Below are 576,716 nucleotides of genomic sequence, written 5' to 3'. Positions count from 1 at the left end.
TTTGGGGTGAGGGAGGTGGTTTGGCCATGAAACTGTTCCACCTCAGATCATCAGATCATCAAGCATTAGTTAGATTCCAATGAGGAGCGTGCAACCTAGATCCCTTGTGTGCACAGTTCACAATAGCTTGCGCTCCTATGAGAATCTAATGATGCTGCTGATGTGACAGGAGGCGGAGCTCAGGTGGTAATGATCCCTCCACCACTGGACACCGCTCACCTCCCGCTGTGCAGCCTGGTTCCTAACTGGCCACGGACCAACACTAGTCTGCAGCTCACTGGTTGAGGACCCCTGCTTTCAATGATGACTGAGGTCAACTTTCCTGGGTACATGAAAAGCAGAGAATGCTGTACTCACTCACCACTAGCTTCTGGAAAAAAGGCTGTGAGAGAAAACTACAAACTTCTTGCAAATAGATCCAAATATTTGCAAGACCACACTGGAACAATAAATCTAGTTTCAAACATCATGCACAAAAATGCAGCATTTATCTTTCATAAATGCATGGTACGTAGTTGACGTTAGCAAATGTTTATTAGACGAGTTTAAAAATATACGTATTTGTAGTATGTATACCATATTTTCAATTTGACAACCCCAGTGAGTACAGCTTAGTGTTTTAAGCTCAGTTTGACAAGTCAAACAAGGAGAGGTTCAAGTCCTATTCCTATTTCCTTCTATTCAACCCTGGACAAATTAGCTAAGTTCTCTTTATTTGAAGTTATTTCTAATACATGCTTTGTAAAGTTTTGTGAGTACTGTGTTTAACCATGTAAAAACCTTTGCAGTCACCAATGTTTTGTAAATGCTTAATAGTCACCAATGACAGTTCAGAGCTGCCCCGATATCAACCATTCACTCTCTTCTAAAATTAACAAATAATATTTTATTTGAAATTATTATTCTCTTTATTTGTTCCTGGAACATGATACTAAATTTCACAATATTAAAACAAAATAATTTCATAACATTTAGAATAGTATCTAATTTGATCTCTATAATTAAAAAATTCGGTAAAGCTCTTATTCTATTCTGTCACAAAATAAAATATCCATGGGGAAGCAAATTATTGTTCCTATATGCAGTCTCTATTTGCTAGTGCCATTTATAATATGCTAATGAAATGATTTTTGAAAGTACTTACTTAAAAGAAGACAATTTTGTATGGTTCATTTTTTCAATTGTAAGTAAGCATTTAATAAAATACCTTCATGAATTCAATGGGAATATGTATAATTATGAGCAATTAGAGTTAAAATTAAGCCCACAAATCAGGAAATTCAAAAGCTAATATCCAAAAACAATGTTAGTTTTGAAAGTGCCACAAAATAATACACATAATTTAAAAGGTTAATATACTTTTAAATATTTTAAGCGAATTAAATGATAGCAAATTATAAGAGTAAAAAATATTTCTGAGCTATTTCAGAGACTGCCTAATTATTAGATAACAGTTTAAATAAATATAGAATAGAAGCTATGATTTTTTTGATTCCTAAAAATCAGAAATATGGATTTTTTTTAACATCAGGACATCCAAAATGACTAATTGATTTTGTTTCTAATCAAAGGAAATAACTGCTATGGGGGCAGAAAAAACTTAAAATCATATAGCTCAAATGGAGAGTATCACAGAAACCCAGAATGGTTTCATACATTTAAATATAAATAAAATACTTTTATTTAGTCGTGCATAGATGGGTAGTTGGTGACGGGATTCATATTTCTAGTCTACTGGTTTTGAGACTGTGAAGTATACTTATTTATTATTCTTCATCATATATCCATCATTTAATAGAAGCATTTTAGAAAAATTTCTATCCATCACCTTGTTATTTTTATAGACAAATATTTTTCTGTCTCCATCAAGCATCTAAAACTGCAAATGCAAGTTTCTCATATGAATCTAAAGTAAGCCAGAAAAAGCCATTTCTAGAACAATATCTAATTGTAAAGTCATGGTACCCTGGCTTATGATTCTTGGCAAATAATATTTTGTCCTGAGATTTTACCGTTTTTATAGAAAGTAAGGGATTAATTTGTCTATATACAATTGATTTTTAATTAAAATAAAAATAGTCATTTCATATTTACTAGGCATCATATAAATCATTTTGCATATAGCACCATCTATATTAATGAAAATGGATAAATTGGGAATGAAAGTTTACATTCTCATTTACATAGCATGTATCTGCACAAAAAATTTATATCACAAGTGTTTGTATTTTTTTTTAATTTATAGAGGGGATTATGAATGTAGCAAACGTTTGCCATCATTTAAAAAAATCACCTGCAGACACGTAGAAAGTATTAATGCCATTCCTTTTGCAGACTTTGCTGAGTTTTCTTCCACTAGTTATTTTTACTGATACAGACATTTTGCATTAGTATATACATTTTAGACTCTGTTTGTCATTTTTTACTCTCTGTCTACAAAATCAAACAAACAAAAACCCAAAACAACAACAAACAAAACCCTACTAGCATTTTGAATGGAATTGCCTTGAGTCAGTTGACCTATTTGGATAAAACTAAGATTTTACCAACATTGAGAGTTTCAATCCAAGGCTGTGATATATCTTCCCATTTATTTAGGCACTCTTACTTATCTCAACAATATTGTATAGTTTTTAATGTACAGCTTTTACACATGCAATTTTAATTTAAATCTAACCAGGTCATGTTATTTTTAAGCTATTATAAATGGTGTTTTAAAGATCATTCATTTTCCAACTCTTCATTTCTGATATATAGGAATATAGTTGACTTGTGTACTTTGTATTTAGATGGAATTTTCCAACAATAACTGCACTGATATATATTCCATCCTACATGCATTTACACTGACAGTCCTTCAAGAGGTAGGGGTCTCTATTTTCTCCCTTTGAACCTGAGTGCATCTTTCAAAGTGTTTTAGCAATATTGACAGCAGAATTCCACAAAAAAAAAAGGCTTTATGACTTCTAAGAATTATTTTTAAAAGACAATTTGGCTTCCAACAGACTATCTGTATCTCAGGGTTCCTGTATTTGTACCCCGCACATCAGGTTATGAAGAAACAAAGTTACCTGTAGATGTTCTGGCCAACAGCTTTGGATAGGTCTCCACCCAATAGGCAGCATCCTGTAAGAAAGAGTCAAAGGTCACTATATAATGACAAAAGAGTCAATTCAGCAAGAGGATATAAAAACTGTACATATATATACTCCCATCACTGGAGCATGCAATTATATAAAGGAAATATTAATATATCTAAGGGGAGAAATACACTGGAATACAGTAATAGTAGAAAATGTCACCACCCACTTCCCATAATGGACAGATCATCCAGACAAAAGTCAACAAAGAATCATTGGAAATGAACTACAATCTATACCAAATTGACCTAACTGACATTTACAGACAATTTATCCAACTGCTACAGAATACACATTTTTTTCCACCAATACATGGAACATTTTCCAGGATAGACCATAGGTTAGGTCACAAAATAAGTTTCAACAAATTCAAAAAGGTCAAAATCATATCAAGTATCTTTTATGACTGCAGTGGTATAAAACTAGATATTAAAAACAAGAAGAACTTGAAACCATACAGACACATGGAAATTAAAAAACAAGTTCCTGAACAATTAATGAGTCAATGAAGAAATCAAGATGGAAATGTAAAAATATATTAATAAGTGTTACAACTCTTTTAGAATCTGTCTAGCAAATTTCCTAGCGGGAAACCTTCCAATATAAAAATAAATGAATAAATAATTTTGAAAATAAAAATACTTTAAATCAAATGAAAATGAAAATACAAAGTACCAAAATACATGGCATATGGTAAAATCAGTAGTAAGAGGAAGGTTTACAGCTATAAACAGCTACATCAAAAAATTAGAAATATTTTGAATAAAAAATCTCGTGATGCACCTGACAGAACCAGCAAAGCAAAAAGTCCACCCCAGAATTAGTAAAAAATAAAATAAAATAAAAGGAAAGAAATAATAAATTTCAGATAAGAAATAAAGTGAGGAATAAGAAAAATACAAAAGATCAATGAAACAAAAGATTTTTTTTTTCTGAAAAGATAAATAATATTGGCAAATTTACCTACAATAACTAAGAAAAAAGAGAAGGTCCAGATAAATTTAATAAAAAACAAAACAAAAAAAAACAGATATGACAACTGATACCACAGAAATGCAAAAAAATCATTAGAAACTATTATGAACAAATATACACCCCCAAATGGAAAAACCTAGCATGGGATAAATTACTGGACACAAAGAACCTACCAAGATTGAATTATGAAGAACTAGAAAACCCAAACAGACTGATAATGAGATCAAAGCAGTAATACCCATCAAAGTAAAACCAGATGGCTTCACTGCTATATTCTGTGAAGAATTGAAAGAATAACTAATACAATTCTACCTAAACTGTTCCAAAATTTGAAAAGGAAGAAATTCTTCCAATCTCATTCAACAAGGCCAGAATTACACTGATGCCAAAAACACACAAGGACACAACAAAAAGAGAAAACTACAGGCTAATATCCCTGATGAACATAGATGTATATCTTCATCAATATAGTAGCAAACTGAATACAAAAACATGATAAAAAGATCATTTATCATGATCAAGTGGGATTCATCCCAGGGATGCAAGGATATTTCAACATAGGCAAATCAATAAATGTGGTATATCACATTAACAGAATGAAGGACAAGTACCATATAATCATCTCAATAGGTGCTGAAAAAAAAATTTGACAAAATTCAACATTCCTTTGTGATAAAAATTCTCAAGAAAATGAGGAAAAAAACATACCTCAAACAATAAACACCATATATGACAAGCACACTGCCAACATTATGCTGAATGGTGAAAAATTAAAGCCTTTCCTCTAAGATCCAAAACAAGAAAATCATTTTCATTTTTATCACTTTTATTCAGTACAGTACTAGAAGTTCTAGCCAGAGCACTTAGGCAACAGAAGTAAATAAAGAGCATCCAAATTGGAAAATAAATCATTATCTTTGTTCACATATGATGTAGTATTATATTTAGAAAAATCTAAAGACTCCACTAAAATACTATTATAACTTATAGAGAACTTCGGCAAAGTTACAGGATGCAAAATGAGCTTATAAAATTCAGTAGCACTTATATATGCCAACAGTGAACAATCTAGAAAAGAAATTAGGAAAGCAATCACAATACAATAGCTACAGAAATGATGCCTAAGAGTAAATTTAACCAAAGAAGTAAAAAATCTTTACAAGGAAAACTATAAAACAGTGAAGAAAGAAATTGAAGAGAACATAAACAAATGAAAATATATCCCAGCTCATGACTGGAAGAATTAATATTGTTGAAATGTTTAAACTACCCAAAGTTATCTACAGATTCAATATAATCTCTATCAAAATACCAGTGACATTCTTCACAGAAATAGAACAAAAAATCCTAGACTTCATAAAGAACCACAAAATACCCCAAATACCCAAAGCAATCTTGAGCAAAAAGAAGAAAGCTGGAGGCATCACACTACTTGACTTCAAAATATGCTGAAAAGCCATGGTAACCCAAATAGCATATTACTGGCATAAAAACAGACACATGAATTCGTGGAGCAGAATAGAGAACCTAAATAGAAACTCACACATTTACAACCAATTCATTTTTGAAAATAGTCCCTAGAATATATACTGGGGAAAAGACAGTTTTTTTAATAAAAGGTGCTGAGAATATTGGATAATCATATACAAAAATCAAATTTTGATGAATTAAAGACTAATGTGTGATGTGAAACAATGAAACTACTAAAATAAAATATTGAGAAAACACTTCAAGTCATTGGACTGGCAAAGATTATTTGGGTTAGACTCAAAAACATGGGCAACCAAAGCAAAAGCAGACACATGGGATTAAATCAAGCTCAAAAGCTTCTACACAGCTAGGAAAATTATTAGCAAAGTGAAGTGACAACCAATGGAATGGGGAAAAACATTTTCAAACTATCCATCCCAAAAGGGTTTAATAATCAGAATATATAAAGTACTCAAACAACTCAATAGCAAAAAAAACACCCACAATAATTGAATTTAAAGATGAACAAAATGCCTGAGTGATGAAATAATCTGTACAACAAACCACCATGACACACGTTTACCTATGTAACAAACATACACATCCTGCACTTGTACCCTTGAACTTAAAATGAAAGTTAAAAATAAAAAAGGACACAATATCTGAATAGACATTTCTCAAAAGAAGGCATATAAATGGTCTTTTTAATGAAAAAATAAACTTCAGCATTGCTAATCACCAGGAAAATGTAAATCAAAACTACAATGAGATATCCTTTCACCCCAGTTAAAATGGCTTTTACCTAAAAGATGGGAATTAACAGATGCTGGCAAGGCTGTAGAGAAAGGGGAGTGCTCGTACACTGTTCGTGGGAATGTAAATTAGTACAGCCACCAAGGAACAGTATGGATGATACTCAAAACACTAAAAATAAAACTATTTCATGATTCAGCAATTTCACTACCATATATATATATAGAGAGAGAGAGAGAGAGAGAGGATATATATATATGGATATATATATATTGGATCCTATATATATGATTCAGCAATTTCGCTGCCATATAAACCCATATATATATACCCATGTGTATATATCCATATATATATATACCCATGTGTATATATCCATATATATATACCCATGTGTATATACCCATATATATACCCATGTGTATATACCCATATATATATACCCATGTGTATATACCCATATATATATACCCATGTGTATATACCCATATATATATACACCCATGTGTATATACCCATATATATATACACCCATGTGTATATACCCATATATATATACACCCATGTGTATATACCCATATATATATACACCCATGTGTATATACCCATATATATATACACCCATGTGTATATACCCATATATATATACACCCATGTGTATATACCCATATATATATGCCCATGTGTATATACCCATATATATATATACCCATGTGTATATACCCATATATATATATACCCATGTGTATATACCCATATATATATACCCATGTGTATATACCCATATATATATATACCCATGTGTATATACCCACATATATATACCCATGTGTATATACCCATATATATATATACCCATGTGTATATACCCACATATATATACCCATGTGTATATACCCACATATATATACCCATGTGTATATACCCACATATATATACCCATGTGTATATACCCACATATATATACCCATGTGTATATACCCACATATATATACCCATGTGTATATACCCACATATATATACCCATGTGTATATACCCACATATATATACCCATGTGTATATACCCACATATATATATCCATGTGTATATACCCATATATATATATCCATGTGTATATACCCATATATATATCCATGTGTATATACCCATATATATATATCCATGTGTATATACCCATATATATATCCATATATATATACCCATATATATACCCATATACAGATATCCTCTCTATATATCCTATATATATATATCCCCTATATATATCCTATATATATCCCTATATATATACCATATATATATCCCCTATATATATCCTATACATATCCCTATATATATACCATATATATCCCCTATATATATCCTATATATATCCCATATATATCCTATATATATCCCATATATATCCTATATATATATCCTATATATATCCTATATATGTATCCTATATATATCTCCTATATATATCCTATATATATATCTCCTATATATATCCTATATATATATCTCCTATATATATCCTATATATATATCTCCTATATATATCCTATATACATATCCTATATACATATCCTATATATATCCTATATACATATCTCCTATATATATCCTATATACATATCTCCTATATATATCCTATATATATATCTCCTATATATATCTCCTATATATATCTTATATATATATCTCCTATATATATATCCTATATATATCCTATATATATATCTCCTATATATATATCTCCTATATATCTCCTATATATGTCCTATATATATCCTATATATGTCCTGTATATATCCTATATATCTATTCTCTATATATATATCCTATATATCTATCCTTTATATATATATCTTATACATCTATTCTCTCTATATATCCTATATATCTATCCTCTATATATATCCTATATATATCTATCCTCTATATATATCCTATATATATGTATCCTCTATATATATCCTATATATATGTATCCTCTATATATATCTCTATCCTCTATATATCTATCCTCTCTATATATCCTCTATATATCTATCCTCTTTATATATCCTCTATATATCTATCCTCTCTATATATCCTCTATATATCTATCCTCTCTATATATCCTATATATATCTATCCTCTATATATATCCTATATATATCTATCCTATATATATCTATCCTATATATATCTATCCTATATATATATCTATCCTGTATGTCTATCCTATATATCTATCCTATATATATATATCCTACATACATATATTTGGCAGCAAAATTGCTGAATCATATATATATAGGATATATATACAGATATATATACATATGGATATATATACGGATATATATACATATGGATATATGGATATATACAGATATAAGTATATAGACGGACTTATATACATATGGATATACGTGTATAGATGGACATATATACATATGGATATACGTGTATAGACGGACATATATACATATGGATATACGTGTATAGACGGACATATATACATATGGATATACGTGTATAGACGGACATATATACATATGGATATACGTGTATAGACGGACATATATACATATGGATATACGTGTATAGACGGACATATATACATATGGATATACGTGTATATATAGGAGAGAGATATATATATCCAAAAGAAAGGATATCAGTATGTTGCAGAGATATCTGTATTTCTATGTTTATTGCAGCTATATTCACAATAGCCAAGACACAGTATCTACCTAAGTATCCATCAATGGGTGAACAGATAAAGAAAATGTGGTAGATATCCGCAGCCATTAAAAAACATGAAATCCTGCCATATGCAGCAATATGGTTGGGATTGGAAGATACTATGTTAAGTGAGATAAGCCAGGTGCAGAAAGAGAAACACCGCATGTTCTCAATCATAAATGAGAACTAAAAAGGTGGATCCCGTGGAGTTAGAGGGTAGTTCCAGAGGCTGAGAAGGTAATGGCCAGGGACAGAAGAAAGGCTAGTTAGTGCATACAAAAATACAGTTAGATGGAAGAAATAAAGCCTCAGGTTGATAGTACAGTAGGGCAACTTTAATTAACAATAATTTGTTGTGTAGTGCAAAATTTCTGGAAGAGACGAATCAGAATGTTCCCTACACATAAAAGGTGAATCTCCCAATTGCCCTGGTTTAATCATTATATTATATGCATGTATCAATATCACATGTACCCCCAAAATATGTAAAACTATTAAAAAAAAATTAAAAAAAATCCACAATGAGATTATCTTACACCTGTTAAAGTAGCTTCTATCAAAAAAGACGAAAGATAAATGTTGGCAAGCATGGAGATAAAAGTGAACCCTCACACAGCTGTTGTTAATGTAAATTAGCAAAGCTGTTATGGAAGTAGTATGGAGGTTCCATCAAAAATTAAAAATTAAAATTAAAATTAAAAAACTACCATATGATCTAGCAATCCCACTATAGGGTATATATCTAAAGGAAATGAAATCAGTATCTTAAAGAGATATCTGCACATTCATGTTCATTGCAGCATTATTCACAATAACCAATAAGTGAAAGCAATCTAAATGTCCACTGAGGGATAAAGAAAACATGACAGATACATACAATAAAATGTTATGTAATCATGAAAAGGAAATCTTTCTTTTACAACATGAAGAAACCTGGAAGACATGTTAAGTTAGATAAGCCAGGTACAGAAGGATAAAGTTGAAAGGTAGTTCCAGAAGATATCTGTTTTCAAAATTAAAAAAAAAAATTGTGAAAAGTCAAAATTGGAGGTCACAGAAATTAAGTGTGTGTGGGTAATTGTATTAAGACTGAATATGACCAAATTTTCCAAATTTCCACAGATACACTCACATTTCCTTTTAGGAACTTTGAAAAGTAACAAAATAAATGGAAGCAAAAAATATTGAGAACTTAAAGACAATACTCAAAGGAAAAAAATGTCATTTATTAACAGTACTGCACAATTATTTTGAATTTTTTAATAAAAAAATATAAGATTTATAAAATATGATATATAAAGGCTATGTACTATTCAGGAATATAGGCAAGAAGAGAAATAGAAAAGGTGTCACTGATTTAGTAGGTACAAATAAAATATAACAACGTTGTTAATAATAGAAAGGTAAAATGTCTGAATGTTAATCTTTATAGACTATAAGATTTAATTCTTCTCTTTATATCTCTATATTATAAGAAATGCTTAATCATATGTTTTTTTCCACAGAAAGTTAAGAGACATGCAACTCATATATTGGAGAATTCAGATATTTCTACAAATCTGTCCATGGAATTTTCTGTACTACTGTTTTATTTAATGTATAGTCATTCCTTTTAAAAAAATTCCCAAGTACATGAAAAGCAAAATATATTTGTAATGATAATATTTAAATACATAGAATGAATGTTGTATAAGATTCCACTTAAAATAAAAATTTTAATGAATAAATATAAAAAAGCAACTTTTGTGTGTCCTGAAACTTGGCAAGTGGAGTTGATTTTGGAGCATGTTTTCTGCAGCACCCAAGTACATTATTAGCAACAGCTGCTATATTTGTTCTACCAGCAAGATAATAATCAAAGGCAAAGTTCTTAAACTGTGTTTCCTACAGCTGCAGATTCTTCTCAGTTTTTCCAATCTCTTCTATGTCACAGCAGCTCACTAATATTTCTTAAAAAAAAAAAGAGTTTCCAATTGCTGAACAATATGGGGAAAAATTGTATGAAAGATGTTTGTAATTATCACCCATCATCACCTCAAAAAAGCATAATTTATAAAATGCTCACTTCAAAAGCACACACAATATGCTTTTGTTTTTTTATTTTACCTCCCAGCAGTTTAACCTATTATATAAGATATACAAACAAACAAAAGTCAGTTAAAAATGGAAAACAGAATCTAAGATAGGAAATTTCAGTAAGGAACACTGGCGAAGAGCAACACAGAGACATATTAGTAACACCACTGAGTAGAGTTTTAAATGTTGAAAGAGAAGAAAAGAGGGCAGAGAAAATACAAGCCTGGTAACAAATAAGGAGGAACATAAAAATCAATGAGCCATTGATAATGGGTTAGATACAGCTCTCATTTTTTAAAGAGAAAAATGAAGAAAGGAAATTTGGGAAATTGAGCAATGATGACAGCCTAGTTAAAGTAGCTATTGACGAAACGTAGGTGAGAGAAGGCTGGTCACAGGGACTGGATAAATAGCTCACTCTACAGTTGGGGAGGAGTGTCTAATGAGGTGCTCTTAGGATGGATAATCATCCTATTCCCATTTAACATCATCCTTAATTACATGAAAGGAGTGAATAAATGCATGATTGAAGACTGGAGAGGCATTGAGTTCACAGTTGCTGTGAGATATATTGCAAATAGAAAACAACAATAAAGCAAATGGATTTCATACAAACAAGTAGAAATAGAAATCAAAATAAAATTATATTTGCAAAACTAATAAGGCATTCAAGAATACGAATGGAAGGAGAAGAAAAGGAAATAATCCTAAGTTGTTATTGGCATATGATTCGTTAACTAGCTATGTACACATTTCTTACCTTTAGAATCTTACATAAAGTAGGCCCCTTACAAACACTACACACAGATCAACTGGCGTCAGAGTAATGACACCTCTGCAGGCTGGCTATCTAGACCAGAGAAACACAAGTCCAGTCATCAGTTCTATAGAATAGGAATCTTATACTTAGCTATTACTAACTAATGTAATGTATTAATCAAAGAGAACCATAGAGCTATATGTTCTCTATCATTGTTTACATAGGGTGAGGAGAAAGAGAAATTACCTAAGGAAGATTTTAACATGTGCATCCAGAAATGGGGAAAATTAGGAGACAGTGATAGCAAAAAGTGAATGAATGGCTGAGTTTCAGGAAGGAAGTGGTAACCTGTGCCAGACAATACAGACGGGTCAAATAAGACGATCGAGAAAAGCTGCTATTGAATTTGGCAATTAGGATGTCACCTCTGAAGATTGACAAATAGTGTTTGTGTAGTGGCTGGAGCAGAATCTGTATAGCTATGATTGATGACTGTCTAGTTTTTAAGAAAATAGAGAAAATCTAAATGACTTTTCCAAAAAGGTGAGCCCTAATGAAAAAAAGTGAAATAGGGTGGTAACAGGAGAAAAACATAAAGGAGAAAAAAAGATATTGTAACATTGGAGATATTTGTTGAAAGTAAAGAGTTAGTAGACAGGTGAAAGGACTTCACTATTGAACTCCTGCTAATTTTTCATGACTTAGATCAGAAGCCACCTCCTTTGCACAGTTTTCTGACTGCTCTCTTGACTCCACTCCTAGATAAATTTAGTTTTTCCCTTTGTACTGTGCCTTCTCTGCATTCTCAAGACACCCCACACTTCAATCATATCACTTCCCATACTGTATTCTAATGTTTTTTCTACTCTCTTGAGTTTCTTTATAGCAAGCATTGTGACTGTACCTTTAGTTTCTACCACAGTAGTTATCACGTCATGTTCAATTAATGAAGTTGTCATAATAAATGAATGAACTAATGCAGAGATAATAGGGTTTTCTTGATCACACCAAACTCTCAGCTAAAACTTTTTCTCAAAGATATGGAATCTGGCAAAAACCAATAACAAGAATCAAGTTAGCAAAGCAATAGGCATAAGGTCAGAAAAAAGAAAACAGACAATAAGAATCTGAGACTATGAAGGGCCACAGTGATGAGTAAAGCAAACAGCCAAAAAAGTTAGTCTATAAAACAGCAGCAGTCCAGGATATGGATGATAGAATCTAGCTCACAAGACAAACTTGAAATTTTGAGTTTTCATACCCTTCTTACATCAAGACTCCCTAAATAATAATGTGTTGCTTCATAGGCAGTAACTAATATATTAAAATTTTCAGTCTAAAGAGCTAAAAAGAAATTTGTTTCTTTAAATATTGGTATCAGTTGAAAAAGAAGTATGGATTCATTGAGAACTTTTTTCCAGGAGTTTAAAAGAAGAGAGAGGAGAAGTCAGAGAGAGAACATAAATGGGAGAAGCTTTTATTTGAAAAGACAAAGTTGGTGACTCTAGGAACCAAAAAATCTCTAAAGTGGTGAAGATCAGGGTGTATTAATAATGAACTTAAAGTTAGAGGCTGTGATCCTTTTTATTCTATCTCATGTTAAATCATCAGCCATAAGAATATTAAGATCTTTGCTAGCATCAGGATGCTTGGCAGACTGTATAGCCATTAACATGGCATGCCAATGGCTCCAAAGGCATGTGCAGTATGGCTCCGAGTTCTTTAGGCTTTTATCATCCTCATGGTGCAGTACACAGAATTTGAAAATTAATAGTGCCAAAGTGCATATCAGCCATACCACCAAATGAGTGAAGGATCAAAATTACCCACAGTGAAGCACGAAGTGCATGCAATCCACTTAAAAAAGAGTTACTCTAACATATTACTTGAACTATAACAACAACAACAACAAAATGAGGTCATAGTGTCAGAGGCTTTCAATGCAGAGTGACTCCATCTTGAATAGAGGTTAGGTAAAAAGAAGCTGAGGCTGCATTCCCAGGAGGTTAGGCATTCTTAGTCACAGGATGAGACTCGGGATCAACACAAAACACAGGACTCATAAAGAAGCCAGCCAAAGGCCACCAAAATCAAGAAGGTGATGAAAGTGACCCCTGGTCATCCTTACTGTTCATCATATGCTAATTATAATACATTAGCATGCTAAAAGACACTCTCACCAGGCCAAGGACAGTTTGCAAATGCCATGGCAACATCAGGAAGTTACCCTACATATTTTAAAAACAGGAAGAACCCTTAGTTGGGGAAATCTCCGCCCCTTTCCTGGAAAACTCATGAATAATCTACCCCTTGTTTAGCATATAATCAAGAGATAACTGTAAGCATACTCAGACAAGCAGCCCATACTGCTGCTCTGTCTATGTAGTAGCCATTTTTTTATTACTTTACTTTTCGAATAAACTTGCTTTCACTTTACTTTGTGGACTCACCCTGAATTTTTTCTTGTATGAGATCCAAGAACCCATTATTGGTGTCTGATTCAGGACTCCTTTATGGTAACAATAGTGTTTGTTGTTATACAAAGAAGTTGAGGTTATAAATCATTGATATTGATAACTATGAATAACATTAAAATAATCTAACAAAACTTTGGAAATATATAGTCGAATATGAACAAAAACCTTGAAATTTTGACTTTTAACTCCATTCAGTTAGTATTTGCTACAAGTTAGTTATCCTCTACGTTAACGGAAACTCAAATAAAAATCTGTTCAGCTAGTTCAGAAATAAAGAATTCAGAAAAAAAAATTATTTATTAAAATTATTACATCTTTGCAGTTCTACCAATGAATAAAATCCTTTTTCTTTCCCTGTAATGTAACCATAATAAAATTAATTCTTGCATTTTCATTAGCAATTAACTTTTAACCATAGCATGCTATTTGTTATATTTGCCCAAATTTCAGAATATCATCCTGAAATTATTGCAACTTGCATGATGAAACAATGTAATGGGGTTCTAGGTACCATGGAATGTTTTAGAATGTGTTAGGATTCTACACAGGCCTTACTTCTAACAGAATACTTTTTCATCGAGTTCACACACCATAGCACTTGAACGGGGTGGTACTTCATAAACCACCCGAAGGGAGCAGACTAGACCACAAGACCCCTTAAAGAACTTTCCAATTATGACTTTTGTTTTTATGATTTAAAAAATTGGAAATTTCCAGGTAACTGAAAAGCAATGGAGAAAAATAAAGAAAAAAAATTCTACACAAATGCAAGGCCCTCAATATGACTTAAGACAGAGAATATCCAGAGTTTAAATAACAGTAAGTAAAAAGGAAAAATCACTTAATCCCAGCACTTGTCTTTGCTGCCCACACCCCAGTCCCACCTTGCTGCCTGGCAATGTCCTGAACAAAGGCCAACAAAAGAGAGAAGAGGAAAGGCAATGCAGGCCCAGCAGCAGGTCTAAAACCACTGCCAGAATGGGATACTAAATCCACCCCTAGTTTGCAAATGCAAAATCAAAACCAAATGTCCAGGTGAGACGGGAAGAGACATTTAAAAGTTTGCATAATTTGAAGGGGCAGTCTTCAAAATACTTGGTTCTTGCGGAAGCACAAAGCAGGCAGGCAGGAAGAAGAATTGAGTTTACAACAAATGACTGCAACTCTGCAGCCTTCCTCACCACTGGCTCTCTGTCCATCTGACAGTTGTTTTTAAACTCCAGAAGGGAGAAAGGTGGCATTATGATCCTAGCTTGCCCTGTAAGACATGAATTTCCATCCTGAAGTAAATAAGAAACCATGGGAACAGCGGCAATGGAGTCTGCTGAATTCTTAGCTTGATGTGTGTACACAGAAGCCTTGACCATGCACTTTGTCCCCATGGCTAGCATCGGTGTGTTAAAGGATGTGAATTTGTTTATTCTCCCTTGATCCACTTTTTATATAAATTCTTCACAGGGGGTTACTATGAGAAACTGTGACAGAGGAAGTTGTTATCGCTAATGGCTCTGAAGGTTGTTAACGTTAATGGATTAGAACTGGAGGCGTGTTAAACTCAGTGCTTTCAGGTAGCAGGGGAATTAAATAAAAGATTTTCTAGGCTCTGGCTGGAATTTCAGAGTTCAAATCACATTAATACCACTTGATCAAATCTACTGAAAGAACAATCCAAGCACAAATCCTGTCGTTGCCCTTGGCCCCCAGGATTCACTGGCAGGTTGACTCATCTTATAGGTTTAGATTTGGGTAACGCTGATTAAAATTCAGATTGATGTTTTCAAATATCTTGAATACTGTATATTTTATTACACTTTCTTTGAAAAAATTAATGTAATTGTAAATTACAGGTCATTGCTTTATGACTTAAATATCTTCCCAGAACATGAAGATACTTATCAGGAAATAACTTATTGACTTAATCAAAAACTACAAAATTACAATACTCTTCTTTGGAAAATAAATGTTAAAATCACATAATTATATGTAATCTATAGTGAAATGTTCAGGTCAAAAATCACACTAATCATTTTTAAAGTGAAAACGTTAAAAATATTAAATAAAATAATTAAAAGCCTCTTCTTTAACCTTTGCCGTTATCATGATCATTATCAACATTATCACCATATTAATCACTATCTCCAACATCTTCAGAGGGGGAAGGAGAGGAGAAAATGATTTATATCAGCAATATTAGAAGTGCTGTAGGAGAGAAAAGTGACACCAAGGGTCGTGGAAACAAAAGTAGCAACTGCAGTAAAAATAAATATGCTGTTAGAAAAGAACATGAGATAAAACAGCAATACAACCCAGTGGTCATTTTAAGTATTACTCAATGCAATAAACTTCAAAAACAGTGTGTGCATTTCATATAGGCAGTGTGCATATATAGAAAACTAATTTATTCAGATGAGTGTACATGAACTGGCTCTCCTGTTGACAGACAATCAGGTGAATTGGGGACTTTGGAGTTCTCAGCTTCATCTATTTCCAAAGGAAAATGAAATCATTCTACCAAAAAGATGCATGCACCATATGTTCACCACAAAACTATTCACAATAGAAAAGACATGGAATCGACCCAGGTGCCCATCAACAGTGGGCTGGATAAAGAAAACGTAGTACACATACATAGTGGAATATTACATAGGCATAAAAAGAAGGAAGTCATGTTTTCTCTTTTTTAATGCATTTAACATTACAAAGTAATGTCTTTTCACACTTTTACTATACTATTACTCTAAGGGAGATTATTAAGGAGTATACTCCTTAATAAACTATCCTATTAGTTCTGTCCCTCTAGAGAACCCTGACTAAAACAGATTTTGGTACCAGAAGTGCTTTGAGAGGAACAGAATTTTAAGGATGGATTTCTTTAGTTGCTTTGGGGGTTTCAGGAGTTGACTGCTTAATATTATTAGGCCCCAAAATGATAAGGACCCTACTTTCTAATAGTATGGAGAACATTGATAGCCCTTTGCATAAATTGTTGAGAGAGTTATGCAAAATAAATACATTTGATACTCCTGATTCACTGCTCATGAGAGGCAAGGAGTTTAGTGACTCTACACATGATATCTTTGACCATATGTGGAAAACCATGGAACATAATGAAGTTGGTTTGTTGCTTCTATGTTTGCTGGACAAAGTGATGAAAGAAAATGATGTGCTCGGGGATTCTAATTCCCAGCTCCAGAGCACATACTGAGCCTCAAATCTTCTAAAAGATTCCCCTGGGTGAGAATCTTATCTCCTGTAGACAAAAGGTTGAAATTGTGGAAAATCAGACACAAGCTCTTATCATGCTAGTGTCTGACCTGCAACAAAAGGTACATGCTCAGCCTCACCAGATGTCTACTGTTAAAGTGAGGGCATTAATTGGAAAAAATACGGGACCCTGAAACTTGGAATGGGGGATGTGTGGGTGGACCCTGATGAGGCTGAGGGCACTGAGTGCCAGAATACATAATTGGCATAGACATACATAGCAGCAGGCAGATTCCCCACATTGGCTCCCTGATTGGTAAGGTGAGGACTATTACGGTGGAAAAGGCCAAATGGAAGCCATTAGAGCTGCCGCTACCTAAGAAAATAGTAAATCAAGAAAAATATTGCATTCCCAGAGAGACTGTAGAGATTAGTGCCACCATCAAGGACTTGGAAGATGCAGGGGTGGTGATTCCCATCACAACCCTGTTCAACTTTCCTATTTGGCCTGTGCAGAAGAAAGATGGATCTTTAATAATGACAGTGGATTATGGTAAGCTTAACCAAGTAGTTACTCCAATTGCAGCTGCTGTACTAGATGTGGTTTTATTGCTTAAACAAACTAACGTGTCTCCTGGTACCTGGTATGCAGCCATTGATTTGTCAAATGCTGTTTTCTCCATTCCTTTTTCTCCATTCCATAAGGCCCACCAAAAGCAATTTGCCTTCATCTGGCAAGGCTAGCAATGTACATTCACTGCCCTACCTCGGGGGTATATCAACTCTCCAGCTTTGTGTCATAATCCTGTTCACAGAGATCTTGATCTCTTTTCCCTTCCACAAAATATTACATTGGTCCACTACATTGACAACATTATGCTGATTGGATCCATGAGAAAGAAGCAGCAAACACATCGGACTTAACTTATTGGTGAGACATTTGTGTGCCAGGTGATGGGAAATAAATTTAACTAAAATTCAGGGACCTTCTATGTCAGTAAAATATCTAGGGGTCCAGTGGCATGGGGCCTGCCAAGATATTCCTTTTAAGGTGAAGGATAAGTTGCTGCATTGGTCCCCTATTAAAATCAAGAAAGAAGCACAACTCCTACTGGGCCTATCTGGATTCTGGAGGCAACATATTCCTCATTTGGGTGTGTTACTCCAGCCCATTTAATAAGCGACCCAAAAGTCTACCAGTTTTGAGTGGGGTCCAGAACAGGAGAAGGCTCTGCAACAGGTTCAGGCTGCTGTGCAAGCTGTTCTGCCACTTGGGCCATATGATCCAGCAGATCCAATGGTGCTGGCAGTGTCAGAGGCAGGTATGGATGCTATTTAGAGCCTTTGGCAGGCCCCCATAGGTGAATCACAGCAGAGGCCTCTAGGATTTTGGAGCAAGGCCCTGCCATCTTCCACAGAGAGATACTCTCCTTTTGAGAGACAGCTCTTGGCCTGTTACTGGGTATATTAGCCTGTTCTCATGCTGCTATAAGAAATATCCAATACTGGGTAATTTACAAAGAAAAGGAGGTTTAATGAACTCACAGTTCCACATGGCTAAGAAGGCCTCAAAGTCATGGCAGAAGGCAAAGGAAGAGCAAACGTACATCTTACATGGCAGCAGGCAAGAAAGCATGTGCAGGGGAACTGCTCTTTATAGAACTATCAGATCTCTTGAGACTTATTCTCCATCATAAGAACAGCATGCAAAAAAACCTTCCCCCATGAGACAATTACCTCCCACCAGGTCCTTCCCACAACACATGGGGATTATGGGAGCTACAATTCAAGGTGAGATTTGGGTGGGGACACAGAGCCAAACCATATCATTCTGCCCCTGACCTCTCCCAAATTTCACATCTTTATATTTCAAAACCAATCATGCCTTTCCAACAGTTCCCCAAATTGTTAACTCATTGCATTATTAACTCAAAAGTCCAAGTCCAAAGTCTCATCTGAGACAAGGAAATTCCCTTCTGCCTGTGAGCCTGTAATATCAAAAGCAAGTTAGTTACTTCCTAGATACAATGTGGGTACAGACATTGGGTAAATACACCCATTCCCAATGGGAAAAATTGGCCAAAACAAAGGGGATACGGGCCCCATTTAGTTCAAAATCTTATTGGGCAGTCAAATCTTAAAGCTCCAAAATAATTTCCTTTGACTCCAGGTCACATTGATACAAGAGGTTAGTTCCCATGGTCATGGGCAGCTCTGCTCCTGTGGCTTTTCAGGGCATAGTCCCCCTCCTGGCTGCTTTCATGGATTGGCATTAAATGTCCATGGCTTTTCCAGGTGCATGGTACAAGCTGTCAGTGAATCTACCATTCTGGAGTCTAGAGGACAGTGGCCCTCTTCTCACAGCTCCACAAGGCAGTGCCCCTGTGGGGACTGTGTGTGGAGGCTCCCACCCCAAATTTCCCTTCCACACTGTCCTAGCAGAGGTTCTCCAGGAGGACTCCACCCCTGCAGCATACCTCTGCCTGGACATCCAGGAATTTCCACACATTTTTCTGAAATCTAGATGGTGGTTCCCAAACCTGAATTCTTGACTTCTGTACACCTGCAGGCCCGATACCAAGTGTAAGTCACCAAGGCATTGGGTTTACACTCTTTGAAGCTATGGCCTGAGCTGTACATTGGCCCCTTTTAGCCATGGCTAGGATTCAGGGCACCAAGACCTAAAACTGCACAATGCAGCAAGGCCCTGGGCCTGGACGATGAAAACAGTTTTCCCTTCTTGTCCTCCTTGTTTGTGAAGGGGTAGGCTGCTGTGAAGACCTGTGACATGCTCTGGAGTCATTTTCCCCATTGTCTTGGTGATTAACATTTGGTTCCTCGTTACATATGCAAATTTTTGTAGCCAGCTTGAATTATTCCTCAGAAAATGGGTTTTACTTTTCTAGTGCATCATCAGGCTGCACATTTTCTGAATTTTTATGCTCTACTTCTCTTTCAAACCTAAGCCATTCCAAATTGTATCCTTGTGAATGAATACAACTGAATGCTTTTAAGAGCACTCAAGTCCCATCTTGAATACTTTGCTACTTAGAAATTTCTTTCAACAGATGTCCTAAATCATCTCTCACAAGTTCAAAGTTCCACAGATCTCTAGGGCAGGGGCAAAATGCCACCAGTCTTTTTGCTAAAGCATAGCAAGAATCACCTTTGCTCCAGTTCCCAATAAGTTTCTCATCTCCATCTGAGACCACCTTAGCCTGGACTTTTTGGTCAAAACTGTTTAACAATTCTCAAGGAAGTTCCAAACTTTCCCACATCTTCTTATCTACTCCTTAGCCCTCCAAACTGTTCTAACCTCTACTTGTTACCCAGTTCCAAAGTTGCTTCCACATTTTTGGGTATCTTAATAGAAGTACCCCACTCTACTAGTACCAATTTACTGTATTAGTTCACTCTCACACTGCTATCACATGGCCAGGGCCTTCAAAATCATGGTGAAGGCAAAGGAGTAACAAAGGCACATCTTACACAGTGGCAGGCAAGAGAGCATGTGCAGGGAAACTGCCCTTTATAAAACTATTGGATCTCATGAGACTTATTCACTGTCACAAGAACAGCATGGGAAAAACCCATGCCCATGATTCAATTACCTCCCACCAGGTCCCTCCCATGGCACGTAGGGATTATGGGAGCTACAATTCAAGATGAGATTTCAGTGGGGACACAGCGAAACCATGTCACTGGGCTTTGGTAGAAACTGAATGTTTAACTGTGGATCATCAAGTCACCATGCAACCTGAACTGCCTATCATGAACTGGGTGCTTTCTGACTCATCTAGCCATTGAGTTGAACGTGCACAACAGCATTCCATCATCAAATGGAAATGGTATAGACGTGGTCCAGAAGGCACAAGTAAGTTATATGAGAAAGTGGCTCAAATGCCCATGACTTCCACTCCTGCTATCCTGCCTTCCCTCCCACAGCCTGCACCAATGACCTCATGGGGAGTTCTCTATAATTAATTGACACAGGAATAGAAGACTAGGGCCTGGTTTACTGATGGTTCTGCACAATACCAGAACCTGGTTTACAGGTATTTATGCATGATACCAGATATGATGGCACCACCTAAAAGTGGACAGCTGCAGCACCACAGCCCCTTTCTAGGACATCCCTGAAGGACAGTAGCAAAGGTAAATCTTCCCAGTGGGCAGAACTTTGAGCAGTGCACCAGGTTATGCACTTTGCTTGGAATGAGAAATGGCCAGATGTGCGATTATATACTGATTCATGGGCTGTAGCCAATGGTTTAGCTGGATGGTCAGGGACATGGAAAAAGCATGATCGGAAAATTGGTGGCAAAGAAATTTGGGGAAGAGGTATGTGGATAGAACTCTCTGAGTGGTAAAAAACTGTGAATATATTTGTATCCCATGTGAGTGCTCACCAAAGTGTGACCTCATCAGAGGAGGATTTTAATAATAAAGTGGATAGGATGACTCATTCTGTGGACACCACAAACCCTTTTTCCTCAGCCACCCCTATCATTGCCCAATGGGCCCATGAACAAAGTGGTCATGGTGTCAAGAATGGAGGTTATGCATGGGCTCAGAAACATGAACTCATCAAGGCTAACTCCACTCATCAAGGCTAACTTGGCTACAGCCATTGCCAGCAGCAGAGACTAACACTGAGCCTTTGATACGGGACCATTCCTCAGGGTGATCAGCCAGCTAATTGGTGGCAGGTTAATTATATTGGACCTCTTCCATCATGGAAAGGGCAGCAGTTTGTCTTCACTGGAATGGACACTTACTGTGGATATAGGTTTGCCTATTCTGTATGCAATGCTTCTGCCAAGACTACCACCCATGAACTCACAGAATGGTTTATCTGTCATGGTATTCCACACAGCATTTCCTCTGACCAAGGCACTTACTTCACAGCTAAAGAAGTGTGGCAGTGGGTTCATGCTTATGGAATTCACTGGTCTTACCATGTTTCCCATAATCATGATGCAGCTGGATTGATAGAACTGTGGAATGGCCTTTTGAAGTCACATTTCTAATGTTAACTAGGTGACAATACTTTGCAGAACTGGGGCAAAGTTCTCCAGAAATCTTTGTATGCTCTGAATCAGCATCCAAAATATGGTACTCTTTCTCCCATAACCAGGATTCACAGGTCCAGGAATCAAGTGATGGAAGTGGAAGTGGCACCATTCATCATCACCCCTAGTGACACACTAGCAAAATTCTTGCTTCACGTTCCCATGACATTACATTCTGCTGGCTTAGAGGTCTTAGTTCCGGAGACAGGATTGCTGCCACCAGGAGATACAACAATGATTCCATTAAACTGGAAGTTAAGGTTGCCATCTGGCCACTTTTGGCTTCTCCTACCTGTAAGTCAACAGGTTAGAAGACAGTTACAGTATTTGCTGGGGTGATTTAACCAGACTACCAAGATGAAATCTGTGTACTACTCCATAATGGAGGTAAGGAAGAGTACGCATGGAATACAAGACATCCATTAGTGTGTCTGTTAGTATTACCATGCTCTGTGATTAAGATCAATGGGAAACTACAACAACCCAATCCAGGCAGGACTACAAATGGACCAGATCCTTCGGAAATGAAGGTTTGGGTCACTCCACCAGGTAAAAAACTACAACCTGCTGAGGTGCTTGCTGAAGGCAAAGGAAACACAGAATTTACTTCTACAGAAAGCAGAAGAAGGTAGTCGTCAATACCAGCTACAACCACATGACCAGTTGCAGAAACAAGGACCAATTGTCATGAGTATTTCCTCCTTATTTTGTTAAGAACATGTTCGTGAATGTATACACTTGTACTCATAAAATATCTTCATTTTATTTCCTTTTTCCTTTATCATGTGATGTAAGTTATTGACTTCATGTCAGCATTTAGGTGTTGTTAACTTCATGAAGTAGTATTTAAGTTAAGGATTAGTATACTTCTGGTTGTGTGAAGGACAGCTGTATTATGTTAGGCATAATTATGACCTTATTATTGTCTTTATTTGAATATTATATATGATTCCAGGAGATGTGTATGGGTTCAAGTTCATAAGGGGTGGACTTGTCATGGTTAATACTGAGTGTCAACCAGATTGGATTGAAGGATGCAAAGTATTGATCCTGGGTGTGTCTGTGGGGGTGTTGCCAAAAGAGATTAACATTTGAATCAGTGGGCTGGGAAAGGCAGACCCACCCTCAATCTGGGTGGGCACCATCTAATCAGCCGCCAGTGTGGGTAGAATAAAGCAGGTGGAAGAATGTGGAAAGACTAAACTTGCTGAGTCTTCTGGCCTTCATCTTTCTCCCGTGCTGGTTACTTGCTGCCCTCAAATATTTGACTTCAAGTTCTTCATCTTTTGACCTCTTGGACTTATGCCAATGGTTTGCCAGGGGCTCTTGGGCCTTTAGCAATAGATTGAATACTGCACTATTGGCTTCCGTACTTTTGAGGTTTTGGGACTCAGACTTGCTTCCTTGCTCGTCAGCTTGCAGACAGTCTATTGTGGAAGTTCACCTTCTGATTGTGTAAGTGAATACTCCTTAATAAACTCCTCTTCATATATACATCTATCCTATTAGTTCTGGCCCTTTAGAGAACCCTGACTAATACACCATAATAAACTAGTCATCAAAAAATAAATAGCTGATGTTTTATTATAAATGAGCACCTGAATCAAGCTTCTGTCACTGACATAATCCCACCCTAACTTTAAGCAAGAATTTTATTTAACATAGACTTTATGTTATGGAAATAACAAACAAGTGTCAGTTTTCAGTGTTAGGGTCCTGGAATCTAACTGCAAGCTACCTAAGCAGGGGCTAAATTCGGAACTGTCTTCCAGGTTTTCTGCCAACAGAAAAGCAGAGGCCTGGTTGGCACTTTATATAGAATTGTCATATTCCCGAAAAGCATCCTCAAATCATGGCCCCAAATTTTCTCTACTTCGTAGGAAGTTGGACCTATAGTAAAAGACATTTGTTAAAGAATTGCGTTCCTCCAAAATTCCCATATTGAGGCCCTAACCTTCAGTACCTCATAACGTGGCTGTATTTGGAAACAGGATCTCAAAGGGGTATTTAAGGTAACATGAGGTCATGTGTGTGGGTCCTAATCCAATATGACTGATGTCCTTATAAGAAAAGGTGATGAGGACACAGGGAGATACTGAGGGAAGGCTGTGTGGTGACAAAGAGATGACACTCTATGAGCCAAGCTTCAGAAGAAACCCTGCTGACACCTTGATCTTAAGCTTAGCCTCCAGAGCTGTGAGGAAATCGATTTTGTCTGCCTGAGCCACGCAGTTTATGATACTTAGCTATGGCAGCCCTTACAAACTAATACAACAGCCTTCAATATAATAATAAATTCTAGCAATGTGAAAATTAAAATATTTTACACAAGTCCATATCTCCTAATCTGTTCCACAAGCAGGAGAGTTGAATTGATTCCTTCTTTTATTGCTCCAAGTGTTCTAAGAAGTCTCCTGGGGAGGAAAAGGGTGAAGAGCACATCCCAAGCAGCTCTGCAGCTGACTCTCAGGGATCGCTCCACCCAGCGCTGCCAGCACAAATGGCTTTGCTTCCTGGAGGGATCTGAGAGAGTGCAAAATTCCATCCAAGGCCACATGACCTCTTAGAAGCTCCTCCTGAGATTTCTGTTGCTTTCCTTTTCTAAATTGTTGCCTTGAGAATTGAGTGAGCATTTGCTTTGAAATTTTACTTTATATTTACTGCTTTTAAAAAGCTATTTGGCAGATTAGAAAAGTTGGCAAAAAAAAAATGTCTTCAGCCTAGTCGGTATCAAGAAAAGACTGATGTGTCATAAAATCACAGTTTGTACAATATTTTTTTATAAAGCTTCTTGGCAACTTTGTGATACAGCAATAAGTAAAAATGTAATCACTAGTCAAGAAATATGAAGCTTAAGTCATATTAGCTCACTTCATTGTGAAGGCCATAATGTAAATGTGCTTATAATGGAAAGAGCACTGGATGGTGAGATAGGAAACCAAGGCTGTCTTCTCAATTCTGCTGCAATTTACTACGAAACTTCTGCAAATAACTCAACCCTTCTTATTTTTAAGAGACTCTTCTGTATAAAGGATGAAGTGTAAGTAATCTTGAGGTTTTCTTACTGCTTTAAAAAGTGTATATTGCAATGTTGATTCTTGTAATTAGTATCATTATCGAATATTAGATATATTATTCATCAAAGGACTCTCTCTTCCTTTTCTTTATCACATAGAGAGGGCAGGATTTACTTTGGCAAGTCCATTCCTTAGCAACAACATACCCCTGGCTCAGAAAGAAAGCTGCATAGTGGGACAAATGGTATGAAACTAAGGACTGGCCTCTCTTTTGAGTGTAATTCCCTGGACAGCGGCAATCAGTACATGATTCCACAAGTCTTAACAATTCATTCACTGATTTCTGCATGTACTTCACTCATTCATTCACTCATTCACTCCAAAGACATTTATTGAACACTTAATGTCCACCCACTCCGATAATCAGTGCCTTGGGTAGAAACTGAAGGACTTAAATATAATATTTCATGCCATAAAAACTGACAGAATAGTCAATCATGAGATAATAGAGGAATGATCAACTAGGTAACCAGGTAGAGTAACTGGTAAAAAGGTTCATGGTGTTTTAGTAGAAAATAGAATATATCAGTGGCTAGTATAAATGGGTTTGATCTTTAAATCAATTATGCCTAAAGGCTGCTTTGTTCAGAACTAGTCCTGAGCACTGGGATTAGACTGTAATTCTGGTGGAGGTGAACCATCCTGCCTATGAGAGGAAGAGGGTTGCAGAGGTCAGAACCAAACAAGGAGGATGATGTTGGAGAAGTAACAGTAGCCAAGGCCTAACTTTCTTTCGAATAACAGCATCTCGTACAAAGGTTTGGGTGGTTTATATATAATTTAAGAAAGAAACAATCCTTGTATTCAAATAAAGGTTTAACCACATCTGCGGGAGCAAAAGTAGAGGCCAATTCTCCCTGGTTAATTAGAGCTTCATGTGAAGAGTAGCATTTTTCCAGAGACGAACTTGAGTAGGTTCTGACAAGTGGAAATAAAAGGAAGGGGATGTCTTTATGAAGAAAAGTATGTTGGGAGTGGGGCAGGGATAGTCACAGAAACTCAGAGTGAGCTTACAGAAGCAGTAAATAGACTTATTTACTGAATATAATTCAAGAAAGGACAGGAGTAATATTAGGTTGGGCTAGAAAAAAAGGCTTCAGGAAAGCTTTCAAGACATAAGTAGACTATATTTTTATCAGCAAATTAAAGTTACAATGGCGATAATACTTAATACTGGAAAATACTAAAAAGTAACCAATAGGTGAAGAACTGAGAAGAGGCCACACAATTTTATTTTAAGTACTATGTCTTTTAAAATATATGTGTATATATTTTATTTTTTGGACAATGGAAATAATTTAACCAGATTATGTAAAGTAATACAATTGGCCCTTCTTATATATGGGTTCCTCATCCATGGATTCAACCAATTGTGGATCAAAAATCTGTTTTTAAAAATTGCATCTATACTAAACATATATATATTGTCTTCTTGTTTGTATGTTCTAAACAATACACTATAACAATTATTTACATGGTATTTATATTATATTATGTGTTATAAGTAACCTAGAAATACTTGAAAGTACTTGGGAGAATGTGCAAATATTATGCCATTTTATATCAGTAGCTTGAGCATCTTCCAGTTTGGGTATCCAAGGGAGGCCCTGGAACCAACCCCCAAGCAATACTGAGGGATGACTGTATTTTCATTACAATTCCTATAATATTTGAAAAAACGTTATGATGAATTACAATATTTACTTTAGCTTTTGTGCATAATGATATTTGCATCTTCTCTCCTCCTTGACTGACTTCTGTTGTGACTTTACCTGATCAGTATTGCTTCAGGATCTAGTTTCTGCCTACCTCTCCAGCTTAATGTAGCATTGCCTCTATCTCTACTTCTACAATTTATGTTCCAATAATTCAAAATTAGTTGTTTTTTCCCTTTCTTTTTTACTCCTCCATACTCCCTCCACTTAGAACAGACTTTCCAAATTCTTAGTCTCATATCAAGCTGAGTTCTCAACTACCTTGTATACTTTCATAAGTGCATATGCCTTTGCCTTAAATAGCTAACAAATGAATATAGTACTTAAAAAGTGTTAATGTAAATCATTACAAGTATCTGTGACTAAGGGTTATTTTCTATTCTATGCTTTTGTTTGTTTGTTTGTTTGTTTCTTGAGATGCAGTCTTGCTCTGTCGCTGTTGCCCAGGCTGGAGTGCAATGGCGTGATCTCAGCTCACTGCAACATCCGCCTCCTGGATTCAAGGGATTCTCCTGCCTCAGCCTCCCGAGTAGCTGGGATTACAGGCACACACCACCACGCCCAGCTAATTTTTGTGTTTTTAGTAGAGACCGGGTTTCACCATGTTGTGCAGGCTGGTTCCAAACTCCTGACCTAGTGATCTGCCCACCTCGGCCTCCCGAAGTGCTGGGATTACAGGCATGAGCCACCGTGCCCGGCCTTCTATTGTGTTTTCTATATGTAATAGGTATCTAATAGGATTAGAGCTTAACTGAATCACTCAAAATGTCTGATTGACTCAGCAAATTTCATCACACTGTTTTTACGGTTTCTATGAAAAGAGTGCCTTTCTATGAAAAGAGTGCCTCCCTACCTAAAAAAAAAAACGAAAGAAGTGCTGAACTTAATTCATGTGACAATTGATTTCATAGAATTATTCACAGTCATTTGACATGTGCCCAAGAATTACCTTATTTGAAAGGTGAGGATGCAATTTTCTTTATCTTTTGAAATCTAACTAGAAACTATGATAAGAGTCTGCCCAGTGGGTTGTGGCACCTGTTCTACCTTCACCACAGACACTGGCCCCTGTTGTCAAAGTGTTAATAATACATGCAAATGCGTGCACAGCATCACTTAACACTGCCTCTAAAGTAGACATTTCTTTTTACAAGAGACAATAATCAGCACATCAGCATGCAAATCTGGACTTCTAGAATAACTTTGATTCAACGTAGGAAACTTAGCAAAAATATTTGCATCAACACTAGAAAAATAATACAATTCAATATGCACATGTAAAGATCATTTTTTATAATATATTTATTAGATATCTTTCTTGACTAGTATGTGAAAATGATAAAAGACAGCAATAAATTCCATCCAAATGTTAACCCGCCTTCTACCACCCCTCCTCTATAAGGTGTATATGCAAACACTGAGAGAGGGAGAGCTCATTTCATTAATGACGGATAGAGTTTCATGAGCGAAAGACATGCAACATTTTATTTTTTACCATTGCTTATCATTTGTTCTGAGACATACTGTTGAAAAGAGTTTCACTGCTACCTTAAGCAATCGATTCCTCATTTTCAGGGACAAAAAGAAGATATTAATACACTCTCCAATATTAGGTAACAGAGGTAATAATAATTAAAAAAAGCTAATCTATTTGTCAAAAGAATCTTAATTCTGTTCCTAATTCCACCACAAATACTTGTAATTCCGCCACAAAGTAGCTGTGGGACCACAGGCAAGTTATTTCTCTAACAGATTACTTATTTTAAAACTAAACAAGGGTATTTTAATATTTTCCTTTGGTTCCAAAATCTTGTCTAGTCTCAAATTCTTGAACATCATTAACAATCACAATATTTACCCCTTTCCATATCAAATAATTTTTTGAGAGTAAAATCATCTGAAACAAATATGTTTGAGAGATTCTACTTCAATAACCTCTCTGATATTATATTCCCATCCGTCCAGCTCTCCTATCACATCATTTCTACTCTTTAATTTAAAGAAATGCAAAGATTCTTGACTTTTTTTTTTATCTTCTTCTGATCTATCAACTCCTGCTGGCCTCTCTTCCTTCTCAGTCCCACATAGACCACATGACTCACTTCATTAGTCCATTCACACTGCTATAAAGATATACCTGAAACTGGGTAATTTATAAAGAAAAGAGGTTTAATTGGCTCATGATTCTGTAAACTGTGCAAGAAGAATGGCAGGGGAAGCCTCAGGAAACTTACAATCATGGCAGAAAGTGAAGGGGAAGCAGGCACATCTTCACATGGACAGAGAAGAGAGTGAAGGGGAAGGTGCTACACACATTTAAACCAGATCTCGTGAGAACTCACTCACCATCATGATAACAGCAAAAGGGAAATTCACCCCCATGATCCAATCAAATCCCACCAAGGTCCTGCCTCCAACATTGGGGTTTACAATTAGACATGAAATTTGGGCAGGGACACAAACCCAAACCATATCACTGATCATCTACTTCTTCCCCCTCAGGTATCTCAGTTACCTTGTGATTCTTATTTTACTGCACTTTTCTAGCCAAACTGCAACTCGGAATTAAAGGCCACCTTACCAATTACACATGGGGATGGCTGGTGATTATTATAGAATATTATACCACTGTAAAGCTTGGTGCCCCAAGAAATCTGTGGCTTGATTCTGATTATTTGCTCTAGTACATCCTTTTCTTTCATCCTCCTTTATGAGTATTCCAATAATACACGGATATCTTATGCTTAGTATTCAAAACACATGCCTACAATTATCAGCAGCAAACCTTACCTCCCTTAGTTTTTAAGAAATGGCCAGGGGCAGTGGTGTAATCCCAGCACTTTGGGAAGCTGAGGTGGGCAGATCACCTGAGGTCAGGAGTTTGAGACCAGCCTGGCCAATATGGCAAAACCCCATCTCTACTAAAAATAGAAAAAACAGCTGGGTGCGGTGGTGCTCACCTGCAATCCTAGCTACTTAGGAGGCTGAGGCAGGAGAATCACTTGAACCCAGGAGGCGGAGGTTGCAGTGAGACGAGATCACGCCACTGCACTCCAGCCTGGAAAACAAAATGAGACTGTTAATTTACATAAACTATCCAGAACCTTTCCTACAAGCTAATCTACATCCACATCTACACTCATGACTGTCCTGTTTTCCTGTCTTCTCTCTTACACCTTTTAATTCAGCTCTGTATCCCACTCCTCACTATTGCTTCCAGAACATTGCACCATCTGTTAATTACTCTTCCTACTGCAATTTCAGCATCCCCCTTTCTACTTCCTTTTATTTGCCTCTAAATGAACTCAAACCTCTCCTACCTACCTAATACCCATCCAACTACTGCTCCATTTCCCACTCCCACTTTTATCTGGAATCAACATGTTATTGTCATGTCCTTAACAGCTTTACCTCACATTCAATGTGCAGTGCCCTGCGTTCTGCTTCTCTCTGTGCTCCTGAAACTCTGTGATAGCCATTGGTGGTCTCCTAACAATAATCCAATAGTAATTCTCTTTTTAAATTGTCTTCTTCTTTATTGACCTTTGACATACAGAAAACTGTGTATGTTTATTTTATGCAACTTGATGTCATTTTTGGTAAGTATACACCCATGAAAGCATCATCACAATGTCATACACTTATCTCTCACCTCAAAAAACTTACTTCTGCCCCACTTGGGTTATTTTTGTTTGCCTGTTTTTGTTTATTTTTTTCCTTTTGTAGTAAAAGCACTTAATATAAGATCTACCCTCCTAGCAAAAAAAAAAACAAAAACAAAAAAACAAAAAACAAACAAAACAAAACAAAACAAAAAACAGAAAACAACAACACAGCTTTGTTAACCATACACCTTGTGTTATACAATAATCTCTGGAACTTATTTATTTTGTATGACTAAAGCTTTGTATCCTTTGATCAACACTTCCTGTTTTCCTCCTTTCCCCAGACCCTGGGGGCCACCATTCTGTTTCCTACTTCTATAGGTTTGACTCCTAAAAACTCTACATAGAAATGTGATCCTGCAGTCTTTGTCTTTCTGTTTCCAACTGAATTCATTTAGCGTGATCTCATCAAGGTGCATCCATGATGTTGCAAATGATAGGATTTCCTTTTTTAAGGGTAAATAATATTTCTTTCCATGTGTATACTAAATTTATTATTTTTCTATCTTGGATGTTGTGAATAATTCCTCAGTGAACATGGGAGTATAGATATGTTTTGAGATACTGATTTCATTTTTTGGTGATATATGTATATATCAGGATGTGGGATTTCTGGATCATATGGTAATTCTATGTTTTCTTTTTTAGGAAACTCCACACTATTTTTCCTAATGGTTGTAGCAATTAACATAACCACCAACAGTGTACAAATGTTCCCTCCCTCACAACACTTGTACATATATATATATATATACACATACACACACACGTATACACATATATACATACACACATATATACACATATATACACATATACATATATACACATATATACATATATACACATATACACACATATATACATATATACACATATACACACATATATACATATATACATATACACACATATATATACATATATACATATATATACATATATATATGTAAAGACATCCATCCTAACATCACTGTATATATAACATCCATCCTAACAGCTGTGAAGTGATAACTCATTGTGGTTGTGATTTGCATTTTCCTGATGACTAGAGATGTTGAGCACCTCTTCATACATCTGTTGGTCATGTGTGTTTTTTCTTTGGAGAAATGTTTATAAAGCTCCTTTGCCCGTTTTTAAATCAGCATTTTTGTTTTTCATTTGCTTTTGTTTTACTATTCAGTTGGAGTTTTTTATGTATTTTGGATTTCATTTCTTATTCTACTGAGCTTCTCTAGTGCTTGGGAATTTTGCTTCCTTTTTCATTCTTGACACTATCTAATCTCACGCTTTACTTCTAATATGTACCATGCTATACACTACGCTGTTAAATTCTTCCTCCTTCACCTCCCCCATCTCCTCCTGTTCTTCTTCCTTGCTTCCAACATTTTATTATCTCTCTTAAATGAGTATCTTTTCTGTAAATGTTCTAACTTCTTACTCTTAGAGTGTTTTTCTTTGTTTCATTATTGTTCTGTCTTTATGTTATCCTCGGCCATCTCATTTACTCCTGTGCATATTGAACACTCTCAAATTAGTTTCTCTATCCTAGACCTCTATATCAAGCTAATAATCCAATAGTAATTCTCTTTTTAAATTGTCTTCTTATTGACCTTTTATTGACATACAGAAAATTGTATATGTTTATGTTATGCAACTTGATGTCATTTTTGGAAAGTATACACCCGTGAGATCATCATCACAATGTCATATTCAGACTAATATTTCTGGAGATATTTTTCTAGGTGTCTTCTTGGTGTCACATCAAAATTAAATCAATAAAATGTTAATTTTTAATTTTCCCCTTGCAACTGACTGCTCTAATATCTCCTTATTAGATATACTTTCCTATTTTTTAAAGATAGAGGAAATAAAGTTAAAAATCATTTTTTCCTAATTTTACCACTTGAATATGTTCAATTTGTCTGTTCCTCTCCATCACTACTAATCAATCCAGTATAAGGTACCATCACCTCTCACCTTCATGACTGGGCACATTCCTAATTGCTTTACCTGTCTCTGATTTTGTTCCTCTCAAAAAACTATCTTCCACTTAGTTGCTAGAGAAAACTGAAATCTATGCATAAATCATCTTTACCTCTATAATTATTACTGTCTGTATACATTTGTGTTTGTATAGCTAGAAAGGGAATGTTCAAGCTATAAAATTTTGTTTTATTCATGTGAGTGTTATAAGCAGAGAACCATGCACATAACTGAAGAAACTGATAAAAATATGTTGAATGAAACAGAAAGCAATGTTATTTATTTTAAATGGATATTACATTATTTTTCTCTGATTTGAGAGGAAGATTATAGTTGCAATAAATTCAACTTATTGCATTCATTCAGTAAATATTTATTAAATATTGTCTTAGCTTGTTCATGCTGCTAAAGCAAAATACCTTAGGCTGGGTCATTTATAAACAACAGAAATATATTGCTCACAGTTCTAGAGGCTGCAAAGTCCAAGATCAAGCCACCAGCAGGTTCAACGTCTAATGAGGGCTTGCTCTATGCTTCAAATATGGTGCCTTATTGCTGTATCCTCAAATGATGGAAGAGGCAATATAGCTCCATTCAACCTCTCTTATAAGAGCATTAATTCCATTCATGAGAGCTTCTGCCCATGACCTACTCACTACCCAAAGTCCCCACCTCTTAATACTGTCACATTGGGTATTATGTTCCAATATATGACTTGGGAAATGTCACCAACATCCAGACTATAGCGAGTACCTAGTTCACAGCAGACCCTGGTTATACAACAGTGAAGAACATGATCCATGTATCTGAAGCTTAAATTCTTGATAGAAGATGCAGACGAAAACTATTGCCATTAGGAAAAAATGAGAAACCTGGAGTAGAAGAAATACAGTAAAAAGTGATGACAATTTTATATATTGTAGACAGGGTAGCTTTCTTTGAAATTTGATTTAAAAATTAAGTTGATAGAGCAGGTCAAACTAGGGCAAATGTTCAAAAGCATGTTATCAAGGGAGAGAATAGAAAGTCCTAAGGCCCTGAGAATTGTGTGTTCTGGTGAGTTTGAAGAAATTTGACGAGACCATTGGGGTTGGAGAAAATTCATTGAGTGATCGATGTGTGGACAAAGTGGTAATGACATTTTAATCAATGTTATAGACACTTAAGACCATGGAGAGATTACAGAATGAAATTGGCAGTGAGGAACAAAGAGGACACTTATGAAAGGGTGGGCCCGGTGTAAAACAAAACAGCTTCCAACTGAGTGCCTGCAGAGGCAGTAGAATCATTAAGGAAGATTAAGTTTCATTTAGAGTGAGTTGAGGGTAATTTTTAGAGAAAAGAGCATGAAGGTTTTATTTATGATGGACCATAAATTCCAGAGGGCTCACTAGAGAGGTTTTAGGAATTAAAGAGAATGGAAGAAAGGGACATAATAAAGGATATGCAATAATGTAGAGTGATTAACGTGTGTGCAGTGAGGGAAAGCCTAGAATCCTGGGACTCCTTGTGGTGATTGACGTAAACAGATAATGAGCTTAATGAGATTAGTTCTGGCTGGTCTCAAAGTTGACAGTGGAAGCTAGGCTGTGATTGTTTGAGAGTAGGTCCCATTTTGCCCTTGCTGAAATAGTTATGGAGACATCAAATAGAGGGTCTATCCTTCCTCAATGTGTTGGTCTTATCCCTTTGGACTCCTGATGATGATCTGTTTTTGTTTGATGATGACTTTCATATAGAAAATTATATTTATTCTAAGTATAAAGAGGGATAAAATATCCTTGTGTTCAGAATAAATTTTTTGAACAGAAAATTTTATATTTTAAAATGTGTAATTTTTTCAGAAATATGAAATACTCTTTTTAAATTTGTTATTCTTGTATTAAGTTTTGCATTATTTCAATGGTATTTAGCCTAAAATATATATTCTCAATTGTCAGCTAGAATTTCCAACTTTTTTTTTTTTTTTTTTTTTTTTTTTTAGTTTAAGTTATAGTCTCTAAAGAGAGAAGAACTCCATATTTACATACGTACAAGCAATATGACCAGGCCTCTCCAAGAAGAAGATGTCAAAATGATTAGATGTGCAGCATATTTTGGGGAGAAATGCCTGCAAGGGTAAATGAGGGAGCCGGAGAAGAATGGGTGTGTATCTGACTCCTGTGAAGGAGAAGGAAAGGAAGGAAGGTCTTAAACTGCAGTGTGATTCTAAGAGTTTGACAAGACTAATGGGGTGTCCCCACGCCAAAGTCTCCACCAGAGGAATCCTATTTCCTATAGGAAAGAGCCTGCCTTAGTCCCTGTGCTGCACTCAGTCACTGGCTGGGACGACTTAAGAGAATTTTCACTGTGGTGCAGATGCAGTGAAGGGTTTAGAGCACTGTGGCTGAAGCTGTTGGTCACTGATGCTCCCTGAAATAGGAGATCTCAGAGCCGTATTATCTCATCTGCCATAGTAAATTACCATGCTTTTTCACATAAGATCAGTTAAGTCTTATGTAATAGGGCCAAGGGCATGAGATAATACTGCAAAGAAAAGTGTTGAGATAGAAGAGGGTGGTAAGCTGTGGGAATCCGGAAAGCAGCAAGAAGCCTTTAGGCAAAGATGGGAGTTATGTACTAAACTGTGTAACCCAAAAGACAGATGTTGAAGTTCCAGAATGTGACTGCATTTGGAGATAGGTTTATGAACCCTTTTCCCATTTTCCCTGAGAATACTCACCAGCAATGCTTCAGCAGCAATGTTTACCTCAAGATAACTTTGCCACAAAATATCTTGATGTTGTTATTATTTTCACATCACTCTAGTATATCGACTTTGGAAACAGAAAACATTATTCTGTTTATAGCATTCTGTTTTTAGTAGTGGTATTCCCATTTACAAAATATAGTAATTCTGGATCACTGAAAATGTCAAATCCTAGAAAACATGGCATTCCTACGCATGATATTAACATCATTCTAGAATAGTTGTTGGCCGAAGATTCATTTGATGAATCTGATTTTTCGGAAATAGATGATTCTGATGATTTAGACAATTCTGATGTTAGCTCTGTTTAGCAACACCTCAGTTAACAGTTTTTATATTGTATTTTCACGTTGAAAATCAGTCAGATTTGCTTAAGCCTCAAAGAGAGTGTTTGTAAAATTAATAAGCGCTGGCAGTGAGCTGTACTTTTTTTTTTTTCCTAAATGGGAAAGGGTTGAAGAGGTAATTAGGCTAAAATAAATCCCTCAGGGTGGGCCCTAAACCAGTACGACATCCTCATAAGAAGAGGGGATTGGGTGGCCAGGCATGGTGGCTCATGCCTGTAATTCCAGCACTTTGGGAGGCCGAGGCGGGCAGATCACGAGGCCAAGAGATCGAGACCATCCTGGCCAACATGGTGAAACCCCGTCTCTACTAAAATACAAACAATATCTGGGTGTGGTGGTGCGTGTCTGTAGTCCCAGCTACTCGGGAGGCTGAGGCAGGAGAAATTCTTGAGCCCAGGAGGCAGAGGTTGCAGTGAGTCGATATAGTGCCATTGCACTCTGGCCTGGTGACAGAGCATGATTCTGTCTCAAAAAGAAGGAGGAGGAGGGGGAGGAGAAGGAGAAAGAGAAGAAGGAGAAGGAGAAGAGTTTGGGACACACAGAGTGACATCAGAATGGGCACACATACAGGAAAGACCTGTGAGAAAGCAGTGAGAAGGTGTCCATCTGCAAGCCAAGGAGAGAGGTCTTGGGAGAAACCAAAGCTGCTGACACCTTAATGTAGAACTTCAGCTTCCAAAACTATGAGAAAGTAAATTTTACTTTTTTTCAGCTTCATAGTCTGTAACATACTGTTATGGCAGTGCTAGCAAACATACAAATGGTCTTCTCTATAGTGGGTGTTTCAACAATTACAGCTGCCCAACAATGAGATGATGAACCCACAGGATAACATGCCATTGTCACTAGAGCTGCTTGAATTTTCTCTTACTCATTCACTTAATTTCTCTGAGAAAATGATATTTGAGTGAAAACCTAAAGACTGATAAGACTCTACCCATACAAAGATCTAAGGTCATGATTGTTCTAAGAAAAGGGAAACAAGAAGAGACGCTCTGGGTGGCCAAAAAAGGCTGAATGAGCACCTGTCAGGGAGGTTGCAGGTGGAATTCCTAAAGTACACAAGGTATTCACAAGACCTCTTAGTTCACAACCACAGGAGACACCATGAACGGCGTGATATTTGTGCCCCAGGAAACACAATTTGCTTAGACACTTCCACAATGGGTGCACCCGGGAGTTGTAAAACATGGCTGTTCATTATATGTGACTAGATGATCATCAGAGACCTTTCCTGATTGTATTTTGTAGAGTTCAGTTAAAATGCAATGTAGCAGGATTACAATGGATTTTCAATAAAGATCACCCTCTTATTTAAAAATAAAGATGTGAATGAATGTAATTTGTGACATACCTGGAAGCTATGGGATGTACTATAACATATTCTGGAAAAGAATCTGATTCTTTCTAAATTTGCTCAAGAAGTAATGTCATTAATCTTCTAAATTTATTAAAGCTGGTATACAAGATAATATACTTAAAAGGGTTTTTACACTCAATTTAATAAAAGCAAAAGATATTTAGTTTTTTTCTTTTTATAATATAAGCTCTGTATGAGTCTAATTAAGGACAAAGTTTTTTTTTTTATATAACAAGCTGAGAATTATCAAAATTAACATGGGTTTTGTTAAGTACAAAAGGTCAGAATAGCCAAAATAATAACTAGAAATTTAGAAGTTAATTAATTGAGTATATTTATGTAAAATGAGTTGTCTAATTTCCCATTACATAGACCCTGAGAATAACCTCAATCTTATGTATGAATTAATGTATAATAGCCATTCAGTCTAGATGTGTATAACAGAAAACAGACACACTTGTTCATCAGTGTCAGTCTATCACTTACATTGGTCAATTCTATTTTAAAGCCAAAACTATGTGGCAGCATAACTGATTTACTATCATGCACAGATATATCTCAATGAGTAACTGACTGATCACATGAGTTATCATGCGGTTTCAACTTGAGAAAAAAGCATATAGTCTTACTTCAAATTGGAAATTAAAGACATTTGGAAGTCAGTGATTCTGAAGATAGAGCAAAATAAACTGCTTAAAATGTTTAAAAGCACTATACTAAGATGTTCACACTTTTAAATTCTACTTTGATAATCCACTTCTTATCATGTTGGCATCAACACAATTTAAGAAAAAGTGTTCTTTAGAAACACTAAAAAATATATCTTTGAGTAGCTTAGCTACACTTTTAGATTAGATTGTTTATACTTACTTCCCTTGAGCTACTTACAGTAGATTCAATTTAGCTAAGCACACTTCCTTGCTTGGGTATCTATGCAGCTTCCCTGAAGGTGGCATAATGCAATGGTGATATATCCTCAAGCTATGGGATGCCCTGTAAAATATTCTTGATCTAAGATGAAGTCGCTTGCTTAACTACCTGAGCTTCAGTCTCAACTCTATCTTTATTATCTGTGTGACTGTGGACCACTTAACTATTCTATGTTTTGTTTATCATATCTGCAAATGTTGAGTAGTGGTAGAACTTTCTTTAAAGGGCTGTTATGAGGAATAAAGGAGTTGATGCATAGAAAGCATTTATAGCAGGGCTTGACTCTAATAAGGATTCGATACCTATTACCTATTCTTATTGCCTGAGCTACAGAAGACATCTCCAACAGATTTCAATGACAGGTGTGCTTGGAGGTTTGGAGTATACTATAGCCCAGTCCAGGGAACAGTCTCTGGTATCTGAAGCTAGCTCAGAGCATAATTTAGACCTAAGAATACCACAAATCTTGCAGAGACTCAGAGCTTCATTAGGAGTTTGGCCTCTTGGGGGTTGCAGGCAGATAGACAGGTAAGTTCTGTTGAGCCTTTTGAATCTTTTTACATCACCTTCAAACACCTGACACCTGGAGAACCCTGACTGATCCATTATCTTGCTACAATATTTTTTCATAAAATAACCCACACTTTTATGATTATATTTTGCCAAAAACCTTTGAAACTTGCAGTTAACCTTATAATAGAAAAAAAATTTTTATGGTTGTTGTTATTCCTGAAGAAAAATACGTGTGAGAAATTTGGAAGCATGAATAAGCATTTAACAGCTGAAAATGAAATGGAAGGGAACCTAAACAAATCAAATCCAGTTAACAATATGGCTGGGTGATTTATTCCAATGGTTTCAGACTATGTCAGAAGATCCCTAGGGTTTTCATGGAGCCTTCCTTGGGTCATTGAGGAGGAATGGGCAAAAGCAACGCAAGGTCAGATCTTCCCTCTATTCCCAACTTTATGTTCAACCCACCAGCTGACTTTCCACTTGCATTACATATCAGATCTCTATACACAATTTCATTTAAACATAGGCTCCCACTGCTAAAGTTAGAAAAACATTGCTTTGCCAAATAAGTTGCAGTCAGCTTAGGTAGAAGACATATGGATAATAGGCGAGAGGAAATGAATATTATATAAACACCTTTTCCTCTTTTAGAAGAAAATATCACAGGATTGGTAAAGCTGAATTTTTTCTGGAAAAAAAAGAAAAACCTCTATTTTAAATGAAAAAGTTTTGCAAAGTCAGAATATTTCTTTAAAGTTGTTTTGTAATATAAAGTATCTCAAGGAGAATTATCAAAATTAATTTTATAAAAAGAAAATATTATCCTTTTAGTAAGAAATCAACATGAATGAACATAAAATTATCCTTAATTAATCTTTTCTTCTCTTTGTTGTACTAATTACTTAAGAACTGTATAGACCTGGTATTCATCACAGCCTTTGCAGCATTTGGCTTTTGTGGTTAAGATTCTGTAAGGTTTTTCACTATAATAAAATCTCTGCTTGCAGATTTATAATTTCATTTCAAGTCTCCCCTACAGAATGACTGTTAGTAGACAAACTTTGCCTGAGAAATAGTTTCTTCATTCTAAATTCAAAGGAACATAGCAAGGTGACTTTTTCACCAATGCATGTATAGTTCGTCTCCTCATTTAATAGAATATTATGTTTAGTTTTCATAATTCTTCACCTGATTTCATATTAAGAACTCTTTAGAGAATTTTAACTCAATGATGTAGCAAATCTAATTTGAAATAATACTCAACCATTATCAAAACAATGCAGAAAAGCTGAGTTTTTTGATACACTCAAGCCTTAAGTTTCTAAGTAATTTACTGTAACCTTACATTCTTAGGGAATGAAGAAATTTCCTGAGACTAAGCCAGTTAAAGTTGCTTGGCATGTGTGCTATTTTTAGAGGTAATAAGTTGTTCCCTACTTGTCCAGTGTCACAGACCCCATGTTTACACTGTATTATCAAACCTGATGACAGACAGCATAGCGCCAGCTGGCAATGTGACCTGTCTTTCCTTTAGTGATTCCATATAAAACAGGCATTTTTTTTTCACTCCATATTCCTGCACATTCCTTTCTTTTAGTCCTCGTCTTTGCTCTTGCACAGTTAGTGAATTAAATGAGATTTTACAGATGAGACACTGTGAAGAGCAAATGAAAGGTATTTATATTACTAGATGTCTGCCTAAATAATTGCATTCCTCCCCTGATGCCTGAATTTTATTTGTTTAGTTTAACAGCAGCAAAGTATAGTGAGAAGAATATAGGCTATGACAACAGGCATACTGAGATTCGAATTTGTGCCAAAACACTATCAGCAATGATTTGACCTCTGAGCTTCAGTTCTCTCATCTGTAAAACTGGGGATTATAAAACTCACTTCTGATTGTGTTTTTATGAATTTATAAAGTGTTTGGCACCCAATAGGCACTCAATGAATTATAGTAGTAGCAATATTTATAAGGTTTAATTTTTAAGAAAAATAAAATTGGTAAAGGCTAATATTTTTAGCAACTCTATTGACACTTGATGAAGATTTTAATTTTGATAACTGCAATACTTGCTAAGAAAGTTAACGGTCTAAACTACATCATTAAACATATGCCACTGCTGTGGGATGGAGAGTAAGCAGTAACCAGAGATACCTGGAATACGGCCAAATGAAAGCTCTGGAGAGTTCACTCACTGGCAGGTACTCAGGGCTATGTGTTACCTATACACTTTTCTGTCTCTTTGTGGATAATAATTCTGACTCCTGCATTCACCAGATTCTAGTCAGAGGCAGAAAAAAATAAAATATATGTTTTTTAGCAATCCCAGGTTTTAAAAAATTCTAATAAAAATGAAAATTCCTGGAAGAAAAAAAGCTGTTTATATTTATAAATAAAGTTTTTAGTTTCTCTATTATAGTATCAAGCAGTAGAAGGATCCTATTTAGCAGCAAAGATACCTAAATTTAAATTTCAGCTCTGCAATTCTTACTTTCCTTCCTTTATTTGCACAATTTCGTTGCAAGGAACTAACCTGACAAATATAAAATGTGCCATGGTTTATGAAGATAATTGACAACAGGATAATATTTCCTCAAATGTTGAATCTTAAAATCTAATCCTAGTTGTATATACTTCTTGGATAAAGTATCTTCATATTTTACAACATCACTGTAGACATCACTTTTACCCACAGTGCCAATGTTCAACAACACTTGTGGAAGAGCAGGGCAAGCTATTTCAGGACAGGCTTAGAGTCCATTACAAACAATCTTAGCTGGAAAAAAAAACTGAAATAAAACTTTAAATGTTGATTGATTATTTCCCTTAGCTTATAAACTTCAGAGTAATGTAGCACAAATGTCTGTCTGCATCCTGCTTTTAAAACCCTTAGCGCTCAGCGGCTTGTCTGCTCTCTCATCTGCCTAGACTAAGGTAAGTAGGTCTTACCTTATAGACCTATATACCTACAGTGCCTAATAGACAATAAGCCACCTTAGCTTTACATCTCAGAATGAATCAATGTAGGGGCAGAAATCTTCTCAGGATATTTTGTTCTCTGACACAAATACACCAGTCATTCAAAAAATTGTGTTTATCACATACCAAACATTTTCAAGTTACTAAAAGATGGTGAACTGAACAGTAATTAACCTTACATCCATAAATATTTTGGCCTAAAAATATTTCTTTATTTTTTATTGGTTATTTGCATTAAGGACACCAGAAACTTACAGAAAACCAAAAAGATAAGCCAAAAGGTGATTAAAAATAGTTTCTTGCCCCTAGAACACATCAGTTTTTAGCAAAATGAAGAGAAATAAGTCAATAATTATAAATTGAGTTTTTTAAATAGAAAGCATTAGTCTATGTATGATTTTTTAAAAAGACATTATACTCTCTTAAGTCTTTACCAGCAAAAGATTTACAATCTAGCAATTACTTTTTTATTTGAAATGCCATTTTGAAAACTATTCCTTTATCTGGAATGAATGTAAACCATAATCTTAAAAGTGATACTAGTCACATTCCACACTGTTAAAATTATGTAATGACAACTTCATTATATGGTTGAAGAAATTGTTTTTTCTTACCATTAAGTCTTCCAAATGATAATTATAAATATTTAAAATATTTAAAAAATTCAAAACATGGAATAACATACAGAGTAACTTTTAAACCCAAATACCTAGAGATTTCATTATGTACTTTGTTCATATGCCCAACTTAATAAATTCTTCATACAGAAAAGTTTATTAAGAGCAAAAAAAGCCTATTTCGTTAGCCAGTCACAATCGTTCAGCATCTTTAGGAAATATCCAGAGACTGCATTGTTTTCTCCTATGCTGCACCAGAAAGGGTTTTGTGGGTTATCAGACATAACTCCATGCTCTCAAACCAATCACTCCTTCATTCATATTTAACATCAGTGTCAGCTGCAGTGTTGTGTCTGAGTAATAAACCGTTCTACCGTGACTGGTATGGAATTGTGGGAACGAGAAATTGCTGATAATGGAAGTGCATTGAGTTAGCTTTGTTTCCATTTGGTAGCAGTGATTGCTGTATATTTGTGAAAAGGAGGCAAGGGGAGAGAAATAAAGTAGTTGCTCTATTTGTAAATTGAAAAGTCAAAGCGCAGTAATACCCTTGATCAGAGCTGATGACTTAAAAAAATAAGAGGAAAGCAAAGAAAAAAATGGTTAGGAGAGGCTAAATAACTATTCTTGATTTTTAAAATACTATAAAGCTAAATGTATAGGAATAATTTTAACATGACGAAGAAAACTTATTTTAAAGTAACAGTTACTGTTAAACTCCCTGTAAAACATAAAGCAAGCTCATTAAAAAAAAAAGAACAATTAAAGAGATGCCTTCTTCTATTACTCAACAATATTATGTAAATATAGTTTAATGCAATAAGATAAAGATACAGAAATCAAAGTTGCATGCTAGAAATGAGTAGATAAAATTATTTGCATATTCTGTGAGTATACATGAAATATCCCACAGACTCAAGTAAAACACTATTCAGATTCATTAAAAGTTACAGGAAATGAACAATGTAAAATTAACATGAGTAAATAGATATAAGGAAATCCTAAACAGAACAAAGAGGGTTACTGGTTACTGATACCAGGTACTAGTCCTAGAGAAGGCACAGTATGTCAGTAATATATTTTTGTGTAATATCCAATATAGTATCAATGTATATATGCCTGAATTATTAGAAAAATGAAAAGAGACTGATGAATCTTAATCATAATGGGAAATTTAAATACCTATTCATTTCTGGATTTGGCTGCTTAAACAGATATCATAATTTAACATATAGGGGAGATGTTTTTAACAGTGGCCAATGGACATAGGAATAAAGGAATGCATTATTTTCTTTCAGAGGGGTTTCAGGGGAACTCCTTGAATTTATAAGCAATATTTTGTGTGAATATTTTATATTCTTCTACAGAAGATAATTTACCACCTAATGTAATATGAGATTCAAAAAGTGTCAATGGCATAAAACATCTAAATATTGTAATTAAAGTATTTAAGATACACATACATACTATATATATGTCTATACACACATGTATACACACACATATGTATGTGTATAATATATATGTACGTATATTATATATGTATATATGTATATATTATATATATGGGTATATATGTATATATATATATATATATACACACAACCTCTTTGACATGAAGAGAAGGTGAGGATGTGAAATGCTGTGTGTTATGTATAAAAATTAATGATACTTTACAATACACATACAAACACACATATTGAACTCGACCAAAATTAATTTTTAACATAAAAATTTTTAAGGCCAAACTCTCTGACCACAAGTCAACAATAGTAAAAATTACAAACAAAAGCATGACTTCTAAATCTAAACACATGAGAAATTTAGTATTTTGACAATTCCATTGTCAAAAATAAACCACAGACTAAGAAATTACGAAAGGAAGGTTAATAAAATGTATCTCAAAACTTATGCTACTGTCCTCAACTTAAAATTTAAGTATTTAAAGGCTTCTGTTGCTGAAGATAAATGAAAATAATGCATTTAAATCAAGAATTAAGAAATTTAAAATAATAAAAGATGTGGCTAAAGATAAGCTGAGACTACAAAACAAGATACAGAAATTACATTGATAAAATAAAGGAATAACTGTTGCTCAAATTGTTATTAACATAGTCAAAGCCCTAAAAATGTCTAAACAAGGATGTATACAAGAGAAATTACTAAATATAACAAAGTTAAGAAATGCAATATATTCAAGGATTTGGAGGAAACTTTTTAAAAAATAAAGGGAACCCTGTTGTAAAACATTATACTAGTAAATATCCACATGCTAAAAACCTTTTTAAAATATATGAAAATATAAATTACCATTATTTTCAAAGAAAGTAAGAAAACAAAAGAGAGCTATAACTGATCAATTATCAAACAACCGCTTTCAAAGAACTCTAACCAAGAATTTTACTTGATGGAAGTCCTGCCCTAAAGAAAAGTGATTCTGGTGCTGTTTATATTGTTACAGAACAAAGAAAAATGTTGCCATAGATGCAATATTTTTATATTAAATAAAATACTAGCATGTGCAATCCATATGACTAATACAGCATGGCACCAAAGAGTTTATTAAAATTGCAGAGATTGCTTGAAATCAGCAAACTGTTATCATCATTATGTTTTAAGATAACAAAGTTAAAGGTAGATGATTTATTTCAATAGATGCCAAAAAGTAACAATAAAATTAATCATCCTTTAATAAGATGTATTAATATACTAGAAAAATATATCTCTTTTCTTAACATGACAAAGAATATTTCTGTAAAAGAGAAAGAAAACATGCCTTCTTAAGAAAAGAATAAGACAAGGCTATCTGCAGTCACAGCAGTTAGTCAACATTCTTCTCTAAGCCTTCTCTAAGCCTATTTATTGAATAAATAAATATTAGAGAGTAAAAATGATGATTATTTGCCAGTGATATTTAATAAGGTAGTAGGTTATACACCAAAAATAAAATTAAAAATAAAAAGAAAGCCTTTTTCAAATGAAAGTGGTTACCATTTAAAAACACAATGAAAGTAAAATATACGCTTGTAAATGCATGTACGTATGCTACTTTAAGAAAATGTAAAGCAAAATATGAAAAATAGATGACTAGAGAATACAACATCTCCCTGTAGAACAGAAAAGACTATAGTTAACAATAACGTATAGTTTCAAATAGCTAGAACCAGAAAGAAATGATGTTTGTGAGGATGAATTTGCCAATTACCCTGATCTGAATACTATACATTTTATGTATCACAACATCACTATGTACTACAAAAATATGCACTATAATTATATGTTAATTTTAAAACTTTTAAAAACAAAAAAAGTTTCAGTAAGCAAAGACATATATCATGATTCTGGGAAGGAAGATTCAGTTTACCCCAAATTATAAAAATCAATGAAATCTTCTTTCAACATAGTGGGTTTTTAAAAATCAAAATAATAAAGCAACATTTTAAAAATCAAAATAATAAAACAAAGTAATAATTCCTAAGATAATCAAGAAGAGGGCCAGGCTCTCTTACGGTGGCTCCCACTTGTAATCTCAGAACTTTGGGAGACTGAGGCAAGTGGATCACTTGAGGTCAGGAGTTCGAGACCAGCCTGGCCAACATGGCAAAACCCAGTCTCTACTAAAAATACAAAAATTACCCGGGTGTGGTGGCATGCGCCTGTAGTTCCAGCTACTTGGGAGGCTGAGGCACAAGACTTGCTTGAATGTGGGAGGCCTCCAGTGGTTGCAGTGAGTCAAGATGGTGCCACTGTACTCCAGCCTGGGAGAAAAAGCGAGACTCCATCTCAAAACAAAAAAAAAAAAAGGAAGAAGAAGAAGAGAAAAGCAGTGGAGCCCATGCTTGCCCCACATATTAGGATATAAAACCTGCACAAAAATGGCAAATGTGTCTAAAGTAGCTTCAATCAGATATGTAAAGTATTTCTAATTGTTCTGAAGCAATAGCAATAATTTATTTGGTAACAAAATCGAATTATATGAACTCTCCTCACAAATAATCTCATGATCTAATTATGACCATTATGACCAAAGTAATACTCACACTACCAGTTGGCTACTCCAGTCATTAACGTGTGCTCCCAGTGGTAAAATGGTTAAAATAAATTAAAATTGAAAAAGGAAAAGATGCTGGTGAGGTGGTGGAGAAAAGGGAACCATTACACACTCTTGGTGGGATTATAACTTGGTTCAGCCATTATAAAAATAGCTTGGAGCTCTGTAAAACTGAAAATAGAACAATGATAAGTTTCAGGAATTCTACTTCCTGATATATATCCAAAAGAAATAAAATCAGGATCTTGAAAAAATATCTGCACTCTCACATTTATTGCAACACTATTCAAATAGCCAAGACTTGGAAGCAACATAAATGTGTGCCAAAGGATGAATGGATTTTTAATATGTGGTGCATACATATGACAGAATATTACTCAGCCTTAAAAAGTAGGGACTCCTGCCGTTTGAAACAATATGAATGTACCTGGAGCACATTTTGCTAAGTGAAATAAACCAGACACAGAAGGACAAATCCTACATAATACCAATTATATGGTAAATATAGTCAAACTCATAAAATTATGGAGGTGATGGATAGGCTTATGGCATAAATTGAAGTATGGATTTCACAAGAATATTTTTCTCCAAACTTATCAAATTACATACATATAACATATACAAGTTTTTGTATCTCAAAAAATTATATAAAAATTTTAAATTTGATAAATTATTTTAAGATTAGAAGCAATATCTGTTCAAAAAGATTATGTATTAAAATCTTCATGGTCATCATTTTGAGTGATTTTTGCCTGCAATGCTCTGCTTCTGAATTATAAAGACATCTATTTATTACAATTATATGAAGATTAAAGACCTCGTTTGTAAAAATTTTTAAAAAGTGCATAGTTAAATTATACTGAAACAAATGTATTAGAAGTAATAAAAAAGGAAAAATTTATAGACTTGAATTTGCACAAAATAAGAAATGATAAGGTAAATATAAAAATGGAAAAAATTTTAAGTACAGTGAAAATAGTTAATGTCTTTAAAATGCAGAAATGCAGAAACACAATATACATATGAAAAATTCTCCATTGCCACTAAAATGAAAGAAATGCAATTCAGACCATGTCATTTCTCTCCTTGAAACCTGTGTCATTCTTTTTTTTCAATAAAAATTGAAGTCCTTATGTATTAGTCCATTCTTGCACTGCTATGAAGAAATGCCTGAGACTGAGTACTTTCCAAAGAAAAGAGGTATAGTTGGCTCATGGTTCCACAAACTGTACAGAAAGCATAGCTGGGAGGCCTCAAGAGACTTACAATCATGTCAGAAGGCAAACGGGAGGCAGGCACATCTTACATGGCTGGAGCAGGGATGGGGGGCAGGGAGTGCACACACTTTTAAATACCCATATCTTATGAGAACTCTACCATGGAAACAACGCTTGAGGATGGTGCTAAACCATTAGAAAATGCCCCTATGATCCAATTACCTCCCATCAGACCCCTCTTCCAACATTAGGGATTACAATTCAACATGAGTTATGAGTGGAAACACAGATAGACAGATCCTATGAGCCTGTAAAATCAAAAACAAGTTAGTGACTTTCAAAATATGATGGAGGTATAGGCATTGAGTAAATACTCCTGTTCTAAAAGGGATTAATTGGCCAAAAGAAAGGGGCTATAGGCCCCATGCAATTCCAAAATGTAGTAGGGCAGTGGTTAAATCTTAAAGCTCCAAAATAATCTCCTTTGACTTCATGTCTCACACCCAGGGCACACTGATGGAAGGGATAAGCTCCCAAAGCCTTGGGAAGCTCCGCCCTGTGGCTTTGCAGGGGTCAGCCCCCATAGCTGCTCTCATGCACTGGCATTGAGTGCCTATGGCTCTTCCAGATGCAGTGTCCAGGTTGCTGGTGGAACTACCCTTCTTGAAATTGTAGCACAGTAGCCCTCTTCTCACAGCAACACTAGCAAGTGCCCCAGTGGGGACTCTGTTTGGGGACTGCAACCTCACATTTCCCCTCTGCACTGCCCTAGTACACGTTCTCCATGAGAGTTTCTGCCCTGCAGCAGGCTTCTGCCTGGATATCCAGGCTTTTCCATAAATCCTCTAAAATATAGGCAGACGTGCCGAAGCCTCAACTCTTACACTCTGCACACACACAGGCTTAAAAGCATGCCAAAATCACCAAGGTTTATGGCGTTAACCCTCTGAAGTAGCAACCCGTGCTATACCTGGGGCCCTTTTAGCCATGAGGGGAAGCTGGAATGGCTGGAACATGGAAAGCAGTGACCTGAGGCTGCACAAGGCAACAAGGCCCTGGTCCTTACCCACAAAACCATTCTTTCCTATTAGGCCTCTGGGCCTGTGATGGGAGGGTCTGCCATAGAGATCTCTGAAATGCCTTTGAGGCCTCCCCATTGTCTTGGTTATCAGCATTTGTCTTTTCTTTTAGTTATGCTAATTCCTGCAGACTTCTTTAATCTTTCCCCTAAAAGTGTGCTTTTTTTATCCTATCACATGGCCAGGCTGCAAATTTTTCAAACTTTTAGACTCTGCTTCCCTTCTAAATATAAGTTCCAATGTCAGGTAATTCTTTGCTCATGTGTATGAGAATAGCATTTTAGAAGCAGTCAGCCTACTTCTTTAATGTTTTGCTGCTTAGAAATTTTTTCTACCAGATACCCTAAAACATCACCCTCAAGTTCAAATTCCCATGGATCCCTAAAGCAGTGGCACAATGCATCCTACCACTTTGATAATGCATAACAAAAATGACCATTGCTACAGTTCCCAATAAGTTTCTCATTTCCATCTAAAACCTCTTCAGCCTAGACTTCATTGTCCATATAACAGTCAGTATTTTGTTCATAACCATTCAACAAGGCTCTAGTAAGTTCCAAATTTTCCCTCATTTTCCTGTATGCTTCTGAGCCTTCCACATTCTTCCAACTTCTGCCCATTACCCAGTTCCAAAGACACTTTCACATTTTCAGGTATCTTTGTAGCAATGTCCCACTTCTCAATACCAATTTTCTGTATTAGTCTATTCTTGCACTCATATAAAGAAAAGAGATTTAATTGGCTCATGGTTCTGCAGGCTATACAGGCTTCTGCTTCTGGGGACATCTAAGAAAACTTACAATTACAGTAGAAAGAGAAGGAAAAGCAGGCAGGTCTTACATGACCAGAGCAGGAGGAAGGGAGGAAGAGAGAAAGTGGAGAGGTGCCACACACTTTTAAACCACCAGATCTCCTGAGAACTATATCTCAAGAACAATTGTACAGAGATGGTGCTAAACAATTATAAACCACCCTCATGATCCAATCACGTCCCATCAGGCCCAACCTCCAACACTGACGATTACAATTTAACATGAAATTTGTGTGGGGACACAGATCCAAACCATATCACCTTGTCAGAGCATATAGAGCCTTAAGTAATTTTCAGGAACTCCCATCCAACCACACCACCTCCCTTGCCCAATGTGATGCCGTCCCTTTACTAATACTTCTCTAATTGCAAATGCCTCTCTTCCACTCAATTTTCAAGCATTTCACGTCTCTGACTATTTGCACTTGCTGTTTATTCTGCCTGAAGAGATCAAACCCCAAATACCTACATTCATACCTTCTTTACCTCATTCTCATTTTGGTCATTTTTCATGTGTTACCTTATCAAAGAGTCTTTCTCTGATCAATCTATATAAAATAATATGCCCCCTCTTCACTTTTCTCTTAACTTGGTGGATCGTATAATATTCTTAACTCATTGATTACATGTACTGTATTATTATACATATGTGTGTATACGTATGTATGTATACATATACTGTGTATATATAGCTATATAGAGAGATAGCTACATTTAGTATTTTTGTTGTTTGTTGTTTGTCATCACAACTAAACTGTGAGCTCATGAAAGCAAACGATTGTTTATTTCTATATCTTCAGTGACTAAAAGAGCATCCGGCAATTAGTAAACCTCAGTAAACATGAGTTGAAGATTAAATTAATGAGTCAACATTTTCTACCAACCAAATCTGCAAAGATATTTAACCTCTTATTATTAACGTTGACAAGATTGCACTGAATAGGTATTCTCACATAGTGCTGAATAACCATTCTGGAAGACTATTTATATTATTTCATCCAGATTCCTAACTATCACATAAACTTGACCCAGAAATTACATATCTAGAAATTCAAGGAAAGTGCAAGAGTATTTCTGAAAATTTTCATCATGAGTTGTTTAAAATAGAAACAGTTGAAAGCAAATTATATATCTAATAATATCACAGGATCTAAATATATTTTGTGATATCCATATCATAAAATTTGATTAAAATCACATTTCCATTTGCATTTAATGACATGGGAAATTAAAACCCATAAATTGTTAAATAAAAAAATAGATATAAATTTTTTGTTTATAATGTGTGATCTTAATTTTAACCATACATATATGTAAGAAATGTATGTAGATATACATAAAGGAGAAAAGAAGTTGAAAGGGTTGCACCAAATCATATCATTAGAGATATTTACCAAATATTTCTGATTTTTTTAACACCTTATGGACTTGCACATCCTTATTCCATTGAAATCAGGTATCCCACATGACTCAGTTTAGCAAATCAAAGGCAAGCAGCCAACCTTCAAAGACATTCAACCTGATGGGTAATAAACCTCATTGCATTAAGTCACTGATATTTGGGGATTGATTTATAAAACATTCTAGCCTATTTTGACAAAGATAGCCTAATTGTATTGTTTTCTACTCATTAAGATATATGCGTTAAGAAGGATAAGGAGTAAAAGAAAAGATGGCAACCTTACGCTAAGAAATTACTATGTGTGTGAAACCTCTCTTGAAGACAGTATTTTCAGCTCTCCATCCATTGTGGTTGGTTTTGTTGTTGTTGTTTACCTTGAGTTGGTAACTCATTTATTTTGAACTCAACTTTGTTTTCATCAATAATATTTTCAGTAATTCCCCTGATCAACAAAAAGAAATATCAGTGTTTGACAGTTGTTGAGAACATACTGCATATGAGGTGCTTTTTATCTATTACAAAATTTAATACTCCCAAAGAGGTATGAGTTAGGTACTGTGATTATGCACACTTTACTGATATGTAAACATAGCTGCAGGTAAGACAAGATGACTTGTCAAAATACAGTTACAATGAGGAAAATCTGGAATAACTACTGCATGGGACAAGTAAGAGGGGTCTTATTTCTGCTTAGTGTTGTCCTTTTGTCCTATTTGATATGAGAATCAGCTATCTGGCTATTGATATGTATATTATAACAGACAAAACGTAAGGAACCAATAAGTATGCCATAGATCTGGAAAGGCTTGATTTCCCAGGGGTATGAAATTATGTAACATATACAATCAAGGATCAGGCCACTATTAATTATTTCCTTATTACTTATAAAATCCAGCTGATAGGAATCAGATTCCTTCTCATCTTTTCATATGCCCATTAAAATAAAACCATGACTTTAGAAAAGACTTATTAAAGGAATTGACAGTAAATGTTTAAAAAAAAAAAGTAATATGATCTTAATTAATGTGATTGTTTCCATTCTGCTACTGTGTAAGGAATTTTTGAGAGATCAAGTTCCAAGACCCAGCTGGGGTTCAATAGAAATCTGTGAATCTCATTTCAGTGGCTTCAAGAATAGTTATAAAATCATTGGTTTTCTTTTTTAAAAAATAATATTAATTTTTAATAATCTCTACTAATACATTATTGAAGGGCACTATTTAAGCAAATAAAGTAGTTAGAGCCAGAAGTGACATGGATAATTGCATTCTCATACATAATATATACTCTTTCTAGATAATTATGTTTTCTTCAATAACCTTTTTTAGTTACAGTATTCACACACATTCATTTTTGAAAATATAGCCTCTACTAAAATACAGTTTTCCTTAAGTGTTTTGTAAATAATGCTAACAAATAATATTTTAGAATTGCCTTAGATTTAGAGAAAATTGTAAAAATTAGACTTCCTTATACTCCATGCTGTTTTCCCTATTACCAAAAGCTTATATTAATATTAAAACAGCACATTTGCCACAATTAATGAACCAGCATTGGTACCTTATTATTAACTGAAGTTCCTACTTTATTTTGACCTTAGTTTTCACCAGGGCTTATCTAAGATAGCACATTACATTTAGTGATGATGTCCAGGCTCCTCTTCTGGTGTCATAGTTTCTCAGAAATTTCTTGCTTTTGATAAACTTGACAATTTTAAGCTATACTATAGAATCTCTCTCAGTTAGGGTCAGATGGTGTTTTTCTTATGATCAACCTGGGGTCATGGGTTTTTAGGAGGAAACCACAGTTATGTCATTTTCATTGTATCATATCAAAGGAACATAATATCAACATACCACTGTTACTAATACTCTTGATCTGAGATCGAATTTGTCCAATTTCTTCACTTTAAAGCTATACTTTTTATTCACCTTTTTGTATTGTACTATTTGGAAGAAATTATTTCTTCCTTAATATGTTTCAGAAGTGAAACTACCTGAGATTGATGTTTTCTTTGAAGTTTATGATATAGTTTTAATTTCTTTAAGAGACATAAGACACTACAGATGATCCCTTTCTCTTTATGTGAGATATGGTACTGTATGTTTTTCAGAACTGATTCAGCTCACCTGTTATCAAATTTGTGGGCATAATGTACGTGGGATTAGTAGAAATGACCCTTCCTATTCTGTATTTTTAAATTATGATTAATCTCATTTTTTTCTGTGTTACTCAGACTATAGATTCACTAATTTAGTTGATTTTTCTCAAAGAAACAGCTCTTGCTTGCTCATGTGCTCTCTCTATTGTTTTCCTGATTTCAGTTTTACTGATTTCTTTACTCTCTTTGTATGGTTTACTTGCTTCTACTTGATTTATGGTTAAATTGTTCTTCTTTCTCTAGTTCCTGAAGATTGTTGCTTGCTTAGTTACTAATTTTATTATTTAATTTACTTTTCTAATATATACATTTAAGGCTATAGATTTTCCTCTAGACACTGCTTTCACTGCATTCCTCAAGTTTTTGTTTTATTTTTCACTTTTACTTAGCTCAAAATATTTTTCATTTCTCTTGATACTTCCTCATTTGGTCATTTGCCACTTAAAAGTGGATGGCTTAATTTCCCAATATCTGAAGACTTCCCAGCTATCTTTCTGTTATTAATTTTTTGGTATAGTTTCATTGTGCTTTCAGAACAATCATGATATAACTTTGACTCTTTTAAATTTATTAAGGTGTGTTTGATGGTTGAAAATTTGGTCTGTCTTGGTGAATGTTCCATGTAAGCTTCAAAAAAATGTGTATTTTATTTTTGTAGGATGAAAATGTTTTAAATATCAATTAAATCAATTGGATTCATAGTGCTATTCACATCATTTATACCTTACTGATTTTCTGCTCTTGTTCTTTATATATTCCTAAGAAAGATGTGCTGAATTTCAACTATAACAGTGTTTTTTCTATTTCTCCTTTCAGTTCTATGAGTTTTACCTCATATTTTATTTATTTATTTATTTATTTATTTATTTATTTTCATTTTTGAGATGGAGTTTTGCTCAGTTGCCCAGGCTAAAGCGCAATGGCACAATCTTGGCTCGCTTCAACTCCTGCCTCCCAGGTTCAAGTGATTCTCCCACCTCAGCCTCCTGAGTAGCTGGGATTACAGGCACCCGCCATCATGCCCAGCTAATTTTTGTATTTCTTGTAGAGATGGGGTTTCACCATGTTGGCCAGGCTGGTCTTGAACTCCTGACTCAGGTGATCCACCCACTTCAGCCTCCCAAAGTGTTGGGATTACAAGCGTGAGCCACTGCGCCCAGCCTACTTCATATTTTAACACTCTCTTGTTAGGTACATAGATGTTTAAGAATGTTACAACTTCTTTGAGAATTGATTCCTATATCATCATGCAATGACACTTTTATCTTTGATGATTTCCTTGTTCTGAAGTCTTCATTGTCTAAAATAATATAGCAACTCCAGATTTCTTTTGGTTACTGTGAGCATGATATAATTTTCTCTATTCCTGTATTTGTAACCTTTCTAATTCTCTATATTTAAAATAGGTTCTTATATACAACATGTAGTTGGATCTTATCTTTTTTATTTACTCTTACAATCTCTGCCTTTTTATTGGTGAATTCTTAAATTCATAAATTTATTATTAATAATGTCAGATTAATAATTGGCATATTTATACCGCTTTTCTAGTCATTGCCTTTTATTTTGCTTCTCCACTTCACCCCCCAGTTTTTCTGCATTCTCTGGTTTTAACTGAGCATTTTATTGATATCCATTTCATTGCCTATTAACATATCAATTATACTTCTATTTTTTAAAATGGTAGTTTCTCTAGAGTTTAAAATATGCAATTTTAACTAATCTAATTCCACTTTAATATTACTATACCGGTTCACATATAACCCACAAATCTTATAATAGATAATTCCAATTGCTCCCTGTAATTTCTCATGACATTGCTGACATTTATTTTACTTATCTGCATACTGTAATTGCCCAATACATTATTATTATTACTTTAACAAACAGCCACATTTCAGATCAATTTAGAATAAGAAAAATAAAATATTTTTGTTTTAATTTATTTCTTCTCTGAAGCTCATCTTTTCTTTATGTAGATTAGAGATTCTGACCTATATCATCTTGCTGATGAACTTATTTTATCATGTCTTGCAGGGCAGGTCTGCTGGTGTTGAATTCCCTCAGTTTTTGCTTGCCTGAGAAAGTATAATTTACCCTTGAAGAATGTGAGGGTTAGAGATGCCAGCCCCTGCACTGTGGAAAATCTATATATAAACTTTGAGTCCCCAAAAACTTAACTATTATTAGCTTACTGTTGACTGGAAGTGTTACTAATAACATAAACTGTCAATTAACATATATGTTATATGTATTATATACTGTATTCTTATGATGAAGTAAGTTAGAGAGAAAAAATACTATTAAGAAAATTATAAAAACGAGAAAATATATTTACAGTTCATTAAGTGGAAGTGGATCATCTTGAAGGTCTTTAACTTTGTCATCTTCACATTGAGTAGTCTGAGGAGGAAGAGAAAATGGAGGGGCTGGTCTTGCTGTCTCAGAACTGGCGGAAGTGGAAGAAAATCCACGTATAACTGGATCCATAGTTCAAACCTGTGTTACGAGTCAACTGCATGCCTCCTTCACTTTAAAGGGGAATTTCTCTGGCTATAGAATTCTAGGTTGGCAGTAATTTTTCTTTGAACCCCTTAATCTTTCATGCCACCCTTTTCTTACTTGTATGGTCTCTGATGAGATGTCCGCTATAGTTTAGATATATGTTTTGCTCTCAGTAATCCATACTTCTACTCAATCTCAGAGACAGTGGTAGAAAGTCAGAGAATAAAGAATCTCCTTATTTTATAAAACACCAACAGAACTACCCTATTTAATTAATCCTTCAACAGATATGTATTGCATGACTGCTCTCTACCTGTCTTTTTTGTTATACAGGGATGGATAATAAAAAGCAAATTTTTTATTGAAATTATTTCTGCTATCTCCAATTTAGTGCCTTGAAATCCACACATTTTCTAGCCCAGTGTTTGTTGTTGGCATGCTATTTTAATGACTCTATCCTAAATAAGATAAAGTCCTATAATTTGTAGCAATCAAATAATGTTTTATTGAAAGGCATCTAAATGTTTAAGAGCACAGAGCCAAACAACCAGGGATGAAACATTCGATGACCACTTACCTAGTGGACCTGGGAAAATTACTAACTTTCTGTGACTCTATTTTCTCATCTACAAGTGGGGACAACATAGATTCTGCCTCATAGGGTAATTATAAAGATTAGAAGAATTGACAAAGTAATAAACACCACTACAGTGTTGGGTTACAATAAGAACTATATAAGTAAGAGTTAATATTACTTAAAACTGATGTAATTTATTATCCCAAGTTCAATTTCTTTCATCTTTCTCATCTTCTTTGTAAGGGTTTAATTGGGGGAATGAAAGGTTTACAGTGAATGAAGAACAATATAGCCTTCAATATTTTCATTACACTTTGCATAAAAGATCAGAGAATCCAAATGAGATTTTTAAAATAAAATATTCAGTCTCGTTATTTCTACCACCCGAAGTCCTCTTTTTGTGAATTTAAACTCCTTAATGATAATGTGTTTAAGTAAAACAATAAATGTATTCCCAAAATATCACACAGAGGTACAAATTATGGTATCTCTTCTGTTCTTTTGCTCTATTTAAGAGATTGAAACACACTCTGCAAGTTCTTATGTTCACATATATTGAAGATGGCCCAGAGGAAGCAAGAAAAACAAAGTGTGAATATAAAAGACCCATTGTATAGACTATAAATACTCCTTTAGCTTTTGAAGGCTCTTTTTGGGGTTTAGTCTCTTTTTGGTTTCACATGATTGCTTCCATACCATTAGCAGTGAGTCTATTCGAATCAAAATAAAAAGTAACACTTAAAAATGCTCTTTGGCACTTCAAAAGGCCATATATTAGAGAGCTAATTGGTATAGCTTTTACAACCTTCACATTGATTTTTTCTATTGATTTTTTTCCCCCTCCTTTGAGCTGTCTTTTCATCCTGCTACTACTATGAATTCCGCTTCTCAGTTCTTGGGGAGTAGATTACATGAAAGAGAAGAGGGTCAGTGAAAGTGACAAGCGTCCCAAAAACTTTTGTTCTCCTGTTCTGCCATATTTTAATTTCAGACAAGTAGAACTAGTGGACAGTATACTGATACTAGACATTTTGAGTATGTCAGAAATCTTTTTTTCCCTTGCAGACTTGGATATCTCCGTGAAAATAAGATATTCTCACAATTCAGTGTGGGAGCACTAATTTCTGTATCGCAACAACAGTCTCCTATTTTTTCAAAAAAATTTTTTTGAGGAACGACATTTGCTTTTAAAAGTGAATTTTCATCTACATATAGAGTCGTGAGTTAAATAAGAAATATATTTTAATATTCAGAACTTGTTATTATATATTCTATTATCATTATAATCGGCAGAAAACAAAACAAATTGGATGTCTAATTATATGACTCATCTTATTGCAGTTACTTCCAGTAAGTTAGAAAAAATTTTAATAACAATGAATATTGCTTTGAGGACACACATTGAAGAAGGTACTGCAAACAACTTGAAGAATATTTGTAAGAATCTGTAAGAATCTGGAACACATAAAAATTTCAGCCTTAATATGAAATTTGGTGTATTCTCCTCAATGGTGATTTCTATTTTTTTTTTTTTCTGGAGATGGAGTTTTTTTTTTTCTGGAGATGGAGTTTTTTTTTTTCTGGAGATGGAGTTTTGCAGTGGCATGATCTCGGCTCACTACAACCTCCGCCTCCCGGGTTCCAGCAATTCTGCTGCCTCAGTCTCCTGAGTAGCTGGGACTACAGGCGCCTGCCACCACGCCTGGCTAATTTTTAAATATTTTTAGTAGAGACGGGGTTTCACAATGTTGCCCAGACTGATTTTGAACTCCTGAGCTCAGGCAATCTGCCCACTTCAGCCTCCCAAAGTGCTAGGATTACAGGCGTGAGCTAATGTGCCGGGCCTCATTGGTGATTTCAAGGCCTGCCCACTTTCTTTTAACTCCCAAATCACCTTCCTGCTCCACTGTTCTTATTCTAGTCAGTTTTGATTTCAAGTAAAACACTTAGCTTTTGTATTTATCTACACTTGAAATAAGGCAAGGCAAGTAGATATAGGGAAAAGATATCTATTTTTGATATCTATCTGATATGATTTGGCTGTGTCCCCACCCAAATCTCATCTTGAATTGTAGCTCGCATAATTCTCATGTGTTGTGGGAGGGACCCAGTAGGGGATAATTGAATTATGGGGACGGTATCCACCATACTGTTCTTGGGTAGTGAATAAGTCTCACAAGATATGATGGTTTTATAACGGGTTTCTGCTTTCACTTCTCTCTCATTCTCTCTTGCCACCACCGTGTAAGACGTGCCTTTCACATTACACCATAATTGTGAGGCCTCCCCAGCCACGTGGAACTGTGAGTCTACTAAACCTCTTTTTCTTTATAAATTACCCAGTCTTGGGTATGTCTTTATCAGCAGCATGAAATAGACTAATACATCCACTGAAGAGATATTTCAAATGGAAAATCAACAGTGACAGATTCATTACAGAAAGAAAGGGAAAATTATTTCTCAAAGAAAATTCCCACTTTTTTGCTCAAAGTACAATGTGGTCCCACTTTTTTGCTCGAAGTACAATGTGGCATTCACTAAGAACTGAAACCTCTGAAGAAAACTTAGTGGTGGGGTAAATGGCATGAGTTCAGTTTTGGACATGACAATAGTGAGGTACCTTAGATACATTCACATAAAGATGTCAAATAAACAGTTGCATACATAGGTGCTGAACCTAGAAGAGAGGTCTGAACTGGAGATATCACTGGTCAGTTCACAGCATAGCTATTCCTTCATATTCTAAGTGTCAATGTAATCAGTTCAAAAAAGGGCTTGGAATGAAAAGAGAAAAGTTTTTAGGACCCAGCAGTCTTATTACTGGGTATCTACCCCCAAAAATAAATTGTTCTACCAAAAAGCACCTTCCCTTGCATGATATGTTTATCACAGAACTGTTCACAATGGCCGAAACATGAAACCAACTTTTGTGCCCATCAGTAGTGGCTTAAAGAAAATGTGGTACATATACACCATAGAATATTACACAGCCATTAAAAAATGAAATCAAGTCCTTTGAAGCAACATGGATGCAGCTGGGGGCCGTTATCCTAAGCAAATTAATGCAGAAACAGAAAAACAAATGCAGAAACAGAAAAACAAATATGTAGGAAATAAATATTGGGTATGGACAGACATAAAGATGGGAACGATAGAAACTAAGGACTTCCAAAGGGGGACGGGAAATGGGGGATAAAGGGCTGAAAACTTTTTCTTGGGAACTATGTTCACTATCTGGGTGAGAGGAATCACAGAAGCTCAAATCTCGGCATCATGTAATATACCTTTGTAACAAACTTGCCCATGAATCCCCTGAATGTAAAATTTAAAAAAAAATAAAAATTTAAAAGTAAAAAAAGCATTTAGTACTAAAATGTGAGAGACTTTAGTATTAAAGTTTAGATGGAGAATAGAATAAAGAGCTGGAAAAGCACTTGAGAAAAGTGATACCATGAGAATGACATATCGTAGAAGTCAAAGCAGTGAGTGCTTCCATAATAAAACACTATAGAAGCTAAAATATAAATTGTGTACTGTCACTATCTTTTTCCAATGCTTTCAATAATGTCTCCTCTGCTACTATAGGGGTTTCCAGATACTAAGCACACCCTTCTGTTTAGCTTTTTTTTAGTGTATCTCCTGCAATTCTTGAATCATATAATTTATACTGAAAACATACATACATACATGAAAATAAAGTTTGCTTATTTTATTGAAAGTTAACTTTGTTAGCTCTGGAGGTATATGTTTTTAAAGCACTGAATGTATCATATAAAAAACAGTAGTTTTCTTTTCCATCCTCCTTAATCCCCAAGTCTGATACCCAGAGGCAGCAAATTCTTTTTTTTTTTCTAAATAATATGCATATGCTGACATTTCTTTTTTATGAAACTCAATATCACCTAAGTTTCTTGTAGTTGAGAATTTATCTGTGTTAAATATAACCCCATACACTTCCTTGATTCCTTTTTTCTAATATTTTTATATCATAAATCTTTACTAAACTAAGTATATTTTTATAATTTATGACTATGCAAATGGTGCCCATGCTGAATGAAGTTATTTAATTATTCATTAATGTCTTAAGAGAAAGGGTCTCACTCTGTCACCCAGGCTGGAGTGCAGTGGTGTAATCTGATTATAGCTCACTGCAGCTTTAAACTGGGCTTAAGGGATCCTCCTGCCTCAGCCTCCTGATGAGCTGGGACTTCAGGCCTGCATCACCATACCAGGCTAGTTTTTAGTGTTTGTTTGTTTTTCTGTAGAGACAAGTTCTCAGTGTGTTACCCAAGCTAGTCTCGAACTACTGGCCTCAAGCAATTCTCACCTGGGTGCTAGGATTACAGGCATGAGCCACTGTGCCCAGTCAAAATGAAGTAATTTTCCATGATCATATTCTTGCTATCCATATACAACTTGTTATTTTACCTGTAGTTAATAAAAATTTTATCTGCTTTGCTTACTGTCTATTCCTCTTCCAAAAAGTCCTACCCCCTTTCAGAAAACAAACCAAAATATTTTTTCATGTTCCTTCTCTCATATAACTTTTTGTTTTTCAAGAAGTTCATACAAATTATTTTATTATATTTTGTTATTTTTAAATTGACAGATAGAAATGTATGCACTTATTGTGTACAACATGATGTTTTGAAATATATATACGTGAACATACACACACATTGTGGAATGGCTAAATCTAGCTAATTAAGTTATGCATTCTCTCACAAGGTTATCATTTTGTGGTGCAAACACTTAAAATCTACTCTTATACCAATTATTTTTATTATGTTGTTTGTTTGTGTAGGTTGTTTCTTTTTTCTTAAAAGCACCAACAGATGTGTCAGTCTTCAACAATGATTTTTTTCTGAAGATTGTCATTCACAAAATACCCCATCTTCCTCTCTCACAGGAGACCACCCTGAGCTCCCTCCCTCAGCTTTCTGTCCACCTGGTTCCAACTAGCCCGTTTTCTACAAAAGCCTGTGGACAGCTTTCACTATGGGAATTTCTGCTCCCTCTCTTCCTTATTGAACTATGTTTTTGCATCCTCTATTTTTCCCCCTAACAGTAACACTCAATAATAGAAGATTGTGGGAAGAAGCATTTAAAATTCTGAGGGAAATTATCTACGACCTAGACATCTAAACCTAAAATTTCATCAATCAACTGTGAATATAAAAGAAGGACACTTTTTAACAAAAACAAGGATTTAACAATTACCTTTTATGTACCATTGAAGGATATGGTTTGCAGAAGAGGGGATTAAACCAAGGCAAAACTTGTTTATGGTTTTTTTTATTTATGATTCTTTCCCTTCTACTTCTGCTGTATCAGTTTTTTCTAATTCCCATTAAGTAAACCGTAGATTTAGAAGACTTAAATATTAAATAAGCCTTATATTTTTCATGCCTTCCCTCTGCTATTTTTCTTTTTTAAAAACATTATTTCTTTGTTTTAAAATACTGACTTCATTTTGTTTGTTAAACCTCTTGAGTCCTTGTCATTTAACATTTCTGATTTTTCCCATCTTGTTCTTTAATTGCTCTTTTTAATCTTTATTTTCAGGATATAATATCTTTGCCTATCTGAAGTTACCAATTATATTTTTAAATGTTCTTTCGTCTGCTACCTGAAATAAATTTTTCTCGCCACAAACCTTGTTTCTGTTTGTGTTTGTTTGTACTTTATTATTCTCTTCCATTATAGAAGTTTTTTCCAAAAGTCTGATGATAGTTTTGCTGTTTATACATGTATGAGAACAAGACCCCTAAAAACATGATTAGAAATTCTGTAGAAGGACCCACCGTGCAGACTTGTCATTCTCACCTTAAAGAAGTCTTTATATCAGAGACTCAAAGAATAATATTTTAATCTCTGTGGGGGACTTGGCTAGCTGGAAGTATCAAATTCAGTATGTGAAGTTTCTCTTAATCTTCCTATTTTCATTCTTGGAGTTCAGCCCTGTCTTCAACTGTGCCTGGAGTCCTCAACATGAAACTTTGCTGATTCTGATTAACGTGCCCCTCTGCAGTGCTGTCTTCTGTTCCGCAGTTACTTCTCCTCTGACTCCTATCTGTGAAACATGTTCAGACATTCTATCCACTATCGCCTTCAACCCCGTTTTCTGTGTCCATTTCATTGATGTTCTGGTAGACAGAAGAGATAAATGCACATAGTCGATGCACCTTGTGTGTTCCTCTTTATTTGATAGTGAACTAACTCTTGTGTGTTCCAAGCCAACATATTGTGTGGTTTATAAAAGTCAACCAATGAACATAACTTGAAATGGACAGAACTCACGGTGGTTTTGATAAAATAGGATCATTTTCTCTGACAAGAAAATATTATTCCCCATTGGAATGTATATTATGTCATCTTTGTATTTTAATTGTTCATGAATTTCCTGGCCTTTGAAATTATGGCACAAAAGAATACTTTTTTCATTAAGCAATATGACAACACATCAATCTTGTAGAAAAGATTTTGGCTCACTACAAGGTCTTTCCCAAACCCACATAGCACTAAGTGAGAAATAGTTTTATCCTGTGATAGTAAATTGAACTGAAGATCCATTTTGCCTCATGCTACATGTTACAATGAATCTTTAAGGAAGGACAATCTAAAATGTATCCAGTATACCATTTTCAACACACGGCAAATTTACTCCTGAGTTACATGTAGCAAAACAAAAGACAATGATTATTTTATGCAATTATATCATTACAAATGGAAAATAGTTCTAACCACTACTTCTTAGGCAAGAAAAAATTAGTTCCAAAGACAGCATTGCAGATATATATCATTAGTCCATCTCCCAATTTCTGATCCAGCATTTTTTTCCACAATATTTTATCTAAAATTCATCTGAAGCTCTTTTAGATATTTGTCCTACAGTTTTGCACAACTGTTTTCTCCACGACTCTGCCCTTCTCTCATCATTTTGATGAATAAATCTGACTCTGTGTAAAATTTTCCTTCTTATCACAATTTCACGTGGTCCAGAATCAAAATAGTGATTTGGAAAAAATTCAAATTTCAGTTACATATTTTTCTTCACTTGGCATTATTAGAATTACTTGAAATATTTATTGTCCTACCTTTCTTTTTAATCTCATTTAATTCCTTTGAGATATGAATCTATCCTCTCAATCCTCAATGTTTCTTTTTTCTTAAGCTAGGAGATTTGCTACTGGCTACTAGCCACTGCAAACATAATTTTCTATTTTCACTTGTGCATGTTTCAAATATATATTTAATAAATTATTGGAAGAGTATAACATTTCATAATTTAAATAAGCAAATTCTCTAGCCAACCCAAAGTCAAAAAAATCTCCTAACAATTATTGTTATGCCTAGTCTAGTATCATATTCTCAGAATAGACTTGCAAAGATAATAAAAACATGTACCTTAAGTCTTTGAAAAAGATTTCATCAAGCTTTCTGACAGAAGTATTATGTTGATATTGTAGTTTCACTAATCAGCTTAAAACATCTCCCAAAGGGAAGAAAAACAAGATATGCTTGCAAGCTAAACTCACCATCTAATCTTAGGAAGAAATCATTAATCTCTGTCCTTCCATTTGGACTGCTTAATAAATAGGTGAGCAGCATGGCTTACTTCAAAGAGTTTTCAAAGGTTATATTTATATTTCTCAAAATATTTGGAGACTTATATCTAATATTATATAATGCAATTATGTTACCTAATATTAACTGGAAACTTTTAAATTCAAAAGCAAAGCAGTAATATTGCAACTTTATTTGAAGGTTGATTAATTGAAACATGATCATTTGGATGAGAATTACAATATACAAAAACTAAGTTTCTTCTATACTTGATAAAATTATGCCAGTAAAATTATATTTGTGGCTGGGTGTGGTGGCTCACGCCTCTAATCCCAGCACTTTGGGAGACTGAGGCAGGCAGACCATGAGGTCAGGAGTTTGAGACCAGCCTCACCAACATGGTGAAACCCCATCTCTACTAAAAATACAAAAATTACCTGGGTGTGGTGGCATGTGCCTGTAATCCCAGCTACTCAGGAGGCTGAGACAGGAGAATCGCTTGAACCTGGGAGGTGGAGGTTGCAGTGAGCCAAGATCACGCCACTGCACTCCCCCTGGGTGACAGAGCGAGACTCCATCTCAAAAAAACAAATACACACATATATATAATTTTCTAATATATATAATATATACTGTATATATTATATATTATATATACGTATATTATATTTGTAAGTAATATTTCAGTCTGTACTTTGCCTGCACTAGATTATTTTAAGGCATTCTTTTATATGATTACAGTAGTAGTAGTAGCTACTAATTGTATGATGTTTATATACTACAAAAAAGCATGAAAACAAGATAGAAATTACCTATAATCCCACTATACCACAATAGGAACTTTTAACAGTTTGTTGTATTTTAAGTTGTCCCCCTTTATAAGTCTCTCTATATTCCCAATGACAGAAATAATTATATAAATATGTGTACTGATGTTACATATTTAAGACTCTATTTTATACATTAACTTGTACTCTCCTTCAATTAAGGGTAAAAATCTTTGCCCAAGATATTATATATTCTTTTACAACATTATTTTTTAGTATTCATTGCTTAAATATGCCACAATTTAATTTGTCAATGTTTGGGGATACTTTAAAAGCTTTGTTTTACTTACAGGCAAACTACATGTTTATTACAAATAATTTTAATCTATTCAAAAATGGTTCCCTAAAGGATTCCAAGATAGAACGTTGTTTTAGTGTCATTTTTATATTTGAAGATTATTCAGATAGTAGTAAATAATTAAAATGAATCAAGCTGTTTTAATATTTGCTTGAATTGGAGGCTAAGTCAACTTGGATATGGCTTTTTCTAAATTATTGATGTTTTATTGCTTTTACCATAGAAAATACCATGAGCGAAAATTTGATTTTATGAAAATTACATCAAGGAGGACATCTGGAAACTCGCATTTTTTATCCTAATGCCTGTGATCTTACATCCTCATCTGAATGTGGGGAAAGTAATTAGTCTTTTACTTCCATCAGAAAACAAATGGAGGAAAAGAGGAAATGGTTTTCTTGGATGTAAAGATAATGCTGTATCCATATCTCCGTTTTATATATATTTAATAGAAGATTTTGGAGTCTTCACCAAGCATATTATTTGAAAAAAATTCTGCACAAATTATTTATTTCTTCAAAAATAAATTTTACTTCAAATCACAAAAAGCCTGAAAGGAATCAGATCCTCTTTAGTTGAAAACACTACACGGGAGATATTCGGAAGGGCAGGGAGTCTTTGGTTATGCTCTATGGAGTAGAAATTGCTTTTCATTTAAAAAATAGATCTTTCTCAGGAAGCTCTGTTCTTTCTGCTAAATAAAACAGCTTGAATTTCTGATGAGCATCCTTTAGAGTACATTTCTCTTCTGTTGACACTGAGATTCATGGGAATGCTTGCCATTAACACAAATGGGAGCTAAACACATCAATCGCTTCATGTGAAGATTAAAATGCTCCTCTTCATTTGAACCCAATATATTATTGGTAATTACATTATGTGTCAATAATAATTACTCTTATTCTGTTTAACACTGCTGCTTAGAAACAAGCATCTTATTGCACCACAAGGGTCATAAAAAACAGCATGAAAAACATGGAGATATTTTCTTTCAGAGCTTAGTACAGCTTAACCTAATGACGGAAAGTTTTATTAACATCTTCTTCTGTTAATATTACTTGTGTCTATTGCCAACAGATATGAAACAGATTAAAATATTTAGTGCATCTTTATAAAATGACATATTTACAAGTTTTGTATTTCTCTCCAGATATAAATTTCTCCTAATATGCACTAAAATGATTTAAAGAAGATAAAAGGATATTTTTAAATAGAGTATATTCAAGTGCTGACTTTTGAAATAAGACCATTCAAATGTTTTTCTCTTGTTCTTATCTTTTCAATGAGTCATAAAACATACTTAATAATAAATGATGACTCTATAATTTTTCTAAAAATTATGAATTATTACTTATACATGTATATATGTACATTTATATAAATATTTTTATAATATCCCTCATTTTATCCATATCTCCACTTTATATTGCATTTTAGGGATGTGTGTTTTTTTATGCCATACTTCATTGAAGCCACAAATCAGTTTTAAGATACATCACTGTATTTTGTACCATTAAGAAAACGTCACTACCTGTTAAACTGTTACAAAATGCTTTCATTGCTTATTTTAATGAAACATAATTTTAGACTTACTTATACATTTTATTATGTAACATACCAGAATTTATGTAATATAAAAATGTATGTAAATAAATTTATTAAAGGTTTTCTAAAATACTTTTCATTCTAAATAAATGTATTCAGGATCTGTTTTTGACAGTCATTAAAGTTTGTTTTTGACCTTAAGAACACTGATGATGTAGCATTTCTTTAAAGAATGTTCCACTATTATCTCTGATATTTTCTTCCAAGCCATTGACACATGTTCTGAAGATTCTGATGCTGGCACTTTCTTGCTTTTATGTGAAGATCAATGGGAAGGGTGCAAAACAACTTCTAGCATACATATTACTTCCTCACTTGCTCTAAAGTCATTTGTTATTTAAAATATCAAGTGGTTGCAATTATCTATAGACACCACCAAGAAAAAATCTCTAGTTTCACCCATTTTAGACAATGTAAATTATGCCACTGAAAAAACACCGATTTTAAGATGCCACTTATTGTAAATCTCATTTTAATTGAAACCGTAAAACATGAACAAGCATGATTTTAGAATCAATTATATATGGTATCATAATCAATGACTTGAGATTTTAGTACTTCTTTCTTCCTATTTGTTTTGAAATCATTAACTTTTATATCAATAATGAATGTTCTCTGATGTTTCAAATTAGGTGATATTGGTAATATAGCATATCATCTAATATTTTTCTCCATGGCTAAAAGTTGAATTATAAGCATTAAAATCATGTCCTCAAATAGAAAAAGAAATAACTGAGTCAGCTATTTATTCTGGGTCATTTTTTTCAATTTTTAAAATTGTGGTAAAATATATATAAAACTTACCATCTTAACCATTTTTACATGTATCATTCAGTGATACTACATATACTCATATTGTTGTGCAACCGTCACCACCATCTTTCTCCAGATCTCTATTCATCCCACAAAACCATTAATCTCTTCAAATCATCTCTAAATTGAAATTGACTTATGCTACAATTTACCAGCCAAGCCATCCCAGGGGATTTGCAAGCTTTCAATGAACTCCAGAATTCCAAAATAGTTACACAGGAGAGAGTCTGTCAGTGAAATTGTTGTTTGGGTGAGGAGACTGATTTCTAGTGCTTCCGACTCTGCCATGTACCCAGAATCACCTGCCTAAAAGTCTGTGGAGTATTTTCCCCCTTATATTACCAGAGAAGACAAAAAGCTGAAAGTTTCATCTAAAATGTCCACATTAATAGATACACTGCGTAGTGACCATGTTTTCATTGTGTCTTTTTGAGTCTCTAACACCCCACACCATTTCTGATAAGTGGTGCACACTCAAAAAATGTAAATAAAAGATTCCAGTTTTTATTTAAGAATGCTTGTTGTTTTTTTAAGTACTTAGATTTAATTACAAGTGAATTATAAATTATAGTTCATATTCAATATTGATTTGTTCTCCTTATTTCAGAATAATAGTAAAAGCAACATTTTCAATTCATAATCATGCAATTTCATTAGGTGCTTCATTCAAATAAGAGTCTGTGATAATATGTATCATCTCACAGGATAGTAGTTCACCTTCCCTAGGCTCCCATTTTGCACAAATGGCCCTAAGCACATTGTTAGATGTAAATATAGTGATAAAAATAGAACATTTTAAAGTACTGATGTTTAACACAAAATTACATACAATTTCAAAACTAAAGACTCATTACAGACCTCAGTTATTATAAAAATCAGAGGACATTATTAACCACTCTGCTTATAAATTTGAATTGTAAATGAAATAAGCTAATTCCTATAAAAATACATATTTAAAAACACTTGAAAAAGAAAATATGTTAAACCAAAGATCTATTAAAAACATTTAATCTGTAATAAAATATTTCCAATGGAGAAATTATTAGCTCTGTATTGCTTCACCAGTAAATCCTTTTAAGTATTTAAAAAGGAATAATAATAATTGTACATAAATTCCTTGAGAAAAGAAACACAAAAACAATTTTCTTCTGTTATGAGAGTTAAGCACAAACTTGGAAGCAAAATTGCCATGATATTACAAGAAAGATAAATTATAGGACAATCTGTCTCATGAGTACTTGCAAACTAAATGAAATATTTGGAAATAAAAAAATTGATATAGAAAAATATACATTACTATAAATTTGGACTTAATATGAGGAAATTAAAGATGGCTTTATATTTCAATATTCTTAACTATATTTCACCACATTGTCAAAAATGGAGAGGAAAATCATATAATGAATTCTATAATGAAGAAAAGGCATTAAAAAAATTCAGCATAAGTAAATGATGAGAACTCCTATCAAATTAGAAATGGAAGAAAATGTCCTTATTTATTGAAAACATCTATAAAACAATTACATAAAACAAACTGATTATAAAATACTTAAATAATTTGTCTCTATGAGCAGTAAAAGCCTTTTTGTCACTTTTATTCAGCATTATTTTGGACATCTTAGTCTGTAAAATAAGGTAAAAACAAAAGTAGAATTTATAAGGATAGTGAAGCAAATAAAGCACTCCTTATCTACAGATTACATGTTTGTGTACCAAAAAATCCAAGACCACTTACTGATATATTATCTAACAAGTGAATTTAGCAAGGTGGTTAAATATAGGACAATATTTACAATCAAATGTATTCCCAATAAAATTAAAACAATCATATCGAAAGTAAAATTAAACATGGAATTATCATTTGCATTGCAGCAATAATCATGAAATATTTAGGAGAAAGTCTAGCAAGTGATCTGTAAGAAATCCATAATGAAACAAAGTTTTAAAATATTAAGAGAAATGAAAGAAGATATAAATAAAAGGAAAGACATTTTATGTGTATGAACGGGATGACTCAAAATTTTGAAGATGTCAATTCTCCCCAATTAATATGCAGATTCAATTCAGTGACACTCAAAATTGTAGCAGTTTTTTTTTTCTTATTGTAAATGTTGACAATTTAAATTGTAATGAAAGTTCTAATGACTAAGATTAGAAAAGCCAAGCATGAATAAAAAGAGGAGAACATACAATACCACATGTCCAAAATTATAATAAAACCACTGTAATTAAGACCATGTGATACTATTGAAAGTGTTGACAAATCGAATAATGGAAAAGAGTAGACAGGAAAAGAAAAACCTACATATATCTGAAGAGTTTTTCAATGACAAAGGTGACCTTTTCATGTGGCTAGGAAAGGATGGTCTTTTTAATAATTGATGCTAGGGCAACTGAATATCGTATTGTTACCTACCTCACACTAAACCGAAGATCACTGGAATTTTAAAAATATGAAAATGAAAAAGTAGAAAGATATTAGAAAAGAGTATTAAAAAGTGCCCGTGCTTAGAGAATGGTTTATTAAACTAGATACAAAAAGCACTAATCATTAATTTAAAGAGATATAAGGTATAATGTATTAATACTAACAGACTCTCTCCATCAATGACACCACTAAAAGAATTTTAAAAGCAAGCCCCGAGGTGGAGTAAGAGATTTACTGTAATTACAGACAACATAAAATGTATATTCAGTTTATATGAAAAACTCCAAATCAAAACCAAAAAATCAGACAACACAATTAATAGATTTCACTTCACAGAAACAGATATCCAAATGGTCAATAAATACATGAAAATGTGCTCAATTTCATTAGTAACCAGAAAAGTACAAATTAAAATCAAGTTTAATTGCTACTGTGTTCCCACCAGAATAACTTAAATGACAAAGACAACCAATAGTAAATTTTGGCAAGAAAGTGGAATTAGAACTATTATACACTATTACACTATGGGGATATGGAAATTGGTCAATGATTTTGGACCAGACTTTGGTATTCACTACTCAAGCTGAACCTACGCAATATACCTGATAACGCAGATTTTACTTCTGCATACATTTCCACACGCATTGTGTGTATCTATTAGCCATAAGATATAAAGAAGAATGTTTATAGATGCACTAATATAATATTGTGGTACATTTATACAGGGTCAATTGATGAAGATGAATGTATAAAATAACCTGGTTCCATAAACATTGTATTTTTTTCATAAATATAAATATGGTCTCACAAACACATTGTTGAGTGAAATAAAGCAGACAAGCATGAATATATACCCTGTGATTCTATTTCTGTAAGGTTCAAACACAGGAAAAACTATTTTATGATGTTACAAGTCAATGAAACTTTTTGCTTTAGGGAGGATGTAACAACTGGGAGAGAGCAGGTAGAAGCCTCTGTTTCTTGGTACAGGTGTTGGTTACAAGGATATGTTTGGTTTTGAAAAATCATTGATCTATACAATGATCATTTGTGTACTTTTCTATTAGTATATCACACTAATTGAATTTCTATTTATATATCCACGCTATTGAATTCTAAAAATGTAAAATACTCTTACCCTTTTTTTCCTATTATACTCTCTTGTTCCAAAACACATTAGTGATTATGACAAGAAAACATATACAATATGTGTTCAGTGGACTACAGAAAGATGCTGTGTAAGTCTAAGTCAAAAGCAAAGTCTAAATATGAAGGGTTTTTGTTTAGTTAGTTATTATTATTATTGTTATTATGATTTTGCTTCTCAGCAAATTACATTCAATCAATAGCAGAATTTGGAAGAAGGTTGTTTTATGAACCCACCTATAACAGACAGGAAGGGAGCAATGGGGAGGCCAACCGGTAAGGTACTAGAAAATGATTGATTTGGTGTTGTTATGTCAAAATGGGTCTTGCTTTATCATTGCCAGTAAGGATTCTCTAACTATCTGAAGACAACTTCTGTACTAATCAGATCTCTTAAATTTTTGAAGTTGAAAGAAGAAAGTAAAACATACTTGAGAAAGTAAAACATACTCATAATAACTGAGCCAAACAGACTTTCAATAAAATGAGAGAGAGAACCCAGTATTTGACACATTTAAATAATAGCTAACTCTTCTCTGGTGAACCAAATATTCACATGTAACAAATTAAAGGAGAAGCTATTGCAAGTAGCTATTACGCATATATAAGTACAATTTGTATCTTGGCCCTCTATTTATACTGAGTCTTCTCTTCTAGGGCAGTCTTTTTTAACATTTTACTTCGTTTTAAAATGACAAGTAAAATTGTATATATTTATAATTCCCAATGTAATGTTTTGAGATAGACAGATGCTATTAAATGATTAAATTGAGCTAATTAACATATGAGTTACCAAGTAGATATCATTTTTTCTGGTGAGATTACCTAAAATCTACTCTTATAGTATTTTTCAAAAGTAGAATATATTGTTATTAAAACAAGGATGCCTATTCCACCACTTCTATTCAATACAGTACAGAAAGTCCTAGCCAGAACAATCAGGCAAGAGAAAGAAATAAAGGCATCTAAATTAGAAAATAGCAAGTCAATTGTCTCCACCGATGATATTATCTTATACTAGAAAGCTCTAAAGACTCTTCCAAAAATGAATTCAGTAAAGTCTCAGATTACAAACTCAATGTATAGAATTTAGTAGCACTGCTATACACCAACAACAAACAAGTTGAGAATCAAATTAAGAACTCAGTCCTTTTTATTATAAGAGCTACAAAAAAAAAAAAAATCAAATACCTAGGAATCTACTTAACCAAGGAGGTGAAAGGTCTATAAAGAACTTCAAAACACTGCTGAAAGAGATCATAGATGACACAAACAAATGGAGATACATCCCATGCTCATGGATTGGAAGAATCAATATCAGGAAAATAACCATACTGTCCAAAGCAATCTACAGATTCAATGAAATTCCTATCAACATCCCATAATTTTTATAGAATTAGCAAAAGCAAACCTAAAATTCATATAGAATCAAAAAAGAGCCTGAATGCCCAACACAATCCTAAGCAAAAGGAACAAATCCAGAGACATCACATTACCTGATTTCAAATTGTGCTGCAAGGCTATAGTAACCAAACCATCATGGTACTGGTATAAAAATAGACACATAAGCCAATATTACAGAATAGAGAACCCAGAAATAAAGCCAAATACTTATAACCAACTGATCTTCAACAAAGCATGCCAAAACCTAAACTGAGGAAAGGGCACCCTACTCAATAATAGTGCTGGCAAAATTGGATAACCACATGTACTAGAAGGAAACTGGATCCCTATCTCTCACCATACACAAAAATTAACTCAAGATGAATTAAATACTTAAGTCCAAGACCTGAAACCACAAAAATTCTAGAAGGAAACATAGGAAAACCTCTTCTGGATATTTGCCTAGACAATGAATTTATTAATAAGACCCCAAGAGCAACTGCAACAAAAACAAAATGAAATAAATGGGACCTAATTAAACTAAAAGCTTCTGCACAACAAAATAAGTAATTATCACAGTAAACAGATAACCTACAGAATGGGTGACAATATTTGCAAACTATGCATCTGACAAAGTACTATTATCCAGAATTTAAAAGGAACTCAAATTAGCAAGGAAAAACAATCTCCTTAAAGAGTCGGCAAATGACATAAATAGACATTTCTCAAAAGAAGATATACAAATGGCCACCAAACACATGAAAAAATGCTCAACATCACTAATCATCACAGAATGCACATTAAAACCATAATGAGATGCTATCTTACCCCAACCAAAATGGCCATTTTTTAAAAGTCAAAAAACAATGCATGTTGTCATGGACGTGGTGAACAGGGATCACTTATACACTGCTAATGGGAATGTAAATTAGTACAGCCTCTATGAAAAACTGTATGGCGATTCCTCAAAGAAGTAAAATAGATCTACTTTTTGATCCAGCAACCTCACTACTGGGTATCCACCCAAAGGAAAAAAATCATTATAACAAAAAGACACCTGCACCCATATGTTTATCACAGGACAATTCACAGTTGCAAAGATATGGAGTCAACTTAAGTGCCCACCAACCGATAGCTGATGAATAGATAAAGAAAACACAACAGGCACACACACACACACACACACACACACACACACACACACATATCATGGAATACCACTCAGCCATAAAAAAGAATGAAATAATGTCTTTTGCAGCAACTTGGATGGAACTGAAGGCCAATTACTCTAAATGAAGTAACTCAGGAATCAAAAACCACACACTGCACGTTCTCACTTGTAAGTGGGAGCTAAGCTATGGGTATGCAAAGGCATACAGAGTAGTGTATGGACATTGGAGACTCAGAAAGGGGGACAGTGGAAGGGAATGAGGAATGAAAAAAAACTACCTATTTGGTACAATGTACACTGCTCGGGTGACAGGTGCACTGAAATCCCTGACTTTACTGCTATACAATTCATCTATATAACGAAAAAACACTTGTCCCACCACTAAAGCTATTGAAAAATAAAATAAAATAAATAAAGTATCTGTTACATATATCAAAGGATTTAAAGTTTTAGGGACAGAAGTAAGAATTAGCTGGGAGGAAGATGTTTTAGTGAGAGTAGCTGTCATGAATAATAAGATAGAGCAGAGACAAGTGATCTGGAGAATAAAACCAGAGTAAAAAAAGAAAGAGGGGATGCCCTTGAACACTTGGATTCCAGAAGGAGGGGGAGAGGTGAGATGCTTTAAAGAAGGAGGAAAAGAACAATGACATATTTTAAAAATGAATAAGGACTCTTATTGACTGCACAATTCTTTCCAGGATTATCTCTGACTAATTGACCAGAAAAATTACCAAATAAAATAAAAAATAAAACCCAATGACATCTAATTCCCTATTTGACGAAGTTTATCCCACCTTGGACTACTTTTCTGATGGAACTGACAAGTCGTCCTGGTGTTAAAATGTATCACGCCCTTTTCTGTAGGCTGACACTATTGCAGGCGAGGTCCCTGTAGTGCTCACATATTATTGTATAATAGTGGGAATGTTTTGGCCATTTTGTTTTTTATTCAAGTAACACATACACATATTTTGAAACTACTAAATTAAACACAGTACAGAAGAATTCCAAATGGAAAGTGTCGGCTTCTGCTCTAACCTTCCTCACTCACAGTCCCACTGCCTGGAGTCTTCCGTATGTAGCTAGCTGCTCCTCTAGTTCCTGCTTGCGTCTCTCCATGTCAGGTCATCAATTGGAAATGACTCCATCACAGAAGATAATTAGGTATACTTCTCCTATCCCCTTCTTTCCATTTTTTGTTATGTTTAATGTAGTAAACCTGACAGTGTCTGGTATTTTCAGACAATTAAGGAAACTACCTGTGCCTGTGATATTTTTCCCTTTTTATTTTTAAATTGAAGTAATTTCAAACTTACGGAAGTGTTGCAAGAATAGCAAAAAATATCTCCAAGTTATCCTTCAGTTCAATTCACCAATTAATAACATTTTTACACATTTGCCTTCTCACTCTTACACACTACCATATAAGTGTATGTGTATATATGTATATATGCATATATGTCTGTATATATGAAGGACTTTTTTTTTTTTTTTTTTTTGAGACGGAGTCTCGCTGCGTCGCCCAGGCTGCAGTGCAGTGGCCCAATCTTGGCTCACTTCAACCTCTGCCTCTCGGGTTCACGCTATTCTCTTGCCTCAGCCTCCCGAGTAGCTGGGACTACAGGCGCCCGCCACCACGCCTGGCTCAATTTTTTGTATTTTTAGTAGAGACGGAGTTTCACCGTGTTAGCCAGGATGGTCTCAATCTCCTGACCTCGTGATCCACCCGTTTCGGCCTCCCAAAGTGTTGGGATTCCAGGTGTGAGCCACTGCACCTGGCCAGTTGTTTCTTCTTTAAAAGTTCAATAGAATGCAGTGGTAAAGCCATCTGGTACTGGATTTTTTGGGGGGAAGACTGAGTCAATCTTATTACTTGTTATTGCTCTGTTTAAGCTTTCTATTTCTTCTTGGTTCAATCTTAATAGGGTGTATGTGTCTAGGAATTTATCAATTTCCTCCAGGTTTTTTATTTTATTGGCATATAAATTGTTCATAGTAATCTCTAATTATACTTTTATTTTCTGTGGTACTCATTGTGATAACTCCTTTTTCATTTGTGATTTTGTTTTTGGGAAATTTTAAACAAGTGGGATCAAGATCCTCAAGAATTTCTTTGAAGACTTGTAACAGGAGATGGAACATGGTTTTACCAGTATAATCCTGAAGACAGCACACAGTCAATCCAATAGCTACCAAGAGGAGGAAGTGGCCCAGTCAAAGCAAAATGGACCATCAAGAGCAAAGGTCATGGCAACACTTTCTTGAGAGTCAAAGAAAAATGACATTTGCTTATTATGGGAGTGTCTTGAGAAAGTTTGCTGAAGCTTTAGCAGAAAAACACCCAGGAAAGTTTCATCAGAGAGTTCAGCTCCTCCCACTGAGGCTGTTTCTATTTATTCTGAGTCATTGCCTGTACTCCCTTTTATGCTTTTACAGGTATCCATCCACTTTCTGTGTTCTAGGTACCTGTTGAAATCTTCTGCGGGCTGGTGTCTTTTACACCACAGCCCCATTATTTTTGTTCTTATGAAGGCTTAGGAAAGAATGAAGAAAATTTCACAAATTCACACTATTTTAAATTAGAAATTCAAAAAGCTATGGAAGATTGTATCTCTTATCAATATATACATACATATATACACATAGAACAAAGAGTGATTCAATAAAACGTTGCCCTTTGAAATGATAGATTTTGGTAAATTGGAAAGATATGAATTGTTTTTAAGCAGATTAGTGTTCTGTATTTTTCATTATTGTAAATTTGAGATCATGACATGTTCAAACGGTTCACAGTAGCATAACAAAGCTAAGTTTGGGATCTATAGTTGCAACGTGGAAATTAAAGCTGATATTATAAAAATGGAATCTGATTCTTTGATTCCAAAGTAGGTAACGAACAGATAGAAGAAAATGTGAATCAAAGGAGTCACATATTGACATTGATTGTCTTATTGAAAATTAATGAATAAAAGTTGAGCTAATTTTACATGAAACTACCATTTTGTAAGATGAAAATTCATTATGTAAAAATATTACATAATGACAACATTTATATTTGCCAGTGAGTTGATTCATTTATACATTTTTCCAAAACACTGATTGTGCATCTTTTTATTTTAGCTTAATTTTGCAACTCAGTTCATCTGTTATGTAAAGTAAATCATATCTTTGGATCTAGATTAATATATAATTGAGTTTGTCAGAGAAAATCAGAGACAATATGACCATTCCTAATTACCATTGTATTAAGATAAAGACTTTGTCTAATTACAGAAAATACTGAGATCTGGAATATTAAGATTCAATCTCCCAAATGAAATTACTGTCATTTTAAATCTATCGTAGTTAAGTTAGCAAAATTTCGACTTCAGTGAGGTAGTTTAAAGAGCAAAATCAGAAGAGAAAGATGTAATATTTGTATGCAGGAGATGTAGCAATTATTATAAATATAACTTAGAATAACGTAATTGATTATTTCCAGTTTGACTATCTGACACATATTGCTAAAGAAAATTACTGGAGGTTTCTTCTAGTCTGCAATTAGATACAATCATGTTTATTAGTGTTTGAAAATGAAAACTGTAATTTACCAGAAGCTCTTCTGAGAATTCCTTTGTACAAAAGGGTTTTTAACAGGCCCCTATGTATGAAACTTGTCATGTTATACTAGGGGAAATAGAGTTGCATCGTTTTTTTTTCTACCTTATAAAAACTTTCCAGTTCTGCAAAGTCTGCAACCTTTGTGATGTACCACTGAAAAATAAGGGCTAGCCAGGCGTGGTGGCTCACGCCTGCAATCCCAGCACTTTGGGAGGCTGAGGCAGGCGGAGGTCAGGAGTTCGAGACCAGCCTGGCCAACATAGTGAAACCCTGTCTCTACTAAGAATACAAGAAATTAGCCAAGCATGGTGGCAGGCGCCTGTAATCCCAGCTACTCGGAAGGCTGAGCCAGGAGAATCACTTGAACCAGGGAGGCAAAGGTTGCAGTGAGCCGAGATCGTGGCATTGCACTCCAGCCTGGGCAATAATGTGAGACTCCATCTCAAATAAATACATAAATAAGTAAATAAATAAAAGGGCTTAATCTTTTACACAAGGCATGAAAGTAACAGGAATTGTTGCTATTTTTCTACCTTTGTCTTTTCCCTATAGCACTCAGGACCCACCAACTACTCTCTTAATTCAGTCAAGAATTAATCACAACTCAATGGTCCTGCCATCTACTAGCAATAACCTATGCATGGATATGTGGTGCTTTTTACAGTCTTCACTTTTGTTTTATTCAGCAAGCTCATGGAAAGTATTTATTTTCTAAAAAGGAATTTAATGAATAAAGAAAAAAATAATTGTGTTGAATACCTGCTTTATGGAAACATTTCCGCCTGCAGCAAACAATCCTGTAGAGAATTAGCTTGGTAATAAGAAAGGGCTTCAGAGCCAATTGCCTGAGTTTGAATCTACTTCCACTACTTATGAGCTGGGTATACATTGATATTATTTGAACTTTGGGTTATTCATTTGTAAATTGGACATAATAGTCTAACACCTAACAGAATTGTTGTGAGGATTTAGTCAGTTAATATTCAGAAAGTCCTTGGAACAATACCTGGTACATAATACAGCAAATGCTAAAAATTGTGCCACCTCAATATAGAAAATAGTGGTTAAAAACATGGGCTCTGGAGCCTGGCTGTCTGAAATCAAATCCCCATCCATGAGTTTCCAGCTATGCCTTTGTGTCCTAATTTATACAGTGGAAATGCAGCTGCGCTTACCTAATAGGCTGACACAGCCACACTACTTCCTGATGAAATGAGACAGGGATGGCTTCCTTGACATGGGACCCGAGCAGTTGCTCAGGGCCGCATTCTCGAAGGACTGCAAATATGGTTCAATACTTCTCTCTTGCCCTATTAAAATTCTTATAAATTTTACTTTTGAACTTATTTTGTAAGCAAAGTGCAATGGGGTGATGATGGATACATGTGAGCAGAGGGACATACACATAACATGAATGGAGACTGTTCTGTGACACCTCATTCTCGTATAGCGTTTGCAATGCCCCATGAGCACACACTTCTGGTGGACCTGTGGTGCATGGGAGGCCAGGAAGACTCAAGGTGAGTACAGATTAAGCATGTTACATCCATGACTAGGTGGGGAAAATGACAATCCAAAAAGCCACACCTTCCATTAGAAACAGAACTTATTTAAAACACAGAGAGAAGTCAATGTGTTCCAAAAAGCCCCAATTGACCAAGGAACCTTATTATATCTCTCTGACTGGTGTTACTTAGGCTGAAAAAGAGAACATAAGGGGAAAGGTAAGAGCCACATACAGTTCTTATTACTTTCAGTACTTACTCACCAGTAACCAAAGATAGAGTATTGGCAGACTGTGCACTTACTTTACAAGGAGATGAAATAGAACAGGTGAGTTAGTTTTGTGTAGCATTTCTACTGTTATGATAAGAACAAAGGGTATATGCGTGCACAAGCTAAAAAAAAGTACATGTTGTGTAATTGCAGTAATTTTATAGATGAGTTAAATGGACATCACGCAATATGAATATGAAAAGCAAAATTCACTAATAAGTTAAAAGCTTAGTTTTTCTTTAGCTTACAATAACATTAAACAGCAAATTTTTGAAAACATCATGAAAAACCTAGACAGAGTCTAGAAGTTAGGAAAACCTTTTTTATTTTAGTATCTTTAATAGCGATCTTTCACTATTTTTTGACAAAGTGCTCCTCATTTTTATTTTGCATGGGGTCCCACAAATTATGCAGCTAGCTCTGAAATGAGATCAAAGATCTGTAAAATTTAGTATAGTAACTAAGTAGTATGCTCAAAATGATAAGCTATTGCAATTTTGATTTTCTATTGCAAATTTTACATTAATTTTGCAATTGAAGAAGACGCTATTCTCCTGCTAAACAGCCTTGAAATAGAGAAGAACACACAGACGCACAAATTTATCTTTCTTTTAAAACTGTGTGTATCCATCTTTACTGGTGTGCAACATGAAGGGCCTTAAACCCAGCACTATTTTTGTATTTGCTACCCATCTGAACACATTCAATCACATTATCTGTAACTCTCAGAAATATTGAATCTGTTGTACTACCTTATTTTTTTTTCTTGATCTGTATTCTAATTCCTTCTTCTTAAGGCCAACTACAACATCCTGTCTCAGAAATGTATCTTGCATAGCTTCCCCATTCAAGGCAACTGCTAGGTAGGTTTATATCCTGAAATCTTGAGCAAAGAAGCTGAAAATAGAAAATAAGATCCTCTTCTTCAATAGAGAATTCAAGATTCTCAGAGGAACCAGAACTCTGTGACTAACAATATATACTACTGGGATTTTATACATACATTTTTCCATCTTATGTTCATGGATATCCTATGATTTATTTGTTATGACTGGTGTTTTACAGATAAGAAAATCAAGACTCAAAAAGGGTGGTTAATTTTCTCTGGCTAAAGTACTAGAATCAGAGTTTGATTGCTAATTAACTCAACAACTGTCTAATAAACCATGGTGCCTCACACTCCATTAGGTGTTAATGATTGCTGATGGGTTGTACTCCTTCTACCTCAATAATATGTCTCCTTGGTACATATGTATATCAGCTGAGGTTTCTGGAGGAAAAGAATACTAATCTAAAAGAATAAAGCCTCATAATTAGTTTTTAATTGATTTTTCAACAAATTACTGTATTCAGTACTTCAGTATTTCAAGGTGAAAAGACATTATCTCTGCATTCAAGTTTTTTGCAATTTAGTGGAAAGACAGACACAGAAATTTGCAATTGAAATACACAAAAGTAGTATTTTTTTCAGATTCTATTTTGCATCAGAATCACCATAGGGTTTGTAAAAATATAGATTGCTGGACCCAAGACCCAGTGTCTGATTTAGCAGGCCTCAAAAGCAGCCCAATAATTCACATCAACCAGTTCCCACAAGATGCTGATGTTGCTGGTCTAAGGACTGCTCTCTGAAAACCACTGCCCTAAAGTAATTGTTATAATGGATATTTGCACATTGAAGTAGATAGAAAACAAGAGCTACCAAGTCTTTAGGATGAAATCAGGAAAAGATTCACAAAGCAGGGAATATTTGTATACAAATTAAAGGGTCTGGAGAAGTTGACCAAGTGAAGAAACAGGAGAAATCTGTGAGCTGAGATGAGGAAGTCATTCCAAGTAAAAGTTCCTTAAGAAGAGGAACGAGGTTTATTACATTTTTGTGCCCCCAAACCTCCAATGTATGGCTCACAGAACACAGTAATAAATGTATTATTTATTGAATAATTGAATAAATGAACAAATGAATGAATGAGCTAATCTAAAATGCAGAATCAACAACTTATAAAACTTACCTGAGGATGAGATGAACTATGAACTTTTCCCTGTGGGCACAGGAATTCTTGAGAGAAGATTCTCTTCTCTCTATCCTTAATAATTGTTAAGAAATAATGAAGATATAAATCAATTTAACAATTCAAAATGTACTTTGGCACTCTAACAGCCTCTCCACTGCTAATGCAATTTAAGATATGAAAATATTGGGTGGAATTAGTAAAAAGGAATACAAACAGCTTGAAACTGAATTCAAGACAGCATGCTGAGTAATTACCAATCTACATCAAAAATGATGGCCTTGATGGAAGCGCCCTCAGAGTCAGACTGCTGCAATCTGTCTCCAGCAAACACAGCCACGTGCTTTAGAGTACACACATGGCCCCACTGTCTGCACGGCATGAAAGCACTCATAGGCTTCAAGTGCTTGAATTTTTTTTTTTTAAGAACAATCTCGACTTTGGAATATTCAGATAGATTTATTCAAAACTGCATTGATGGTAGAGAGGATAATCTACTCAATAAGGATTCTAGAAATATATAATGATATTATTTTAGGACATGTGCTTTTTTACTTTGAAGCAATAGTCCTGTTTCTTACATAAAATTTTGTATCTTGCAGTGAGAATGACTAGGGGATTTTAAAATAACTTTAACTTGTCAAAATGAGGAAGTGAGGTGTTATGTATTGTTATTTGTTTCTTTCTTTTTTTTATTTTAAGTGTTTTCTACTTTGAAGATCAGAGCTCTGCTTTCAATTTAGAGGAAAAGCCAGGCTTTTCCCAGATAGTCAGCAAATAGCAGAGAGTAAGCAGAAAGTGTCAGTAACTCAGAGCAAAATAGAGTGACGGCAGATTGCCAAGAGCCTCCTCTTAAAAGATCAGTAGCTTCGTTTTCCAGACAAGTGTCTCCCAGCCTGTGTAATTCATAAAATAAGCCATTCTTGCAAATGTAGCCATTTTAATCCCTGTAATCTCAATATCTGTGTTTTAAAAGTTAGAAAACCTTGAAATATGTTCTCTTTCATTCTTACCCCATTGGTTGAAAATGATGAGACTATTCCTGGATGATGAATCAAGAGTGAAGAAGGAACGAGCATTAGGAAAGGAGCTAACAATTTGCTATCCATCTCTTCCACCAGACAGGTCGTATTACAGAAATGTATGTTACTATTCTAACTGTCCGCCTTAGATATTGGATATTTTGTCTTCCACCCTCCTCAGGACATAGCACCATTTCACTAAAAATTATAGTATCCACTCTAGCTGTTATTGAGTTAAATTAGGATTCCATAGCTCAAGTTGATGCAGCAAAGCCCATTTCCTGGAGAGCTTGCTAATATAAATAAGCAGAAATGACTCAAAATAGAACACTTCTAAGATCATCAAAAAGGAAAAGAAGAAGAAAAATAAACAAATATAAAGCCCCAGTCAATTCTCATGGGAGGAATATTAATCTAATAAATAATAACAATGCTAGTGTTGCATTTTGGTTAACATCCAAGCACTCTGCTAATCACTAAACATGCTTTAATTAGTTTAATACTTATACAAATATCCTAAAGTAGGTACTCATACACTCATTTAACAACTTTTAATAACTGAGGCTTGGAGTTTTAAGCTTCAGTTAAAAACCTATTACAAAGCTAGCGAATACTTCATTCTCTATCCCTTATTTATCTGACCCTTACTTACATGCACATAACCATAATTTTATGCATATTTTTAAATATGTAGATAACATCAATATCAAAAAAAGTAAGCACCATAGACTAAAACATCATAGTGATTTCAGGTGTCTGCTTTGGTCTGAAACTGAGTACTAGAATTCTTAGGTGTCCTGCTATTAAGAACAAAAACAAAAAAAAACTGACTGGGCATGGTGGCTCACCACCTATAATCCCAGCAATTTGGGAGGCTGAGGGAAGTCGATCATTTGAGGTCAGGAATCAGAGACCAACCTGGCCATCATGATGAAACCCATCTCTACTAAAAATACAAAAATTAGCCAAACATAGTGGCATGTGCCTGTGGTCCTAGCTACTTGGGAGACTGAGGCAGGAGAATCGCTTGAATCTGGGAGAGGGAGCTTGCGATGAACCAAGATCACAAGATCACACCACCACACTCCAGCCTGGGCAATAGAGCAAGACTCCATCTCAAAACAAAAACAAATAAAAACAACAACAACAAAACCCCAAAACCTCTTTTCTAATTCTATAAGACTTGAAGAGAGCATACTTTTTATTCACATTAGAAAAAGAATTCCTCAGTCCACTGTTCACACATTTCCAACACAAGCAATGGTGGTAAAATTAAAACAACTTGAAAGAATTTGGGGGAGGGAGTTTCCACTGTGGGTGAAGAACAAAGGTTCAGAGCAGGAAGGCCTGAGTTCAACCTCCAGTTCTGCTTATTCTTCTTTAAACTTGAATAATTTACCTGAAGTTTCCTTCTCTGTGTTTCCTTAATGACAAAGTAAGGTTCACCATTGTGCCTGTCTCATGACTGTGTTTGAAGGATTTCATGAGTTAACACATACAAAGCACGTGAAGCCGTGCTGGGTATACAGCAAGTACTCAATATCAGTTAGAACACTTTGTAGTGTTCTTTGTTCTTTGTTACCATTTAATACAAATGTAGTAAATGAAATCCATTGATTCAGAACAAAATATGAATTCTTATGTTCAGTCAAGAAAAATGACAGCAGCCTAGTTGCTATTAGGCCTCTCAGGTCATTGTCAATTGGCTAATAGTTAAGTATTGAATATAATGTTTTGTCCTTAAGGATACATTCTTATAGAGGCTGTATTCTGTTTTTCTCACTGAGCAAGAGGGGAGCATCTCACACTTAAAGTGACTCCAGGTCATACTTTAAAAAAAAAAAAAAAAGCCTATAACTCTGTGATGATGGAATCCCTGTCCAAGTGGTTGGGTCCTGTGGGGTGTTTTCTGTGGGAGCTACACTGTTTATGTTTCAGTAAAATTCATGATTTGTGGACAATGTTTATAGTATTATTTACAGAACAGCAATATTACCTTCTCTCAATGAGCTATTTTTCTCATAAATGATTATAGCTCAAATCCCTGAAAACCAAGCCAAAACAAAATTTAAAAAAATCACTAGTGATGAGAGATTACTCTCAGAAAGCTCTTTTTTATGAAAAAATGAATTTTTCTCTTGGACTTATGTATAAATAATACATTCTATGCAACTAAGCAAGAACTGGAAAGTTACTGGGTTAAGACTGAGAGAATAAAAGGAAACCAAAGCAGAAAACCAAAGCCAAGTGACAGGTCAACCATCTGAGGGAAAGCAACGTGGATGGGAAGCAGTTGATGAAGCAGGATGGAGAATAATTGCCTAAATTCAGAGCTCATCATCTGGAAAATGTGTGGCGATGTGTAGGACTGCCAGGCACCTCAATCTACCATGAATTTAAATGTTGCAAGTGTTGGAATAAAGGATGCTTTAGAAGGAGCATTCATTGAGGTGGATGGGAGTGTTGGATACATGAAAAGGTGACGGCTAGAAAGTACTTGGTGGGTGCTACAGATGCTTCCTGGTTTACAATGGTTTAAATTACAAATTTTTGATGCTAGGATGGTGCAAAAATAAAATGCATTTATTAGAAACTTTACTTGGATTTTTGAATTTTGAACTTTGGTGTTTTTCTAGGCCTGTGATGCTGGGCAGAGGCAGTGAGCTGCAGCTTCCAGTCAGCTGCATGATCATGAGGGTAAACATGCACAAGACATTCAACTTAAAATAGGTTGGTGTTGGATGGTTTTGCCCAAGTGTAGACTAATGTAAGTGTTCTGAACACATTTAAGGTAGGCTAGGCTAAGCTATGATGTTTGCTACCCTGGATACATTAAATGCATTTTTGATTTCCGATATTTTCAACTTTAATGGGTTTACTGGAATATAATCCAATCATATATTGAAGAGCATCTATGCTTTTGTTGTGATTTTTCCTGTCTAACCAGTTTTAGGAGTTTTTTGTTTGTTTTCTTTAATGCCTAAATACCTACTCTCCTCCAAATTTCCCAAAGGGCAGAATATCATTCTAATATTCTAACGTGGTGTGAATGTGTATATTCTTTCAAAATGTGCATTGTCTTTTGGTGGGCATGTGCCTTTAATCATCATTAATATATTATCTTGAATATCTCCTTATTTTCTTTACTTTTTCCAATAAACACTATTTTTAAGGTCTATGCATGTTATTTTGTGTTTAGCCAATCCTCTGCCTCTTTGAATTTTTACGTATGGCTTCATGGTATACATGCAACGTATTTTTCCTTTCTCTTAACAAGGGTGCAATCCCCAATTGCTCCTAATTCCTGGCCATCAAAAGTGATACTGCAATGACATCCTTGCACATGCAAAGATTCTAAGTTTTGCCCACAAACTTGGCATCTGATATTTTGCTTCTGAAATGAGGATGCTGGTAAGCATACCTCTGTTAGTCTCAAATCTATTCACGATTATAATGAGGCAAGTGCACACTGGTCGGAGCCAAGGTGAATCTACTGAGTTCAACATGTATTCTGACCTGTTCACATTCACAAATGCTCTGTCTCCTCTCGTGGATCTGAAGCAATTGCTTCTCTCAGTTGTGTAACATTTTTCTTCACTGCTGGTGCCTTGACACAATGAGTGTAAAGTGTCTTCTTGGCAACCATAACTTGATGTTCAATAAGACTTTTGATGTACCCTTTCTGAGTGGGGCTGCTTCTGTTTACATCTCTTGGTCCCTGGACCCTATTGAGAACATCACACTATATGGAAATCTTGGATTTAATATATATATTGCTTCCTAAAAAAAATGAAACCTATTCTTTTGGAGTGCTGCCTCTGAGCTGGTGTTTCGGCTGAGTTGTTAGAAGATCATTTCAGCATTCTGTGAGGCAGGGTACGTCCAGATGGCATAATATGTGAAATGACCAGTGTATCCTGTGACCACTGGCCATGGTGCAGTGTTCCATATCTACTATGAGCCTACTCACACACTTATTAGGCTGTGAAGTGGATCCCCTTGTCAGATGCTATGCTATGTGGGAGTTCATAACTGTGTATAAAATCTTCTGAAAATTTCTGGACAGTGTGCTTCCTGAGGCTCATTGGGCAGGAAAGGCAAACCTCTACCTGGAATAGTATCTGTCTTGTAAGGACTAATGACTATTTTTTTCTAAGATGAAAGATACTCTGTATAGGAACCTAAATAGCCATTGTTTTCTCTTTAGGGAGTCTTGCCATGTTAGAGGATTAGTGTGGGTATCCATTGTGGAGAAATTGGAGTTGGGCCCATACATACCCTCTGTCTCTGCCAACACGATCACTTCACTTGTGTGTTCATCACACTAATTCTGTAGGGGCCAGTGACAAAGGCCAGCTAATGATGACTGGGTCACTTTTGTCTGTTTAGTTTTTCAGGGACTTTTCTGTGGTAGGTGTTTTCTGCTGGATGTTAGTGTGTAATATAAAAGGCTTCACACACTTCATATCATTCCCAAACACCTGTCCATGTGTCTCTATGCCAGACATTCTTTCTCTGCTCTTCTACTCATTTTTGTTCTCCTGAGCCCTCGAACAGACAGCTGAGCCAAGGTCTAGGGATCTGTATATATTGTCACCTCAGTCCTCTTCTCTTTCCACACACAGGGATGACCAGGTACACTGCTCATAGCTCTACCTATTAAGGACATTTTTTTTCTCTCCAATGTCTTTTTAGGGTCACCCCTGAGTGGTTGTAACTCAGACACTATTTATTTTTGGTTCACACTCATGCACCAAGCTGACCCACTCACAATCCAAACTCGGATTTTTCCCTCCGTTTTCAGCTGGTTGTACAGGGCCCTCCTGCTATGGATGTGAGCCAGGGAAGGGGCACGAGGGCAACTATTAGGGTGATATGGAGCCTCTGGTCTACGTGCTCCAGCAGTATGCTCTAACTCTCTGACATGTTCATGCTCAATCCCAGATCTAACATTTCAACTTATAATGAACTTCTGCTAGTCCAGTCCAACTCTATGATTTTCAGGCCTAATAGAACTCAGATCCTAAGAGGTAGTTCTGAATAATACTTGCTGCCCAACTCCACCTGGGCCCAGTAACATTCCAAAACGCATTTCCCAAGGATAATTAATCTCTCTTATGAAAGTCATGGTCTTGCTCTAGAATATGAAGCAGCGGTGTTGTGACTCTCTCACTGGTGCTTGACATAAACTTCACATGGCACCTTTTCACACCGATGACATCTTCAACAATATAGGGTCAGCTTGTTTATACTGTTTATTTCAGGGCTGATGACACCATGACTGTCTTAGTCTATTTAGGTTGCTGTAACATATCACCATAACCTGGGTGGTTTATAAAGAACACAGATTTATCTCTTACAGTTCTAGAGACCAGGAAGTCCAAAATGAAATCACCAGTAGATCTGGTAGTTGGTGAGGACCTGCTTTCTCATAGACGGCAACTTCTCCCTTCCTCCTCACAAGATGAAAGGGTCGAACAAGCTCCCTCAGGCTTCTTTTATAAGGGCATTAATTCCACTCATGAGGTCTCCAGCCCGAAGACCAAAACACCTTCCAAAGACTTCACCTCTTAATATCACCACATTGGGGATTAGGTTGCAACATTTGACATTTGGGGGCACAACATTCAGATCATAGCAATGACCTACAAACACCTGATACAGAGTATATTTCTGCTGGGTATCTTACAGAGTTGGTAGACTTCCATATCACTGGGAAGATGGGCTGGAGTAGTATATGCTGTCTTAAGAGCCCAACAATGCTGCATGCTTCTCTTCTTCCCTCTTTGCGGTGAGGATGGAATCTGCAGCATTTTTTCTTTCATTTGGATAGTATTTTTGGCATGGTTGTAATGACTGAATATCTTAACACTTCACTGTGCTGGTTCCTGAAACTTCATTTACCTTGCACCCTCTGTAGAGAAACTGTCTTAGCAATGCCTCCAGCATGCTTATCACCTCTTGCTTACCCTGTACAATCAGCATGATATTGTCAATGTAATGAAACTGTGTGATGTCCTGTGGGATGTACAAGTGCTACAGAGCTCTTTGGAAGGGGTGGGAAGTTAACATAGCCCTGAGACAAAACTTTAAGTGAATATAGTTGGATGTCCCATTTAAATGCAAACTGTTTCTGATATTCTTTTTTGAAATCAGAATGCAAAAGAGCATGTTCACCAAATGAGTGGCCACAAACTGTGTACCTAAGGCCTTATTAATCTCCCCTGGCAATGATACTACATCTGGTAAAGCAGCTGTGATCAGGGCTTCTCCTTGGTTAAGTCTGTAGCAGTCTACATTAAATGGAGATGTGACAGGAACTAACACTCCTGCACCATTTATGTTTTTAATGGATACAGTGTTGGTTTTTTCTTACTGTCTTGGCTTGGCGGAGGATGGGAGGTGAAGGGAATTATGCAGTTTTAGAAATTTACACTTGATCTTTCAACTCCAATAACTTATCTGTCAGGTTAGGGAACCAATATGATGGGTACATCAAATGCCAAGTATATCACCTCCAGGGACTGGGGAGATGAACTCTAGGTGGGTTTGCAGATGTACTGGACCCACCATCAGTGGACTTTAACCCACAGGCCTCCAATCTAACAGAAAGGGGTTCATCATGATGCTATGGAACTCCAGGTCCCCACCTTTCTAAATAAGTTTTATAATCAGTAATCAATTGGTTAATGCCAAATGCCCCAAATGTCTGGTTAATCCTTTTGCTCTAGGATATAATTGCCAACATAAAAGTCTTAGGGCCCTTGGGGGAGAACTGAGAGGAAAACATCACTCTTGAAGGTTTTTCCTCCTAGGGACCCAGTTACCTCTTTTGGCAATGAATTCTAGATCTGAAAATTGATTCTGGTCTGAGGATAAAGAAGGAGTCATGAATTTTTAATTTTTTTCATTGGGATGACGAAGCTCAGCCTCCTGCTTCTCTACTCTTGCTCTTCTTGAAAAAGAAATAAATAAATATTAAGCAGTACCCTTGATGATTTTCTACTTATTTTACACCTGAGAACATCATGATCTATTAACCATCCCACAACACCATGCAGGTCTAATTCCATGGCTACCCCTCTTAGTATTCCAGGTAACTAAGGCCTCTCGAATTCTGATGGTTAAGAGCTTCCATCTTGTTTCAATCACTTTGCGGGGGAGGGCATCAAGCCCAGCTCTATGATTGCTTCTTCAACTGCTGGCCCTGGCCTGCCGAAGGAAGCCACCACTGAATTTACAGAGGCTGCAACCCTCTGTGAACTATGCTCACTGAAATAAAAAATCCAAACGGCTCATTCTCAGGGCCACCACACTCCACAACTCTGAGCAGTAAGGACAGGATGAATCCTTCTCCTTATGTTCTTGGAATTAATAACTCCATATGCAGATGAAACATAAATGTGAAATCAATAATGCGTGTATTAACGGAGAACAGAAGGTTGACAAATGGATAGGTATTCTATCCATCTTCATCTTATACTATTTGTAAGATGACATCAGTAGATTCTAAAAATTGAGGAATTGATGGATTAAACTGGATAAAACTACATATTTGGAAGACTAAACATTTGAGGAACAAAAAGGAACTTATAAAAAATTACTGGAAATGTAGACACTTACATTTAAGAGAGTGAGAAACAAACACAAAAGATAAATGGAAAGCAGAATAAATGGGAATAGAGTGAAAGAAAAATGGGTAGACAGACGACAGAGGGCTCCAAAGGTAATTAATAATTTTTAAAAGGCAGTTAGAACGTGCAGTAGAATTTGAAGGGTAAGGTCAAAGTAATATAAAACTGAAGTCAATGCTGATGAAAAGGTAATGTTATGTTAATTATGCCAGTTTGAGTTGGAAAGTAAAGATTCCAAAACCAAAATTTTAAACTAAAATGAATTCATACATATTTCACACATGTGACATGTTCTAAAATCAAATTGATTAAAGTCGCCAGTGGTTCAAAGCAATGAGGCTGATCCAGTGCCTTAATAAATGGAGGGTTTTTAGCCAGAGATTTTGGAGAACACTCATTAGTAAATTTTTTTTCACAAAATGCCTTTCAAACTTCAAATCAAGCCTTTTTAAGAGTCATGCGTATTCAACCCGTAATGAGTTATTCAACCCTGTTCTCCTATTAGTAATTTTCATTAATTTATTTAACCAATTTGTTTAAAGCTCACCATGTTCTGGGCACTATTCTAAGGTTTGGGACTGCGATGAACACAGCAGACATATTTCCAATCCTCACAGAGTTAAACAACAACATGTTAGGACCTGTGATCTTCCACGTATTGATCACTGCTGTGTTAGAAATGAAATGTTCAGATTGACTGACATGTATAAAGATGTCTGTATATTCAAGTATCTGTCAATGCATATGTAAAATCCTTGAGTCATCCTTATTCCTTTTTTTTCCACATTCCACATCAGATCCATTATCTAAGCAGTCACCTCTACATTCAAAGTAAATCCTGACATAACCACTTTCTATTTTCTACAACACTAATATTGTATTCCAATTAGCCCTTATCTTTCTCTTCCAATTTTCAGTAACTTTCAAATGAATTTTCCTTCTTCCAATCTTGCTAGTTTCTCTGCCACAGTCTGCTCTCCACACAACAGCCAGGATAGTGAATCAGATCATGTCACTTAGCTAATCACATTCCCTGTGGTTTCCTATCTCAATAAGAATAAACTCAAAATATCTATGATGAGGTTTATCAATTGTTAACGAATGTACCACTCTGGTAGAGGATGTTGATAATAGGAGAAGCTATGTATGTGTGGAGGCAGGGAGTACATAGGAAATCTCTGTAGCTTCAGCTCAATTTTGCTGTGAACCTAAAACTGCTGTAAAAATAAAGCCTATTTTTTAAAAAGCCCTACTATGATTTTGAAGATGCATATATGTGATCGTGTTCCTGGGAACTTCTTTTATTTCATTTTGTACAAATCTGCCCTCCCTCACTCCACTGCAGCCTTGCTGATCTTCTCGCTCTTCCCAAGACATAATGAGCTTGCCCTTACAAAGGGCCTTTGTACTTTTACTGGCTACCTGAAATATTCCTTTCTAGGTGTGGCTACTCCCCTTCCCTTCCCAAAACACCTTTCTGACAGTACTGTTTTAAAAAGTCTCTCACCCTGCACCATTATTTTGTGACTTCATCATCCTGCTTATTTTTTAAAGCACTATTTGATTACATACCTACACATGTTAGTCTCTTCTCCTGGTTAAATGTAAGCTCTGCATAAGCTTTATCCACTTAGTCTGCAGCTCTGTCTCCAGAGCTTAGAACATGACCTGATACTTAGTAGATGCTTAGTCAATAACTGAAGGAATGAAATAGATGCTTTTATTAGACATTCAGGCATAATTTAATTTTCTCAAAAACTATATTTCAAGAAAGCAGTTCTACACTTAGTTCATTCTTACTCCTTTACCCAAACAATGAAGAACAATGAGGAGCATAAAGCTTAGCAATTTGGCGAAAGAAAATTTAGTGCTATATCATCTCTCATTCCATTCCATCCAGGTAATTGTCACCTTCTTAATTCTTTATCATCTCAGGTTTATTGTGATTTTTTAGCTTTACTGTGCCTGTTTGTCTTATTTATTACAACACTCCTACTAAAATTATTTTTCACATGATTATAATAGAAAGATCAAAATTATATCAATTAAAACAATGGTAAAAAAATCATAAAGAATGCCTACTATTTTGTTGGAATGCTATACCACTAATATCTATACAACTTCCAATATATGTAATATATAAGGAAAGGCGTATTAACCCATTTAACAGATGGGGTTAATAACATAATATATAACTATATATGGCTAGCAAGTAAAAAATATTGGCTTCTAGAGAGATGAAAAGGCTGTCAGCCTATAAAAAGCCCAACACTTCAAACTCTTTATCTTTTTGTTGGGGAAATGGTTGCTTGGTGAAAATTAATTTTGAAACTCACCATGCAATACCATAATATCTGACACCTCTTTATTTGTTCTCAAATATTGACAATTAGTATTGACTGGATACCATGAATAACAGCTGGTGAGCTTCATTCATGATGTTTTTATACGTTTCATTCTACCCATTTTGATCTAGATCCAGTATTTTTGAGAATGGCTAAACTTTTAGAGGTCTCCAATATTTTAGCACTGTTTTAATGCATGTTAATTGAGAAAATATGTGATGATTGAGAGACCTAGTGTATATTCAGTGGCATTTATAAATGAGTTAATTAAATTAATTCATTCAATTTACTTCAGCCACTTTTACACATGGAAAAAAATACATAGTTCTGTGAAGTATTTTGTTGAGTCTACACAATGCTCATTCATGGTCTGCATAAAGATTTTAGGAGCCTCATTTCCCCAGGGTCTGTGATAACAGATAAAAGACTATTGTCTCAACCCTGGAAAAGAGGACTCAGTCTTTCACTTCCTTGACTCAGTCTCAGGGACCCCCAGCTCTTCATATCCAGTGTACAGGCCTCCCAGGACTTATTGACTCACTCCGTTCACACCTCCAGCACAGCCACCATGGATGAAATTTACAGGTGAACTGGGATATACACTAGTAGGTTTCTGCAGTCAGACAGAGGAACTCAGTCATTCCACATCAGACTGGCCGGCTCACTCTTCCTGTGCACCGTCACCCCTCCTGAGGTCATGCCCTATTCCACCTCCTTAAGCTTAATGGTGGAATCTGACTAAACTGGAATGGTATCCTGGTTGTGGCTCTTAAATCACAAAATCTAACCAACAGTCAGCATTTAACCAAGTACATCTGAAGATCCAGTTATTCAGGCATTAACAAAAATGAACAATTAAAGCTGGAAATGCTGAATAAAATCGAGCGTCACTGATTTCTTTATGTGGGACTTCTTGGGGGCCTTTTATGCTAACATATGCTGTGAATCTTCAAAAGGAAGATTCAAAATACAGAAGAAGGCAATTCCTCCTTAGCGAAACATGGAACTAGGGCGCTGCCGAACACATCAGGACATGCAGCTGATCTCGTCTACAATCTCTCCTGTTTTCCACTGTCCTGTTTAAACTGTTTAGGCTACTAATGTTTTTAGTTTAACAAACTTTTTATTTTAGAATAGTTTTAGACAGACAAAATATTATGAAGATAATACAGTTCCCACATACTCCATACCTAGTTTCTTATACAAATAAATAACTTACATTAACATGGTAAATTTGCCACAATTAATGGACCAATATCAACACATTACTATCAAATAACATTAATATTTGATTTCAATTTCCATTGTTTTACTTAATGTATTTTTTTCTGTTCCAGAATCCTACCCAGAATACAACATTACATTTCGTTGTTACAAATTCTCACAGACTGCTCTTGGTTTTGACAGTGTCTAAGACCTTCACTGCCTTTAGTGACCTTGCTAGTTTCTAGTAACACTATTCAAACATTTTGTAGAATGTCCCTCAGTTGGGTTTGTCTAATGTTTATCACACTATTACACTGCATTTGTGGGTTTGGAGGAGTATAATAATTCCTAGGACTGCTATAACAAAGTGCCACAAACTAGATGGCTTAAAACAACAGAAATGTATTGACATGCAATTCTAGAGTCTAGCAGTCCAAAATCAAGGTATCAGTGGGGCCATACTCCCTCTGAAACCAGTAGGAGAACCCTTCTTTGACTCTTCTAAGCTCTGATGGTTTGTTGGTAAGCTTTGGTAATCTTTGACTTACAAACGCGTTCTTACAATCCTCATCTCCACATGGCATTTCCCCTGCATCTATCTTTACAAGGCCATCTTCTTAGAACGACACCAATTATACTGGATTACACACCCTACTTCAGCATGATGTAACATTTGCTAATTTCACCTGCGATTATCCGAATAATATCCCTTTCTCCGTTAGTGGGGTTAGGACTTCAACATTTCTTTTTGGGGAGGATATAATTCAATCTTTCACCCCACCCCCTTCAGTGAAGTCATTTTAAATGTTTCTTATACAATTAGATTGTTTCATTTTATCACACTCTGCATTTTATCCTGTGATCTTATTGTTTTTTAATTTTGCATACATTAAGGTACACTCCCTACGCTGTAAAATTCTATAGCTACTGAGAAATGTATAGTAGCACACATCAACATAACAGTATCATACTGAATAGGTACATCACCCTTAAAAATTCCCTGAGCTACATATATAGTCTCCCCCCCATCCCCACACTACTTGAAGCCTTGTCAACCTCTAATTCTTTAATCATTTTTATAGTGTTACTGTTTCCAGAATGTATGATCATTGAAATCATAGAGTATGTGGCTTTCTTAGGCACCTTCTTGAATTGATGAGCCAGTTTGTTTATCCATTCATCTGTTTGTTTATCCATTCATACCTTGGTTACAGCCAGTTTGGAGCAATTATGAATAAAACGGCTATAACAATCCTGTGTGGTTTTTTGTGTGAACATAAGTTTTTAAGTCAGTTGGGCAAATACCTAGGAGAGTGATTGCTGGATTATTTAGTAAGATAAGCCTAGGTTTATTTGTTGTAAGATACTGTTGAACTGTCCTCCCAGTGGCTGTACCACTTGGCATTCCCACCAGCAATAAAGGAGAGCTCCTTTATTCCACATCCTTGCCGGCAACTGCCATGGTCAGTTATTGAATTTTTACCATTCTAATAAATGTGTATTTTGTTGTTGCTTTCATTTGCAATTATCTCATGATGCATGCTCATAAGCATATTTTTATGTGTTTATTGCCTTCTATATATCTTCTCTGGTAAGGTGTCTGTTCAGATCTTAGGCTCATTTTGTAACTGGGTTCTTGTTTATAATACTGAGTTTAAAGTGGTCTTTGTACATTTTGGATAAAAGTTCTTTATCAGATATGTCTTTTGCAAACATTTTCTGCCAATGTGTCCCTTCTCTTTTCATTCTCTTTCAGTGTATTTTTCAGACCAAAAATTTTTAATTTTAATAAAGTTCAACCTATACATATATTAAAATTAAAAAATATATTTTTTAATTTTATGGATTTTGGTTTTGTTATTATATATGAAAATACATCACCAAACTCAAAGTCACATATTTTCCTGTGTTTTATTCTAGAAGTTTATAATTTCTTTGTTTTAATTGAAGGCTATGATCAATTTTGAGTTAATTTTATGAAGTACGTAAGGTCTATGTTATTGATTCAATTCACTCAATAATTATTGACCTATTTAGATCATCAATTTGTCCTTGTATGAGTTTCATGTTTTTCAGAGAATCTGTCCATTTCATCTGTTATCAAATTTGTGAACTTAGAGCTGTTAGTAACATGCTTTTATTGTCTTTTAATGTCCATCGAATCAACAGCTATTACTCTGTTTTCATTTCTGTTATTAGTAATTGGTATGTTATCTCTTTATTTCATTAGCCTGACTAGAGATTTAGAATTATTATTTATCTGTTCAAACAGGCAACTTGATTTTATTGATTTTCTGTTTTCCTGTTTTCAATTTCACTAATTTTTCCTCTAAATAGTATTTGTTCTCTTCTGCTCATTTTATACTTAAATGTCTCTTCTTTCTCTAGTTTCCCAAGGTAGAAACTTAGGTTATTATTTAGATCTTTATGCTTCTCCAATACATTCATATAATGCTATGCATTTCTCTAAAACCTCCACTTTAACATCTCAAAAATTAAAAGTTGTATATTAATTTTTATTTAGTTTAAATTATTATTATTTTTAACTTGTATTTTAGACTCTAGGGGTACATGTGCAGGTGTGTTACAATGGTATATTGCATGATGCTGGTGTTTGGAATATAATTAAATATATCACCAAGGAAGTGAGCATAGTATCCAATAGCTTTTCCAACACTTGCCCCACTCTGTACCTTCCCACTCTTGTATTCCTCAGTGTCAATTATTCCCATCCTAATGTCCATGTGTGTCCAAGGTTTAGCTCCTACTGATAAGCGGAAACATGAAATATTTGGTTGTTCCTGTGTTAGTTCACTTAGGATAATGGCTTCCAGTTGCACCCATGTTGTAGCAAAGAACATGATTTCATTCTTCTTTATGGCTGTGTAGTAGCTCATGGTGTACATGTACCACATTTTCTTTGTCCAGTACACCATTGATGGGTACCTAAGTTGGTTCAATATCTTTGCTATTGTGCAATGCTGCATTGCACATACAGGTGTATGTGTCTTTTGGGTAGAATGATTTGTTTTCCTTTGGGTATATACCCAGTAACAGGATTGCTGGGTCAAATGGTAGTTCGACTGTTAGTTCTTTGAGAAATCTCCAAACTTATCTCCACTATTGAAACTTCCCCTTTGATCTATGTGTTAGAAATTAAAAAATGCACTGGATAATTTTCTGATATTTGGGGATTTTCTAATTAACTTTCTGTTATTGATTTCTAGTTTAGTTACATTGTGGTTTGAAGACATAAATTTTATAATTTTTATTCATAACTTTGCTATAATGTATTTTTATGGCTGAGAATGAAGCCTATCTTGGTGAATGTTTTGAGAAGAATGTATATTCTTCTACACATTAGTATCTTAAAAATGGTAATTCAATCAAAATGATTTTTAGTGCTGTTCAAGTCAACTATATTCTTTCTAATTTTCTGCCTGCTTAATCTGTTCATTACTGAGAGAGGTAAGTTTCCAACTATAAGGGTAGATTTGTATATTCCTCCTTCAGTTGTACTATTTTTTCACATATTTTGACACTGTTACTTGTTCTACACACATTTAGTCAATTTGTCTGCTCATAAAATGGACTCTTTATCATTATATAATGTGATACTTCTGTATCCTTTATAATTTTTCTTGTTCTGAAGTCTACTTTGTCTTAAATTAATATAGCTACTCTTTCTTTTGATTTGTGTAAGCCCATTGTATATCTCTCTCCATATATTTACTTGTACCTATTTGAGCTTATGTTTAAAGTGTGTTTGTGCAGACAACATAGTATCTACAACATATACTTGGGTCCTGTTTGTTTGTTTAATCCATTCTAATAATCTCTCATCTTTAAACTGGAGAATTTATTCCATTCACATTTAAAGTGATTATGGATGTAGTTGGATTAATATCAACTATATTCATAGCAGGTTTCTACTTGTTGCATTTGTTCTTTCTTTCCTCTTTTTCTGCTTACTCTGGTTTTAATTGAGTACTTTGTATGACTCCACTTTATCCCCTCTTTTTTTTTTTCTTCTCTTTTAACATTTATTTTATTTTAAAAAATTTTTTTTTCTATTTTATTATTATTATACTTTAAGTTTTAGGGTACATGTGCACAATGTGCAGGTTAGTTACATATGTATACATGTGCCATGCTGGTGTGCTGCACCCATTAACTCGTCATTTAGCATTAGGTATATCTCCTAATGCTATCCCTCCCCCATTCCCCCACCCCACAACAGTCCCCAGAGTGTGATGTTCCCCTTCCTGTGTCCATGTGTTCTCATTGTTCAACTCCCACCTAAGAGTGAGAATATGTGGTGTTTGGTTTTTTGTTCTTGCCATAGTTTACTGAGAATGATGATTTCCAATTTCATCCACGTCCCTACAAAGGACATGAACTCATCATTTTTTATGGCTGCATAGTACTCCATGGTGTATATGTGCCACATTTTCTTAATCCAGTCTATCATTGTTGGACATTTGGGTTGGTTCCAAGTCTTTGCTATTGTGAATAGTGCTGCAATAAACATACGTGTGCATGTGTCTTTATGGCAGCATGATTTATAGTCCTTTGGGTATATACCCAGTAATGGGATGGCTGGGTCAAATGGTATTTCTAGTTTCTAGATCCCTGAGGAATTGCCACACTGACTTCCACAATGGTTGAACTAGTTTACAGTCCCACCAACATATCTCCTCTTCCGTCATACCATTTACACTTTTAAAAATATTTTTAGTTGTCACCGTAGAGTTCTCAGCATACATTTTTTTTTTTACTTTAACAAATACATGTGGGATACATGTTCTGGGATACATGTTCTGGGATACATGTGCAGAATGTGCAGGTTTGTTACATAGGTATACATGTGCCATGGTGTTTTGCTGCACCTATCAACCCATTATCTAAGTTTTAAGCCCTGCATGCATTACGTATTTGTCCTAATACTCTCCCTACCCTTTCCCCCAATCCCCGACAGGCCCCGGTGTGTGATGTTCCCCTCCCTGTGTCCAGGTGTTCTCATTGTTCATCTCCTACTTATGAGTGAGAATATTCAGTGTTTGGTTTTCTGTTCCTGTGATAGTTTGATGAGAATGATGGCATCCAGCTTCATCCATGTCCCTGCAAAGGACATGAACTCATTCTTTTTTATGGCTGCATAGTATGCCATGGTGTATATGTACCACATTTTCTTTATCCAATCTATCATTGACAGACATTTGTGCCGGTTCCAAGTCTTTGCTATTGTAAATAGTGCTGTAATAAACATACATGTACATTAGTCTTTTTTCTTTTCGTTTCTTCTAAGTTCTGGGATACATGTGCAGAACATGCAGGTTTGTTACATAGGTATACATGTGCCATGGTGGTTTGCTGCAACCAACCAACCCATCATTTAGGTTTTAGGCCCCACACACATTAGGTATTTGTCCTAATGCTCTCCCTCCCCTTTCCCCTCACTCCCAACAGGCCCCTATGTGTGATGTTCCCCTCTCTGTGTCCATATGTTCTTATTGTTCAAGTGCACCTATCAACCTGTCATCTAGGTTTTAGGCCCTTCATGCGTTAGATATTTGTCCTAATACTCCCCTCCCCTTTCCTCACACCCCCTGACAGGCCCCAGTGTGTGATGTTCCCCTCCCTGTGTCCATGTGTTCTCATTGTTCAACTCCCACTTATGAGTAAGAACATGTGGTGTTTGGTTTTCTGTTCTTGTATTAGTTTGCTGAGGATGATGGTTTCCAGCTTCATCTATGTCCCTGAAAAGGACATGAACTCATTGTTTATGACTGTGTGGTAATCCATGGTGTATATGCGCCACATTTTCTTTATCCAGTCTATCATTGATGGCAATTTGGGTTGGTTCCAAGTCTTTGCTATTGTAAATAGTGTTGCAATAAGCATACATGTGCATGTGTCTTTATAATAGAATGGTTTATAATCCTTTGGGTATATACCCAGTAATGGGATTGCTGGGTCAAATCGTATTTCCGGTTTTTTTTTTTTTTTTTTTTTTTTTTTTTTTGAGATGGAGTCTCCCTCTCATCGCCCAGGCTAGAGTGCAGTGGCACGATCTCGGCTCACTGCAACCTCCGCCTCCTAGGTTCAAGCTATTCTCCTGCCTCAGCCCCCTGAGTAGCTGGGATTACAGGTGCCTGCCACCAGGCCCAGCTAATTTTTCTACTTTTAGTAGAGATGGAGTTTCATGTTGTCCAGGCTGGTCTGGAACTCCTGACCTCAGGTGATCCGCCTGCCTCAGCCTCCCAAAGTGCTGGGATTATAGGTGTGAGCCACTGCGCCTGCTGGTATTTCTGGTTCTAGATCCTTAAGGAATTGCCACACTGTCTTCCACAATGGTTGAACTAATTTCTACTCCCATCAACAGTGTAAAAGCATTCCTATTTCTCCACATCCTCGCCAGTATCTGTTGTTTCCATACTTTTTAATGATCGCCATTCTAACTGGCGTGAGATGGTATCTCATTGTGGTTTTGATTTGCATTTCTCTAATGACCAGTGATGATGAGCTTTTTTTTCATATGTTTATTGGCCACATAAATGTCTTCTTTTGAGAAGTGTCTGTTCATATCCTTTGCCCACTTTTTGATGGGGTTGTTTTTTTCTTGTAAATTTGTTTAAGTTCCTTGTAGATTCTGGATATTAGCCCTTTGTCAGATGGATAGACTGCAAAAATTTTCTCCCATTCTCTAGGTTGCCTGTTCACTCTGATGATATTTTCTTTTACTGTGCAGAAGCTCTTTAATTTGATTATATATCATTTATCAATTTTGGCTTTTGTTGAAATTGCTTTTGGTGTTTTAGTCATGAAGTCTTTGCCCATGCCTATGTCCTGAATGGTATTGCCTAGGTTTTCTTCTAGAGTTTTTATAGCTTTATGTTTTATGTTTAAGTCTTCAATCCATCTTGAGTTAATTTTTGTATAAGGTGTAAGGAAGGGGTCCAGTTTCTATTTCCTGCATATGACTAGTCAGTTTTCCCAGCACCATTTATTAAATAGGAAATCCTTTCCCCATTGTCATTTCTGTCAGGTTTGTCAAAGATCAGATGGTTGTAGATATGCAGTGTTATTTCTGAGGCCACAGTTCTATTCCATTAGTCTATATATCTGTTTTGGAACCAGTGCCATGCTGTTTTGGTTACTGTAGCCTTGTAGTATAGTTTGAAGTTAGGTAGCATGATGCTTCCCACTTTGTTCTTTTTGCTTAGGATTGTCTTGGCTTTACAGGCTTTTTTGGTTTCATATAAAATTTAAAGTAAATTTTTCTAGTTCTGTGAAGAAAGTCAATGGTAGCTTGATGGGAATATCACTGATTCTATAAATTACTTTGGGCAGTATGATCATTTTTACAATATTGATTCTTCCTATCAATGAGCATCCATGGGATGCAAGGCTGGTTCAACATACACAAATCAATAAACGTAATCCATCACATAAACAGAACCAAAGACAAAAACCACATGATTATCTCAATAGATCCAAAAAAGCCCTTCAACAAAATTCAACAGCCCTTCGTGCTAAAAACTCTCAATAAACTAGTTGTTGATGGAATATATCTCAAAATAATAAGAGCTATTTATGACAAACCAATAGCCAATATCATACTGAATGGGCAAAAGCTGGAAGCATTCCCTTTGAAAACCAGCACAAGACAAGAATGCCCTCTCTCATCATTCCTATTCAACATAATATTGGAAGTTCTGGCCAAGGCAATAGGGCAAGAGAAAAAAAATAAAGCATATTCAAATAGGAAGAGAGGAATTCAAATTGTCTCTATTTGCAGATGACGTGATTGTATATTTAGAAAACCCCATCGTCTCAGCCCAAAAACTCCTTTAGCTGATAAACAACTTCAGCAAAATCTCAGGATAAAAAATCAATGTGCAAAAATCACAAGCATTTCTATACACCAATAATAGACAATCAGACAGCTAAATCATGAGTGAACTCCCATTCACAATTGCTACAAAGGGAATAAAGTACCTAGGAATACAACTTATAAGGGACGTGAAAGACCTCTTCAAGGAGAACTGCAAACCACTGCTGAAGGAAGTAAGAGAGTACACAAACAAATGGAAAAATATTGCATGTGTCTTTATAGTAGAATTATTTATAATTTTTGGTATTTCTGGTTCTAGATCCTTAAGGAATCACCACACTGTCTTCTGTTTTCTGAATATGGCTAGCTAGTTTTCACAGCACCATTTATTGAATAGGAGATCCTTTCTCCATTGCTTGTTTTTGTCAGGTTTGTCAAAGATTAGATGGTTGCAGATGTGTGGTGTTATTTCAGAGGTCTCTGTTCTGCTCCACTGATCTACATATCTGTTTGGTTACCAGTACCATGCTGTTTTGGTTACTGTAGCCTTGTAGTATAATCTGAAGTCAGGTAGCATGAGGCCTCCAGCTTTGTTTGTTTTCCTTAGGATTGTCTTGGCTGTATGGTCCCTTTTTTGGTTCCATATGAAACTTAAAGTAGATTTTTCTAATTCTGCAAGGAAAGTCAATGGCAGCTTGATGGGAATAGCATTGAGTGTATACATTACTTTTGGTAGTATGGCCATTTTCATGATATTGATACCTTCTATCCATGAGCGTGGAATTTTTTTTTTCCATTTCTTTATGTCCTCTCTGATTTCCCTGAACAGTGGTTTGTAGTTCTCCTTGAAGAGGTTTTTCATATCCCTTGTAAGTTGTATTCCTTCAACATACATTTTTAACAAATCTATCTCTACTTTGAAATCATAGTATACTAATTCAAAAGTAGTATAGGAAACCCAAAGTAGAGTATTCCCGATTTTTCCTTCCTATTCCTTGTGACATTGCTCTCATTCATTTCACTTATCCATATGGTTTCATTGTCCAATATATTGTTACTATTCTTATTGCAAACAATTATTCTTTACATCAATTACAAATACAAAATGAAATATTTTATTTTATTTATGCCTCATTTCTCTCTTGTATGACACTTCATTTTGTTGATCTGAGTTTCTGTCCTATATCTGTTTCCTTCTCTGAAAATTTTCTTTTAGCATTTCTTACAAGGCGGACCTGCTAGTGATGAATTCTTCTCAGATTTTGTTTTTCTGAGAGAGTATTTCTCAACTTTTGACAGATAATCTTGCTGTATATATAATTCTAGGTTGCTGTTTACTTTTTTTTCCTTTAAATATTTCACTCCACTGACTTTGCTTGCATGATGGTACTATGGTCTGAAAGTTATTTCCCCCCAGCATTCATATGTTAATACCCAATGTTGTGGTTTAAGAGGTGGGGCCTTTGGGAAGTGACTACATATTAGGAAAAAGCCCTCATGAGAAATTTATAGCACTAAATGCCCACAAGAGAAAGCAGGAAAGATCCAAAATTGACACCCTAACGTCACAATGAAAAGAACTAGAAAAGCAAGAGCAAACACATTCAAAAGCTAGCAGAAGGCAAGAAATAACTAAAATCAGAGCAGAACTGAAGGAAATAAAGACACAAAAAACCCTTCAAAAAATTAATGAATCCAGGAGCTGGTTTTTTGAAAAGATCAACAAAATCGATAGACCACTAGCAAGACTAATAAAGAAGAAGAGAGAAGAGTCAAATAGATGCAATAAAAATGATAAAGGGGATATCACCACCGATCCCACAGAAATACAAACTACCATCAGAGAATACTACAAACACCTCTATGCAAATAAACTAGAAAATCTAGAAGAAATGGATAAATTCCTCTACACATACACCCTCCCAAGACTAAACCAGGAAGAAGTTGAATCTCTGAATAGACAAACAACAGGCTCTGAAATTATGGCAATAATCAATAGCTTACCAACCAAAAACAGTCCAGGACCAGATGGATTCACAGCCGAATTCTACCAGAGGTACAAGGAGGAACTGGTACCATTCCTTCTGAAACTATTCCAATCAATAGAAAAAGAGGGAATCCTCCCTAACTCATTTTATGAGGCCAGCATCATCCTGATACCAAAGCCGGGCAGAGACACAACAAAAAAGAGAATTTTAGATCAATATCCTTGATGAACATTGATGCAAAAATCCTCAATAAAATACTGGCAAACAGAATCCAGCAGCACTTCAAAAAGCTTATCCACCATGATCAAGTGGGCTTCATCCCTGGGATGCAAGGCTGGTTCAATATACACAAATCAATAAATGTAATCCAGCATACAAACAGAACCAAAGACAAAAACCACATGATTATCTCAATAGATGCAGAAAAGGCCTTTGACAAAATTCAACAACGCTTCATGCTAAAAACTCTCAATAAATTATGTATTGATGGGACGTATCTCAAAATAATAAAAGCTATCTATGACAAACCCACAGCCAATATCATACTGAATGGGCAAAAACTGGAAGCATTCAGTTTGAAAACTGGCACAAGACAGGGATGCCATCTCTCACCACTCCTATTCAACATAGTGTTGGAAGTTCTGGCCAGGGCAATTAGGCAGGAGAAGGAAATAAAGGGTATTCAGTTAGGAAAAGAGGAAGCCAAATTGTCCCTGTTTGCAGACGACATGATTGTATATTTAGAAAACCCCATTGTCTCAGCCCAAAATCTCCTTAAGCTGATAAGCAACTTCAGCAAAGTCTCAGGATATAAAATCAATGCACAAAAATCACAAGCATTCTTATACACCAATAACAGACAAACAGAGAGCCAAATCATGAGTGAACTCCCAATCACAATGCTTCAAAGAGAATAAAATACCTAGGAATTCAACTTACAAGGGATGTGAAGGACCTTTCTTCAAGGAGAACTACAAACCACTGCTCAATGAAATAAGAGGATACAAACAAATGGAAGAACATTCCATGCTCATGGGCAGGAAGAATCAATATCATGAAAATGGCCATACTGCCCAAGGTAATTTACAGATTCAATGCCATTCCCATCAAGCTACCAATGACTTTCTTCACAGAATTGGAAAAAACTACTTTAAAGTTCATATGGAACCAAAAAAGAGCCTGCATCGCCAAGTCAATCCTAAGCCAAAAGAACAAAGCTGGAGGCATCACACTACCTGACTTTAAACTATACTACAAGGCTACAGTAACCAAAACAGCATAGTACTGTTACCAAAACAGAGACATAGATCAATGGAACAGAACAGAGCCCTCAGAAATAATGCTGCATATCTACAACCATCTGATCTTTGACAAACCTGACAAAAACGAGAAATGGGGAAAGGATTCCCTATTTAATAAATGGTGCTGGGAAAACTGGCTAGCCATATGTAGAAAGCTGAAACTGGATCCCTTCCTTACACCTTATACAAAAATTAATTCAAGATGGATTAAACACTTACATGTTAGACCTAAAACCATAAAAACCCTAGAAGAAAACCTAGGCAATACCATTCAGGACATAGGCATGGGCAAGGACTTCATGTCTAAAACACCAAAAGCAATGGCAACAAAAGCCAAAATTGACAAATGGGATCTAATTTAACTAAAGAGCTTCTGCACAGCAAAAGAAACCACCATCAGAGTGAACAGGCAACCTACAGAATGGGAGAAAATTTTCGCAACCTACTCATCTGACAAAGGGCTCATATCCAGAATCTACAATGAACTCAAACAAATTTACGAGAAAAAAACAAACAACCCCAACAAAAAGTGGGCAAAGAATATGAACAGACACTTCTCAAAAGAAGACATTTATGCAGCCAAAAAACACATGAAAAAATGCTCGTCACCACTGGCCATCAGAGAAATGCAAATCAAAACCACAATGAGATACCATCTCACACCAGTTAGAATGGCAATCATTAAAAAGTCAGGAAACAACAGGTGCTGGAGAGGATGTGGAGAAATAGGAACACTTTTACACTGTTGGTGGGACTGTAAACTAGTTCAACCATTGTGAAAGTCAGTGTGGCAATTCCTCAGGGATCTAGAACTAGAAATACCATTTGACCCAGCCATCCCATTACTGGGTATATACCCAAAGGATTATAAATCATGCTGCTATAACGACACATGCACATGTATGTTTATTGTGGCACTATTCACAATAGCAAAGACTTGGAACCAAGCCAAATGTCCAACAATGACAGACTGGATTAAGAAAATGTGGCACATATACACCATGGAATACTATGCAGCCATAAAAAATGAAGAGTTCATGTCCTTTGTAGGGACATGGATGAAATTGGAAACCATCATTCTCAGCAAACTATAGCAAGGACCAAAAACCAAACACCGCATGTTCTCACTCATAGGTGGGAATTGAACAATGAGAACACATGGACACAGGAAGGGGAACATCACACTCCAGGGACTGTTGTGGGGTGGGGGGATGGGGGAGGGATAGCATTAGAAGATATACCTAATGCTAAATGACGAGTTAATGGGTGCAGCACACCAACATGGCACATGTATACATATGTAACAAACCTGCACGTTGTGCACATGTACCCTAAAACTTAAAGTATAATAATAATAAAAGAAAAGAAAAGAAAAAGAAAAAGCCCTCATGAATAGGATTAGTGCCCTTACAAAGAAGGCCCAAAGGAGCTTATTTGTCCTTTTCCACCCTGTGAGGACACAATGAGAAGCCAAAATCTATGAGGAATAGGTCTCACTAGACACCAGATTTGTCTGCATCTTGATCTTGCACTTTCCAGACTCTAGAACTATGACGAATAAGTAGTTGTTGCTTATAAGCCACTCTGTTTATGATATTTGTGTTACAGCAGTGTGAACAGACACACACACATGGTTTTTGATTAGAAGTCCCCTGTAATTCTCATAATTGTTTCTCTACAATTTTATTCTAATATTAACCAATTATCAAGAGGGAAAGATGATATTTTCATTGCATTTTTAAGTATTTGAACCAATTTTGATTAAAATCTATAATTTGGGGGGAATGGTATGATCTGTCCAATTTGTTTACAATCTGTTAAGAAGATTGCATGTGACTTTGATTTATCAAAGCTTAAGGCAGTCATATTTAATGAAATATTAAATATGATTTATCATTATAGGAGATAGTGTTTAAAAGTGTCAAAACAGATAAATTCAAATAATATGGCTCATAAAAAATCTTTTGAAATATTATATGGTAAATTTTGATCTATGGGCATTAATTTTTCTATTAGAGGGGTATATAAATATAAATATATATTTTCTATTAGAGGGATATATTTATATATTTATATACCCCAGTAATAGAAAACTTAATGTCTGTAGATAAAAATTTACCATATAATATTTTAATATGTAATACCTTCCCATGCACATGCCAGCTTCTTTCCAAATATTCTCTTTTTGATTTTCTGTAGTTTGAATATGACATGCCTACATGTAGTGTGTGGTATTTAGCCTTCTTGATGTTTTTTGAGCTTCCTGGATCTGTTATTCAGTTTCATCCTTAATTTTAGAGTGCTCTCAGCTATTATTAAATAACTTTTATTCTCTCTTCTATAATTCCAATTAAACATATTTACAAATTTTGAAATTGTCACAATGTTTTTGAATATTTGATTCTTTTTTCCTTTTATTAATCTCTTATTTCTTTTTGTATTTTAATTGGGGAGTTTCTATTTCTGTATCTGTAATCTCTCCTTGGCCATGTTGTGTCTGACAGTGTACCCATTGAAGGCATTCTTCATTTCTATTGCAGTATGTTTTATTTCTAGAATTTTCCTTTGCTTATATTACACATGTATTCATGTTGTATACTTTTTCCAGTACAGCCCTTAACATATTAATCATAGTTATTTTTAAATCTCAACCTAATACTTCCAAAATGTATGTTACAGCTGAGTCTGTTTCTGATGCCTGTTTTATCTTTGCAGACTATTTTTTTTCTTGTCTGTTGACATTCTTTCTAAATTTCTTGTTGAAATCTGGTCATTTTATTGAGTGTTGAGAACTGAAGTGAATAGGCCTTGAGTGTGAGGATTTATATCATCCTGACTAGGAATTGGGCTGTCTTTAATGTTTGATGTAGCTGTGTCAGCAATTTCAACTTTCTGTATTATAAATCTTTTGGTTTTTGTTTTACCTCTTGACTTTAGTCTTCCTTCATTACTTCTCCTCAGACAGAGTCTGTGTCTTTCTTTAATCCACATTTACCATACTTGAACTCTGTTTGGCGATACTGTGTGAGAGAAGGGAACCTTTCTGTAACCTTCTAATTAAATTTCACTTTTTAGTGAGCCTGTGTCTCAGACCTGAGACTTTCACAAGTGTTTGTCCAATGGTGTAGTTCGTTCTCTCTTTGGTGGGCAGGAAATCTGGTGGGGTCTAGAGTGAGTAAGATACTCATTCCCAGTTGGGATGAAGCTTTAGTAAAGTGTTTCTCCCCTGCACATAGGCTTTGTTACAGAGAACACTTTGGGAAGATTTTTCAATGATTTCTATTCTATGTCTCCCACAAGGTCCATGAGAGAATATTACTGAGATCTTTACCGCTAGACCCTGGTGGTGTTCATATAAAAAGTCATAAAAGTGTGTGGTTTCCCTAAAACTTCACCTCCCCAGGGTTTCTTATCCTCAAGCTTGTCCATATACAGCTACTAGTACTTTGCACAAATTATCATTTCAGTTTTCCTAAAAGTGTGCAGTTCCAGCAGAATCTGCTTCAGGAAAGAATATCTTGGCTTTAATTTTCCGAATTCACCTGTTTCTTCAGATTTGGGGGCAATGTCTTGTCTTAAAATCTCAGTTTTCTGATGGAATATAAAAGTCACTGATTTTTCAGTTTATTTAGCTTTTACTTGTTTTAAACATAGGAGTAGTGACTGTTAAGGTTTTTACATATCAAAACTAAAGTTGGAGATCTGCAAGATTTTTGTATGTATTATTTCATTTTCCCTGTGAAACTTCCTGTGAACTATTGGGCAATTTACTTCATCTCTGAGGCAGGGCACTCTTTCTTGCAGATGTTAATCATTTAATTTCAAAGAACTTTGTGGCATATGATAACTTTAAAACAAAGAAAATACCACAATATTGTTTCCCATATTCCATCCATGATATAATTTTATTACCTTCCTCTCTTTAAAGATAAAAGTAAATAGGTTTCCACAGCTTAATTTTAAGAAATTATTTATTCATTTATTTATAAGTATTTATGAAGGATCTAATTTGGGCTGGACATTGTGTAAGATTCTGCAAATACCATAATGAATAAGACACAATTGGTGTCCTGAAAGACCCCAGATTTGAGTGGGCAGGAACTTACATGAATAATTTAACTACTTTGAGATAAGTGGTAAAAGAGAGGTTTGTACAGGTTGCAATACAGTTTAAAGAGGGAAGAGGAAGTTTGGAAAAATTAAAGTTGCTTTCCCAGAAGAATTAATGTTTGTTTCTCCATCCCCCAAACATTGCCTTAGATTGTGTTCTTGGTATTTTCTTGTTTAGTAAACATTTTATCTGGCCCTGAAAACTCAAAAATAAAATTTTACATCATGTGGTGTTAGTGGAAGTTCCATTTTCACTGAAAATTTGTTGCCTAAACAATAACAATTTTAATTCTTTGAACTCTAAGACCTATCTCATTTTAAAAACAGATTATTGCGTTATAAAGGGATTTGGGGAGGTGTAGGTGCACTGACACTGATATTTTTAACAACTCTGCCAAAACATACATGCTCAAGTGACTTTTGCCTCTTTAGCATAAAGGTCACCTTCAGAAGCTATTCCATCATTTTGGTAATGTCATCATTGACCAAAAAGTTACTGGGCTGTGTCTCTTGGAATTGCTTTCAGATTCTGTAGCATATTATCTTGAGTATGTACTTCTACCTAAATGGTAGAAAATCTTCTTCCTCTGACATTGCATACAATTTATGAACATAACCAAAAGTCAAATTTAAGCTAGGGAATAGAGAATATAAATAAATAGAGTAAAATTTAGGTCAAACCAAGTTTCACTTAAAAGTTATAATAAATTTAGGCCAGGTGCAGTGGCTCACGCCTGTAATCCCAGCACTTTGGGAGGCAGAGGTGGGTGGATCACGAGGTCAGGAGATCGATACCGTGCTGGCTAACACGGTGAAACCACATCTCTACTAAAAAACACAAAAAATTAGCTGGGCATGGTGGCAGGTGCCCATAGTCCCAGCCACTGGGGAGGCTGAAGCAGAAGAATGGTGTGAACCCGGGAGGTGGAGCTTGCAGTGAGCTGAGATCGCGCCACTGCATTCCAGCCTGGGCGACAGAGAGAGATTCTGTCTCAAAAAAAAAAAAAAAAATTATAATAAATTTAATGTGGCTATAATAACACTAAAAATGTCCCTGTAATACAGAACTTAATGCCCATAGATCAAAATTTACCATAGAATATTTCAAAAGATGTTTTATAGGCCATATTGTTTGAACTTATCTATTTTGAGACTTTTAAACACTATTTCCTATAATCAAATTTAATATTGCATTAAATATGACTGCCTTAAGCTTTGATAAATCAAAGTCATATGCAATCTGTTTAACAGACTGTAAACAAATTGGACAAATCATACCATTCTCCCCAAATTATAGATTTTCATCAAAATTGGTTCAAATACTAAATGCAATGAAAATATCATCTTTCCCTCTTAATAAATGGTTAACACCGGAATAAAAATTCCTTGCTTTTTCTTCAAATACTTATCACACTGCTTAAGAATCTTGTCAGTGTTTATTGTGTTGGCAAAGCCACTCAAAGAGAAAATAGCGAAGCAAAACATACATTAACATATTAGCGGATAAAAACTATGTAACAGCCAAGGCAAGCGTGAAAACGAAGGTGAGAAGGATTAAAATATGTCCTGGTTCTCACAGCCATTTCTTTCCCCATGGAAAAAAGATTGCACTATGAAATACCTGCCATCGTGCACATTGCTTTGAAATTGTATCTTGTGGGTGTCTCCATAGTCAAGGTAATAAAATGTGATGGATTTCTAGTCTCTATTGCTCCAGGTAAGATAAATTTAGGAAACAATCATGATGTAATTGAGATCAATACGAGGTGCTGAAAAACTTTATGGTGGTTCTCACTGACAGATGGGCAATAAGGACAAGCCCACAAGTAACCTGCTTCTATGCCAAAACTTATGTTTTTTTTTTTTCTTTCTTTTTTTCTTTCTTTTCTCACCACTTCATATTAGAAGGAACAGTGAAGGGAGGAACTGGTTTTCTCTTAGTTAACAAGAGTCATTGTGGTGTGTCAAGCAAACCTTGGTAACCAGGATGTCTGTTAGATATAAAGCACTACTTGTAAGTAATTTAGTGTGGAATTATAGTTGAAATTGTGTGTTCAGCTGAGTATCTTTGGGTAATGAAGTAAGTGTTGAACACCCTTGTGGGCACACTATTGAAAAATGAAAGTCAATCGAAAAGAAAATCATCTTCGTATAGAGTGTAATGAATAATAACATCTAATATTTATTGAAAATTTGCAATAAGGCAGACACTTATATCATTTAGTCTTCACGGCAACCTTTCAAAATCAGCCCTAATTCTACTTACTTTATTTTATTAACCGTTGTTTTTGAAGTAAGTCAGCATAGAGAAGTTAAAGAACTTCCCAGGCTGGGTGCGGCGGCTCATGCCTGTAATCCCAGCACTTTGGGAGGCCGAGGCGGGAGGATCACTTGAGGTCAGGAGTTCCAGACCAGCCTGGTTAACGTGGTGAAACCCTGTCTCTACTAAAAATACAAAAATTAGCCAGGCATGGTGGCGGGCACCTGTAATCCCAGCCACTCAGGAGGCTGAGGTAGGAGAATCACTTGAATCCGGCAGGCAGAGGTTGCAATGAGCGGAGATCATGCCACTGCACTCCAGCCTGGGTGACAGAGCGAGACTCTGTCTCCAAAAAACAAAAGAATTTCCCTGAACTTTCACAGCCAGTATAGAGATATTAGAAGTGAGACACAGGCAAGTAGACTGCAGGGTTGAGCGTTTAATGATAATACTATGCCATAAAGACAGTGTAAAGGCTAGAAGAACTCCTAGGTGCTCCTCCAAAAGCTATCATTTTGACTCCATGAACACCAGAAAGTGTTTTAAGGGTGATTCAATGTATTTTCAGTATAAACATAAGTGTCTGTATTAATCATGTTAAGAAATGTAGCCTGCCTTCTTGTTCGTAAGGTTGGTACATACTGCTCAAGCTATCTGGTTATTAGCTTCACAAATGCACGGAATTCAGATCGTCCTCATGAAATAATTTGCTGAGTTCAAAGATCAGAAATGTAATGGCAGTGCCTTCAAAGAACATAGTGCCGTATATTCTGTTCTATCCTCTACTTCCCCTCCTTTCCCAAGTTTCTCTTTGATCAAGCTAAACATCAGAATCCGGCTTTTAAAAAGACTCGAAGCGCCTTTCATTTTCTCTCAGTAGCCTGAGGAGTAACAACTTCTGCATCTTACATGAAAAAAATTATTTCTCCTTAAAAATAACTTCAGCTTCAGATGCCCCCTTCAAAGAGGTTCAAATAATTTATCTTGAACTCAGAGAAGACAAAAGAAAGTAATTGCATGGGTGAGCCATTACCCGCAGCACGGGAGGCAGACACGGGAGTCATTATGGATCTCGGGAAAGCAGCACAGAACATTTCCTGCTTATGGCTTTGTGGGGGAAGAGGTCAGGGTGCAGGCAGTCTCCTTTGGGCCATTCACATCCTCGTTTGGATTATGAACACTCACCCCATCACCTGTACGCCTGGATGTGCTCTGGTGGTTTCGTTTTCCTGTAGTTCTCTCCTTCCTCCCATTAATGCTGTAAGTGTTAAGAGCAGCAAGAGCCTAAACAATTAATTTCTGTGTTCCTTAGCTAAAGATAAACTTCTTCAAGTGAAAATGAGTATGAAATTATAAATAATGGCTTAAATTAATAGAGCAAGACCTAAAAACTTAAAAATCAAGAAAAATTGAGACTATGGTATAATCTACACTTCTAGGAGATTAGAATATGCCATCCTAAAATATGTCTCTTTCGAGACATAGACAAAGAAAATGCTCTGAAAAGAAAAAGTCGAACTTTTACAAGGGAAATTTATATCTATTAAAAAATATCTATTCATCAGAATATCTACCTTTCTGTACCAGAAAGAGGATGACTCCCATTCACTAAAAACTCAATCAAGAGAGAATAGGTGCTGTCTTAAATCTGCATGACAAACTTGACCCTTGTTTGCTTTTCCTGGTCACTTCCCCTTTTCCAGCCCCCACATCCTTCTTTCCTATTTCAACAAATGTATCGAAGAATCATATTTAAGCCTGAGTTCAAAGCCACCTCTTTGAAATGTACTCATTTCTCCGGGTATCTCTCATGTATAATGACGTATACATGCTACTAACATTCTTCGTTTTTCTCTCATTAATCTTTTGTCTCATATTTTGCAACAAGAGGTCCCAGCTAAGACTCACTAAGCAAGAGTAGAGAGAAAAACATTTTTCCTTCCTACACATCCAAATGCATTAGTACCTTGTATATGGTAAAGCACTCACTATAAAGCAAATTGTAAAATGAATCAGTAAATTCATCTGGACTAATATTCTTTTTTGCTCCAAAAAGCCTAGAATGTTCACAGGAATTTCATTTCTTTAAAAAAAAAAGTATTTTATATAGTTATCTATTTTTCTCCCAAGAACAATGTCCAGTCCAGGCCTTTTTTTTTTTTTAATTCACGTATTCAGTAATTGGAGAAAAAAAAAAAAAAAAAAAAAACCAGTGTGCTTCATACCAGCTTTAGCACATAAGTTACTCTTGGTAGTCATACATTTCCTTTCTCTCTCCAGGGGAGGCCCTCTTGAAGAATGAATCACATTCCTGAACTTCCTTGTTTATTTTCTATATACCACTACTCTATTCTTGCCTCATCTCCTCGGTTCTTATTTCATTCCTTTGGATGAGGTTGTAGTGGGTTTTTGTACTTACCATATACTTTCTTGCAAAAGCAATGACATAAACAGCAGTTGTATTCTCAAGCAAGCCCACAAAAACCTATAATAAACCTGAAATACTACTTATTTGCAATAGCAATTCTTCTTGCTATTGTTCATTGCAAGTCATTTAGGCAAGTCATTTAACCTCTGTGGGCCTCAATTTCCTCTTTTATAAAATTAGGGGGCTGAACTACATGATATCCATGGCCCTTTCAGCCCTAACCATCTGTGATGACATTTCAACTCTATTATAATTTAGATGGTGGAATAAACTGAGAGCCCAAGCATCATCTCTAACATTATTTCAGGTTTCATTATTTGAAACTGTGATTCGCTTCATTTTGATAAATGAGGCACGAGCCAGTTTAAAAATTTGACACCTAACAGTCTGGTTTTTTTGTTTGTTTGTTTGTTTTTAGTTGCCTCTGTCTATATAAAGCTTAGGTGGGTGAAGTATAGGTAGATCAAAAGGCTACTAAGTACTTTGGGCAGATTCAAATTTAAGTCCGTAGTACGAAAAGCACAATGCTCATGTAAGCACAGACTTTGAGGCAAACCTGAGTTCAAGGTTCTGTGCCACCACTTACAAGCTCTGTGACCTTGGGCAAGTTTTTAATCTCATGCCTTGTTTATAAAAGGAGGATAATGACAGCACTTACTGAAGAGGGTTTTATTAGAATTAAACAGGGAAGTAAATTTAAAGTAACTGATAAGCACTCAGTAAACTATAGCTATCATTATTATGAAAGATAATACTTAAGAATTTACCTTCTGGTTAAGTTAAAACACACAGACACACACACACACACAAACACACACACTAAGTCCACCATATTTTAACCTATTGACTTTTCCTTCAAACTTATGCACTACAACATGTTTAATGCAAATGACTTATTTTGACATTTGTCTTAGATTCAAATTTTCTTAATAAGAGTGTTGCAGGTAGTTGGACAGCCACGAACGCATAGGAGAGAGCTCTCCCTGCACCCACTATGAGTGTCAGGTGATAGTTCGGCAATTAGCATTGCCGCTCTAAAAATAATAATTGGGCAGCCAGGGAGAGACAAATCTCCTGATGGTCCACACTGTTAACATTCGTGTTAATTGAATGCAGATCCCAGGGAGAAGCAGCTTCTTGGGCATGCACGCTAAGAGGCAAAATGGGGAAGTATGAGGTTCTGGGGGCACACGGAAAAAGGAAAAAAGCCTCAGATGGGCAGGCATGTAACACTCCCTAAACGCACTGGGCTGCTCATTTCCAAAGGGTAAGGAAAGTACTGCGCAGCGGAAAGCGCATCCTAGGGGAAGAATCATGGGAAAGAGGCGAGCCTATGAAGTCCCAGGATCAAGATTGAATAAAGGGGCTTTTTGCCGTCTTCCCTTTTTCTCTCTTTGACCTTCAGGCACCCACTTGGATCTCTTCCAAGCAAATTTTCCTTTCTTTCCTATTCTAAAACCTTTTAAAATAAACCTCCTTTCCTGCTTTGGAACTTGCGTAGGTCTCGTTTCCTGCTTTATGCCCCTCCGTCGAATTCTTTCTCTTGGGGAGGCAAGGGCTGAAGTTGCTGTGGACTTGTATGGATATGCTGCCAGTAACTTGGGGTAACTGAAATATCTTCCACCACTAACAAGAATAAAAGAATAAACAAAAATTACTTATCACTATTAGATTGCACGTGCATTTATTTTCATTCAGTACACTTGATGTGTACAAACCTATTTTTCTGTTTGAATGTAGGGTTGAAATAAATATTTCAGTGAAATAAATAGATATCTTGCCAAAAAAAACTCTTTTTTTTTTTTTTTTTTTTGGAGATGGAGTCTCACTCCGTTGCCCTGGCTGGAGTGCAGTGGCATTGATTTCAGCTCACTGCAACCTCTGCCTCCTGGGTTCAAGTGATTCTCCTGTCTCAGCCTCCCAAGTAACTGGGGCTTCAGGCATGCACCACCATGCCCGGCTAATTTTTGTATATTTAGTAGAGACGGGTTTTCACTATGTTGGCCAGGCTGGCCTTGAACTCCTGACCTCAGGTGATCCACCCGCCTCGGTCTCCCAAAGTGCTAGAATTACAGGCATAAGCCACTGCGCCTGGCCTAGGAGTAAAATCTCAACCATTTTCAATACATTTTCTAAAAAAAAAAAAAAAATAAGTGCCCAAACATGTTGCTAACAGGTTAATATTTTAAAATAAAAGTAATTTTCCTTAGTCTATTGCCTCCTTCTCTTTCTTTCAAACCAAGTTCCAGGCTAGGAGTATAAACTCCGAGGTTAGGGTAGTGCAGGTGCTGGAGAGAGAACAAAGACACTGACTCATGTACTCTAATTGCTTCTGATCTGCCCAGGGAAAGTCAGCACATGATGTCATCTTCCAGGAGTGCTAATCAATCCTGAAAATGTTATTGATTTCTGGTGTATATGGAGTGCTAGTAAAATTGCTACAAAAATTTTAGAGTAATTCATGGAATATGCCTTTTATGGGACTAGAATCAAATTTTAAATGATCAAATATGAAACATTGGAAAATAAAGACAGAAAATCTGAATTTCTGACTGAGAGAATAGTAGGGAAACTTCAAGAGGGAGAATCATAGAATAGTGATGTGGAATTGGACTTTGAATGAATGAGTCAGTGAAAGAAGAAAGTTAAGATCACAAAGCATCACATATCAGTCAGGCTCTGTAAAACAGGTCACTTATGCCATCACATTTAATTCTCAGCACAACCAGATTTCCAGATATCAAGTGAAGAAATCATCCCTCGAATATGTCAAATAATGAAGGTAGAATTAAAATACACTTAAGCTCCATGTGGTTGCATGCACCTGTAGTCCCACCTACTCAGGAGGCTGAGCCAGGAGGATCAATTGAGTCTAGGAGTTGAGTCCAGTCTAGAAAAGATAGTGAGATCCCAGCTCTTAATAATAATAAAGCCTATAATATCTCCCATTTGTGCTTCAAAGTGAGAAACTAGGAAATGCAAAAAGTACTTATCACTATAAAAATGCTTTTATAGTTTAAAAAATTGTAAAAGATGACTGATTCCCAGGGTCAGGACTTCTAGATAAGTTACTGGTAAATACTGAGTATCAAGTATGTAATTTGACTCATGCTTATGTTCTTGGGAAACAAAATAAGAAAATTTTCATTCTTTTTAGACTTTGTAGAGCTTTAATTCGAAATTTGGTAATAAAATGACAACAAAACATTGCTATAACTATGAAGAGTCTATGTGCAAATTTCTACAGAATCATGGTGGAGAGAAATTTGAATTCTACCTGGCAGATCAGGAAATGATTTAGAAAGGAGGTGATATTTGACATAAATTAGAGAATGATTGACAATTTCAACAAATGTAGAAAGAAGATGAACATCACAACAGAAAAAAAAAAAATATGAGGCAAGTTATGCCTTCATGGAAGGGCAAGGCATTTTCTGGGAAAAGGCAAAGTTTAGTGTAGAAAGAGTAAGGTAGATGGGGAATCCAGAGATGATCAAGAGAGAAAATGAGATCAGGAAGTTAGAGCTAGAGGTAAGTAGCAGAATGAGATCACACTTGTGAAATGTAGAAAATGGGCCAGAGGAATGAGTTTGGAGGTTGCTAAAATGATTTTCTAAATTATAATAAAATCGTTAATTAAATTATCACCTGGGTGAGGTGACTCACACCTGTAGGCCAAGCACTTTGCGAGGCCAAGGCAGATGGATCGCTTGAGCCTGGGAGTTCAAGACCAGCCTGGGCAACATGGCAAAACCCCATCTCTACTGAAAATACAAAAATTAGCCAGGTGTGGTGGTGCATGCCTGTGGTCCCAGCGACTCAGGAGGCTGGGGTGGGAGGATGGCTTGAGCCTTGGAGGCAGAGTCTGCAGTGAGCCAAGGTCGTGCTACTGCACTTCAGCCTGGGAGACAGAGCCAGACCTTGCCTCAGAAAAGAAAATAATCATGGAAAGTGATAGACAAAGAGACATTTCAGAATTAAAATTATTTGGTGGAAAATAAAATAGTGTATCTATGAAGAAAAAAAGGACAAGATGACTCAAAGGATCACTGGGAAAAGTGATTTTAGCTATTTTAGGCCATAGGAGAAAAACTAAGCATGAATTGAATTGAAGACACTCAGCTGGAGATGATTGTAGAAAGTCTGAAATGAGGTGTGGATCAAATGAGGTAAGGATTTTCAATCTGTAAAATTCAGTAGAGATTTGAATTTTTCAAACTATAAAATTCAATACAATTGAATTTTAAAAGAGTAATCAAACCAAGGTTATAATTGAGGACAGCACTCAAGTGTTGTCTTTCACATCCTCTTACTCAGCATGGAAGAATTAGATATGTCCATTGTTAACATAACAGAAATGTATATTCATGTAGGAAACTAGAATGGCTTTTATTCTTAGAAAATAAGGTCCAAAAGCTGGCAAGGTTGTATAGGCAAAAGCAGAAACAGAAGACTTAGTGTGAGAAATGAGGGGTATTCATTTTTGTAAGACAACATAAAGAAATTATAGATTAGATAGGTAGGTAGATACATACATACATACATAGAGGGAAAGCAAAAAGATTACAACTTATTCTTCTGAATTTCAAGATAAAGTGAAGTTTAAGTCAATCGCTGATTGTGTGATTAGGAATGCAACTGAGGTTATAAAATCAAAGACATAAAAAGGTACAAAAGCATTAAATAACAACCTAAAATAAATGTGTAGCATAGCAGAGTGGAAAAAAATAAACTTTGAAATTCAAATTTCTTGTGCCACAAATCTCAACTTTGCCTTTTAAGTAGCCATATGACTTTGGGAATGTGATTTAACCTTTCTGAATTGAATTTCAACATCTGTAAGATGGACATAATAGTATAATAATATCCATCTTACAAGGAGTAATTATGAAAATGAACTAGACAATATGCATAATGTATCTCAAAATGCCTGGGAAATGTTAATAATTAATAGACATTATTATCACCATTATTGCAATGCCCTCACTATACAACATTCATAGGGTCCAAATTAGTACTCTTGCAATACCTGTCTCCTATTCTGTTATGGCTGAGTGCTTTCCTAGACTCTGAAGGACAAGAACTCGTGGAGAAGAAATCCTTTCTGCCATTTTGCTGTTAGTACAGTTGTTGAGTTGCAATGAAGCTCTATTGAATTTAGAAATTGTGACTATCACTCTAGATATTTATTCTAGGAGCACAGAAAGCAAGTTTCTGTAATACCACACTGGGGCTGGAGACCCTGTCAAGCACATAAGGTGAAGCTGGAAGGAGGATCCAGAATGTTACAAAATAACCACAGAAATGGCTTAATCCATGCTTTTTTACTTTAACGAACGATCACATTGGCAAAACAAGAGAGGAAACCACTGTACAGCCTGGGGCTCCCTAACGAAGCTTAGGCTTTGTTTTAAACACACGATGGCCAAATCTAATATTTTATGAATGTCTGATGATCTAAACTAAATTGAACACTTTCAGTGTGCTCAGCATTGTCCTAGTACCAGATAAAATACAAAACAGAGGGTCTCTGCCTTAAACTAGCCTGAAATGAAATGTAGCTCATTCTAAATAAAGAGAAAAAGGTTACAAGCCAAAGCATAAAATATTAACACAGAACATACTAGTAGTAATAGTAACAATAATAACAATGAGTGATATTTGTTAGCAACTTCTGTGTTCAAGCACTGCTAGACACTTTATATATGTGAAAATAATGTTCACAACTACAAACAAGTTAGAAATCACCTTCTTGATTTTAATGGTGAATAATATGTATTAAAAACAGTATGCTTGGATCTTAGCTACACAGTATTCTTATCAAAACAACTGGCCATGAAAGAGTTTATAATCAAATCCAACGAAAAAAAAAGAAATATTACTCTGAATAAACACATACAATTGTTTTCCAATGCAGTTCAAAACTATATAAGGATAGAATAATACTAGTTTTCATAAAGCCTGGTACAAGGAATTTACTTTTTTATGTGCCCATAAAAATGTGTTTATACCACCAGTAATTTAAAATAACTATGCTACATGCAACAGCTATTATAGTGATACATAATATCAGTCTACCAATAATTAAATAACACTTCAGTTATTTTAGCACTTCCGTCATGCATTTCTAAAATGAATTGCCTTATATCATAAAAGCCTCAATTGTCTTCATTATTTGAAACATTTTTGGAGATGAGGATTTTCAACAAGCATGTTATAGTCAAAGTGCAGTGTATATTTCTCTAATTCTTTTTATGTCAAGGGTATTAGGCAAACAATGGTAATATATAAAAGCAAGACTGTCTTCCCACAGTGCAATCAATTCAAGATCATGTTCCAGCGTGATTAAGAAAGGCCTTTGTTCATCATGCTCAGTTGAAGAGGGAGTGGGTATGGGTAATGTTTTTAAAGGGATCAAGTCTGTATATGGAAATGAATACAGTGTCAAGTCTGCCCATAGCATTATCATTCAAATTAAAGTTAATGCTTTAACGATCACCTTATAAATATTAATATATTCATTAGTTCACTTTGGCAATGGTTACTTTTCATACCTGTGTCATATCTTACCCCAATAAAAAAAAAAAAAGTGTCAGTAGAGGAGTCTACGTTTGACAGTCTACTGCTCACTGAGAGGGCTTTCTTAACTTATTTTCCCTAAGTTTAGAGAATTTTTTTTGGAAGAAATAAATATAAAGGAAGCTGTTCAGCTATTAAATACAGGCTTCTCAAACCAATATGGCAGAGTGTGATCATTTGGTCTTTTTTTTTTTTTTTTTTTTTTTTGAGACGAAGTCTTGCTCTGTCGCCCAGGCTGGAGTGCAGTGGCGCGATCCCGGCTCACCGCAAGCTCTGCCTTCCGGTTCACGCCATTCTCCTGCCTCAGCCTCCTGAGTAGCTGGGACTACAGGCGCCCGCCACCACGCCTGGCTAATTTTTTGTATTTTTGGTAGAGACGGGGTTTCACCATGTTGGCCAGGATGGCCTCGAACTCTTGACCTCGTGATCCACCCACCTCGGCCTCCCAAAGTGCTGGGATTACAGGCGTGAGCCACCGTGCCCGGCCTCATTTGGTCTTTTGAATGTAGGACCTGAGCAATTGGAAAAATGTAAAATTGTGTGATTTAGGTAATTTCTGTTGTTATAAAAGTTCAAGTAATATACTATAAGATGACCTACAGGCAGAGTAAATGAAAAGCAAATAGAGGTAATAGGAAGGTAGGAGAGTGGAATGAAGGGAAAACAGAACAAGGAAATAGAATGAAGGAGTCAACAGAGACAAGATAGGCAATTAATTTCCTTAATTGTGTTCTGTGAGTAAATGGTGAAACTGTGCTCCGGTATCCTATCTGGTTACCTCCCTTAGATTAGGCCTCTAATGTTTTTCTTTGTAGATCCCAAGATAAGTGATCTCAATACAGAAGTCTGTATTTCTTCCTGCTTTTTCCTCCTGGCCCACGGTATAAGTGCTGCAACAGGAAGCACCTTTGGTCAAGATAAGAACAGTGATAGGTTCTGGAGTATTTTTTTTAATAAAACACAGGATCAGCTGAGGATTGAATGTAGGGTGTGAGAAAAAGACAGGGATGAAGGATTGATTTTATTCTTGAGAAACTAAGTGAATAGAATGGGAAAGGAAATGTTGTGAAATAAGAAATCATGATGTCTGTTTTGGAGACGTCAAGCATATAGACCTGGTAATAAAGATCGCTGACGTATCTACATATAGATTTTTTAAAAAATAACAACAGATACACAGTTTAATCTATTACGAATATTCCAGATACTACATAAAAATTAATATAGATTACTAAAATATAAATAATCCTTCAATCAAGAACAAGAAATATTTAAGGTGAATATGGTACTAATAACATAAACCATTTGTTATTTATAACTATTAAGTACTTTACATTTATTATCGTATCTTTGAATTATCTCTTGAAACACATGAGATAAGTAATATTATTGCCATTTTATAAATGAAGAATTTAAGGCTAATTGAGACGAACTTTTTTCACCTTCAAAATTTATAACAGGTGTCAGAGCCAGAACTTAAAATCTTTCAGATTTCTAAGTTCGATTCTTAAGTATTATAATACGCTATACTAAAGGTTCTGTATTAATAATTATATTCCTATAAAAATAAATCCATGTTTATGGAAAAACAAACATATATAAAATAATTATGGAGTACAGAAAGGAAATGTGCAAAAAGTATGACTTTTTAAATAATGGTTCTCATTAGATTTTCTATATAATATTGAGGAAATTGAGGTTTAGTTTTCTTTAATGAAATAACCAAAGTAAACTTCAAACCTTTTTTCTTCCTATATGTAACAGAAATTTTATCTAATGTTTGAAAAAATTAAAGAAGGAGGTAAGACTTTATCTGGATACCCAAAAATGGATAAAATTTACATAGAGAGGAACATTTTTTACAATAAAATTAATGTACCTACTGATAAAGAAGGACTTACTTATTTCTGCCATTATGGTGTTTTCTATAGGTCTTAGATCTTTGTTCCTCGTTTCCTGACTTCTTTTGTATTACGTAAATATTTTCTACTTAATACATACATGTACTAGTTGTATTCACTTCTCATATATTAATTAATTATTTCCTTAGTGGCTACCCTGGGGATTATAATCAATCACATACATTTGTAAAAGCTGAATTTGAATTGAAACTAATTTAGCTTCAATAACATAAGAAAAACTCTGTCCCTATGCAGCTACACTTTCACATTTTATGTTGCTGTTATTGTCACAAATTGCATCTTTAAAGATTGCAAGTTCATTTACATAAATTTACAATTATTGTTTTATGCATTTTTCTTTGATATCACTTTCTAAACACAAAGAAGAGTTAAAAGTCAAAGATTTAGTAATGCTGGCTTTTTTACTGGCCTATGTTTTTCTTTGTAGATCTTTGATTTATTGTCTTGTAGTTTAAGAACTACAAGCTTGAAGAACTTCTTTGAACATTTCTGATAAGACAAGTCTTCTTGCAACAAACCCCTTCAACTTTGTTTATCTAGGAATGTCTTAATTTCTCCTTCAGTTTTTAAGTATGGTTTTTCCTGATACAAGTCTTAGCAGTGTTATTCTTTCAGCCCTTTAAATATGACACCACCCCCCAATGTACCACCTTCTGGCCCCTAAATTTCCTGTTACAAAATTAGCTGTTAGACTTGTGAAGGGTCCATTGTATATGATGATTCCCTTCTTTCTTGTTGCTTTTCAGATTCTCTCCTTTTCTTTTTCTTTTGAAAGTTTGAGTCTAATGAGTACTGGTTTGGATCTCTTTGGGTTTATCCTACAAGCATTTGGTGAACTTCTTAGATGTGTAGACACATGTCTTTCTTCAAATTAGGGAAGTTTGGGGACATTCTTCCTTCAAATCTTCCTGATCTTTTCTCTCTCTTCTCCTTATAGGACTCTGTTAGTGTGTTGGTGTACCTGTTGGTATCCTCGGGTCCCTTAAGCACTTTTCATTATTCGCATTAATTTTTTCTTTCTGCTCAGCTGACTGGATTGTCCCTTCTTTGAGTCTCTTAATTCTTTCTTTTGCCGGCTTTACGCCATTGCTGAAGCCCTCTAGTGTATTTGTTTTCTTTTTAGGTATGGCACTTTTTAGCTCCAGAATTTCTATTTGGTTCCTTTATACAACTTTACCTGTGTATTGATAGTCCCTATTTGTTCGTATACCATTCTTCTTATTTCCTTTAGTTCCTTGTCCGTGGTTCTCATCATTCTTTGAGCATTTTAAGATAATGGATTTAGTCTTTGTCTAGTCAGTCCAATGTCTGGGCTTCTTCAAAGACAACTTCTGTCATTTTATTTCCTGTTAACAGGCCGTATTTTCCTGTTTCTTTGAATACCTTATGTTTTTATTGAAGACTGGTCATTTTCAATATTATATCTGGAAAGCAGATCCTTCCTCCTCCCCATGGTTTGCTGCTGCTGTTTGTTGAGAGCTGCAGTGGCACTTCATAAAGTGACTTTTCCAAATTATTTTTGCAAATTCTGTATTTCTCATCATGTGTGGTCACTAAAATCTGTCTTCTGTCATATCAGCAGCCAGCCAGTGACTTGACAGAGACTTTCTTAAATATCTGGTGCCAAAAGAAAAGGAACAGTGAACGACCCTATTCTCTGAAAGTTGCCATTGAACTGGGACATGCCTTCAGTACTTACCCAGGTTTCCTGAAGGCTCCCATAGCCTTCATCTGCTTGTGTGTGGTCCAAAGAGTAGCTAAACGTGTCAATCTAAGGCTTTTCAGGCCTTTTCTGTACATGCATTATACCTTAAGCAAACACATTGCACTTAGTAGCCCTTCAAAGCTATTATTGCCCCAAGAATACTCCTCAGCAGCCTTTCATTTTTCCCTTTTCCTGTTGTTTTGCAATTCCTTGCCCACAGATAGTATGTTTTTAACTGCTGCTGACATATGCCCCCTAGAAAGCTCTCAGGCTTGTGGGAGTGAAGGTTGTGCTGAAAGAAAGGGAAGCCTCTGTGCTGGCCCCTCAGGGAAGCAAGAAACAGATCAAAATTCACATCTTTTTTTTTTACAAAAAGGTTTGTATTGCATTACCCTAGCACCAGAAAGCTGCATCACAAATACGGACTGATAACCCTGTAGTCAATGACAAACTGGAGGAAAATGGGCAATGGTAGGCAGGTGAGTGACAGTGCCACAATGTTCTTTTATTATAGTTTTTGTTTGTTTTTGTTTTTTAGGGATGGAGTCTTGCTCTGTCACCCAGGTTGGCGTGCAATGGTGAGATCTTGGCTCACTGCAGCCTCTGCCTACCATGTTCAAGCTATTCTTCTGCCTCAGCTTCCTGAGTAGCTGGGACTACAAGCATCCACCACCACACCTGACTAATTTTTGTATTTTTAGTAGAGATGGCATTCTGCCATGTTGACCAGGCTGGTCTTGAACTCCTGACCTCAAGTGATCTGCCTGCCTTGGCCTCCCAAAGAGCTAGGATTACAGGCATGAGCCACCATGCCTGGCCTATTATAGTTTTGCAGCCTCTTTATTAAGTGCTCTCCTGGTTACTATAAGTATTTGATTAGAATACAGAGTTTAAAAAAAAAAACTCGATTCTGTCATTTATGATACCTTACTGATTGCTTCAGTGGAAGGGCCAATTCTTAGAGTGGAAGAGCCAATTCTTAGAGTATTGTATGTCACCATTTTCCATGAAATCCCAAAAACATTGACTTTAGTGAGAGACTTTAAAGTAGTATTTAGAGAAATCATTTCATAAGTCAACCACTACTCTTTCAATACAAATTATTTAACACAAACATATGTGACAACCCCTCAAAGTTTTCCCAAATTGCAACATCAAAGCATACTATGTTGAATAGAATAAGGAAGAAGGTAGTGTATACAGAAGTGAGATATGAGATATTGAATCTCATGTTTCTAAACATTCTTCCTAAAATAAAACAATAATTAGATGAAGGAGTAATCAGAGCCATAACTGGAAACCACCTGAATTTAAAAATGGACTAATTCAGCAAAAGATAAAATTGTATTTGAGACAAAATTAGTAAAACAAAATCCCTCTCATGACTTGGTCTTGACAACTTTTTACATTAAAAGTGTAACAACAAAACCCTACAAGCATTAAGTATAAAAATGAAACAAAAAGCAAGCTTGTTTTGGAGGACATAGATCTAACTGGTCTCATATTTGATGCCTCTTCAACAATAAATTTCAGAAATAAGTACAAAATCTTAAGGAAATTAAAAAACATACAATCAGATACATTAGATTTTACACATGACATGTTTTATTTACTTATTTAGTCAATAAATTTTACTACAGCTTCTTTGATCCTGTTATCGGAAGTAGTCACAGAGAGTCAGTCTTAAATGGCAATTATAGCTGAGCGGGAAAGAGAAAAATCAAGTTAAAAAATAAAATAAATGCAAAATAATGTAACCACTGTGGAAGACAATATGGTGAAACACCATTTGTATGTCAATGTTCAAAGAAGCACTATTCGTAATAAGCAAAGGTAGAAATAGCCCAGATGTCCATTGATGGATGAATGAATAAACAAAATGTGGCCTATATATACACAGTGGAATAGTACTCAGCCTTAAAAAGAAAAGAAATTTTGGCACATACTACACTATGGATGAAACTTGAAGACATTACATAAAGCGAAATAAGCCAGTCACAAAAGAACAAATACTGTATGGTCCAAATTCTAGCAGGTGGCTAGTATAATCAAACTCATAAAATCAGAAAGTAGAATGGTGGTTGCCAGGGAGAAGAAATGATGAGTTGTTTAATGGATTTAGAGTTTCAGTTTGAAAAGATGAAAACATTCTGGGCATGAATGATAATGATGGTTGGACAACATTGTGAATCTACTTAATGCCACTGTACTGTACAGTAATAAGAATACTGACATGAGACATTTCTGTAAAAAATCTCAATGCCCAATCCCCTGTTGGAATGGGAAAAGCAGAAGCTCTGAAATATAACTTTAAATGGAGAGCAAAAATTAAATGTAGCAAAATTTATAGAAATGCTGAAAACATAATAAAAAATATAGTAGTAATACATTTGGTTAATAAGGTAAAAAGCAATATTTTACTTTAATGGAAGCATCTGAGCTTGTGAACTGTTTTTGTAACCAAAGTACGGATGATTTCCTACTCTAGGGTGGCTCATTTAAAACTATATGTAATAAAAGTTCGCAAGCATTTTGATGGCTTTCAGCAGTCCTATTCATTTATTATCTGCTTGTTGAACACGAGCTATGGGACCAACATAAATCTGAGAGATTTTACCCTTCATGTGATGGAGCATATGTTGTAAAGCAGTAATTTTCCCTGTGTAGTCTCTGAACAGCAGCATCAGCATCACCAGTGTATTAGTCCATTCTTATACTGCTAATAAAGACATACCTGAGACTGGGTAATTTATAAACAAAAGAGCTTTAAATGACTCACAGTTTGGCTTGGCTGGGGAGACCTCAGGAAACTCACAATCATGGCAAAAGGGGAAACAAACAAGTCCTTCTTCACATGGTATCAGGAAGGAGAAGAATAAGAGCCAGAGAAGGGAGAAGCCACTTATTTAACCATCAGATCTTGTGAGAACTTATTATCATGAGAACAGCATGGGGAAATCTGCCCCCATGATTCAATTACCTCCTACCAGGTCCCTCCCATGACACATTAGCATTATAGGAACTATAATTCAAGATGAGATTTGGGTGGGGACACAGCCAAACCATATCAATAAGTAACCTAATTAAAATTGAAATTCTCTTTTTTTCTTTTTAATCATGCTTTAAGTTCTAGGGTACATGTGCACAACGTGCAGGTTTGTTACATATGTATATATGTGACATGTTGGTGTGCTGCATCAATTAAGTCATCATTTACATTAGGTATATCTCCTAATACTATCCCTCCCCCCTCCCCCCACCCCAGAACAGGCCTTGGTGTGTGGTGTACCTCACTCTCTGTCCAAGTGTTCTCATTGTTCAATTCCCACCTATGAGTAAGAACATGCGGCATTTGGTTTTCTGTCCTTGCCATAGTTTGATCAGAATGATGGTTTCCAGTTTCATCCATGTCCCTACAAAGGACATGAACTCATCCTTTTTTATGGCTGCATAGTATTCCATGGTGCCACATTTTCTTAATCCAGTCTATCATTGATGGACATTTGGGTTAGTTCCAAGTCTTTGCTATTGTGAATAGTGCCGCAATAAACATACATGTGCATGTGTCTTTATAGCAGCATGATTTATAATCCTTTGGGTATATACCCAGTAATGGGATGGCTGGGTCAAATGGTATTTCTAGCTCTAGACCCCTGAGGAATCGCCACACTGTCTTCCACAATGGTTGAACTAGTTTACAGTCCCACCAACAGTGTAAAAGTGTTCCTATTTCTCCACATCCTCTCCAGCACCTGTTTTTTCTGACTTTTTAATGATCGCCATTCTAGCTGGTGTGAGATGGTATCTCATTGTGGTTTTGATTTGCATTTCTCTGATGGCCAGTGATGATGAGCATTTTTCCATGTGTCTGTTGGCTGCATAAATGTCTTCTTTTGAGAAGTGTCTGTTCACATCCTTTGCCCACTTTTTGATGGGATTGTTTGATTTTTTTCTTGTAAATTTGTTTAAGTTCTTTGTAGATACTGGATATTAGCCCTTTGTCAGATGGGCAGATTGCAAAAATTTTCTCCCATTCTCTAGGTTGCCTGTTCACTATGATGGTAGTTTCTCTTCCTGTGCAGAAGCGCTTTAGTTTAATTAGATCCCATTTGTCAATTTTGGCTTTTGTTGCCATTGCTTTTGGTATTTTAGACATGAAGTCCTTGCCCATGCCTATGTCCTGAATGGTATTGCCTAGGTTTTCTTCTAGGGTTTTTATGGTTTTAGGTCTGACATTTAAGTCCTTAATCCATCTTGAATTAATTTTTGTATAAGGTGCAAGGAACGGATCCAGTTTTAGCTTTCTACATATGGCTAGCCAGTTTTCCCAGTACCATTTATTAAATAGGGAATCCTTTCCCCATTTCTTGTTTTTGTCAGGTTTGTCAAAGATCAGATGGTTGTAGATGTATGGTATTATTTCTGAGGGCTCTGTTCTGTTCCATTGGTCTATATCTGTTTAGGTACCAGTACCATGCTCTTTTGGTTACTGTAACCTTGTAGTATAGTTTGAAGTCAGGTAGCATGATGCCTCCAGCTTTGTTCTTTCGGCTTAGGATTGTCTTAGCAATGCAGGCTCTTTTTTGGTTCCATATGAACTTTAAAGTAGTTTTTTCCAGTTCTGTGAAGAAAGTCATTGGTAGCTTCATGGGGATGGCATTGAATCTATAAATTACTTTGGGCAGTATGGCCATTTTCACAATGTTGATTCTTCCTATCCATGAGCATGGAATGTTCTTCCATTTGTTTGTGTTCTCTTTCATTTCGTTGAGCAGTGGTTTGTAGTTCTCCTTGAAGAGGTCCTTCACATCCCTTGTAAGTTGAATTCCTAGGTATTTTATTCTCTTCGTAGCAACTGTGAATGGGAGTTCTCTCATGATTTGGCTCTCTGTTTGTCTGTTATTGGTGTATAGGAATGCTTGTGATTTTTGTACATTGATTTTGTATCCTGAGACTTTGCTGAAGTTGCTTATTGGCTTAAGGAGATTTTGGGCTGAGAAGATGGGGTTTTCTAAATATACAATCATGTCATCTGCAAACAGGGACAATTTGACTTCCTCTTTTCCTATGTGAATACCATTTCTTTCTTTCTCCTGCCTAATTGCCCTGGCCAGAACTTCCAATGTTATGTTGAACAGGAGTGGTGACAGAGGTCATCTCTGTCTTGTGCCAGTTTTCAAAGGGAATGCTTCCAGTTTTGCCCATTCAGTATGATATTGGCTGTGGGTTAGTCATAAATAGCTCTTATTATTTTCAGATACGTCCCATCAATATTTAGTTTATTGAGAGTTTTTAGCATGAAGGGCTGAATTTTGTCAAAGGCCTTTTCTGCATCTATTGAGATAATCATGTGGTTTTTGTCTTTGGTTCTGTTTATGTGATGGATTACATTTACTGATCTGTGTATGTTGAAACACCCTTGCATCCCAGGGATTAAGCCCACTTGATCATGGTGGATAAGCTTTTTGATGGGCAGCTGGATTCGGTTTGCCAGTATTTTATTGAGGATTTTTGCATCGATGTTCATCAGGGATATTGGTCTAAAATTCTCTTTTTTGGTTGTGTCTCTGCCCGGCTTTGGTATCAGGATGATGCTGGCCTCATAAAATGAGTTAGGGAAGATTCCCTCTTTTTCTATTGATTGGAATAGTTTCAGAAGGAATGGTACCAGCTCCTCTTTGTACCTCTGGTAGAATTTGACTGTGAATCTGTCTGGTCCTGGACTTTTTTTGGTAGGCTCTTAATTATTGCCTAAATTTGAGTGCCTGTTTTTGGTCTATTCAGGGATTCAACTTCTTCCTGGTTTAGTCTTTGGAAGGTGTATGTGTTGAGGAATTTATCCATTTCTTCTAGATTTTCTAGTTTATTTGCATAGAGGTGTTTATAGTATTCTCTGATGGTAGTTTGTATTTCTGTGGGATTGGTGGTGATATCCCCTTTATCATTTTTTATTGCATCTATTTGATTCTTCTCTCTTTTCTTCTTTATTAGTCTTGCTAGCAGTCTATCAATTTTGTTGATCTTTTCAAAAAAACAGCTCCTGGATTTATTGATTTTTTGAAGAGTTTTTGAAGTTCTCTATCTCCTTCAGTTCTGCTCTGATCTTAGTTATTTCTTGCCTTCTGCTAGCTTTTGAATGTGTTTGCTCTTGCTTCTCTAGTTCTTTTAATTGTGATGTTAGGGTGCCAATTTCAGATCTTTCCTGCTTTCTCTTGTGGGCATTTAGTGCTCTAAATTTCCCTCTACACACTGCTTTGAATGTGTGCCAGAGATTCTGGTATGTTGTGTCTTTGTTTTCATTGGTTTGAAAGAACATCTTTATTTCTGCCTTCATTTCGTTATGTACCCAGTAGTCATTCAGGAGCAGGTTGTTCAGTTTCCATGTAGTTGAGCGGTTTTGAGTGAGATTCTTAATCTTGAGTTCTAGTATGATTGCACTGTGGTCTGAGAGACAGTTTGTTACAATTTTTGTTTTTTACATTTGCTGAGGAGTGCTTTACTTCCAACTATGTGGTCAATTTTGGAATAAGTGTGATGTGGTGCTGAGAAGAATATATATTCTGTTGATTTGGGGTGGAGACTTTTGTAGATGTCTATTAGGTCCACTTGGTGCAGAGCTGAGTTCAATTCCTGGATATCCTTGTTAATTCTGTCTCATGGATCTGTGCAATGTTGACAGTGGGGTGTTAAAGTCTCCCATTATTATTGTGTGGGAGTCTAAGTCTCTTTGTAGGTCTCTAAGGACTTGCTTTATGAATCTGGGTGCTCCTGTATTGGGTGCATATACATATTTAGGATAGTTAGCTCTTCTTGTTGAACTGATCCCTTTACCGTTATGTAATGACCTTCTTTGTCTCTTTTGATCTTTGTTGGTTTAAAGTCTGTTTTATCAGAGACTAGGATTGCAACCCCTGCTTTTTTTTGTTTTCCATTTGCTTGGTAGGTCTTCCTCCATCCCTTTATTTTGAACCTATGTGTGTCTCTGCACATGAGATGGGTCTCCTGAATACAGCACACTGATGGGTCTTGACTCTTTATCCAATTTGCCACTCTGTGTCTTTTAATAGGAGCACTTAGCCCATTTACATTTAAGGTTAATATTGTTATGTGTGAATTTGATCCTGTCATTATGATGTTAGCTGGTTATTTTGCTCATTAGTTGATGCAGTTTCTCTCTAGCATTGATGGTCTTTACAATTTGGCATATTTTTGCAGTGGCTGGTGTCAGTTGTTCCCTTCCATGTTTAGTCCTTCCTTAAGGAGCTCTTGTGAGGCAGGCCTGGTGGTGACAAAATCTCTCAGCATTTGCTTGTCTGTAAAGGATTTTATGTCTCCTTCACTTACAAAGCTTAGTTTGGCTGGATATGAAATTCTGGGTTGAAAATTCTTTTCTCTAAGAATGTTGAATATTGGCCCCCACTCTCTTCTGACCTGTAGAGTTTCTGCCAAGAGATCAGCTGTTAGTCTGATGGGCTTCCCTTTGTGGGTAACCCTACCTTTCTCTCTGGCTGCCCTTAACATTTTTTCCTTCATTTCAACTTTGGTGAATCTGACAATTATGTGTCTTGGAGTTGCTCTTCTCGAGGAGTATCTTTGCGGTGTTCTCTGTATTTCCTAAATTTGAATGTTGGCCTGCCTTGCTAGGTTGGGGAAGTTCTCCTGGATAATATCCTGCAGAGTGTTTTCCAACTTGGTTCCATTCTCCCCATCACTTTCAGGTAAACCAGTCAGACGTAGATTTGGTCTTTTCACATAGTCCCACATTTCTTGAAGGCTTTGTTTATTTCTTTTTACTCTTTTTTCTCCAAACTTCTCTTCTCACTTCATTTCATTCACTTTATCTTCAATCACGGATTCCCTTTCTTCCAGTTAATCGAATCGGCTAACTGAAGCTTGTGCATGCGTCACATAGTTCTCGTGCCATGGTTTTCAGTTCCATCAGGTCATTTAACGTCTTCTCTATGCTGTTCATTCTAGTTAGCCATTCATCCAATCTTTTTTAAGGTTTTTAGCTTCTTTGCGATGGGTTCAAACATCCTCCTTTAGCTCGGAGAAGTTTGTTATTGCCAATCTTCTGAAGACTTCTTCTCTCAACTCGTCAAAGTCATTCTCCGTCCAGCTTTGTTCTGTTGCTGGCAAGGAGCTGCATTCCTTTGGAGGAGAAGAGATGCTCAGATTTTTAGAATTTTCAGCTTTTCTGCTCTGGTTTCTTCCCATCTTTGTGGTTTTATCTACCTTTGGTCTTTGATGATGGTGACGTACAGATGGGGTTTTGGTGTGGATGCCTTTTCTGTTTGTTAGTTTTCCTTCTAATAATCAGGACCCTCAGCTGCAGGTCTGTTGGAGTTTGCTGGAGGTCCACTCCAGACCCTGTTTGCCTGGGTATCACCTGCAGAGGCTGCAGAACTGCAAATATTGCAGAACAGCAAATGTTGCTTCCTGGTCGTTCCTCTGGAAGCTTCGTCTCAGAGGGGTACCCAGCCGTACGTATGATGTGTCAGTCGGCCCCTACTGGTAGGTGCCTCCCAGTTAGGCTACTCGGGGGTCAGGGACCCACTTGAGGAGGCAGTCTGTCCGTTCTCATATCTCAAACTCCATGCTGGGAGAACCAGTACGCTCTTCAAAGCTGTCAGACAGGGACATTTAAGTCTGCAAAAGTTTCTGCTGCCTTTTGTTCAGCGATGCCCTGCCCCCAGAGGTGAAGTCTACAGAGGCAGGCAGGCAGGCCTCCTTGAGCTGCAGTGGGATCCACCCAGTTCGAGCTTCCCAGCCACTTTGTTTACCTACTCAAGCCTCAGCAATGGTGGGCGCCCCTCCCCCAGCCTCACTGCCACCTTGCAGTTCGATCTCAGACTGCTGTTCTAGCAGTGAGCGAGGCTCTGTGGGTGTGGGACCCTCCAAGCCAGGCACAGGATATAACCTCCTGGTGTGCCCTTTGCTAAGACTGTTGGAAAAGTGCAGTATTAGGGTTGGAGTGACCCGATTTTCCAGGTGCCATCTGTCACAGCTTCCCTTGGCTAGGAAAGGGAATTCCCCAACCCCTTGCACTTCCCAGGTAAGGCAATGCCTCGCCCTGCTTTGGCTCAGGGTCTGTGGGCTGCACCCACTGTCCTGCACCCCCTGTCCGACAAGACCCAGTGAGATGAACCTGTTACCTCAGTTGGAAATGCAGAAATCACTCGTCTTCTGCGAAACTCACCCTTAGAGCTGTAGACTGGAGCTGTTCCTATTTGGCCATCTTGGAACCTCCCCCCTAAAACTGAAATTCTCTATGCCACCCCAGACCTATTGAATCAGAAATTGCGGAGGTAGAACCCAAAGATTAGTGGTGCTTAAATAAGGCTTTCAGATGATTCTGATGCACACTACAGTTTGAGAGCCACTGGGGTGGAGTATCAGTAAACACTGTTTCACTTTTTTGTATTTACCTATAAGGATGTTTTGCACATGTGAAATCTGTTGCAATGAATACCTAACAATAATTATGTAGAAACTTTAGGTCAGATGACAAGTATCCAAGAGCCATTCAAAACTTCAAATATTCTTGTCTTTTTAAATTATATGTAGTATTTTCTATTTCCATTTCTGCTGTTGTATATTTCCTAGATCCTAAAATAATAGTTTTCTCTGAGGACACTCAATCCAGTTATGCCAAGCACAATCATTTATTAAATATTTATTATTTAGTTCACTGTGAAACAGCCCTGAAAGTTTAGATAGAGGCCAGGAAGGTGTATCTATTTTAGGTTGAGATTCCAGATTCAGGATCCTTTCTTCAGCAATGGAGATGTACTTCAAACATCTATCAATTCACTAATAAATGTTTCAGACTGTCAGTGTCACTCATCCTTCTACCACCTGGAACAAACAGTGCCAAAGCATCTGATAGTAAAAAATGTAGGACTGGAAGAATCATTAAAAGGTTTTCTTTTTTTTTCCTTTCTAATTTTAATTACATTTCTTTCTTTCCAGTAGTCTGACTTATATCAGACACTGAAATTACAAGATCTTGATTTACAGCATGAATAGTCCCTTATGTTCCATGATAAAAACACTTATAAATGAAAGTACATAAAGTTATATATTCCTGGGCAATGTGGCTACTCTGAATGACTGGAGCCCAAGCCTTTTGCTGCAATATTATGCTTACAAATGTGGGTGAATGTGCATAAGTAAATGGTTCTCAGGAAAGATCCTATCTGGGTATCTTTGACTTTCTTGTAATCACTTTCACAGCCTTCATAATATGGCATATACCTAATAATCCAGGCATATAGGGAATGTGTAGAGATGCATGCATAATTCATGGATAAATGAAGTTCTGAAAATAAATTGTTAAAGCTCATGGTAGGAAATGCAGCCTTGTGGCATGATGTTATTTGTGCTGCTTGTATGATAATTGTGTACAATTCAGAAGAGCACAGTGATTTTGTAATTAAAGCTTGATACACATTACCTTTAATTACTTAAGGCATCCTCGCTTGAAGGCATCTGTGTGTGTGTGTGAGTATGCGCATATGTGTTTCTGTGCAGAATGATTTTCAGCTTCTAAAGAGAGTTATCTTCCTACTGATAAAGTACTCAGCTGATCCAGTTCAAATTCCCAGCTTGAAGTGAGGGTAGCCAGAGTTAGAGAGAAAAGCAAGATACAAGAGAGACAAATTAAACCAAAAGGTATCTCTGGATACTCTTTAAAGAAAAATGGTTTTATCAATAATGGGCAGCAAAACTTACATCATATTGAACTTGTGCTAGAGAAGCATTCTCTTCACAAGAACAGATAGAGGGGAATAGCAGACACAGGGGCTACTGGAGAGTGGAGGCTGGGAGGAAGGAGAGGATCAGGAAAAATATCTAATGGGTACTAGGCTTAACACCTGGGTGAGAAAACAATCTATACCACATAACCCCATGACACAACTTTACATATACAGCAACCCTACATATGTACCCCTAAACTTAAAAAAAAAAAGGAAAAGCATTCTCTTTATTGCTAGACAAATGCTCTGATAAAAGGAATGAAGGTGTTCATACCCAGTAAGTGATCACTCACCTTTACTCCCAGCTCAAAATTTATTTTCTCCTTGAGCATTTAAGTGGCAGTGTACATGGTTAGAAATGATTGACTTTCATGGTTTATTTAGTTTATTAATATAGTAATCTATAGCCATCTGGGCTAGATCTAAAGAAAATTATACAGGGGCAATGTCCAATTCCAATGCCTATTTATTCTCCTTCAAATACCCAGCCACATCTTGCCACTCTTTGGCTCTCTAGTTCTTCTCACTCAGCCTTACCTGGGCCTGGAGGATGCATTTGTGCTCACTCTGATCAAGAGGGCAATCTGGATCCCCGGAAGCCAAGTGCAAATGACAGAAGAGTTATATAGTTATATGCTCTTCCCATGGGGCATATTTTTCATAGCTTTTTTTAACTTTTTTCTCTCTTTTTTTTAAAAATTAAATCAGTTGACAACAACTGATAATTATTGATAAATCACATAAAAATCTGGATTTTTGGCTCCAATTGAAAAGTTTAAATGGCTAGCCATGACAGGTTTTCTTTCCTGCAAGGGACCACTCTGTTGGAGAAGCTGCCCCTTTAGAAGGAGGAGGAGGGCTGTGCACTCCAGAGGGTCCTCAATATTAGCTACTACCACCTTCCTACTGAGGCTGAGGCCAGCATCCATTTATTATCAAGCTTCTACTGTTGCTTTTTATAGACCTGATTCAGTTTATACACTTCTATGGCCTGCTGGCCACTGTAGGCATTTGAGTTTTTTTTAACATCTGCTATAGGTATGTTTTTACTTTTCTTGCCAAGTCACTGGCCCTATAATCTGTAGATAAAGCCAATGAGTGTCCAGCATCTTATTCCAGCCACGTCACCTCATAACCAAAATATCAGTGACAAAGGTTACAGGTTTCTGGCTTTATCCTTTTTAAATATGCAAATAATATTATTCACACCACCTTCTATGCTTACAGCAATAAATTCAGTCCTAATTGTAAAGTTTCTGGGAGTTAGCAAAGGCAACTTGGGTGCAAGGCTTACTGAGTGAACACTCTCATTTTTCTCTATCAACTTTTGCTCAGAAGCTTCACCCCTTCTGATCACCTGGGGCTTGCTTGTCATGAACTCTTTTAGTTACTCCAGCTCCATCTGATACCTGTTTTCTCAAGAAATGATCTCAGTCCTCCCTTTATTGCTTTAGACAGTTGACAGCATGAGGCTATAACACTTTGTTATGGTGGTAGACATTTGTTGATTACCTTGGTGATAAATCAGGGAAATTAGAAGATATAACTTACAACTGGAGATCAGGAAGGCTAAGCCAAGTGAATCCTTACTCTTTGGCTTCTTAAGTGTTAACTTGTCACTTAAGTTATCTGTACAAATTGTTTGCTATATACAAAGTGTTTGTCAAAGAAAGAGTAAGGTATTTATATCAGCGAATCCTAAGGATGGTGTAAAATTGTGAATATATTGTATAAGACCCAGAAATCATAAAGAATCCCAGTTGGCATCTGTAATATGGTACTATTATTTTTAAACAAATATGAGACCTGGCTGCAACAACAGAAGTACTGCTTTGAAAGAAAGTATTGGTCATTGGTCAGACAACTGATAAAGCACTAGTTCAGTTTGGGTCTCTATAATGGTCAAGCTGAAGAATAATATGTATACAATCATTTTAAATAATATATAATATATACAAAATCATTATATATGTTATATATAATTATATAATTTAGCTCAACTACATAGTATGTTTTTTACTACATCATGTATATACATACATATGTATGTGTGTGTGTTTTGTGTGTGTATCTATCCAGCTATTTATCTATGATGTAATTAAATAAACCATAGAGGATAAACCCCTATAAGGAATGACTATGTGTTCTTGGTTTCCTGGTGTTGCCTACAAATGGCACTAAACACTGGACAGTGATTCCTGGTGACCAACCCCAGGCCAGCAGTGCATGTGGCTCTCATAGCTCTTTTCAGAGCAACCATTCTCCACTGTCCAAACAGAGGACCCACTGGGCATTCATACAGCCTCTACCAGCAGGGAAGGGAAGAAATAACTCATGAGTTCCTGAAGCACAGTCTTAAAGCAGCATTGCTGCTGGCTTTTTAGAAATGACCACCTGGGAGTGCAGCAGATCTTCACAGCAGTTCTTTTTTTGAAATGACTTCATATTAACTTTGAATTTGAGGCTAAAATGTTAAACAGCAGCAGCCCCTCTGGATCCAACTACAGCTATAAATATTCTGTTTTCCAGATTGAAGAGTTTCATTTTTCTATGTCTGGATACTAATGCAAGAAGATCAGAGTGACCATCAATTCTAGAGCACGTCTATATATATTAAATTCAATTGGACTATACCCCCACCTAGCATTTGTTCCTAACTTTAAAAACAACACACCAGCTGGGCACAGTGGTTCACGCCTGTAATCCCAGCATTCTGAGAGGCCGAGGCGGGTAGATCACTTGAGGTCAGGAGTTCACCAGCCTAGCCAACATAGTGAAACCCTCGTCTCTACTAAAAATACAAAAATTAGCCAGGTGTGGGGGAGGGTGCCTGTAATCCCAGCTACTTGGGAGACTGAGGCAGGAGAATCGCTTGAACCTGGGAGGCGGAGGTTGCAGTGAGCCGAGGAGCTGAGATTGTGCCACTATGCTCCAGCCTGGGTAACAGAGTGAGACGCCATCTCAAAAAACAAACAAAAAAAACACCTAAATGCCACACACACACACACACACACACACACACACACACCAAATCTAAGTCCTAATTCTTGGCTCTTAGAAGAAAAATAAGAGTTCCTCTCACCAACACTTCTCAACAATTATAGTGAAATCACATTCATCTGTGAAGAATTCAGAAAATGTTGTTTTAAAATTGTTCAATTACCCATGTTTTGAATGATATAATTTTTTAAAAATAATGTTAGTCCTGCTAATTTTTATTTTAAGGATCTTCTGAGACACAGAGGGGGTACATCTAATCAATGTGCACCCACAAGCCTGCTATCAACATGTAATATATGGTATTTATGAAAATAATCTTTTATATGTGTTGGAGATAAGTGGTTCACCACATTTGCCCCAAGATCTCTTGTCCCTTCTATCCGTGTACAAGGCCACCATTGGAAACAGTTACCATGGTGAAAGACCCCGTGGCAATATCCCCAAGCAGTCTTGCAACATCACCAACAGCTCTAAGGAAAGATTCACACAATTAGAGGTAGGCAAGGACGACACCTGCAATGCGAGATGTTAGTATCTCTGATATTAGAGACCTGATATGGGTTGGATCTGTGTCCCCACCCCAATCTCATGTTGAAATGTAATCCCCAATGCTGGAAGTGGGGCGTGGTGGGAGATGATTGGATCATGGGCGAGGCTTCTAATGGTTTAGTACCATCTCCCTAGTGCTGTTCTAGTGATAGAGTTCTTACAAGATCTGGTTGTTTAAAAGTATGCAGCATCTGCCTCCTCTTTCTTGGTTCTGCCCCTGTCATGCAAGGTACCTGCTCCCACTTTGCCTTCCACCATGAGTGAAAGTTACCTGAGGCCTCTCCAGAAGCAGATGCTGCCATGCTCCCTGTATACCCTGAGGAACCGTAAGCCAATTAAACCTCTTTTCATTATAAATTACCCAGTCTCAGGTATTTCTTTGTAGCAATGAGAGAACAGACTAATACAAGACCTTTCACATATTTTGTCTCCTTAATGCCACATCATGAGTGTTTCTCTTCTCCATCTAAGAAACTCTCTTGAGGTGTAAAGACATTGCCCCTAATTTTAGTGGATTTAGAAGGTTTTCACTATAGGCCCTTACACCGCCAGACAGCTACACAAAGAGTGCATGTATTCCCCATATAATGTATGTGCCAGACGAGATAGGTCAATGTGTGTTGCAAGAAGAGATTCTTCACAGCAGCCTCAGAGGAACTTTCAAGAAAGCTTTTAAAGAACATTGCCCTTGGTCTGATGACCTTAAAGTTATAGTTAAATAAGTCCTCAGTGATTGGTGCAAAGGCAAAAGCCAGATGCAGTTCTGAGACAAGGAAAAGGCCTAGTAGGAGATGCAATTGTCTAGGCCCAGTTTATTGAGAATTGAAAGTTATTTGGGTACCAACCACATGCCCCACTTTGGAAAGGAGAAGTCTAAAAGGAGTTTCAAGAGAGATGGGAGTCATTACAGCCTTCCTGCAGCAGGTCCAATTTGGAGTGCCTTTCCTTTTCCAAGATCATCTTCCTAAAGAGTGTGGGACTCCATGGTTGCAAAGGCCAACCAGCACAAATGGGTCCCAGGCATGGGAACCAGGCTAAGGTAGCCCAGGAATTCCTCTCATGATGAATTCTGGAAAGATTAGCCTATGTATATCTGGAAAGATTATACATATACATATACATGGGAACTAGGCAAAGGCAGCCCAGGAATCACATCTGCAAGAGAATTTCTTGGGACCCTAATCCAGATTCGGGTTCCCTTTTTCACAAGGGAGGACATTTTCTGATTTAGAATTCTGTATAGCAGAGCTCTCCCTCCAGACTTCAGTAGAAAAGAGAGATGAAGCTGTTAACTTCCTCATTTTACCTTACCAGGCATGTCCCCACCAAGTTCCCATCACCAACTTTGCTACATTAGTGTTCTATGCACTTGAGCTTCCACAGCTTCAACTACACACAGAACATCTTCAAGTGCTTATGTCCTTGGAGACTAATTAACCTCAGATTCTGTAAGGTGAAAAAAGCAGCAGCGGCCTTTACATCATTGCAGATAAATCAAACAAACTGATGTAAATCAGTAGAGCTAGGAAGCAAATATCCAGCTTTTCGGAATTAAATGGAAAATCTTCCTTGACGTCTGAGGCTTGATATCTTTCAGCAAAGATGACAGTCCTGAAACTGCCTTTCCAGTGCCAAGTGGAATATAAAAAACAATTCAGGGCATCATTTACATATCACACAGGCACCTCAAGCTGGCAAGCTCCTTGCTTAGTAAAGAAAATACAAAGAAAGTGAGGCTTTGGGGATTTGCCCTGGGAATTTAAGTTAGTAGGGTAGGTGCTAGTTGCTTAATTAAGCAGCGTTGGGCATTGAAGGGTTAAGGGAAGGAGCAAAGTTTAGAAAAGAGTTGTTTTCCTTCTCACTGTTCTCCATTTATCACCTCTCACCATGAGACAAAGCTCTGAGCAACCAGAAGCAATGATTGTGCAAATTATTTTCTTTCAAACATTGAAGTAGTGTTGAGTTGAGGGGAGGAGGTGGTAAGAATGGAAACAAGATTAAAATACACAGATGTGTTTTTGTGATGCAAGGAAAATCAGCTCTTATAACAATTACCTAAAACTTAGTAAGACTTTCACTATAATAAGGGGCTTTTAACTCTTTTAAATCTCATATATTTCAGGAATTGATTCTTACTTGATTTATTTTTCTTTCTTACACCCCATTATTTAAGATATTCGCTTGCTTTTCCTAGCCTACAAGGGCATTCCCTATACTTAACATAGTGACTGACACATAGTAGATACTCAATAAACATTTACTAAATAACATACCAATTAATTAAGTCCACATGCAATAATTTGGATTTCAAAGTGAGCTTTATTATTTATTAACAAGGAGAAGGAGCAATAAAATTCTGGAAAGAGCTTTCTCATTAGACTCATAAAAGCTTAATTCAAATCCTGGTTTTGTCAATCAATAACTACATGATCTTCACCAAACCATGTCATTTAGTCTTCAAGTTCTTCACTTGTACAAGAAAAAAAGCAAAAGAGAGAGGGAGAGAATTAGTGAAAGAGGAAGGAAGAAAAGAAGGAAGGAAATCTCATAATAATAATAAATATCAATGAGTGCTTAGTATAGACACTGTTTTGAAATATTTACATGCATAAGCTGATTTAATACTCTAAACAGTTATCATTCCCATGAGAAAATTGAGACACAGAAGTTAAGTAATTTTCCTAAGTTCACACAGATGGTAAGTAGCAGAGATGAAATGGAAATCCAGGCAATGTGACTCAAGATACTATTTATCACTCCCCTAAAAAACACACATGTGCACACACATACACAAACACACACACAAACTGCTTCCTCTCATAAGACTAATACACTACCTCTTAAAGTTGAGGTGGGGATTGAGTGAAATAAGACATCTTATGAAGAGTCCCATCAGTGGTGTTTCATCAAAGTTCTTTTCATGTTCTTTTTGTGAAAATGCACAATAAGCTTTTCTTTACATGTGTGTCTAAGACTAACCTTGTTATTTGCATATCCATGTCCATAGCAGGGTTATCACAGTCGCCAAAATGAAGAAGCAGTCTACGTGTCCATCGACAGACAAATGAATAGACCAAATGTGGTATATACATACAACGGAGTACTATTCAGCCTGAAGACGGAAAGAAATTCTGACACATGCAGCAACACGGATGAACCCTGAGGACACGACACTAAGGGAAACTAGTCAAAAAGGTAAATACTGTATGATTCCATGCATACAAAGTACTTAGAGTAGACAAATTCATGAAGACAAAAAATAGAATGGTGCTTGCTAGGGCCTGGTGGGGGATAGGAAATTGGGAGTTACTGTTTAATGCTTATAGAATATTCATTTTTCAAGATGGAAAAGAGTTCCGGAAATTGGTTACACAACTATGCAAATGTACTTAATGATATTGAGCTGTACACTTAAAAAATTTTAAGATGGTAAATTTTATGTTATGTAATACCACTATTAACATCAAATAAAATTTTAATAAGGAAACTTTCACACCAAAGTGTCTTTTTGAACTAGCACATAATAGCATAATAGGTGCTCAATAAGTATGCCCAGTACTCCCTTTCAAATGTGTGTAGACTCACCTTAAAGTTAGTCCACAGCTAACTGTCCACCAACTTTCGTCTGTGGACAAATAAGAGATCACCTAAGAGTCCCGATGGACTTAGCTGGCTTTTATTGAACGAGGTCTACTCAGAATTCCACAGAGGGCCCTGGTGGCTGCTTCAAAACCAGTCTTCATTTTGCAATCACCATAAACAGAACTGACCCTAAATGTGAGAGAAATCAACTGCCTATTCTCCTCGCACTATCTCAATCTAAATTACAGATTCCTGAAGTTCCATAACCTTCTGAAATTTGAAAATCTCATCAAATTGCTAAAATAGCAGATTCTCTTTCAGCAAAGAGAAAAAAATAAAGGGCTACTAGGAGATAGGAAATAGGGTATAGAGACAACACTTACCAACGATTATATTTCAAAAGCTGAGGTTTCTCAAGCACCATGACTAATTTAGATATTCTAATTAAATGTAATTGGGACAAAGCAAAGGCTCACCCAAGCAAACTAGGCAAAGTTAGTTTTCAGCAACTTTTATCACCCCTCTCTAAGGAATGAAGGGCCTCCTTCTGATGGATACCTTCATCTTGGTTACTCTGTGGTGTAATCCCCCAGCTCCACTGAGCTCTTCCCAACTCTGGTTAAATCTGTTCTCCATTAAGACTCTGAGAGGATGTTAAACTCAATCACACGCTGACACCAATCACTAAGAGACTTAACTGTTACCCCAGGTAGTGAGCATCTCAGCTTTAAAATCAAATAATATTGGGCTTCAAAGGAATCTCAAAATGTCATCTTACTAATTTATCCACCTAATTAAAAGAATTTTCTCTGTAGTTCCACTTCCCACAATCATAATAATGCCGCTACCTAAACCCTTCCAGCTATTGGCTACCCACTGTATTATAAAAACCATTTCCAGGTCTGATGGCTTTGCTTATTGAAAAGTTAGCCCCAAGGTTTAGCTATATTTATTCAATGTCTTTATTTCTGTCATTTTAGTTCATCAGTTTCTAAGCTCTTCACATTCTTGTCAGTCTCCTATGAATACAGTAATCACAAATGAAAAATAAAACTGTAGGCCCCACAGCTGACTGACCAGATCTACTCCCCGCCAAGGGGACCCCAGAAAAACCTAAACAACTTAATTCTCAGCCATGACAGACAGGCAGGTCAGACACACCTCATTATACTCTGTCTTTTGGAGTTTGAGCATAACTGACTGGCATTAATATTAAAACAGAGATTTTAAGACTCACAAAATAGGCTCCTTGTGGCAGTCTTGATACCCCTACTAATCAATGTAAACATTGATGTTGAACACGCCTTAATGATCTGGATACTTCTGGAAACTAAACTTATGTTCTAGTTTATGTCCATAAAACGATACTTAAAAAAAAAAAAAAAAAAAAAAAGACTGATCAAAAAAATGCCTGAGGACTTTAGGGGCTCAATATGAGATGCAAAATTGTAATAAAGACCCAAGACTCTGCAAGGCAAGGGTTAAGCCAAACACTACAAACCATAAAATCTTGTTAAACAAGGTTTTTAATTAACCTTATATAACATGGTTTACTTTCCAACCTTACTTTGGCACAGCATCACAGATAGCAGATCCTGAAGGAAAATCGTAATATTTTACCCCAAAATGTATTTCTTCAACACATTTTTAAAAGGCCCTGCAAAGCCATTTTTATGGCAGAAATTTGCATCTGAAAACTCTCTCCATTAATGTAGGAGGCCAGGCCTTCCCTTTCTATGCCTTTCCCAGACCTAGGAGAAATGAACTGAGAATCTGACATTCTTTTTTTTTTTTTTTTTTTGCTCAGAGCCTTGCTCTGTCGCCAGGCTGGTGTGCAGTGGCGGGATCTCGGCTCACTGCAAGCTCCGCCTCTCAGGTTCGAGCGATTCTCCTGCCCGTCTCTCAAGTAGCTGGGATTACAGGCGCGCGCCCAGCTAATTTTTGTATTTTTAGTAGAGACTGAGGGGTTTCACCATGTTGGCCAGGATGGTCTCCATCTCTTGACCTCGTGATCCGCCCGCCTCAGCCTCCCAAAGTGCTAGGATTACAGGCGTGAGCCACCGCGCCTGGCTGAGGATCTGGCATCTTTAAAGAGACATTTTACCATCTATCCTTTCTGAGGGCTGCCACCCTGAGGCTTCATCTGCATAGTGAGTCTTTTTCTCCATAACCCCCTTATCTTGATCCTTGCTACTGACTTTTAAGTCTTTAGTCAAAGCTTAACGCTTCCAACCTACTGCCAGTCAGAAAATTTTTGAATCCACCTATGATCTATAAGCTTCCACTTCAAGATATACCACCTCTTTAGACTGGAACAATGTATACCTTCTATGTATTGATTTATAATTTTACCCACCGTTTTTGTCTTCCTAAAATGTATAAAACCAAACTCTAACCAGAACTCCTTAGGGGCACTCCCTCAGGACCGTTCCAGACTATCTTTGCTGGGCCGTGGTCACTCATATTGGCTCAGAATAAACCTCTTTAAAATGTTTTACAGAATTTGTTTTTTTTCCATTAACATAATTGTTATTATGCATATATCGGGAACTAAGGTAGGGGCTTTAAATTAATTATTATATTAGTCCTCACCACAGCCCTATAATACTTTCTAATGATAAAAAGTAGTCCGTCACTAAAAAGATGGTTATTTCTAATGACAAAGGAAAACAGGCATACAGAGTTAACCAAATTGTCCAAAGTCATGTGTTCTTTAATTGACAGAATCATAATCTACTCTAAATCCTACCTTTTACATTAAGATAAATTACTTCTTACTCATTCTGATAGGAAAATGCTCACTATCATGTATTTCTATTTTCTGTATTTATTTGATACACTTAACATGTATATTATTATGAAATACGTGTATATAATTTATTTCTACATATATAAATTTATATACATATATAAATTTATCCATATATGTATACATATTTGAACGTATATAATATACAAAATAATATTTATATATTATAAAATATATAAATATACACAAATATATTAAAATATATTAAAATATACTTGTGTATATTTTATTTATATTATATATAAACAAATGCGTAAGAATATGTCATAAGATATATTTGACATTATATTAATATTTAATAAAGCTCATTTTGAAAATGACTTTTACCTATATCTCAACTCTGCTATCAGGAATCAAGTAAGTTTGCAGTCCATAAATGGGATGGGCACCGAATAATCTTGCAGGCCTAGAATAGAATTAGCAGCAGGAATCAAAGAGCAAAATGCCAATAGAGAGTTGAAACAGAAAAACAAACATCATAACCTAAATTTCTTGTGACTGAGTTCTTTCTCAGCCATGTGAAATGAATATGCAATTCCATTCTTAATACCCCTACTAATAAATGTAAGCATTGATGTTGAACATGCCTTAATGATCTGGGATACTTCTGGAAACTAAACTTATGTTCTAGTTTATGTCCATAAAATTACAGTAAAAAAAAAAAAAAGACTCTAATCAAAAAATGCCTGAGGACTTTAGGGGCTTGATATGAGTAGTTGGTGACCCAGAAACCTCCAAGGTGACACCTAATTACAGATACATATTAATACTGGTAGCATTACAAAGTGGCTTTTATTAATAAACTCTGACAAATCAGAGAATGGGTTGTTTGTAGGGGCGTAGAGCAGAAATAGATCTGGGTTTTTTTTTTGACAGAGATTTAAGAGAATCTAATTATGAATCAGAAAAATCTCACCTTAATTCTGTTTCTGCAATTCACTTCATAACTGGGAAAACCACTTATCCTTATCTATAAAATAAAGATGGGTTTGTATTCCTACTCCAAAATTTATTGTGAAAATGACATCTTTTTAAATAATACGTTGAAGAGCCTTATAAATTGACACAGAAAATGGGAATTCACGTATTTAATCAACAAATATTAATTAAACATCAGATATTCTGTGGGAGGCACAAAACACAGCAGACCTAGCTGCTTTGGACTAGGTAAGAGCTGCGCCACCTAAAACAGCTCTTCCAATAGAGCTTTCCATGGCAGGCCACCTAAGTCAGGGAAGGTCACTCAAAGTGAAACAACAGGAACAGAAAGACTAGTCCAAAGACTGTTGCAAAGATCAGACAGCAGCTTCAGGGAGCTCAAACAATAGCAAGGGAAACAGATTGAAGCATTATTATGGAGGCAATAGCTATAAAGCTTAGTGACTATCATTTGTGATGAAGTAGAGAAGGGGAAATAACTGAATTGATCCCAGCTTGCATGATTCTTCAATGGGAGTATTTCAGTCAAAATTGAGAATAAAAAAATTAGGTGTGGTGAAGTGCAGGGTGTGAATAGATGTGTTTTTGAGCAGCCTAAGCTATCCAACTGTTAGGCCTAACAGTGAATTACATCTGAGGCTCAGAGAAGAATTCTGGGGGGAGATTTGAGAGTCAACAGTTTATAAGTGATAATTGAAACCGCAGGATGACTGTGTAAAGTTTAAAAAAAAAACGGTGAGAAGAGGTAAGGTGAAATAAGAAAAGGGTCAAAAACAAAACCTTTAGAAAGAACACTTAAAAAGTTAGGCAGAGACATAAGAGTCAGCAAAACAAAGGAAGGCGACCTGAGGTCAAAGGAGAACAGAGTGTAGTCTCACAGACGTCAGGAAAGAAAAATAGTGTTCAGGAAGAGAATGCTCAATCGTGTCAAAAGCTAGAGAGTGTTATATCATAGCCATCAAGAGTTTCATAGTGAAATGAAACAGCCTTTGAATTCCAGCTTTGCCCGGTATGGAGAGCAACTTACGCAACTTCTCCAAGCTTCAGTTCCATCCTCTTTTAATTGAGGAAAGGATGCTGTCTCTCTTCCAAGGGCTGAAACGCTTAGTCCTGTCCTGATTATATAAAAAGCACTCAGCAAATATTACCTGCTATTATTAGTTTTAACTATTTTTAATAAAAAGAGGGCTGAAAAGTAACTACTGCATTTTGTAAGTGGGACATGATCTGTCTACCTTTCAAGAGTACATTCAGAGTGGTAAAAGTAGGAAGCTGACTGCGTTGGGTTGAAAAGCATTCGATTGAACCAGATAAGATTGCCATTCTATACATCAAAATCAGTCCATTATCAGCAATGTCATATGATTCAACCTAGTCCATAGTTGAATAGTTGGGGAGATATTAACTGTTCATTATTTTTTAATATAGTCTTGATATAAGGTGACAACTAGTGAGAGATTTGGGGGCTGGGAGAGTTGGTTTTTATTTTGTTTTAAGAGAAACACGTATGCATATTCATAAAAGAATGAGCAGGTGCAAAGGAGGAGAATAAAATTAGATAAGAGGAAATTTTTTAAGTCATTCAAGAAAGCATAGAGTAGCCATCATAAGTGCAAGCTCTTTCACTGTCTAGCTATTGACATTGAAAAAATTACTTAACCCCTCTATTACTCATTTTTCTCATCAATAAAAATAATAGCAACCATCTCATAAGATTATTGTGATGTCTCAGAATAATACCCAGCACGTATGATAGCTCCCTACTTAATAATACATTATATTTATCATCATTACTACTGCCATTATCAATGTTACCAAGGCCCCATAATCCAACAAGTCGAAAGAGGAGACTTTCCAAGCGGGTGAAAACATCAGTTACCTCCATGTTCTATTCAGGAACCACATCCCTGAATAGAACCAAGTATGAAATCCTGCCCTAGAGAGTCTCTTAAATTTCACCACCAGAGGGCCCCATCTTTGAACTTTAAAGGCTTTCCTTCAGCTGTCAGAAGGCCTCAATTAGTTTGAAAATAAGAGAAGGGATATGCTAGTTCCATAAAGATGCCATGACAAATAACACAAACAATGTCTTCAAACAGCAGAAATGTACCCTCTCTGAGTTCTGGAAGCCAGAAGTTCTAAATCAAGGTGCAGGCAGAGCCCTATTTCTGCCAGAGCCTTTGAGGGAAAATCCTTCTTTGCCTCTTCCAGCTTCTGGTAGCTCCAGATATTCCTTCACTTGTGCTCACGTGACCTCAATATCTGTCTCTATTTTCAAATGGTCTTCTCTGTATCTATGTCTCCTCTTCTTTTTCTTATGAGGACACTTGTTACTGGATTTAGAGCCCACTCAGAGGTCATCTCAAGACCCTTAAAGTAGTTACATCTGCAACGATGCGTTTTGCAAATCTTTCATGTTCACAGGTTCTGGAATTATGGACACTACTTTTCATGGGTCATCATTCAAACTACAGAGGATATTTCTTACATCTTTTTCACCTTCTCCACATGAGGGGCACAGGTTTTACCTATCCCTAGAGGTCATGAACTAACCAAATTTATCTCTGATTCTCCGCATTTGCACAATATTAAACCTATTTAGTTTAGTATTAAACTAAACTAGGCATAATTTAAATGGTAAATAAGGACATTTAAATATACAATAAATTGTTCTACTTTGTCTAGAATAAGGCTTGCTATGTGCAGCATTTAATAGTAATTGAATCTTTTACTTTTATTCAATTATACTACAGACACCACTACAGTTTTGGGGGAACAGAAGAAAAGCGATATGAAAATTTTTACAATTCGGAGACGTCTTCTTCGAAAAAATAAACTTTGGTAGTATTTAATATGCATTTATTGCCCTAAAATATATTTTGTTTTGTTTACTCTACATAACACTAATAATATATTCAATGAAAATATGAAACTGCAAATGCTTTATTAATATGTTTTAACATTGACATTGCAAAAGATTTGTATTATGTTACTATTATGACACACAATAATCACAAGGATTATGTGACATTATGGCTTTCCAAAAATAGGTTTCTATTACTCTCATAGACCCAGCAAAGCAAGAACAGACCTAGCAATATATTTGTTGTAATGCTTCCTCAAAAATAGGAAACTTGAGCTGTGTCCCAAATATTCCCATAGTTAAGTCAACTTGAAGCTGTTACCCTCCCAAAAACATCAGTGTCTGTGGGGTGAGTAGCACATTAGACTTAAAGATATGAGATATATTACATATCTATTATAACATTGCATCTGTGCAGCTGCATATTATAAGTTTTTTGTTTGTTTGTTTTTTTTTTTTCCTGAGACAGAGTCACATTTTGTCACTCAGGCTGGAGTGCAGTGGCACGATCCCAGCTCACTGCAACCTCCGATTCCTGGGTTCAAGTGATTCTTGAAGTGATTCTCCTGCCTCAGCCTCCTGAGTAGCTGGAACTACAGGCGCCCACCACCATACCCGGCTAATTTTTATATTTTTAGTAAAGACGGAGTTTCGCCATAGTGGCCAGGCTGGTATCTAACTCCTGGCCTCAAGGGATCTGCCTACCTTGGCTTCCCATAGTGCTGGGATTATAGGCATGAGCCACTGTTTTCAGCATATTATGAACTGGTCTTCATTTTCAAAGATGATATCTCTGAGTAGGCTGGAAGAAACAGTCTGTAATTTCACTTCTGGCTTTCACATGCTACGTCCTCCAACCTACTATCAGCAGAAATGTCCTTGAGTTGTTTTCCTATCAAGAAATTGTGCTGACCCAGACTGCTTCTGTCTCCAGATTTGTCCTGTGACACATGACAAACATTTACAAGGTAGAGATCATGACCAGGGGTGCAGTGTGTGGCTTTCGAGTGGAATGAAGCTAATTGCCCTACACAAAAATAGATCAATGATCTTGTTAGCACAGCACTCTAAGCAAATGTTTTATGCAACAGGTTCAAATTCTGTGTGCACACAAAGAGAGGTGCACACTGTAAAATGCAAGACTGGTGACATCCAAATCAATCTAAAACAAATCCAGTCCACTTTTCATGTGCTAGAACCATTAATAACTTTAATTAAGGTAAAGTATCTTAATTAACACAAATAAGCATTTCTATGGTAACAGATGCATATCAAACTCAATATTTGTATTTGTGACATTTGTTTACTTGGATGAAAACAGTAGTCCAGAGAGTTTATGTATGCGTATGAATGTGTGTGTGTGTGTGTGTGTGTGTGTGTGTGTGTGTGTGTGTTTAATTGAATGTGAATATTCAGCAGGTTTATTTATTATTATCCATGTAAATAATACCATTAAACAAAATTGTGTGACAAATAACTTTCTCTTCAAGGTGGATTTTTGAACTTCTAGTTCAGTAGAAAACAAATAAATGAGAGATAACCACATATTCACTAATTTTATAATGCCCACCTTAGAGATGCAGCATGTTCTTTGATGAAGTTCAAAAATAACATTCCAATTTTCAAAAAGGCTGGCAAACATATTGCCTACTAAATCTCAATGGTCCAGCGGCTTCTCCGGCTCAGTAATCCAAACAACATGTCATTCCTAGAGGGCCAGAAATATTGCTATTTGAACACAAAACAATCTGGAAAAAGATGGCTTTCTGCTATGATATATAATAAACCACTGGAACTTTTGTTGACAATCTAAGGTATAAAGGAACTTTCACAATCCAGAATTAAATCTTACAGCACCTACAGATTCTTGTCAACCTGGGTTTTTAAAAATTTGAATCATAGACAGTTGTATGGACATAGTTACACAATCTTGCAGACATCTATTGTATTTATTTGTATTGTATTGTATTGTATTTATATCTCCATGAAGAAGTCAGACTTGCTCTATCCAAACTGATTTTCACAATGCATTATGAGCTTTCCTTCATATTTAGGATATTATATATTCTAGTTGCACAGAATTCTGTGTTACCTAATATATTTGCAGGCTTTTGAAACTATCTTTTGTTTCACATCATTTCTGTTTTGATTTGAATTAATTCCTAACCTTGATGCTGTATTTCTGTTAGCTCATTTGAAAAAAAAAAAAAAAAAAAAAAAAAAAGCTGTCATCTAAGTGAGGTGAATTAAAGTAGGTTAAAGAGAGAGAGAACTTTTGTTAACTGAAGGCCCCAAGACAAGAAGCATGATCTGTTCTGTTAAATCTCTTTTCATAATAATTTTAACCTATTATTTCAATACTGGCCCATCAGCCTTGTATGGGGCAAAGGAGGGTATTTTTTGGCATGACCAATTAAGGGAATATCTAAAAATACATTTAGCACTGTCAAACTGTTTTTATTTGCTTTCACTGAAGTGTTGCATGATCTGACCTGCTGTCAGGGTAGAAAGCAAAATGCTGGCTTTACAGTTGCACTAAGTTTAGGAATGCAGCATTGGCTGATATGTAATATGGTGCCACCCAGACAGGACCACGCTATTTCACAGCATTCTGAGTCAATTGAGCCTCATGACAGCCACGGTGTCACCTGGCCCAACTGAGAAAATTTTCTTTCTTCTATCCTACCTTCATGACATCCTAAATCTAGAAATAACAGGTCGCTTCATTTGTACTATATTGTGAAATCTGTAGTATATTACTGAGAGTTCAGGGTGTGTGTGTGTGTGGGGGTGTGTATGTGTGTGTAGACATGGTCATACACGTGTACTAAATATCAAAACTATTCAATTACTCAGAATTTTCATTTGTAGTTTGACTGTTATAGTTAAAATGCAACCATATGTGAAGTTTCAAGAGATGTTAATACCAATTACTTCAGGTTTGTTTCAACAAGGTATAGCAAACACTTTGTCACACCTTACAATTTGCTAAGCACCTTCCTATGCACTATCTCAAATCCTCACACCAACGCAGTAAGCAAAAAATCTTATTTTCTTTAATGGCACAAGCTCAGAAACAGATATGAGCTGAAGCCCAGGCACAGAGGACTACTCTAGTCTACACCACAGTAACTTGCACAGGGCAGAAAAGTGTGTGCAGAAATGAGAAGTGGAAAGGATTTATCTTTGTTTCTTTTTTTTTCATTTTCTGCCCACGATTTCTTCACAGGGCACTACCCAGTGATCTCCTGCTGCTTTGTAGGGTTCTCTCAGAGAAAAAAACGTAGGCGTGAGGAACACAAAAGAATGAGATTTTTAACACCCATTCAGAGAAAATAACTTTAATAAGAAATACTTGGTAATTTTGCCATCTTCATGGGAGCCCCATAGAAACAGTATGCTGTTGATATGTTTAGAATTCTCCATAGGAAATGAGCCAGCATGAAAGTATTCGACAGGATATATGTTCAAGCAACATCTATTCATTCCAAAGATGGAATTTCAGCTAAAGTTTCACTTACTCATCCATTTACATCATGTTTTACTGCTCTCATCAGGTGAGAGCTCTTCCTTGTTAGACTGAATTCCACTTAATTTGTTACCTCCATTCATAACTGAGAATAAGAGATAATGTGCTCAAATTTCACACATATCTGTCAATTATATTGTACTCTTAGTTTTTCCATCCAGGTTCTAAGATTCTGCCAATAAATTTTACAAAATGGACAGTTCTCATCCTGGCAGAGCATCTTATTGAGGCTAATAAACAATTATATATCACAATAATACTAAAGAACAGAAGCTTAATTAGTACATGTGCTACTGACTATGCCCCATTTATTAAGTTGAAACTTGATATGGAATCATATTTATACAGTCAGAAAATCACTTGCATACTTTCCTATGGAGGCATGAGATGAATTTCAATAGTATTTATAAAATCTTTTGTGGGCCTCTCTGGAAGAGCTGTTTTGAGGATTAATTGTTGACTCTAAAGTGCTTATGATAACACATGAATGCTAACAAGTGACTGAAACAGGCAGCATAGCCATAAAAATAACGATAAGTTGACATCCTTTAGCTCCACAGTTTAAGGACAGGAGAGTGTGTAACTTCAAAATCAATGAAATAAGACATATAGATACTTGAAAATTAGAAGCTTTGTTGTTAGTGAAGAGATAACTGGGAAAGTAGTAGCTTTATGTATGGCTAGGCAAGTGGCGGTAAAATGTATAGAAAAAAAATGTTAGAACAAAGAGAGACCTAGAGGATTCCTATATAAATAACATTATTTTATGGAGAGGCCAAGTGTCTTAGGCAGAACCCACAGCAACTAAAAAACAGTCAATTCTTTTGACTTTTAGTTTAGTTCTCCTTCCAATAAAACACTGTATCATATCTGCCCCTAGACAAAGTATAAAAGGCACATATTTTTCTTTGCTATTCTTTCTTGCTTAATTTCACCCTCAGCCCAAAACTCCCAGGCACCAGATGTGCTCAAATGCTGACTTAGGGGCCTTTTGTTCATTTCCTCTTTCATCTCAGCTCTTCTCATTCTCAGATCCTCTTGTTCCCAAATCTCACTTTATACTGTACATGCATGTTTCCACCCCATGAAACTTTTTTCTGCCACCCTGAGTTGCCTTTTAGGTATTAACTAATTTATTATTCATCATTAATGGAAAAATCTGCATACTGAAGACATTTTTACTGGATGTTTGCATTTAATAGATTTACTAACCCCAGTAAATTGATTTCTGTGATGACAATGTAGTCCTTGGGATAAGTCAATAACATAGACGTCTTTGGCAAAAGAGTCATTTGGTGAGTCACCAAAAACGAATCTTGCAGCTGAAGGCTACTTGACTACTTCCTATATCCCTCCTAAAGGTGAACAAGATGAGATGAATAAAAAGGTCAGTTTTTCAGAAGGATGAACTGGAAATAGAGTGCCCCTGTCAAATACAACATTTCATTCATGTAGAACATTTCAGAAGCATTGCAAGCAAAACAAAATTAGACAATTTTGCTCTGCTTGGAATTTTCTATTTTGTTTAAATTTTCAAACTTATTGTCATAAATGTTTTACAGTGTTTTCTTACTACCTTCTTACTCTTTGTGTATCTGTGGTTATGTGTCCCCATTTTCATTTCTAATATTTTCCATTCAAGTTTTCCATTTTTAGTTTTAATAAATTTTATCAGTGCTTGTATTAATATTGCTTCAAATACCAAACTTTAACATAATAAGCTTTTTGAATTTTATTAATTTATTTTCTACCTTAATATTTAATGTCTTTTTATTTCCTTTGGATGTATTCCTTTTTTTAGCCTTTGCCTCTGAAGGTGGATATTTATCTCCTTTATCTGACCTCTTTAGTTTTCTAATATCAGTATCCTTAGCTTTTTTTCCCCCAGGTTCTTCTTTAGCTTCATGCCACAATTTTGATATAATTTTTTATTATAAAGATATAAGCATTTTTTTATTTCCTGTTATTGCTTTTCCTTTGACCCTTAAGTTAAATATAATATTAAAATAACAACTAAGCATGGCCAGTAGGGAAATTATATTACAGTAAATAGCATAACTCCATATATTACCCATTCTTTTCATCAGCATCATTGATGTTTTAAAATTATTTGTTTATCCATCCCTTCATTCATTCATATTTCCCCTATGGAACTATTTTATAATGAGGTCAAGATGTCATTGGTTACCATTTGGAAGAACAATATAAACTGAAAGAAGTTGAAAAACTTTGAATCTTAAACAAACCAGTTTAGACCAAAGAAGAAATAAGGACAAATATGTAATGGCAGAGTCTCATGTTGGCACCATTTTGCATCAGACTTCTTGGATTACTGATATTTACTTCATCTCTTTGACATTGCAACAGTCTGGTAGTGTTCACGAGAAATTTAAAAGACCTTTCTAGGTCAGTAGATTTATAGAACCAATGTGGAAACTCCTGTTAAATGCCAGATTTTTGGAAACTTAATCAATCTTTGCTGCAAATAGGTCCAAGTCCCTGAGTGCTGGCTCTAGGGATGTAGAAAAATATCCAAATCATGCTTTAACTATAAAATTTTTTGCTTGAAGGAAATTGAAACTTGAAACTACCCTTTGATATTGCCTGCCATGGAATTTAAATGTAAAAATAAAGCATGAGCAAATTGAGAGACAAACAGAAAGAGAGAGAGAAAGAAATATATAGAGAGATCAACTTCCATTTGCTCTATTTTGTCCTTAGATTGAATCTCACTTATGCATTCACTGCTTCATTCAACAAGAGTAAGTGCCCATTATCACCAGGTACTGTCACATGTATAGCAATGAGACAAGCAGGGAATCTGATCTCACAGAGCTTACCTTCTAGTGAGGGGGTGAGAAACAGTAAACAAATATAAAATGTAGTTATAACTGTTATTTAAAAAAAATGTAGGGCAAGATAATTCAGTGTCTGGGAGCCTTCTCTGGAATGGTGATCACAAAACCTCTCAAAGGTGAAAACATTTAAACTGACATATGACTATTAAAAAGAATCAAACTAAGTAAACACTCTATGAAAAAATCATTTCAGTGGGGGAAATAGCTTGGGCAAATTCCACAAGGGAGGAATGAGACTGATGTGTGTTAAGGATATTAAGAAGGCAAGCATACCTGGAATATAGTAAAAAGGAAGAATTATACAAGATAAACTCTGAGAGAGAGTGTAGGCCAGGATCCCTTAGGGCCTCGTGGGCCATGGTGAAGAGTCTGAATTAAATCCAAGATGATGGGAAGCTGCAGAAAGATTTCAAGCAGGGGACTGCCATTTAATCACATCCTCCTCATTATTCCTGCAGGCCCAAGGGCGTTGAAGATGTTTGGTCTGTAAATTGCCAAAACACTATCAACCTATCTTTAGTTTGGTACTACATAAAGTTTGGCTCCCAAGGTATAATTTGTAAACTAAATGATATTATTCTTATACTATGACCTGGGGAAAAGGAAATATTCAGTGTATCAATTTCAAGTGCCTGGATATAAGAAGAAAATCTAATGTACTCTAGCTAGAAAGATTACAGTGCATCTTGTAAATATTTCTCCAGTGTATAATTCCCTACTTGGATGAGTTTTTACCTTGAATCAAACTTTATTCTAGCCAAAGGAAAATAGAATCCAAATTATGAATTCTTTCAAAAATAAAGGAAAAATGATATTCTACAAAAAATGCAGAAGCCTGTGCTCTATCATCGTTCTTGCATCCAGAGATCATTGTAGAATGACAGCTTTGCTAACAGGGCATTTCTCGGTAAGGCCATGGTTTGCTGAAATAGAGCTATTAGGAAAACAAATGATTCTCTTTAGCATCTTTGCACTAGCATAAGTTTTATGCAGCTATATCATGCTGTAGCCTTCCATTGATATACAGTGATTCTTCTGAAGTGTTTTAAAGACAAAGCAGTGGCAGAAGTTATCATTCACTTGCAATATTAAAAACCAACTAGAGTCATAAAATATCATAGAAAATATCACCCACCCTGAATTCTCATTTACCAAGGGTCAATAACTGATATTTTGATGCATTTCCCCTCATTCATTAGATTCATTTACCTGATTAAATGTATTCTGTCACTGTATTAAAATGCTTACCTTTCCACATGTCTATGAATTCTAATGTTTTAGATTATTCTTACTTAAAAAAGCAAATTAAGGTACCTCCATGCTCTTTAATAAAGGCAGAAATCATCTCTCAAACTCTATTAAGATTTACTCTAAAGTGATTACATGAACATGCTATTTTTAAATAACAGAAATAATTTAAATACTTTCACAACTGGGGAATTTTGGAGAAAGCAAGAGAGGGATGTTAGTTATGATAAAGGTCAGGGTTTATGAAATGGAACAGAAAGGAAAACCTAAATTAAAGCACACTAATTAGCTGTGACCAGCATACATTGTCTCTATTCACACCTCTAACCAAGGCAATGTTCCAGGCAGGCATAGGGATGGGGCAAGATGCTTATAGTGTTTAAGCCAAGTATGGTTTGCCTACACCTGAGAAGCTTCTCATGGGATATTAGCAAACATTACATGGGCGTGGCAGCTCTTTATATTTGAAAACACCTATAAAAAGAAGAACAGACAAAAGACAGACTTTCTGATTCAGAACTTTTCAGGACGGAGTCCAGGCATCTATCTTTAAGAACACACTAAAGCCATCTTTTTCTAGTCATATCTGAACTTATCCCTCCTTTTTCGAAACATGCTTGTCAAGCAGATTTTTGTTCTTTCTTCTACTCCAGATATTTTATTGTCATAAATGCTTTGCACTATGCCTAGAACACTCAGTTTTGGATTTCTTAAAATCCAAAATCGTTTTGGATTTTCTAAAAATGTTCTCAGAACAAATCTTTCTTTCAATCACAATATTTCAATGATAATTCCCTTAGAACAGGAAGGAAATTTAGAAATAAGAAATATAATTGGAAATAAAAGCATATAGATTCTCAACTGTGAAATCTATTTTGTTGTTTTGTCTTACTTGCTGTTGTTTTGTTTAATCTTACTTAGAGTTTGCATCCAGAAGACTAAAACGTTATTTCCTAATCTAATATTACCTCCTAGGTCGGTGCCAAAGTAATTGTGGTTTTTACTACTATTACTTTCAATGACAAAAATCCAATTACTTTGGCACCAACCTAATAAATGTCAACATTTGCCTTTCTAAGGGATCCCAAAACAATGCTGGACACTATTTTCAGACTCCAAGTTGCAGTGATCTTTTATAGATGATCTTGAAACGGCACTCTAGTTAACCCGCTGATGAGCAGGGTGGTACCAAGCTCCCTTGGCCCTCAACCTTCTGCGTGCTAAGGACTCAGACAGCTTCTAGTTGGGTTCACTCAAACACAGCAGGATCAACTCTACCAAACCATTTCCACTCGTCAGCCAGAAATACATACAATCTTGCACACTTAATTTTAGAATGTAATTCATGGGGCTCTTTCCCAAATCCCTCAGCACAGCATCTGTTCAGAGTTGGCTCATGTGACATAGTCTGACAGTTTTTATTCCTTTCCCAGGAGAATCTCTTAATGATATCAACTTCTCAGTCATCTTTGAACAGTAAGTGCTGTCTCTGATGTCAAGCTCTGGAATTGCTGCATCTAAATATTGTTACCCAACTCTTGATTATGGCTTATATTTTGTAAGACATTCACTCACAAATGTTTATTGAGGGCCTACCATTTGCCTGACACCATACTTATAACTAGGAATAAAAAAATGTAAAACAAGCATGATTTCTGTCCCCAAGAAACTCCAGATGGGAGGGTTGGGGGGAACCAGAGTCAAAAAAGTTTAGGGTGGGAAAGGGAAGGAAGGTCTACTTCTTATCATGGCTTCACACCAGAGGTTTTTCCAGTTCATATGGTTCTACCACTCTTCTAAAGGGATTCAATAATCCAGGCACAGAAAGGAGATTAGAGCCTGTAAGCCCTAATTTCCACGTCAGCGTGCTTTCTACTACATAACTGAAACTAAAATTCATTTGACTAGCATTTAAATAAAAGTTTTCCTACTTTTGTTCTTATTGCAGATATCTTTCAAGGTCCAAGGACATAATATGTGCAAATTTTAAAAAACGACTGTAGGATAGGAGACATACACTTTTTGTTTATGAGTCAGAAAGCTTAGTTACACAGAAGAAAACTACAGAGCACCTGTCCTCTGAGGAGAGTTCCATATTTCACAGATAGTGTTCCATTATTCCTTACAATATTCCTATGATGCATCATGATGAGATTACTTGTATTATGCACAGCACTTTTCCTCCTTGGACCTTGAAGTTGCCTTTTACAGAATCAGACATAAAACAAGGTAATTCTCATAGTGCTCCAGGGAGATGGAAAAATATATTAAAAACCATGAAAAGACCAAATCACTATTGGTGGCTAGGGAAATAAGAGTCACCGAGAGTTAAGGGACTACACAACAGCTCTGGAAAAAAAATTTTTATCCCTACTTTTTAAAGCAACAGACCCTCTTACAACATGTTTATGTATGGCTGTGTTCAGGGAGCATAACTGGAACTGGAAGAGCAGAAGCAGTTAAGGGAAAAGAAAAACCCATATTGATTCAAAGTCTTCAGGAGTCAGGACAAGTGGAGAAGGTGGGACAATGCTCTGTTGCTCTCACTTTTGTTCATTTATAAGTTCATGCATTTCACACGTGTGTTGTGTACTGTGCTAGAAAAAGATGACAGAAATGAGTGCAACAGTTCCAGGTCTTCCTGTCTGCAAGTCCATATCCTTCAGTAGCAAGGGAAACAAAGAGAAAGTGTATGAAATCTACAAAGGCACTGATGTTCACATCTATGTCCACCATGCCAGGCACATTGTGGGCCACTCAGTATTTATTGAATACATGGATGACTTCACAAACGGGTTTCAAGGCATAGAGAGGTGAAGCTGGATTACTATACGCCCTTGAACTTTTCCATTTCTACCATGAGTTCAAACAGGTTTCTGTCTATGGTGGTTTCCTGTAACCTGATTGAAACATAAACATACACACACACACACACACACCATTTTATGAGTGGGGGAAACTGATGTTAACAGACTTCCCTAGATTCACACAAGAAGCAGAGGGGACTTCACAACATGTCATTGTCACTCCCACTTTAGAGATTTCTATATTAAATAAGATGACTGCAAATTAAATGTTCTACTGTCCTAATTAAGCATACACTGCCCCTCTCCAAATATTCAACAGCGTGATGTTCCTTAGTTATCAGAGACCACATGATACCACAGCCTGCGGCTGTTGATCAGTGTAGCCCCACTCTTCCCTGAGGACCTTTGGGTCTCCTATTCCTGCAGTGACAGAGTGGACCCTCAAGTCCATCTTCTACTGAACCAACCTAATTAGTGTCTGATGAATCTCAGTGATAGCTTATGCACTTAAGACACCAAGAATTTTCATTGATCTCCAATTCTTCAATCTCTTTAATATATATTGGCAAGAAGCTATTTTCCTCTCATTCTGTTTTCTTTGAGATATTTTAATAATATGTACGTTCTTGTAGTTGCCATTGGGATTTACATAGTAAATGTAAGGTGTTTTTTTGTTTACTTATGTGAAGATGAATATTAACTTTTTTATTTCTGAAGAAACATCATGTGACCATCCTATCTGAATTCCAGGAAAAATAATATCAGTAGATATTACCATTCCTAAATATAAGGGAAAATATCCCTAGTCTCAAGAACAGAAACAAGTGTCCAAGGATTTGTCAAAAAAACTTGTTCAAAAAGGACTTCATGGCTTAAGAACGTCTCCAGAATTTATGGTCTGCATTATTGGGCCCATTCATTCTTTTAATTTTTAAGTGAAAATAAAAAGCAGGAGGGAAAACAAAGAGCAAACAGCCATGAAACCAGTCAAAACTGATGTATTACCAGGATCAACTTAAAGGCTAAGGCAGCAAATATACGTGTTGGACTTCATTTTTTGAAAATTATAGTGATAAATTTTGTGGAGAGAACTTGGGGAGGCATTTTTATAATGATCTGTATATACAGGGTAAATAATATGACTCAAGCTACAAGAATAAATGTTTATTATTTCTTTTAAAAAAATCTATTTGGGGAAAAACATAAGCTGCTATCTAACCTTGTAGTAATAACTTAAAATAAGAAAAAAATGCATATATATCAGAAATAAGAAATTAGAAATAGACAATGACATCCTTCAATTCCATATGTCAATAAAGAAGATACAGAATGCTGGATGATGGGATAACTGAAATATAAAGTGACTATGGCAGGGGAATTTTAAAATAAACTGCCCAACCAAAACCCCAGCATATTTGACAAAAGAAGCACCCACTTGTAGCTTAGTTATATCTACTTCACAATAGTGTATATATGAAGCATATATGTGCTCTGTATTAGTCTGTTTTCATGCTGCTGATAAATAAATATCCAAGACTGGGAAGAAAAAGAGGTTTAATTGGACTTACAGTTCCACATGGCTGAGGAGGCCTCAGAATCATGGCAGGAGGCAAAAGGCATTTCTTACATGACAGTGGCAAGAGCAAATGAGAAAGAAGCAAAAGTGGAAACCCCTGATAAAACCATCAGATCTCGTGAGACTTGTTAACTATCTCGAGAGTAACACGGGAAGGACTGGCCCCCATGATTCAATTACCTCCCCCTGGGTCAACATGTGGGAATTCTGGGAGATACAAGTCAAGTGGAGATTTGGGTGGGGACACAGCCAAACCATATCATGCTCAAAAGTATTTTTTAACCACAGAGATGGTATTTTTCAGCAGGGGGTAAAATTAAAAAGGGACCATTTTTAGGCATGGATTCTGAAGAGAATGCTGATATGAAAAAAAAAATACACACATAAGACACACCTGGGTAATAACAAATTGATGTTTTCAAATATTATTTTTGAAAAAAGCTTTTTGAAGAGCTAACAATAAAAATAGAAAGCTATAGCCAAATTGAAATAAATAAGAGGGTATATAGGTATATTCTATAGAAAAAAGGAAGTCGAAATTTAAGGCAGGAAAAGGGGCACAGAGAAGAAAAGAAGAGGTCAAGGGAGGACGAGAATAAAACGGTGGAAACTAACAATAAATTCTCCTCCATAAGTAAAAGACAAAGTAGTAGGACAAGGTAAAACAACTGTCTAGAAAACAAACTGGTAGAAACATTTCAGCCAAAATTAAAAGAAATGAAATTAATCTGATCAGTAAACCATTTTCACAGTTTGAGGAAAAGAAGTTTTCAGGTGAAGGGTGAATATAAAAGCCACCCTAAAGAGATCAGGACCTGAGCCTGCAGAAGTTCAACTCTTTGCCAGGGAGATTCTATAACAAAGAATGAATGTGGTAACAGAAGCTATACAGGACTGCCCATCATTTTCTGAAATCCAACTAAATCCTCTCTCCTGACTTAGAAAAGAAAATTAGGATTCAAAAGTCATATATTTCTTATTATCAGGTATATTGAGGTGTCACTGGCATACATACAATAAAATGCACATATGTTTACGCCCATAGAACCATCATAGCAATAAGATCAATCATCACCCCACAAATGTCTTCTTGGATCATTGTGCGTCCTCCCTCCCTGCCCACTGCCTTGCATCCCTTTTCCCATGTTTTCTAACTACTGATTAGTCTGTATATTCTAGAATTTTATAGATGAAATTATACAATCTGCACTCTTTTTGATCTCGCTTTATTTTCTTGAACTGATACAATGTGTTTATCCACCAATCTGTCGATGGACACTTGGTTTATTTCCTGTGGTTATTTCAAATAAACCTGCTGTAAGTATGCATGGACAGTCTTTATGTGTACCTAGCACGTTCATTTCTCTAAGCTAAAGGCCATAGAGTAAAATGCCCAAATCACATAACCAGTGTCTCCTGATATTGGTAGTTTGTGTCTTTTATCTTCTTTTTCTGATCACTCTAGCTAGAGGTTTATTAATTTTATTGAACTTCTCACAGAACTGGCTTTGGTTTCACCATTTTTTCTCTATTTTCTACTTTTGTTGTTGTTGTTTATTGTTTCCTTTCTTTTGCTTACTGTGGGTGTCATTTACTCTTCCATATTTAATATTGTAGGGTAGAATCTGAATTGACTGGCATATCTTTTTGCTAGTATAAGTGTTTAGTACTGTACATTTTTCTCTAAATAATGTTTTAGTTGCAGTTGAAGCTTCAGAAGCCTGTGATCATACATTTTTCTTTAGTTGCATTCAATGAGTTTTAAATATTGAATTTCCATTTTCATTTATTTCACAATACTTTTTAATTTATCTTGGAGTTCTTAATTGACCCATAAGTTATGGATAAGTATCCTATTTAGTTCTCAAATGTATGGATATAATCCAAATATTTTTCTATATTTGACCTCTAAGTTAATAACATTGTGATTAGACAATATATCGTATAGGAACTGAATTTTTAAAAATTACTTGAGACTATGTTCAAGAATGTGGCCTACATTGGTAAATTATCAGCGCACATTTGAAAAAAAAATGTGTTATATTGTGGTTAGTGGAGTAATATATAAATATTGATTTGATAAGTTGGTAAATAGTATTGTTCAAGCCATTTATATACTTGCTGAAGTCTTTTTTCCTGGAACTTTTTGAAAGAGAGCAGCTTAATCTACTCTTATTGTTGATATGTCTATTTGTCCTGCAAATCGTCAGTTTTTGCTTCACAATTTTTGACACTCTTACTAAATACATACATTTTATGATTTTTATCTTATTTTGAGGAACTGATCTGCTTATCAATAACTAATGACTCCCTTTTTCCTTTGAGATATCCTTCACCCTGAAATCTACTTAACTACTATTAAAATAGCCACTCCAACTTTCTTCTCTTTAGTGTATATTTTGTGTGTAGTCTCTCATTTTTCATCGTTTTACTTTTAAACTTTTTCTGTCTTTATATTTAAAGCGGGTTTCTTCAAAACAGTATATAGTTGGGTCTTACTTTTTAATGTAATCTGGCCAATTCTGCAACTCAGTTGGGATATTTAGATATTTAGTTGGGATATTTACATTTGGTATAATTATTGATCCATTTGAACTTATATGTACTCTCTCTAATATCTTATTTGTTTTTAATTTGTTCCATAGTTCTTTTTTCCCTTTTACTTTCTGTCCTTCTTTGGTTCAATCATATATTTCTTTATAATTTTATCTTTTTTGTTCATTTAGCATAATTCTTTGTTGTATTATTTTAGTCATTACCTTTGGGCTTATAGTATACATCTTAATTGATCACAGCTAACCTCCAAATTATATTATACTATTTTATTTATAGTATAAGAAATTTATAGTAGTATAGTTCCTTTTCTTGTCTCTTGGCTTTTGTACTATTGTGGTTATACATTTTTCTTTTATATATGGCATAAACCACAAAATGCATTGTTATGATTTTTACTTTAAACAGACCATTGTCTTTTATTGAGTTTAAATAATTTTAAAAGTTTTAATATTTATCTGTATAGTTATAGATAATATAGACCTAGATCTATAAAAAATCTTTATTCTTTTCTATAGATCTAGATTTGCATGCTTGTCATTTTATTTTTGTTGGAAGAACTTTCTTTAAAAACTCATATAGTGTGATGTTAAAGAAAATATTTTCCAGTGACACTTGTGAAAGCATAGTAAGACAGACTTTACTTGGGACCACTGTGATGCGTATAGAGACCACTGCAACAAGGTCTTGCAAGAAGAGAGAGACTGAGATCATCTCCAAATACAACATTGGAAAGTAGGAATTTACAATCAAGGAGCAGAGTGAGGACCAAGGGCTAGCAAATTACTAAGAGGAAAGAAACATCAGGTGTAAGGAGAATTCTGGCTAACAGGATTGACCTAACAGGATTCTTGCTAAAGACAGGCTAGGGTTATTTTATACGTTCCTCGGGAGATGGTGGAGGATCAGAAACTTGATCAGATATTGACTGTGATCAGATATCAAAGGTGGGAGTTCTTGTCAAATTTAATTAGCCGGGTTCTTTGCTAAAACTGTATTTTACAAGGAAGTTCACAGATGTGCCTAGGAGAAGGTTCAGAAGTCTGTCTAAAGTTTGGCCAAGCAGAGAATCTTTATCAGCGAAAACTTCTTTCAGATTTTGGATATCTGAAAAAAAAAAAAAGGTTTTTATTTCACTTCGTGTTTCAAAGATATTTTCACAAAGATTTATTATAGAATTTCAATAATAAATTCTAGATTAAAAGAGGAGGGTTTTTTTTTCCTTTCATTACTTTAAGGATGTTGCTACACTCTCTTCTTACTTGCATTGTTCCCAGTGAGAAATTTGCTTGTCATTCTTATTTTTGCTGCTTGGTATTTAATGTGCTCTCTCTGCCCTGAAGCTGCTCTGAAGATTTTCTCTCTTTAACTGTTTTAAGCAATTTCATTATAATGGGCACTGATCTGTGGGTTTAGTTTTAATTATATATTGAAAATTTTCAGACATTGTTTATTTAGCTTTTTTTTCTTTCCCTCCCACTTTGGAGAGTCCAATTACACATATATTGGCTTCTTCAGTTGTTTCTTCATTCATTGATGCTTTGGTAGTTATTTTTAGTCTTCTGGTTTTTTTTTGCTATGTTTTCATTTTGAAAAGCATCTGCTGCTATTTCTTAAATTTCATTTATTTTTTTTCTTCTGATGTTGATCCGCTGTTAATGCTATCAATGTATTTTTTTTATCCTTGACATTATAGCTTTCATCTCTGAAAATTGCATTTAGATCTTCTTAAAATTCCACATTTGTAGTTAACATGTTCAATCTTTCCTCTAGCTTCCAGAACATATGGAATACATTCATAATCACTGTTTAAATGTTGTTGTCTACTAATTTTATCATGGGTCATTTCTGGGCCCACTGTGATTGATGGATTTTTCTCTTCATTATGAATAGTGTTTTTCTGTATCTTTGCATGTCCAACAATTTGTGATTGTTTACCAGACTGTGAATTTTATCTTGTTGGGGAGGTGCTGCATATTTTTGTATTGCTAAAAATCTTGTGCTTTCTTTTGAGACATGATTAAGTTACTTAAAAACAAGTTGACCCTTTCAGGTCTCGCTCTTAAGTTTTGCTAGATGGGGTCTAAACGGAATTTGGTCTGGGGTTAAATTACCCTTTACAAAGGCATGACACTCCTGAGTACCTTACCTAATGTCCCATGAATTATGAGGTTTCAGGTCTGGCTGCTGAGAACAGATCTAACCTGGGTGCCCCTCCCTATGGCACAGCCTAGAAACTCCCCAGGCAGTGAGCTGGGGCAATATAGAAATTGCCTTTCTTGCCTCTCTCACCTGTTCTCTCAGGGATAATGGTGCCTTTTTGACTGATGTCCAGTTTCTTGAAAGCCTTCATTTCACACATTTTGTCCTGCTTGTTAGTTGTTTCAGATAATAGAGTAAATCTGTTTTTTTCTTATTCCGCCTTGACCATAATGGAAGAGTCACACACATTTGGTTTTATCTCATTGATTTTATTCAAAAAAAAAATGTAATCCTTGGTATTTTTGCTGTTATTTATAACATGTCATTCATAATAAACTGTGCCCTCTGACTGGTGTGTGTCACTGTGTACCTAGGAGACATAAAGCATGTATTGAATTAAACACATCCTCCTAGAAGAAAACACCTAGGGAGACAAAGGTTGTCTCAACGTAAGTACATTTCCGCATGGGCATTAGCACTGTAAGACTGAAAACACAGTTCTGGAAGACTAGGATTGAATTTTTTTTTGCAGGACTAGGTATCTTAAAAGGAAGAAGCGGGTAACTTATTACCTAGGGAGGGGTTCATGTAGACATTACCGTGGATACATCTGGCATTTGCCAACATATGTCACATTCTACAGACTTTGATTCCTGTGGTCAAGTTCACAAGGTATTATTGGTAAACTCATGGGGTTGAAGAGGACATAGACTAGAGGCTGTGGAGAGAAGATGTTTAAATCAGTATTTCTAGAATTTATCCCACAAATCAAATATTCAGGTAGAGTGAAGAACCGCTAATACCTAGGGGGTCCTAGAATACTCTCAGCTTATCTTCAGCAGTAGAACCTGTCTCAGAGGAAAAAAGTGTTCTGGATGTCCTTACTGGTTTGAGGACCAGAGGTTACTTAGTACAGAGCATTCCAATAAAGCAAGAGGGCAGTGATGAGGACGAGGCTCAGAAGTTGCATATGTGTCATCTGCAAGCCTGCCAATTTCAGGGCAGCAGTCTCCAAATCAAGGCAGGAAACAGTGAGCAGAGCCTTTCATATGCATGCATGACTCAGTGAAGACTGCTCAGCTCCATTTACAAAAAAGAACTTAACAGGGGAGTTTCTTGACGATCAGATGGACGCAGGCCTGAAACCTGTAGAGTCCATACCCCTCAGATTGGTCTAAAATTATATTATCCCTGTTAATATAAGATACTTAGGAGTTATTTTGTGAAGTTATTAAAATGAAATGAAACAAAATTGAGGGATTTGGTCTTAAAAAGAAAAATGAGGACAGTGAAAAGTCTGCAATATAAACTAAAGACTTTTGAAGGAAACAAAACAATATTTCAGAAGGGCTTAGTTGCTGAAGAAAGGCTTTGTGAGTCTCACTTTGGTCTCAAGAGGGAAGTAAATTCATGTAGTCTGTTTCTCACATTGGTAGCGGAGGGTGGATGCAAGACAATTTCCACTGTGCAAGCCCAAGCCGGGTCTGTTCCTCTTCTCATTTCCTTTGTTAGTAAAAAAAAAAATTTTAATCATTTCAGTCCTTCACTGAGCCCCATTCCTTTACTTCCTTGTGGCATAATTGGTCAGCCCTGAAATGAAAATGTGTTAGAGAATTCTTCTTGCCATCTATTATTTAATCTCCCCTTTCTCTCCTCAGGGAAGACCTACAACCACAAGACATCCCAACTTTCTAGACAAAATGTATGTGGATGTGACAGAACTTCAGGCAGGCTGCTGAAAAAAGATTAACTCAGCTGCCATGAGTACTTTTTGCCTCTCTACTGCTTTGTACCTGTTTCCTGGAATGGCTGATGAGATGACAGAACTTCAAGCAGCCCTCTTGGAATATGTGGCAACACTGCGGACATGCCGAGGATGGCAGAGCAGAAACTAAAATGAGTAGCTCTGAAAACTCCATAAGGTTCCCATACCAACCCTAGGTTTCTTATTCTCAGATTTCACTTAAGAAATAAGCCCTTCAGTGTTTATTTTTGTTTATTTGTTTGTTTTCTTTTTGGACAACTGAAGCTATTCATGAATAATCCAAAGTCCAGTCTAAGAAAATGCCAAGGATCAACTAGGCGTGGTGGCTAATGCCTGTAATTCCAGCACTTTGGGAGGCCAAGGTGAGCAGATCATTTGAGGTCAGGAGTTCGAAACCAGCCTGGCCAACATAGTGAAACCCCGTCTCCACTAAAGACACAAAAATGTGCTGGGCATGGTGGTGCTTGCCTGTGATCTCAGCTACCTTGGGAGGCTGAGGAAAGAGAATTGCTTGAACCTGGAAGGTGCAGGTTGCAGTGAGCCAAGACCTCCAGCCTGGGCCAATAGAGTGAGACTCTGTCTGAAAAGAAAAAAAAAAAAAAAGAAAAGAAAAGGAAAGAAAGAAAATGTCAAGGATCAAATAATGGAAAAGTGCACACAAGATACCAGAACCCAATCGGTGACATCAAAGCAGAGCCAGGGTGTCGCTAGGGCTCCAGAGTTTGGTGAAGAGATGCCAAAATTTAGACAGGTCGGGATCTGAGCCTCTGTCCATGGAATAGTCTAGAATCAAAGTGCAAAGGAAAGGATAAGGAAAAGGAAACAGAAAAAAACATTTTTGTGACTGGACATTAAAGAGAAATGTTCATGAACATTAGTCATGGCGCTGTACTCCATTTACATACTTGCACTTCTGCATTTTTGGCACAATTTAGTGTGCTTTGAACATCTTTACTTTCTAAATTTAATATCTGAAATTCTGCAATTTTTTTTTTTTTTTTTTTTTGAGACGGAGTCTCACTCTGTCACCCAGACTGGAGTGCGCTGGCGCAATCTCTGCTCTGCTCACTGCAATCTCCCGGGTTCAAGTGATTCTCCTGCCTCAGCCTCCCGAGTAGCTGGGACTACAGGCACACATCACCACATCCGGCTAAATTTTTGTATTCTTTTTAGTAGAGACAGGGTTTCACCACATTGGCCAGGCTGATCTTGAACTCCTGACCACAAGTGATCCGTCCACCTCGCCCTTCCAAAGTGCTGGGATTACAGGTGTGAGCCACCGCGCCGGGACCTGAAACTCTACATTTTAAATAAAGAAAAAGAATGAAATATATATTCCTTAAAGCTGGAAGCTTCACAGTGAATAACAAATGAACGAGGGAAATGGAAAGTTATTTAAATAAAGTAAATCCATGATTATACTCCTAGACTGTAAATAAATAAAAGTGTGTGTGTGTGCACACCCACATGTGTGTTCACATGTGTGTGCATTCCACAAAGTGAGGTCAAAGGCATTAAGGAAGGGTAAAAGTGGTCAGAAAATAGAAATGGAAAATCAGCAACACTCCTATAAATGCAGCAAAGCCATGAGTACTAAGAAGGTAGCTCCTTCACTTATTTGAAGCAAAGGAGGAGAATTTTGATGTAGGAGGGAATAAAAACAACCATCAGGGAGAATGGTAAGCAGAAAGCAAAACCTTGAAGACAGTCATGATGGGAATAATGCCCTCATTTATTGTGCTGTTATTTAGACGATTTCTTTCAAAGTATAGCACACTCTTTTTTCAACGTCACCTTTTCTCTCCGGTAGCAGGTGAGCAGCCGCTGGGGAAAGCAGCAGTGACTCTTCCTCTGCCCTCCCTGTGGGCCTGGCTAGAGGAGAGAGCACAGCACAAAGGGCACGAGATGCTGCTTTGACCTCAGAGGGCAGGTCTTGTACCCTCCAGAGCTCAAATCTTTCATAAAGACACACCTCATGATTTATGCTTTGCTCTTTTCTCGTGTCACTTAGAAAATGGATTCAAAGTAAATAAGTGGCAAGGACATGTTATTTAAAAAAAATAAAAGAAGGTACACATCTTTGTGTTTCTTTAGCGAGAGTTCTTCAGCACCATCCCTCTAATTCAATCGTCACTAAGTATTTAACAGCTGAAGAAAAGACATGGCGGCAAAACTAACTGGGTTGAGAAAGGAAGCAAATGAAATATACTGACTACAGTGACCACGGTCCAATTTGAATATTTTCTGAAGCTAACAGAACATCTTTAACCTGAAAAACTGGCTACTATGTTGGAGAAAGAGAAGGAAAATGAGAACAGACGAGTGAGAATGAGAGAATGTAATGGAGCAAAAGGAACACACAGCCACCCCATAAGGAACGCACCAAGGAAATTCAATTCTTTTGAATGAAAAGAAAAAGGAAAAGACAGTCCAGGCATTCGATGTACGTTGGCATATTCTTGACATAGTTGTACTTTTAGACAATCAGGATGAGGAGGAATAAAGAAACCACAGAAATATTATAATTTAGAATGTAAGCTCCAAATTATTGTTAAAGAGTAAAAGTAGAAATCAATTTATAGACTCATATTCTGAAAAATGGAACATTTGCCTGATATGAAATGGCAGTAGCTCATGGTAAATAACTGTCTAAATTATAATCAGAATATACAGAAACTTTAAGAGTACAGTAAAGGAACATGAATTCTTGATGCTATAAACTTTCCAGGGTCTATGGAAGTTGAGAAAAAGGGAAAAAAATCAATGTTAATCCATAGTTAGAACTTCTATAGTAGATAAAAATTATTGCTCTGGGTCATAAAAGCTAGGTTTTGGATAACAGATGAGATTAGCTATGGAAATGCAAGAAACCATTATATTTTTTCCTTATGATTAATTCTGCTTTTTATTGAAATGGTGGAAGACAGGATTCAGGAAACCAAAAACCATATAATTACAGTAAATTATTAACCATAAGCTTTTCTCCTAAATTAATTAAAACCTCCATGTTTATCTTCTAAGAACCGCTTTTTACTCCTAACATATATAAATTCTTTTTTTTAACCATCTACAGGAATAAAAGAGTTTAGTTTAGAATTATATTTAAAGAATGTTCACCTTAATAAAATATATTGCTTTGTAGACTAAATGGTAAATTGGAGAAAAATTTGCTTAACATAAAAAAAACCATAAAATCACTTCTGCTAATGCTCTTTTTCTATATTTCTTAATTAAAAAAAGGGGCAGTATTCTATGGTCTTTCTGTACCAAGCTCTTCCTTTGGAGTTCTGTGAAGCATTAAGTTATTTTAACTTATTCTGAAGGATTTCTTTTATGTGAATTACCACTCTCTACCTCCCCAAGATTACACGTAAATAGTAAATGACAACCAGGTGCTGAGGAGGAAAAAAAAAAAAAAAAAAAAAAACTTCATGCTTGCAAATGCTCCTACATTAAAGTATTATTAACAGCAATCTATGGGATATAACCAGTGCAAGGAAAAATGGTGCTATATCATGTTTCTGTTTTTTTCTAATGAAAATGAGAATTTTATGAGTTCTGTGCTCCTCTACATATGATGTAGAGGTCTGTGTGATATCAGCAAGATCAGTATTGTTCTCTGCTGGAATAGAGAATTTCATAGCTGGATAAGAAACTAGAATCTGGGGCATGAGGGAAAGAGGCACTTGAAACGCCTGGAGGGTGCTATGTAAAGAGAAAATGTTGGTATAGGAAATAATCCCATGTTGCAAATTTTCTGTGCAGAACTGATTTTACAAGACTTGACATCTGCACCCATGTCACCATCTCCCCATGCCATTTCCCATGAGGCCTGGCTGTGCCTGACCCGGTCATCCTTCAAAGGATGAAGAACAACTTCCAACATACTTCCAGGGTGAGGTATCTCCCTCCTCTCACCTGGAACCAGAAAGCAGTCACATACATTCACACCACCATTGCTCTTTTATCTGAACTTGCAGACAATAGAAGATGGAATTATATTTGTGTTTGTTACTAGAGGGTTTTGTTTGGGGAGCAGAGTTTTCAAGATGGAGTACTAAGTAACTGTAGTGTTTGGAGAGTCTGACCTCTGAGCACGTTTTTATTGTTTCCCAGTCTTTGCTCTTACCCATTGTTTTTCTCTCCTTAATTTGACTGCATACCACACCCACTCTTTATGAAGGTAAGAGGTAAGTTAGACAGCAGGCTCTTGTTTTACACTCTTGCATAGGACATCTGCAAATGAGAATGGCACCCTGTTTAGCCTAGCTCACTATTTCCTGACTTTCAGTGCCATAACCTTTGGGACAAAACTATCAGGAGTAAGCAAAGGTAATTCCACCATGTCCTGTCTTGCTTTCACAGTTACCAGCTTCTCATGATCAAAAACCTACTCCATCAACTAAAACCATCAAGTTTTTTAAACCATGTAATTAGATTTCCATAAATTTTAATATGCATAATTGTTCCTTTGTGTGCCTAAATCATTGTATTTGCAAACATATCATGTCAGATACAAACAATGACTATCTGTGACCTCAATGATCTTATGGTCTAGCAAGAGAAAGATGACATGTGCATAAACAATTCTAATACAGTGTCATAGAAATACCACAGAAAAGATTTGTCTGCAAAATGTGATTATCACAGAGGGGAAGCTAAGTTATGTCAGCATGAAGTCTGAAGGAGTGAACAAAAAAGGTGGGGGCAAAAAGAAGAAAATGTTATTTGAGCTACATCAATGGTTCTGAATCCTGGTTGATTAGCTGTCAGAGGATATTAATGTTCAGACCCCAACCCAGAGACTCTGATTGAATTGGGTTTAATATGCACAAAATCACTAATGGATAAGAGGTATGAATTATGGCTATTCTCCTTTTTTATTTTCAAATAACATGACAATAGTTACTTTTCTCAAGATACAGAATGGCATTTCAGTATTTTTGGCTACTCCAAAGTAAAAGAATCTGTTCTATTCCTTGAACTCCTAGCTAAAACTAACCATACTACCACGTCCTATATTTAAGAAGACATTAAATAATTTTATTTAACCAAATCATATGAATTTAATGTGCATTTACTATCAAACTAAATTTGAATATTTGGGTATTTTTGTTTGGTTGCAAGAAGATACTATTAGAATGTACAATCTACTGCTTTTCAACAATAGATGTAAATGCCACTGCAATATAAACTAATTCACCACTTTACCATGAAGCACCAGCATATATTCTTACAAATAAACAATAATATATGATAGAAGAAATACTCAAAGGCTCCTAAATTCAAGGAATTTGGGGTATGATGTGCTTTAAAAAGGATTAGTGGTGTGCGAATAAAAGACATGGCTCTGACCACTTAAGTTGTTGATGAGTAGTTTTCTTACGTTTTCTGTTATTCCTTCAGATATAGTTCTGCAGATATTTACTATCATATTGAGAAGCATGTTAATCTTCTGACCTGTTCGTTCTTTGTTGGAGAATAACAAGGGCGTAAAAATTGTTTTCATATTTCCTCAAAAAGAAACATCTGTCCATGAGGATCTTGACACATCAAACCACATCATTTTCAGACCCGGGTCATATTTGAAGGGGTGTGTGGGCACAGTAGAGAATCAACAAAAATAGGCTGAAGTCTCCCTAAATCCCAGTCACTGTAACTCTCAGTGACAGATTCATGCTGCTCCTAATCAATTTCACACCAGGGAGACACACACAGTAGAAACATGCAGATTGGGAGCTGCACAGAAGTTGCTTGGAAAATGTCTGAAAACCAGAGCTTTCCAGCATCACCTTTCTGTGCCAAAAATGCAAAAACATATGCTTACTCTCTCCCCTTTAAGTAGAGAAATTAGCTCATGTTAGTCTTACGTCTTCTCATAGATCTAGGTCATTAGGTAATGATATAGTGATGTAGAGTTTGGCATTTCTAAGGATAGCTAGAGAAGAAACATCAGTCAATGATTCACTCTTCTAAGACAAATTAGAAATAGTTTTCTTCCTAGTTTATTTTATTCTTTTTAAAAAATATAGTTTTCAGAATTAAAAATCAGCTTTCTGAATAATAGTCATTATTGGCTTAAGCTTATTTTTCTAATATTCAGCTTCTAGTAAAGAGATGCAGGGAAGAGGTAAAATCTGATATCTTACAGCCAGTTAGAAAACTGAACGTGCAGAATCAGAGGATTTATTTGGTATAAATTTTATATAACATGGAAAAGTGAATTTCTTTGTTAGCTTCCTTTACATAGGCATTCACTAAGAATCTTCCAAATCTTTTAGTCATAATTAAAATATAGTATTTGGTATGCATTTAATATTTTAGATAATTGCTAAAATGGGAAGTCTAGAGACATGAGACAATATTTTTCAGGTGATTTTTTAGTGGCATTGCTGAGAGTATTGGATCAGATTCGTTTCCATGCATAACATCTGTCTGAAGATTCAGTTTGCAGGGTAAGGGAAAGGGAAATGATTATCTAGCAGGTGAATCTGAAATTAATGCCAAATGTAGCCTGTACAGCACAAGGAAAAAGACTGAAATAGCTAACATGATCCAATATTTATATCTGGATGTAAAACAGGAAATGTGTTCTCCAATATAAATTATAATCAACATCATCTGGCTAAACTGTCTCACTTTAAAAAATAATGAAATTAAAGGAAATAGCAATTGTTGGCTTTGTCTGGTTTGATTTTATTGGACTACTGTCTCCATCAAATAACAACTAAAGCTTAATTATCCAACCTAGAAAAGCATAACAAGTGTGCACAGAGTGCTGAAAGTAGTAGGGTTAAGAAGTAATGCCATATATTTGTGTAGGAAATTCCAGAGAGTTACTTCATTAACTGACAAAGGAGAAACAAATTTCTCTCCACCCTATGTCAAACTCTACACATGAGACATACCCTTGACCAAACACATACTACAGCTAAGTGGTAAGTTTTGGTATAATGTAGCAGGAGACAGTGGAAACACAACTGCCTTTCTTTTTTTCCATGCAACTTTACCTAAAGTTACAGCCTACATTTATGCCGTAAAGATTACACATCAACTGTTTTTAGAAGCAATCCAAAAAAAACTGGAAATATACCCTTTCCTAGTATCCCCAGAAACTAATCTTCCTTTTATTAGCATATAAAGTCATGTTTTTCTAATGCCTCCCTCTGGTTCTCTTTTTAGAATCCATCAGGTGCTCCAGCTATGCAAATTCCTAATTTTTTTTCAATATATTTTAAGACTTGTCAGTGGATTTTTACTCTTCATTCCATTGCCTTACTTTACACATTTGGTGAGTGGAGTGATCTCCAGACCCATACCTCACAGCTACTATAAATGAGTTCCTAGTGCTGAAGGTGGGAAGATGTTGGAAACTTAGAAAATATTTTTTCTTGACATCAAAATATTCCATATATTTCATGGGAGTGTCTTAGGTTGGATATTCCTAGGTAGTCTTTCTATACTATTAGTAACCACTGGTCTTAATAATCCTTGAGGTTTGACTTAAAATTACTGTCAGTTACTTTGTTTTATATCAGCTCAAATAAAAGAGAATCAATGAAATCAAAATTTATCTTGGCATACATATTACTCAAGCAATTAAGCAAAAATTAAGGTATATCTTAAATTCTATAAAAACAAAACTTTGAGACAATTAATTAAAAAACCAGTATCACCCTATCACTAATTTCTTGTACTTACCACAAAACCAGTTGCATTTCAACTTAACAATTTCACAAGTAAATAAGGAATGTCCATTATATGCCAAAATCTGTCCCAGACTCATTTGAGGACTACTACTCATTTACAATCTATTCACAGAAATATTAATTTCCAAATTAAAGGAATTATTTTTATTCGGTGAATGAGAGTTATTGAAGAGCTATGTCAGAAGACAAAATTTTAAAATGAAGTCATAATTCTGGCTTAGTTTTTTTTTTTTTATTTGAAAGAGTGGTGAGTGAGAAGAGGGATTAGACTGGTAGACTGTGTCTGAGAATGGTTCAACTGAACAAGTTGAAGCAGCTCATTGTCTGGGGTAAATACCCACGGTTCGTTGTCTCTCACCAGGAAAATTTAGGACAAGGACACACAGGAGGAGTTTAGGAGTGGAGGTTTAACAGGCAAAGAAAAGAGAAAGAAATAGAGAGGAAAACAGCTTTCTCTCTAGTGAGAGAGATGGGACTTCCCAGAGGAAAACACCGGCTGGTGACTAACGCGCCGGATTTTATAGTCCAGCTTGAGGAGGCGGTGTCTGATTTACGTAGGGCTCACAGATTGGTTCCATCAGGTGTGACATTTACATAGCACACGGGGAAGGCTGGTCAACCCACCCTAATCTTATTATGCAAATGAACTTTCCCTTAGCCAGGCCATCTTGTCTGAGCCTCACTGTACACACGGTGACAAAGAGAAGGGAAGATGGAGCCTCCATCTTGCACATGATTGGTACTATTGCCAGCATCTATGTCTGCAGCTCAATTTTACAGGCTGCCTTTGTTAGACAGAAAAATAATCTGGGGCTGCTTTTCATTAAAAAGAAAACCTTACCAAAGACTTCTATACCCTCACTATCCGCCTAAGTAATTTCTTCTTAACTTCTGTATCAAAGTCACTTCTTTAAGCTAACAGTGGATTCCATAAACACCAGGTGGGAGCTAGGGTAGCTGCATAACTGCATAGAGCACCCTTTGCATAGAGCACCTTTTAAAGACCTTTACTGTATTTATTTCAATTTATAATTTTATTCAGCGGAGGGTGAGGGCATCTTCAGCTATTTGCTGAAGGCTTCCAATAAATGATCTCAACATTATTTAAATAACTTTCATCCCAAATTGTGTTACAGGCAGTTTGAGTAAGAAACACTTTGTGGCTCTAAAGCGTTAAAACACACAACAAACTCTTGATTTGGGAATGGTAGTTTAGGGACATTGATCTTAAGTACTGTTAATGGAAGTGTTATCTAAATCTCATTCATGTAATGAAAATTTCTCCAGCTGTTAAACCACTGAATCTTTTGTCACTTTGATATAGAGGTTAGACAACAAAATGGATTGCCTTGTCCATCAAAATGTGCTAGAAGAGAATATCCTCGTTGCATTTGAGAGAGGAATAACACTGAAATATGGGGTAAAGGTCACAAGGAATTTGATGAATGCAGGAAAACACTAATCACTCGTGGCGGAGAGAAAATAAAGGGGATTTGATACTACAGGTGCTGTTAGAATTTTCATGGCAAAGTGATGCAATGTTGAGCCCTAAAATTCTCCCTTTGGTAAATTTGGTGACCAAGAGATGTTAACTATGAATTTTGAGGGGTTCCCTTTATTCAACATTCAGTTAAAAATATCTGATGGTTGCCTAGATTAAAAAGCTGATCTGTCTGATTTCTGGGATGAATGCCTGTGAGCTTTATTGTTTGTCCTATGTTGTTGTTTTGAATTTCAACTTCGCTATTTAACTGTTGTTAGAGTTCTGTTCCTACGACAGCAAAATGATTGACAAAACAGATTTAAAGGATGGTCTTTTTTATAAACATTTTATGTCAGTGTTCCAGGAAATTGAAGGCAGAATTGGGGAAGATTTATTTGTTTATTCCTAATTTTTACAGGAAAAAAAAAGGTCGATTTTCTCACCATACAGGAGATTAAAATCGTATATGGATATTATTAGCAGAATTTTTAAAGAGCTATAGACATTAAAACATTGAAAACAATTCATGAGTTCTACTTCAACTGCTTCTGTTTTTTGTGGTTTGGTTTTATTTTAGCACAGAAACTGTAATTCTGAAAAGATAAAGAGACTTACCCAAAGGTATACCAATATAAAGTAATAAAATGGAAACTGAAACACAGTATCTTCTCTGAAGAAGATGAAGAATCACCCTGTAACTATACTTTTCATCCTCCTTTAAATATGTAATTGCTGTGATCTACTTCAGTCTCATTGTATAAATATGGATACACTTCTTTAATTTATCCAATTTATAGTTTGAATACCAACTTCCCTTAGTAGCAAAAGTTATATTTCCTTCCCTGACGACCTCTTCACATACACACTTTAATTGCCCAGAAAATCTCAGGGGTTTGCTCAGTCCAAAAGGATCCATCCCTCTTTCCAATTCTAGGAACAGAAAGAGAAGTGTTGGCTGAGTTACTTTTTACTGTTTTTGCTATTCTCAGACAAACCACACTGATGTTAAAGCCTTGTCCTGTCCCCTGGATACTCATTCACTGCAGGGCACTGGTCCAGGTCCTTGTACATGCAGTCATGGGCCACTACCATTGTTCTCCAAGGTCTTAAGTTCATTCATAAAATACAGAGCTATTGCTTCCAAAATTGGAATATGTAGGGTTGACACTTGAACAATATAGGTTTGAACTGTATGGATCCACTTATATGCAGATTTTCATCTGCCTCTGCTACGCCTAAGACAGAAAGACCAAGACCTCCTCTTCCTCCTCCTTCTCAGTCTATTCAACATGAACACCATGAAGATGAAGACCATTACAATGATCTACTTCTATGTATTGAATAGTAAGCATATTTTCTCTTATGATTTTCATAAAAACATTGTTTTCTCGTTTACTTTATTGTAAGAATACATGTAACTATAAAATATGTGTTAATCCCCTATTTTTATTCTTGGTAAGGCTTCTGGCGAACAGTAGGCTATTAGTTGTTAAGTTTGGGGGTAGTCAAAAGTTATAGGAAGATATTTGACAATGCAGCCTCTAACCCTGCATTGTTCAAGGGTCAACTGTACTTCCATTTATTATGCTGTAATTCAATGACACCGATAGTGTCACTGCACTTTGTCACACAATGCCTGGCAGGATTTGCGCTATTACAATAGGTTTAGCATAGAAAAGAAAAAGTAAATATGATTATTTAGTATGAATGCTAAATATGATTATTATAATATAAAAATTATAATATTTCTAAATATTTCAATATTAGGAAAAGTTGATGCTAAAATGCATTTATTTTAAACATGAGACACAAAACAAATTAAAATCAGGAAAACAATAGTGTTATAAAGAATAAAGAAAAGTTGACAGTTGATTGTGTTTAAAAACTTTATATGCCAGTAAGTGTAACCAGAAACAGTTCTCCTTTACCAAAAACAAAACCCCAGCCTATCTGTAATAGCCTTGGTCCCTCAGCCCAGAGTCCCCCTTATTTCTTTGTGTGTTTTCCTCTGGGGTCCTGGTCATCCTTTCCATAACAAAACCCTAATTATTACAAGAATAATAATTTGGGGTCTGCTCAACAATGTCTATTAGGTCAGGATTTACAATTCACAAATTTCAGGTGATACTATTTGATATTTTTGTGGCAAACATGGAAATGCAAAGACAGATCCCCTTTTGAGGAAGGACTTGCTTTCCCACTATAGGAGTGCAGTCAGAAGGCAGCCAGCAGCTTTGCCTCCTTCAGAATCTTCCTTAGCTGCAGACAGCCACCTTGCCCAAAGTCACACTTTCCCGTCGCAGTCCATATTTGGTAACTGAATGAAGCGAAAAGTCAGGACATTTCAGATAACACAAATGTGAAATTTCAGGTTGGCATAGAAGTTCACATTCTTCCTCTTCCCATTCCTTTTCTTCCCTTTCCTGTTAGAAGTATTCATCCCTAGTAAATATCTTGGAACCAAACTCTACATTCACGTCTGATTTTATAGACTCTAACTTGGGCTGGTTTTGCATTCTTCTGTTTCAAAAAAGAACATCTTACGCAAATTGGTCCATCTCTTCTCTAGAACTGTACATGGAAATAATTATTGTCTGAGAACTTCCTTATTACTTCACTAAGGCTGCATTTTAGTCTTCTCTCTGGAAACCTACAGGCCATACCTAATGTAGTGACCTTAGTTAATAATACTGTATTTCTTAGTTAAAAAATGCTAACAGAGCAAATCTTAAGTGTTCACAACACACACACACACACACACACACACACACACACACACACGATAGTGGCTGTGTGGTAAAGGATGTTTTAATTAATTTGATTGTGGTAATCATTACACAATGTATGTGTATAGCAAATCAACACCTTGTACATTTTGAATATAAGCAGTTTTTATCTGTCAATTTTACTTCAATAAAGCTGGGAGGGGAAAGAGCCTGGATATAAGGAAAATAAAAACACTGCAAAAAATAATATTATGGGTAACGGAGAATTATTCATATTCTTTAAAGCCAGACACACTTTATGTCTCAGAGTAAAGGTTACTAGATAGCGCCTTTTCAGATTCTTTCGTCCTATCTAGATTTTTTTTTCTCAAATGTCCTAAAATACTCTCTTGAACTATAGAAGAACTCTGTAAAATGTTGTTAATCTAGTGTACTTCAGAGAAAGACTTCCTTAGAGACAAGTTGTTTGGCTTGAATTAGAGAGTGTCACGGTGGCCAGATGGAAAGCTCAATTTACATTTAATTTTGTTTTCACTGATTTATCAACTATTCCATTGACAAAGAGAGGTGTGACTTCACCGAGTGAGAAAATGCTATTTTCTGCTCATAGTTGCATTTAAAAAAATCAAACCACAGCATGTTCAAAGTTAGTGTTTGACAAATCTTTTAAATCATCGCTGCCTATCTTCTGAGCATCTCCAACCCCCAGTTCTGGCAGTTCACAGAAGTTGAATTGTTTGTAATTCTTTATATGGCGATCTGCATAAGGAGAAAACAAAAAAAGAAAATCTATTTTCCAGGTTTGCCCTGGTCTATAGAAAGAGACAGTTCTGTGAAGTGCACTTAAATTTATGCAATAGCTTTTCAAATTTTCCATTAATTTTCTTCCTTTCTTGTATTTTCCTAAATTGAGAAAATAGGGACAAATCAAAACTGATACCAGGGAAAAAAAGGAAAAATAACCCAATTAAAAAATAAAAAGTAAAGCAAATAATTCTTTAAAAACGAAATGTTCAATTTGCTAAAGCTTCAATCTTTGCATGGCATTGGAGAGTAAAGGGTTTGGGGAAAGAAAGAAAAATTTATTCAAAATGTGCTACGCGTAGGTGTCCGCATTTCACAAGTAAGAAAATTAATCCATTTAAAGCTTAAATATCTTGCCTGTAATTTTACAGGTATTAAATAACAGATTAAGAATTAAACTTCAGGCTGGGTGCAGTGGCTCACACCTATAATCACAGCACTTTGGGAGGACAACATGGGTGGATCACTTGAGATCAGGAGTTCAAGACCAGCCTGGCCAACATGGTGAAACCCTATCTCTACTAAAAATAAAATAAATTAGCCCAGCATTGTGGTGTGTGCCTGTAATCCCAGCTACTTGGGAGGCTGAAGCAGGGAAATCTCTTGAACCCAGGAGGCAGAGGTTGCAGTGACCCAAAATTGCACCACAGTACTCCAGCCTGGGTGATCGAGTGAGACTCCATCTCAAAATAATAATAACAATAATAATAATAATAATGATAAAGAATTAAACTTCAGTCTCTCTGGTTTCAAAATCCATACACTTTCCACTGTACCACCTTGCCCAGTGAAGAAGTTCTTTCCTTAGCTAGCCAAAATGGGTGTGGATCATCGGAGGCATCAAGGTGATTAGAATTTACTTCCTTATGTCATTTCCTAAATTTATTTTTCATATTCCAATTCAGTTACACATACAATAAATATCTGAGCTGTGATTTTTATTTCATTTATATGAGAAGGTAACATTTTGATTGTAAAAGCCCAAGTTTTAAAAAATCGAATTCTAGGAATATGGAGGCAGCAGTAAAAATGTAGACTCTGGCTCTTCCTAAAGCCCTACATATAAAACAAAAGAGGTTCTAGGTACCAAAGTCACACACTCAGGACCAACATTTTCATTGAAACTAAATGCAAAGATATCCACCAAAACCCCAAAATGCAAGTGGATAGGGATAAACCATCAAAACCCTGCATGTTAGCAGGATCTCAATGAAGGAAAACAGAGAAGTAGCAGAATCCCAGATAGACCATGGAAAAGGACAATCCTTGAATGACTGATAAATATCATTGGGAAGCAAAAGCAGGCCAATCTGAGAACAGCAGCAAGAAAAAAAAAGGGGTGGGGGGCGAGATTTCCTTTTCAAAGGACAGATAAATGAAATAGTCCTAGAGTAAAGTCTTAAGGGGCAGAGACCAAGTATATTCTTGAAAACATGCTTGCAGGTTTTCCCAGGACAGGAATCCATAGTGAAGAGAAACTGCAGGAAGTGAATTCAGATTGAAATAGAGTAAGGAAACCAAAATTTCTAAAAAGAAATGTCAGAAGTAAAGTTTGACAGGGTCTAGAAACATCAGAAGAAAAAATTGCATATTTTTAGACACTACCTTAAAACAAAAGAACATCAGTGAAATTATAAAACTTATCCAAACTTTGACTTCAGCATCCTACTTAAAAAAGTTAAGAAAAACTAAGTTGATATTAAAAGTTAAATAAAAACATTTAGATAAAACTCCAAAAAAAGTTGCCTAGAAAAAGATAACTAAGAGCAGAATATTCTCCTTATAAACAATAAAAACAAACCAAGAAAAGTTACTCAAAAGCTAATCAAAACTGTAATGCATAATTAAATATTAGATTAAAATAATTAATAAAATGATACATGACATGGAAGAACAATATACATCAGAATAAGAAATAATACACATTAGAAAGACTAAAATGAGAAACACAAAATATATTTTAGAAGTGAGGACTAGGAGGAACACAAAAATTAAAATAAGTACATCAGAAAATGTACTAAGAGGAGAAGATAAAGACAAAGGAATTTTTTTTAAAAAAAGAGTCTAGATACAGTGGCAAATATTGAAGACAGGTAAAGAAGATCCAACCTACAGATAATAAATGTCTGTGGGAAAAAAAATAGAAAAGCTGTCTGAAGTTAAAGATAAAATTTAAAAATTCTTTTGGAATCCAGACAAAAAGAGCAGTGATTTATAAGTGACAAATAATTATATCTTCATCAGCCTTTTCTTTTTTACAACAATACGTTATTCCAGAGGAAAGTGAGGTAAAATAATTCAGATACTCAAGAAAGGAAAACATGAACCACTTATTTTACATCCACAAGACATTGCCCTTTAAGTGGCACATACAACTTGCAGTAATTCAAAAGTATTTTTCCCCATGAGCAGTTTCTAAGAAATCTACTAGAAAACAAGTTTTAGGCAACCATACTTATAAAGAAAACACCAACACAAGGATTGGTGGTCTACATAATTACTTATATAATCAATACAGAATGAGGTTAAAACTGAAGGATTATAGATTACAGTGAAACTATGATATGATGATGTAGATATAGTGTAACCATTAAATATGGTTGGGGGATAATGAAATAGCATATAAAAATATATAAATCTATTTTGAGTAGTCATAATCAGCGATAATGTAATAATAGCATTGTTCTGAAACTTGTATGTATATAATGTGAGTAAATAAGCAGTCATAGCACATTATAATTTTGTCCTCTTATGACCTGAAAAATTAAGATTTTCAGGGCGAAAAATAAGGAATACACACGTAAAACAGAAGAAATTAAGCACCAGCCCTGTGCATTTGAATTAGATGTATCATTATTGAATCACAGGTTATTTTAACTATGTCCAATTTCTGTACACTAAAAACACTTAGAAACAATAATCTATCCAGTAGTAATCCACATCTCTAGACCCAAGTTGCAGTCTTGACATACCATGTCCCATTAAAAGAAACAGAACTTCTTTGAGAAATTGCAGATTCCAGATATTGTGAAACACACGTGGGAAGAGTGTGGAACATCTTGTCAAACCAGATACAACAAGATTGCAGAATAGGCAATTTGAGCTTCAATGGGAACAAGAATTATAGCTGATTGAAACATTAAATACATTTTAAAACTAGATAAATTAAAGAAAAAGTCAAGCATTCATTGTTCCTTTTCTATATAAACTATAATACTGAATAACCACATACAAAGCAGGTGTCTCCTTTTAAAATTATTTTGGGGAATAAGTGAAAAAGAATGAGAAAATATCACCGTGTGTAACCTCCAGTGAATTAATAACATAGGCATTGCGCATCAATAGATGTGGAAATAAAAGTAATACCCAGATACTACATGCATCCTGATGAAAAAATACACTCTCCTAACGCCTTGCCCAAGGGATCCAATCTGAGTCTGATCAAGCCTCTGGATTCAGTGGCCAATTGACAGAAAAGAAAGGTCACAGCAGTGGTCTGAAGGCACCATAAGTATGCAAAAAGAAAATCCAGACTGATGGAAACATGACAGATAAATAGCCTAGGTGGATCAGCAGGTAAACGCTAAAGAAAGGAAAGGGATTCTGTATATTAAATGAGACCTTAAAGACATGGAGCTTAAAAATTAAAAGAAAAAAACTGAATAATTCTTTAGGGATGCTCGTTTGGCTAATTAAGTCACACAGAAATCTACTCAGGAGGCTGAGGCACGAGAACCACTTGAACCAGGGAGGCAGAGGTTGCAGTGAGCCGAGTTTGAATGGTACCACTCTACGCCAGCCTGGGTAACAGAGAGAGACTCTGTCTCAAAAAAACAAAAAAGAAAAAAAAGGCAAGAAGGGAGGGAGGGAGGGACAGAGGGAGGGAGGGAGGAAGGGAGGGAGGGAGGGACGGAGGGAGGAAGGGAGGGAGGGAGGGACAGAGGGAGGGAGGGAGGGAGGGACAGAGGGAGGGAGGGAGGGAGGGAGGGAGGAAGGGAGGGAGGGAGGGACAGAGGGAGGGAGGAAGGGAGGGAGGGAGGGACAGAGGGAGGGAGGGACAGAGGGAGGGAGGAAGGGAGGGAGGGAGGGACAGAGGGAGGGAGGAAGGGAGGAAGGGAGGGAAGGAGGGAGGGAGGAAGGGAAATGCAAAGAGTGATTACTATCAATGTCAGGATAGTGCTTCCTTTTGAAGATGGAGGTCTTCTAGCACATAGGGCAAACTTCTATTTCTTAACCTGAGTGGTGCGTGCAAAAGTATTCACCTTATAAAATTTTAAGCAGCGATGAATTCTTTATGTATCATTTTCTGTGTTTTATCTTGTAATAATAAGGTTTATAAAACACACAAAGAATAGATGTTTTACAGTCAAATGAATCTGAATTCAAATCCCAACCTACCACTTATTATCTGTGAAACTGGCAAGTTTCCATCTGAGTATGTTTTCTCCTTGAAGAAACGTGAATAAAAATAAGAGCACTCACTCCCTCACATTGTCCAAGGATGAAAGGCAGTGATCTCCAAAGTCCAGCCCCGACTGGCCATTCTGCTGACATGACATTCTTCCCCTCCTCTTTCCATGCAGTTCTTAGTTTGCTTTGACACTATATTGTTTCTATCACTTATTAGTGACAGTTGTGTATAATCGGAGACTAATTTCAGATATTTAAATAAATTCCATGTTTCTGAAGACCTATTCTAAATAACCTGAATGATTCCATCAAAACCGCAGCTGAATCCTGATAGCAGCAAATAGTGTCCTCGCCCCAGGGGCTGACTTCTACCCACACCTCAAATCCCAGAGCACTTCATTACAGAACAGTGCCTCTTAGTTCTGGTTAAAAATAACAATGATGATTAATATTTTGTGGAGAAATAGGTAATAATTAAGTTTTTAATGATGGCATGTCATTTATCATAAAAAGCTTATTTCTTTCATTGAGTAGGTACTCAATATATTTGTTTAAATGATTGATTATGTAGCGTTGACTTTAATAGCCTGTTTTAGCAATGATGGAAACAATTTGATATAGAGACTGATGTCAACATAAATGTCAAAATTGATGGAAGTTTTCTGGAATAGGTATTAGGTCGGTGCAAATGTAATTGCAGATTTTGCTATTACTTTTAATACTTTAATACTTTAAAGTGGGAATATAAGAGGAGAGGGCATGGCTCTGTGGAGGGGGACTCAGTTCACATTCAGGAGACCTGAATCATAGCATTCATCTTACTTCTAATAATAGCCGTTGTATGCTGAGTGTTTGCTATGTACTGGGCTAAGCACCTTGCAATCATTAATTTATTTAATTATTGCCATGATTCTGTGAGCTGGGGGTGTCTCCATCTGTAACATGGAGAAACTTCTCACCAAAATGACTACTAGTGAAATAAAGGCCACACATCTAGTACAAGAAGGAGCTGGGAATTGAAACCCTCTTTGGCTTGACTCTAAAACTCATACACTTAACTAAGTGATCTTTAAAACCTCTTCCAGTGCTAACAGTCTAATATTTATGAAATTTCTTCTCCAAATGAATTTCTAGTGATCTATTAACCTGGTGGTCGCCAACATGTCTTCATTGTTTAATTTATATCCTCCACTTGTGTCAGTATCTGAAAACCTCACTCGTTCTAGGACCTGGGACAAGGTCTTCACTCACAATGACCGCATGCCACCGTAGATGGAAAATGACAATTTGAAGATCAAATTTGCTTTATAGCTAGAAACCTTTCTCAAGCCCTTTTTCTGTTTCTAGGAATCAGGCTCCTAATATTGAACTTGACTGTAATTCTTTGTATTGTTTACTTAGAGGATCGAAACTCAAACTGTGTCGCAAAAAGACAGAACAATTATATTTTAAATTAGTCACAGGCTTATCAGCTACTGTAACTTCTTGTAATGGAAAATAACCCAGAGGACACTGTCATGTAATATTAGGATAACAGGCTTTGAGCGAATGGCATGTTTACATTGCATGACAGAATGGTTTAAATTTCATTATTTTCTGCATAGCATTTTTGAATTTACCTAGAATTATTCAATCCAGTTTACCAGAAAGTCTCATGTTCCTGCCTCCTTCTTTCTAATGAAACCCTTATTTTCTGAGGTCAGGTCCTCATTACCACTTGCATGAACTTTTGCAGTCTCGCAGCTGATGGCCCTATTTCCAACCTATTTTCTCCCTGTTTCATCCAACTCATTACTGCCAGATTTATCTTCCTAAGGATCTGCTCTAATTATGTCATCTAGCCAATGTAAAATGTAGAATATATTTTCTGCTTATAAAACAAAAAATCAAAATTGTTAATAGGGACTTTATATTAGCTTCATCTGGCTTTAAACTCTCTTTTTAGCCTTGTTTGCTACTTACTGATCATCCTCACACAACACAGCCCAAGTTGACCAAATCTCTCTTGAAACCTAACTCAGAGTTGCTGCCACCCTCCCTGGATGGCTATTTCTCCATATCTCCATGAGCCCAAACTCTAAGCATCTCTCAAAACCTTGTTCAGTGGGTCCAACTTAGCTGCATGTAAGAAACCCCTGAAGATCTTCAAAAAAGTGTTGATTCCTTCGGGAGGCTGAGGTGGGCTGATGGCTTGAACCCAGGAGTTAGAGACCAGCCTGGGCAAGATGGTGAAACTCTCTTTCCACAAGAAATACAAAATTAGCTGGGGATAGGGGCACATGCCCATAGTCTCAGCTACTCAGGAAGCTAATGTGGGAGAATCAGTTGAGCCTGGGAGGTTGAGCCTGCAGTGAGCCGTGATTGAGTCACTGCACTCCAGCCTGAGAAACAGGAGACCCTGTCTCAAAATACATAAGTAAATGAATAAGTGAAAATAAATAAATAAAATGAAATTAAAATAACATACCTTTAATTTTGGACCCTAAAAGAGAGAATATGGCTTTTTCAAGCGTGCCAGCAAAAGAGTTGCAGGATAATAGTAATAATATTCAACCTGTTAAGTCCAGAACATTGTATAAAATGATTCTTCTGAATATAATTTTAAGAAAAACAACTATTTTCTCAACTCCTGTGGTTCATTTTTTATAGTTTTCCCCAAACTTCATAGAAAATATATGAGAACTTTATGAAAGAAAAATACCCACTTCCAAAGCATTAGGTAGGTCTGGTTACTTACAAAGGAAGTTGTTTGGAATAATACAGAAGCAGCTAATATGTCCTTGGAACCGTTTGAGCATTTTTTAGAAATAGAAGGTAAAATAACACTGCTGTGAAGCCAAGCTCACTGCATCTTGAGCGTGACATGGCTTTAATAATATATTACAAAACCATGGTGTCAGCCTCAGAAGAGCAATGGGGGGCATTTTATTAAGTGAGAAAAGAAGATTTATAGATAAATCACTAAAAAAGAGTTATAGTGAATCATGTGTTTGCTAACAAAAGGTGTGGAGAACAATATTTTTTTCTCCGCTTTGTCAACATCAAATGCACATTTATCTCTGTTACACTACTCATACATAGTCACAATCACTCTATAAATTCATCACCATGGATTGTAAAGCTTAAGACAAGGTCAGAAAGCTTATGAAAAGAGTCAGTAATCTATCCAACAGAGTGTTGAGAAATGTTAATGGTGCTAAGCCAGTGCACAGGGGACCCAGTTTCCATTACAAAAGTGACTGGCCATCAGTCATCATCACAGTGGGCCATCCTGAAACATTCCATGAGCTTAAAATGATTAGAAAAAAACACTGCACGGATCATATCTGCCAGGCCAGAAAACAGTTGCTTCTGAAATGTTGTGCTAGAACTTTGGCTACAGTGAGTTCCTGTGAGAATCCTAAGACCCCAAAAGGACACAGACACCAGAGTGGCTTTATGTCAGCTGCCTGGCTGCTGCATGTACCATGACACTTAAGAGTGAGCAATATTTGCCTGACAGGGGAGATACCATGGTTTTCCCAGGACGAGGATTAGCCCTCTGATTGTGCTGACCCCTGCCATTTTCCAAAATATAGGAAACTCCATTGCAAATTTGTGGTGGTGGTAGAAAAGAAAGAAAGAAAGGATGGGGGGTAGGCCAAGCATCATGGGGAGGTGGCTTAGGGGTTGCCAATGGCCAAGGGCCCCCAGGAGCAGCTGCACAGTTGGACATGAGCCCTAGTGGTCCCTTGCCCCAGGCCCTGGCATGTCGTGAGACCCTGTGGGCCTAAAACCCCATGTGGAGCCCTTCTCTTATCTGTCCGCACTCTCCCGGAGTCAGCCCATTCTGGTCCTTGGGTGAACCCACTTCTGTCCATTCTCTCCTCCAGGGCGAACCCATCTCTATCCATACCTTTCCCACCTAGCCATTGCAATCAAGTTCTCTGAAAAGCAGCAGGCATCTCATCACCTCTATGTGAGAGCACACAGAGTTCTAGAAGGCACCAAATCTATCTGGCCTCAGAAGCACACCCCTTTTGTAATCATGGTACCCCCATACTTTACAGTGAGCCAGGCCTGGGAAGGGACCTGTGGGCTCCAGGATGAGGGTTTCCATGGCCCCCTCCACATCCTTAGTGGTGAGATGGAAGCAGCTAATGGAGCCACAGAGGAAATGTCAAGAGGGCTGCCTCTCTTGTGGCAGGAAATTGTGATACATGTCCATATTTAAAAAAAAAAAAAAAAAGAAAAAGCAGAAGTGTAAGGATGAGTAGCACCTGTCTCTGTTGTGTATATTTGGTATTATAACCTTGAATCATAGTGCTATGATCTGTGTTTTCAGTGTGTTGTCAAAAAGCGTCATATAGGTCTTCCTTTTTAGACCCTTCTGCGACCTCAGGCAAACTACTGTAATGTAAGTCAGGAGATTTGGGCTCTATTTTAGCTTTAATTTCCAAATAAAATAATGTCAAAGCCTATTCTACATTTACTTTCAGAAACATTCTTTTCTGTGATTTTTCTTTGGATTTGGGTGTTTGGGAGTAGTGGATAATCACAGAAATAATCTGATCATCCCCAGTCAATCTTCAACTCCTGCTCCAGGTTTTTCCTCAACAATTTCTCAGTCTATCACACAAACTCCTCCTACTCTCTCTTGTCCTACTCTGCTTCAAACTATGATCATGTGCCTTCTGTCTTTATTCTTTGCAGAGTTAAGACAGGGCTTGCTCTAGTTTGTAATGGTTAAAAGAGCCTTACTAAAGACTGAGACTGAGAAGGTGGTGGGGAGGAAGGAAGAAGTCACAAAAGAGAATTCAATTCAATATCAGGACAGGACATCAACCATCGCTGTCTCCAAACTCATCATTCAACCATATTTCAAAGTCCCTTTGTCCCCTTCCTCTGTGCTCTGTAGCCTGTCTCCGTTTTACCATATGCAATCACTCTCAGCAAAGCTAATTTCTTCATCTCCACTATCCCCATCTACTTCAAGGGCACCGAATACCAGTTCCTAAGCCTCACTCAATTAAAAAACAAATTAACACCAAAATATTTTTCATACCCAAACAAGACAGTACCTTTAATTTACAGAATAATTTTAGTACTGCCTTGTCCAGAACCTCATTTTTCTTTTTCTTACTTTTATCTAAGGCCCATTTTGTATCTTACTCCAAATCGAATCTATTCAGAAAGGTGAATTCACATTTTCAAGTATCAGAAGAAAAAGAAACAGCAGTTTTTGAACAGATTTCATTTACTTGCTTCATAGAGAAGTTCAAGAATTAGGCAGGAGTCAGGAGTCTGACAAGGTCACTGTGCTGCCCTCATGATCAGCAGTTCTCCAAGTGGAAGGAGGATGATTTAAAAATAATGTAGAAAAATAATGCCCTCTTTTCCATAGCAAATCTTTCCAGGGTGGCTTATTTTTCTCTCCCATTATATAAGTATGCTCCAGCTTTGAAAATAAGTCTTGCAGAAGACATTTATTTCTTCATTCATTCAGCATATTTATTGTACATCTATTATATGTCAAGCACTCTGCTTAGCCGGGGAAGATAGTAAAGTCATAGAGAAAGACAGGAGCAATATCATTAAGGGCTTTGTAGGACATGTTATAGATTTTTATCTTTATCCCGAAAGACATATAAATTCATTGAACAATTGTCATCGGAGAGTAGAAAGAACACAGGCCTCTGAATTGTGCACTTTTTTATGGCATGAGAATTGTATCTTAATAAAGCCATTATTAAAATAATTTATAGGCAATATTTTAAAAACTGCGTGTGTATTAAAGGAATTTCTAATCTACTATATTAAAGAAATAAGAGGGCTAGGCGCGTTGGCTCACACCTGTAATCACAGCACTTTGGGAGGCCAAGGTGGGTGGATCACATGAGGTCAGGAGTTCCAGAACAGCCTGAGCAATATGGTGAAACCCCGTTTCTACTACAAATACAAAAATTAGCCTGGCTTGGTGGCACCCGCCTGTAGTCTCAGCTACTAGGGAGGCTGAGACAGGAGAACTGCTTGAACCTAGGAGGCAGAGGTTGCAGTGAGCTGAGGTCACACCACTGCGCTCCAGCCTGGGCAACAGAGTGAGACTCTGTCTCAAAAAAAAAAAAAAAAGAAAGAAAGAAAGAAAAAAGAAAGAAAAGAAAGGAACAGAAAAAAAGAGAAAATCCTCTCACTATCTCTGCAAGCATAGAAAGAAAAACTCATCTCCACTGACATCATGTTTCTTGTATTTTATTCTGTAAGACCAAACATGATACAGTGTGGTTGATGCAGACCAAAAGCAAAAGAGAAAATTAAAACACTCTGCTTAACAAATGTAAAGAATAGGCAAGAGGATAATACTGAAATCACAAATTTGTCAGAATCACACTACTGGAAATTTGGCAAGAATCCACTAGTTATTACAGAAGAAAAATTGTTAATGAGTGGAAGAGTATAACTGAGCCTGATTCCTCTTGAAAATGTATCCTAATCCACACTTGTTCAGCAGGTGAGGCACCATCTGTCCAGTGCTCATGGATCATTAACTGTCACGCTGTAATAAATTATACAATTAAACAGTTTTGCTCAATGTAATTTTGTTAAAAATGAATACCATTGATGACGCCTAAAAATGCCACAGGATTGGTTCTGGCAACTGTCCTCAATGTTGATGTCCACAGAAATAAAACTGCTTGCAATCCCCACACTATGGACATGTGGGTGTGAGGAAAATAAGAACAAAGGCCCAGCCACCCCTGTTAACATAAGATGATCAGGAGGTTCCACATGTCCCTGTGGACACAAGCATGCAAACTCAGAGCTTCTTTATTTTCTTGTATCAATGCAACCTAGCACTCAGGACTGGATTCCAATATTGGCAGGTCAAAAGCAACAGCACCAAGAACTCCTCATTGCCCACCCATTCAATCTCACTTTGTCATTATTGAACTTAAATGCGGTCAAGTGTGAATTTCAGCTCCATCCTACCACCAATTCTTGCTTTACCTGCAATCTCTTCTTGCCCACAGTGCTAACTTCCATAGTGGTGAATTAGAGGAGTACTTACTGAGTATTATGACATTGTGAGAGAGCGGGGTTTCTGGTCTCAACGCCATTCTTATGTCCTCACAGCCTTCATGGAGGTGTCACTTTTCCCACCTAATCTGGAGTATCAGCCTCTGCCTCTACTGTGGATATTTCAAGTTGTCTGTCTTATGGTCTACCCTCTAAGCACAAGCAATTTGTTGTTGCTCTGTCATCCTTCTACCCTCCCCACCTCCACCTCCATACACACTGACTTGTTAGCTCTCCCTGGTAGTACCAGTCCTCTGAGAACCATCTATGCACTACCACTTGTTCCACACAGGTGCTCTCCTGTCTACAACCTCTGCCACAGGGCTCCCTTGTTCCTTCTCCCTCACAACAATGACACCCTGAAACAACATGCCATCACCCACTTTCTCATCCATACTCTTTGTTTCTGTTGTTGTGCATGGATCTGGAATGGCATGGGAAGGCAAAGAATCCAGAGAGTGTGGGACAATTTTGTACATCTTCCCCTTTTTTTCAGAAACCAAGAAACTCATGATGTGGAGTGGGCTGTTTGAAGCCCTCTCTGCCTACATATGGCACAGGCCATTTCTGTTCTACTACAGCTGTCACAAGTTGCATGGAAAAGAGTTTTCAGAAAGTTATCTCCTCCTAGAGAATCTCATTGAAATCACCTAATTGACTTAGTTTTAGATTTATTCTGCCCTGTCTGATAGAGTACAGCATGCAGGAGCTCTCCATGCTGCCAGATGATGGGAAAACAATAGCAGATAAAAGGAATTAAAATATATCTGAGTTTAACGTAAAATCATGATATATAACATGCTGCTGTTATTACTGTCATCATTGTTGTTATTACTCATTATTCTAGCCACCTCCTTCCCAGCATGGTAGTTGTCAGGATGTTTCCAGAGACTCACTAACGACGCCATCATTTCCTAGTATCACAAGAGGAGGAAGGACTGGGGTTCACTTTCTACCCTTTGCTCTGCAAGAAGTCAAGTAGAAAGAGCCATAACATTAAGTCCCACACAAACACGAAAAAACAAACAAACAAACAAAACTCCATTTAGGGGCAGGCCAAAATAGTAACAGTTGACTTAACCTAAGAGTCACATTTTGAACCTAAATATAATAGAAAAAACATCTACATACGAAAAAAAAGAGCTATAGTGGAGCCTATAAATTTGCTCATAAGATCAACAGAAATTCACCCCAGATGAGGATTTTTAAAAATTTTTATTGGCACATTACAATTTTACATATTTATAAAGCACAATTTAATATACTAATACATATATATGTTGTATAATGATCAAATCGGGGTACTTAGCATATTCATCACTTCATGCATGTATCATTTCTTTGTGGTGAGAATATTCAAAGGCCTCCCCTCGGGCTATTCTGTAATGTACAACGCCTTACTGTTAACCACACTCACCCTACTATACAATGGAGCCCCACAACTTATTCTTCCTCTCTAATTGTAACTTTGGACCCACTGACCAACCTCTCCCCATCATCCACTTCCTTTCCTACTCACTACTCGCTGCTTCTGTGGTCTCTTGTTTTTTGCTTGTTTAATTCCACATGTGAGTGAAATCATGTAGTATTTGGGTATTTGTCTTTCTGTGTCTAGCTTTTCAAATTTGACATCATAAAGGGGATTTTAAGTTACAACATAATATATCTTGTCTCATAATTTGCTGAGGGTTACAGAGGATAGTGAAATATAGGATTTCTTATTTTTCCTAGCAACCTCAGCCTTTAACCCAGCAACTAGGATATATAGGGTAATTATTAAATGTCTGTTGTTTTGGCTTTAGTTGAAATGAATTAAAATTAACTTGACAGAAACTAGCAGATTACAAGTAAACATAAAAAGAGATAGAAGTCCAATGACTTTTTTCAAAACATTTTTTTAGAGATGGAGTCTCACTCTGTCACCCAGGTTGGAGTGCAGTGGCATGATCATAGCTCACTGCAACCTCAAACTCCTAGGTGTAAGCAATCCTCCAGCCTCAGCCTCTGGAGTAGCTAGAACTACAGGTGCATGCCACTGCACCTGGCTAAGTTTTAAAAAGTATTTTGTACAGATGAGATCTCACTTTTTTACCCAGGCTGGTCTGAAGCTCCCGGCCTCAAGCAATACTCCTGCCTTGGCCTCTCAAAGGGCTGGGATTACAGGCATGAGCCACTGCCTAATCCAAAGACTTTTAATCTGGGGGGGAAAACAGAACTTCATGGATGACAACCACTATATTTGAGGACTGCACAATAATTTATATCAATAACAATAATACTGAGTCACAAAGGAAAGGCATAATTATGATCTAACTCTAAAAAGGCAACATACTATATGATATATTTTTGAAAACTTATTTTGTTGTTTTTTAAATATAGAATTGTTGAAAGTAAAACCATTCAGTTTTCATAAGACATGCTTTGGCTTTTTGGAAACTTCATTGACGTGCAACAGTTCTTTCTCTGATTTTCTAGGTATGGAATCATGTCATCTTTGCAGATGACATGATACCTATTTTATTTATTTCCATGGTTCCTATTCTAGATTACATCATTCCTCTCTTCTTCTTTGCGTGTGTGTGTGTGTGAATATATATATGTAATACTATATATATACTGTATACATAATACTATATATATACTGTATATATAATACTATATATATACTATATATAATACTATATATACTATATATAATACTATATATATACTATATATAATACTATATATATACTATATATAATACTATATATACACTATATATACTATAGATATAATACTATATATATACTATATATACTATAGATATAATACTATATATATACTATATATACTATAGATATAATACTATATATATACTATATATACTATAGATATAATACTATATATATACTATATATACTATAGATATAATACTATATATATACTATATATACTATAGATATAATACTATATATACTATATATAATACTATATATATACTATAGATATAATACTATATATACTATAGATATAATACTATATATATACTATAGATATAATACTATATATATACTATAGATATAATACTATATATATACTATAGATATAATACTATATATATATACTGTAGATATAATACTATATATATACTATATATAATACTATATATATACTATATATAATACTATATATATACTATATATAATACTATATATACTATATATAATACTATATATAATACTATATATATACTATATATAATACTATATACTATATATAATACTATATATACCATATATAATACTATATATACCATATATAATACTATATATAATACTATATATAATACTATATATACTATATATATAATATATATAGTATATGTAATACTATATATACTATATATAATATATATAGTATATATAGTACTATATATACTATATATAAATACTATATATAGTATATATAATACTATATATACTATATATAAATACTATATATAGTATATATAATACTATATATACTATATATAAATACTATATATAGTATATATAATACTATATATACTATATATATAAAATACTATATATATATACACACACATACATAGAGAGAGAGAGACAGACAAACAAAGACAGACAGACACAGGGCTTCATCATGTTGCCCAGACTTGAACTCCTGAGCTCAAGCCATCTGCCTGCCTTGGACTCCCAAAGTGCTAGGATTACAGGCATGAGCCACTGTGCCCAGCCCCTCTCTTCCTATTTGGATAGCTTTTAATTCTTTCACTTGCCTGATTGCTTTGGCTGAGATTTCCAGTACTATGTTGGACAGGAGTTGTGATAGTTGGAATCTTTGTCTTGTTCTGGGTCTCAAGGTGAATTCTTCTAGTTTTTGCTCATTTAGTATGTTGTCTGTGAGTTTGTCATAGATAGCTCTTATTTTTTGAGTTATGCTCCTTTGCTGCCTAATTTGTTGATAGTTTTAAGAAGAAAGGATGTTGAATTTTCTCAAAAGCTTTTTCTGCATCTATTGAGATTGGCATGTAGTTTTTGGTTTTAGTTCTGTTTATATAATAAATCCCATTTACTGATTTGTGAATGTTGAACTAAACTTGCATCCCAGCAATAAAGCTTACATGATCATGGTGGATTGGTTTTTTGATGTGATGCTGGATTCAAATTACTAGTACTTTGTTTAGGATTTTTGCAACTATGTTCATCAGGGACATTGGTCTGAAGTTTTCTTTTTTTCTTGTGTCCTTACCAAGTTTTGGTATGAGAATGATGCTGGCCTAATAGAATGAATTTGAGAGTAGTCCCTCATCAATTTTTTTGGAATAACTTCAGTAGGATTGGCACCAGCTCTTCTATGTCTGGTAGAATTCAGCTGTGAATCAGTATGATCCAGGGCTTTTTTTAGTTGGTAGGTGTTTTGTTTGTTCATTTTGTTTTGTTTTTTACTAATTCAATTTTGGAACTAATTATTGGTCTTTTCAGGATTTAAATTTCTTCCTGGGTCAATCTTGGAAAGTTTTATGTTTCCAGGATTTTGTCCAGTCTTCTAATTATTCAAGTTTGCACTCATAGAAGTATGCATAATAGTCTCTGATATAGTTTGGCTGTGTCCCCACCCAAATCTCATCTTGAATTGTAGTTCCCATAATCCCCACATGTCATGGGAATGACTCAGTGGGAAGTAAATGAATCATGAGGACAGTTATCCCCATGCATTCTTGTGATAGTGAGTTCTCACGAGATCTGATGGTTTTATAAGGGGCTTTTCCCTCCTTGCTCAGCACTTCTTCCTACCACCATGTGAAGAAGGATCTGTTTGCTTCCCCTTCCACAATGATTGTAAGTTTCCTGAGGCTTCCCAAGCCCTGTGGAACTGTGAGTCAATTAAATCTCTTTTCTTTATAAATTACATAGTCTTGGACAGTTCTTCGTAGCAGCATGAGAATGGACTAATACAGTAAATTGTTACTGAGGTAGTGGGGCACTGCTGTAAAGATAACTAAAAATGTGGAAGCAGTTTTGGAAATGGGTAACAGGCAGACGTTGCAACAGTTTGGAGGGCTCAGAAGAAGACAAGAAGATGTGGGAAAGTTTGGAACTTCCTAGAGACTTGTTGAATGGCTTTGACCAAAATGTTGATAGTGATATGGACAATAAAGTCCAGGATGACGTGGTTTCAGATGGAGATGAGGAACTTGTTGAGAACTGGAGTAGAGGTCACTCTTGCTATGCAGAGAGACTGGTGGCATTTTTCCCTGCCCCAGAGATCTGTGGAACTTTGAACTTGAGAGAGATGATTGGGGGTATCTGGCAGAAGAAATTTCTAACTGGCAAAGCATTCAAGAAGAAGCAGACCATAAAAGTTTGGAAAATTTGCAGCCTGATGATCCAATAGAAAAGAAAAAAAAAACATTTTCTGGGGATAAATTCAAGCTGCTGCTGCAGGAATTTGCATAAGTAATGAAGAGCTAAATGTTAATCATCAAGACAATGAGGAAAATGTCTCCAGGGCATGTCAGAGATTTTTGGGACAGCCCCTTTCATCACAGGCCCAGAGGCCTAGGAGAGAAAAATGGTTTCCTGGGCTGGGATCAGGGCCCCCCTGCTCTATGCAGTCTCAGGACAGGGTGCCTTGCATCCCAGCTGCTTCAGCTCCAGTCGTGGCTAAAGGGGGCCAAGGTACAGCTCAGGCCATTGCTTCAGAAGTTGCAAGCCCAAAGTCTTGGCAGCTTCCACATGGTGTTGAGGCTGTGGCAGCACAGAAGTCAAGAATTGAGGTTTGGGGACCTCCACCTAGATTTCAGAGGATGTATGGAAAACACCTGGATGTCCAGGCAGAAGTTTGATTCATGGGTAGAGCCCTCATGGAGAACCTCTGCTAGAGCAGCATGGAAGGGAAATGTGGGGTCAGAGCCCCCACACAGAGTCCTCACTGGGGCACTGCCTAGTAGAGTGGTGAGAAGAGGGCCACTGTCCTGGGGGCTCCAGAATTGTACAGCTTACACTGTGCACAGGCACAGCTTACACTGTGTACCTAGAAAGCCAGAGACACTCAACACCAGCCTGTGAAAGCCGTCGGGAGAGGAGCTGTACCCTGCAAAGCCACAGGGGTGGAGCTGCACAAGGCCATGGGTGCCCACCTCTTGCATCAGTGTGACCTGGATGTGAGACATGGAATCAAAGGAGATCATTTTGGAACTTTAAGATTTAATGACTTCCCTATTGGATTTCAGACTTGCATGGAACCAGTGTCCCTTTTGTTTTGGCCAATTTCTCCCACTTAGAATGGGTGTATTTACCCAATGCCTGTACCCCCATTATATCTAAAAAGTAACTTGCTTTTGATTTTACAGGCTCATAGGAAGAAGGGACTTACCTTATCTCAGATGAGACTTTGGACTTGAACTTTTGGGTTAATGCTGGAATGAGCTAAGACTTTGGAAGACTGTTGGAAAGGTATAATTAGTTTTGAAATGTGAGGACCTGAGATTTGGGAGGTGCCACGGAGGAATGATACAGTTTGGCTGTGTCCCTACCCAAATCTAATCTTGAATTGTGGTTTCCATAATCCCCATGCATCGTGGGAAAGACTGGTGGGAGATAATTGAATCATGGGGTTGGTTACCCCCATGGTGTTCTCATGATAGTGAGTTCTCACAAGATCTGATGGTTTTATATGAGGCTTTTTCCACTTTGTTCAGCATTTTTCCTTCCTGTCACCATGTGAAGAAAGATGTGTTTGCTTAACCCTTCCTCCATGATTTTAAGTTTCTTGAGGCCTTCCCAGCCCTGCAGAACTGTGAGTCAATTAAATATCTTTTTTTATAAATTACCCAGCCTTAGGCAGTTCTTTACAGCAGGTTGAGAATGGACTAATACAGTGTCTGAGGGATTTTTTGTATTTCTTTGGAGTTGGTGGATATGTTACCTTTGATATTCCAAATTGTGTTTACCTGGATCTTCTTTTTTTCTATATTAATCTAGCTAGCGGTCTGTCAATCTTATTTATTTTTTCAAATAACCAACTATTGGTTTCATTGATCTTTTATATGGATTTTTGGTCTCCATTTGTTTCAGCTCAGCTCTGATTTTGATAATTTCTTTTCTTCTGCTATCTTTGGGGTTGGTTTGCTCCTGTTTTTTTTCCTAGTTCCTCTAAGTGTGATGTTAGGTTGTTAATTTGAAGTCATTCTAACTTCTTGGTGTAGGAATTTGGCATGGTAAATTTTTTCCTTAACACTGCTTTAGTTGTGTTCCAAAGATTCTGGCACGCTGTTTCTTTGTTTTCATTACTTTCACGTAATTCTTTTAAATTTCTGCCTTAATTTCATTGTTTACCCAAGAGTCATTCAGGAGCAGGTTGTTTAATTTCCATGTAATTGTACTGTTTTCATAGATCTTCTCAGGTTTATTTCTATTTTTATAGTCCTGTATTCTGAGGGTGTGGCTGGTGTAATTTCAGGTTTTTTGAAATTTGTTGAGAATTGCTTTTTGCCAAGTAAGTGGTCAGTTTTAGAGTATGTGCTATGTGCATATGAAAGGATTGTGTATTTTGTTGTTTAGAGTATTCTATAGATATCTGTTAGGTTCATTTTGTCAAGCATCCAAGTTTACCTCTCATATATCTTTGTTAGTTTTCTGCCTCGATAATCTATCTAACACTGCCAGTGGGGTGTTGATGTCTTCCACTATTATTGTGTGCCCAAAGGCTCCTAGAACTGATAAACAACTTCAGTAAAGTTCCACAATGCATAATAAATGTACAAAACTCAGCAGCATTTCTATACACCAATGACACCCAAGCTGAGGAACAGATTAAGAATGCAATCCTATTTACAATAGCTACAAAAAGAATAAATCACCTAGGAATACAGCTAATCAGGGAGATGAAAGAGCTCCACAATGAGAATTATGAGACACGTTGAAAAACATCAGAGAAAACACAAACAAATGGTAAAATATTCCACGCTCATGGATTAGAAGAATCAATACTGTTATCATTGCTATACTATCCAAAGCAATTTAAATATTCAATGCTATTCCTAGCAAACAACCAATAATATTCTTCACAGAACTAGAAAAGACTATTTTAAAATTCATATTAAAAAAGAGCCTAAATAGCCAAGGCGATCCTAAGCAAAAAGAATAAAGCTAGAGAGATTACATTACTTGACTTCAAACTATACTACAAGGCTACAGTAACCAAAACAGCATAGTACTGCTACAAAAACTGAGATTTACACCAACTGAATAGGTTAGAAAGCCCAGGAATAAAGCTGCATGCCTATAGCCATCTGATTTTTGACAAAGCTGACAATAACAAACAATGGAGAAGGGACACTCTATTAAATAAATGGTGCTGGGATAACTGGCTAGCCATATGCAAAAGGTTAAAACAGGAACCCTTTTTTTATATAATATACAAAAATCAACTCAATATGGATTAAATACTTAATGTAGGACATAAAACTACAAAAATCCTAGAAGAAACCTAGGGAATAGCCTTCTCAACATAGGCCTTGGCAATGATTTCATGACAAAGTCCTCAAAAGCAATTGCATCAAAAACAGACACATGGTACCTAATTAAAGAGCTTCTGCATAGCAAAAGAAACTATCAACAGAGTAAACAGACAATCTACACAATGGGGGAATATTTGCCAACTATGTGTCTGACAAAGGTCTAATATCCCGAATCTATCAGTAATCTAAACAAATCAACAAACAAAAAACAACCCCATTAAAAAATGGTCAAAGGACATTAACAGACACTTCTCAGAAGAAAAAAAAATACATGCAGCCAACAAGCATATAAAAAAAATTCAGTATCACTACTCATTAGAGAAATGCAAGTCAAAACCACAATGAGATACCATCTCACACCAATCAAAATGGCTATTATAAAAAGTCCAAAAATAAGTGATGTTAGTGAGGTTGCAGAGAAAAGGGAATGCCTATACACTGCGAGTGGGAAGATAGATTAATTTAGACATTGTGGAAGGCAGTTTGGAAATTTCTCAAAGAAATTTATACAGAATTACCATTTGATCCAGTAATCCCATCACTGGGTATATATCCAAAGGGATATAAATAATTCTACCAAAAAAAACCACATGCACTTTGTTATTCATTGTAACACTATACACAGTAGCAAAAACATGGACACCTCAGATGTCCTTAGATGTCCATCAGCAGTGAATTGGATGAAGAAAGTGCTGTACATACATACCACAGAATACTATGCAGCCATTAAAAAGAATGAAATCATACCTTTTGCAACAACCTGGTTACAGCTGGAGGCCATTATCCCAGAGTGAATTAATGCAGAAACAGAAAACCAAATACCACATGTACTCAATTATAAGTGGGAGCTAAACATTGAGTACACGTGAACACAAAGACAGAAACAATAACTGAGGCTTACTTGAGGGTGAGGGGTGGGAGGAGGATGAGAGTCAAAAAGCTACCTATTGGGTACTATGCTCACTCCCTTGGTGGTGAAATCGTTTGTACTTAAAACCCCAGCAACACAAAATCTATACATGTAACTCACCTGCACATGTAGACCCTGAACCTACAATAAAATTTGAAATTTTTTAAAAAGTTCTTTCTCTGAATATTCTAGATATAATTAATACTATTCTGGTTAATTATCTGGAAAATAATGCTAAATGAAGTGAGACATTTTTTTAAAAACTTCCATTTATAAGAACTCTAATTACAATATTTTCCATGGTATAAGAGTCTGAATGGGTGTGAACCCCCAAAATTCATATGTTGAAATCTTATCTCCCAATGTGACGATATTATGAAATGATATCTTTGGGAAGTAACTAGGTCATGCATGAAGCACCCACATGAATGAAATTAGGACCCTTATAATAGGGACTACAAAGAGCTCTCTTGCCCTCTTTCTGCCATGGGAAGACACAATGAGAAGTTGGCAGTCTGCTGCCTGGAAGAGCACCCCACTAGAAACCAACCAGTGTTGTCATCTTGATCTTGGATTTCTAGCCTGCAGAACTGTGAGAAATAAATTTCTTTTGTTTATAAGCCATCCAGTCTATGCTACTTCATTTTAGCAGTCTGAACTGACTATGATTTGGGGCATTTACAAATCAACTACTTTCAACAAGCAACATGTCATCATTTGTTCCTAACGAAATGCAATTCTGGAACAGGGAACAAAATATATTCCTTCCACATGACCGCATTTGGCAAATAATCCTGGACCTCTCTGATGCAAAGAGGGGAAGACATTGTAGCATTAAGTTGTGCTTTTAACAGACTGGAATATATGGATGACGAGTTCCAATGTGAAATACAAAGGATATATCACACACAAACTATCCAAAAATGTTTTAAAATTTGGGTATATTGATCAGTAGAATTAGAAACCAACAAGAATTTAACTGTGACCAACTGGAATACACATCAAATGATGGAAAAAGAAAATGGGAGTTTTTCACAAAGTCATTTGGGAATTTAGCTTTATTTGCATACTAATTATTTTAATAAATGTTCACTTTTTACTATTCTGTAGCAGGAATTGGGTGGAGTGTACATATAAAATAGTTAATGACAGACATGGCTGTTGACAACACAAAAATATAGAAAGTCCAGCTGCTCCAAGGACACTACTTCTACAAGTGACTTCAAGCCCAAAGTACAAGGGATTCCCCAAGAGAGGTTCTGGATTTTTCTCAACCAGTCTCTAGTGACTTGAATTTTGATCCAAATCAAAGGAAATGAAGGATCCTGCAAACCAATCCATGGGCCAACCCCCTAATCATCCCATTAGGCCTCCTGAATTTGTCATTATTTCTTCTTACACAGCTCTGTCTCTTGTTTTCTACCTGGCCAAAGCAACTACTTCTTCAAAGCATAAATCAATTGCCATTTTTTCTCTGAAGCCCTTCTTGAAATTCTATTAACTAGAATTAATCATATCATATCATACCTCTTATAGTGTTCCATATGTGCTTTTAGTAAAGCACTTAAGAGGTTGCAGTTATGGGTTATTATTTTGTACTCTATATGCATTCATAGAAGTTAGATATACTGTCTTAATCATTCTCACATAATCAACTCCCAGAACTACTCCTGTTTATAAAAGGCTTTCAAGAATATTGACTCAATTTATGGGAATGCACAATGAACCAGAGGAGCATAAGGATTTACTTACCTAAGGCAGTTCAAATTTCTTTCCCAAGGGTGCACTTTAAAAGAGTGGATTAGCACCAATGTCTCACCAAAGGAATGAGCAGAGCTGCAACAGTTACACATCCTTTGACAGGCACTTAAGGGCTAAAGCAAGGCTGTTTCAGCCATGGTATGCTCATAAAAATAAGAACCACAGAAAACCTCAATGTATTATGGATGTGATTCTGAATACAGGGAGGATATTCTAGGTACTATCTGAGCTGAGTAAGAGAGAAGTCCTCAGCCTTTAGAATTGAGAAATGGCCAAGGACACTAAACAGGAAAGGAAATCTGGTTGAGATGAAGCTCTTCGGCCTAAGTTCCATTGTGCCATACTTCAGTAAGTAGTATAGAGAAACAAATGCCACAATTGTAATCAATTTTGTAAAAACTTTCATGTTCTTATTTTGCCATTTATTTTGTAATTTTCTTCTCAAAGATTCATTTCCTGACTTAAAAGTGTTAATTTTCAGATGATTTTTGAATGATTACATTATTTAATATATATAAATGTTCTTGGCTCATGCGCACAGTAGGAATGCAATAAATTTTGGTTGGATCTGAATAAATTGGCAAGCACAATTTTTTTAATGCCACTGTCTGCATACTTGTTGATGGGTGAGCCAGAAACCTAGATAAGAATTCAATATGGCTTCAGAAACTGAAACAAGCTCTTTTCATTCACAGACTGAGGTGACAAAGTCTTCCAAAATCAGGTAACACCACATAGAATGAAAAGACAGAGCTAGGAGCAATCTTGAAGATTACCTGGGTCCCAATTAACTCACACTAACCAATGTTTTATTTTAAATATGATGTAACTAAAACATTTCCTGAGAGCTTTGCATTTCTCTGCAATGAACTGTGCTCACCACTTTACAACAATGAGTCCACCCAGCCATGTCCCTTTTCTTTCTCTAATGCTGTTGGAAATATTCTTAAAACACATTATTCCCCCTTTATGCCTTAGCAGATGCTGTCCAGCAAACATAATTGAATCTTTCTATGATAAGTGAACATCTTGCTGTGCCTTGTAGGAATCATTTGGAATCTTCAGAATTGAGGTACACTGCTATAGTTGTAAATATAAAGAATAAAGAAGATTGGTCTCTATTTGACCCCAGGACATACCTTGAAAAGTTATTCTTTTGAAAAAAATCCTTTTTTACAGCTAATTGTGTTGGAATTTTCTCTACTAAAATTAAGCACAGAAGAAACACAATCTCAGTTAATTGAGGCTTTATTGGATTCCCAATGATAGGGATAAAATGTACCTTATTTTGGGATAGCAGCTTTGGAATCAGAATGTGGAAAATGGTCTAGCAAATATACCCCTGGATTCTTTATCACAGGGAGAGATTTTATATAATATCTTCTATTAACTGTTAAAGAATTGGAAATAAGGAATTACTGGAGAGTTTTGATAAGCCTCTTTCTCAAATGTATTGACAATTGTCTATATCTTTTATAAGGTGCAAGCATCTTTTTTCTTATTCTCTTGAAAATATTTGATTCAGAATATCAAACTGCCAAGCCATGCTTCATTTATCTCAGTCTATTGTCTACTAAGTGTGACTGGATAATTGGAAATCCCTTGATCTTTAGTGATTACTCTAATGCCTCCATGTGCTTCACACAGCCCCCCTCTGAGCTACACAGCAGTCTAGAAAGCATTAAATACAAGCACCAGGACTATTTTTAATAGAAATGTCTTGCTACAGTGGTTTCGTAATGTGAACACATTTTTACTTTAAAAACTAGGTATTTCAAAATGATTGCATTTGCCTCAAAATAAATCTGGCATGTGCAATGTCTATATAGTGGCAAGTGACCAGGGATAGGGGCTACAATTAGTAAATAAAGTCTAGAGTCTCTGCCACAGTGCTAGGTGACCACGTTTCTTTATGTGTTTACTTACTTACTTTTCCTATTTATTTATTGACTTCACAAAAAAAGTATAGATAGGCAGGTTTAAAAATCACATTAATTTTAGGTGCTGTACCCTACATCACTCCCCTCATGAATGATTTAGTTTTCTGATGGATACACACTTGACGAAATTATTCACTTAATTAAATGATGTTCTCTAAGTCTGAAAATTTTAATAAGTGTCTAACTTGCTTGAACACAGTTTACCTAAACAAAAATAATGTTCTTATCTTAGCCATCCATTCCAGCTGTACATTTTATAATACGTGTTATTTCTATGTCTTTTACTGACATTAAAATGGATACTTCTACAGAAAGATAAATATATATTCTCACTCATATGTTGGAGCTAGAAAATAATTGAGCACATAGAAATGGAGAGTAGAACTGTGGTTGTGAGGGGCTGGAAAGATAGGAGGGAAGGATAAGGAGAGATTGGCTAACAGTAAGTTACAGCCAAATGGGAGGAATGAGTTATAGTGTTCTGTAGCATTTTAGTTATATAAATATAATTTAGTTATGTAAATATAGTTAACAACAATGTATATTTTCAAAAAGCTAGAAGAGAGAATTTTGAATGTTCGTAACACAAAGAAATGGTAAATGTTCAAAGTGGTAGACATGTTAATTACAATCATTACACATTATAATCATTACCCATTGTATACAATCATTACACATTGTATACGTGTATTGAAATATCACTTTGTGTCCCATATAGATGTACAATTATGGTCAACTAAAAATAAAATAATTTCATTTTCCAAATTTTTAAAAAGCACATTTGTTGTACAAAAAAAAAAAAAAAGAAAATATACCTTTATACTTAGAATTGTACTGGACATGATTGCACTCTCTATCTCCACTTCACTCAAACCTCATAAGAGGAATGCTTTTAACTCCCATTCCTGGCATAAGGGATATTCTAATGGAATCTTGATTTCCCCCAAGGTAGATCTGGCCTAAATTTCTTCCCCAGTAGGCTCAGAACGAATTTACACAGGAGGCAGTTAATGTCCGCACTGATACACCTTCCTTCACAAGCGTTAGACAGTGGGATAACGTCCCAGTTAGAGAGGTGGAAATCTGTTCCACTTTTCAATCACTTCTTTATGACTCAATGCATTACCATACCCTAGTGAGCTGAAAAGATCTGTTATATCATACAGTGGCCCCAAATCCCCTTTCTTCCCTGCTCGCTCACAAGAGGAATGTTATGGTGGGTGACTTCTCACATTTCCAGAGCAATCAAAAGTAATTAGTAGCTCTTTTGTGCTATTGAAATTCCTGATGTTTCTACTATTCCCCACCTCATAAAATAGGCACAGTAGGGAAGAGTGGCATTCTTTAGGGTTTTTAGGCCACAAACTATTTTAAGTGTACAGGATAGTCAACATTTATATGAGAAAACTTCTTGCCTCACTTTGTAGTAGCTTACCCACAAAGGGAGCAGGCTTACCTTTCAGAATCAAAGTTAAGGTTATCAGAACAGGAAAGGACACTGTTCTTTTGGTCAGGTTTTACTCACTATTCTAGATCCTGAGTTGGGAAAGGGCCCTGTGAGCTTCTTCTAAGGAATCCTAATTCACAGGGAAATAAAAAGGAAATTAATTTCTAGTCTAAAAGTTACAATGCAAACTTGGCCTTCAGGGTAGCCTAGGGCTGTGGTTCTCAAAGTAAGGCCATCAACCAGGAGCATGTAGGGCATGACTTGGATCTATTGTCTACTCTCTTCAGGCTGCTATAACAAAAATATCATAGGCTGGATGGCTTGTAAACAAAAAGTTTATTTCTCATACTTCTGGAGGCTGTGAAGTCCAATAGCAAGGAGCCAGTAGATTCACTGGGTTGTTCATAGACAGCTTCTCCATGTGTCTTCACATGAGGGAAAGGGAAAGTGACCTCTCTCAGGTCTCTTTTATAAGGGCACTAATCTCCTTCTGCCAGACACAGTGGCTCAGGCCTGTAATCCCAGCACTCTGGGAGGCCAAGGCAGGAGGATCACCTGAGGTGAGGAGTTTGAGACCAGCCTGGCCAATATGGTGAAACCTCATCTCGACTAAAAGTACAAAAAAAAAATTATCTGGGCACAGTGAGGGGTGCCTGTAATCCCAGCTACTCAGGAGGCTGAGGCAGCAGGAGAATCGCTTGAACCTGGGAGATGGAGGTTGCAGTGAGCAGAGATAGTGCCACTGCACTCCAGCCTGGGTGACAGAGCCAGACTACATCTCAATGAAAAAAAAAAATCCATAAACAAACAAAAAAACAAATAAGGGCACTAATCTCTTTCATGAAGCCTCTGCCCTCATGATCTAATCACTTCCCAAAGGCTGCACTTCCTAGTACCTTCACCCTGGGGGCTAGAATTTTAACACACAGAGGACACAAACCTTTTAGATTTGAGAGGACACGAACCTTTTAGATTGTAGCACCTATAGAATTTAACATTCTGCAGGTGGGGTCTGCCAATCTGTCCTTAGCAAGCCCTCCAGGTGATTCTGAAGAGTCTTTGAATTTGCAGAACCAGTCTTTGTGAAAATGTTTTGTAACTTTGTAGCAAAGTTGTATATTTGGCTCCAGGTAGAGTTATCTGGGACCCTTAGCTTCCTTAAGTGCACCTGAGGGAGGAGTCAGACAGGCATCCTCTCACAGGTAAATTGCTTACAAGCTGTTGCCTTAAAAGGGATGAGGTGGGCATGGGAAATTAAGTTCATTATTTGCAAGGAGGAGTAACTTAAATTTTAGAGATGTATTCTTTTCTATAAAGTAAATAAAGATACCACACACTTAGAAGGAAATTAAATACATTGTTTGACATTCCTGTTAACTGTAAGTATACAGTATTTCTTCCAGTAGAGAAAGTTAGAAAAATAATGAGGAAAGCGAGAAAATAAGTATTTCTCTTTGAAATGCCCTTAAGAATTTCACCCTTTAGAGTGATTCAGAAATGCCTTCAGTGTAGGAGCAGTTTAATCTAGCTTAGGAGTCTGTTCACTGAGAATGCACTGGCTTTAGTCAAAACTCATAGAGCAACATTTCTAAGAAATTATTGTATCTTAGAACCTGTTATTAGTTGAATTCCTTTCATCTGGTGAAAAGTACTCTCTGTAGCTATCATTTTAAAATGTCAGATAATAACCACACATCTAAATACTGTGAAACTTTGTGGAAAGAACCAATTACTATTAAATCAACAAACTGACTTAAAATTAAAATTTAAATTTTAGGGATTAGAACTTAAGTGGAAAGTTTGGAATCTTTGTTTACTGGAAGAAAAAATACACACAGCCTGAGTGTTCGAATTATTCATTCATCATTAAAGAGATATTAATTAAAGCTGCTTTTGTCCTGAAAGCACAGTAATAAAAAAAAATAGATAATTTCCCTGACCTCGTGGAAGCTAATTCTAATAAAGGAGACAGAGAAAACAAGTAAATACATAATATGGTGTCAGAAATATGAAATAGGGGCCGGTCACAGTGGCTCATGCCTGTAATCCCAGCACTTTGGGAGGTCAAGGCAGGCAGATCACCTGAGGTCGGGAGTTTGAGACCAGCCTGACCAACATGGAGAAACCTCCTCTCTACTAAAAATACAAAATTAGCCGGGCCTGGTGGCACATGCTTGTAATCCCAGCTACTAGGGAGGGTGAGGCAGGAGAATTGCTTGAACCTGGGAGGTGGAGGTTGCAGTGAGCTGAGATCGTGCCGTTGCACTCCAGCCTGGGCAACAAGAGCGAAACTCCGTCTCAAAAAAAAAAAAAGAAAGAAAGAAAGAAATATGAAACAGGGTAAAGTGTTCAAGAGGGAAGAAGTCTGGGCACTCTGTTAAGGAGGTCAGTGAGTATCTCTCTGACAAGATGGCAAAGGGGAGTGAGCCAGCTAAAGATCTAGAGGAGGAACATTCTAGCAAGTGCCAAGACCCCGGCATGCAAGTGGAATTGGCCAATTTCTGGAAGATCATAAGGGCTGAATCAAATTGAGAAATGAGGATTGATGGGAAATGAGACTGAGAACCAAATAAGGTCTTACAAGTCATGATAAATAAACCAGGTTTATTCTGTTCATGAAGGGAAGCCATGGAGAGTTTTATCGTGTTTTGTTGTTACGTTTTGCTTTGTGTTTTAGAGGAAAGTGGTAAGCTATGACCCACAGTTTGTATCAATCACTTTTGCTGCTTTAGGGAGAGTTGACCATAAGGTGACAAGAGTGAATCAATGATTCCAGCTAGGGGGCCACTTTCATGGAGAGACATGGTAGCCCATCTACGATAGTGGCTGTGCTGGTGGTGATAAATGGTCAGCTTCAGCATAGATGTTGATAAAAGATTAACACAGTTTGCCAACGGATTACATGTGGAGTATGAGGGAAATGAAGGAGAAAAAAAATGACTCTAACCTTTTTACTTCAGGAAATATTGGGAAAGATGAAAGAAGGAGCATGCTTGAGGACTATGTAGGAATCCAAAGCTTGACTGGATGTTGAGTTCAATATTCCATTATGTATTCTAGTGCAGATGTTGAGTAGATAGTTACATAGAGGAGTTTAGAACTTACAGAACAAGTCAGGGCCAGAGATACCTATTCAAAAGTCAGCAGTGGGTAGAATGCTATTTAAATGGATTGGACAAAAAAAAATGGCTAGGAGGAAAAATAAATAATACATAAATAGATATGGCTAGATAAGCACTCAAAGACAAGATGCCAGCAAATAATACTAAAAAGAGTAGTCAGTGAGAAAGGAATCCACAAGCATTTAGTGTTGCAATAAAACATCTTGCTTTAGGCTGAAAGACCACTCCACTTTATAGATAAGCACAAACACACGAAGTGGCCCAGGATCTCAGGACCCAATCATCAGTTAAACTATTTTTTTGTTGTTCTTTTAACCTGGTAACAGTGAAGAATATCAGCCTCCATAGTAGACAGAAGTACATGTCGCATAGATAGCCTGTGAAAGAAAATATTAGTCTCCACAAAATGATGATGTATTACATTTTAATCCTCTTGGCCAAATACCATGATTGCATTAAAAGGGAGTGATATGGTTTGGCTGTGTCCCCACCCAAATCCCCCTCTTGAATTATAATAATCCCTACGTGTCAAGGGTGGGGCCGGGTGGAGATAATGGAATCATGAAGGTGATTTCACCCATACTGTTCTCATGGTAGTGAATAAGTCTCACAAGAGCTGATGGTTTCATAAATGAGTTCCCCTGCACAAGCTTTTTTTCCCTGCTGCCGTGTAAGACATGACTTTTCTCCTCATTTGCCTTCTGCCATGATTGTGAGGCCTCCCCAACCATGTGGAACTGAATCAATTAAACTTCCTTCCTTTATAAATTACCCAGTCTCAGGTATGTCTTTATTCGCAGCATGAGGGCAGACTAATACAGGGGGTTATTATCAGTCTAAAAATTGTTTAAAAATTGTCCTTATCAACAATTCAATGTTAACACCACAGATAATTCCATAATGTTTTAGCATTTTGCCATGATCAGCTTATCTCATGATTTAATGTATCTAAGAAAATCTAATACTTCATTTCTCTGTTAGGGGACCATAAGTTGTATGTCTAGCAAGGCCAATCAAGGAAATGAAAGGTGGTAATTGCCCATCTTCCATTTAAGTTCACCTGATTTCATTCTCTTTTGCATGCAATTTTGTTAAACAGTAATTCTTACTCTAAAACTTGAGTCTGTGATACAACCTCCGAAAAAAATCACTTTTCACATATTTCTAGGCATGAATACATCTAAGTCTACATCAATTTCTACCAATATGTAGACAGACAGACAGTCATATTCCTCCACATAGAAAAACTGGCCTCACTGAACCCTTAGTGTCATATTTGTTCTCCTTATGTCCAAGTACCTGGTAAGGTACCAGGTAGCAGAAATCAGAGTACACAGCAGTTTCCTTACTTGAGTGGGAAGACCCTAAATTAAGCCTCTACACAGCACTAGAAGGAATGGAGCCCATCCTGTGACCTACTGGGTATTAGGAACTGAGTAAAGTGGTTATTAATATTATTGCAGAACACAGTGATTGTGGAGAAGGGTACTGCTCTTAGACCCAGACAACAGGTGTCCCTACACAAGCCCCAGGTCCTTCAAAGGGCCCTACTCTGGTTCCCCTCCTGTTGCGCCTATCTCTCTCTGTGGGCAAAGAGTTCACAGAACCCATCCCACTTATAACCATGCTGCAAACTCTGTGAGCCCTACAATTCTCTTCTCAAGCTGCCCCAGCTTAGCCCTAAGGCTGGTATAGACAAGTCTTCCCTCTTAGAGTGGGCTGTGTTATTTATGAATGTGTTATATTTTTGTTTAATCAAAAACATTGACAAATAGTAGCCATTTGGATGGGTATTGGGCATGCAGGCTAGGGTGTCCACATATAAGAGCCTGAGGCACATCAATGGGTCAGAAAGGAGCTGAGGGCAGGAGGAGATGGTGGCAGCACCATCCATCTGGGGGGAGCAGAGGCCAGAGGCTGACCCTCCTTCACTACTGTGTTTCAGCAAAGAACTTCAAATACTTGAGGGATTTTCTATTTGAATCTTCCTTCAACGTATTACGATAGTTTGCTTGTCAATGTAGAGAGTGAAAAATATTTTATTGAACATTTTGTTAGCTTAATTTATAGTTTCTGAATATTTATGCATACATTATTTGAATTTCCATTTGTATTAGCTTGGTGCAAAAGTAATTGTGGCTTTTACCATTATTTTGCACCAACCTAATACTTTTACCCTCGCCCCTGCTTCCCTCCTCAATGTTAGAAGCAAACCTAAGAATTTCTACTTCCTGTTTCAGGTTCTATGGATAAGGTTCACCAATTTTGTTATTTATTTTTCTGAGCTGAGAATTAGGTGATAAGCAAGACAGTGGCAACGTTAAAGGAAATATAAAAGCTTTGGATTATCTAAAAATTTCTTTTTCCATATACAATATGCACGTATACCATCTGCTATACTTTTATGTTAATTAGACATTTTACTAAAACTTGATAATTAGACAATTTACCAGTAGCTTGAGTGGTTCTGGCTGAAAAGAAAATATATATTTTATGTTATTTTTCTGAGATAACCTGTGAGTGAGCTAAAGTTAAGATATGTTTCTACTGGGTCTTAGTTTCTTGAAAGGTTGCATTATACACATTAATCCTGATATTGACAGCATGTCAAAAGAGCACAGATATTAAAAATATATACTCCTATACATTGAAAACTTTAAAAAGTCCCTCTCTTTGGGTGCACCAATGCACTGTGCTGTAAACTAGACAGAGCCCTGCAAATATTGGTCTTTTGCCATCAGAAATAAGAGAAGAGCTCTGTACTTCCACTGTTGTAACAAAGATAATATTCATCATGTCTGCTTTCCCCTTTGGAATTAAGCAACCCTGTTTGGAAATATATTATGAAGCTTTTCCTTACTCAGGGATGGCCAGTAATTGGGTCAGGAATGGCCATCAGATCCAAAGATGATGTTCCATGGCCAACAGGCGGGAATAGTACCCTCTAGCACGAAAATCACCTAGGGCAATCAGATACCTTTTCACTCTGTTTCATATTAAAAATATGAAAAGATTGGCAAAATGGAGTTTAAGAGACAGGGAGAGGACAGACATCAAAAAAAGAGGCCCATTCTATTCACTGCTATTCCTAGGAACCAGCAGAGCCTCAGAAAACACATAGAGGCCTTGAGACCAGTTCCGGCCAATCAGCACTTTCACAGAGTAAATACTTCATGGGACAAAGCACCATGGGAAGTTCACTCACATACCCTCCCCTGGGCCAGGAAGTGTCTCTCAGACATAGAAGCAGGGTGAAAAGTCCTAGATCATTCCACTTAAGCACACAGAAGGGGATTTTTAACCCCACATCTTCTTAGTCTAAAGGTGGACCATCCAGATAGAGGAAAGAATTCTTCATATGATTCAGTTGGTTTCAAAACTGAATGGAAACAAACCACAAACTTGTATTCTTTTGTAAATACACTGCCAAATATGTAGTATTTAAGAGCACCGGGAAGCCAAGCTCCATCTCCTGGTGTATCAACAGAACAGCAAATGAATCCATTCCCAGAACTATGATGGTATCCCTTACCCCTTAGAATATAGGTTAAATTCCTCTCTTCTGTGTTCTCATAGCCCCTAACACTCTCTGCCATTTAACATGCATCACATCAGAATTGGTTGTTCCATCTCTATTCTCCCCCACACCAAAGCTTCAAGCAATCAAGCGCCTTGTTCTCTCTTGTCAACATCCATATTCCCTGTACCAGGGCACTACCTAGAAGATATTAGGTGCTCAATAAATGTGAGTTGAAGTATATTAAAATAAATTGAATTAACCATGAGGTTTATTGTTGTTGTTATTTTGATTAAAAAAATGAACTTTTTTACTTTTGTTCTCTCTCAAAATAGAAAATTGGAAGCACTGGATTTGAATGCACTGGCATGTTTAAGGTAGGTACTCTAAATATGAAGTGTGGCTGGAATAAAAAAATTGTTTTGTGCTGCTGATTGCAAATTGCTCCTTAGCTTTTATAGTTTTATTTCTTCATTTCCTCTATCTTTTTTATTTGCCTGCACATATTTTAAAGGCACTTGCATTTCTCAAAAGATGGGCTCAGGTATTTATGCAGTAGACGTGTTAAAATTAGATTTAGAGACATTTTTTTTAACATGAGAGTAGAGTAGGTGCCAGTGTATAAAGGGTAGAAGTGAGAGCCCAAGCAAAAGATACTATCCAATGGCCATCCAATTTAGTGATCACAGAGTAGGGAACAGGGGTTTGGTGTTAGGAGAAGATACTTTAACCTTTCTCAGAAGGGGAATGACCTCCTGGGTTCACGCCTTTGTTTAAATTTCAGACTTCCCTCATATTTTTCCAACAAATTATATATAGAGAAAAGCAATCTGGTTACAATATGACATTCCTTCTAAGAGTCAATGTGCTTTAGAAAATGTAAAATAACAGAGGTGAGTGTTTTTTGTGACTACCTCTAGATACTCAGGTTTTAAGTTGTTGGCAATATTTAACATGCATCCCACATAATGCACATGTGTCAAGAGCAGGAAGCCAGAGCGCTGAGTCCCACAATTTCTGATATGAGCTGGTACAAGGACAGAAAGCTCACAGAATGGCAAATGCAAGATCTGCATTTAACCTGCTTGTGGGATTTGGGTTCATCCACAAGGCACAGGGATTTCAATAAGCTCTAGTAGGTGATGGTACATTAATATATTTTTCAACTGAATAAGAAATATAATTCACAATAGGGGATTTCACAGCATTACCATTTAAAAGTAATAGATTTACCCATGCCTCTCTAAAAATAACCTGCAGATAGTTCACACTATTAGCCTTTCTTAAGGGCTATGTCTTGCAGACCTGCATTTTAAGTACGTCAAATCTACCTTCCCATATGTGGCATTCCTTTTATGTGATGGAGATCCTAAAGATGTAGAAATCTGTCAGTCAGAAACTAGAGAGCTATTGATACAAAGATCTGATCATACTCTATGTGACTACTTGATTAAGTTCTTGTTTGAGGTGAGTGATTGTAAAAGGCAAGAATAGGAAGATAGAGTCCATGTTGGGGTGAGTGATAGCAATAAATGTTGAGATGCTTGTTTCCATCTGAACACCCCTTCGCCAATTTCTGCTCCAGAGGTACATCAGAGCAAGAACTGCATTAAAAAGTGAGTCCTACAAAAAAGCTGCCAAATTATGTTCCTGAGAAGTGAGAGTTACAGCTACAGTCACCAGTCAACCAGACTGTGCATGAACTCTTTGCATCCTTTTATGGACTAAATTGTATCACCCAAAATTTATAGATTGAAGCCATGTGATAGTTAATACTGAGTGTCAACGTGATTGGATCAAAGAATACAAAGTGTTGATCCTGGGTGTGTCTGTGAGGGTGTTGGCAAAGGAGATTAACATTTGAGTCAGGGCTGAGAAAGGCAGCTGGGTGGGCACAATCTGATCAGCTTCCAGCAAATATAAAGCAGGCAGAAAAATGTAAAAAAGAGAGACTTGTCTAGCCTCCTAGCCTACATCTTTCTCCCATGCTGGATGCTTCCTGCCCCTTGAACACCAGACTCCAAGTTCTTGAGTTTTGGGACTCTGGCTGGCTCTCCTTGCTCCTCAGCTTACAGACTGCCTATTGTGGGACTTTGTGATCATGTAAGTTAATACTTAATAATCTCTCCAATATATGTGTGTGTGTGTGTGTGTGTGTGTGTGTAAGTTTTGTCCCTCTAGAGAACCCTAATACAGCCATCACCTCCAATACCTAAAGTCAGGGCTTTTAAAGAGATAATTAAAGATAAATAAAGTCATAAATATGGGGCCCTATTCCAATAGGATTGGTGCACTTAGAAGAAGGTATCAGAGTACACACTCACAGAGAAAAGGGAATGTGAGGACACAGAGAGAAGACAGCCATATGCAAGCCAAGGAGAGAATCCTCAGGAGAAACCAAACCTGCCAACAGCTTGATTTGGACTCCAGGCTCCAGAACTGTGAATAAAGATGTGAACTTAGGAGGTTATTCCACTTCTGAGGAATACATTTCTATTGTTTAAGCCACCCAGCCTGTGGTATTTTGTTATGGCAGATCCAGCTGACTAATGCATACTCATGTCTATGCCAAAATGGTGCTTTGGTTACTCCAGAAACTACCCAAATTCCTGGCTCTTCTTTTCACTGCCACTTGGCCCATTTTCTTCCCTTCTAATTGCCTGCTAACTCTTCCCACTGTCTCTCCTCCACCTAAGCAGCCCTCACTCCATGCCTATCTTCCCAACTCAGTGCTTATCTTGTCTACTAAGTTTGGTCTGTAGATGAAGATCAGTAAGGCTTTGAGAGGAACTCAGAGACCCAATGGTTATTTCCTAGTGCCCCAGCCTTCCTCAACTGGGGATGACTTTCATATTCAATGACCACAAATCCTGGTGAAATGGATGTGTCCTCACTGTGTCTGTCTATGTAGGTCAGATCGTCTTCAAACAATAATAGCTAATATTTATTATTTCTTTGTGTACCACATTATTTTCAGAGTTTTGCATGTATTGTCTCAGTAAATCCTTATAATCACTCCACAAGGTAAGTGTTCGATAAATGTGAAAAATAAGGCACAAAGAAGATAAGTAACTTGCCCGAGGTCACACAGGTAGGAAACTATCTGACCTTCCAGCATATTCTTTCCAGAATCTTAACCCAGTCTGGAAAGGTCTCACTCGAGTCAAAATCTAGATTGTAACCACCACTCTTTACTTAGTGTAGAAAGATGTCTGTGATAAACAGAAATGGAAATAAATTTTGGAGTTAAAAGGCTTAACTTAGAGTAGCGTTAGTCTTTATTCTTTGTCAAACCTTTGGGAAAACACTTAACTTTAGTTACGTCATTTTTATCATGGAAATTGCTATCTGAGAAGGCATGCATGAGTAGTAAGTGAAATAACATGTGGGAAACACTTTGTAAAGACTAAAACACAAATCTGATTGGATTATCAGAAAGTATTGTGCTAAAGTTAAAGCAATATGCAATTTGGAATTCTAAGACCAGGTTTTGAGTTTGTTCTTTTTTCTAAATTTCATTGTTCATAAAATTTTCACTAATGTTCTTGTCATCTAATGCCGTGTACCAAACTAAATAGTACGACTTAGTGTCTTAACCATTTTAATTTACTAGTGATTTTAGGGGTTGGGATTTAGGAAAATTTCAGCTAAGAAATTGGTCTTGGATCCATGTGGTGTCATCTAGAGCATCTGGGGCTGAAGGACAGACTTTCAAAACAGGTTCTTTGTGATGGTTAATATTGAATGACAACTTGATTGGATTGAAGGATGCAAAGTATTGTTCCCGGGTGTGTCTGTGAGGGTGTTGCCAAAGGATATTAACACTTGGGTCAGTGGACTGAGAGAGGCAGACCTACCCTCAGTCTGGGTGGGCACCATCTAATCAGCTGCCAGCGCAGGTAGAATAGAGCAGGCAGAAGAACATGGAAAGACTAGACTTGCTGAGTCTTCTGGCCTTCATCTTTCTCCTTTGCTGGATGCTTCCTGCCCTCAAACATCAGACTCCAAGTTCTTCAGCTTTTGGACTCTTGTACTTACACCAGTGATTTGCCAGTTAGTCTCAGGCCTTCGGCCACAGACTGAATGCTGCCCTGTTGGCTTCCCTACTTTTGAGGTTTTGGGACTCGGACTGACTTCCTTCCTCCTCAGCTTGTGGGACTTCACCTTGTGATCTTGTGAGTCAATATTCCTTAATAAACTCCCTTTTATATATATATCTATCCTATTTGTCCTGTTCCTCTAAAGAACCTTAATACATTCTTTACTCATACTCTAATGCATCAGTATCCCTTTGCCTGGCTCTCCATCTGATGCCTCCTTTTCTAGAGCTTCTTCATGCAGCTTAAACATCTCACAGTGAAGTAGTCTCTGGATACTACTTTGGATACTACTCTGGATAGTTTTACTATGTGTACAACAGCAAGCTTCCAAGAGGCAGGAGGCAGAAGCTCCCAGGCCAGGTAAGAGTTACTCCAGAATTGTCATAGTATCAATTCATTGTACATAGTGAAAGCTGTCATAAGGCCTGCCCAGATCCAGGGAGTGGAGAAGCAAACTCAACCATGTGCTGGGGACATGGCAAGGTCACATTAGAGAAGAGTATGTGAGACAGGAGTTCTTGTTGAGGACATCTTTGGAAAATAGTCTGCCATGACTATGATAAAGAGTTTAATTGAAAGAAACAACTTAGATTGCATTATTCTACACAGATCACTCCTTTGAAGCATGTGATTATTGACTTGTTTACTATATAAATGGACTTTTTTAGTTTAAAATTATGAATATTGATATGGTTTGGCTGTGTCCCCACCCAAAATCTCATCTTGAATTGTAATAATTCCTATGTGTCAAAGGTGGGACCAGATGGAGGTAATTTAGTCACAGGGGTGGTTACCCTCATGCTGCTCAAGCTGTTCCCAGGATAGTGAGTTCTCACAAGATTTGATGGTTTTATAAGTGGCTTCCCCCTCCAGTGGGCTCTCATTCCTGTTCTTCCTGCCACCACGTGAAGAGGGATGGATTTGCTTCCCCTTCTGCCATGATTGTTTCCTGAGGCCTCCCTATCCCTGTGGAACTGTGAGTCAATTAAACCTCTTTCCTATATAAATTACCCAATCTTGAATGCGTCTTTATTAGCAGCATAAGAATGGACTAATGCAAATATAAAATAAAAAGCAACGTATTTAATATTCACTCATGCATTTTTCATCAAATATTTATTATATTCTTACTATGTGACCATCACTGAACCAGCACCTTGGGATAGAAATAAGTAAGACTCAATTTCTGCCTGAAGCAGCTCACAGTCCAGTGGTATCATTGACCTACTCAAATGATGGATAACACATATGTAGAAATACATTTATGTAGAACTTCCCTGGTAGTTACTAAGAAATAAATAATAGCAGAGTTCAAGAGTGAAAATAGGCCCTTCTCCCCCACTAAGTCTAATTTCCACCCACAATTTTCTTTCTTTTTAGGTTGTTCTTGGCAATTAAAATCAGTGTGGTATAGTTAAATTTAACTGCTTTCTAATTATTTCATGTACTTTGGCTATATCTAATAAATACAAATGCCTGGAAGTCAAACACTGAGGCCCTGAATAACCCTAGAATAATTACGGGCACACAAGTTATAATGAACAAATTTGATTCCTCAAAATCTGAACTGTTATTTAATACTCAGACATGTAGGCACCTGGTGACTCAAACCTTGGTGAAAAATCTGATATCTATAAAATCTTTATTTTTTTTTTTTTACTTCAAAAAACTATAGTAAAGGTCACAGTAGTGACAGGCTAGCACAGGAAATTTTTACCAAACCACACACAAAAAAGAAAAAGTTTCAAGGATATTTCTAGCATTAAAAATATCCTCAAGGGAAACAGAACCCTGTTTGAGCAAATACTCAAAGACAAAACAAAATACACATAAAATGCTTTTAAATAATTACATGTACAACTTAAAAGTATTCTAAAAGCAACTGAATAGCAACTTTTCCAGAAGAAAAATCATATTTTCAGGCAAATCCTGTTTGTAGCTACCAGTAGTTAATATTCTGATCATGATTACAGTGAACAGTTGACAGAAACCAGGGTAAGTGAGCAAAGGTTGTGAGTGATAGCCATTCTTCATTTTCACATATACAAGCACTTCTTGCGTCAGCAAGATAATGGGTTTAATTGCATATTAATGTATGTTTATCGTAAATGTATTCCCTTCTCTTTTGCAAACTCACAAAACAATGCACTTCTTGTCCAGATGGTAAGATTACTATTATAGCATGGTTGTGAGTGGCGGTTTTCTCAATGGCTTTGGTTTTTAATTTTCTCTGGAACACTTTATGTAAATTTACATTAAAATTATTTTATAAAATGTCATACTTACACTTCTACCCAATAGAACTATCGACATCAACTTATTTCAAGCATGCCTGATAGTTTTATCACCTGTCTACTAGTGTACATACCTTTTTCCTCCAGAACACAGAGTGCTGGGAGGCTGAGATGTCCCATCCAAATCATCCCTAAGAGTTATACTTTTTTTTCTTTCTTTTGCAATAGAACATTTAAAAACACTGTTGAAAAACATTTTCTTATTAAAAAGCATCAGAGTTTGGTGTTTAAAACTTATCTGCCTAACATTCAAGATTGCTTCCAACTTTGTCTTATAGTTAATTTCACTTGTGATGACCGGTCCTAATGTCAAATCAGAACAAAAGGGGCCTCCTCAAATTATCTGTGTATAGTTATGGAAATAATACCTCATATTTGTTATGGAGAGGTTTCTGTTTCTGCTGATAACAAAAGGTGCCCTTCCTATTCGAAATTTAATCAATAATCATGCTCAGGGAATGAACCAGAATCTCTCTTCATCCCCAGCCAGCTTCTTCTGTGCTGGCATCCAACATCCTCCCAGGCAGATCCCTTAAACAATATTGACTTTACAGCAATTCTAAATTCAACTCCCAACCCAAAGTAGGATAAAGTGAAGAATTGTTTAGAATTGGTGCAATTTAAAATGGTTTATTTATCTCAAATATCATGGTAATTAAATGTGACTATATTTTGAGAAACAACAGAGCTTAGGAAACTTTGTGCAGGGATAGAATGACAGTGGAAATGTGAATGTATATTTGTGAGTTGTGCCTTGTCTATCTATGCATAAATTTACCAGCATGTATATACATCTGTAAACAAATTGATACCCACTCACTGAATCTGTATGTCAGATTTAAGCTTTATGTCCACACCAGTGACTATCTCAGAATGTCTTTACAGCAGGGTTCCATGTGGTTGGAAAAATGAGTTTAGAGACTTGACTTAGAACTATATTTGCTTACCAAGCACAGTGTGTACTTATGCTGCATGTTTTCTTTGGAGTAGCTACTAGGGATCCAACATAGACAGTGGTGGCGAGCACCTCTGGGCAGTTCTCATAATCCCTTGGTGATGCACCACTGATTAAGGTAAAACAAACACCGTTTCAGCAGCTGGACTTTGGGAATTAGCTGCCCTTTCTTTCTTTCTTTCTTTCTTTCTTTCTCTCTCCTCCCCAAGCTTTTCTGGACTATTGATCAAATGCTTGTTCCTGTTACTCATCTCTCTAACACAAATATTGGCAGTATTAACAAGGCAGAGAGGGTCATGTTCCCACACTCCCCCCATAGGTTTCTGCATTTCCTTCTTAGCCTCCTCATTTTCAGCACTTTGGCTTCAAGAAACCAGCTCTTTGGAAGCACATCACCCCAACAAAATTCCACAGGGCACCCACAGAGACGCCATTCCAAACTACCAGAGAAACTGAATGGGTGGGTCTGAGCAGGCCAGTAGATGAATGAGGCTTTAGTCTTACATAAAACAAGCCCACTTGTGGGTTGCTTTGTCTTTCTGGGCAGACAGTACTAATATCCTCACCTTCCAGTGCATGGCCCCAAGCGCTCACCTTCTGGTGCTCTGTGCCAAGATCAGGTGCACAGTTCCAAGGGTTGCTCATTGCTACTGGGGTCGGGGACAGGGAATTAGAAAACTGAGACTGGGTGTGCACTTGCCTCAGAAAACAGAGTCAATAATGTAGCTGTTAGATTCTGTTCTTTCTTCATGGGCAAAATATAGAATATCTATTAAGTAACAATAGGCGGGTGCCTTAAAAAAGATAGAGATTGTGGGCTGGGAGTGGTAGCTCACGCCTGTAATCCAAGCACTTTTGGAGGCCAAGGAGGGTGGATCACGAGGTCAAGAGATTGAGACCATCCTGGCCAACATGGTGAAACCCCGTCTCTACTAAAAATACAAAAATCAGCTGGGCATGGTGGCACACACCTGTAGTCCCAGCTAATCAGGAGGCTGAGGCAGGAGAATCGCTTGAACCCGAAGGGAGAGGTTGCAGTGAGCCGAGATCATGCCACTGCACTCCAGCCTGGGCAACAGAGCAAGACTTTGTCTCAGGGGAAAAAAAAAAAAAAAAAGATAGGGAATGGGACAGAGCATTTCCTGCGACCCTCTGATAACAATGAAGGGGCTGACTAGGAGTTTAGGAAGGACCACAGAAAATATGCAGTTGATGGCAGGTCACCTCCTAACTTGCTCACTCTTGTCGTTCCTGCCCTGTTCTCTTCTGGGGCTTTTTGTTACCACTTCCTCTTCATTCTTATTTTTTTCTCAACAGCCACTGCCCAGTTGTGACAGCAACCCTTTTGGAGACCTAACCCTGCTAGATATGGGCACTCTGGTCAACACTGCGTGAGAGCAAGGTCCTGATTCCATTTCGATGGCTAGAGGTGTTTTTCTGTCTGGCTGAGATGAACCATTGACAAGTGGAAAGCACCGTGGAAATAATGCTGACTTGGGGTTTAAGAGATTCCAGTTAAAAATCCTAGCTGCCACTTGTACACTGTTATCACTTTAACAATGTGCTTGAATTTTTTGAAGGTTTTATTCATTTGCAAAATAAGGGCAATAATCCCAGTTTTAACTTGTTCTAAGAAGTATAATACTGCATATAACACTCCATGTATTATAAGGGCTCAGTCGATGACAGCTGCTATCATTATTTTAATATGATTCTAATCGCTCTCACATTACCTTCTGTTCTTTCTATTCTTCAACCCATCACTACTATTGTCTGAAGGAAATGAAAAAAAAAGTCAACAACAAAATTCTGTTATTTATGCTTTAGAATAGCAAAATACACTATTCAAGAAGACTGATCAGAAAGACTTTTACTTTTGCGAGGAAAGACAAAGATTAAATTATTGGGGAATGAGATCTTTTCACTAACTTCCGTAGTGAAAAAGAACTTCTCTGACCCCACCCCACCCCCAACCCCTGAAAGCTGTTTTCTTCTCTCTTCTTTCAGGGAAAGAGACCACACTCCTTAATTTCCACAGCGTGCCAGGTGCTTTACTAGGGACCATTCACACAATCTTACCTCGTTCTCACAAAGATTCTCTGTCCCCCTCAGTCTTCCCCTTCCAGGTTTCCTTTCTAAGTAGAGCATGTTCTCAAATATACTTGCAACCCCTTTATGGAACCAAGTGCTATCAATACGTTTTTTTTCCTTTCCCGTGAGTAAGCTTCAAAGGTAAAAAGGAAAAGCTAAATGTGAAATGATTTGCAAATTTCCATCTTCACTATAAAACCATTTCCTTTTCCATTCACCTCCACCTTCATGAAAATACATGATGCTCTGCTCTATTTTATTTTAAGTTAAATGATTGAAAAAAGAAACGTTAGAAAATACAGAGTTCTCTTTTACTCTGGCACTATTTGTCTTGTCATTATTTTTTTTTTCATGTTGTTCGTCAACAGAAATAAGAACCTCAAACATTAATAAAAATCCAAGCCCTGAATCTTTAATAGATACTCTAGCATTGCCCTAATTTTGAATAAGGGTCATGAAGGAAACATTAGACTTGTAGACTCCTGTGTATGTGGAGTTAGTGCTTAGATAACCAAAAAGAGAGTTTTATATTCAAGACTCAATTTTTGGAATGAAATGTCTGTCTCTAAAAGTCTTACTATGATGGTGTCTGGCCTAACTCCATCCTGTTTATTTTTGGCCTTCACAAGGACACTTGTTTGTATCAGAAGGTAATTAAACAAAAATAGAAGGATAAAAATTATAAACACACCATTCTTTCCAGGAGTACCTGTTGCCCTGGAGAATTGACATCAAGCCAACCCCAATGCCTTCCAGGGGTTTATTCAGGAGGCTGAGACATCCCCAACACAGAGGGACAAAGCAAAGTCTACTGGGCTTGAGTCTGAGCTTTTTTGGGGGGCAAGGGGGATTTTCTTATAGATGGGATAATTCTGAATTTCTTGACATGTTCCATCGCTTAAGATAGACTCAAAAGATATTCCTTTCCATAGAAATTGAAGCCCGTGACAGAGTAAAGGCAAATAAAATATATACATTATTTACGCAGTTTTCACCAATGCAGGAAAGATTTTTTTCCTTATAATAAAATCAAATTCCTAAGAGAGGATGGCATTAGCCATTGTTAAATGTGGAGGCATCTCCTTTCTTGACATTCTAATTTGGGAACTCCTTGGTGGGCTGTCTGCCTACTCCTAACCATTAAATGTGCTAATATGGGAGACATGGGATGATTTGGAAACTAGGAGATATGGCATGGTTTAAATCCACCCTAAGTTATTACAGAATGAAAAGTTTAATCATCTGACAACTGTTAAAAAGTCTAAAAAGAGCTAGTGGCTGCTTTCCAAGTAAAATATTAGTGAAAATATATCCAGAGAAATGTTGGTCTAATGGAATTTCGTAATATAATATTGATACCAAATGGTTCCAGGCCAAGAATGAACGTCCGTGATGATGGAATAATGGGTGCCTGCACATCTGATCCCAATGAGTGGTGCTAATCTCACAGCTAGCCCATGTCCCTCTTCTAACCACTTCAGATAAGAAAGAAGAGATGGGTGCTGGTGCTGGTGTGGTGACAGAATTCTCAGCTGGCCCCATACGGTACTGGGATGAACTTCCCACTGGAGAAAGAACACACAGACTTCAGAATCAGTGGATTTTCAGATGATTTCTAAATCCATGCTTGATTCTCAAGGCTTGGCCAGATTCCTCTAAAAACCTGGCTTCAGATGGCCATGAACCCTGCAGTTCTCTTGGGTCAGTTTCCCATAGCTTTCTTGGGTTCTGAGCTGATGATGAGCAGTGCACCTGCCACTGCAGCCTCTATCCCTGGGGGAAAATACCCAGTAGAGTATGTTGTAAGAGGTTTTCTCTTTGCAGATTGTTAGAATCTATGGTCTATGGAAAGTGATTTTCTGTGGCTTAAAGAATTCTCAAATTCTAGAAGATAGAGATGTTATGTTGCGCAGTTTTGAATATTCTTCATTCCTGCCAGCTTTTAGTAGAATGTTCTGAAAAAGCAGATGTCGGACATGAATCCACACTACGCATACCTATTTAACCCAATATCCAAGTTTTGGCAAACTCCAGTGAAATCTACCAAAACCAACCTGAAGTGAAATTAAGTAATAATAATATGGAGAAAGCAGATTGCTATTCTAGATAATTTGAGAAAACAAATTAACTCTCTCAAGAAAAATAACCGGTCTTCTGAAAATGTAAGAGAATTATCGTTTATAATGCAGACATGACTTGTACTTTCAGAACAATCACAGTATGGGATTTCATCACCTAAACATAAGTGAGGGGCCCCTTAAAGGGATCATCATCAGTGCCAAAATTATGATCCAAACTTCATACATCCCTCCAAATTGTACAATTTTTACCCCAGCATTATTTGAGCGGACTATTAATGTTTCTGTTCTCTATATTGTCTGATTAGCTCCCAAAGTGGCTCCAACCAAACCATCAGTTTTAATCAAAGACTTTTGCTTTAAAACAAATAAGAGCTCCATCATTTTCACATTTGACACCAAGACAAGAGGAGACAAGAAGGGGTGGTGTGACTGCACAGCAAATTGTATGTCTTAAATGCTTTCTGTCCATGTAACAAAGGAAAACAGAGCATAAAATAGTCATGAGTCACTGATGATATAAAATCCGGAAACACCCATTCCCTAGGAAAAAAGAACCAATGAATTGCACATTATCTTGAATGTCTTTTTTGTTCACCCTCATAGGAAAATGCTTTTGAATGTGTCATCGTCAGTGATTGGCAGAGAATAATTATATTGTTCCTGTAGAGTTTTGAAAGATTAAAAGGTGGATTAAAAAATAATTTAAAGGTAATAGTGTACATAGCTATTTCTCTTCAATTTGTGTAAATAATCAGTCACCAAAATGGAAAAAAGAAAAAAGCTCTCTTTAATAATACACACTGTTAGGCAGAGTGTCTGTCATTTCAGCATAATCAGATGAACTTTTGTTTGCAAATTATAAATTATTCAGAAAGCTTCTTATTACAGTTATGTGGTTGTTTACTGTGGGAGGGAGGGGGAGCTCACTTCATTTTCCTCATGTACTCTCTAAAAATGGAGACAAAAATAAAGCATTTGGCACATTTAGTGGGAGTGCCTGTTCCAAGCTAAATACAAAAGGAAGACAAATGCAATAATTGGGCTGCATTTATGAAACCAAAATATAATTGCACTCAGGGATTTTGCGGCTATTTCTTCACGTGTGACTGTCTGTGTAACAGACTCCTATATAGTATGCCCATAGACTCTGCACTTGGAGGCAGGGTCATTGTTCTTACTGAAGGTCACAATTCGGATCTGACAAGAACAAGTCCAGTGTCCAAAAGCAAACTGCCACTTCGAGAAGCAATCAAGCAGCTTCCACAGGGCTGATTGCCTCCAACTCCACCTCCAGGCATTTAACAAAGTGGCAGCCAGGTCTTGATTAATCAGCAGAGGCAGTAATGAACCAGCCTTGCCAGAGGTTTCCTGCTCTCTCTGATTCCTAACTGCCTCTTTAGTGAATGACTTGGGGCCTCAAGTGAGCCTTACACAGACAGCCCCATTTCTGCCTGGGCACAGACTTTTGATGACAGAGGAGAAAGTCCTGCTAACTGGTGCATTCGTGTTGCTTGTTGTTGTTCAAAATACACCTCATATAAATATTTAATATGGGCAAGCGAAATGCAAGGAGATTGGGTAAGGATGTGGGCTGAGAACTTGACTCATGAGTTTCATCGTCGAGTACTTCTGAGGGTCAGAAACACTCTACGTGCAACTCCTAACACAGTCGAGGCACACAGCAGGCTCCCAGGACACACTACCTGGTGTTGCTTCCATTCGTAGTTAACTAGCTTTATGAACCTGGCAAGGTAAAAGGGAAAATACGCCTGCGACTGGGCTCCCCAGAAGCACAGTCAGAGATGAGCATTCAAGTGGAAGTTGTTTACTTGGAGAGGTAATTCCATGGAGCTCTGAGAAAGCAGCAGGGAAGGGAGACAGGGGAAAGAAGAACAACAACAAAGTTTGTAATATCAACTAAATAACCACTGTGGGCAATGGAAGCTCAATCCCACTGGAGAGCTCAGAGAACCGGTGAGGACAAGCATCTGGAAGTTATCCCCAGGGCAGGATTACAGAGTGTTCATCTCCCAGCTCCTGTCAAGTCACTGGTTGAGAGCTGCCAGGGTGAAGGTAGTGGATCTACATCCTCGCTTGTTGACCTGCCATGTGCATGGGGCATGCAGGCATGAGAGCAAGGTCCCAGGCCAAGAGTCATGAGTGCTGCGAGTTGGGTGGTTCCTGGGAATATGGCCAGGCACTCAAAGCATCTGCTTCAACCCCAAAACCAACGCATGCTTGGGGTTCAAAAAACATATATCATCCCAATTTTCCTCTACCCCTTGGATTAATCCATTGGTTTGTAACCCCCCAAACACTCTCTGAGCGGTTGCTGAATCTGCAGCTCAAAAGTCTGAGTAGCAGGAACATGTTGCTTGAGATGTTTTAAATTTTCCATACATAAGCTGTAAAGCAGAATCATAACCCTTCAGTATGTGAGGTGTTACATACCAATTGCTGAAAGTACATTTTCCATGTCTCTAATGATGGTGCTATAGACAGATTTTCTGGTACCAAAACCCTGGTCAAGCCTACACAAACAAATAGGTTATGAGAGCTGGGCCAGGACCTCTTAGTTTCTGCTTAGACCCAAGAGGGTCTGAACACATAGACAAATGTCCATGGTGGAGAGTCCTGAACCACTGATGCAGCCCTCCATGTTTGGCTGAACACATGCAACTCTCAATATGACTTCACTATGCAAATGAACACTTCAGATTTCAGTGAAAAAGAGCTTTCACAAATTATCTGCCAGCATCTTGTTGCTCACCAATTATGTTCTTTTTTATTCAAGTAAATTATTTCTACTTAATTCTGTCAATGTTTCATAGGAAACTACAACTTACTGATTATAAACTAGTTATCCATATTATTTTCTACCGCATAAAACTTTACAATCTTGATCCTACATATTTAGTGTATCAACACTATGCATTGGCATAAATAATGAAATGCACAGTGAATATCCAATCTATGGATGTTAGTCATCAGAACCAAAAGAAATTACAATAATCAGCAGCACCCCTTGCTTCTCATTAATTATTGCCTTTGGAGTTTGAATTGGACTCAGTGCCTTTCACTTCCTGTTCTTAATTGTTGTTTAGAGATGCTGTGGGTGATTAAACAGCTCTTTCTTTTCATTCTAGAGGGGGCTAGATGTGGTGGCAGTTAAAATGTTAGGATCCCTTAAACAAATAGCTTCCTGTTTTGTGTCCCATCAGGATGCAAGTGCAAGTCTGAATCTATAAAGATCTTGGTGGTTGGTATTCTAGCTGCCTAATTGACTCTCTCTCTCCATATGCTGCAAGCAAATAATTAGAACAAACAAAATATGTAACGTTTCTACCTCCAAACCACCTGCTTCCTGAGCTTCCCCAAGTCTTTCTTGAGCAGTTGCATCAAAGAAACACTGAGAAATTGAGTGACTTCTAGGATCAAACATGTCAAAAAATTTCCTGCCACAAAGCTTAAAAGGAGAAATAAGGCTATTATCCAAACAATTCAGGCACCCCTTACCCCTGCCTAAAGTGTCCGTATAAATTATTTGCCGAATGTGATCGTTTTAAATTTCCCTTGCAGTTGTTTAGATAAAAGGTGGATTTATCCAAAACATTTATACCTTAAAGATTCTTCATTTCACATTCTAAATAGTTGAGGAGTATAAATATAGTCATATATTTTGCAACTTCCCTAATCTTGATAGTCTGAAATCTCATCTGCCTCACTCACAAAAACTTGGCAGTCTTTTGCAACATTTTCTCTTCTAAATGTCGCTGTAGATTCCCAGGGAGGGGACACAGCAAGGGTGGGGTCCAGGCAAGTAAGTGAATGTTCTGAAGACACAGATGCTACATGTGATGGCAAAGAACGTAGGCCACTTAACTCTAAGAGAACCATTCCATGTGTAGACCGCCTAGATCTGTCCACCTTCCTGCAGATGGCAGTAGTGTCATGATGGAGAGTGTTCTCTCACCAACAAGCCCTTTGGACTAATAGTGGGCTGCTTATGCTGTGGGCTCTGGGTATATTGAAATACCTGTTTGCCCAGTGTTGTAGCTGGATTCTAGGTCCCAGTTCTGGCCACAGTACACTGAAGTGAGTTAAATAGTGTCTCCTCAAAATTCATGTCAACTCAGAAACTCAAATGTGACCTTATTTGGAAATAGGATCTTTGCACATGTAATTAATTAGGGATCAAGATAAGACACTGAACTAGGGTAAACCCTGAAACCAATAGCGCGTGTCCTTATATGAAACAGAAGGGACACACAGAGGGAAGAAGAGCATGTGAAGATGGAGGAAGAGATTCGAGTGAGACATCTACAAGCCAAGGAGTGCCAATGATTGACAGGAGCATCACCACTAGAAGGGGCAAGGAGGGATTCTTTTCTAGAGCTTTCAGAGGGAGCATAGTCTTGCCACATGTTGATTTTGAAATTCCAGCCTCCAAAACTGTGACAGAAATGTATTTCTGTAGTTTTAAGACATGAATATTTTTTATGGTGATTTGTCACAACAGTTGCAGGAAACTAAAATAGACTCTATCAAGACCAACCCATAGAGCTGCCCAGTGAAGACCAATACATCTCTGGATCAACACATCACGTTGCATAAACATAAACCTATCACCATAGGGTTAGAAGGAGTCAGCATGTGCACTGGCAAAACTAGTACAAGCACATTAGGGTCCGTCAAGAATAAAAACCCTGAGTTTTTAATAGTTTGAAGACAGTTGTCTCGATTATAGGCTACATGCTGTACATCTACCTTTCCAACCAGAAACAGTCAGCCCTCTGGCCAGGGCCTGAACCTCACCTACACCAAAGCCCTCCTATGGGATCCAATCTCCAGTGAAAACCCAGGCAGTCTCCAGCAAGAGAAAGGATACATATCACATCTACTAGGCAAACATTCACTGGAGGTTAAGGTAAGGTTTTCTAGCCCACCCCAAAGTATGTGCCTGTGATCACCGTATGCAGAAGACGACTTAGTTGAGATAGATTGATAATAATTTATTGGATAAGCTTTTGCTCTGCTGAGTGATTCTCTGATAAATAAACTGAATTGTAGCAGGTTACCTCTTACAGTTTCCACATTGGGGAGTGAGTGTAGTGTGGTTCTAGTTTTGACGCAGTGCATCCCTGCGTCCCCTAAACTAATATTATCTTACATCTCACCTTCTCAGTCTTATGTTTATAGAAGCCCCAAATAGAGGATAGGTGTTTTATGCTTAATAATAACCCACTCTGTGCTCTGGCGCTGGGCCTCTGAAATCAGAATCATCATTCTCTTCCCTCTGCTTGTCTCCAGGTTTCTGGCACTTTAATGCCACTGTTAAGCTATGTCTTCCGGTCCTTCTCACAAATCCCTAGCAGTGTTTTTTTGTTTGTTTGTTTGTTTTCTTTCACATCCTCAGGAGATGCAATAATAAAATACAAAGAATTTGCTATAAACTATATTGTCATTTACTGTTTTTATCAGTCATGTTGGAAAAGAGAACAATAAATTCAAAATAGACGACTGCTAAATTTTAAAATTCCTTTGCAGTGGGAGTTAAATATCCATATTTATTATAGATTATTAGTGGAAAATGATTATCTGGTGAATGTGTTTTCACCTTCTTATTTTAGGGGTATTTATTTAGGTGCTATTGCTTTGACCCCCTCATATGGTCTATCGAATGAGCTTTCTGATTCCAAATTCCATGCCTCTATTGCCTTTTCATTAGAAGAAATTAGCAGGCCTTTCACATTTTTTGAAGGAAGCATCAGCTAGGGTCCATAGAAAAAGTAATGGCTTAGAAATCTTGATGAATGCCAGTTCTCGCAGGGCACATCAACTCTAAGTGTGCCTGTGTATGCATAGAGAAAAAGGCAGATTTGAATAAACATCCTGAAACATTTTGATGGAGTTCCAGGATCTGCTGGCTATCTGAATTTGTTGTATGCTTTATTTGTGCTCCTCCAACAATGAAGTTAACCCTTATATTAGCTGCATGGGGAGAAAAGTTTCTATGTTACAAATGGCCCAATTATATTCATTCAAAAGTGACTTATCTCGCCCCTAGTTTGTGCAACACATGACACAAAGAATGCTTGGTGGATGCCAAAACTATGCCCTGCTCTCAAGGGCCTTTTGTAATAACAAGCAGAAAGACACGTACACAATAAATCAGAATAGAATAATAAAATAGGTCATAAAATAACCTCAGACAGGTAGCACCCCAATATGCATGTATGTTTGGGTATAACAAAGACTAGAGAGGAAGTCTACTGGGAATCTAGCTGCATGTGTGACTGAAAATCATTAAGCAAAATAACTGAAATCTCAGGGAACAAAAAGGGTTACAACATACCGGATTGATCCGAAAACAAAGCCTGAGGATCAAATTATTTTGAGCACAGATCAAGGATAATCATTCAGATGATCATACAACCCATTTCCTATGAATGTGTGACCAATCATAGGACCAGAAGAACCGTTACAAAAACTGAAAGAGCTAGGGTACCAAATTCTTGATGAGATACCTGAATTTTCGAGAGTCAGAGGTGAGAAGTTTAGGTACTATTGCTTTCAGAAAGAGTGTACAACAAAGGTGGACAGGCTTTACCAATGAAGGATATTGAAAAATTTTATTACAGTAGCAAAAGTGATGTCAGGAGAGGATACCTAGAGAAGCATTGACAGGGGATTTGGTATATTGCTTTGGAATATCCATAGGTCCTTTGCACCATCTTCAGAAATCTCAGTACAAGAGATCTGAAAAGATAATGTGAGAAAGAAAATGGTAGATTCTACATGGATGGTAGACACTGTTTAAATGAACAGATATCAGACAGCCTTATAGGTTTTCCAGAAATACAGGGGAGAAGTTTTCAAAGGGCTTGCAGATGCTGAAATTGCAATAGGAAGAGAACCATATGAACAGTTTTGTGGCTGTCTTACTGAAAGGTAAAAGGTAGGATTTTTTTCCCCAAGGCAATAGTGGCCCAGGAAACACATATTATGCCGAGGAGAATGAAATAAGTGTAGGAATAAAGTGGGGAAAAGACTTGTGTCATGCTGAGGAGTGAGTGATTCTTTTCAGCTAGAGTCAACAGAAAAGATTTCTTTAGAAAGGGAAATGTTGAGCCATATATGTTGGTGGGGCCGGGGGAGAGGGATAAATTCTGGCCTCAGGAAACAATATAAGCAAGAGCTTGGTAGCTGATGTTGAGAGAACAGCATGCAGGCTAATATAGGTAGAAGAAAAGCTGGAAATCGTGGGTGGGAAAAACAAGAGTTGAGTTAGGACAGAATGGATGGACTGAATCACGGAAGGTCTCAAATATTATGCTAAAATGTTTGAGGTTTATCTGCAGATGCTACATGGCCTGTGTGTGTGTGTGTGTGTGTGTGTAATTTTGAAAATGGAAAAGGATGACATCTGACTTGAACTTTACGAGGAAGAGAAAAGGAAAACTGTGGCTGGCCCCCAGAGTAGTTATTCACACCCTAATAACCAAAACCTGTGACTATGTTCCCGTACATGGCAAAAAGTAAAATACACGCACATATATATGTATATGAAGATTTTGTATATGCAATTAAATTAAGGATCTTGAGATGTAGGTTGAGTTATATGAGCGAACCCAGTGTAATCACAAGGGTCCTTATAGGGAAAAAAGACACAGAGATGCTGAGCAGGAGATGCTTTGATGAAAGCAGAACTTGAGTAATGTCATTGCAGAAAGAGCCCGCAAGCCCAGGAAAAATCAAGCTGGAAAAATCAAGGAACAGATAGCCCTCTACAGCCTCCGGAAGGAACAGAGCTTACCAATGAGACAGCCAGGTGGGAGGGGTGTCCCCAGAAAAACTCCAACCAGCCTGCCCACTGGGGTAGAGCTACGGGAAGTTCATGCCCTTTGCAGAGGGGAGCCTGGCCCCTTCTCTTCCTGTGTGGAATCTGGGATTCAAGCTGCGGGCAGGAAGCACTCGAGCACAGGACTCTAGCCTTGAAGAGGATCCCTGTTTCTCCCCCTTTTTTTTCCCTTTTCACCCAATAAAACTCCGCTTTACTCACCCTTCAAACCATCTACGAGCCAAAATTTTTGTGTCTGTGGGACAGACAAGCACCCCGTCTTTAGCTGAACTAAGGAAAAGTTCTGCAACACCAACATCTTGATTTTATCTCCTATGAAATACACATTGGTCTTCTGACCTCCAGAAAGGTAAGGTTTTCATTTCTGTTGTTTTAAAGCACTAAGTTTGTGATAATTTGTTACAGCAACAGGAGGAAACTATGGCAGTACTCAACAAGTGTGTGTCAAGTCTGTGTGAGGTGCTTTATATGAGTCCTTTCTTATTTAGTCTTCAGAAATGTAAGCTATGAAAGTAGTAGAGTAGGAATTTGAGGGTGAAAATTATTAAGCAAGTACTACTAAATAGTGGATCCTCAATTGATCTGTGTATCCCCAGAACAATGTTTATACGCTATATTATAACGTCTTAGCTGCATAAAAAGTTGAGATAATGGATGAAATATGGGAAAGAGGTAAAATAAGCATGAGCTAGATTCACCATCGATAGCACACTACATTGAGACACATGGCTTCCCCAACAGATGACATAATAGGCAGAAAAAGCATTTCCAATAAGATGTTTTGGGAGTCAGTATAGAGAGCCTTGTTAAAAACCCTGGGGCTATGTAGAACTAAAGACCTCAGTTTTAATTCCTCTGTCATTTATGATCTGACCTTTGGAGAGTCTATCCTATCCATTTTCTCATCAGCAAAATGGTATAGACAATACCCAGACCAGGTAATAACTGCATAGATTATGTCAGCTATTGTTGTAAAACCATTAGCCCAGTCCTTTGCATTTAGTAAATACCATACTAAATGGTGATTTATTAGTAGTAGTATTAGTATACTATTTGTTCACAGAACCTTATGATAGTCATAAGTGAATATATTATTCTCATCAGCAAAATTGTATAGATAACACCTAAATAACTATTGTAGAGATTATGTCAGGTATTGTTGTAAAATTGTAAGTCTGGTTTTTTGCATTTAGTAAATACTCTACTAAATGGTTATTAGTAGTAGTATTAGTATAGTATTATTTGTTTATAGAACTTTATGATAGTCATACATAAGTGAACATATTATAAAATAAAACTATACAGAGAAAAGACCTTAAGGAATCAATTGCAAAAGGGGAAACAAAAAAATAATTTAATGAAACTCATAATGAATTGAAAATAAATATACCTAGTCCTTGTTCTTTTAACTAGTGTAAATGTTGGCCCACTGTAAGATATTTTTAATATGTTAAATATTGAAAGAGCCAACATTAAAATCAAAATATTGAACCATAAGCATTGATTTTTGATATTCATAATTTATGGTATTAAATAGAATATTAAACTGATCAAAATGATTAAATATTTTAGTCACTTAAAAAATATCTTGCTACCTTATTTTACTTTTTTTAAACTTAAATTGATTTTAACTATTCTGTTTTGTACTTTTTTAAGACTGAAAATTGTGAAACATCTAAACTTTCAACAAAATCTATTATTTGGAGCCAACTCAATATCCAAAAATGTGTGGATCACTCACACAAAAAATGAAATGCTACAAAACAATATTGTTGAAACCACTATATTCTCATTCTGTCTATTTCTTTCTTCTGCCACTACATCAGCTTGTCTGTCTCTTAAACACCACACAAACAGAGAAAAGAGTGGGTTGAATTCGGGGCATTCTTTACATTCTACTTTTACACGTCTGTGTTAACTTTTTTGGTAAATATTATGCATCTGATTAAAAACCAAAACTTAAAGAAGCCATTAAATATTTTTAAACAAAAATGTTAATGATTGTTCAATAGCTCATTATATGTATTTTTCATAATTCATAATTTATGTAAATATTCCATTGAAAGCATTCAGACTGTGCCTTGTTCTATAAGCCAACCCTATTTATCTTGATCAATTCTTTAATTTGGAGTCCTTCTGTATCACCTTCACTATTATGATTTTAGTTTCTCCTGTCATAAATTGCTAGGCTAAGTTCAGCTTAAGCCAGGAACACTCAGATTGTCTGCTAGTAAAGAAATTAATAGCTAATGAATAAGAATTCTTAGTACAGACCCTGAGCACCATTAAGAGACAGGGCTTAAATAAGAACTTTGTAAGTATTTGTTACACAAATATCAAGTTGGACTGATATCCATAAACAGGAAAAAGCATTAATTTGTGGCTCATTTGTACTTCCCACAAAAAACAACCACTTATCAGCTAAAGCATAGGATTCTTTGACTTGCCAACTACTCTCTCTGTGTGAACACATTAAATGGAACAGGTCCTCAAAAATAGCTACAAAAATGAGTTTAACATAAAATTGAAAATATTCATTTAGTATTCATTTACACTAAGCACTGAGCTTAGGGCAGAGGAGATAAGGGAACAAATAAACAAGACATAGTCTCCAGTTTAAAGAGGCTTCTTGTCAAGCAAGAGAGACAACTGAATAATGTGTTATTAGGTTGGTGCAAAATACATCACTGGATACTTAATACCTCTCAGGCATTGCTCTGCCTGCTAAGGAGATACAAATGTGGTTAATTTAACATAGGGACCTGTCCTCAATGAAGATAAAAAAACATGCAGATGCATAGCAACAAATTAATGTAGTACCCCAGATATGATGTAATAAGACTCTTCACATCTGCGATATTTTCAAGGAAAACAAACAAAGACAAAAGACAAACGCAAAGCATGGGCCAGTTTACAAAATACCTGACAATTCTTCCTCACCACCATCGAGGTCATGAAAAACAAGGAAAATCTTGAGAAACTATCATAGACTGGAGGAGATTAAGGAACATAATAACAAAATAAAATATGAAATTCTGGCACAGGAAAAAAAATACGTTATTGGGTAAAACTGGTGAAATCAGGAATAAAACCTGGAGTTTAGCTAATAGTAAAGAACTGATGTTGGTTTCTTAGATTTGTTAAATGTACCACATTCATGCAGGATAATAATAGTAGGGGGAACTGAAACTGGGTGATAGGTATGTGGGAACTCTCTGTACTATCTTTGCAACTTTACTGTAAATCAAAAAGTATTCCAAAATAAAAAATCTATTGAAAAACAGACATGGAAGTCTTTTGGTTGCTGGTCTAGCATGTGAGGGGCTTGGAAGTCATCACTTTGTCCTAACAAGTAAAAAACTGAACAAACATTACAAAATCAATAATTCTTAGATCTGTCAGAGAACTGAAGTCACAGTGCAAATCACTGCCCTCAAATTTGGAAGACAGACATGTGAATATTGAAAATTATAACTTACTGAAACAGACACTCACAGGCAGAAGTCTCCTTGGGAGCCAGTACTGGTGTTGGAAAACTTGGGCTGTAATTGATGAACTGCTACAGGTTCATTATTGACAAGACTGAGAGTTAAAAACTCCAGGAGGACAGTGCTGTGTTAACCTGGGTACTCCAGAGAAACAGAACTAACAGGATGTACATATATAAATACATTTAATATAAGAATGGACACACATGGTTATGGAGACTAAGAAGTCGCAAGATCTGCGGTCCGCAAACCGGAGACTCAGGAGATCAAATGGTGTAGTTCTAGTCTGAGTCTGAAAGCTTGAGAACCAGGAAAGCCAATGGGGTAAGTTCCAGTTTGAGTCCACAGGTATGACAGCCAAGAAGAGCCAAGCTTTCAGTTCAAGACTAAAGGCAGAAGAAGACTGATGTTCCAGCTGAAGAAGTCAGGAAGGAGAAGTTCCCTCTTAATCAGTGTTTTTGTCCTACTCAGGTCTTCAACTGATTAGGTGAGGGCCACTCACAGTAGGGAGTTGGGGAGGCAATTTGCTCTGCACAGTCTGCTAATTCAAATGTTAATTTTATCCAGAAACACTCTCACAGACACACCCCAAACAATATTTGACCAAATATTTGGGCACCCAAAGGCCCAGTCAATTTGACACATAAAATTAGCCATCACAGGGGCCCTCACACTTCTGTGAGTTTTACTTCGTGGAGAACTACCAGGTCCTCACAGTGAATATCAGAGAGAAATTCCTTCGTAGCTCTGGCAGGAGAAGAGAAAAAGTATATGTTCAAAAATGCACTAAAGCATTCTGTTATTTTTAACAAGGCCTACCAAAAAAAAAAGAAAAATTATTTTATGAAAATCCAGCCCATTGGGGTTTTATTAGAGCCTAATTGACCTAGGGGAAGGGGCATAACCAATACTAGCCATCTCCAGCCATCTTGTCATTCCAAAAGCACAGGGGCACAGGCTTACTACAAGACTGACACCTAGTCATTGGACTACAGAATATTCCCCTTCCTCCCTCACCTTACTACCGTATCACCAAAGACCTATTTACAGGAGTACATCATTTCCAGCTTTCAAGAAAACATCACAAGAGATACTAAAAGCACAATACCTAGTTTGAAGGAGTAGAGCAAGCATCAGAACCAGACTCAAATATGTCAGGGATATTGAAATTATCAGACTGGAAATTTAAAACAACTGCCAGAGGCATTCGAAACAGAGAGACTCCATCTTGAATAGGGGCTTGGTAAAATAAGGCTGAGACTTATGGGCTGCATTCCCAATGGGTGAGGCATTGTTAGTCACAGGATGAGACAGGAGGTTGGCACAAGATACAGGTCACAAAGACCTTGATGCTAAAACAGGTTGCGGTAAAGAAGCCGACCAAAACCCACCAAAATCAAGATGGTGATAAAAGTGACCTCTGGTCATCCTCACTGCTTATTATTTGCCAGTCATAATGTATTAGCATGCTAAAAGACTGTCCTGCCAGTGTCATGACAGTTTACAAATGCCATGGCAACATCAGGAAGTTACTCTATATGGTCTAAATGGAGGTGAAACCCTCAGTTCCAGAAATTGCCTACCCCTTTCCTGGAAAACTGATGAATAATCTATCCCTCATTTAGCATATAATCAAGAAATAACTATAATTACTCAAACAGCCCACATTGCTGTTCTGCCTATGGAATAGCCATTATTTTATTCCTTTATTTTCTTATTAAACTTGCTTTCACTTTATGGACTCAGCCTGAATTCTCTCTTGTGTGAGGTCCAAGAGACCCCTCTTGGGTTCTGGATCAGGACCCTTTTCCAGTAACACAACTATGATTAATATGCTAAGGGCTTAAATGAAAAAAGTAGACAATGTGTAAAAGCTTATAGGTAATGTAAGAAGAAAGATTAAGTTCTAAGAAAGAATCAAAAAGAAAATTGAGTAATTAAAAAAAGACATTGTAACATAAGTGAAGAATGCCTTTGATGAGCTTATTAGTAAATTGGACACAGCTGAGAAAAGAATCTCTGAGCTTGAGAATATGTCTATATGTAAACAATATGTCTATATATACAGCATTTCTGAACTTGAGAATATATCTATATGTAGATATATAGATATATCAGTAGAAACTTCCAAAACTGAAAAGCAAAGATAAAAAAAAAAAGCTGAAAAAATGGAACCCCAAAATAAGTGTGGGACCAAAAAAAGGCATAACATAGGTATAATGTGTATAAAAAGAAGGAAGGAAGGAGGAGAAGGAGAGAAAGAAAGGAAAAGAGAAATGAGAGGAAAAAAAAAAGAAAGAAGGAAAGAGAATATTTGAAACAATAATGACTGAGAATGTCCTCAAATTAATGCCAGACACCAAACCACAGATCCAAGAAGTCTGGAGAACACCAAGCAGGATGAATGTGTTTACATAGGCATATTATATACAAATTATAGAAAAATCAAGAATTAAAAGAAAATTCTTGAAAGAAACCAGAGGGAAAAATATCTTACCTATAGAGGAATAAAGATAAGAATTACATCTGACTTCTTAGAAATCATGCAAGTGAACATAAAGTGGAGTGAAATATTTGAAGTACTGAGAGAAAAAAAAAAATACCAATCTAGAATTTTATGTTCTGTGAAAATATCTTTTAAAAATAAAGAAGATATAAAGACTTTCTCAGTCAAACAAAAACTAATGGAATTTGTTGCCAGTGGACATGCCAACAAAAAGTGTTAAAAAGAAGTTTTTCAGAGAGAAGGAAAATTATATATGTCATAAATAGGCATTTATGTTTTAAAAAAGTATTAGAAAAGGAATAAAGGAAAGAAAACCCTTTCTTAAAATTTTAAATTGATATAACAAATAATTGTTTGTTCAATATAATAAGAGTAACAATGTATTCAGTGATTATAGTATATGTATAAATTGAAATAAATTATAGCAATTATACAAAGAGTGGGAGGGAGGAATTAAAATATTTTGTTATTATAAGGTACTTGTACTATTATACTATTATAAGGTACCTGTGAAGTGGTATAGTGTTATTTGAAAGTGGACTTTAATTAGTTGTGAATGTATATTGCAAACTCCAGGGCAGCTATTTAAAAAGGCCAAAAAGGGCCGGGCACGGTGACTCACGCCTATAATCCCAGCACTTTGGGAGGCCAAGGTGGGCAGATCACAAGGTCAGGAGTTCGAGACCAGCCTCGCCAATATGATGAAACCCCGTCTCTACTAAAAATACAAAAATTAGCTGGGCGTAGGGGCAGGCACCTGTAGTCCCAGCCACTTTGGAGGCTGAGGCAGGAGAATCACTTGAACCTGAGGGGCGGAGGTTGCAGTGAGCCAAGATCATGCCACTGCACTCCAGCCTGGGTGACGGAGCAAGACTCCATAAAAAAAAATAAAAAAAAAAGCCAAAAAGACATGATTAATAATATGCTAAGAAAGAAAAGAAAATGGAGTCATTTAAAATGCTCAATTAAAACAAAAAATGGCAGAAAAAGAGTGGAAAACAAAAAAAGGAACAAAGGAACAAATGACAAAGGGAATAAATAGAAAACAGTAAGAAATACAATGGATAATAATCCAATATCAATAACCTCTTTAAATGTTGAAAGTCTAAAAACACTAATTAAAAGACATTGTTGTCAGAGTGGGTCAAGGAACAAGACTCAACTATATGTTGTCTATAAATATAAAGACACATATAAATTAAAGGTGATGGATGGAGAAAAATACACCATGCTAACACTAATCAAAAGAAAGCAGATTGGGCATGGTGGCACATGTAGTTCCAGCTACTCAGGAGGCTGAGGAGGGTGGCTTAAGCCTGGGAGTTCAAGGCTAACTTGGCAACATAGCAACTCTGTCACAAAAGTATGACAGAAAGGGAGAGAGAATGAAAAGAAAAAGAGAGGAAAGAAAAAGAAAGAAAGAAAGAAAGAAAGAAAGAAAGAAAGAAAGAAAGAAAGAAAGAAAGAAAGAAAGAAAGAAAGAAAGAAAGAGAAAGAAAAGAAAGAGAGAGAGAGAAAGAAAGAAAGGAGGGAGGGAGGGAGAAAGAAATGAGAGAGAAAGAAAGGAAGGAAGGAAAGAGAAAGAAAGAATGAAAGAAAGAAAGAAAGAAAGAAAGAAAGAAAAAGAAAGAAAAGAAAGAGAATGAAGGAAAAAGACAGAAAGAAAAGAAATGAAAGAAAAAGAGAGAGAAAGGAAAGAAAGAAAGAAAGAGGAAAGGAAGAAAAGAGAGAGAGAGGAGAGAGAGAGGGAGGAGAAAGAGAGAGGGAGGAGAAAGAGAGAGGGAGGAGAAAGAGAGAGGGAGGAGAAAGAGAGAGGGAGGAGAAAGAGAGAGGGAGGAGAAAGAGGGAGGAGAAAGAGGGAGGAGAGAGAGGGAGCAGAAAGAGAGAGAGAGAGAGGGAGGGAGAGAGGGAGGGAGAGTGGAAGGGAGGGAGGGGAAAAAGAAAAGGAAGATAGAGAAAGAGAAAAAGAGAGAAGAGAGGGGAACAAAAGAAGACCAGGTATATTAATTTCAGACAGAATAGACTGCAGGGGAAGGAAAATTATTGGGGATAAAGAGCAGCATTACATAATGATAAAGGGGTCAATTCTCCAAGAAGGCATAACAATCTTCAATATGTATGTACCTAATAATGAAATGCCAAAATACATAAGGTAAAAAGTGACAGAACTTCACGGAGAAATGGATGAATTCACATTATAGAAGGTTTAACACACCCCTATGAAAAACGGAGAGATCCAACAGTTAGAAAATCAGTATAGACATGGCTCAACAAAACACTACCATCAATCCACTGTATATAACTGACATTTGTAGACTACCCAATAACAGCAGAATACACATTCTTCTCAAAAACCCATGGAATATACACCAAAATAGACCATATTTTTGGCCATGAAACACATCTTAAATATGTAAAAGACTGGAAATTTTGCAATCTTTGATCACAGACCACAATGGAATTAAACTATAAGTCAATAACAGAAAAATAGCTGAAAAATATATAAAGTATTTGAAGATTAAACAATACAATTCTCAATAACACATGGACTCAGAGGAAATCTCAAAAGAAATAGAAACAACATTTTGAACTAACTGAAAATGAAAATTTAGCTTGTCAAAATTTGTGGAATGTAGTGAAAGCTGTGCTTAAAAAAATGTGTAGCATTGAATGCATGTATTACATCACTGATCATTAGAAAAATGCACATCAAAACCCCAATGATATACCATTTCATGCCAGCCAGTATGGCAATTACTAAAAAGTCAAGAAACAACAGATCCTGGTGAGGCTGTGGAGAAATATGAAGGTTTTTATACTGTTGGTAGAAATGTAAATTAATTCAACCACGGTGGAAGACAGTGTGGTGACATCTCAAAGGTCTAGAATCAGAAATACCATTTGACCCAGCATTCCCATTACTCTTTTCATAGGGAGTGTTACCTAAAGGAATATAAATCATTCTATTATAAACATAGATGCACATATATGTTCACTGCAGCACTATTCACAATAGCAAAGACATGAAATCAACCCAAATGCCATCAGTGACAAACTGGATAAAGAAAATGTGGTACATATACAACAAGGAATACTATGCAGCTATAAAAAAACAATGAGATCATGTTCTTTCCAGGGATATGGTTGAAGCTGGAAGCCATTATTCTCAGCAAACTAACACAGGAACAGAAAATCGAACACTGCATGTTCTCACTTGTAAGTGGGAGCTGAACAATGAGAACACATGGACACAGGGAGGGGAACAACACATACTGGGGCCTGTTGTCAGGAGAGGGGGAGATGGAACATCAGGATAAATAGCTAATACATGCAGGACTTACTATCTAGGTGATAGGTGCAGCAAACCACCATGGCACAAGTCCTGTACACGTATCCAGGAACTTAAAATAAAATAAAAAATAGAAAAGAACAAAGATCTAAAGTCAATCATGTAAGCATCCACTTCAGGAAACTAGAAAAAGAAGAGAAATTAAATCCAAAGTAAGCAGAATAAAAAATAATCATACAATTAGAGCAGAAATTAATGAAACTCAAAACAGAAAAGCAATGAAAAATTGAACAAAATCAAAAGCTAGTTCTTTGAAAAGATCAGTGAAATATATAAGCCCCTATCATGTAAGAAAACAAAGAGAGAAACACAAATTAATATCAGAAATGGAAGACGGGAAATCACTACAGATCCCATAGGTAGTAAAAGGCTAATAAAATAATACTATAAACAACTCTAAGTACATAAATTGGATAACTGGGTAAAATAATTATTTAAAGACACAAACTTCCAGAACTCACACAAGAAGATAGACAATTTCACTAAGACTACCTCTATTGGAGTTAGTGAATGAATAATGAATAACATTCCAAAGCAGAAAGTAGCAAACTCAGATGGGCTTACTGGTAAATTCCACCAAACATTTAAAGAAAAAAATTATACCAATTCACTACAATATCTTTCAGAAGACAGAAGCAGAGGAAATACTCCCTAAGTCATTTTATGAAGCCAGCATTATCCTAATATGAAAATCAGATAAAGACACAAAAGAAAGAAAAACTACAGACCAATCTTTCTCATAAACATGCCAAAATACTCAAAATATTAGCAAATCAAATTCCACAATGTATAAAAAGGATTATTATGCAACATGAGTAAGAGACATTTGTTCTAGGTTTGCAAGGCTAGTTCAACATTAAAAAATCAATTAATGTAATCTGTCACGTCAACAATAAATAAAATTTACATGATCATATCAATAGGTATAGAAAAAGCACTTGACAAAATATAACACACATTATGACAAAAACTCTGTCAAACTATGAATAAAGGAAAATTTCCCTTACTCTCTAGAGAACTTTTACCAAATAACCTAGAGTTAGCATTATACTTAATGGTGAGAAACTACAATCATTCCCTCCAAGATCAGGAACAAGGCAAGGACGTCCCCTCTCATAAGTGCTTTTCAACATTATGTTGGAAGTCCTAGCTAATGCAATAAGATAAGAAAATGAAATAAATATATACAGATTTGGAAGGAGGAACTAAAACTGTTCATATACAACATGATTGTCTATGTAGAAAGTCTAAAGGAATCATCATCAACAACAACAGAAAACTCCTGGAAAAAAACATTATAAGGTTTTCGGATACAAGACTAATAGGTTAATATACAAAATTCAATTGCTTTCCTATATATTACCAAAGAACAAGTGGAATTTGAAATTAAAAACAAAATGCCATTTATATTAGCACCCAAATAAACATTTAGGTATAAATCTAACAAAATATATACAAAATCTATATGCAAAAAGCTATAAAGTCTAATGAAATAAATTTAAAAAGGACTAAATAAATGGGTGACACTTCTGTCAGACTCAGAATATTTTGTGTTCATGGACAGGACTCAATATTATTAAGATGTCATCTTTTCCCAAATTTATCTATCACTACAGATTTAATGTAAACCCATCATTTTTGTTACACCACCAAACTGATTCTGAAGTTTGCATGTGGTTGAAAAAGACTTAGATAAGCCAACACAACTTTAACAGAAAAGAAGAAAGTTGAGGATTACCACCTGACTTTATTTCAAGACTTACCTTAAACTACAGTAATCAAGACAGTGTGCTATTGGCAAAAGAATAGACAAATAGATCAATGAAAAAGAACAGAGAGCCAAGAAATAGACGCAGATTATATAAATATATTCTACTCATCATGGACAAAGAGGCAAAAGCAATACAATGAAGCAAAAATAATATTTTCAACAAAATGTGTTGGAAGAACTGGATAGCTACATGCAAATAATAATAATAATCTAGACATGGACCTTACAACCTTCCCCAAAATTAAGTAAAAATGGATCATAGATTTAAATATAAAACTCATAACTATAAAACCTCTAGAAGATAACATAGGAGAAAAGCTAGATGTCCTTGGATATTGTGGCAGCTTTTTAGATACAACATCAAAGGCATAATTCATTACAGAATTAATTGATAAGCTGGAGTTCATTAAAATGTAAAACTTTTGTACCACTAAGGGCAATGTCAAAAGAAGAAAAAGACAAGTCACAGACTGGAAGAAAATATTTGCAAAAACAAAACCTAATAAAGAAATTGTAACCAAAATACTCAAAGAACACTCAAAATTCAACTATAAGAAAACAAACAACACAATTTAAAAGATGAGCCAAAGACCTAGCAGGAAGCTCACCAAAGATGATATATAAATTGTAAACATGCATATGAAAAGATGTTCCATATCATTTGTCATTAGAGAAATGCAAATCAAAACAATAATGAGATACAACTACACAGCTATTAGAACAGCCAAAATCCTCAACACTGACAACACTAAATGCTGGTAGGATGTGCAACAACAGAAAGTCATTAATTGTGGAAATGCAAAATGCTATAGCTACTTTGGAAGACAGTCTGGTAGTTTCTTACAAAACTTATATACTCTTACCATATCATACAGCAATCACACTCCTTGGTATTTACTTAAAGGGGTTGAAAATGTGTCCAAGGAAAACCTGCACACAAATCTTCGTAGCAGCTTTAGCTGCCAAAATTTGAAAGCAACCAAGAGTTCTTCTGTAGATAAAAGAATCCAGAGAATGAAATACCATTCAGCCCTAAAAAGAAATGAGCTATCAGGACATCAAAAGACATAGAACATTAAACATACATTACTAAGTGAAAGAAGTCCATCTGAAAAGGCCACATACTGTATAATTCCAACTATATGACATCCTTCAAAAGGTAAAACCATAAAGTCACTGAAAAGCTCAGTGATGCTTACGGGGTGAGGGAACAGCAGAGCACAGAGGATTTCTAGGGCAGTGAAACTGTTTACGATACTGTAATGGTAGATATATGTCATTATACATTTGCCCAAACCCGTAGAATATATAACATTAAGACTAGAACCTAATGTCTACTATGGACTTAGGGTAATAATGATGTCACTGTAGGTTCATCCATTGTAACAAATATACCACTCTGGTTCAAAATTGTGAAGTGGAGGGAGGCTGTGCTTGTGTGAGGCAAGGGGCTATATGGAAAATCTCTGTGCCTTTTGCTCAATTTTTCTGTAAATTTCTTTGAAAAATAAGACTGTTTAACAAGGGGGAAATATGGTAAGCAATATTATAAGAGTGTTTACAACAATAAGATAATGTTTACCTTCAATTCTAGAAAGTTATGTACAAACTGCCAAGGAAACATCTTGGTGTGACTAATTCTACTTCACCAAGAAGATACTTTTTGAGGCAAGTCTCCACAGCTGAGTGGAATCTGCCACCCATTGAGGAGGATACAAGATATTAAAAGGCCCCAAAACTGATTATTGAAATACCGTTCCATGTTTAAGAGATCTGAAAAAAAAATCACAGTGGCTGTGCCAAATTGTTAAGAGTTTTCAGGGAAAACTGACCCATTAGGTCCAGAATCACAGTGTCAAGGGCCCGCAATACTTTTAGGGACCCATAAAATGCCTGAATTTTCTTTAACATTTGAAGAAAAGAAAGAGCTCTTAGGTCTATCAAAAAATTTTAATATATAATAATACAATTTTATTTATAATAATGTAGTAGGATATTTTTAAACTATTTCTCTAGTCTTCATTTTATTTATTCTATTTCTAATCCATCACTGCCTAAAAATAGTGAGGTAGTGAAGGATTTAAAGTGATATAAATATGTGAGCAATTTTCCTGATTTAAAGTAACTTGTATCTAGTAATCAGTAAACACCAACATGCTAAATGTGCCTAGAGTTAAGATAAACATCTAAATCAGTTTACATAAATATTTCACTTTACTTAACATGCAGAAAGCTGATAAAAACCCAAGTTTATGTAACTTTCTTCTCTAATGAAAGCAAAGATTATATATTTTTCTGTCGATCACACATGCCCTTAAGTTGTGGTTTGAAAATATTTACAGATTCAAAATGTAAGTGTGACATAAAGAATTTGCCATGTTGTTACAGGTTTTTGGGCTACCTTATGTATCTCAGTGTTCATTGTTTCTAAGTAACTTTCCATACTTGCGTCAGACACAGAATCTCTAGTAGAATCTGTACTTATCCTTATCTTTCAATAGCAAAACCAACATACTACCTCAGAAACTTTCTTTCTCTCTGTCTCCTCTGAGCATTAGGGCTGCAGAGCTTCATTGCTTTTGGCTAAGATATTGTCTCTAAATAAAATGAAAATACTACTTGAAGGGGAAAATACTTAGCCTCAAATTTTGTACTCCTCCTTACAGTGAGGAAAGAATGTAGAGATTGAAGTCATTGGCTGGGGTGGTGGCTCATGCCTGTTAATACCAGCACTTTGGGAAGCCAAGGCAGGCAGATCACCTGAGGTCAGGAGTTTGAGACCAGCCTGCCCAACATGGTGAGACATCATCCCTACTAAAAATACAAAAATTACTAAAGTTTGGTGGCACACGTTTGTAATCCCTGTTACTTAAGAGGCTGAGGCAGGAGGACTGCTTGAACCCAGGAGGCAGAGGTTGCATTGAGCTGAGATTGCACCGCTGCACTCCAGCCTGGGTGATAGAGTGAGACTCCATCTCAAACAAACAAACAAACAAACAAACGAGAGAGAGAGAGAGAGACTGAAAGCATCAGATAACGGACATATTCAGTGTAAAAAAAAAACTGAAAAATATAATAGCAAAGTAAGAGGCTTTAATCTTGTTCAGTTTCTTTCATTGACCCTATGACAATGTTAAACAATGTCTTAATCCATTCAGACCGATGAAAAAAAAATACAATAAATGGAGTAGCTTATAAACAAAACAAATGTATTTCTTATATTTCTGGAGAGAAGGAAATTCAAGATCAAACTGCTGGCAGATTTGGTGGCTGGCAAGGACATGTTTCCTGGTTCATAGATAAAGCCTTCTTACTGTATCCTCCCTACATAGTGAGAGTGACAAACATGCTCCCTCAGGCTTATTTTAAGAGCCTCAGGCTTCTTTTGTTAGCCCTCATGACCTTCTCACCTCCAAAAGGCGCCATTTCTTAATACTATCAAACTGGGGATTAGGTTTCAACAGGCAAATTTTGGGTGGACTTAAAAATTCACACCATAGCATTATAAACCCGTATATACATATGTACATACATGTATGCTATGAACTATGAACATATGTATATAAATATGCATTTATTACATGCATTTTATCATGCATTATGTATATATACAAAAAAACCAAGTCTAATCGCACGAACAATTGCTGTCTGGAATGGGACTGCGCTTCCAATGCTCTGCCACATTATTTAGTAGAAGGCAGTAAGTAACACAAAAGAAAAGATCTTGGAGCCAGCAGAGGTTTGTGTTCTACCCAGACCCCTCCCGATTCTCCACTTTGCATGGTGGTTGTTCTTTTTATTGTTCTTTTTACCACTCATGAACACTCCTATCTAAAGCAGGTACAGATTGTGTCCAAGGCTTGCATTAACCTCAACATCGCCCAATTTTTTGTGTCTCTCCTATCTTGATAACAATTCAAAATCTCATTTGTCTCTGAAAAATCTGTTGGGCAAATCATGCCTGTATCTCAGAGTGTCATCTTTAAAACTGGACCATCAGCATTAAACCTTCCATTGCAGTGGAGGAGACAGAGAGGAGATTTGATTTCTGGGGAAAGCCTCATGTAGACTAGCGGAAAAGAGACACTATTGAGGCTTTACACTTTCCACATCAGAGACATCCTTCAGATTCCCTAAACAACTGTGTGCATTATTAAGCATTGATCCTATACAGTGATCACTGTATTTATCTTCATTCATAGGATTTGAAGTCATTTATGCAAGCCTTAATATCTTTAATGAATAAGTAATGAATTCACATTTATCTAGGGTTGAAATTGAGTTTCTGCAATCTTTTACTGTTTGACAATCATTTATTCTCTGGTAGCTCACTTTTAAAATTTTCTTGGCCCACTCAGCCTCCAGATAGAAAAAAGAAGTCTGAAAAAAGGGTGACTTTTCCTCTCACCTGACAGTGTAAGTGTATGAGAACATTAGAGGAGCAAACAAAATGACATCATTCCCATTTTTTTTTTTTTATCTAGAACGTCTCAAATGTGGCTGATCATTTGAATCATCTATGGCTATTGCTATTAGAGCTGACCCCCAGAATCCCCAAAACAAATACCACCAAAGCTAATGAATTATAACCTCTAGGGGATGAGCCTGGACTTCTGCATTTTGTTGTTTTAATTTTTAACAAGTATTTCCGGTGATTATTTAATCAGGCAAAATTGGGAAACTGATCTAGTCCAAAGGGGGGAAGACTACTTAAACTTCTCACATGTCATAGACAATTTTGAATGTATTGTATACATGTTTTTAACTAACCCAGAGCTAATAAATTCAGTTCTAATTGCATTTCTAACTTTTTAGGGAGTTGGCTATATCTAGGACTATTGATGAAATTCAAAGTACCTGAACCCCATGAGCAAACACATGGGGAAAAAGTGAGCTCTTCTCTTGATGCCCAAGTTTAGACAGTGCCAGAAAGCAGTGATGGACTCCATATATCATGTTCTGTAAAGAGCTCCTTCAGAGAACAAGAGATCACCCTGCACCAAAATTGGACAGAAGACTCATAAGGAATGTGGCATTTGTTGTGCTCCTAGACTCGTTGCTTAATCTATAGCACTTTGGGGAAATTAAAGAATTTTCGTGAAAGGCAAATATTTAAAAATAGCCTGTCTTTGAAAAAGCTGGAGCTGCCTTTGTGAGACACTGAACTGTGCTGATTTAATGTAGCCAGAAGCTTTATGAGGAGAGAAGCAATCCTGGATGGACACCAGGATCACCATACGTTTTTTACTAGGAATTTCTTGGAGCTGTCACCATTATCAGCACAGGATATTCCAAGAAACTACTACCAATAGAAGTGAGATAAACTGCTGAGAGGAGCCCCCTGGGATGCTGAGCAACCACCAACTGCCAAGGGGTGATATCTAGAAACTTCCAATGTGTTGCACCTCTGAGCTGTTGGTGGTAACCTCTGTAGAATGGAGCAGCCATTGGAAGGTGTACCAAAAAATCAGACCACAAGGGTATTCACTTCGTGGTATTATCTAGTCTCATCCATATCATCCCAAGTAATTCTTTTTTTGTTTTTTTGAGATGAAGTCTCTCTCTGTCATCCAGGCTGGAGTGCAGTGGCACAGCCTCAGCTCACTGCAGCCCCCGTCTCCCAGGTTAAAGAGAATCTCCTGCCTCAGCCTCCCGAGCAGCTGGGACTACAGGCACGCACCACCACACCAAGCTAATTTTTGTATTTTTAGCAGAGACGGGGTTTCACCATGTTGGCCAGGCTGGTCTGGAACTCCTGACCTCAGGTAATCCCCCTGCCTCATTCTCCCAAAGTGCATTATAGATCTACCACGCCCAGCCCCAAGTAGTTCTTGATATCCTGGAGAAAATTAGATTCAAGATAAACCTTACATACTACATATATTCAACCATACATCCATTTTCATTCATCGAATATGTATAGATCCCTTAGTAAATATTGCTAGATCATTTTCTGGGTGCTGGAAAGAGTGGCATGAAGTAAGTGGATGGCTGCCTTTATTTATTTTTTTAACCAAAGTTGGGCTTCTTCCAGACAATTGTAGCAGGGTGGAGAGTGATTGTAAGTATGGACTATGTACCCTGAGTGGACAAGGAAAAAGGTATGAACCATGGGTGTAAAACATGATTAGGAAAAAAAAAAAAAAAAAAAAAAAAACCACAGTTTTAGGAGCAATAACCTGAAGGCCTTGCAGAACTAGATAGAGATGAATGGGGGAAGGTGGTGGTCAGTGAGTGAGATCCTTGAAATCGAGGTCTGGAAGTTACAAATTATTGTGATGACCACGGATATGACCACAGTTGAGGGAGGTGGAATGTAGAATGAAGAATTTACAGAAACTAAGGAAGTCAAGGAATAAAAACACCAAGTCCTGGATATATTGTTCATGTGGGTACTACATAGGCTTTAATTAAGCAACTTGAGTAGGTCTGAAGTTACTGGAACTCTTGTTTACAGTCCTGAACTGGGTCTCAAATACCTGAATTCCTAATAATGGATATGGAAACAAACACACATCTAGAAACCATAAGCAACAATCTAGAAAGTGTTATAAGGTTAGTAAATATACCTGTTAGAAATGTACAAATCCCTGCCTATTTCAATGTATTTTACCTATCTAAAGAAGCACCTGCAATTCTGACCATTGAGCTTCTTCTTCAGATAAAGACATTATCTCCCACAGGCTTGCTTTTTAGATTGGTGCAAAAGTAACTGTGGTTTTCCCATTACCGTTAGTAGCAAAACCCCAATTACTTTTGCACCAACCTATGCAAAGTAAATATATCTAGCATAAGAAGCAAATGGTAGGATAACAACATCTACAGAACATCAACCCATGGCAGTTTAATTAATTAACTGGTTGTCACCGCCTAGTCTGGAGCAAAACTCTAGAAAATGAGGCAACTGGAAAACAATGAGGAGAAGGCAAGGAAGGCTATGTAGGAATGACAGCTTAGCCAGGGAGCCCTGGTTTCCCTAATACAGAATAGCAGAAATCTCTGGGAAACAGCAAAGTGTAATTGGGAATACATGGCTCATGTGTAAAATGGAGATAATATTTCTTTTGGGACATGAAGCTTAAATAAAATAGTGCATGTCAAATATCTGGTGCTCATTAGATGGTCCATATATATCAGCCTTCTTCCTCACCTGCTCTTCTTAAATAGAATATATATTTGTATTTCAAGATGATTTTACCTACAGCAATACACACACAAATATTACTCTGAAAGCTACAGACAAAAGAAATCATATCTTCCCATTTCTGTGCACCTTTTCTTGAACCATTTATTTGACTGGGTATTTAGAGTTAAATTAATTAGTCCTTTGGCTTCCTTATGAAAGCTATCCTGTTTTCAAATAAGATGTTTTTCAACAGCATATTGAATGAAAGAAGCCTTACCTGAATGAGAAAATTAGTGCAGGATTCCGTTTATACAAAGTTCTAAAACAGGCTAAACTCATTTTTGATGAAAAAAATATCAGAACAGATGCTTCTTTTGGAATAGGAGTGGAGATGTGTGGAAAAGAGCATGAGAGAACTATCCAGATGATGGTAATGTGACAGCAATGTTCTATAGCTTGACAGGGGTTAGAGTTGCAAAACTCAGTCAATACACATTTCAGATTTGTCCATTTCATATATAAATCAAAAGAAAAACTATAAACAAATGTTGACCTATAATTAGTCATATACATACTAAAGTATTTGGGAGAAAACTGATGTGGGTAAATTACTTTTTTGTGCTTTCAAAAAACAAGATAAATTGATGAATGTGTAGAAGGATATATAAATACGTAATAAAACACTTAAAATAAAAATCCATTTTTAAAATCTAGGTGGTGGCTATACAGGTTTCTACTGGAAAATTCTTTCAATTTTCAATGTTTAACTGAAACATTTTCATAATAAAATACTAGAAAAAATGAGATATTTTCTCACTCATCTTTTCCTGGTTCATATTCCAACTCTTGATGAAAATGTTGACATTCTTTATAGTTCTTACCAATGAACATTTAAAAAATGGCTACATCCAAGGGTGAACCAAATGCGTTTTCATCAATAGAGAAACATATGTTCAGCCCTTAGGTAGTGCCTGTGGAAAACATTTAATATTGTGGGGCTTCTTGTCACTTCTCAATAGTTGTCAGATTGTCAACTCCACATCCCAGGTGCTCAGCAAACTGTAATTTCCAGAGCTGTCTGGCAGAGGGCATATAGATCTATCCAGCTGACCTCACATAAATATTATAGAAATCTGTCTTCCATGAAAAGGGAGAAAAAACTAAAAGGATCTGAAATTGCCAATATTTTAGTTGCTCAGGTGTTCAGGTTTCATGGCTCCCTCAAATGCAACACATTTTTACAAATATAGAAACTCTTTCTCCCTGACCTAGCTTATGCACTAAGGAGCCTTGGGTTTCAAATATTCAAAATATTTCAGGTGATAATCTCAGTTCCCAAAAGATATTTTTAATAGAGCCACTCTAACTTTTAAAGATCAAAGAGGAAGGAAATGACATGAGACACCATTATGGAATTTATCATTCCTTCCTCCTTGAAATAATATTCACACTACCTTTCTTATTTCTCATCCTTATTCCTCCTTGTCTCTTATTTCTGGGGTGCTCCTAGTCTCAGTTTAGGGGCCTCTTCCTTTTCCTATTTGCATTCACACTTAAGCTGATCATAGTTACCTAGTTTCATAACATTTTAAATATCATCTATGTGCTCATGATCAATATATATCATTTAATCCCAAACCTCTCCTCTGATTTCCAGTCATGTATGCTCAACTGTCTACTCAGTATGTCCAGTTGCACGTCTATTAGGCACTGACAACTTAATGTGTTGAAAACTAAGCTCTTAGCTTCCCCCAAGATCTGATTCTCCTAAAGTTTACTCCTTATTTACATAACAGCAATTCCAACCTTGCACGTGCTCTGACAACAGCTTTCGGAGTCATCTTTAGCTCCTTTCACTCTTGCACAGACCGCATCTGATCTGTCAACCCATCCTCACAACTTCGCCCTCTAAATATACATTGTGTCCAAGCCCTTCTCACACCCTCCATTGCTCCTTGGTCCGAGCCACCATGATTTTCCAGGTGAACCACTATAGCCTCCTAGACTAATCTCCCTGCTTCTGCCCTTACTCCCCTTCCATCTATTTATTCACAATCTAACAACCAGAATGCCCTTGTTAAATATGAATGGAAATAGCTCACTCCTCTGCTCAAAATAATCTAGTAGGTTCCCTTTTCATGCAAAATAAGATCCAAAATCATCAAAAGCGTCTACAAGGTTCCACACAATTTGGTCCCCCATCTCCATCTAATCTCCTATGACCCTTCTCCTCTCACTCAGCTCCAGTTATACAGGACTTGCTACTGAGATTCCACCTCTGTGCCTTCACTGCACACCAGCTATTTCTTCTTGGAACGCCCCTCATTCACAAAGCTTGTTCTCTCACGTTCATCAGACCTCTGCTCAAATGTCAGTATAGCAGTTAGCTCTTCCCTAACTATACTGCTTAAAATTACGTGAAGCTACCCCTTCCCACAACACTCCCTACCTTCTCTCTTTGCTTTATTTTTCTCTGTAACACTCATCACCATCTAACATATTAGGTATGTATGTATGTTTTGCCTTCATAGCCATATTAAAGTACATGGTCGATGAGGTCAGGAATTTTTGTCTATTAATTTCTGATCCCTAGACCTTAGAAAAGTAGGCACACAACATATATTTTTAAATACATGAATGAATTGAGAACTTAACTTCAGAAATATATCATTTAAGTTCATCAAGAATAATTAAGAAATTAAGAATAACATAGAAGACCACAAATATCTCTATTTCAGCCTAGTCAGATCTATTACAACAACCTCATTGGGTCCCACCCTACCCTGAATGAGTCAGGAAAAAGGATACTCACATTAAGTCTTTAATGTATATCTTTCTTTATCTTCTTTTTATATCATTGACAGCAGCTTGTCTTATTTATCTACCCAAGGAAAGATCTAGCTTCTATTTCCCTTGATTCTAATCTCAAGTGGTCATATGCAACTCTGAATTCTCCAGGTAATGTATTTGATTTTGTCACTGTCTTAAACTGACTTAACCCAATTTGATGGTCAGAACCTTCAGTAAATATTATTAGCCTTCAGTGGCTGTACTTCACAGCAATATGCTGCACTCTCATGTCATTGCTGTAAGATGGTGTTTGACAATGAAAGCAAGTCTTATGCAAAATAATCACACTAAATTAGTAACAGCACTAATCTAAAGCCCTTTATTAGCAAATAGCCACAGCGCTGCAGCCTATTTACAGTTCAGAAAAGGTCTTCTTCATTGTTCTCTGATGTAAGTAACACCTTCTATGAAGGCTGGTTCAAAATGGGCACCACCAAGTTCTTTAGGCAAGCTGAGCAAGCTGTTTAGTTAAGTGGGGAAGGAAATAGGGTCCTTCCAGAAGCGGAAATGTACAGCACCACACACCACACCAAATGTACATCATGCCACCTGTCTTTAACTTTTAAAGACAGGTGGCATGATCTTTTAGGAGTTAAACAACAAATCAACTGCTCTCAGATGAATACTGTGCAAAACAAGTTCTTGACCTCAAGGACTGAACTAACAGAATAGAGTAAGGACTGTTGAACTTGCTGGGTTTTGCGCAGTATTCGAGAGCAGTAGATCTGTTGCTTAACTCCTAAAAGATCATGCCACCTGTCTTTAAACATAATTCTATAAATCAACAAAATAGACTACATTTTTAATACAGATTATGGATAATTTTTCCATATATTTGCACATCATAGTATTTACCTAGAATATTTTAAATGAGTCAGCACAACACAACACTCAGGACAGATGTATTTCAAGATTTAATCAAGCTTGATACAATGTCACCATTTAAATTATTTCTTCTAAATATTTAACTCTCACAACTTGATTTATACCAAAGGCACCCAAAAGTGTACTTGTCACCATAAGGTGAATTTTGATAAAGGATGAAGATTAAGGTAAAAGCATGGACATAGAGACATTTTAGAATCGAAGAAAATCTAAAGACTATCCTCTTCAGACCATTTTAATTATAGCTGAGGAAATAGACCAAAGATGTTAAGAAATTTGTCTTAACTCACAAAATGACTCAAGGAAGAATAAGGTCCACAATCCAGTGCAGTAATTCTAAGTCTCCAATTAACTTTCTCTAAAATCCTATTAGAACTTGATATGTTTTCAGAAGTACTGGGAAAATCCCTCAGTCAGTCCAAAAATAAATCTATTCATTCTACTTCTCATTAATTTATTTTTGAACAGTCACACATCCATTTCACCTTAAAGACCTGCAAAATGCCTGCCTCTGTGTTATACAGTTGATCAAGCATATTAAAATAAAGAAAGAGCCCACTCATTACTAAAGAAGGACAATAAGTACTCCCTGGAAAGTGAACGTTCCATATCACTTACTCAGTGCTAAGATTTTCTTTCCTTTATTTTCCACACTTATGAACACTTAGGGAAATGGAGGAAAACCAACCATTCCATTAGTATGCAAACACCAGCATAGCCAGGGTGTAAATTTACCTTCAGATACTTTGATGGGCAGGGACTGCAAATAAGCCGCAGACTAAATTTGGCCTCAGAAATTTCTTTGCCGGACCAGCACAATATCAAAAAATGTAAAAAGTGAATGCACTCATTTTCTATTGACTTGTACTGGTTATTTCAGTTATTTGTCTTACCAACAGGCCCTTGCAGGCATTTGAGTATGTGGCTTCTGTGGGCCACATAGCAATGATTAATATGTACCTAGAATGATGGATTAGAATCTAAACCCCTCCAAGGGCTATTGTTGTTACCTTGAGCAAGTTCTTAACCTCTCGCTGGCCTGGTTTCCTCACTGATAATATGGGGAGGATGACAAAAGTACCTAACTCATTGTATTGCTGACGACACATGAGATAAAGCACTAAGAGTGTTCTTGGCTACGCTAATATCTCTTGGGCTTTTACTTTGTGCCCAGCATGGTATTAAGCAATTTATATGCATTGTCTCATTTATGAGGTATATATTGTCTCCATTATGCACATAAGGAAACTGAGTCTTAAAATTCATATTACGGTAGTTCCCCCTTATCTGAAGGGAATATGCACCAAGATCCCCAGTGGATGCATGAAACAACAGATAGGACTAAACCCTATATATATCTTTTCCTATACATACATATCTAAGATAAAGTTTAATTTATAAATTAGGCACAGCAAGAGGTTAACAATAAATAATAATAGAACAATTATAACAATGTACTACAATAAAAGTTACACGAATGTGTTCTGTTTCTCTCTTACTCTCTATGTCTTTCTCTCTTAAAATATCTTATTGTACTACCCCCATCCTTCTTCTTAGGATGATATAAGATGATATATTGCCTATGTGATGAGAGGAAGTGAAGTGAATGACAGGCATTGTGACATAGCATTAGGCTACTATTGACCTTCTGTATTCCTGAATCAGTGTAACCATCCTTTGCTTGCAGTAAATGGCTTGGCATCACTTGTTTCAGGGAATCCTTTGCTAAGGTTTCCATAAAGGCTCGATGCTTTCTGGTGCAACACGTTGCCATCAATTGAGATATTTTTGTGTTCATGTCTTCTACCCACAAATATAATCCCTTTTTCATCTTAACTACTTATTGCTTACTTTGGCCACAAGTTTTGCAGTTTGAGATGTGACAGCAAAACTAGCACAAATTTCTTTTCGTTCTTCACAATATTATTGATAGACGATTTGTTCTTATTATAGATCTTAGCAACTTCAGCATGTAACTTTTCTTTCTTTATTGAGAACTCACCTTTGTACTTAAAGGAACACTTTACTGCTTCTCCTTGGCATATCCGATTTGCCAGCATCACCACTCTTGCACTTTGGAACCATTATTAAGTAAAATAAGGGTTACTTTAACACAAGCACTGTGATACTATACAAGTCCATCTGATAACCCAGAGGACTACCAAGTGACTGACAGGAAGGTTGCATCTATGGTATGGATATACTGGACGAAGGAATGATTTTTGTCCTGGGTAAGACAGAGCAAGATAGTATGAGATTTCATCATAATACTCAGAATGGAATGTAATTTAAAACTTAGAAAATGTTTCTTTATAGAATTTTCTAGTTAATATTTTAGGACCATGTTGATGGCAGGTAACTGAAACCATGGAAAGCTAAACCTCAGATAAAAGGATGACTACACTATTTTACCAAAGATTCTATAATTAATAAATAGTGGAATGAGGATTTGAGTGAAAGCAATCTGACATCACAACCCAATTCTTAGTCAGCACTGTGTGCTGAACACTGAGTTAATCTCACTTAGCAACACACTTCCATGCCACTATATCCCTTCTATATTTACCAAACATTTGGATTTGATTTTGTAATATTTCTCTCTGATATGCAATAGCTGCATTCTTATATGAGTCAAACGGCAAATCTATTATTTTTCTCTCACCCTTTGCTCCATTTACAACAGCTGATGACCAATAACCATTCATTTGACTCTCAAAAGTCATCATTTTTTTTTCTGCACAATTTCTGTCTTCAAGAACTACTTGGGGCTGGGCACAGTGGTTCACACCTGTAATTCCAGCATTTTGGGATACCAAAACATGAGGAACACCTGAGGTCAGGAGTTCCAGACCAGCCTGGCCAACATGGTAAAAACTCATCTCTACCAAAAATATAAAAATTAGCTGGGCGTGGTGGCATGTGCCTGTAATCCCAGCTACTCAAAAGACTGAGGCAGGAGAATTGCTTCAACCTGGGAGGTGGAGGCTGCGGTGAACTGAGATAGTGCCACTGCACTCCAGCCTGGGCAACAGAGCAAGACTCTGTCTCCAAAAAAAAAAAAAAAAAAAAAAAAAAAAAAAAAAAAAAAACTGCTTGGATAATGGGAAAATATGTGCATTTTCTTGCATTCAGGTGTAAGGAACACATGAAGGCACACTATTTTCATTAATTTTCATTATGGTCTTCAGATTTATAAAGGTTTGGTCCATAGAACATATCAACTAGCTCTTTTGCAAGTCACCTAAATAAAGATACAAGGAACTAATCATACTGGATCATACAGAATTTGAGCCCAATAGCAGAACAAAAATCTTGCTAAGAAAAAATTTTATTAGGCAAAAGTCTGAAATTTTGTTCAATAGCAGCAACACTGAGGGTGTGCAGGAAATTTTGAAACAAGATGAATATTATAACCTGAACAAGCTCTAAAATTTATCAACTCGTACTTCATAATGCTTTATGAAGTTTTTTTCTAGCTCATAGATTCTATTATCTAATTATTAAAAGAATTTAAAGTTATCTTTGTCATCTTCAAATTTTTAAAAGAATCTTATATTAAACAAATTAAATGTTTACCAAGGCTTATAGCTGTGTAATAACTATCTATTTGAAAGGAAAAAATTTTATATTTTATTCATAAACTCGATCATTTATAAATCTGAGCTTCTCACATTGTGGTTCTTTCCAAGGCTGGAGAAGAGTGGTTTCCATCTAATTTATAATTGTGGAACTTGCCTCATAATGTATCTTTTGCTTTCCAATGGCAACTTCAGAGTTTTCTTGCTAGAATCCATCTGTAAGGCTTATTTCATCATCTTCTTTGCTTGTAGATTATGGACTGGCATGTCATAAACCCAACTTGAAGTAGAAATTCTTACTGTATTACAAAATAGCTCTTCACGTGATTTTTGTTTTTTCCAGCACCTGGGTTCCTAGGCATTTTCTGGGAACCAAAAAGATGGCAGAGAGATCTCTCTTCCACATATAAAATATGTTGGACTTGGTTTCTCACAGACATGAAAGATAACCCAAAGACAAAACAAAGGAAGGTGTACAGCAGATGTTTCATGCTTTCTAAGTTAGGAAATGTCTAATCCTTCAGACTAGGAAAATGAGAGCAAAACGATAGAATCACAGAGCAAAACAGCAAAGGCACCTCAAGGGATTATCTGGGGGCTTGCCTTTCAGGTAACCAAAACAGTTCTCTTGAAACCTTAACCATCCTGCTTAAGGTTATACGGGCAGTACAGCCAAGGAAAATTTGACCCTGCATCCCAGGCTGTTAACACAGAATTCTTTTCACTCTCCACACTGTGCCCAGTTGACAGATTTGACATAGCTTTAGCACATGGTCTTTTCAAAGTGATATAAATTAATCTCTTGTAGTAGTACCTATGTGAGTAACATCATCATATCCTTGACTCAGGCACTTTTTCTGTCTTTAATTGGCAATAAGTTCCAACTGTTTATGGACGCTTATAAGAAACATCATCCAATTGCTGCTTCAGAAAATAGCATATACTTAAAGTATATTTTGTTAATAAAACATTTGTGAAATTGCCGACATTTAAAAAATAATTTTAGAGCATTTGGGAGACAAAACACCATGATTTATGTGGAAAGGCTTTCAAAGCCCATGAAGTTCCTTAAATAGCTATGAGACCTCCTACTGTTTATATTTTATTTGTGATCTTGTAGACAGATTCGTTGCTTCACTTCAGCCTTGTTGTTATTTGTGTTGACAACAATGTACAGGCTATATAAACTGAAATCTACCTCCCCAGCAAAATATATATTGGAGGTATGTACTTATAAAATTTTTCAATGTATACTTTAATTTTCATCAAGGGTTTTTATTATTGTTATTATCATTGTTTGGGGGGACTTTGTAACTAGTAACAGATTACACATAAAAAACCAAAGAAACCAAGAATTTAAATAATGAAAGAGATTTTTATATTTTCTAAAATGAAGTCTTTTACTGTTAGACAAAGTACCTTGGGCCAGGTTTGTACATTTTTTGCTTTGTTCTTTTATGTGTATTATTTATTTTTTAGATATAACCTAAGTTGCTTCTTTATTTTTAAAATCTGTAGGCTATAAAAGTTTCCATTTAGGTTTACTTTTTTATTGAGCATGTAAAATTTATGCCATCTACTTTAATTTTCTATATAGAAGCATATTCATGAAAGAATTTCCTGTATATTATTTGTTGCTTTAAATATTTCTCCTATTTATCTTAGCTTTTGATATATTGTTAATATTTGACTCAAAATATTTGGTATTCTGCTTTGACCTTGCTCTTTATGAGTTCAAATATGTGATTATTCTATTTTTGTAAGTATGTTTTACATTATCCAAAATAAAATGCAATTATAATGATAAAAGTATTGAACTTTCACTTCAATTTGATAGTCAAAATCTCTCTTGTGACATCTGAATACATTTGAACAAATAAAGGTAAAAAATACCCGCCTATACCCAACAATAACCTCCCATACTTTATAGGAAAATGAAGCATTCAAGCCTTGGAGTCAAGAAACATGTGCTCCAGTCATTGTCGGGGTTTTATACTATTATAACATTTTTTCTGAAAATCTCAAAACCACTCGTGATTTCCATTTTTTTAATCTATTAGATGTTGATGATAATACCTCTGCTATCCCCTTACCGAATTTGTAAATGTAATTATTAAGTACCTCTTATATTCCTAATATGTACCTGATGCTGCCTTTTTTTTTTTTTTTTTGAGACAGAGTCTCGCTTTGTCACCCAGGCTGGAGTGCAGTGGCGCGATCTCGGCTCACTGCAAGCTCCGCCTCCCGGGTTCACGCCATTCTCCTGCCTCAGCCTCCCGAGTAGCTGGGACTACAGGCGCCTGCCACCACGCCTGGCTAATTTTTTGTATTTTTAGTAGAGATGGGGTTTCATCGTGTTAGCCAGGATGGTCTCGATCTCCTGACCTCGTGATCCGCCCACCTTTTAATCTTCATCTGAATGTATATTAATCACAAGCAGGTTTTCTTATCTCTAGATCATAGAGGAAGAAACAAAGGTTCAGAGAAGTTAAATAGTCGTATTTTTAAGTGGCAGAATTGGAGTTTACCTCAACTGCCTAATGACATGCCCTCATCTAGTGTATAAGTTGAAGGAATAGAAAATACAAGTGCTTTTCAGTTTTACTTCTTTTTAATTTAATCTATATGTTATCAAAAAATAAAGTCTCCTGAATATTGATAAGAATTTTCCAAAAGTATTCCTCATATGTTGAAATACATTGGCCCATATTTTAACATCAGTAAGCATTTCTTATACAGTTTGATGTTCTTACATTTCAAAGCACAAGATTATGATCTTTTGATTTCAAAAGATGAAATTCTGCCATGCATTCTGTTGATTATTTCCTTTGCCATGCAGAAACTTTCTAGTATGATGTAGTCCTGCTTGCTTATTTTGGTTGTGTTGTCTGTGCTTTTGGTGTCATATCTATGACATTATTGCCAAGACCAATGTCACAGAGCATTTCTCTGGTTTTCCTTGTAGAGGTTTTACATTTAAGTCTTCAATCTATTTTGAGTTAGTTTTTGTGTATGGTGTAAGATAAGAATCAAATTTCATTCTTTTGCGTGTGGATATCCAGTTTTCCTAACACCATTTGTTGAAGACACTATTCTTTCTCCATTGTGTATTCTTGGCATCCTTGTTGAAGATCAGTTCACCATATAAACGTGGGTTTATTTCTGCACTCTTTATCCTGTTCCATTGGTCTATATGTCCATCTCTATGCTAGTATCATAATGTTTTGATAACTATAGACTTCTATTATAGTTTGAAATCAGGAAGTATAATTCCTTCAGGTTTGTCCTTGCTTCTCAAGCTTGATTTAGCTATTTGCAAAATAATCAAGAGATTGAAAAAGCAACCTACAGAATGGGAGAAAATATTTGAAAACTGTGTATCCGATAAGGGGTTAATCTTTAAAATATATAAGAAATTCCCATAATATCAATAATAAAGTTAATAACTCAATTAAAAGTGAGTTAAGACATATATAGACATTTTTCTAAAGGCATACAAATGGCCAAGAGACAAATGAAAAACACCATTAGTTATCATGGAAATGCAAATTGAGACACAATGAGATATTACTTCACACGTCAGAATGGCTATTATCAAAAAAAGAGAAAAAAAGTGTTGACAAGAATGTACAAAAATTAGAATCCTTGGACACCGTTGGTGGGAATATAAAATACTGCAGCCACTGTGGAAAATAATATGGATGTTTCTCAAAAAAATTAAAAATAGAACTACCATATGATCTGGCAATCTTACTTATTTGCATCTATCTAAAAGTATTAAAACCAAGATCTTAATTGATCTTGCAGCAGTATTTATTGCAGCAGTATTTACCATAGCCAAGATGTATAAACAACTGTACATGGATAAATTGATAAAGAAAATGTGGTATATACACATAAGGAAATACTATTTAGTCTTACAAAAAGAGTTCTGAAATAATAACAGCATGATGAACCTTGAGGACATGCTAAGTGAAATAAGCTTGCCACAGAAGGACAAACACTGCATGATTCCACTTACGGGAATTATCATATATAGTCAAATTCATAGAATCAAAGTGTGGAATGGTAGTTGCCAAGGGCTAGAGGAAGGGGAAATGAGGCCTTACTAATTAATGGGCACAAAGTTTTAGTTAAGCAAGATAAATAAGCTCTAGAGATCTGCTGTAGATCATTGTACCTATTGTCAACAATAGTGTATCGTGAACTTAACTTCTTGGAGAGTAGATCTTATGATAAATGTTCTTACCACAATGAAATAAAATTTTAAAAGAAAGAGAAAATGCAATATAATCTTTCTGTGCCCCAAAAGAAAATAATTCTACACAACAATCAAGTGGGCAAAGCAAAAAACAGGTCTTCCCAAAGAAGAACTTCTCCTCAATATCTATTCATTATTTACTAAACATCTACTTAATACCTACGATTTGCAATGCATTCTGGAGCTACATAAAATATGGTCATAAAATATAAAATTTGGAAATTGAAATGTTCTGTGGGGATCATTTAGCACAATTGTTTCATTCAGCAAATGAAAAACTTATTTTATTTTATTTTTGAGATGGAGTTTCGCTCTTGTTGCCCAGGCTGGAGTGCAATGGTGCATCTCGGCTCAAAGCAATCTCTGCCTCCAGGGTTCAAGTGATTCTCCTGTCTCAGCCTCCTGAGTAGCTGGGATTACAGGCGCATGCCACTATGCCCAACTAATTTTTTGGTATTTTTAGTAGAGACGGGGTTTCACCATGTTGGCCAGGCTGGTCTCGAACTCCTGACCTCAAGTGATTCACCTACCTCGGCCTCCCAAAGTGCTGGGATTGCAGGCATGAGCCACCATGCCTGGCCGAAAAACTTATTTGAAAAAACAGGCATTCAAAGTTACCTATGCTCTAAGTCTCTTGCATCTAGATCAATAGTGCTGCCACAGCAGTTTTCAAAACATTTGTTGCTTAACACTTCTTTATAACATATAATGCCAGCAGGCCATCACACCACACATTCAATTTAGAGGTAAAAAATGCTATCCCAGCCAGATGATTTTGCATGCATGAATGTAACAGAGAGGTATTTTCAGACACTCAAGAATAGAATGAACATTGTTATTCCTTTTTTTTTTTTGAGACAGAGTCTTGCTCTGTTGCCCAGGCTAAAGTGCAGTGGTGCGATCTTGGCTCACTGCAAGCTCCGCCTCCCGGGTTCACGCCATTCTCCTGCCTTAGCCTCCCGAGTAGCTGGGACTACAGGCACCTGCCACCACGCCCGGCTAATTTTTTGTATTTTTAGTAGAGATGGGGTTTCACCGTGTTAGCCAGGATGGTCTCGATCTCCTGACCTCGTGATCCACCCGCCTCAGCCTCCCAAAGCGCTGGGATTACAGACGTGAACCACCGCACCCGGCCTGAACATTTTTCTTGAAACATAACTTGCTTGATGCAAGTACGTTATAATACTAGTAAATCTAAGAATATGCAAATGACCACTCTACTTTTATATTTTTTAAAAGACTAGTGGTAATCAAATAATAAAAGCAAAAATAAATAAAAATCTAAAAGTAGAATGGTTTTATATATAAATCACTTGTGATTTATATCTTTAAAAGACTAATAGTAATAAAATAATGAAGGCAGAAATAAATAAAAATTTAAATCATGGGTGCTTTCAATTCCCCGTGCTTCACAAGGAGACATGCTCTTTATTGAAACACACTAATTACACATTGCTGAGTTGATCTCATACACTAGCCCTGTGCATCAGGAATTCACCCCGTGGGCTACGCATCCGGATGGAAACTACTTTAAATGTTCACCAAGCCTAGTGTCATGTTCTTATCAAATGTCACAAAACACATGACATAATATCCACAAATCATGAGGTGTCCTCTTATTGCCAAAGATACATAGGAAATAAAATTAATTTTTGGTCAAATGGAAAAGCTTCTTTCACAGACTTATTGCTGCAATATCAAACTTCTGTTAAAAAGATAAACTATTATCTGGGAAAAGTTTTCATGTTATTTGAAAGTTAAATTAAAATCTTTAAAAATGGAAGATAACCATCACAATTTACTTTTGTTTTCCCTTTGAGTTTGTTTTTGTAACTTAAGCATTTAAAGATGGCATCCAACAAATTAGAACTCACTTTGAAAAACACACTTTTGTTCCTTTATTTTTAGCATTTTACTTATTGCCCATCAAGTTCCGCTTCCACTATGCTTTATATTTACATATATATGCCTCTATTTGAGCAAGGCAATTTCATTCCTTGAAATGCAGAACTCCATGTATTAGATAGCTTCCTTTTTAAAGAAATGAGAAATTCTGGAATAATTGAATTGCTTCTTAAAACTTAAAAAATTTGTTACTGACAATGCCCAGATCAGATCAAATTCTCTTGCTTACATATTAATATTCTACCTGTTCAAGGACTGATCTAAAATTTCCGCTCAATTTTAAATCTTCCTTTTTGCAGAAAATTTTATTTGGATCATTATCTTTGTCTTATCTTTATCAAAGATTCTGACTGTCTTGGGGAATTGGAAAGTTTAAGTATAATTTTCAGGAAAAAAAATCATGTCTCTCACACAAATACAAAATGATCACATGTAAAAAAAATTTATTTAACTCATAATTGATGGAGAGCAGTAAGATGTTATGACTGGTTCAAAGTGTGTTTTAGAAGCTTGAGTATTTATGGAGTGGTGAGATTCCTGGGTTAGATACAAAATTACCACATGCCCCACAAAGCCATAAATGTTTGGGCTGACTATCTAGACAATCCTTGGGTAGTCTTCACTCCCACGAGACATTTAAATACATGCTACTCACCGTTTTGTTTAGGTTCATCTTTGACATAATTTTTCTGTCGGGGTAATTTAAAAACTATGCAACTATCATCAAGATTCAAGAACAGATTTTTTTTAATATGGTGAAAAATGTGTAGTTTTCTCACTGAAATCAATGCTATGCATATGTAGCTCAGATTCCCCATCCTTTTCAGCAATTCCTCTCAGAATCTATACAAATATGAAGAGCAAATGGAAAAAAGGTAGTTATTAGATTTCACAGGAATGTTATTTGAAATTAACTTTGAAGTATATGTAACTGATAAATCACAGATTCCCTTTAAAATATTAAGAAGAAAAACAGACAAGTAGTGAACGGGTTTGTGTCTGTGAAGAGGAAGGAATAGTTCCTTCAGAAAGTCCACAGGAAGAGTAGCAGTCAGAACTAAATATGAATACTTCAGACGGGGATTAAGTTTCCTTAAAGGCCATGAGATAGTTGAAGACTATATATAATCATTTGTACTTCTCTGATAAAACTCAATTCCAAGAAAACTTAGACATAATTGCTCCCACATTTGAAATTTGTGTAATGAAATGCTGATTGAAATTCAATGACTTTCAAAAGTCTGATTTTTTCCCATGTCAGTTTCTTTGAAGATGTATTGATGTTGAGAAAATGATTCAACGCTTTGAATGCAATTCAACATAGTATATGCAATTTTCAGTTCATTGAAGCAGAATGGAGCTCAAATATGTGGATTGGTATTTATATCTATAGGGAGGGGAATGTCTTTCCTTCTCTTTTAGGTTCTGATGTACAAAGCATTTTGATGACTTAGATACATTTCTTTTAATCAACTTTGAAGACAAATCAGAAATATTTGCTAAAATTATTGGAAACTTTTTTTTAACCTAGTTCTGAAAAAGAACTTGACTCTTGAATGGACATTCCCATTGCAGTAAAGAATACCAGTATTACTTGGGGAAAATGTGGAAACTAGATTTTCACACAACCACTCCTAATCATTTTAAATATATACAAAAATATGTATCTGGAAATATAAGAGAGAGTTGTTATTACCAGGAAAAGCAGTCTAGAAGAAAACCCTAATTTTCTTTTTTTTGTAATCTCACAAAAACATTCTAATGAGTGTTTGGACAGGGGAGACAAGAATAATATACCATAAAACCTCATTGAAAATCCCAGCCCCATCGCTGCCCTTGCCACATTAGAACTCTGATTATCTCACAGCCACATCCCACCCCTGAAACTCTCCAAAGCCCTCATCTACACCGGCTGCTTTCCTGTTTGTTTCTTCTCCAAGCTTCCTGGATCTTGGTTTCACTCTCTTAACAGTTCTCACCACCTTGGTTACTGCCCTCTGTTACATAATGAGGGTAGAACCAGGAGAAAGGGGGAATTTCAAGTGGAGAATGTCAGGATACTCCTCAGAGAGAGGAGAAGGGGTAAGGTTGTTTTATTATTTTTATTGTCATATATTATATTATATTTTTCTCCCTGTTACCCATGGAACCATTTCAGGTTGGGTGGTTTTGTGGGTTTTTTTGTTTTTTTCCTTCACGGCCATCAAGACAGAGGAAACAGAACATTGTAACCAATTTATTTTCTGATTCATGTTTTAGTGATCATGAATTATCTTTCATTCCTGCCATGCTGCACATTGTTCCATGGCCATCTTCTTTAGTCACAGTTTCTTGTGCCTAGAAAATCTTTTCACTTTTTATTTTCACCTTGCTAACTCAAACTCCTTCAAGTCTCTACAAAGTCACTTCCCAAAGGCTGCTCTGTGCCCAACCCATGCTGAGCGCCTATCTGGATGTTCCCATTGCGCCCCACATGCTCTCTGATTACAACAGCGGCTGCATTATATTACCATGACCCGTCGAGGCATATTAGAGGGGAGCTTCTGAGTTTGTTTTCATGTGTTGTATTCCCAGTGCTCCCTGCAGGGTGGGCTGGGGTGCATAGTAGGGGATCAACGCAATTATGTTGATCAGAATTGAACTGAACTGAAATAAAAAGGAATAAAAGAATAGAAGGTAGAAAACGGTCTGGTCATCCAGGACTGAAGACAGAACAGGAGCAGTCTCCCACATGAGCACTGGGACTCAGGTGGGGAACACTATAGACTGTTTCTGTGGCTTGCTTTGACCAATAAAAAAAAGGCAGAAATGCAATGTGTTGTCGGAGCGTAGATCGCAGTGGCCTTGTTTGGTTTCTTTTGTTCTATTTTGCTTCTGTTACTGCCATGAGTAGGCCATGCCTTGGTGTATAGAGAGAAAAAACAGTTTCCCCTCCTATATGTTCAACATTCACTGCAGAATACTTCTGTGGCCATATGTGTGGGGATTTTTCTCCACATCAAATAATTTTGAGATACCAACTGGGTGTCCCAGTTTGATTCAATTCCAACACTAATCTGAGTTTGTGCAGACACCCCACAGGTTAAAGGCTCAATCTCATATGACTGCCCCTCTGCCACAATTTCAACTACAAATCACAAGAAGTAGGTTCCCAGCTTACCCCCAACTCTGCCTTACTTGTATAACAAATCAGAGGTTTCCATGACCCCATTCTTGGGTTCAGTTAATTTGTTAGAGCAGCTCACACAACTTACTTGTTTTTTACCAGTTTTTTATCTTAGTAAAGGACATGATAAAAGATACAATTTGCTATGGTTCGAATATTTGACACATCCGTATCTCATGTTAAAATTTGATTCCTGGCCAAGCGCAGTGGCTCATCCCTCGAATCCCAGTGCTTTGGGAGGCAAAGGCGGACGGATCACTTGAGGCCAGGAGTTTGAGACCAGCCTGGGAAACACTGCAAAACCCCATTTCTACAAAAAACTATAAAACAGCCAGGTATGGTAGCATGCACCTGTAGTTCCAGCTAATTGGGGGGCTGAGGCAGGAAGATCACTTGAGCCCAGGAGGTCAGGGCTGCAATGAGCTATGTTCATACCAGTGCACTCCAGCCTGGGTGACAGTGTGAGACTCTGTCTCTATAAAGAATAATAATAATAATAAAAATAAATAAATTAGCTGGGCATGGGGGTGTGCTTCTGTAGTCCTAGCTACTCTGGAGGCTGAAGTGGGAGGATTGCTTGAGCCCAGCAGTTTGAGGTTACAGTGAGCTATGATCCCACCACTGCACTCCAGCCTGAGAGACAAAGCAAGATGCTCTTTGTAAAAATAAATTTAAAGAAAAAAAAATCCTAATGTTAGAAATGGTGCCCAATAGGGTGTGTGAATGATGGTGGGGGGCCAGATCCCTCATGAATAGATTAATGCCCTCCCTTGGTGGGATAGGGAGGCAGTGAGTGACTTCTTGCTCTATAAGTTTCCCCAAAAGCTGATTGTTAATAAGACTTTGGCACCACCCTCCCCTCTCTTTTGCTTTCTCTCTCTTCTGCCATGTGACCTCTGCACACGCCGGCTCTGCTTCGCCTTTAACCACGAATGGAAGCTTCTTGAGGCCCTCATCAGAAGCAAATATTAAGGCCGTGTTTTTTGTACAGCCTACAGAACTGTAAGCCAAATAAACCTCTTTTCTTTATACATTATCCAGCTCATGTATTCCTTTGCAGTAACATAAACGTTCTAAGACATGGATAAACATTCAGATAAACAGATATGTTAGGGTGAGGTCTGGAAGGATCCTGAGTGCAGGAGCTTCTGTCTCCATGGAATTGGGGTGCATCACCCTCCCGGCATATGGATGTATTTGCCACATGGATGTGCTCTGAACCTTGTACCTTTGAGATTTTTATGGCGTTTCATCACATAGATATGATTGATTATTAACTCAGTTGCCAGTCCTCTCCTGTCTCTAGAGAATGGGGGCTGGGGCTGAAAGTTCTAAGCCTCCAGTCTTGGCTTGGTCTTTCTGGCAACCAGCTCCCATCCAGAAGCCCACCAAGAGTCACGTCATTAGAACATAAGACACTCACATCACACAGGAAATACCAAGGGATTTAGTGGTTCTGTGTCAGGAATTGGGATCAAAGACCAAATATTAGAAGAAAAGATTCTCCTTCCATCTCTATAGCCCAGGAAATTACAAGGGCTTTAGAAGCTCTGTGCCAGGATCTGGGGGAAGAGACCAATATAAAAAAATACTTCTTATTTCTCATCTATCCAGTTCCCCAGGCCAAGGACGATGAGACACATGAGACAGATTTACTGGACCCAGTGCCAACCAACCCGCCATCCTGCAGAGGGAAGCAGGAGTGTTCCATAGCCATGGTCCAAAACAAAGCACACAACCAGGTCCAGCCTAGACACACTCAACCCCAGCCAACCCACAGATTCATGAGCAATAAGAAAAGCCTGTGGTTTTAAGCTGCTGAGATTTGGGGCCATTTTTTACACAGAAAAAAAAGGATGCAGATATCAACAAGCAAGTTATTAAGGGGGAATGATAAATGGTCAACAGGTTTTTTTTAAACATAAAAATATATTCCACTTTGTTAGTTACAAAAACTGTGAAAATCAATGCAATTTAAACAAGCCATACATACTCTGAGCACATGGAGACAGACGAACATCAGCTCTGCCACCTGCTAGTTTCAAGATCTTGAACATGTTACCTGCCAACACTGAGCCTCAATTTCTTATCTGTATAATGAGAAAATAAGAGCATTTACCTGAAAGGTTATTGCAAATAATACACAGAATACATGTAAAGAGCTTAAAACAATGCTTATCAAGCATTATCCAGGAAATACATATGAATCATTATTTATAAACATGTAATATAACAAAGCTAGTTAATGCCATTGTTGACTAAGAGTATGCTGAGTTGTTTTTTTTTTAAAAATAGCCTTTTAAAAAATAATGACAATGAGAATACCACATATCTGTAATTAAAAGTTATGACCAAAGTTTTTTTAAAGGCACATACATTCTGAACATTATACAAAGTAAAAACCAAAAGCAGTAAGATAGAGAAGAGAACAGGGACCATAGGTGTGAGAACAGGGACTAAGTGTCAACTTGATTGGATTGAAGGATGCAAAGTATAGATCCTGGGTGTGTCTGTGAGGTTGCTGCCAAAGGAGATTAACATTGGAGTCAGTGGGCTGGGAAAGGCAGACCCACCCTTAATCTGGGTGGGCACCATCTAATCAGCTGCCAGCATGGCTAGAATTTAAAGCAGGCAGGAAAATTGTGAAAAGACCAGACTGGCCTAGCCTCCCAGCCTACATCTTTCTCCCGTGCTTGATGCTTCCTGCCCTCAAACATCGAAATCCAAGGTCTTCAATTTTGGGACTCAAACTGGCTCTCCTTGCTTCTCATCTTGCAGACAGCCTATTGTGGGACCTTGCGATTGTGTAAGTTAACCCTATATATATAGGGTTTCATCACATAGGTATGATTATTAACTCAATTGCCAGTCCTCTCCTATCTGTATGTATCCTATTAGTTCTGTCCCTCTAGAGAACCTTGACTAATACAATGGGCTTTAGGTTTAAGTCCTGACTTCCTCTCTCAGTTCCACAGCTCCATTACTTGCAAACTACATGATGTTAAGCAGCATATTAGATATCACTCCAGTTTTTTCAACTTTTAAATACGGAAAATAGCACACATCTTATATAGTTGCCATAAAGAGTAAATGTGATGCTGCCTATAAAGCAACTGGTTCATTTCCTCACACATGCTGGGTGTAAAATAAGTGATTGCTTCCTCCCTGATACTCTGAGTTTAGGAGACCATTTTCCTTTTGGTCTTTTATTTCTTCTATGGTTGCATATATTGTGCTAAAGTAATGGTTCCATTTAGGCAAATAATTTCCCAATTAAGATTTTTAAAAACCACATCAGTGATTTGTCATTGTTTAGAGAAAAGCCTCGTTGTCATACCAAATGTTTTCCTTTTCCAGCCATGTATACATTATTATGTGGCCATCAATACTGTGAAACTAAGGTGGTTATTATTGACCACAGCTATACATAGACATCTTCTACAAGATGCTAAAATAACAAAAGCAAAAATAGTATTGTTTTCTGAGGGACTTATTTTCCATAAAAATATGGATTGGGTTTTCTATCTGCATCCTCTCATCTGCAATTGCCTTTATTGCTGCCCAGAGTGCCCTCAGCTGTCCCCATGGTGCCATACCATTTCCTCGCTGGCCCACACAAGGGACCTTTATTTCTGAATCACTCATTGAGGAGTTAACTAAATAAAAACCAATGTGCTTGTGACACTTCGAAGTAAATGTTTATTCTGTTATATGCCAGCTGTCCAAGCAGATATTTGACTCAAATTGATTTCAATGACAATGTTAGGTTTGGATTTATGTTATTTTTACTGGAATTTACTTATGTAATTCAATATTTATTAGCATGCAAAGTAAGTAGAGTGAACAAATTGTTTCTCTTTCTTACGGAACTTTGTCTCCTTCAAAAATAAAACATATTCTCACTTATTTTTCTGTAAATATTTTAATTTAAATTTTTATTGGCAAGAATATTTTCCAAGCATTTTTTTGTTAATGCATTAATAAACATACTTCTGACAGATGGAGCTTTTCTTGGAATTGATGTTATTTTTGCCTAAAAATAAGATCAAGTCTTCTCTATTTTCAAAACGACACTGTTATTGTTGCTGATTCAGGCTAAAATCCCTTGACTTTTATCCCCAGATTTCTTACATGAGCGGCCTCCAACCCCTCCTTTGGCCTTGGATCTGATCTTAAGGCTGTAGATGTTTTACCTTCAATCGAGTTAGCTGTTTTGTGGCCCCAGAAGAATTTGAGCATTAAGAAAACAAAAACTTTTAATTGCTTTACAAATAAAACTCTACAACAATAATATATTTCAAGTAGAGGTAAGTGTGTGGCTCTACTGTCTACTATAGAAAATTCCTGCCCTGAGTTAGTACTTCACACCATACTTTATACAAATATAACACAGAAGGGCTTCTGGAAGGCTCTCACAGCAGCAGTGAGTGCCAAATCAATGAGGATAAATGTACTCTTTTCTTACAGCATTCTATTTTTCATTATTAAGTATTCCAAGCATACAGAAAATATAGACAAAATAAGCACCCAAGTGCTTAAAATCAAGCTTTATTAAATCAACATTTTTAATACTTTTTTCCTCTTTTGTAAGGAAATAATGCATGTCAGATATACATGAAGCCCAGTAATGTGTAAATACAAAATATACAAATTTAGTATTCCCATTCTCTTGTTGCTGGAGATTTTAATAACTTCAGATTTGTTATACTAACAATTCTTTACGCATCTTTCCATGTATATAGTATGTGAGAATTTCTCTGGGTTATATTCCTAGGAAAGAAAGTATTCCCATACATTACCAGATTTCACTCCACTTCCTTACCCTTCTAGAGGTGATCTGGTTCCTAAATTTGGCTAGTATCTTTGTTTTCCTGTTTTGTGTGTATATAAACATAAACATACATATTTAAGCCTTATATAAGGTTTAAAACCTAGTATAAATTGTTTGATTTTATAAGTATTCTCTCGCAACTTGATGGATTTTTTTTTTCTTTTCTTAGCGTTAGATATGCTTTTTTAAATTTTTCCACATAGCTCATATTAAACGCTATAAGATTTTGTAGCGTGAATACACAAATTTAGTATTCCCATTCTCTTGTTGCTGGAGATTTTAGTAACTTCAGATTTCTGTCATATTAAAAATTCTGTATCCATGTTTCCATGTGTATAGTATGTGAGAATTTCTCTGGGTTATAGTCCTAGAAAAGAAGGTGTTACCATAAATTATGCATGACTACAGGTTCCGACTACTAGAGAATTATTTAAAGCAGTTGTGTAAATCTCCCTGCTCCCAGCAGTGTTTGATTTCTTCTTCAATCATGTGTATGATTGTCAGGTTTCTTCTAAGTTTTTCACTTTTACACTTATGATCTAGTAGTTCATTGTATTTGTAATGATCACTTCACTGATTTGTAACGATGTTTGGCATTTTATAATTAACTGATTTGGATTTTTTTTTTTTTTTCAGATGGAGTTTCACTCTTGTTGCCTAGGCTGGAGTGCAATGGCCTGATCTCAGCTCACCACCACCACTACCCTCCCGGGTCAAGTGATTCTCTTGCCTCAGCCTCCTGAGTAGCTGGGATTACAGGCATGTGCCACCATGCCCAGCTAATTTTGTATTTTTAGTAGAGACAGGGTTTCTCCATATTGGTCAGGCTGGTCTCGAACTCCTGACCACAGGTGATGTGCCTGCCTCGGCCTCCCAAAGTGCTGGGATTACAGGCGTGAGCCACCACGCCCAGCCCTGGATTTCTTTTCAATTCCTTATTATATCCTTTACCTACTTTTCTGTAAGATTTTTAAAATTCAATTTCAGGAATTCTTGATATGTTGTGCATGCTGATTTTAGTCTAAGTCCTGACTCTTTTTTTTTTTCCTTTTACCTTTGGGGAAGCTACCACTATTGGGAGTGTCAATAGAAATAGTACATTTTGTCCTATTTCCCCTGTTCCTCTTTACTTTTTCTGCTATGTGCTTTTTAAAGAGAAGTGGGCAGATATAGGACAGAAGATGATTAGAATTAAGTCATTGATATGTATTTGCTACCTTTCCTTCCTTTTGACTCATGAAAATTAAGAATACTTCCAAGGCCCATGTACCAGCCTTCTGGCTGAAGGTAATGATTAAAAATTACTGAGATACAAGCCTGGCAGAGAAAGACAAATACTTTATGGTCTCACTTATATGTGGGGAATCTAAAAGTCCAACTTAAAGAAGTAGAAAGTGGAATGGTGATTATCAGAGGCTGGAAGAAGGGGAAGCAGGGAATAGGAAGATGTTGATCAAAGGGTACAAAGTTTAGTTAGACAAGACGAATAAGTTTCAGAGATCTGTTATACAGCATGGTGACTACAGTTAATATTAATGTATTATATATTTCAGAATTGCTAAAAAGGTAGATTTTAAATGTTTTCATGACAAAAAAAGATGAGCATGAAGTGATGGATAAGTAGCTGATATAATTATTCCACAATGTATACATATATCGAAACATCTCATTGTACCCCTTAAATATATACACTTATTATTTTTCACATAAAAATAAGGTAAGCTATCCTAGTTAAAAGAAAATGACTAAGAATCTTCCAGAAGCACAAATTCTATTTCCCCCACTACTTCACAGAATCAGGAAATAATATTGCAAGGAAGGACCTCTGAGTTCATTTAGGCTGAACATTCCATTTTATAAGTGACCCCCAAAGTTTTAGACTTGAGTTTGTTTCAATAAGATAGATTTTTTATCTGCCTCCATCCTTCACTCTTCACCACTTTTCTCTGTTTTCTTTTGTAATACAGCTGTAATTATCTAACATTTACTAATTATTTTAATATTTGTTAAATCACATATTGAGCTACTGTCTGCCTCCCATGATGTCAGGTAAGCTTCAGGAGGACAAGGACACTGTCTCCCTTTGTGCCAAATTCCCCATCACCAAGAATATTAGGAAGTGCTCATTACATAATTATATAATGTCCTGAGTGCCTACTGTGTGACAGCTACTACGTTAGAATTTGAGAATGAATAAATTCATAATAAAAAGTTCCCACCTGTATTAATCTGTTTTCATGCTGCTGATAAAGGCATGTGTGAGACTGGGTAATTTATAAAGAAAAAGAGGATTAATGGACTTACAGTTCCATGTGGCTGGGGAGGCCTCACAATCATGGCAGAAGACAAAAGACACATCTTACATGGTGGCAGACAAGAGAGAATGAGAGCCAAGCAAAAGGAGTTTCCCCTTATAAATCCATCAGATCTTGTGAGACTTATACACTACCACAAGAACCATATGGGGGAAACCACCCCCGTCATTCAATTATCTTCCACCAGGTCTCTCCCACAACACATGGGAATTATGGGAGCTACAATTCAAGATGAGATTTGGGTGGAGACACAGCCAAATGATATCACTCCACTACTGGCCCCTCCCAAATATTCTCACATTTGAAATATGTCCTCACATTTCAAAACCTATCATGCCACCCCAACAGTCCCCTAAAGTCTTAACTCATTTCAGCATTAACTCAAAAGTCCACATTCCAAAGTCTCATTTGAGACAAGACCCTTCTGTCTATGAACCTGTAAAACAAAAGCAAGTTAGTTACTTCCTAGATACGATGGGGTTACAGGCATTAGATACATATACCCATTCCAAATAGGAGAAATTGGCCAAAACAAAGGAGGTAAAGGCCCCATGCAAGTCCAGTGGGGCAGTTAAATCTTAAAGCTTTTCCAAGCACACAGTAAAAGCTGTCGGTGGATCTACCATTCTGGGGTCTGGAGGACAGTGGCCCTCTTCTCCCAGCTGCACTAGGTAGTGCCCCAGTAAGGAGTCTGTGTGAGAGTTCTAACCCAACACCCAACATTTCCCTTCCACACTGCCCCTAGCAGAGGTTCTCTATGATGCCCTCTCCCCACCCACCTGCAGCAAACCTCTGCCTAGACATCCAGGCATTTCCATACATCCTCTGAAATCTAGGCAGAAGTTCTCAAACCTCAATTCTTGACTTCTGTGTACCAGTAGGCTCAATACCATGTGGGAGCTGCCAAGGCCTGAGGCTTGTACCTTCTGAAGTCATGGCCCGAGCTGTACCTTGGCCACCTTTTACCCATGGCTAGAGCAGCTGGGACACAGGGCACCAAGTCTTTAGGCTGCACAGAGCAGGGAGGCCCCGGGCCCAGCCCACAAAACCACTTTTTCCTCCTAGGCCTCTGGGCCTGTGATGGGAGGGGCTGCCTCAAAGGTCTCTGACATGCCTTGGAGACATTTTCCCCATTGTCTTGGCAATTACCATTTGGCTCCTTGTTACTTATGCAAATTTCTGTAGGCAGCTTGAATTTTCCTCAGAAAATGGGTTTTTCTTTTCTATCACATTGTCAGGCTATGAATTTTCTGAACTTTTATGTTCTATTTCCCTTTTAAAACTGAAGGCTTTTAACAGCACCCATGTCACATCTTGAGTGCTTTGCTTCTCAGTAATTCTTCTGCCAAATACCTTAAATTATCTCCTTCAAGTTCAAAGTTTCACAAATCTCTAAGGCAGGGGCAAAATGCCACCAGTCTCTTTGCTAAAACATAGCAAGAGTCACCTTTACTCCAGTTCCCAACAAGTTTCTCATCTCCATCTGAGACCACCTCAGCCAGGATTTCATTGTCCATATCATTATCAATATTTTGGTTAAACCCATTCAGCAAGTCTCTAGGAAGTTCCAAGCTTTCTCACATTTTTCTGTCTTTTTCTGAGACCTACAAATTGTTCCAACTTCTGCCTGTTACCCAGTTCCAAAGTTGCTTTCACATTTTTGGGTTTCTTTACAGCAGCACCTCACTACCCAGTACCAATTTACTGTATTAGTCTGTTTCCACACTGCCGATAAAGACATACCTGAGATTGTGCAATTTTTAAATAAAAAGAAGTTTAATTGCCTCAAAATTCCATGTGGCTGGGGAGGCCTCACAATCATGGTGGAAGACATGTCTTCTATGGTGGCGGACAAGAGAATGAGAGCCAAGGGAAAGTGGTTTCCCCTTATAAAACCATCAAATCTCGTGAGACTTATTCACTATTATAAGAACAGTATGGGGGAAACTGCCCCCCATGATTCAATTATCTCTCACCAGGTCCCTCCCACAACACATGGGAATTATGGGAGCTACAATTCAAGATGAGATTTGGGTGGGGGGACAGCCAAACCAGATCACCAACTTAGAAACTATTGGTAACTTGTCAAATTTCACACAGTTAACTAGTTTAGGGACAGTGATTGTGTTTTCCTACCTCCAGGTTAGGTGCACATATCCAAATTTAAGAGAACTGCCAGAATAGAGAAGCAAAGCCAAGGATTTATAAACAGCTGGGATCTGGGGCAGTAGGTGATAGGTTGTAAGTTTATTTAGAAAATAAATTTGAGACATTCTAGATAAAAATTTATGGATTGGATTAGTCAAGATAATGTAAGAGAAGATTTACATGTAGCTCATGGAGCTTAAGCTCTGAAGCCCCTCACCTACATGTTTACCTAACAAAGCCCCCCAGAGGAAAGCACAAATGATGAATTTATGTGGTCATTTGCTAATCTGCCAAAGTCATCAGTTTATACCAATGCCTCTTCCCACACTAATTTCATCTCTGTCACACATTTCCTCATGTTGAGTAAACTGGTAATAGCCACAGGAATTTTTGGAATCTACTATGAGATTATTGAGTTCTGGATTTTTTATTTTGGAATATATGCAATATTTTCATATGGTTTGCAGCCACTTTTGTTCATGGTTAGATGATTGCTAGTTGCTTCAAGATAATAGGAAAAACTTCCAAGAACACAGCTACCTGTGTAGACTCTGCTGGCATCATGACCTGATGTGCGGCACCCACAATAGAACTCGTCACATGCCCTACAATCAGAATGTCCTGGAGTCTCATCATTTCAACTTATTTAAAATTGGTCCTTGAACAAGAGAGCCTGAAATGCCTTGAAATCTTCCTGCTTATATCTGAAAAAACACGATAGATATTTTCCTAATGTAATATCAATTCTAAAAATTTATATGTCAATACCAGTGTGAAACTAAAACTTTTTCATGCTATCAAAAATAAAATGTTTTTAAAATATCAATTATTCTACAAAAAAAATCTTAAGGACCTTTCCATTTTCTCTATAGAAAATGATACCAGAACAGCACTCTCACATGAAGTCACAAATATCTCTAAGCCTAAAAAATATAGAAAAAATGCTTTGAGTGTTTAAGAGATATAAATAGAAATAATATATAATGCTGATTTTATGGTTTTATGATGTTTGTTACACTCAGGATTTTTTTCTTAATATCTTGATATATGGAAGTCTAATAGTTAGAGGCAGAGGTAAGGAAAATAATGACTATGAGTGGCTGTTTTATAAAAAATTTTCAATTACTGTCTCTAAAACACAAAGGATATTATGAAACTGTCTCCATATTCTGACTTCACCATATTGCCTGCTCTGGCATATACTGTCAATGCTCTATTTATATCTGCATGCATCCACAAGGAAAGAGAACTCCTGAACAGCACTATGGACCACTTAGACCTAAGGGATGCCTGTGACACACTCCATCCAACACACAATTTTTGTAAGTGGGCATGGGAAATTCTCTAGGAAAAAGACACATACTAGGCCATAACACAAGTCTCAATAAGTGTGTTAAAATCTCACAAAGGGGGTGTGGAGCAAAATGGCTAAATAGAAGCCCATACTATTGTTTGCCCCCCCCGCGTCCCACCACAGGGACACCACATTCTAACAACTAACTCCACACCAAAAGTACCATCCCAAGAACCAAAAACCAGGTAAGCAATCACAGTACATGGTTTTAAATTCCTGTCACTTAAAGAGACATTGAGGAGGGTAGGATGCTTCCCTGTCACAATGGAAAGCAGAACCTTGCTATACTCGGCTGACGTTCACCCACAGAGGGATCATTTGGACCAATTCTAGCCAGAGGGACACTCTTGTCTAGGCCACAAGGACTGCAATTCTTAGGGAAGTCCTAGTGCAGAGTTGGGCACACAGCCAGTGGACTGTTGAGGGGTAGAGACACGACCTACTAAGACACCAGTCAGGGTGGCTAAGGGTGTGCTTATGCAACCCCTTCCCTACTCACTGACAGCAGCTAAATAGCACTGAGAAATCTATGTGCTTGGGAGAGGGAGAGCACAGTGACTCGTGTACATTGCATTGAATTCTGATAGGATGCCCCATCACAGTGGATGCCTGGCAGGATTCATCACCTGCTGACTTAAGAGTCCCTGGGACATGAATAACCCAACAGTGATACTGAGGGACTATGCTGTGGACCTTGGACTCTGAAACATGCTAGCTTCAGGTGTTACCCAGTACATTCACAGCTGTGGTGGCTACAGTGAAAGTCCCCTTCTGTTGTAGAAAAGCAGGGGGAAAAGTGAAAGAGATTCTATCTTGTACCTTAGGTACCATCTTGGCCACAGTGGGTAGAGTACCAAGCAGGCACTGAGGGGTGGGTGTGGGGGGCATTCTTGAATCCAGACCTGAGATCTTGGTCAGCTTTTCTGGACCCACCCTGGGCCAGAGAAGAGACCACTGCCCTGTAGGGTAAGCCAGTCACAAAAAGACTAATAGAATATAATTCCACTTATAAGAAGTATCCAGAGTAGTCAAATTCATAGAGAAAGGAAGTAGAATGGTTGTTGCCATAAGCTGGGAATAGGCAAAAATGGGCAGTTGTTGTTTAATGGGTATGGAGGTTAAATTTTACAAGATGAAAAAGTACTGGAGATTGGTTACACAGTAGCATGAATGTACTTGACACTATTAACTGTACCCATAAAAATGGTCAAGATGCTGAGGTGGGCAGATCACGAGGTGAGGAGATCAAGACCATCCTGGCTAACACCATAAAACCCCATCTCTACTAAAAATACAAAAAAAAATTAGCCAGGTGTGGTGGCGGGCGCCTGTAGTCCCAGCTACTCGGGAGGCTGAGGCAGGAGAAAGGCATGAACCTGGGAGGTGGAGCTTGCAGTGAGCTGAGATCACGCCACTGCACTCCAGCCTGGGCAACAGAGCGAGACTCCATCTCAAAAAAAAAAAAAAAGGTCAAGATGGTAAATGTTATGTGTATTTTACCACAATTCAAAACAGGTATTAAAGTTAAATAATGTGTTAATAATAAATGAGAAATGTGTTAGGTCCACAGGCAGGGAAGTCATAAGATGTTAGATTCCTTAGAGCACTTCTCAACCATTATGAATATGATCCAATTGATCACAGGGACAAACAGTTCAGCCAATCATTTATGAAGTATATAAGGAACCCAAAGGGTTGTGTCTAGCCTTGTCATAGGTAAACAAAGGAGGTATCTTGAGTCTATCTAAGTCCTATGGGAGTGTGGTTTCTTGCACTAAGTGGGTTCCTAAACAACAGGAATTGTTAAATAAATATCAGCTTCCTTTCCTTTGTGTGGAGGCATGTTCACGCTGTCCCCTAGCAATCTCCAGGAGCATGAATCCCTGGTTTCTTCTGTGTAACTTGCTCACTAATGCAGCCTAGATTGGCTTCCTTCCCATAGCTCCCCTGTCACACTCCCCCACTTCCTTCCTGGTGCTCCCTTGAATACCTCCCAAATAAATGACTTGCACATCAATCTTTGTCTGAGTCAGCTTCTGAGGGGACCTAACCTATGACATCTTTAGTACCACATTTCCTGTTTTCTCTTTTGTCAAGCTTGACTTTTCCTTTGTAACAACCACACTGCATTCAGTTTAGAGAGATAAAACCGTGGGAGTGAAGAAACCCCAAACTGGATTTGAGGCCACGAATTCAAATCTTTTAGCAAGTAAGTTTGAATGTGTACATGTCATTGTCAAATTAAAAAAAAAAAAAAAGCAAATCTAAATTTAAGTAAGGAGAGATTTTATCTTAACAGGATGACTGAGAGAGGTAAGGGACTATTGCAATAGTGGGAGGGAAACTATTGCAATGAGGAGGACGCCTCAACCATGTGATCTGCATGTGTCTCAAAGGTTAGGCAGAAAAGAGCTTTTCTTTTATAAGGAGAAGGAAGCAAAGCTAAAAAGAACCAGTGAAAGGAAATGGAATACACCAGATGAAAAGTGGATCAAGCTGACAGTAGAACAGAGAATGTTTTACCCCAGAGTCAGCCTCCTCCTGATATGGTCCCTGCAGGAGGGGCTGCCCATGCGCACTTGGGGAAAACTCAGGAACCTGGGGGAAAGAGAGAAGATTTGCCAAAAATTAATTAGCAAACATTTGCTCCAGTGGATCAGAAGAACAAAACAGTTCAGCCAATCATGTATAAAGTAAATAAGGAATCTAGAGGGTTTGTGTCTAGCCTTGTCATAGGTAAACATGGAAGGCATCTTGAGTCTTATCTAAATCTCATGGGGAGTGGTGGTTTCTTGCATGAAGTAGGTTCTTGAACACAAAAGGCTAAGATTTCTTAACCTTCAGTTTTCCATGATCACAGGGCTCAAGTAAAGTTCAACATTGTCTTCACTTTATCCGCTCTCAGCTTTAGTTTATTTGCTTGCAAAAAAAAAAAAAAAAAAAAAAAAAAAAAAAAAAAAAAAAAAGGAGCTAACTGGCAGTTTCCAAACTTTTTTTTTTTTCTGGAAGGAAAACTCCTTTTAAAACAAAGTTTACAGGAAATTGTGTATGCAAAACAGTTATAATTGGAAACCTGTTCTGCTAGAAGAAGCTTACTGGCTGGCTAGCACTATGCTTCCTGGTCCCCAGTGTCAGGCCTTTGAACCCAAGCTAAGCCATCATATCCCCTGTGACCTGCATGTATACATCCAGATGGCCTGAAGCAACTGAAGAACCACAGAAGAAGTGAAAATAGCCAATTCCTGCATTAACTGATGACATTCCACCACTGTGATTTGTTCCTGCCCCACCCTAATTGATCAATTGACCTTGTGATATTCCTTCTCCTGGACAATGAATCTCAGGAGGTCCCCACAGAGTACCCTGTGACCCCTTCCCCTGCCTGCAAGAGAACAACCCCCTTTAACTGTAATTTTCTATTACCTACCCAAATCGTATAAAACTGCCCCACCCCTATCTCCCTTTGCTGACTCCTTTTTTGGACTCAGTCCATCTGCACCCAGGTGATTAATAAGCTTTATTGCTCACACAAAGCCTGTTTTGTGGTCTCTTCACAAGGACGCACATTAACACCCAGCACCCACATCTTTGTAAGGACCCGGAGCTCCTACAGCATATCTAGCAACTGATGAGGCAGACTTAAGTTTCCTTTCAGCTTCCCTGAACTTTAGAAAGGCTTCTTCCTGATTCTAGGCCTTGATCTCCCTTTCCTTAGAGCATTTACCTTAGAAAATTGGAATTGCAAGTTCTTTCTCTGCTCCTTTAAAATATTCTCAAAGTCTCTTGACAGTTTTGCAACCTGGAAATATCTTTCTCAAGGACCTGGGAATTATCCCTTTGAAACGTAATCACTGAAGGAGATAGCTTCCCCATCTCCCAGTCTCTGTGGTGGGATAAGGCTCTAAATTTGTTGTCAATAAGCACCAACTAGCAAGTTCAGGTAGCCTAATCTTTTTGATCAACCAACCCCCTATTGTCCTCAAGTACTTTTCCACTAGTTCCCTTCACCTCTTAAAACCCTTCTTGCCTTTTGTTTCGGCAGAGTTAAGGTCAATCTCCCTCCCCTACTGCAACAGACTTGAATAAAGTCTTCCTTGCCTGCTTAACGCTGTCCAGAGCAATTTTTCTTTGATACAACTTCTAGGCTAAATTATTTGCATGTTCCCTTGTTACTCCAACATTCTACAAAACTTAAGAAATCAGTGATGAGGTATAAGCTTTGAATTCAAACAAACTTGGAAATAAAGGCTCTAAATTAGTCTTACTCATTATTAAAAAAACAAAAACAAAAGATGACTAGAATTGAATGAAGAGGTATTAACATAACCAGATATTCTCCTCCCTTGTTTTACTTCTGAAATTCCTAGAATCTTGTCAGTTTATTGTGGTTTCTCTCACAATTTCTGCTTATGAAGTCTCTTGGTTCTGTTTGTGTCTTGCTACCCTAAATTGAAACAGGAAGGCTGAGGTAGTCACTGTTATGTTCTGTCCCATGTTTAAGGTAAAGGTTAGAAAATTCTTCTTGAAAATTGCTTTCAAAATAGGAGCATTCACTAAGCAGGTCCTCTTTTCACTTATCCTCAGAAAGTGTGTTCACTAGGATATTAACACCAAAAAAACAAAAAAAAATCCCTCTTTTAACAGCATAGTGTGGCAAATCTGGTCTCTGAAACCAAAAGTGAATGAAAAAATGAATGAATAAAAAAAAAAAAGAAATAAACAGATCCAATCAACTAGCAGCTGCAGAAAAAGGCCCACTGAATTTCCAGAAGAAAAAAAAAGTCTTTTAAAGTCTATTTAAAATAATGCTCTTTATTATTCTTTCCTTTTTGCCCAGTGCCTCCCCAGTACCCTTTGCCACCTTTCAGCAGATTTGCATATAAATGGCGTTCTTTTTATTTCTTCTGAGTTCATCAGCCCCTTGTTGCTTATTCCCCACCTGAAGTCTAATCCTTGCTTTGCGACTTCACAATTGGTTGCTGTGGAAATGATTATGTTGTCACAAACAGAGGATTAGAATTTCAGGTGGAGAATAAGCAGCAGGAGCAGATGAACTCTTAATAATAAGGATGCCGGTATCATGCAAATGCACCTAAACAGAAGAAAGAATTGTCATGGGAGGGGAAGGGGAGAAAAACGAGAAAAGTCAAAACATGATTGCTACACAGGTCTGAAGTGGAAAATTACTAGAATTTAAAACTGAAAAATCATTCTGCCATGAAAGTACGACTCGGAGGTTAAAACAAAAACACTCTGTGCATTAGTAGGATGAGAGGAAGGTTTTTTGGATTCAAGGACTTTAAATATAAATGGAAGAGGTAGCAAAAAAAAAAAAAAGAAATCGAGACTAATACACAGGAATGTTAGCAATCTTGATCCCCAAAATAATTTGCAATAGCAAAGAAAATGGCATAAGCTTCAAAATTGTCACTGTCACTTAAAAATATTATCTGGAAAGGTCACTGCCAAGGCCAAGGAGCAACTCATCACAAAATAATTGCAGTGCATTTATACAGCTTTAGAGTTGCACTTCTACTAGTGAAAACATAGAAAGTGAGAGTTTATTAACCAGATCAACCAACCAGAGAAACTTGAGGGGAAAGCATTGGGGAGCTTGATTGGCTGGTGAATGGGATAAGGTCAACCAAAGAAGTCCGCTTGAGAATTGTCAACCTATACTTGCCCTCAATCTCTACAGGAGGTCACAGCAAAGTTCTTGAAGAGACTGAAGGCAGCATATAGCATTTGGAGTTTGCTTTTCTTTTCTCTATTATTTTCCTAAACAGTGATGCCTTCTCTTATTTTCTGCTAAGTTTATAAAGAGGATAAATACCTGCATTGTACCTTGATGTGGGAGTCCTTCTGAGGGAATGGTGCTATTTGCACTTTATTCCTCAGTGGGTACAGTCATCCCTCCTGTGCACATTTCCCCATAACTGTTTGCCTGGAATATTCATCTCTTTCTATAAAGCCCGTGTAAAATGACTCTTGTTTTCTCCCATTTAAATAAAACTATAACACTGTCATCCATTCAAAGATAAATTGTCAATACTTACTAGAATGTTCAAAAGCATCACTGAAGCTCTATCTAAAGCTATAAAATGATATTTGAAGCCATCTGAAGATATTGGCAATCAGAGATCCAAGGAATAGAAAATTACTGTAATTACTAGCCCTTGTGCTTGAAAACATCAATTTTTTTTCTTGTCTAAAATTGTGTGATCTCTTTACTTTTGAGACTTGTAGGTTGCATTAAAGAGAAGCTTCTTTGTTCATAATCAGATAATAGTATTTTTTTAAAGGGTGGGAGAAGGGATGAGAAAGAATGAAGAAATATGCCTTTGCTCTTTGCAATGCCGCTGGTGTACTTTGTGCCTTCCAAGTGGGCACCTTAGCAAAACTGGGAGCTGGACAGCGAGAAAGCTATGTGCTTTGACCTTTGATTCTGGCACTAGAAGCTAATGTTTCCAGGCTTGGGCTTCTGGCACCTTCTCCAGGGTCAGGTCTGAGCCTGGGGGAGAGGAAGCTGTCAGTCACACTGCTACATGCTGGGCTGGAACAAGAGAAGGACGGAGAGCTGAGGGTACAAAGGACCCTACCTAATATCCACTCCTGCCCCTGGAATGGTGATCTGCTTCAGAAGATGCCTTGCCTTCATAGAGGTGTTCCCATGCGGTTTCCCAACAATCCGAATATGTTATTGCCCTTTTCAACCAGATAAACTTTCCCAAGAACCCTGAGAGTAGTTATGCCCTGGGCAATAGACAAAAGCAGTTGGAAAGCAGGCTCGGCCTTTCCATTTCTCAAAAAAAAAGTAAAAGGTTTTTAAAAAGAGAGAAGACAAGGACCTTGGCAATGAGCTAAAGGTAAAGCAGGGAAGAAGGACCTGGGTTTTGTTCCATCACTGTGGTGTGTTTCTAAGGAAAGGGAGAAGTCTTTCCTGATGTTGTATGAAATCAGGGGCAAAAAAACAATGGAGCTGCCTGACACAGAAGATAAAGAGCTACTCAAGGCAGGATAGATGACAGAAAACTGACAGTTTCCATCCATGTGAAAAAAAGCAAGTTAAACTCATTTACAAGGGTCAGTCCGCTCCTTTTCAAACCCATTCAGGAACTGTACCAAGGACTCCAGTTACTCAGCTGGCTGGTTAGCATTTTTAGCAGGGAATGTCAGTCAAATCAGGAGTGGGGCTTTTTGTCTTCATGCTTTTCTCTTTGTGTCCTTTCTGCCGAAAATGAGCTTGAAACCTAGGGTTCTGTCAATAAGAAACTTCAAAAGCATCAGTTTAAAGTGTAGCTCCAAAATTAGTTTCTTCTTTAGACGTTGAGAATACAAAACACTTCACTGGGGAAGTTGAACAATCAACAGTAGGTACTGATGCCCTTCATTCCTTCAACAAACACTGTGAGAGAGCTCACTGGCAGCTGGGCACTGTGCCGGGTGCTGGGGGAATAGAAGCGAAGAAAACAGAAAGCCTCCCTTTGTGTATCTTCATTTGTTCAGAACGCAGATGACAACAAGCAGACACATATGTAGTCAGTAAATGTTGAGCCATAGGAAAGCCTCATGCATTAACTGGGGACTAGCAATCGGCATCATTCAAGTCCCAGGCCCTCCTAAAGACTAGAGCACACCCAACTAGAATGCAGATCTGGAAATGTCACCCACCGTCCTGAGCCCCATGGTCCTGATTGCCACAATCCAGCAGCATAGCCTATGGGTAAGAGCTCAGACCTCAGATCCAGACTCCAGAATTCAAAGGCTGATTTTGCTACTTAGTATCTCTGTGATGTTGAACAAGATGTGTAGATCCCTAGGCCTCTGTTTTTTTTCACCCGTGAAACAGGTACAATAAACTCTCCTTCTCCCACACAAAATTGAAGGAGTTAGGATAAGAACTTCACCCAGCACATGGTAGGTTCTACAAGTGTTCATTATTGTGACAATGGACCACTAAGTTCAAGGTGCAAATCCAGTGTCCCAAGGGATCAAGATACAATTCTTCTATTTCTTATGCTTTCTACCACCTCACCCTTCCACCCCACTTCTCCAGGCCATTATTTGTCTCAAGAACTACCTCACTTCTCCTTTTCTTAGCTCTATGTAGTTTGTTTAACACTTGGTGCTTTTCTGCAAGATAAAGAAAAATTTTTTAACTAAATTAATTTGACTTTACAATTCCACTGAAGCTCTGAAATAGTTTAGGATGCTTGCGTGATTAATGGGAACTGCTGTAGACTTCACTCCCATAAAGTCCTATGCACTCCAGAGAATGACAGTGATAGCATATCACCCCGTGTTCCTGAAGGTCTCTCCAAATGAATTATAATCCAAGGACAGGTGTGATTGCATTCTTTGGGAACAGAAGGTGGGAGGAAACCTTCCAGAGAAAAATAAAGTATATCTCAAATGGTTTCATGCTGTTTTGCTTCATTGAACCCTTGTCAGTGACGGTTAACTGTGTCTTCCTGTCACTTGTCACCCATATTATGATGAAGCTGTCCCCCAGATGTAACCATATGCCACCACTTGTGTTAAAGGAGATGAACATTTCTGGTGGTAGAGTACCCTATCCTGCACCCACAGATAAGCAGCTAGGAGCTCGGCAGCTTTTCCTGCAGAGCCCCAGGTGACTCTTGAGCTGAGACGTCCACCACCATCTGCACCATTCATACATTTCTGCAGATAAATCTGCTCATATTAGGCATGTATTTGTCAGTCCCTGTTTCCCTCTTCAGACCAAAAAGAAATATTGTTTTTGGGACATGCCCTTTATTCTCCTGATTCAAAAAACTGATGATGCCCCATTATTTCTATGATGTAATTTTCCCTCCTTAAAACAAGGCGGATGTTATTGTGCTGCAGGATAGTGTTGAAGGCACCGGTGTGTGTTTGAAATATGTGTTTGGTTGGTTGAGTAATCTCCTTACACATTCACACCAGGATAGATTTCATTTGTAATCATCTCTTTACAAAGAACTTAAGAATCAAGGACAAGAGATACCCAGAAAAAAAAATCCACTTGGAAAAAAAATTTACAACACTATTTCTCTTCTTTTGTTCTCTATAACTGAAGGCATTCACATGAAAACTGGATCTTTCTTTCTCTGTTCATCTGCTCTAACTTTGTTCTGTACATGGACTAACTATTGTCTATTTGCCACTTTGCCTTCCCAACTGAAATCTGTGTGGAGTGGCTCTTTGTCTTTACATTTTGCAACGCTCCTTTCAGCATGATGACCCAAAGGGCACCAGCCCTTAAGGGTTCTGCAAATTTCAGGGACATGCCAGGTAGTCAGAAGAAGCTCAATGAGCAGGCTCGCTCACCCTGAGTTACCACAAAATTCTGCAAGTCTCCCAGCAAATCCACACTGGGAATAAATTTTCTTAGCCATTGCTCCATGTTGACAGGGCAGGTACCAGCTCACTTCTGAAATGCAAAGGAGTCGGCTTCAGTGACATCAGTCACTGCATGACCCTGGGGTGCCATTCATGTAGACTAGCGTGTACACCACAGTCTGTGGGAGCTCTGCCAGCCCAGTCTCTCCTTTTCCACTCTGAGCTCCATAAAATGTGTCACATAGCCCACACTCCTGGCTGCTCTCTCTCCTTCCCTTTTGATGACATTTGTTTTTGAGAAAAGATCTGATATTAGCAATTTTACTACAGTGAAAATGTAAACTGATGTTAAATTATTCAGAGACATTTTTAAAGCCCTCTAATCATAGACTATGAGCTGTCATTTGCTCAATAAACATTATTGCATTCCTCTTAAGTGTCAGGTACTATGCCCTATTCTAGAATTAGAAAAACTATATTTGTAGAGTGCTTTGCAATTTACCAAAACCTTTTCATTGTTGAGTTCAGAACTCTGAGTTGCAACCTAATAGAAATGAAATCCCTGCTTTGTTTCTTTCATAATTTGAGCACAATGATTCCTCTATATTTCACAAGAGACATTAAAATCACAATGTTGCCTCAACCAGATTTCCAGTGCAAACAAACTTTAAATGGACAAAAATAAATATTCCAACTTAACAGTAACTCTTTGAACTAAAAACAATAATCAAATCAACAGTCTTCTAATAAGTTAAGTGAGTGAGAAAGAAATTGGTGTTATCCAGCAGAATAAAAAGTGCTGAATTTTATGTGAAAGGTCTTTTGCAAATGGCAATTTTACATAAAATCTTATAATAAATGTGGTCCTTCAAGAAAAAATTTTTATCTACTATTTTCCAAGCACTGAGATTAGTACCAAGAATGACAACTTAAGAAAGTCATTATCCTAGGCCAGGCACAGTGGCTCATGCCTGTAATCCTAGCACTTTGAAAGACTAAGGCTGTGGCAGAGACACCACAAAAAAAGAGAATTTTAGACCAATATCCCTGATGAACATCGATGCAAAAACCCTCAATAAAATACTGGCAAACCGAATCCAGCAGCACATCAAAAAGCTTATCCACCATGATAAAGTGGGCTTCATCCCTGGGATGCAAGCCTGGTTCAACATACACAAATCAATAAACATAATCCAGCATATAAACAGAACCAATGACAAAAACCATATGATTATCTCAATAGATGCAGAAAAGGCCTTTGACAAAATTCAACAACACTTCATGCTAAAAACTCTCAATAAATTAGGTATTGATGGGATGTATCTCAAAATAATAAGAGCTATCTATGACAAACCCACAGCCAATATCATACTGAATGGGCAAAAACTGGAAGTATTCCCTTTGAAAACCACAAGACAGAGATGCCCTCTCTCACCACTCCTATTCAACATAGTGTTGGAAGTTCTGGCCAGGGCAATCAAGCAGGAGAAGGAAATGGGTATTCAACTGGGAAAAGAGGAAGTCAAATTGTCCCTGTTTGCAGATGGCATGATTGTATATCTAGAAAACCCCATTGTCTCAGCCCAAAATCTCCTTAAGCTGATAAGCAACTTCAGCAAAGTCTCAGGATACAAAATCAATGTGCAAAAATCATAAGCATTCTTATACACCAATAACAGACAGAGAGCCAAATCATGAGTGAACTCCCATTCACAATTGCTTCAAAGAGAATCAAATACCTAGGAATCCAACTTAGAAGGCACGTGAAAGACCTCTTCAAGGAGAACTACAAACCACTGCTCAATGAAATAAAAGAGGCTACAAACAAATGGAAGAACATTCCATGCTCATGGGTAGGAAGAATCAATATCGTGAAAATGGCCATACTGCCCAAGGTAATTTATAGATTCAATGCCATCCCCATCAAGCTACCAATGACTCTCTTCACAGAATTGGAAAAAAACTACTTTAAAGTTCATATGGAACCAAAAACGAGCCCACATTGCCAAGTCAATCCTAAGCAAAAAGAACAAAGCTGGAGGCACCATGCTACCTGACTTCAAACTATACTACAAGGCTACAGTAACCAAAACAGCATGGTACTGGTACCAAAACAGAGATATAGACCAATGGAACAGAACAGAGCCCTCAGAAATAATGCCACCTATCTACAACCATCTGATCTTTGACAAATCTGACAAAAACAAGCCATGGGGAAAGGATTCCCTATTTAATAAATGGTGCTGGGAAAACTGGCTAGCCATATGTAGAAAGCTGAAACTGGATCCCTTCCTGACACCTTATACAAAAATTAATTCAAGATGGATTAAAGACTTACATGTTAGACCTAAATCCATAAAAACCCTAGAAGAAAACCTAGGCAATACCATTCAGGACATAGGCATGGGCAAGGACTTCATGTCTAAAACACCAAAAGCAATGGCAACAAAAGCCAAAATTGACAAATGGGATCTAATTAAACTAAAGAGCTTCTGCACAGCAAAAGAAACTACCATCAGAGTGAACAGGCAACCTACAAAATGGGAGAAAATTTTTGCAATCTACTCATCTGACAAAGGGCTAATATCCAGAATCTACAATGAACTCAAATTTACAAGAAAAAAACAACCCCATCAAAAAATGGGCGAAGGATATGAACAGACACTTCTCAAAAGAAGACATTTATGCAGCCAAAAGACACATGAAAAAATGCTCATCATCACTGGCCATCAGAGAAATGCAAATCAAAACCACAATGAGATACCATCTCACACCAGTTAGAATGGTGATCATTAAAAAGTCAGGAAACAACAGGTGCTGGAGAGGATGTGGAGAAATAGGAACACTTTTACATTGTTGGTGGGACTGTAATCTAGTTCAACCATCGTGGAAGTCAGTGTGGCAATTCCTCAGGGATCTAGAACTAGAAATACCATTTGACCCAGCCATCCCATTACTGGGTATATACCCAAAGGATTATAAATCATGCTGCTATAAAGACACATGCACACGTACATTTATTGTGGCACTATTCACAATAGCAAAGACTTGGAACCAACCCAAGTGTCCAACAATTATAGATTGGATTAAGAAAATGTGGCACATATACACCATGGAATACTATGCAGCCATAAAAAATGATGAGTTCATGTCCTTTGTAGGGACATGGATGAAGCTGGAAACCATCGTTCTCAGCAAACTATCGCAAGGACAAAAAACCAAACACTGCATGTTCTCACTCATACGTGGGAATAGAACAATGAGAACACATGGACACAGGAAGGGGAACATCACACACTGGGGCCTGTTGTGGGGTGGGGGGAGGGGGGAGGGATAGCATTAGGAGATGTACCTAATGTTAAATGACAAGTTAATGGGTGCAGCACACCAACATGGCACATGTATACATATGTAACTAACCTGCACATTGTACACATGTACCCTAGAACTTAAATAAAAAAAAAAAAAAAGAAGACTAAGGCTAGAGGATCACTTGAGGCCAGGAGTTCAAGACCAGCCTGGACAACATAATGAGACCCCTGTTTCTGCAAAAAACACCAAAATTAGCTGGGCATGGTGGTGCATGCCTGTAGTCCCAGCTACTCGGGAGGCTGAGGTGGGACAATCGCTTAAGCCCAGGAGTTCAAAGTAGCAGTGAGTTGTGTCATTCCACTGCACTCCAGCCTGGGAGACAGAGCAAGACCTTGTGAAAGAAAAGTAAAGCAAAGCAAGGAGAGGAGAGGAAAGGGAAAGGGAAAGGGAAAGGGAATAATAAAGAAAAGAAGAGAGAGAGAGAGAGAGAAATAAATTATCCTAGGTTTTGAGAGAAATGTCATGTGTTTTTTATTTGATTTTGCAATAACACACAATGTTAAGCCCCAAAATATCACCAGACAGCCTTAATTTAGGAGTGAGGAGGAACACCATTGACAGGGTCTTAGGGGTGTTTTACAAGGGAAAAGTCCAATTGGGATTGTTATGGGGCTTTGAAATCTGTGCTCAGATCATTTCAAGGCAGGTCTTTCAAAGCAAGGAACTGTTTGGGTGGGCAAAATTTGTGATATAATAATTTAAGATAAGTGGACACAACAAGAACAAGGAAGCCAATGTTGACAAGTAAACTGTTAGATAAGCAAGCTGTTTGCCCAGGTGAAGAGTACTGTCTCCAATAAATTGATCTGTAGGAATTTCCCAAAGTGAATAATGAAGATATATGCTGGTGTATATTCTTATCTTTCCTAGGAAGAAGTTCCCTAGAGTAAAGAAGAAGTCATATTGATCAAGGTGTTTTACAATTTCATCTACTTTATGTTGACACAGGTGTTCTCAGTTCATAGGTGTCTTTTGCTTGCCAAGATAAAGCTGTTAAAGTAGCAGACATTCTTTTTTGTAACATATTTACTTATACCTTCGAAAGTCATTATCTTCTCTTTGTGAAACTTACTGTGGTCTGTAATTTAGGGAATGCGAAGGTGAATAATAAAAAGGCCCTAGCAATGAGAAGCTTAGAGAATAAATATCAATTAGATAAAGTGTTCATAAAAATGTAGTGCCACAAAAGGAAAGAAATGAATTCCTAAGGGGGGAAGTTTCTGAAGAGAGAGGATATTATTGAGAGATCGGGAGATAGTTTTGTAAAAGGGTTGATGACTTTTGAAAGCTGTAAGATTGGATCATGTAGAGATGAAGAGATGGGCATCCCCAATGAATGAATGAGACTGAGCAAAGAAATGGGCATTTGTGAAAAATGCAAAAAAATTGCTTATTGCAAAAAATGAGTAGAAAATAAAGTCATAGATATGGGAATTATAGTGGAGGACTTAGAAAGCTAGGTAAATTTAAAAATATTTTTTGTTAGCAATTACAAAACAAATGATAGTTTAATACATAATTTTATACAGGCCTACGTTCCAGAAAGATTAATCTGGGAGCTGTATGAAAGATGAAACTGTCTTCAGTTTCTGGAAATATTGCATATTAATCTGCAAACTTTTCTACTGCAAAATACCTAACCATGTTGAATAAAATATAACAAACTTTCTCTCAAGTACCCAGCTTGCAGAAAAGTAAGGGAAATCTACAGAGGCCAAAAATTGATGAAGCTGAATCAGCACCTACTACCAAGGACGTCTGATCCACCACAGCTGTGCAGCGGCCCAGATGAAGCATTGCAATCCCTGAAAGATAACAAGTTAGATCTAAGACACCTTCTACACACATCTATGCAGAGAATGCTTGGAAATCTGTGGGCTAATCTTCCAGCGCAAGGGCAGAGCAGTAAAGAAAATCTAACAGCAAAGGAAGAAAATGACAAACAGAACTGAGAACTGATAAAGCATAGCCGTACCTACATAAAAACTTGTCATTTAATTGAACTGGAATTGCATGTCTTAAGATCTTCACTTATATTTGTAAAATTTATATTTTAAACTAGATTTATATATATATACACAGATATAGATATATGATCATTAAATTAGCACTTTTACCTGTTTGTATGTTAAGTTTTAATTACAAAAAAAGTAAACGTATTAAAAGTAGAGGGAATAATACGATAAACTCTCATAGAGCTGTCAACAAATTTCAACAATAATCAACAAGTGGTAAATCTTGCTTCTAAAATCACACTCACAGTCTCCTAACCCAGATTATTTTGAGGCAAATCTCAAATATTTTTAATTTTATTCCGCAAACGATTCAGTATGTATCTCTAAAGGGCAAAGAGTTTAAAAATGTCCACATTGTCATTATAACACACACAAATAATGATTTTTTGATATTATCAAATATCCAATCAATGTTCAAAATTCAACTTTTTTTTTTTTTTTTTTTTTGCTTAGAGTTTGATTGAGACAGAATGCATTTGGTTGAGATGCCTCTTAAATTTTAAATCTATGGTTTCTGCTACTCTTTTTTCTCTTTCTCTTTCCTTGAAATTTACCTGCTGAGAAAAGTAGACGTATGTCCTCTCAAGTTTCTCATTTTAAATTTTGCTGATCGCATTGCTGTCATGTCATTTCAGATGTGCTTGTTTGCTTTAGAAAGAATATTCCATAAGTAGTATTGTTTACTTCTTTGAATCACATCTAGAGGTACATACATAACCAAACACATGGCTGTCTTGTTAAGATTAATCAGTTGGTTTAGGAATTGTCAGCTTGATTTATGTACTAAGAAAATCCCCACTGGCTTTTTACTTTGTTAATCATTGCTTGGTCTCATTTTTCCATTAATATTCTAATAGCCACCCTTTCTGTCTTTAAAAAAATAACTTTTTCAGAAAAATTTTTTATTATTCTGAGATACAGTACACACAGGAAGATTGAATTATTGCTTGATTTTTTCCCTTTATTTACAAGTTTTCAGAATAAGGAGTTGGTTTTCCAGGACCTTCCAAAGATTACCAAAGAGATTTTTTGAAGTATCATGTGTCTCATTTGAGTATATGATTATAACAGTTTTTATTGTGTTTCAATCCATTCTCTTTGGAGTCCTTCTGATTTTGTCTTTGACAACATTCTTATTTGTTGGTACAGTAAAATATGCTAGGCTCATCCGGTACATTTCCTGTCTAAGATTTGAAGTCAGTAACTTTTCTAGGGAGTCGAGAGACTGCATTCTGGATAGTAGCAATGACTGTGGCTCCTGGACCTGTCATTGTTTTTAGGCTTGTTCAGTGGGCAGAGTTCGCAAATACAAACATTTTTAAAACAGAAAATATAAGTTCATACTGATATTTTCAATTCAAATTTACAATTCCAGCGGTTTTGCACCACTTCTTTCTTTTGCACTGCACTTTTTCTGATGCTAAAACTCCTAGTTACTAATAAGTGTTTGGAATTGTATATAAACAAGTACACACAAATATACAGAAAAGTGAATAAAGGAGAAAGTCCATAGACTGAAAAACCATTGAGAATACTGTTCCTTAAATGTTTCCCAGAGAATTGTATGGCCCATGACTCAGTTTGACAAGGATAAACATTTCCTGTTTTTCTTTTACTATATTAAGATTTTTGAAATAAATTATTTTGGTCAAAAAAATCAAGATATTATTTAATAAACAATTATTTTAAATGTAATACAGTATATGTTTTAATTACGTGTACTAACCTAAGCAATGAATTTGCTTACCTGGGGAAGTTTTCCTGTCTCTGTTGGTGAAGGATCCTTGTCTCCAGACTTTTTTTTATCATGCATACTTTCGGTAGAAAGTTTAAAGTATGCCTTTAATATATTTATTTAATTTATACTATACTATTTAAGCATAGGATTTAAAGATGAAATTAAAATGAACAGTATTTCAAACATGTATTTATTACGTTTTTGATGGTACAATAAACTTTTCTGCTTTCAGTGTGCAAACACACACATATAATTAATCCTGTAATTTAGACTCAGTTTTTATATGTTTTACTAATTATGATAGCTACATGCTATCTTTAGTTAATACCTTAAGGCACAATATACACTTAGGGAAAATGCTGTCTTCACCGAAAATGGAAACATAGCCATATTTCAAATAGTCTTCTTGTTAATTTAGATGTTTGAGGTCTGTTCCTTGTCAGATCTGGTTAAATTATCATTATGTCCTGTTGCAACGTGAGTGACAAAAAACTTATACTAGAAATACAAGTATCAGTTCTGCCATTTCTTTTGTTTCCTTGTGCTTATTTATATTGTCTTCTAATTTTACTAGAATGTGTTAACATTTTATTTTTTGATTTTTTTTAAAGCTTGATAAATAATCTGTAAATTCATTTATGTGTTTCCCTAACCTGAAACATAACACACTACGTGGCTAACACGGGAGCAAGCAATGGTGCCGCTGTCCATCCCCCGGGTTTGAGGCGCTCCCCACTTCCTATTCATTGTCTGGGAACATACAAGCAGGGCAGAGGACCGGTGTCAAGACCTACATTAGATGTTAATAAAGCTGATATTCTTTTTCTATTTTGTTTCTGAAAACAGGATAAGTATAAAGGGAAAACAAAGTCTAAAATATTCTTTCTCCGTGTGGATCATCTCCCTGGGTTGTGTGTATCCCTAGATTCTGTAGGAAAACAACGCATGAGTCATTTTCATGGCCAAGCCTCATAAAGCACCTTGTCTGCACATTACAAATACCTCCATTCCCTGCCCATATATTGATAGGACTTCCTAATGGGATGTGCTTCGCCCACCCCACTCCCCCGCCTCACCTTCTGCTGAAGCTCACACTTGAAAATCACTGAATGGGAGGCTGGTGGCAGAAATCCAGGAGGCAAATAAAAAAATGAAAGCACTGAAAAGAGGGTAGGATAAGAGGAACGTATATGGCAGCCTAACGGACTTAACCTGGCAACTGATCCCATAGGTGGAATAAAGGGGGAAAATGTTGAAGTTTCACAACCAGGTGCCTGGAAAATTGGGGTGGGATGGTAACCTAGACAGAAATTAGGAGTGATTTAGGAGTGGAAAATCCATTCATTTTTTGGCACCAAGCCTTATATCTGGAGGTTTACCTGAGTGTTTGGGGAAGTGAAACTGGAATTTGGTGGGTGGCTAGGCCTGCAGATAAATATTTTAGGATTGATTCACAGATTTGCAATAATGGAGGCATACGATAACCAAAATAAATGATGTAGACATTGAAGAAAATAATGAAAACAAAGAAAAAAAAGTCCTGTAAGGAATTATATTTAAAGACTGAAAGAAGGATGATAATACACAGAGTTATTATTTTTTTAATCAGGAAGATGAATGTCATCAAGGCAAAACAAGGATAGTTCCCATGACAGGGTACTCACTAATGTGCAATGTAGAAGGGAAGTTGCGAAAGGGTGAGAACTAATGATTCATTATATTTGGTAAGTTTAATATTATTGCTTTATTTATTTTTCTTCTTTGAGAGAAAAAGAAATTCCCAGATAGCTGTATGAGTTTCAAGGTAATAAGCAGGAACGGAAAGAACAGATGCAGATTTCTCTTTAAAGCTGTTTGGTGGCGATGGGAATAAAGGAAAGGCAGACAGGTTTGATTTTCACTTGATAACAAATGCAACAGGATGAGGCTTCAGTCAGTTTTCAGACTTAAGAAAGACCTTGCAGGATGCACAAATTAAAGACACAAAAAATGTAGCAAGTATTATTGATAGAGCACTGATATCCTCTACATACGTGTCAAATCTGCATTCATAGTTTCACATGAGATTCCGTCTAAGAAGGAAAAGTACTGCTAATCCTGGGAATTTTAACACACCCTAAGGGCTTTACAATGATGACAGCTATATGTTTACATTCGACTTCATCTTTAAGTGATAGAAATAGTAGACAAGCTGAGAAAGCGGTTTCTTCAAGTTCCAGGGAAAGCAAGCAGGTCTTTAGTTCCTTGTCACTTATCTACTCCTCCTCTGTCTGGTAATCAGCAGCATGCATCAAGGTAAGCATGTAGCCACCCTCCGGGGCCTTGAGACCTAGGTTAGGCAAGGGATGCCCTGCAGGCCTGGATTGATCCACCAGGAGAACTTCAGTGCATCATGGGTCCTGCTATTGCTCATTCTCTTCCCTGGAAATGTGCGGTTTCACAGGATGGTAAACATCTTTCCCTGGAACAGAGCCTTGTGGATGTTAAGCATCTTTCCCTGAAACAAAGCCTTGTGGATGTTAAGCATCTTTCCCTGGAACAGAGCCTTGAGTGGCATGGTTTATTCCTCACAAAATCGGTGCTTGAATGACTGCTGGTGTATTGTGTACCCTGCAGCTTATATACATGGAATTGCTATAAGGCTTTTAAAATGATTAAAGAAAATAGACATTACAGGTATTTGTTAACAAAATTTACTATCTTTTCTTGTTTTTGCTTTCCAGTGTTTAAAAACTAAACATTTATATCAGCCCAGAAAAAGCACATTAAAAAAAAAAATCTTAAATGCAAGTCCTAACAAAAGAGGACCCAAAGATAGAGGCCTGGAAATTTGAATAGCAAAAGAGAGACATTAATTAAACCATTGGCATTATGGACCCAAAGTAAGAATCAAATCTTAATTATAAAAGTTATTCCTGTACAGAAAATATTATTGGAATGTGGGCTGAAGAAAATGATGCAAAGAATTATGAATAGGACTTGATATTTTTATATGAGATATAGAGAAACAAGCGAATACAGGTATTTAGAAAACGGAATATATAACAACCTGGTGATGAGACGACTTAATTGGGAATAAATTAAATCTAGATGTAATAAACTGTACGCATGCATATTTTAAAAAGGATAATAATTTTGTGTGCTAGGAGTCTGCCTTTTCTCCCTAACTATAGTAATTTTAACTGTTTTCCCAGAGCTCCATACTCAGGCAGCATGCATCTGCAACAGGCCTTTCCAGGGTGCAAGCATCAAACCTTGCAAAAATAAAAATCCTGCAAGTATGTGTTCTATCAATTGTAAGAGCCAGAAAGCCAGTCCACTTTAAATAAAAGGGTATTTTATTAAGGAATTCAGCATGATATGCTGAGAAGGTCTTCTTAGAAACTCACAGAGCATTATCAGTTCCCTCTTACTCTCTTCTTTCTCACTCTCTGTTGTTCTCTTCATCTCTCACTTTCTCTCTGCTTTTGATTCTGTTCCCCTCCATATGTTGAACTCATTCAGTTCCCACTAAGAAGCATCTCTTTTCCTCCTTGTCGGAGGCAAAGGTAAGAGACACAGATGCAGCCCCACTCTGTGTGTATATAAACCTGTCCTGTAGAAGCCAGATAATCTGTGATCATCCTGATGTATCATGACCACCTGTGGACCAATCAATCACTGAGATCAGGTGGATGGCATCTATGTTGACCGGAAGATTAAAAAGTAAAGATGTCCACTGAGTATATTTTAATTTTTTTCTGATACTTTAAGCTCCTATTAGTTAGCAATTTAGGAAGAAGTAGCTCACTCATCACTTCTGGGTACTGGCATTTGCTATTGTGTTTTGGTAGCCTGGTAAAGGTTGAGAGTGCTGGTATATTTTAAGGAATTATCTACTGTACAAGTAGTAGAAATTTGCCTTCTTGTCCTCTTGCAGCTATGGTGCAGTATGATGACCACCATCTCAGTCTGCCAAGGATTGAGTAACTTCCTGCAATTTAGGACTTTCAGCCCTAAAATCAGTACAGTCCTGGACACACCAAGATGGTTGGTCACCCTAGGAGAATGGAGATCTGGCTGCTACCACTCACATATACTCGTAGAACATTGATTGCAAGGTAACTTACTGGCTGAAGCAAGTGATGCATTGCTTCAGCGGGGCTGATGTTGAAAACCTTCAGCTTCCCAAGACAACACTGATCAGGCCTCCAGGAGCATTTCTCCTGCCCATTGTCACAGGCATGAGACATGAGTCATCTTCTCTGGAGTGGTTCTTCAATGTAATTTGGAAAATGTTCTGGCTACCTAGTTACAAAGCTTAAATCTTCAGGCACCCCAGGTAGTCCATGAACTATAAAATGTCCTTACATTTATTTCCTTCCTAATAATGAAATAAGTTATGATTTTTGCAACAAAGAATCATGATTGATACACTGTGAAAGTTGGAAAATCAGTTTATCTGAGCCTCAATTTCATCATCTGCAAGATGAGAATAATAATGCCCTCCCCAGCTACCTTGCAAAGTTGCTATGAATCTCAAAAGGGGTGATACATGTGAAAATACAATACCTGTACAATTCTGTAAATATGTTAGATAATTATTAAATAATCCACTAGACATGATGGAAAGGTCTTTAGCCTGAAAAATAAACTTTCTAACTTTTCGCAAAATTGATCTTGAAAATAGTCTCAGGTTGCCTAGGTAACACATTTTATCCTGATAAATAGGTTTTGGTATCTTTATTGCATCATCTCTTGTAAACTTATCTCCAAATAACATATACTGAGGAACAAAAAGGAAAAATATGTTGTCTTTTGTCAAAGCATCTGAAATAATCCTTACATATTTAAAAAAAAAGCAATGTGTGTCATCATTTTATTATGAGATGATGATGTAAGGACTGCCCATTATCATTGTATTAAAAAATTAACTGGTTTTATATCTGTTGCTTATATAAGATAATGTTGTGAAATAGCAAAATTAAAACAAGAATTTTATTGCAGTGCAGAAATCCATTTTAATTAATATCAGTATGGCTTATACCGGCAAGCCCTTTTATAAAGCCAGACCGTTAAGAAACGTTTATGGTCAGATCTGTGATTCAGACTCTACTGACCACTCTATCTGCCTTCTCCATTCCATTTTTATGGGTAATTCTGTGATTCAAGTCTGGAAGCTCTGTCCCAAAGGGTTTTTTAATGGAAGGACAATATATATAGTGACTACCAATAGAATGGTTTGCCCCATGCACCCCCTCTTTTGGTAGAAACTAGCCTTGTTTCCATCTACATATTTATTTGAAGAAGACTCCTTATTAACTAGGTGTGACCAAAGTGTTCATCTCATATCAGCATATTCTCTTGCTTAGAGTTCATTGGTCTAGAGATGAATACTGCATCTAGGTTATGTAATTATCATTCTTTCTACACAAGATTTTCTCTTCCCTAATACCAGAACAGTTTTAGTGAGAGTTTTTTTTAAAAAAAAGATTTTTTGAAAGATGTTATCTGTTAAATTTCTCTAATGGATGACAAAGTTAGATGTGAAAATTTTGGTGTTGCTGGTAGCTATGATTACTGACTTAAGAAAGTTGGTCTTCAATGCAAAAAAAAAATGGCTCTGACATGCAGAAAGCAGTAAAACCAACCTGGTTGTGCCCCAGGCATTGGTCCTTAATGTGCCAGAAGTCCCTAACGCTCCACTCACACCTGGTTCTTCCTACGGATTGGCTGCAGCATCAGGCCACTGGTAATCAAGTCTTCCTTAACCCAGTGGTCTTTAGAGTCAGAGAGCCTGAGATTCCAGCATTGTCTTTGTTCCTCCTGACCATCTGACCATTCAGTCTCCAAGACCTAGTCTCCTCATCTGTACAACTAAGTCAATATGTTGTCATTAGATTATTGCTAAGACTAAAAATGTGATATGACTAAAATATCTAGTGTAGTGCTGTTCCCTAACAGGTACTTAACAAATGTTTGTTTTCTTTTCATCAGAATTATTTCAACTGCTTCTTAACTTGGCTTCTTACCATTGGCATTTCCTCTCTCCCTTCTACTTTTCACACCTCAACGAGATCAGTCCTCTTAAACCAGCTCTGAACATGCCATTCACTGGATGAAATATACATAGCATTCCTCTGTATTCCAAGTAAAATAAAAAAGATGGGACAATTTTCCTTTCCAGCCTGCTCACCAGCTACCCTCAACATCATACGCTGTGTTCCAACTAAAACCAATGACTGGATAATAAACATATTTCATTCTTCATGCCATAATTTGCATTTCATTTCCCTAAAATCTTATCCTTCTGTCAAAATTTGCCATTTTCTCAAAGGAAGTCTAAAGACCAGCAAACATGCAAAGATCACTGGGCAGTCTACCAAGTAGTGGTCAACTCTCCTCTGCAGTCTCACAGACCTTAGTTTGTTTTTCTTTTTATCTATAGTTATGTGTGCATGTGGATTCATTCTCTAACTAGTGTGTGAGCACCATCCAATTAAACTTTAGGCCGTATAATGTATTGATCAATATTAGTAGCTTTGGAATCAGATGCTCCAAGGTATAAGTCACGATTTTGCTAATTTCTACCTAAGTCACCTTGGAAAAAATTTCAATTATTCTGAGACTCTCTTTTCTTAAGTTTACAATGGGGTAATGATTTTTATTTCATAAACTTCATATGAGAGGTACATTCGATAAAGTGTTAGTGTAATTGCTGAAGGTAAACTGTTTCACGTTAAAAAGAATAACTTTATTTTTGGCAGGGGATGGTGGCTCATGCCTGTAATCCCAGCAGATTGGGAGGCCGAGATGGGAGAATTACTTGAGCCCAGGAGCTCGAGGCCAGCCTGGGCAACATGGGGAGATCCTGTTTCTATAAAAAAATAACAAAAAAAAAAAAAAATTAGCCAGGTATGGTGGCATGTGCCTGTAGTCCCAGCTACTCAGGAGGCTGAGGTAGGAGGATCATTTGAACCCAGGAGGTCAAGTCTGCCGTGAACCATGTTCATACCACTGCACTCCAGCCTGGGCAACAGAGCTAAGACGCTATCTCAAAAAAAAAAAAAAAAAAGAATAGATTTTTAAAAACGTGCTTTAATAAACTAATTAGGTCATATCCATCTTACTAGAGCATGGCAGCTTTTGGAAGGTTTTTCATAATGGCTAGCTACAGAGCCAGATGCTGGAAGAACATTTGCATAGCTAGCATTTGTTCATTCATTCCTTTACTCCTGCATTCTTTAAACAGCCACTTGTTTGTGGAAACCAGCAGTCAGCCAGGCATAATGTTAGAAGTTAATCAAAACTGCACTTTAAAAAATAGAAAATTTTCTGCCAGAAATGAGGAGTGCAACTCAGAAACTGGTTATTTCTCAGTGTGGACCGTCTCACTGGGTTTAGAAAGAATGAGTAGACAGAGAAAGGAAATGTGGTAAAAGTTATCAACAGGTATAATAGAATTGCTTTATATATATTATCTTTGTTTATTGCTACAACAAGTCTGAAGGTCAATATAAACATCTTTATTTTACAAATGATGAAATTGGGGATTGGAGTTTCAATAACCTGTGCAATGTTACTGAGTTAACCAGTAAGCTGAGATTTGATGATGAAACTCTTGGCTCTAAGGAAGGGCTCCTTCCTCTCTTCTGTGTGGGTTTTCAATGTGTGTCACAGTTTCACAAAAAAAGATCCCAGGAATTTAAAAATTTCACCTCATTTTATATAATGAGAAAAATAAGTTCCAATAAAACCAATAGAGTTGCCCGACATCTCTAGCTAGCCATTAAAATTCCATAATGATGCTGCCATTCTGTGTAGAATAATTGCGTTGGTATATGATATCTGAAGAATAGTTTTGATCTTTAGATTGGGTTATACTCTAATTAATAAGCTGATTGTTGACCTCATTGTTTATATGTGCACGTAAGCCATTGTCAGCAGTCTTCATGCACGAAGGAAGAAGCAAAGGAGCTTCCTCTTGTATAAAACCCATGAGCCTCTCAGCCTCAGTCTGCACTAAAGACATCACACCTGCAAGCCTTTCTGAAAGGCAAGGGCAGGATCTGTCTGCACCTGACAAAGCTTTAAGTGGCCTGACCTTTATAAAGTAGAGCTTAACTTTCTCTTTCAACCTTTCCCTAAGAGGCCTTTTCTCTGGACTGGGAAGAATTATTCATTTGAAGGCTTAAGACTCCTATGGCCTCAACAGTAGTTAGGTTTTGAAATGTTTAAATATGAGCAAGAGGGACAGAGTGCTACTGGAATAGTCAGTCATTTGATGTTTGAAAAGGATACTGGAAGTTGTTTCTGGTCATGCTCCCCAGCTGCTAGTGTAACACTAGGCCAGCTCATCAGAGCATCTCTCCACTTAACCGGGCAATGACAGGGAGCCACTTTATCCGTAGGGATCATTTAGTGCTGTGTTCCTCCCTTCTGCCCTGACTGGAGAATTGCAACCCAGAAACTGGTTCTCTTGCAATGCAGACCATTTCCCTGGGTCTAAAGGGATGATTAGACAGCAAATATCCTATAATTTTGCAGTTACTGGCAAATTTCTTATTTGGAGAGTGTGATCAAGGTTAAGGACACCTAGCAAAGCGGCTGACACAGTTTCCCAAACTAGTATACTCATGAACAGATACTTCAACCAAAGATAGAGAACTCTACTGAAGCCTACCCACACGTTTATTTTGTTTCAAAAAGGAAATTTAGCCACTCGGTTGCAAAAGTTTGTCTTAGGTATCTCGTTTTGACTTGTTAGATACTTGCAGTGGTTTTTCAAGAAAAAAAGAAATGGTCTTTCTCGGAGATGAACAGCGGCTCAGAGCTCTGAAATAGCCATTTTCTTAGTTTCTACCCATAAAGGTTTAAAAAAATAATTAGACATAAGGCACCCTATTAGAATTGAATGAAAGCTAACTGTCTGACTAGTGAGTAATTGGTAGAAATGGGTGGGGGCAGCAACCATAAACCTTATTGCAAGATTTTGATTCTGTTTCCATTGTTTTTAAAGTGTGATATAAAACAATATATTGAGAAGAAGTGATTTTGCATATGCCCATGAACTGTAGAGCAATATTATACATCAAGGTACTAATTCACTTAACCAGCAAATGTTTTGCAGTATCCTACATAGCATGGTATTACGAGCATGGATTCTGGAGCCAAGCCCCCTATAATGGGTTCTTGGTCCTGCCACTGTAACCCTGGGCATGTTGCTTTGCATTGTTGCCACTTGGCCTCCTTACCTGTTATATGGGAAAGGAACAGGACCGTAATCACATGGGCTATAATAAGGATTAACTGGGTGTCCTAAGTCTCCCAGAGCTGCTATAAAAAGGTGCCACAGACCGGGTGGCTTAGAACAACACAAATGTATTCTCTCACAGTTCTGAGGGTAGAAATCAGAAATCAAGCGGTTGGCAAGGCCATGCTCCCTCCAAGCCCTCCAGGGGAGGATCATTCCCTGCCTCTTCCAGCTTCCGTGGTCCCAGGCATTCCTTGGCTTAAGGACGCTCATCACTCCAGTCTCTGCCTCCATCTTCCCTTGGTGTTTGCCCCTGTGTCTGTATCTTCTCTTGGTCATTCACTCTGAGTCTCTGTCTTATAAACACACTAATCATTTTGAATTAAGGGCATACCTTATTCCAATATGACCCCATCTTAAGTGATTACATTCACAACAACCATGTTTTCAAATAAGATTGCATCCTGAAGTTCAGGGGTTAAAACTCTAATAGATCTAATAGATCTTTTTAGGGGATATAATTCAACTCCTGTTTGTTAATATATGTACCTAATTACTAGCATGGTAAGCAGTCAATGACTGCTAGATACAACTGCTATGGTTATGCCTTGGACCCTTAGTTTAGGCAGTGCAAGTGTAGAAAGAGATGGTATGCAACTCTCAACCTAAGAAGTTTACATCACAGGACACATAATTAGGCTTTCTCTGCTAATTTCACAAAGGAGAGGGAACAATCTATAAAATGAAGAAAAAGAGTAAATTATCATCTCTTAGCTCTTATCATTATCAGGCATTATAAAAACATACGCTTGTATTTTTGAATACTAATTAGAAATGTTCTGAATTCCTTTCTCTTTGATTTCAGCCCCAGCACTTCTTGGACTGCTTTTGATCTTGGGCAAATCCTTTCTGTGTATGAGCCTGGTCCTCATTTCTGGGGTCCTCTTCAGTTCCGTCCAATGTTCTATGATGCTAGTATAACTTGTAGTGTGCACATATATATGTGTGTGTGTGTTTGTGTGTGTGTGTTGTATATTTCCAAGCTTTCTACAACATGTTAATGCTTTTGCCTTATCTTGTTTTCCTTACTATTTCTGTTCAAAACTTCCTTAAACTGCATTTGAGCAATTATAACCTACCTATATTTTCAATCTCAGTAAAAGTATGCCTGTACTAATGTTTGTATCTTGATGACTTCTATGAAAACAAATACCCTTTGAAAATAATTGCTTTTCTCCATTTACTACATAAATCCTAGCAGAGTAATTATAAGGCTGTTTTCAGTAAAAAAGAAAAAATAGACATAAAACTGGAAACTGCTAGTGTGATTTTTTTCCTGCATTCTTATAAGACAGATGCTATCTAAAGAACTGTGATTTCTACTTATGTGAATAAAATAATGCATTTTCTTTGATATATACTTGCATTTTATATCTCTTAGCTCAAAGGATATAATATTTCTATTTGAAAATCCTTAAGATGAAAACATAAATTGAGAAATCCAGCAAGATTGTTCTAAAGGCAAAATCAAAATGATGTGACTAAATTATTGCATAAATAGAAAGTTTCTATAATTCTCTATGTGGCAATTTAAAATTTATGTTACTTGGTTTTTCATCCAGGCCCAGGCCCTTGCTTCTACCTTCTCCCCCCTTTTTATTTCCTTTTAAAAATATGCTAGAAAAAAGCAATATGTTTGGAATGTCATTCCTTTTCTAAGAACTTATCAAGGGTTCTTTTGTATTATTTAAACAACCCTGGAAATTCATCTTCTCCAAAAAAGTGTCCTTAATTGAGTTAAATTTAATTGGTATTATTAACTACTTGCTGTATGCCAGGCAGCAAGCTGGGACACTGAAGATACAAAGAAGTGTAATATATGTCATAGTCTGTCCAGGCTGAAAGGAAAAAAAAAAAAAAAAAAACAAAGAGAAATAACAATAACACCTTTACTGACCTACTGCCCTGCTACAGTGTGCTATATGTAAAACTTCTCCACATTGTCCAATGCCTTAGACTCTTATTTAGTGTCTTTTAAGTGTTAGGATCCAGAGAAACCAAGAAGTAAATGATACTTCCGCAGTTATTAGGGATGAGCTATTTCTATACATAGACAATGAAAGACAAAATAAGAGGCCACTTTTCAAGTCCCTGAGAGGCACTACACACAGAAAATACGGCAGAATTTCAGAGATGAGAGGTGTCAGAGTGGGAGCCATTAATAGAGCAGAGCCTTGAAGGTCAAATTCTAGTTGGGGTACCATAGAAATTAGGAACTGGATACATCTTGGAACAAGAGTATTTAGTAAGGGGAAAAGGGTAGCACAGGTGCAACGTGGGAGAAACCCACAGGGAGCAATGGAGATTCTAGTTTGGCTCAGGCTGGAAGTTCATAAATAGGAGACAAGGTTTGAACTCCTGTGGGAGAAAACATAGATGAGGTAATGAACAGAAAAGAAGATCTGGTGATTTCTCACAATTCGTGATCTCTTTATATCAGTAAGAATGAGTTCAACCACATCTATCTATTAAATATTTACTAAGCACAATATATATAATATATATAATTATATATATTTATGTATAAATACACAGCTAATATAAAACTGCACTTTCTTAAAACATTTCTAAACAGAGAATATGGTCAGTGAAAATAAATGGACTTTTAGGACTGACAAGAATCGGTTCTAATCCTGGTTCAACCACTTCCTGGGTGTGTGATATTTGTGAAATTATCTAATGTTTCAAATACTACTTTCATTTTCTATTAAATGGGGAAGAGTTATTTCTCAATGAGTTACTGCCATTTGTGTAACTACTGGATCAGAGGGATGAGACATTACCCAAATACCCCCCAACAGTGAAACCCATGATTGCTATAAAAAATTCCATTGAGGAAAAAATATTTTAAAAGATTTGCAAGAAAAAAAAAGTTAAAATCACACACAATCACATTTAGAAGCCAACACTGTAATATTTTGTCCACATTTTTTCTTAACTCTATAATAAAATATGTTTTAAATGCTGCAGTGGAAGTTCATGGGTTGACAGAACATCCAGAGGTAAACTGTAAATTCCTGAGAGAGTAGATGATAAAAGAGGACTGTGTGTCTGCAACAGCAAAATAGGTAGCAGCCAGAGGCCAGATAATAGAAGGAAGGCTGAGAGAAGAAACCAATAAGAAGAACACAAAGAAAGCAGAATCCACATGTAGAACAGAGTTTGTGTAAAACACCAGAGGAAGAATTGTGGCACAGAAATGAGGAAAACGGGCAATAGTTGGGGCGATAACAGAGGCAGCTTCATTAACCATATTCAGCTGTTGTTTGAATCAGAAACCTAGCTTGTATTACTGAGACCTAAGCAGAAGACAACTTGATTTGGGGGCCTAGAAGGTAGAAAAATATGGAGTAGCAGGAAGAATAATCATTCAGAAAGAGCAGTTGTAGTGGTGTGTACCTGCAATCCCAGCAACTAGGAGGCTGAGGTAGGAAGATCGCTTGAGCCCAGAAGATCAAGGCCAGTTTGGGCAACATAGTGAGACCCCTGTCTCTAAAAAATAAAAAAATTAATAAAATAAAAAATACACCAGAGAAGGGCCCATGAACAAAAGTAAGGGTGATGGAATGAGTAGAAACAGTGTACAGTGTTTTCAGCCACACCGCATAATATAGATTAAGCATTTGGAACATCTCAACCCCTCATCATTAACCCTTTTTACTATTTAGGAAAAAAAAAGTGCAGCTCAATGCCAACATTTATTTTTACATAAACAACTCAAACTCTTTGGGGTTAAAGCAAATCTGACTGATTTTCAACGTGAAAATAAGATACAAAAACTGTTCTTGGAGCTATTTCTAAACAGAATTAACATCAGAATCGTTTGAATCATCAGAATCATCTATTCTGGAAAAATTGGATTCATCAAGTGAATCTTCGGCCAACAACTCTTCCAGAACGATGTTAACATCATGCGTAGGAATGCTGTTTTCTAGAATACGACATTTTCAGCAATTGAGAATTACTATATTTCGTAAGTGGAAATACCACTGCTAAAAACAGAATCCTATAAATAGAATGATGTCTTTTGTTTACAACGTTGATATACTAGAGCAATGCGAAAATGATAATAAAAGCGAGATATTTCTGGCAAAGTTGTCTTGGGGTAAACGCTGCAGCCCCAAGTGCCGTCAGAGAGTATTCTTGGGGCAAATGAGAAAATGGTTAATATTCCTGAATTTCCTCACGCTGTACAACTACATAGTCGCATACTTGCAGTGGACAGAGAGAGAGGGAGAGAGTGTTTCAGGCAGATAGTAATACTTATTGAGTAATTGTCATGTTCTAGGCACCTGACATAGTATACAGCAGTGCCTGGGTTGAATTATGTGCCTCCAAGAGATATGTTCAATTCCTAAACCCTTGATGAAGTTAAGATGAAGTCATGTTGGGTTGGGGTGAGTCCCAAATCCAATGACTGATGTTACTATAAGGAGCAAGAGATTTGGAGACCAACAGACAGGGAAGGCTGTGGGAAGACAGAAGCAGAGACTGGGGTGGTGAAGCTGCAGGCCACGGGGTGCCAAGGATCCCCAGATGCTAGAAAGAGGCAAGAAAGCGTTCTTCCTTGGAGCCTTCTGAGGGAGCATGGTTTGCTGACACCCGGATTTCTGACTTCAAGCCTCCAGAACTATGAAAGAATAAATTTCTGTTGTTTTAAGCCACCCAGTTTGTGGTCCTTTGTAATGGTAGCTCTAGTAGAGCTTGGATTTAATTGGTGGAGAAAGGGGCTTATTATTCCTAATAAGCCTATAAATGCTAAATACGCTATATAACTTACTTCTAGCAGTGGTGAGCATTTTGAAGAATAGTGTCACAAAGGTCTACCTGTACTGCTTTGATAGATCGTCCTGGGATAGCATGTCTGACAGGCAAGCAACTGTCAGATGAAAAAGCTTTCTAAAGGAAAGAATAAGTTCAAAGACGGAGAGCCTTGGAAAAGAAAGAGAAAGAATGAGGTTGGTGCATCTGTGGATCAAAAGATCAGTGTAGCTGGAGTGTGGTAAGGGAAGGTAGATGGAGATGGAGTTAGAAAGGAAATCTGGACCAGGCCACCAAGATCATGAAAAGGAGTTTGGAATCTGTATTAATTGCAATAGAATGGCATGGAAATGAGGAAGCAGAGAGATTTATGCCCTAGCAGATGATTTGGACTGCAATGTGGACAGTGTAATCAGGAGAACAAAAGAAAAACAGGAGGTCCGTGCAGAGCTATTGCAGTGGTGTAGGTGAGAAATTGTGGTGCTTGGTCTGGGACCGGTTTAGATGTGCCAATTGTGTTAGGCCATCCAGTGGGGATGTCTGTGGGTACTTACCCATATATGTCTAAGCTTGAGAAAGAAGGGGAAGAATTGGAGAAAAAAAATTGAGAGTCAATGATGTAGGGTTTATATTTAAGCCATGAGACCAGATGAGATTGTCAACTTCAGAACTTTCTTGTCTTTTAATTAGCAATTTACACATTCGTGCTAATAGCATGCAGGGAGAAGAGAAGAGTATGAATAGAATCAGGGCTTTCCTGCCGTGGCCTAGTAAATCAAGAAGAGTGAGAAAATGTGGCTGAGAAAGAGCTGGTGAGAACACAAGGAAAACAAACAAGGAGAGTGTAGGTGCAGGAATGGAAAGGAGTACTCGTTATGGGAGGTGGTGCTAACCAAGTAAATTGCTGCTGAAAAGTCGGGTGCTATTTCTGACCTTGGGAAGAGCAATTTACATAGTCTGGGGCTGTGAGTGCCTGATTGAAAGGATTGGAGAAAAGGAAGGGAGGCAAAGAAGCGGAACCAGTGGAAAGGCCTAAACTCAGGGACCTCATTCTAAAAACGGACTTTGGGAAGCTTTTGGAGAGGATAAATAACTGGTCAGAATTGCGAGATCAATTCTGGTGTGTCACTGGTTACACAGCTAGGGCCTGAGATGGGAACTGCTCTGTTGACTAATTTTTCCCCTTGTCTCTCAGTATTTGAGTAGTAACATGACAAGTCTGCTTGTTCTTACTGACTAAGCAAAGCCACTCAAGAATAACCTAACCTTTTACTTTATATTTCCCTACTTGATATAGGATTTGTGTAATTGTAGATTTTGTTCATTCTGTTAATATTGGCTACAGGGACAAACCCCTTTATGCAATGAGTACCTAGATCAGTGGTCTTGGGTAAATGCCGTGATTCAAAATTGCCACCAGCTCATGAAAAAAGATGAAGATTCTCACAAATACAAAATTATTTGAATTAGGAACAAAGTTTGCAGTGATGGCAACCTCTCATACCTCTCCTTATCCTCCCCCTGCTATTGTCAAGGAGGTGGTGGTATCCTCTCATGACTGTACGGAGCAAAGCAGGGGAAGATGATGAAATATTGCAGAAGGAGAGAAGATTTTCATAATTCACGTGACCCTCCATGACATGGACATCTTTGTGATGTTGTGTTGCTTGTTCCCAAGTTTCCCTTAGGTTTGCTAGGGATAAGAAGGCTCAAATCACTGCAAACTAGTTTGGCCATCAGAACTTCAGTAACCATGGCCATGCAGAAAGGTCCAACCTGGACACCAAAAACATTTACTTTCTGATTATAAAAGGTTTAAATCTTCATTACAGAATACCAATAGAAAACACAAAACATGTATTGCTATTTCCATGGACAAGTCACTGTTCTGACAGCTCTGTGTCTAATAATTTCAACAGCTCTGTGAGATGGGTGCTATAATAAACACCGTTTACAGGTACAAGAAGGAAGACATAGGAGTTAAGTAATTTACCTGCAATGGTTAATTCTGTGTATCAACTTGGCTGGGCTAAGGTTCCCAGATATGCAGTCAAACTTTATTTCTCCGACTGTGCTTTTAGATGAGATTAACATTTAAATGGGCGGACTTTAAGTAAAGCAAATTGTGCTCCATAATATGAGTGGGCCTCATCCAATCAGTTGAGGCTTGAAAAAAAAAATCCCTGGAGGAGGAAAGAAATCTGCCAGCACATTGCTTTCAGACTTAAACTGCATCATTGGCTCCTACCTATGTCTCCAGCCTACTGGTCCACCCTGCAAATTGTGGATTTGGCAGCCTCCATAGTTGTATGAGCCAAGTTCCTAAAATAAATCTTTCTATATATATACACAGACATCCTATTGGCTCTGTTCCTCTGGAGAACAGTGACTCAAGGTCATTGCTCAAGGTCACACAGCTAGAAAGGTAGTCTCTCTCTCTCTCCCCCGTCCCCTCTCTGTCTCTATCTCCCTATCTCTGTCACACACACACACACACACACACAACCCCAATTTTCCTTTGGGGGTCTACCCTCCCTCTTGTGTGCAGCTTTAGAGATTCTTGCCCTACTCTAGCTGAGAGTTTTCTTAGGATGCAATTTAAGCAAAAAAGCCTTCTTCCTGGAATGAATAAGGATGCAAATTGGTTGGAAGTGATTCATTCTGACAGTGCCAGACTTAAGACATCCACTGCCTCCTCCTCTTGAGACCTCTTCAGTGGTTCTGTTCCTGCTCTCCCTGAAGTTTTCCTTAAATTACATAAGCTGCTCTATGTTTCACCAATAAATTTATTTTTGCTTAAGTTTTATCAGAATATTCTATTCTTTTGTTGTTGTTACAACTAGGGAGCCATACATGACAGGAATATGTTAAGATTATTCTACATAATAAAGGATTCCCTGCAAACATGATTTGATAGTTTATTTAGCCAGTTTCCTAGCACTGGTCATTTATGTTTCCACATTTTCCATCCTTATACACCCCTCTCCAAACATCACTAAGCATACAAATGACAGATGAGGAGGATTACATTAATTTCCAACAGTTTTTTTTATCCTGCCCATTTATGCTTATGCAAGTCAACCCACTCCCTGAAATCCACCTCCTTCTTAATCCCTAGTAATCATAAGTGTTGTTACATGTGTTTTCAAAGCAGTCTGTTCTGGTCACATGCAGCATATCTCCTGTGTACCTCTCTCTACACTCTGGCTCCACCATGAGGAGGATCTCCTCTTAGGAAGCCCTGCTATCCCCACCATAGACGGTGCCTACTCTCAAAGCACCATTGTATACCACAAGTGTGTTAAATCTTCATGATCTCAAAGCCATCAGCTTGTGACCAGTTTGTCAGAGCAATCATGGCGTCCAAGCTGGAGTGAACACGCGGCACAAGTCTTGAAATGAAGATGCCCCATTTGCAATGCTTGGGTTCAGTCTCCTGAAGTTGAGCATGAACAGGATTCTTTTGTTTTTTGCCTATGACTCAGTTATTCTCAAGCTGAGGAGGGCATAATCTTAATAGAAAAGCTGCTTAAAATCTGCAGTGGAAGCTTGAGCTATTTGCTTTATGAAAAGTTGGTGTTGCATCACTCCAAAGCCACCTCCATCCAACTCAACTCCAACTAAGGGAAATGCCAGCCAACATATGCCATGCCATGTCATCTGCTCCCCCAGAACCAATCCCTTTCTCTTCCTCAAAATAAAGTTTATATTCCTATCAACACATTCAAAGAGATGCCAAAAGGTCAGACTTACAAGACTAGGAAAGAGCTAAACTTTGAGAAAATAAGAAGAGCAGTAAATTTTAAAATTTGTTTTATTGTATCCCAAAACTACCTGTACATAATTTAAATAGCCAAAGAGTGCAAATACAATTATAAAACAATAAGTGAAAATCAACTTTCACTTATTCACCACCTAGAAAGACAGCCAATTTTAATACCTTTTTTGGTATTTTTGGTATTTTTCTAGAGTTTCTTTATGCAAATACAAGTAAAATTATGTCTTTTCTCCACTTTTTTAATACAAAAAAGAGGACATTCCACATGGTACTTACCTCTTTGATTTTTCACTTAATAATCTATTCTTGAAGATCTTGCATATCAGTACGTGTTTTTATAGCTACATATCATTCCACTAAATGTATTAACTTTGTCATTGTTTATGTATTTCCTTTGTCATTTTTTTGTGGTTTCAAATCTTGTACCAGTATGCAAGTATATCTGTAACGTACATTGCCATTGAATCAATAAGTAATAGGTTACAGTGTATTTTTAAATGTAACTTTGATACAATAGTTCATATATAATGGTTGTGCTGATTATAATTATATGCTAATCAAATTTATATGAGGATCTGTTTCCCAATGACTTTGCCAAATTGAGTTATCAATGTTTTATATTTTTGCCAATCTTTCTATACATATATCTAATTATATATGTATATGTTATAAATCTTACATATGTATATATATACACAAACATATATACATATAATTTAAATCTTAATTTGCATCCATGAATAAGGCTGAAACATTTTTCATATTTTAAGTACTATTTATATTTCCTCTTCTGTAACCTAACTGCTGAGACACTTTGGTTTTTTATTAGATGTGGGCTTTTGCTTTTGTATTTCTAAGAGTTCTTCACTTATTAAGAATGTAAGTTCTTTGTGATGTTAACTGTAGATAGTATTTTCCAGTTTGTCTTTACCTTTAACTTGGCCTATAGTATTTTTATTTTACTTAAATCCTTTTTTTTTTTTTTTTTTTGCTTGTGTGTTTGCTTCTACTGTTATTGTTTTTTAATGGCCATTGATTATTTTCACATATTTTGAAATTTTGTGATTATAAATATTGCTATGTATCCTTTAAAATTTATTTTACTAGCATTTGGAAAGCCCCTTCTATCAGAAATAAACGTCCTTCAGTCTCAAAAATTTTGCTTGTATAATGTGTTAAAAATTTTTCATTTCTTCTATTTTCTTTCTGGAACACCTGTAATTCAAAAGAATATTTGCTGGGGAGATGACAGAAGAGATCCCCTAAATGCAGTGAGGGTGGGCTCCCAGGAGACAAAATACTTAGACCAACATCTAAACCAACTCCCTGTTTTCAGCCCCTACCTGCTCCCTGCATTTTATGGTGTGTGGCACCTCTAATTCCTGAGCCTTCTCAGGATTCTGCAGGTTAAACAGACTTGCAGTCCACCAGTATCACCCCGTATAGTCATTTAGGTTTCATCTTCCTAACACCTCACTAAGTCATTTACTGTTTCATCATCATCAACTTTCTCTCTTCACATACTATGTGTATCTGTAACATACATGAATTGGGGTTGCAGGTATCTCTAGGATTCATAGAATATGGGGTCTTTGTTTCAATTTCTTGATTTCTTCATTGTTTCTCAATGAGTTTTAGGAGGAAAAGGGAAAAGAAAGAGATCTCATTCCATGATGGTTGTTTTCTGCATGTCTGTTTAAGATATTCTTCCACGCTCAGAGAGAATTACATCAACTCTGGGGCAGTTTCCTTTTATGATGAACTGGTTTTAAACTTAGCTGTTAATATCAAAAGCTCTTAAAGCTTGTGTTTAAAATGCTAGCAGTAGATTTTAGTCAAAAAACTAATTTCTTCAAAGGAAAGTAGTCTCAATCATGTTACATTCTTTTACAATTGAATGTGGAAAGATAGCCAGTGTTCCCAAACAGGCATAGTAAAATAAGTTCCATGTACACAACAGCACTGAGGTGAGAAATTAAGTTGCATATGCATGATGGAAACTTATCTCTCCTGTTGCCACTGAAGAAGAAATGAAAAAAGATTTGTCTTAGAGTTTAAAAATCTTGGTCATAATTTTCTTTTTGGAATCAAGTAGTTTATTCCCAAGGAAATTATATCTACCTTGTAATAAGTATCATGCAAAGTAACTTATATGAATGTCCAATGTACTTCATTGGATAGCATATAAAAATTAAAACTAAGCCCCATAAACCACAAAATTAGCAGCAATAATCACTAATATGTAGCTCATTGTGGCTGCTTATACAAACTGCTTTCAGTTGTAAAATTAATACTGCACACCTAAATTTGGCATTTTTCCAGTTTTATATTGTTCAGTTCTATTAATAAAGAGAATTTTATCAGTCCTATTTGGAATTGTTTTGAAGATGACAATATAGACACTTTTGAGGTTGAACAGAATATTTTACGTCAATTCCCAAATACCACTAATAAGTAATTTGCTTTGCTCGAGGTTGCATACACTGAGACTGAATTATTCATTTGCACAAAGCGTAAAATAAGTAGCCCATTAAGGGATTTGACTCAGGTAAATTCAGAGCCTAATACATACATTAACCAATTCACCCTTCCTTAATAGATGTTACATTACTTAACAAACTGTAAGGTTTATTCACCCATTAACATTGATGGACTGTACATGCGTAATTCCCTGTAGCATTTATAGAAGCTGTTCAGGATAATCCCCCACACCAGCAGTGAGAATAACAGACTTTGAAATATGCTAAACTAAAAGTTCACATGAGTATTTAATCTGTAATCCTCCTCCTAGCTCATCACATTTTCCTGCCTGCTTTCAGATAAGAGATCTTGTGACTGAAGTGGGTGGGTATAATAAAGAAAGTTAAGAGAAGTTAGAAAATGTACAAGAATGGGGTTTCAAAGCAACATTTCCCAGTTTAAATAAGATAGGATTAAGACAGCAACAAATTGTTTTGTGCAATTTGAATACTACTCGACCTCATACATCTACTTTGGGGGAAGATTTGAAGGTGATGGACCAAGGACAGACGATGCTTTTCTGTGTGAGCTTAAAGAATGCTTGATGGCTGCTAACTGCAGCTGTGTTTAAGCTCAGAATTGGTCTATTTGGGGGCTGGAATCAAACTGGAATGAAAAGCCAGGCAGCTGAGTGTAGTCATCAAAACTGACCAGACAGTTTCAGAATTGTGAACGATAGGGTCTTGATCTGATGACCCAGATCACATGAGAAAGGGGCCAGATGGATGTCTAAGGGTTATTTTCTTGTTGTTGTTGTTTTGGAATAGGAAGGCAACGGTCTAGGACTATGAGCTAAATGGTATCCAGTGGAACGTCTGAATTCTAATTTATAATTTTTAGTCATTTTCTGGCAGTTCTTATAACAATGGTAATAATCACATTCTAAGGATTAAATTTGATTAGATTTTGGAGAGGGCAGGTATTTTTCAATCTAGTACAACTTTTTGCTCTTAACAATGATAAAGCTCCCTGAGTGTAAGGCAGACAGGAAGGTAATAAGAAAAGTAGAAACTTTACTAGAAATAGTCTGATAAGAATGTAGACAGGCAGCAGCATCCAGTAATTGTCCTAGTGGTCAAGACCTTATCAAAACTTGTAACAGTACACAAGAGAAGGTTTAAAAATAACATTTATGGGCAGAGCAAGGGCTGTCAGCTCTGTGAGAAGAAAGGGCAGCTAAATCTGGAAAGACATCTGGATCTGGAAAGGACAGTGCTTGAGGGAAAATGAGAGAGGAAGAGAGAGGGGTGGCGGGGTTTCAGGTTTCAGTTCTCTCAGGGAATATTGTCAGCCCACAGTGAAAGCCACTGCAAATAACATTAATTATTGTGAAGGGTTGCAAGCCTCCTCAAATATAAGATAGTCTAGAATGTAAACTAACTTTGTGAAAATAGTGTACATGCTATAGCATTCCACAGAACAGTCAAACAAACTTAAGAAAGTCACCTCAAGCCTAAACAAATATGATATTTGGAAATCAAATCATCTAACATGCTTCATAACACCTCCTCAATCTTCAGTAGCATAACCTTACTTATAAAATTTAGAATTCATATACATGTATGTTCATGTATTCTAGTTTATATCTATTATAAGATACAGATAGGTAGGTAGATTCTATCCTACACCTGACTATCTCTGTATTCTATTGTGTGTGTGTGTGTGTATGTGTGTGCTCTTGTTCTAGCCTCAGAAAAAGAGAGATGACTTTTCCTCATAAAATAACACTTGGGGCAGTTTGTTAATACAGTTATTAAAATATAATGTGTGTGGGACTTTTTTCAGGACAAATAAGTTTATTTTATCAAATTGTTCCTATGTTTTATTTGTTAAGTATCTTCCTAGTTTTCTATCTTCATACATTCTCTCAAATTTTCCTAAGGCCTGCCTATGCTACTCTATCACTGGGAAGTAATTACAAAATAATAAATAGATTAATTATAGTATGAATAATACATGTAATAAATTATAAAAATAAACTGAAAGAATATTCTAAAATTTAAAATACCACTTTTTGCCTGGGAATAGATATTTTAAAATATAGAAATAAATATAAATCCCTAATAAACAAGAGTTCTTCCACAGGGACAAGTAACTATTAATTAATGGTTCAGTATTTGAACTCCACATCAGACATAAGTGAGAACATTCCAGTCTCATGTCTAAATGTCTCTAATGAAATATGTATTTATAATATACATTTACATACCTCAATATATTTTTGAAAAGTTTTCAAATATTTCTCCATCTTTAATCTTCAGAACAACCCCATTATGCAGGAAGGAAAATCATTACTGTCTCAAATTTTACGGGTGAGAAATCAGAGGTCAGAGAGGTTAAATGATTTGCTAAAGGTTACAAAGTCAGTCTGTGGAAAGAACGGGTGTAATAATTAGTGTCTCCTGAGTCCCTGCTTTCTAAATGTGAATGTCACTCTCTCATTAATAAAGAAAGCTTGTGTTCCAAAATTGCTATATTCACACAGAACACATTTAATTTTTTGTGAGGCTAATTTATATTCATCTAGCCATTTTACTTGTGTATCCTACTTGATTTATATTTGTGCAGAAGGCATTATTTTCATTTTATAATTTGGGAGATTGAGGTCCAAGGAAGTTGAATGTTTTGCTAAAATCTTGCAAATAGAGCATATAGCACATAATATTTACTTTCTTTTTTGTTAGAAAGAAATAAACACACCATATAGGTAGAGATATATAATTACTAAAATTGAGCTATTGTTCCCAAAGTTAATAATAGATTCTTCGCATCCTCCTATTCTATCATCTTTGGTATTTCCTTTATTCCTTACACTTGTTACCTCATGATCTGACAGTGGTGGCTGCTGCTCCAAGCATCATGGCAGCATTTGAAGGCAGGAGATGGAGAAGGGGGTTGGTGAAGAAGGCTGGCAGGGGCGTCGAAAATCAGCGCTCCCTCATGTTGCTCAGGAAGAAAGTAAATATTTTCTAGAAACTTCCATAAGACATCTACTAAGATCTGTTTGGCCAGAAAATCATCTCGAGACCACCTCCTACTGCAATGGAGGTGTGAAAGATGAATATCTTAGTCTGTTTGTGCTACTATAACAGACTCTCCAAGATTAGGTATTTTTTTAGGTTGGTACAAAAATGATTGCAGTTTTTGCCATTAAAAGTAATGGCAAAAAAAACTTTTAATGGCAAAAACTGTGAGTACTTTTGCACAAACCTAATATAAAAAAGAGAAATTTATTTTCTCACAGTTCTGGAAGGTAGGAAGTCAAAGACCAAGGCATTGGCAGGTTCCGTTGTCTGATGGGGTTGCAGTCTCTGTTTTCAAGATGCCACTTTGAAAGCTACATCCTCCAGAGGAGAGGAACACTGTCCCTCACATAGCAGAAGGCAGAAGAACAAACATGAATGAACTCCCTTGTCAAGCCGTTTTATAAGGGAGTTAATTCTTTCATGAGGTCATGACTTAAATATTTCTCATTAGAGTCCATCTCTCAACAATTTTGCATTGAAGATTAAGTTCCCAGCACATGAATTTTTGGGGACACATCATACCCTAAAAGCATCCCATTTTTGTCCCCAATTACATATTAGCAGATAAGCAAGGAAAATGAGGTTGGGAATGGTGTCTGGGTTCAGCATTCATTCTCCCTTTTCTCATCCCTCACATTTGTCCTGAGTGATTTCCTAGCAAGACATGCCTTGGCTCTTTAGAAAATATTTCCTTCCTTCACACAGTCTCAGACTTCATTGGCTAAAACTCTTCTCCATTTGACAGACTGCGGTACTCCCTGTCAGTGAGATACCACCAGGCCACCAAGGACAAGAGGCCCCCAAGTTTTCCTCCCAGACACTTTACAGAGGGCACAGAGATGCTCATCCAAATTAAATTCCCACAGTATGCAATATGGACCATTAATGGAGATGCCTAAAGGGATTATGAAAAAGGCCCTTGAGCTCCATAAGGAATTCAAATGCAGCCAACATCCACTGTAGCTGTCATGGACCTAGTGCATTGAGGCACAAACATCACAGCAGTGCCAAAGAGCAAAGCTGAAGTCAGCAGGGTGCTCTAACACCCTAAAATAGAAAATACTAGGCAATAATGTCTTCCCAGTTGGGGACACCCTTTCTCCCTGAACTGAATTTATGCTGAGAGTTAGCTCTTTCAGTCTTATAGTAGACTATAAATGTGCTTTCACCACCCCACCACAGATCAGCGCCTGTGCAAGAGAGACTGAGAAAACGAGAGATTAGTGAGAGCTACAGCAGACCGTATAAAAGACGACATTTCCAGAATAATAAGTAGTGGATATTTGCCAAAGTACTTAGAAGTCAAATAGACCTCTTTGATCTCATTATTCAATTAACAATTATTTAGTGCTTTCTATCTGCCAGGGAGTGATTCATAATTGAATTATACATAATCTCTGCACTTAAAAAGGTTAGTCTGATAGGAAAGATACATACATACATAAAAAAAAAAAAAAACTCTTATTTGATCCTCACAATGATCTTCAACCCTGAGATTTGAGAAGGTGATGTTTGGGTAGACTGAGTAAAAGCTGAGAATACAAAACCAACCCTTCGGCTTCCTTTGCCAGTGGAGCAAGCTGAACTGGTAAGTCTTCCAAACACCAGCTTCCCCTTATTTGAAAACACTGTAATAACCTCTTTTGGGCCATCATCTTGCAGGTGGATGCTTAATCTTCTTATGACTCACATGTCCACCCCATTTTGGAACCATACTAGGGATTAAATTTCAGAATGCTTCAGCAGAGGAAGTTCAAATACTTATCTGGGAAAAATAGATTATATAGCAAGAGAATTGCAAACTTTTATTAACTTATATTATTTTATTAATATTGGTATAAACCCAGAATATATGGACGGAAATGAATCCTGGGGCAATTAGAACCAGGAGGACAGAATATTTACTGGTCAAATTTGTTTGACTTATCAGACCACTTATCAGAGGTTCTGGATTTAATGTTTTGGCAGATGGAGCTATTTGTGGCAGATTGATTAGTTGGTTGACTAAAACTGACTTATCAGTGGGTTAAATTTAATGAGGTTGAGATGCCAGATCACTCCTGGCATAATATAGACAAAGGAGGAAATCTAAAGGTTTAGGGAGAGAGGAATGTAGGAGTAGATATATTATGCCAATTCACCCCTGCTTACATACACACATACAGTTCCTAGAGGGCCCAGAGTACACTCCCTTCATCAATGAATTGGGAAACATATTAGTAAAGGAACACAAGCATTTCTGGGATGCCTGTTCTCTGCAGGCCAGGTGTGATGGTGATAGCTAAGCTAAGAGTAATTTTGCTAGTGAGATTGTTCTCTGAATAGCAGAGAACAAGAAACAGAGCTTATCCAAAGATAAGATAGATATAGCAGGGACAAAATGGTGTTTATAATGATTTAACATGTAAGAATTGTTGATGCCAGCTAACTGATCAGAAGCCCTAGAAATAAAGTGGATGAAGAACCTACTAAATGCTGATATATAAATCAAGCCTGGTAGCCATAAAACTGAATGTGTAAATACTTACTAAATAACAAGCAGACCTGTTTTCATTTCAGCTCTGCCATCTGTTGGTGGTGGTAGTATCTCTGGTGGCAGAGCGAAAATGAAAACTTAGGTCTGATTGTCAGTGGTATTACCCTGGACAAGTCATTTAGCTTGAAAGTTGGGAGTTTAAATAACTAACAGAGAATTTAGCTCTAAATTCTCTGCTTCATGTGTCTCTATGTGAAATAAAATGCCTTTCATTCCTGTGCTTTATGCCCACATATTCAGTTACTCCTTAAAAGGCACTTACCCATTAATGTTTGTTGGTTTAGTTGTTTTTAGGCCAATCACTAGCAATCTTCCCTCCCACTCCAGTCCTGTGCTTGATAGGCATGTTTAGAACCATACTTTTTTACTGTCTTAACCTCAGGTAGGTGATACAATTTGAATATTTGTCCCCTTCATATTTCATATTGAAATTTGATCCCCAGTGTTAGGCATGGGGCCTGGTGGGAGGTGTTTGGGTCATGACGGTGGGTTCCTCACAAACAGTTTTGTGCTGATCTTGTGGTAATGGATGAGTTCTCCCTCTACTAATTCCCAGGAGAGAGTGACAGTTAAAAACAGCCTTGGGCCAGGCACAGTGGCTCATGCCTGTAATCCCAGCACTTTGGGAGGCCAAGGCAGGTGGATCACAAGGTCAGGAGATCAAGACCATCCTGGCTAACACAGTGAAACCCCGTCTCTACTAAAAATACAAAAAAATTAGCTGGGCGTGGTGGCAGATACCTGTAGTCCCAGCTACTAGGGAGGCTGAGGCAGGAGAATGGCTTGAACCTGAGAGGTGGAGCTTGCAGTGAGCCAAGATTGGGCCACTGTACTCCAACCTGGGTGACACGGTGAGACTCCATCTCAAAAAAAAAAAAAAAAAAAAAAAAAACACAGCCTTTGCACCTCCTCCCTGGTCTTCCTCCCTCATATGATACACCAGCTCCTCTTTTGAATTCCACCACGAATGTAAAACAGAAGCTTCCTGAGCCCCTCCCCGGAGTGGATGCTGAAACCATACTTCTTATACAGCCTGCAGACCTGCGAGGCAAATAAACCTCTTTTCTTTGTAAATTACCCAGCCTCAGGTATTCCTTTATAGCAACAAATAACAGACTAAGACAGTAGTTATGCATGGTGGTTTGTTCTTTTTGTCAATCTCATCATGACCCCTGTGATCACATTCTTGGCTGACTTTTCCTGAGTGCAAATTTGCTTCGGGAATGACTCAGAGGGTCATGGTGGCTGCGCCTCCTCAACCAGTTCTCCTTCTCAGTTCCCCTTGAAACTGCAATGACCTGTGGTTTCTCTGACTAGAATTTCCATTCAGTGTCTAAATCTTTGCTCCTAACACTATAAAAGTATGTTCTACTAGCGTTGCATGGGTTAGTATAATAATAATTTACAATTTTTCCCTGCTTTCAAATGATGTATGGAGGATTTCCTGAATGAACAGTGACTGTAATTGCTGAGGATATTGAGCTTTATCAGCCAATTACTGAGCACAGATGATTGCTTTCAAGTATTCCTCACAGCATACTTGAAATAAAAAGCAACTGGCCCAGTTATGTCAGTGAATTTCACTGCTTCCACCCATGGGCTTGAGGGGGAGAGGCAGCAAAAAGCCTTTGCACTGGAGAAGATAAATTCAGCACGAACAGCCTCTGCCTTCCTATTCCTATTCCGTATGACCAGCATTTTCACAGAACCTCCGGGGCTGGTGCTTTCTGCTCTGTTATAATCCATTTCTTTAATGGCAATGTCAGGCAAAGGTCTTAGTAAGGAAGGCTTCAGCTTGAGCTCTTTAAAAGGACAAAAACAACAAACACTTTTCAGAAAAAGAAGAAAATAATCTCATTTTCATTCTTTTTTATTGCTGTTGTTCTCAGTTTTATTTCCTTCTCTTTATTCCTATAGTAAGAATAATATGAAGGTGTTTTTCCCCCCTTTAATACCAGGTCTTGACAGTTGAATAATTCTTCATGTTTGCTGTAGAGCTTTCTCTTGTGCTGTTGATGTAGTTAATCATTCATCTATAGTCTGGTTTTAACTCCTATAAGCATAGCAACTGAAATCAGTAGATCTTGTATTTTATTACTGTCTAGACATGTATCATGCTAGTCAGCTTATCCTTTGATCTTAGAACATCCTGGAAAATATGAAACTAGAGGAGGCAATAGGAGAGATGAATGAGGAAATATGTCCTTAAAAAGAAGTTCATTAATCAAAATCCAATCATCTAAAGGCTGGATATTGTAAGCAAAACCTCATTTTTGGGGAGGAAACAGCAGATATCAACCCATATTAGATGCTCAGATGTCTAGAAGGCCTGTCTATAAGGGGGGGGGATAAAATTCACAGTAAGTGTAATTAGATGAGAATAATATGTTTACCAGGGACTCTCGAGAAGATGACTCTGGGTTGTTGGAAAGAATGTTCTAGAGGCACTTGAGATGGAGGTAAGATCCTCAAGATGCCTGCTCAAGTTATTTTCAAAATCGCAATTACTTTTGCGCCAATGTAATAAGAGTTGAGGTTTAGCAAACTGTTTTGAAGAGAGTATGATCAGCAATTCCCTCCCTCCAAGTGGGCATGCAAAATTTGGGGCCAGAGACAAACTGCTGATAAAGTAGTAGAAAGCACTGTCACCAGAAGACTTCCTTTTCTCTAGCTTCCCTTCAACTCTGTTAGAGATCTTCATAAAACATATGTTGAAAAATACAGAAAAATGGTACCTATTGGAAGGTGGAGGCTGGGAAGAGAGGATCAAGAAAAATAACTAATGGGTACTGGGCTTAATACCTGGGTGACAAAGTAATATGTACAACAAACCCCCATGACACAAGTTTATCTATGTAAAAAACCTGCACATGTACCCCTGAACTTAAAAGTTTAAACAAAATAAAAAACAATATAGAAAAATACAGAAAGAATATAAACTTGAAGAGAACCAAACTGCAGGCCTACCAGTAGCTCCGCTGGTTTAGCCTTCAATCATTTTCATTGATTGAAGGAAAATCTATATTTCAACACAGGGCCAATAAGAACAGTTCCATTTTAAAAGAATAGTTTAAAGGAACATAAGAAGTCTATTTCTGATGTGTAAACCTTTTGATTATGTATGTGTGTTTACATCATCACAGCCTTGCATGTTCCATCCATGCACAGATCTCCCATTTTCCCTTTGAAGTCAAGCTTTTTTAAAGAGCTGTGTCTGGTATGTTCCTGCATCCTCTCCTCCTATTTACTCCTCAGTTAACCCAGGTAAGAGGCTTTCATCCCATTAATCTTTTGAAACTCTCTGGAAAGAGTGATCAGTCATCTTCAAATTGCCAAACGCAAAGGATATTTCCTAATCACGTGCAGCCCCATTAGCAGTAGCTTAATGTCTATCAGATTATTAAAGAACACATAGAAGATCACAAACTCCAGCAATATAAGTTTATTCAAGAATCCACTATTGCCAATAAAATGAACTTTGTCCTGAATTGGACAATAGGGTTCATCTTTTCATCAAGACATGGCCTTTACTCAACTTCAGGATGTCAACAAGTACATAGCACCTCACCTTGAATATGACAGGGGGAGTCATTTCTCCTGCCAACAAGAAAAGAATCAATTTCAAATCTGGCATTAGAAATTCAAATAACAGGAATAGGAGCAAAGACGGCCGAATAGGAACAGCTCCAGTCTACAGCTCCCAGCGTGAACAACGCAGAAGACGGGTGATTTCTGCATTTCCAACTGAGGTACCAGGTTCATCTTACTGGGGAGTGTCGGACAGTGGGTCCAGGACAGTGGGTGCAGTGCACCAAGTGTGAGCCAAAGCAGGGCGAGGCACTGCCTCACCCGGGTAGCACAAGGGGTCAGGGAATTGCCTTTCCTAGTCAAAGAAAGGGGTGACAGATGGCACCTAGAAAATCAGGTCACTCCCACCCTAATACTGTGCTTTTCCAACAGTCTTAGCAAACGGCACACCAGGAGATTATATCCCGCGCCTGGCTTGGAGGGTCCTATGCCCATGGAGCCTCGCTTATTGCTAGCACAGCAGTCTGAGATCAAACTGCAAGGCGGCAGTGAGGCTGGGGGAGGGGCACCCACCATTGCCAAGGCTTGAGTAGGTAAACAAAGCAGCCCGGAAGCTCAAACTGGGTGGAGCCCACCGCAGCTCAAGGAGGCCTGCCTGCCTCTGTAGACTCCACCTCTGGGGGCAGGGCATTGCCAAACAAAAGGCAGCAGAATCCTCTGCAGACTTAAATGTCCCTGTCTGACAGCTATGAAGAGAGTAGTGGTTCTCCCAGCATGCAGCTGGAGATCTGACAATGGACAGACTGCCTCAAGTGGGTACCTGACCCCCAAGTAGCCTAACTGGGAGGCACCCCCCAGTAGGGGCAGACTGACACCTCGCAAGGCCAGGTACTCCTCTGAGACAAAACTTCCAAAGGAATGATCAGGCAGCAACATTTGCTGTTCACCAATATCCGCTGTTCTGCAGCCTCCGCTGCTGATACCCAGGCAAACAGGGTCTGGAGTGGACCTCCAGCAAACTCCAACAGACCTGCAGCTGAGGGTTCTGACTCTTAGAAGGAAACTAACAAACAGAAAGGACATCCACACCAAAACCCCATCTGTACATCATCAAAGACCAAAGGTAGATAAAACAACAAAGATGGGGAAAAAACAGAGCAGAAAAACTGGAAACTCTAAAATTCAGAGTGCCTCTCCTCCTCCAAAGGAACACTGCTCCTCACCAGCAATGGAACAAAGCTGGACAGAGAATGACTTTGACAAGTTGAGAGAAGAAGGCTTCAGATGATCAAATTACTCTGAGCTAAAGGAGGAAGTTCGAACCCATGGCAAAGAAGTTAAAAACCTTGAAAAAAAATTAAACAAATGGCTAACTAGAATAACCAATGCAGAGAAGTCCTTAAAGGACTTGATGGAGCTGAAAACCAAGGCACGAGAACTACGTGATGAACGTACAAGCCTCAGTAGCCAATTTGATCAACTCGAAGAAAAGGCATCAGTGATGGAAGATGAAATGAATGAAATGAAGTGAGAAGAGAAGTTTAGAGAAAAAATAATAAAAATAAACAAACAAAGCCTCCAAGAAATATGGGACTATGTGAAAAGACCAAATCTACGTCTGATTGGTGTACCTGAAAGTGACGGGGAGAATGGAACCAAGCTGATCCTGGATATTATCCAGGAGAACTTCCCCAATCTAGCAAGGCAGGCCAACATTCAGATTCAGGAAATACAGAGAATGCCACAAAGATACTCCTCGAGAAGAGCAACTCCAAGACACATAATTGTCAGATTCACCAAAGTTGAAATGAAGGAAAAAATATTAAGGGCAGCCAGAGAGAAAGGTCGGGTTACCCACAAAGGGAAGCCCATCAGACTAACAGCAGATCTCTTGACAGAAACTCTACAAGCCAGAAGAGAGTGGGGGCCAATATTCAACATTCTTAAAGAAAAGAATTTTCAACCCAGAATTTCATATCCAGCCAAACTAAGCTTCATAAGTGAAGGAGAAATAAAATACCTTACAGACAAGCAAATGCTGAGAGATTTTGTCACCACCAAGCCTGCCCTAAAAGAGCTCCTGAAGGAAGCACTAAACATGGAAAGGTACACTGCAAAAACATGCCAAATCGTAAAGACCTTTGAGGCTAGGAAGAAACTGCATCGACTAATGAGCAAAATTACCAGCTAACATCATAATGACAGATCAAATTCACACATAAAAATATTAACCTTAAATGTAAATGGGCTAAATGTTCCAATTAAAAGACACAGACTGGCAAATTGGATAAAGAGTCAAGACCCATCAGTGTGCTGTATTCAGGAAACCCATCTCACATGCAGAGACACACATAGGCTCAAAATAAAGGGATGGAGGAAGATCTACCAAACAAATGGAAAACAAGAAAAGGCAGAGGTTGCAATCCTAGTCTCTGATAAAACAGACTTTAAACCAACAAAGATCAAAAGAGACGAAGAAGGTCATTACATAACAGTAAAGGGATCAATTCAACAAGAAGAGCTAACTATCCTAAATATATATGCACCCAATACAAGAGCACCCAGATTCATACTGCAAGTCCTTAGAGATCTAGAAAGAGACTTACACTACCATACAATAATAATGGGAGACTTTAACACCCCACTGTCAACATTAGACACATCAATGAGACAGAAAGTTAACAAGGATATCCAGGAATTAATTCAGCTCTGCACCAAGTGGACCTAATAGACATCTACAGAACTCTCCACCCCAAATCAACAGAATATACATTCTTCTCGGCACCACACCACACTTATCCAAAATTGACCACATAGTTGGAAGTAAAGCACTCCTCAGCAAATGTAAAAGAACAGAAATTATAACAAACTGTCTCTCAGATCACAGTGTAATCAAACTAGAACTCAGGATTAAGACTGTCACTCAAAATCACTAAACTACATGGAAACTGAACAATCTGCTCCTGAATGACTACTGGGTACATAATGAAATGAAGACAGAAATAAAGATGTTCTTTCAAACCAATGAGAACAAAGACACAACATACCAGAATCTCTGGGACACATTCAAAGCAGTGTGTAGAGGGAAATTTATAGCACTAACTGCCCACAAGAAAAAGCAGGAAAGATCCAAAATTGACACCCTCACGTCACAATGAAAAGAACTAGAAAAGCAAGAGCAAACACATTCAAAAGCTAGCAGAAGGCAAGAAATAACTAAGATCAGAGCAGAACTGAAGGAAATAGAGACACAAAAACCCTTCAAAAAAATCAATGAATCCAGGAGCTGGTTTTTTGAAAAGATCAACAAAATTGATAGACAGCTAGCAAGACTAATAAGAAAAGAGAGAAGAATCAAATAGATCCAATAAAAAATGTTAAAGGGGATATCACCACCGATCCCACAGAAATACAAACTACCATCAGAGAATACTATAAACACCTCTACACAAATAAACTAGAAAATCTAGAAGAAATGGATAAATTCCTCAACACATACACCCTCCCAAGACTAAACCAGAAAGAAGTTGAATCTCTGAATAGACCAATAACAGGAGCTGAAATTGTGGCAATAATCAATAGCTTACCAACCAAAAAAATTCCAGGACCAGATGGATTCACAGCCGAATTCTACCAGAGGTACAAGGAGGAACTGGTACCATTCCTTCTGAAACTATTCCAGTCAATAGAAAAAGAGGGAATCCTCCCTAACTCATTTGATGAGGCCAGCATCATCCTGATACCAAAGCGGGGCAGAGACACAACAAAAAAAGAGAATTTTAGACCAATATCCCTGATGAACATCAATGCAAAAATCCTCAATAAAATACTGGCAAACCGAATCCAGTAGCACATCAAAAAGCTTACACACCATGATCAAGTGGGCTTCATCCCTGGGATGCAAGGCTGGTTCAACATATGCAAATCAATAAACATAATCCAGCATATAAACAGAACCAACGACGAAAACCATATGATTATCTCAATAGATGCAGAAAAGGCCTTTGACAAAATCCAACAACCCTTCATGCTAAAAACTCTCAATAAATTAGGTATTGATGGGACATATCTCAAAATAGTAAGAGCTATCTATGACAAACCCACAGCCAATATCATACTGAATGAGCAAAAACTGGAAGCATTCCCTTTGAAAACTGGCACAAGACAGGGATGCCCCCTCCCACCACTCCTATTCAACATAGTGTTGGAAGTTCTGGCCAGGGCAATCAGGCAGGAGAAGGAAATAAAGGGTATTCAATTAGGAAAAGAGGAAATCAAATTGTCCCTGTTTGCAGATGACATGATTGTATATCTAGAGAACCCCATTGTCTCAGCCCAAAATCTCCTTAAGCTGATAGGCAACTTCAGCAAAGTCTCAGGATACAAAATCAGGATACGTGAAGGACCTCTTCAAGGAGAACTACAAAACACTGCTCAAGGAAATAAAAGAGGATACAAACCAATGAAGAACATTCCATGCTCATGGGTAGGAAGAATCAATATCGTGAAAATGGCCATACTGCCCAAGGTAATTTATAGATTCAATGCCATCCCCATCAAGCTACCAATGACTTTCTTCACAGAATTGGAAAAAACTACTTTAAAGTTCATATGGAACCAAAAAATAGCCCACATTGCCAAGTCAATCCTAAGCAAAAAGAACAAAGCTGGAGACATCACACTACCCGACTTCAAACTATACTACAAGGCTACAGTAACCAAAACAGCATGGTACTGGTACCAAAACAGAGATATAGACCAATGGAACAGAACAGAGCCCTCAGAAATAAAGCCACCTATCTACAACCATCTGATCTTTGACAAACCTGAGAAAAACAAGAAATGGGGAAAGGATTCCCTAATGGTGCTGGGAAAACTGGCTAGCCATATGTAGAAAGCTGAAACTGGATCCCTTCCTTACACCTTACACAAAAACTAATTCAGGAAGGATTAAAGACTTACATGTTAGACCTAAAACCATAAAAACCCTAGAAGAAAACCTAGGCATTACCATTCAGGACACAGGCATGGGCAAGGACTTCATGTCCAAAACACCAAAAGCAATGGCAACAAAAGCCAAAATTGACAAATGGGATCTGATTAAACTAAACAGCTTCTGCACAGCAAAAGAAACTACTATCAGAGTGAACAGGCAACCTAGAGAATGGGAGAAAATTTTTGCCATCTACCCATCTGACAAAGGGCTAATATCCAGAATCTACAATGAACTCAAACAAATTTACAAAAAAAACCAAACAACCCCATCAAAAAGCGGGCAAAGGATATGAACAGACACTTCTCAAAAGAAGACATTTATGCAGCCAAAAGACACATGAAAAAATGCTCATCATCACTGGCCATCAGAGAAATGCAAATCAAAACCACAATGAGATACTATCTCACACCAGTTAGAATGGCGATCATTAAAAAGTCAGAAAACAACAGGTTCTGGAGAGGATGTGAAGAAATAGGAACACTTTTACATTGTTGGTGGGACTGTAAACTAATTCAACCATTGTGGAAGTCAGTGTGGCGATTCCTCAGGGATCTAGAACTAGAAATGCCATTTGACCCAGCCATCCCATTACTGGGTATATACCCAAAGGATTATAAATCATGCTGCTATAAAGACACATGCACACGTACGTTTATTGCGGCACTATTCACAATAGCAAAGACTTGGAACCAAGCCAAATGTCCAACAATGATAGACTGGATTAAGAAAATGTGGCACATATATACCATGGAATACTATGCAGCCATAAAAAATGATGAGTTCATATCCTTTGTAGGGACATGGATGAAGCTGGAAACCATCATTCTCAGCAAATTATCACAAGGACAAAAAAACCAAACACCACATGTTCTCACTCATAGGTGGGAATTGAACAATGAGAACACATGGACACAGGAAGGGGAACATCACACACCGGAGAATGTTGTGGGGTGGGGGGAGGGGGGAGGGATAGCATTTGGAAATATACCTAATGTTAAATGACAAGTTGCTGGATGCAGCACACCAGCATGGGACACGTATACATATGTAACTAACCTGCACGTTGTGCACATGTACCCTAAAACTTAAAGTATAATAAAAAAAATAAAAATTCAAATAACATTTACATCCCCCCTGCATATACAAATATCATCCTAAGACCAATTCACTTTCCACACTGCTTACATAGGTTTGTTCTTAAATATACAGTGCTTTATAGGATAGCACATCTCTCTTAAGGCCAGCAGCATGCATATATATTTGCTCCTTAGCAATACGGAGATTATATCAATTCCTGGCTTTCCTTACAGTGTAGAATAACAGCTCAGCATGTTTGATCTTCTGTAAAGTATTTTCTGCCCATCTCTGCAGCCCCATTTTTGTAACCACCGTTTTCTTTCTATTTCTGCTTCTTCACTTTAGTGAACAATTTCTTTGCATTTGTCATGATACACCTTCCCCAGGAGGCAAGCCACACCTGGCTGAGGCCCCCATATCTGTCTCTCAAGTTTGTTTTATTCCTTCCCTCACCATCCCTTATTGAGCTAGGGATTCTTCTGAAAATTAGTTTCTTTTCCATGAAATTTTTTTTTACCAATGGCTTTCACATTTCCCTCTCTGGTAAATCTTCTCCATCTTGTTTGTCCATTCTATTTCAATTCCCTCCATGCCTCTCTCTTCCTCATCCCTTTCCTTAAGTCCTAACTTGCACAGAAGGCTGCCACACTCAAACCCGAATAACATTTGTTTTCAGTTATAGAATCAAAAATTAACATTTTTCCAATTACAAAAATAGCATAAGTTCATTATAACAAATAGAAAATATAGAAAAAGACAAAGCATGAATTCAAACAGTTTTCTATTGTCTAAGGGTGATGCCCATAAATATAGAACCACACACCATCTTTCGTATAAATATAGCATCACCTATACTCTGATATAGCAGTATATCATGTGCTCATAGAATATCCATAATCCTCCCACATTTTTCAACTTCCTTGCCGATATGTGAGACGATATGATTATTCACATGATGTATGTCACCTCTGAGCTGAAGCATAAGATGCAGGTCATGACTCTCCAGTTTTTTATTCATTTGCAGATGGTGCAGCTTCCATCAGCCTGGGTTTCTGAGTAACTATGTGAAGCAAAGGTGCTCCACTCCATCCCTTCTACCACTGACCTACATTGCATAGATGAGATTGGAGTTCAGTAAGATGTTTTGTTGGGACATAAACTTTGGAGACTTGTCAGAATATAGATGTTGTCTTGGATGAAATTAGGGATAGTAAGTATAGAGAGTGAAAAGAAGAGGACCAAGGACCCTGGAGGATACAAACATTAGAAGTCAGGAAAAGGCTACAGGAATAAGAAAAGACGAATTAGACACAGTGATGGTTGAGTAGGAAGAAAATCAAGAAAGCACAGTGTCCTGAAATCCAAATGAGGAAGATGTGTCAGGAAAGAAGGAATGAACACTGGTGTGAAATGCGGCTGATGCATCAGGAAAGATGAAAGACAGGAAGAGTCCATTAGCGTCAGCAATGTGGAAGTCACTCATTCCCTTGTCAAGAGCGGTTTCTTGTGGGTTGGTGGTTCAAAAGCCTGACTGGAGGGCAGTCAAAAGAGAAAAAGGGGCAAGGCTTTAGAGAAAAAAATAAAATAAAACGGGCTCTTTTTGTTAAGTTTTACTGCAAACAGAAGAAATAACTTTTTTCTTTCAAGATGGAAGAAACAGTAACATGATTTCATGCTGGTATGAATCACCCATTAAAGAGTAAAAAATATATGATGGAGAAAGACAGAAGAAAATTGTTAGAATGACATCTGTGAGTGGGCAAGAGAAGATGGGGACTATTGGATAAACAAGGAATTCACTGAAGATATGGCCAGATTGGGAATCTGGAGTAATTGGCAGTAAGACAGCAGGTATGGGAACCAATAGGAGCTTATGGGTTCAAAAAGCAACAGGAAAGAAGGAACATGTTAAACAGTGACATGGATGATACTAAAATAATCTAAATCAAACTTCTAGCGATGCAAACTATAATGTCTGAGATGAAAAATACACTGGGATTAAAGGCAGAAAAGACGCTGCAGAAAAAAAAAGATTAATGAATTTGAAGGCATAGCAATGGAAATGGTCTAAGATAAAACACAGAGAAAACTAACTGGGAAAAAAAAAGAACCACATGAGTAAGCTGTGGCACAACTTTAAGAGGCTTCATAAAAATGTATTTGAAATCAAACAGGATGGAGGAAGGGATGGGAGAAAAAAATATTTGAAAACGTAATTGCTAAAATAGTTCCAAATTTGCTGAAAACTATAAATTCACATATCTGTGAAGGCCAAGCACAAAAACATAAAGCAAAGTGCACCAAGGCACAGCATAATCAAAATACTGAAACACGCCGGGTCTGGCTGACACTTGTAATCCCAGCACTTTGGGAGGCCAAGACTTGGAGGAGTGCTTGAGTCCAAGAGTTCCAGACCAGCCTAGGCAATATGGTGAAACCCCATCTCTAAAATAAAATAAAATAAAGCTGAAATATAAGGATAAAATCTCACAAGCAACCATTTAAAAAAACAAGTCTTTGGTACAGAAGAACTGATATAAGAATGAGAGCAATTTTATCAGAAACCATGTAAATCCAGTAAAAACATCTCTCAAAAATAAAGGCAAATTAAAATTTTTAAAAATTTACAGAAGCTGAAAGAATTCATCACTACCTTATATGCATTCTAAGAAAAGTTAAGAGGTCATTTGAAAAGGAAAATAAAACTCTATGGAAATTTGGATCTACAAAAAGAAATAAGGAACATTGACTACAAGAGCAGATAAAGATTTCCTTCAGAAGATAATTGATTACTAAACGCATAAATAATAATTCATATTATTTGATAATATGGTTTATAATATGTAGAAATAAAACATATGGCATGAGTAACATGAAATCCATGAGCGAAGAGATGAACATACACTGCTGGAAGGGTCTTTTACTATACATTATGTGGTATAATACCTTTCGAAGGCATACTTTATAAATACAAGATGCATACCATAAACTTTCTTTTAAACACTAAAAAATGCAACAAAAATATGATTATTAAGCCAATAAAGAAAATAAATTGGAATTATGTTGTATATTGAAATCATTCAAAAGAAAGCCAAAAAAAGAGAAAATAAAAATGGGTGAAAAAATAGCAAATAAAAAGATCGTAGACTTACAACCATGTAAAAATCACATTCAACATTAATGATTTATAAATCTCAATCAAAAGCAGAGGTTGTCAGATTAGATAAACAAGCAAGACCCACTTACACAATGCCTAAACACTCAATTTAAATATAAAGGCCCAAAATGGTCTTTACATTCATATAGGTATTTATGTTTATATAGGCACTTAACACATTTTTCCTCTAAGTACTCCTTTAGACGTCTTCACACATTCTGATATGTTTTCATTTTCATTAAGTTTAAAATACTTTCTAATTTCCCTTTGGATTTCTTCTTCTAGCCCAAAAAGTTTACAAGTCAAACAACAGAAAAAAAATAAATAAAATATATATATATATATAAAGCTATCATTAATCAAAAAAGGCTACAATACATTTATTAAGATCAGAAAAGTCAATTACATAGCAAAAGTTCATACCAGAGCTAAAGCTGGTCTTTTCAAATGGATAAAGGAGTCAAATCATCAAGAACATGTAACAGTCATTAACTTTATATACCTAATAACAGAGCTTCAAAATACATGAAGCAAAAACTGATGGGACTGCAAGAATGAATAGAAAAATTAATTATAATCAAAGACTTCAGCACCTCTCTTTCTAACATTGAAAGAACAAGTGAATAGAAAATCGGTAAGAATATGGAAGACTTAACACCATGACCTAATTGACACTAACCGACCATTCCACTAAGCAACAATAGAATATACATTCTTTTAAAGAGCTTAGAGACTATTTACCAAGATAAAACATATTTTTTTTTTTTTTTTTTTTTATTGAGACAAAAGTCTCGCTCTATCGCAAGCTCCGCCTCACTGCAAGTTCCGCCTCCCAGGTTCACACCATTCTCCTGCCTCAGCCTCCTGAGTAGCTGGGACTACAGGCGCCCACCACCATGACCAGCTAATTTTTTGTATTTTTAGTAGAGATGGGGTTTCACCGTGTTAGCCAGGATGATCTCGATCTCCTGACCTCGTGATCCACCTGCCTCAGCCTCCCAAAGTGCTGGGATTACAGGCGTGAGCCACCACGCCCGGCCTAAAATAACTTTTTAATTTATTTTTTGTTGTTGTTGAGACAGAGTTTCACTCTTGTTGCTCAGGCTGGAGTGCAGTAGCACGATCTCAGCTACCGCAACTTCCAGCTCCCGGGTTCACGCCATTTTCCTGCCTCAGCCTCCCGAGTAGCTGGGATTACAGGCATGCACCACCACACCCGGCTAATTTTGTATTTTCAGTAGAGATGGGGTGTCTCCATGTTGGTCAGGCTGGTCTCGAACTCCCAACCTCAGGTGATCCACCTGCCTCAGCCTCCCAAAGTGCTGAGATTACAGGCGTGAGCCATAGTGCCCAGCCCATAAAATAACTTCTAATAAATTTAGAAGGATTCAACTCCTACAAAGTATGTTCTTTGACACTAATGGAATTAAATTAGGAATTCAATTGGATATGCATAATATAAAAACATCTGGTAAATTCCAAGATATTTTGAAACAAATAACCTGTGGGTCAAAGTGAAAAGCTGAAAAGAAACTAGAAAGTGCTTTGAGCCTAATAAAAATGAAAACATAGCTTATCAAAATGTGTAGAACAACACTAAAGCAGGACTTAGAGGGAAATTCATTATGTTCTTATATTAGAAGAAAAGAAAAGATCTCAAATCAAAGACCACCTTAAGAAACCAGAATAAGAAGAATAAATAAAACGCAAAGCATGCAACTGGATTTAGCCCAGGAATGCAATGCTGATTTAACATCCAAAAATCAATGTAACTCATCATATTTAACAAAACTAAAAAAGTAAATCTCATGATCTGTATAGATGTAGCAAAAGAATTTAACAGAAATCCAACATCTGTACTTTACAAAACTCTCAGTAAACTAGGAATAGAAGGGAACTTTCTCAGCTTGGTAAAGAACACTTACAAGAGTTTGTCAGCTAACATAACACTTAATGGCAGAAGACTGAATGCTTTCCTCCTAAGATCAGTAACAAGGCAAGGATGCCCAGGTGACCCTTCCATCCAACATTTTACAGAGCCAGGGAGAGAGGCTGAGGATTAAGTAAAGCACCTCTGCCTCATTTCAGAGCAATGTCTTTCCCACAGAGCAAAAGCAGAGTGTGTGGTTTGACGTAAAAAGTAGACGTTCTTTTCTCAACCCAGTTCCTTATAAGAACAGAAAATTCCTTTCAGAATTTAACGCTTGGTTTGTATCCATCTCAGCTTTAGGTTGAGTTTGCATCCTTTTCTGTGTCTTTGCGGACCTTTTACTGAAAAGCTGGAGTCGGCTGCCTCTGGGCCAGCTGAACAGACAACATTTTGACTCACAGTTCACTCATCACTAATTCTAAATAATTTGATCAAATTTCTGTTTCATCCCAAAAAGATTGTAACAATGTCGAGACAGGAACTATGTATTATTCGTCTATTGATGTCATTAGCACCCAGCACACTGCCTGGCACATAGTAGGTACTTAAGTTTTTGTGGGGTTTTTCATGTGGTTTTTGTTTTGTGAGACAGAGTCTCGCTCTGTCGCCCAGGCTGGAGTGCAGTGGCCCAATCTCGGCTCACTGCAACCTCTGCCTCCCGGGTTCACGCCATTCTCCTGCCTCAACCTCCCTAGTAGCTGGGACTATAGGTGCCTGCCACCATGCCTGGCTAATTTTTTGTATTTTCAGTGGAGACGGGGTTTCACCGTGTTAGCCAGGATGATCTCGATCTCCTGACCTCGTAATCCACCTGCCTCGACCTCCCAAAGTGCTGGGATTACAGGGTTGTGTTTTTTTTTTTTTTTTTTAAAGGAACTGGATTATTTTTTCCATGTCAGGCAACAGTACAGTAAGGGATATAAACGAGTTGAAACACTAGAGCCAATTGAAGCTGAAAAGTCCAACCAAAGAACAAAATAAAAAGCATGACTTCTCTAAAGTTTGGCGGAAAGCAAAAAACTTACCTACTTCTCATAGCTTGAAATAAAACCAAGAGCCTGCTTGCGATATTTGACGAGGAGCGAATGTGACCCTTTGGTAGGAGAAAACTAAGATCCCCCAAGAGCCATTTTTGAACATATTTCTGTGGCCTTACTCACTAGATTGGTGACAGATTGACCACACAGCTCAGTATCTCGACCACGGATTGGCCATTTGAGCGATCATTTAGCCAATAATCAAAACGCATGGGGGAAGGATCCCCATGATATTCTCTGTTGCATAAGAAGTGAGGCCACAGCTAATTAGAAGAGACAATACCCAGGCTGCCTGACTCTGAGTACTAGCCTGGGGCAGACAAGAGAAAAATGAGTTTATTCCTTAATGCAGCTAAGTCTTACCTTTACGGGCATAAGCCAAAGAGGAATAGAAAATAAATAGCACATAATTTTGCATTTTTATAATAAGTTTGAAACTAAACACTAGGAAACCTTGTCAGCCCCTGCTAAGCTGATTCCAATTAAGGCTTCTGGCAGTGTTCCAGCTGTTTTACTCCTCAAATAGCACAGAGCATAACAAGGTTTATGAAGCATTCAAAAGTCAAATACCCTATTAACATAAGCATGTAGCGAAATCAACTCTTCTACCAATTTTAAGCTTGCTTGCTTTCTTTCATTTAGGGTGGGCTGATAGAAGATGATATCTATTTCCTTGGCAAAGCCTTCCGTATGTTTGCTACAATGCAAAGAAAGCGTTCCCTTTTGAACAGTAACTAGATGCACCTACTCACAGGGAACTTTTATTATAAAAAATTCCTTCCAATACTAATTTCGATACCAAGGGCTTGGGTTTTTATTTTCTGTAACAGTGTTGAATCTAAAAACAAGAAAAATAAAAGTCAGTGGTTCAACCTCACACGTTTATTGTTTTGATTCATGTCCCCCTCCTGATCTGCTTGGAAATGGGTTTGTTAACTTGGATTGCCATGGCCAAGATTTAACGTAAGAAAGGGTCATTTCCTTGGCCGTGGAAGTCAAATAAACCCCAAATTGAAGGATATAAGCAGGTAAAATGTTTAACGTGAAAGAAAAAAAAAACAAGCAAAATATTGAAGCAGTAAATTGTTATAGAGGTTGAATTTAAGAAATAAGGAAAAAGGCTATTTTGTCAAAAGCCAGCACCCTCTTTGGCAACCCCCTTAAAACATGATAAGTTAAAAGGAACTAAGTCTCACTCGGACAGCATACCAGATATTTCTTCTTCTTACCATCAATACAGTTCAATAATTTAGAAGAGGAACTAACTTGGTAAACTGTTTTTGTGTTTTTTACAGTGATCTATAGGTAATTCTTTCCTATAGAATGTGAAAATGGCTTTGCTAATGAAAATAAAAGATACAGGTATGTCTTTATAAAATGAACAGAAATGAATACATGTATGTGAGTGTGTAATATGTATTATGAATGATTATAAACATCAAAATATTATGATTAAATATTAATCCCTTTAAGGAAAATAAAATGAAAGCACAATTCTAGATTTTTAATTCACTACTGTAACATCTACATTGACATATATTTCCCTGAAAAATACTCAAATAAATACACAGGAGTAGCTTATATACTTTTGCTTCATCATTTATCATTCTTATTGAAATATAAATAAAACAAAGGAATTTAAAGGTCTTTTTTTCTCCTCCCAGTGTCTCTATGCTGAAATTTCCTATACATTAGTTTTTTAGACCTAAGTATACATCCTAATAAAATCTACATTCTATAGTTTCATGAGTAATTTTTTAAATGTTTTTAACTCGTATTCTATACTGGGTCTTTGCTAGGAAATATGGATTCTATAGGACCTCAAAAACATTGCTTGGGGAAGGAGACATCCATCAATCCACAAATGCAACAATGAAGTTACATACAAGGCACAGTAAAAGCACAATCCTGAAGGAGAGGAGAGCCACAGAGCAGCAAAGCTTCTTGTTAGACACACAGACTGTGGTTCTACAGCCAGGTCCCATCCTCATTCTTCATTTACTCATTGTGTGACCCTGGCTAAATGTCTTTACTTCTAGGTACCTGAGTTCCCTCATTGATAAGATGAGGATCATACTTACCTCATTGGGTATCATAAGAGTTCAAGTACTTAGTACTTGTGAAACCTTTAGAATGCTCTGTGGCATCAATAAACACTAGTAGTTGTTATTGGGTCAGTGGTAGTGGAACACTTCACAGAGTTGGTTGTGTTTATGAGTCTTAAAATAGCAGCAGGAGTCACTGGCAACAAAAGGAAGATCACGGAATGAAAACAAAAAGCAATACTCACCCAAAGGGCAAAAAAGAATAAGACATATTTGCAAAATGTGGAATAATCTGGATTTGTGTAACGCTGTGGGAAATTGCTAGGCCTCAATTACCACCCAGATAAGGAAACAACGTCCAGATTGTTCCCCATCTCTAAAAACAAAATATCATGAAAAAAGCTCTGGCATTGTTTTCATTAATAAAATTTAGTCTTTGATAGGGTGGACTATTTCCAGGCCAAAGCCACATGCATTTTGTAGCTATTTTTTTAATCATTTGTAAAAATTCCATTATTAATTTATCTTAACTGTTTTTTAGAGGAATCTGTATGAAGTGATACTCCCCTAGTACATTGACTTTTTATATTTTTATGCAATTAGGATAAAAGTGTCTAAAGAATTATATAATGGACACTCATTTACCCACCCATCCCAGTATACGAAATAAATTGCATTCTACATTGAAGTCCTCTTTGTTCTTTTTGCCATTCCCAGCCTCCTTCTAGCCTCTCCAGCTTATGCAGGAAAAGATTAACTCGACAGGCCTGAATTCAAATCCTGTACACTCTCAAGAAAGACTTGTCTTCAGGTCTGGCCCTTAGTAAGCTCCTTGGAAGGTAAGGTCTGAGCCCATGGCATATTCTTCCTCATAAGAGTGTTTTTTTATTCCTGAGGCCTTGAGCCAGGTGTACCAGTAAGATCAGATAGTTTATGCTAACAATATGACTTATAGTAAGAACTTGTTTTTCACCTGGGGAGCTGGAATCTGAGTAGCTGAGGTCATTACTGCAGGGGCTCATGCACTTACTAAGGCTCAAGTGAACTTCCCTGTTGACAGCACTCCACATGTGTTGTTGTACATTGCAGCCGGGAAAATTAAGCACATCTACATGACTCCACCGGAAGAGGACACCTGGGGGCCTGTGCCTAGTTTCTCCTGGACATCTCCTCATAGGCCTTTACTCTTTGCTCATTTTTGTCTGTATCCTTTCTGTGTAATAAACCTAAGTATAAAAACTGAGTTCTCAGTTCTAGCAAATCATAAAGTTTGAGGATGATCTCATGGTCCTCTCCCATAAGCAGTAACCAATCTCCTGATTTGAGGTTTGTCATGCAGTTGTAATAAATATGTTGGTGTTATAAAATATAGTACAATAGGCATATTTTAAATATGCATGTAAATATTATTCTTTACATATTCTTGATTTGCTTTTGTCACTTGGCATTATTCTGTGGGATTTACCTTTAATAATGCATATACCTCTAGTTCATTCATTTTAACTTCTTCATAGTATTCCTAGGCTTGATGTTCTATTATTTAATTATTCATTCTCCTATCGATAGGCATTTAGGTTGTTTCCCACATTTTGCTTTTATGATGAAATAAAAGTTTTTTATAGGTCTACGTACAGATATAAGCAAGAGTATCTCTAGCATTACATTTGGCCAAATTTCTTCCCAAATGGGCCGTTTATACAATTTATATTTACACCAGCAATGTATGAGAGTTCACACATACCACATTTTAAGCAACATCTCTATGGTCAAACTGGCTTTACCAAACTAATAGTTATGAAATGCCATCTCACTGTAGTTTTAGTTTTCATTTGCCCAATAATGAGTGAAGTTGAGAATGTTTTTTGTATTTGTTGGCATTTTTGTGAGTTTATTTTCTGTAAATCACCTGTTCATCTTTTTTCTGCTTGTTTTTATAGAAAGGTTTTTGTTATTGTTGCTACTGTTGTAAGTTGAAGAAATCTTCATATATTTTGCATTTTAATGCCAGCTGGTTATAAGCAATACATATTAGTCAGCTCAGGTTGCTATAACAAAATATCATAGATTGTAGGGCTTAAACAACAGGCATTTATTTCTCACAGTTCTGAAGTCTAAAATCAAGGTACTAGCAGATTTGGTTCTTGTGAGGACCCACTTCCTGACTTGCAGAGGACCACCTTTTCCCTGTTTCCTCACATGGCAGAGAGGGAAAAGTTCTGGAGTCTCCTTTTCTTATAAGGGCACTAATCCCATCAAGGGGCCCCAAACCTCATCAAAACCCAGTTACTCCTCAAAGACCCCACCTCCAAATACCATTATATTTGGGGTTAGGGCTTCGACATATGAATTTTGTAGGAGGGGACAAAACTATTTTATTCAGTGGACATGTTTGTCCTTTCTTTTTGCATTTTATCAATTGATATACTCAAGTTTATTTATGTGTTTTAATTTGAAGGCTGCTCATTTTTTCTACTTCTGGTTTAGGATGTGTCTTTTCATGTGTTGTTTAAGAAATCTTCTGCAACTCAGTTCACTCATATAGTTTTCTTTATTCCGTCTAACTTAGAATGCTGATTTTTTTCATTTTGCAAGTTCTAATATCATGAGAGTTAATTTTTATGTGTGGGCTAAAGTAAGGACAAATTCATTTTTTTCCATATGCATAACAGGTTGTCCCGATACAGTTTATTAAAGAGTCCATATTTCCCCACACTTTATAATTTCACTTTTTTATTTCTTATAAAAGTTTTGTTTTATTTGTGTGTGTGTCTGTATGTGGGAAGTGGGCGTGCTGAGACCTGCTATAAAATATATTTCTTACTATGGGCCTGTGGGGCCTATTAAAAAAATAGTTGAGAGCCATCACACCACATTATATGGCTAAAATATAGACTTGCAAAAAATATGTGGTCGTGTTTGTTATTTCTCTGATGGACTCATTTGAAAGACATTACCATATAAAATACATTTTTATTAATTTTTATTTTAGTGAAACTGTGTTCTAAGAATAAACTGCATTTTATATGTATGCAGTGAAAGATGAATGCAGTCATAAAAAGCTTTATCAGAATCATATTCTTAATAGTTTTACAGGAGTAAAGGACTATCTTCTGTTTACCATTGCAGTGCCACTGCAGAGCGCAATTCCTGGGGCACGTCGGACATTCAATAAATATGTTTATTGAATGAATAAAACATAACACAGTAAGTAATTCATCTTAAAGTCAACTATTTACATTACTTTTTATCCCTGAATACCCTTCGTCTACCTGTCAATTCAGCAGTCCAAGAGAAGAACCAGCTTGGTCAACATTAAATTTGGAGCTCCCACATCATATATTTTCATAGACCTAAACTAAGACATAGTTTAAAGAGAAAATGTTTCACGTGACCATGTTCTCTTTGGACTGGCTTTTCCCCTTCCATTCCATATCTCTAAGTCCAGTTTATCCTTTGAGTCCTGACTCACTCAAGCTTCTTCTCCCCACTTCCTTCCTTGACTACTTGTTAAGTGTTTGCACCAGTGGTCTAGAAGTATAAAGGCACACACCTCATTATCACTACATACTGTTTCATAGGTAAGTCTTAATTTCAAATGAGTTCCTAACTCCTTCTTGACCATGACTATGACCAAGACTTTAATCCTCCTTTAGCGTCTAAAACAGTACTGTGCATGTCAGAGGCATTCATTACATGCTTCTGAATTGACAGGGTCTAAAACAGTACTGTGCATGTCAGAGGCATTCATTACATGCTTCTGAATTGACAGGGTCTAAAACAGTACTGTGCATGTCACAGGCATTCATTACATGCTTCTGAATTGACAGGGTCTAAAACAGTACTGTGCATGTCACAGGCATTCATTACATGCTTCTGAATTGACAGGGTCTAAAACAGTACTGTGCATGTCACAGGCATTCATTACATGCTTCTGAATTGACAGGGTCTAAAACAGTACTGTGCATGTCACAGGCATTCATTACATGCTTCTGAATTGACAGGGTCTAAAACAGTACTGTGCATGTCAGAGGCATTCATTACATGCTTCTGAATTGACAGGGTCTAAAACAGTACTGTGCATGTCAGAGGCATTCATTACATGCTTCTGAATTGACAGGGTCTAAAACAGTACTGTGCATGTCACAGGCATTCATTACATGCTTCTGAATTGACAGGGCCTAAAACAGTACTGTGCATGTCAGAGGCATTCATTACATGCTTCTGAATTGACAGGGTCTAAAACAGTACTGTGCATGTCACAGGCATTCATTACATGCTTCTGAATTGACAGCGTCTAAAACAGTACTGTGCATGTCACAGGCATTCATTACATGCTTCTGAATTGACAGGGTCTAAAACAGTACTGTGCATGTCACAGGCATTCATTACATGCTTCTGAATTGACAGGGTCTAAAACAGTACTGTGCATGTCACAGGCATTCATTACATGCTTCTGAATTGACAGGGTCTAAAACAGTACTGTGCATGTCACAGGCATTCATTACATGCTTCTCAATTGACAGGGTCTAAAACAGTACTGTGCATGTCACAGGCATTCATTACATGCTTCTGAATTGACAGGGTCTAAAACAGTACTGTGCATGTCACAGGCATTCATTACATGCTTCTGAATTGACAGGGTCTAAAACAGTACTGTGCATGTCACAGGCATTCATTACATGCTTCTGAATTGACAGGGTCTAAAACAGTACTGTGCATGTCACAGGCATTCATTACATGCTTCTCAATTGACAGGGTCTAAAACAGTACTGTGCATGTCAGAGGCATTCATTACATGCTTCTGAATTGACAGGGTTAAAACAGTACTGTGCATGTCACAGGCATTCATTACATGCTTCTGAATTGACAGGGTCTAAAACAGTACTGTGCATGTCACAGGCATTCATTACATGCTTCTGAATTGACAGGGTCTAAAACAGTACTGTGCATGTCAGAGGCATTCATTACATGCTTCTGAATTGACAGGGTCTAAAACAGTACTGTGCATGTCACAGGCATTCATTACATGCTTCTGAATTGACAGGGTCTAAAACAGTACTGTGCATGTCACAGGCATTCATTACATGCTTCTGAATTGACAGGGTCTAAAACAGTACTGTGCATGTCACAGGCATTCATTACATGCTTCTGAATTGACCACAATAAATGACTGAATTGACCACAATAAGTGACCGAATTGAAGTCTGATTTTGGTCAATTCACCAGACAAAGGGCCACAGAAGCATTGCATCCTTTCATGACAGAATTAGGGCATGATTCCATTTCTATATGAAATATTAGCTGTGTGTTGTTATTTAAATTATTTTCTAGCCCCACTGAGAGTTGAAAGAAAAGTTGAAATTTAAAGGATTCCTTCTATTCATCATTTTTAAGAAATTTCATTTTTAGTTATGAGGCAGTGTAAGGCATATTACCATTTTATTTGAACACTTATTTAGACCAGATTGCAAATTTTCTGTTAATAGAGTGTTGAATTGGCCAATACACCATTGTGGATGTGCTTCATAGCTTCTGCACGTGGAATTTATTACAGACTTTTCATCCACATCTGCTCCTTTGCTTAATATACTGTAGTATTTCCTTTAGATACAGGGGAAGACAAAGAATATCAAGTGACAAGTGAAGAAAAATTAACTTAGAAATATTCACAGTTAAATTGTATCTATACTCAGGTTATCTAATAAAATATTAAATAAACTATGTTTATCTTTTTTGTTGTCCTGTTATATACTTCCCATGTTTCTCATTACACAAATACACATTTAAGAAAGCTGAAAATATATAGATAAGCAAATACAAGGTTACCTAAAATCCTATCATCCAGAGATAACAACTATTGACATTCTGCTATATATACTTCTAAACATTTTCTATTTTCTTGTAAAACATAAACATAATTTTTAAACAGATTATATTCATATTTTTGAGGAAAATATTTTTCAGTTAACAAGTTACTATTTCAAAATTAACATTGTAAATTCCTTTCTATGACAGTAAATACACGTGTATATTTCATGTGAAATAGTTGCAGCATCTTTTACTGTATAAACCCATGTAACATATTTAGCAAATCAATCCATATTGCAGGAAACTTAGTTTCTAATTTTCAATATGTTAAAGATTTTGACAAAGAATATTTTTGTATAAACATTTTTATAAGTATATAATGCTTCCTGAGGATAAATTCTAAAAAGAGGTCTTAGTAAGCCAATATACATTTTTTCCTATAATTTTGACATAATTTGCCAATTTGCCCTTCAAAAAACTTACACCCGTTTATAATCTGTTTCACCCTTCCTAAAAAGTACTAGTTATCATCTTTCACTTTTCATGTTTAGAATCCGTTAGGTGAAAAATAGCATTTCCATTTACTGTTTTTTATTATTTTCAACTACTGTTGAGGTTAAATATCTTTTTATGTGGTTTTGGGCCAATTTTATTTTTCTACTAGAATGATAATCTTTTATTGGTTTTTCAGACTATTACCTTTGTTCCTGAGACTGGCATATCAAAGTTTTTAATCTGATAAATAAAATATCATTTATTTATTTCTTGACTTTAGTACCACCCCAAAAAAATGTTTGCTGAAAGGTTCCAATTAGACACTCTTGACTGAATTCCCTTCTTTCCTCACCTCACTTTCTGTTGTATTCTTTAAGGGCAATAGAATGAGAACCATGTAACTCGTGTTATTCTCAAGATTAATAGACTCAAGGTGCAAGAGATGCAACATTCCGAGCATGAAGAATTATTAACTAGCAACAACGTTTTGAGAAATGTTCTTGCATTTCGAATGCTTCATTGCTTCAGTGAATAGTGAACACAGGAAGTCACTTGGAGACAGATGTTGCACTTGCACATATTACAAATGCAAACAGTTAGCCCAAAGTGAACAGGGAAGAATAAAAAGAAAACCAAAAATTCTCTAATGAAGAGAAAAAAATCATTGCCCTGAATTTGAAAAATAATCTCTGACTAAAATGTATCCTCTCAATCTAAGGCCATTGTGCAGTAAACATGTCTTATATGATGAAATGAGGACTTAAAAAAGCAAAATAATTGTGTCCATTTCCGATGGTAGTCAGTACTAGAGTTTGACTACTATAAGATGACTAATTTAATATGCACTGTTATTCCAATAGAACTGGCAAATCTCACTTAATACTATAATGGCCATTAAATTATATATTAAATATTGATTCAGAAGTAGATATGTGCATTTTTCTGGGGAGAGGTCTCTGTTTTTAATCTGATTCTTAAAATGGACAATGAACTCCCAAAATGGGATATAGCCCAAACATGCTATTTCCTGCCATCCTCCTAATATTTGCAAATATTCCACTTTCTCTCTGGAACGACCTTTCTTTTCTTTCTTCCTATTACAAAATAATATTCTTCCTCAAATTTCAAGTCAAAGATTACCTTGTTAATAAGTCATTTTCAACTCAGAGTTATCCCTTTTCTGGATATAAACAACACTGTTTCTGCCTCTGTTAAATAGCAATAAAGTTATAGTACAGCTGATCATTTTGCCTGTTGGTCTCACTGGCAAAGTGAGGACAGAGGCATATTTTATGCTTCACTGTCTCTTCCATACCCCCATAACTTTCTGTTTGGGGCCAAAGTGCTTGTACTGAGAGCAAATACAATCTTTATGCATGGATGACAAAAAGATCAAATAGACAGGTGATTTTGCATATGACTGAAACTTCACTTCATAGTGCCTTTTACTTTTTGAGAATCTGCACCCTCACTCAAAACGCATTGCCTAAGGCTGCACTCTGGGTTTTAAGTTTGCTAGCATATTTTCTCCCCAAACTCCACGTTATCTCAGTGTTGGGGCCTCTGCGACGTTTCCACATAGGTTCTTTATATGTTTCTTTATCGTTGTCTTATGCCTCCTTGAGCTGATTGTGTGACCAATTGAGTCTATTCTCTTCACTAGTGCACACCAGGGACCCTGAGTTGCTATGAGAGAATACCTTGCATTTGAGGTACAAGCATTGTCTCATTTGAAGATATATTTTCTGATTTTTTTCCCCTCAAACTGGCATTTAACTCAAGTTGGCCTTTCCCTAGAAAATTGAATGTTGCTTTTCAAGAATGTATACATCATCAATGAATTATTATCACTCCTATGGTCAGAAAGAACCTGTGGGTGTTCTATTGGCTTATAATTCAATTGGGATTACAATGTAAACAAGGCAAAGGCCCCACTTCAGGGATTTAAATCCAAACCTTGCAAATTATCTCAAATATATGTATGTTTAAATCCTGTGTCAATGGCTGGATGATACTGTTGCGCCTCATCTTTTAGTTTCACCTGTGATGTGTAAGGAAAATGCATGAGTAAAGGATAAACCTGACATTTCATTGTATTATTCTTTCTAGTAGAGAAATATTGCAGGGCACCTTTTATTTTCAGTGTTTAATGATGATATTATTTGATAGCAAGCAGGGCAAAAGAGTCAGGGCTAAACCTGTTATCAGCCTTTTCTACTTATCTTAATGATCTCAGGAAAGTTGTCCAAAATTTCCTAATTCTCAGTTTCCTTGTCTTTACAACAGGGTTATTCCATCACCTCAAGGTATCTTTTATGAGGATAAAATGTGAACATGTTATATAACTTAAAAGAATAGAAGAGTGTTTGCAGTTGCCAATTAGGACTAATATAATCAACTGTCAGTCTGCAAATACTCACTAGGCTTTTTCTCTTTAGGGTGATGTCGTCTACCTGAACCCTAAATATTTGAGAAGTCTAGGAATATATAGTTCATGAGGTAAGACATTAGACAGCAGGTGCTTCCCTAGTGTTCTGACAAGCCCAGCCAATAACTATCACTTGCTGGGTAGAGGGACTCAGTCTGTGGCAGATTAACCTTTGACTTCACACCTCTGTGCTGCTTCTGAAATCAAATTTGCCACATTAATGGAATCATCACAATGGTGACAGCCTTTTTTTTTAATTTCCCAGGCTGTTTAATCTATTCTGCATAACTAGCCACTTTATCCCTCAGGGGAAATTCATGAAAGAGCTCAAGCCTCTGATCTTCCCTGTGAAAGGGGACAGAGCTGATAAGTCACAGCCAGGGCGCCCAACAGGGCTACATGCACGGGACCTACAGAAAACCTGATTTAAGGATTAACAGAACACAGCATCTACACTTCACGTTCCTGAATTCTAATGAAAATAATACATCATGCATTCATTTAAAGTTTTATTTTGGTGTGAAATATTGGTCTTTGTCTTATTTCTTTTTTTCATCCCTGTACTGCCCTGGGTCACATCATGCTTTAAGAAAATAAAAAGGCTTCGTTACACAGTATCCGTAACAGATGTCAGCTCAAACTGAGCACCCTAAAGAGAAGCAAACTACACCCTTGGCAGCCAGAAATGAATACATCCTGAATCCAACAAGACAAACATGTCCAAAGGGCTATTCTAACAGATTTGACTTCACATTGTAAAGTGCTTGAGTGGATGTGGCAATAAAGGGTAGATGTATATTTCAACACCCTAGGAGTTCATTTCTGTCAATCAATGGCTGGAATTTACTTTGAGGATATTACCTAAAGGTGTTTTTGAATCACTGGACATTTGGAAGCCTGGTTTGAAGCATGCATTTAAATGGAAGAGGAATGTTTTAAAAGCTTTCTAACCATTTGAAGCCGTTATTCTGAAAATAACGTTTCAGAGCAATATAGCAATGCTATTCGATTTTCAGAGGGGGAGCTTAAACTTAGCGTGGTTGAGTGAATTGTTCCATAAATGTGTATAAGCAGGGAAGTAACAGAACACAAGTCAGAATTCTCTAACCCTGGCTGTTTTGTGTTCTGCAAGTATGTAATACTTAAGAGTGAAGGAATGGCACTTTCAAGTTTAGAAAGGTTTCAAAAAAATCTGAAAGAAAAGAATGAAAACACTAAGGAAACTTTTGTTTGTTTAGGATATAGGCATGAAGTTGAGAGCAGAAAGGAAAATTGAAACTATTTTTTCTTTGAATTTTTTCTCAAAAAAAGGGGGGGTACAGATGAAAAGGAAGCTATCAGCCAGGCTTTAGTCACAAGTAGGAACAACAGAAATGTGAGGCTTACAACAAAATACAGCGGGGGGAAAAAAAATCCTGAATTGAGAACACTGGGATCAGATTCCAGCACTTACTTTATGACTGCAGGAGTTCAAAATCTCTGAAATCCATGGTTCCTCCGTGTGTGCAACAGGGAATTAGAGTTCTCTGCTGAATTTAATAATTTTATTTTTACAGTTCTAATTTACATAATTTCCACAGAAAGCTTATGATATTCTAATTCAGTAATGCCCATGAAGTAGCATTATTTATAAACTATAAAATACTATGCAAATGTTAATGCTATTATTACTTTTGGAAATGTACCTATTACATTCAGACCAGGGAGCTCTATTTTCAGGCTCAGGTGTGCACAGGAAACGTAATGATGCTATTCTGGAACATCTACTACATGCTTAACATACACTACTTCTCATTTTCCCTACAAACTTCAAGTTAGGCATTATGGTATTAGCTTCCTGTTACTGCTACAACAAATTATTGTTAGCCGCCGAACGTACCTGCATCACACAGCACCAAAATATGTTAGCGGTGGAAAATCCATATCAGGTCTGCAGCAACCTCAATTCTTGCCTCCTCAGAAGAAGGCATTTGGTTGAGGGGTATCAGGCAGGAAAGACTGAGGCAAGTTTTACAGCAGGAATGAAAGGAAGGTACACTTGGAAGAGAACAAAGCAGAAAACTTGAAAGACAAATGCACAGCTTGACCTTTTGACTTGGGGTTTTATACGCTAGCCTTCTTCCAGGGTCTTGCGTCACTTCTCCCAACACCTGAGCTCTGATCCAGAAGCGGCTGATCACCTGTTTCAGGTGTTGTCTATCTATTAGGGGAGGGCCTTTCCCTGGTACCAGCTGTGACTAATGATTACTTTAGAGAGACAGTTAACAACCTCCTGACCATCACCTGGTGGTCGCCCAACACTCCTGGTGTGTGGGGGTGGGGGGTGGGGGTGGTGCCCTTTCCTGCCCCCTCATAAAGGGCTAACTACCTACCGTAACATTATCACAAACTTAGTGGTGCACAACACAAATGTGTTATATCTATGGAGGTCAGGGGTCCCAATTCACTGTATCAACTGGGCTATGTTCGTTTCTGGAGGCTCTGGGGGAGAATCTGTTTCCTTGCCTTTCCTGGCTTCTAGAGGCTTCCCGCACTCCTGGGCTCATGGCTTCTCCCTTGTATCCCTGAGACCTCTGCTCCTGTCATCACATCTCCTCCTGTCACTCTCACTCTTCAGTCCTTCCTTTTCTTTATAAAAACCCTTGTGATTACAGTGGGCTCCACAAGCAAAACCAGAATGATCTCCTTGTCTCAAGATCCTCAATTTACCTACATTGGGAAAGTCTCTTTTTCCATATAAGGTAATATATTCATAGGTGCTGGAGATTAGAATGGGGAGATCTTTGAGTTTGGGCATTATTCTATCTACCGCAGCATTATTTATTCCATTTTGAGATAAGGAAACTGAAAGTGAAAGTAGTGAAATAATTTGACTCTGAATAGTTTGTAAAGGAACACCACCTCATGCACTTTGGTGTTAAATCTCAATGCAGAGGCAAACGGTGCTTACGGTAGAAACCTCCTCCTCCGTCCACCATCTGCCTGCCTCAGTGTTGTGCCTTTAGCTATGAAGTGAATTAGGGAAGGGACAATTGTGAATAAATCTAAATCTAAGCTCACTTCTGGAAAAATAACTTTCAAGACTACATACTTCACCCAGTGAGCAAATAGACATTTCTGGACAAAACATCCAAAAAGGAAAAGGCTTCTATGCCTAAATTAAAATAGCTCAAGTGGCAAGGACATTCATTTTTTATTCTGTGCATGCCCAAAAGTCTGCAAGTGACAGGGTGCACATCTGGCCTCACTGAAGTGATGTGAAAATCTGTATCCCCATCTTCTCCACGTCTATGTCCGTGCCTATAAACATTGAGATGTGGCATCCATGGTTCAAGCGTAATCCTTTTGTTTCCCAAAAAGTCTGCTGGATTTGGTTTTCACTTGTTCACTTCAGCCTGTGAGGTGGAAGCAGCAGTGATTACAGGAACACACTAAGCTGGACCACCGAGAAATATAACTACATGTAATATGGAAAGAGAAATAAAACAGTTATAATTTATTCCACGGTCTGAGTGTGCCAGGAACTGTATTAGGTACTTTATGTGCACAGACTCATCAAATCTTAGATCAAAGGAATTTCTTCCTTTGAAATAAGAAGGAATATTATAAGTATGTTACAAATGAAGAACCTGGGGCTCAGGCCAAGGTCACACAGCCAGTTGGGCTGAGAGTGGGACCTCACAGGCAGGCGGTCTGCCCCCAGAGCCTACCTGCTGGCTATGCCAAGTGGCCTTCACCTCCTATGAAAGAGCAATGGTGGGAGAGGGGCTGGGAGTCTCTAGTGGCCAGGGTCCCACACCTTTGTGTAATGTTGTGTGAGGGTGAGAGGTACTGAGAATAGGCTCTGTGGGATAAGGAGAGCTTGACCTACAGGGTCAGCAGGGATAAAAGGCTTGGAGCTGTTAAACCTGTTCCTGTGTCTGGTTGCTGCAGATACAGCCTCCAAGGCACTATGGGAGAGGGACTGAACTGTGGGTGGGCTGGTCTAATGCCAGCTACTGTTAGGGTCTGAGCTAATGAGACAGCATGACCCTGAGCCCCACTCAACAGACACAGAGCCATGTTAAGCCCAGGGAGCAAAACCCCCTCCTAGCCCATCAGGACAAAATGAGGATATGGCCAGTAGCTGAGCCAATCCAAACTTGCTGAACCAAGCAGACTCAAGAAATCAACCCCGGTTATCCTCAAATACATATCTGAAAGAGACAAAATTATTAATTGTATTTATGACATTTACGAGTAAATAAATAAAATGCATTAATATTTCGTTAGCACTATTAAGATCAGCTAGAAGAGTATATGTTATGCCAGTTACAATTAGGTTACTGGAAGATTTTTAACTTGCAACTTGGAAATGATGTTTGCCTTCAAATAATTGAGACCTACCTACGCAAGGAAACAAGCACAGGTGCTGGTGAGGGTGGGGTACAAAATGTAGAAGTAAGCTAGATGGATTGAGTAGGTTAGATATGGAATAAGTGGTGGGAAGTCAAATGCAAAATAAATTCAGTTTGTCAATATTGATTATTCTAGCCTGGCGTGGTTGTTCCTTGTCACACACACACACACACACACACACACACACAGAGCATAAGATTACTCAGAAGCTGCTACTGGTGTGAAAAATGTTATGTTATTAAGTTAGTAAACCCCATTATTTGCCAGCTTTCATATTTTAGAGTCTCTGTAACAGAACATTGTATCAAAAAACAGAAAACAAGTCTCACTTAAGAAAATATTTGATTTTTCTATGCTTTTGTGCTCTACTCTTTTCATGAATAACAAAGAATAATGATACTGTAATATTAAGAAGAGATTTGTTCACTTAAAACTCAGACATTTCCCATGAGTGAGTTCATTGAATTTGTTGGCTATCTACTCTAAAGTACTAGACACTCCAGTACCTCCAGAAGGAAAAAACAATGAGAGATTGAATGTTCCCCAAAAGGAGCCTGAATTATCGTTGGATATTCAAAATACATACAAGAGAGAAAAAAGGCCTTAAGAATGTTTACAGAGCAGTTTTCATTTTAGTATAAATTATTATAATGCAAATTGCATTTTAATATTGCCTAAATTGAATCTTAAGAGAGAAATAGATTAGGTACACACTGCCCATTTCATAACTGAGACGATTAAAATTCTGAGTGAGAAATTGGTAGAGCCCAGACTGAAACTCAGATCCTTTGTATCTAAATCCTATGGTCCTTCTACAACACCCTATGACATCCTTATTTACATTTTTTATTGATAATCAGGGAACAGATCACCGTTGAACAGATATAATTTAACCTGAGTTTTGAAAAAAGAAAATGAAGAAGGCATTCAGTGTTAGCAAATGGTATGTGTAAAGTTGTAAAGTGGAGTAGTCTTCTGAGAACAAAACAATCCCAGGCTCATCTTAAAGTTTAACAACAAGCCCTGGGAGAATTCAGCTGATCTGCCGTAAATGAAGGACCTGCCAGAATGCAAAACAAAACTCTTTAAAAGAAGAAACAAAATCCAGACTAGGCTCCAGTTTGCAGCAGACAATCAAGAATTACAAATGAGCGAAGAAGCGAAACAATATGATACACAGGAGATGGGTTAAGGGTGGGAAACTCTCAACAGAGTCAAAAAAACAAACCAGACAGGATAGAGGTGTTGGCATTAGCAGACAAGGACTTTAATACAGTTCAGTAAGATGATTTTTAGAGACTTCCAGGTCTAATACTCTATGGAAAATGTACACAGTCATTCTTTAATTTGGGAAAAGTAGTTGCTTCATTGTGATTCAGCAAATTATCAAGCACTTCAAAATGTGCGAGGCACTGTGAATAACAAAATAAACAAGAATAAAATGACCCTCTACCTTTGTGTAACCTGGAATCTGGTGGGGGGATGGGAATTAAACATGTAATGTTCACTCAGTACTATGAGTGCTAGGTTGGAGTGAGTACAGCACTAAGGCAGAAGGAATCTGACTTGCTGGAAGGTAAAAGCAAATTGGAAGTGATGAAGTAACTAAAACTTTCTGGAAAGCTACTGACAAATTTCTATACCCCATGCTTTAACGCTGCTTGGCACAGGCTTTGAGTTTATGCTCCAAAATTCCTCAGAGAGGCCGGGTGCACTGACTCACGCCTGTAATTCCAGTACTTTGGGAGGCTGAGGCAGGTGGATCACCTGAGTTCAGGAGTTCGAGACCAGCCTGGCCAACATGATGAAACCCTGTCTCTACTAAAAACACAAAAAAGTTAGCCGGACATGGTGGCATGTGCCTGTAGTCCCAGCTACTCGGGAGGCTGAGGCAGGAGAATTGCTTGAACCTGGGGGGCGGAGGTTGCAGTGAGCTGAGATTGTGCCACTGCACTCCAGCCTAGGCAACAAGAGCAAAACCCCATCTCAAAAGGAATATATATTTAAAAAAAAATTCCTTCAGAGAGGTAAACCAATTCCTTATACTCTAAGTGGATATTTGTTTTGTTTTGTTTTGTTTAAATTTTTGTGGGTAAATGATAGGTGTATATATTTATGGGGTACATGAGATGTTTTGATACAGGCATGCAATGTGAAATGAGCACATCGTGGAGAATGGGGTATCCATTCACTCAACCCTTTATCCTTTGAGTTACAAACAATCCAGTTACATTAAGTGGATATTGAGATGTACTGTTTCTTAATGCAGAAATGGAAGTGAAAGATAATGAAAAGGATAGTGCTGCATTCTGAAATTGTCACCTGAGGAAGCAAGCCCTGAGCTCTGAAAAGAATGTGATGTAGGCAGAATTGGTAATATGGAAATAGAATAGTGGAAGCCACCTCTTTGAGGGAGGAAATCAGAAATCAGAAACATAGGCCTCCTCTTAAGAAGAAAATTATCTTTAATTGAAAAGAAACTATGAAAGAATAACTTGGATACAATATACTTGGTTCATTCAGGAAATGCTTTGTAAATTGCCTTCTCTGTGCTGATGAGAAAGCTGAAAGATATCAAATATTTATCTAACTAAACAATTTGCCTAATCCCTGACTAATCAACGTGCGGTAAAGACAACAAATACGATTAGGTTTAACTGTGTTCTGTCGTTTATCGCAAGTTACAAATCTCTGTTGAGTTTTCTGAATTTGATGGAAGGACATAAAGACCCTTGTTCCAAGTTATTTGACTACAGCATTTCTCTTTTTCTTTTTGTAAAATCGCTCTTTAAACACTCTGTTTGTATAAACTTAAAATGTTATGAAACTTTAAAAAAAACTTTTTTACTCAAGCATAGCATCCATAAGGAAATTTTGAAACTTTTGATAATTTCCAGTCATAAAACACATTGTAGGAGGTAGTGATGATTTTCACCTGCACCTGTTGTTGATCAGTTCCAGAGTAAATTAACACACAGTCCGTTGGTTTTTCGCTTCCTTTTGCTTTTATACCTAGAACGAGCTGCTTTGTTTCACATCCAATATATACTTCATGGAACCTCTGGTATATGAAATTGCAGCTTTTTTGTTTTTGCTCTGCACGGGTTAAGTGGAGTTATGCTCCAAAGCCAATGTTTTGATTCCGTGAAAAGAATCCTGTGAACTTGTGGGATTCTATCCTCCAAAGTCCTGGGCTGATTCACAAACCATCATTGCTTAAGGGGATAAGGGGCCACTCTAGACCTTTCTTAGCACAGATAAATTTTTCTATTCTCTTATCCCCAGTACTTTCTGAAACACCTCTGCTCCACAAAAATTTCCATTCTTCTTCGTCTTGCGCAATATTGTGTGGGCTGCTTGGGTGGTTCATCATCACAGAAATCTTTTTTTTTTTTTTTTTTCCTTCACAAGAAAGAGAACAACCTTTCAGGGGCTCATTTTGTTTCCTGCTCACTTCTCTGACAAGCGAGTACAGATATGCATGTGACAGAGTGAAAAAAGTCTGCCCGGGGAAGCCTCAAGACCTGGTCTGCACTTGTGCCTTTTTCAGGAATTATAATTACAAACAGCTCTATAGTGCTCATGGCTGAGCTCCTGTAAGCAGAAGAGGTTTGGAAACAGGCAGGACCCGAAGAACTCTGAATTGTTTCTATTATTTAGGGTCTCCACCACTTTGTTTGCCAGCAATGGCTAAAAACCAAACCTCTGAAGGGCTCAAATTTTCAGGAAAAACACCCTCAGTACATTAATAGTACATTTTCATCTTCTTCAGTGTCTGCCTCATGCACACTTCTTAGGAGAGATAAAAATATTACCTAGTGTAAGGTATCCACCCACCTTTTGCCCTCAGACTTCTGTACTTAGAACAAGGTTTGCAGAAAAGTTAGCAGGAATATCATCCGTCTCTGAAGCCTCCCTAACAAACTCAAAGAAAGGCACCTTAGGGCCTCAAGATAGAAATTATTTTAAAGCATGTTGACACCACAAATGGCATGCAAATAGATGCTACAGAAAAACGAAGCACTGTGAGAGCTAATGACCTCAGAGCTTGCAGGTCTCAAGTAACCTCTGTAAAAGATCAATACAAGAGGCAAGATTAAGAAACAGGAGCGGACGCAGACTCTTCACAGACGAGCAGGAGGAAAGAGGCTAATGGGCCTCACTTTCTCATGGCACCCATGCAAGCTCATTCGTGATGCAAACCAGGCAGCTGGTACCAGAATTCGTGTCTTTGTAAACATCTCTGCTTTCTAAAAGAGAACATAATTCTCCTCCCCTGGTGTATTTCTTCACTTATAGCTGTCTGAATTGAAAAGGCAGATGTTTCATTTGGGGAACTGACTGCAAAGGTGATTGCTTTCAGGTGAAACAGTTAATAAATTAAAATTTAGGGAGCAAATAAGTCTACTTAGGGAATAGAACTCTACCAGCTAAATGTGGGGAGAAAAGAGCTCAGCCTAGTTGTTCTTGGAATAGCTCTGTGGATAATTACATAATTAGGAGAGCAGAGTGGGGGGGCGCAGTCGTATTGATTAGCTGTCTAGAAATTGCCCTATTGCTAAACCTGGAGGCAGACATTTTGTTACCGAAATAAAACCTGTTGTACAAGACTCAAGTCACATACAAATACAAGTGTTATAAGCAACGTAGTGTACTTTACAGTGCCCCAAACCCTTGGGATCTCAGCTTCTTTTGAACAAAGTCACACCTCTCCCCTTTTAAAAACTTTCTGCCTGAATCCCAACTCCCATTCCAGCCACTTCAGTACCTTCCTGTAAACATTTACTGAAGAAATCCTCAAGAGTAAACTCTACCCACCAGTTCCAGGCCCTCATTCACCATTGCTCACTTTTTAACTGACTCCCACCTCATTTCCGCCTGTGCCATTTCTTGCGACCTCTCCTGCCAGAGACCTAATCATTTCCCTCCTCTGAGCCACTGAGGACAGTTCAGTCTCTGTATTCTGAGACTGCATGACAATGCCTCTGCTGACCAATTTGTCCTTCTGAAAACCCATCTTCCCCTGGTTACCAGGAGACCACAATTTCGCAGTTTTGCTCCTATATCTCATATTTTTATATATTTTTTTGCCATGCCATCTCATAAGCTCACAGAGTGGTTTTGAATAAATATTTGTTCCATAAATAAGAAATGTAAAAGAAAAGTGAAAGAATAAATTCGACTTCTGAAGAAACATGAGGTGAGGTGTGGTGCTCCACAGTCATTGTTTCCTTAAATTAAGCTTCTTCAGGTGCAGTGTCTTGATCATGCTCATTCCTAATATTTGCACCTGGGACAAGCATGCAAATAAAAGCCTGGGATCCATAGAACTTCCATCTTCTCTTCTCGCTGTCAACTCTGGCCTGAACCAAGAGGGGCCAGGTATGTGGGCCAGTGGACAATGCACTGTAACTTGCAAGCTTCTTCCACCACCATCTAGTAGCTGCCACGGTAGCCACCCTTTGGCTATTCCTCAGAACAAAAGATAAGCAAACAGAAGCTCAGCCCACTCTCTGAATGACAGGCAGGGGAGAGTCCTCTGCAAGCTATGGAAACCAGCTTGGAGACTTTGCGTCCAGAATTTGGAGGTCTGGACCGTAGTCTAACAGAGGAGAATAGAGTAGATTCTGGGAAGGCATATCCCCTTGACCTGCAGGAAGAGCACAGTAAGAAGAGAGCCAGAAAGGCCCCTTCTACAAAATGCCTGGCCCAGGGCAGGGGCCTGGGCAGGCATTCTGCTTGTGAGACTGGTCTCCATCATCTTTTGGCATTAGTTGAGAAGCCTAAGGCTCTCCTTTGGTTGTCCTTAAGAAGAATCAGAGTCAGGTTCAGAAGCCCAGAAAACCGTCTCATTCATTCTTGGGGCATGTGTCTTAACCTGGGGTGCTCTAGGATGGTCCATGTCACTATCATCACAGTTTCTATACATTCTATGTACTCTACACATCCTATACGTATTTTATGGAATTGCACTTGTGATATTTTTTACATTATATTTTTGGCAAAAATAATAGAAGATATGCACAAGAAAGATATCAGAGGGTAATCAAACAATACTGCTTTTCACCCTTGCAGGCTGCTAACGACCAAATGAAAAAAATTATAAGCAAAAGGTTGTAGAAAAGAGATGGATAACTTAATCAGACAGAGGCTTAATTAAAAACTAATGAAGTGAAGATGCTGGGCTTACCCAGGATGCAAATTATTTCATTGTATGTTACCCTGTTTGCTCATTTTCTAAGCTGGTATTTTCAACTTACTCATATGCATCTAGAGAAAAATAATACCTTATTTAGCAAAATTCATCATGTATACTACCAATCTGTATCTGTTTATACCCATGCATTCAATCATTTCACATTACAGAAGAGCAAAATTTGGGGAAACTGTATATGTTGTGTGTGATTGATGTTGCTAAATATGAGTATTTATAAAGGAAATGCAAAGAAAGAAAAAAATACCAATATGTTAAACTTGAAATGATCCATAGACTAAAAAATCATCATTTCTGGTCTGGACAGAAACACTAGAAACTACAAAAACCCTTTCCCTCTTTTTTTCTGTCTCCAACCACACAACTATGGAGCTGTAATTTCTCCCTTGAATATATCAGACACTTCTACATATCTGTGCTTTTGCTCATACTGGCCTGCATAATCTTAAAAAGTCTTTCCCCCTTTATCATTGGATAAGACTGTCATCATTCTTCAAAGCATAGATCAAATACTGCTCACTTGTGAAATCTCCCTCCTCCCCTATGCTACTAGTCAGAATCAATCATTTCCCGTTGTTGCTACAGAGTGTGATGAGACTGAAGACTCTGGGTTCAGGTATTGGTTCTGCCACTGACTAGCTGTGTGATTTTGGCTAATTTTGGTCACTCGCCTTCTTTATCTTCTTTATCTATAAAATAGGGACAATAATAGTATATACCTCATGAGGTTCTTCTGAGTTTTAAATGAGCTAAGAAAAAAAATACAGATTAAGGATTCAGAAAGAAGGTCTGAGACACTGCAAGTACCTAAGAATGTTTGCTATTATTATAGCATGCCTTCATTATTATACATCATATGAATGGTGACATGACCTATTTGCCTATTCAGTTTGCCTATTCAGTAGCTTATCAGAACTTTGAATTTTTGTTATTATACTTTAAGTTCTGGGATACATGGGCAGAACGTGCAGGTTTGTTACATAGGTATACACGTGCCATGGTGGTTTGCTGCGCCCATCAACCCGCCATCTACATTAGGTATTTCTCCTAATGCTATCTCTCCCCTAGTCCCCCACCCACCAACAGGCCCTAGAGTGTGATGTTCCCCTCCTTGTGTCCATGGTTCTCATTGATCGACTCCCACTTATGAGTGAGAACATGCGGTGTTTGGTTTTCTGTTCCTGTGTCAGTTTGCTGAGAATGATGGTTTCCAGAGGAACTTAAACAAATTTATAAGAAAAAAACAAACAACCCATCAAAAAGTGGGTGAAGGATATGAATAGACACTTCTGAAAAGAAGACATTTATGCAGCCAGCAAACATGAAAAAAAGCTGATCATCACCAGTCATTAGAGAAATACAAATCAAAACTACAATGAGATACCACCTCACACCAGTTAGAATGATGATCATTAAGAAGCCAGGAAACAACAGATGCTGGAGAGGATGTGGAGAAATACAAATGCTTTTAAACTGTTGGTGTGAGTGTAAATTAGTTCAACCATCGTGGAAGACAGGGTGGCAATTCCTCAAGGATCTAGAACCAGAACTTTGAGTTTTTATTCCCAATTCCACAGTATTTATACATAATAAGTTTTGGATAATCCTTTGTTGAAGTGGACTACAGTGTCCCTAAACTTATTTATTTATTTATTTATTGAGACAGGGTCTGGCTCTGTCACCCAGGCTAGAGTGCAATGGCACAATCTCGGCTCACTGCAACCTCCACCTCACAGGTTCACGCCATTCTCCTGCCTCAGCCTCCCGAGTAGCTGGGACTATAGGCACCCGCCATCACGCCCGGCTAATTTTTTGTATTTTCAGTAGAGATGGGGTTTCACCATGTTAGCCAGGATGGTCTCGATCTCCTGACCTCCTGATCCGCCCGCCTGGGCCTCCCAAAGTGCTGGGATTACAGAAAGTTTTCCCATTTTCATAACACAATAAAAGATCTGGTGGTGAGATCCTCCAAATTGGCAAACTAACAAGTCACAAAGGCACAACATCGTTTGTTGGTGGACAGTTTGTTATTTTGTAAAAATAGACTGATAGTGTGAATGACTTATTCAGAAATTTTCTAGATAATTTAGCAATGAGTAATTTAGACACTACAAATCCTGTTCATATTGAAACTTCTGGTACATAGATAGATCCAAGTAGGATAAAAACATGTATTTATTTATACATGTAATACATAAATAGAAAAACAGTCACTATCTTCATGTAGCAGAATGAATGGCAAGGGTGTCCTAGTGTTTTAGTAGAGAGAAAGAAGACACCATCCCGAGTTATCACTAATGAGTAGGAGTCATACAGGAACTTAAAATTAAGCCCACATCATGCAATAATATTTGGCATCATAAGCGCAATTCTGCTACTCTCTGAGATGCTTCCATGTCATGCCTGGGCCAAAATGTGCTCCTAATGACAGAGCCACCTAAAGAGCATCATGTTACCTACCGCCTCCTCTCCACCCAGTAACCACTGCTGTACTTCAAAGACAAGGAGGGCTATGTATTTTGCATTCATTGTGAAGTCACTCACTCAAATACGCATCTGCATCTGCTGAAATGATGGCAATTTCTTCTTCAGTCAGGGCAGAACCCCAGTTTGACAACAAGGCGTGCATATCCATAGATCTCTCTCTCTGTGCTACCGAATGAGGGTTCTACTGAGGGTTCTACTGAGGCCATCAATTTGTTGTCCAAACATTCCCAGAGGTAGGTGAAGAAATGAACAGTGTTTTACTCTGCCTGAAATCATATTTGTAAAAACTTTTGAAATGTAAAGAAATGGAGAAAGCCAGTCTCTCAGTAGCAGGTGAGTGACTTCTTACAGTGAGAGGAATGCCTTAGTTGGGGGAGATCTTGAAAAAACTGCTGAGATGCAAGCTCTGTCAACACATTTTTGGAGAAGGACTCAGATAATCCTGCATAAAAAGTGAATTTCTTAATTCCTTTCTTTTCTTTCTTTCCTTTCTTTCTTATTTATTCATTTAACTCATCTTATTTGTTTTTGTCTTTTTTTTTTTTTTTTTTTAAGAGACAGTTTCTCTCTGTTGCCCAGGCTGGAGTGCAGTGGCATAATCATAACTATCTTTTTTTCTTTTCTTTTCTTCTATCTTCCTTCCTTCCTTCCTTTCCTTCTTTCTCTTTCTTTCCTTTCTTTCTTTCTCTCTGTCCCCCTACCCTGGCTTGCTTTCTTTTTTTTACCTTTCATTCTTTTCTTTACCTTTCATTCTTTTCTTTACCTTTCATTCTTTTCTTTACCTTTCATTCTTTCTTTTCTTTCTTTCTTTTGGAAAGAAGTGGAAGGAGATAGAGAAAGGGAGGTAAAGATGGAAGGTGGAAAGGGAAAAGTCAAAAACATAAACGATGTGAATCCCACTAATCCTCAGGGAAGCATAAAACCCATAAATGCTTGGGATAAGATCGTTTTTAGCAGAGGTGCGGAAACCAGTGACGAGGCTGTCACCTTCTAGGGACATGGAAAAAACATAGATAGTATATTCAGTCTCAAGATGTGGCAACAGAGATGTTCCTAAGAAAGTAGTTTCTCAAGAATTTGCAAAAACTGTGGGGGTGACTTGGGGCTGTCACAAACGTGGACCTGGCCTCTCACTCCACATAATTTAAATCTCTGAAGTCCAGGGAGTTCCCACCTGGCATCAGAGCCAATGCGTGCTGTTGAAGGGGAGGCCAGGTCTGAATTTCAGAAAGCAGTGCCTTCTCAGGAAAGTCAACTAACGTGGTCATAATATGACACTGTTTAAATTAAAGGCTAGGCTTAATGCTCATTAAAGTGTTAGTTTAAAATTCTAGGCTTAAAACGATACAACTTTTGAATTTATTGAAGGGCAGAGCTAGTGATTCCTGAAAGGTTTGGCTTGTATTTTTCTTGTCTCCTAAGTTTTCTACACATATATGAAGATTTAAGTTCTCTGTGCAAACATCCTTTTTCATGAAATCCACTTTTATAACTGCCTATCTCTAAAACTACTACAAAGAAAATTGGCTTTCCACCATATTCATTCCTTAATGGTCTTAAAACAATTATGTACTGCTATTAAAATGCATGTCAACATGAAGGATTTTATACTTTGGTACATATTTCCTATTAAAAGCTATCACGATAAGCAAAGAATTCATTACTTTGTGATATTGAACTTCACATTTCTCTTAGCAACATTAAAAAGATGCAGTTCATTGAAGGAAATGCCTAGGTTTCAAATCAACAGGAGGCTATAAGAAAGCTTTACATTAAACTCCATCTCAAGATAGAGCATCAGAACTTTCATTGCCTCATTCCATTTACGGTCTGGTACAAATCAGATTCAGAAAGGCATAGACTATTCCAGGACATTAAATGGTAACAACTCCACCGCTCATTGTGTTTTAACAGGTTATCAATCGCATCAGAATAAGCAGTGCAAAGTCCCCAGTAATCCCGGTGTTGATGAATCAGTCTAAAATAATGGCTTATTTCTATGCTTCTTTTATTTGCGCTAAGGGAAGACCATGTTCTCAAGGAGGGCACCCCATGCCCCCTAGCAGATGTTTTGCAACAAAGATAGCTAGCAAAGTGGTCCCTGGACGCAGACCCGCACAAGAAGATGTCTTCCAATCAACTGTGGAGAAGACGCAGAGTGTGAATCTGTTTTATCTAAAATAAAACCCAGCCTTCAGGGCCTTCCTCAATGTGAGGTGTTCCTGGGTGCCCTATGTTTGTTCTGAATTAATCAGGCCTTCCAGGCTCCTCCAGGCTACTATTCCCACATCAGTGGAATCCGTCCTGGCTTCTCACCATGATCTTAGTCTTCACTATGCCACACATATTAACTGTTTGTTTTTATGTTAATAAAACAAACAGTGTTATTTGATCCGAGGAGGAAAGGTAAATAAAAGATGCCTTGATCCGAGGAGGAAAGGTAAATAAAAGATGTTTTAATTAAGATAGTTGTAAAAATAAATAAAACAATTAACAATAAGTCAAACAAAGCAGAGGAAAGAAAATACCACGTAAGCAAAGCAGGGCCTCTTAGGAGTCCCAGAATGACTAAATTAGCAGCAAACTGGAGGCATTCACTTTTTCAACTGTATTTACATGTTGTTTTGCATTTTTTTCTGCACTGATGAACAGCATATTTTAGTAAACTCCCCATTAGAATTTATCTGATTCTTTCTCCAAACAATGTTGTTATTTCTTATGCAAACTGTATCTGTTTAAAAAGTTATTTGCCTTCTTCTATTAGAAACTATCAACTCAAAATGTCTTATAACCTTGACAATGGTAAATTGCTCTTTTCTTCTCTAACTGGAAACAGATATGTCATTTTAGAGATTACGGTTTTATTCACTTAACTCATCTTATTTGTTTTTGACTTTTCTTTTTTTTAAGAGACAGGGTCTTACTCTGCCACCCAGTCAGGAATACAGTGAAAACAATCATAACTCTTTGCTGACTCAGACTCCTGGGCTCAAGAGATCTTCCTGCTTCAGCCTCCCAAGTAGTTGGGACTGCAGGCACACACCACCACCACCATACCTGGCTCATTTTTAAATTTTTTGTGGAGACAGAGTCTTGCTATGTTGCCCAGGCTGGTTTCAAACTCCTGGCCTTAAGGGATCCTCCCACCTCAACCTCCCAAGGTGTGGAGATTACTGGCATGAGTCACCATGCCCAGCCCCACATTTGGAACTGTTGAACATGTTTTCCTCACTGAAACTCTTTTCCTTGGCCTACATCATTATTTTCCTTGCCCTTTTCTCCTACTTTCTGATCGCTCCAGTTGGACTGAAGGAAATGTGTGTGTGAAAGAGTCTTGAAGACAAAGCAACCAGCCAGAGGGTGTGGCATGCAACAGACCTGCAATAACTGTTTTAGAAGCCGGGCACAGTGGCTCATGCCTGTAATCCCAGCACTTTGGGAGGCTGAGGCGGGCAGATCATTTGACGTCAGGAGTTCAAGACCAGCCTGGCTGACATGGTGAAACCCCGTCTCTACTACAAATACAAAAATTAGCTGGTTGTGGTGGCAGGCACCTGTAATCCCAGCTACTCGTGAGGCTGAAGATGACAATTGCTTGAACCCGGGAGGCAGAGGTTGCAGTGAGCCAAGATCACACCACTTCACTCTAGCCTGGGCAATAGAGGAAGACTCAGTCTCAAAATAATAATAGTAATAATAATAATCACTGTTTTAGAAAGAAACAATGAATGAATGAATGCATTGGGGCACTCACCTATTTCAGAAGCTAGAAGGCACTTATATAAATTCAGCTTATAAAGGATCCAAGGGAGTTGAATCTGGATTTGTGAGAATTGGACAGATTTATTTGGCCTCGTCTTTTATTTACTATTTTGTGAGATGCGCTAGTTATTGAGTTATTACTCCTTGGCTCCGAACCCTTCCTTCTGCACTTTGCTTTTTGATGCTTTGATTGGGAATTCTCCAACCCCATTTCTCCTTTGCCATTGGTTCTCAAGAGGTGGCACAAAGATGGACTGAAAGGCTAGAGGAAGAAGAAGGGGCATTGCTTCTTCCAGTTTGCTCACTGTTCTTCCAGAATTACCATAGCCATGGTGGTTTGTGCCAGAAACACAGTTGGCCCATGTTCAGGTTTTTTTTTCCCACATTATCAGAAGCAGCCTCAGAGACACCAGCCATGGCCCATCAGCACCCTCCTCAGAGACCTGAGTTCAGCATTGTGGGAGCCCCTCCAAGCTCCTGAGGCACCGGCACCATCTGGCAAACACTCCATTTTAGATGTTTGGATCTTACCTCTCGGTAGGTTTTAAAACTCCTACTTCTTTCATTTTCCCCTCCGCCAGAGGGGAGGTAGCGCATTCTACAGTTATTCACTCTGTGTTAATTCCATATTCCCCTTTGCTTTTTCAGGTTCGCATTACTTATTTAACCAAGCCCTTAGTGTAAACTCTCAGCTAAAATAGTTGGTGTGGATTCTGCCCTCTATCACAACACAGTGTAAAGTGAGCTTGACTGCCTTTGTATCTTGCAGTGCGGTTCACTGCATTGTTGACATCATGTTTTTTGTTTTTTTTTTTGTTTGTTTGTTTGTTTTCTTTTATTATTATTATTATTATTATTATTATTATTATACTTTAGGTTTTATGGTACATGTGCGCAATGTGCAGGTAAGTTACATATGTATACATGTGCCATGCTGGTGCGCTGCACCCACCAACTCGTCATCTAGCATTAGGTATATCTCCTATCCCTCCCCCCTCCCCCCACCCCACAACAGTCCCCGAAGTGTGATGTTCCCCTTCCTGTGTCCATGTGTTCTCATTGTTCAATTCCCACCTATGAGTGAGAATATGCGGTGTTTGGTTTTTTGTTCTTGCGATAGTTTACTGAGAATGTTAATGAAGCAAAGTGAGCAAACCCTCTGGGTCTCTGTGTTTGCTAGAAGATACACCAGAGGATAAAAGACAGACATTTAAAGAATCCTGGGCCTGCTACATTAATGAGAATTTTAGGGGTTCAGTGATTGGGGGCATGTCCAAGGATAAGGGAAATTAATTACAGTATACCTATTACCGTTAAGAGTCACATTGCTTGGTAACTATCTTTAGATTTTGAAGACAGGATACATTACTTAGGCATAGAGCTCTGACTCATGTGTTGGAGGACTCAGAAGGCTGCAAATTTTGAGCAGGACCCAGACCAAGAAAGGATTCCTAATAGGTTCATACTGTGGCACTAGCATGGCCACATGTGGCCCTCCAGCATGAGTTATGGGATGTGGCAGAGCCAATGGTTCAAGAAGAATCTATGATAGATAAGGACACTAGGTGGGGTTTTTGTCAAGACCCACAACAAAAGTTGTAATGTAGAACTCCAGGGTTCCAGGGCAAGCCCATGCCTTCTGCAGCACAGAACTATTCACTATGCACAAATGTCTCCATAGCATGTGCCACCAGGTTCTGACACACTCAGATGGAAACATGGGCACTACGAGACTGTACACTGGGACATGCTTGTCATTAGATAGGACCTACTGTAGCCACAGAATCACAAGACAAAGCAGGTGCACCAGTATGTCACAGACAATAGAAATTTCTAAATTTGGGCCATGCAGGTTCACAGAGTACAAACATTAAACCAGTGTCCCAGATCAAATATTATCTACTTCTTTTAAACTGGCATCTTTCTCTTAGTTTACTTCAATGGCCTCAGGTGGAAAAAAAAAAAAAACAGGAAGAAGGGGTGGGGCAGGGGAGGGTGTCCTACAGTTATCTGATGGAAAGAAGAAAAGCACTCTGAACCTTATTCACAGAAGGGTGAGCTTGAAATACTGTATCAGACTAATAGTGGAGAGTTGTGAAACTACAAGTCCACTGGTAACTCTGAACCACACTGGCGAGGGGAAACTGGCCCTGTGGGCAGAGCCTGGAGGAGTACTCTTAGCATCAACTTTGGGTAGAGGAAGAAATGGTCTGAGGTAAGGATATATACAAACTCTTGGCGAAAAGCAAACATTTCGGAAGGTGAGAGTCATCATCAAAGGAGGCATATTGTAAGAGCAAGGACAAGGATGCCGGTGGAAGAGGCCATTGAATGGACCCACGGGGTTTGGTGCAAAGTGTGTAGATCTTAAGGTCTCACATCAATGTCCATAGAACACTTAACACAAATGAAAACTGAACAATCAGAAAACACAAAATTATCCATCCAGTGACATCAGCTGACCTCTATCCTCAGCCACTCCAGGACCCAGGGGTGGAATCGTCATAGGGGCAGCGTGGAGGCTATGTATAGCTTGATGGAGATGAGCTGTCTGTCTCCAAAGCCTCTGCCACTGATGAATATTTGACCTGTAATCAGCAGAGACTAATTTTGAGTCCTCAAGGAGACCAATCAGCCATTGGTAGAAAATTGATTACAAGAGCCCCTTCCACCCTGGAGGGGAGGCTGATGCACTCTTGCTAGGGTTTTGTTTCCCCCCGCCCCCACCCCCAAGTCTGCAGTGTCTCTGCAAGGGCTCAAAAACTATGTGATTTCTTGATATCAGATATTGCAAATTATACCCTAAGACCAAGAGCCCACTTTATATCAAAGAAGTGATAGTGGCCACATGAACATGTGGTCCTTTAGTTTTCTTATGCACTGTGATATGGTTTGGCTGTGTCCCCACCCAAATCTCATCTTGAATTGTAGCTCCCATAATCCCCACATGTTGTAGGAGGAACCTGGTGGGAGGTAACGGAATCATGGACAGCTCTTTCCCGTGCTATTCTCATGATAGTGAATAAGTCTCACAAGATCTGATGATTTTATAAAGGGCAATTCCCCTGCACAAGCTCTCTTGCCTGCCACCAGGTAAGATGTGGCTTTGCTCCTCCTTCACCTCCTGCCATGATTGTGAGTCCTCCCCAGCCATGTGGAACTGTGAGTCCATTAAACCTCTTTCCTTTATCAATTACCCAGTCTCAGGTATGTCCTTATAGCAGCGTGAGAATGGACTAATACACACTGTATCTTGTCGAAGCTGCTGGTCTCTAAAAACATTGGAATGGCCTCTCACAGCTCAGCTCAAGAGTTAATACCCTGAGGGGTTGAGTTGCTACAGTTTAAGACATGGTATACATTAAACAAACCGTATTATACTGACTCCATATCCCTCAAAAGTTAAAATATAGAGGATCAACAAACAAGGAGAAAAATTATGAGGGGGGGCCCTCTCATCATCATTTTTATTGACTCACTTGGAGGGATTTGTGCTTCCTGTACCCACAATTAGATGTCAGTCTTTGTATTCCACAATCCACTGCTAGAAACAGGGAACAAGAAGCAGGATAAACCTAGGATCATTTTCAAAGCTAAAATGAATGTGTGTTCTTCTTTTATTAACCTTATTTAATGCTTTAGTACAAATGTGTGGTTGTTTGCATATAACCCATGAGCATATGCCTGCACATGCATATGTAAAATATAAAGAATATCCTAGATTTTAGGCTCTGTAGATAATGCCTGCAGCTCAGTAAACTGTCTCTTAGCCACATAAAAACTATAACTGTGTTTTTACAGGGCAGCCCCTTAGTAAATGTTTGTTGAAGTAAATTTCCCTTTTCCTAAACTGAACATCTTCGTAGTTGAACATTGGGCTTCCAGGTGAAGGAGAAAGAAGAAAGCAAAGAGAAGCTAGGCTTCTTAGAGCTCAGTAGTGGCTGCACACGACACATGGGCCCCTCTCTAGGGTTCTCGATTCTCCACTCTTTTCTTCAGTGATTCTTTCCAACAAACAGTATATTCTTCTTGGTGGTGCTTCCTCAATTGAGCTGCCTATCTGTCACAAGTTAAGATTAAAAAAAAAAAAAGGTATCATTTGACTTACCGTAAAATAGAACAGAAATCATTGAAATAATGTTCAACAATTCATGTGCAATTTAAGCAAAATAACTTCACCCTGGAAAAGAAACAATACCTAAGACATTTGTGCCTACATTATTTCACAATTTTTTAAAATTATTTCACCAAAAGAAAGAAGTCTGTATATAAAATGATACTTACTCCATATGAATTGTTGGATTTCTATGCATCTAAGTCTCCAGCAGTCTCAGCCCATCATATTGTTTTGATATCTTAAATTCAAAAAGAGATTATTAGTGCATTTACCCAAAATCATCCGGGCTACATAGATTTTTGAAAACTCACACGACCTTGTGATCTCCTTCCTTACAGCATTTTTTCCTGTCTCTTAGATACTCCTTCCTGATTTTGACAACTTGATTTGGAAATAAAAGCACCACTAGTAATTGCACATCACAGTTAATTCCCAGAATTTTCAAATACACCGTCAGACCAGGTACAATATGGCAGAAAATATTGCCGTTTGTTGTGCTAAACTTAGGATGTTGCAAAAGTTGGATTCTTGCCCCCCTTTTTGGCCACCAAAGAAAGGGTGATGACAATCACTTAAAATATCTAAAAATGATAGGGGAATCTGAAAGAGAAGCACAGATATAATCTGTTACCAGTGTGAAATAGGTCCTCCTTAGACAGACATCATGCTAAATAGAGTGGCTTGACAAGCAGAAGGTAGGACACACTGAACAATGAAATCACTTGGTCAGGAAATGTCAGGTGGTATGTGGGAAAGTTTATATGCTACAGTGAGCAGGTGATGGTGTGTCTGACACATTTAAAGTATATATTTAAGATTGAGGAACACTTTGATCATACACTGAAATGTCAGCTGTGTACAGTCCTTCCTAACCTTTTAAAAATGTAGGTATAGAGGTCTTAAATTCTCCCTAGTGCAATAGAAATCGGAGTTGTAATTTTGCCTTGTCTGGAAATAATAAAAGTTTAATACACTAGGGGTTCCTTGCTGTAGCCTCTTTTATCTTTAATACAAAAAAAAAAAGAACTTGGGGTATAAAGTTACAATTTTAGGGAAAGTAATCTAGCTTAGTTCTTTCATTAGGTATATATGATTCTAAACTATTAAATGGTGAAGAAATGGTCATTTCTTCTTAATATTCAGCTTTCCTTCTATTAAGGAAATAACATTGGCAGAATGAAACATACACACAAGAAAGAGAAGTAGAAAAAAAGGAAAGGAAAGAATGATGGAGCACTATTCAGCCATGTGAGTATTTTTTTTTTTTTTTGAAGCACATGTAATCACATTTCCATGTTGGGCTGACATAAATGCATCTCAGCTTGCCAGAGAGAAAGTAGGTAGTTGTATTAAAATATTAAAAATACAATGTTAAAACTTTCTATTAACTCAATAGAGTATTAATGACCCTTTTTAAAATTATCAAAACTAGGTAAGGCTACCAAAAAATAATCTGATCTGTAAGTTTGTAGTTCTCTTTACTCATATTCACATATCAAAGATGTTGTCCTTTGAAACCTTATTTTAATCTTTCAATTCATACCTCCCCTTCATATACTCAGCCTGCTTCTCCACTCCAATCTCCAATAGGTCCCATTCTTTTCTCTCTCTACTCTCCATACATTAAACATGCATTGCCCATACATACTACCTGTGAAAAAGGCCAGCAGACTAGCTGCCTACAACTGGTATCTCTTCTTTGGGAAAGGATGATTAGGATATATCACTCAATGAGTTAGGAAAGGGTGTGGGTAGCGAGGTGCTGTGGAAGTTTCAGGTAGGTTCAGCCCCAGGCAGCACTTTCTACCTAAAGGGGAAGAAATGCTGGTCTTACTGCAGGACAGCGTCTTCACAGGGTCTTCAGACTTCACGTGCTCCATTGATTTCTCCTTGTGTGCCCTTCTGCCTCTTTCTATTCCCTTTTCCTCCCCTCCCATGCAATTTTCCCTTTTTCCTTCCGTGGCTCTGGAGGGATGAGGGAGCCGTCAGCCTTCCAGGCCTGTGCCATTCTCCCTGAGTTTCCACAGGATTTAGAAGCTGCCCGAGGCCTCTGGGCACAATATTAGGTCAGAGGGGAATTCAGATGTTTACTTTTATCCCCCACTGATATCAAACATAAAGGAAAAGTCAAAGAGCTGCAGCAATAGACTGTGAGCTAAAACTGCAAATAAATAAAATAAAAATAAAAAGTAAGTATGCACCACAGGAGGAAAGATTTGCATTAGGTATTAAAAAAAACGCTCGAGTGAACCAATACCAAAGGAGGTTGTGGGGGCTCCATTATAGAGGGATTTTAAAGAAGACGTAGAAGTTTAGACTGCAATCAGTCTCAATTTAAGCACTTAAAAGCAGGGGGCTAGTCTGGATGACTTCTGACATCTCCTCCCCTTAGTATTCTATTTTTAGAAGCCATCAATCAATGCCTCACAGAAAAACATGAAATGCTCGTATCTAGAGTCCTCAAAGTTCACTGTGAAATTTGTCTAAGTTGTCAAAAATACATCATGGAATGTGTAGAAACTAATACTTTAAACCAGCAAAACAGTAGTTTGTATTTACAGCAACAATGCTTCTATCAATATAAAATTCTTACACTCTAGCTCCTACATATACCAGCTATAATCATGGAAACATAGATTGCCTTTAAAGTAAAAACAGTAAATATATTTCTGTATATTATATATACACATATGTATACTTTCCACATTCTCATATATGTACATATTATAAAAATATATACATATATAGTATATATTATAAAATATATACATTTATTATTTGAAAATATATACAAATATATACTTTCCATATATTATAAGATATATTTCCATTAATTGTCAACCAGAGACCACAAGTGAGAATAAAAGGAGGTATGGTTGCAAAACATCCCTCATTCCATAATCTTCACAACAGTTCCTGAAGGTGCCGTTTTAGCAAAGCAGCTGATACAGTCCTGCTGCTCCAGCCCTCTGAATAGCCACCACTGGGTCCTATTACAGAGCCTTGGGGTGACTCCAAGAGTTTGTATTTTGAGTGAATATTAGAGTTTATGGAACATCAAATAGGAGTATTTCTCTCTCTCCTTGTAGATGAACGGGTGCCCAAACTATTCCCACTGTGTAAGCAACAGATCATTTTTTTCTTGCCTGAAAATTGTGAGTCACAGAACTGGCAGAGCACATGCTCCAATCTAGATGCATCAGGAAGTGAGAGCAGGGTTTGGGAAGATGGAGAGTAGAGAGCAAATGCTAAGAGAGTGCTTAATTGAGGTAAAGAAAACCTAGAAAAGGCAGAGAGGCTCAAAGTCCTCAAAAGTAGCTCCCAAGAGAGCTGAATAATATAAGACCCCAGGAGCAAGGGCTTGGCCTCTCAGTGTTAGAAAAGTAAACCCTACCCAGGAGAGAGGGGACAAACATCTCATCACCAGTGAAGTAGGGCTTATCACACAGAGGCAGAGCAAATGTAGCCAGCCCAGAAGAGAACAGGCACTCACTGTATTCGGGCACAAATAGATTTATTTTTGTTTTTCTCTCCTCTTCATCCCAATCAAATGGCTGTGACAAAGAAGAGAATTCCATGTTACCACCTTCCAACAGCTGTCAGCAAGATCCACAAATCTGACCTCTGCAGAGAAAGGACGAAAGCTTTGAGTTTGAAGTTTTTAAAGGAATGGATGTAAATACTCATGGCCAAGATATACTGTATTTATTTATTTATTTATTTTTACTTTATTTTTTTGAGACGTAGTTCACTCTGTCGCCAGGCTGGAGTGCAGTGGCGCAATCTTGGCTCACTGCAACCTCCGCCTCCCAGGTTCAAGCAATTCTCATGCCTCAGCCTCCCGAGTAGCTGGGATTACAGGCGCCCGCCCGCCACCATGCCTGACTAATTTTTGTATTTTCAGTAGAGACGGGATTTCGCCATGTTGGCCAGCCTGGTTTCGAACTCCCGACCTGAGGTGATCCACCTACCTCAGCCTCCCAATGTGCTGGGATTACAGATGTGAGCCACTGTGCCAGGCCGATACACTGCTTTTATAACTAAGAGTAACTGAAAAGTCAAGAAACTACACAGGGATATCTGAGAAACACATTATCAAAGGTAAAAAGGGTTTCAACATAATGTAAGCGGATGTGATGACCTGAACTGAGCAACCCCCAACCCTCTCCCCACCCATGATGAACAAGAAGGAAGCATCATTAAAGAATGACTGTTTCGACCACCATTTATTCCTGACAGCAAGAGAATGCCTGGGCCCCGGCCACCTAATTCAATAGATTAGCCTATTTTGCTTACTTTAACAGGTGGTATGGACTGAATGTGTGTGTCTTTCCAAAAGGCCTGTGTTGAAGCTCTCCCCTCAATGTGATTTGGAAGTGGTGCCTTCGGAAAGGAATTTATTTCGGATGAGCTCATGAGGTTGGGGCTGCCACAATGGGATTAATGTTCATGTAAGAAGAAGAAAAAACTAGAGTTTGTTCTCTCTCCCTCACATGAGGACACAGTGAGAATGTGACTGGCCATCTAAAGCCACAAAGAGTGCCCTCACCAAAAACTGACCATGTTGGTGCCTTGATCTCTGACTTCCCAGCCTCTAAGTCTTATGAGAAATAAATTTCTGTGGGTTAAGCCACCCATCCTATGGCTATTTTGTTAAAACAGCCTAAACTCACTAAGACAATAGGTCAACAGTTATTCTATTTTTGCAAAGCATGTGCACTATAAATCAACAATTTGTTCCTCCCATTAACCCAGCCATTGAACTCCTACCTGTGAACTCAAGGTTCCTGCTAAATAAGATAAACGGAGTCTAGTGCTGCAAGCATACTTTTTCTGTTTTCCTTCCCTCCTCAGTACTAGCTAAATCTTTTGTTAGTAGACTTTCTCCATGAGCTTCTGTCAATTGTTTTTCCTTTTTTTCTCCTCACGATGAGGCAAGTAACTCCTCCTTAGAATAACAAAGCACTACAGATTTACAGCTTCCTCTATGATGAAGGTCACAAGGATCTCTGGGTCTGAGACCTAGTAAGTTGAACTAAACTTTATTTCTGCACAGGCTTCAATCCTTGGCCAAGGATCCTTTCAATCCTTGGCAAGATCCTTTTCTACAGGTTCTTTAGACGTTGTTCTCAGTTTGGTTTATGTTTATAGGAACTTGCCTTGTCTTTGTTTATACATTTAACACTTTTACTTTCCTCAAACTTCAAGTCTTCCAGCATCTCCTTACCTCAATAAGTTACCTTCCCCATTGTTTCCTGTAGATTCCAACACTTGCTTTTTTGTTTTCTTTGGAGCTGAAATTTTGAGTGAATTATACTTGACATTTAACATATGCACACAGTGAATATTCAGATTTCAAGGAATGCCTAGGAACAGACTGCTCTGCTGTCTATTGTTTAGACAGGCACATACTCCCCATTATCTTCCTTTCTCATTGTCAGCTGACTCGTCACTGAGTCAGGGAATGAGTTCTTCTTTGCTGGGGCAAAGGGAGGCTCACCAACCCATTTATCTATTCAAATCAGTGCTCAATCACAACATGGTCTTTGTTTTCTAGGAAATTATAAGCTAAATTCAGACTCTCTAAAGGCTGGAAGTAATGAGATTGGGCTGCTTCGCATTATTTTACAAAGAAAGTCAGGTGAAGGATGAACTCATAAATCCATGGACCCTTTGAGATGAGCTTGGCAGGATGTAGAGTGTGTTCCTAAGGGAAACTGAAGGTGCACTAAGCGAGAAGGGCAGGAGGGTGGTAAGCAGAGAGGAAAGCACAACCACTCCCAGGCAAAGGAGAAACTAAAGTTATATTCCTTCCTCACAAAACCAACAGGCATTTAAGGAAGCAGATCAAGAACTCAAATTAAATAGATGACTATTGACCAATACAGCCTTAATAGTCCTTCACCTTGAATAAATTTTAGACAGGTTTCTTCCTGACTATAGGACCCTGACCCTTCTTTTCTTATATAATTTACTTTAGGAAACGTATAATTGCAAATTCTTTCTCTGTCTCTGAAATCTTCTCCCCGTCTCTTGTCAGAATGTCTTTCTCAAGGACCTGGGAAACAGCTTTTTGAAATGTAAACATCAAGAAAGATAGCTTCTCTATCTCTACTACTAGCTACTCTAGTTTTAGTTCAATGGCATGGCATGAAATCAATCAGAAAGAGAGAAAAAGCAGGAGAAGGAAAAGAGAGGGAAAAGCAGGTTCCATGAGGACTGGGTCTTTGTCTTATGACCAACGACAATGTGATCATTGACAAAGGCTAGAAAAATACTTGGTACACACTAGGTACACCCAAATAATGAAAGAAAGTGAAGAAGAAAGGAAAAGAAAGAAAGAGGCAGAGAGGAGGAGGGAAGAAGAGTGAAAGGGAGAGAGAAGGAGGGAGAGGCAGAGGGAGGGAGGGAGGGGGGAGGGATAGAGGTTACTGAGAAAATAAAGGAAGAACAAAAAGAATCAGAGACTTTGTTTAGAGACCAGAGTTTCCCAAAGCTGGGGATCACACTCTGTATTTCTTGAAAGGCTTTTGAACAGGTTATGACATTTACCCTATAACCATGCTTCCAGTTTTCTAGCATCTCTACCACTTTATCCCAAGAGGTGGGAATGAAAAACCATGTTTACACTGAATTTGTATTGCAAACGTCATTGACTTTGCTTCCTCTTAGCATATTAAATTCTTTATCTTTAAAGCTTAACAATTGTTACTTCTTCATGCTAAAGATAGAGTGCTGGTCTTTCCGTTGAATTGCTTTTGACAGTTCAGCCCAGGCTAAATCCAAGTAGCATAAACAAGAGTGTGTATGAAAATACTTATAAAGTCAAGAAAATATGAGATAAAATTTCCTGTGCAAGTACTGAGCATCTGAATAAACATGAATCTTGACTATCCTTCTGAGATTTATGCAAGGATCATTTTAGATGTTGCTACTTGACTGGCCACCAAAGCAGTGATTCATAGTGTGATACGAGTCCGTGAGCCTTAAGGCACCTTTCTCTTAGTGTAGTGGAGAAAAGATGGTTCTAGAATTCAGGATGATTTCAAAGGCGTGAGAGCAAGTTTGCATGATATCCATAAAGCAGATCGGAAGGTTCCCCAGGGAATATCGGTTGATATGACTTTTCAGACTTGGTGCACAACTGAATTCTGCATAGAGGCATGTTGCTGTGAGCACGGAATCTGATGGATGTTGATGTGAATTGCAAAGTGTCAGCTCACCCACCAAAAGACCTAGTTACCACCCCACTTCTTCAGCACAGTTGTAGCTTATCCAAAAATCTTACAAAGTCATCCAAGCATGTTTACCCACCAAAATAGGCCTGACAGCAAAGTCAAAGGTTAAAATGATGGGAAGGATGTGGATTTCAACGCACTGACAGAATATAATTTTTTAAAAAATGACTTGTGCACAGGAGTAGACATACTTTTTAGGTGGCACTCAACTATGGAAGTAGTATTCAACTTGGAAGTAGTTTCCCTTAGGCAAACACAATGTGATCTATATAATTCTACCTATTCTTATTTCAGAAAACAGAGTGACCTCAGGGCAAGGGACCACCAAAAATGAAGACATTCCCTAGGTATCTGAGAGCTCGCAATCAAAAGCTGATGGAGGATGCTTCAGTATTTCAACTATATGCAAGAACTGATCAAGACGCCATAAAGTGCAACTTGGAGCAACTGCAGACCATGAAATCGAATATTTTCTACAAATAACAATAAAGAAATGAAATATAGCATGCAGAAGGGTGTAGGAACACAAAACTGCATGGACAAAGAAGAGAATCCGTGGATCATGCAGAAACAATATAAGAGACAAAAGTGGAACTCCTGCAGTCCCAGCTACTCAGAAGGCTGACGCAGGAGGATCGCTTGAGCCCAGGAGTTTGGGCCTGCAGCGAGCTGTGTTCATACCACTGCACTCAAGCCTGGGTGACAGAGTAAAACCCTGTCTCTAAAAAAGAAAAAAAAAAGTAGAACCCGTAGGAAGCAGGTCAAAGGAATAAAGGAATTCCCATATTATTATTTGTTGTTGTTGTTAAAAACATATTGAGTGAATGAAAGCAGACACACATAAGCATATACTGATTGATTCTATTTATATGAAGTTCATAAATCAACAAAGCAAATCTATAGTTATAGAACTGACAAAGGGTTTAGGTATGGGAAGTGGGAGGAAGTGGCAGGAAAAGGGCATAAGACAACTTATATGGTGATAAATACTCTCCCGGTCTTCACTGGGTGTGGTTACTCGGGTGCATATATGCGTGTAAAAGCCACAGAGTTGTACACTTAAGATCTATGCCTTTATAAAGAAATGAGGATACCTGATTTCGGTGGATCCTATGACTACTATCAGCCTTTGGTTAGGCTCTGTCAAATGTCCTTATAGAATAATGTCTGCTGAGACGTGTTCCTAACCAGTGACGCATACATTTCACTCCTCCTTCCTGGGAATTAAACAAAATGAAGTCATCCTTGAACATTTACTCTTATCAGCCCCATTTGGTACTTTACACATTATGAGTCTCCATAAATATTAAACAGGCACTCCCAGCTATAGCGCTAAGTTAGATTCAAAAGCACATCAGGGAATGAAGAGTGTTCACTAGGCACTGGTATTAGAATACCACTGGTATGTTAAACAAAGCTTATATCTAAGACAAGTTTTGCAAAGTACTTTGGAAAATACAGAGTCAATTTTCTGCTCAGCTGTTTAAACACACCAAACTACACACAAACACACAGGAAGAGCCACCATTTCTAAAGCTTATTAGTACACGATCATCTCTCAATAACTCTGGTCTCTGGCTACTGTTCATAAATCTCAGGGGATAGAAAGAAAGAATTCCAGCTTTCCAGTTTCATAGGCTTTAATTCTCCATCTGTTGCTTGATTAATGGAGTAGGTTTGGCACCACTCTCCCTGCAGTCAAAGGTAAAGCACACTAATGATGACCAATAGGTAGAGGAGGAAAATTCAGAAGAGGAGAGTTCATGATACTTAGGTGAAGAGCTGAACATCATCCATCTCTTTTAACTCAAAGTAAGACTGCAGAGAGAAAAAAGATTTTGATTTCTCTCTTTGTTCACAGCTGACAACTCATAGAAACTTTCTGGCTTTGATCCTTTATCTCGTACATTTGAGGAAAGAAAAATGAGACTTTGGATCACGTATACCATGTAGGGATGTGGGGCATGTGTGTATATGTGTGTACGCAAGCAGGCATGTGTGTGGGTCTAGGGGAGCTGGGGAAATACTCCCCTGTGTGTGTGGCTGGCTCTGAGCTATCCAGGGGCTTTCACTGCCACTCTCTTTCCCTGCTTCATTCATTCTTATTTGCTTGCTTTTGAGCTAACATCCTCAGTGACTACAATAAAAATAATCCAAAGTGACAGCTCGAGACCAGCAAGAAAGCTGGTCTGTGCCCATAAAAACAATTTATATTTCAGGCAAACTTGTCCCAGGGTAGTTTTTGTCAGTTTTCTTTGTTCAAATCCGTGTTATTTTTGCTTGCAACCACTCATGTCGTAACCATATTTTAAAAATGAAATCTAAGATGAAATGGGTTTGGTAGGGGTGGGAAGAAGGAAAAGGATGTCAGGAGTAAAAGGAGCTTGACAAATGAGGCTTGAATTTTTTTTCCAGTCTGTCAGGGCTTGCCCCTGCTGCTAATGTGGAGTATACTGTGTTGGCTGGTGGCTCTGTCTATTTTACCTACGTAAGTCTCTTAGATTCAATATCTGATGACCAACAGATGATGAGCAAGCTGAGTCTACACTGGGTGTAGCTTTTCTTGCTGTGGCTGTAGCCAGGAAAATTTTATCTCCATGATATAGAGAACCTGCTACCCTTTTTCTAGGGTTGTTCCAAGAAAGAGGGCCAGTTAGCAGCAATCCTACTGATATATTTAGAATTAGTGCACCCTTAAGGAGACGCACCTTCATTAAGCTTGGGACAAGACCATTTCCAGGGCCGCCACATCCTAATTCACGTTTAGTGTAACTGCCCAGTGGGTTCACCTTGCCTGCTGCCTAGACAGAGGTAATTTCTCAAGACAGGGGAATTGCAATAGAGAAAGAGTAATTCACACAGAGCCAACTGTGTGAGAGACCAAAGTTTTATTATTACTCAAATTATTTGAGTAATGATTTTATTATTACTCAAATTATTTGAGTAATTATTTTATTTATTTATTTTATTATTACTTATTTAATTAATAATTATTTGATTATTTAATTATTATTCAAATTATTTGCGTAATTATTTTATTATTATGCAAATTATTACCCAAGCATTTGTGGATCAGAGCTTTTAAGGACAACTTGGTGTGTAGGGGGAAGCCAGTGAGCCTGGTATGCTGATTGGTCAGGTCAGAGATGAAATCGTAGAAAGCTGAAGCTGTCTTCTTGTACTGAGTCAGTTCCTGAGTGGGAGCCACAAGATCAGATGAGCCAGTTTATCAATCTGGGTGATCCCAGCTGATCGATCAAGTGCAGGGTCGGCATAACATCTCAAGCACTGATCTTAGGAGCAGTTTCAGGAGGGTCAGAATCTTGTAGCCTCCAGCTACATGACTCTTAAACCATAATTTCTAATGTTGTGGCTAATTTGTTAATCTTACAAAGCCACTCTAGTCTCCAAGCAAGGTTTGTTTTGGCAAAGGGCTATCTTTTTTTAAAACTATAAACTAAGTTCCTCCCAAAGTTAGTTCACCCTACGCCAAGGAATGAACAAGAACAGTTTGGAGGTTATAAGCAAGATGGCCGGGTGCGGTAGCTCACGCCTGTAATCCCAGCACTTTGGGAGGCCAAGGCAGGTGGATCACCTGAGGTCAGGAGTTCAAGACCAGCCTGGCCAACATGGTGAAACCCCCCCTCTACTAATAAGACAAAAATTAGGTGGGCGTGGTGTCGCGTGCCTGTAATCTCAGCTACTCAGTAGGCTGAGGCAAGAGAATCGCTGGAACCTGGGAAGCAGAGGTTGCAGTGAGCCGAGATTGAGCCACTGCACTCCAGCCCGGGCGACAGAGTGAGACTCTGTCTAAAACAAAAACAAAAACAAAAAAATAAAACAGAAGCAAGATGGAGTTGGTTAGATCTGATCTTTCACTGTCTCAGTTATAATTTGCAGTGGTGGTTTCAGTAGCTTGATGACAAAGAAGATGAAGAAGGGAAATTATCTTAGTTTAGGTGCCAACTGGAGACATGAAGTCATCCCAATGGACACTGATGTATTTATCTCTAGAAAATGAAGGGCAACAATGCACTAAGGGGATGAAATCCCAGGAAGCCATCCTGCTTCCGGTGAAATAAGTGTTTGTTTTTCCCCTTTGCCCTGGAGCAAAATGTATATCTGTTCAGTTTGAACGGGCTCTTTAACATCCACTTGTTTCTCCATGACAAATGTTAAGTTCAGCATGTGAAAGGGGAATGGGAAGAGGAAGCAGTGGCATCCGGATATATTTAAACCTACATAAAATCAGTTTTCTTATCAGTAGAAGAGGATTCTTCAAATTCTCTATAATTGGGAAAGTTATTCCTTGCAGATCTTTTTTTTATTGCTACAAATATGCTATGGATTAAAAAATATTTCCCAAGATCTAACTCCATACACAAAAAAAGATAAATATGAAGTTATTAACTTATATTAGCTTGATTAGCATTTTCCTTTTCCCTCAAAATGGAATTTTAAAAAAACCTTCATGGTTTAGGTTGTGTGTGGGGGCTCATGCCTGTAATCCCAGCACTTTGGGAGGCTGAGGTGGGCAGATCACTTGAGGTCAGGAGTTCCAGACCAGCCTGGGCAACATGGTGAAACCCTGTCTCTACTAAACATACAAAACTTAGCCCAGCATGGTGGCAGGCATCTGTAATTCCAGATACTCAGGAGGCTGAGGCAGGAGAGTCCCTGGAGCCCCAGAGGCAGAGGTTGTAGTGAACTGAGATTGAGCCACACTGCACTCCAGCCTGGGCGACAGAGTGAAATTCCATCTCAAAAAATAAAATAAAATAATAAATAAATATATAAATAAAACTTCATGGTTTCAAATAGTTTAACTTTAAAAGTAATCCCCTAACTTACTCAGGCAAGCTCTGTGCTAAGAGCTGTGTAAAGAAAACTTGATAGATCCACCTCTTTAGGAACATGTAATTTTACAAAGACACATTGAGTCCGATATAAAAATGACATAAAAGTACAAACTTTAAAGGTATAGGTGTATATGATCATTTAGTGAACAGGCAACAGGCCTACACAACTAAACAGAAGGCATCAACATATTGTACAATAGGCCAGGCGTGGTGGCTCACGCCTGTAATCCCAGCACTTTGGGAGGCCGAGACGGGTGGATCACAAGGTCAGGAGATTGAGACCATCCTGGCTAACACGGTGAAACCCCGTCTCTACTAAAAATACAAAAAATTAGCCGGGCTTGGTGGCGGGCGCCTGTAGTCCCAGCTACTCGGGAGGCTCAGACAGGAGAATGGCGTGATCCTGGCAGGCGGAGCTTGCAGTGAGCCGAGATCATACCATTGCACTCCAGCCTGGGCAATAGAGCGAGACTCCATCTCAAAAAAAAAAAAAAAAAAAAATTGTACTATAATAAAATAACTGATATCCAAAATGTCAATTTTGACTCTTCAGGGAAATATTGAATTATTATGTTCAGGATGTTTCATTTAAGAAAGTAGAGATGTGTATCATTTACAATAGAAAAATTTCATCACTGCAGAAAATGCTTCACCTAAGACTTTAATTTTTCAATGTTATAACACACACGTAAAAAACTGATTATATGGGGAAAAATTTACATATATATTTAATTGCTTCAGTTTGGTGGGCCAGTGACATGATTATAGCCATTAGATGTATCTCAAATCCATTGCTGACACCCTGTAGGCCTATCAAGTAAACAATCACCTGATTCTAATACTTTGATGACTCCCTGCAGAGGAGGAAAACTACACAGATATAATAGTTAAGTTTTGATTTGCAAGTCTGAGAACTAAACAGATGTCATTATCAACTGCTTTGAGTAACAGCAGTTGATAAAATTAATAGAGGCAAACAGAATATATTTAATAGGACATAGTCAGTATTTGGAAATAGGGGATGAGGGGGAGAGGAGAGGGGTCTCCTAGGCTCCTCTCTGGAGCAATCACGTGCATTTACTGGTAAGTAGCACCTTGAGGGAGAGCAGATTCCTGGCCAGGGCATGCTGGGGCACACAGTGGTGGGAGGGCATATGTTTCTTTTTAGATTTACTCAGTTTGTAATGTTATAGGAGTTATTAAGAAATTATTTTAGGCAGATAAAGAGGAAAAGGAGTCCTTAGGACGTTTTTGTTGTTTTTAAAGCAGCCCCAGAAACGTTTCTTGTCTAGCAGGAAAGCCTGGGCTCTTAGAGCAGGGCAGGCAATCTTTGATATGCAAATACAAGCCATTAGAAACTGGCTCCACCCAAACATGGCGATTCCAGCCTTCTTCTTCCTTGCCCGCACACGTGCCTGGCAACATGGCTTCCCCCACATATCCCACCTGTGTAGAACATTATGGCGCCCTGCATTTGCATATTAAAAAGCTAGGGTGGGAGGGCCAGTTTTTTCGTGGGCTACGTGAATGACATTCCTGGTCAACCAATCCCCTGAGCCCTGTGCAATCAGACACCACCTCCTCCAGCCTCCTCATATAAGCAGCCACTTTTCTTCTGAACACCAGGTTTCGTCTCTAGGCTTTAGAGTCCCCTCCCTCTGTTTCTGTATAGGGCGCTTCCTCCTTCTTTCTCACCTATTAAACTCTCTGCTCCTTAAAAACACTCCACATGTGCCCATGTCATTGTAACCAATTCGACACAAGACTACGGACCCTGGTGTTCCTTCACTCATCGGAGTGGTGTCATTTATGCAAACTTCAAACATCCAGGGTGAGGTGTAAAGTCAGGAGTATCAGTACTCAGAAGATAGATCTTGGCTGAAGATATACATTTAAGGATAATTATCACAGTATTGGCAGGGTAAGGGTAGAGAGAACGAGAGAGGGAGTCCAGAAAGAAGACAGAGCGTCATCATTTAAAGGTCCAACAGAGGATGCCAGTTATTTTGCCAAATAGTAAGAGGGAAGAGTAGAAAATAAATTTAGTATTTTGTCTCTGCTAATAAGATTTATACTATTCAATAACTAAAAAACACTCCCACTCTACCACTTTAGAAGGAAATGCAATGTAATGAAAATTTGAGTACAACATAGTAGAAAACATGAAGATACAGTAATCTGAGATTTGGGAGAAAGCTGAAATTTGTAGTATATGATGCAAGTGAGTTAATGGAGGAAAATCTAGAAGAGCAGGATGCCGTGGCAAAGATCCAGTTCAACATCTTCATTTTAAAAACTTTTCTAACTCCCTGTATTGTTCACCACAGCACTCTATATAAACTTCCCTAAAATACTTATCACATTTATTAAACTTGTTGATATGTCTGTCTCTCTTACTTTATGTGAGTTCCTGTAGGCCATGGGTCTTATACAACTCCAGGTCCCTCATTCAAAAGACAGCAAATCACAGATGGTCAAGGCTCACATACAGCCAGTATTCTATAAATGTCAGCAGAGCAAAGATTGTATAAGTTAGCCTACATACTGGATTAATTACAGCTGAGCATCTGACAAAGAAATAATTGCTATGAGAAGGTGGTAGATCAGCTGAGGGGTTTAAATGAGAGTGCTTTTACGTGTATTGGCATACACGAACACAAGTTTCAGTGTTAGGCAGGGCAAGAATTATTCCTAGTTTATAGATAAAGAAACAGATGTGGATGTGGATGCTGCCGAAAGCCACAAGTGAGTAAGTAGTAGAATCAGGCAGAACATTATCCAAGGTCTTCTGACTCTGTATTGGATCAAACTAAGGATAGCAGCTTTGTGAATATTGATGAGAGGTCCCCAAACTGGAAACATTCACAGTTGTCAATGCATGAAAAAAAAAAAGACAGAAAAAAAAAAACTGCTACAATATTAGCTATGAGAAAAAGGGCTTACACTGAAAAAATGTACAGTGTACATTGCTTGGTATGGACAAAGAGAGAATAGCTGACACTCTCTTCTGGACTATGTAATCCCCAAGAAAATACAACCTATTCATTTGCTTCCCTAATTATTATACCGAGATATCCCCATGCAGCCCAACTTCACTTAAGAAGTACCTGCAGGCATACCTTATTTTATTGTGCTTCACTTTACTGCACTTCTCAGACATTGTGCTTTTTACAATTAAGTTGAATTGAAAGTTTGTGGCAACACTGTGTTGGGCAAGTCCATCAGCGCCATTTTACCAACAACGTGCTCACCTTGTGTCTCTGTGTCACACTTTGTTAATTCTCATGATATTTCAGACTTTGTCATTATTATTATGTCTGTGACCACTTACCTTTGATGTTACTATTATAATTGTTTTGGAATGTCACAAACCTTGTCCATACAAGATGGCAAACTTAATAAGTGTGGGTGTTCTGACTGCTCTGCCGACCAGCCATTTCCTCATTTCTCTCCTCCTCCTTGGGGCTCCCTATTCCCTGAGACACAATAATATTAAAATTAGGCCAATTACTAGCCCTACAATGGCCTCTAAGTGTTCAAGTGAAAGGAAGAGTGTCACATCTCTCACTTTAAATCAAAATCTGGAGTGATTAAACTTAGTAAGGAAAGCATGTCAAAAGCTAAGACAGGCCAAAAGCTAGGCCTCTTGTGCCAAACCGTTAGCCAAGTTGTGAATGCAAAGGAAAAGGTCTTGAAAAACAATTGAAAGTGCCACTCCAGTAAACGCACAGAAAAAGCAAAACAGCCTGATTGCCATATGGAGAACCTTGTAGTGGTCTGAATAGACAATAAAGCAAGCCACAACATCCACTTAAGTTGAAGCCCAATCTAGAGCAAGGTTCTCAATATCTTCAGTTCTATAAAGGCTGAAAGGGACGAGGAAGCTGCAAGAAAAAAAATGGGAGGCTAACAAAGGTTGTTTCATGAGGTTGAAGGAGAGAAGTCATCTTTATAACATAAAAATACAACGTGAAGCAGCAAGTGCTGATGTAAAAGATGCAGCAAGTTATCCCTAGAAGATCTAGATAAGATCACTGATGAAGGTGGCTACACTTAACAACAGATTTTCAGTATAAGCAAAACAGCCTTATATTGGAAGAAGATGCCATCTCGAACTTTAGTAGCTAGAGAGAAGTCAATGCCTGGTTTCTAAATTTCAAAGGACAGGCTGACTAGTTAGGGGATAATGTGGCTGGTGACTTTAATTTGAAGTCACTGCTCACTTACCATTTCAAAAATTCTAAGGTCCTTAAGAATGATGCTAAATCTACTTTGCCTATGCTTTATAAAGGGAACAACTAAGTCTAGATGACAACACGTCAGTTTACACAATGATTTACTGAAAATTTTATGCCCACTTTTGAGATCTACTGTTTAGAAGAAAAGATTCCTTTCAAAACATTACTACTCATTAACAATGTAACTGACCAAGAGCTCTGATGGAGATGTACAAGGAGATTAATGTCATATTCATGCCTGCTAACACATCTATTCTTCAGCCATTGGATCAAGGAGTGATTTCAACTTTCAAGTTTTATTGATTAAGAAATACATTTTGTAAGGCTATGGCTGCCATAGGGAGTAATTCCTCTGATGGATGTGGGCAAAGTAAACTGAAAACCATCTGGAGAGGATTTACCATTTTGTATTCCATTAAGAACATTCACGATTCATGGGAGGAGGTAGCAGTGTCTTAAGATGGAATATACACCTCCTAACGAAGATGCTATGAACATTGTTAAGACAATAACAAATGATTTTAGAATATTGCATAAATTAATAAAGGAGTGGCAGGGTTGAGAGTATTGACTCCAATTTTGAAAGAGGTTCTATGGATAAGATGCTATCAAACAGCATCACATGCTGTTTTCTGTAGAAGATTCTCTATGGAAAAAAAGAGTCAAGTGATGTGGCAAACTTCACTGTTGTCTTATTTTAAGAAATTGCCACAGCAACTCCAAACTTTAGCAACCACTGCCACAATCAGTCAGCAGCCATCAACATCTTGCCATCGAGGTGGCAAGATCTTCCACCAACAGAAATATTACAACCAGCTGAAGGCTCAGATGATTATTAGCATCTTTTAGCAATAAAATATTTTTAAATTGAGGTACATATATTGTATGTGTACACTTCATAAAGTATCATGCAAACATAACTTTTATATGTACTAGGAAACCAAAAATGTGTGGCTCACTTTATTGCAATATTCACTTTATTGCAATGGTCTGGAACTGAATGTGCAATGTCTCCAAAGTATATCTACATTGAGGTTCTTACTATGAATATGATGCTATGATTCTTACCACAAAAATGAGAGGACACAGCTCTGATGAACAGTAGTTATATCAAAACATGTACACATAACTATGTTGCAAAGTAAAATAGAATAAATTCTTAAATTAAAAAAATAGAAAAGTACCATAGGGTTTTGAAGAAAAGAGAGTATACCAAGTTGTAGAGGATGAAAAATGGTTTCATATAGGTAGGTGACAGTTAAAAGAAACTTTTAGAAATTATCTCTTAACTGTATATGATGTGTGATATATTTTCTAAGGTACTTTTTTTTTCACTTAGTTTGTCTGTTAACTAATAAAGAATAAGGGCCATAGTATAAATGGGATAAGAATAAGTTAACTCATGAAGGGAGAAAGCACAGGCATGCTTATGCAAGTTGTCCAGCTTCTTGGAATGCAGACGGCATATAGAGCAGTATTGGTAACTAAGACTGTAACATTAAAGCACAATCCATAGTATAATAAGCTTTGAATGTCAACGTGAAGAATTGGTAGGTGACTGTGAATTATGGAAGTCATTCAAGTAGGAGAATGATGTTTTCAATTTTTTTGTTGCATCGAATTGACTCCAGGATTTTTCAACTTAAAGAAACTGGAAGTTCAATGATAGCAAATCAAATGTTTTTTGAATTTGGAAATTAAGTTTAGCTTATAGGGAAAATGATATAAATGTAGACTATACATGGGGGTACAAATGACAATTTCCAGATAGGCAACTGGAGATGATTCGCTAGGCATCCACCATAAGTAGATAGTAAAACTGAGCAAATCCATCCCTGTGGAGTAAAGTTGGAAGCAGGAAGTGTGTAAATAATCACAAGACACATGTTTCCACTGAGTTTTATAATTTACAAAATATCTCATATATTTTACAGTGTTGGACCCTCACGATTGTCAGGCAGGCAGGAAAAACAGTCTTATTCCTATTTTAGAGATGAGAAATAGGATTAACATAGGTGGCCTCTTCAAAGTAACAAAAATAAATGCAATATAGTTAGATTAATTTAAAAAAGGTCATCTGGATTCAAATTCAAGACAAAACAAAAATAAATGCAATATAGTTAGATTAATTTAAAAAGTCATCTGGATTCAAATTCAAGATACCCAGTAGAAAAATATAATGTTCAATTAATAGATGCCAAGTATATACTGAATAAATATTTTTGAATGAATGAAGGAAGGAATAATAAGAGTTATAATGAAGTAACAAAGAAAGCCAGATTAAAAGAAATTAGGGAGGGAATAATAATCACTACTATTAATAGATAACATCATTGAATGCTTATTCTATGCTAAACCCTGTTTTAGAAGCTTTACATGTAGTTTTTTGTGTTTTTTGTTTTTTTTTTACCCGCACAACAACCGTATGAGCTGAGCTATGGTTATTCCCTTTTTACAGGTAAAGAGACTGAGGTATACAGAGTAATTTATGGAAGTTGTCCTGCTAGTAAGTGGTGGTGCTGTTACACAGGCACCCTGTACACAAAACTTAATAGCCCTGCAGCTGGCTTTTATTTACATGAAAACATTTATAGATAGATAAAAAATATATTAAAGATAGAGAAATACATAGATAAATGGGTGGATGATGCGACGGTTAATTTCATGTGTCAATAGACTGTGCTACAGAGTGCCCAGATTAAACATCATTTCTGGGTGTGTCTGTGAGGGTGTTTCTGGTTGAGATCAGCATTTTAATTGGTGACCTTTTCAATATAGGTGCTCATCATCCAATTCATTGAGAACCTGAATAGAACAAAAAGCTGAAGAAGGAAGGATTTGTGTTCTTTCTGCCTGACTGCCTGAGTTGGGACATCTGTTTCTCCTGCCCTTGAACTGGAATTTACACCATCAGCTCTCCTGGTTCTCAGGCCTTCAGATTCTGACTGAAACAACACCACCAGCTTTCCTAGGTCTCCAGCTTGCAGAGGACAGGTCATGAGACTTCTCAGCCTCTATAATCATGTGAATAAATTCCTCATAATACATTAATATCTCTCTCTGTCTCTGTCTCTGTCTCTCTCTCTCTCTCTTATTGGTTCTGTTTCTCTAGAGAACCTTGCCTAATACTGATGGGTAGATGGATGAATGGATGGATGGATGAGTAGATGGATGGATGGATGGATGGATGGATGGATGAATGGATGGATAAATGATAGATGGGTGAATAGATTGACAGATTGATAGATGTATGGAAGAATGGATGGATGGATGGACAGAGGAATAAGTGAATGGATAAATAGTAGATGGGTAGATGAAGAGATGGGTAGATCAATCGATGGAAGGATTGATAAAAGGAGAAACAGAGGGATTATGAGACAGCAAGAGAGAGGGGTAGATAGTAGAGCACACTGGTACTGGAAACTGTGATGCAGTGCTCTTGTCTGTTGCACAGAATCCTTCATATGTACTTTTCAAAGCACAGTACCATAGGCACTTGAATTAATTCTAATTCTTCATTACATACCATTTAATTTGTTTCTGATTCATATGAATACTCCCCACATCTTGTTTCTCATTTAAAATGTAGGGGTTTTGTTTGAGGAATATTAAATTTCTTTCAAAAAGAGAAATTTTATTTTAAAAGAAAGGGAAAAATTTATGAGGTTTTATGAAACATCAATTCAGGCTTTTATTTCTAAAGTGTCTATAGATTTAGTAAAATCTTGACTAAAAGCTATTAAATGTAATCTTGTCAAAGGCTACTAAAATGACTTTATGTCTCACTTCCTAACTTTTTTTTTTCCTAATAGAGATGTGATACAAAACATTTAGCTTCATAGATCAAGATCTGAGAGTTACAATCACATTCCTTTAAGTATAACCAAAATAGTTCAGAATGGAAACATGGTCATCTAAGATAGTGAATTCAAATGACATTTCAAATACACACACACACACACACACACACACACACAGAGTCCAGTTTCCAAAGCAACTTAATGTTATATTGCTATTTCTCTCAGGGTGAATTTGATCAATCAGTTGCATCTATTCTGAGTGAAAAGGGACAGTTAGGAGGCAACATAACACATTGGGTTAAAAATAATCAAATTCCCTTGTATTTACATAACCTGCTGATTTCAAGGAGCTTTAAGTACCTTATAGATATTATCTTATTAATCCCTACAACATCAGTATGAGACGGATGGCAAATAGTATGCTCTACTAGGTGCAGAATAGATAGAGACAATGATTATAATAATACATTGTGTTTGTAGAACATCTTGTGCTGAGGTGTTCAGAACATTTAGATGCTATCGAATGAATTGCTTGATCTTCCTAAGGGATTGATACTGGGCAAATATCAGCTTCTTTCAGATTAATGTGGAAAACTAAAGCATACACAGTGACATATTCAATTTTACTGGTTGTGACATTGTTCAAAGGACATTTTTTCTTCTAACTATATACTTGGTGTTCTGAAAACTTGACCGTTATTGTTTTTGCTTGATATTAAAAGTAGACAGTTGATTGATAGACAAAAGATAGATGGTAGGTAGGTAAGTAGGGAAAGAGAGAGAGAGAGAGAGATGATAGACAGATAGCAAACCTCAAATTTCAGTCCTGGCCTAAACATGGTGGTAGTTATCATATCATGGTGCCGTGCCTACAGACCCAGAGCTCTAATGAAAGAAAAGATAAAGTCTCTACATTTAACACATTTTCTGAAATTCTAATGGACTTAATTTATAAAACCTAATCAAAAACCTTTTTGAAGTAGGCATAGGAGATGATAGAAATAGCAATGAATTTAAACTTTCAAATAATGTTCCTATCATAAAATAAATTTTTGAATGCTAAAAAGGCATAAAACTCAAATGACTGCAATGATTTTATTTAAGGGGACAAAATAATTTTTTGAATGATTGCATGGGCTTCCTGGTATAATAATTAAAGTTGGATTAAAAGCAACCTTTTACTGTAACCTGGTGGATTTTGCTGTTATTCTACACTGCTTTCACCAAATGAAGCTGATAAAAACTAGCTGTTGTCCTATAGCACAAAGAGACCTGGATAAGTAAGAGTTTAGTGCTTTGATGAAACATTCAGCTGACCCTGTGACTGAGTAGAGAGGAGTAAAATCAGATGAGGGTAGTGGGACCTCTCAGGAACCAGGTTATAAAGGGCTTTGGAGGTCTTGAAAGGAAATGTATATATTTTTAAGTACAATGGAAGCAATTGGAGGGCTTGGAGCAGAGCTTTGATGTGATCTGATTTGCATTTAAATATCATCCTAATGCTTTGAGGACAATGAATTGCGGGAACTCAAGACTGGCAACAGGGAGACCAGTCCGGAGGCTGTTGCAGTAGTCAGAGATGGCAGAACCTCTAGAAGATTTTAACCTGGAGATTAAAAAGAATTTAAAATTTTATGTCAACTGTGTGAGTTTATTAACCTGGAGATCTCATTCTCTAACTATGGTAGACCCCAGTGGTCATAAATTAAATGATATAACATTTAATTTGCTACAATTGCAAATATTTTAAAAAGCCACAGTAAAAATTAATAAACATCAACTTTGTTATAATGGTTAGAGAAATAAAAAAAGTTGAGTTTCTTCCTTTCTTATTATTTCTGTTCTTTGCTGAAACAGTTGAAACCTGATTTAGTGTGATTTGCTTCATACACAACACAAAATCAATCATAACAAAAACCTTGCAACAATAGCTGATTTATCTTAACTTCCCTGGACCATAACAAAAGCAAAAACACATAAAACAATAGATAAATGACAAGAAAGAAATAGGCAATACCCTATTATAAGCTATTTCCTTGCTTTATCAAATAAAGATAGAACCATTGAGCCTGTTGTTTTGGTGTTCACATCATTTATTGTGCTTTTCTCATTAGCTATTGGTTAATTTTAGCCATTTGAAAGTGAGAATGAAAAGCATTTCTGCTTTAAGCTCAATATTCTTTACAAATAGAGGTATGCACAAGAAATCAGAAAGCTATTGTTATATTTTTGACACTGAGGCTGGCTTTCTCGCCTAGACCAAGTTATCTGTTAGCCTGTACTTGGTTCATACCACACCCCCAACCCTCAACTTAACTAAACTTTAAAGCAACTAAGTTATCTCCAGTAGAACATGGTGTACATAAGTGCGTTGAAATGCATGTAATTAATGTCATTATTTCATTTAGTATTATTTTCAATTTTATTAGACAGTAGTTAATATATTTAAAGCAAAATTAAGAAGAATGTCTTAGTCTTCTTAGAAGTTAGAAATTCTAATGATCTAAAGTTAGAAAATTTAAACGTGACTAAATAAAATAGAAAAGTTCTGTTATAGTACAAGTGTAAAAGTAGTTTGCTAAAATAAATAAATAACATGGTTTAAAATCTGTAGTATCTATTGCAACATCCCACATAGCATCAGATTTGCAAAGTACAAGTTTAATATTTAAAGTATCATATATTAAAATGAAGCCAAATTTATTTAATTATCAAAAAGTACCCAAATTATTTTAATTTAAAGAAAGGAGTGCTCTTATTTTCAAATACATTTCTGTGCACCATTAATTTTCTAACTGTATAACCCTAGTGTATCACAGACATAATCCCTCAAGACAGAGCAGGTCCTTTCCTAGGACTGCAGAGGAAGAGTTTACAATGTTCTGTATTAAAAGCTACAGAATAAAGCAAGGGAAGAGGGAGGGTTTTTTTTAAAATACATGAACATCACCCTTCTTTCCTTAATGTATTTTCCCATGCTGCTGAATAATCTATTACTCAGCATTAGTAAGGCCTTGCCTCAGCAGGAGGTGTCGAGTGGTTTATGGATTTGAATGTCGAGGCAATCTGCAAGCAGTTAGGGGAGAAAAAACTACAACTCTAGATTTGTTAATGCTTTCTCTTTGGCTTGCCAAATATGCATTTTATTTACAATCTAATGAATTACTTACTTTGGTAGAAATAATCCATTCTTATTAAGGCACATCTGGTGATAATTATGAAATGTGTAAACAATAAAAACATGTATTTTCCAACCAGTAAACAGAAATTCATCAATATTGGTAACAGCCAAGTTGAAACTGCATCCCCTCTCTTTATTCATAATTGAAATACCTAAAACACATCTTATTATCTTGACACATAATTAATATACAAAATAAAGTGTCTCTTAATAGTCATATTTAACTCACCATTCTTATTAAAATCTAATTAAAGCTCCACCAGTGGAGAACAGTCTGGATTTAGTGAGTAGGTTTATATAACCATTGAAATCTCATTATTACTAATGGGCTAAACAAAATATTTTGGAGATATCAGATGATTTAAATTTATATCTAGACACCAATCATATATTACGTATAAAATTTCTTTAAAAGGAAAAAGTGACAGGTAGTTTTACAGAGAAAATTATTTCTTACACAAAGCTTTTATTATTTTGGTAATATATTTATTTTTTCCATTGGTCTTGAGTATAATTTTTAAGCTATGAGAGACTAGCACTGAGACATTGAAGGAGCAGCAGGAATAAAACAGCTATTTTCCCCTAAAGAGTAAAATTTAAAAATTTAAGTGGATCTTATATTTTTTGTTATAGCCTGACGTTGATTTTTACCAGAAATAAATTTATTTTAAGTTTTTTAATCAACCACCACAGCATAATTCAGTTGTCCTTTATACGTTCCCATGGGACCTACACTTTTTAATGCCAGCAGCAAATGTTAACACTGAGTGCTTACCACGTGCCTTGCCCTGTGCCAGAAGCTTAAGACCCACAACAGCAAAACCAGATGAGGGTGCTGTCCTGCTGCAACTGAGAGTCTAGAGGCATTGCTGTTACTAATCCCTAGTAGGTATTCCGAGGGTTTCGGCTACCTGCTTACAACAGTATGGGGATTATCTCACATCAGAAGACTTCGCTGGGTAGTTGGTATGACTGTGTCCCCTCCTTGGCACACCTTGCTTTATTCATCCTTGTTTCTGAAGCTAAAACAAAATGCAGAGCTTGTCGTGGAGGAATGAACCTAGTTGGGTTCAAACGTGGTCTTCACTTTGTCCGTTTCCTCAGTACAGGAGCCAGTGCTTACCACCTCTTATCCCTTGGTGTGCTCAAGCCCTCTGCTCGAGTTCTATTAGAGCACTGGTCCAACTGTGCTGCAATCATCAGTTAATATCAATGTTTGATTCTTAAGGAGGGCCGCGGTCACATGCCCCTAGAGTGATAAACCAGAAACCCTGGGGTCCTGCATTGTGAGAGATTTGTGTTAGTTTAGTTTGTTTTCAAAAGAAAGTATGACTTTTCAAGGTTGGAAAATCATTGATATATATAGAGAGAAGAATATACACAGAGGAACATATGTATATAGAGAGAGAGAAATATATAGAGAAAGAAGTACATATATATGGAATTACATGTAGGAATATATACCTATAGGAATATATATATATATTCTTTTTATATATATAAAATATATATGTGTATATATATGTATGTGTGTGTGTATGTGTGTGTGTGTGTGTGTATATATATATATATATATATATATAATTTTCTCCTTTCACTAGTTGGTCTATGAACAGCTCTCAGCCCCCTAGCCAGCATCTTCTTCAACTCCTCTGCTCCAGACCTAGCATTTTGCCTCACACATCAGCTGGCTCTGTACATCCATCCGTCTGCCTCTCTGCCTATCTTTACTCCTCTAAGTCATAAAGTTTCACAGGAATGTGGCAGGAACCCCACCGCTAACTGTTCAGACACCTTGTCTCTCATCTCAGTGGAGATCATAATGCTTATTTCAATGCATCTCCAGCAATTGTCTACCCAACAGCAATTTCTCTGCATTTCTGAAATGTAAAAGGTGTCCTTCCTGCTACTGCTGATGTAGTATTCCAGGAGAATGTGGACTTTTGCAGACATAAGTTACCCTTACTATCTACCATATATTTGATTATTTTTTCCTTTATCCTGGGAAAAAATGATTAAAATTATATTGTCCTCAAGGAAGTGACATTACGATGTTTATGAATCTTTGCAGAACAACAAATTTCATTCTATCATGACATCATACCACATATGGAAATTTGAGAAGTTCCCCCAAAAAAGTCTGATAAAGTTTTGTCAACCATTTTTTTTTTTTTTTTTTTTTTTTTTGAGACAAGGTCTCACTCTGTCATCCAGGCTGGATTACAGTGGCCCAATCTCACTGCCTCACTGTAACCTCTGCCTCATGGGGTCAAGCTATTCTCGGGCCTCCGCCTCCCAAGTATCTGGAATTAAAGGTGCACGCAGCCATGCCCGGATAATTTTTTGTATTTTTAGTAGAGACAGGGTTTCGCCACGTTGGCCAGACTTTGTATCAACTTTTGTTTAATGTTATAACCAGCAAACAAGGGCCTATAAGCCTGGTGGCAATGAAGTGATGGAGTTATGATTTGATATCATCAAGCTAATCATTTCAGTCCTGAGACTGCATAATAAATGGGTTGAAATTCCTTTATTCTTTGGAACAGATGTTAGTTACTTTTTTAAATCCCATATTTATCACTGAAAAAGCCATGAGGTGAGGGTATCCAAAAATTTTGTTTTACAAAGCAAGGGCTAAGACTATGTAAAAAAAAGCTGAGGCCACCATGGTGCTATCTGGTTTTTTTTGCACAATACTGCTTTTAAGTAGAGATGAAGGCAGTAATGTAACCTTTGACTTGTCTTCAGGGCTTGGTTATGCTGAAATTTCTGCATTGTTTTTATTTTAAAATAATTTAAAATTAGGCCTGACTCAGGGAAAGAAGTCCCTCTAATTTGAGCAAGCACTTTTCCATAAGTTTCTTTGGTCAAATTTCAAGAATCCTAAATAGTGGGAAGAGAATTAAATGCCTGTAAACTCAATATTTTTCCCACTTGTCCTATTCCTTGGGTTCATTAATTATTTCAATCATTTAACAAATATTTAGGGATTAACTAATCCTGTGTGCATCTAGAGATTCAAGAATCAATAGGATACACACTCTTCCTGCCTCATGGAACTTAGAGTCCAGTGGAGGAAACAGAAAAAGGGGCAAGAAATAACAACAAGACATTGAGAAATGTCATACTTAGTGCAACTTCAGTTCTTAATTCAGAAAAGTAAACCAGGTTTTTTTAACAAGTCTTCATTTTCACCAGTTCAGTTGACTGGGTCATTTTCTCCCATTAATTCTTCAAAATTACCTTCATTGATGCTTTAAAAAAGAGGACTGAGAAATGTAAAAACTTTAAAAGTCATTTATGAGTTATATTGTGGGGAGTGGAGATTGAGCGGAGCAGTGGTAAGGAGAAAATCTCTGGAGAGCTCTTGAAACGGTTGCAGTTAATGTGAAACTATAAAGACACCTCTAATAGGATTCCAAACCCCGAGGACTGACAGGGTAGCTCACCTGAATACTCAGGGCTCTCTTTTTTCTATTTTAATGCAAGAGAATTCAGGGTGAGCACATTTCTGAGGGAAGAATGGAGATTAGTTATTCTGTACCGTCACCAGCAATTTTCCTTCTAGCCAAGTAAGTTTCTAGCTAAAAGGAAGAATCCTGCATTTGGTTTCCCAAAAGCCTTTTGTGACAAATGACAGCTATATTAACCTGGTGGATAGGTGTGCTGAAATAGAGAATTATTGCATCTACAGTGTATTGGATTCTGATTTCATTCACCCTCGGTAACTCCAGGGCTGCTTTCTTTGAAATTTTTGTGAGCAAATTGCATCAGGAGAAGACTTGTTTTCCCCCTGATTAAGTAGTCTATGGCTAGGTCACGATTAACTGCTATGGTAGCTGCCTTCTTTCCAAATTATAGGGAGAGAATGAGCTAAACTGTGTTTCAAGCTAAAGAAGACATATTAAAAATAACCCTTCCCTACAGAAAATACAGCATTGATCATAGGAATCCTCCCATCAAAGAAGCGTTTGCCTAAGAAACTTTCAGGTCATGCATATTTTCTCCAGTAGTGTCTATAATGATATTCAATCTAGCACATTCACAGATTTCTGAGAATCCTTGCTTTCAGTATCCATGTGATTATGTATAAATTAATTGATGGAATTGCTTTGTTATAAGCTGTCAGTCTTTATCAAATACAGTATGCCTGATCAATATTATATTTCTATTGACAGAATGATGTTAACTTTAGGAAGGTGTATCCTCTACCTCTCCCCAGTAGTTTTCAAAGTTATTTTGACTGCTTCAAAGTCATTAGATATCCAGTTCAGTGTCACACCACGGCTTAAGACTGATACGCCTTTCTTCATACTCAGATCTGCAAATGCACCATGCTACAATGGCAGCGTGGGACATACATGTTTATATCATACTATTGTATTTTGGTCCAATTGTAAAATAAATATAAATATTGTCAAATATTTATGAAAATAATCCAGCCAATTTCAATGTTTTTAGTTAACTCTATGATCTTCATATGTCAAAATAGAATCTTTGTGTTGTCTATCCCAAATAATTGTTCCAACTTTTTATTCCTTCTGTAAAACCATAGCCAGAAGAACATGGCTAAACTACTAAGTGGAAAGGGAAAGAGGGAAAGAACATGGACATGGTTTGGCATACTTGATGGACTGAGATATGTATTCTTACAGGTCAGTGGTTTATCGACAAAAATACTTTTGAAACAATTTTGGAGTAGGATGGGAAATTTGCATTCTTCTGGCAGCAAGATCTTAGGTAACTTTGGCTGTTCATCCGGAGTTAAGCATGTGAAATACCTTGTAGAGATGCATTAAGTAAAACCTAGATATTTCATTCAGGTTGTCTATAAATAGGCTGGTCATAGCTAGCACAAGGTTTCAGTAGGCATTGACGTACCTTTTTCATGAAACCTCAGCATTGATTACTAAAAATGTTAAAAGCTCATCTAATTATATAATACTTGTGCATCTGGTATCACATATATGTTTTTATAGTTCCATTTGGAAACAACTGGAATGTGATTTCTCATTCATAAGAAATTCTATAGGGGTGAATTGCAGGCTGTTCCTTAACTGCACACTTCAGAAGGGGCCAACAATACTGCCTACCTAAGGAGTAACTCCAACACTATTCTTCATTATTCATATTGTTAGGCTTTGTGTCCCCACCCAAATCTCATCATGAATTATTATCCCCATAATCCCCACATGTCTAGGGAGAGACCTGGTGGGAGGTAATTGAATCCTGGGGTGGTTTCCTCGATGCTGTTCTTGTGATAGTGAGTGAGTTCTCATGAGATCTGATGGTTTTATAAGAGGCTTTTGCCCCTTCGCTCCTCACTCTTCTCTCTCCTGCCACCATATGAAGAAAGTTCTTGTTTCCCCTTTGCCTTCAGCCATGATTGTAAGTTTCCTGAGGCCTTCCCCAGCCATGTGGAACTGTGAGTCAATTAAAGCTCTTTCCTTTATAAATGACCCAGTCTCAGGTATTTCTTTATAGCAGTGTGCACAGACTAATACAATTATAAAGACACAAAGCCGTAGTTCTTCAGTTTCTTATATTCTAAACAAAATATATTTTTTAAATTTATCATGTTATGATAAAGCACCTGTATTTCCTCACTTTAACTTTTGAAATCAAAACATTAGTGCTATGTAGGAGAAAAGTAACTTGTAAAGCTACAAAATAATGCAAAAATATTTTGTTACTTGCCTGATTTATATACAATTTAGGCAATTTACCCAAGTGATTAAAATGATTGTTTTTAACTCTAGGGGAAATATTGGTATCTTAAATCAAAATATAGAAACTTTATCATTAAATTATCAATTTCATATCAGGATGGCATTTAATTTAAAATTAGTGATCAACAGTAGGGGGAGGAACCCAGATGGCCGAATAGGAACAGCTCCGGTCTACAGCTCCCAGCGCGAGCGACGCAGAAGACGGGTGATTTCTGCATTTCCATCTGAGGTACCGTGTTCATCTCACTAGGGAGTGCCAGACAGTGGGCGCAGGTCAGTGGGTGAGCGCACCGTGCGCCAGCCCAAGCAGGGGCGAGGCATTGCCTCACTCGGGAAGCGCAAGGGGTCAGGGAGTTCCCCTTCCAGGGGTGACAGATGGCACCTGGAAAATCGGGCCACTCCCACCCGAATACTGTGCTTTTCCGACGGGCTTAGGAAACGGTGCCCCAGGAGAGTATAGCCCGCACCTGGCTCAGAGAGTCCTACGCCCACGGAGTCTCGCTGATTGCTAGCACAGCAGTCTGAGATCAAACAGAAAGTCGGCAGCGAGGCTGGGGGAGGGGAGCCCGCCATTGCCCAGGCTCGCTTAGGTAAACAAAGCAGCCTGGAAGCTTGAACTGGGTGGAGCCCACCACAGCTCAAGGAGGCCTGCCTGCCTCTGTAGGCTCCACCTCTGGGGGCAGGGCACAGACAAACAAAAAGATAGCAGTAACCTCTGCAGACTTAAATGTCCCTGTCTGACAGCTTTGAAGAGAGCAGTGGTTCTCCCAGCACGCAGCTGGAGATCTGAGAACGGGCAGACTGCCTCCTCAAGTGGGTCCCTGACCCCTGACCCCCGAGCAGCCTAACTGGGAGGCACCCCCAAGCAGGGGCAGACTGACACTTCACACAGCCGGCCAGGTACTCCAACAGACCTGCAGCTAAGGGTTCTGTCTGTTAGAAGGAAAACTAACAGAAAGGACATCCACACCAAAAACCCATCTGTACATCACCATCATCAAAGACCAAAAGTAGATAAAACCACAAAGATGGGGAAAAAACAGAGCAGAAAAACTGGAAACTCTAAAAACCAGAGTACCTCTCCTCCTCCAAAGGAATGCAGTTCCTCACCAGCAACGGAACAAAGCTGGATGGAGAATGACTTTGACGAGCTGAGAGAAGAAGGCTTCAGACGATCAAATTACTCCGAGCTATGGGAGGATATTCAAACCAAAGGCAAAGAAGTTGAAAACTTTGAAAAAAAATTAGAAGAATGTATAACTAGAATAACCAATACAGAGAAGTGCTTAAAGGAGCTGATGGAGCTGAAAACCAAGGCTCAAGAACTACGTGAAGAATGCAGAAGCCTCAGGAGCCGATGCGATCAAATGGAAGAAAGGGTATCAGCCCTGGAAGATGAAATGAATGAAATGAAGCGAGAAGGGAAGTTTAGAGAAAAAAGAATAAAAAGAAACGAGCAAAGCCTCCAAGAAATGTGGGACTATGTGAAAAGACCAAATCTACGTCTGATTGGTGTACCTGAAAGTGACGGGGAGAATGGAAGCAAGTTGGAAAACACTCTGCAGGATATTATCCAGGAGAACTTCCCCAATCTAGCAAGGCAGGCCAACATTCAGATTCAGGAAATACAGAGAACGCCACAAAGATACTCCTCGAGAAGAGCAACTCCAAGACACATAATTGTCAGATTCACCAAAGTTGAAATGAAGGAAAAAATGTTAAGGGCAGCCAGAGAGAAAGGTCGGGTTACCCTCAAAAGGAAGCCCATCAGACTAACAGCGGATCTCTCGGCAGAAACCCTACAAGCCAGAAGAGAGTGGGGGCCAATATTCAACATTCTTAAAGAAAAGAATTTTCAACCCAGAATTTCATATCCTGCCAAACTAAGCTTCATAAATGAAGGAGAAATAAAATACTTTACAGACAAGCAAATGCTGAGATTTTGTCACCACCAGGCCTGCCCTAAAAGAGCTCCTGAAGGAAGCGCTAAACATGGAAAGGCACAACTGGTACCAGCCACTGCAAAATCATACCGAAATGTAAAGAACATCGAGACTAGGAAGAGACTGCATCAACTAACGAGCAAAATATCCAGCTAACATCATAATGACAGGATCAAATTCACACATAACAATATTAACTTTAAATGTAAATGGACTAAATGCTCCAATTAAAAGACACAGACTGGCAAACTGGATAAAGACTCAAGACCCATCAGTGTGCTGTATTCAGGAAACCCATCTCACGTGCAGAGACACACATAGGCTCAAAATAAAAGGATGGAGGAAGATCTACCAAGCAAACGGAAAACAAAAAAAGGCAGGGGTTGCAATCCTAGTCTCTGATAAAACAGACTTTAAACCAACAAAGATCAAAAGAGACAAAGAAGGCCATTACATAATGGTAAAGAGATTAATTCAACAAGAAGAGCTAACTATCCTAAATATATATGCACCCAATACAGGAGCACCCAGATTCATAAAGCAAGTCCTGAGTGACCTACAAAGAGACTTAGACTCCCACACATTAATAATGGGAGACTTTAATACCCCACTATCAACATTAGACAGATCAACGAGACAGAAAGTCAACAAGTATACCCAGGAATTGAACTCAGCTCTGCACCAAGCGGACCTAATAGACATCTACAGAAATCTCCACCCCAAATCAACAGAATATACATTTTTTTCAGCACCACACCACACCTATTCCAAAATTGACCATATACTTGGAAGTAAAGCTCTCCTCAATAAATGTAAAAGAACAGAAATTGTAACAAACTGTCTCTCAGATCACAGTGCAATCAAGCTAGAACTCAGGATTAAGTATCTCACTCAAAACCACTCAACTACGTGGAAACTGAACAACCTGCTCCTGAATGACTACTGGGTACATAATGAAATGAAGGCAGAAATAAAGATGTTCTTTGAAACCAACGAGAACCAAGACACAACATACCAGAATCTCTGGGATGCATTCAAAGCAGTGTGTAGAGGGAAATTTATAGCACTAAATGCCCACAAGAGAAAGCAGGAAAGATCCAAAATTGACACCCTAACATCACAATTAAAAGAACTAGAAAAGCAAGAGCAAACACATTCAAAAGCTAGCAGAAGGCAAGAAATAACTAAAATCAGAGCAGAACTGAAGGAAATAGAGACACAAAAAACCCTTCAAAAAATAAATGAATCCAGGAGCTGGTTTTTTGAAAGGATCAACAAAATTGATAGACCGCTAGCAAGATTAATAAAGAAAAAAAGAGAGAAGAATCAAATAGATGCAATAAAAAATGATAAAGGGGATATCACCACCGATCCCACAGAAATACAAACTACCATCAGAGAATATTACAAACACCTCTATGCAAATAAACTAGAAAATCTAGAAGAAATGGATAAATTCCTCAACACATACACCCTCCCAAGACTAAACCAGGAAGAAGTTGAATCTCTGAATAGACCAATAACAGGAGCTGAAATTGTGGCAATAATCAATAGCTTACCAACCAAAAAAAGTCCAGGTCCAGATGGATTCACAGCCGAATTCTACCAGAGGTACAAGGAGGAGCTGGTACCATTCCTTCTGAAACTATTCCAATCAATAGAAAAAGAGGGAATCCTCCCTAACTCATTTTATGAGGCCAGCATCATCCTGATACCAAAGTCTGGCAGAGACACAACAAAAAAGAGAATTTTAGACCAATATCCTTGATGAACATTGATGCAAAAATCCTCAATAAAATACTGGCAAACAGAATCCAGCAGCACATCAAAAAGCTTATCCACCATGATCAAGTGGGCTTCATCCCTGGGATGCAAGGCTGGTTCAATATACACAAATCAATAAATGTAATCCAGCATATAAACAGAACGAAAGACAAAAACCACATGATTATCTCAATAGATGTAGAAAAGGCCTTTGACAAAATTCAACAACCCTTCATGCTAAAAACTCTCAATAAATTAGGAATTGATGGGACGTATCTCAAAATAATAAGAGTTATTTATGACAAACCCACAGCCAATATCATACTGAATGGGCAAAAACTGGAAGCATTCCCTTTGAAAACTGGCACAAGACAGGGATGCCCTCTCTCACCACTTCTATTCAACATAGTGTTGGAAGTTCTGGCCAGGGCAATTAGGCAGGAGAAGGAAATCAAGGGTATTCAATTAGGAAAAGAGGAAGTCAAATTGTCCCTGTTTGCAGATGACATGATAGTATATCTAGAAAACCCCATTGTCTCAGCCCAAAATCTCCTTAAGCTGATAAGCAACTTCAGCAAAGTCTCAGGATACAAAATCAATGTGCAAAAATCACAAGCATTCTTATACATCAATAACAGACAAACAGAGAGCCAAATCATGAGTGAACTCCCATTCACAATTGCTTCAAAGAGAATAAAATACCTAGGAATCCAACTTACAAGGGATGTGAAAGACCTCTTCAAGGAGAACTACAAACCACTGCTCAAGGAAATAAAAGAGGATACAAACAAATGGAAGAACATTCCATGCTCATGGGTAGGAAGAATCAATATCATGAAAATGGCCATCCTTCCCAAGGTAATTTACAGATTCAATGCCATCCCCATCAAGCTACCAATGACTTTCTTCACAGAATTGGAAAAAACTACTTTAAAGTTCATATGGAACCAAAAAAGAGCCCGCATCGCCAAGTCAATCCTAAGCCAAAAGAACAAAGCTGGAGGCATCACACTACCTGACTTCAAACTATACTACAAGGCTACAGTAACCAAAACAGCATGGTACTGGTACCAAAACAGAGATACAGATCAATGGAACAGAACAGAGCCGTCAGAAATAATGCCACATATCTACAAGTATCTGATCTTTGACAAACCTGAGAAAAACGAGAAATGGGGAAAGGATTCCCTATTTAATAAATGGTGCTGGGAAAACTGGCTAGCCATATGTAGAAAGCTGAAACTGGATCCCTTCCTTACACCTTATACAAAAATCAATTCAAGATGGATTAAAGACTTAAATGTTAGACCTAAAACCATAAAAACCCTAGAAGAAAACCTAGGCATTACCATTCAGGACATAGGCATGGGCAAGGACTTCATGTCTAAAACACCAAAAGCAATGGCAACAAAAGCCAAAATTGACAAATGGGATCTAATTAAACTCAAGAGCTTCTGCACAGCAAAAGAAACTACCATCAGAGTGAACAGGCAACCTACAAAATGGGAGAAAATTTTCACAACCTACTCATCTGACAAAGGGCTAATATCCAGAATCTACAATGAACTCCAACAAATTTACAAGAAAAAAACAAACAACCACATCAAAAAGTGGGCGAAGGACATGAACAGACACTTCTCAAAAGAAGACATTTATGCAGCCAAAAAACACATGAAAAAATGCTCACCATCACTGGCCATCAGAGAAATGCAAATCAAAACCACAATGAGATACCATCTCACACCAGTTAGAATGGCAATCATTAAAAAGTCAGGAAACAACAGGTGCTGGAGAGGATGTGGAGAAATAGGAACACTTTTACACTGTTGGTGGGACTGTAAACTAGTTCAACCCTTGTGGAAGTCAGTGTGGCGATTCCTCAGGGATCTAGAACTAGAAATTCCATTCGACCCAGCCATCCCATTACTGGGTATATACCCAAAGGACTATAAATCATGCTGCTATAAAGACACATGCACACGTATGTTTATTGCGGCATTATTCACAATAGCAAAGACTTGGAACCAACCCAAATGTCCAACAATGATAGACTGGATTAAGAAAATGTGGCACATATACACCATGGAATACTATGCAGCCATAAAAAATGATGAGTTCACGTCCTTTGTAGGGACATGGATGAAATTGGAAATCATCATTCTCAGTAAACTATCGCAAGAACAAAAGACCAAACACCGCATATTCTCACTCATAGGTGGGAATTGAACAATGAAAACACATGGACACAGGAAGGGGAACATCACACTCTGGGGACTGTTGTGGGGTGGGGGGAGGGGGGAGGGATAGCATTGGGAGATATACCTAATGCTAGATGACGAGTTGGTGGGTGCAGCGCACCAGCATGGCACATGTATACATATGTAACTTACCTGCACATTGCGCACATGTACCATAAAACCTAAAGTATAATAATAATAATAATAATAATAATAATAAAAGAAAAAAAAAACAGTATACAGATCATCTTTGCAACAAATTTTCTAGCACCTAATCTATATTTGATTTATTCTATTTCTTTTAGTTCTATTTCCTTTCAAAAGCCCATCCAATTCATCTATTCACAAGATACCTAAAATTAACCACCAAGGGAAGATCTCTCTCTGTAATATCTTTAATTCCCTCTTTGCTCCTGAAAAACAAACAGTATGGGAGATAAAAACTGAACCAAATCATGTAACAAAACTATAAATGCTTGTTTCTTAAAGGCACTACCTCGGTGCCTGATTCTCAAAAAATAAAAAATAAATAAATACTTATGCAGCCGTGGCGGGAGTTTCCAGGGTATCTTTTATGCATGAGAAGAAATGTTCAGTGTACTAGGCTCAAAAACAGAAGAAAAGTTGAAGATTCATAGGAAAGTATAACCATTTAAAATCTAGGATAGGGAGTGAGAGGAGAGATGGGGGCTGCACGAAAGAGGAATGAAGATTACACCTGGCAGTCAAAAACGCATTATCCTGAAACAGAGCACATGAACTCTGTGCTGTAATGTCCTGTGTCCCTCTCTGTCCTGCTGGCGCCTACATCTCTGGCATGTGGACACAGTAAGCTACATTTATTACCCAGGAGAGCAAAAGGCAGGGGCCTTGACTCTTCATCCATCAGACCCAGAACAGAGTGCATATTGGGAGACGGGTCAGGTCTCTCACAAATAAGCCAATGAAATCAAGATTTCTGGTGCTACCAAAAAAGAAGTATTGGAATTGAGGCAGAAGATCTTTATTTCTTCTAAAGGCACCATAATGGGAGCTGTAGCAAATCTCTTTCAAGTAATGAGTTCCACAGCCAACAAATGGCTTGTCAAGGCCAGAGATGAACTGTGGCCACTTCAAACCAGAGCCTTGAGTTCTGAGTTTCCAATTTGGAAGCCATATGCAGGATTGTTCATTCCATCATCCAGAAATGTGAGGAAGTTTTAGGATTGATTACAAGCCAGGTAGAACGGGACAAATATTGAAACACTGAGTGTGAGAACTGAAGGGACCGTTAAAGTACTGCTTTACTTTTCAAATCGAACAACTCCATCGAAGCCCAGATGAGTACCGACTTGTTGTGCATCCATTCAGCACCAGAAATGTGGCATAGCCAGTGGGGGTCATCAGAAAGCAGTGAGGTCACTTGAACAGGAGCTGTCAGTAAAGAGAATGGGGTCCTTTTGATCAGTTGTCTAAATATGCAGTAGGAATAATTAGACCATAAATTCCTACAAATGGGGATAAAACTATAACATTATACTGGAAGAGACTGGTATTCACATATATATCTTTTTGACCATATTCATACATAACAGCAGAAACACTATTATTAAGGTCAGTCCTCTTGAATTTCCAAAGTAGGGGCTGCCTACTAAATAGTTCAACTTGAAGGACATTAACAGATACATGTGCCAAAAGTATCTGCTCCATCTGGTAGCCAAGTGACTCTAATGTCAGCATGAGATCCACTCTTTCATATTAACAATGATCTAAGGAATTTCTCTATTAAAATGCAGTTGTATTATCCCAGGGGAATAGCAGATAATCTGATTAGCACCCTATATCACCTTCACTTGGATTCGTTTATAAAGCTAGCAAGCTGTCACCCAGCAGAACCAGGGATCTCAGGGAATGGTTTTTAGACAGACGTTTTGACAGAAATGAAAGCCATCAGAAAAGTTCCTAGACACAGGGCATCCCATGCAGTGCCTGTGGGGGATACCGAGTCACTGCCAATCTGAGTCTGAGCTCCCACTTAGCCATTTAGCAGCCATCTAACTCCACGTTGACTTACTGAGATTAACTTTTCTCTGTTAGTTAAAGTCAATAAATCACAACTCATGGTATTTATGAGATAATTGAGTAAAACAAGAAGTAACTGATCCAAAGTCACAAGAGAATTAGTGGAAATTTCAAGGTACATTAACTAATGTCTATTTGCCTATTGGGTCATAATTTGGTACTAAGAAGAACTCAAAGCAAAAACAAAAGCAAAATGAGCTCTGATTCCATTTCCTTCTCAATTTCTCCAACGTAGCTCAATGTGGTTTACATTAGAACTTTGCCACTGGAAAATGACCTGTGCTTTATCAAAGATAAATGTAAGAACAGCTGACCACCTCCCACCCTCCCTCTTTCCCAAAACCTGGAGCAAAGTGTTTTCCTTCAATAAATGAAGACTACTTTTTAATGAATATTTAAAATGTGAACTTGAGCTGGAGAAGCCCCTCTTCCCAAAGATTTTCCAAAAGAAAAGCAGTTTCAAAAATATCCAGAAGTATAGTCAGTTTTCACTATTTTTTGAATATCCTAAAATGTAGAGCATGTTCCTTTGTGGGTTGATCAGGGAATCTTTGAGAATGGTTTGAGAGCTCCCAGTCTGCCCTCTAGGTTTTGACATTTCCTTCCCCAAAATTATTAATAATCCAAAAGTGCAGGAGATGATGGAGACATTTTGTGTCATTTCACAAAACAACAATGTGAAAAGCAGAGCACAGGAAAAGTTAACTGACTTGACAGAATATGGAAGAGGAATGCAGGGATATTTGATCACAAAGAAACAGCCCAATTTAACTCTGAAGTCACTTAAAGTATAAGCATTCTGGATTCTCTGGGAATAGGTGTTGTCACTTATTTCATTCACTATCAGTGTTCTGTATACATGATCAACAGAGTCACTTCAATGAACCAGCTGATAATCAGGTTTCTAGAAGCAGTCTGGTTGTGAGAACGATCATAGCAGGTCATGCTTCGTTCATACATGTTAAGGCATCTTTGCTATTAATCCCAGATAGACAAGGTTTTATTATAGAAAGAACACATACACGGTTTGATAGACATAATTACTCACATGCAAAGTTTTAGCAAAATGAGGTACAGAACAACTTCTCCTAACTCTCGAATAGGAAGATGACTGTGGAGGAAGGTAGATTATTCGTTCTTTAAGAAAATGTGTAGGCATAAATGATTTGCCAATTATTCCACTTCATTGTATTTAAATAGTATTCAGTTCTTTCAAAATGTAATTTTGAATATTTACCGAGACTAAGAATGCTCAGAACTTTGCACTCTAGAATATAGCTAGCCCCATCCCTACCAGATGTTAAGAGCTGACAATTTTAAGTCTCAGTTTATTTACAATGTTTCCTTACATTTGAGAAACATTTATTAATGTAGTTAATAAAGACAACACCAGGTAGGTGACAATATCTATCTTACTGGCTCAATCTCTCAAACCATATTTTCAGCTCTTTTATTTTAAAAGGGTGTTTGCATTTAGAGAAACTTTTCTGAAAGTTCAATCTAGAATCAACTGGTGTGATCTCAGAACCCAAAGAAGAAAAAGAAAAAAAAAAAAACTCTCAGTACAGTGTACAAAAATAGTAATTCCTATTTAAATGACACCTTCTACTTAATAAATTATCTGAAGAGAGGTTTGAAAATAAACTTAATCTGTAATCCTTCAGAAATATTTAACTCTTTCAAAGAAATGCAGTTATAATTGTAATAGTTTGAGCATTCATTTAAATTCACAATTGGTCCTATTTTCCTTCTTTGCAATTTGACTTGTTTTAAGGGAAAAAATCCATTTTTTTATCTGTACCTTATGGGAAATGAGATTATTCATTTTAGTTATTTATGAATTCACATTCTGGACCTTTTCTCCATAGAGTAGACAATCTTTTACAAGTAATATTTTCCAATTTTAATCAACTATAACTTCTAACAATGTTCTGAGGAACTGTGTCTGTACCTTATTTTTTATTCAGCCTTCCACTTTTTGTATTCTGTGCAACCTGGAGAATGGAAATAGGAAAGTCAGAAGAGTTCCGCACTCAGACGCCTAGAAGGCAGAGCAGAGCAGCAAATCTGAGATGCACCCAAACCAGGAAGGAGAGAAGAGGATGAGATAGGCTGGTAGGAAGGCAGCCAGGCCTGTTCACAAGATAAATATTGGTGACAAGTGTCCCTAATACTATAGACTAATCTGACTAACACAAATACTTGTCCGACTACCATGTGGGGTGCAGGAGGGAAAAGTACCCATGATGATCTTTACAAATGAATTCATTGCATCCATTTAGAAATAGAAAACCTCGGACTGGGCACGGTGGCTCACGCCTATAATCCCAGCACTTTGGGAGGCCAAAACGGGTGGATCACCTGAGGTCAGGAGTTCAAGACTAGCCTGGCCAACATGGTGAAACCCCGTCTCTACCAAAAAAATACAAAAATTAGCCGGGCATGGTGGCTCATGGCTGTAATCCCAGCTGCTCGGGAGGCTTAGGCAGGAGAATCGCTTGAACCTGGGAGGAGGAAGTTGTGGTGAGCCGAGATCATGTTATTGCACTCCACCCTGGGTGACAAGAGCGAAACTCCATCTCAGGAAAAAAAAAAAAAAAAAAAAAATAGAAAACCTAGTATTTTCTCGAGAATGAAAGAAAGATAAAGCAGAATTTCATTCCCTGTTGTTTAAATCTCCTTTCTTTCATGCAAAACACATGGCAAAGCACCTTATACTTCTAGTTATTTTCTTTTTCTCTCCCCTCTTTGTTCAACTGGCATTTAATGAACATTTAGAATGTGCTCGGCACTGAGCCTGATGAATATAAATATGAATAAGACATAGTCCTTGCTCTTGAGAGGTTTTGCCTATAAAGAAAGATGGGCATTTCAATAGATGATTTGCATGTACCATGAAGTCCTGGTGTGGACTTACCCAGATACGTAAAAAGTCTTCAAAGAGAGATAATACGTTGTATGGGAAAGCAATGTAGAGAAAGCATTCCAGGAAGATAGAAGAGAAAAATTCTAGACATCCTAAAGATACAACATGATATGCGTAAAAAAACACAAGCTGATTGGCACATCTTAAACAGGGTATTCAAAAATACAGGTAACACATCAACTCTAACCCCCACATAACACCCAACCTCCCAGTGATATTGACCAGTACTGTCCATCCTTAATATTACATAGCACATTCAGTCGCTCATTGGACATAGCACATTTAAGTCAAATCCACCCTCATCACCACGGATACCCTCCTCCATACTTGGTCTCTTATTCACCATCCTCCAAGAAATAAATATCCTGCACAAGCGCCCTACCCGCCTCACTCCGGGCCCCTAACACGTGGGTTGAGAGTCATGAAGATAGAGGGGAAGGAAGGGGGTGAAAATGACTAGAGAGTTTTCTGGAGAGTAGAGGCCAGCGAGGCCAGGGCTGCCTGTTCGGGTAATGTGAACCCACTCTGTCCAACACCAGAGTCTCTATTCTCAACCACTAAACTCTTTTAGATAGATATAATTAGAATACCAAGTGTTAATTTCTGAGATAGAAGAAACAAAGTTCTTTGTGCTCACTTATGGAAGAAGTATTCGGCACAGCATTGGCTTGTCAGTGATGAGTTTCTGAAGGAGGTGCCTGCTCAGGTGAGATTTGAAGTACATTTAGAACTAGACAGGTGAGAAGGAAGAGTGGAGAGAAGAGATGTATTCTCTGCTCCATATTCAAGAGAGAACACTTTTCTAGGAACCAGGAAAGGTCAAAGATCAAGGTAGGGAGAGAGAAGGATTAAGCAGGGATTGGATCATGGACCCCTTGGAAATCATACAAAGGAGTTCAGATTTTATCCTGAAAGCAATGGTAAGCCAATGAAATAGTTTAAGCTACACAAAAACATCAATAATTTGCATTGTAGAGAGATTACTCTGGTTAAGTTTTAAGGAATTGGCTGAGATAAAGTATAACTATGGGCAAGAAAAATAAGGTTATTTCAGCAGTGTAGAAGAGAGATGATGGAGACCTAAACTATGTTAGGAACAGTGAGGCTGGAGAGGTGAGCCACTGTCAGAAACACATAGAAGATGAAAAACAGGATTTAATTAAATGCACATTAGATTTGAAAGAGAAAGAAAATGAAGTTGTAAACTTTTAAATTTATTCAACAAGTATTTAATGAGAATCTGCTACATGCTCTCCAAGCTTCTAGGGCCTAAAAATAAAATGGTGAAGAAGTTAGGCAAAATTCCTGTTATTACGTAGTTTATGTCCTAGTGGAAGATGGGCTTGGTGAGAAGCAGATACTAACTGCATAAACAAATCAGTGAATTAGATTATTTCAGAAGGTAGCCAGGGCTAGGAATAAAATGAGCAGTATAATGATGTAATAAATAGCTGGAAAGGATTGCAAAGCCTCCTTAGATTGGTAGGTCAGGCATATGTTTCTGAAAACAGAACATTTGAGTCAAGATATGAATGGTGTGACAGGGTCATGCAAGTCTCTAGAAAAGAGTGTTCTGGGATCAATAAAAGTTTACGCCAAGTCCCTGAGGTCAGGAAAAGCATAACCTATTCAAGAGTGAGAACAAAGGTAAATGAGAAGAGTAAACAAGTGGGAAGGGAAAGTGAGTAGGCAGAAGCCAGAGCCATAGATTTTTAGGTCCTGGTAATGAATTTGTGTTGTAATCTAATTTTAATGAGCAGCGATTTGAGGATTTTAAGCAACGAAATGATATAAGTTGATATTTTCTTTTCAAAAAATCTCTTTAGCTTCTCTGTGCATTTTATTGGCAGAATTCGGAATAAGAGTAGAATCAGGAGGTCAAGTCAAGGGATCACTACAGCAATCCAGGTAAAAACAAATGACTTAGAGTAGAAGCAGGAGACATGATAAGAAGTGGTTTGGTTTAGAATTCAGGATATGCAACGCTGATATGATGGGCTGATAGAATGAGTATGAGAAGTAAGAACAAGAGGTATCAAGTTGGACTCCTCTGTTTTGAGCCAGAGACATGGCAGGATGGTACCATTAACCAAGAAGGGAAGGAGTAATGGCAGAGTAGCATTGAAGAATACCAGAATGGTAAGTATGATTTGCCCACCAAGTAGAGGTGTTAAGCAGGAAGTTATGTATGAAAAAGTTCCAGGCTGGAGGTAGGGGTTTTGGAGCTATCAGCACTTAGATATTATTTAGAACCATAGGGACAAGAGGTGATTGCCCAGGGAATTACTGTAGCTGAAGTAAAAAGAAGACTGGGTATGGGTCTGCATATGTTGACCTGGGCAAGTGGGTGGTTGATAATGCTAACTCTACCACAGGAAACACGTGAACAGAAAGAAAAGTGGGATTGGGGACAAAGTAGGATGCTCAATTTGGGCCATGTTGTATTTGGAATTCCAGTCATAGGCACAGCTGCATTTCAGCAAAGACATTTGTACTAAAGATAATTCAGATCCATGAGCGTGTAAATGGCAGCTGCACAAAAGCCTGGGTGCGCAGTCTGAGAAGGCATTCAGGCCATCAGCTTACACAGATTTACAGGTGGGCTGCAAAGAGGACCAATCACTTGAAGGAGAGGGGCGTGAACTAAGGACCAAGAAAGAATGAGAAACCACTACTAGTTCTATGAGGAGGAAATCAGACTTTGCTGTACTAATTAATGAGACACAATAACATCTTAAAAAGGAACACAGTACAGTGGAATGGAGTACAGTGGAATGGAAAAGAATAAGTAACCAAATCTGGTGATTTGTGCAGTGTGCAGCTGTGGAGAGGACACTCTGTGTAGTGTGCGGAGCAGATTACATAAGAGTGACTTTGAAGGTATGGAGACCTAAGAGACTATTACAATATCCAGGAATGAGTCCACGTGGCCCGAGCTAAAACCATGGTAATAGTGTGGAGACGGGAAATGCGTCCAAGAAACCCTCAGGAAGTAAAAGCAGCAGGTCCTATTCATTGCCTGGATGTGGGACAGTGAGAGATTAGCAGTCTGGAAAGGTAAGTTGTTATTTTCTTAACATGGAGAACTGGGTAAATGTCAGCACCACTGATTGGGAGCACAGAGGCTATGAGAAGAGCAGGAGGCAAGTAAAGATCCCAGAATAGGGACAAGGAAATATTGACTACAGCTGTGGACATGTGAGTCTGAGGTTTGCTTATTCAAATATATCAACCTGGTAGCGAGATGGACATATGAATATATAGCATAGTAGAGAGTCAAGGTCAGAGACATAATACAGAGAATCATCTGCATATACTGAGTAATTAAACCATGAGGATACTAGAAATGCTTAGAGAGGCCCCTTTTATAGCAGAGAAGGTTTCCAAAATCTTTTTGTAAAATATAATGAATGAATTAAATTTTTGTACTTAAATAAGTCAGTCTTCTTGTTTCCTGTGAGCTTGTAAGAGGCTCAGAAGTCATCACTCTATCCCAACAAGTAAAATGCTGAACAAACTAAACAATTAACAACCTTCTTAGATCTGTCAGAAAAGTGAGGTCACAAGGTAAGCCACAATCCCCAAAATTTGAGACTGACAAGCAGATATACAGAATCATAGCTTACCAGAGCAGAAACTCACGCATGAAACCACCGTAGACACCAAACCCAAATTGTAACTGACAAATTGCTGGAGGCTTGGTGTGGACAAGTCTGAGAGTCAAAAACTCCAGGGGAGCCCAAATATAGAAGCGGCGGGGTGGGGGGGGCGGCAGGGGCGGTTCACAGTTTTATAAATTTTACCTCTGGGAGCTCCTCTAGGTCCTTACAATGAAAATCCAAGAAAATCCTACTCATGCTTCTGGCAGGGAGAGGGGAAAGATAATTATTTTAAAATATTCCAGAGCATTCTGTTCTTCTTAACAAGGCCTGCCCGCAAGAGAAACTATTTCACCAGACCTTAAACTATTGAAGTTTTAACCAGACCCTAACTGACCTGGGAGATGGGAAGTACCCAATTCTACCTCCCGCTGTTGGAAAAGGGGAAAAAACAATTCCAGCCCACTCAAGCCATCCTGTCCCACCTCAGGTGGTGGGAGTGGAGGGGAACTGAGAAGTACTTGTGAAGTCCGTAGCCCAGGGCACAAGTGGAGATGTAATTATGACTATAGAATGTCCCACCCCCAACACACACCCACATGCACCTTCCCACCACATCGTGAAAGGCTTATTTGGTTCTTTTACCCCTTCCATCATGTCGACTTTCAACACAGCAACAAAAAATCACAAGGTATACTAAAAGGCAAACAAACAAACCAACCAACCCTGAAGCTGGAAACCATCATTCTCAGCAAACTAACACAGGAACAGAAAACTAAATACCGCATGTTCTCACTCATAAGTGGGAGATGAACAATGAGAACACATGGACACAGGGAGGGGAACATCACACACCAGGGCGTGTCGTGTCGGGGGGTGGGGGCTAGGGGAGGGATAACATCAGGAGAAATACCTAATGTCAATGACTGGTTGATGGGGGCAGCAAACCACCATAGCATGTGTATACCTATGTAACAAACCTGCACGTTCCGCACATGTATCCCAGAACTTAAAGTATAATAATAATAATAATAATAAACCATCCTAAAGAGACAGTGCAAGCATCAGGGCTAGAATCCCATAAGGCAGGGATGTTGGAATTATGAGACTGTAAATTTAAAATAATTAGGATTAATATGCTAGAGATTCTAATGGAAAAGTAGACAAAATGCAGGAACAGATGGGGACTATTAAACAGAGAGATGGAAATTCCAAAAAAAAAAAAAAGAAGTCAAGAAGGGATGCTAGAAATCAAAAATGCTGTAAAAGAGAGACGGAAAAGCCTCTTTTTTTCCAAAACCTCTTCCGGATTAATTGAGTTGCATCAGTTGGGGTGGTAGATAAAGGGATCCATAGCAGGCCTGTTAAGCAAAGTCTGGTCCTTCTGACCAGGACAGAAAGCTCCGCGCCGGAGCTCCTCCGGTCCCTGCATCAGCTGCTGTGTGCCTTCATTAGGCTCTGCTACCTGGAAAACTGATGGGAGGGAGGCATTGAGTACAAGAGCTCTGCTCGGTGAAGCATTTCATAACTGCTGCTTGCACACTGTCTAGGCATATTACACCATCAATTGTGTGAGCTCCCACTTACTGCCACTAATTGCTGCAGACAGAACGATGCTGACCACGGCAGAGCAGCTACTAAACCAAGGAAGGTAAGGCCAGGAGCGCTTAATGGCTTATTGGGACCATCGGGAAATTCTGTGAAGAGAATCAATTCCCCTGTAAGTATCAGCCTGCTAACAGCGAAGGGCACTCAGGTTTTTAATAGTAAATAAAGGCCTCCTGAGGATGAATCATTAATTCCTCACTGAAACTTGCCCTTTACAGTAAGTTATTTATCATAAGCCACTGCTCATCCTCATGCACACACTTCTTGGCTCCCAAATGAATTTCCAAAGCTGGACACCCTGTAAGGAATGTCAGTGATTTAAAGATATTCTCCATTCTTTGCTTATTGGTAGTAAATGTCCTTATGAGAGTGTTCACAAAACACCCAAGACAAGACTTTGTTCTCTTTTGTTGTTGTTTGTTATTGTTATTCTCTTTTAAGTGGACATTTTTATATAAGTTTTATCACAAAAGGGATTCCTGAAAATAGAAATGAACTTTGTGATCAGTGACATTGCTCTGTTTGACTAATTTCTGGGAAAGAGAAAAGGGTTCTGCATCAAACTTTATGTTACTTGTTAGTACAACATTTCCATTCATCTAATGGCCCTTGATATTTTGCAGTGAGGGACTCTTTTGAGAATCTGCTGAAAGCCCCAGAATCTCTCCTGAGAAAATGCACAGAGGCACACGCACACATGCTTGCATGAGAAATCACCCTGGCTGCCATCAATTGTTTCCCCAGAAGTTCAATGACTTCAGATAAAGGCTCCCTGCTCTAGGGGATAAATTGGGTGCTCGCTTTTTCACAAGTGGTGTCTTTAGTGGATGGCTTTTTCCATTCCATGGTGAGAAATTCATTCCCGCCACTCCCCAAGAGATTATGGAAACATTTTACAAGGCACTCAACTCATGGTTCCTTCCACCGGTGGCCATGAAGGGGAGTATGGTTGATATATTTTGTTAGCTGATGTAGCTATCTGCACTATGTTCCTTTAACTTCTCAGAACATTCCTGCCCCTTCAGTTGAACAGCCATCTGAAGCCCACCTGCGAGCTGGTCCAGGAAATGATGCACTCTGAATTCCATGCCCCTTTCCTGTGAACTTGTCTCCAATTTAGTCTGTCAAGGTCCCTTTCTTGTGAATTAATTTCTCCCTAGTGCTACTTCTCAGATTGGCCAGTGACTCACAGAGTGGCACAAGTACAAATCCAGCCTGCCTTGCGTCCAACTCAGATTCCAGGACCACTGAAACCAGCTGAGGCATCCTGAAAGCCTAAGACTGACCACACCAGAAGAACCAGACTGCCCTTCACAAGGTACTTGTAAAAAGACTATCTCCCTACTTATAACTTTGAAGAAAAAGAAAGTAAAACACATCAACCAACAGCCACCTTATGGCCACTGTATGTAGAAAACCTCAAGTGTGGCTCTAAGAAAAAGAATAGCCAAGAAACATAAAGATATTTTTACTTCCAACTTTTTAGAAAGAGCCTAAATCTGGAGATAACCCCCATCTTGCTTTCCTTCCCCACTTCTTTGGAGACAGCCTAGAAAAAGGGAACCTTGTTCCGCTTTGGAGGCCTCATCAGACATCATTAAATTCCCTTATAAGACAGTGAGCTGCAAGCCTGGCTTGCTTAAGGGTATGTGGGATGATTATGTAACAAGCAAAAAAAAAAATGCATTTTTCTTATTAAGAGCAAAGTTAAAACATATCCGAACATAGTTTTATAGTTAGTCCTAGTGAAAAGACATAAAGATATCTGAGATAAGGAAAGTTTGCACCCCAGAGGAAGAAATTTCTCCTGGTCATTATAGGTTCAGATGCCGAGGCATGAAAGAGAGAGAGAGAGAGAGAGACATGAGGTTAGACTTTACACTCCTCTCTCCCCTCTGAACTGAATCTCAGAAGAGAGGCTGCAATAAAGACTTCCAGAAACATTTGAAGTTGGGTGGAGATCCTAGATAGGAAGCTTCTTTCTTACTTCCCTGGACACAACCTGGAAGATCCCTTGTCTCTTGGAAGACCTGGAAAACCCATGGCTCCTAGGGGCCCCATGGTCAGCACAACATCTAAGAACATACATCTGAGATGGTTCCCTATGATGTTACCAGATGTCCCAGAAAGAATGTGTACTATTGTGAATGGTGTTCACTGGTCACCAAGTATAGGGACAAAAGGACTTCATTGTAAAAGGCCAAAACCAGCTGCACCAACCTGGGCAAGATACAGGCTGAATTCACACAGGAGACTTGGTCCTTGACCAATATGAGAAAACCAATTATGAATTATGACAGCTGTAGTCACTTAAGCAGCCCCCTCCCCCAGACCCCCTCTACCTATCAATCCACGTCATCATATTCTGTAGATTTCCCTTTGCAATGTGGGAGAAAGGGCGAGAACAACTAAAATACTGAGTAATTAACTCAAGCTGACACATTTTAATTCAAGAGAGACTGAGATGGACTTTGTCCATCCTTGGTGGACAAAGCCAGACATTTTCAGCCAGAATAGGGGTGAACAAGATGAAATGAGTTACAAGAAATATAGTTACGTATTTGTATATCAGTCATACAAATCAGTAAATTTTGAGTCCAATTTACTCACAATGTTAAAAACAGAAGATAGAGCAGATATAGCATTGTGGAGTTTCTTAGAGAAAGTGTTACATACATGCAAATTTATGTAAATGTCTTCAATACTTTAACTCACATAAACTCATTCAATATACTTCATCCACCTTTAACATTACTGTACACTTGTGCTAGTTTGATGGCTAAAATTCTTATGTTGCCGCATAAAAATACCACACCTATTTGCTATAATCTTTATAAGGTATCCAATTAGTTTAAAGATATCTATGAGTTTTCATTCTCTGAAGGGAATGAATAAGGCTGAGATTGTACTACCATGGCAACCACACAATGCTTAAATACTCCAAAATTTTCATGTGGCATTGGGGGAGGTGTTCAAAATTACTGGACCTCAAGTAAATTCTATGATTCTTTTACACTAAATACATAGCTTTCCATTATGCAATTTGTATGTGTACTTTTTGAAGAAGAAAAAGTTGGGAAAGTAGTGTGAGAAAATAATTCTGTTAAAAAAAGAAACATTCTGAAAAACATACAAATTGACTTGCTAATATGTGAAGCTGAACTAAAAGCATCCCCTTTAGTTTTCAGCAGGAGATCCACTGCTTATTAACAGTGGTTCAATATAATAAACACACACACACACTTAAACCTCCCCTTTCAACCTAGGTCCAAGTCTGCTAGAGAAATTCTCAGCACTTCCATTACTCTAGTCCCCCACAGCATGTGTTAAAACATGTCTCTGCTTAAATACAGCATTCTACTTTCTAGTGTCTGGAAAGGTGGAGGCATCTTAATGCTTTTCAATTCTTCTCCATTAATGGATACTTTAATGGAAACTTAGGAAAGGTCAATTAAATCTTTCTTTGCCCACAGAAGCCCCGCTGGTGGGAGCTGGTCAGGTGTTCTGAATGTATGCTGGTTATGTCTGGCTGTCTCACTTGGGGATGGCTGTTGGGGCACCAGCTCAATCAAATCTCTCACATCTCTATTTTTCTGGTTGCCACAACACCCTGCTATTCAACCTAGAAGGAATGCTGGTCACTTAAGTACTTCCCACAACCACATTCACTGGTCATAAGCTTTCATTGCATATTTACACACACACATACACAGTCCAACTATGTAAAATACGGTTACAGTTCTAAAAATTCATAATGGGAGCTGTCTCTTGGGATGGTCACACTGTCATCTTTGGACATTCCATTCTCTAAACAAATTAGCTTTCTTTATAATCAATCTGTGCTATGGTGGACATATTTGTCTAATACTACTATTATAAAAAAGCTTTCTTAATCCAGGCACCAACCATATCTAGATAATCTTGAACAAAATGAACTCAGTGCTGACTAAAACTTTGAAATTAACTTAAAATAACTTAAAATAAAAAGTTAATTGTCTTTCAGAGTTTTTTTTAATTACTAAGATAGCCTGTAGTTTGTTCTTTCCATAAAATATTAATATTTCACATTTTTTCTTCTTTTTGGAATGACTAATAGGTACCCCACATTTTTCTAACGGCTTTGTCTGCAATCTATCTTGTGAGTCCAAAAATTAATGATTTTCAAAAACAAGTGGACCCTACAAAAAGAGAAATGTTGTCAATAGGTATTGCTAACCTAACTTTGAGGGTATATCATTATATAGGCATATGATTATGCCTGTATAACAACAAAAACCCAGAGACTTCATTAATTTTCTTCCAATGCTGTAAGTTACCACAAACTTAGTGGCTTACAGCAACACAGTTTTGATAATGTACAGTTCTGGCTAGATGCGGTGGCTCATGCCTGTAATCCCAGCACTTTGGGAGGCCAAGGCAGGTGGATCACCTGAGGTCAGGAGTTTGACACCAGCCTGGCCAACATGTTGAAACCCTGTCTCCACTAAAAATACAAAAAAAGATTATCTGGGTTATTGTGGGATCTGGCCAGCAGCCCACAATGCAATGGGGCTCTCTCTTTGTTCCCAGGCAGATCGGCAGGTTGAGAAATAATAGACACACACAAAGATAGTGAAAGCTGGGTCCAGGGGGGTCACTGCCTTCTGGTCCCATGGTGCCAACAATGCACTGGATATACCAGCATTTATTATTAAGTTTAGTGAGGGCGGGGGTAGGTCAGTGAGGGATTTAGGGTCATTTGATTATGAGGTGAGATGGTCACATGGAAATGAAGTAATTCTTTAACATAACATTTGTATGTAGAAGTACAGTATATTTGTATGTAGAAGTACAGTATACAGAGATAAGAATTTACAATATAGTGTGTGCATCAGTAATTTCTAACAGAGCCTTAAAACAGAAAGACAATCTTTCCATAATCTATGATTAGCAAGATATTAATCAGCAGTAACAATTGCAATGAAAGCTGGTTACAAACAGTCCATGGAAACAGGAGGTGAAGCTAGACAATCGGTTAGACCAGAAATTCTCAGAAGGGAATATGCCTTAACCCTAAAGAGGCCTAGAAGAGCCATGGCAAGATGAGGGTGTTTATAGCCCTATCTTATCCATATGGACAGGCACCTCCCCATGCGTCCGTTTATAGGCTCTCCATGAGGGTCGCATTCCATTCCCAGAGCTATGAACATCTGCTTTTCTGGGATAGGAATCTTGGTGATGTGAAACCTCCCTGACTACACGTCCATTCATAGGATCTCTGCAGGGGGAAGCACATCACACACTGTTGGCTCGTTCTGGCAGTCCAACCTGGCATTGTGTCTTTACACAATCCTGCATGCAATTTTGTATTTACAATAATCAGGAGCATTTCATCTTTTATTCTGTAGCAATAGTTTCAGGGGGTCTCCCTACACTGGGTGTGGTGGCGGGTACCTGTAATCCCAGCTACTCAGGAGGCTGAGGCAGGAGAATCACTTGAACCTTAGAGGCAGAGGTTGCAGTGAGCTGAGATCAGACCATTGCACTCCAGCCTGGGCAACAAGAGCAAACCTCCGTCTCAAAAAAAAAAAATTAATCATTAGTAATGTACAGTTCTGTAAATTATGTCTGACACAGGTTTCACTGGGCAAAAAACAAGGTTTCAGTAACACTGCATTCTCTTGTGGAGGTTCCAGGGGATAGTGCATTTTCCTGCTTTTTCCAGCTTCTAGAGGCTGCCCACATTCCTTGGCTCCTGGCCCCCTTTTTTGTCTTCTATGTCAGTTCTCTCATAGCCTCAGTCTCCCTCTAATTCTGAACTCTCTCTCTTCCACTGTTAAAAACACTTGTGATTACATTGGGCCCACCTGGTTAAGCTGGGATAATCTTCCTATTTTAAATTTCCCTAATTAGCAACCTTAATTCCATCTTCTTAATGCCCCTATTCTCCTTTGTCATGTAAAGTAGCATATTCACAGGTTCCAGAGATCAGGATGTGAACATCTTTAGGGGCCATTATTCTGCCTACCTCAGAAAGTAAAACAAATAAGGCGATTGGCAACAAAACCTAATTCTATAGAGCATAAATAATTCACCAACTCCAGTCAACTTTCTTTATAAGAATCTCTTTATGGGACAAAAAAAAAATAAGCAAGGTAGATATTAAAAGAAGGCCAGTTTCTTCTTTTCCAATCAGCGCTGGCCTCAAGAAGCCAAAGAGGGCATAAAAAGAATTTGATAAAGAGGCAAATCTTCTTTGTATAATTAGCAAGCACTGTATGTAATTCACAAAGAGGAGAAATTTGCAGTGTTTCAGGAAACAGAATACTTCTTACCTTTTAAATTCACCTGTATTTGCAAAAATTCTCCAAATTTCTGGCATGTTTGAATTAAGAACTATCTCTGTGAGTGTGTATATATATGTATACATATATGTATACATATACATATATGTATATTGATGGTATACATATATACACATAATATGTATATTGATGGTATACACATATATATACACACACACACCATCAATGCTTTTCAGATACTAGGCCATCTACTACTATATAATATGTATATTGATGGCATACATATATATATACACACACACACACCATCAATGCTTTTCAGATACTACGTCATCTACTACTATATAAGGAAATCAAGACTGCCAGCTAGATATCAACAGGTATTTAGTGTCATCTTGGTGCTTTATTAATCTTATGTTTACCTCTTACAATCCATCCAGATTTGGCAAGCAAATGGAGGGAATCATAATTAGACAAAATAAGGACAAGTAGATCATTTTTAGATCAAAATAAGGACAAGTAGACCATTTTTAAATAAAGAACCAAATTATATTATAACCACATAACCCAAGGCCAGATATATTTCTTCAGCTCCAATTTTACTGGTTGGTTTCATAATGCTGATGTCACTGTTTACTCTTACAGCTTTAACTCCCACTCTCTTCCCCTTCCCCTCGTGACACCCACTTTTCTTGGTGTGCTTTGGTATGTTTGATCCTTTAAAATATGCAATGGTTTTATTTCCATTAATGATAATGAGTTGTAGTTTCTATTCTGTTTCTAACTTTTAAAATTGAACACTATTTTAAAAGTTCATCTATGTTGCAGTATGTTCATATAACCCATTGTTTCTGAGTGATTGGCGTTATTCTATAGCATGCATCCATCTCGTTTTACTTATTCATTCTCCTAGTATTCAACACTAAGTTGCTTTCAACTACTCTCTACTACATGGAGAAGGTTCCTGGGGTGGCTATGGTGTATATACAAGGAGTGGAATAGGGCGCGGGTGGCCATGGTGTAAGACGCAGATTTTGTTTCACCAAGTCTTGCCTATCATGCTCCACAAGGGCTGCTCTGAGATGTGCTCCCACCAGCAGTGCCCAGGGGTCCCTGCAACACTAATTCATGCTTACATTTGGTCTCCAGAGACTCATCAAGCACCAGAGTCCCATTTAGAAGTGGTGGGGATAACCGCCTCTTTGACTTTGTATCACTTTGTTACTTGCTTGTGCCAAGAGACTCACAATCCTCTGGTAAATAGAATTCCAACAGCATTGGACCCTCATCCCTCACTTAACCTGGATCCACCAGGCCAGGCAGGAAGGAGATGCTATGCCAGCCACTCCACTGCATCCATCTATCCCTCTCCAAGTAAAAGAGAATCACATTCTTTTTCAACAACAACTTTTTTAAAAGCCTATTCAATTTCACAACATTTTATAACCTAGTCTCCATACCCAGACAGACTACATTCTCTTCTTCCAGTTATGAAATGAAAGCCCCATGCTGATTAAAACACGTATCCACATTGTTGGGGAAAATGTTGAGCCACCCCAACTCTCCACTCACCAGTGCACATAGACAGCAGCGTCTGAGCTGCAGCTCAGCCAGCAAAATGCCATTTCTTATGCTAGTTCCTATACAACTATGAATAGAGGAGAAAATTTCATTCCAAGACCTTTATAGCTCAATAATATACATCCCATTTTAGCTTAGAAACTGTGAAATGATCATGTTTTCAAGATCGTAAGATTAATCAGCCTTAAACGTGCCATAAATATTTTGAGCTAGCTTCTCATTTTCACATTAATCATGAAGTGAGAATATTCTCATTTAAAGTATGCATATAATGCTAAAGTACATTGTTTCATATGTGTGAGTATCATACCAAATATTCCACTGTTTTTTTCCAGGGGAAGACTCTTGAACTTGCCTGACCCAAAGATATGATGCACGCTTCAGACAATGCTGGACTGATTTGTTCAATTAAACAAGTGCACCACTAAAATGCTGCATCTAAAAAGAGTAAACTGCCAGGATTGCTCTGCTGTATCTAACCACAAACCTGGAGCACCAAAGTGGCTCTCCTAGGGATTTTATCAGGCTATACCTAGTACCCGTTTCCTACAGATTACAGGCATGACTTCATTTGAATGTATCCTCACCTAGCATCACTTTGTCCTTAATTATGTGAATAGGCACAGCAGTGTGATTTGAGGAAAGAAAGTAAAGATAACCTTGTTTAGAGGCTGCTGCTGTGAATGTATTTTCGCTAAAGATCTGGTTCCTTGATTTTCAGGAGATTAAGAATTGAGCTGTTTGCTAAAAAGTATTTCAGACTTGATTTGGAATTTCAGTTTTTGATTGGAGGTGGAGTGCACACAGAGGAAGAATGTTTGGAGGCTGTTAAAAACAGTGTCATTGGAAAGAAACTGTTCCCTGCAAAAGTTCTATTATGAGGAGTTGCCTGTGGCAGTTCTGGGTGTTTTTACTGGGGAGCTGACAGTTTTTACTGATACTGTCTCCATGCACTGGTTATCGGCTGTGCCCCGCACATACTCTTTGATTCATTTGGATAGGGTCATTTATTGCAAGTTTATTCAAGTTGTTCCAGGCGTGCAACCAACATTATCTTCAAAAAACAATAAGTGGTGGTTGAGCTTTATATACTAAGAAAACACAGAGAGTAAAATAGAAGCTGAAAAGCATCAGAAAAGATTCTTCCAGAAATTAAGTACCAAGTATGCCATGGCCAAGGGTTAGAAAATAACCAGAGAAGCACCAAACTCGCTGCTGAGTAAAAAATAGGCCCCCCAAAATGAGAAAAACGGTGAAGGAAAACAACCTGGAGTAGAATTAAAGCTGCTCTGCATTTTCACATGCCAAAAAAACTCATTAGAAAAGAAATTGCAAACCAACAGTCAGATTGTTATGGACTGTGAAGAAATACACAGAAACTTGAGAAAGGGATTTCAACTATTCTACAAGCTGTAACACAGCAAAACTAGGGTGTGATGTAAATAACATTTCCATAATAAGGTGCTTGACTTTTTACTTCTCACTTGTGTCCACTGACCTGAACTCAGGATTTATCATCAACTTTAAAGCATTTTAAACAAAGACAATATTATTCTTTGGTGAATCAAATTCAAATAATAGTAGCAGACAGAAAGACTACAGCACAATTCTGGACTTTTTATTTTTTTCCTTTTTGGTGGGGAAAAAAAGAGGTAATGAGAAAGCAGCCCAGATCTTTCTTACTGATCAATTTTCCATTTCTTTCCTCGTTCCCAGAATGCAACCATTTCCCTCACTTATGTAACCTGCAAACTGACTGCCTTCTCCATCGCTAATAATAGCATCCTGGATTCTGTTATCTACTTGATCTGCTGATCTGCAAACTGCTTCTCTGACAGCAATCTTGTTTTGTTTTCCCAGGGAAAGCTCAATAGCACTGACATTTGGAGAAGCAATCTGAAGAATTTCAGTTGAGGAAATTGATATTTCTCATCCAAATCAGGCAATACTCTAAAATAAAGAAAACTTTAAGGAGTTTAGTTCCTAAAAAGGGTGGGGGTGGTTGATAGAAGGAAAACTAGTGATTTATATTGTGCGTGTGTGTGTGTGTATGTGTGTATGTTATTTAATGGCTTGTGTTTAACTCTCAGATAAATTCCTTTTTAGTAAATTCATATAGGTGTTCCTCTCTAAACAATGTATAACTGATCTTAACAATGAAAGTTTAGGATTTCTGACAACTCATAGGTATAAAATAGGAATTCTCTGAGTTTGACATAGCAGGACTCCAAAGACAGCTTTGCAAAGGAGAATCACTCCTCACCAATCCCAACTTCGGAATTTTAATTATGGATTTGAGTTGTTTAAAAGTGGTGCAACTCTTTACTTTGAAACAAGTTGTGAGCCTCTGACATATGGTATCTCTGTCCACATATGTGCCTATAATTTAAAACATTTTAAAGAAAATATTATTCTTTGGTGAATCAAATTCAAATAATAGTAGACAGACAGAAAGACTATAGCTCATAATTGAAGTGCCACATCTGTTGCATTTTCCCAGGGTTATCCTAACAAAGTGCCACAAACTGGGTGGCTTAAAATAACAGAAATGTGCTTAAATGTCCCTGTCTGACAGCTTTGAAGAGAGCAGTGGTTCTCCCGCAGTGGTTCTCACGCAGCTGGAGATCTGAGAACAGGCAGACTGCGTCCTCAAGTGGGTCCCTGACCCCTGACCCCCAAGCAGCCTAACTGGGAGGCACCCCCCAGCAGGGGCAGACTGACACCTCACACGGCCGGGTACTCCAACAGACCTGCAGCTGAGGGTCCTGTCTGTTAGAAGGAAAACTAACAAACAGAAAGGACATCCACACCAAAAACCCATCTGTACATCACCATCATCAAAGACCAAAAGTAGATAAAATCGCAAAGATGGGGAAAAAACAGAGCAGAAAAACTGGAAACTCTAAAAAGAAGAGTGCCTCTCCTCCTCCAAAGGAACGCAGTTCCTCACCAGCAACAGAACAAAGCTGGATGGAGAATGACTTTGACGAGCTGAGAGAAGAAGGCTTCAGACGATCAAATTACTCCGAGCTACGGGAGGATATTCCAACCAAAGGCAAAGAAGTTGAAAACTTTGAAAAAAATTTAGAAGAATGTATAACTAGAATAACCAATACAGAGAAGTGCTTAAAGGAGCTGATGGAGCTGAAAACCAAGGCTCGAGAACTACGTGAAGAATGCAGAAGCCTCAGGAGCCAATGTGATCAACTGGAAGAAAGGGTAACAGCGATGGAAGATGAAATGAATGAAATGAAACGAGAAGGGAAGTTTAGAGAAAAAAGAATAAAAAGAAATGAGCAAAGCCTCCAAGAAATATGAGACTATGTGAAAAGACCAAATCTACGTCTGATTGCTGTACCCGAAAGTGACGGGGAGAATGGAAGCAAGTTGGAAAACACTCTGCAGGATATTATCCAGGAGAACTTCCCCAATCTAGCAAGGCAGGCCAACATTCAAATTCAGGAAATACAGAGAATGCCACAAAGATATTCCTCGAGAAGAGCAACTCCAAGACACATAATTGTCAGATTCACCAAAGTTGAAATGAAGGAAAAAATGTTAAGGGCAGCCAGAGAGAAAGGTCGGGTTACCCTCAAAGGGAAGCCCGTCAGACTAACAGCGGATCTCTCGGCAGAAACTCTACAAGCCAGAAGAGAGTGGGGGCCAATATTCAACATTCCTAAAGAAAAGAATTTTCAACCCAGAATTTCATATCCAGCCAAACTAAGCTTCATAAGTGAAGGAGAAATAAAATACTTTACAGACAAGCAAATGCTGAGAGATTTTGTCACCACCAGGCCTGCCCTAAAAGAGCTCCTGAAGGAAGCACTAAACATGGAAAGGCACAACCGATACCAGCCGCTGCAAAATCATGCCAAAATGTAAAGACCATCGAGAATAGGAAGAGACTGCATCAACTAACGAGCAAAATAACCAGCTAATATCATAATGACAGGATCAAATTCACACATAACAATATTAACTTTAAATGTAAATGGACTAAATGCTTAAATTAAAAGACACAGACTGGCAAATTGGATAAAGAGTCAAGACCCATCAGTGTGCTGTATTCAGGAAACCCATCTCACATGCAGAGACACACATAGACTCAAAATAAAAGGATGGAGGAAGATCTACCAAGCAAATGGACAGCAAAAAAAAGGCAGGGGTTGCAATCCTAGTCTCGGATAAAACAGACTTTAAACCAACAAAGATCAAAAGAGACAAAGAAGGCCATTACATAATGGTAAAAGGATCAATTCAACAAGAAGAGCTAACTATCCTGAATATATATGCACCCAATACAGGAGCACCCAGATTCAGAAAGCAAGTCCTGAGTGACCTTGACCTACAAAGAGACTTAGACTCCCACACATTAATAATGGGAGACTTTAACACCCCACTGTCAATATTGGACAGATCAATGAGACAGAAAGTCAACAAGGATACCCAGGAATTGAACTCAGCTCTGCACCAAGTGGACCTAATAGACATCTACAGAACTCTCCACCCCAAATCAACAGAATATACATTTTTTTCAGCACCACACCACACCTATTCCAAAATTGACCACATAGTTGGAAGTAAAGCTCTCCTCAGCAAATGTAAAAGAACAGATATTATAACAAACTATCTCTCAGATCACAGTGCAATCAAGCTAGAACTCAGGATTAAGAATCTCACTCAAAACCGATCAACTACATGGAAACTGAACAACCTACTCCTGAATGACTACTGGGTACATAACGAAATGAAGGCAGAAATAAAGATGTTCTTTGAAACCAACAAGAACCAAGACACAACATACCAGGATCTCTGGGATGTATTCAAAGCAGTGTGTAGAGGGAAATTTATAGCACTAAATGCCCACAAGAGAAAGCAGGAAAGATCCAAAATTGACACCCTAACATCACAATTAAAAGAACTAGAAAAGCAAGAGCAAACACATTCAAAAGCTAGCAGAAGGCAAGAAATAACTAAGATCAGAGCAGAACTGAAGGAAATAGAGACACAAAAAACCCTTCAAAACATTAACGAATCCAGGAGCTGGTTTTTTGAAAGGATCAACAAAATTGATAGACTGCTAGCAAGACTAATAAAGAAAAATAGGCAGAAGAATCAAATAGATGCAATAAAAAATGATAAAGGGGATATCACCACCGATCCCACAGAGATACAAACTACCATCAGAGAATACTACAAACACCTCTACACAAATAAACTAGAAAATCTAGAAGAAATGGATAAATTCCTAGACACATACACTCTCCCAAGACTAAACCAGGAAGAAGTTGAATCTCTGAATAGACCAATAACAGGCTCTGAAATTGTGGCAATAATCAATAGCTTACCAACCAAATAGAGTCCAGGACCAGATGGATTCACAGCCGAATTCTACCAGATGTACAAGGAGGAACTGGTACCATTCCTTCTGAAACTATTCCAATCAATAGAAAAAGAGGGAATCCTCCCTAACTCATTTTATGAGGCCAGCATCATCCTGATACCAAAGCCGGGCAGAGACACAACCAAAAAAGAGAATTTTAGACCAATATCCTTGATGAACATTGATGCAAAAATCCTCAATAAAATACTGGCAAATCAAATCCAGCAGCACATCAAAAAGCTTATCCACCATGATCAAGTGGGCTTCATCCCTGGGATGCAAGGCTGGTTCAATATATGCAAATCAATAAATGTAATCCAGCATATAAACAGAACCAAAGACAAAAACCACATGATTATCTCAATAGATGCAGAAAAGGCCTTTGACAAAATTCAACAACCCTTCATGCTAAAAACTCTCAATAAATTAGGTATTGATGCGACGTATCTCAAAATAATAAGAGCTATCTATGACAACCCCACAGCCAATATCATACTAAATGGGCAAAAACTGGAAGCATTCCCTTTGAAAACTGGCACAAGACAGGGATGCCCTGTCTCACCACTCCTATTCAACATAGTGTTGGAAGTTCTGGCCAGGGCAATTAGGCAGGAGAAGGAAATAAAGCGTATTAAATTAGGAAAAGAGGAAGTCAAATTGTCCCTGTTTGCAGATGACATGATTGTATATCTAGAAAACCCCATTGTCTCAGCCCAAAATCTCCTTAAGCTGATAAGCAACTTCAGCAAAGTCTCAGGATACAAAATCAATGTACAAAAATCACAAGCATTCTTATACACCAATAACAGACAAACAGATAGCCAAATCATGAGTGAACTCCCATTCACAATTGCTTCAAAGAGAATAAAATACCTAGGAATCCAACTTACAAGGCACGTGAAGGACCTCTTCAAGGAGAACTAAAAATCACTGCTCAAGGAAATAAAAGAGGATACAAACAAATGGAAGAACATTCCATGCTCATGGGTAGGAAGAATCAATATTGTGAAAATGGCCATACTGCCCAAGGTAATTTACAGATTCAATGCCATCCCCATCAAGCTACCAATGACTTTCTTCACAGAATTGGAAAAAACTACTTTAAAGTTCATATGGAACCAAAAAAGAGCCCGCATCGCCAAGTCAATCCTAAGCCAAAAGAACAAAGCTGGAGGCATCACACTACCTGACTTCAAACTATACTACAAGGCTACAGTAACCAAAACAGCATGGTACTGGTACCAAAACAGAGATATAGATCAATGGAACAGAACAGAGCCCTCAGAAATAATGCCACATATCTACAACTATCTGATCTTTGACAAACCTGAGAAAAACAAGCAATGGAGAAAGGATTCCCTATTTAATAAATGGTGCTGGGAAAACTGGCTAGCCATATGTAGAAAGCTGAAACTGGATCCCTTCCTTACACCTTATACAAAAATCAATTCAAGATGGATTAAAGACTTAAACGTTAGATCTAAAACCATAAAAACCCTAGAAGAAAACCTAGGCATTACCATTCAGGACATAGGCATGGGCAAGGACTTCATGTCTAAAACATCAAAAGCAATGGCAACAAAAGCCAAAATTGGCAAATGGGATCTAATTAAACTAAACAGCTTCTGCACAGGAAAAGAAACTACCATCGGAGTGAAAAGGCAACCTACAAAATTGGAGAAAATTTTCGCAACCTACTTATCTGACAAAGGGCTAATATCCAGAATCTACAATGAACTCAAACAAATTTACAAGAAAAAAAAACAACCCCATCAAAAAGTGGGCGAAGGACATGAACAGACACTTCTCAAAAGAAGACATTTATGCAGCCAAAAAACACATGAAAAAATGCTCACCATCACTGGCCATCAGAGAAATGCAAATCAAAACCACAATGAGATACCATCTCACACCAGTTAGAATGGCAATCATTAAAAAGTCAGGAAACAACAGGTGCTGGAGAGGATGTGGAGAAATAGGAACACTTTTACACTGTTGGTGGGACTGGAAACTAGTTCAGCCATTGTGGAAGTCAGTGTGGCGATTCCTCAGGGATCTAGAACTAGAAATACCATTTGACCCAGCCATCCCATTACTGGGTATATACACAAAGGACTATAAATCATGCTGCTATAAAGACACATGCACATGTATGTTTATTGTGGCATTATTCACAATAGCAAAGACTTGGAACCAACCCAAATGTCCAACAATGATAGACTGGATTAAGAAAATGTGGCACATATACACCATGGAATACTATGCAGCCATAAAAAATGATGAGTTCATGTCCTTTGTAGGGACATGGATGAAATTGGAAATCAGCATTCTCAGTAAACTATGGCAAGAACAAAAAACCAAACACCGCATATTCTCACTCATAGGTGGGAATTGAACAATGAGAACACATGGACACAGGAAGGGGAACATCACACACCGGGGACTGTTGTGGGGTGGGGGAGGGGGGGAGGGATAGCACTGGGAGATATACCTAATGCTAGATGACAAGTTAGTGGGTGGGTGCAGCGCACCAGCATGGCACATGTATACATATGTAACTAACCTGCACATTGCGCACATGTACCCTAAAACCTAAAGTATAATAATAAAAAATAAATAAATAAATAAATAATAAAATAACAGAAATGTGTTCTATCACAGTTCTGGAGGCTAGAAGTCAAAAACAAAGGTGCTGGTAGGGCCGTGCTCCATCCAAAGCCTCTAGCGAAAGATTCTTCTTTGCCTCTTCCAGCTTCTGGTGGTTGCCAGCAGTGCTTGCTGTCCCCTGGACTGTGGCTGCCTCACTCCACTTTCCTCCTTGGCATTACATGAGGCTCTTGTGTCTGTGTGTCCAGAATGCCCTCTCCACTCCCTTAGAAAGACACCAGTCACTAATTAAGACTCAAGAGAATCCAATAGGATTGCATTTTAACTTGATCACATCTATAAAGACCCCATCTCCAAATAAGTCACATTATAGGTTCCACGTAGACATGGATTTGGGGAGCAGTGCAGGTGGATGCTATGCAACCCAATGCAATGGCAAATCAAGTGAGCACCAAACAGCACCACTCTCCTTCATCCTCATGTCTTACATAAGCTTTGATCAAGTCAGCATGTCCTTCAGTCCAGCATGCCCTACACCTGTGTCCTGGACCAGGGCTCAGGCTGCATTACTTCCCTTCCTGAGGCACAACAGGGCCTAGAATCTAAGCACTTGCGCCACACACAAGCCAGGCTCCTAAGCTCCCACCTTGTAATTTCCTTCTTCGTATTGTCTCTTCTGACAGCCCCACCATCTACTCTGTTTTCCACAGACTATTACTTAATTTCCACTCATTTCAGCCTTCGCAGCTGATAGGGTTTGGCTCTGTGTCCCCACCCAAATCTCACCTTGAATTGTAATAATCCGCAGGTGTCAAGGGTGGGACCAGGTGGAGATAATTGAATTATGGAGGTGGTTTGCCCCATGCTGTTCTCATGATAGTGAGTGAGTTCTCATGAGATCTGATGGTCTTATAAGGGGCTTCTCCCTTCGCTCCACTCTCATTCGCTCTTCTGCCGCCCTGTGAAGAGGTCCCTTCTGCCATGATTATAAGTTTCCTGAGGCCTCCCCAGCCATATGGAACTGTGAGTCCATTAAACCTCTTTCCTTTATAAACTACCCAGTTTCAAGTTTTCTTCATGGCAGCATGAGAACGGACTAATACAACAAGCCAAGATTTTTCCAGTGTGGAAAACCCTCATCTGTACTTGGAAGGCAGATACCTAAACAAGTCCTGTATCATACACGCACAATCAGTAAGGACGAAAACACATTTTTAACTAGCATTACTACAGTTAAAGCCTATGGAACTGCCTGCCTCCTAAAACACCATCCTCCTGGAAACAAGCAGGTGGAGGCACAACTGCCACATTCTTCCCTGAGGCCCCTCCAGAAGAGGGTAGTCTGGGATAAGCACCTGATCAGAGCTGGGCCATTAGATGCAAGCCCTGCTGATTATTCAAACTTGAATGAAGTCTTCCACGTCCCTCCCCATGCCCACCCTCAGAAGAATTTTAAGATGCAAGCAGTCTTTTTTATGTAGGAAAACAATCCATAATGAAAGAAAATAGGCCAGACACAGTGGCTCATGCCTTTAATCCCAGCACTTTGGGAAGCCGAGGCAGGCCTGGAGGTCAGGAGTGCCAGAACAACATGGCCAACATGGTGAAACCTGTCTCTACTAAAAATACAAAAAATTGCCAGGCATGGTGGTGGCAGCCTGTAATCCCAGCTACTCGGGAGGCTGAGGCAGGAGAATCACTTGAACCCAGGAGGTGGAGGCTGCAGTGAGCTGAGATCCTACCACTGCACTCCAGCCTGGGCAACAGAACGAGACTCTGTTTCAAAATAAAAAAGAAAATAAAGCTGAAACAAAGCAAAGTGGAACAAATGGAGAAAGCACCCTGCCAACATTGAAGGGCCTGAGCTGCATCTCTGTCATTCCCTGTTCCTGGATTGTGCCAACAAATTCCTCCCTTTATGCCAAAACCATGTACATTTGTGTTTCTGTCCCTAAAAACCTCAGGGTTTCTGACTGGCACATATATAGCCTTAACAAAATGTTCAAGCTGAAAAGATGTCATTATGGGTTAAACTTGTGCCCGCCTCCCAAAAAACATATGCTGGAGTCCTAATGCCCGGAGCCTTAGGATGTTACCTTATTTTGGAGATAGGGTTTTCACAAAGCTGTTCATGTTAAAATGAGGTCATTAGGGTGGGTCCTAATCCAACATGACTGGTGTCCTTATAAAAAGGGGTAATTTGGACAAGGACACAGACACACAAAGAGAACACGTTGTGAAAAGACACAAGGACAAGACAGCCACAGACAAACCAAAGAGACAGGCCTGGAACACGGTTCCCCACGGTGGTCAAAAGGAACCGATACTGCTGATGCCTTGATTTTGGACTTCCAGCTTCCAGAACCATGAGACGATAAACTTTGGTTGTTCAAGCTCCCCAACTTGTGGTACTTTATTACAGCAGCTCAAGCAAACAAATGCAGACATTATCTGTTAACTCCTTCATGACAAGTAAGGAAACAGGCCCAGAGAGCTTAGCCTGATTGTTTCAATTCCTGTTGTAAGAGCTAGAATCAGAATGTAGACCTCATAATTTATAACTCGATGCTGATTTTCCTAATTTTACCCTAATTCATAGTCCAAAAGTTTTCCTGAAAACTTCACATGCACACTTTTGTTTTGGGAAAATATTACAATGATAATAATAAATCTGACAAGTAAATAAATTGTGAGAAACAAAATGACATAACTTGGACCCCCATATTTTATAACAGCTGTCATAATATCCAGATCAGATCTTTTGGTTCAACATTCTCATTTAAAACCAATTTAGATAAATAATGATGAGTCATTTCACAAAGAAACAGCTTGGGGCGAAATAAACAAGATTGACTAAAAGGCAGGTATGCAGAGCATGTCAGAACTCATGCTGAGCTTGAGCAGTTGCCTACCATTGCTCCAGAAAAAAACAAAAGCATTTTCTTCTCCAGCTAGGGAAGCAGAGAAGTCATATTTTCTCAATAAAGAAAAATAAATCTTGATCAGTTCAAGAAAATTTGTTTATATAAACACTGGACATAATTAATGAAACTGTGATTTGCCTGCTGTTTTCCTGCTAATAAGAACTTCTTTCCGTCCCCAAATAACATTCACCAGTTGTAGACAACTTCCTTAATTTCCTGCTATTCTTGTTTGCCAGGGTTTCCATATATGAATGCCCTAAAAGTGACGAATTTACCTTGGTGATTTTGAGTGATATTTTTCTTACAGTATCACAGGATGATTGATATATTTATATTGAAATAATCTTCCATAATTTAAGAGTCTAGGGTGGTACAAAGGAAATTAAAAATATTTTGTCTGAAGCCCCTCTGATGTTTAATACCTTAAAAACTATATTTCTCAAACAAATATTTATTACGCATGTATACTTTTTAAAAAACACTATAATAAATGTTATGTTATTCAAGTATTTACTGTTTTATATGGATCTGGTTTCATCTAGGGTAAAGTTCTACTTTAACCTTTAGGAAAAGGGAAAACAGTGAATGTTTTCAGCCAGAAAAGAACAATAATAGATTTGGATTTTGAAAGATTAAGTTATAAACCATGAAAATGACATGTTGAAAGACGTTTTTTGTTGTTGTAAGAAATGGGAAAATCAGAAACAGTTTCCAAGGCAGGTGTGATTTAAGCTGCTCCTAAAGAAGTAAGTAGGATTTTTACCATGGAGTATGTAAGGAAAAAAACATCACTGGCTCTAGAAATAGGCCTGTGCAAGACAAACAAAGTAAAGGCAAGATGCTCACTTAGGACACTCCATGTCTGTGGTTGGAGGTCAGAGTAGAAAGATAGAAAGGAATTCGTTTCTGGGAGCCTATCTGTGGCCTCCTTACAGCTGGGATTTTATTCTGTAGGTGACTTTAATGAGGAGTCACTTACAACTTACATTTTAAAAACATCATTCTAGCCTCAGGGTGGAAGATGGATTACAGAGGAGTAAGTCTGGAGGTAGAGTCTTTCTCTCAGCTCTTAAAACTCTAAATTTATTTAGGACTCTAAACTCCCACTCAAATCTGACTGCTCTTCTCCATCCACCTCTGGTCTGGGTACTTGTTGTAATTCACTTAGAGTCAATTAATGCAATAGATTCCTCCCCAAAATATATGTCCTCTCTTCTCTGTCCCTTACATTGGCCAGTGTAGCACACAGCCAGAAATGTTAGCAGATGGCTTAAAATCCTCCACTGGCACCTCATCTCCTGCGCAACCAGTGCCATCCTCTGAGACTGCTCTGAGACTTCCCTCTGAGGCTTCTCAGGTAATGAGCAAAGGGATGTAAACAACCCAAAATTGGCAACAGTGACAACAGGAGGCTCTTCTGGCTGAGCTTCTGCCATATAGTGTCTGAAGTCCCAGCTGCTCCCCTGGAACCATGTGGAGGAATCACTAATTCGCTCGACTTTGCTTGTCAGCACAGCTGGCCACACAGCCAGACCCTCCATCTTTCCTGACTTTATCCTGGTTGTGAAGTCATGCTGGGATGGTGTCACCCTCAAAAGACTAAGGCAGAAGCCACCCAGAGAGTCCTCAGCACTTCCTGGACATGACACCTCCAGCCATTTTTCCAGCACTGCTATGCCCACAGCAAACACCCCTTGTCCTCTGGTAGGAACCAAGACCTTCTCTTCTCTGCTCTTCCCAGCTCCAGAGAGGTCAGGTTGGGCCCAGGAGAATAATGGAGCTGTGGCTAAACTCATACACTATGGAGCCAGGCTACACTGCATACTAATTCAGAATCTGCCACTCAGTGGGAACGTGGTCTAAAGTTAACTTTACTAAGCTCTGTATTTTGTGGTTTGTTTTTCTTATAAAGGGTGAATACAATTATGGTATCCATGAGTTACTTGGGGCGGGGGTGGAAATTATCTAAGGTTTATACAAGGTGATGTATGTACGGAATTCGGCAGAGCACCTGAAACAGATCATTATTGAATACATGAGAATAATTAATATAATGAGGCACCTCTTTTTATCATCACACACATATAGACTTAAGGAACCAAGAGAAAATAAAGTAATTCTCAAGCATTTAAAATTAATTATCTATTAATCTATTTAACAATAGAGCTGCTGCTAATTGCTTTGTTCATGCAAATGCCCTAGAATAATTCTGCCTGTCTTTTGGAGAAATCACTTAAAATGATATTTTTCTTTCCTAAGCCTTTCATTGATTCCTACCAAATATAGGTAAATTATAAGGCAGTCTCCCAACTTCCTTCAGTTTTTATGTAAACAAATGCAACAATTATTTACATTGAGCTAAAAATTTACATTTTACTTAAAATTGGCATTATTCTTTTATTATAAAACAAAATAAAATACTTTCTATTGCAACTACATCAAGTAACGGAAAAATAAAGAACACTCTTGAATCCAGGGGACAAAGTATCAGGCTAGAAAAATTAGAGACTTTTTTCAATTTGGGGAAGATAATTTACTTCTTCCATGTTTATTTCAAATAGTGCAAGAATGTGAGCCATTTCGGCATTATCCAGTCCCCATTTCTGATGACACTTCTGGAGCTGTCTTCACGTAGCACATTGCCTTCCACAATTCAACCACCTACAGCAGACTTGTTCTCAGGTTTGCCTGCTTGTTGCACCAAATCCCTAATGAGTGATGCTACATTTCTAGTACTTTGCTAGCAATCACCGCCATCTCCTCATCTATAAATTACCATCATAGGCTATCCCTTATTCCACTGAAATATTGTGAGAAACCATTATATAAATGCTGTTTGAGCCCTTCATGGACAGATGCTATATATAGGAAAAAAATTATTGGCTTTGTATTTCAAATCTGAACTACATGACATACCAACAATACAGAAGCAGGCACTTTCCTCTGACATAAATGGATGATTTATCATTTCTCTCCTGCAACTGCCCAATTCACTTCCTTTCAATTTTCCTATGTAGATTTAGCTTTTCCTATCTGAATGATCTCTGTCAATGGGTAATTTAAATTTCTCAACAGATGTCACATAAGCCAAGCGTGAATACTTTTTAGGTACAAGTCGAATTTACAGCATAGTGTATAGAAGTCAAGGTTTCCATTATAATCTAAAATGATAAAGAAATGAATACCGCATTTTTAAAATAAATGGTAGCATGCAGTTCCAACATTTAGTCATGAATATTATTCAAGTTGTTTAAAAAGAAACTCTTCTAGTAACACATATCAATTGATGAACATATTATTTCTATCTTTTAACCTGTAAGATCTCACATTTTTGTAGCAGGTCTTCTACATAATAGCACAACACAGGAGTCTATGAGTTAGGTAAGCTGCAAAGAAAAGTCTAAGTGAGATGCCTCCCCCTTTTCATTGGTCTGTGAATATCAATACAAGTTGACAGTTGAAATTTAAATCCATGGCCAACCACCTCTGTTAGTTGTCCTTTACCTATAGACTAAAGCTCCATTTCATAGGATGGTATGGAAGGTCTTTCACAATAGCATCTCCCCTATCTCTCCAAGCTTATCTACCATATCTCCTTCCTATGCAACATGAGCATCTCAATCTTTCTTTAACAAGCAATTATTGAACAAGGTGGTTCAATAATCTGGAATGTCATTGCCCTTTCCACTTCTGTCTACCAGGAAACTCATATTAATATTTTCAACTGAATTCATCAATTACAGCACAAATATCAACCCCTCTGTGAAGATTGTCCTGAATTTCTTAGTACAGAGCTGATGAATTCCTCCTCTCTGTTTCCATAGACCTTTTTCAAACTTTTATTTCAATTAGTCCATTATGTAGAAAAATATTTACTTATCGATCTTCTAATGCGTAAGGTAAGTAAAATTAAAATTTATTGGGAAAAAAATGTTTTCTTTTGCTATGTATTTTTTTGGAAATGTGTTTGGCACACAGTAAGTAATATATTATTGATTGATTGGGTAACTGAAAAGGTAGAACAGATGGATGATAATGATTATTCTTTTGATTGGCAGAATGGCAGAACTTTAAATAAGAGATTTAAAACACACAGAAATTGTAAGAAAAAGGGACCTAATTATTCTCCAATGTGCTAAGCACATAATACATAAAATTGAGTAAACAATCACTGAGTACATATTATGTATAAAGCCTTGAACTAAGAATGAGAAGCACAAAAATAAAAGCATACTATCTCCAAATTTATGGAATGCACAAACTACTGAAGGTACATAGAATGCATTAAAGTAAGTTTTGTATTTATTTTGGCTTATCATCCATGGTATACAGGGTAAAAGAGAGTGTTGTAGGAGATATACCTAATGTAAACGATGAGTTAATGGGTGCAGCACACCAACATGGCACATGTATACATATGTAACAAACCTGCACATTGTGCACATGTACCCTAGAACTTAAAGTATAATTAAAAAAAAAAAGAAAATGACATGCACAGACAATTGAAAACTGGCATATACTCCAAGCAGTCTTCTCAACATTTAACTTTCAAGCCCCTTTTTCTTTTTCTAGTTAATTTGTTTTGCAAAATGAGTGTTTTGAATTTAACCTCTTTCTGCCTTTATCAGTTCTACAAAATAAACATGTTCATGTGAAATGGCTACAAGGAAGCTAGGAAAAAGAAGCAATTTTAAAGATCGCAATTGTCCATGAACTAAGTAAATATCAACACAAGGCAAAATGTAAAATAAGAATAATATTATAATGGATATTTTCAGATTTCCTTTTCTCATATCTAACCAGGTCAACTTTAAAGGTTTGCAAACCTCAGCAGAAGATTCCTGAATAGGAAACATGGACAATTAAATGGATTTTTAATATTTATTCAAACCTATTTTTATCTTAATAATAAGAAATTTCAGTTCTAACTTCAGAGGAATAACAGCAAAAGTACAGAAGTTGTTCAGTAGAACACCGTGAAGCATTGGGGCATCCCTGCAGCTCTTGGTACCCAAGGCACTTAGTACAGCCAAGAATAGAACATGCTCCATTTAGGTATGATTTTGTAAAAACCTATCCCCATGCCCCCAATTTTTTAATGCAACTTCTAACATTAAATCATATTAAAAAGAATACAATTTTAAAATTAACAAATCAGTCATTTAAGAGGAAAGAAAGACTCATCAAATAGCTTGCATAATTTTATTGTTCAACTAGGTGTTAATTTTAGTAATAGAATTCCAGAAAGACAAAGTAAAAAGAAAACTACATTGCAATGTATTCCTTCTACCTGATTAAAAGAAACAAGAGCCTTTTAGTTTTTGTCTTCCTTGGAAAGTAAATTACTTTCCCAGAATAAGGCAATCTTGAAGAAATTTAAAAATGTATCGCATGAATTCTGTAATAAGAGACAATGGACTCATAATAGACAATATCTTCCACTGAAGTTTTATAAAAGATCCAAAGCAACCAATAAAAAAGTATTTTTACAATTGATCCTGTGTAAAAGCCAGCCCACTCAAGTTCTCCACTCCTCATTTCAGGGGCAATATTTAAAATATTTAACAACAGAATGGCAGAAGCCTCAGTATTGGTGCAGAGTTCCAGAAGAATCCTGCTGTGTCAGGGTTATTTCTTTTATTTGCTGGATTGTGGGAATCTCCTGGGATCCTGAAGGAAGGTCTTTGACCGGAAGGGAGTTACTTAGGAGGCTGAATGCAGTGACTATTTATCAACTGGCATAGAAGTATTTTAATATTTTAACAATTGGTATGGCCATGCCCATACACGCAGCTGTGTATGCAAGTCTAGAGTGGGATATGAAATACTACCTGTGACCAGAAGAGCAAATAAATCATAAATTCAGAGAATTTCTCCCAGCACTCCACCCCAATAATTTTAAGGTGATGGCTGGCTGTAATTTTCATTTCAGTGCTCCCAGGTAAATCAAAGGCAGCTGCCAGTCATGTTGAACACCCCCACCAAGACTGTAGTTGTGAAGCTTTAAATAAAATAACATTTTACAGTAGGTAAAGGTTTTTCAACTTCCTTTTCAGTTTATGTTAAGAGCAGTTCAAGATTCTGACCTGGAGGTGACAGGTGACAGGTGGCAGGTGATGGTGTCACAGACTAAGAATTTATATCTTTTCCATTCACCTCATTTGGGTCAAATAAGCCAAGCTGATGAATAACTAGGCTCTTTCTACATTGCACAAGTAGCTCAGGAATCTTGCAAAGATCACTCTTCCAGAGAATCACCTTTTCTATTTAAATCTTTAGAAAGTCAAGCTACATTGAATGTAAGTGACTTGGGTTGTTCATTTGCAAAACAATTAGACAGACACCATTATTTGATTTAATCTGACACTTTACATTAGTCTCATGCAGTGACATTGGATGTCATTGATAGCAACCTTAAAAAAGAAAAAAAACCCAAAAGAAGGAAAAGATTTCTTACTGGAGTAACCTAGTTCTACCTTGAGAGCTTAGCATGTAAAACTGAAATCAACCTCCCTCCTCCCAAAATTAGCTCAGTTACAAAAACCCAAACTTCCTCATTCCTAGCACGTTCGGGGCCCTCTACATGAGAATAAAATTTAGAAAAGAGAGTAATCCACAAGAGAAATTCAGCCCTATTATTTAAGGACGTTGGATGAGAATAGCAATGCAGAAACACACATGGGAAAACATGGGTTACTAATGACAACCATCCCACATAGCAGGTAGAAGTTCGAACAGAGATTGGGTCCATTGAGCTGGCTTCCAGGGACTTGATAAAGGGGTTACTTCCTTGGTTATCTTACCATGACCTGAGGCTGATTCCAGGCATACTGTATGAAAACAGGCACTCTCTGTGCACACACATCTCCGGACAGAACAGATATAAACCAGGTTTTTCAGGATGAAACCAGGCTGATGATTCATTAAGCTACAAGGAGACATGAGACCATTTGGACTGAGACATGGGCATTGGCAAGGACTTGGCCATTGAGATTTTAGCCTTCAGTGTCAATTTCACTTACCAGTGGTGTGGCCTTGGCACCGTACCTCATGTCTCTGAAAGCCTCAGAGTTTCATCTGCAAGATAAGGATAATGAAATTACCTCATGTCATTATTGTGAGAAGTTAACAAGTGATACATGTAAAATGTTTACCATGGGGCTAAGCCACAAAGCACATGTTCAAAACCTGAGAAAGCAGGTATTAAAGAAAGCAGAACTATGGAAAGTATATTATAATACCTGTAATACAGCAGTGACAAGGGACCCTAAATATTGAGATGAGGGAGCAAAAATTAAGGATAAATTATTTTTTATTTCTGATGTTATTTTGGACACCTAACATATTATTTGGTTTCGAAATTGGTTACTTGGCAGGGGGCGGGGAGGAAGGTTACTCTTTCATTGATCTGTAACTGGGATATATGTAGTTAAGATTTAAAAAATTTTCTAGACCATGTAACAAACACGCACATGTACCTCCGAATCTAAAATAAAAGCTGGAAAAAAATTTTCCTGAAATCAAAAGTGCTTAATGTCTGAAATATTTTCCTTACCTGATTAGAGACAATGAGGTTTAAGTAATTCTATGAATATTATAATTTTTGGCAATTTAATACAGTGGACTGATAAAAATCCTAAATCAAGAGCAGTTACTTGGAGAGACCTCCTGAGTGCTTAACACTACACTTGGGGCTGAGAGACGTGAAGATGAAAAGTCTGTAAGCAACATGAAAATACAGCTGGACATGCTTTGATCACCACTCAATCACTCAATCTCAAGCATTAATTTGATCACTAAGATGCATCTCATAAACATTTCTGGAATGAATGAGCCAGTCTCAGAATTCCCACACTAAGAAGGGAAGGAGATGAATGAATAAATTATTAAGGGCAGCTCTGAGCAATCCTATATCTCAGTGAACAGCTCCTTGTTCATAGAGGCTGAGCAAGAGTCTATGTTGGTCAGCATGTCTAACTGAATGGCTGAGAAGGGGACTAATAATGCCTATTTAGATTTTAGAGAAAAAATTAGTAGTCCCTTAGTGTATCTTATAAAATGGCTGCTGTTGTTCTTTTTCTTGTGAAAAAATATAACTACTGTAATTGTTTTAAGAAAGTATGTTCATTGCAGAAAATTTTTAAAATATAGAAAATAATAAAAGAATTGAAATCACTTATAATGCTATCATCTAGAAATGATCCTTATGAAGAAGGTTTTAGTATAATTACTTCAACTGTATGAATGATAATTGGAACAGAGGGAAGATTCAAGAAGGAGAGGCCATATGGGAAACTATCATCACCATCTAATTGCAAGGTACCTCAATCTATTTGTGCTGCGGTAACAAAATATCACAGACAAACTATCATCACCATCTAATTGCAAGGTACCTCAATCTATTTGTGCTGCGGTAACAAAATATCACAGACTGGGTAAATTATAATGAACCAAAATGTATTTCCTCATGGTTCTGAAGGCTGAGAAGCCCAAGATCAAGGAAATAGTGTCTAGGAAGGATTTTCTTTCTGTGTTATCTCACAGTAGAGGGACAAAAGAGAGTGAGACAGAGAAAAGAACAAAACTCTCCCTTTTATAATTACTGCAATAACAAACCCACTCCCCTTGATAATGGCATTAATCCATTCATGCCTAATCACCTCCCATTAGGCCCCGGCTCCCAACACTGTTGCATTGGGCATTAAGTTTTCAATGCATGGTTTTGGGGCAACACATTCAAACCATAGCACAAGGTAATAAGGATCAGACTCATTGTAAAAGGATTGAGGAAAGGAGGATAACAGGACAAATTTAAAAGTCAGAGAGATAGATAGATTTAAGACATATATGGATGGATTTAAGATACACATGTATGTATATATTTTCCTTTTTAAGTAAAAAAATAATTGCAATATACTTAATGTATCTCATTAAACACATTGCAATGATAATTAATTCAAAAGATTAGCCATGTAATGCTACTAGTATAATTAAGGGATAAATATTTGAGAATGTGAATTAAGATAAGAGTAATAATCTTCAGGGATTTTTTTTATTTAATTGTGAAAGAAAAGCCAGTATCTATTTTAGAGACTTGGAACTGAAATGTGGGTGAGAAATTAAGATGAGGGGAAAAGATACTGGGAGCACTGGGGTATGAGTGGTAGCAGATGCCCAGGGAATCAATGAGTTACTGAGAAGCTGAGTGCTGAAGGCAGGGTGAAGGGGGAACAGACTTTACAAGTTGTCCTCAGCTAGAAAACCAGGACAAGGCAAATGAAAAACTAGAAGCAGGAAATAAATAATTTAAGTGTGGAGGCAACAATTTCATGTCTTAGCAAGAAGATTTCAAGGATGAATGTTGGTGGTAAGACAGTTATTTACATGCTTTTGATTGAAAATATTCTACAACTCACTGTGAGCAGTGTCAGAGTACTAGTAATTAATGGAAAGGATGGATGGTTAGGAAAAGAAAACAATGAATATATACCACAGGTTCATCAGATCAAAAAGTGCTTTCATTGAAATTAATTCAGAGCAAAAAGTATTGAATTTGGTGTTAGACTTCCTAGGTTAGAAGCCTGGTCATTCCACTGATGAGATGCAGGATTCTAGACAGTTTATTTCATCTCTCTGTGCTTCTGTTTTCTTCTAAAAATCAGGAAAAATAAGACAACCACCTCACAAAGTTAGATGTGAGGATTAAATAAGCATCTATAAGGCACTTAATTCAGTGCCTGATACATAGTGACTGCTATGTAATTGTTTGGCAGTATCATCATCATCATTATTATTAAATGATTAATAAGATTTTATTAGAGATCAAGAGCTCAAATTTAATACAACAAACATTTTCTGAGCATTTTGTAAATGCAATTACTAGGAAGAGTGATTGGGACATATTAAGACTTGTGTTTGGCCTCAATTCATTTTTTAAAAAATTTAATCAGTTTGGCAACAAGCTTTTACCGAGTGTCTAGATATGCCAGGTGTTCTACCTGGCAGAGCATGGAGACAATAACACAGTGTGATTTTAGCACAGGGTGATTAGTGTCATGACAGAGGCACACACAGGTGCTATAGGACCACAGAGTAGTGATCTTTTAGTCAGGAAGATGTCTGTGAACTCTTCCTTAAGGACATGAGGAAAACCAGTTGAGAGAGATACAGGACTGCAGGCTGGCCATTCAGCCATTACATTCAACCAGCTAGGTTCTGATCCGTGGACGACCATGACATGCAGAGCTTAAATACTGTGACTGTCATTCCTGGAGAAGTACAAGACTAATCTGAGGTGTGTGGATAAGTGAGGAGCAAGGGGAATATCTCAGAAGGCTTTTGGGAAGAGGTAGTTCTTAGAGTTGCTATAACAGCATGCCTGAGACTGGGTAGTTTATAAGGAAAGTAAGTTTGTTTAACTCATGATTCTGGTGACTGGAAAGTTTAAGACTGGGTACCTGCATCTGGTAAGGGCCTCACCTCCAAAAGCAGAAGGGAGCCAGTGTGTGCCAAGAGATTATGTGGTGAGAGATGGGCGGGTTCCTATGGGGACAGAGGAAGTGGAGGAGGGTACTGTCAGGATCTTTTTAACAACCAGCTCTCAAGTAACAAATACAGCAAGAACTCCCTCACTCTTGACAGACGGCATTAATCTTTTCATAATTAATCCACCCACATGACCCAAATACCTCCCACCAGGCCCCATCTTCCAACATTGCCACCTTGGGAATCAAATTGGAACATGAGGTTTGAAGAGGACAAACATCGAAATCATAGTACATGGACCCTGAATGATAATGCATTAACATATACAAACGTGAAAGGAAAGAGCATTCTTAAAAAAAATAAAAAATAGGATAAGCCAAAGGAGAAGGTTGGCGTGAGTAAGAAGAAAAGCATATAGAATATATATTGAGGTACTGCTGCTATGTGAATTTATTAGCAGAGAAAGGGGTACAGTGTGATTTTTTTAGAAAAGACTGGGCATTTTCAGAGGGCCTGGTGGAATAGGAAGGCCATTTTTGGATTAAGTAGTCTGATTTGATTCTGAAATTTATGATTCTTAAGTATTCCTAAAAAAGAAGTGCATTATCGGAAGATAATTCCAAGTTCGTTATGAAGGAGCTAGTGGAAGTAGAGTGGCATATTTGGCTACAGCTACAATCCAAATGAAAAGAGAAGAGATAAACTAGGGAAGTTGCTTAGGAAGACCAAGAAGAGGTAATCACTTTCACCACTTCTATTCAACATAGTACTAAAAATCCTAGCCAGATAAACCAGGCAAGGAAAAGAAATTAAAGGCATCCAAACTGGAAAAGAGGAAGTCAAGTTATTCCTGTTCACCGATTATATAATCTTACATCTAGAAAGACTAAAGACTCCACCAAAAATCTCTAGATTTGATAAATGAATTCAGCAGGATGCAAAATCAGTGTACAAAAATCAGTATTAATTCTATATACCAATTACAATCTAACTGAGAGCCAAATCAAGAAGACAATCCTATTTACAATAGCTACAAAAAATAATGAAATATCTAGGTATATATTTAACTAAGAAGGTAAAATATTTCTACAAGGAAAAATAGAAAATGCTGATGAAAGAAATCATAGATAAAACAAACAAATGGAAAAACATCTCCTGCTCATGGATTGGAAGAATTAATATTGATATCATTAAAATGACAATCCTGCTCAAGGCAACCTACAGAGTTAATGTAATCTCTATCAAAATACCAACATCATTTTTCACAGAATTAGAAAAACAATCATAATATTCATACGGAACAAGAAAAGAGCCCAAATTGCCAAATCAATCCTAAGCAAAAATAACAAAGTTGAAGACATCACATTACCTGATTTCATATTTTACTACAAGTCAATAGTAACCAAAACAGTATGGTACTGGTATAAAAATAGACACATAGATTGGTGAAACAAAATAAACATCCCAGAAATAAAGCCACATTTTTATAGCCAACTGATATTTGACAAAATAGACAAGAACATACACTAGAGAAAGGACAACCTTTTCAATAAATAGTCTGGGAAATTGGATCATCATATGCAGAAAAGTGAAGCTGAACCCCTATCTTTCACTGTATACAAAAATCAACTTAAGATGAATCAAAGACATAAACATAAGACCTAAAACTGTATAAAAAACACTAGAAGAAAACCTAGGAAAAACTCCTCTGGACATTGGTCTAGGTAAAGAATTCATGCCTAAGACCCCCAAAGCACCAGCAACAAAAACAAAAATAGACAAATGAGACTTAAACTAAAAAGCTTCTGCACAGCAAAAGAAATAATCAGTAGAGTGAACAGACAATCTATAGAATGGGAGAAAATATTTGCGAACTATTCATCTGACAGAGGATTCATATCTAGAAATTACAAGAAGCTCAAACAACTCAACAAAAAATCAAAGAAATAATCCCATTAAAAAGTGGGCAAAAGACATTAATAGATATTTCTCAAAAGAAGACATAAAAATGGCCAACAGACATGAAAAATGCTCAACATCACTAATTATTAGAGAAGTTCAAAGTAAAACTACAATATCCTCTTAACACTAGTCAGAATGGCTATTATTGAAAAGATAAAGTATAACAAATATTGGTGAGTTTGTGGAGAAAAGGGAACTCTTATACACTGTTCCTGGGAACGTAAATTAGTACAACCTCTATGGAAAACAACATGGTGATTTCTCAAAAACTAAAAACAGAACTACTATTCTATCCAGCAATCCTGTTATTGGGAGTCTATGCACAGGAAATGAAATCATTGTATCAAAATATACCTGTGCCCATATGTTTATTGCAGCACTAGTCACAATAGCAAAGATACAGAATCAACCTTTGTGTTCATCAACAAATGACTGGATAAAGAAAATGTGGTATATATACCCAACGGGATACTATTCAGCCATAAAAAGAATGAAATCATGTTTTTTGCAGCACAATAGATGGAATTAGAGGCCATTATCTTAAGTGAAACAAGTCAGACACAGAAAGACAAATACCATATATTCCTACTTATAAGTAGGAGCTAAATAATGAGTACACAAAGGTGTAGAGTGTCAAATGACAGACAATGAAGACTCAAAAAGGTAAGGGGGCTGAGGGGGGTGGATGATGGAGGTTTTGGGGTACAGCGTACGTTATTTGGGTGATGGATACTCTAAAAGCCCTGACTTCACCACTACACAATCTATGCATGTAACAAAATTACACATATGTCCCATAAATTTATACAAATTTAAAAAAGAAGAGGTGATCAGCAATGTCATGCCTGATGTTTAGTGATTTGCTTTGTTTAAAATGATCACACAGAGGAGGAGCCAAGATGGCCGAATAGGAACAGCTCCGGTCTACAGCTCCCAGCGTGAGCGACGCAGAAGACGGGTGATTTCTGCATTTCCATCTGAGGTACCAGGTTCATCTCACCAGGGAGTGCCAGACAGTGGGCGCAGGTCAGTGGGTGCACGCACCATGCGTGAGCCGAAGAAGGGTGAGGCATTGCCTCTCTCAGGAAGCGCAAGGGGTCAGGGAGTTCCCTTTCCTAGTCAAAGAAAGGGGTGATAGACGGCACCTGGAAAATCGGGTCACTCCCACCCGAATACTGTGCTTTTCCGACGGGCTTAAAAAATGGCGCACCAGGAGATTGTATCCCGCACCTGGCTCAGAGGGTCCTATGCCCACGGAGTCTCGCTGATTGCTAGCACAGCAGTCTGAGATCAAACTGCAAGGCAGCAGTGAGGCTGGGGGAGGGGCACCCACCATTGCCCAGGCTTGCTTGGGTAAACAAAGCAGCTGGGAAGTTCGAACTGGGTGGAGCCCACCACAGCTCAAGGAGGCCTGCCTGCCACTGTAGGCTCCACCTCTGGGGGCAGGGCACAGACAAACAAAAAGATAGCAGTAACCTCTGCAGACTTAAATGTCCCTGTCTGACAGCTTTGAAGAGAGCAGTGGTTCTCCCAGCACGCAGCTGGAGATCTGAGAACGGGCAGACTGCCTCCTCAAGTGGGTCCCTGACCCCTGACCCCCGAGCAGCCTAACTGGGAGGCACCCCCAAGCAGGGGCAGACTGACACTTCACACGGCCGGCCAGGTACTCCAACAGACCTGCAGCTGAGGGTCTTGTCTGTTAGAAGGAAAACTAACAAACAGAAAGGACATCCACACCAAAAACCCATCTGTACATCACCATCATCAAAGACCAAAAGTAGATAAAACCACAAAGATGGGGAAAAAACAGAGCAGAAAAACTGGAAACTCTAAAAAGCAGAGCACCTCTACTCCTCCAAAGGAACGCAGTTCCTCACCAGCAATGGATCAAAGCTGGACGGAGAATGACTTTGACGAGCTGAGAGAAGAAGGCTTCAGACGATCAAATTACTCCGAGCTACGGGAGGATATTCAAACCAAAGGCAAAGAAGTTGAAAACTTTGAAAAAAATTTAGAAGAATGTATAACTAGAATAACCAATATAGAGTGCTTAAAGGAGCTGATGGAGCTGAAAACCAAGGCTCGAGAACTACGTGAAGAATGCAGAAGCCTCAGGAGCCAATGCGATCAAATGGAAGAAAGGGTTTCAGCGATGGAAGATGAAATCAATGAAATGAAGCGAGAAGGGAACTTTAGAGAAAAAAGAATAAAAAGAAATGAGCAAAGCCTCCAAGAAATATGAGACTATGTGAAAAGACCAAATCTACGTCTGATTGGTGTACCTGAAAGTGACGGGGAGAATGGAACCAAGTTGGAAAACACTCTGCAGGATATTATCCAGGAGAACTTCCCCAATCTAGCAAGGCAGGCCAACATTCAGATTCAGGAAATACAGAGAACGCCACAAAGATATTCCTCGAGAAGAGCAACTCCAAGACACATAATTGTCAGATTCACCAAAGTTGAAATGAAGGAAAAAATGTTAAGGGCAGCCAGAGAGAAAGGTCGGGTTACCCTCAAAGGGAAGCCCATCAGACTAACAGCAGATCTCTCGGCAGAAACTCTACAAGCCAGAAGAGAGTGGGAGCCAATATTCAACATTCTTAAAGAAAAGAATTTTCAACCCAGAATTTCATATCCAGCCAAACTAAGCTTCATAAGTGAAGGAGAAATAAAATACTTTACAGACAAGCAAATGCTGAGAGATTTTGTCACCACCAGGCCTGCCCTAAAAGAGCCCCTGAAGGAAGCGCTAAACATGGAAAGGCACAACCGGTACCAGCCGCTGCAAAATCATGCCAAAATGTAAAGACCATCAAGAATAGGAAGAGACTGCATCAACTAAAGAGCAAAATAACCAGCTAACATCATAATGACAGGATCAAATTCACACATAACAATATTAACTTTAAATGTAAATGGACTAAATGCTTCAATTAAAAGACACAGACTGGCAAATTGGATAAAGAGTCAAGACCCATCAGTGTGCTGTATTCAGGAAACCCGTCTCACGTGCAGAGACACACATAGGCTCAAAATAAAAGGATGGAGGAAGATCTACCAAGCAAATGGAAAACAAAAAAAGGCAGGGGTTGCAATCCTAGTCTCTGATAAAACAGACTTCAAACCAACAAAGATCAAAAGAGACAAAGAAGGCCATTACATAATGGTAAAAGGATCAATTCAACAAGAAGAGCTAACTATCCTAAATATATATGCACCCAATACAGAAGCACCCACATTCATAAAGCAAGTCCTGAGTGACCTACAAAGAGACTTAGACTCCCACACATTAATAATGGGAGACTTTAACACCCCACTGTCAACATTAGACAAATCAACGAGACAGAAAGTCAACAAGGATACCCAGGAATTGAACTCAGCTCTGCACCAAGTGGACCTAATAGACATCTACAGAACTCTCCACCCCAAATCAACAGAATATACATTTTTTTCAGCACCACACCACACCTATTCCAAAATTGACCACATAGTTGGAAGTAAAGCTCTCCTCAGTAAATGTAAAAGAACAGAAATTATAACAAACTATCTCTCAGATCACAGTGCAATCAAGCTAGAACTCAGGATTAAGAATCTCACTCAAAACCACTCAACTACATGGAAACTGAACAACCTGCTCCTGAATGACTACTGGGTACATAACGAAATGAAGGCAGAAATAAAGATGTTCTTTGAAACCAATGACAACAAAGACACAACATACTAGAATCTCTGGGATGCATTCAAAGCAGTGTGTAGAGGGAAATTTATAGCACTAAATGCCCACAAGAGAAAGCAGGAAAGATCCAAAATTGACACCCTAACATCACAATTAAAAGAACTAGAAAAGCAAGAGCAAACACATTCAAAAGCTAGCAGAAGGCAAGAAATAACTAAAATCAGAGCAGAACTGAAGGAAGTAGAGACACAAAAAACCCTTCAAAAAATTAATGAATCCAGAAGCTGGTTTTTTGAAAGGATCAACAAAATTGATAGACCGCTAGCAAGACTAATAAAGAAAAAAAGAGAGAAGAATCAAATAGATGCAATAAAAAATGATAAAGGGGATATCACCACCGATCCCACAGAGATACAAACTACCATCAGAGAATACTACAAACACCTCTACACAAATGAACTAGAAAATCTAGAAGAAATGGATAAATTCCTTGACACATACACTCTGCCAAGACTAAACCAGGAAGAAGTTGAATCTCTGAATAGACCAGTAACAGGAGCTGAAATTGTGGCAATAATCAATAGCTTACCAACCAAAAAGAGTCCAGGACCAGACGGATTCACAGCCGAATTCTACCAGAGGTACAAGGAGGAACTGGTACCATTCCTTCTGAAACTATTCCAATTAATAGAAAAAGAGGGAATCCTCCCTAACTCATTTTATGAGGCCAGCATCATCCTGATACCAAAGCCGGGCAGAGACACAACCAAAAAAGAGAATTTTAGACCAATATCCTTGATGAACACTGATGCAAAAATCCTCAATAAAATACTGGCAAACCGAATCCAGCAGCACATCAAAAAGCTTATCCACCATGATGAAGTGGGCTTCATTCCTGGGATGCAAGGCTGGTTCAATATACACAAATCAATAAATGTAATCCAGCATATAAACAGAACCAAAGACAAAAACCACATGATTATCTCAATAGATGCAGAAAAGGCCTTTGACAAAATTCAACAACCCTTCATGCTAAAAACTATCAGTAAATTAGGTATTGATGGGACGTATCTCAAAATAATAAGAGCTATCTATGACAAACCCACAGCCAATATCATACTGAATGGGCAAAAACTGGAAGCATTCCCTTTGAAAACTAGCACAAGACAGGGATGCCCTCTCTCACCACTCCTATTCAACATAGTGTTGGAAGTTCTGGCCAGGGCAATTAGGCAGGAGAAGGAAATAAAGGGTATTCAATTAGGAAAAGAGGAAGTCAAATTGCCCCTGTTTGCAGACGACATGATTGTATATCTAGAAAACCCCATTGTCTCAGCCCAAAATCTCCTTGCTGATAAGCAACTTCAGCAAAGTCTCAGGATACAAAATCAATGTACAAAAATCACAAGCATTCTTATACACCAACAACAGACAAACAGAGAGCCAAATCATGAGTGAACTCCCATTCACAATTGCTTCAAAGAGAATAAAATACCTAGGAATCCAACTTACAAGGGATGAGAAGGACCTCTTCAAGGAGAATTACAAACCACTGCTCAATGAAATAAAAGAGGATACAAACAAATGGAAGAACATTCCATGCTCATGGGTAGGAAGAATCAATATCGTGAAAATGGCCATACTGCCCAAGGTAATTTACAGATTCAATGCCATCCCCATCAAGCTACCAATGACTTTCTTCACAGAATTGGAAAAAACTACTTTAAAGTTCATATGGAACCAAAAAAAAGCCTGCATCGCCAAGTCAATCCTAAGCCAAAAGAACAAAGCTGAAGGCATCATGCTACCTGACTTCAAACTATACTACAAGGCTACAGTAACCAAAACAGCATGGTACTGGTACCGAAACAGAGATATAGATCAATGGAACAGAACAGAGCCCTCAGAAATAACGCCGCATATCTATAACTATCTGATCTTTGACAAACCTGAGAAAAACAAGCAATGGGGAAAGGATTCCCTATTTAATAAATGGTACTGGGAAAACTGGCTAGCCATATGTAGAAAGCTGAAACTGGATCCCTTCCTTACACCTTATACAAAAATCAATTCAAGATGGATTAAAGATTTAAACGTTAGACCTAAAACCATAAAAACCCTAAAAGAAAACCTAGGCATTACCATTCAGGACATAGGCATGGGCAAGGACTTCATGTCTAAAACACCAAAAGCAATGGCAACAAAAGCCAAAATTGACAAATGGGATCTAATTAAACTAAAGAGCTTCTGCACAGCAAAAGAAACTACCATCAGAGTGAACAGGCAACCTACAAAATGGGAGAAAATTTTCGCAACCTACTCATCTGACAAAGGGCTAATATCCAGAATCTACAATGAACTCAAACAAATTTACAAGAAAAAAACAAACAACCCCATCAAAAACTGGGCAAAGGACATGAACAGACACTTCTCAAAAGAAGACATTTATGCAGCCAAAAAACACATGAAAAAATGCTCATCATCACTGGCCATCAGAGAAATGCAAATCAAAACCACAATGAGATACCATCTCACACCAGTTAGAATGGCAATCATTAAAAAGTCAGGAAACAACAGGTGCTGGAGAGGATGTGGAGAAATAGGAACACTTTTACACTGTTGGTGGGACTGTAAACTAGTTCAACCCTTGTGGAAGTCAGTGTGGCGATTCCTCAGGGATCCAGAACTAGAAATTCCATTCGACCCAGCCATCCCATTACTGGGTATATACCCAAAGGACTATAAATCATGCTGCTATAAAGACACATGCACACGTATGTTTATTGCGGCATTATTCACAATAGCAAAGACTTGGAACCAACCCAAATGTCCAACAATGATAGACTGGATTAAGAAAATGTGGCACATATACACCATGGAATACTATGCAGCCATAAAAAATGATGAGTTCATGTCCTTTGTAGGGACATGGATGAAATTGGAAATCATCATTCTCAGTAAACTATCGCAAGAACAAAAAACCAAACACCGCATATTCTCACTCATAGGTGGGAACTGAACAATGAGAACACATGGACACAGGAAGGGGATCATCACACTCTGGGGACTGTTGTGGGGTGGGGGGAGGGGGGAGGGATAGCATTGGGAGATATACCTAATGCTAGATGACGAGTTAGTGGGTGCAGTGCACCAGCATGGCACATGTATACATATGTAACTAACCTGCACATTGTGCAATGCACCCTAAAACCTAAAGTGTAATAATAAATTTAAAAAATAAAAAAATAAAAAAATAAAAAAAATGATCACACACAGCTATTCAAAGTAATTTTTGTGTATAACATAAATGTTCCATGTACCATTTTTAAACTGGAGGGGAATAGATGATTCATTGCCTTAGAGAATATTGCTTTCTTTGTAATATACTTTTAAAGTAAAATGAAAAAATTTCAAAGTTTACCAAATTTTTGAGCACATGCCTATGAGTAATCTTAAAGTCTAACACACTCCTAGCAATTTAGAAGAAAGTTTCTGTGGAAACACATTTTCCAGTAGTCTATAATCATCTACAGTCTGCTTTGTACTGTGCACAGAAATATTTAAGTGTGTTGATGATATTCATTTTCACTTGCAATCTGGTTTAACTGGCAACTGGCAAAACCAGTTAAAATTAAGAAGATGGATATTTTGAGCTAAACTACAAACAATTCTGCTGGAAATAGAATGTGATAACTAAATTGCTATCATTCATGCCTTGCTCTCTAGAATCTGGCTAATGGAGGATTGAAGAGGCTACAACTTTCCTACATTGAACATAACAAAACAGACCAATAAATTGGCTCTCCTTGAGCATCTGAAATTTCCTCCAGACATCTCACAAATGCAAAGAGAAAGTTAGTGCCAAAACAAATATTATACTCAACAATTTTGACGACTAATATGTTAAGCAGGAATTTCTCTCTAAACGCTGTAGAACTAAAAAAAAAATACCCTAGTTTAAGGGCAGGTTTAATCCACCACTGTGTGCGTACCACACAGGGATAAGGAGATCATTAATCTGAACCAGCTTTAGCAGTTAATTAAAATATTTGGTGTGTCACTCAGAGTGTTTCTCTAAACTTAACTATTATTGGGATTTAGAATCTCTTTAACAAAAAAAGAAGAGCCATCTTAGAGGATGGAAGAAGAGCATCTGTTCTGCGAAACATCCCACAGCAATTGGCTTGGTTTCTCTGCTAATTATGCTCCACATCAGGCTGGGAGATTTAACAGGTAAGCTTTTATTATTTACTCTGGTCTCTTTGTTGGAAGATGCCCCCTCTGGTGGCCATAAATCTATTTTTAAAGAAAAATAATTAGTTACAAGTGCTTCTCAAAAATTGATGGTGGAGGGAGGAAATCAAAATACTTTAGACCCAAAGCTTATTTTGTTTTTTTTGTGGCGTTGGCTGTTCGTTCTCTCCAAACTTTTAGTTACTTCATACATATGGACAAGAAGCATCATTGTCAACTTTAATATCTGTCTAACAGACTGCATTGAGAATACCCAAAAGCAAAAGCAAAATTGTGTCCCAAGACTCTAATAAGAGAAAGATGCCACAGAGAAAAGAAGATCTGAGCAGATCAGTCTTTGAGGTAGAACAATCCAGATTTTCGGTTTCTTGCCAACTGCCAAAGAATTTCAAGAAAACCCATCTTACCACTGCAAGAGGAGACCATAGAGGTCTTTGGAAAAACACATGGGAGAGGTACTTCTCCTCCCATTCCTTCACTATAAGGAATCATATAATAGTAATTTTCAATCAAAACAAAATGTGAAAAAGCATTGTTGACAAATTTTATGTCACTATGGCAGAAAGTCTATAATAACTGAAGTTCTAGCAGTTATGAGACCTTCTTTAGTAAAAACACCAGTGTCTATTTCATCTCATTGTTCTAGTCCTATAACATTAAGCCTAGTGAAACTCAATATGCTATTAATTAGATATAACTTTAATTGCAGTGAATCAATAAATTAACAAATATGCTAAGTGAAAAATCAATCTAGTCTCCAACCTAAACTTCACAAAGCTCTCAGAATTTCTATTTAATCACTTCTAAATGATTCTCCACCAGAATCAGCCAGCTTCAGCCTTTACTCAGTCAGTCTATCAGCTTGGAATGACCTCCTTCCTTCTGTTCTTCCTCTAAGTTCCAATCAGTGCTCACTGAAAATCCCATCTCCCCTAAGAATTCTGTACCCACAGGAGTCTACATCTTTCCCTGAATTCTACTGGAGTCACATGTATTGTCTTTTGTCATTTACCTATTTGTAAGTGATTCGTAGCTCTTCAGCTAAACTGTGTAGTCTTGAAAATCAGGATATATGATTCTTTTTTTTGTATACTTGTATATGATTCTTTTTTTTGTATACTCGCACAAAAGTGGTATTCATTAAATATTGCTGTACAAGTCAGTGAGTTAAGTATATTTAAAGAAAAACAAATCAATCATCAAACAACACATATTTATTAAGACCCTACTTTGTATGAAGTGTAATCCTACGGACAAAAGATGACATATGTACACACACACACACACACACAGACCCCCAGGGTCTTGATCAAGTAGGCTTATTTTATACTTAGGAAAATAAGACCTAAAGTGGTGCAAGATAGCCAATGATGCATAGATAATAAGTATAAAGTGGGCAATTAAAACTTATGAGCATAATTTTTAATTTATATATGTATATAATTTATGTACATTTGAGTATAAGTGGAATATTGAAAGCAGATGGAGCCAGCATTCCAGGCAGAATGTGTCACCACGTAAAGCTTTATCCCACTGCGAACACAGTGTCGGGGTAATCCAAGTGTTTGGAGTTATGTCCTATTAAAGTCTTGGTTGATTTTATCGGCACTCATACAAAAAAGTTATAGTGATTTTATATCCATATAATGTATATATTTTTAAGTTACAGACATTAAAAAAATTAAAATTAATCTCTTCATAGCACTTCTTTGGGAAAACAGACACAACCTTATTATAAAACAAAAGAGTAGGTACTACCTCAAGCAAGTTAAATACTGTTTGCCTTCGTAGACTGTATGTATATCTACATTACAGAACATTTATTATTGAGGATTTTGAGAAAGACTCTTAGCCTAACTGAACTCAGTTTCATAATATTACATAATTGTGCATGTTCTTCATCTGTAAAATAAGAGCATTAAACAAAGTGATAGCCGAGTTTCCTTTAAGCTTGCTTTATTTGTCCAAAACAAATACCAGAGACACCCCCTGACTAGAATGAAATGCCTCCTAGCTGTTCACACTAAGTAATTACTTTTATATAATGCATTCAGCCTGGAGAACTCAAGGATCTCTGAGATTCTACTCTATCTTATTATTAGAAAATCTCCATAAGATGGGTGTTATTGTCACCACTCTTTAAGAAGTTAAATGAAGGCTTAGAGAAATGAAGTTGCTTGTTTATGGAAGGTCAAAGAAAAGAAAAGCAGGCAGAGCCAGGAATACACCTGACATCGTGGATCATTTCCTTTGCCATACCCTAGAAGCATCTCAAGAACAGATTGACAGTAAATATCAATTTTCTGGGTTTAGAAAACAAATGTGTGGAAACATGGAGGCAAAGTCTGGATCTGCTCACTGGAGAGGCAGAGAGTTGTTCTCTAGTTGGACCAAGTGATCTGTACCGTTAGATGCACTTGAGTGAACCATTGGGTAAAAGGTTTTAAGTGTCTCAAAAAAGAGAACTGTTTCTACTGCCTTCACTGAAAAGTCTGGCTTCTGCACACTTCTCTGGGTCCAAGATACTCTCTTTCAGGACTACATCTCTGAGAATTCCAAGCTTGAAATGTAACTTACACATCAAGTATTATTCTGTCAATTTTACAGTTAAGAAAATAGCACAAGGCATATAAAATTCACGGATTTTGAAGCCACCTGAAATGAATTTTGAAATAGAGATCTGCCAGCTTTTTTACTTGTGAAATCTGGAGTATGATGGGTAACCTCTCCACCCTATCTTATCTGCAAAGCAGAGATAACAATACATTATTCCTATGAGTGTTTCAGGCATTAGATTATTATGCAAAGAAGCTATCATGGTGGGGTCACTTAGTTGCTGTCTAATTATTGCTAACCTGGAAGGCTTTGGGGATGGTAATTTAACTAAGTCACAAAGTTCCATAAGGAAAGTGTTCAGGGCTTTGTCTAGTTGTCTCATTTCCCTATAAAACAGGGCCTCTACAGAAGAACCACAGTTAGCATTTTGTTACTAATTCTAAAAAAGCACTAAGCTTTGTCTTTAGCCACTGGATTTATTAGAGTGAGCAAGGACTAGGGGCCTGAGGCGAATCACTATGGGGAATAAATTAGGCAGAGTGAAGAATGAAACTCATTGTTATGCAAACACAGATTAAAAACGCAGTTGTGTGAATTTTGTTTGGCTTTGTTTTAATGAAGGAGTGAGGTTTGTGGTTTTAGCACGCTCCAGAAGGGGACCATTTCCACCCCAGGACTCATTTCCATGGAAGGCCTGTGGTAAACCTAAGGCAGCTGGTAAGTTTAGCACTTTTTGTTGTCCAAGAAAGTGTGTAAGAAACAAGGGCCAGCATTTTCACTGGACTGTCAAAGCAAAGATTGCAATAATGTTGTAAAATTTTGCAAAAAAATGATAACTCTGTGAGGTGAAGGCAATGTTAATTAGCTTGATCATGGCAGTCCTCTCACAATGTCTGCATGTGTCAAAGCATCATCACATAGTACACTATAAATATATACAATGTTTGTCAGTTATACCAAAATAAAGCTGGAAAAAAAGGAAAAGAAAAGAAACATGAAAAGAAAGTGACAATTGATATATATGTTGTGTAACATCAAATAAAACTGCATGTGAACTAACATCATGTTTGCAGAAACAGAGGAACTGAACAGTTAATGTCAATCTTATGAAATAAATATTCTTAAGATGTTTATATAGGAGTATAGTTTATGCAATTAATATGTTCTTAAAACATTAGGAGCAAACATAACATAATTTTTACAAATTAAAACTTTTTGTCATGCTAGGAGGAAAAACATTTGAAAGGACATTCTCTGGTCAATATTTCTATAAAAGTTGCTTATCTCATTTTAATGTTAATTCTGTATGTTGTAAACTGATTCATCCTGAGACCCACTTTTTGTTAATGAATTCTTATCAAAAAGCAAATTCCTTTAGGGCTTAAAAAAAATGCAGCACACATAATCACACAGACAAGGAAGACTTTAAGGCTGCTGCAATAATGGAAAGGGCACCAGAACTCAGTCTTAACTCCACTGGTAAAAAATGGCTGGAGAGCTTTTAAGAGCTAAGATTGGAGATGGACGAGGGATTTTAGGGCATCTGTTGGCTTATTGGCCTTACCCCATGGAAAAGTACATTTTCTCCTATCTTCAGGACAGGAGGCAGTTTTACAACTTGGAAAATGTTAGGCTCCTATCCTCCCGTAGAAACTGGGAGATAGGGATGCTATCTTTTTTGATTATTTCTTTTCAAAGAGATGACTCCCAGATCCTTGAGAAAGACAGTTCTGAGTTGCAAAACGTGCAAGAAGCTTTTAATAAGATTTTCAACTCAAAGACATAGAGGAAGAATTTAAAATTGCAATTTTTTAAAAGTAAATACTTATTTAAAAAAAGGAAGGCAAGGATCCTAGAGGCATGAAGAACCGTCTAAAGTTTAGAAAAGCTGAGAGGAACATTGAGGCCTCCTTGAACAGACTCATCATAAAGGAGTTTTAAAGAGAGAACCTGGGCTCCCTCACACTTCAAAATGTTCTATAATATCTTAGTACATAAAATGTGTCTTTGGGTTCTCATTCCACTGTCCCATCTGACACCCTCACGTTCCCCCTCCTACCTTACCCCCATAGGCAGCCTCCCCAGACACAAATGCATCTGCAAATCATTCCTACCTCATTTTCCTCCTTCTTCGCAAAGTCCGCAGTCTGGAAAACCTAATTTTGTTCCTCAGTGAGGCTTCCTTGCCTCATGCACCTCACCTGTGTTCTCAATGGGTTGCCTGATGCCATAAAATCTGTGTTCATGCCCTGATGGAAGGCTCATGGTAGATTATTGTGTCATCCTTCTAAGGATGCCTGCATATGTACAGTGGACATTTGGGAACACAATATCTAACTCACTAGATAGGCCCTCTAGAAATTAGTGCTAATGAAATGTGAACAAGGCAGACAATTTGGGTTGAAGATAAGGTGGAGATGAGTATAGTCTTCAGAGCCTCCCCTAAATTTCAGCACACGGCTTTCCCTTTCCCTGGTGTGTTCTTTCAAAACAAAACCAATGGTGACACTAAAGCATCCCAGAGGGCTGACGACAAATGGGTTCATCACCCCAGCCCTGCACAGAGGAGAGTGGCAGGAGAAGGGAGAAGGGTGTGTAGAAGCTCTCAGAAAATTTTCAGGCTTTTTAACTCTTTATGCATATTTTCTTTTATGATAATCACAGCACTCATTATCTTTACACACAAGCTCATTTTTAAAAAAACATAAAATAGGTCAGGAGCAATGGCTCATGCCTGTAATCCCAGCACTTTGGGAGGCCGAGGCAGGTGGATAATCTGAGGTCAGGAGTTCCAGACCAGCCTGGCCAACATGGCAAAACTCCATCTCTACTAAAAATACAAAAATTAGCTGGGTGTGGTGGCATGCACCTGTAATCTCAGCTACTCTGGAGGCTAAGGCAGGAGAATCGCTTGAACCCAGGCGGTGGAGGTTGAAGTGAGCCGAGATCGCGGCCTTGCACTCTAGCCTGGGTGATAGAGGGAGACTCCATCTCAAACAAACAAACAAACAAAACCCATAAAATAAAGGAATATTTTTATGAATAAGTACCAAAGGAGATATCAGAAAGTTCCAGTATAGACGTAGACTGTAAATGTCATCAATCAAACCAGAATCCTCCTGACTCATAGCACACCCGGAATGTCCACTTAGTCCCATTCAGCAATCCTCTGGTTAAGGGCTTGGAAAAAGGAATTGAGGCACCCGTCTCCTCCCCCAAAGCAGAATTCAGAAGACATTCCTAAATATACAGGCAGGGAGAACCTCTTTGGAAAGTTTGCACTTTAGAACCCTGAACGTTATATTTTCTTTTTTTTTTTTTCTTTTTTTGAGACGGAGTCTCGCTCTGTCACCCAGGCTGGAGTGCAGTGGCATGATCTCGGCTCACTGCAAGCTCCGCCTCCCATGTTCATGCCATTCTCCTGCCTCAGTCTCCCGAGTAGCTGGGACTACAGGCCCCCGCCACCACGCCCAGCTAATTTTTTTGTATTTTCAGTAGAGACGGGGTTTCACCGGGTTAGCCAGGATCGTCTCGATCTCCTGACCTTGTGATCTGCCCACCTCGGCCTCCCAAAGTGCTGGGATTACAGGCGTGAGCCACCGTGCCCAGCCATTTTCTTTCATTTTTATGTGCTTCCCATAAATTTCATGAATCTCTGCTTAAGATTTTATAAATAATTATTTGTGAATATACCAATAGAAATGGATATTTGAGAGAATTACAAGTTTCAGTGTGCTTTAGAAAGTCTACAGAGTCAGCCTCCAAAGAAACATTATGGAAAAGAGCAGCCTCTTCGTATCCATGACTGGGTGGTCCCCCAGCAGCAAAGATCAAGGTTATTGATCTCTTCTCTATACATCTGCCCTACACATTTGGGTCTACTGCTGATGTTGAGTATTACTGGCCATCCTTTCCCTGCAGGTGAAACAAGGTCTTTCAGGTAATATAGCCCAAATGCAGCACTTACACCTTTCCCTGAAACTGGGAAGACAGCAGAAAGCGTGTCTCCTTACTCTCATGGGCAGTGTAACTAACTTAGAGGTCTAAGCCTGTGGGTCCTCTAAGTCTTGTAAGTGCTTACCTTCCATTATGTACAAGCCACCTGGGGAAAGGTGCAGGGGGCAGGAACTTGGAGGGCAGAAATTTTGACCTCGAAAGAAATAGTCAAATCAAGGAAAATAATTAAATAATTTATAGCTCTTTTCCAGGATAAATATGCAACTACTCTTCTTGGAGTAATAATGATAATAATACCTTTTTCTGCTTTTTACTCAGACGTAAGCATTGTGCTACATTATCTGCTAGGTTTTTATTTTAAATTGGAAAGCTAAGTATCATTTTCACTAGAAAACTAAGTAAGTTGCTAAGGCAGTAAGTGGCAGAGTGAAATGTAGTTCCCTGGTCCCTCTGACTGTAGCCCATGCTTATGCTGTCTCTGCCTAGTGTAGTGAGTAGTTAATTCTAGAATACCATGCAAGAGCGGAAAGACCAGGAGTTTGAGTGTCAGAATAACATGGCTTTCTTTGAATGCAAACTCTGCAATATACTCAATGTATAACCTTAGAAAAGTTGTTTAACACCTCTTACTGTCAGTTTTCAACCTATAAAATATAGGAAATTGTCATGATAGCTCCCAGTAGAAGGCTCAGGATATAGGAATAGGTTCACAGTAACTATTACTTCTTTTCCTCCCTGGAGTATGGGGGGTGGGGAGAACTATTGTTTTCTCAACAAGGAATTGAGAAAAACCCAGCAAAATTGCTGGCATCTCAGTAGGGGGAATAATGTGCCCAAATGAAAAACCAAAAGTCATTGATTATGAAGTAAAATAGAAAAGATTCTTTCTGGAAAGAGAGATGAATGATTAGAGAAAGACACCCAGGTTAGAGCAGGTTGAAGATAGGCAAGATTTGTAATAAATTTTTATTAAACAATGAAGAAAGAGGGGAAATAGAAGAATTAATAGCCAGTCTGATAAAATGCTGGCCAATCCATAAGTATAGAATCTTGCTCATCAAGATCAACAAAATCATACCACTAAATTGTATTACATTATTGTCCTCTGTTCACAATAAAAACAAACACCAGAAATAGTGTTTATCTTTGAGAAAAATGCATATGCTAATCTTAAATCAAGTCCACATATTTTATTCCAATGGAAATGTGAATATTTTCCTGGTAAATCTGCCTTAACATCCTATGATAGATGTTCCCATTGTTCTTCAGGAACAAACAAGGTAGAATTTTTTTTGTTTTTGAGCAATGTGCAAAATGGAAACGTTTGAAAAATAGTTTCTTAAATCGCAGTGTGTAGTCGCTAATGGGCTGTGACAAGCTATTTTTCCAGTCTTCCATTTTCAATCCATATTTCTGAATAGCTTTGTGAGATTTTGCATTAGTTTCACAGATTTCCCCAAATGATTATGCCGCAGTAATAGAATAAGGAGCATCTGCGGCAGGCTGATTGTATCACACAGTGTTTACTGAGAATGAAGGACTGTCACATGCATGCCGATCCGAGAAATAAGCTTGAAGATTACTATTATTAAACAACCAACTGTTAAAAGATCCACACAACATATTAAGGGGAAATATAGAATAAATTGGTTTTGTTGCTTAAGCCAAATATTTTGGAATTCATCCACATTAAGCTCTCACTTTTTCTCACCATGGTCCTTGATTTTGTGATAAGTTTGCATACATTATTCTTCCCGGAGGTACATTTAGTTTAATTAAATTTTACTATTAAAAAGTATTAAAGCCAGCTTCTCATAATCCTTAGGAAACCTGGCGTGGAAACACATTGCTTCCCTAACACTTTCCTGAAGGAGCTTGGACGACTTGACTCAGGCAGGTTGAGAGACCAGAAAGCCATCCAGAGAGGGCAGGGACCCAGAAATCCACCACCTGGTTCTACTCCCACCCTAAAGTTTGCCTCCTCCAGGCAGCATCACACGGTAACAGGGCTAGAGGTTAAGACACTTGTGTTCTACTTTGGAATCTACCAGCTGACTTAGTCTTTTCATATTCTGTTTTAAAATACTATGATTATGTATTTTCTTTACTATTCTATAAAGAAGAATTCACATTTGAAACACCAAAAATGACAGGGTATCAGCGAGCTTATCTTCCATTTGAGCTGCATTCAGAAGCTTCTGCTGTCCTCATGCTCTCCCCCTGCATTGGCTGAGAACCTACTGTGTGCCACGTATTAGGCTGGAATCTGGGCGTACAGAGGTGAGTAAGGTCAAATCCTCTCCACCAAGAGATTTACAGTCTTATTATGAAAATGCCCTGCCGTAATCCCTATCTCACACTGACAGCTGGTCTTGAAGGAGGAAGAGCTGCAAGTTCTGCTAGTCATTCTGAAGGGAGGAAATGGAAAAACATGGTATGTCACAATAAGGCAACCATCGTGATGAAATAAATGTTAAAGTATGCAAACTACATATTTGAAGGTAGTTTGTCATCTATTTTTTCTCACAGAGTCTTTCCTCTGATGGATTACCGAGTGCTTATTTGATCCATGATTGTCAATCATCCATCCTTGCAACATTTAACAAAATAGAGACCCACTCTGCTCTCAGAAAGCACCACAGAGATTCTAAAGCACTAATCAGGATGTAGAAAAACACCCCAGTCACCCTGCATTGGAAACGGAGAAGTGCTTTCGGAGTCATACTTCCTGCTGGGAGGTCATTAGCAGTGCGTCCATCCACAGCAAAGTGTTTTGCCACAGGTAATAATGGCTTAGTTTTTCCTAATGTTTTCCAAGTGTAGCATGAATGAACCAGCCAGTGTTTCTGTCAGGCCAAAGCAAAGCCTCTTTTGTTGTTTATCTTATTCTGCATTTCTTACTTAGCAGCAGAGATCTTTTTAAACTTCTAAATAACTTGTGCAAAAAAAATTATCTAAAATATGGACACAGATACAGGTAAATGTCTAGACAAGGCTAAGTCACTTCCAAAAAGAAGGTCCCCAAGTCCTCTGTGCCGGTATCTTTGTAGGTCACCATAAAAAATCTCAAGCATTTCTTCTTCAAAAAATGTCCCATTTATACCCCCAAAGTATTTCCAATTTACCTTTCTATGCTACTATTCCTCTATAGTACTGTCAGTCTAGTAGAACCCAGTTAGCTGGTTACATTGTTCAAACTGTTTTACTATCATCCAGTTGTAGAGACAGAAACAGACAGGCTTATACTCCAGCTGAACTGAATGTGCAATACCAGCTTAAGGTATGTTACTGTTCCAAGCCTCCGTTTTCTCAGTAAAATGCAACTAATAAGCAGATACTCTTTGCAGAGTAAGGAGAGGTTAGGTTATGCTATGGTAACAAACAATCCTTCACTCAGTGGCTTTACACAATAAAATTTTATTTCTTATTCATGAAAAGTCTTCTGTGGGACCAGAAGGCTTCAGGGATCCAAGATACCTAATAATTTTGACTCTACTATCTCAATACAATGCTTCCTTTTAGATGTCCAGGAGAAGATGGAGTAGAACAGGGGTGTCCAATCTTTTGGCTTCCATGGGCCACATTGGAAGAAGAATTGTCTTGGGCCACACATAAAATACACTAACGACAGCTGATGAGCTAAAAAAAAAATTGCAGAAAAAACTCATAATGATTTAAGAAAGTTTACAATTTTGTGTTGGGCTGCATTCAAAGATATCCTGGGCCACATGCGGCCCACAAGCCACAGGTTGGACAAGCTTGGAGTGGAGAGTCTTGCACTGGCAATTAATTGAGTGCTTTAGCCTGAAGGTGGTGCACATCAATCCTCTTCCATGTCCAATGGCTGGAACAAAGTAAATGGCTACGTCCAACCACAGGGAGTCTAGGAATTGCAGTCTTCCATGTGACAGGAAAAAAAAAACAAGATATTTCTGAGCATTAGTTATGTCTACCAGAGTTGTTGTTAAGATTAATGAAGTAATAGATAAAAATCTTCCCAGCATACCCAGTATACTTTCAAAACTGGTAGAGGCTGAATACATAGAAAGCATGATCATGATGATGACGATGAGGCCGATGGTGACAGTGAATACATGGCTCAATATGTAAATAAGTAAATTAGAAGCGTTTCATTTAATTACTCAAATATTCACATGCTTTATCACATGAAACACAAATTTGTTGTTAGTTCCAATTTTAATTCCTATTTCTACTACTAATGAGACAGGTGCCTTCGGACCAAAGCTGTCCTGATCAGTAAGAATCTTGGTCTTTTCCACTTAATTTCTCCAACCTTTCATACCGTCTTGCATTACAGGCAGTTCCTAACATGACAAGCTATCATACTCTTTCACTAATGGGAACCCTCTTAAGGTCTGTTTCCTGCGCACTGACCCCAGTTAAACAACTTTGTATTGGTGTCCCTGTTTCAAGACGCTGTTAGCCTACTCACTAATGTTAGTCTCTTAAATTGCTCATCAGAGTACCTCCCATAGGATCAAATACATTTTTCTCAAATCCTAAATGAAACATTACTCTTCTACAAATCCATTTCACACATCTACAGCAGTGATTTTTCAAATGTTGGGGTAAGGGAGATTGATGTGATGTAACATGTTCTAGATAAGCTTTAAACAGAGCTTTCTCCCCCTCCACATAAATGGGAAAAGAAATAAAAGTTAGTTTTTAGTCCCCTGAATGGGGAAAATAGCACTAGATGTATTGTTTCTTTCTTTTTCTCCAGGTTCCATCCTCCATTGTATAAATACTTTGCAGTCTTTGCCAAGGCTCTACCCTATATATTTTTACACAGACGGATAGGTGAAAAAATATATAATCAAACTATGTATTGGGGCCAATTGTACACTTGTTCAGGGCTGGTTCCTCAGTGACAGTGTCTACTACACACCTAACAGTATCAGACTGTGGATGTGACTTTCTTGCCCTCCACCCTAGGGACTGTATATGTAAGCACAGATTAGGAGTTGTTTCTCAATTCTTGTTTGTTTCATCCTTTATTTTCTTATCACCTCACATTTGTTTATCTGGTTCTAATTTATTAGTCCTGGGAGACAACTCTAAGAGGCCTTCTGTGACCAAGGAATGGGAATATGCTGTCCTTGGCTCCAAAACAGCAGTAGCAGTTATGGTTAGATTGAACTAGCATAGTTACCTACTTCTCTGACCTGAGTTTTCATCTTTCCTTCTCGCTATGCACCCACCTGAGGAGGGCGAATGGACCACAGTCAACTTATCATGCTAACCCATAATACTCATGTGTTTCATTTCTTTCTTTTATAATTCCCCTTCTCTCTCATTTTCCAAGCACCCCAAGCCAAACTTAGTTTCCTTTACAGATTTAAGCAAGTTCTTAGCATGCTGACAATTTTCCAGGAAAATCTTACCCTTCGTTCAACTTCAACAAAGAGGGTATGTTACTTCTTCAATTTGTAGAGTTGGAGTATTATCCAGAAATCAGAAATACCCATTTTTTTTCTTAAGGCCAGTGGTCTCTCAACCTGGGTCTGAGGCTCTGCTATAAGTAATAGAAACCTGGATATATAATTCTGTGCCTTTACCTTAATCAGTAGCACACCAATCACCAATTGTAGATTTTTAGAGGCTGTTTGCCTGCCTTGTCACAGCTCCCCTGCTTCTGCTCATTCTCTCCATAGTTACAGCAGAATAATTGGTAAAGCCACCTTCAATGGCCTGGGTCTGTTCTGGAGAACCCTGCTTATGGAGATGTAGAACCAGCCTATTGTCAATTGTCATCCCCATGGCCTTGGATATTATGGACAGGTCTCAGGTGGTAGGGCCTCACCGACTTTTAATCCTCCCTCCAGAAGGTGGATTTCAATCCTTTGAATCTACCCTATAAGATACGTTGACCACATGCCTCTTCTTCTGGCCAAATTAACACAAACATGAGAATCCAAAGTTCTTTTGTATCTCCAATGTCACGGATAATGCAGTATATTTCTGTACTTGGGCAAGCCTGGTTTCTATTCTCTAAACCCTCCACCACCATGTCTCCTGGAACACACATGCAGAGGACTTTTTTCCATTCATTTTCATCAGTCAAAAATGCAGTAGGCAAAAGCCAATGCTTCCTCCATGCCCATCTATCCCAATGCCTTTGGTACGCAGCCATCATCACTCCAGCATCTGAAGCTTGAAGGATTTCAGAGAGTTCCCTTCAGTTTTTCTCTTTCCTCGACACTATGCTGATTCACCAGTATTTATCACCTTTATGGGACGCACATATCATAGGTCACAGTCCTCCCCCTTACTCCTTCACATTCTCTCTCCTGCAGATGTCCCCAGTGTTTTGTAGCACATGGCCTCTGCCAAGCATTCTATTACTTGTCTGTTTCTCAGACCCAGAATATAAGCCTAGAACAATCGAGGTTAGGCACTTCTAATCCAGGTCCACTTGCAATGAATCTGTCTTCACCTCCACCAAAGACTATTATTTTCAGTGATGACTCAGGGATCTGAGCTCTTTACTCCGTGGGGCTCCACCATTTTGAAAGTCTTCTCTTTCTGCCATGGAGAGATGAGAAAATGAGATTGAGAAGAGGATTTTGAAAAATATTTTATGGGCCAGGCCCGGAATTGATGCACATCAATTATACCCTATTTCTTAGCCAAAATGTCACTATCATCTGTAAACAGCAATTTGCTCACTAGCTTTCAAGACTTTTTCTTCATGTATCATCCTCCAAGGTAACCAGGAGCCTTCATTTCTTCTGTGAGTACGTAAACAATGCAGTTGGCAAGTTTGCCACCTGAGCCACAATCAGGAACACAAAGAATGAAACAAAGTTGTGTTTCATTTTTCTTTTCTTATTCTGCTTGCTGGTCTGATCCCAGTTGTTCCTGCATCATTTTCCTGCTCCTTGACCCACTGGAAGCATCATGACCATACTTGGGTCCGTGTGTTCTCATTCCAGAGACACACATGTGGGATGCCAGCCCATGGGTTAATTATCAGAACACTGACAAGGCAGCATTGATTCAAATGACAAATTAGTGTTATTTATACATTGGGGCAGCAGAGGCATTTTGCAAGTGTCATGATAGAACCCAGAAACTCCAGATGGCAATGGAGGAAGTGGGTATGAATGACAGAAAGAGGAATGGGCAGAGGGAGAGGGCGTCTTCGAACATTTGTTATTGGAACCAGAAGCTTCTAGGTGGTGACAAAATAGATCTAAGTTTGTAAAGGTGGAAGTGAGTGAAACAGCCAGGAACAGGTATAGAGTAAAGATGTCATTGCCAGGAAAGCCAGAGCGTAGGCACGTTCTCAGCCAACCCACGTCCAGGCTTCCAGGTATAGCACACATGCCTAGGTTTACAGAAACATGCTAGGAGAAGCTAACCTCAAGAGCAAGGGGATTCGGAGGCTAAGCAGAGGTGAGCAATAGATCACTGGAGAAAATATACACAACACTTCTGAATTGAAGGGTAACCTGAAAATGCTGAGGTTCTGTAGCATTAAATAAACCTTCTAAAGTTCAGGTGCCAATCAGGGCTTCAGTTTGTAGAAGTAGAAATCTCAAAGGCTAACTCTGTTGACAAATTGCTAGTATTCCATTCCTTCCCTTAAGCCAGAATGTCATTGGAAACAATGTTACATGCATTCCTACAAACGGTAGCACCCAGGTATGGCCAATTGCAGGGCATGAGAAAGCACAGGGATAAAAGCCTTTCTAATTATATCTCTTCATTTTCACTCATAACTGCTATTTCTCCTTAATTTGGTTGATGTAAAAGTAACTGTGAGTTACTGGAAATTGTGATGTTTCTCTCACCTACTAACCAGGTTCTCCCTGTGTCATTTCAGAGATATTTATCATAGTATTGATATTATTGGATCAGGTGTGGCCTCTTTAAGAAAATGAATTGAGCAACTGCATGGATCAAAATTTCATTTTAATGCAAATGTTGGGGGATAAGCACACCATTGCCATCCTATCCCATACCATTACCATAGTGTAAATGGAAGGCATCATTTCTTTGAACACATGTACTCTCTACACACACGTACACACACACGTGCACACACACATACACACCACCTACAGAAATAATATATAATGTTTATACAATTTGAGGGGTTTTTAAATTTTTGATGATCAACCTCATTAGATAACATTCTTTTTTTTTTTTTTTTTTTTGAGACAGAATCTCACTCTGTCACCCAGGCTGGAGTGCAGTGGTACAATCAGTTCATTGTAACCTCTGTCTCCCAGGTTCAAGGGATCCTCCCACCTCAGCCTCCCTAGTAGCTGGGACTACAGGTGTGTGTCACCAAGCCCGGCTAATTTTTGTATTTTTGGTAGAGATGAGGTTTCACCATGTTAGCCAGGCTGGTCTCAAACTCCTGACCTCAGGTGATCTGCCCACCTCAGCCTCCCTAAGTGCTGGGATTACAGCCGTGAGACACCGCACCCGGCCTAGAAAACATTTTTTATACGCACTGTGATACCTCAGGGAAGCTACATGGCAGGTGGAAGCAGAAAAATAAAAAACTGTCCTTTTTTTTCTGACTCTTTTGCTCTGAGGTCTTAGAGCACCCAAAGGGTTTGTGGAGGAGGTAAAGAGAGGGGAGCTGGGGGATGGGTGCTGAAGTAGTAAAGAAGGAGACCAAGAACAGCATGCTGGAGAAGCAGGGGGAGAGTGAGGGGTGTTACACCCCCCAGCCCCCACCACCGAGAATAGAACAACTCCACAGGGCCTGGAGGAGGAAGGGTAGAGAGGCCTCTGGGTCCCAGGAGGCAGCCTGGGCCAGATTTCCTGGCAGATTTCAGGAGAAACGGACATAAGGTGAGTGTCCAGACAGGTCCCTGGGCAGCCTCAAAGAAAATTTTGTTTGTCCCGGAGAAGTGAAGAAGCAGCAGAGAGAACTGCCACTCCTGAAGGAGGCTCCCAAGCATAACACTTCCTAATTTCCCCAAGAGGATTTGCCCCTTCAAGGTAGGTAGAGTCCTTGCTACTTCTCTCCCTGCAAAATAAAACAAAATCTGCTGTACAATAAATCCCAGTCAGGGAACCCAATCACACCTCTTCTATGACATCGCCTGTCATTGTCAAAATCTGAACCAAAGCTGCTGAAGTGCCAGCACGTGAAGGCAAGAATGGTAATTGATTAAGGTGCAGGTTGGGTTCTCAGGAGGAGGAATCTTCTCTCTATGGATGCTTACAGTTCAGACACATAAATGAACACTCCCTTTTCTCTACCTCAAAATTGAGCTGAAGTCTGCCTTCCTCTGTAATATACAATATGTCTACATTTCTTTATACAACTTTCTAGAGGAAATAGAAAGCAAAGAAGATGCAGACTTCAGGAACCCACTTATTATCCAAGGAGGATGAGGAAGACTCCAAGTGGTTATCCCATACCTGCTCCCCACAATATGCATCTAGAAGGTTCTTTCTCAGAAGACCCCGCCACCTGCCACTCATAGTGGAAACTTTACTATGAACTTTGCTACCCATTCTGGGTGGTATTAGGCAATGTGTTCCCATGTAGGTACCACCTATATCCATAGGTCCTTGCAAAAGACTCAACACTATGAGGATAGAATCTTTCTTTCTGTCAAGAAATAAAACCTACACCAGATTCCATTGTGACATAGGCAAGTCATGGATTGACATAAGAAATACATTTTTAAATAACCATATACATATGTAAATATTTGCCTATTTGAAAACCTCACAATGCTTTCTGTGCCTGTAACTGTGACACTGTCCATGTCCACAGATCATTCTACATTTTTTGAGGCTAAAATTAACATCACCACTGACTCTAGTATCTAAGCAACACCAAAAAAGTAGTTATAGATAAACACAGCATGAACAATAACTCAAAAAGAACAAATTAGGAATCTCCCCTTGGTGTAGGGTAGGCATTTTTGTCTTAAAACATACAGTGCTGGTTATCAGCCATGGAGGTTAGAATTAAAAATTCAAACACATTTGGCAGGAGTTCCTGAGCTGAGAAGAGAGAAAGTAGGGGAAGTATAATATTCTACAAGAAAATGACTAAGATAAAGACATACATTTTTAAGAAATGTATGAAAGAAACCAAGCCCTTGGACAGAATATAAAATCAAAATCAAACACATTTTAGACCCAGTTTAGTGAAACTGGAGAGTGCTGAAGACAACGAGAAAACAACCAGGATGAGAAGTGCCGTGAAAGGAAGATAATTAAGAGGCTTTTCATTAGTAACAAGAGAGACTGTGAATAAGAAATACTATCCTCAGGCTGCTTAGGAAAAAATAATTGTCTATCCAAACTCATTTGAACTTTCAGTTCAACAGTGGAATCAAGAAATCTACACACAAATGAAGACTGAGAGACTACTATTTGAGAAAGACAGGAATTGATGAGGACAGAGGAGATTAGTAGCAACATGGAGCAGGGAAAATGGCACACACACGTGGACAAATGTACATACTACAATTTTAAGTTTCTGCTTGTGTTTTATATCTTCTGATTCAGGAAGCTAGAAATAGGATGTGACCAAGAGGGTATGTCAATAAGAAAAAAAAAATCAAATAAGAAGGAATTAAGAGCTGCTTCAGGTGTTAGGAATCATGAGAACTAATCCACTACAGAGCATACTTGTCCTGCCTGCCAAACATAAGTTGATCACTGGCTCACTGATATGGTGTGGATCTATGTCCCCATCCAAATCTCACGTTCAGTTGCAATCTCCAATGTTGGAGGTGGGGCCTAATGGGAGGTGACTGGATCATGGGGTCAGAGCTTTCATAAATGGCTTAGCAAAGCCCCTCCTTGATACTGTATTGTGAGTGAGTTCTTGTGAGATCTGGTAGTTAAAATATGTGTGGTATCTCCCCACTCTCCTGCTCTGACCATGTAAGACAAGCCTGCTTCCCCTTTGCCCTCCGTCATGATTCTAAGTTTCCTGAGGTCTCCCTAGAAGCAGAAGCTAGTATACTTCCTATATAGCCTGCAGAACCATGGGCCAATTAAATCTCTTTCTTTATAAGTTACCCAGTCTCAGGTATTTCTTCATAGCAATGAAAGAACGGCCTAATATACCCACCTATCCTGATTTTTAGCATTTTGGTCATTTCTGGCATTTGGGTATGTCTCTTCAGTTCTTTATTTAAAATGCCATTATATTTTACCCTTTATACTTATGTTCCCAATATAAAACAGGGGACTTGTAACCACAGAGTACGTATTGCTGGAAGCTGACATTCTAAATGTCTACTTATAATGAATCCAAAAAGTTGCTTTGAAACTCTAGGGAAAGGTAGGAGATTAAAATGCTAAGTTCTATTATTGTTTTTTAGCCCTTGAGTATCAGTTAACATATCTTACCTCACTAGATCATGGGAAGCAATGCTGAATGAGCACAGCAAAGGGAGAATAACTGACAGACCTTTAGGCTTCTCTCATGAAAGCATTTTGCCCAGTTACTGCTGAGGGCTTTGTGCTTGTGTATGTTTATGGGACAAGTGAGGGTAAATTTTAAATGTTTCTGATACGAACAGTGGTCACTGGGAGCATCAGAACACAGGATGATGTTGTCGGTTTGTGAAATTGACTTAGTTGTCAGGACTTGGGAAGGCACATGTTCTAGTGTGGAGTTACACTGAGCACTTCAGGAAATGTCTGGGGAATCTATTTTGCACTATAAAAATATGACTGGAAAAATTTTAAGTAGTAGCCCAAAAGAGTCAGCCACATTCAAGCAGCCATATTCATTTGTAGGCTACAACCTACCATGTGGAAAACTCTGGCTGTACAGTCACATCACACTGAAGATGGATTTCCATTTGAGTAACTGATCCTGTAAATTTGGTTTTGCTTTTCTGTGAGTCTGCTGCAAGGAAACGAAGATGCCAAAGAAAAATGTAGTGAGTTAAACAGTGTTCCCCAAAAACTTCTTCCAGAAGAAGGTTTCCACCCAGAGCTTCAGAATGTGACCTGATTTAAAAAAGGTCTTATTAAATGTAATCTGTTAAGATGAAGTCATCATGGATTAGGGTGGGACATAATCCAATAACTGGTGTCCTTATAAGAAGGAAACTTGGACACACACACATACATAGAGGGAAGACAATGTAGAGACAGAGACACAGAGAAAATACCATGTGACAATGGGGGCAGGGATTGGAGTGATGTGGCTACAAACCAAAGAAAGCTAAAAATTGCCAGCAACCACCAGAAGCTAGCAACATTTTTTCCCAAAAGCCCTCAGAGCATGCGCCTCTCAACAACTCAATTTTATGCTGTTTTAAGCCACCCAGCTTCTGGAACTCTGTGACATCAACTCAAGGAAACCAATACAGAGGGCATTGTTCCTATATGAGCACTGTTATCTTTACCCTAAGGTGGGTGTCACATTCTTGTTCCTCGATGCCAAGTTCATGATTATTGCTCAGGTTCATTTCATTCTGAAAATACAACTTCTCAATCCCCTGTCCTGAACTGAGGTGATCATAAAAAGGGGTTATCAAATACAAACCCACCATGAGATTCAAATTCTAATGGAGATAAACAGCACTTTGCAACAGTAGAGATGGGGTTGCTCAGGTCATCCACAAAGATGTCCAGCTTTGTGCTCCTGAGGGTCCAAGGGTCTTTCAAACCATTTGGAATTTTCACAGGAGGTTTTCACAGAGGAATCCTAGAAAGGTCTCTGGAAAGGAAGCACCCTGTTTTCTCCATAAAATAAATGAGGATACAAACACACTCTATTGCAAACAGAACAGTCACGACACTCTTCACCAGCAGCCTTCCATGGGACATTCATTCATGGCTCTCCCACTCAAAAAGCCCTGAATCTGAACATAGCAGGCAACTGCCTGATGTGACAAAACAGGAAGCCATATATGGACACACAGGTGCACGAGTCTCTCAAGTGCTGATTTTCAAATGCTGTAAATCCCAGGAGAAATACACAGCTATAACTGCATAGGAGGCAATTTGCCAGAGAAAAAAGAGAACATTTATTTTTGATTTCAAGTAAAAAGAGAAAATCAATTCATTCAAAGACTTTATGAGTCATTTCAGTTATTTGCACTCACTTGCCTAGGGATGTGGGTAAAAGTAGGGTAAATTGGGCTTCCACAAATAACAAGTGAAGAAGATGGACTGATTTCACAATCCTGGCCCTGACTGCTTCAAGTTGTACTGGGAAGCCCCTTGAGGAAAAGCAAGGCCCAGCACCGGGACAGTCCTGAGGTTGTGGTGAACACACAAGCCCTCCTGTGACGTTCTTTCTTCATAATTCCAAGAAGTTTCATGTAGCGGAGAGCTCCAATTGACTTTTTGTATATTTAATTAAATGAAATATCATGCTTGAGTAGCTTTGAGGGGGTGTTAAAGAATCACATAGAGCAAACTTCTTTGGTCTACAGCTAATTACTTTATCTGTTACACGAGGCTTTCTATAAGGCAAAAGAATCCTGTCATAACAACCATCTCCCCTGAAGAAAAAAAAATATTTAACTGAAAACTTAAACTTCTTGGAGTTAGCCAGCCAGCTTTCTTGTAAAAATAATTGGATATTAAGTCTTTCTTTAAAAATATATGTGCTATGTCGAAGTAGGGTTGCATTATAAATAGAGACTGCTACTAATTCAGTTGCAAACTGTAACTAGCTTTCACTTTATATTAATACCCAGAGCAACACGGAACATCTTACAGCTTTGCACAACTTTGAACTTATTTGTGTTCCGAAAAGCTGTATGTATGTTAACAAGGAACCACAGAACACACTTTTTTTGTGCCGTTTGACTGGCAGACTTTGCCATGTAGAACATATCAAGTATTCAGCAAAGGGCAACTCACAACTTGAAGGATGTAAACATTACAAAATCCACCAACTGCAATGAGAAACGAGGATCCCAGTACCTAATAAAACCAAGGGGCTGGTTTTTATTCTCCCTGATGGTCAAAACCAAGTGTTTGCACTCAGTTCCGAGTTCTTACCATTACACGTTAAATCCTCTGTGAAATCCTACTACAGGAAAAAGACAAGGTAAATTAAATGAATTCAGGTGACCAGCTAGCAAAAAAGATTTTTATTTTCAGGAGTGAGATCATTTCAAAGCTTAAGACCAACTCTATCACTGTCGGTGCCTCTTCCAACTCTGGGTCCAACCCTGCCTCAGCAGCACCTTGCATGTTAGCACTGAAACCTGTACTTGGTTCTCAGCAGGTTTGAAACGTCTGCTGACCTCTCTGGTTCCCCTGTGAGGCTATGAGTTTCTACGACTGTGCCTCATTGATCTTTTCCCCCATCACCACCTCACCCAATGTTTGGCACAAGATCAGTGATTAATAAATAGGGCTTTTAAATAGATGTTTAAAATCACAAATTTAGCGAGTACACATGTATGAAATGTGACCATATTTAGGGACCATAGAATACACTAACAAAATATTAAAAGTAATGTTTCCAGGTACATAGCATTTAATATACTATTATAAGGAATATCTGCTTTTTAAATTACAATATTCGCACCTCTTCAGACAGTAAAAGTAAATGAATGGTTGATGATAAGAAGGAGAAGGTCAACAGTGGAATAGAGGCGGGATATCTTCTCCTCTTACTGATTTGAATAATATCCCTCTATATTCTCTCTGCTCAAACAGCCCACTTTCCTTCTATTCATGGGATGACTGAGGTTCTTTCTCCCTCAGGTCTTTCTCCTTCCTTACATTGTATGAAACTTCAATGCTCCTTGTCACTTGGCTTAGTGCCTTGACCCTACCAAATATTTTTGTTAAATTTAAGCCAACAGCACACATAACTTCAGAAAGAGGCTTAGGGTCATCTAAACCAGGCTGGGTACAAATAGAGGACACGTCTAAGGCTGTTCAGGTCCAGGCTTTAGATGAGCACTGATTCACACAGAAGAATGGGGGACTTTTACACTCCTGGGGTTACTCACTTTCGTTGTGTTTTGCAGAATTCACTGAAAATAACAATTTATTTTCTTTTTTCACTTGCAGGATGGAAAGCATCTTGTCCCACCCCTGGATATGATCAACCTTCATATACTGTGTATTATACATGGTGAGTAACCATTTCAAATTCTTTCTTTAAAGTAACAAACCTAAGAAAAAAATTAACCCTATTTATAGAGTTTGTCATAATTTGTTTCCCAAATTAGAATGTTACTTATGAGTAGGTCATGAACTCACTTCAAATTTTCTACTTCTCTTTCAAGATGTAGAGCCACTAATTGAATGCGGAACTGGTGTGTGATCCATGCCAATTAAAAAAGAATTATCCTCCTTATTGTTGCATTCTGCACTCTAGGTTACACGTCTAACTGCCATGATTTTTATAATAACAGAACTCACTCCTGGGTCTTCATTTTCTGCCATACCTATGAACACGGTCAGGTTTATGAATCGCTTATGAAGGCACTAGGAACTGAAATACTAGTTTTTAAAATCTGAATATTGATATAGAAAAAGGCTTCAGATTAGATGGATAGTTTCAACTTTTATATTTCTAGTATTATCTTTAATGAATAATGTTGGTCAGAGAACTTTGCCTCTGTACCTTTATTCAACAATAGGTAATAAATCTTTAATTTTGTTGTTGGTTAGTTGTTGCCACCTTGCTCTCCACTCTCTTGTCCCTTATCTCAGTAGCCATCTCTGCGACCTGCAAAGATGAAAAGGGAGAGCAGGAGGTGGAAACTGGTCAGCAGCCTTCTGGTTTATCAGCCACACTTACAAAGGTCAAATGTGCAAAGCACCAGAAGACAGTGGTTAGAGTGAGATTCTACATGCTCTCAATGAAGAATAAAGGTAAGTTCAATATTTCATGAAACAAAAAGTTTTTTAAATTATTATAAAGGAATGTTTCTGGGCTACTTTTTTATTAGTATTCAATACGAGGACTTGAAATAATATTACTTCTGATAATAGAGTGCTTAAAATTTTACTTTTTTTGCAATCTAGAAGCTCCCTCTTCTGACCATGCGGAGTAATTCTTTATAGGCTCTTTTTAAAAATGTTCTTTATATTTTTTCTTTATTTTATATATATTCTACTTTAAAAACTTTCATAAGTCTTAATAATAAGAACAAGCAAATCTGAAATTATATAAAAGACACCTCGTGCTCAAACCTTGGACTGAAAACATAGCAATTACAAGTTTTACGTGATTGTTTCCCTCCAAAGTTACAGTAAGTTGTATTTCTAAGACAATAAGAATCCATTGTCTTGAGTACTAATTATAAGCTGCTTTTTGTGGCAAATATTGTGTTATTGAATCACCATGGTGGGGCAGACTCTTCGGTTTTTACAAATAACATAATTGTATATAATATAAATCAAATACGGAAAATCTTGAAAATATACAAATGGATTTAGTTCACAGCAATTAATTCAGCTATTAGCATCTTTAAAAATACATCTTTCATGGCTGCATAATATTCTATGATAAACACATATTACAACTTTCTTAAATAATCACATATAGATACTTATATCCAGTTATAATGATGGAAATATCATTACACTAACATAGCTTTATAAAGTCCCTTCCAGAAGCATTATGCAAACTTACAATTCTGTAGACTGTACATGAGTTCTCACCATGTCCTCCAGAATTCTTAGCATTTTAAATATTTACCAAATTTATTAATTTTTAAAATGCTATTTAAAAATTAAAGTTTTATTATAGCCATATAAAAATGTTATTCCTCTAGTTATTTTGGCCATTATTATTATTATTGTACTTCTTTATAAATTAACTTTGTGTTCATTAAACTTTTTTCTAAGAGAGTGTTCAAGATTTACTTGGGAATTTCAGTAGTTCCTCATATGTTCATTAAATATTTTATTATTGTGTTCTTTACCTTACTATGTTTGTAATACAAAGAAGATTTTAATATGTCATATAGTCAAATCCACATTCCTGAATAGAAATATTTGTTCCCATTGGTGTTGTAATTCATCTAGAATTAACTTTGTTGTATACTGTAAAGATATAAATAGCATTATATTTTCCTGATAGTTAACTCTCAACATTTAATAACTAATTCATATTTATTCAATGGATTTTAATACCAACAGGATTATACACTATAAACTTCTGTGTATGTACCTATTTCTGGTTTTACTATTTTCATTTATTGATTTCTCTATCTAGTCAGCTATGTTAAGCATTTTAACAGTCTAGTTAAGTCACTTTTTATTATCCCTGTTTTTCAAAATATTTTTGCTGTTTCAGACATTGATAATTTTACATTTTAGAACCATTTTGCCAAGTTTTTAAAAATTTCTAAGATTTTTAAGATTTTTGTTGGAATTGAATTAAATTTGGGAAAAATTGATGTTAATACAATCCTGAGTCTTTATATCTAAGAGTAAGGACTAAATCTTCATTTCTTCATATCACTTTATTAAGTTTTATGTTATTATGCATAAAGATTCTTATGTATATAGGCACTTGCTTCTTAAGTCTTTTTGAGTCATCTTATATTATCTATAAACTCTATCCTTAATAAACTCTTTTAAGTAGTATATAGGAAAGTTTTATTCATTTTTTTTTATCAGGACTATTACAGAACTCTGTGAGAATTCTTCTAGCATTTTTCCCATTTATTGTTGAAATTCCAAATGTTCATGGGGAAAATTGAAATTTTTGTTTCTTTTCATAACATTTCCCATGTTTCATAAATTTTTCCAGATACTCATTTATCTCTTTTATATGAAGCTTGTGTATTTCTTCAGCTCATAAAATTCCTTATTTCATATCTTCAAATAATTCCATTTGTTTTAGTCTTTTATTCAGAAACATTGATTATGTATATATTGAAACTCCAAATGTATTCTGTCTGCTATTTCTCTCTGATCTGTTTCTTTTCTCCACCCACTTTCTTTGTGTTCTGTTAGGATCCTCAAGTGAGTTTTCTAGCCAGTAAGTAAAAATTCTGCAGTGTTGGTTCTGTGCTTTAATGATGAAATGCAGTTGTAAATTCCAAAATTGCATTTTTAATTTTCTTAAATTATTTCACTTCTTTTAGATTCCTTTTGGTGTGTTTTTAGTTTTCAGATAGCTCCTGTTTCACCTCAGTCTCATAGGATTCCATGTCATCTTTCACTTCTTCTATTAAAAAAAAAAAAACTCCTCTTGTCTTATATTTTAGTGAGATCATAAAGCAGGTATTGCCCAAATATAATTTACCTTCTGTAATAAATCTCTTCAAAACTAGCTCCTTTCCTGGATCTTGAGTACTATGTCCCTCTCCTTATTTTGAGCTGCAAAATATTTTCACAGGCCTCCTGTTCATTGTTTTCTATTTACACATCCTTGAGAGAGGAGAGGTCTCTCCTAGCCTCATGCTTGCCTGTAAATAGAGTAGGAGGATTGTCCTTGTGTCTCCTCACTATCCATCTGCTTGCTGTTAGAAATCGCCTCTCAAATTTTAAGCTCAAAAGGGGTATTTTTTTTTCATCCTTGCTGTTTTAATTTAAAATTGCTTTGCCCTTTTAGTAAAGTCAGCAGCCTAACAGAAATGGGGAAGAATCATAACCATGATCAGTCAAGGCTAACACTGTTCAATCTCTTCTCTGTATGGCTCAGAGGTCAGTTTTCTGTATCCAAATTTGTTTGTCCTGGTCTCTATGACAGGTACACAGATTGAGGCTTCTTGGGAGTCTGCTTGCCCAGAAAGAAATTATTTTATTTTATTTTATTTTTTATTTATTTATTTTTTTGAGATGAAGTCTTGCTCTGTCCCCTAGGCTGGAGTACAGTGCAGCTCACTGAAAGCTCCACCTCCCGGGTTCAAGCAATTCTCCTGCCTCAGCCTCCCAAGTAGCTGGGATTACAGGCACCTGCCAACACACCTGGTTTATTTTTGTATTTTTAGTAGAGATGGGATTTTGCCATGTTGCCCAGGGTGGTCTTAAACTTCTGATTTCAGGTAATCTGCCCCCCTCAGCCTCCCAAAGTGCTGGGATTACAGGTGTGAGCTTGGCCCAGGAAGAAATTCTGCTTTACCAAGGGAAGGCTCACTGCTTAGGGGGATACCTGGCTCACCACCAGCTCTCTGCCTGGTTCAGCCATGCGGGAAGCTCCAGACATCCTGGAGGATCTGCCCTGGGCTGATTCTTACTCTCCAGCAGCAGAAGTGATTCTGAGGGTGTTGTGCTCTCTGCCCACAGTCGACCCTCACCCCTCCCTTCACCACTCCAAATAAGGGAATATCCATGGGGCGCTGCCAGGACTTGCTTTCCTTAATTGCCATGTTTGTATCATCTTCTCAGAAGGGGACCTTGTGAAACAGTCTTCAGTGTTTTCCTTCAATTGTCCTCCAATTGCTCTCTTCCAGCAGAAATTATTTGCACTTTCTCTCAGATGATTGACTATTTACCCTAGTTTTAGTAATAACGTTCTTTTAGTCTGCCATCATTTTGGCCATTTCACAGGAGATCTAGGAGGAGACAAACGAAATGCCTGGACTCCATCAAGTTTCATCTTACCAAAATGCCATTCATTCAACTCTTCTCCCACAGACCCCAGGTATAGCAAGGGATTTGCATTCCCCAATCCAGAATCCCTTCAGCGGAAAACTATTTCCCCTTTTTTCTCAATTGATAGTACTTTTCTATTTCTCATATTTTGTGTGCACCTCTTTCCAATTAAACTGTAAGTTCTTTAAGTAAAGGTGGGGTGACCAATGCCTCCTGGTTTTCCTAGAACCGCTCATGTTTTGAAACTGAAAATCTCCTGTACCAGAAATCTTGTAAACAGGGATGGGTGGCTATGCTGCTCAAGGTCAACATATGCTCTATCCTGAAGTCCCTTCCCAGCTCTCATCATTTAAAACTCTCTTGCCTATAGCAGAAGTTAATGACACATATATTAAATGAGTCACTTTTCCCCATGGCTACAACTCCTGTGACTATAAGCACATATTAATAGGGTAGGATTGGCTGGGTGCAGTGGCTCATGCCTGTGATCCCAGCACTTTGGGAGGCCGAGGCAGGTGGATCATTTGAGGTCAGGAATTCGAGACCAACCTGGCCAACATGGTGAAACCCCATCTCTACTAAAAACACAAAAATTAGCCGTGCTTGGTGGTACACGTCTGTAATCCCAGCTACTCGGGAGGCTGAGGCAGGAGAATTGCTTGAACCCGGGAGGTAGAGCTTGCAGTGAGCCAAGATCGCACCACTGTACTCCAGCCTGGCGACAGAGCAAGACTCCATCTCAAAAAATAAATAAAATAAAAACAAAAATAGGGTAGGATTAGCCTGCAACTGCTAACCCGAGCAGCTAAGTGAACTAACTGGCTGTCAGGTATATTCATGTGTGGAAGTTGTGAACTTTTTGTAATAAAGTAGCCTGTTGATTATCTCTAGATACTTACACATTTTTAAAAAGTCCTCATCGCTGGAGTGGTTTCAGGCATAATTGCTAAGAGTAAAGTATGGGTGGAATGATTCCTTTAAGGCTAATATTTTTATAGATTCGCTATGATGCCATTCAGTAGATATGCAAAATATATTTTCCAAAAGCATTGGTGCCTTGGGCTATCCTCCACGGCCATTTAAAACATTATAATGAATTGCTTACTGGATGTGTGATAATACACTAAATGTGCTTTGAGATATGTTCTCTGTCCTAAAGAAGATTTTGTTCAGAAGGAGTGGTTAAGAGCTGTGACTGTTTACTGCTTCCCCACAGCCAACTCAAAATCATCCCAAGTACATCCTTAATGAAATGTATTCTGAGCAGCTTCTCATTTCTTAAGTATTGTAAATGACTTTCCCTCTTTAAATAGGGAGAACAAGTCTTGCTCTCGGCATAATCACTGTACGCAAGCCACAGAGAGTTCACTTGAGAGGAGAAAATTCACTAGGCCCTTGGTGAAGATCCACCCCAGTATCATTCACACCTCACCTTTGTTGGAGGCATCAAAGACCAGGGGAAAGGAAAACATCCCATCCTCCTTCATTTGAAGAATCAGATTAGTCAGCAATGTTTTTTGTTTGTTTGTTTGTTTGAGACAGAGTCTCGCTCTGTCACTCAGACTAGAGTGCAGTGGTACGATCTCGGCTCAATGCAACCTCCGCCTCCTGGGTTCAAGCAATTCTCCTGCCTCAGCCTCCTGAGTAGCTGGGACTACAGGCGCCCACCACCACACCAGGCTAATTTTTTGTATTTTTAGTAGAGACATGGTTTCGCCATGATGGCCAGGATGGTCTCGATCTTCTGACCTTGTGATCTGCCCACCTCAGCCTCCCAAAGTGCTGGGATTACAGGCGTGAGCCACCATGCCTGGCCTAGTCAGCAAATGTTTTACAAACCATAACAATATGCGGGAGACAAAGTCATGAAAGCAGCCATGCAGTTGCTGTTGAAAAGAACATGAAATTAGAAAAGGCACCCAGTAAGCACCAAGGAGAAATGAGGAGAAAGAAAACCCGTGAGAAAAGCCAAACGAGGTGACATAGGTGAAATTAACCTAAAGGAAATGTTGGTTTTTCGAACATATTTAAGTTTCCTAAGGGCAGAAATTGTGCCTTATGAACTAATCCATTTTTATTCTCATACCTCAGTGCACCCAGTGCATAGGAGTGGTTTTGTGTGGAAATAAGAGATCCAGATAAATAAATACCACTATCAGGGCAGATAGTTTCTACTTAAATAATTTTAAAAGCCCTTTCAATATAGCACAGATTATGCAAGCTTTTTTTCTGGAAAACTGTGTAGGTGTGTGTTTACATCCTTAACAGGACTTGGAAATTAATCACATATTGATTATGAATGACTAATCACTGAACCAAACTATTCACAACTATGTCATCTGCTTTCAGATAAGTCTAAATATAGAAACAGGGGGGCCAAGTGTGGTGAAATGAAGAAGTAGATTTTATGTTAGCACATGAGCTTTGCAGACCAATGGTCTGATTCAAACCCCAGGTCTGTCACTTTCCAGATGAGTGGCCTTGGACATGACTTGAACTCTCTAAACCTCAGCTTCCTGATTTGCAAAATGAGGATAATAACTCCCTGGCACAAGGATAGCTTTATGGACATGGGACCTGTGCCATCACACAGAAGGGCCCACACTTGATCTGAAATTCTGCTGTACTCCTCCTGAAATTTTAAATAATGATTATCTTTGAACTTGTGTTTCACACACGAAGTCCAACGAAACAATGGAGCATCATCCATGTGAGCAGAGAGAGACCCTTGCTGCCCCATTTGCATACTGGGTGGGCAATGCTCCATGAGCACAGAACTCAGGTGAACACTTGGTGTTTGGGAGTTTAGAGAGATCCAAAGGAAAGAAAAGGAAAGCATATATTATGTCTATCAGTAAACAGGGGACAGACAGCCCAGAGAGGTCGCACCTTCTATTTGAACCAGAACTTGCTTTCAATCCAGAAAGAGGCAATGCTGTTCTAAGAAACAGGAAAAACCAGAGAACACTAGCATGTTATTTGTCACTCATTTATTTCCCTGTATTAGTCACCCACTTAGTTGGCAATGACCACATAGTAGAAAAGGGAAAGACAGGGCAGCACATACTTCCTTTTCTTGTCAGTCCTGCCTTATTCATAAGGAAGTCAATGGCAGAAAGTGTTGGTAAATGCTAATCAAGAAGTGAATTAAAGACAGTTGAGTTAGTTTTGTGCAGCACTTCCACTGGTCTGGTAAGAAAGAAATACATACACATGTGTAAGCTATGAAACATAAACAGTGTCATGTCAGTGATTCCACGCACAAGTTAAATGCTCTAATATTTGCATTTAAAACTGGCATTGTACAATATAAGGATGAATGATACAATTCAGGCAGGTAATTTACATTTTTATTTTTTTACTTATAACATCAAAAAGCAAATAAAAAATACCATGACACATGAAGAGAGACTGCAGAGGAAAGGAAGAAGCTTCATATTTCAGTACCATTATCACATCACTTTCTGAATACTTGAGCAAGGGGCCCCACATTTTCATTCTGCACCAAGTCCTGCAAGTGATCGCTAGTGGCACATACTAATCAATTGAAAAAAGCAGGTATTTTTCTCACATAAACTCTTTTGGGTAACATTTCCTCAATTTGCCTGATCATAAAAATCACCATTAGCACTATTGATAGTAGCACAGATTACAGAAACTCTTTTCTGGAGGACTGATATTGTAGGTGTGTGTCTGCATGCTTAACAGGAGCACCAGGAGAATTTTATTATCAAGTAAGTTCAGAAAATGCCTCTTTAGAAGAATGAGGTTGTGAGAGATTATATCACAACTTTCTATTATTTGATTCTTAGAATTTTATTCTGTGCTTGGCAACTATTCTAATTTGCCTCTAGTGTCTATTGTATCCATGATATTTTCATATTCTACTAAAAAGCTCACTTAATGCTTTCTGTTTCCAAACACTTAGTGATATTGCCTATAAACTTTTCCACCTAGGTTTAAAGATAGCTCCAAAATTGGCCTCTCCCTGCCTATTGAAACATATGCCTCTATTCTCCCAAATGCACATTTCCATCCATGTCTTTGAGCCCACTATTTGCCCCTTAAGTATTTTCCCCTCTGCCTATTGTGTGCCTGTCTGGAAACAGGCACTGATATGGTTTGGCTGTGTCCCCACCCAAATCTCATCTTGAATTACCACAGGTTGTAAGAGGGACCTGGTGGGAGGTAATTGAATCATGAGGGCAGGTCTTTCCCATGCTGTTCTTGTGATACTGAATAAGTCTCATGGGATCTGATGGTTTTATAAGGTGGAGTTTCCCTGCACAAGCTCTCCCTTTTTCCCTGCTGCCATCCATATAAGATGCAACTTGCTCTTCCTTGCCTTCTATCATAATTGTGAGGCCTCCCCAGCCACGTGGAACTGTAAGTGCACTAAACCTCTCTTTCTTTTGTAAATCACTCAGTCTTGGGTATGTCTTTATCAGCAATGTGAAAATGGACTAATACAGGCACAATCCAGGACAATTCATTTCCTGCCTTTTCCCCACTCCTTACTTCTGCAAATGACATTTCTCAGGCTACCTTGACAAGTGGCTTTCCCTTGGGTTTAGCCAACAGAGAGCCTAGAGAACAGTGGAAGAAAGAAAAAATCAGCATGTGTGTTTGCACTGTCTCTGTATTAGTCCGTTTTCACACTGCTATATACTACCTGAGACTGGATAGTTTATATAGGAAAGAGGTTTAATTGACTCACAGTTCAGCATGGCTGGGGAGGCCTCAGGAAACTTACGATCATGGCAGAAGGCAAAGTAGAAGCAAGCACCTTCTTCACAAGGTGGCAGCATACAGAGAGGAGTAAGCATGGGAAACTGCCCTTTGTAAAACCATCTGATCTAATGAGACTTACCCACTATCATTAGAACAGCATGGGGAAAACCGCCCCCATGATCCAATCACCTCCCACCAGGTCCCTCTCTCTACCTCTGGGGATTACAATTCAGATTACGATTCAAGATGAGATTTGAGTGGGGACACAGAATCAAACCATATCAGTCTCTATCTCTGGAATTACCTGTATCTTCATTTCTCCTGCTTCTTCCTGACAGTCTATCCTTCTGTGATCATAGCTCACCACAGGTAGCTCTGTCTCCTTGGCTCTGGTAACCCCATATTCCCCTTGTGCCCCAGCCCTAAGGTTGGTCCTGTTTTCTGTTGATGCTGACTTTTGGTCACCTTCCTGTCCCTTTTTTTTTTTAATCTGTTTAGCTTTTTCAAGACTTCTGCAGCTAATCCTCCCTATTAAATATCACCTCTCATTATACCTGGCACAGGCTCTGTTCTCCTGGTGAGGTCTTCCACCATTGCAATCTTCAAAATGCAAGTTTTCCAAAAATTATGTAACATGTAGTTTTTGAGTATCTTAGGAGGGCATGACACTGAAGATAGAAAACGAATAAGACACAGTCCAGTTGTCCTCAAGGAACTTACAGGCTCATGGGAGGCAGACAAATCCATGTATGATTACAATATGGTATTTTGGACAAACACATATGCTTTGGAAGCAAACCACATGGACATGAGTCCTGATTCTACCACTTACTGACTCTGTGAACATGGACAAGGCAGGCACCCCTCAAGAAGGAGTTTGTGCATTGCACTAAAGAGCTAGATTGGGAGGTGCTCTTTGTACACGTGGGAAATATTTAGGAAGACTGCCCAAGCAAGAGCACTGAGATGCATGAAGAATTCCTGATCAGTTTCAGGGACACTCTTTAGAACTGTACTTCCATATTTCAGGATGGTGGGAGAAGAAATAAGGAGATGGAAACAGAAGAATTATTTGGCCAGCAAGGTCATCTGAAATTATTGGTCAACTGGTGAGGGAAAAGAAAGAGTTGAGAAAAATCACAAATTTCTGGTTATTTAGCAAGTCTTCCATGACTGTTCCTGTGCTGTCTGATCTTGCTTCTCTCTGAATTTCTTTCTTTTTTTTTTTTTTCTGATATGGAGTCTCGCTCTGTCGCCCAGGCTGGAGTACAGTGGTGTGATCTCGGCTCACTGCAAGCTCTGCCTCCCGGGTTCACGCCATTCTCTCACCTCAGCCTCCCAAGTAGCTGGGAATATAGGTGCCTGCCACCACGACTGGCTATTTTTTTTTTTTTTTTTTTTTTTGGTAGGGACGGGGTTTCACTGTGTTAGCCAGGATGGTCTCAATCTCCTGACCTCGTGATCCACCCGCCTCAGCATCCCAAAGTGCTGGGATTACAGGTGTGAGCCACCACGCCTGGCTGCTTGTCTCTGAATTTCTATTGAGCAATGGTTAGCACCAGACAATAACTCATTTCCTTGTCTCTAATTCTTTTATGTATTCATCAGTGACCTGCCTCCACCCAGATCAAGAGATAGGTCCTTAAAGACAAAAGCAATAGTATATTTTTCTATACCCCAGAGTGTTCCCTATATATTTCATATATAAAGGTATTTAACAGATTTCTTTGAGGAATCTAAGTTTTTAAAATATATTTCAAAAATGTTATATCACTATAAGCAAGATTAAGTAACAATGTCAAGAATTCAATAAGGTAACTCTAAATTTTTAGCTTTCCAAAATATAAACTTACTAAATATTAATTATCAAATGGAATAAAAATGCAATCTTACTTTCAAGTTTGAGTTTCTATGGTTTCAGTTTAATTTTACTAACCATCTTTAGTAATAAAGAGCTGCTAATGGCTTGATGATTCGAATTCAGAGAACCAATTTGTTTGGATTTTCTGATTAAGTGGACTAATGTTAACTATGCAATATGATGCATAATAATCTATCAAACCCCATTTTTTAGCTCTCTTTTAATGGAGGGCTAACTGCATGATTAGAAAATGAAAAATACAGTTTTTCAGGATTCATTTACTGTAAGTTGACTGAAATTGAGTGGAATAAAACCCAAGCGTATTTGCCTTACGGATGCTATTTCCATGTGTATAATAATTATTTCCTAATATTGATTTGAGAAACTGTAATTTGCTTTCACATTTAATCAATGGAGAACAATATTTGGATCAGAATTCTTTTTGAGTAATATCATAATTGCCACATTATAGACCCTCTCTTTCCCTTCTCTTGCTAGCAATATTAGGTTTCTCTTTCCTACTAAACTGTTTAGCCTGTTTGGAATTCATGTGACATTTTACATGGAAGGAAGTGTGAAATGCCACTTGCCATACTGCTACCTTATAAATTATTCATCCCTGCTGTTTATCAGGCAGCTTCTGCTTATAGATAAGAAGTCACCTCTCATTTGCTGCACACATCACATGGGCCTAAACAATCAAAAATGGTGTGTAGCCTGCTAACAGAGCAAGGGGAAAATCCAAGCAACAATAGTTTGGAATGAGACTCTTCCATCCTGAAACAAGCCCCACCAATCTTCTTTGACATGCAATGATAATATTTAGCTTGCTAAAGTGCATAGTTGAAAGAAAGATGCACACTCTCAATAGAGGACAGACAACAGAATGTAAACTTTCCCAGTCCTGATGGGTAGCTTTAGTGAATCAAAGGTCAAATGAGCAGCTATTGTTACCCTTTCAAGCAACCTTAGAAATTTCCAAAGCTATAACCATCAAGAAATTCTCTATTTGTTTTTTCAATTTCTGGAAAATATGACAGTGTTCCTATCCACATTATCTAATTATCCATATTGTTTTTCCTGTAACTTTGTAGTGTCCCCCACTGTGGTCAGATTTTGATATGACATATATTTTGATCTAGAATATCCATTTTTTTACCAACTTAACATAAATCTGTTGGCAAAAATGCAATAGCATCTTTATGCACTTCAAAGCTTAATGGATTACAATCAAGCCTATGAGAGGAATGGCTACATTTATTATGACTTTAAGTGATTATTAGTAATAAAAATATCACTGAACTAACTAGAACATTTTTGGGCCAGCTCAGTCTTCCCCATAGGCAAACTTTCTACACTTTATTCAATCCTAACTTTGTGTGCATTATAGGATTCGAGTTTATAAATCTCATTCCACATTTTACCAATCAACAAAAAGCATATATTAAGAACATATTCTGTGTGTAACAGTATGCTAAATGAAATGCTATAGACAACTGCAAAGAAATGTAAGATACACAGTGGAGGGCCTTCTTATCCCCCTCAGTTTAAGAAAGGCAATTCCCATTTATAGATTAAAACAGCTTCCTCATTAGCTAATGGCAGAGTCAGCACCAAAAGTCAAATTTCTAGTCTTTAAAGCTAGAGTTGTCCCCATGTCTTCTTTTATGAGCCTGCACGCTGTCTGGGTAGATAAAAATGACACATACAACTGGGCGTGGTGGCTCACACCTGTAATCCCAGCACTTTGGGAGGCAGAGGCGGGTGGATCACTTGAGGTCAGGAGTTCGAAACCAGCCTGGCCAACATAGCGAAACCCCGTCTCTACTAAAAATACAAAAATTAGCTGGGCATAGTTGTGCGCCTGTAGTCCCAGCTACTTGGGAGGCTGAGGCAGGAGAATCTCTTGAACCCGGGAGGCAGAGGTTGCAGTGAGATGAGATTGCGCCACTGCACTCCAGCCTGGGCAACAGAGTGAGACTCAGTCTCAAAAAAAAAAAAAAAGTGACAAATACATAGAGATTAGAGTAACACAACATACAGTTTATATGTAAATAGTATGCTGGAGATCCAAAGGGAAGTGGGACATTAACAAATCCATGAAAACATTTTAGCATGAAGTTCAAAGCAGACTTCCTATGGAAAATAGGTCTCGATCTGTGCCTTGAAGAAAGAAGAATGAGTAGGATTCAAGCAGGTACATAAGAATAGGAATAAGAATAGGAAATGCAATCTGTATGTGTTTGGCTTAATGAATAAGCAATGTAATGAAAGGGATGAAAGGGGCTTTCTTGATTGGGGAAGCTTAAGGAGTCAGTCTAACCAAGAGTCAGTCTAACCAAGGGTCAGTGAAGTTGTTGTCGGTGGGCACAATATTAGAAGGCATTATGTGATCACAGTCAACTCTCCTTGAATGCACATCCACAATTTTTTCGCAGAGCACTAGTCACTTATATTCTACACTATGTGTGGTTGATGACATCGTTTGGCACTGATTCCTCACACCTCCCTGTTCTCATACTCTTTTCCAAACAACTGCTCAGCCACATACTGCTTTGATGGTCATGATGCTAAGAGAGATGAAGCTTTGAAGAGTAGTGCTTGGGGATTATTCTCTTGCACATCTACAAGCATCAGGAGAAGGCTGGCTTCTATCAGATAAAAGATATATGGGGTTGAGTTTCATCAGCCAAGTTTAGCCTAGACCATCTAAGCCTCAGCTGCCTAAGTGAGCACAGCCAAAATGAGCAGAGCCCTCCAGGCAAGCCCAGTTTGGATGGACGAACCCTGCAGATGCACGAGAAATGCATGTTTACTGTAGTATGCCACTGACATTTTGTGGTTGTTTATTGCAGAGCAAAGATTTGTTGATAAACCATGAAAAATACTCAAATGATACTATTCACTGACTTTTATAATATGGAGCAAAATATCTAAAAATATGAAGGCTAAAGAAAAGAGGTCAGCAACATTGTTTTTTAACTTTTTTAACTTTTATTTCAAGTTCAGGGGTATATGTGCGGTTTGTTACCTAGGTAAACTTGTGTCATGGGGGTTTGTTGCACAGACTATTTCATCACCAAGGTATGAGGCCTACATTTTATGTACTCACTGCATACAGCTTAATGAATTGGATTCTTATGGGGATAGAAAGGATAAAAAAAACATCACCCCTGTTCTCAGGAAGCTTAAAACTGAGTTGATACTATATGCCATATACATGAGAAAAGAGACAAGAAAATTCAGTCAGCTATTTAAATGTAGAAATTGCCTTTCTTGGATCACTGCATATGAGACACTGCCAGGCAGATTAAGAGAAAAGGGAACTAGCTTCAAGGTGTGAGAACACAAGACATCTGCGAAGAGAGTGTGTTTTTTGTGGGTGCTTCCACTAACAGCCTGCATGCAAACCATGGAGCTTCAGGGACTCTGGCCACCCCAGATTCCCGTTTCTTTGGAGGTAAGAGAAGCCCAGCATGGGGATCCTCCCTACAGGAACTTTCCCTGGGGAACAAAGTGCATGTCTAAGAAAATGGACTTTTCTTCTTAGGTAATGACATTCAAGTCAGATTCAAATTGCTAAATACAAATCCTAACAAATCAAGGTTACCATAAAGCAGGTTTATAATTGTCACTTTTAAAAAGCTGCTCTAAATAGATTCCCTTTAAGCATTATAATGAGAACCAGGAATTTAGAAAGAGCTCTAAGAGGTGCTAAAAATTAGGATCCACTTATGCTCTACTAGAAGAGAAATGACAGTAACTTGGAGATAAGGGCATTAGAAGGGGCCCGTGCTCCTTTTCTGAGCTCGCATGTGCAGGTCAGCACCACTTGGTTCTTTACCAAGGGCAAGACTTGCCAGACAGGGCTAGTACATAAAGTTTCTGGTGTGATTATTAGTGCTGTCACATACTTTTTCTCTTGGCTGTTTGTCTCAAAGTTAATAGCACGTACAGTGTATTGAAGACTACAGATTTTAAATGCATATTGCCTAGGTAAAGACCACACGGTATGAGAACTTAGGAAGAAACACTATTCCCGGAAATCAGAAGTGTCAGGCACACTAATAGAATTATAGTCAGTGGGAACAATGGGGTATCACGGTGAGGTTTTTGAAGAGCCAGCCTTAAGTGGACCAGGAAATCCATTAGGGGAAAGCAAGGGGAAGCTGTAAAGACAGTGGCGGGAGAGCTCCTCCATAGCTCCTGTCTGGGGTGAGGAATGTCTGCATTTTTACCACTTCTTTGGCTAAACATTCTAAAGGTCACTTTAAAAATATTTATTAAAAGGGAGGGGAGTAAAAAATAAAAAAAGAAAATTAAAGTAGGATGATAAAGGGAAGGTGAATGGCTAAAGAGACTAAAGATAAGTTTAAGTACAAGGTAAGGGAAAATGTAATGGAATAAAATTTTTAATACAATTTAAAAACCCAATAATATTAAAAAGTTAAACTTTAAGAATCAAATCAAGCATGAATTAGAAAGTTCTAACTGTTTTATCTGGAGTTAAAATGGAATTTTTTCAAATATTTTAAAAACAAGAATTTTAAAAGAAGAAAGATTAAAATGAAAGAAAAGAGAAGTAAGAAGCCTAAAGAATGAACAGGTGAAGTTAACTGAAATGGAAACAGAAAATAAATGTAAAATAATCAGCATTTAGAAAGAGAACAGAAAGTTCTAAAACTGTGTTGAGAAACTAATAAAACAGAGCATTAAAGAAACAAGATAATAGAGTTAGTGTGGGGGTGAAAGAGGGAACAAGACTGGAAAGGGGGATAGCCTGAGGATAGATACAGAATTCACACTGTCAGCAAGCCAGTGATGTGAATTCCTGGTTAAGCTTTGTGCAATCCATTTCTGTCTCTGCCACTGTAGCTGCCCAAAGGATTCTCCTTGCCCACTGCCCAGATACAGCCTATTTATCTAGACAAGGGAATTGCAACAGAGAAAGAATGTATTTCACGCAGAGCCAGCTGAATGAGAAAGTGGAGTTTTGTCACTCAAATCAGTCTCCCCCTGAAAATGTGGAGACTGAGGTTTTTTAAGGATAATTTGGCAGGAGTGGGGAGTGCTGATTGGTTGGGCCATGGATGAAATCACTGGGGCTTTTGGTGGGTTCTTTCTGTTGTCTTCTGTCCCTGTTCTGTTGGCTTCGGTTCCTGATTGGGCCAGATTACCAGTCTAGGTGGTGCCATCTGGTACATCAGAATGGCAGGATCTGAAGAAAATGTCTCGAGCCCCAATCTTAGGTTTTACAATAGTGATGTTATCCCTAGGAGCAATTGGAGAAGTTTTATCTTGAGACCTTTGGCTGTATGACTCCTAAACCATAATTTCTAATTTTGTGGCCAATTTGTTAGTCTTACAAAGGCAATCTGGTCCCCAGGCAAAAAGGGGTTTTGTTTCAGGAAAGGGCTTTTATCACATTTGTTTCAAAGTTAAAGTATAAACTAAATTTCTCCCAAAGTTAGTTTGGCCTAGTCTCAGAAATGAACAAAGGCAGCTTGGAGGTGAGAAGCAAGATGGAGTCAGTTAGGTCAGATCTCTTTCACTGTCATAATTTTCTCACCATTTTAATTTTTGCAAAGGCAGTTTCACTACTCACAGACATATTCCTCTTAAAACCTCAGGACCAAGATTAAAAGAGGCCCCTTTTCCCTCCTCCTTCATCATAGCCATGCTGTTTTTTCATTTGTTTGTTTTTGGGTTTTTTCCCCAACTTGCCCAGAGAACAGGCTTGCCAAACCATGTGGTCATGTCCACCTGGAGGATGCAGCTTTCTCCACTGTGTACAAGGGCATTATATGGGCTAGCTGTCGCCCCAGATGTTTTTTTAAATTGTTCACATCATCTCACATAATATTTTCACAGCTTGGGCTTTTCAAAATTGAACTTCTTAAGTACTTAACTACACAAATTCTTTTAATCCAATATTTATATGAATACCCGAAATAATCAAGAAATGAAATCAAACAAGTATGTTAAACAAAAGCCATTTAACAATAAATAGTTATTTTTATGTGCAGCACATAAACCCAGGGAATTACTAATGTTGGTATCTTTTGAGAACATTTTTCCTTTGTGACTTTGGTTTATGCAAATAGCTATATCTTATGAGCTCATACCCTGAAGTTACAACTTGATGCCTGAGGATTGATTCTTGTATTCCCTTTAATCTTCCTCCAGTCTGACCTGCTACTTATATAGTTTAATCCTTGCATTAATATTTTAATATAGATTTGATTTGGATTGAAATGAGCAAGAAGATTCACTGGAATCCATCTAAAGAGATTACTTGTGTGATTTCATTTTGCCACATTAGTAGTCTGTGATAGATATGCTCTATTTGCAGAGTACATCTACCTTCAAATCAAGTGTCTTGCCAAAAGGCAATGTGACAGCTAAGCTTGAAGTTTATAAAAAATAGCTATTTGGTTCAGGAAAAAATAAAACAACTCACAACTTTTCACTAAAACCAAGCCTGCTCTTCTTTTCCAGATGGATTATATTGGATAAATATGTTTATCCCTATTTTCAATACTTAAACACACAGGCACACATAGATAATTTGTATCTTGAGACCAATTTCTTTTATCTGTACAATAAAAAAATTGGACTAGATACTGTTTTTTGTTTTTAAAAACTAAAAATAATTTTCTTTTTCTTTTATGAATAATTCATGGTTATGACAGAAAAGAAAAAGATTTAAAATAAGTGAAGGTGATTCTAGACTTACCAATAAAAAATATTGTTAATATCTTCATATATAGCCTTACAGACATGTTTTACATATGTGTAAATATACAATTATATATTTTAAATAATTTTGCACTACATATTGTTTGATAACATCTTTCACTTATCATTGTATTGTTTCTATCAGAGATTATCTTTCAATTTTATACACCATAAATTATAAACCTAGCTCCAATTAATGTACTTAAAATTATTTCCTAGTTTCTGCTTTATGAGTAATTCCATGATAAAATCCTGGTATAGATAAATGAACATTTATTCAATTATTTTTAAATCACTGCCTGCAAGTAGAATTTGTTTTTTAAAGTATGCATATTCTAAATTTAGGTATGTATGAATTTTGAATCATTTGATCAAGTTTAAACTCTTTCTCTACTGCAATAATGTGGATTACTTTTGTTTGTACAGCATGCAGGAAGAACCTTTCAAAAGGTTACAACCAGAGACCTGAAGGAAGCAAAGAAGAAAGACACATGGTTGTCAAAGAGAAGAGGAAAGGAGATCACTAAGCTGGATGACGTTTTCTGTTTCTTTGAAAACAGAGAAGATGACAAGTTAGGGAGAGATCAGAGGTCATACTGTGAAGCACCTTTGGATAAACAGCAGGGACTTTGGATTTTCTTTTTGAATGTAAGCATAATCCATTGAAAGGTCTCATGCAGGGAAGTGGCAAAACACTTTTAAAATTTTTCATCTTTTCTTTCCGAAGTAGAGTTCACTCTCCATTTATTTGTCTTCTTTGATATCTCTCAATAGAATGTTGCAGTTTTAGTATTCTCCTATTAAACATTTGCTTAACTTTCTTGTTCTTCTAAATAATAATTTATTTTCATTATTTTCATCATTAGTGTCACCGAAATGCCAGAGTTTCAGACTAGGTTTGCTACTCACCACATGAAAAGCCAATCACTGAGACACAAGTATTGACAGGTAAGAAGGCATTAATCAGGTGCTGCAGCCTAGTTGATGAGAGATTAGTCTCAAATCCACCTCCCTGATGGACTAAAATCAGGGGATTATGTAGTAGAGAAGAAATGTAACTATATGTGAGAAAATAGGAATCAGGGAGGGATAAGCAAGAGGAGTTGGTCAACAAGACACAGGTGGTCAGTTAGGCCACCATGATGGGTGAAGGGTCTGGCATCCCATTGTCTAGATGCGGTGATCTGGTGAGTTTCAGCTCCTTGATACTATCTGGAAAGCCTGAGGGTTGGTTTCCTAAGAAACGAACTCAGATAAGAGAGAAATGTCACTTTCTTAAGTTTCATGACTAGGAAGGTCAATTTCTATATTTATTCAAAAAAAACCATAAACATCAGTTCTATGGGACAATTGCACCAGTTTCATCAGCATTTTAGCAAAAAACATCTTATTGGTTCCTTCAGTAGTTAATTCTCAGGTTCTATGAACACAGTGCTGTACCAATGATTCATAAGTAAGTCTCTGCAGATCCATTCAAGAACATAAACTTCTAGGGAGCTAGGGAGAATGGTTTGGGATCACCTTTACGTCTGGTCCACTCTAGCCACCTCAGAAGAGACGGGGGACAGATTCAAGCACATTAAAATCAGATGAGCTGTACCTTCCTCTTAATTTTGCTATGAATCTAAAACTGCTCTAAAATAAATAGTCTTTTAAAAAATCAGATGAGTGCTTTCTAGGAAAACTGTGACCTCATCCAACAAACTCTTACAGTTCTCTGGCTCTGGTGGACTTTGGTTCCCAGGCCCTTAGATCTTTCCTAAATTAAATGCCTTTGATCAGCATCCCCCAGTATATATGTAGAGGCTCAGATCCTACAGGTCTGGATTCTAATGTGCAACAAAATTTGGGAACAACTATTCAAGACTAACCTTCGGTCTCCTACTTTTTTTTTGGAAGATCCAGGATTCCCTGTCACTGTACTAACAGTAATCAGGACAGGCCTTGGAAAGCAAGCAATCTGATTGGAGTTGCTCAACATGAAATTGCCATGAAGTTAAGCTTCCGATTCAGAGAAAAACAGATGAAGAAAAATTCAATATCAAATTTTATTTAGGCCTTCATTTATGTGAAAAAAATGTATGTATTTGTGGTCTAACAATTTTCTTTGTATCCTTACAGTTTTCTAGGAAACACTCTGGGTAAAATTTAGAAAGTGGTACAGATAGACCCAGAGCATATTGGAAAGACTATACCATGAGGTGATGCTTGGAAGGATAAGACCTTCTCAAGATGTAGAGAATAGCTTGCTTTAGTGAAACGAGAATGAGTTAGTATGTGAGAAGGCCTAGGTTCAAATCTCTAGTCACTTAACTTGATAAATCCTTAGTTTACTCAGCTATAAAATGGAGAAATAGCAAATATGTCTTTTATAAGATTTTTGTGAAAATCAAATATGAAAATGCATGTTAAAGTAATCAACCAAGGGCCAAAAACATACAAACTACCAATCCACTTAAATTTCTAGAAAGTATACATCATTGGTTCTTGTTTTAGGAGAGAGCACTCCTTCTCCATATACATCCCTGGGATGAAGTTTGCCAGACACTCAGTCCTTGGGTGAAAGAAACTTTAGGTTGAAATTGTTTCAAGTAATTTATTACCATAAAACAAACATCTGCAAAGACTGAAATCTGTTTGAAATGTAGGCTAGATTTATTTTCTCACATACTACTATTGTCATATAAAAATAACATAAAAATAGTAAAAATTAAAATTAAAAAGTCATTGGGAAATACCCAATTGCGCTTTTCATACTTGAAGTATAGGACTCCTAGGATGTTCACAATCTACAATATGAAGCTACTAGTCTTGTAACTCTTGCAAAAGACCACAGAGAAGGTACAGAGACTAGATGAAATAGGAAACCCAGTATTTTTATTGTATTTAACTTGTTATCATCAAGCTGATCACATACTATGTGTAACATGCTATGTTAGGCACAGCAAGGAATACAGGGAAGCATTAACCATCAAAGAGCTTACAATGAGGGTGGGAAAACAAAACACACACCTGTGAATATTTAACTAAAAATATGACACATGAAATAGCAGCAATATCAGAAGATATGAAAATAAAAGCAACAATTAATATGATTCAATATGTAACAACTATAGAAAAATACCACTCTGGTTTCTTAAAAGGATGACATTTAAGTGTCATTTATTAAAGGATAATTTTCAAAAATCAGGTAAAATCATGAGTCTCACATAGATATAAAATGAATACGTGTTAAAGATTGTTTTAAACTCATTATTAATGAGGAAAACAGTAAGCTATTACGATCAGTTTTAAAAATATAGTTAAAGGAGCAGAAAGTTATGTGAAGTAAAGGAATGTTGAAATGCATTTACAAATAGAGAGAAACCTGTTTTTTTCCCTGGAGGGAGGGAAGTCAATTGAATCACCAAACAGAATTATTTTGCATGACTATAGACAAGAATTATCGCATCTTGCTATCAGTTATCTACAACTTACACAGTTGTAAAATGGATCAAAGGCAATGCCAAGAGTCCCCATAGAATCAGAATCAGATAACCCAGAAGGGTATGCTCAAAGCACTTAGTTTTCCATTGAAGCACACAGTTTTCCCTACAAGGTTCAATCTAAATCTAAACTATCATTTCTGCACTTGTAGTTCCAAGTGACATTTGTTATGAAGATATTACTAATATGAGAAGATTTATCAACACTTATTTTACATTTTCACCATGCAAAGTATTTTAAATGACTTTAAAAATTAACAAAGTAAAGCAATATATTTGTATCACAATATGATACAGTATAATATGAACTATATTAATTGAAATCACATATTACTATAACTGCCCAATGGGTTCACCTTGAGCACTACCTAGACAGAGCTGATTTATCAAGACACGGGAATTGCAATAGAGAAAGAAAGTGTAATTCACACAGAGCCGGCTGTGTGGGAGACTGAAGTTTTATTATTACTCAAATCAGTCTCCCCAGGCATGTGGGCATCAGAGGATTTAAGGATAATTTGGTGGGTGAGGGAAAGCCAGTGAGTCGAGAGTGCTGGCTGGTTGGGTGAGAGATGAAATCACAGGGAATTGAAGCTGTCCTCTTGTGCTGAGTCAGTTCTTGGGTGGGGGCCACAAGATCAGGTGAGCCAGTTTATGATCTGGGTGGTGCCAGCTGATCCATCAACAGCAGGGTCTCCAAAATATCTCAAGCATTGATCTTAGGAGCAGTTTAGGGAGCATCAGAATCTTGTAGCCTTCAGCTGCAATGACTCCTAAGCCATAATTTCTAATCTTGTGGCTAATTTGTTAGTCCTACAAAGGCAGTCTAGTCCCCAGGCAAGTAGGAGGTTTGTTTTGGGAAAAGGTTGTTATCGTTTTTGTTTTAAACTATAAACTAAGTTCCTCCCAAAGTTAGTTCAGCCTACACCCAAGAATAAACAGGACAATTTGGAGGTTAGAAGCAAGATGAAGTTGGTTAGTTCAGCTCTTTTTCAATGTCTCAGTTACAGTTTTGCAATGGCAGCTTCAATATGAAATTGAATATAAAACACTAACTTGTTATGTAAAAAATTTGAGACACCTGTAAAATGATGTTCTCACACCCATCAATGGTTCCCCCACCAAAAAAATCAAAATGTTGGTTTCAGCAAAGTGTCAGTCAGTAAAATGTCAAGATCAATTAAATTACTTGGGTTATATTATTTTGAAATTAACACATGAGAAAATACATTCTTTCAAAAAATTCCCTTTTGGCTGCTTTAAGGAGCTTCTCTTTAAATTTTGTTTTCTGGCAAAATATACTACACCATTGATTTTATGCTCATTCCTTAAAATAAATATGACTTCATCCAATGTTGCGGACCTTATAGTCATTCAAATCATTTTTTCCTCCCAAAATAACCATGGTGTGACATTCCTAAAGTAGAGATTGTATGTCCTACTGAGTCATATTTCTAGCTAGTCACCTTGTCTCCTGCTTCTCTTTTTGTCATTTAATTGCAAGACTAGGATCTACTAAATATAGTGTTTGGCTGTTTTTACCTCCTCTTCGGGTAATAGGTGATTTATAGAATGACATTGATATGGGTTGGCTGATTCACAGGTACCCAGCATTCAGATTAATGCATTGGACTTTTCTCTGGGCTGTGAGTCCTAAAATTTGGTAGGATTGATTGCTTTAAGTGCAACTCTTGTGAGTTTCAGAAGACTTTTTCCTCTTAATTTTCCCTAGATTTGAAACCATGTTCTAAGAAGGCATTAAATTCCAAATTTAATTATAAACTCAAGAATTGCAGAAGTGCTTCTGTATTAGAAGGTTAAGTAATAAAATAGTTAAGATCTAAAATTATATCGTGCCATAAAAAATAGATGTTTTGCTTTCATTCTTTCCTCCACAGGTCTAACCAACTCTATCTCCACAGAAAAGGGTAGCCGCAGTCAAACCAGAAACACAATGGGCAGACCCTTCATTTGCTTTGAAAACTTGACAAGTACAGAGCTTGTTCCTATCTACAAAATACCAGGAACACACATTACTGGAAAAGCATCAGTGCCCCTCCATATAAATAAAAACAGACGTGGGAAAAGTGACATGCATAACTTCTGTTTCATGAATTATCTATGTACGGTGATAAGATAAAGCAGTGTGGTATAGCAGACAGATGGGAGCATGGGAGTCAAGCTCACCTCGATTTTGATTTCAGCTCTACTGTTCATCTGTTCTCCAATCCTTTGAGCCTCAGTTTGTTCATGTATAAAACTAAATAGAATCATGGCTACTTTATAATGCATTGCAATAAAAAATAAAGTAGGCATTTAGTAAGTTTTCATAATTGAAATATGAGCACAAAGTCATAGGTAGAGGTTTTCTCCACGGGTCCTCTTTTTTTTTTTTTTTTTTTGGAGTCTCCCTCTGTTGCCCAAGCTGGAGTGAGTGCAGTGGCATGATCTTGCTCGCTGCAACCTCCGCCTCTCGGGTTCAAATGATTCTCCTGCCTCAGCCTCCTGAGTAGCTGGGAATACAGGCGCCCACCACCTAATTAGCCAACCAGCTAATTTTTTGTATTTTTAGTAGAGAAGGGGTTTTGCCATGTTGCCCAGGCTGCTTTTGAACTCCTGAGCTCAGGCAATCTGCCCACCTTGGCCTCCCAAAGTGCTGGGATTACAGGCATGAGCCACCACACCCGGCCTCCAGTGGTTCTTTAATTCTTCATCTAAAGTAGATTTAGGAGTCAGAGAGAAAATAGAGCTCATTGTATCCAGCTCAAGCACTGCCCACACTGATCCATGGGCTTGGATTGACCTTCAGGCTGACCTAGACCCTTTTCCCTTCTCATCACTCTCAGAAGCAGTGGCTGCTCCTTGCAATGAATATTCACCCATGGTGAGGAAGAGCAATAATAACCCAGAGTCACATCTGGTATAGAGAAAACAGCATTCACTTTGGAGTCAGCAAGACCCAGATTTAAATTCTGTCTCCTTCACTGTTTCTGTGATCATGTTGAGACTTTGCTTTTTTATCCCATATAAAAAAAATAGCTTCCTTTAAAAACTCTTGTAAAAGTTAAATTCCATACGTGCTGTAAGCGTTCTAGGCTTGGGGTATATTTTCATAACCCTTTCGCTTCCTGCCAGACGCTGCCAATTGTTTCCTAACGGCTGCCAACTATTACTTTAAAAACATGCCTATTTTGACAAAATCAAGTTCTATCAAGAAATAATGAGGCAGAGGGACAACAGGCTGAAAGAAGAGAAGCAGGAAATCTGACCTTTGCTTCGGCTACTGGAAGGTGATCTTCAGGCCCCTCGAGTGCCCTGCCTGCCTGATGAGAATGTATTTTCTGGGAGCCTTGTCCTTCAGGAAGTCTAACAATGTGATTTATGATGAAAACTCAGAGCAAGGCCATATCAGTTCTGACCTCCAAAGAACCTGATAATTAAAGATATTAGCTCAAACTCCAGGAAAGCTAGGGACTGAAGTTTAGCCACACAGGTAGTATGTTATTGACCTGAATAAAATTCTGGATACCAAAGACTTGGGTGAGTTTTCACGGTTGGTAATTGTCTATGTATATCATCACACACTGTGGCCATGAGGAGGGAAGGCCACTCTTGAAGCCCCAGGGAGAGGGCAACCAGAGCTCCATATTGAGCCCATTCTGGACTCTGCCCTATGCCTCTCTTTCCTTGGCTGATTTTAATTTGTATCTGAGCTATAATAAACTTTAACCACGAGTATAGGAGCTGTCAGTGAGTTATATGAGTCTTTCTAGAAAACTATCAAACCTCAGATGTTTATGGGAAACCCTTCAAACTTCCATTTGATGTCAGCAGTGAGAGTAGTCTCATGGGAACTGTTCCCTCTAACTTTGTAGTTCTCCTCAATTTCTCACTCTTCCAAAGAGAGGAAAAACGTCAAAAGGGCAAGGAAATTTTAAAGGGATGCATAAAGATAGAAAAAAAAAGATAGGAAAAGGAAAGGACAAATAAACTAATAGAAAAGACAGGTAGAAAAAGGACAAATGAATTTTTCTGAAAAGTTATGTGAGGACTAATAACGGATAGCAAGACAGCAGGACTGAAGAGGTAATTTAGGACAGTAAGCTGGGTTAGATACATAAGAATGTATTAGCAAGCTGTTAAAAAATAATAGTCTCTAGGATCACACCTCCAGAGATTTTGATTCAGTAGGTTCAGAATTGAGCTCAGAGAATCTGTAATTGTTTTAAAGCACCATGGGTGATTCTGCCATGTTTGGGAATGACTAGTATATGTGAAAATCATGGAGGACTTTAAATGTCAAGCTAAAGTGAATAAACTTTTGGTGGTTGAAATATTTTTCTTTGTATTCTTACCTAACTGGGAGTTTCACCGCAGCACCATTGATGTCATCTGTGATGTCATGAGGGTGGAAGCATCAACTTTGCAGCTGACAGACCACAGATTGGGCAGTCCCCAGGATCTCCTTATTGGTTCCACAGCGTTCTCTGCCAAAGATCAGTAGTGATCTGTCAGGAAATGTTGACAATCTCATCAAAAGTGATATTCCCACAGTGTTTAGTGATTTTCTATTTTCTTCTGTCTCTTGGCAGATCCTTGAAGGCTTTGATAATCATGGCAGAGGCAGAAGTTACCCGTTCCCTCTGGTCCTGTCTGTTTTGAACGGTCAGTTTCACTATAATCTTTAGACCCTTCCAGTCTCCAGTTACTTTGATGATGTCACCAGCAACTTTTTTTGGAGACAGATCCAGAAGGCTAATTTTGGGACCTCAGCAGATGTGGCATCAGTTTTCCACCAGTACACCTCAGGTATACAACTCTGATCTTCTTGGGTTTGAACTGAGGCAGAATAATAGAGGATGTTGGTGTGGGATGAACTTGGATGTGAGACAAATAAAGAAAGTTTCACCTTGGCTTTCTTCAAGCCAAAAACTGGAAGCTGAACAAGTTTCTCTAAGTGCTTGTCCCACAGATCATTTCTTCTAAATTCTTTCATTTTATACACAAGAAACAGAATTGTTTATTAAAAATTAACTTATGATGTCTAAGTATGTCACATTTAGCAATGCAGAAAGAGTGTCCTTCAATTCAGGACCACTTGAGGAGGCACAGAGGGTATGCTTCAAGCTCTGAATACTTGCTTTAGCATCGTTCTCATTCTTCCTAGAGAGGGCATCTCTATCAATACAAATTTAGTTGATCTAAAGTAGAAACCAGGGCAGCCCTACATGACATAGCAAAGCTCTTAAGTTTAGAATGATCAATTTTCCCATTTCAATGGGATCTCAACTGTAGGATCTTCCAATAGCTAAGTATCCACAGTCTGGCAGTCCCATCTTGTCAATGAATGACTCCAAGTGTCACAGTGTTGTAATACCTGCCTCAGTCTTCAAAATTACATTTTACAGCCTAGTGGCTGTTGCAATTTTGAAAAGAAATGTATTAAACTTTATCACACTAAACTTGTATGACTTCAGAAAGTATTGTAAGGATTAATGGATTTTAGGCATTATTTTTTTAGACTTTGTAAAGTATACCAAATACTCCTATTTATATAAGCTATGGGAAGGAAGAGTAAGAGCCTTAGAGCAGAGCTTGGCAAACTTTGGTGGAAAGGGAAAAATAGTAAAATTTTAGACTTTTTGGGCCACTCACAGTCTCTGTCACAACTACTAAACTCTGCCACCATGGGGCAAAAGCAGCTACAGGAAACATGTAAACTTTATTTACAAAAACAGTTGTCAGGATGGATTTGGTACTAAAGCCAGAGCTGCCTGACCCCTGGCTTACAGAAATGAGGAAAACAGAAAAGTGTGAGAGAATCAATGGACAAATTATTAGAATTGATAAGAGATTTTAGTAAGCCTGCCAGATGTTGAATCAATTACAAGAATAATAGTTATTTCTACACAATAGCAATAACAATAAGAGACTGCAACTAAAAATAAGATACTATTTACATTAGTAACAAAAATTATAGAGAATCTGGGAATTAACGAAGAATGTACAATACTGCTCTGGGGAAAAGTATGAAACTGTCATACAGGATACAGCGATTGATCTCTCTAAAAAGAGAAGTAAGCCACCTTAAATTTTCCCTAAATTTTTCTGTAAATGCAAAGCAATTCTGGGATAGTCCAAATAATGGATTCTCAAAGATGCCCACATGATAACCCCCACAACCTATGAATATGTCACCTTCCATGACAAAAAAAAAGATCTGCAAATGTGATTAAGATTATCAACTTTGAGATAAGGAGATTATACTGGATTATCCAAGTGGGTAGATTTAATCACGAGGACATTTAAAAGCAGAGGACCTTTCCCAGCTGTGGTCAGAGGGACATATGACAATGTCACTGGCTCTGAAGATGAAAGAAGAAGGTCATGAGCTTAAGATATCCTCTAAAAGCTGAAAAAGGCAAGGAAATAGATTCTCCCTTAAATCTTCCAGAAGAGAACACAGCGCTGCAGGTGACTTATTTTTTATGCAAGTGAAATCATGTGGGATTTTTAACCTACAGAACTGTAAAACAATACATTTGTGTTAAGTTTGTGGTAATTTATTATGGCAACAATAGGAAACTAATACAGAATTTTTTTTTTTTTTTTTTTTTTTTTTGAGACGGAGTCTCGCTCTGTCACCCAGGCTGGAGTGCAGTGGTGCAATCTCGGCTCACTGGAAGCTCTGCCTCCTGGATTCACACCATTCTCCTGCCTCAGCCTCCGAAGTAGCTGGCATTACAGGTGCCCACTACCACGCCTAGCTAATTTTTTGTATTTTTAGTAGAGACAGGGTTTCACCATGTTAACCAGGATGGTCTCGCTCTCCTGACCTCATGATCCACCCGCCTCAGCCTCCCAAAGTGCTGAGATTACAGGCGTGAGCCAGCGCACCCGGCCACTAATACAGATTTTTATCAAAGTCCCAGTTGAAATTTTTTGAGGATTTTGTAATCTTAGTCTAAAATCTATAATGGCTACAAAAAATTAATTCAGCATTGAAAAAGAAGAGTGAAGAGAAGGAGTCATTCATTACCTGTATTAACATAGTATAAAGCCATAGTAATAACTGTATGAGATGTATGTAAAAACAGACAAATAGACCAATAAGATAGAGTGCTCAGAAATACACTCATTTATATATACATGTAGGTAATATTTGATAAAGGTGTTGCACAAATCATCAGGAAAGCACAAGTTTTTTAAAATATATATATTTGCACCCTGTACCTGCCTACCACAAGTTTTTAAAAAATATATATTTGCACCCTGTACCTGCCTACCACAACCAGTGACTACATGCACCATCAGGAGGCCTGAGAACAGGTCCTCCCAGCCCAGCTCTGGCCCTCCCAGTACCTAAGCATGCCATCCAGGTTCCTGGGGATTGCCCAGCTCAGTCCACAACCATTGGCACCTGAGCACTCCTACTGGGATCTGAAGTTGGGCCCAACCAACCTACCACTACCTACACAGCTGGAAGACACCCACATGCAGGCCTGGAGATTCACCCACCCCACCCATCACAGCCACTGCCAACACCAGCGTGAACCACTTGGGTCCCAGAAGGTTGGCCAACTACTGCTACCACCATTGCCCATACCACACACACTACCCAAGGGCCAAGAACCCAACCACTCATCCAGCCTACCACTGTCACTTCCAGCACCCAAGCAAGCTACATGAAGGCCCAAGAATTGGCCTGCCTGAACCCACTAACACCAGTGCCAGCATATGCCACTCTGAAGCCCAAGGACAGGAACACTCAGCCCACTGTTTCCATGACTGGAGCTTGAAGACTGGCCCATGTAGCATCTCAGGGCTCAGCAAAACTTTACCACAGTATCCACTAACAACCACACCCTAAGCCACCAAGGAAATCACAGACATCACTGATGCGATTTACAGTCAAAGAAATCGTACAGAGACTACACTACTGCATATACCGAGAAACAAAGCCAACGCACCCTACACAACCAATACTATAGATACAGCTTCAGGAAGAAGTCCTCCCCCTGTGAAAGCAAATTTAAAAAGTTGGAATAAGCGACTATTATACCACATGTGCAGATATCAACATAAAGACACAGGAAACATGAAAAAACAAGGAACTATGATATCTCCAAAGGAACATAATAATTTTTCAACAATATATCTTGATTTTTAAATGAAATTTAAGAAATTATAGAAAAAAAGGAATTTAAAATATTGATACTAAAGAAGATCAGTGAGATACAAAAGAATTATGAAAAACAATAAAAAAATTCAGAGAAAGAGAACAATGAATGAGAAATTTACCAAAGAGATAGATATCATAAAAAAGAACCAAACAGAAATTCTGGAACTGAAGAATTCATTGAATGTATACAAAATATGTTCAAAAGCTTCAACAATAGACTAGATCAAGCAGAAGAAAGAATCTCAGAACTTGAAGACAGGTGTTTTCATGTAAGCCAGTTAGACAAAAATAAAGAATAAAGAGGCTGGGCATGGTGGCTCACACCTGTAATCTCAACACTTTGGGAGGCCAAGTCATGTGGATCACCTGAGGCTGGGAGTTCAAGACCAGCCTGACCAACATGGAGAAACCCTATCTCTACTAAAAATAAAAAATCAGCTGGGTGTAGTGGAGCATGCCTGTAATCCCAGCTACTTGTGAGGCTGAGGCAGGAGAATCACTTGAACCTGGGAGGCAGAGGTTGTGGTGAGCTGAGATTGGACTATTGCACTCCAGCCTGGGCAAAAAGAGCAAAACTCCATCTCAAAAAAAAAAGAAAAAGAAAAAAGAATTTTTCTTTTTTTTTAGAGAGCGAAGCCTACCTGACAGATGGGACACCATAAAATGACTGAATATTCAAATATTTGGTGTTCCAGAAGGTAAAGAAAAAATGAATTGATTATAAAACCTACTTAAAGATATAGTAGATGAAAACTTCCTGTCTAGTAAGAGATGTACACATCCACAAATAGGAGGCTCAGAAATCCCCAAGCCGATGCAATTAAAAAGCTCTTCACAACACATTATAATCATATTGTCAGAAGTCAAAGACAAAGAAAGAATTCTAAAAACAGCGATAGAAAAGTGTCTAGTCACTTATAAGAGAACTCTCATCAGACTAAGAGTGGATTTCTCAGCAGAAACCTTACAGGCCAGAGAGAATGGGATAATACATTTAAAGTCCTGAAAGAAAAATACTGCTAGCCAAGGATATTATACCAACAACGTTATTCTTCATACATGGAGAACTGACGTCTTTCCCAAACAAACAAGCTGAGGGAATTCATCGCCACTAAATTGGCACTACAAAAACTCTTTAGTCCTATGCCTGGAAGCAAAAGAATAATATCTACCATCATTTAAAAAAATAAAAATAAAATAAACATAAAAACCACGGGTCAAGCAAACACACAAAGAAGAGATAAAACACAAGTATTACCAAGACAACAAACCACCAAACAACAATGACAAACAAAAAGAGAGAAACAAAAAGAAGTATAGAACCAGAAATCAATTAGTAAAATGAGAGGAATATGCCCTCACATATCAATAATAACCTTGAATGTAAATAAATTAAACCTGCCACTTAAAAGATACAGTCTGGCTGAATGAATTTTAAAAATGACCCAACTATATGCTACCTACAAGAATCTCATCTCACCTGTAAAGACACATACAGACGGAAAGTAAGAGAATGTAAAATAATATTCCATGCAAACAGAAACCAAAAGTGAGCAGGAGTAGCTATACCTGTATCAGATAAAACAGACTTAGACCAAATGGACCTAACAGACATTTAAAGACCATTTCATACAACCACTACAAAATATGCATTCTTCTCATCAGCACACAGAACATTGTCCAGATGAGATCATATGTTAGGACACAAAACAAGTCTCAACAAATATTTAAAAATATAAATCATATCAATTATCTTTTCAGACCACAATCAATAAAACTGGAAGTCACTAACAAAAGAAACTTTGGAAACTATACAAATACATGGAAATTAAATAACATGTCCTGGGAGAAATTCAGGATGAAATTTAAAAATTAAATAACCTTCTCAAGGAAGAAATTAAGAAAGAAATAAAAAAATTTATTGAAACAAATGAAAATAAAAACACAACATACCGAAACCTATGGGATACAGCAAAAAACAGTGCTAAGAGGAAGGTTAAAGCAATAAACACCTACATCCAAAAAGTAGAAATATTTCTTAAAAAATCTAACCATACACCTAAAGAAACTAGAGAAGCAAGAACAAACCAAAACCAAAATTAGTAGAAGGAATAAAATAAAGATCAGAGCAGAATTAAACAAAATAGAGACAAATAAAATAATACGAAGGGTGAACAAAAATGTTTGTGTTTTGAAAAGATAAACAACATCAATAAGCCACTTGCTGGAGTAATCAAGAACTCTTACACACCGTTAGTGAAAATGTAAATTAGTATAGCCACTATGGAAAACAATGTGGAATTTCTCAAAAATCTAAAAATAAAACTACCATACATTCCAGCCATTTCACTGCTGGGTATTTATCCTAAAGAAAAGAAATCAGTATAACAAAGAGATACAAGCACTCCAATGTTTACTGCAGCACTATTCACAATAACATATATATGAAACCAAACTAAATGTTCAGCAATGGATGGATGAAGAAAATGTGTATATTGTATATATATACACACACACATATATACATATATGTGTATATATATATATACACACACACATATATACATATATGTGTATATATATATATACACACACACACAATGGAATACTATTCAGACATAAGAAGAATAAAATCACGTCATCTGCAGCAACATAGATGGAACTGGAAGTCATTATGTTAAGTATTAAGTTTAAAAAGCCAGGCATAGAAAGACAAATACTCATGTTCTCACTCACATGTGGGAGCTAAAAAAGTTGATTTCATGGAGGTAGAGAGTAGAATGATAGACACCAGAGGCTGCGAAGAGTATGTGAGTGGGAAGGGGGATGAAGAGAGGTTGGTTAATGGGTGCAAACATACAGTTAGATAGAAGATATAACTTCTAATGTTTGATAGTGAACTAGAATGACTAGAAATGACAATGACATATGGCATATAACAAAGTAGCTACAAGAGAGGACTTGAAATGTTCCCAAGTGATAGAAATGACAAATATTCAAGATGATGGATATCCCAAATACCCTGACTTGATCATTACACATTTTATGCATGAAACAAAATATCACATTACTCCATAAATGTGTAAAATATTATGGATCAATAAAAAATAATGTATTTGAAAAACTAACTTCTTTAAAAAATAAAACTGAATCCCTACATTACACATAAAAAATTGATTAAAACTAAATGTGTAAGAGGAAAAAAGCTTTATATTAAAGTTAATAGAAATACAGGATTTATATGCATATATATATTTATAAACCATGACTTGATAAAACTTCAAAAGTAAAAATAATAAGGCATATGCATGATAAATTTGGCTGTATCAAAATTAAAGTTTTCTATTCAAAGACATATACTATGGATGGTTCTCACAGATGAAAAAAATAAGAGAAGATTCTTATATGTCTTGGCAAAAAAGTGAACAATATTCAGAAAATATCATGTATAAATGTCTAGACATTGTTAATTGATAGGAAAATGACAGTAACTGCAATAGAACAATAGTCAAAGGGTCTGAATAAGAAACTCCAAACTTAGGAAGTATGGTCAGCTCTCTGTACCTATGGGTTCTATATCAGTGATTCAACCAACTGAGGATGGAAAATATTCACATATAAAAATGAATGGTTGTGTCTGTACTAAACATGCACAGACTTTTTTTCTTGTCATTATTCCCTAAACAATACAGTATAATCAATATTTACATACAGTTTACATTGTATTAGGTATTATATGTAATCTAGGGATAATTTAAATCATATGGGAGCATAAGCATATGTTATATGCAAATACTACACCATTTTATATCAGGGACTTGAGCATCTGCATATTTTGGTATTTGCAGAAGGTCCTGGATCCAATCTCCCATGGACACCAAAAGACTAATTGTATATGAATATATAAAGAGACACTCAAACTTACTAGAAATCAGAGACATGCAAATCAAAGCAAAGCAACATCACTTGACACCTATTGGATTAACAAAAATTGGAAAGATGGATAACTGATGGGGTGTGGAGACATAGGGGCCCTCAAGCACTGCTAGTGGGATTGTAAACTACAGCAGCCCCTGTGGAGAGCACCTGGTACATTTAACTAAATTTGGTATAATCCCACCTGCAGTGTGATTCAGCAATTCCACTACTAGTTAGATATGCCAATAAAGTTCTCATGCAGACTTCTAAGATGACATGTAATATCTAACAGCATTATTTGGGGAAGTCTGGCATTGGAGGTGAGGTTTGGCGAGTTCATTGCAAGGAGAATGGATAAAGGTCGATGGATGCCCTTCATAGGGTATACAGAGTAAAAGGAAGCAACGGACTAGATGTACATACAGCAACATGGATGAATCTTATAAACATAATCGATGAATCTTATAAACATAATGCCAAGTAACAATATTTTTAAAAACATAATATCTTATATGTAAACTAATAGCATTTACATAAGTTGAAAATGTACACACATGAAAAATAATATGCCTTTTCCAAAAGCACTTATAAACAAAAAGACATGAGAATAGATGCTTATGTTGAGAAGGAAGAACACAAAATGGGTACTGGTGATTAAATGGAATGAATTAAAAGTATTGACTGAATGAATGAAGAGCAGGGATTTTACTGGATGAATGATGATTCAGGTACCATTAATGTACCTTCTGCATTTGAGCATAGAAATAGGAACAGAAAATTTGAATGGAAAGCAAGGAATTATACGACCCCTTCCTCCAAAATTTACATCATATAAGTTGAAAAATGGGTGAAGTATAAGCAGGGAGCATTTTTGCAATGTTTAAAGTCCTAATTCATAATTTTGAATTATGTTTTTCTTAAATGGCTCCTTAAATATAAGATTGTATTTTAGCGAAGCCAATAATGTTTTCATATTCCTATCGATGTGATCTACAAGGGCAAAAACAATTTTAAAGATTAATTTCTAATCTTACTTAAATTCATAAACTAGATTTTCAATGGATACCGTCTTTCCATGACATTAATTGCTACAAGAGAATATAGAAATACAGAAATTTCCCCATAAATAAAAAAGAGAATATAGAAATTTCTCCATAAATAAATAAATCAAAAATTATTCTTGACCTTAGATATTTTCACAGACTTTTGTCCAGTTTGTTCTATTTTATATAAATTCACTTCTTACACAAATTTGTACATAAAAGAAAAAATAAGAAATTCTCCATATTTGACACTGATCCCTTCTGGTTGATTTTTTAATTTCTTGATGCAACTAGCAATGGTGCAGTGCAATCATAGCTCACTGCAGCCTCAACTTCCTGGGCTCAAGCCATCCTCCTACTTCAGCATCCTAAATATCTGGGACTACAGGTGTGTACCACCATACCTGACATATATATATATGATATTATATATATATAATACCATATATATTGTATTATATATATGATATTATATATAGTATATATAATATATATTATATGTAAATATCTAGAAATATATGTATTATATATAGTATATATAATATATAATACAATATATGATATTATATATAGTATTATATATAATGTATTATATATTACATATAGTATTATATATAATGTATTATATATTATATATCTATTATATATAATGTATACTATATTATATATAGTATATATAATGTATTATATATTATATATAGTGTATATAATGTATTATATACTATATATAGTATTATATAAAATGTATTGTGTATATATTATACATATATGTGTATACACATATTTGTACAGACAAGATTTGGCTATGTTGTCTGGGCTCATCTCAAATTCCTGGCATCAAGCAAACCCCCCACCTCAGCTTCCCAAATTGCTGAGATTAGAGGTACCAGCCACAACACTTGGCTTTGAGCACATTTCTTTATTTGAGGTAAATCTTTTCCTTGAAAATATTTGATTTCAAACAAGTCAATTTCCTGATGATTTTTTTCCAGGAATTTATTTTTCACCGTTTCATTCATGTTTAATGCTGTTTTAAAAAAATTCTAGTTATTTTCAGCCATTCTTATGAAAGATGAATAGCCACAGGGGTTCACCAAAAAGAAATGGAATGACATTTATCAAAGATAATCACATTCATTAAAATTGGAGATGCTGGTTTTACAAAGGATGATGACTTTAGACCTTAAACATGACTATTTTTAATACTGAGATATAGGCATTAGACTATAGGGAAAAAACATTTGTCAAAGAGTTTTGAAACTGCAATAATTTTGCTTTCTTCAATGAATATCTTGGCAGAATCCTCTGGGAACAAAATGTCTTAAAAGTACAGATTCTATGACAAGGACAAATTCTCACACATGCTCTGATTATTCTAACAAAATAATCAGAGAGAGAAGAAAAAGAAAGAAATATCTATTTCTTCCAAGCTTCAGTTCAGATCTATATTCCATGATTCTGACTACCATTGCAGGGGAGGGGCCAGAGTGAGGGTGTTTAATCAAGTTTGATAATGAAGCAGTTGTCACTACATAAAGTGTAAAATAATATATAAGATATTAGAATTCAGATTCTAAAGGTAAATCAAATATGCATTGCCTGATTATATAATGAGACCTTTTCCCTCCCTCTTTCTCCCCCTACCTGCCCCTTTTCCCTTCTTCCTTTTCTTTATAACACTTGCAGAATGATATCGTAGGAAAAGACCAAAATATTATCCTTAGATGAACCTGAACATATTGTGTAACTGTGAGGAAGTCACCAACCTTCATGGATTTAAATAACACAGTTTTGGTATATAGTGAAATGACAAAATTAGACTAAAATTTCTTCTAAATAGGCAATGGGTACTTTTGTCACCCTTTGGAATCTGAAATACAAAATAAAAAGGAGGAAGACTTAGCCAGAGCAGTCAGGCAAGAGAAAGAAATAAAAGGGCATTCAAATAGAAAAAAAAAAAGGAAGTCAAATTATCTCTATTCAAGGATGATATTATTCTATCCCTAGAAAACCCCAAAGACACTGCCAAAAGTCTCCTGTAACTAAACTTCAGTAAAGTTTCAGGATACAAAATCAATTAATTCAGGAACAAAAATCAGTAGTATTTCTATACACCAATAACATTCAAGCTGAGAATAAAATCAAGAATGCAATACCATTAAAAGAGCTGCAAAAAAAAAAAAAAAAAGAAATACCTAGAAATACATCTAACCAAGGAGGTGAAACATCTCTACAAGAACCACAAAACACTGCTGAAAGAAATCATAGATGATACAAATAAAAAAAAATTTCATGCTCATGGTTTAGAAGAATCAATATTGTAAAAATGGCCAATACTGCCCAAAGCAATCTGTAGATTCAATGCTATTCCAATCACACTACCCATGTCACTTTTCACAGAACTGGAAGAAGCTATTGTAAAATTCATATGAAACCAAAAAAGAACCCCAAAAGGCAAAGCAATCCTAAACAAAAAGAACAAAGCTGAAGGCATCACATTACCAATCTTCAAACTGTACTATAAGGCTACAGTAACCAAAACAGCATGGTACTGGTATGAAAAACAGGCACATAGAACAATGGAACAGAACAGAGAACCCAGAAATAAAGGTGCACACCTACAGCCATCTGATCTTTGACAAAGTCAACAATAACAAGCAATGGAGAAAGGACTCCCTAATCAATAAATGGTGCTGGGACAGCCAGCTGGCCTATGCAGAAGAATGAAATGACTCCTACCTTACACCATACACAAAAATTAACTCAAGATGGATTAAATATTTAAACGTGAAATCTCAAACTATCGCGCCACTGCACTCCAGCCTGGGCGACAGAGCGATACTCCGTCTCAAAAAAAAAAAAAAAAAAAAAAAACAGAATCCTAGAAGAAAACCTAGAAAACACCCTTCTGGACGTTGGCTTTGGGAATTAATTTATGACTAAGTCCTCAAAAGCAATTGCAACAAAAACAAACATTAACAAGTGAAACCTAATTAACTAAAGAGCTTCTTCACCACAAAAGAAACTATCAACAGAGAAAAGAGACAACGTACAGAATGGCAGAAAATATTCACAAAGTATTCATCCAGCAAAGGCCTAATATCCAGAATTTATCAGGAACTTAAACAATTCAACAAGGAAAACCAATGCCATTAAAAAGTCAGCAAAAAACCTGAACAGATGCTTCTCAACAGAAGACACACAAGGGGCCAAAAAACTATGAAAAAATGTTCAACATCACTAGTCATCAGAGAAAAGCAAATCAAAACTATAATGAGATTACATCTCACAGCAGTCAGAATGGCTATTATTAAAAAGTCAAAAAACAATAGATGCTGGTGAGACTGCAGAGAAAAGGGGAAAAGGAAGGCTTATACACCATTGATGAGAATGTAAATTAGTTTAGCCATTGTGGAAAGCAGTTTAGAGATTTCTCACAGGAGTTAGAACTATTATTCAAACCAGAAATCCCATTACTGGGTATATATTTCAAAGAAAATAAATTTTCTACCATAAAGACAAACATGTACTTGTATGTTCATTGCAGCACTATTCACAATAGCAAAGACATGGAATCAACCTAGGTGCCCGTCAGTGGTGGATTGGATAAAGAAAATGTTGTGTGTGTATGTCATGGAATACTACACACCCATAAAAAAGAATGAAATCATATCCTTTGCAGTAACATGGATGCAGCTGGAGGTCATTATCCTAAGCAAATTAACAGAGGAACAGAAAACCAAATACCACATGTTCTTACTTATAAGTGGAAGCTAAACATTGGGTACTCATAGACATAAAGATGGCAACAATAGACACTGGAACTACTAGATGGGGAAGAGAGGGCTGAAAAACAATCTATTGAGTACTATGCTCAGTACCTGAGTGATAAAATCAATTGTACTCCAAGTCTCAGCATCACACAATATATTCATGTAATGACCCTGCACATGTACACCTAAAATCTAAAATAAAAGTTGAAATTATTTGTAAAAATTAAAACTAAAATAATAAAATAAAATAAAAATAATTATTTTCACTTCTAGTTCCTCCATTAACTTTTTGTATTTAAGAACTGGTTGTTTATGGTTGGGCATGGTGGTTCACAGCTGTGATCCCAGCACTTTGGGAGGCCAAGGTGGGTGATCACCTAAGGTCAAGAATTCAAGACCATCCTGGCCAACATGGTGAAACGCTGTCTCATCTAAAATACTTTGTATTTTTGTATCTAAATATTTTTGTATCTTTTGTATCTAAAAATTTTTGTATCTAAAATTTTTGTATCTAAAAATACAAAAATTACCCAGGCATAGTGGCACATGCCTGTGATTCCAGCTACTCAGGAGGCTGAGGCAGTAGAATCACTTCAACCTGGGAGGCGGAGTTTGCAGTGAGCTGAGATTGCATCACTGTACTCCATCCTGGGCAAGAAAGCAAGACTCCATCTCAAACAAACAAACAAACAAAAAAGAACTGGTTGTTTCTTATCTTTAGTGTGATCGGAATGTTGAGAGGGAAATTCTGGATCACCATTCCTGAAACAAAAGAATAAGTCTCTAGAAATAAAGTTCTAGTCATTCGGCTGATGTCAATTGGTGAAATTTTACAGAAGGAAGATTTTACTGGCACTCTTTAACACTTATTGCATACTCTATACTCTAAGAAATTAAAACTAGGGAAACTGAGGTCATTTATCTGGACAAAAGGAAAAAAAAGTCCAAGTTATTCGACTTAGAGAGAACAGGATGAATCCTGACATTAACTTCATTAACAACTCACACTATCACACGCTTGTGTGTACTGAGACATATAACACTAAGGCAAATCAATTGGAACGGGGATATATAAACAGGGGTATGGCCACTTGGGTCTCTGAGGACAAAACAGCATCATGTTATAAGAGTGCTCGCGGCTCATGCCTGTAGTCCCAGCACTTTGGGAGGCCGAGGCGAGCGGATCACGAGGTCAGGAGATCGAGACCATCCTGGCTAGCATGGTGAAACCCGTCTCTATTAAAAATACAAAAAAAATTAGTCAGGCATGGTAGCGGGTGCCTGTAGTCCCAGCTACTCGGGAGGCTGAGGCAGGAGAATGGCGTGAACCTGGGAGGCGGAGCTTGCAGTGAGCCGAGATCGCGCCACTGCACTCCAGCCTGGGCGACAGAGCGAGACTCCGTCTCAAAAAAAAAAAAAAAAAAAGAGTGCTCTTGTTGGAAAAGAGCTGCTTGACCTGTGTGGGGGCTGAATACTTACAGTGTATGAGGGTTCACAGCCCTCTCCCTATAGCCACCTATGATTGAACAAGCAATGGTTGGTGTTAGGCATCTTCCAGACATTTATATTGACTTCCCTTTACAAAAAATATACGAAAGGTACATGCACATATTTTTAAAGGAAAAGCAATCAAAGAGATTGTGTGAAGGGGAAATGGGCTTTGTTGATATGTGGGATGTACAAGAGGGCATGGAGGGAGAGGTGCTCAAGGAACCAAGATGGTGAAGGCTGTAGATGAGAGACATTGTGTATAAGGCAGGAGAATAAAAGGCCCCTGGAGGTTTGAAGGTACCAGAGAATAAGAAGGATCCAGCCTGGTTAGTACAATCGGCTGTGAGCTAAGCAACTGAAGTATCTTACATGTTGTGAGTAAAAGTCTTAATTTTGGTTTCAACTATGCCTCTCCCAATATTATAGCTTCAAAACTAGACCATATACATTCCAGTTTGTAGGCATTACACATGGCATGAATTCTTTGAAAAGGGATAATGTATTTAAAATGGTGACATCAAAGCAAAGGACTTTCAGAGAGTGGCTTTAAGTAGCGCCTTCTCTCCCAACAACCCCATATACTTGCTCATCTGGTCCCACCCTACTCCAACAATTAAATGCCAGACAAAGGTATATGATCCCAAAGTGTCTTCCAAATTCCCCAACTCAGTACTCTGGCACTTCAATGCTTTATATACATGGTGGGGAAATTTTAAAGCTTTAGAACTCCCATTGCAGAGAGGAGAGGAAAGATGCCCTACTCTGCATTTGGTTAAAGGTAGCTCTTTTATTACATTGAGCTTCAACATTTGATCATGGGCTTATGTATTAGTCCATTCTCACGCTGCTGTAAAGAACTGCCTGAAACTGTGTAATTTATAAAGGAAAGAGGTTTAACTGACTCACAGTTTCACAGGGATGGAGAGGCCTCAGGAAATTTACAATCATGGTGGAAGGGGAAGCAAACACGTCCTATTTCACATGACAGCAGGGAGGAGAAGTGCCAAGTAAAGCGGGGAAAGCCGCTTATAAAACCATCAGATCTCATGAGAACTCACTATTATGAGAACAGCATGAGGGTAACCGCCTCCATGATTCAACCACCTCCCACCGGGTCTCTCTCACAACATGTGGGGATTATCAATTCAAGATGAGATTTGGGTGGGGACACAGTCAAACCATATCAGCCTATATTATTTTGTTTCCTGTGTTTTCTCTTTACCGTTTTCTCACTTGTGTGAATTTTTGGTTCTTCCCCACCAGGACTAAAACTGTGCTCTATAAACTATAAATACTTAGCCTTATAAACATTAATGATGACACTGAAAAGAGATGTGTCAAGTGAACAATTGGATGCTGAAGGTTAACCATTTAGTGAGTTGAAAACATTGACCATTGGCCACTCCATAAGAAAGTATTTCCTTAAAGCTTAATTTATTAGCGAGGGAGGCTATATGCATTATGTTATTTTCTTTTCTCAAGATCTGTATTTATCCCAAAAACATTCACTGTTAAAACTATATCAATGCTAGAGTTCAAATCTCAGCTCTACAAGATGTTGACTTTGGGGAAATCACTTAATTGGCTCCTCACCTGTCAAAGGAGATAAGGATAGTCACCTCCTTGCAGTATTATTGCAAGAATTTTGTGAGATGATATTTCTCCAGAGTGTTCTTAACTAGGTCAAACTTGAAATTTGAATAAATCTGGCATGTACAGTTAAGTATTTATTATGGGCAAGGATTTACTCCAGAGAGAGAAGAGCTGAAGAATATCATGGGAAATAAATTTGAATTGTTTCATGATGGTAGTGCCCGGATTTCACCATAATGTATGAGAACAGACAGAGACATAAGACAAATTTGAAGTTTTCTGCAGGACAACAGGGAAGGAAATTTGGCATCAGAAATCTGGGGGAATGGGTGCTAAAAATGTGTAAACTAGAAGAGTTGTCTCAGAACTTTTGGGATCCATCAGTTCTGCTGCAATGTCACTTTCAATAAATGAAACACTGTGCAACAGAGAGGTGGATTCTTTCCTCACCAGTGCAACCAAAGTGGGCAGCTATGAGAACGGGATCATGAGAGCCTGGGAAACAACCCCTAAGAATTCTCATAGATAATAGAATAGAAGAAACCTTGAAAATGAGCCTGTGTTCCCATAGGCACATGAGATAGAAAAGGCATATATAGTAAGGTAACCTCATTTATATGTTCACAGTCAGTGAAGGACTGGATGAATACAGGTCTCAAATGAAATACACTAAGCACAAAGCCTGGTGTATAGTAGGTCCTCAATAATAAATGTTTGTTCTCTTTCCCTTGAAAGACAGACCTCTTAATTAAGACATCCTCAAAAGAGATTTCTCAACTTTTTCATTAGCATCCTCTGGATACCTTCACTCTCATTACCTTCAGCACTATGATTAGCTTCAAAAAGAATTCTTCATGTAAAGAGTCTGTAATTAGGATACCAAGGAGAGCTCAGCATCTGAAAAGGACTGCAGCACCTGCCTATTGTCTCAGTTGCTTTTTATCTCTCTAGGCCTGCAATATCAAAAGCGCCCAGTACAAATTAAAGATGCAAAAACCTGGCTGGTCTCAAAGTTGGTTCATTTCCCGTTAGAAATACTGGCTGTGCATTTTTCTTGAAATTAGAACTTCAGAACAGCACATCCAGTAATTAGTGCATGATTTTCTTTTCACTTGAATGTTTTCTGCTTCTTTTTTACTATTGCAGCAATTGGGTATTTGAGAGAGAAAAATAATGTCTCAACGCATGCTTCATTTCCCAAAGCAGGGGGCAGAGTCCAGATTCTTGATGAAAGCTTCAACCTTTTAATTCAGATGAAGTGAAGCTAAATTTATTTTGTTGGAAAGTTTGAACTGGTCTGTGAGGCAGTTCAACAGTTCAGGCTTACTGTAATTAACTGTCAAATAAGAGTCCGGGACTAAGCAGAGAAACGCAAGTGGGTCAGCATCAGAAGGGTTTAAATTCTGATGAAATTTTACAAGAAGAATGGCCTTTCGTGGAAACATTCATCCCAGTCAATAGTTCACTGTATAAGCAGCAGCAAGTGTAGGTGGTTATCAAAAACACAGCTTGAACTCCCATTAGGCTTCTAGTGCCCTCCCTTTCTGGTTATCACTGATGCTCCTTTACTAGAAACATTAATTCAGGGTTTCTGGTAACCTTGCCTCTGATAAACTCTTCTACTGGAGCTTGTCTGCATAAAGAGAGCAAGCCTTTGAGGCTGTGGAAGTTTGAGGGGAATACCTAGAACACTCCTATTGCTATTGTGCTAACCCACAGACTACACTGAATGGCAAAATGCATAAGAAAAATGTCCTTGGCCGAATGCAGTGGCTGACACCTGTAATCCCAGCACTTTGGGAGGCCTAGACAGACAGATCACTTGAGGACAGGAGTTCAAGACCAGCCTGGCCAACATGATGAAACCCATCTGCACTAAAAATACAAAAAATTAGCTAGGCATGGTGGCACATGCCTGCAATCCTAGCTACTCAGGAGGCTGAGGCACAAGAATTGCTTGAACCAGCGGGGGTGGAGGTTGCATTGAGCCAAGACTGCACCACTGCACTCCAGCCTGGATGAAGGAGTGAGACTGTATCTCAAAAAAAAAAAAAAGAAAGAAAAAGAAAAATGTCCTATATAGTTACCTATGTGGTTACCTTCCAGTGTCTTCATGTAAGTCCAGATTCCATTTAGTATTGCTTTCCTCCTGCTTGGAGGCCTTCCTTTCACATTTCTTGTACTATAGGTCAGCTGGTGATAAATATTTTCAGTTTTTGTATGTCTGAAAAACCTTAAACACAATATGGAAATGACAGACCACCAACACTGAGCGGAAAATATTAGAATTTAATGTAGGCAAATTTAATTTGCAATGCTTTCCAAGACCAAAGCCTTTCATTTAGAACCTTCATATTAAAGGAAAGCCATTTTGGGAGAAAGTAAATGGCATGACCTTTGTGACAATTTTCATAAAAATCAATTTTTAAGGTCTCCATTGAGCTAACATAAAACAAATCTGCTTTTGACCCATATACTGCATTAATAACATCCAAAAAAGGCTCTATATCTGAAGTAGTTTTCTGGGGTAAAAGAATGTATAAACAAAAGGAGACAACCTTTCAAAGAAGAACTCTAGATATGAAACAGAAAAAAACTGATGTATTTACCCGAAGCGGGCTTGTAATACTATGGCCTCAAGTCCACAGAAATCAACTCGGCCTCATGTCACCTTCCCAGTGAACCTGCAGGACTGAGCTTTCAGTTTTCTTAAACACACTCACATGCACATGTACATATGTGTGTGCACATGCTCACACACACACACACCCCACACAGGCAGAATAATGTTAGTAGAGCTTTGCTTACAGATCCCCAGAGGAGAAAAATCAATTGCCATCTTCTTTATTTCTTACTTTTAAAAAGCTGACCTACATGGCTTTAACATTCCCCTCAGCTTGGCTAAACTTTAGACAGGTTTGTTCCTGACTATAGGTCCCTGACCTCTTTTTTTTCATAGAACATTTGCTTTAGAAAACATGCATTGTAAGTCCTTTCTCTGCCCCTTTGAGAAATAAATCTGATGTGGGAGCCATCCCTTTGAAATGTGATCATAAAGATAGTACCCCTATCTCCCAGTCTCTGTGTAAAGGTTAGAACCTAACTTCAATCAGTGGCAATCAGCAAACACAGATGGCCCGATCACACTGACCAGCCTCTGCCTTACTATCCCGCACTACTCTTTCACTAGCTCACCTCAGGGATTACAAACTCTCCTGCCTTTTTCACTAGCTCACCTCAGGGATTACAAACTCTCCTGCCTTTTTCACTAGCTCACCTCAGGGATTACAAACTCTCCTGCCTTTTTCACTAGCTCACCTCAGGGATTACAAACTCTCCTGCCTTTTGTTTCAGTGCAGTTGAGTTCCTTCTCTCTCCTTTATTGCAATAGTCCTGAATAAGTCGAACAAGTCTTCCTTGCCATTTTTCACAAATATCTGGTGCAATTTCTCTTTGGCAAAGCTGCTACATGTATTTTCCAGTAAAAAGATAATGTGAACCCAAGTACCTGACAGTTTCTATAATTTCCATCCTATTTCTTAGAAATCACCGAATTAAATGAAAAAAATGTGGAAACAATTAAAGTTCTTTGCAAATCTATTAGGTACTTTATCTAGATTCTGCTTGTCTTGCAAACTCTGACCACTTCTGTAAGTACATAAGAAAGAATTAAATCACACACTATTTCCCTAGAGTGATGGGTGTAATTTTACGGAGTATATGGAAGCTAGAAGGGACCTAGATGTTCATTTAATCCAGAATTCAAGAGCCAAAGTCATCTCAGTGATGTTTTGTTTGCTCATTACAATATTAGAAGACGAAAGAAGAGAAGGATTGAAATGTTTCTGGTGGGACACGCCGTCCAGTTTATCCCAGAAAATGCCCTGTCTATTTTCTTATACTTGGCTGCTCCCCAGACCATATTTACCAACTTTCCTTATCCATGAAAGCCTTTGGGGTTGTTATGCTTAAACCCTCATTTTACTTTTTAAATGAAGTTATATGCTCACGGAAGAAAAATAATTTTGCTACCAGTCCTGATAAGTAGAAACTGAATTCAGTATTCCAGAAGTACCAGTGCAATACTTCTCAACCTTGATTGGATATCAGAATCACCTGAAGAGCCTTTTGAAAATCTCTACACCTGAGACTTACCTGCAGCATTCTAAGTACACCTGTCTTGGATGGGGCCTTCGAATTGGCCATTTCCAGTGTGCAGCTAAGATGAAAACCCATTGACACAACGTATCACCAGACTGTCTTGGAGATTCTGTTTCAGAATGTAGACTGGGAGAAAGTTGCTCTCAATCAATAAATTTTTCATTATTTTGATAAATTTTTCATTACTATAGGTAATAAAGAGATTAAAACATTCAATTATTTTATTAAGAATTCTATGCCAATAAGTTCAGTTAGATAGAATTGACAAATTCCTCCAAAAAACAGTATCAAAACATCACACAAAATTGTGAATATGAATAATCCTCTCATTAATAAAGAAATGAAATTTTTCACTAAAGCCTTTATGGGTGTGTGCACAGACCATAAACACCCTACATACTATAAAACTATACAATCTTGGAAAAATAATAAAATCCAATGTTATTGATGGTTTTAAAAAATGATCTCCACTAACAATAGAAGGGAAGTACCTAAACCTGATAAAAAGTATCCTTAAAAAATATTGAAAGCTTTTTCTCTGTTACTGGGTGCAAAAAAACCAAAATGTTTGCCTACATACATCACTCAGGTTCAATAAGCACTGGAGATTCTATTCGGTTGGTACAAAACTAATTGCAGTTTTTGCCTTTTTATTTTTTGGCAAAAATCACAATTACTTTTGCACCAACCTAGTAAGTAACCCAGTAAGGCAAAATAAAACTGCATCAATAGCTATATATAAAACAAAAGTTGTAAAGTTTTTGTTTTTTTTTTTTGAGACAGAGTCTCGCTCTGTCACCCAGGCTGGAGTGCAGTGGCACGATCTCAGCTCACTACAAGCTCCGTCTCCCAGGTTCACGCCATTCTCTTGCCTCAGCCTCCCGAGTAGCTGGGACTACAGGTGCCCACCACCACGCCCGGCTAATTTTTTGTATTTTTAGTAGAGATGGGGTTTCACCGTGTTAGCCAGGATGGTCTCGATCTCCTGACCTCGTGATCCGCCTGCCTCAGCCTCTCAAAGGGCTGGGATTACAGACGTGAGCCACCGTGCCTGGCCCAAAAGTTATAAAGATTTTCAAAGAAAATATTGAAATGAATTGTAGTTGTATATACCAGCAAGAAACAAAATGAAATTTTAGAACCACTTTCAAAAGTATTAAAAATACTAAATATAAAGGAATAAACCTAAAAAAAATGCAAGGCCTTTATGTAGGAACCTATGAAATGTTGCTAAGATAAATGAAAGAATATTTGAATAGAGATATTTATCAAGCCCATATATTAAAAACTCAATATGTAATATGTCGATTGTAATGTCAGTCCTCTACAAACTGATCTATAGGTTCAAGGAATTCTAACCATAATCCCAATTAGTGAGTGAATTTGACAAGTGGATTATACAATTTATATGAATATTCAAAGGGCCAAGAATATTCATGAGACCCTTGAAAAGGACAAGATGTCAAGATTTTATCTAGGTTATTACATCTTATAATAAAATTACAGTAATTAAGATATTGCAATATTAGCATAAGGATAGAGAATATGCCCGTGGAGGAAGATAGAGTATAAAAATATACGATGCATATATAAACATTTAATTTTTTAATAGGTGGCATTGCACAGGCATGGGATAATAGTGGTCTTTATTAATAGTTCTGAGACATTTTGGTATGCATCAGAAAAAAATAATGAAGCTAAACTCCTATATCACACTATTCATAAAAACTCCAATTAGATTATGGAAATATATGTGAAAAGCAAATCAAAATGTTTTCTTAGAAAATAATGCCAGAGGATATTCTCATGAATTTAGGATAAGGGCAGTTTATTTATAATTGAAATGCATAAAGCAATCATCATGAGCACACTAAAATTAAGAAATCATGCTTATCAAATAAATAGCATCAAGCAAGTGAAAAGGCAAGCCATACAAAGATAAAAGATGTTTGCTAAATATATGACCAGCAAAAGATTAGTAGGTGCCAGGGGTCAGAAAACCTTTTCTGTAAAGAGCCAGATAGTAAATAATTCAGACTTTCAAGCCGTGCAGCTTCTGTCTCAACTACTAAACTCTGCCCTTGTAGCATGAAAGTAAGTGTGGCTGAGTTTCAATAGCATTGAATTCACCAAAATATGCCAAATCAGATTTGGCCCATAGTCCAGAGTTTACCCATTATTGGTGTATAGAATATATAGAAGGTTTCTTCAAAACAATTAAAGAACAATTAAAAGACTGGCGACCCAAAATAAAGAAGAAAGAAAGGAAGGAAGGCTGTTAAACAGTGTTAATCACCAGATAAATGTTAACTAAAATCATAGGAAATATTATTTTATACCCTCCCCGTAACTAAAATTAGACAATGAAAATACCAAGTGTTGCCAAGGATTTAGAGTAAGCAAGCAGAACTGATGAGTAATGTACTGATGTTGAGAGTGTAAATTAGTATCACTACTTTAGAAAGTTCGTTGGCATTATTGACTAAGATATGTAAACCTCACGACCCTTCAACTCCTCACCTAGATATACCACAAAGAAATGAATGCACGCACGTTCCAGGGACATGGGTTCATAGCATCCTCGTTCATAAGAGCCCAAAGCAAAAGCAGCCCAAATGTCCATCAGTCGTGTAGATAAACAAACACTGGAATATCGTTCAATGGAACGCTTCATCATAATTAACACATTACAGCTATTTTGCAACAATGTCCATTGATCTCACAAACATGATATTGGATAAAAGAAGCCAGTTGAAAATAATATTTGCTTTATGTTTCCATTTAAATACTTTTCAAAACTAAATCAAATTTCAATCGTGTTTGGGAAGGCATACTTAGTAAAGGTAGGAAGAAAAAGTATGAAGACAAGCAAGGAAATGATTAGCATGGAAGTCAAGACAATGGTTAACTTTGAAGGGAAGGGAGGAATTTGGATTGGAAAGGGTGCACAGGGGTTTCTGGACACTGTCAACTCTATACTTCCTCATCTGCATGATACGTACATGAGTGTCAGCTTTATAAGTCATTTAGCTGTGACCTTATATTTTACAGTTTCCTGTATACACTAAAAAGACAGTTTAGAATAAAGTTCATGTAGTATAATTTCTAATCGTCTAAATATATAAAGATAGAATGGTATTTATGGAGCATTAAAATGCCTATTAAAAACAGGTGCCAAAACATATTAACAGGGAGATTATTCATCAATAATCGGATTTGATGTAATTAAAAATAACTTATATTTGCTTATGTTTTTATATTTTCTACTCTGATCTTGGATTGCTTAGATTACATAAAACAATAATAATGAGAAAAATATTTCCCCAAGTGAAATGCACATATCTACCTTCTGCTTGAATAAAAGCTAGGTGGTACTGTAATTAATAGTATTTAAATATAATTTCACCCAAAGGAGTCTTAAGTTCTGATCTTGTTTGCTTAGAAATCAAAATGTGAGGAAATGTGAGTAACCGTACTTATCCTTCCTCTACCTTCTCTAGGTCTTTCTTTTCTCTACAACAAGCATAAGAATGCATATGTGGGTTGAACAAAATAAACTGGGTTTTCCCAGAGTGTGGCCCACTGTATGTGAATATTTTAAGTCCTGTGCATATCACACACACCCACACGTGTGTGCATGCATGCACACACACACACACACAGAGTATGGTGCTTCAGAGTTAATGCACACATATTTCGTGTAGAATTTGCAGACACGTGATCTGAAGTGCATCCTCATGAATCCAATGCCCTCCTGAGGAATAATTTGAACAGAGAAAGAGTTTCTCTATACAGTAAGATACTTGGACTTCCTATGAATTCAAATACACTGAGGTTGAAGTGACTTTGTAAAAAGTATCTGAGGCAACTCTTAGTGCCTCTGGGAAAACTTAGTCTAATAATATGTGTTGAATATTTTTACATCTTTATACAGTTTATAATATCTTTGTTTTCCCCAGCCTTTATCATTACTTAGTATACTTCTCTATTCAATACTTACCAAACCCTGAGGCTACACAATAATAGTGTAATGTTCTTCACTTCAGTCAATGAACTTTAACAGAAACCAATGCATTTTAACTGAATTTTTGTTTATCTCAAGGAGCACATTTTAATGAAATCAATACATTCTTGCTGAAAGCCACATGAATCCATTGGAAAGAATACATTGTTACCGAAACCAATATACACTTCTATAATGTCTGTATGTTTTAGCATAAGCACAGCCATACATTTTAGCTGTAACCAATATATTTCTGCAGGACTGATACCGAGAAAGCCTTATTTCATAGTGAAGTCAATTCAGTCTTACAGAAACTAATACTGTATTCCATATTCCTGAGCCAGCAGTGTCAGGCTAAATGAAGACTATGATTTATATTGCTGAAAAATGTAAATATTTCAAGAAATGACTTTAAAATAAAAGTAGTTTTGAAAGTATATAAAGTATTTTAGTATCTTGATTAGAGTTACAAAAGCAGATGGAGAAAAGTTTTGAATGGAAAAGTTAAGAGCCTTGTGTATAATGTGTGTTTCAGTTAAACATGCATAAATATATACACTAAAATATATTTATTATTATATTTAGGTGTTAGTTGCTGAATTTTCAAAAACTCCTGTTTATTTAATTGAATGCCCAGAAAAAGGATATCCTTCAAGAAAAATCAGATGTTAAAATATTTAGAGATTTCCTGTCCTAGAAATACCACATCTTCATCCAACCTAAAAATGACACAAACTCTTAATAGTCTCCCTCTAATTCCCCTCATCCTTCAAAAATGTGAATAATAGAATTATTACTAGTCAAAAACTAATAGAGGAACACCGAAGCAAAAACATTCAAGCGATGACTCAACAATAAAATGGTCAAAGAAAAATGTTTAAAACAAGTCATACAGATTTGTGTATATGTGTGCACGTATGTATGCATGTTTGGTGAATTTGTACTTACCGTTGCAAAAGTCTCTTGGCCTGAACTATGTAATACCATTTTCTACACTGAGATTGGCCTGCTACACTTTGTACTTAGCCTAGAAAGAAATTCTAAAAGCATTACCTGTTAGAAAACTAACATTTTAAAATTCAAATATGCTTGTATTTAGAAGTGACTGGTTATATCCCAAGACATTATCTAATTGGGAGAGTAACCTTGTTGTGTAATTTATCCAGAGTTGGAAAAGCGAGGGCAGTCTGCTTCCCTAGACATCTTCATTTGCCTTTTTAGTTTGCTCTGCTAATGACATTTCCAGAGGATGAAGAAAATGAAGAAAAAAGTCATACGAGAGAAAGTATAATAAACCCAAAAATATTTTTAAAAGCATCTCTCAGGAAAGCATGAATCCTAGTTAAAATTAAAATATTTCTAATATATTTACTTGACATTCATATAAGCAATATAAAAACACACAAGCCATCTACTTGACGTTTTTGATTAGGAGAAGTAGACAAAACACCAAAATTTAAAAGTAACAACATTATTCTTGCTAAATAAATAAATCAGTAAAGGAAAAGAAAAAAAATTACACAGAGCAGATACTAAAGCAAAAAAATAGGACAGGAAACTTTTTCTCTTACAAAAGCAATTCTTTAAATCACTCAAAGTTCCTTGGCTTCAAGGCTTCTGTGTAAACTTGTATCATCTAGCTCTGTCTCTGTCACTACAAAGATCCCAACTCCTAAGTAACTCTTACTTTTCCCTGGGGTTTATTTTTCTTAAAGGGGTACAATTCAAATGCAGCATTCTGCTTTAAAGATCAGCCTTGACAATAAATACTTATAACTTTCTAAATTGGGTGTGTGGACTCCAGAAATGAAGGCAGGCTGTGAGTTTCAAAAGCACTTCTAATACAACAAGAAACATCACAAAAATAAGTGCTATATTCTCCTACTTCCCTTTTATAGATCCCTAGTTTTTGTTCAACTGAACAATATTCTGGCTGGGCGTGATGGCTCACACCTGTAATCCTAGCACTTTGGGAGGCTAAGGCGAGTGGATCACCTGAGGTCAGGAGTTCAAGACCAGCCTGACCAACATGGTGAAGCCCTGTCTATACTAAATACAAAAAATTAGCTCGGCATGGTGGCACATGATTGTAATCCCAACTACTTGGGAGGCTGAGGCAGGAGAATCGCTTGAACCCAGGCGGTGGAGGTTGCAGTAAGCTGAGACTGCACCATTGCACTCCAGCCTGGGCAACAAGAGTGAGAAACTCTATGTCAAAAAAAAAATTAATATTCTGAAGTTTAATCATTTTAGCCTTTGATTCATGCACTTTGCTGTCAAGCTTGTCTGCTCCTTGGATGCTGGCCTCACTGAAGCCATTTCTAGCATCATTTCATCAGGCCTCATAACTGTTAAACTGGGCAACTCTGCCCTCTCCATGTGCCCCGAGCTATTCCACTGAAGCTTGGTGTCTTACCTTCTAGCTTTCAACTTCTGCATCTGCTATTTATTCACCCACATTGAAGAAACTCCCATCATTCTTAATCATTGAGCACCACATCATTCCAATCATCAAAGAATGGCTTGAAATAGAACCTCCTTCACAAACCCTTCCCATGGCATTTTACCTTTTTTGGGGGAATAAGCTATAGGCACTTATTATATCCTGTCTTGCACTCACACATTGCTCTTCACATCCATCAAAGTCTCCTTTCTTTTCATTTCACACCCACTCCGTAATTGGCCTCCTCTGTCCTGACTTCACTGTGTCAAGCAGTCAAGCAGTCCTTAAGCAGTAGCAACAAACTGCTATAGCTGGTAGGTTGGTGCCCACACTTTCATAAGTTCAAGCAGAAAGGATGTAATGATTCCAAATGAATTTCAACAGTTTACTGCTCACAGCACAGAAGGCCTGGGTTTCTCGTTCACATGAGTTCCCCTAACTAGCTTTGCAAGTACCACATGGGTGAGGTCAGTGCTGCACACACATGGATCTGTGTCACAGCTGAGGACTCCAAAATAAGAAGACCTGGATCTTATCTATGGGCCACTGGCCAACCTGCTAGTCCTCCCCTCCAGGGAGAAACAATTACCTTTATTATCTAGAATGCTCTAGTGATGGGAAGGAGACATTATTATGCTGGAATGATTCCAGGAAGAGAAAGATCTGAATCTCTCTGGACGGAAACATTGTCTACGACTTCCCAAGATTATCCAATATACAAACAACCTTGAGCAAAGCCCTCAACATCCTTTGCTCAGAAGACACGCACAAATGCCAGACCATGGCGAATAATCTCCCTGCATACTTCCATACCCAGCCCAGATCTCATGGCTTATCATGTCAACACTGTTCTTGCCAATAGCTGCAGCTCCCTCTACACCCTGCCCCGCCACACACACCTTGCCAACACTGATTATCTAGCAGTTTTCCTATTCACTTTTTCATGGATTTCCTGAGGCAAGGTTAGGAGAAAAACCTTCCCATAGCAAAGATTGATGGCATTTCAGTTTACTTATCTCCAAGTTCAGGTAGGCCCTCAAAAGTTTTTCACAAGCCTTTTCTGGTCTTTGATCAGGTTGTTTTCCCCTCCCCACATTGGCTATTTCAAACCCTCATCTCTCCTACAGGCCTTCACAACTCCCTGTAAATTGATGTGCCTCCAACCAAACAGAATATCTACACCATAGACCCAACCTAAATGCTCAAGCCCTGTGTTATCAGGCAGAGTTGCTTCTTGTTTTGCCCTAGGTTTATGTTTTAATCTCCTATGTCCTAGTGTGTCCAGAATTGGTGGGTTCTTGGTCTCACTGACTTCAAGAATGAAGCTGTGGACCCTCACGGTGAGTGTTACAGTTCTTAAAGGCAGCAAGTCCGGAGTTTGTTCCTTCTGATGTTCGGATGTGTTCCGAGCTTCCTCCTTCTGGTGGGTTCATGGTCTCACTGGCCTCAGGAGTGAAGCTGCTGACCTTTGCGGTGAGTGTTACAGCTCATAAAGGCAGTGCAGACCCAAAGAGTGAGCAGCAGCAAGATTTATTGCAAACAGCAAAAGAACAAAGCTCCCACACTGTGGAATGTGACCCAGTTGCCACTGCTGCCTGGGGCAGCCTGCTTTTACTCCCTTATCTGGCCCCACCCACATCCTGCTGATTGGCCCATTTTACAGAGAGCTGATTGGTCTGTTTTACAGAGAGCTGATTGGTCCGTTTTGACAGGGTGCTGATTGGTGCATTTACAATCCCTGAGCTAGACACAAAAGTTCTCTAAGTCCCCACTAGATTAGCTAGACACAGAGCAGATTGGTGCATTTACAAACCTTGAGCTAGACACAGGGTGCTGATTGGTGTGTTTACAATCCTTTAGCTAGACATAAAAGTTCTCCAAGTCCCCACCAGATTAGCCAGATACAGAGTGCTGACTGGTGTGTTTACAAACCTTGAGCCAGACACAGAGCGCTGATTGGTGTATTTACAATCCCTTAGCTAGATATAAAGGTTCTCCAAGTCCCCACCCAATTAGCCAGATACAGAGTGCTGATTGGTGCATTCACAAACATTAAGCTAGACACAGAGGGCTGATTGGTGCATTTACAAACCTTGAGCTAGACACAGAGTGCTGATTGGTGCATTCACAAACATTAAGCTAGACACAGACGGCTGATTGGTGCATTTACAAACCTTGAGCTAGACACAGAGTGCTGGTTGGTGTATCTACAATCCCTTAGCTAGACATAAAGGTTCTCCAAGTCCCCACTAGACTCAGGATCCTGGCTGGCTTCACCTAGTGGATCCCGCACCAGGCCACAGGTGCAGGCAGAGCTGCCTGCCAGTCTCATGCCATGTGCCTGCACTCCTCAGCCCTTGGGCAGTCTATGGGACCAGGCGCCGCCGAGCATGCTCCAGGGCACTCGTCGGGGAGGCTCCGGCCGTGCAGGAGCCCACGGTGAGGGGAGCGGGTAGGGGGAGGCTCCGGCATGGCAGGCTGCAGGTCCTGAGCCCTGCCCCATGGGGAGGCAGCTGAGGCCCAGCGAGAATTTGAGCACAATGCCAGGACTGCTGGGGGACCCAGCGCACCCTCCACAGCTGCTGGCCCAGGTGCTAAGCCCCTCACTGCCCCAGGCCGGCAGCTCCAGCTGGCAGCTCCAAGTGCAGGGCCTGCCGAGCCCATGCCCACAGCACCCAGGAGCCTGTGCAGCCCCAGTTCCCACCCGTGCCTCTCCCTCCACACCTCCCCACAAGCAGAGGGAGCCGGCTCTGGCCTCCGCCAGCCCAGAGAGGGGCTCCCACAGTGCAGCGGTGGGCTGAAGGGCTCCTCAAGCACGGCCAGAGTGGGCGCCAAGGCTGAGGAGGCACTGAGAGTGAGCGAGGGCTGCCAGCACACGTCACCTCTCACTATGGCTGTGTCTCCACCCAAATCTCAAAGTATAGCTCCCATCATCCCCACATGTGGTGGGAGGGACCCAATGGGAGGTAATTGAATCATGGGGGCAGGTTTTTCCTGTGCTGTTCTCATGATAGTAAATAAGTCCCATAAGATCTGGTGGTTTTATGAAGGGCAGCTCCCCTGCACCCGCTGTTTTGCCCGCCGTCATGTAAGACGTGGCTTTGCTTCTCCTTTGCCTTCCACCATGACTGTGAGGTCTCCCCAGCCATGTAGAATTATGAATTCACTAAAACTCTTTTCTTTATAAATTACCCAGTCTCAGGTATGTCTTTATTAGCAGCATGAGAACAGACTAATACAATGTTATTCCTTTCCAAGACTTGCTCCATCAAATTTTCCTCTCCATACTGCCTCTTCATCTTCTTTATTTCATATTTTCCCTGAAATTCAAGCTGGCTAAATTTATTTTTATCTTAAAAATAATCAGTCTTAATTATGTCTCCTGTGCTCTTTATTGATCATCCCACCATCTGTCTTTCTTTCATAGCTAAATTCCTTGGCAAAAATAATATAAACTGACACCTCTCTGCCCGCTGCTTTCACACCATACCAACCTGCTTTCCTACAGAGAAATGGCCAACCATTTAGTGGCTGCAATGGACAAAATGTTTTTGTCCCCCCACCAATTTCATATGTTAAAACCTTAATCCTAAGTGATGATTTTAGGACATGGGGCATTTGGGAGGTAATTCGTTTATGAAAACTGAACCCTCATGAATGGGATTAGTGTTCTTATAAGAGGCCCAGCCAGATCCAGTAGCTCACGCCTGTAGTCCCAGCACTTTGGGAGGCTGAGGCAGGTGGATCACCTGAGGCCAGGAGTTCGAGGCCAAACTGGCCAACATGGGGAAACCCCATCTCTACTAAAAATGCAAAAATTAGTTGGGCATAGTGGTGAGCTCCTGTAATCCTAGCTACTCAGGAGGCTGAGGAAGGAGAATGACTTGAACCCAGGAGGCAGAGGTTGCAGTGAGCTAAGATTGCACCACTGCACTTCAACCTGTGCAACAGAGTGAGATTCCATCTCAAAAAAAAAAGAAGAGGCCAGAGGACTAGCTAGTGCTCTTTTCACTGTGTGAGGATACAGGGAGGAGCCAGCATTCTGCAAACTGGAAGAAAGCTCCCACCAGAACCCAACTATACTGGCATCCTAATCTCAGGCTTCCAGCTTCAAGAACCATGAGAAATAAATGTCTGTTTCTAAGCAACCCAGTCCATCTGTAGTAATTTGTTACAGAATTCTGAGCTGACTAAGACAATGGCTAAATCAAACATACTCTTCAGTCCATTTCCTACATTTCCCTTCTGTGGTATGACATGCTGTTGATCTCCATGTCTTTGAAATCACTTCTCCACCACTACACTATAAGCTCCTTAAGAGAGAAATCATGTCTTCTTCATCTTCATGTACTCACTCCCCCAGAGAGTGAACGCACATAAAAATGGCTAAATAAATGATTTTTTTGCACTGATTATCTCCCTTAGTATTGGTGCTTTCTCTTTTACTCCATTAGTTTACCATCCTTTACCTTCCCTTTAAAAGCTGGAGTTTACCCATGACCTCTCCTCTTCCTTGCTCTGAAGCCAGAATGACTCCCTAACTAAATTGCTTATTATGCCACAAAACTTTTTCTCTTTTGCAGGCATCCATGGATTTCTGATCATTACTGGACTTATCAATCTATATGTAACATAACCCCTGACATTCAACATGTTTAAAACTCAACTCATTATTCCTACCCACCTTAAAACCTCCTCCATTCTTAGTGTTCCCAAACGTAGTAGTACCACCCTATGCTCAGTCATTCAAGCCAGAATTATGAGACACATGCACCATATATGTACTTTCAGGGGGTCTCTTTTTATTTAATCTAGCCAGCATCCCTCCAGCCAGTCCCATTTCTACTGCACGTGACTGTCTTAGTTGAATCCCTTGTCATTTCTTGCCTAAAATATTGCAACTGCTCTTCCTGTTCTTACCTGTTCTCCACATGGCTACTAAAGTGATTATTTGGCAAGTCAAACCTAACTGGGTCAACATTCAGCTTTAACTTCTCCCTATTGCTTAGAGAATAAAGTGTAAGCTCCTTAGCAAGGCATACCCAGTCCTCCTCATGGCCTCAGTCTGCCTATTCTTCTAGCATTGTTCCCTGTTCATTCTACAAAGTCGTTCTGTGCAAAGGCTCATTAAAGCATGTGCTTGTTCTCTCATGCAAGGAACTTTTGCTCTCCTATTCTCTTCACTTGCAAGTCTCCCTACCCTTGACTGTACAGTGAACTCCTACTCATATGCCACCTCAAAATGAGCATCATCCTCTCCTCTGTGAATGGACCAAAAGGCATTTAGAAGCTCCCTTCACCCTAATGGACATTATGGCATAGATATCCCTGCATCACAGCAATCATTACACTGTTTTATAGCTATTAATATTTCTTCACATCCTTCATGATCTATGATCTTTGAAGGAAAGTGTATTGGTCTTTTATATCTTTGTATGAGAAGTAGTACCATACAGTGTAACATCTTTTGAGCCAAACACATCAGACATTGGCTGAGTGTTCTGCAAATATATCTGAACGTTTGTATTACAGATTTAATTTCTCTAGTCCTTTGTTTTTTAACTTAAAATGGAGGTAAAACAAAATGGAGAATACTTGATACAGTACCAGGCACATAACGGCTCTCAATATATGATAGATACTGTCGTTAGTGGCATCACCGTTATTATTATTATCATCATTATTATTATTACTAATGATTTCCACTGTTCTTCTCAAAGCCTGGTACTCCTCAGGTAATCATTAAGTGTTTTATGAATAAATAATTTATAATTATTAAATATATATATATGATTACCTTAAGTGGTTATCTTGTTGACATTGACTCAGTTATTTGCTATTGTTCCTCCAATAACTTCTAAAGTGATCTTTTCAAGTAGATATTTATTAAATATTTATTGACTGAATTTCTCAGTGATCTTTTGCTTCTGTGGACAAAGAAAGAATAATTATTTCATTTCTTTATTTGTGTGTATATATATATGCTTTATGTACTACTGTCATTTACAATTTTATAGAAAATAATGAATGTATAGAGTCTATATTTGGATTCAACTAAAATTTGCTTGCTATTTAAAAGACTGTCAATAGAAATTAAAGTCAGGGCTTTTGAAAATAAGCCTGATTTAATATACTTAAGCCTCATGACCGGTTTTTAAAACTCTTGAGAAACAACTTGGAAATATCATATATTATGCACAGCCTAAGATTAAAGCACCCATGTTTCTCTCTTGAACTCTTCTGGAATATAAAGCATTCAAGATTTATTGATAAAAAAGTAAGTGGGGCCAGGTGTGGTGGCTCACACCTGTAATCCCAGTACTTTGGGAGACCGAGGAGGCTGGATCACTTGAGGTCAGGTGTTCGAGACCAACCGGCCAACATGGTGAAACCCCATCTCCACTAAAAATACAAAAACTTAGCCGGGCGTGGTGGTGCACACCTGTAATCCCAGTTACTTGGGAGGCTGAGGCAGGAAAATCACTTAGTCCTGGGAGGCAGAGGTTGCACTGAGCTGAGATTGCATCACTGCACTCCAACCTGGGTAACAGAGCGAGACACCTTCTCAAAAAAAAAAAAAAAAAAAAAAGGAAGTGGCATGTTTGTAGATTTAGTTAATTAAGGTTAATTAAGCAAAAGATTGTAAGAAACCCTAGTGTGGAAACATAGCTTTGCTTTTTGTAGATATCCTGATGTGACTATAATGCTGTCTAGGACACTGGAGAAACATCCTCCAAGTCAACATCCTCCTGTGGTCCTGTTGGCACCCTCCAGTGATGCTGGGTAGCCAGTGTTGTGTTGGCACTTGGTATGGCTGCTCTGGGTAATGATGATGATGACTTCATATATGAGTGTCAATTGCCTCATACTCCATATTGTCAGACATTTTGCAAAATGTTCTTTGTTAAACACATTACAAATGCCTATTTTGACCACAGAGTTTCTGAGTAAAGCCAATCAAAAAACTACCAGAAGACTGCTAACTTCAGCAAAACTATTACAAACTTCAATGGCTGGAAAGACATTGAGAACAACAGTTTCAATCCCACCCTTTCCAAGGGAAACTTTTAAAGCCTTCATATCTTTCTAACTCACGAGGCATCATCCCAGTAATGAACAAGAGTTAGAAACACAAACTTGACTGACTGCACTTCACCACAAAGAATATTCAAAAATTAGAGGAACAGGACTATCCAAAACATTTACAAAGTATATAGCTATTACTTGAGAGCTATATCTATATATATTTTTTCCTTATTTTACTATACATAAGAAAAAGACCCTTTATCTCTGTGGCTACTTTCTGACATATTTCTCACTGAACTATAACCTAAAAGACTCTTGAAAAGGAGATTTTTGCATGTGGCAGTAACACCAGTCCTGTGATAGGGAAAGAGCAACCCAGGCTTCTATTCACTTGTCAGTCATCAGACCACTGTCCATTTCCATATCACATGGCCCATACTCTCATCTTTTCACCAAAATGAGCAGCATTCATAATTTCTAAATTTCAAAGGTGTATTTTGTGAACCTTTACTGGTGTTGAGTGCTTTAGAAATAAGGCAAAAGAGTGCTGTCGTCAGGGAATTCATCTCACCCTATTGATAAAGCTCAGATCCCACCTGTAGTGGTGGGGTTCTTGAGTTTAAACCATGGTGAAAATGTGTACACTGCTGATCTCTGGTGGAGATTTTTATTTTACTCTTTTTCAGTTAACTTGTCTTTGTGAAACAAGGGAATTTTACACCAATTACCTTCATAATAGCAAACACAAAAAATATTTTTGAAGTCAATTTAAATACTGTGTGGGACCTGTCAAATGCACAGATTAAATTGGGACAGACAACCTATCAAAATCACTAGAATTTGCTCGTTGCTTACCTGCTAGTCACTCATTAACTTACAAGTACTTTTACTGTCTCTTAACTCAAACTGCTACAAAAAAGATTGGAAGATTGGATATTGATGTATGTCCAGTGTGGCCCATTTAAAACATCTGCTGTACCATTTAAAAGCTGCTAATTCATGTCCATTTACCTATCCACACATCAATTACAGCTAGTGAAATGCATTTGTCAGTTTTTTCCCCCTTCCCTTCATCTCTGAAACATTCTTTTTTTTTATTTTTTTTATTTTTTTAAAGTTTCTTTTTTTTATTATTATACTTTAAATTTTAGGGTACATGTGCACAATGTGCAGGTTAGTTACATACATATACATGTGCCATGCTGGTGCACTGCACCCATTAACTCTTCATTTACCATTAGGTATATCTCCTAATGCTATCCCTCCCCGCTCCCGCCACCCCACAACAATCCCCAGAGTGTGATGTTCCCCTTCCTGTGTCCATGTGTTCTCATTGTTCAATTCCCATCTATGAGTGAGAACATGCGGTGTTTGGTTAAACATTCTAACACAAAATTGTGCTTGCTGGAAAAATCTGGTGACTACTAAAGTAATGTTTTATTTTTGTCTTAGCATGCCTTTTGGAAAAAACACAGTCCTGATTGTCATATTCCTCTTATGCTTAAGTGCAACAATTGGAACTCAAGAACAGCCCCATGCTTTGCAGGATATGAAAAATAGTTTGAAGTCCAAAGTTCCACTCTCCCTATCTAATGATGATCAGTGACTCCGTTACAGAAAGTTTTCTCTCAGTAAACCCGGAAGAAATGGGTACTTCTTATATTACAAAGATACAATGGCAATCTGTTCGCATGTGATTTTTTTAAAAAAACATGGGACCTCTGGATTCTAATTTCTAAAGTTTGAGTAACTGGACAAGTCACTAAATGTCTGCAAATCTTAGCATAAAGAGACACAAAGTTCTTGGAGGTAAAGAGAGGTATGTGTAGACAGGGACTATCTCTCTGATATATGGCCATAGACAAAAAATGATGAAAAGCTCAGCCCTGGGAAGGTCTGAGGGAAAAATCAAGCAGAAAGAACAATACAGAACAAGCTCATTTCTTGGAAGATCAGCAGGTCAGTGGGCCCCAGAGCAGAGGGTTGGAAATGATCAGATGGGACACTGAAGAAGTAAGCAGCTCAGACCACGCAGTTCTTATAGACCATATACAAAGAATTGGGATCTGATTCTAAGTTTAAAATGGGAGCCATTGGAAGGTTGGAAGCAGGAGAATCATGTGATTTGATTTAAGCTTTTAAATTTTCACTCTGGAGGCAGGGAAGCTGGTCAGGAGACTATTGCAGTAGGACAATATTGCAGAACATGAAAGTGGCTTGGTCTTAGCTGCCATGGCATAATGAATAACCAAGTATGAGGTGCACAGTTAAAAACCAATTTGAAAAGTGTTTTGAAATGAAATGTGTTTTGAATGAAGTTGCATGCTATGACAAATTATCATTTAATTCTCATTTTTTAGATTACAGAAGCTTAGTTTTTTTTGTTTTTTTTTTTTTTTTAGATGGAGTCTCGCTCTGTCACCCAAGCTGGAGTGCAGTGGTGTGATCTCGGGTCACTGCAACCTCTGTCTTCCAGGTTCAAGTGATTCTCCTGCCTCAGCCTCTCAAGTAGCTGAGACTACAGGTGTGAGCCCCCACACGTGGATAATTTTTGTATTTTTATTAGAGATGGGGTTTCATCATGTCGGCCAGGCTGGTCTTGAACTCCTGACCTCAGGTGATCTGCTTGCCTCAGTCTCCCAAAGTGCTGGGATTACAGGCGTGAGCCACTGCACCCAACCTGAAGCTTAGATATTAAGTGATTTATCCAACGTCACACGACCATTTGGTTGCAGATTTAGAATACAAACCTAGTTGCTGTGGCTTCATATCTGTTATACCTGTTACTCTAGAATAACATTTAATAGCACCAATTTAACATTATTATGAAGCCATGGGCCACTTTTAAGAGTTACAGAATTTTTGAGTTGGTAGAAACTTCAAAGATTATCTCCTTCCACACTCTCACTTTACAGATAAGAAAACCAAGGGAAGTTTTGTATGTTTGTTTTTTGTTTTGTTTTTGTTTTTTCCAAGTTAACTGATTTTCCAAAGCTTGCTCAACAAGTAACTGACAAGGATGGCAACAAGTTCAAGTATCTTGATTCTTAGAGGGATGTTATTTCCACAACAGCATAGCAAGTACATTATTTGGTGCTTTCTATGACAAGAAATAAAGACATATTTTGAAAGTATGGAGAGAATTTTGCCTACTTCACAGTTATATCCAAATTTATATTGTTCTTCAAAATAATGGCATTTGCAGCAACCTGGGTGGAATTGGAGACTATCATTCTAAGTAAAGTAACTCAGTAATGGAAATCCAAACATATGTTCTCACTCATAAGCAGGTGCTAACCCATAAAGATGCAAAGACATAAAAATGATACAATGGGCTTTGGGGACTCGGGGGAAAGGGTGAGATGGGGGTAAGGGATAAAAGGCTACAAATTGGGTTACAGTGTATCCTGCTCGGGTGATGACTGCACCAAAATCTCACAAATTACCAATGAAGAACTTACTCATGTCACCAAACACCACCTGTTCCCCAAAAACCTATGGAAATAAATAATAAAATAAAATAGAGAAGTTGATTTGGCTCACAGAAAAAAAAATTGATATTTTACGTGGTTTCTATGTATATAATTAGACATTTGTTCCTTAAAAAATAAAATAAAGATATTTAAGACACTAAAATAAATAAATAAATTTATCTGGTTCTTTATTAAATATCTATTGAACATCTATTTTCAGGCACTATAATAGATTATAAAGATTTCAAAATTAATGTTATAGCCCTCTAGGAGATTATAATCAAGTGGGAAAGACAAAAATAATGCAAAAATATATTTCAATATAACATGGTAAAAGCCAAAACACAGAAATAAAAAGAGTCATGAAAACACAGAGAATAGAGCGATAACTAACCATATCCAGAAGAGTGAGGAAAGATCAAAAAGTGAAATTTTTTCCAAACCTTGGCCAATCAGCTAGGTGATGATTGGCTTTGATTTTACCACGAGTAATGGATGCTAGGCAGACAAGAATGAGATTTTCCCTCTCTTGATATTTTCAAGATATAAAAAAGGGAGAAAGTATTTCCCAAAATTAAGGAAGTAGAAGAACTGAGCTTGTCCATGAAGGCTCTCCTCTCTGATCATATTGGAAGAAGGTCATAACAACATTCTCAGGTTATGTGATGGTAGCTCATTCTAAATCTTTATCAAAAAATGCATTACATTTGTGGTTCACATCTCCAAAGCTGTGTCATTTCACAGCCGCTACATGCTTTCATGCTATGCATGGAAAAGAAACTCAAGGGTACCCATGGAGCAGCGCTACTATTACTATTTACTACTGTATGGTTTCTTTTCTCCATCTACCTCCTCTCCCAGGATAAGCTCACCCTCCTCTCATTACTCCAGCCACTATCTACATGGCTAGATCTCAAATTCATGTCTTCAGGCTAGACCTACCAGAGCAAGAAGGACAATTTCCATTTGGATGGTGTTGAGGGATGTCTCTTTTTCTTGATTGCAATTTGCAAAGCAGATATCCAGAGCTGGTTCAGAAGAAAAACCTAGCAGCTGAGTCAGAATGTTCAAAATTAAGAGATTAGATCAAAATAACAAAAAAAAAGTACTAAATGTAAAATAAAGAGCACTGATGACCTCTGCTTCGTGGATCCCATTATACCGCATACAGTCTTCTAATATAACACCAGCCATATTTTACTGTGTTTTCTATTTCACATATGTCTCTTTCTTGTTAGAAAATTAGCTCATTAAGAGGAAGGAATATCTCTTGCTCATTTTACATTTCTAGCGCTTAGACCAGGGCCTGGTACAGAAGCACTCAACAACAACAACAAAAAACTAAATGAATGAGTAAATAAATTAAAAACTGCATCCTGAGGTATTTGGGGCCTTCGTGGTATCTATTACATCTTAGCAGAATAATAGAATCTCTGAAGCATAGCAAGAGAGGGTTGTTAAAGCCCTCCAGGTGTAACCCCACTCATCAAACAACCCTCTTCTTATCTGTGTCATCTGAAGACTTAGGGTGATAGAAGACTCACTGTCTTCTAAGGCCATTTACTAATCTTTGAAAGGCTTAAATGAGAAAGTTGTTTGTTTTTACAAGCTGACATCTCTGGCTTCCTCCCACACATTCTAGCTGCATCCTTAGGGCTTTCAGTGAGTAAATACAATCCCTCAGAAGATTCTTTGCTATCGATTTGAGAGCCTTGTCTAGGCCATATTTGATTTCAGACTGAACTTGTTACAAGCTCTAAGTCTTTTCATTCACAAATCCTAATAAAAGATTATTAAAAAACCAATTGAAATTGCTCAGCACAGCAATATCGAAGTGATGAGTTCTTTCTTGAGGTCTTACCTTCTTTTAATCAAGAAGAAAGAAAAGAACTATAGACTGTTGACAGTAACCATGTGTTATCTACTTTCCGTACACTTCTTTTCTTCATCTAATTTAATTCTTCTAATCAAATCATGGTATTATCATTTTCCTTTTACAGGAAAGCTAATAGGCATTGTTTAAAAAGCCAACTGTTCCTGGTTCAAAGATATAATGACCTACATTTGATGTTTTGTTGATTCGACTGAAGGACTGTCATAAATTAATGTATGAATTTTAAAAATAAATACATTCTTTAAATTGCAGAGAAATTACCTCCCTCTAGGTAGGTACCATAGATTTTGGAATTAAAGAAATCATGGCTTTATTTCCTGGCTTTACTCCTTCATAGCTAAGTAACCTAAAGCAGGCCACGTAACTTCTCTGGGATTCAACGTTCTAATTTGTGAAATTATAGTAGTAACATAGACTATGTAAGGCTAAAGTGAGGATAAAATGGAATCATATATGGCAAGGTGGCAGCACTATGCCCAGCACATGACAATGGTGATGATGATGAGAAGAACATTGAGATTCAATTAAATTGAAAATATTGTTCCTGGGAGGACCTTTAGCAGTTCCCTAATCAAACTCAAACTGACATCAGATCCAGAGGGATCCAGGGTTTTATTCAAGGTCATAGAGCAAGTTAGCTTCCTGCCATCATTCCTAGGTCTACTCTCCTCCCTGCAGTCCAGACAAAGCCCTCCAGGTCTAGCATTTCCTCGGCAGGATAGGACAGAAATGAGCAGCCCGGGCATCCTTGGTGTTCAGCTTTCCTCTAGCCCGTGTGAGGGGTGCAGGAGAGAGAGAGAGAGCACAGTCTCATTCTCTGCACAGGGTCTTTCTCTGGGGTTTCTTCCCTTCACACTTAATTACTAAGGACAGTCACATAAAAAATAAATAAATCTTCATTTCTGTGGGGTCCATCTGCTCCCACCACTCACCTGCACATGAAAGATGCCTGCTCGTGAATGCATCTCAATTTCAAATGAACAGTCAAAAAAAAAATGTTCCCGTCAAGGCTGCCTTACAGGGGGTACAAGCCTCTGCAACAGCGCTCCTCCTGAGGCAGCAAGTTCATCCTGTCCATTAGTGAGGAGGATAAGAAGGGCCTGTCAGGGCTGCCTCCCCAGGACACAGGGCCCTCAGGCAGACAGATGCGCTGAGTGTGAAAAGAAATTTTCAAAAGCCTTCCTCGCTCCCAGCCTGGGGCAGAGCAAACAGGGCTGGGACCATCAAAGCCAGCTGCTTGCCTCCAGGCTGACACCCCAGCTACTGGGGTTTAATTTCACATTCTTACTCTCCCCTGCTCCAGTTAGTTTTGGTGATTATTTTTATCATGGTATATTTGTAAAATTACTTTTCTTGGATCTTCCCTCTAACACCCATGTGCTGTGGTGATACAGGATCAAAAAGATGGGTTCCTATCTAATCAGGAAAGAGTAAGGAATTATTAAAATTGTCAGGGGAGGGCTAGGGACACCGAATTCTATTTCTTAGGTGTTTCCACTTTTCATGATACCTCTGTCCAATTTTTCCAATCTAAAGAGCAGAGTGATGGGTGCAAATCATTTTTCTATCCTCCCCTCTTTCTTCCCTCAGAAGTGGAGGACAATAATAAGAGGTGGAGAGGGTGATGTAATTTTAGATTCAAAAGAGGGTGGTTTTTAAGTCTCCATAGCCAATACTACACAGATTGCTGCCATATAATGGAATTCTCCCAAGTATTTTGGGAGGAATCAGCCTTCTGTTCACACATCAACACATATTTGATATTATCAAATTATTTTATAACTTCCAATGTGCTTCCATGTTTATCTCATTTTAAATCTTACAATGACAGCATCAGATGGGTGTAATTATTCGTTACTTGTTAACAACAGATAAGCCAGAGTATTCAGGGAAAAGGAGGGAGAACAGTTTGCATCTCTCCATTAAGCCTTGGGACATTGTCAGAATAATTGTCAAATAATTCTTTTCATCTAGATTCTCTGTCAAACTGCCTGATACCTGAGCCCAAGGGTGGGAGTGAGGGAGGGGAGTGCAGAGAAGGGAGGAGGAAGGAGAACCTGCTAGTGGCCCCCAGCTCACAAAAATGAACTCAACTCCAGAGGAGGCTAAATGGCTAAATGTGATCCTTCTTAGAGCAATTATCACTCAGACCAAGGAGTGACCAGAAATGGGGAACTGGGGCTTCCAGAGAGTTGCTGTCCCTAAGATCATGGCATAAACACTTATGTCGCCATCAAGATCTGATCTCATCAGCAACCCTAACAGGTCTCCCTGTGAGCCAAATCTCCTCAACCTTTCGGGGAATCAGTTTTCTCATCTATAATATGAGATGCTTAGACCTCACTGTCTTTCAAATCCTTTTTGACACTAATGTTAAGTGGTTCTAGGACAAATCACAGCATCTACTCAGAATGTATTATTTTAGAGATTTAAATGGACACATAAGCCGTAAAGGGAGTTCTTCATGTTGCTTTTCACTAGTCACATTTTTGACTAGCACTGGGGTTAATATCCCAGTTTTAACCTTTTCTGCACTCCAAGCAGAAAATGCCTTAGATCAGAGGAATGGGCATTATGAGAGGGACTGTCACTTTCCACCATCAGCAGCAGATCTGGGGAAGGAGTCACGCATTATTTGCAGAATAATGGAACTTTCTGATTCACACACCCTCTAGTCAGCTGGTCTTGCTCACCAGGGAAAGCAGATCAATGCAGATTTGGGAAATCAAGGAAAAACAAGATGGTGAAACTGGAAAGAAAATGAATAAATGACAAGTAAAAAGAGAAAAGAAAGGATATTCCAATATTGGCACCACACTTCTCCGCATATGTAATGCCTTCAGTGCACCCTCCAAGAAAGGTATGGATATCTCTCCTTTACACATAAAAGAACTACAGTTCAGAGAGTTTATGTCACCTGCCTAAGACCATTCAGTGAGTAAATGGGTGAAGTAGAACTTAAAGCCAATCTGTCTGACTAAATCCAAAACATCACACTGTGTTCCTGTCAGTCATAGTCATCTTTGTAAATTTGTGTTGTGTTGGATAAAATATATGTTAATGGTTATGCTTTGTTTTACACTGTAATTCATTAAAATACTTTGCAATTGAAATAAGCTAAAGACCTTGAAGTTTCAAAGCCTACTAAGTAACATCATTAACATGGAGGTAGGTGATAAAAATCTTTCCCAAGTTCCATTATAAAATAGACTTCCCTCCTAATCACAGGTAGCAAAAATGATCTTAAATCATGTTAAACTTTATATTTGGGAGAGTTTTATTATTTTGTATTGAATATTTATGAGGTTTTTTAAATTTTCACTTGGGGAGGTGGGCAGTTCCCAGCATCCATTTCTCTTTATTTTTCCCTGGTAATACTCTGAATTTTTCACTGGACATTACACCTATGCCATTTCCAATCTTCAGTGTTATGGTGGACATGTAACCTATGTCCCACTTATCAGGACAGAGGATTCACCCATCTATATGGATAAGTTTAGGGATTGGTGTGTGAATCAGTCACGAACAATTGGCTGTATCCGGCTTTTTCTGAGACTGTTGGAAAAGAAGCATGTTCTCAAATCTGTAGACTTTAACCTGTAAATGCATAAGCCCAGAATGGTTAGGGGCCACCAGATAATATCTGAGAATAAAGCTACTCAATGTAAGGCAGAGCGAAAAAATGGAGAAGCACCAAACTCTGACAAAATCAATAGCAATGACTGAAACTATCAATTTTCCTTTTTGCCAGTTTCTGTTTTCTGTTATTAGTGAGTAAAAGAGAACTCACTGGTCCAATTTCATTGTATACTCTAGATTAATAAAGATTTTTAGCAAAGCAGATTCAGTGTGAAGATAAATGAATGTTTTAGCACAAAACATCACAATTAAAACCTCATGGGTTTTACTTCATCACATAATTTGGTTTCTTTGGTAAGCACCACACAAGAAAGAAAATGTCAGGAACAACATTATTTTCATTATTTTGCCACTGATATGTCTTGAGTAATACCAAGGTAGGAGACTGGCAGGACTTGTTTTCTGGTCACAACCCTCCTGACCAAAAACAGGATCTGGTCCACCCAGGACAATGTGAAGAAACTGGCAGGAACCAGCAGATGGTGACAAAAGCCATCCCTAGCTGCCCTCACAGCTCATTAGTGTAAGATACTCTCACCAGCACCATAAGAGTTTACAAATGCCATGACAATGCCCCAAAAGTCACCACCCCTTTCCATGGCAATGGCCCAGAAGTTACTGACTGCTTTCCCGGAAAGTTCTACATAACCCACCCCTCAATTTGCATTAACCCATTCCTTAATTTGCTTGTAATTATAAGAGGATATAACTGAGTATAAACACAGTTGCCAAGAGCCCATACATTGCCAACTCTGGGTGCACTGACTGTGAGTTAGCCCTGCCCTGCAAGAAGCAGTACCATTCCAAAGAAGATTAGGCTTGCCCTTGAATTCTTTCCTGGGTGAAAACAAGAACCCTTCCAGAGTAATACCCAATTTTGGGGCTCACCTGTTTTACACCAGTACCACAAAGTGCCAACCTTTTTTACCAATCAGATTAAATCTTTCCTCAATTCCCTCTTTGTGAGAATGCCTTTCTTCACTAGGAAATGGGGACCTTCTCTACATTTCCTCAAATCCAAAGCATCAGTTTGGCTGGTATCCGTCCAAGGAGGGAAAATGAAAAGCGTGTTCAGTGCCTGAGGATCCTGTGCTCATTGAAGCACATGCAGCTAGCATTTTTTTTCAGGTGTTAGAGTGACTGAAGACCTCGCTATAATTTCTGGACTGGAAATGGTTTCTCTAGATGCTAGAGAGAAAGAGTGGCCTTTCTTCCTCAGTATGATGCTCAAATATTGTCACTACATGCCCAAATAGGCAGAGCTTCAAATGCCAAAGCATTCTAGAAGCTCAGTGTCCTTCACTTAGGCACGCACAGCCATTCCTTGAGGCATGCCCAAGCTGACAGGGTAACTGTGCTAGGGGGAATCTGACCATGAGCCACAGATTGTGTCCAGAGCTAAGGCTCCCCTACGACCATGGAAAGCCAGAGAGTGCAAGAGAGACGGGGGAGTTATTAAGGTAAGGAGGTCAGTTCCAGTTACCATCATTGATCAAACACACAGCTGGGGTTTTCCAGCGACCTGAGGCTGTGAGTGTGTGGGTGGGGGAAGGCTCAGAGGAGCTGAACAATCAAAAGACCCTCCTTCGCAGTAGTCCCTGATAGACTACCACACATTCTCGTACTAGTCTAACATATATATTTTTCTAAAGTAATAGGTTTTAGGACTGATTCAAGTTTTTCTTATAACATCCAGAGCAGGATCTATTTTCTGCATAGAGTTTGCTTTCTATTTCATTCTACTTTGGTTCTCCCCAGCATTAACCTCTGCATCTTGTACTACTTTGTTCTTGTCACCAATCACACTTCCCTGTTTTAAAACAGCATTAACATTTTGTGTGTGCACAGTGCATAAAAGAGTACCTAACCCACTTTCTGCCCTGTGGTATCTATGGTAATAATACATCTGCCAGCCACTTTAAGATATTAATAGCACTCAAAAATGTTTCCCTGTATGCCACTCCAGCCTTGCTATTTATTGTCAGATAGGTATTCAAAATTTCACAGGCCACACAGTCTTTCCTCACTGTCAGGGAAGGACTGGCCCGCCATGAATTGCTCTGATTCTGAATGGGAAGCAGTGAGACCCAAAGCACCAAGCCCCAGGAACAGGTGACCTTGATCAGAATAATGGCAAATCCACATGCTGTAGAATAGGGCAGGGAAAGCAACTCCTCCACACCAAGGTTCTACTGGGCCCCCAGACAAATGCCTCTGCTGTGACATAAACAGTTGTAAAGTATCATGCAGAACTTCTGGTTCCACATTTTGGGAGCACACTGAGAAAGGAGGACATGACAGCCGGGTAGTACCCCCCAGTCAGAGGCAATCAGACACCCCAGAGCGTCAGGAGGTACTGTAGGGCACTGAAAACAGGAAGAAAATGAAAACTTGGGAGGGCTGGGCACACACACGAGAAAGCGAGGAAAGAAAACGGGTTTCACAAGGAAACCTAGGAGGAGAACTGGCTATCACCCTGGACCCCATTTCTCCAGCTGCTGCACAGAAGTGACAGAACGGCAAGAGTGACCTGGGTGACATGCAGGGATGGGTGCAAAGCCACCCTCGGTTCAGATGAATGGATCTCGGGTCCCACATGCTGTCAGGACTCTGTGACTCAGTGACAAGTGCCCTCAGGATGATGCCTCCCCAAGCAGCTGGCACTGAGGGGTGACTGTGGTGACATGAAAAGGGGGAGGGAAGGGGGCATGTTTAAGTCACATCAAAAGTTGAGCCTGGGGCTGGGCGCGTGGCTTACGCCTGTAATCCCAGAATTTCGGAGGTGGGCGGATCACTTGAGGTCAGGAGTTCAAAACCAGTCTGGCCAACATAGTGAGACACCCCCGCCATCTCCACTAAAAAAAAAAAAAAAAAAATTAGCTGTGTGTGTGTGTGGTGGTGCAGGCCTGTAATCTTAGCTACTCGGGAGGCTAAGTGGGGCAGGAGACTCGCTTGAACCCAGGAGGCGGAGGTTGCAGTGAGCCGAGATTGCGCCATTGCACTCCAGCCTGGGTGACTCTGTCAAAAAGAAAAAAAAAAAGTTGGGCCTGGAAGAGCTGTTGAGTGAATGTGTTGGGAGAATGAGAAGGAAATGAGGGGTGGCAGGCCTGGCTGACACCAGGCGGTGGGACAAGCCAGTGCCTCCTGTGCTGCCTGAGGGAGAGGCTCTGGCCCCTGGGAGAAGCGCTAGGCCTGGCTGGGATATCTGGGGCTGTCCCTGAAAGGAGATAGTAACTGTTTGTTTTGTTTTTAGTGTGGGGCGTTTTTTGTTTGTTTTTAGTGAAACTGTCAATTCTGAGAGAAGCTGAGAGGGAAGCGGAATCTGCTCCTCCAGATGGAAGCGGAGCCGGAGGGACCGCGCGGTGGGACGCCGGGGTGGGCACTGCAGGCAGAGGCGGGCCTGAGCTGAACCACTGCAAAAGCAGGCGGAGACCCGGGCACCTCGTCTGCCAGCCGGAGCACCGGGGGTCTGCCTTTGACTTGAAGGCTAAAAGGGGTGAATTTGGGACCCCAAGAGGGGAGATATTTTGTCCAGTCATGCAGGGAGGTCAGCTTAGGCTTGAAATTGGAAGACTGGGGCAGGAGGGAGAGTGGCCCCAAACTGCTTACTCATAGGGGATGAGAGTTAAAAATGGACACGGCGTCAGGATCCCCGTGGCTTAATGCTCATATCCTAGTGAGCCGTCTGTAATGACATTTTTGATGTGGATTATGGCAGTGTTACAACCCTGCTCAGAGGCCGCTTACTGAGTACACCTGGGCTTAACGGGCTCTTCCGGAGACATTAATTCAGATGTGAGAATTAGACTCACGTGTTCATCGCTTCCCCGCTTTTCTGCTAACATCAAATGCAGACTCATGTATTCAGACCCTGCCTTCTACAGCACACAGAAGAGAAAGTAAACGCATACTTCTGCAGATATATAACAATTTAAAATATCTTATTTTAAATTTTTTATATTAAAATTCATTTGGATGCAAACATTAAAATTAACAAATAGAGACAGAAGTGACATGGAACAGCTTAAAATACAAAGATACAAACACTTTTCATCAAGATAAACATTGTCTTAGTGAAACTGGCCCAATTGTCCATCAGAACTAATGTTTATCGGGTTTTTTTTTTGAATAAACATAAAAATTAACCGTCCCATTCTTAACACTTGAGAAAGCTATATCTCCATCTGTCTTACCTAAGTTCCTTTCTCGGGAAAACAACCATCAGGCCTCCCAGATAGTATTAAGGAGCTGAAACTCACCAGATCTCTGAACAATGAGAAGCCAGACCCTTCACCCACCATGACTCTGAAACAGACCACCTGTTTCCTGTTGAGCAGCTCCTCTTCTTTATCCCTTCCTAATTGCTTTTCCTACACACACATAGTTACATTTCTTCCCTACTATATAAAACTCTGATTTTCGTTGGTCAGGTAGATGGATTTAAGACTGATCTTCCATCCTCTAGGTTGCAGCACCCAATCAAAGCCTTCTTCCCTGACAATACTCATTGTCTCAGTGATTGGCTTTCGGTGCAGCAAGCAATGAGACCTCTACCAACGGGATCTGTACTGAGCCCCTAGCGTCTGGGTAATATATAATAAGTAACTTCCAAGGAATTAAAATGTCATTGCTTAGTACTTGATTTTGGAGGGTTGGGGGTCAGTGGCAAGGGAGATTTCTAGTGAGGATACCAGAGTAAACCATGTTGGTTTGATTGGTAGTAACATATGTTTAAAATGAGAGCTGAGTGAGCTACAAGCTTCAGCAGCATGTTTAACGCATTCTTTATTTACATGTTGTAAATGAAAAGTTACTGCATAACACTTTTAAAAAAAAAAAAAAAAACTTTTATTCTTGAAATGCCCAATTTTAGTTATGGATCATGCTAAGCACAAGCAAAGACTATTTTAGCTGTTCTTAAAACCAAATGCAAAATATACTGGAATAATTTAAATCCTGTTATAAACAAAGGAGATAAGATACAATGACAACTCTAAAATAGGAAAAAATAACTCATTTTAAAATTAGTTGTTAGCAGGTATAATGAAAGAAGATAAATTTAAACAATTAGGAACTGATGAAGACTGTAAAAATTGCTATTTAGAAAGAGTAAGTGAGAAAATGCTTGGGAAACATGGACATATATCAAGCAATAGATCTGAATGACAAATACCCTAGGCTATTAAGGAAATTAGTCAAGCAACTTAATTAACTTACAATGATTTTTTCAAAGCTCATAGTAGTTTGGATACTGGCAACATGGTACCCACCTTCAGTAAAAGGTTAGGAGAAATTAACCCAAATATTACCAGGTGGTAATTTTCCCACTAATCATAGTCATCATTAGCAAAATTATAAGGTTAGAAACTCAGCACATGATAAAAAGATTATGGCACCAGAGCCATAATAACCATGAGTGTGTTAAAATGAAATAAAGCACATATAACAAAACAATATTCAATATTCCCTCAACATCATTAAGATAGAGGGAAGGAAAATAAAATTTACACTGGATAGTGAATATGTATTTTTTTATAATTTTAGAATGTAAACACTCAAACATTTACTTACCAAATCACTCTTAATTTGTTTAGAAGTTCAGCTATGTAAATCGAAATGTGTCCTTGGCAAGGGAAGACTAATCATTACATTCACGTAAAAGAAGTCTCTAGTGAAGGGTCACAATAGTTGACCAGAGGGATAATTTCCATTAGTTTATACCCTTCACTAATGATGTCAAGACTGAACATTGTGACATTTGGTTATACCTCAATAGTGAGAGCAATTTTAGGATTTAAAGTTTCATTGCACTGGGAATTTGTGGTTAACATTGGTATGACTACAAAAAGGGTGTATCTAAAACCTCACAGCCAGGGAAAAACAGCTTTAAATAGTAAAATTGGAAACAAGTATTTGAAAGGAAATAAAATCTTTAATGAAGATAAATGGGTAGATAAAAGCAAGTAATCAGTGGAAGAAGGATATTCCTGAGCAATGCTAATGAATTATTCACTAGAATGGAGCCCAGGGGCTGCTGGGAGCTGTCCTCTCCCCACTCCATGGTTCCTGGCAAAGGCAATGACTATACCAGAACTGTCTTCATGCACACTGGGCCAGGCCTTGAGGGGAGTCCGACTGTGGCGGATTTCAGATAAATACCTTAATATTGTTGAAAACAGACAGCAGCCTGTGTTAACATTCTTGGGCAGAATATAAAATAGACACAGACGCCATGGAGGAATAAAGACAGAGCCACCCTGTATAATAGTAAATCACATTCTTGTGAGGTTTTTGTCAGATTCAAGACTAAGAGTAGCTTTCTTCTCACTTCCAAACAATTAAAGGAAAACCATTTCTCTATCAAAAAAAAATCTAAATATATCGATACCTCTAATATCAGACAAACATTTTAGTTTCATTGAGTTTCTGTTTTCTGTTTTTCAGTTGTAAAATACAGATGGTTTCCTAAAAGATCTACTTATCAAGATGAGTGTAAAAGTTAAATTACCTGAGCTATCCCATGGTAAAGTTGTTCACAGACTTTGAAGTTATATGCACCAGTTATCATCCCCATCATTCTCATTAGATCATGTTTGTACAACTCTCCCCCAAAGTATTAAAATATACATGGACCATTTAAGAAACATTTACCTCCCAATAGTGTACTACTGTAGTGAGTCAGGAATACGGTGATAAATAAAACAGTTCTCTGCCCTGAGAATTTATACTCTTAGGTAGAAGGTGATATTTTAGTGCAATGTGACAATGATTCTGATTTTTTAAAAATATGGTTGTACATGGGAAATACACTTATTCCATTCCTGGGTCAAAGAAGTCTTCCTGGAGGAGGTGATATCTAGGACTAGAACTAAAGGGTATGTAAAACTTAGGAAAGTAAGAGAAGGTTTTGATGGGCAAGGACAACTAAACAGAATAAATGACATGTTCAAACACCTGGAAGACACATTTATACCAGATTTTTGGAACTCAGCACAGTTCAGTTTAGGTAAAATTTTAAAATGTCATCCTGTGTTTACAGAGAGATGAAACTGGAGGGCTTGATAGAAACCACGTTTTCAATGGCTTTATACAACCTGCAACAGAATTTGGACTTTTGCTGGTGGTCAACAGCAGCTGTTAAGGATTTTAAGCGGACCATACTATGATCATATTAGCATTATTAAGGGTTGTATTGAGGATTTAGAATAAGATTATTGATTACTATAATAATCAATATTGACTACTGCAGAAATCCAGATGAAATATACTAGTAAAATGATCTAAGGGAGAAGGAGTCTGTAAACTTTCACTGCCCATAAAGTTTTACTATAACACAGACACATTCATTTCTGTATTATCTGTGGCTGTTTTAGTGAGACAATGACAGAGCCAAGGAGTCACAGCAGAGACTGCCCTGCAAAGCCTTAAATATTTACTATATGGCACTGACCAGAAACATTGCCACCCCTTGATCTAAAAAAAAAAAAAATTACAGAGAAGGAGAAAGTATTTCAGAAATATCAAGCAGTTAAAATGAACCATTTATGGCTGGTTAAATGTGGAGTAGGAAGAAAGATAAGTCTAAGATGTCTACTGTGGATTGAATGAACAGGTGATTAACAAGCTAGATCTGATATGCTTTCTTTAAAAATGCTCAACTAATATGAAATAATCATCCTATTTGTGATCACAGCTTAGTGGAATACAAGTAACAACATACTGCAATATATTAAACCTACAAAATTGTCAGTCTATGTGGTTCAACACGTAGATGAAATAGGCCACATTTTATCTGGAATCAAAATTGAAATGAAGATTATCTTCCAAGTAAAGTTAAACTTGCCCCTTCAAATCTGATTTTTTTTTCTTGAATGACTTTCATACTTGTTTCTCTGTGCCATTAACTATGCGTGTTGGACAAACTCAAGTCTCACTTTTCTCATTTGCAAAATAACTGCTTTTATTATATCTAACATCTAAAAGTTCAAACATTAATAAATCCAGATAGTATGATTTTCAATTAATTTACAACAAAGGAAAAATATAGTTGAGGTGGCTGTAAATTTGAGTAATAAAATGTCAACAGACAGAACCCTCTTGTTAGGGAATTATTACTGGGCTTAAAAGGAAGGTTCCAGACTAGATGCTTGGGAGGCATGTATCCAGTCAAGTCCAAAACTGGACTAGATACACACTATGTTTAGTTAGTTATAACTTTTAAAAGGTCGACAAGGTAAAAATCTCCTTAATGGCCAACTTTCTGTAATTTCTAATACTTCTGATGCCATGATGATTCACCTCTATTGAGAAACTCAGTGCAATTACTGATTTGTGTATCTTTCTTTAATATATAGAACCAATCAGTGTGGTTGGCCTGTCAGTTGACTAATGAGTATATTGGAAAGATTGAGATGGGTCAACTGAAATATATGCCTTGGTCAGCTGCTTTGATTTTTGGTGTCTAGAGATACAGCTTTCTGAAAGTTCCTTTTGTCCTGCCTTTTTCTTCTCATATCCTGGTATAAGGAGGGGGAAAGAGAGGATCTTTTGTGGTATCACACATTTGGTTGATTATAAGAACACTATACGTCATGTAAAAGAAGAAATCGGGAGAACGAAAGTTGTGTATATAGTATGTAGTATCAGTGTTGCCTTATCTATTACTTCAGTATTTAGGCACTTGTATTTAAGATCCAAAGCATAAATATTGTGAGTCACGATCAATTTTGCTTTAAATCATTTGGGCATTCCAGGGCCCAGGCACATTGGCAGCTAAGGCACCTGTTAAGGGAGATGATAAATTGAGTCCTTAAGTCCTTGGCAGAGGAGCTGACTTAGAGATAAGAGATAAGAATATTAGTTTGCAATAGAATCTCTAATGATTAGTTGGGATGGAAATCAGAAGGTCTTCTCACAGTCTGATTACATTGTTTTTTATTATCTTGGCAACTTATTTGGAACATCAGCACATTTTGCAACTTTCTCTCCTCAGTCCCTTCAGTAACATATTTTGGTTGAATGAGCAGTAAATAACAAGGAGAACTAGGGACAATTAACTATTATTGTAGCCCTATGACTAATGAAAATCTGTACATTGCACTTTGGGGAAGAATGTACTTATTAACATGCCTGTGGGGGGTAGGTTAATGTTGCTATTTTAACTTTGCTTGGAAGAAACTAGAGTAACTTACCCAAGGTTATCCAGCTGTCAGAATTACGAAAGCAGAGTTCTTCCCAGCAAAGGCCCCAAGCCACCTTGTGAAGCAAATCAGGAATACCTGCAGCATCCTCTGGCCACGCCCCAGATTCTAAACACAGAATCCATCTCTGCACAGTGAAGCTCCTTAGTTGGCTAACTGTTGTACATAGTTACTAGGAAAGCCGAATACTCCCAAAGCTTTTCACGTTTTCTCTTTCTTTCTTTTTCTTTTTCTTTCTTTCTTTCTTTCTCTTTCTTTCTTTCTTTCTTTCTTTCTCTTTCTTTCTTTCTTTTTAGGAATTTTGAACCCAATAAAACCTTCATGACTGGAAGGAGATAGTTTTAATGGTGAGGTGACAATTGGTGAGGTTGATACAGGAGTTCATGGGCCATCAAATCACACTGTCACTTATCTTTACTAATTCAACTAAAATGTACTGACCACTTACTGGGTAGATCAGTGTTGCTGTGGCATAAATCTTAACAGCGTAGTGTAGTATTAAACATGGGGTAGATACTGAAGGCGTTTCTTATCTAACGTGAAGGAGAGTGGCTTATCCTATAGCTAGTGGTTAGCTACTGGAAAGTTGTGAACAGCTGTATGGTTCAATTAGATTTCTGTGATTGGTTCTGGCAATAATCTGGAGGATGGAGTCGAAGAGAAGTGGGAGCAAGAATTAAGAAGTAACAGCCTTTTTCCAGGAGAGAAATGATAAGGACTTGAACTAGAGCACTGGCCCTAGGTACAGAGAGATGAAGACAGATTATGAGATGTATCAGTACACACAGGACAAGTAGGCAAGGAAGACAGAAGTGACTGGATGCAGGAGGCAAGAGTAAGGAGAAGTCTAAGATGACTGCTGGGTTTCTGGCTTGGAGAACTGACTGGATGATGGTGCTGTTCAGACAGACTGGAATCACAGGAGGTAAATCAGATGAAGGCTGTATGGGATGCAGCAGATGCAGGAATGGAAGATGTCTTTATTTTGAAATAAAGTTAGGTATGAAATGCCTGCAGCCATCTGAAGTACAATTTCTAGTAGGCAGTTTTCTATACAGCTCCAGACCTGAAGATGAAATCTGTACCAGCATAAAGATTATGACAGTCATGATGTAGTTGGCACTCATGCATCTGGGCTGCCCTTGATCTTTACTCAGCTGGTGTTTGATCATAAATGGAGGTTAGAATCCTTAGAACTAAAAAAAAATGAGAGACATTCATTTTCTCTTTGACTTTGTTTGTTTTTAATATTTTTCTTAAAGCCCTGAAGTGTTCTGATGATCTTAGCAAGAACCAGGAAAATATGCACTTCAATACCAAGGTGTGTCTAATAAACGTTGGAACGCTTTCATAAAACCAGAAAAATAGGAAGTGTAATTCATACATGTTTTCCCTGTATTCCCTTTGTTTCCAATGGTTTCCCTGAGTATTTTTAATATTTGCCCTCTGCCTCATAAGAGTCGTTAAAATTTATCTGCAAAACAGTAAACAAAAGTAAAGAATTAAAATGGTCATAATGATGATGAGACTTTATACATGTAAATCACTAAACACAATGTCTTTAGCTCATAATTATTCAATAAATATTTTTTCTACCCACTTTAATAGATCTACATGTTTACAAAATCTTCTGCAGAATAAAACTAGATGAGTAATATTAATCAAATTACTAGTTGTAAAAAATCAATTCTAAGCATTCCAATTCACTTTGCATTGATTTGCTCTTGATAACACTTTTAAGGGCTTCCTTCTGGTTCTTTTGTTTCCATTCAAAGCACCAAGAGACTTGCATGCAATAACTGAGGCTTTTTATTTTTAATTACAGAAGATTTATTTGTTCAGGAATGTGTCTTCTGAAATAAACCTAAAGTTGATCACTGTTACATTGTGAAAAAATAAAATTAAAAACAAAGAATGTTAGTTGAATTCTCTTAGATCCATTCCAAGTTAGCCTGAAAGTACTTCTTTAAAATAAAAAAGTTGTCATTTGTCTAGAATATATGAGAAGGAAAGCACTCATTCAATTCATACAGACTAATGGCGACACCAAGTGGTATCATATTAGAAATGTTTTTAGTCTGTTTTTGAAATTCTGAAAGAAATTCAAACCTGGAACAATTGTGATTGTGACCAGCCTGGTCTGTAATGTAGCTCTAAATAGGTTGGTGTTTTAAAATTATTATTATAACTAGTATTTCTCTAATAAAATTTTTGTCTCCAGCCAAAATAAAAGTCAAATAAATTCCATATGCACAATCATGATTAGTAGATAAATGAGCAAAAGTCATTTTACTTATCCTTTTTGGAAAGAAGGTAGGAGGCTGATGGTGTGCAATGTGATTCAGCACTCTGCAGAGGCTGCTGCTGTCTCTAATGATCAGGGTTTCCATAGGGAAGTTCAATCCAGTGAGTTCAAATCCTTCTTTTCTCCTTATTAGGTGTTTGATTTGGGGTCCATTATCTCAAATCTCTCAGTAATAAATTTTTTCCCATATATAAAATGGAGGGTGATCTTAACACATTGGGGCTTTGTGAAGATTCAACTAGTTCATGTACAGGAAGTATTAATACAGTGCCTAGCATTGTAGAACATACTGAAAAATTGTGCTTGTTTTTGTTAACTTCATCATCATCATCAAGTCACTCAGATTGACCTATGGATCTCTATACACAAAGTTTGTTACTCTTCCTTAATGGGATACAATAAAAGTTATACCTGATCCCTGCCCTCATAGGAAAAGCTTGTTTTAGAATCAATATTTTTGTACCTGAGTATTTTTAAAGCAGTTTTAAAATCACACTAGAATTCACATAGAAAGAAATCATCCTTGGCCTAATCCTGACTCTATTTCTGGAGGTCTATTTGTAACCAAGTCAAGAGAAGAGCAGGGGAACAGGAAGCTTCTGCTCAAATGTCCTCACGTCACCGAAAAATGGAGTGTGGTATAACTGTATTTACTTTGTAAAATGATGAGCCTAATATCAATTTAAAGAATAGGTTCAGGAAGGGACAGTCTAGTCTTCAGACTAAAGCAGTAGAGCTAGTTAGGCAGTGGGAAGAGGGAAAATGTGTGTGGAGCTGTGAACAGACAGGTTTTTTACTGGCTATGGGGGCACCAGAGAGGTGGAAATCAAGGATGATGCCGCGATTTCTCTTTTCATACCTTGGCAGATGAAGATCTACAAATCTAGAAGGAAGTGCAAAAACAACTCTCTGTTACTACTTCTAATAATGCAAACCTTAGGGATTAGAGCAAGGTTTAGAACATACCATGGAAAATGAGGGATTTGAAACTTCAGCAGCTCTTCAACAGTGGTCTCATAGTTCCCATTTTTCTTCCACACCCATAATTCAGGACTTCAACCAACAAGATGTATGCTCCTGGATGAAATCTGAAAATATTAACTACTGTCATGTTTAAGGACCTGTGCTTAGTGCTGAGCAAGCCACATAAACTCTCTGAGTTTCGATTCCGTAAAATAAGGGAGGCATTTAGCATATTCCTAAACTGCCTCCTTATTCAAATATTGAATCCTTGTGAGTTTCCCATAAACCCCTTTTAAATCACTGGCTTCCCTTAGAATAAAAAAGTTTATCTCTTCCTCCCATGTTAATTTTTCTCTCTACCTAAACAAAAACAAAAACAAATAAAAAAAAAACAAAAAACAAAAACAAAAAACCTTACTGCAATCTACCCTGCATTGAAGAATTATATCATAGGTAGGTCCTGAGTTTTATGGAATAAACATAATTTTAAACTTGTTGTCTCCCAAAACACACTTGTGTTGTGCCCTAATTTGGGATTTGGGAAAAACAATTTGGGATTTGGGAAAAACAATCTCAGTAGAGATAGCTAGAAAGTTTTCTTTCTGCACCTGCTGAAAACCATTGTGAACCATTGGATAAGCAAAGCCTTTCCCAGATGAAGGACTTGACTGAACACTTCAGTCACCAGTGTGCTTCTCAGAAAGGGATACCGGGTCAGCTCTCCTCTCAGCCCTCAGGCCCAGACTCCCAGCCCTCTTTCTGGGAAGGAATTGTCAGGTCATGGACTCTTTCCGGGGGGAAAAGGTATCTAGGGTCTGTCTGGTATAAATAAGCTTTCTAACATACAGTAGCACCGAAGCAACCTGAGCCACTGGGCCCTGCGGCAGGCTTTTCCTCCAAGCCTTGGTTCTCTAATTGAATGTCACTCTTTTTATTAGGAGGAGAAGGAGATTGCCTAGAGACATTGCTTAACACTTAAGTAGGCTTGCCTAAACCCCTTTCTCTGACACAAGCAGCAGCCCTGGAGAACTGTTAGCAAAGGCCTTCATTCTAATGAGAGAAACTTCAAAGGCCCCAAATGAGGAAAGAGGTGTCACTGGAAAATGTTGAAATGACAAATAGCGGTATTTCCACTGACAAAAGATGAAGATGAAACAAATGCTAGAACAGAAAACATGATTTTATTTTGCCATGCTCTCACTGGAAACTATCATCAAAGCCCTTAACTGAAATGAAAAAGGTATCGACATAACAAGCACACCAGAGTGAAGTTAGATTTCTAACAACAAAAGTCATCTTTGAAATAAGAAAAGCTTACAAAGTAATGAAAAATCTTAATGCAGAAAGGAAAGCATATGGCCCAAAATAGTGTTGTGCTGCGGATTTGTTAGGAACGTCAAGCTGGAAGCCACTTAGGGATCATCTAGGTAAACCCTTTTATATTTCAAAGGAGAATTTGAGCCCAAAGGATTTTAAGTAACTTGCTCAAGGTCATATAACTAGTTAGTGACTTCAGAATTGTTAGCAATTGCCTTCCCTGCCTCCGTGAAGCCAGTTCCTGAAGTCTATCTACAAATCCACCCTTGCCTGGTTACTGAGACAGCCCTGGTCAGGGCTGAAGTTGAAGTTCACCAAATGCTGGACCCTGGTATTTGTCCACCCCCACAACTGGGCAGGCCGATGCCCTCTGAAGTTAGGTCTGTCTAACACATGACAACAGCCACAGGGACAAAAACTTTTTGCCCATTATGCTTCTAGAATGTGGTATGTTCTGGAAGAATAATGGGCAAAAAGAATGGAGGGCTGGCGAAGGCATGGTACATCCTAAAACGTGGAGCCTATAGAATTAAACATTATAGATAGGAGAAAAGATAAAAAGACCCAAAAGGTAAAATTTATTATTTAAAAAAAATGTGCTTAATAGGAGAGGGCCTGAAGCTGACTCAAGAAGTGAGATATTCAGATTGCTAGCCTTTCAGAAACTGGCTAAAGGATTTGAATCTGGGTAGCTCAATCTGCCTTCCAGATATACAGGTCTCACATTTTTTCAAGAATTAAGTAGGAATTTTTAAAAACAGCATGGAGCCTGAAGAGATAAACAATCTCCGATCAAAGGAAAAGAAGCAGCATGCAAAATACTCAGAAAAAAGATAATCTGAAAATGATGTCCCATAGAATCCAAAGATTATATGTGGAAACTGTTTGGAATATGCAACAAAAACAAGATATATTATTTATAAAACAGGATGATCACAGTGAAATGAGTCTGCATGAAAAGAGTGAGAGAGCTGACACGAGGACGGATTGCTGATAGGATGCTCAGCCCACACTCTCTCTTCTGAGGTCTTCAGCGTTACCAGCCATTCCCAGGGCCCTTTCATCCATCTAGAATTCTCTGCCAAGCTTCATACCCAGCTATGAGGCTACCTTTGTGAAATTTAAATGTATACATTGCAGAAACCTCAATTGTAACAGGTTCAAAATGGAACCCTTGGTCCCCATCTCACCCAAAGCCTTCAGCAAGAAAGGCACCTCTTTTCAGTCCTTTGCTTATCCTGAATCCTTGTATAATTTATCTGCCCTCACTATTCCCATACGTATCCTGGTACATTCTGTCCAACATGAGAACCTATGATTCCTCCTTGAAATATGTCTCTAACAATTTCCTTTTCTGCATACACTCCTCCACTACTTTCAATTAATATCCCTCATCTCTTGCCAAGAACTATTAAAATGATATTCTCACTGGGCTTCTTGTTTCTATTTTTGCCTCCTTTCATTTTATTCTCCATATAGTAGTCCAAATTACCTTTAGACACTGCAAATTTAAGTGTTTCCCTCCTGAACTCAAAACTCTTTAAAAGGTGCCAATAGCGTGAATAATTAAATATAAGTCTTTTTCCTGGCCTAACTTAACAACTTTGATGTCCCAAATCTACCGGCCTCCTTAGTTTCTTTTGCTACCATTCCCCTTCTGGTTCATAACTCTACTTCCACATAGACACTGTTTCTGTTCTCCTTCAATAAGCGTCATCTTTCACCATGCGGATTTTGCACATGCTCTTCCTTCTTTCCGGAACACCTTTCCCCATTAACATAGCCTTACTCAAAATTTAGATCTTAAATGGTACCTTCTCAAAGAGGGTTTCCCTCACTGCCAATCTAAATATGTCTCCTAGGTTACTTTTTCATGGCATTCTTTGCTTCCTTTCTTAACACTTAGGACAGTTAATAGTTATATTGTTTTGCATCTCTTTTGCTCGTTATTATAACCTTCACTACCACAATAGGAAATGGCGCAAGTAGACAATCCATAAATAGCAATCTGTTGGCATGTGAGAGTAGATAAAGAGCATATGCTTGCCTCCTTTACCTCTAAATATCCTATTGTAATGACTGTAAGAATGGGAAAAGGGAACATACCAAAGAAAATTGGAGAGCTAGGAGGGTATTCCATGGTAGCTGGAAGGTTTTGGGTTGATTTCTGGAAGTAATAATGTATATGGCTATTGATAGATAAATCAGGGTGGAGGAACTTGCTCAGTATACATAAAGAAGAATGCCAGGCACTGGGGGGAATCAGAATTCTCAGACAGGCTCATGAGCCAGCAGACACCGACTGGAGGGAGGGAAGAAAGAGACAGAACCCAATGGATCCATGGCTCCCATCTTTCTGTTGGCAGAATAATTGGCAACCCAGAATTCCTCCCTAAAGAAAAAAAATTGTGAACTTCTTTTGTAAAGTAATTCTTAAAATCTGCCCTGAGAGAAAAGGAGATTTTAATGTGGCCGATAGAGCCCAATAGTAGAACTCATCTAATTCTGAAATTCAAGGTAGTGAAGGCAGAGGAAGGTGAGTGGAAGTAGCTACAAGGGGGCCTCCCCTCTGGGCTTCTTTGCCTGCGCAGAATGCAGGTCGACATATTTGTCCATAAAAAGCAGGCTGCCCAATTAGTCACACTTTCTGAGACATGTGTCCCATGTATTCAGCAGTAGAGATTACATAAACCAGCTACCTACCTCAATAATCAAAATTATCATTACTAGATGTGAATGGACAATCAAAATTTACAAGGAGCTGTGGAGAACATCATTAGTTTGCAATGCAAGAACCAAGATTGACACTCAGAAGAGTTGACTCTGAAAGAAACATTACAGACAGGAATATTAAAAATTTTGATTAGCATTTTTAGCTAACTCAAGAAGTCATTACACACACACACGCGCACACACACACACACACACACATATACATACACAGATATTAAAAAGGAATAACCAAAAGGCAAGATAGTGTTCATGAAGTTTAGAACATTGTTGAAAAAAATAAACCAGAAGAGCTACAAGAAAAAGTTCAGAAAATCTCTCAGGACTTAAGAATGGAAAACAGAAAAGTTGAGCTGTAAAAGATCACTTCAGAGGGCCCAGCATTTGATGTGTATACTTTCTAGACAGTAAGATGGGAAGGAAATAAATAATTAAATAAATTGTACCATAATTCATAAATGCTAAAATGACCTCATCTCTAAAATGCATTATTATTTCACATATCACTAAGGAAATAAAAGCTCTGGCAATTGAACTATGATACCACATTTTCATCCACTTGAATTGCTATTTTAAAATATGTAAAGAGTTCTTTTAGGTATGTTTAGACATGTATTTTATTATATATTATTCTTGATCATATATAAAATTAAATATTTGTAAAATAATTTCAAAACATATTCAGTCTGACTCTTAAATAGTTACGGGTCTTACGGTCATATATGCTCATTTTTCACCCCAATATTGCTTATTGTACCATCAGGAACTTTAGGATATGGGCATTATGAAACACTTCTAACTGTCACCAAACATAATACTATTAACTCAGATTTTCTTCCAAGCTGCTGAAACCATTTCTGCAAGTTTTGATGTTGGCATTATTTCACATGGTATGTGATAGTTAATACAATAGCCCAGCTTCCACTTGTAAGGAGGATGGCTGCCTTAGTCCCTATAAAGCATGGGCATTGCTTTGCAAGAAAACAGTAAATTTCACTCATTCATCCAAATATAAGTATTTGCTACCCTAATATCAACTATCGTATCACCATTCCATTTCAATAATTTTCAGCATTCACAATAAATTTTCAACTTCAAATAACAATACATTGTTTCAAAATTATTGGCAGCTCTACTCAACAAATACAGCACCAACATGAACTTGCAGTGACAATATAGGCACCAATGATGAAATACACACTTGTATGGACACTGATAATTACATCAAGATCTTAATTTCAGAAGCGTGGAGATATACAAAAATAGATCTTAATATGGGCCTTAAGCACAGTGGAATATTCAGCTTTTTATTAAATTTCTATTTTTTTATGTTCATCTGTCCAACATTGAAAGAGGCACATTAAAGTTTGAATTTTATCTTCACTATGAATCATACCCTTTTCTATACCAAATGACAGCATTTCTGCTTTTTTATTTATTTCATTGAAGTCTACATTTTTATATTAATAGCTTGACACCTGATGTCTTTTTGTTTAAATTTACTTGATACATCTTTGCCTATCATTTCACATTTATATTTCTTGTCACTTTATTTGAGATAAGCTAACTGAAAACCACATTTGGCAAAACACTGTTGTTCATTTCCAATCTAAAAGATCTTTGTCTTTTAGTAGGGAAATTACACTTAGTTTGATTATAAAATTTACATAATTTAGATTCCTCTCCCTTAGCTGATTTTACTTCTTGTCACATCATTTTATACCATGATTTCTTCATTCTTTTGTTAAATTTCTTTTTATTGTGAAATATATCATGCTTATAAAACAATGTGTGTGTGTATATATATATATATGTTAATAGTAAGTTGAATAAACATCTAATATCCACTACACAGCTTAAGAAACAGAAGATCATAAATGACTTTGAAGTTCCTATTGATCTAATGGATCACATTCATTCCTTCCCCCAGATTTAACACTATCTTGTATTTTGTGTTAATAATTTTTTCTATGACTTTGCCATATATATGCATCTTAAAAAACATAATGATCAGTTTACCTATTCCTGGATTTTATACAAAAGGAATTGACACCTGTTATTTTTGCTCTGCATGATGTTTTATGTTTGTAGCTGTTATTAATTAATTGTCCATAATGTATGGTATTCCATCCAAAGCTGTACAACCTCCCAACAGTATTAGTAACATTGTGTTCTATATGAATAGTGCTGACCATGGGAACAGCGCACCAGAACTGAGCAAGATGATGACTGTGATTCTACTGTATGAGTGTAATATCATTTGTTCCTTTGAATGATTCATTATTTGTTATTTATATTTATTTTTGTTGCTATGAGCATGATTTTGCATGTCTTCTGAACATATCTGCAAGAGCTTCTTTAGGGTTTCTAACTAGGAGTAGAATATCTTAGCTATACTATGTAATGCGAGATCATTTTGCTAAGTGGTTTTACCAATGTCTGTTCCCACCAGCCATGTGCAAGGACTGTTACTGATCTTTGCCAAGATTTGGTATCAACAGACTTTTAAAATTTAGAGTCTATTCTCTAATTTCTATTTTAGTTTGTTTTCTCTTATTAATGAGATTGAGCATCTTTTCATATGTTTATTGGCCTTTTATTATTTTCTCTTTTGTGAAGTAGCTGTTCAGATCTTTGTCTATTTTTCAATGTGGTTGTTTGCCTTTTTCTTACAGATTCTTTCATGGAAATACTTCATATTTAAGATAATTATCTTTTTATGGTTAAGTGTGTTAAACTATCATATCTTAGTTTCTGTTTGTATTTTTATAATTTTTATGATATATTTTTAAAGTAATTTAAATACATGTATTTTAATGTTGATTTTTTCAAGTGTTTCCTTTTTGTTTTGTCACAAATATATAACAAAAAATCCTTCACTTCACTAAGGTTACAAATTATTTTGCCATACTTTCTAGTAGAACTTTAATTTTTTCAACATTTAACTTATTAGCCCATTTATGCCTAGTGTCCCATTACTGGAATGCTAAGCTTGTGGGCATTATTGATATCCAACTGTTCAAGGTCATCATCAAGGTCTGATTCTTCACAAAAAAACTTTTGCAGCTTCCGGAATAAATGGGTTGTCAGCAATTCTTTTGTTTTCATCTTTTACATAAGGAAAATCAGTTTTCCTAGCACACTACATTGGGCGATCATTTCCCTGTGGATTTCTAATGCCAGTTCTTTATCATCTCACATTTCCACATATGAAGAGAACTATGCTGCTGAGCTCAGCTCTCTATTCTGTGCCATTGATCTGTTTGTCTATCCCTGTGTACACACCACACTACATCACTAGAGTTTTATAATAAGTTTGATGTCTGCTAAAGCAAATCTTCTCAACTTGATCTTTTTCTTTAGAAGTGTCTTGGTTATTTTGGCCCTTTGCTTAGTTATATAAATTTTTAAATACATTTTTCAAGTTCCACAGAAAACATTGCTAGGATTTAGACTAGAATTACATTGCATCAATAAGACAAGTGGGGGAGAACTAACAACTCTTCAACTCAAGGTCTTTCTATGAATGACATGAAATAGCTCCATTTATTTTTGTCATCTTTAATGATATTCTATAGCATTTGATAATTTTCAACACAACAATCTTGCTTATTTTTTGTTAATTATTATTCCTAAGAATCTTATGGTTTTGAGCTAGTGCAAATTTAATGACATTCTCTAACTATTGCTATTTAGATGCATAAAAATGCAACTTGCTCTTGTATAATAATGATAGTTACTAACTGTATGCTGTGTTCTACTGTACCAGGTCCTGAGCTAATCTCTTTATATACTGATTAAATCCTCTCAACAGCTCTATGAGCTGGGTCCTATTATTATAACCACTTCTCAGATTAGGAGACTGAAGCACCAAGAGGGTTCATTAATTCACCCTTCTACAAGCTCTAGCAAGTGCAAGACTGGAGTTTGAACCCCAGAATCTGACCAGTGTTTAGGCTCTAGTGTATGGCCTATAGTGGTTTGCATCTGCTATGCTCAAATTGTTTTTGAATTATATTTGAATAATTCAAATTTTAAATAATTATATTTGAATAATTTGAATAATTATATTTGAATAATAGAGAATTTAATAATTCTCTATTATTTGTGATGCAGTCATATAATCATATAATCTAGGAATACAGTTTTGTTTTGTTATTCAAATTATTATGCTTTTGTATATTGTTGTGGCCAAAACCTAGGGTTCACTACTGAATAAGAGTACTGGGCCAGGCATGGTGGCTCACACCTGTAATCCTAGCACTTTGGGAGGCCGAGGCAGGCAGATCACCTGAGCTCAGGAGTTCGAGACCAGACTGGCCATTAGTAAAAATTTTTAAAAAAGTTAGCCCGCATGGTGGCAGTGGCCTGTAATCCCAGCTACTCAAGAAGTTGAGGCAGGAGAATCGCTTGAACCTGGGAGGTGGAAGTTGCAATGAGATGAGATCATGCCATTGCACTCCAGCCTGGGTGACAGAGCGAGACTCTGTGTCAAAAAAAAAAAAAAAGTACTGGAAATCCCCTCTCTCCTTTGTTCATCAAGAATTTTTCTCCTGAATACGTGTTAAAGCTTAATGAATGTTTTTTCCGCACCTCTTGAAGTGATTGAGGAATTCTTTCATTTTATTTAACCTGCCAACTTGGTAAAGCATAAAAATTTATTTTTAAATGTTGCACCAACCTTACATTTTATGATACAAAATACTTTTGATATAATATTCTTGTAATAACTTTGGGTTTGATTTGTCGCAATTAATTAAAAATTAAGTAATAAAATATTAATTAAGAACATACCTATTATCCATCCATTTAGATTGGCTTTTGATGTTCTGTTCTTGTACAGTTCATATCTGATTTTGGTATTGATACGGGTTGGGTCTGTGTTCCCGCCCAAATCTCATGTCAATTTGTAATCCCCAGTGTTGGAGTTGGGGCCTGGTGGGAGGTGATTGGATTACAGGGACAGATTTCCCTCTTGGTGCTCTTCTCATGAGAGTGAGTGACTTACCAGGAGATCTGATTGTATAAAAGGGCATAGCACCTCCTCCCTTTCTCTCTTCCTCCTGCTCCAACCATGTAAGACATGCCTGCTTCCTCTTCACCTTTCGCCATGATTTTAAGTTTCTGGAAGCCTCCCCAGAAGCAGAATCCTGTATGACCTGTAGGACCACGAGCCAATTAAACCTCTTTTCTTTATAAATTACCAGTCTCAGGTATTTCTAATACCAGTGAGAGAATGGACTAATACAAGTATCAAAGTTATATTAGCTTTATAAAATTAGTTGAAGAGTAGGCTTTTATTTTTAAAATAATGGCAAGATATTCTTTTTGTAAATGTAGATCATCTCTTTCTTTTCGTTTGCTGAAATTTACTTGTAAAATCATCTAAAACTGGTGTTTTCTTTATAGGAGAACATTAAATTTTTGATTTAATGTTTTAAATGTTTATAGGCTCATTCAGGTTGTTTTTTTCCTTACAAATTTGGTTTTGTAAATTATACACCTTCTTGAAGACTTTTCTGTTTCTCTTAGGTTTTCAAATATATTGACATAAAGTTGTTTATAGTGTTATTTTATTATATTGTAATCTCTGCTGCATCTATAATTATGTCTCCTTTTTCATTTTTACTCTTTTTTATCTGTGCCATCTTGTATTTTTTTCATTGCAGTTAATCTTTCTGGAGGTTATTTTACTTTTTCAAAGAATCAAATTTTCATTTTTTAGATCCTCTCTACTATATTGTTTGTCTGCTGTTTCATAAGTATCTTCTTTTATTCTCAGTATTTTCTTTCCTCTGAGTCATTTGGGTTTATTCCACTTATATATTTCTAATTAAGTTGGATGCATAGGTTTTTTTCAGCCTTCTTTTCTCTAATATAGACATCAAAATCTACAAATTTCCCATGAAGTTCCATTTTAGCTGTATCCCAAAAGTTTTTATTTTACTTTATTTTGTCATTGAATTAGAACTTATACAAAGTACTCTAGTCATAAGTATATACCTAGTGATTTTCAAAATAATAGCTAATAATTTTAATCCATGTAACTATCACCAGATCAAGACAGAGAGTATTTCCAGACTCCTAGTCAATTACCCCACGCTACTTCCATCGTCTCTGACTGCCATAATACAATACCACAGACTGGGTGGCTTCAATAAGAGAAATTTGGCTTGCATTCTTGAGGCTGGCAGTTTGCAATCAGGGTGCCAGCATGTCTGGGTTAAGGAGAGGACCCTCTTCCTGGGTTGTGGACAGCTGCCATCTCTGTGTCCTCACGTGGCATTTCCTCGGTGTGTTAGTTTCTCTTCTTTTAAGGGCATTAATCCCATCACAGGGGGTCCATTCTCAAGACCTCATGTAACTCAAATTACCTCCCAAAGGCCCCACCTCTGAAAAACATCAAATTGGGGGTTAGAGCTTCAACATATGAATTTGAAACAAAAACATTCAATCCATAACACCTGGCCACAGAATATAACTATGTACTAAGGCAGCCTTAACTTTCCCTCAGCTTGCCTATCTTTAAATAGGTTTCTTCTTGCCTCTAGGTGCCTGATCTCCCTCTCATCCCAGCCCTCATGGAATCCAGATGACGTAACCACATGGCGAATTTATCAGAGCACTGACTTTAGAAAACTTGTCATTGTCAACGATTTCTCTGTTCCTTGGACATGTAAATCTTTTTAAAAGCCTCTTGACAATTTTTCAATGCAGGACTCTTTCCTAAGGACCTGGGAGCTGTTTCAAAAATCATCAAGGAAGATAGCATCTTATTTCCCTGTTTCTGTGGGAGGGTGGGAGAATAATATCAGTGGGCACCTTGCTTGAAGTTGTAAAACTACCTCCTGCCATGAAGATATGAGAAAATTTATTTTTCCTTTAAGTAAGGCCAAGTAGCAAACCCACATGTCCTAATATCTCTCCCCACCCCAGTTCTCAAAAACTCTCCAGCTCTTTGTTTTAGTGAAGTTGAGCACAGACTGAGATCTGGTCCCTCTCCCCTACAGTAATAGCATTGAATAAACACTTCCTTATAGGCTGTCTTAGTCTGTTCAGGCTGCTAAACAAAAGACCATAAATTTGGTGGCTTATAAACAACATAAATTTATTTCATACAATTTTAGAGGCTGGGAAGTCCAAAATCAAAGTACTATTAAATTTGATGTCTGGTGAGGGCTTATTCTCTGCTTCATAGATGGCACCTTCTCACTGTGAACTCACATGGCAGAGGGGCAAGGTAGTTCTCTGGGGCCCCTTTTATGAGGACATCAATCCCATTTATGAGGGCTTTTTCCTCAGGACCTAATCACCTCCCAAAGGTCCCACCTCTTAATACTGACACATTAGACGTTGGGTTTCAACATATAAATTTTGGTGGAAGATGGCATTCAGACTATAGGATATGCTTAACTTTGTTTAGTGCAATGTTTGCTTCAACACTATTAGGCTTTTGTAGATATTGCCAATTTTTTGAGTGTCTTTACTAATTTATTCCCAACAAAAATGTAGGAGAATTCCAGTTGTTCTACATCGTTGCCCACTCTTGATGTTGTCAGTAGTTTTAATTTTACCTACTTTGGTATAGTTATGGTGGTATTTCACTGTGCGTTTCATATGAATGTCTTCATAACTACCATAATCAAATCCTTTTATATTTCCTTCTTGGACATCTGAATGTCTTCTTTTGTATTTATTCAGGTCTTTTGTGGGACCCAAAGAAGCTCACAGGTTGCAATTAGTTATCACACATCCTCCTGTGGCACCTCCACAGTGCTTGTCTTTTATGACATTTCCTCTTTTAGAGAGTTTCAGCCAATTATTTGGTAGAATATCCCTCAATTCAATGCTGATGTTTCGGTACTTACATTCAGGTGCTGATAATGTTGGCAAGACTGTCACAGAAGAAGCTTGTGCTTCTCAGTGTATCCTGTTAGGAGGCACAAGATGAGAGTTTCTTACATTCTTGGAGATAATGACACTAAACAACAGAAGCATTCCTTAAAAGTTTCTGTAGAGAAAAATGTTCAATGTGGCACCATTGCTAGATAAAATGAAAGTAAATAAAAAGTGAAGTAAAAATAAATAAAAATCAGCAAGCTTTCAAATTTCCAAATATTCTGAAATATTAAAATATACTTTTTATTTAAAATAATATACGTATCTCTTAAAAGTGATCTTATCATAATCTTTTAAATGTTAAAATGTCACAGTTTATAAATAGGTATATGCCAAACCATGAATAACCACAGATCAGTAAGTGAATTTTAGAAGTAGTCAATTTGGAAATAATTAAAAATATAGTTATTGTAATTATTTAATTGCCATAAATTTCTGAAGTTCTCTAGGGCTTTTTTCCTCTTCTCTATACCGCTTTTATTTTCTATCAATTCAACCTACTGAGAGGAATTTTCAAGGCTTTTTTTTTTTTTTTCAGCAAGCCTGTTAGCCATGCTAAGCAAATACTGAGTGCCAGGTTTTGTAACTTAATGACAAGTGGCTGGAAACTCTGGTGAATGTCTTCCTCTATATTTAAGAAAATTTATCTGTTGAGAAAAATACTTTAAAATTATGAGTATTGTCTTCTGGTCTCCAAAAAGATATAGGCAAAATAGTTTTCTCAAATACTCCATAAAATTTTTCCTTCAAAAAGAGATTATTTTATTTTAAACAAGAAATCAATACCCACTAGGAAAGCAATACCATGTCAGAGTGAGAAAGAGAGTGTGTATATCCTCCAGAGGCCAAATAGAATATAATTTTAAAGTGTGCAATGGTTAATTTTGTTTATCAACTTTTCTGGGCCACAGGATGCCCAGACATTTGGAACATCATTATGCTAGGTATGTCTGTGAGGGTGTTTCTGGGTGAGATTGACATTTTGCAACGGTACACTAAGTAAAGCTGACAGCCCTCCTTAATGTGGGTGGCCCCCCTCCAGTCAACCAAAGGCCTGCATACAACAAAATGTCTGAGTAAGAAGGAATTTCACCTGCCTGACATTGGAATTGGAGCATCAGTCTCCTCCTGCCCTCTGACTGGAACTTATACCACCTGCTCTCCAGGTTCTCAGGCCTTCAGATTCAGGCTGGAACTACTCCACCAGCTTTCTTGAATCTCCAGCTTGCTTACTGCGGATCTTAGCACTTCTCAGTTTCCATAATTGCATGAGCCAATTTCTGATAACAAATACACACACACACACATATTTGTCCCTCAGTATCCAATGGAGTTTGGTTCTAGGACCTCCCACAGATACTAATACCCACCGGTGCTCAAGTCTCTGATATAAAATGCCATGGAATTTGCACATAATCTATGCCTTTACTTCAACATCACTGCCTCAGCGGCTTCCGCAGTCCCCACCCTGGAGATGGTCCCCACTTCACTCCTTCCCACCTGCACTTCCTCAGACTAACCCATCAATCACTGCATTGTCATTACTCCTGTGATTGGCAGCTCCTCTGCCAGGCAAACTCTCTAAAGTCAGTCCCTGTGGCCCCACCCCAGCATCAGGAACAGTGCTGGGTAAAAGGGGGCTCGACAACGTGGAACTGAATAAAAGAATTAGGAGGGACAAGAAGTGCTTGCACTTAGAAGTGGATTTGGAGCGCTGGTTTTAGCAGGACCTTTCCTGAGAAGACCGAGGCCAGGTGTCAGCAGGCAGGTGCCTGAGAAGAGAATGCGAGGAGAGGAGATGGAAATGAGGGCAGACGGCCAAGAACGCAGGACTCCCGGGCACTGGTGGCTGAGCGTGCCGGGGGCTTCCATTCGGGCCTGCAGACACCCACAGACCTTATTACCCCGGCCCCGCCGGCGTGGGGGCCTTCTGCCTTCCTTCTCAAAGGGCACGACCACAGGCGGCGGCGACCACAGACGGCGGCGACTGCAGGCGGCGGCGGAGCAGGAGTTGGCACTGAGGGCGGACCCGCGGTCGGGGTGAGTCCCTGCCTCCTGGGAGAGGCTGGGGCCGCGTGGGGGACCCGGGGCGGGGTCGGCTGACGCCCCTTCCCCAGCCCCCGCCCTCCCCGGCTTCTCCAGGGCCTCACCCTGCCGCGGGAAGAGCAGGTGACCACAAGCGAGGGCCCCGCAGGGGACCCAGGGCTGGCTTGAGCGCACTGGCCTCCTGCTCTTGCAAGGAGATCCAAAACGATTCTGAAAGGGAAAGTGTCTTGAAATTAACTGGAGGCCGAAACCCAGGGGAAGCTGGTGGTGCAAAGGACTCATCCACGCCTTGGGCTGTTACATAGAGGGGATTTTGGAGGACAGGCAAGAGAAGTTGGGACCCTGGGCTTTTCTGTTTCAAGCAAGCAAAGGGAGGGTGGCCGACTCCTATTTCAGAGTAGGGAGGAGCCTTGGGTCTTTATTTTCTTACATGTATCAGGGACTCACCTGAAAGGAAAATGATGTGTGCCACAAGTAATTAGTAGCAGTCCTGACCCCATATACAGAGCCAGGCGTCCTAACTCCTGACACCTAAGCTTTTTTCCACCACTGGCGCTGGAGCAGCGGTGCTAAGTGCGAGTGGTTCTGTCCCTGGGCTGCACATGACAGAAACGTGCAGACTGCGTGACTCAGACACAGAGTGGCTGGGGACACTGCTACGTCATCTGTCGGGGGGTTCAGAGGCAGGGCGGGCTTCAGGCTGACTCAGCAGCCCGTGATGTCATCAGAGACTCACATTCTCCCTCACTCACTGCCCCAACTTCATCCTCAGGTTGGTCACAAGGGGCCTCCACAACTGGAAGCATTTCACATTCAGGCCAAGATGTCCAGAGGAAGAGAACAGAACAAATGACTTACTGAAGTAGAAAGCATTTCCCAGACCTGTCCCCCAGTAGATGCCCTTCAAAGTAGCCAGAATCAGGGCATTCTAACTTGAGCCTGGATTAGGGTGGGGCAAGCAGGTGTCTAGGGTACAAAAGTTGAGAAAGCACAGGTTGGGCGCAGTGGCTCATGCCTGTAACCCCAGCACTTTCGGAAGCTGAGGCAGGCGGATCACCTGAGGTCAGGGGTTCGAGACCAGCCCGGACAACGTGATTAAACTCTGCCTCTACTAAAAATACAAAAATTAGCGACTGTGGTGTTGGGCGCCTGTAATCGCAGCTACTTGGGAGGCTGAGGCATGAGAATTGCTTGAACCCAGGAGGCAGAGGTTGCAGTGAGCAGAGATTGCTCCATTGCACTCCAGCCTGGGCAACAAGAGCAGAACTCTGTCTCAAAATAAATAAATAAATAAATAAATAAATAACAGAAAAGAAAAGAGAGCAGAATCCTTAAATCGAGTGCCTCCTTACAGTAGTGCCTTAGGTCCCCACTCTCATTTTTTAAATGATGGTTTCATTGAGATATAATTCACATACTAAAAAGCACCCTTTTAATATGTGCAATGCAGTGATTTTTAGTATATTCACAGAGTTGTGACACTATCACCACTAATTCTAAGACATTATAAAAAAATTCACTTCCTTAGTACTCATTCTTGATTCCATTAAAAAACAGAGATTGTCAGACTGGTGAAAAGTAAGACCCAAACATATACTGTCTACAAGAAATTCACCTTGCATTTACACAAATAGGTTAAAAGTAAATGAAAGTAAAATGTGCAACATACTATTCTAATCAAAAGAAAGCTGGGGTGACTATAATAACATCTAACAAAGTATATCTCAGAGTGAAGAATATTACTGGAGATGAAGAAGGTTATTTCATCATGATAAAGGGGGTCAAATCCTACATAGCAATCCTACATTTTTATTCCTCTGCTAGTAAGAGAGATTCGAAATACATGAAGTAAAACCAAATGTAACTGTGAAGATAAAAAGTCCACAATTGTTAGAGAGAGCTGCCAGGTGTTGAGGTGGTTCATTAAGACACTGAGCCAAATGGGAGAGTGACAGTCAGGCTTTTGTTCATTTGTGGGGGCAGGGGAGAGAGGGAGATTGGAGCTGGAGTCTGGAGGAAGGGGAAGAGCTAGTAATGGAAAAGTACCGAGTATTGAGTCAGAGTGGAGAAAAGTATCTCCAGGCCCCCGAATAAGGAGGTCTTGGCAGTGTCCCAACAGAGCCCGTGCCCCATAAGGAGGCCTCTGAATGGAGGGGCCAGAGCTAGAAATGCAGGTAGGCACAGGGCATGGCTGGCCCAGGGGGTCCTAAGCCTTTGATGGTGCCTCCCTCCAGAGATCACAAAGCACTAGCTATGAAGTCTGGTGGGAGAAGGGCAGATTTCACCCAAGAGTAGAATCTCTGTAATTGCATATGGTTGGGCCTGAAAGATTCCATTTAGGATTTTGTCCTGAAGTTGTACTCTTCAACTTCACCTCTTAATTTTTCAGGATCCTTGAAAGAAACAAAGCCTACCCTATCATGTTCCTAAATAAATGGAATTTGCAGGATTATGACAATAACCCGGTAATTAGTCTGAGCAAGCGATGGACAAGGTTCATAGTTGAAACGTTTCCAAATAGGATGATGAGGACTACTTGGAAGATTAAACATAGCCATGAGCCCCCAACATTGCCAATCCAGGATAAGATGATTCAAAGGTCAGCAGAGTCTGGCTTTAGAGAGCTAGACTCTTCTATTTTGTCAGGTTCATTGATCCAGGTGCACCACGAGGTGGTGACAGTGGCACAGACTCTCCTTGGCTGGCCAGCTGGAAGTCCAGGGCTATGCAGCTGCTCAAATACTCAAACCAAAGAGCTGAAGCTAATCTGTTGTGTCTCCAAAACTAAGGTAGTGTTGTTAATGACCTCAGTGATGGTAAAGAAAGGTTCACAACCTTTTCTCACTGAGGGACCTGAGCAGTGGGAAAAACCAGCCAGGGCATACACATGAGCAAAGAGGGTCAGCAGTGCCTCTCACCCAGCAAGCCCTCCAAGTAACCAGGGTAGGCTTGGTTCTGGAGCTCATGCCTTACTCAGCCTGTTGCAACATGCTCCTTGGGAGGGGTTATTTGGAATATTTGAAAATTTCTTATTAATGCTCCATTCATGCAGATTCCAAGGCTATCAAAAAGGAAGGTAAAGGCCTGGTGTTTAGAAAAGAAATAATACTCTAATGGTATACACCGGGTTGGGAGTGTAAGAGTCATTGACTACCATAAGGTTCAACCCCCTAGAAGTCCTTCTTGGTAGGTGGTGGGCAGAGTCCCTGAGTGGATCTGAAGAGTCTGTACAAGGAGGGGACAAGCGGAGGAGAGGAGAAGGTCACCACCATCAAAGCCAAAATAGCCCAGTAACAGACTCAGGCTCCTCTTCCCAGTTGCTCCCATGAGGAACAGCATTGAGTTGACAACTAGGAAGTCATTTCATTCCTACAGTACCAGGGTATATCAGGTAACACATCGGGTCCAGGTGTGTTAGGGCAACTGATATGCCAGAAAGCTCCATAGTTGGAGAAATGTCCACTCATGCTATTCAGTGGCGTGGCAGCCAAAGGTTTACCTATGGGGTCGAGAAGTGAGTGGCATATCCAACTACTAGTCAAGTTCAGCATGATGGCAGCTGCCTGAGTCAGGCCTACCAATGAATTTGGTAATGCCAGAGTCACACAGACTACCCATGAGAGAGAGGAGAGAGGTTAGATCCTCACCCACTTCTTGCCCATACCTGAGTTCACAGGACTAAAGGTGCTCATGTCTTATTAGTTGGGGAGACTCCTCATTGACTGTGACATGGGCAGTCTGTCCCGTGCCATGAGCAAGAATAGTGTCCTTAATCCATTCCCTAGAATGGCGAACCTAAATATTCTGGCTTGGCTTCTCCTGTGGTTCCATAAAAGTTTCTATTTGATATTTGGTATGTATCCCATGGCACTACACAGAGTAAAGCAGCAGGGCCACCTTAGGGAAAATGCTGAGACATTGAATTGATGGTTATTATCTTTGAAGTCCTTGTAGGCAAAATTCAGGCACTGCAACCAGGGAGTAAATGGAGAACCAAGTTCATGCCTCCCAATCTGTGCTGTTTAGTAGCCTTCCTGATCTCCCACTGATTTCGGTCTTCAGGAAGGGCTCAAAAAGGATGGAGGGAACTTTCATGATCCACCATGGAAACTGATTTGCCAATAATTTTAAAAGAGGGGTGTGCAACTGAGGGAAAGAGACAGATAGCCCAATCAATCACACAGCACAAATGAGAAGTGCACTTAGAGAATTGCCGCAGTGAGACCCCAAATTGCACACCTGAGACATGTAGCCAGGCTGGGATTATATTGTCCATTTCCATCAGCCACTTCAACCTGTTCTTTTCCTGTTAAAATACGCAATCACTGCTGTGGCTTGTAGATGATACAGAGCATGGAGAATCCATCATGCCGCATGATTTGACCCGTGTATAGTTTGGGCTGCAAATGTATCGTTTGGGCCATTATTAGATACAATGTATTCAGGAAGCCAGAGAAATAAACAAATATGGTTTTGGAGGGACTGAAGAGTGTTGCCTGAGTCAGGGAAACACATGGGGATGACTAGTCCAAATACGGAGAACTCATCAACTACATTTAGGATCCAGCAGAATGCTCTGGATGGGATGAGGGGACTAGTGTGATCAACCTGCAAAGAACATCCTGGCCTTTTTGACCAGAAGGATCTGTCCCTGAGTGGAATGTTTAGCCTTGGTCAGAGTCTGGCGGGTGGATTATCTCTTTCATGCTGTGTTGGCATCTTTTGAAGATAATAGTTCATGCATACAGATCCAGGCTAGGATGGCATCTTGATTCCCAGGGCCCTTCCTCTCATGGATCGGAGGCAATGAGTTGAATATCTGTTATCTCTGGGGCAGATGACAAATCATTCTCCATGTTTAGCTGACATGCACAGTCTGCTCATTGCCTTGATTTGCTCATTGCCTTTGTCAGCATAGGGAGCTCTCTGGTGAGCACCCACAAGGATAACAAAGAGCTTACTAGGAGTAGAATTGAATTTTATCCAAATGTCTCATCCCAAGAGAGGGATGTGTTTTACATGTCAGCACAGTTTTGCCAGTAGCTCAATCAAATGTTCAGACCATTAACTACAGCCCATGAGTCAGTGAAAATATAGCAGGGCTCCTTTGTTGAGGGAGCCTGGGTAGCCAACCATACTTTATAAAGCTTTGCACATTTATGCTGAACTTGCCAAGGGATAGATCTATCTCAGGTTGGATGACAGCTGCACCTCATTTCAGCATAGTAAATGTTAATCAAGAGACACCGTCAGTGAGCCAGGCTTATGTGTGGCCCCGAAGGTCCTTGTATCTGAGCTCCCATTGGCCAAGTGAAGGCAGTGGTTCATTGGACGATACGCCTGGGAGGGGGACGACACTCCTGAGTCCTTGCCACGGAATTGAAGGCCCTAGCTGGGCTGGATTTTACCTGCTTCTGTGTAGAACATTTTCAGCTTCTGTGTAGAACATTTTCATTCACTAGAGAATACTCCTAAGCCACACCCATCTGGAGATTTGAGGCTTCTGCTCACTCATAACATGATTGGAATTTGGGATCATAAAACTATATCACAGCCGTGGGTCATGTACTCATGCATATCTACCTAGGCCCAATAACAGGACAATAATTGTTTCTCAAAGTGTATGTGCCTTTCAGCTGATGCCCTTGCAGCTGACTCCAGGAGCTTATAAGTTGAAAAACCCAACAAGTGTCTGATGTATTTTTCTACTATGAGCAACAGTAAAGGAACTGAAATGTTGTTGAGACCTGTAAGTCAAATGGCAAATGTGGATCCATGGGGTCCAGGGGAAGGGTGCTTGGATGGCTATGGTAGCCTGTTGAATGGGCCCCATTCAAACATGCAGAATTTTCTAGTAACCTCTTAGTTGGGTCCCATCAAAATCCCCACAAGGGGAATGTGACAGTAACAGTAGATGAATAAGACCACAAATCACTGGGCATCCATTTGATTTGCTGGGGCAGAGACAGCCAAAAGGTTGGCAGTCATCTGCTCTAAACGAGATGTCATGCCACTTGCCCAGATTACAACCAGGAACTTCACTTGGGGTCTCTGTCTATTAATGGTGCAGTTGGGTTGCTGCATGAAAGTCATCAGTCCTCAAGCACTCAGTCCTTATTTGGCAATGTCTTTGTTTGAGTTCATAAGGAGGATATCATCAATAGAGTGCAAGGCTAGCCCTTCCTCCAGGCATGCAACTGTCCCCATACCATAACCTATTCATTGATGGCAGCTACGTGGGGAATTTAGGTCACTTTGTGGAAGGACATTAAAGGTGTATTGCAACCCATTCCACATAAAGGCAAGTTGATCCTGGACTTCTCCGTGCAGGAGGATGCTGAAAAATGCATTGATGATATCAACTGTCCCATACCAAGTTCCCTTCAGTAGCCTCTGTAAGAATCAAAATGTCAGATACTGCCAATGCAAAGAATGGCACCACAGCCTTGAGCCACCTATAATAGACAGAGGGTCACCAGGTACCTGAGGCCATGTGCACAGGCCAGACAGAGCTACTGTATGGAGGAACAGTTTCTCAGGAACTTTGCCTCAAGCTTAGCAATTGAAACCAGCCCAATTGTCCCATAAAACTAATATTTATGGTTTATTTTGAAAAAGCATATAAATTAACCCTCACAGTCTTAAAACTCAAGAAAATTACAGTTATCTGAGTTCCTTTCTCAGGAAGCCAACCATCAGTCCTCCCAGATAGCATCAAGCAGCTGAAACCCACCAGGTCTACACATCTGGACAATGAGAAACCCGACCTCTCACCCATCATGATGGCCTACACAACCACCTGCTTCCTGTTGACCAATTCCTCTTCCTTACTTCTCCCTAATTCCTGTTTCCCCACACATGGTTACATTTCTTCCCTGCTATATAAACCCCTAATTTTAGTTGGTCAGGGAGATGGATTTGAGACTGATCTCCCATCTCCTCAGCTGCAGCACCCAATTAAAGCCTTCATTCGTCTTTGCAATACTCATTGCCTCACTGATTGGCTTTCTGTGCAGTGAACCAAAGGACCTAGATGGAATTCCTGATGTTTTCGTGACATAATGACAGCAGTTATTTTTTTCCTCCCTAAAGCAGGTGGGGATACAGTGGCCTAGGCGACAGTAGTTGGGTACATTCACAGCCTTTCCCATGTCCCACTAAGGTGACCCTCAGTGCAGCAACTTCCATCGGGGATTAAGGGTGAAGGCCAGTAGGGGCACATATAGACAATACATCTATACCAAGAACACATGCAGTCATGGGAGCCATAACATAAAGGCTTCTAGGGGCCCAAAGTTCCCTTCCCAGAGACAGAGCAGGTGGTGGTGGTCTCAGACCCTAAACCAGAGAACATTATCTGTTTCCCCTTCATCCCGTTGCCAGGGATTGTGGGGATCAGAGGCATCAGTGCATAGATGTTCAAAATGGTCAAGAAGGACATTTTATCCCACCTCCTCACTGAACTCTGACATTGGCTAGGGCTTCTAGTCACCCCGGGGGACAGAGGGACCTCAGCCTAACCCCTAGTCTTGTTAATTTGTAAAAGTCTAGCCGTCTGGGGAGAGGATCATGAGGCTCTTCAAGTCATCTCCAGAGTCACTGGGAGGGATGACAACAAGCATAACTCTTGAATCAGTCATAGGGGCTATCACCATGCAAACCCTCGTGAGCTGCCTGCTGGGCCCCCCATGGTCTGGTATCTTGGTGAGGAACGCTTCAGTCTCCCCCTTTGAGAGCCCCTTTATTGAATTATCAGGCTCAGGGAGCTCTTTGGGAATGCCATTGCCTAGATCGTCCAGTAGAGGGCGCCTGATAGTCATCTTTGCCTCACTGCTTCTGCAATCTGTTTTCTTGGAAGCAGCCACTTTTTCCATGCCTTAGGCATTTGTTAAAATAGCTGGATTGTGTCTGGGACGGACTGAGCTGGCCTTATGAGGTTTACTTGGGCTTGATAACCAGCGGTAGTGGCATAAAAATCCTTGAAATCTGAGTCTGGTAAACAGTCTCATCCTCTGCTTCCCCCAGCCCCTCATTGTAGACACAGAGGACCGGCAGGGTGACTTGCGGGGCTGCTGTAGCCTCTGCGAGGGGAGTCCAGACGTCTTTTTCAATAGCATGGGTCTTGTCACAGTGTACCAAACCTGCCAGATCTGTCGGAGCCCAAGGAGTACCCAGCTGAGGACCAATGATCCCCCTCGGAACCGAAAAGCTTCTGTAAACAACACATTAGCACACTCTAAGGGTGCCCTGCGGGGGTCCACTGGCACCTCCCAGACACCCCGTGGCATGGCTGGCAAGTGCCCTGCGGTACCCTCAGACTCTTGCAAATGAACCACCAGCACCTCTAGTGTGCCCTGAAGGACTTTTAGGCTTTTTGTTTTTCCAAAAAGGCATTGTGCTTAATTGACCACTCAGCTCCCTTGTCAAATTGAGAGAGAGAGAGAAAGAGAGAGGGGGCACCTATGTGAGTACTTTCAGGTGTTAAGGTGTTGAATTAGGACAACTAGCCCCACTGAAAGTAACAGTCAAGGCTTTATTTGCTTACTGTGATACGAAGAGGCTACCCAGGACATGGTGCCATTATTTTCCCCATGGAACAGCACCAGGAAGGGTCAGATGACCAGCAACAGAGGTGGGAGAATTGTCCCATTGTCTCGAAGTCCCAAACGCAAGGTTCCTGCCATTTTGTGGACCCAGGGGCCAAGGGGAGGGACAGGAGGGATGGGATGGGGGAAGGACGGACTAGAAGTGGAAAAGTACTGAGTGCTGAGTTTGACTGCAAGAAAGTGTCTTCAAGGCTCCTGATAAGAAAGTCTCTTCAGAGGCTCCTGAACAGTGTCTCAGCGAAGGCCTCTGCTCCCCTTATAAGGAGGGCTCTAAGTGGAGCTGTCTGAGCTCGGAATGTAGAGATGCATAAAAGCATGGCCTGGCTCAGGGGCCTGAGTCCTTGACTGCAGCTCCCACCGGAGACTTCAATGCCCTGGCTGTGCACCAAATCTGTGGGCAGGGCAGCTTCCCCCGACCTCCTCCATGCAGCCTGCCTTGTAGTTGCCTATAGTCAGGCCTATGGGATCACACATGGGATTTTGACCTAGAGCTGGACCTCTCAGCAATTATAGTTGGACATGTCAACACATCTCTCAACAATTGCTAGAACAGGCAGACACAACATTGGTAATTATATAGAAGACCTGAACAACACTATCACCAACTTCACGGAATTCAAATTTACAGAACTCTACACCCCAAAACAGCAGAATATACATTCTTTTCAAGTGATCATGGAGCATTTCCTGAGATAGACCATATTTAGGGGCATAAAATAAATCTCAATATCTTAAAAGAATATAAGTCATTAAAAACATGTTATCTGACTATGGTGAGATTCAATTAGAAGTCAATAACAAAAATCTTTGGAAATCATCAAAATCGGAAACTAAAAATTACACTTTCAAATACTTCATGAGTCAAAAAAGAAATCAAAAGGAAAATCAGAATGTATTTCGAACTGAATAAAAATGCAAAGGATATCAAAATTTATTGATGCCACTAAATCAATACTTAGGAAAATTTTTATGGTGGTAAACACCTATGTTAAAAACCAAGAAAAGTTTCAAGTCAATTACCTCAGCTTCACCTTAAAAAAACTAAAAAAATACCCAAAATGTAGAGAGCCAGCAAAGGGATCATGACCAACTCAGCATTCCACTAGAAGCTATATGATCAAACAGCAAACTCTTTATCATGAATGCAGGATGTGGGCAAACTCACACTGCACCTGCCACCAAAAGGTTTGCTGAGGGCCATCACTCCCTGGCACTGGGCTCCTTGAAGTTATCTACTGGGAAATCTAGCGCCTATTGTTCAAAA

At 37.6% G+C, this 576,716-nt stretch overlaps 1 protein-coding gene, 1 long non-coding RNA gene and 1 pseudogene across 2 annotated transcripts; 2 read left to right on the top strand and 1 right to left on the bottom strand.

The window, feature by feature from the left end:
- Positions 1-3,683: 3,683 nt before the first annotated feature.
- LOC129019195 (U7 small nuclear RNA) lies at positions 3,684-3,736 on the top strand (annotated as a pseudogene).
- Positions 3,737-133,288: 129,552 nt separating this feature from the next.
- On the bottom strand, positions 133,289-466,988 carry LOC129019066 (uncharacterized). The gene is made up of 10 exons (XR_008495495.2): positions 466,844-466,988; positions 437,565-437,619; positions 305,877-305,969; positions 268,064-268,160; positions 263,560-263,747; positions 149,433-149,570; positions 144,388-144,466; positions 140,649-140,828; positions 134,095-134,169; positions 133,289-133,967 (listed from the first exon to the last, which is right to left on the bottom strand). It is a non-coding gene; the product is annotated as an uncharacterized LOC129019066 (long non-coding RNA).
- Positions 466,989-469,320: 2,332 nt separating this feature from the next.
- Positions 469,321-490,789, top strand: LOC129019065 (putative uncharacterized protein encoded by LINC00305). The gene is made up of 4 exons (XM_054461329.2): positions 469,321-469,338; positions 472,445-472,508; positions 473,051-473,254; positions 490,689-490,789. Exons 1-4 carry the CDS (start codon positions 469,321-469,323, stop codon positions 490,787-490,789), a joined length of 387 nt encoding a protein of 128 aa, XP_054317304.2.
- Positions 490,790-576,716: the final 85,927 nt, after the last annotated feature.

This window comes from Pongo pygmaeus, chromosome 17, assembly GCF_028885625.2.
Source record: "Pongo pygmaeus isolate AG05252 chromosome 17, NHGRI_mPonPyg2-v2.0_pri, whole genome shotgun sequence".
NCBI lineage: Eukaryota > Metazoa > Chordata > Mammalia > Primates > Hominidae > Pongo > Pongo pygmaeus.
This window is presented reverse-complemented; position numbering and strand designations above follow the sequence as displayed.

Bases quoted from the DNA above. Each gene is read 5' to 3' on its own strand.
- LOC129019065 (XM_054461329.2), top strand. The intron at 472,509-473,050 runs GTGAGTAACCAT...GTTGTTGGTTAG, and splicing joins TATACTGTGTATTATACATG to TTGTTGCCACCTTGCTCTCC. The intron at 473,255-490,688 runs GTAAGTTCAATA...TTGTTTGTACAG, and splicing joins GCTCTCAATGAAGAATAAAG to CATGCAGGAAGAACCTTTCA.